Source organism: Sus scrofa, chromosome 1, assembly GCF_054392235.1.
Source record: "Sus scrofa isolate SSC_HxYL_T2T_F1_AM1 chromosome 1, Sscrofa_HxYL_maternal_Yorkshire_Landrace_v2.0, whole genome shotgun sequence".
In the NCBI taxonomy this organism is placed as follows: domain Eukaryota; kingdom Metazoa; phylum Chordata; class Mammalia; order Artiodactyla; family Suidae; genus Sus; species Sus scrofa.
The window spans coordinates 1354907-1913930 of record NC_139383.1 but is presented as its reverse complement, the minus strand read 5'-3'; the positions used below and the strand labels follow the sequence as shown (position 1 = coordinate 1913930).

The 559024-nt window shown below is 56.5% G+C and overlaps 4 protein-coding genes, 12 long non-coding RNA genes and 1 other non-coding gene across 82 annotated transcripts; 5 read left to right on the top strand and 12 right to left on the bottom strand.

The window, feature by feature from the left end:
- Positions 1-9764: 9764 nt before the first annotated feature.
- Positions 9765-15661, bottom strand: LOC106506296 (uncharacterized). The gene is made up of 3 exons (XR_014839335.1): positions 15524-15661; positions 11171-11270; positions 9765-9871 (listed from the first exon to the last, which is right to left on the bottom strand). It is a non-coding gene; the product is annotated as an uncharacterized LOC106506296 (long non-coding RNA).
- A 39857-nt stretch (positions 15662-55518) lies between these two features.
- Positions 55519-74273, bottom strand: LOC106506286 (uncharacterized). 4 transcript variants are annotated; one of them, XR_014839329.1, is made up of 8 exons: positions 74008-74273; positions 62985-65370; positions 62516-62637; positions 60617-62093; positions 57650-57994; positions 56686-56791; positions 56361-56497; positions 55703-56112 (listed from the first exon to the last, which is right to left on the bottom strand). It is a non-coding gene; the product is annotated as an uncharacterized LOC106506286 (long non-coding RNA). The 4 variants fall into 4 exon arrangements; XR_014839328.1 differs by having other exon boundaries at positions 57650-57992; positions 60617-65370; XR_014839331.1 differs by lacking the exons at positions 55703-56112; positions 56361-56497; positions 56686-56791; positions 57650-57994 and having other exon boundaries at positions 60198-62440; positions 62516-62781; positions 62985-63039; positions 65161-65370.
- Positions 74274-74325: 52 nt separating this feature from the next.
- Positions 74326-81696, top strand: LOC106506295 (uncharacterized). 2 transcript variants are annotated; one of them, XR_001301502.3, is made up of 3 exons: positions 74326-74983; positions 75650-76322; positions 78043-81696. It is a non-coding gene; the product is annotated as an uncharacterized LOC106506295 (long non-coding RNA). The 2 variants fall into 2 exon arrangements; XR_014839332.1 differs by having other exon boundaries at positions 75650-77452; positions 78043-78853.
- Positions 81697-106230: 24534 nt separating this feature from the next.
- LOC146405861 (uncharacterized) lies at positions 106231-111606 on the bottom strand. Its single transcript, XR_014839333.1, has 2 exons — positions 111282-111606; positions 106231-111103 (listed from the first exon to the last, which is right to left on the bottom strand). It is a non-coding gene; the product is annotated as an uncharacterized LOC146405861 (long non-coding RNA).
- Positions 111607-123204: 11598 nt separating this feature from the next.
- LOC146405860 (uncharacterized) lies at positions 123205-128416 on the top strand. Its single transcript, XR_014839327.1, has 2 exons — positions 123205-123343; positions 127412-128416. It is a non-coding gene; the product is annotated as an uncharacterized LOC146405860 (long non-coding RNA).
- Positions 128417-155898: 27482 nt separating this feature from the next.
- Positions 155899-160861, bottom strand: LOC146405859 (uncharacterized). The gene is made up of 2 exons (XR_014839326.1): positions 160705-160861; positions 155899-159850 (listed from the first exon to the last, which is right to left on the bottom strand). It is a non-coding gene; the product is annotated as an uncharacterized LOC146405859 (long non-coding RNA).
- Positions 160862-176700: 15839 nt separating this feature from the next.
- LOC146405858 (uncharacterized) lies at positions 176701-178326 on the bottom strand. Its single transcript, XR_014839323.1, has 2 exons — positions 178189-178326; positions 176701-177051 (listed from the first exon to the last, which is right to left on the bottom strand). It is a non-coding gene; the product is annotated as an uncharacterized LOC146405858 (long non-coding RNA).
- A 2888-nt stretch (positions 178327-181214) lies between these two features.
- LOC146405857 (uncharacterized) lies at positions 181215-193094 on the bottom strand. Its single transcript, XR_014839322.1, has 2 exons — positions 192806-193094; positions 181215-183836 (listed from the first exon to the last, which is right to left on the bottom strand). It is a non-coding gene; the product is annotated as an uncharacterized LOC146405857 (long non-coding RNA).
- Positions 192328-321521, top strand: AFDN (afadin, adherens junction formation factor). 35 transcript variants are annotated; one of them, XM_085015233.1, is made up of 35 exons: positions 192328-192676; positions 227286-227481; positions 231435-231547; positions 233017-233180; positions 236209-236369; positions 251767-251924; positions 256271-256382; positions 257705-257872; positions 260752-260796; positions 264802-264896; positions 265739-266001; positions 271081-271150; positions 273660-273778; positions 276768-276829; positions 276943-277148; positions 279277-279297; positions 279998-280143; positions 280732-280826; positions 281172-281437; positions 282761-282904; positions 284744-284942; positions 288411-288514; positions 290997-291083; positions 302224-302289; positions 302448-302521; positions 302902-303020; positions 303996-304190; positions 304772-304863; positions 305160-305339; positions 306041-306997; positions 308989-309024; positions 314210-314344; positions 316902-317346; positions 318889-318973; positions 319755-321521. In XM_085015233.1, exons 1-35 carry the CDS (start codon positions 192572-192574, stop codon positions 319897-319899), a joined length of 5628 nt encoding a protein of 1875 aa, XP_084871359.1. In that variant the 5' UTR covers positions 192328-192571; the 3' UTR covers positions 319900-321521. The 35 variants fall into 35 exon arrangements, with proteins under 35 accessions (XP_084871359.1, XP_013839750.2, XP_020941446.2 ...); XM_013984296.3 differs by having other exon boundaries at positions 231432-231547; positions 316902-317172; XM_021085787.2 differs by having other exon boundaries at positions 231432-231547.
- Positions 225435-225510, top strand: MIR9824 (microRNA mir-9824). The gene has a single exon (NR_128509.1). It is a non-coding gene; the product is annotated as a microRNA mir-9824 (primary transcript).
- Positions 307506-315640, bottom strand: LOC146405856 (uncharacterized). The gene is made up of 3 exons (XR_014839324.1): positions 315567-315640; positions 310228-310341; positions 307506-309962 (listed from the first exon to the last, which is right to left on the bottom strand). It is a non-coding gene; the product is annotated as an uncharacterized LOC146405856 (long non-coding RNA).
- LOC146405855 (uncharacterized) lies at positions 320089-323980 on the bottom strand. Its single transcript, XR_014839325.1, has 2 exons — positions 323904-323980; positions 320089-322936 (listed from the first exon to the last, which is right to left on the bottom strand). It is a non-coding gene; the product is annotated as an uncharacterized LOC146405855 (long non-coding RNA).
- Positions 323981-325019: 1039 nt separating this feature from the next.
- KIF25 (kinesin family member 25) lies at positions 325020-365783 on the top strand. Of its 14 annotated transcripts, XM_085015294.1 has the most exons (18): positions 325045-325139; positions 326318-326545; positions 329313-329378; positions 333420-333545; positions 335237-335378; positions 336001-336101; positions 340168-340256; positions 341759-341795; positions 349762-349829; positions 354421-354495; positions 355931-356068; positions 359744-359917; positions 360988-361139; positions 362632-362823; positions 363150-363305; positions 363567-363702; positions 364474-364553; positions 365404-365783. In XM_085015294.1, exons 2-18 carry the CDS (start codon positions 326471-326473, stop codon positions 365433-365435), a joined length of 1839 nt encoding a protein of 612 aa, XP_084871420.1. In that variant the 5' UTR covers positions 325045-325139; positions 326318-326470; the 3' UTR covers positions 365436-365783. The 14 variants fall into 14 exon arrangements, with proteins under 14 accessions (XP_084871419.1, XP_084871418.1, XP_084871422.1 ...); XM_085015295.1 differs by lacking the exons at positions 364474-364553; positions 365404-365783 and having other exon boundaries at positions 362629-362823; positions 363567-363805; XM_085015291.1 differs by lacking the exons at positions 364474-364553; positions 365404-365783 and having other exon boundaries at positions 329313-329600; positions 362629-362823; positions 363567-363805.
- Positions 365784-369567: 3784 nt separating this feature from the next.
- On the bottom strand, positions 369568-395452 carry FRMD1 (FERM domain containing 1). 13 transcript variants are annotated; one of them, XM_085015316.1, is made up of 18 exons: positions 395131-395452; positions 388394-390603; positions 385447-385562; positions 384291-384517; positions 384062-384196; positions 383513-383665; positions 382767-382902; positions 380733-380823; positions 377507-377586; positions 377140-377216; positions 376071-376257; positions 375816-375971; positions 375214-375279; positions 374945-375013; positions 374241-374415; positions 373369-373656; positions 371716-371795; positions 369568-371130 (listed from the first exon to the last, which is right to left on the bottom strand). In XM_085015316.1, exons 7-18 carry the CDS (start codon positions 382833-382835, stop codon positions 370948-370950), a joined length of 1521 nt encoding a protein of 506 aa, XP_084871442.1. In that variant the 5' UTR covers positions 382836-382902; positions 383513-383665; positions 384062-384196; positions 384291-384517; positions 385447-385562; positions 388394-390603; positions 395131-395452; the 3' UTR covers positions 369568-370947. The 13 variants fall into 13 exon arrangements, with proteins under 13 accessions (XP_084871442.1, XP_084871452.1, XP_084871446.1 ...); XM_085015326.1 differs by having other exon boundaries at positions 384291-384375; XM_085015320.1 differs by having other exon boundaries at positions 390213-390603.
- A 38130-nt stretch (positions 395453-433582) lies between these two features.
- On the bottom strand, positions 433583-439136 carry LOC146405854 (uncharacterized). The gene is made up of 2 exons (XR_014839193.1): positions 434798-439136; positions 433583-434261 (listed from the first exon to the last, which is right to left on the bottom strand). It is a non-coding gene; the product is annotated as an uncharacterized LOC146405854 (long non-coding RNA).
- A 28831-nt stretch (positions 439137-467967) lies between these two features.
- Positions 467968-477941, bottom strand: DACT2 (dishevelled binding antagonist of beta catenin 2). 3 transcript variants are annotated; one of them, XR_014839192.1, is made up of 5 exons: positions 477651-477933; positions 472179-472311; positions 470969-471277; positions 468596-470288; positions 467968-468150 (listed from the first exon to the last, which is right to left on the bottom strand). XR_014839192.1 is itself a non-coding variant. In XM_005659107.4 (4 exons), exons 1-4 carry the CDS (start codon positions 477885-477887, stop codon positions 468718-468720), a joined length of 2250 nt encoding a protein of 749 aa, XP_005659164.3. In that variant the 5' UTR covers positions 477888-477941; the 3' UTR covers positions 467968-468717. The 3 variants fall into 3 exon arrangements, 2 of the variants coding, with proteins under 2 accessions (XP_005659164.3, XP_084871332.1); XM_005659107.4 differs by having other exon boundaries at positions 467968-470288; positions 477651-477941; XM_085015206.1 differs by lacking the exon at positions 477651-477933 and adding an exon at positions 475725-476073 and having other exon boundaries at positions 467968-470288.
- A 30572-nt stretch (positions 477942-508513) lies between these two features.
- Positions 508514-511262, bottom strand: LOC110259819 (uncharacterized). Its single transcript, XR_002342146.2, has 2 exons — positions 509838-511262; positions 508514-509327 (listed from the first exon to the last, which is right to left on the bottom strand). It is a non-coding gene; the product is annotated as an uncharacterized LOC110259819 (long non-coding RNA).
- Positions 511263-559024: the final 47762 nt, after the last annotated feature.

The window sequence follows — 559024 nt, the reverse complement described above, 5'->3', positions numbered from 1 at the left end:
GTCCAGCCCGCAGCTCCGAAGGCACACTGACACCAGCACGTGCGGAAGATCCCTGCAGGCCAGCATCTTCCAGAGGTTGAGGGACCCGCTCTGCGGCCACGGACAGCCTCTGCCCTCGGCGGCCTTTCAGGCCCTTGAGCTTGGGGCTGAGGAGGTGCCCAGGCGGCGGCCTGGTCCGTACAACCTAGGAGAACCCAGAACGTGAGTCTCCTTTGACGACCTGCCCATAATTCTGCTTCCATGGCTCTCTCTTCAAACCGCCCTCTCCATGCAGGGGACAGTCTGAGTCCCAGGCAGGGACCCTCCCCACCCCCACCCCAGGTTCATCCGATCACTGCCTGCGACTCAGAGCAGAAAGAGGGGCAGATGTGGACGTGGGCCGGTGGTGAGGGGCCTGGGGGGCCCCAGCGGTGTGTTTAAAGGGGAGGTTGGGGAGAAAATAAAATCTGCCTACTTTCCAATTTTCCCACAGCCTGCAGAAGGCCCGGCGGAGAAAGTGGCAGGACTTAGACCTGCCCTCCGCGAAAGAATCGGCTGGCTTTCAGGGAAGCCACGCGTGTGGGGGGGTGTCCTGTGTGCATGTGTGTTAGGTGTGTGCACGTGTGAGTGTGTGTGTTGTGTGTGTGGTGTGTATGTGTGTGTGTGTGCTGTATGTGACATGCATGTAACACACTGTCTACATTCCTATATATATATATTTTTTGGCTTTTTGTCTTTTTAGGGCCGCACCCGTGGCATATGAAGGTTCTCAGGCTAGGGATCAAATTGGAGCTATAGCCGCCGGCCTACACCAGAGCCACAGCAATGCCGGATCCGAGCCGCGTCTGCAGCCTACACCACAGCTCACGGCAACATTGGATCCTTAACCCACGGAGAGAAGCCAGGCATCAAACCTGCAACCTCATGGTTCCTAGTCGGATTCATTTCCGCTGCGCCAGGGTGGGAACTCCCCCCCCTTTTTTTTTTTTAATTCTTGTATTGACACACGGTGAAGAGCGCGGCTCTGTGTCATTAACGACATGAGCGGAAGCCCTAGGACAGCAGCACCCCGGCCCCCCGCCCCACAGCCCCTGCAGCCCCAGCCCCTCCAGAGGAGACAGAAGCGGAGGTGCCCTTCCGTCGTGGGTGCTTGCGACCCTGGCATCCTAGGGTGGCTGGGAAGAGGGCCCGAAAGGAAGGATGAAGGTGAGTTGGCAGTTCATGGTCCCCGGGCAGCTGGTGACCGGCTTCAGTGGCAGGTGTCTGACGCACGAGTGTCCCCTGACCGTCCTCAGCACGTGCTGGCACTGAGTCCGCCTGTGTCCGGGAGGGTCACAGCTCCTCCGGCGCGATTCTCTGAACCCCCTGAGCGAGGCCGGGATCTAACTCACGTCCTCATGGACACTAGCTGGGTTGTTACCACTGAGCCACAACAGGAGTTCTGATGATTAACGTTGAAGTTGGTTTACTCCTCATCTTTTTTAACTCTTTACTCCCTCCATGCTCTCCTTGGATCTCAGGGGACCTGCAGTCCTGAGCGAGGGGGTGTCCCCCCAGCTTCCCCAGGCCCGGCTTGGCTTCTGCTGATGGGTAATCAGGCAGGACTGGTATAACCGTGGGGCCACGCCGCAGAGAACCACCGTCCCCTCCAAGAGATCCGAGCCGGCCTGGGGTCGAGCCCAGCTGACCAGCAGCCTGCGGCCGGGCCAGGCAGGGCTCTGGCTGTGAGAGAGGCAGGACCGTTGTCGCCAGCCACTAAGATCTGAGGCAGCTGGTTACAGACAGAAAGCTGACCGGTGTATGTGGGGACGCATTGACTTTGTCCACAGTTCAAAACACAAAAGCGTCTGCAGTGACACGTCTCCTCCAGCGTCTCCCTCATCTTCGCAGTTCACTGTCCCAAGACGGCTAGGAGTATTATTAAAACAGTTCTCAATGGTTCTATAATGGTGTGTAATTAGAGGGAAAGGAATGAAAAACAAGGACACTAGTGAGGACTCTACAAAGTGCTGCAAATAATAGGGTCGGAGATCAGGACTCAATACGCAGGGGCTGCCCCTCCCCCGGCGCTGCTGGGGGCCTCCAGGAGGAAAAGGGAGGAAAGAAGGAAGGACCAGAGCAGTGGGGGGGGAGGGGAGCAGTCACGGGAGCAGGTGACGGGAAGCGCCGGAGCCGGTAAGGGGAGCCCCGACGCCACCGCCTGGAGCACGAGCGTCAGACGCCTCTTTCCTGGGACAATCAGATCCTGCCTCTAACGAAACGCTGGGCAGCTCACTGTCTGTCCGACGAGACTTCGCTCTGCGCTGGGTTGGCCTAGACGATTGATTTTATTATTTTAACTTTTTTGGCTGTTCCCGGGGCACGTGGACATTCCCTGGCCACGGATAGAATCTTCACTGCACCAGTGACCCGTGCCACAGCAGTGACCACACTGGGTCCTTAACCCGCTGTGCCACAAGGGAACTCCTGGGAAAGAACTTTACGTGGTGATTATGAGGTCTGGTTGGTGGGTCCTAATCCAGGGTGGCTGGTCCTTAGAAGAGATTCAGGCCCAGACGTGGGGACAGGAATGACGGAGGGAGAGACGGCTGCCTGAAGCCCTGGCCTCGGGAGAAGCCAGCCCTGCTGCTCCCTGGATCGTGGACTTCTGGCCTCCAGGATGGGGAGGCAGTGTCTGCTGTGTAAGTGACCTGGTCTCTGGTACATGTTGTGACAGCCCCACGCAAACTAACACAACCACATACAGACTCAGCTAGCATTGGCTGAGCCCCACGTGTCTGTGAAGCGTGGCACTAGGTGTTGTCGGGGTGCTGATCTCGCTCAGTCAGAGGTCCTGGCACAGCTGCCAGGTGGGGCGAGGGGTGGGGAGAAGAGCCCTTCCCCGCTTCCCCGTCCCAGAGCTGCTCCAGGTCCTTCTAGATGGACCCGCAGACTCACTTTCAAGTCACTGGGTCTTTAAACGATGCCACAAGCTTCCATCCTGGGTTGAGAGGAGAGAGGGGGAACCAGGAACCTGGCCACCTGGTCCCGAGAGGCCACCTGGTCCCAGGAAGAAGGTGCGTGTCTCCATCGGAAACGGAAGCAAGGGAAGGATAAGCTAGGCTTTGAGAGGAACCCTCCTGAAGGGACCCGTGTGCAGGCGATGAGAGGGTAACGTGATGCTGACTGGCTCAAAGTCCTCCGGAGCCTCAGCAGGAGGGCAGAGCGTGTCCTTGGAGCGGCCTCACGCTTGAGGGAGGCAGGCTCTGGTCTCTCCGGTCTCCGATGTCGCCCGACCATCTGAGGAAACGGTGTTGGCCTGACCTGCTTTAAAAGGCTCAGTGCAGACAGCAGGGGTGACCCTGGAGGCAGAAGCCTGGGGACCGGGCGGCAGGTGCCACCTCGCGGTGGAGGTGGGGAGCTGGGGTGGGGGGTGGTCAGGAGCTCTGGGTGCCTCCGGGGTCCCAACAGACCCCTCTGTAGAATCTGACTTCCCCAGAACCCTGGGCCTGGGAGGAGGCCTCCGGGGCGGGGCAAGTTTCCCAGCCCGGCAGAGCGAAAATCACGGTTCCGACGAATGCGCACGAGGTCGAGCCCAGACGCCGGAAGGTCACAGGCAAAACCACTGGCCCCCCAAAAAGGTGGTCCCCACACTGGTCCCCTGAGGCCCTGGAAGGAAAGCAGCCCCCTGAGCAGCCCTGCTGGGGGAAGACCCCCCCCCCACCCCGGGACGAGAGCCTCTAAATTGAGAGCCTGGAAATTGAGGGCTTTTTACACAATGTCCAAAACCAGGTCAAGATCAGCCGTGGCCTGGCTGCCTTTGCCATGATAAAGCCTCTCTTCTTTCATCTTCCTTCTGGGCCTAGTTTAAAAAATTCCAGGAAGGCGAGCCAGGACTCCTGGGAACTGTCCGTGGGAAGGCAGGGCGGTGCCGGGGACGGGGGAGGGGCAGCTCGCACCGCAGGTCACCGCCGGGCGCATCTGGAAGGCATGTGGCCCCAAGCTGGCGAACAGCTGGGGAGACCGTCTCAGCACTGGGTTCGGCCGAGGCTTTTAGCCTGTCCGGTGGGGAGTGGTACCAGGTGTCCACCTGCCAGAGGAGCAGATGGCGGGGGCGGCTGAGCAGAGCTGGGAGCATCACCCGTGAGCCACGCAAATCCCTTTCGACGCCTTGCGACAACGTCTGACCCGGAATCGGAGGCTCAGAACCTTTTCTCAGAGATGTGCGGGGTTTGGATTTTCTGCTCACGTAGATGATCGCAAACCAAAATACTTTCTGGTCCAGTTCTTTGCAGCCACACAAACCGGGAGACTAAAAACGCCAAAGAGCCCGTCTTCCTCTGGAGCTTACAGCTCGACAGCTGGCAGGACTGAGCAGGTGGCGGTCCCGTTTTAGCAGAGACAAATACACGAATGAGGGAAAAAGTAATTCAAACCTTTTGCCTTAAAGATGCTGTGACTCGTCACAGATGGTACATCTCCGCTGCCTTCCGCCCCTCTCCGTACAGATCCCATATTTTTATTTTTATTTTTATTTTATTTTATTTATTTTTTTTTTGTCTTTTTGCTACTTCTTTGGGCCGCTCCCGCGGCACATGGAGGTTCCCAGGCTAGGGGTCGAAGCGGAGCTGCAGCCACCGGCCTACGCCAGAGCCACAGGAACGCGGGATCCGAGCCGCGTCTGCAACCTACACCACAGCTCACAGCAACGCCGGATCATTAACCCACTGAGCAAGGGCAGGGACCGAACCCGCAACCGCGTGGTTCCTAGTCGGATTCGTTAACCACTGCACCACGACAGGAACTCCAGATCCCATATTTTTAAAATAAATAACGGCAGGGACTGTGGTTCAAGTTTCAGGATTTGGGTAAACCTGTTGTTCAACATAGCCATGATTAAAAGTGAAATTATATCAACTATCAGTTATAGAAACTGTACTTTAAAAAGGTAACAGGGAGTTCCCATTGCGGTGCAGCGGAAACGAATCCGACTAGGAACCCTGAGGTTGCGGGTTCGATCCCTGGCCTCACTCAGTGGGTTAAGGATCCAGCGTTGCCCGACCCCTAGCCTGGGAACCTCCATATGCTGCAGGAGTGGCCCTAAAAAGACAAAAAGACGAAAAAATAAAAATAAAATAAAAATGTAACAAATACTCAAAACTCAGCACTTTCTCCCCGTTTTCTACACGTTATGATTTCTCTGCTTTTGAGGTTACGCGCGCCCTTGTGTCCTGTGGTGGTGAAGCTTTGTCATGCTGAAGCCCTGTGGTGAGCTTCTGTGTATGCCCGGCTTGAAGTAAGCCAGCGTGGGAGGGTTTATACCCCAGGAACTGGCAAACTCTGCAAACTGGGGCTTGACTTATTATTTTCATGACGGTCTAGACTGAAAAAAGTAACAGAGAAAATGTCACCAGTGCAGATTAACCTTTGTCCTGCCTATTGCTGAAGCTGAAAGAGGTTTCGGCTTAATGTATGTACGTATTACAGATTATTAGTTTAGATGCTATATATGGGTGAAGTGTCTGAATAGATTCCAAATTAATGACAGTACATTTATAGGGAAAAGAGTTAACAGACTGGCATGTAATTTGATTTGTCAAATCACAGTCCAACAAAGATCAGTGAGAATCTCCCCTGAGCATCAGTTGGCAGAGTTCCCACTGTGGCACAGCAGGTTAAGAGCGTTGTCTCTGTGGGGGCTTGGTCACTGAGGAGGCGAGGGTTCAAGCCCTGGCCCAGTGCACTGGGTTAAAGGATCTGACATTGCCACAGCTGCCGCATAGGTTGAAGCTGCAGCTCAGATTCATTCCCTAGCCTGGAACTTCCATATGCTGCAGCTGTGGCCATTAAAAAAAAAAAAGAAGAGGAAGAATCAATTGGCTGCATGAAATTCATCATAAAGATTACGGTGCAGGGGTTTCCGTCATGGCTCAGCAGTGAAGCCGACTAGGAACCATGAGGACGTGGGTTCGATCCCTGGCCTCCTCAGTGGGTTAAGAATCCTTCATCGCCATGAGCTGTGATGTAGGTCACGGAGGCACCTTGGATCCCGGGTTGTTATGGCTGTGGTGCAGGCCAGCAGCTACAGCTCCAATTCAACCCCTAGCCTGGGAACTTCCATATGCCGTGGGTGTGACCCTAAAAAAAAAAAAAAAAAGACCGAAAAAAAAAAAAAAAGAGTGCTGCGTAACTTTGTATTGTGTGCTGTGTACCCTGCACATTAGCACAACTCACATAGTAAACTTCTACATGTACTTATACGCACAATTTTTGGAGGTGCAGTGTAATTTTTTTTTTGCAGCTATGACATATGCCACAACGACGGCAACGCCAGATCCATAACACACTGTGCCAGGTTGGGGATCAGACCCACACCTCTGCAGCGACCCGAGCTGCTGCAGAGACAACGCTGCATCCTTAACTCACTGCATCACAGCAGGAACTCTGGGCGGAGGCTATTGTTAAATATTCATTAGTCCATCTCCATATACATAAATTTATAGACTGAAAATGCACATAGAACTAAAACTCCTCGGATCCCAGATACCAACGTGAAGACGTACCAAGAGGCGTTCCCGTTGCGGCACAGTGGAAACGAATCTACCAGGATCCAAGAGGTACCATGAGAGACAGAGGGTGGGGCACCGTTGACCTTGGGCCCACTGTCCCACAGTCTCTCAGGTTGCACCCGGGCTGCACCCAGACTCTGATTCAGGGCACCTGAGGGCCTCGGGGGCCCTGCGTACAGCTCACCAGGTAATGCGACGCTTGTCAAGTCTGGGAAACCCTGTTCCACCAGGTCATTAGCAGGTGCCTTCCTGCCTCGAACGGAGAGGGTTGGTGACGGTGCCATCATCTCCGTGTCAGTGGGAGGGGCCTCATCCGCCATCTGAGGGCGTCCAAGCAGAATTCGCGCCCCCCCCCCGCATCACGTGTCCTTCAGGGCTCTCCCAGCGACGGAGCCAGGAGCAGACCACACACGGAAAGGACATTCATCACAGCAACTGGCCCGCGTGACCGCGGAGGCCCAGGAGCCCAGCCTCTGCCCCGGGGGAGCAGGGCTGCAATTCATCAGGAGACCAGGGGCCTGAGGACCAGGGGCGCCCAGGGCAGGAGACGGGTGAGGCGGCCCAGGGCACCCTGAGTAGCTTCTGTCCTGCTGGGGCCTCTGCAGACTGGACGATGCCCCCCTGAAAAGCTGCCGCTCTGGTTCAAACTGACCTCATCCGGGGACACCCTCCCACACACACCACACACACACCCAGAGTCACGGCGGGTCTGGGCGCCTCTCGGCCAGTCCAGGCGACGTAAACTAACTGTCGTGGAGCGTAAACTCCGGAGAGGAAGATTAAGGCACGAGGCTCGGCCGAGACGGAAAATAAAAGCTTGGAGAAGCAGAAGCTAAGCCTTCGTCCACCACGTTTCCTTTCAATTTTGTCAAGGGAACGCAGATTGGGTTAACCTTCTCATGGCCCCAGGGATGGGTTTTTCTCCTAATCTCCCGTCTTCCAGTCCAGGCCCGAGCAGGGCCGATGCCCCCAGAGGATGTTTATCCACGAGGAAGTGCAGCTCAGAGGACCAGGTGGCTTGTCTGCAGTGACCGGTCATCTAGCTAAGAGCCAGGAGCAGGACCTGCTGGTCCTGGTGGAGAACTTGGCCAGGCGTTCCTGAGCTTAGGCACAGCTACGTTCCCGCCTCCATAGAGCAGATCCAATCCTGACTCACTAAGCTGAGCCGTGAGACCGTATTTTCAGGCCGTGGCCGTGCCTGTTCTTGTCCTTGCTGCCCCCGCCCCCCCTGGCATCACTTAGGCCCCAAATGCGCAGACCTGGGAGGCAGGCCTCTTGCCTGGAGCTTTCTGGCAGAAGTGGCTGGAGTCACCCACGCTGGCTCCGTTGGGGAAGGAGCGAGGTAGAACAGCAGGTGGGGCCAGACCCCTGGCCCTGGCCCAGCCGCCCGGAGTCTGGGGGGCAACCTTTCCACCTGGCCCTCCTGGCCTCCTTTTGTCCCTAGAGTCCTAGATTCCCCATGTCCTGCGGATGGGTGTCCCTTCCCGCCCCCAAGGAAGCCCCCAGGGGTCTGGGAGAAAGTGTTTTTATATCTTTAGTGTGTGGGTGCCCAGGAGCCCCCATCACACCCCGTTCCAGTGCAGCTACCGCACGGGCTTTGTGTTTTCAGGGCGTGGGGACTGGGTTCTGAGCCAGTGGAAAGCTGGCCGGGGCGTGTGATCAGCTTCAGCTTCTGTGCCCTGCCTGCCCCCAGGTCACCCAGGCTGAGCAGGGCTGGTGCTCAGTGGCCTTTCCAAAGCCCCTGGCCAGAGGGACGTTCCCGCCCAAAGCAGGCGATGGGGGACGCGGCTGTGCCGCGGGAAGGGCTCCGGAAGCCGAGCAGAGGCTGTGGTCACGTCGGGCTTGGGCTTGCTTGGCTCCAGGCGGGATTCGTGGTCCCAAAGGACGGCTTACGGTCAGAGACGTGGAGGCTGTGAGGTCCACAAGTTTCCCGAGGGCCCTGTTCCGTCCGCCAGCACCTGGCTTGTGCTGGGACAGTGTGGGGACCTCCCAGGCTGCTGAGAAAGAAAGCGCCAGTCAGAGCCGGGTCCTTCCCACTGGAACTGCCTCCCTCCTGCCCTGGGGCTGGGGCGCTAGGGAGCTGGGCACAGGGGCAGCGCCCACGGTGGGAGGAAGGGAGGAGGGGCTGGGCTGGAATCGCTGCCCTTCGGGAGGTGCTGTGACCAGGATGTTTGCCTTGGGGATGGACCTGGGAAGCACGAGCAGCTCTCTGCTTTAACCTGGAGCCACCTTGGTCTGGCGCCAGGCAGTCCCGCAGGTGTCCAGATGTCATGGGCAGCGGTGTGGCCTCTGGAACTCCCACACGGGGGCAAAGCCAAGCGTTGTTGGGACACCTGTCATGTTTACAAGGGTGGACAAGAAGGGCTGGGCTAGGCTGGGTGCTGGGGCCCCGGGGCGGAGCCCCCCCTCTGAATCTGAGGGGCTTGTCCTCTCAGGAAGGAGGGCACCACTCTGTGCTACTGAAAGCCCTTGGCGGAAACAGGAGTGTTTTTTTAAGCACCCAGCCTCTGTTTTCTGAGCACCAACAATCCCTCTCTGCACTATAGTTTCCTCTAAAATAAAGTAAATGGAAGATAAAAATCAATACATCATTGTTAAAAAAGATGACAAGTTTAAAAGGCCAAGCAGAAAAGCATGGTACAATCATTTTGTTGGTTAAAAACAAACAAGACAAAAACGTGGGGGTAGCCTTTGTCTAAACCTACACGCCGGAAAGCAACTGGAATGTCCTAAGGCGGCCGCGTCCAGGATAACGCAGTGGTCGGTAGAACTGGAACGTCCAGTTCAGTATAACATCCAGTGGGAATTTAATGCAAGCCGCATAGATAACCATGCGCCCCCTAGGAGTCACATTTTTAAAAAATCAAAAGAATTTTGACTTTCTGTGTATTTTACTCTTACGATGTGTCACAATTTGGACGAGCCACTTTCAAGTGCCCTGGGCTGCATGTAGCTGACCGGGGCCGCCTGGCTGGAGGACACAGTCTTTTTAGCACAGAAGGTGGAGCTGGGCCCACGTGCTGCGGGGAAAGCACTTCGGCACCGAGCGGAGCCGTGGACGATGGGGCGGCGACCGTGGGAGCTGCCGGGGAGCGGGTCTGTCCTTCCAAATTCAGCCACAGCCTCCGGCTGGCGAGACAGACAGCGGGTCCCCAAACTCTGGATCCAGTTGACAATCTGACTTTGGGGGTTGTCTTCTGCATTTCTTTGATTATCAGGGAAACTCGACAATTCCTCCTGGCTTATCGGTTATTCTTGCTTTTGGGCTTGAAACCGGATTAATGAATTAGAAGACTTGTATGTCCTTCATTTGGTGTTAGGTTGAGTGGGGAGGGCGAGAAAGGCTGGGAAAGGGAGAGGAATTTTACAAAATTAAGAGTGAGAGACACGGGTGACTGACGTTAACCAGGAAAGTGACAGCTGGGTCCCACGAGGAAGTACCTGACTGTCCCAGGCGCCCCCCCCCCCCCGCCCCGGGCCACAGTGACTTTGGACTGTCCGCCACGAGACAAAGCATGTTTGCCTCCCCACTGGTGCTGATTTTGCCCATGAGACTTGCTCTGCTCTGGACACCATCCGTCGCCATGAGGACGATGTGGCCACAGCAGCTGGTCACAGGAGGGGCACGTGGGCAGAGCCTCCTCTGACACGGCCCTGCAGCTGGAGGCCACGCTGACCGTGAGCAGGGTCATGCATGCTCATGCCACAGCTGCGGCGTTTGGGCTGGCTTGTCACACAGCGTTAACATGGGAACAGCTGACTAACGCAAAGTGCATGGGGAGGGCAGCAGCCGGATGGATAATACAGGACAGTTCCCCAACCACACCCCAGGGGCAGCAGACCCCAGACCCCAGACCTGCAAACCGTCTGTGCTTTCAGTTCCACGTAGAGGAAAATACTACAGTCCCTGTAGGGGGCAGGGTGACTTACAGAGAGAAGAGAATCAGATTGACACTGAAGCCTTTACGTGACACTAAATTTAAAAGGCAGTGAATGTAGGGATTTGGAGAGAAAGAATTTTAGACTTGTTGTAAGCTCAGCCAAACTCAGTTTAACTTTGAGAGCAAAAGAAGTATTTTACCACCCATGCATTCTTTCCAAAAACAAAAAAATTTGCTTAATGAAATATACCACCCACACCAAAAATGGCAGGAAGCCGCCCAAAGATCTAGAGTTCAACTCCAAACTCCATTAGTTTTCCCATTGTTCAGATTTTTCAAAAATACATTCCAGGAAGCATTAGTCTCACACGATGTTCATCAGGGCAGGATTTCTGGGTCTCATGAGCCTGGGAAACACGCAGGCGTGCATCACAGTAACAGCCAGCATTGTGCCCTGCACGCCTGTGGGTGTGGCCCCGTGTCATCACTCAGGCCTCACGGCTGCTCCCTGGCGCAGGTGCCGGCATCGCTGCGGCGCCTCAGGAGACGGCGGAGAGGATGGCGGTCACGGCGATGCGGGTGGGCAGCTGAGGAGCTCTGGAGCGCCTGGCCTGGGCCCTTTGTCTGGCTTCCGACAGCCAGAGTCCTGCAGGCACCTGCAGGGCCTGTATGTCCACCTCTGGTGGTTTTGTCTCAGGGAGGCGCAGGCAGCTGCAAACTGAGCTGAAAGTCACCCATAGTCTCTACCTGCCCAGCACCCACCTGTGTCAGGAACCTACGCTTCCGTTGTGCTGTTGGCCCAGGTCCCTGTCTGTGCGCCCAGGGCTGGGGAGGTGATGTTCTCTTGGCCACAGTACTGGACCTGGGGATGCAGAGACACAGGCCGGGATGATCGTGAGCTTTCCTGAGTGTCATTTTGAAGAAAAGGACTGCAGGATGTGACGACTGTGGACTGGGAGGCCAGAGGCAACCAGTCCTCCCCCGACAGGTGGAGAAATTTGTCTCCCCCCTGTAGCGTACCTGCTGAAATTCTTATTCCTCACAGCCACCTTTTTCTTTTCTTTTCTTTTTCCTTTTTTAGGGCTGCACCTGTGGCATATGGAAGTTCCCAGGCCAGGGGTCGAATCGGAGCTCCAGCTGCCGGCCTGTACACAGCCGCAGCCACTTGGGATTCGAGCTGCATCTGCAACAACCTACACAGCAGCTCACGGCAATGCCAGATGTTTAGCCCACTGAGGGAGGCCAGGGAGCAAACCTGCATCCTCATGGATACTAGTCGGATTCGTAATCCACTGCGCCACAATGGGAACTCCCTACCTTTATCTTTTAAATGACAAAAACTTTCCATTGGATAGTGTTTTTGAGTTGCCCACCTCTGTAGAAAGAAGTATTTTTGCCATGTGGAATGAAGCTGGCAGCATAGACACCATGGAAGGTATTAATTGGGGGGAGGTTTACTTGCTAAAACAAACAGCTCGCAAATCTGTCACTACACTCCACCCACTACACAAAGAAAATTGGGAAGCGTTTAAATCAAATGACAATAGAAATACAAAATCTATGGGATGTAGCTAAAGCAGTATGTAAAGGGAAATTCATAGTTATGAATGCTTATTTCATAAAGGAAGAAAGGTCTAAAATCAATGGATGAGTTCCCCACATTGCAAAGCGAAGAAAACCAGAGTAAACCTAAAAAAGCAAGTGGAGAGAGTTAATAAAGGAAGACATTTGGGAAATGGAAAATGGAAAAATAATAATATAGAAAATTAATAAAACCTAATGCTGATGCTTTGAAAAGATTGAAAAATTGATAGCCCTCGGGACCAACTATGGGAAAGAGAGAAAAAACAAATCGCCAATACTAGGAATCAGAGAGTCTGCATTTCTATAGACACTCTGGATGTGAGGTGATAAGAAATATTGTGAACAATGGTGTGTTCAGTAGATTTGACAATTTAGATTGAGGAGACGATTCTTTGAAAGACACAAACTGTCACAGCTGACACAAGAAGGAGGAAAAGCTACTATCTTACATCTACCAGAGAAGTTGAATTTGAAATTGAAAACAAAGGAAACGCCAGATGCTTCAGCGCTGAATTCCACCCAACATTTTGGGAGGAAAGACATTAATCACACACAAACCCGATCAGAAAATAGAAGACGAGGGGCTTCTTCCCAGCTCATTTGTTACGGTGGGCAGTTGGCTTGTGTTACACTGGGGCAACACATTCTAAGGAAATATAATTACAGACCAGTAGTTCTCCCGAATGCAAAACTTCTCCACAAAATATGAACAGACTGAATCCAGAAATGCATAAAAAGGATAATGGATCATGGCCACTGTAGGGTGAATTTTGTCCCCTCAAAAAATGTGCTGAGATTCCAAGAGCAGGTTCCTGTGAATAGGAGGGGATCTGGACTTAGGGCCTTTGCAGGTGCACTTGGTTAGGTTCAGATCGTGTTAGAGCAGCGTGGGTCCCCAACCCATTGTGGCCAGGGCCCTTGTGTTCTTAGAGCGGAAGAGACAGAGACAGAGAGAGGAGGTCCCCGAAAGACAGTCACACAGGGACACGTGTGGTGATGGTGGCAGAAGCCAGAGGATGAGTTTGCAAACCGAGGAAGCCAAGGATGCCCACAGCTGGGAGCTGGTGGAGGCAGGAGAGGGCAGGGCTCTGCCACGCCCCACCTCCACCCAACGTCCCGCTTCCAGAACGGTCAGCGGGTAAATGTCTGTTGGCTCAGCTCATGGCCCTTTGTCGCGCCAGCCCCTCGGGAGACTCCTACAAAACTCCCAGGGTTTACTGCAGGACGGCACATTTGGTTTCATATATGAAAAGCAAATATGTCATTACCGTATTAACAGGATACAGGAAAAAGCATAGTCACCCCAACTGATCTCAAAAAACACATTTGATGTCTATGATTAAATGGATAAATCCACCGACCGCGGCAAAATGGGAATGAAAAGAACGGTAATTGATGAAAGGCGTCTACAAAACCCCTGCATCTGGTCCCACAGGTGATACGAAAAGACTCGGCACTTTGCTTTTTCTCCTCAGACTGTGAGCAAGGCGAGGACGATGTGGGCTCGCACCTGCTTTCACCACTGTACGAGCCAATGAAATAAGCCACGGCAAGAAATAAAAGACACACATCCCGGAAAGGCAGAAGAAAAACTGTCGTTATTTGCAAATGACATGACTAAGTATGTAGAAAATTCTAGAATTACCAAAAAAATCCACTTCCAGGTTATCAAGAAATTTAGCATGATTGTAGGAGACAAGGTCGCTCAAACAACATCAGCCACAAGGTCCAGTGTGTTCCAGATACCAGCCACACAAAAACTGGAAAATGAATTAAAGGAAAAACCCTCGTATCAAAATGCAAAAAACACACTCAAGGAGAAATGCAATGCATGAACGCAAGACCTCACAAGAGAAAACAACCAAAGCCACGGAGAAGACAAGGCGTTGCTTTGAGCAGCGAGAGCTGATGAGATAAACCATGACCTAGATTCATGGACTGAAGGGTTCCTGCTGTGGGAGCTCATTCTCGCGGGTGATCTGAGGGTCAGCGCAGTCCCCGCCCACACCCCTCAAACGGCACGGGTGTGTCTGCGGGGCTCCCGTGGAGGACGAGAAGCCCCTGGGCAGCTGGGAACCCTGGGGACCCTGAGCGGCATCCAGTGGGACTGAACCATCAGAAACGGGGACCCCTGTTTCTACAGCAAGGTCGCCCCCTCCTGAGTTCTTAAAACGAAAAACACACACAGCCTTGCCTTCCCGTGATTTTACAGTTACTGCAGAACTTCAAAGCAGAGACTTTTATTTCTCATTTCCTTTCTCCCGCTTCCCTTCAGGTATCATGCCTCCTTGCTGGGACTGCAGAGGCTGGAGATGATCAGCAGAAAACCTAGGTTCGAATCCAGCCGAGCGCTGCCCCCTCCAGCCGGGTCGCGGGGGACAGCGGACCCGTGAAATCTGGAAGAGCACGGAAGGGAGCCCGCCCGCCCCCGCCCCGCAGCGCGCTGCACAGCATCCGCAGTGTCCTGCTTGCCAGCAAACGGGGACAGAACTGGCATGTGAATCTCATGAGATACCGTGACACAGGGATAAACTGCTGGTGGCGCAGAGGCAGCCTTTTCCTACGTGGCCATGAACACCTGCGTTCTGATCCCCGCACACCCAAGACGGGTTCAAGAGGTGAAACGCTATGACTACTCTTCTCCGAGATTAAATTCTTACATTCTCCCTTTCCCGACAAGCTGAGAACATGTACGTGCTGCGGTGTGAATATGCACGACGGGTTATCCTAATGAGACCAGCCTCCGTCTCTGGCCCCTCCTCCCCCAGGCCCGCCCTTTCTTTAAGGGCAGCACGAGGGATGCCCTGAAACGCCATCTGAATTATGCATGCACCAGCCCCGGGCTTCAGCCAGCTTCAGCCTGGGCTCTGGGACAAAAGGATACAGCCCAGCTAGCATCCCTTTTGTGTCCGCCAGCCATCTTTTGTGAGGTGGCATGGGAAAAATCTTAACGAGGCTGCCCGGCTGCCTCGGAAATTCTTTTCGGATAAAGAGGTGGCCCCCCCTTGCACCTGGTGAGCTCGCGGAGGACACGCAGGCCCCCCGCCCTCACACGGCCCCTGCTATGGTCCTGTTTCATTTCCTAGGCAACGGGAAGCCGAGGAAAACAAGATGCCACGGGGGGTGGGTCTGATGGAAGAAAAGGCAGATTAGAGAAGATGGAGGGGGGCGTCCTAGGTGACTGCAGCCGCGAGAGGATGGCGGGAAGGGCCCCCTCCTGCCGGGTCCTTGGAGGCGGCTCCTGCAGCCGAGGGCCTTTCAAGGTCACCGCCCTACTCCCCCTCCCTCTTCCCAAACGCTCCTTGAATGATGAGCGTAATTTCCAACCCTTGAGTTGGCAGATTCGCCAGCTGCAGTTGGTTAAAGCAACACAATCATGAAAGCTGATAAGGAGGCAGAATCTTTCAAAAACATGAAATCTGTGCGATAAATGGAGAAAACACCATGTCCAGTGACACAGGGGCCCCGCTAAATAATAATACACACACACGGGCAAACGCAAATTGGAAATACATTTTGAGGGAGGCAGACCTGCTCAGCATTCATTGGGGCCTTGTGGAGGCTATTGGATGTGGAAAGCCAGGTAGAGACCCAGGCGCTGCTGGGTCTGTGGGTGCTGCCCGCCCCTGGGCAGGGCACGGTCCCCTTGCCTGCCCGTTTCCTGTGTCGTCACTTCCGAGGGTGGCTCTGGGTTCCACCTGGAGCATCTGCGCTTCCTCCTGAGACAGTCTCGCTTCCAGACGCACAGGGATTCCTGACAGATGAGAAATAGATGTTGAAAAACAAGTCATGTTTCGGATTAGCGTGGCTTTGGGGTACAAGAATGAGTTATTCCCTGCCTGGCCCGGACCCCTTGGCGTCTAAGCGTGGGCGTGTTTTCAGGCTGGGGAAACAACAGCAGACAAAGCACCAGTGAAGGGGGACCATGTGGTTTGCTCCGCTGATGAGCGGGACAGCAGGCACCCTCCCACACTCGTGTGGCTTAGGGACTACGTGCATAATCTGTGTCCTAAGACACTCGGACATTTGGGTTATGCAGGTCGAAGGATGGCTTTCCCTTGGGGACAAAGGGTTTGAGTCCCCTCAACAGCCCAAGACCTCCTGTCCAAAGAAGGAACAAAGAAATGGCATTGGATGTGGACGTGGCCCAAGCCGGTGGGAGGTTTTCACATCGTCCTCCTGATGACCCATTACCTGTCAGCCCTGGGGACAGGACGGTGCTGGGCGCTGTCGCTAGGTCACAAAGAGCCTTGTGTGCTGTCACTGCGGAGTCCCTAAAGGAATTTCCTAGGACCCCTGCCTCCCGGTGAGTGTCTGTGGGAAGGAAGGTTAACACACCCCCACCCCGAGGCATCAGGACCCCACCTGTTCCCCTTTTAGTGCCACAGAGGCCTGAGTGCTGATTCAGGCAGCCTGGTTCCTGGGGACACGAGGTCTTGGGGACATCTTCTCGGTCTGTGGACACGTTGCTATTTCTTGTCCCAGCGACGCCGCTGTCATGGATGGGTCTGTCACGTGATGAGCAGTGCGAGCTTGGACCTGGCGACAGCCAGTAGACGCAGCATCTGTCTTACGGAAGCTGATTGCAGCTGGTGCCATGAATGCCCAGGTGTTGCTCTTTGCAGCTGCTCTGTCGCTTCTGGAGCCCGAGGGGAAAGGGAACGCCAAGGAGAGGGGACCCCGAGCCGCACCCCTCCCTCCTGCCCCCGCAGCTCCGTGCCCGCAGAGTGAGCGCAGGTTCCTGTGCACCAGGAGGTCTGAATCCGACCCGTGAGGGAGGCGCGGGGCCCATCCCGGGGGGTGCGGCAGACCCAGCGCCGTGGTGAGTGTCCGTTCTCTGAAGCCGAGGGTTCTGCTCTCAGAGGCCCACAGGAAACGTCGAGCTTGGGTCCCCCAGCCTTGATCCGAGGAGCCCGGACACCTGCCAGGCTGCCCCCAGCAGCGGGTATCAATCGCTTCTGGGGATCTATGGCCCGCGAGCTTCCTTCCTCCCTCCTGAATGGCTTAAGGACTCGGCGCCTTCGTTTCACGGGGCATCTCCTGAGAGCCGACACGCTGGACGGCGCAGGCTCCACGCCTCCCAGGACTGATCTCACCCTTTTCAAAGGGAGACCTGTCTGTCTGTCCCGCTGCATTTCCACAGCATCCCTCCCTTTGCGAACACAGCTTCTTGCCTCTCTCTGCATCGAGGCAGTTTCTCCTCAGCTCTTGGTTACCTTTTGCGCACCTCATCGCTCAGTAACCCTGCCTGCAGGCGTCCTGTTCCCCAGATCTCATGGGCACAGTTTCCTCCTCGGCGCGAATTCCCTTCCACTGGGGGTTTTGGTGAAATCGCCTCCCTGGGATCTGAGGTTTGCAGGTGCAGGGACCACAGCCGGCCCTGCGGATGGACGCCACGCTGGCGCCCAGCATGGAGCCTGAAACATGAGCAGCGCTGGTTGACATCAGACAAAAAGGTGCCGTGAGCTTTATTTCCGTGTGACCACGGTATGGGTCTTGTGTTTGCCTTTTCTGTCTGTGGCACATACCTATAAAAATTAGCCGGGCCTCTGCCTGGCATCTCGATATACGGCGTGACTTCCACTGGCTCTTAACGCAGTGTTTCATGTGGTCTCCAGGCTCCAGTTTTAAATCTTTTACCATCATTTTCCCCAACTAATAACCATGCAGTCTCACAAATCTTCCTTGGGCTTCTGCTCCTGTGCTTTCTGAAGATGCCAGCTCAGGGCCCTTATTTACTGATGACTGGCTTTCTCCTCATGCAGATGGCATCATTTTGTGGACAGAACAATTGTCTCATGGATGAGGCGGTGTTTTCCTAAAGACCCAGCAGCAATCCGAAGCAGGCTGGAGCCCTGCCCTCGGCCTGGGCAGGAGATGCGGGCGCTGTGACCAGGACACAGGGAGACCCAGTCTGGCCCTGAGAGAACTTCCAGCAAACAACCCACAGTTACCCTATCAGGTCTCTGCAGAGGGGCCGGGTGCAGGGCTTGCCCATGGCTCCAGCACACCCACCCCAGCCCCGGCGGGGAGGACCAGCGGCTGGCTGCTCGGTGTTCCGCTGAGAAAGGGGGGTGGGGGTGAGGAAAGAGGAAAGAGACCTCCAGGGAAAAGGTGGGGGCTCTGACAGCATGATTGGAGAGCAGAGCTGTGCAGCCCGGGGACAGGGGGCTCGCCCGGTTGTGCGGCCGCTGAACCTTATCATCTCTGGAAACACTGGAGTGTTTGGGGGGGAGGGACTGCGCCCCTAACATTTGATGAGGGGCATCACACCTGAAAGAAATGAGTGGTTCTCATGACCTGGGAATGAGGCACAGGACATTTAAAATATCATATAATGAAAGTACTCGTTACTGATAGGAAATGATTTAGAGTTTCCATAAGAAAAAATTGGAAAGTGATAAAGCTGAGTAAAGAAAATGCATGTGTTCACGTGTGTACATAAATACACATGCACACCCAGGCACGCGTGCACACACATGCACACGCGTGCACCTGCTGACGTGTATTCACGGAAGAAAAGAGCGTCACGGAACACAAGGCCCCGGGAAGTGCTGACTTCGCAGCACAGATGGCGAAGCCCAAACCTCGTGTTCTCACTTTGTCGTGTCAGGAGCGCAGTCGTGGCTCTGCGCTTGATAATCTCACACGGCCGCTTAGCTCACAGCCGCTTCTGTGGGTGCTGGGAAAATGCCCTCCGTCCACATGGCGGGAGCCCCAGTCCCGCTTCGTCTGGGGTGACTCCGTGGTGCCGGTGAGCGGAGCCCTTGGCCTGAGGATGGACGGTGAGGACTCATAATCTGGGAAGGCCCGCTGCCCCAGGAATTGACTGGTTCTTGAGAAATAAACGGGCCCAGCTTCCGGTCCCACCGTGACTATTTCTGTGGAAATTTAAGCCAGTTGCTAACATCTCTTTACGAAAGATGCCACCAGCTCCTGCTGCTCACCCGCTTGCTGAGAATTCTTGGGGAAACCATCGGGGAAGCACCTGGGTAAAAGGGTAGATGTGTCACCACAGGTTTATTCTGGGGTGGGCGCAGTGGCTGCTATCAGAGGACACTGAGGCTGCAAAAGAAGGAGACCCCACTCTGCGGAGACCCCGCGGGCGAGGCTTGGCTAGACTGCGTGGCTCTCCTGTGACCTGAGCCTGCCGGGCGCTGGTCCTCTGGGAACTGGTGTCTCACAGTCTCTGGACCAGAGAAGGGGGTGGAGCGGCAGCGCCCATGAGCTCAGAGCTTTGCCTGGGGCAGCCTGCGCTGTGAGTGGCACAGCTGGCTGCCTCCCGCCCCCAGAGTCTCACCCGAGGCCCTGGAGTCATTGTCAGAGCCCGGAGGACCCTGCCTGGGGACGTAAGAAGGGCCACGGTTCTCCTGAGTCTCTGAGTCCTTGGACGTCTCAGCTGCTCACCTCTTTCCAGCCCCAGGCATTCGCCACAGGTTGGGTTGGTTCCCCCCAGAGGGGCGCCCAGGTCCCAGCCCTCGGGTCTGTGGCCTCATTTGGAATCAGGGCCTTTGCAGGGGGTGATTAAATGAGCGTCTCAGGGTGAAGTGCTCCTGGGATTGGAGGGGGGGGCTCTTAATCCAGCAGCTGGTTCTTACTGGAAAAAGGAGGGGAGCCTTGAGGCCCAGAGTGCGGGGGGTGGGGGGGGGCAGGGGGCATGGAGACAGAGACAGAGACAGAGGTCGGAGCGATGCCATCCCAGGCGGGGGGCCTGTGGTCACTGTCCAGAGCTGGACGAGGCGGAGGGCCCCTCCCCCAGAACCTAGAAGGAGCTCAGCCCTGCTGACACCCTGACTTCAGACTTCTGGCCCCCAGAACCACAAGGGATGCGATTCTGTGGCCAGCCACACATTTGTGGTCATTTCTGTGGCCGCCCAGGACCCACTGTAGCAGCCATGCTGGTCAGGAGCCGAGAAGGCACAGCCACACGGCGACGTCCTGGCCACATGCGCCTTGTCCACGCCCATGTCCCCCACCCATGCCTTACACGCTAAAGTGGGTGTGCCTGCACTTACACGTCCATAGACGACACGTGTGTGCGCACAGACGCTTCCCATTCAGGAGTCTGCACCACAAACCCCCCAGGTCCTGGGAAGCCTGTGGTCCAGCAGAACCACGACCTCCCCGTCATTCCGAGTGGCTGTCCTGCCCGTCGTTTCTCTGTAAGCTTCCGGGTGGGATCAGACACAAGTCCTCTGCGACCATGAAGGTCAAGGCATTCGCAGCCCTCCCCAGGCTGTCCTTGAGCTGAGGAGGAGGGGGCGCGCCCTCCCCTACCCCCGAGGGGGAAGGGCCCCACGCCCCACTCCTGGCCACCCCTCCCGTCCATCCTTCTCGGTGGCCTCTCATCTCACTTCGAGATGTGCCAGCTATTCAGTCTTGGCGACATTCAATATTCCTATTGTGACATATTGCTGCTCATGACATGGGGAAAGCTGGTTCCTAAAATGTTTGCTATTTAAAATAAGAGGGACTGGGGAGTCCCTGCCGTGAATCTGACAAGGAATCATGAGGACTCAGGTTTGATCCCTGGCCTCCCTCAGTGAGTTAAGGATCCAGTGTTGCTGTGGTGTGGTGTAGGCCGGCAGCTGTAGTTCCGATTCGACCCCTAGCCTGGGAACCTCCATATGCCGCAGGTGCAGCCCTGAAAAGCAATAAAGAAGCAAATAAGAGGGACTTCACACCCAGCAGACAATGTGCCAAGATGTGACTTAGGCCAGAGATGAGGCTTTCCCTGCTCTTTGTGTTTGTAACCGGAATTGTAAATGCGTGTCCCCAAAGGTCTGGCACTGCATCTCGCCTGACCGGAAACCCAGGCTCCTGTGGGAGGCCAAAGCCAGGAGGAAGCCTGAAGTTCAAAGGCAAAGGGTGGGGCGAGGGCGGAGGCCCACACGAATGAAGCTCCGCTCCCCTCCCCAACCCCGGGAGCCCTCCCAGCTCAACCGCTTCTGAGTTTGAACCCTTCCTGCTGTGAAGCGTCCTTACAGGTGTCAGGGAAAGTCGGCACAGACAAAGACGCATGTTTTAAAGCCCCCAAAGGAGGGAGAAGCCAGTTTGGGGAGGATGGTGGGGGCCTGGGGCGTTTGGTTCAGAATTCCACGAACGAATACGGCGAAGTGACAAAGCCCACAGAAAGGTGGTTGGAGCTGAGACATGATATTCTGAAACATCACCCAGGACCATCTGAAGTCACGAGCCTTCGAGCAAAAACAGCCAGATTTTACATCAGCATCCTGAGCAGTAAAGTAAACACCAAATTCCGAGTCATCAAAAGGCCCAGCAAAGTCCGCGCCTTGAAGTACCGCTGGCAGGGTATGACGGAAACGCCAGCGTCATTCGGTTTTCTTCAGTGTAGAAATGAAGTATTTTGGGGAAAAGAGAGTTGTGGATTAAAGATGATTCCTGAGGCTCTTAAGACTTGCCTACTGATGGTAATTCATGCAGTAAAACGAAACCCCCTCAGGTTTGAGTCCTTATTAAATTTCATGTCGACAAGAACGGCGGTTAGTATAACATGATCCTAAATGCTACACCAGTCACTAACTGTCACGCAGCAAGGATTCATTAGACAACGCCAGGCTCAAAATTTTTACTCTCATAGAATTTAACGGTTGGAAACTCTAGCGCAATCTCTAAACCCAACTCGATTTGGTCAGTGTTCTCGGAGGACGACCAGTCTCTGCAGACACACAGGAGGTCGCAGCTGGCCCTCCCTGCAGGCTGCACTGGGGGGTCTCCTGCCTCTGGGGCCTCCTGGTGACATCAGTCCCCACTGCACCGCAGTGAAAAACACCCCTGCTCTTTCTTTCGGATGGTTTGGATTCTGCGGTTAGCGGGGATGGGCAATGAGCCTCGATCCGCAGACGACCTTGCTTATGTGCTGTGCCTTGTTGGTTGACCTTGAAGAGAAAGAGAGTCTGTCTGACCTTGGAGAGTTGATGGGGTAAGAAGCTGGGCAGTTTTTCAACGTCTTAAAAACTTTTTGGTGTGGTGGTTCCCCACAAAACTAAAGATAGAACAACCGTGTGACCCTCAATCCCACTCCTGGGCATCTACCCAAACAAAACCATAATTCAAAAAGATGCACGCACCCCTATGTTCCTGGCAGCACTGTGAATGTATGAACAACAGCCAGGACATGGAAACAACATGCGTGTCCATCAACAGAGAAATGGATAAAGAAGATGCGGTACATGTGTGCAATGGAATACTACTCAGCCATAAAGAAGAACAAAATAATGCCGTTTGCAGCAATGTGATGGACCTAGAGATTTTCACACTACGTGAAGTAAGTCAAAGAAAGACAGATACTGTTTGCTATCCCTTATACGTGGAATCTAAAATATGACACAATGAACACATCTGCAGAGTGGAAGCAGACTCACGGACACAGAGGAGAGACTCGTGGTTGCCATGGAGAGGGTGCGGAGGGGGTGGTCAGGGCGGCTGAGGTTAATCAATGCACACGACGACATCTCGAAGGGGTAAGCCACCAGGTCCTGCTGTACAGCACGGGGACCTATAGTCAATCACTTGGGACAGACCACGATGGAGGATAATGGGAGAGAGGGGATGTCTATTTAGGTGTGACTGGGAGGATAATGGGAGAGAGAGAATGTCTATTTAGGTGTGACTGGGTCACTATGCTGTGCAGCAGAAATTGACACGACATTGCAAATCCACTATGCTTCATTTTTTAAAAAAAGAGAGAAGATGGAAAAAAATTTGTGGACCCCATGCTTCTGTCAGATGGACGGTCCACCCTCTGCTGGCTGCAGGCTTGTGAACCGGCAGGAAACACACCCTCCCTTTCCCAGAGGTGATGGACGGAGCAGGATAAGGACTGCAGACGGAGGACAAGGAGCCACGGCGGGAAAGGTGCCGAGAGCGGGGGTTGCAGAAGAGCCTCTGCCCAAACGCCACGCTCTCCTAACATCTATTATTAGGCAGTGAGAACCTAAGGTTCTGTTCCAGAAACCACGGCATATGGGCCTAAATTCGGTGTGGCAGCCAGGCTGACTCCGTCTCAGGGGCGACATCCTTGTGGCATTGGAACAGCGGCCACTTTTCCGTGGTCTCGATGTTTGACCCAAAGGAAACAACCGCTCTCGCTCTGTTTGGGGAGACGCATGTGCCAGCTCTTCTGGATTTTAAATATTGGGTTTGTTTTCAGACGAATCGTCCAACATGAGTCTTGGGCTGGGGTTTGGACCCTGTGCTCTTGGCACATCACACGGAAAAGCGGTGGTTGCCCCGTGGCAGCATCTGATGGTGGAAACAGAGGAGGGCACGTCCAACGTAAGGTGCCTCCTGTGCAGGAGAGCAGGGGAAATGCAGGGCGTTGGGGTGACTGCCGCATCCACGGGAGGGAAAGAGCGTTTGCCTCCAAAAAGCCCTTCACGGGCTCCTGCTGTCAGAGACCTCTTTGCGTCCAAAATAGCCTTCGACAATGAGAGCCTGCTGGACAGCACGGGGACGTCTATCTAGTCACTTGTGATGGAGCAGGATGGAGGATAATGTGAGAAAAAGAATGCATATATATTATGAGGAAAAGAACATATGTATCTTATATATGGCTGGGTTACTTCGCTGTACAGTAGGAATCAACAGAACACTGTATAAATCAACTACAATGGGAAAAATAAAAATTAAAAACAAAGGTGTTTGATCCAAAGTAAAAAGGACAATCGGTGGAGCGTCTACGTACAGAGCCAGACCCTTTTCTAATGAGACCACTGTGCCTACGGGAGAGGTCTCTCCTTTCTGCTGATTTCCTGGGATTCTGGGTTGGTTTTCAGAATGATAAAAACAGCGATTAGAACATATGAAATAAAAGTTGCTGCTAACAGCGAAGGTTGTTTACATGAGAACTTAAAACCTGTGAGAGGAAGTGAAGAAATACAAGTGAGTTTTATAACCAATGGACAGAGCTTCCAAGACAGATGCTTGGGGTGGGGGTGGGGATGAGTCCTTTTAAATGCACTTAATAGAAAGAGACAAGTAATTTTCAAAAGTGTTCTAGGAATGATAGTATTAATTTATAGTGGACTTCTCAATGTCAATTCCAGGAGAAACTGTTCTCACTACGTAGCCTCCGTCAGGGGTCATTTCTTAGGGTATTTACAACTGTGCCATTCAAAGTTCGATGTGGTACCATCTGTTTGAAAAGTTTGATCGCTCTTCTATTATTGGCACATAAACGTCTCAAGAAATGCCCATAAGGGAGACGGTGGGTGAGCCACCGTTTGGGATGAAGAACTGTAAAAGCTGCAGCTGCTTTTTTTCTAAGCTTAGCAGCAATTCCTTCTTTAAAATTGGGCCATGGGCCCCGTGATGAATTATATAGTTATTTTAGGATTTCACTGCTGAGCTCAGCCAGTGAGCACGACTCATCACTTGTTTGGACAAGACCGATCTACCTCTGAAGGAAACCAAATGCGTGCCTCGAGTTTCGAGAACCAGAAACCACCATCGGCTGCCACCTTTGATTAAATCAAGGTGCTGAGACTGAGCAGAACAATGAAAATGAACTTCATACAACCTAGACGAAGGGATCCCTTTTCTTGAGGGAATCCGTCTTATCAAGGAGCCTGGCTGCTTGTCCATCAAAATACTCATTTTTCTTCAATTCTCACCCTGTGTCTAAAAATAAAAACACAGATATACGGCAGTTCCTTGGATACAAGGGACTGAGAAGCGCAGGACATTTCTGAATGCACGGGGATCGGCAAGGTCGAAGCGACCTTATGTGTATTTAGCAGCATCTTTCCCCAGCTTATTCAAGAATTTCCTTAAACCTGTTAAATATGCAGCGTGTGGAGACAGACAAAGCTGGTGTCTGCGGCTGTTCTGGCCCCAGAGGAGGCATAAAATAGAAAAAAAGTCTGCTGTCTGGTCCCCCGGGGTAGGCGTGGGCATAATCGCCCTCTGGGGGCCTGCTGAGCAGCAGGGAGACATGCCAACACGGGCACAGCACACAGCCCTGGGTGCCAGCCTCCTCCTGCAGGAACTGCTGTAGTAAACGCCTTTGCTCATGCAGGGCAATTTCCCGGAGAGCTGTTTTGTTTCTATCCACCCTCGTGGTGGAGTGCGAGCTTATTACAGGCAGGTGTTTTTGTGCCTCCATTTTTCACTTATTAAAAAATCAAAGCTCAGCAAAGTCAGACCCAACCCTCCACAATACAGTGGGTCATCTCAAGTAAATATGCACCCCCCCCGGCCCCCCGGCTATTTTTCTGGTGCCTGAATTTTTCATTCACAGAATAAATGTAAAACCAGAGGTGGGGTCGCCAGCATTAGGAAGTGAAAAATGCAGCAGGCTCAGTGAAATGTAAATTTCAGATAAACAACGAACACATGTTTAGTATAAATATGTCCTCTGCCGTATTGGCACATCCTTGCAAATTGTCCTCCGAAATCCGCATGTACCTAGCGTCCTGTCTTCCATCTAGAACCCTAACTGGAGGAAGGAAAGCTGCATCCAAGAGGAAGGTGGAACATTATTCTGTGTCCTCGTCACGAGAAACCGACTTTTTTGAGCCCCTTCCCCTCATCAGATTCCTTGAACCTAAGCCCAGCCTCCAAGCTCCTCGAACTTTCGTGGGCCTGTGGCTCTTTTCCCTGGGCGTCACTAGGGTGGAGGGACTGCCTCTCTGTGTCCCTCCATTTCATGGGTCCGGGCTGTGTCTGTGCGGCCCTGGCAGCTGCCACTGCCCAACCTCCCCAGGGCCGTGTCGTCTCTGTGCCGAGCCCGGTGCAGGGCAGCCTGATGCCATCAGGACGACACCATCCAAGGTCCCCCCACCAACCGTTCTGAGCCCCTTGGCTCACCAAGGCCTTTCTCTTCTGGTCAGGGAGCTGCTCTTCACTATTTTTAAACTTTGAAATTAAAACATTGTTATTAGCTTTGACATTTTAACCAAAAAACCAAAAAACACAGCATTTGGCGCTTCGGGCCCAGTAAAGGTTGGTGGAATGAATGAATGGGAGAAAGGTCGCAGCTCCCCCGGGTCAGAAAGTGCCACTTCTGCAGTCAGACCCTTTCTGCCCGCACTGCCCCCGGAGTGGGACTGTGGCTCCAGAAGGAGAAAACCAGACCTGGGGCCTCCTTACCTCTCACTTGGTTGCCAGCTGCCCCGCTGCCGCCGTGATGCTGGGAAGGGTTAAAGTTGAGTCAAGTCAGCTGAGCTGAGGGTGACAGAATGAAATGAAAGCACCTGCCTGTCCTTCCTCACGGACGCTGGAGGTTAGCGGAATGAATGGATGGGTGGATGCATCAGAAGGACAGCGGCCATCAGTGGCCCCACCGAGTAAACCTCAGGTCACGCTTTCCAGTTCCACCAACCACCCGAACTCCTCCGAGTGTCTCAAGAAGATCAAATACATCACGGATCTTTTCTTAAGAACAGTTTCAGTCGTGCCACCCAACTAGGGTTCTACGACCAAGCGTTTCTGCTTCCCTTGGCTGCTGTAACAAAGCTCCAGAGTGATGACAAAGCATCTAACAGATGCGGATGCTCTCACTGGGCGGCCAGAGGTCTGAGGTCAAGGTGCCGGCAGGGCGTGGCTCTGGGTGGGACCCTGGCCCCTTTCGGCTTCTGGTGGGGCACCATCCTTGGCTCTGTTCCTGGCTGGCAGCTCCATCACCCCTGCCTCGGCTGTCACCCCACGGCCCTCTTCCTGGTCCATCCTCAGGTGGCACTGTCCTCTTCTTATGGGGACACATGTCACATTGACCAGGACCCCTTGGATGACCGGATGACATCTGCAAGGACCTCATTTCAGGTGCCTCATTGCAGGAACCAGGGACAGGTCTTCAACACAGCTTTCCTGGGGGACGCAATTCAACCCATCACACTAAACCTCTTAACGATATGTCACCTGCAGCAGTCATCCCTCCAGACTGAAGGACTGACTGCTAAGTTTGTCACCTAAGTCATCACAGGAGACAAGGAACTAATGTCCCATCAGAGTCTGTACTGGGTCCTGGGGCGATAAGTTGTCTAATTCCTGAACGTTTTGACCCCAGCACCATCAACAAGGCACAGCAGGTGCTCACTGAATGAGAATTTAGTCTGCTGAATAAAAACGTACACGAAAGAGTGAACTACGAATAAGTCAGCGAGGAGTGGACCCGGCGAAACTCTTGGCAGGTGTGGGTGTGTGCGGATGGACACACGCCTCGCCTCTGAGACGCCGGCGGCGGTCAGCATCCTCACCACGACTTTTGGTGCCACAGGAAAGGAAGAAAAGCTGCAACCGAACTGTGACACAGGGAATTCTCATCACTTGGAACCGTGCTGGGTCCTCTCATTCAGTTAGTCGTAGGTATTTACGACCATATATTTCTCTCATGTGTGAAAATGGAAAGAAACATATAAGCACGCTCAACGGGGAAGACGTCTTTCAAGCGTCTTCAAATTCAGCAGCTAACATTCCTGAGTCACGTGTTGGCTCCCTCCCCCTCCTCCCACCCTCCCGACCCGGTCCAGGCTTTTTCACCACGGGGTGGATTGACCTCTGAGCCCTGATGAGCAAGGGTGGGGAGCTCTCCTCAAAGGGGCTCCCCTGCTGTCCTCGGAAGGTTTGCAAGATGCTGACACCCAGTCTGTAAGTTTTCATGGTGGCCCTTTTTCATCTTAAAAAAGGGTGCCGAGAAAGGATCCAGAAAACAGCTACGTCACGTCCTGCCTCAGGTGATCTGAGCTACTGGTTGGCTGAAAGTCCTGGGTTGTGGGCACCCAACCCTGGGAGCAGGAACGGCAAGTCCACACGCTGTTTGTAGGGTGTCTTTTTAGTGACACAAGTTCCTACACACGCAGCAAAATTGCCTCCCAGTTTCAGGTCACCAGGACTGCCATCAACCAGGAGACGCGTCCTGACACTAGAGAGGTTGCGATGAGAAGGCACAGGAAGACATGCCTGGTGCTCGAAGGACTAGAATGACAGAGACAGTGCAGCCCTCAGCCACGACTGCTCCTGTGAATGTGCTGACAAGGCAGTGCCTCTGATAGGAAATGCAAGTGTCATCCAGCCCTCGAGTCAAGGCAGTAACACCTAAAGTGACCTGGGGTGGTATAAACGGGGAAGTGTCATTTAAATGGCAGCAGCGTAAAGACCTCTGCTGCATGAACATTTAATAGCATTCTTTTTTTTTTTTAATTGTATTGGAATCTGGTTGACTTACAACGTCGTGTTAGCTGCAGATGTACAGCAAAGTGACTCAGTTATACACATACATAGATCTATTCCCTTCCAGATTATTTTCCCATATAGGTTATTACAGAGTATTAAGTAGATTTCCCTGTGCTGTACAGTAGGTCTTTGTTAGTTATGGATTTTGTATATAGTAGTGTGTATATGCCAACCCCAAACTCCCAATTTCTCCCTCCTCCCAAAGTTTCCATTTCGGTAACTGTAATTTTGGTTTCAAAATCTTTGAGTTTGTTTCTCTTTTGTGAATAAGTACTTTTGTGTCATTTTAATTAGATTCCATGTATTAATGATCTTGTATAATGTTTTTCGCTGTCTGAACTGGGAATCTCTAGGTCCATCCCTGTTGATGCGGATGGAATTATTTCATGCTTTTTTATGGTTGCGTAATATTCCATTTGTATACACATACCACATCTCCTTTATCCAATCCTCTGTGGATGGTCTTTTGGGTCACTGACCAATGTGTTGAAGGCATGAGGTGGTGGAAAGAGTCACACAGAACCCTTGGTTCTGACCGAAGCCTGAGTGGCCTGGGGCAGGCTCCTTGACCTCCCTGGCTCCAGTTTTCAATGTACAACATAAGACTTTCAGGTTTATTCCACATTCTTCTTGTTTTCAGAGGAAAACCCTGTGGTTACTTGTGGTTTGACGTGTTTATTTAATCACTTGCTGCTCTTCGTTAAAAGAATACACCAAACCCTCTTATGTAGGACAAGTTACAAACCCACATAGGCACCCAAACCATCTGATGCGTGGGTGGTTGCAAAATTTAGGGGTGCACTCAGTGATGCTGTTATGATGTTGCTAAGACACTTAGACTTCCTCTAGTTCCACCTTCTTTAGAAAACCAGCACTTTTCTCCCGTCTCAACCTTTACACGCCCTACCCCAGTGAGTGTGTCCCTGGGAAGCCTGTGTCTTAGCGAGGCAGCCAGTTCAATCAATGGCTCGCATGGCTAGAAAATTCTTCCTCGCCCAGTTGTCACAAACATTTGGAATAGACTAGAAGTTCCAGAAATAAATCCAATAAGGGAGCAAAGTGGACATATATCTAGACAAAAGGAGATATCCTTCACATATAAAGAATGCTAAAAAATCAATAAGACAACAACTAACTAGCAGTAAAATAGGCAAAGACCCTGAACAGATAGTTTCCCTGAAAAGCAAATAACATTGTTTCTCAACTAGATAAAGTTACACTTGAGCTGATGCAAAACTAAACTTCAGCGAGGGAGCATTTTTCAACTCTGGGGTAAGCAAAGATCAAACAGCTCAATAAGGCTGCTGGTCTGGCAGTGAGGACACTGGCATCCTTATACAAGGTGGGTTGAAACTTACATGAGGGGAATGAGGCGTATCTATCAAAATACAGAAGCACATATCTTTATTGTTGTTGTTTTCTTGGCTGTGGTGTGTAGCAGCTTGATGTGGGATCTCAGGTTCTAGACCAGGGATTAACCCTGGACCCCAGCAGTGAAAGCTTCTTATCTTTATATAACAGCAGTCAATACATCTTTAAATACAATTTTTACACACGTGTGTTCTGTCAAGGACCCATCAGAAATCTTGGGATACCAAAGGCAGAAACAAAATAAGTGCCTCAGTTTTCCATGTGGCTATTTGCCACTAACAAATAATTTTATTTATTTATTTTTTGTCTTTATTTATTTTTTTTTTTTTGCCATTTCTTGGGCTGCTCCCACGGCACATGGAGGTTCCCAGGCTAGGGGTCTAATCGGAGCTGTAGCCACCAGCCTACACCAAAGCCACAGCAACGCGGGATCCGAGCCGGGTCTGCGACCTACACCACAGCTCACGGCAACGCCGGATCCTTAACCCCCTGAGCAAGGCCAGGGATCGAACCCGCAACCTCATGGTTCCTAGTCAGATTCGTTAACCACTGCGCCACGACGGGAACTCCTAACAAATGATTTTAAAAGCCACTCATTCTGTTGGCCAGGTACTACGTGCAGGTGTGCTAGTACACCTGTTCCCTAGCTTGTTTCATTTAATCCTCAATGCCCCCCCATGAAATAGATATTAACTGCATTCCTTCTATCCAAATCTGAGGCAGGGCCCCCCACGGATCAGGCTCGCCTGGTATCACAGACAAAGAAATACAGTCCAGCGCCACACAAGACTGGAAGCGTGCCAGCTTTATCTGCACGTCCTTTAGACCCCCGGGAGGGAACGACTTCATACCCCCAGTAACGCTTCCTAAAATGCTCCTGTATTCGTTTCCTACAGCTGTTGTCATCAAGAGCCACAAACTGGCTAGAACAGCAGAACCGTATTGTCTGTACAGTTCTGGAAGCTAACTCCCCAGATTCCAGGCTTGGTTGGTCCACACTGCCTGCTCTCTCTCCAGGGGACGTGCCCCAGATCCCAGGCTTGGCTGGTCCACACTGCCCGCTGTCTCTCCAGGAGACACGCCCCAGATCCCAGGCTTGGCTGGTCCACACTGCCCGCTCTCTCTCCAGGGGACACGCCCCAGATCCCAGGCTTGGCTGGTCCACACTGCCCGCTGTCTCTCCAGGGGACACGTCCCAGATCCCAGGCTTGGCTGGTCCACACTGCCTGCTCTCTCTGCAGGGGACACGCAGACCCTTCTTCCTGGCTTCTGGTGATGACCAGGCCCACTGGCGTCTCTTGGTGGCTGAATACACCCCTCACGTGTCTCCTTGTGTCTCTTTCCTCTTCTTGTAAGGACACCCGTCACATTGGATTAAAGGCCCACCCCACTCCAGGATGCTCTGCGTTACCTATAATAACTACATCTTCAGTGGCCCAGGTTCCAAATAAAGTCACATTCTGAGGTTCCAAAAGCTTGTGAATTTGGGGGAACATGAGACAGCCTCTCCCTTCCCGTTTGTGTTATCCCATATCCCACAGCAATTCTGGAGGCACTCACTTTTCAAAACCAAACCCTTCCTTGGCCCAACCAGCATATGCTGCCATTCCGCCTCCCCCTTCCTCATCGCCTGGCCCTTTATCACAGAGGCGAGCTCAGCCTCCACTGTCCTCTCCTCTTCTCTCTTGTGCCCATGACTGGAATTTTCATAGAAAAATGAGCCTGGGAGTGATGGAGAGGAGATAAGCTCGTACGCAGAACCCTCCTTAGAAAGTGGGAGGGCAGAGGGGGGGACAGTGGGGCTGCGGTGGGAGCTCAGGATGACAGAGGAAGCGGAGGGATGAGGACGTGCGTGTCCACAGGTCGGTCTTGGACTCAGGACCACCAGTGCCCTCTCACTCCCGCGGGCTGCGCTCATTATGCAACAGTTATTCGAATGACAATTGCTCCTTTTTTTCTACTTTCAAGCTTGAGCGGCGACACCTGTTTTCTGCCCTCTAGGAGACTGTGACTCCACGTGGGAGAGTAGCACCCCCCTCCCCCGGGGCTCTGAACACGGGGACTGGCTCTCCTACACGTCTGGGCTCTGGCAGAATGGCCTTGCCCTCCATGTATCTGTGGATGTTCCTTGCAAAGCGCAGGCTTGGTCGATGCAGTCCTGGCATAGTCGCCTGTGCTGCGCTGGATTCGCCCTACACCCTAGAAGCCGGGGAGTCCTGCCTTCAGTTCTGTGCCAGGAGTGACGGCACCGTCAGGGCAAAATAATGAATGAGGGTGGCAGTATTTTTTTCATGTCACACTTCAAAAACCGTATGACAATGTGATTTTAAAATTAGTGCTCAGAATCCACAAAATCTTAAAAAAAAACAACACTGAAATGTTTCAACTGCAAAATTCGTAAGCCTGAAAAAAACCAGAGGTTTACATTTATGACAGCAGAAATATTAAATGCATGTAATCTTTTGCAATATTTTATTAACAGATAAGCTTTTTATATAGTATTTAAAATATGCTCAGTGCTCCACAACATGAGCAATAAATTACTAATGAAAAATGAAAATGAGACATTGATACATATTCCTTAACAAAGTCATCTTCAAAATATGAGTGCTTTTGCACGGGTATTTTTGCAACACATATATTTGGGCAAATTGCTCACAGCTGTGGAGAAAGCTCTTCTGAAACGCGCCCACGTGCTCAGATAGAGCAAAATTATGACTGGGCTTCATCTTTTATCTTCATTCTTTTTAGTTTTCACAATTGATAGAGATTTCAGTGTGGATTGACCGTGATATGATAGCTGCTTTTTCAGAAATATGAATCTGAGTAAGAATTATTGCTTGCTTTGTCCATTTTCTTTCTCTACTTAAGGATTTTGGAGGTATAGAAACTTGCTTTTTATTTTTATTTTTTTATTATTTATTTATTTATTTATTTATTTATTTTGCTCTTTAGGGCTGCAACCTCAGCATATGGAAGCCCCAGGCTAGGGGTCGGATAGGAGCTGCATCCACTGGCCTACACCATAGCCACAGCAACGCAGGATCTGGGCCACGTCTGTGACCTATACCACAGCTCATGGCAATGCCAGATCCTTAACCCACTGAATGAAGCCAGGGATCGAACCCGCAACCTCATGGTTAGTAGTCGGATTCATTTCTGCTGAGCCAGGATGGGAATGTCCCAGAAACTTGCTTTTTAAAGAAGTGTTTCTTGGTCTGATTTGAAATTTTAAAGCAGCATTTAACATCTTTATGACTCAAAAAAAAAAAAAAAATCAGCATTTCCAGACTCAGGGAGGTATCCTGAGTGGCCAGTCCCAACCAACTCACTTGGCTGAAGTGTCACCCAAGCACCAAACCAGCCAGAAAATCCGTATGGGCTGGTGCCATCCAGGTGCGATATGCCAACACCCTGCACTACTGAAATACTGAAGACTGGGACCAGGGCGTTGACCTCTTCAGACTCAACCACCCTTCACCCTTATGCCAGTCAAATACTCCCGGCGGCATTCTTTCTGGGAACCCACCTGAGGGTCTCTGATTTAGTAGGAAGGCCAAGGACTGTCCTGCTCTACTGTCTGCATAGCACGTCCTTCCCACCTGTCTTCTGCCAATTGTTTTTTTTTTTTTTTCTTTTTAGGGCTGCACCCGTGGCAGGTGGAAGTTGCTAGGCTAGGGGTCGAATCAGAGCTGCAGTTGCCAACCTACACCATAGCTACAGATCCCTCTTGCATCTGCAACCTGCCGGCAGCACCAGATCATTAACTCACTGAGAAAGACCAGGGGTCGAACCCATATCCTCATGGATACTAGCCAGGTTCTTAACCTGCTGAGCCAGGACGGGAACTCCTGCAGCTACATTTTTAACGTCCATTCCTCCACCTCTTTCTCTATTAAGCTGTTATCCTTTTGAAGGCAGAGACAGTGGCAATATTTTCATTTGAATCCAAGTACCTAGCACAATGTCTGGCACATTGAAATATGCTCTAAAAATCTTGGTTCTATACCTCAAAAAGTTTGAGAAGACTCCAAGAAGACGTTTTTGAGAGACCTTAGACAGCCTATTGAATAAAAGGACAGTAAAAAATGGGATTTCCATTATTTATTAAATGAATGTTTCATTGCTGTTTAAATCACTGTGACTAAGAGAAGGTGTATATAATCCATGATGTCTTGCTTCCAAAAATAAAACAAAACCCTCTCTTCCTTTCCTGCCATTGATCATTGGCTTCAGAGTACCCTGGAAAAATTATGTCCATGGAGATGGAGCTTTCTAGATTGTCAGTTAATGACTTCCAAAACTACGATATTAGGCATGTTTACTTGTGAGTCTGTGAATTTTCTTTAACCTCTGACTGTTTTACCTAAAGTGGATGGCACCATGCTTGGCTACAAAATACCAGGTGTCACTTAGGCAACAAATGCTACTATTCCACAAAAATATTGACAACCAAAGGACACAGCACATGCCGCTTGTGGCAGAGACCTGCTGGTGAGGTGCGGTCAGGCTCCTGTCCCGGCGCCCTCTCTAGAGACACCTGGTGCCTCTGGATTTGACCTCGGGGCTTACATCAAAGCAGTGGTGGACACAGCCGCCCTCCTCTCTGCCCCTCCACTGCTTAGGGGGCTGCCTCTTCGCTGGTTGTAACAACCAGGACTGCCAGGTGCTAAGAGCCAGCTTAGCTGACTTGAGCCAAAGAGTGGAAGGCCTTAGCTCTGTAACTGAGAGTCTGCATACATTTGGGTGCATGAGCTCCAACCATGTCTTCAGGACCAGGACCAGTTTTTCTCCTTCTCTTCTCTTGAGTCTGTTCCTTCCTCTTCCTAAGCGAGTTAAACTCCAGGCTCTCCTGCCTCCCCTCTTTCCTCACTGCTCCAGACAAAGTCCCAGGGCAAAAGCTGATTGGATTGTTTGGTCAGGTGACCATCTCTGAGCCGGGGCGAGGTCAGGGGTAGAAGGCATGCACTGGCAGGCCTGGGCTGCGTGTCCACACCCAGGGCTGGGAGGACATCGTCCTCTCACAAACCAGTGACCCCCAGAGGGGATCAGGTGGTTAGAGAGGCTTGGAGTTGCTTCCAGGCAGGCAAACACGCCATCACCCAGCACACTAGCTGGCGTCTCGTGAGCTAAGCGTGCAGAGGTTTCACGTATGCTGGCCTTTCTATGGGTCAGCGTTGCCTTATTCCTCCTAACTTGCCAATTCCTGCTTTGTTATCTTAGAGAAATATTAGCTTAGATTTGTTTCACAAATGTCTGATCTTTCCTCACTGATTTTACTGCTTGGCAACATAATGAAATTTCTAAGAAAACAGGTAAGTTCATTTCTTTCATTTTTCTCTTTACTCACGCTTCCATTTTGTCCCCCATATCATCCTCGTTCTCTACTTCCAGGTATCTAAGCAATTCTAGTAACACTGGTAGCCTGCCTTAAGGAGTTTACTGGAACAAGGGGGAGCATGGATGGACAAGTGGGTGAACAGATAGGTGGACCGATAGAGGGATGGAAGAATGGAGGAAGGGAGGAAGGGAGAGAGAGAGGGAAGGATGGAGGGAAGGAGGAAGGGATGAATGGAGAGCTAGGTGGACGGGTGGACGGGTGGACGGGCGGATGGATGGACAGATGGTCAAACAGCCATGGAGAATGATGAATTGTTTAACATTTCACGAGTTAATCCTGTCGCGTCTGGCTGAAAGGCCTAGCTTGTCTCTACCAGACAAGAGAAACGGCAGAGACTGCTCATTGCTAGCGACGGGTCTGCGATAAGGAAGGGTCCCCACTGAGGCCGTGACCGAACTCCTGAAGCCGGTTTTCTGGAACCATCTTGAGCATGTTCTGTGGCGAGAGAGAATATTTCTTTTAAGAGCAAAACATGACTTCAGAATGATCTGTATTGATGCGCTTTGTCCCTGTGCCAATGTAACATTTGGCAGCTGAGGCAAAGCTTCAGGGCAAAGAATCTTCCGTGATTTCTTTTTAATGAAGGAATGCAAGGTGCACCATAAACAGAACCATAGCAGATTTAGACGCACCCCTTTTCCAACCCAACTTCGTGGGGGCGGCCTTGACCCTTGAAAGGAAACAGCGAGATGCTGAAGCAAGAATTGTGAAATCCAGAACGGAGCCCCCTCCACGCGAAGAGCCCCTGAGAGCCTGCGGTCAGCGTGTCCAGCACCCGGACGGTGTGGACCGGCCCGTGCAACGCCCTCTGTGCTCTGGTCCAAGGGTGCAGACCCGCAGGAGGGGGGCTCGGGGCCTTCTCTGCAGTGCCCCCCATGTGCTGTGCGGGGGCGAGTTCCGGGAGGGGGACTCTGGGAAGCGGGATGCCCTCCACGCATCTCAAGAACTGATTTCTCTCCTGATGCTTTTGGTTACATAACAAAACAAAGCCCATTTTCTGCCAGAGCCTTACCCCCTGCACACATGCGAAGAGGTGGATCTTACAAGCTCCCTAGGCCACTGCGTGACCCTTCTAATCACCCCCGCCTCTGTGCGCCCCTGTCCTGGGAGAGACAACGCCCCGGGGGTGGGGGGTGGGGGCTGCTGTGCGGCAGTGGCCGGGGATGGGGGACGGGCCACCTGGAGGATGTGGCCACAGCTTTGGCCTTCGGATTTCTGTTTCCACTCTTGTGTTTCACGCTCTTTCTCTCTAGCGCTCTGGACCCCGCCTAAGGGGAAAAGCAAGGGTGAGGCTTTTTGAATATTTTCCGCTTGTTCCAGCACCCCCACTCCACTCCCACCTCCCACCTCCACCCCCCAGATGACTTAGAAAATACCAGCTTTCTGAAGGGAGGGGCCTCTGGCCTAGTTTCTGCCAGGCAAGCTTCAGGATTCCCAAAACGTGTCAATGAAATCCTCGTTACAAAGCAAACCACACAGATGAGTGTGTTTCCCCGTTGGGATTGGATGATAATTGGGGTCAGTTCTCCTTTCTGTGCTTTTACCCCCAAAACACACTGCCAGGACTAATAACAGAGCAAATGTAAGAGCTGTAAAATCTTTACAACCACCTAAAATAATAGTGTGTGCTCTAAGCCCTGTAAAATAGTCCTTTATGAACTGTACACACTCTTTATAAATCAGGTACCCGAAATGTAAATTCACCAAACAGACATGTAACCTGAACTAATGAGCTGGCGAGAATCGATTTCAATTATGCATTTTGACTCAGCCGCCATTTTTCATTCTTTGCTAACTTTTGGGTTGATTCTTTTGGAAGCAGATGATTGCAGGAAATTAAAACGAATCTTTCTCCCAATAAATTCTCTTATGGGGCAGATCCACTTGAAATAATTTCATTGCTTTTGAGTTCCAAGTTAGATAATTCTTCTCAAAACATATCGTTGCAGTGTGGAGATATTTGAAACCTTCAGTAAGGCCCTGGTTCTGGTTTATCTTTTCTTGGTTCCACTAAAGAATCTTTGAGATGCACAAGCTCCGTGGGGCATCTTTTATCTCTGCCTTCATCTGCGACCTTGAGCTGAGCTTGGCTGTCCTTGGGGACGCAAAGATCCTCAAAGCCTTAGAAGTCAGTCTCACATCAAGGACTCAGCTTCCTCCAGATTCCATGGAATTTCATCCTCTGAGTGATCCTACGAAGCATGAAATAGAATTACGTCCCTTTTCCAAGTTAGGAGACAGAGGCTCAGAACAGTTTGTGGTCACACAGCTCGAAGCAACGGAGCCAGAACCTGAGCCCAGGTGGCCTGAGGCCAGGACCCCACGCTAAGCTGCAGAGTGCGGGGAGGGAGCGGTCACGGCCGAGCGAGGACGCGGGAGGCGGCCGCCCAGGGCATCTACCTGTCCAGCCTGACCAGAGAGCCGAGGCCGAGAGGGAGGAGGAGGCTTGGGACGGGAACCAGAAGCCCGTTCTCTGTGTCCCTCTCACCCTCTCCCCAGCTGGCTCCCTGCTACTTTTGCCAAAGGAGGTGTTTCCTTTGGGGGTTTGCCGTCGGTGAATGCATCTGTTGAGTTTTAGGAAGTTTTTTAATTGAAGGAAGGAAGAGTGTGTCTTCTGTTGGACACCAGCCGAGGCACAGAGGATGGAGCGCCTGGACAGCCTCCGCTGCCTCTGACCTCTGGGAGTGACGTCTGTCTAGTTCCGCCACACTCCCCGAAGCTGCCTCCCTCCTACGACACTGAGGCTTATAGCAGGGACAGTCTCGAAGGGATGTGGGGCTTTGGGAGTTGAGCTGAGAAGGGGCCAGGTGTGTCACTTTCAGGTGCTTCCCACCTGGTGCTTCCAAAGGGAGAGGCAGGAGGCCGCGGGTCCCACCCCAGTTCTGCTGGCAGCGCGGGGCGGCTTAGCTCCCATCCTGCTTCAGTTTCTCATCCGCCGATGGGATGGCCTGGCTCTTCTCGGGGGTCGCAGACCAGCACCCCCCCCACTCTCGGCATCGAGACCTGTGTTGGAGACACAGAATCAACAGCACAAGATGTCCGGGTGATCCATGAGCCTGAGAGCATCTGAAAGGCGCTGTCCTAGACTCCTCGGTGTTCTGGAGTCAGCAGGCACCAGCTTGGATTGTTTCTAGAAGCAAGAGGAACAGAGTCGTCCTTCCCGAGAACCTCCGTTTGCCCCATGGGGCCCCGCGAGCGGTCCTCAGGCTGGGTCTGCGGTCTCTCTCCAAAGCCCCCTTTCACCTGCCCTTCCCTCCAGCAGGACCCCCGCCTCTTCCCTTCTCACGCCCTAAGGACGGGCTAATTCTGCCCACGGGGAGCCCGCAGCATGCCGTCCCCCAGCTGCCCACCTGGGCCATGGAGGCTTGTGGAAAGAGGAGTGGGGTGTCATCCTAGACCCCGAAACACCCAGGCCTTTGGACTGGAGCTCGTGGATGCGAGCGGATTGTCAATAGATTCCTCTGTTCATTGTCAACAGATGAAAACGTGCAAACAGATCTGGAAGCTGTTACCGCAGCACAGATCGGCTGGGACGGGATGTCGACGGTAACGTTTGCCCCACAACCCTCCTGGGTGTGGGGCAGAGGCCGCATTCCCTCCAGGGCTGGGCTGACCGTCCTGCTCGGAGTCGCGAGGTCCCCGCAAGGCTCCCGACCTCCCTCGGCACCTGGCAGGGGCAGCTTGCTGGCGGCTCAGCAAGTAACTGCTGGCCCACAGCGTGGGTTACACTGCTTGGGTCACCGACTCGACCGCCCTCGGGAAGCTATGAAAGGGCTCTGCTTTCAGCGCAGGTGCAGTGCGAGTGTTCTGAGCAAACAAGACCCCACTCTCTGCTCTGATGCACTTCCCTAGTTTTTTGGGTTTTTTTTTTTTTTGTTGTTTTGTTTTGTTTTTTGTCTTTTTGCCTTTTCTAGGGCTGCTCCTGCGGCATATGGAGGTTCCTAGGCTGGGGGTCGAATCGGAGCTGCAGCTGCCAGCCTGCGCCAGAGCCACAGCAACATGGGATCCGAGCCGCATCTGCAACCTACACCACAGCTCACGGCAACGCCGGATCCTTAACCCACTGAGCAAGGCCAGGGATCGAACCCGCAACCTCATGGTTCCTAGTCGGATTCGTTAACCGCTGAGCCATGATGGGAACTCCTACATCCGTATATTTACGGGGCTCCTAGTACAGCTTCTTTGAAATTAGGCCTTAGGGAAATCCGAAAGGCAGACTTTCCACAGACTTGCCCAGGAAGCAACTCCTCCTGGCTCTCGGCAGCACTGCCCCCAATTCCTGACCCGACAGACGGAGACAGAGAAGGACGGGGATGGTCCCATGTCCCTGTCCCTTTTCAGGGCTGCCTTCATGTGGCACCTGCTTTACTTCGTCAGGAGTTAGCAGTCCCTGGCTGCCTCCTTTTTGAGTCGGAGTTTAGTCCATTTACAGTGTTGTGTTAGTTTCGGGTGTACAGCACAGTGATGAGTTATATATACATATGTACCCATTTTTTAAGATTCTTTTCTTTTATGGGTCATTACAAGACATCAGGCCGAGTTCCCTGTGCTGTACAGTGGGTCCTTGTTGGTCATCTATTTCAGACACAGTAGTGTGCGTTGATCCCAGACTCCAAGTTCATTCTCCTCGCCTTTCCCTCTGGTAATCGTAAGTCTGTTTTCTGTGTCTGAGTCTATACCTGTTTTGTAAATAAGTTCATTTGTATCATTTTTAAAGATCGCACATGTAAATGGTATCATATGATGTGTGTCTTTCTCTTTCTGACTTATCTCACTTAGTGTGAGAATCTCTAGGTCCATCCTGCTGCAAATGGCAGTATTTCATTCTCTTTTTGGCTAATTCTATCATTTTTTTCTTTTTAGAGCTGCACCTGCAGCATATGGAAGTTCCAAGGCCAGAAGTTGAATGGGAGCTGCAGCTGCCAGCCTATGCCACAGTCACTGCAACCCTGAATCTGAGCCGCATCTGTGACCTTAATATGCCGAGTGAGGCCAGAGATTGAACCTGCATCTTCATGGATACCATGTCAGGTTCTTAACCTGTGGAGCCACAACAGGAGCTCCCTCCATCATTTTCTTTATAGAAGAACTTTGTCTCCACCTCTTTCTGCCTCCTCCTCATCCTTCCGAGCAGCTGGTGAACGGGCTCCTCAGGACGTGGTCACCTGCCCACAGAAGGGTGACTTGGCTTCTGGCGGGCACACACCTTCCCTCACCGGGACATGGGATGCTGCCTGGTGGTGGCCGGACAGTGGAAACGGAGACTCACTGGCTTTTCTAGGATCAGTTCAGGTCCTGTTGTGTCGCCGAGGCCATCCTGGTAGAATTGGCTGAGGGCCATCTGAGGTTCTGTATCACAGTGGGTGTGACAGGACTGTGGCACTGTCCCCGGGAGGTCGGAGCGAAGGGTGGAGAAGGGGAAGAAAGGCTGGAAGACTCACCCTCGGGTTGGGAGGCTGCGCCTGGGGCTAGAACTTTCTCGAAGGGAGAAATAAGACAATTGTTTTTTGTTTTGGTTTTTTTTTTTTGGTTCTGACTCACTCATTTTTGTCATGAAAACCAGTGTTTATCATTAGGCGTCCGTGGGCGTTTGGCAGGACAACCCTCACCTGCAGACGCCCCCGCCTGGCAGGATGTTCCCTGCCCCCTGGGCCCCATCGCCCGAGAAAAGCAAAAACAGCCCCAGATGTTTCCCAAGGGCCTTACGGGGAGCTGACTGCCCGCCCTTGGAAGCCTAACCACGGATTATTGGAAACGTCTGTTGGGGATTGTCAGGGAAACGTCATATCTTCTAAAACCAATTTTTCCTAATCAGGGAGGAGGAGGAAGCTATTAACTGGGAGGCTGGTTAAGTGCGGCAGTAACTGTACCCTCTCCACCCCGCCTGGGCGGGGGCGGCGGGCAGTCGGCAGCTCTGGGTTCTTCCTGCCCTGCCAGAGTGGATGGACGCTCTGCTCCAGGCCGTTGTTGTCCCACTTGTTCTTAATAAAAAGTAACACAGACACACAGTCTTTTTTTTCCTTTTTAGGCTGGCACCTTGGGCATATGGAGCTTCCCAGGTTAGGGGTCAAATCAGAGCTGCAGCTGCCGGCCTGCCCCACAGCCCCAGCCACGCGGGATCCGAGCCGGGTCTGTGACCTACACCACAGGTGACAGCACTGCCTCTGGGGGCAGCGCCTCGCGGCCTCAGACCTTGCATGGAGCAGCGATCTGCACCCTAGAAAGATCAGTGCCCTCTCCCCAAGCTCAGGAGGACGTGAAGGAGGCCTCCAGGACGTGGCCGTCTCCCCGAGGCTCAGGCATCACCCAAGGCCGCCTCCCAGACACAGCGTGGCAGGGCTTTTCCTGCCACTCTCCCGCCGTGGCTCAGACCCCGGGCGCCGTGACCCTCCCCTCCCTCACAGCGGAAGGCAGGTGGGGGCACGAGGGTGACAGGAGCCAGGAGGAGGATGGGCCGTGGGACGAGGTGACCATCAAGCAAAGACCCAGATGAGCAGGGGGAGGCCCGGAGGCGGCTCAGTAGTCGGGGCTCTGCTCAGACGGCCACGTGCGTCCACGGACCTCTCACTGGTCAGCGTTCGTCACAGGCTGAGCTCACCGTCGAAAAAGCTGGGGCTCTTCCCTCCCCCGGGACACGCAGGTCACGCCACTGGCCACGGGTGGGGAATGACATGCCTTTTATGGGAGGAAGCAGTGGTTGGAGCAGCGGTCCCATCCCCGAGGGTGCGTTGGGTCTGAGATGCCTATTGGGCGGAGGACAGGAATGCACGGGCCCCAGCAGGGCTCGCAGGGCCTTCACGCACCTGGGCCAGCTCCCCGACCTCAGGGGCTGGGCTCACAGGAGGCACCGGGGATGCTGCTGGTGGGTGGGCCACGCCTGAGCTCACCGGGAGCCCGGCACCTGCTGCCTTCCGCGATTGCAAACCCGGCACAGCCACCTCCAAAAAGTCTGGCTGCGTGTGCTTTTCCAGCTTGCTTCACACCCACCCGTGAGACGGGAAGCCAGACCTCCCGCTACTGGTTCGTTGTTGCTGGAGGAGACGGACGCCGGAGCAGGTGCCTGGGAAGCTGGGATCCCCGTAGCCTGAGCTACTTTTGCCAGGGGGCAAAATGGGGTGAAGCCCCTTGACCTGCAACCTAAGGCGCCCACAGACCCCGATGTCGCCGGGTGCTTACCTAGCATGGAAGGATACTTGTTCTTTTTTTTTTTCTAGTTTTATTTTTAATGATGAATAATATGTTACATGGTATTTTCAGGAGTAAGGAAGACATTATAATTGTTTATCAGATACTAGGTGGCACTTTTTTTGGTGGGAAAATAATTACTCTGACCACATGCATTCCTTAGACTTCAAAAATTTTTTTAATTAATTTTTTCTTCTTTTATAGCCACATCTGTGGCATGCGGAAGTTCCTGAGACAGGGGTTGAATAGGACCTGCCGCCGTGACCTACGCCACAGCCAGAGCAACACTGGATCCTTAGCCCGCTAAGGGAGGCCAGGGAGCGAACCTGCGTCCTCACAGAGACAACGTTGGGTCCTTAACCTGCTGAGCCACAAGGGGAACTCCCTTTGGTCTTTTTTTAAAATAGATTTTTAAAATGACTTTATTAATGCACGTTTTACATCTCACATAACTCGTTTATTTCCAATGTATCGTTCAGTTATTTTTGAGTCATTTCACTAAGTCATGCAACGGTTGCCATGAATTAGTTTTAAGACATTTTTTATCAGCCAAGGAGCCCCCTCTCGTCCATTTATAGTAAATCCCTGTCTGTCTCCCCTCCCTGCTCTGGTCAACCGCTAATTCACTTTCTGTCTTTTGGTGGATTTGACTTTCCCAGACAATTCATACAAGTGGAACCTATAATGCATGTTTTCCTGTGTCTGGCTTCTCTCTGTTTTGAGGGTTTTTTTCATGTTGTAACATGTGTCGGGACCTCATTCCTTTTCACGGCTGAGTAATATTTCATCGTATGACCAGACCACATTGTTCATCCATTTCTCTTGATGGAGCACGGGGATGTTTTCATGTCTCTTGCGTCGATACCGAAGAGTGGAGACACCGGGTCATGGGGTCAGTCGCTTTTTAAGGGACTGCCAGAGCCTTTTCCAAGGCGGCTGCGTCATTTACATCCCCACCTGTTTCTCCACATTTTCTGCAACACTGGTTATTGTCTGGGGTACTTTCCATCTTCCTGCTCAGCCCTTCTGGGGTTTGTGAGAGGCTCTGGCACCAAGGCTTTGATTTGCATTTCTCAGCTGCTAATGATGACAGCTGTCTTTTCATGTGCAAATCGGCCGTTCCTGCATTTCTTTGGCAAAGCATCTGTTCAAATCTTATTCCCACCGAACTGCATTCTTACCATAACACGCATGCGTTATTCGTGTATCCGGATCAAGTCCTTTAGCAGAGGTGTGTTTTGCAAATATTCGTTCCCAGCCTGTTGTATGTCGCTTCAATTTCCTAATGGTGCCTTTTGAGGTACAAAAAGGTTGAATTTGGGGTGAGGGGCCGGGGGAGCGGTGGCTTCATGTGGGATCTCAGTTCCTAGACCAGGGATTGAACCCAGGCTGCAGCAGTGAAAGCTTCATGTGAAAACTTATGTTACTGAGTTCCTTTTCCTCTTCTAATATAGGCATTTAAAGCCATAATGTTGCTGGAAGGGGGACCCCTTCCAGGGCCCGAGTGCGGGCTCTTGTCTGACACCCAGAAATCAGTTGTCCGGGGAGACACATGTGCTGACAAAGCGAGAGGCTGTGCTGGGAAGGGGCGGCCGGGCGGAGAGCAGCAGGTGAGGGAACCGGGAGAACTGCCCTGCCACGGGGCTCGCAGGCTCAGGGTTTATGGGAATGGCTTAGTCTGGCTCAGGGTCCTTCCTGGTGGCACGTGCACCTCTCGGCCGAGGCGGATTCCAGTGCAAGGATGCTAGGAGCTCGGGGGTCTCCTCCCTCCTCCTGGCCCCTCGCGAGTCCTCCAGCTCAGTCTCAGGGCAGCCCTGGGTTCCTTGTCAGGCGTCCTGCTGAGAGTCAGCTCGAGCAACCGCCTCGCTGGCCAAGGTGGGCGGGTTCAGCCCATGGTCCCCTGACAATCGTATATTCTTCCAAGCGTTTTTTTGACTGTATCTCCCAAGTTTGGATGTGCTGTGTTTTCATTTTCAAATGAAATTCTGTTTTGGGGGAAAGGAGCCGGAGGCTTTTCTCGAAAGCGTCGTTGCCCTCAGAGAACATCACACAAGTGCACCGATGCTGGGAGGCTCCGCGGGCTGCAGGGCCTCCGGGGCAGCCCCCGCCCTGGCTCTCACATGCAGTCGGCTCGCCCTTGCAGTTCTGCCGTGCGTCCTGAGGGAGCTGCGCCCGGGGCAGGTGGTCAGCCTGGGTCAGCGGAGCCTGCAGGCCGTCAGCTCTCCCAAGGGCGAGGAGCAGGGCAGAGAAAGAAACCGCGGCTCCTCAGTCCCTTCCTGGCTAACATCACAGCAATCGCTCTCGGGAACAGTGGGTGGAAGATCCGGCCCCACCAGGGCCGCAGCCCCTCCTTCTGAGGCCCCCACCCCCAGCTCACTGCCCCTCGGTCCCTGGCTCTGTTAGAACAAACCTCTCCAGCTGGCCCGCTTGGCACAGAAGCGGATTTCCTCCTCTGCCCCCCAACACACACCATGGCCCTGGCTAAGAGGCCTCTGCCCTTGGCTGGCCCTGGGGCCCCCCGGGCTCCTCCTGCCAGCTCAGGGGCACGGCTGGGCCCCGGCTCGGACCACGCAGCCCGGGTGGGTCTGGTTGGTCGGGACACAGCGGCTCCTCATGTAGAATCTTACCCTCCGCTGCCCAGGCCCCCAGCCCGGGGGGAGAAGGCGGTGGAGGCCAGGAGGGTAGAAAGGGGGCCTTTGGGGGCACAGATGGTGAGAATGGGTAGGTGTTGGGGCCGGGGGCTCTCAGGGCTGTGGGAGGCCGTGCTGCTGTGCAGGAAATGGGGTGCTTTGAAATACTACCTTGAGGTACTGGGGAAGGTGGCCTCTTTTTCTCTTCTTTCTTCCTTTTCTTTTGTTCTCTCTCTCCCGCCATCATTACCGTCTGTGTGTCTGCGGCTTTGTTCCAGGGAGGAGAAGTCACCTTCCTGACGCTGGGGCCATTAAACAGACGGTAGGCGCTCTATGCGCGTGTCGCCGGGGCCGTATCTGGAAGCTGAGGCCCTCCTGATCTGCGGGATCCGGCTCTGATGAGAGAGGAAGCTTCTCCTCGGGATTCGGAGCTGGGCTTTGAACGTCAACAGGGAAGGCAGAGGCAGGAGGCTGCCGTGCAAACCGCGGCCTCGGGAGTCAAGGAAACGTCCTTTTCAGCTGCGCTCCTTCCTGGAAGGAGACAGAGAGCGAGGCTGACAGGGGGAGGACCCCCAGGGGGGCCTGGGGAGCCCCTGCACGTCCCCTGCAGGACCTGAGCCCTGGGGGTGAGGGGGATCCAGGGAACAGGACCCTCACCTGGCTTCCAAGGGAGCCCCCAAGCAGGTGAACACGGGCCCAGGTGGGGGCAGGTGGGCATTCCCAGGGCACGGGGTGGGGGGCTGCTGGGAATGCTGAGCACAGACGGGAGTCCCAGGATCAGGTGGGGTGCAGAGGCTGCTCTGACCCTGGGCAGGAACCCACCCACACCCTCCACCGCCCCAGAGCAGCATGAAGGGCCAGCTGGGAATGGACTTGAACACCAGGTGAACCTGGAGCCAGACGCACCAGGCTGAGCGGGTCTCACCGTCTCACCGACACTGTCCACACAGCCCCTGAGAGCGGGATGCGCCCCCCACACGGGGGAGGGGGAGGGGCCCAGGGCAGCCCCTGACCGGCCCCCAGCGCCCCTCAGGCCCCCTCAGGGGACCAAAGGCCCTCCCCCTCACGGCCCACTCGAACTGGCTCAGACTCCTCGCCGGGCTACACGATCGCAAACCCACCGTCATTCAGACGACCCCGCGGGTCTTGTCAGGAGCCCGAGCCCCTCCTTGGGCCCTGGGTTCCCTGCGTGGTTTTCTTTCCGATGTTTTTCAGTCCCTGAAGCCAAATTTCAGTGAAGACAAAGGAGACGACCCACGTGCTGTCCAACACCTTGCCGTCTTTGAAAAACGACTCTATTCCTCTAATTCACCCCGGGCACAGATCTGCCCACCTGAGGTTTCCCGGGTGTCTGCCTTGCCCTGAACCCCCTCCCCCCATGCCTCAAAAGAAGATTTCAGGACTTCCCGCTGTGGCTCAAAGGGTTAAGAATCCAGCCCTGACATCATCGTCTCCGTGAGGTTCGATCCCTGGCCTTGCTCAGCGGGTTAACGATCCAGTGTGGCTGTGGCTGTGGCTGTGGTGGAGGCCGGCAATCGTAGCTCCAATTAGACCCCTAGCCTGGGAACCTCCATATGCTGCAGGTGCAGCCCTAAAAAAATAAAAATAACATTAAAAAAATCAAAATGATGGGAAATGGCATTTTAAAAAAAGAAACAGAAGAAACAAAATCAAAGTGGCTATTAAATAATCCACTCCATCAGCTGTAAGATGCACCCAATTTGGGAGACAGCAAATCTGGGGGAGAAGGTACCTCCTGAAACTGGTGCGACACGGTGGTACCGTTCTTGTGCGTTGTCGGTCCTCCAGGAAAACAGACACAGGCCCTCGGCTGTGGCGCTGACCAAGTGTGCCCAAAACGCTTTGGAGCAGCGTCTTTGAACACAGAGGACGGAGGCCTGAGATGACCGGCAGCCCCTGGAGAAGGCGGCTGGGTCGGCAGGACCTCCCATCTCCACGCGGTCCCACGTTTGCGGGTTTGGATTGTCCGTGGGGAGAGCAGCGTCGGGAGTCGCGGCCAGACGCGGCGATGCTGATGTGTGTCCCCGATTCTCTGACCTGCTGTGCGGCGCGGCCTGGAGGCCGTGTGTCTGGCCAGGCTGTCTGCAGGACAGCGAGGCGCCACGTCTCCCTTGAGCATTTTTCATTGAGCAAAGGGGCCAACAGCAAAGGCTCGCCTGCCCCTGGAAGGAGTGAGGCCCGCGGCCACGGCGGGTCATGGGGGCGCCTACAGAACCCAGGGAGGGCGGGTGTGTCACTGAAAAGCTGATGTGGCCAGTGGCCCAGCCTCCGGCCCCGTCTTACTTCTCTGTCCTTTGGTAACCTTTCCCCCCAGTTATTTATTTTTACCCTATTAGAGGCCATCTGTTTCTGGAAGCTTCTTTAATTCCTCCCTGGAACGGGGTACGGCGTTCAACAGAAGCAAAACGAAATTGCACCGCATACCACGACGCCTCCTCTTAGGGCTTAAAGGCTGATTATTCCTCTGCCCCCTGCACTTCTCTCTGCGAGAGCAAAGGAGGAAGAAGGAGGTGACATGAGCACGTGGACGCAGGAGGCGGGAAAGGCTACCGTGTCTGCAGTGGGGCATCCTTCCCTGCGGCCGGCAGGTCCCTCTCTGGCCTCGGGGACCCCCCCTGCCCCGCAATGGGCAGGGGTCTGTGGGGGCTGTTCCGCCCCTGCCCCCAGACTTCTTTACAGCACAGCGGCCTCCGTCCCAAGGCACACGTGACAACGTTTTGTCACTTGTGTTGCCACACATACCACCAGGCCAGCTCAGCTCCACTGAGTGGGTCGGGGAGAGACCTCTGGGTGGGGGACAGCAGGCGTGTGGTCACACCTGTCACCCACTAGGAGACAAAAGAAAGGGGAAAATGAGGAGAAGGGAAACGGACTATCTGATAGTGATTCCTCCTCGTCTCAGTCCCTCTGATACATTGACAGACCGTTTTTATTTCAAAAGAAAAGAAAAATGTTTTCACCTAAGATACAGTCAATCAAGGCAGCGCGTTCCAGCAGCCGGGCTGCCTCGGAACAGCAAAGCGCCCGCAGGCTTCTGGCAAAGGACAAGGGACAAGGACTTGGTGAGCAGCAGGCGGAGGTGGGGGCACAGGGACAAGGGCACGGAGGCAGCCGAGAAGGGGGACGGGCTGCCAGGGCTCAGGAAGGAGGTGAGCCTGGCCGCCAGCATAGTCCAAAGCCAGCGCGGCTCTCAGGACGGACAGTGCAAACCTCGCCTAGACACAGATCCCGTTCAGAGAGCCTCGGTCAACCCGCGGCAAGAAGGCTCCACCCAGACCGGGCTCAGACACCGAAGCCTCCAAACTCCTCAGCCATTTGGCAGGAGAGGCTCAGCTTCAGAAAACAGGGTGTCAAACGCAGACCATGGAGACCCCCCCAAAGGGACACTCCTCTTTGTCTCCTACATGGGGTCACTCCACAGGCAGTGGCCCAGGCTCGGGCTTATCTCCAGAGAGTCCAACTCGGGATTGAGAACGATGAGGACGGCAAGGGCCCCAATGAGATGGGATCAGAGTGGGAGGGAGCGAGGGAGTCCTCAACCGATGACACAGCCCGTAGTCACGCCGAGCGCTGTGCACAGTGGGAAGCATGCAAATACACCGTGAAGGGTGCACCATCCCTACCTCGCTTTCAAGAACAAAGCTCAAAGTGCGTATGACAACGGTGGACGTGCAAGTGGCAGCAGATGGCCAAAGTCGAGCTCTTGCACAGACGCTAAATGTGTCACCACCACCAGCACTGTCACCACCATCACTACCAACCACCATCACCACCAGCGCCAGCACCACCACCACCATGGGCACCAGCAGCCCTCCATGGCACGAGCGTCTCCTGGTTCCAGGCATGAGGCGCGGTGCTACACATGCACTTTGTCACCCGGGTGTCACAAAGGCCCTCTCCCATTGCCTGACCTTGTCTAGATAAGGTAACAGACACCGGGGTTCACGACCAGACCACAGCACCATCTGGTCGATGTGCGCTCTGGGATGGGAGCCGGGGCTGGACGGCCCCCAAAGCCTGTCTCCCTGACCACCCTGCCCCCTGCTTCCAGCAGGCAGAGTGCCCGGGAGAGCCCCTCGCCCCGAGCTGGCAGAGAGAAGTGAAGGCAAAAGGAGCTTTTCCTCCAAATGTGTAAACAGTGCAATTCTGCTGTGTAGGTGCTTTTTGGTTTTTTTTTTTTTTTTTTTTTAATACCAATCATTTGATTTTTGGAAAAAATCCATTTGCTTCTAAACAATTTATTTTTAAAAATTCTTCTAATGTCATCAAGGGGCAGGCACAAAAATGAAACTAAAGTCCATGTGCAACGCTTCATAAATCCTTGAGAAAGACGAGTGCAGTCAGCTCCGACGGAGGCTGGAACTCGAGGCGCCTGTGCTGGGTTGTGTTGAAATTCCACTCCGCGTAAATCATCCTTGTTTTCTGCCTGCCCGGGTTTATCAGGGACATTCTTGCCCTGTAATTCATCCTGAACACACCAGCCTAACCTTTGGAAAAGCAATGAAGCACCGCCTGGCTAAAGGAGCTAGAGATTGAGAAGGCACTCCACTCGGGATCAGAATGTAAACACAGAAATCTCTATTCACCCCTAATCAGCAGGTCGGAAGGAGGGGCTCTGACTTCGGTGGCCGCTTCCGAGCAGACCATCCAGCTGATGGCAGAATTCGGGGCACGGTGATGAGCGAGTCAGGAGGAAAGCCGGCGGTGGGGGAGCTCCTGAGGAGACCAGGGCCCGGCCGCACCTGCCCCCAGACTGAATGTGGGATGTGCTCCGAGACGGCCCTGCAGCTGCCGCAAAACCATCTGCCCGTCTCTGAATAATCCCTTTGGAGGAAAGGGGGCCTGGAGGGAGGATGGCTGGACCTCAAACAGCACGGAGTGTCCCCAGCCGGGACCATAGTGTGACTGCAGGGTTCAGACCCACTGTGAGCGCACAGCACCGGCCTCAGGACCGGCCCCGGGATGGGCCGTGGGGCGAGGGCCGTCTCCAGCCCCTGCTGCGTGGCCTGGGCCCTGAGGTCCCAGGAAAGGGACGTCCCCCCTTCCCCCGACTCTGGCCTTGGGGGTACACGAGGCCCCCTTTCCCCACGTATCCTCCCCATCCCCCGACCCTGCCAACCCCGCGTAGAAAGGGAAAGTCATGGTCTAGCCTCCGAATGTTGGGTTAAAGGCACTTTTATGAAATCACAGCCTAGGTCTGTCCCTCCGTCCTGGAGGCGCGTCTCCGGGCAGAGCTATGCAGGAGGCAGCCTGTGTCACCAGTCACTCACGCCCAGGCCTCAGCCCAGTGGGTCTGTGGGGCAGAGGGCTGCTCCTGGCTCTCTGTCCCCTGTCCCCAAGCCCCCCCCCCCACACCCATTTCTCAGCACAGCTTCTCCTCGGCCAGAGCTCTGAGGTGGAACTCAGTGTCTCCATTCCAGCACATTTATGAACTTGGGGGAAGCCACCTACGTGACCCCAGCTGAAGAGTGTCCCCAGATGCATGTGATTCCTGGGACCTCGGCACGTGGCCTTCGCTGGAGTTGGCTCATCCCAGATGTGACTGGTTAAGTTAGAGAGAGGTGGCTCTGGAGGAAGGGGGGGGGGCCCTCGCCCAAGGTGACTGGTGCTCCTGCGAGAAGGGGAAAGACACACATGGGAACGGGCCATGCGAGGACGGGCCACATGGGGACAGGCCACGTGGGGATGGGGCCAAGGCAGGAGCACGAGGGATGGATGGTACCACGGAAGCAGGACGGGGGAGTGTGTGCCGGGGTGGGGACCAGAGGGTGCGCTGCCCGGCTTGTTGTTCCAGACTCCCGGCCTCCCAAACCAAATGAACCTCTGTTGTCGGAAGCCGCTGAGGGCACAGCAAACGAGATCTAACGGGATCTAACGAGATCTAACGGGATCTAACGAGATCTAACGGGATCTAACGAGATCTAACGGGATCTAACGAGATCTAACGGGACATCTGGCAGCAGAGATCCTGAGTTCGTCCCGCAACGAGCCCCACGCAGCCCGCGCTGAGCCCGTGAGCCCGAGGCCCCCTCTCAGCGCCCCCCGAGTTCAGGGACCGTCCTCGCCCTGGGCGAGCTCAGGGCGCCCCCCTCCCAGGCCCCCCCAGAGGCCCTCGCTGCTCCACGGCTCTGCGGCCCCTTCCTGAGCCTCCCTCATCAGCATCTGTCTGTCACCCTACAGCCCCTGTGACCTTCCAACCCGCGGCGCGCCCCACCAGCCCCTGGCCACGCAGCCTCTAGCTGGTTTTAAACATCATTGGAGGAGCCCTCATCTCTTCGTGGCGTCCGGGGGCCTGCGCCTGGGCCGTGCAGCATGTTGTTTGTTGAATGAATGAGTGAGTGAGTAAATAAACAAGCCGACGAGTAAGTAAAAGACTGCCCTTCTCTCTATGGCATATGTTGATGTTTCCACACCCACATGTCATCAGGACAGCCCGCCAGCCCCTCTCGCTCAGCAGAGTGACCCCCCACTCCCCCCGCCCCCTCACTCAGCACGGGGACGGGGCTGGGCCTCCGGCTGCAGGAGCTACAGGCAAAGGGCAGAGTGAGCGCAGGAGGGGACATAGGGGCTGCGGGTCACAGGCTGTCCATGGAAGGGACAGTGACAGACGGGTCAGGGGACACCGGGGGTCCCAAGCAGGGCGACATGCTGCCACGGCTTTTTCAAAAGGACTCGGCACCATCGCTGTAAAGGGACTTTTCAAGAGTCGTCTGCTTGGGGCCCGTGCTCTGAAGGACTGTCTGCCGAGGGGCAACCTCAGAGCCGCCGGTCTCCAGGCCTCCATGGTTCTCGGTGTTTCATTCCCTCAGAGTGTCCTCAGGGGGCAGCTCTCTGCCTCCACTTGGGCAGACTGCGGTACCCAGCGTTTGCTCAGACACCAGTCTATGCCCTGTGTGAAGGTATTTTTAAAGTGCGATTAACTTTTTTTGTCTTGTGTGTTTTTAGGGCCGCACCTGTGGCATATGGAGGCTCCCGGGCCAGGGGTCGAATCGGAGCCATAGTGCCAGCCTGCACCACAGCCACGGCAATGCCAGATCCGAGCCATGTCTGCGACCTATAGCACAGCTCATGGCAACGCTGGTTCCTTAACCCACTGAGCAAGGCCAGGGAGCAAACCTGCATCCTCATGGATGCTAGTCAGATTCATTTCCACTGCACCACGATGGGACCTCCCAGACGTGATTAACTTTTTAATTAATTAATTTATTTATTTATTTATCTATTTTGTCTTTTTGCCATTTCTTGGGCTGCTCGCATGGCATATGGAGGTTCCCAGGCTAGGGGTCGAATCAGAGCTGTAGCTGCTGGCCTACGCCACAGCCACAGCCACGCGGGATCCAAGCCACATCTGCAACCTACAACACAGCTCATGGCAATGCCAGATCTTTAAGCAACTGAGCAAGGCCAGGGATAGAACCTGCAACCTCATGGTTCCTAGGCAGATTCGTTAACCACTGAGCCACCACGGGAACTCTGTGATTAACTTTTTAATCAGTAGACTTTGAGCAAAGCAGATGCTCTCCGGCAGTGTGGTGGGCCTCGTCCAAACAGTCGAAGGGCTTCAGAGAAAAGCCTGGAGTCCTGGAGGGACATGGGATTCTTCTCCAGACGCCTTCGGACGCGACCTGCCTCACCTGCTCTCTGGGGTCTGCAGCCCGGGGGCCTCTGCCCTGCCTGTTTCAGACCCCCCAGCCCCACAGTCGTGTGAGCCAACTCCTGCGAAGAAACCTCTCTCTCCACACACACACTCACACACACACAGAGACACACACAGACACAGACACACCCACTCACACACAGACACACACACACACAGAGACACACACAGACACACACGCACACACGCACACAGGAACCTGACTAATAAGTCTCCCCACAGGCATCTTCCCACAGCACTGGCTCAGCTGGAGGATTTGGGGTCAGGCTACCCACCCTGATTCTCGGTTGCTCATCTGTAAAATGGGGTCCTAACACCTACCTCGCAGGTAACATGAGACGGAAGATAGGAAAGCGCTTTGTGACAAACCGCCTCTGCAAAGTTATTGTTTCCAACTTTCACGTCTCAGGACAAATGAGAGGCGGGGCCGCCTTGTCCCGGTCGGAGCTCCTGGCGCCGTGGCCTCTTCCCACGCCTCGTCCTGCCCTGCGCTCCCTCCCCGCATCCACCCCCCACCCGACCGAACACCCACGCCCTCTGGTCACCGGGTCCTCCCACCCCCATCTGTGCCTGGCACATGAGCCAGCAACTCAGAGGGACGGGACAGGTCGAGGCTGACGGGGGTTGTTCAAAGGCGCCTGCAGCTCCAGCCTCAGAATCGAGTCCTCCCCAAGCCGCTGATGCCTGCCTGCAAGATGCCGTGTCTGGCGGGCACCTCCAGGGCTGGCGGGCGCTGTGCTGGCCAGGCACAGGCAGGGAACCAGAGCAGCCTGAGCCGGGTGGCTGTGTCCCCTGTCCTGGCTCCGGGGTGGCCGTCACAGTCTGAATGCGGCTCCTCCTGTGGGCTCCACTCAGCCGCCGGGAAGAAAAGCCCCCTGCAGGCCTGGAACCTGCACAGGGTCAAGGGTCACTCCACACCTGGTCAGGGGCCCAGGGGACTGGCTCCGGCCTCGGAGCAAACACGTCGGACCCGCCCCCCGAGAACCAGCATCCCCGCAGGCACGCGGCCCCCACCCCAGCTCCGTTTCGGAAGCGGGCCCAGCCCCTGGTGGCGGCAGGAAGACATCCCGCCTGAACTTCATCAGGGTCCCTGCTCGGAGGGAGCGTCCTGGGCAGTGACAGCCGGGGCGCGAGAGCCACCGGGTCCCGGCTCCTCACCCTGTGAAGGCAGCTGGCCCCCACCTCCTCAGCCACACAGCGCATGGATGCTGCCACGCTGGCCAGACTCTGGGGACCCCTCTGGGGCTCTGGGTGCAATCCCCTTTCCTGCCACCCGGCCGCCCTCCGTGTGGACCTGAGCTTTGGAAGATCCCCCACCCGGTCTCTGCTCACTCCCTCTTCTGCTTTATCACTGCCGCCTGGTTAACCAGCTCCTACAACCCACTCCAGGGCCCAGGCAGTGGCTCTGCAACTGAGGGTCCCGGCTTCAAGACCCCACTTCCCTCAGACCCCTCACCCTTGTAACCTTCCAGATGGCGTCTCAGCACCGGCTGGCTAAAAGCAACCACCCACCAGGTATTCAAGAACTTCTAGAATCTGATGTGACCTTATAGACCAAACCGGCCTCCCTGCTTGGCAACACTGGCACTGCCCCCGTGAGGCCAGCCCCCACCCCCAATCATGCCCAAGCCCAAGCCTCCCCCCGCACCCGCCCCAGCAAGGCCCCCTCTGACTTCAGACTGTGTCCCTGAGGCTCCCAGCCTTGGTGCAGAGCAGCGAGGCTGTCCCCAGACGGTCGACACCCTAACGAAAACTCGGTCCCGTCCTCATTAACAGCTCTCGGAGACCGAGAGCCAACCCCGTTCAGCCACAGCCCTTCTGAGAAGCTCCCTGTTCTGTCCGGGCTGGCCCCTTCTCCCTAAACTCCCTCTCTGTTCGAACCCGAGACACCACTCACCACGCAGGCAGGCCTCCTCCCCCGAGTCCCGCATCCTGGGCCTGCCCAGCCTGGAGAGGCTGCAGTCACCTGCCCTGACCTCTGAACCTCTGAGAGAATATCCCCACAGGGGGGGGGGGGGGCATCCTCTACCTGCGGCTCCCTGGTTTTCATTTGGTGATAAACACCAAATGGATAATGTCTAATAAAATTCCCCTCTTCATTATAACTGGGATTTTTTTGTTTTTGTTTTTGTTTTGTTTTGTCGTTTTGTCTTTTCTAGGGCCGCACCCACAGCATATGGAGGTTCCAGGCTAGGGGTCCAATCGGAGCAGTAGCTGCCAGCCTACGCCACAGCCACAGCAACGCGGGATCCCAGCCGCGTCTACGACCCGCAGCACAGCTCACGGCAACGCTGGATCCTTAACCCACTGAGCGAGGCCAGGGCTCGAACCCGCAACCTCATGGTTCCCAGTTGGGTTCATTTCCGCTGCATCACGACGGGAACTCCAGGATGATGTGGTAAAATTCTCTTTTCCTTTTTTAACGTTTGGCTGGAGTACCGTTCCATCTGACCCTGATCTCCCCACTGTCTGAAGGTCACGGAACAGGCTCCTGGTGAGGTCCCACCTTCCCACACAGATGGCAAACGCCTGCAGCGAGGGGGCCTCTTTCTCGGGCTGCCCCGTCGCGGCCTCCCCCCGTGGGTGGCAGGCGCTCCGTAAACTCATCCACGAGACCCAAGGAAAGTATCTGCCCTGCGGCCGGGCCGTGCACGCCCCCGGCTTCCCACCCACGCCTCTGCGAAAGCTCACTTTAAATCACACTGTGGCAAAGGGCAAATTACTTCCAGATCACGGAAGGATTCCAGCACGATTCGACAGAGGCCCCGAGATGCTTTGTGATTCCCTCCACGCTGGGGTTCTCACCCTCTCATTAGACACAGAAGGAGCAGGGCAGCTCCGGGCGGCCCGGGGCGTCTGCCCGGGGTCACGTGCAGGATGGGAGTCACAGGGGCGCAGTGTCAAGGGCACAGAGAGAGCACCCGGTCGGAGCCGGGGTTTGCAAGGGCGCCGAGAACATCTGGTGTCAGAGTGTGGCTTCTCCCTGGATGGCAGGTTTTAAACACCACGCTGTGTTAGGTGCCTTGTGGGAGGCGAGAGTGCTGTAAATGACAAGTTCTCCAAGGTCTTGACTGCATCGCATATCCTAGGCCTCAACAAGTATTTACCAAGTTATGACACAGGAATATTTATAACAGTTAAACGCCTCCAATCGGTCATTTTCCCAGGCTTATCATTTTAAAACTTAATCTTTCCAACATTCTTTTAAAGAGCCGAGCATATTGTGCAATTAAATACAGCGTGACACAGTGTAAGGCTGATGTTTTCTGGGAAAAGCTGTTAAAATGCTATAAAAGGAAAACATTCTGATCTGGAGCGACATACAGGGCCCATCTTTAAACAACGCCCGTCCTGGTCCCAAAGGCAAGGCAACGGGTTCAGTCTGGGTTCCCCGAGGTCAGCAAGCGAGGCTGTCAGGATAATTTTGTGAGAAGTGAATCGGTCCAGGAGGCAGCTGAGTCCCACTGGTTGTACATCAGGAAGAGGTTTGCTGGCCTCGGTCCTTTGCAGAGGTGGCTCGTGGGCTGGGAGTCACGTGGAGATGTGACGGCAAGGAGAGCAGGTGTTCTGAAATCGTGCCCTCGTCCGGGGGTGCGGACAGTGGAGAGGTCTCTGTGCAAGGGCTCACCCTTCGGGGACCTGGTATCAAATGCCCACGCAGCTGGGAGAAGGAATTGACCAGAGGGGCTGAAGAGAAGGAGCAGGAACAGGGAACGGATCCTGTCGTGCTGCCCTGGGCAGGAAGAGGCCCAGGCTCGGACCACAGGCCTGTGGGAGCCGACCGGCCCACCTCTTTGCCTTTGCTGGCCTCAGTTGTTTTTCCAATGTGGTAAAATATTTCTCAACTCTTTCAGGGGTTGATGAACTTGATCAAAATTCTTCCCAAGAGCAGGGACCCGGATCCCCTACCTGGTTCTCTGAGTGAGCGGCATGGGGACCCCCAAGTCGGCTCTTTCTTGAAGGGGTTGCTTGAAACGCTTGAGCTCAGCTTGGCCGCTGTGGCTGGAAACCCCTGTGGCTTCTCCGGCCTGAGGTTTACCTGTTGACTGACAGACAGACTGGTTAGACGGGGCCCAGACTATGCTCATTCCCTCGCTTGAGAGGTAAAGGGTGGCTTCTGCTCAGCTGTCCCTGCGTTAATCCGAGCCTCAAACAGGACTACGGGGAGCATTTCGGGAAAGATTTGTGAGCATTTAAGAAAACATTAAAAAATTGAAGTGTCTGCTGTCCGTACCTGTTGGTGCCTTGACGGCGCTGCTATGCTTCGAAGGGTTTGGAACGTCCAGGCTGCTCTTTCTGGCGCACCCTCACCTGGAGTGCTGAACGGATCCTCCAAGGACCTGGGGAAACGGAAAGGCTTACCTGGCGTTCAAGGTGCTCGTGGGCTCACGTGAACTCTGCGCCCATCACTCACCAGGAGGAGCGTGAAGAAGCCTCTGCTCGGCCTCAGGGGGACCGAGGCGCTGTTGCGGGCGCCCCAGGCTGAGGCGGGACTGCCGGGAGCTCGGTAGCCCTTCGAGGCCCGTGCGCCCCCTGCCCCCCAATTCTAGGCACAGAGACTCAGCTCGGGACATCGCGTTCTCTAGTCTGGGGTCCAGAGAGTTCGCAAGCGGGGAGCTTTCGTACTTTGCCAAGTTCAGATGTCTCGTTGTGCGTGTCCCCTGGCCTTTCCCTGCGTCTGGCACCACCCTCGCCCACAGCGGCGAGCATCTCCGCAGAGACGGTGGCTCTGGGACAAAGTGAAGGGCGCGAGGGCCAACGGCGACGGGCGGACCTCGGCTCGACGGCCTCCCCACCGGCCGCACCAGCAACACGCAAGGAAGACAAAGACTGTGCCCCGCCACGCCCTTACCCTTCCTCATCGGGGCGGATATTTTATTATTTTAGACACGAGGCTGCTCAGTCACAGTGATCCCACCGTCACTGGGATGAGAGAGAATCAGTTTTGAGCAGAATAGATGCAGGGACACAGCATTAAAATTCCCCGGGTCCAGCTCTGAATTCACGCACGTGTGCTGTTGCCTTTTTCCTCCCCCCGCCCCGATGGAAGCGGACCCAGGCGGCTTCCCCCACCTCCTAAGACTTCATACGCAGGAGGAGGCGACCTTGGCTTTTTCCTTTCAATGAGCCAATGCTTGTTCCTTTCTTCCCCGAGCATTTCTCGGGACGCAGTTGACCTCTAGACCAAGACTACCCACCTGTGGACAGTGAGCTTGCGCATCCGTAGTCTCCTCCCCGCCCCAAGAGCTGGCGCGTCTGCCACCTCCTCTGTCCTGGTGTCTGTCTCGTTCTTCAAGATTCCAGAGAGGTTCCCTCCAAGCACTTCACACGCGTTCCCAAGGTCTTTCAGGTTATCTGGGTCGGACCGCCCACACGCCCTTGGAGAGCAGGTGTCGCGTTCTTCTCTGTTGGGATCTCACTCCCCGCAAGCCTGCGTGTCCTTTCTGCAGGAACTCCGTTTTTACATAAAGGAAGCAGAGAAGAGACTGGAGGCTTTTGGTTTCCTCTCCATCTGTTAACAGTATACCATCTGCTCCTTGCCTCTTGCACCAAACAAAATGAAGCAAACAAAACCTCAGATGATTCTGACCAAAGCACGGTGGCCCGGACCTCAGATAAAAGGAATGTGGCTGAGGGTTTGATGGATTCCTAAGGGCAAAACAAGCTGGGGAGCTGGCTTGGCTACAGGGAGGGCCTGTGCCAGCTGCCAGGTGCCCAGAAGAGGGACGGAATTCCCCCCCCCACCCCCCGCCGCCGCCCCGAGGGCTGCAGAGGAGAAACTGGGCAGTCCCTGGACCTCTCTCCCACATGAGGCAGACGCTGCAAACTCCTAGTGGGCAGGAAGCCCTGCAGAGACCCGTGTCTCTGAATTCTTCTGTGTCTGAGCGAGGGGCGAACGTGAGAGTCACGATGCTGCCCCGTCACTGAAAAGCCCCCAAAGGGTCACCGGTCAGCTGACAGGTGCAGTAAAATGGAATTGTAGAAGAGGCCCCAAGAGAAGGCAAAAAAGGGGGAAGTAACAAAGGACAAACAGGACAAAAGCAAAAAGCTTTAGGAAGAGGGTAGGTTTCAACCCTCTCCATCCAGAGTCAGCAAAACTTAAATGGTCTAAATACTCTGACTGGAAGGCAGAGACTATCAGATGAGCGTCAAAAGCCACCGACACGCTGCCCATCAGAAACCCGCCCTGGACAGGAGCTCGGCTGCGCCTCGGACCGTCCGGCATCTCTTTGACCTGCAATGCAGCATCCCACGCCTGGGCGCTTCCCCATGAGAAGAGAGCACATATGTCCACACATGTGCTGTATGATCTGAACAAAGCAGCTCTCCTCAGAGCAGGCAAAACCCAGAAACAACAAATATCCACTGCTGAGCGGAAAAACCAGCTGTACCACCTTCTCAACCTTGTATGGAACGTCTTTGCTAATGCAGTTGGGCAAGAAAAGGAAATAAAAGGTATGCAGGTTGGGAAGGAAGGACTAAGGCTGTGTTTGTGCGCAAATGGCACGTCATCTAAACAGAAAATCCGAAGAATCAGAAAACTCTGGGGACTAATAAGCAATTATAGCAAGACTGCAGGATATAAGCTTAAAATACAAAAGTCACATTCCTAGTTCATATACTAGCAATGAACAACTGGAAATTGACATTTAAAACACAGTATCATGTACATGAGCCCCCGAAAAAGGAAATGCTTACAATAAACCTAACAAAACGGGAACAAAATCTATGTGAGGAAAGCTACAAAACCGATGAAAGAAATCAAAGAAGAACTAATTGAGTGGAGAGAGGTTCCAAGCTCGTGGAGAGGAAGGCAGTGGTTAAGAGGCCAGCTCTTCCGAATTTGATCTGTAGATTTAAGGCATCCCACTCAAAATCCTAGGCAGCTCTTTGTGGATACCACAAATGGATTCTAAAACGTACATGGAGGAGTTCCCCTCATGGCTCAGCGGTTAGTGAACCTGACTAGCATCCATGAGGATGTGGGGTCGATCCCTGGCCTCGCTCAGTGGGTGAAGGACCAGCGTTGCCATGAGCTGGGGTGTCGGTCTCAGATGTGGCTCAGATCCCGTGTTGCTGTGGCTGTGGTGCAGGCCAGCAGCTTCAGCTCCAACTGGACCCCTAGCATGGGAACCTCCATGTGCCACAGGTGTGGCCCTAAAAAGACAAAAAAAATTTTTTTAATAAAATAAAATGTATATGGAGAGTCAAAAAGTCCAGAAAAGCAGCACAATATGGAAGGAGAAAAACAAAGCAGGATGACTGACTCTACTGGGTCTTAAGCCTTCCGACAGAACTGTAGTGATCGGGATGGGGTGATATTCGTAAAAAGACAGGAAAACACGTTCATAGAACAGAATAGAATCCTGAAATAGACACACACAAATAGAGCCAACTGGTAGTGGGAACAAAGACAATACAATGGGCAAAGTTAGTTTTTCAACAAATGGTGCTGGAACGGCTGGACGTCCACACAGGAAAAAAAAAAAAAAAAAAAAGAAGATTCTCCATGCAGACCTTATACATTTGACAAAAATTAATGGAAAATTGGCCTTCTCCTGCAGGGCCACAGGTCAAGGATCTGGCGTTGTCATTGCATCAGTTTGGGCCCCTGCTGTGGTGCAGGTTCTACCCCGGGTCCAGGAATTTCCACAAAAGCTACAGGAGTGGCCAAAAGAACAACAGAATATTTTACCTCAAAATGACTCGTCGGCCTGAATGTCAAACACACACACACACAAACCATAAAACTCCCAGAAGATAACTTGGGAGAAAACTATGTTTTCTCCTAGGACATGGCAATGATTTTTAGATATAACACCAAAGGCACGATCCATAAAATTAATAACTGATAAGCAGCATTTTACCAAGATGTAGGAATTTTAAATGGCTCTGCTCTGTGAAAGAGAATGAGAAGACAAGGCACAAACTGGGGGAAAATATTTGCATAAGACACGTTTGATAAAGGACTGATATTCAAACTAGAGAAAGAACTCTTAAAACTCAAAATAAGAAAAGAACCTGGTGAGAAAATGGGCCAAATAGCTACGCAAACATCTCGCCAGAGAAGAGACACAGATGGTAAATGAGCGTAGGAACAGACTTCCACATCCTGTGTCGTCAGAGACATGACGCTTAACACGACAGGGAGACACCACTCACACCTGTCAGAATGGCCAAAGTCTGGTTCACTGACACCACCAAGCACTGGTCAGGCTGTGGAGCAACAGGAACTCTCCTTCACGGTGCTGAGAATTCAAAGTGGCGCAGCCACTAGGAAAGACAGTTTGGTTGTTTCTTATGAAGTTAACATACGCTTATCATATGATCTTGCAGTCATACTTCTTGGTATTCACTCAAAAAACCGGAAAGCTTATGTCCACACAGGAACTTGTCCATGGATGTTTGTAGGAGTTTTCTTTACCATTGCTGAAACTCGGGGCAATCAAGGTATCCTTTGGTAGGGGAATGGTTAAATACACAGACACAGCCAGCGAATGGAACATCATTCAGCACTAAACAGAAAGCAGCTATCAAGCCATGAAAAGACACAAAGGAACCTTAAATCCATGCAACCAAGTGAAAGAAGCCAGTCTGCAAAGTCTGCATAGAGTCTGATTCCAACTACACGACATTCTGGAAACTGCAGAACGGTGGAGATCAGGGGTTGCCTGGGTCAGACGAGAGAGATGAACGGGCAGAGTATGGAGGATTTTGAGAGCGGTGGAAAAATTCTGTATGATAACGTGATGATGGATAAATATCATCATACACTCGCCCAAACCCGTAGAAGGCGCGACACCAAGAGAGGACCCCAAGGTAAGCTGTGGGCTTCGGGGGACTATGATCCAGTCAACGCAGCTTCAGTGAATGTCACAAATGTACCCTCTGCTGGGAACATAGATGAGGGGGGCGGCTGTGCCTTCTGGGGGGGCGAAGGGTGGGGGCCGTTAAAGGAAATCACTGAACTTGCCTACCAACTTTGCTGTAAGCCTCAAACTGCTCTAAAAACTAGTCTTCAAAATCTTTTAGGGATCTGCCTTTTCCTGTCTTGCTGATGATACTCGGCAAACACTTCGTATTGACTGACGCTGGGACGGCCACGCGAGCGCCCTGACCGCTCAGATTCGTGCACGGTGCGTGCTTCTTACTTTACCTTCCCAAACAAAATCATTTTTCTCAAGAGGATTAACACCTGATCTTGGTCCATGGCTCCTACCAACAAAAGGGAAACGGCCCGAGCACCCGAGGTGCAGCCCCTTAGAATGAACGCCGGGAAGAAGCAGTCTTTAACCACTTGCACCGAGTTGCTAGACGTTCTGTTACAGAATAGATCCACCTGGGGTTTTCAAGGTGAAAGTCCTTTTTCTCCTGCTGGTCAGCCTGGAAATGCAGCTGCAGGAGGAGCCCGGTACTTGCACCTGTCAATCATCTCAGGGATTGCAGACCACACGCCTGGGTCCTTCGCTCTCTCCTGCAAGGCTTCCTTCTGCTTCTCCCATCCTTCCTCCAGATGCCTTGCCTACAGAAAGGCTCCACTGAGTCAAAGAGGTAAACACACAGAGGGACCTTTAAGAGGCAGAAGAAGCATCTCCTTTGTACACACCAGCTCTTCTGAAGCCAAAGCTCCGCATCAGGCTCCTGGGGAGAGAGAGACAAGTTCTAAATGTCTTCGCAGTTTGGGGTCTCCTGGATGAGTCGGCGTTGTATAAATTCCCCGAAGAAAGGTCAAGCCTGCCGCTTTCAGATAAGCAGGAAGGTGCTGCCCCCACAGGCTGGGCTGCGCGGTGTGGGGAGGGAAGTGCCAGGGCGAGGGGTGTCTCGGAGCAGGGATTCGTCCCCCTTTCCCTCTGCACACCGACAAGGTTTTGTGTCATGAACCCCTCCTGACCGGGACAGACCCAACTCGCTTCGCAGACCGGCCAGCAGCTCCACATCTGGTTGACCTCGTTTCCCGGGATTATTTCCTAGGATGAGAGTGAAAAAGTCTCCAGACGGAGAAGAATCCGGTTCAATTTGAATCCTCACTTGGCAGCACTGGGGGGTGACCGCTCCCAGCTCACCTGCACCTGGATTCTGAGTCTCGGGTAGGAAGGTGGTGCCGCAGCACCCAAGTGAGAGCCCAGAGCAGTCTTGCCTGCACGTCCCGTGGGTCCACTTTTCAGTCAAAAGGCGTCTTGGCACACTGGATGGTGGAAGAGCGGTCTGTTAGCTACCTGGCCACGGGTCAGCGAGGGAACCCTCTGAGCTCAGCTTCCTCATCTGCGGAACAGGAGCCGTCCATCCATCCCAGGGGCTTTGTGCGGCTCCCATAGAGAAAGCAGAGAGCCTGTTGTGTAGCAAGTGTTATATGTGTGTTCAGTACAACGTGGCTCAAAGCCCAAGGACAGTCATACTTAGATGTGAGTCTTAGCCCCAGACCCGGCTAGCAGCCCAGCTCCGGCGTTTAGAACATATGAGCAGTCCCGGGAAAGCTCATTAACTCGTCTGCCTCGTGTTCTCCTTTTACCCAATGAGAATAGCAACACCTACCTTATCAGGGCTGGGGGGGCATGGAAGATAACGGATGTAAGTTTCAACGTGGTACCTACCGAAGACGGAAAACTCAGTAAACTCTTGCTGTAGTCAGAGGGCGACCACATAGTCTCTCCTGCACCTCTACATAATGACAATTATAGGATGCCCCCCATGACAATATTGTGTGACAGGCCTTCAGCTTTCCGGGAGGATGAGAGAATGTAGGTCATTCGGCCACAAAGCTATTTACTGGAAAGGCCCTTTACCCGTTAAACTTTAGACAGAAAGGTATCTGAAAAATCTGCGCAGTACCGTTCATTTCCAACCATGTTGTGGGTAAAATATGCTGAACATACTCCTTATTTACACCAAGACATTTTGAATAAAACGTGTCACATCCTTTTAAGCGTGTGCAGAGGTCAGGACAAAGGACACGGAGACCAGCGCGGGCGGCGCGGCTGCGGCAACCCTGAGAGAGGGTTGGTGTCACCAGCCAGCGCCTGGATCCTAAGGTCTCCGGGGCACTGGGAATGCAAACCGAAACCCCAAGATAAAGATGGACGCTTCCAAGGGTCCCCCCACTCCGGTCAAAGGGAACACTAAGCAAATCCCCTTTTTAGGCAGAGGAACCCTCTTTCCATGGGCTCTGATGGGGGAGCTCTCCCCTGATAAATCATGACTAATGGCCCGTTCTTCCTGGCACTGGGCTCCGATTCTTCTATTTGATCCGGTCACAAACAACCACACTTGATGAGGCGCGTGGGCTGATGCTGTGAAAGGGAACACGGGACCAGGAGACGGCTTCTCGAGATGCTGCTGAAATGGTGGGTTCAGGCAAAGATCATCCAGTGTTGATAAAACCAGTACGTTTATCACCTAGGGAAGCAGCAATCTGGCGAGTGCCAAGGTCACAGCACACAAGCTACCCTCTGGCCCAACAGGGGCTGAGGAGGGACGTCAAGGACAAAAACCCGAACTTGGGTGGAAGCCCAGCTCCGCCAGGCCGAGCCTCGCGTCCACGCCCTCCGCGGGCGATCTAATTCCCAGGGGTGTGTGTCCGCGCCAACTCACGATTCGCTATTGATCAGGTGTCTCACGGCTCTGCGGGGCAGATGCTAAGCTGCGGAAAATGGATTCGGTGTAAATGAATCTTACCTGGAAGAGATGCTGACGATGGCTGTCTGGTAGAAAGACCCAATGATGCTGTCGGTTTCATTGTCCCGTAAGCCCCTGACCTGTCTTGTAGCGAATCAGCATCTCCCTGTAACCTATTTCTTCCAGTGACTTTAACGACGTCTCTTTCCTTGAATCCTCTGAGCCAAGGTGAGCGTGTCCTTGTTGCCTCGCCAGCGAGTGGGATAAAACCCCCTGCCACACACTCCCTTTGTGTTGGAGAGAGTCATGCCTTCACTTTTGGAAAATTATACTTCGACAAAGCCCAGTTGCACAAGGGACACATCAGACAGGCCTCACCTTAATCTAGCTCAAGGCATTCTTAGCTCCAGCCATTACGTGCCTCCTGGTCTGATGCCCTAGGAAGCTCCCGTCACCTTCGCTGCACCCCCAATAACCGTGGGCGTTTATCATGTATCCCAAACAGAACTTCAGAAGTGAATTCCAGTTTGAAAAGAAATGAGGACTGCGTCAGACTAATGGGTCTTTAAAGAGAGAAGGGCCAGATGCCGTTCATGGTTCTGGATGGGGCCCGCTCAGGACACACTCATTGTAACGAAAATGTTGGGACAACTGGGAAAGTTTGAGATGGATGGTGCTTGGGATAAGAGAAAAATGTAATTTCATGGAAAGATGGAGACAGTTAACTGAGAAAACATTATGTATATAATAAACATTATTATATTACACATGTCATTATCTTATTATATATTATACCTCATATTATGATAATGTAATTATGTATTACAAGAATTATCAAATATAGTAATTTCATGTAATTACATAATACATATAACATACTATACCAATTACTATGTTAAAATAAGCTTTATTATACTATAACCTCAATTTAGTAAAAGAGAGAAAGAGAGAGAACGCTATTGGGAAATACAGAGAAAGAAAGAAGAAGAAATAGGCCCGGAGTACACACTCGGAGGGGTTAACAGCAGCGTGATGGAAGTATAATGTTTCATTTTTATTTCCTCCTTTCTCTTCTAATTTCTAAATAGATACTTACTGTTTTATAAGAAGACGTTTTAAAAATAAACTAAAACACACTAAAAACTGATACTGAGAAAGCTGCAGACTTTTAAGCTGGAAAAGTCATAAAGCCAATCTAAGGGTCTCTTAGAAGAGTCTGGGTCTCACGGCACAAGCAGTCACAGAGGCTTCTAGGCAGACACATTCCTCAGCTAGTTTGCACAGGTTTTCCATAGATGCATCCTCCCTGAGGACAAAATAATAAACATGCACACGTTTTTAGAAGGACCGAACATCTTTCATCTTGGAGATAAAATAACTTACGTACACGAATGAGTAAGATCAGAATTCATGATGGCAAAATTTAGAAATTTAACTGACAATCAAGGTAAAGGCCGTGACAGAAGCGTGTGCTTCTGATTCAGACTTAAAGAGTAAAATACTAAATCTCAGCTACTCAGAAAGAGTAAAGACGGACAGTTACTTCGTATCAACGCAAAAGAAAACAATATTGATAAGTTGGTCACCCGCCGAAGAGAAAAGTAATACAGTAAGAAAATCGGCAGAGCGAGACGCAGAGCCTTTGGAAAAAGCAGTGCCCTGGCCCTGGTGATCCTGTCGATTGAAACGAGCTCATAGCCTGGGGAGCAGCCGTCCAAACGTGAGTCCCCACGAAGGGTACCCGGGAGATGTCTGAGGGGACAGCGGCCGGAAAGATACCGCACCCTCGTGTTCACTGCAGCCCAGATGCCCAGACAACCTCGGGCCCTCGATGGTTGAGTGGAGAAAGAACATGCAGCCTATCCAACAACGCCAGGCTGCCATTTATGACGACGGGGGGTGGACCTTAGAGACTTTGGAATAAGTCAGGCAGGGAAAGACAAATACTTCCTGATCTGACCTACATGTGAAATCTAAAAAATCAAACTTGCAGAAACAGAGAAGAGAATGTGTGGCTGCCAGAGGCGGAGGGTGGGGCCCTTTGGCGGGGGTGGGGTGGGGGGGAGATGGGCCTAGGCCGTCGGAAGGCAGGGGTTTCCAGCTGTTGAATAAGTAACTTCCGAGGATGTGTGTACAGCGTGGTGGTTTGCCTTTTTAAGGCCATACCCGCGGCACATGGAAGTTCCCAAGCTAGGAGTCGAATCGGACCTGCAGCTGCTGGCCTGCACCACAGACACCGCAATGCGGGATCCTTAACCCACTGAGTGAGGCGAGGGATTGAACCCGCGTCCTCATGGATACTAATCGGGCGCATTGCTGCTGAGCCACAACGGGAACGCCCATATAGTTGGTAATATTGAGTTTCGTGTCTGAAAGTTCCCAAGGGAGTAAATCTTAAGAGTTCTCAAAATCCAGCTGTGTAGTGGTGGATGTTAACTAGACTTACTGCGGTGGTCATTTTGCAATAGATAAAAATAACGAATCATTGTGTTACATGTCTGGGACAATTACAGTGTAATACCTTAATTATATCTCAATAGAACTGGGAAAAAAGGACAACCTTACGACTAGAATAAAAATGAAATCCTGTCAAAGTTTGTGAGCAAGAAGCAGGGGCCAGTGCGTCAGGTGTATCACACGAAGCAGCTGTATTTTAAATAAGAAAGCTCGCAAATCAGTGATTGCTTTTCACTTTAATAAGCATCGAAGAACAAATGAGGGAGTTCCTGCTGTGGCTCAGCGGTAATGAACCCAACTAGTAATCACGAGGACGTGGATTTGATACCTGGTCTCGCTCAGTGGGTTAAGGATCCAGCGTTGCCGTGAACTTGGTGTAGGTCGCAGACGCGACTCGGAGCTGGCATTGCTGTGACTGTGGGGTAGGCTCCTATTCAACCCCTAGCCCGGGAACTTCTACATGCCACAGGTGCAGCCTTAAAAAACCAAAAAAAGAAAAAAGGAACAAAGAGCAAATACAACAAAGGAAACAGAAGATAAGGAAAACTAGCAACCAGAACTGCAGTGGAGGAAAAATTTTCCCCATGCTTCTTATGGTCCCTGGCTGGGTCTAAAAATTCAACCCACAAAGATTAATAGGAGAAAAGTGGGAACATTTTATTGACTGTTTACGTGTGTAAGGAGCCTTCAGAGGAGAAGGAAGCCCCTGGGAAAGAGCTGTGACCCCTTCCAGGCAAAGAAACGATAAACGGGTGAAGAACTGACCAGAGGGGTGGGGGGTGGGCTGGGAGCATGAACGGTGAAGGGGTAACCCAGACAATGAGGGTGAGGTTGGCGAGCGGCTTGTATACAGCCGCCGCGGCCCCAACCTCCCTCCTGTACAGGGGCCCCTCTCACAGGGGAGATTTCGCTCCTGCTTTCAGGGAAGGAGGGTGGGCGGGGAGGGCAGAGGGACTCCTCCCCCGAGGATGCTCTGGGTGCCCGTGCGCCTTTTTGGGGTGGCGTGTGCCGGACACCGTCGGAGAGGAGCTCCGTGAAGTAGACAACAAGAAAACACTCCCCCGAAACTGAAACTGCTTCTTTGAGGCGATCGATAACCTTGAGAAGCTTTGAGCAGGACGGATCAGAGGAAGAGGGAGAGAGGGCACAGCAGCATCGCGGCTGGCCTGGGCAGCGCAACACAGGCAGGCCCCAGGGGACGAAAGGATACAGGACTGTATCAACACGTGTGCCCACAAATTCTGGAATTGAGGCCAGATGGACAAACTCCTTGAAAGACACAGACTGCTAACGCTCACGCAAGAAATAGAGGTATCGTGGGGGGCAGGCAGGAATAAATTAGGAGCTTGGGGTTGATATATACGCACCACTGCATATAAAATAAACAACAAGACCTACTGCACAGCACAGGAAACTACCCTCAATATTCTATAATATCTATATGGGAGAAGAATCCTTTTTTTTTTTTTTTTTCTTTTTACAGCTGCATAGGCCAAATTTGGAAGTTCCAGGGCCAGGGATTGAATTCAAGCCACAGCTTGTGTCAATACCAGATCGTTAAACCACTGAGCGAAGCCAGGGATCAAACCTGCATCCTCAGAGAGACCGTGTTGGGTTCTTAACCCGCTGAGCCACCACAGAACTCCTGGGGAAAGAATCTGAAAATTCCCCATGCTTCCGCCGAATATGTGGTATCTTATCTATCTTTTAAACAATGTGAAGCAAATATGGCCAAATGATAAAAATTGACAACTGTTGGTAAATTTAATTGCTAAAAATCGGTGTGTTTACAGTTGTTCTTTATACATTGTCTCCTGTACGCTTCTGGCAGGCTTGGAGCCCCCGCGGCAAGGTGACGGTGGTTTTGGAAAACTCGTGAGCAGACGCGTTCTGCAGGCCTTCCTGGCCTCACGTGGCGTTTACGTGGCTGTGAACCACCAGCCAGGGGTCTGTTTACTGAGATGCTGGGGGATCCAGGTTGACCTTGATTCCCTGATGGGCACCTGCTCTTGAGAATCCTCCCTTTGGGGAGTTCCCGTCGTGGCTCAGTGGTTAATGAACCTGACTAGCATCCATGAGGATGCAGGTTCGATCCCTGGCCTTGCCCAGTGGGTTAAGGATCCGGCGTTGCCGTGAGCTGTGGTATAGGTCGCAGACGCCGCTCTGATCTGGCGTGGCTGTGGCTGTGGTGGAGGCCAGCAGCTGCAGCTCCAATTTGACCCCTGGCCTGGGAACCTCCATATGCTGCGGGTGTAGCCCTAAAAAGCAAAAAAAATTTAAAAAAAAATGAAAAATTTTAAAAAGACACACGCGCCAAAAGATCCTCCTTCCAAAATTATAGGGTGGCAATTGACATATACAACACCACGGCAGGTGACAAGGGCCTGCCGCGCAGCACTGGGAACTCTACTCGGTGCTGTGTGATAACGTACGTGGGAAAGACTCCGGAGCAGCAAGGATGCGTGGATGCGTGTAACCGCTTTACTGTGCCGGACGCCTGAAACCGACACCACTTTCTAAGTCAACTCTGCTCCAATAAAATTTATCAAAAAAAAAAAAAAAAAGAATCCTCCCTTCATGGTCTTTGCCCAGGCTGGGCTCTCAAAATTCTTCCCAGATCACGCCTTTAACCACGACCTTCCTGAAGAAAAAAGACCCAGAGCCACACAACCAAATTAAACGCATCCGATGCTCGAGAATTTCTATTGTCGACGAGGTCGGACTCCCCAGAGCTGACCAGTGGCCGGATCAGAAGGAAAGCCCCCCCGCCCCGACCCCGTGAGAGGCGGGCGGGGGTCTCCTGGGCAAGAAACACCTGCGGACAAGCGCCCTCCACACCTTCAGCCGCAGCTCTTCTCTGACACCCTCCTTCCTTAAACCGGACGGAAATTAAATGAAGTTCTTTATTAAGACCCATCAGATTTTATTTTATTTCATCAGGTATAAGTTATAATTTTAATGTTAGCCCCCCCAAATTACTTCCTACCATTTCATTAAAATTTTTTTCCTACGGCCAAAGATTCCTATTTTTCTATTACAGTACCGCAAGGCACACACAGCACGCACCTCCTCTAAAGCACACAGAAGAGGAGTTCCCGCTGTGGGCCAGCAGGTTAAGGATCTGGAGTGGTCTCTGCAGCTGCACAGGTTCGATCCCTGGCCCATCACAGAGGGTTAAGGACCCAGCATTGCTGCAGCGGGGGCGTAGGTTGCAGCTGTGGCTCAGAGGGGCCCCCTGGCCCAGGAAATTCCATGTGGACAAAACAAACAAACAAACAAAAACCCAGAAGAAATACTCCCTGAAATAGAATTTTTGACATCTTCAGCCAATTAGAAATACTACAAAGTTAGCAATTTTTAGGTGGAAGTGTTGCTTCTACAGAATCATGCACCTGTAGAATCAATTCAGCCCATAGTCGTAACTAGTCCCTTTTTATTTTTATTTATTTATTTATTTATTTGTCTTTTTTTTTGCTATTTCTTTGGGCCGCTCCCGCGGCATATGGAGGTTCCCAGGCTAGGGGTCGAATTGGAGCTGTAGCCACTGGCCTACACCAGAGCCACAGCAACGCGGGATCCAAGCCGCGTCTGCAACCTACACCACAGCTCACGGCAACGCTGGATCTTTAACCCACTGAGCAAGGGCAGGGACCGAACCCACAACCTCATGGTTCCTAATCGGATTCGTTAACCACTGCGCCACGACGGGAACTCCTGGTCCCTTTTGAAATTGGACGCTGCTGGGTATCTTGCGGCGCTTCTCCGGGCCGAGCAGCACTGGGACACGAGCAGAAGACCTTGCTGGGAAGTCCCCCCACTTGTCTCCATCCACACATAGGAGCGCCCCCCCGCGGGGGCGCAGACAGGGATTGAGATAAACCTCCCGGGAAAAAGCCAGGATGACGAGTTGAGCTCCCTGCTCCCAACAAGACAAAACATAACAGAAATCACACCTTTCCCTTTCTGCCCAGCAGAGCACGTAGATTCCAGATCGGCTTAATTTTCATTGCCCATGAATCCTTAGACCCATCCAATTGCTTCAGCCGTTACTCCCGCAGCCGGGATTTAAAGGAAATAACTCTCAAAGGATTTCTTTCTTACGACCTCATTATTTTTCAACAAACAGTGAGACTGGCGGCGGTAGGCGGAGGCTGGCCAGCCCTCGGGGGAGACGCCACAGCTGCCCTCTAGGTCTCAGCCAACATCTGGCTGGGGGTGGGAGGGGCCTTTGGGGGGCACATGGTTTTCCCCGGGGGGGCTCCTCCAGATGTTGTTTGTTTGTAACAACTATACAGATATTAGGGGTGATTTCCTATAAACTCTTCCTACAACTACTCAGATTTCCTATCTGGAACATTTTGGGGCTCTTTTGAAAAAAATTATAAAATAGTGTTTATTTCAGGGCATTCCCACTGTGGCTCAGAGGGTTAGGAATCTGACTAGTATCGACAAGGATGCAAGTTCGATCCCTGGTCTTGCTCACTGGGTTAAGGATCTGGCGTTTCTGTGGCTGTGGTCTAGGCCGGCAGCTGTAGCTCCAACTTGACCCCTCGCCTGGGAATTTCCGTATGCCATAGGTGTGGCCCTAAGACGCCAAAAAAAAGAGCAAAATAATGTTTATTTTAAAAATATGTAAGGTGTAGAAAATTTAGAATGTGAAATCACTTGCAATCAGAGAAACATGAAGAGAGAGTCCCCAAAGATTACTCATATATTAGTTTTCTTTTTTTGGGGGGGACACACCCACGCACGTGGAAGTTCCCTGGCCAGGGATTGAACCCTTGCCACGGCAGTGGCACCTGCTGCAGCACCAGGGAACTCCCACATGTTATTTTTCCTAAAACCTCCGCAGGCGTGTTTTCCTCCCTGCAGCCAGGTGGGGTGGTCCGCCTGGGCTCTCCACCAACACTGCTCCTTGTCCTTCCAGCCATACGAGGGCAGAGAGCATGTCCTGTCCTTTGTGAGGTGGGACGTGCCTGGGCCCTGCTTTGGTCAATGAATTTCAGCAGAAGTGACGTCTGTCTCCTCCAGACAGAAACCTTGGCAGGCCAAGTGCAATTACCGCTGTCCTTCCTTCTGCCAGGTGACTGTGCAAGACAAAAAGCTCGGTTTTTAAATTGAGGGCAGGAGTTCCCATCGTGGCGCATCAGAAATGAATCCAACTAGGAGCCATGAGGTTGTGGGTTCGATCCCTGGCCTCGCTCAGTGGGTTAAGGATCCAGCATTGCCGTGAGCTGTGGTGTGGGTCGCAGATGTGGCTCAGATCCAGCGTGGATGTGGCTGTGGCTGTGGTGTAGGCTGGCAGCTGTAGCTCGGATTCAACCCCTAGCCTGGGAACCTCCATGTGCCACGGGTGCGGCCCTAAAAAGCAAAAAATAATAATGATAATGATAATAATAAATTATTAAAGGGGCAGAAGGGCAGAATTAATAAAGGGCAGAGGAAAGGCTATGACCTACTTCCCAAGTTCACCTTGAACTCCAGCAGGACATAAAACACTGTCCTGCTGTGTGGAGGCGGAGCCTCCGTGGGGTCCCCATGCCACCAGCAAAGCCCCCCCGACCCTCCCTGGATGCAGAGCGTGGCCAGAGAGAGCTCATAATGCTGTGAACAGAGACTCGGGTATGTTTGTGCCACAGCACAATCCAGCCTGTGCTGACTGATGCAACCGGAAATATGTTCCGTGTCTGGGTCATCGAATATGCATTTAAGGAAAAAACTGTGCTCTCTCCTCCAGCTGAAGTCCCGTGCACTATTCACCTTTCTCCCTCCCTGCCCAGCGTGGCTCAGGGGCCCCTGGAGGCCAGGTAACTGTTTCTCCTGTAAGCAGATGGCAATGCCAACTCTGTCTCTTTAAAGTTAATCGTTGTCCCCACGGGTGCCTGTGGTCCTCCCTGCCCCGCTGCCCCTTTCCTTGTGGGGCTATGTTGGGGGCCGTGTAAAGTTACAGATGAATGGCCCCAGGACCCAGAGTCCACCCAGGCTGGGCAGGTGTCCCAGCCTGAGAGCAGCCCTGGTGTCTACAGTGGGCAGGATTCTACTGGCTCCCTGTAAGTCCTTCAGGCCATGGCCCTGGGGTCAGGGTCATGGTCAGAGCCTGGGTTAGGGCCAAGGTCAGGGTCAGGGTCAGGACCTGGGATAGTGCCAAGATCAAGGTTAGGCCCAGGTTTTAGGTTAGGGTTGGACCTCAGCCTTAGAATAGGAGAGAAGAAAGAGGTAGAGACCCTGGTGGTGGGTTTGTGGGAAACACCTGTCAGGCCAGGCACGCAGCTAGGCACGTTCGACCCCTGAGCCAAGAGAGAGGCCTGGAGGTTCTCGGGTGACTGGCGCCCAGTGCCTCCAGGGCAGCAGCTCCCAGGGTGGAAGAGCAGTGCGGGAGCCTCACCTGGCTAGCGGGAGGGGGCCCAGGGCCATCGGCCACACCTTCCCTGGGTCTGTGCTTTGCTTAGAAGGCAAAGAAAGCGCAGGGCACCTCGGCCAACCCACGAGCCCAGCGCCAGCCTGTCAGGCTGTGTCCCTTCCTTCACTGATGCACCTGCAACAGTCTGGGTGGACCTGCCTTGGGGCAATGGGCCCAGGCATGTGGCAGTTTGGGAACTAGCGCTCTGGGCCTGCCCTCCCCCTCGCGAGCCCCCCGCGTCCCCTCTCCTGCACCCAGGTCCTTCTCTGGACCCAGAGGACCATGGGGCCACCCAGGACACAATGGGACAATGAGGCTGTCCTGTGTCCTGTCCTGGTCCCCTCGCCCTCCAGGAGCCCGTCCACGATGGTGCTGAAGGTGGATTTTCAGACCCGTTTTTGGGAGGGTTCCTACTTTGTTGGGGTTCTGGTGTTCCTCTCAGCTGGTCGGCCGGTGCCCCGATCTGGGCAGTCCCTGCCATGGCCCCTTATCTGTGGTTGGGCCCGGCCGAGGGGGCACCTGCCCCACCCCCCATGAGGGCTCAGCTGCTCACTGCTCCCAGCACCTGAGCCCCAGGGGCCAAGAGCCCCTGCGGATGATAAAACGCAGCAAACCTTTCTCAGCCGAGTTAAAATTTAGCCACAGTCCCACTAAATCAAATAAAAATAACAACTGCCAGTTAGGCATTTATTGCGCGCCTGGCCCCAGATAAGAGATTCCTGTGCTGCATTATCAGCCCTCACACCCCGGAGAACAGGCTAGAAACTGCCTGAGCTTTTAGAGGCACCGGCAGAACGGGAAGCAGGACTGTTGAACTCTGCCCCCTGTGCCCCCATGTCCAGACCTCAGTGAGAAAGAGCCCCAGCTTCCAGGTGTGCTCCGAGATGTCCTTGGCCAGGTGCCACCACAGGGCGCAGGGGCCCGGGGAGCGCCGAGCAGGTGACACCCAGCCTCCTCCACCAGGCTTCCCAAGGAGGGCAGGCTGGCCGTGCCCGCCCCCGTCCCGCCTCCCCTCCCTCCTCCCGTCCCCCCTCCCGTCCCTCCCCCCCCGCCCCTCCCTCCTCCCCCCTCCCGTCCTGAGCTCACAAGCGCTCGCTGTCCCTCTTCTGCTGCTTTGTCTGTGCAGGTTTTGTTCTGCTTTTCACAACAGAGGCATCAACATTCTGAACAAATCTCATCAAAAATTGATTCCCAGCAGAGAGGAAATTCAAAGCGAAATGGAAATGCGTTCAGCCTGCAGGCGGCTTTCCATCTGGGAGCAACGTGTCATTTTTTCCCCCTTTAGATGTGGCCTGGCGTCCTGAGAAAGCCGGTCGCCATGGCGATTCCACAGCGGCTGTTGCGTCCGCGCTGAGACGTCAGCGGCTCCTCTGGGCTGAACAGGGGGCTTCAGTGACGAATCCTTTCTTCTTCCTTTCTTCTTCTGTCGCGGGGTGTGCGAATGCCCAGATGCTTTCTCGTCTTTAATGGTGTTTTCATTTTAATAGGCTTGGTAGAGGTAGACTCATGGCTGTAGAAAATTTCATCAAAGCAAGATTCATGCAAAAGACACCGTCTGAACAAAAGATCAGCGTTCGAGCTCTCCTTGTTCTGAGAGCAGAGACCCTGGATGGAGTCACATCAGGGCCCATTAGAGAAAAGACTTGGCTTTGAACGTGTGTCCAGCCCCCTGCATTGTGCGCAGGAGGGAGGGTCCCAGGCCCCTGCAGACAGCAGCTCGGGGTCCGAGCCCTGCCTGGTGGCCCCCTCCGCCCCCACTTGCAGATGTGACTGGGACAGTCCTGCTGGTGTCACGCCAACGCCCTGCTTTGAAAGCCCATCACCATCTGAGTTGGGGGGGTGTTCGTGGCGTGACCACCACCCAGAGACTGTGAGTGCTGTTGGGAAGACAGCATCATTTGTTCAGGAACATTGACCGGGACTGTGCCGGTCCATCCGGCCTGGGAGCACGGCCTGCACACGACTGAGCCGGAGGGACTCTCGGAGCTGTGGGCTCAGGTCTGGGTGGGGAGCGGCCGGAGAGAAGCAGGAGGCCAGCGCATGGAGCAGCTGGGCTGGCAGAGTGAGTCGGGGGGCCGGGCGGCTCTTCCTCCGCAGTCAGAGCCTGTCCTCTGGTGTCTTAGGGACCAGACCCGCCACCCTCTCCTCCGTCTTCTGAAAAGACGAGCAGGACTGGGGCAGGTGTCAGCAGTGGGGGTCCAAGGGCAGGGCACACTCATGCCTCTTACCTGCATCCACAGCGTAGGAATGGATGCTACGCTTCCTTTTTAGTTTCTATTTCAATACAGCACAGAAATCAGAGCACACAGGGAGTTCACTTCGTGGCTCATCGGTAAACGAATTTGACGCTGATCCATGAGGACGCGGGTTCGATCCCTGGCCTTCCTCAGTGGGTTAAGGATCTGCGTTGCTGTGGCTGTGGCGTAGGCCGGCAGCTGTAGCTCTGGTTTGACCCCTAGCCTGGGAGTTTCCATAGGCCGCAGGTGTGGCCCTGAAAAATAAAAAAAAAAAAAAAAAAGAAAGAAAGAAAGAAAGAAAGAGATCAGAGCACATAACTCTGTTTCTTCTCCCCCCCCCCATTAAGCATTTGTTTTTCTCCGTGAAACCTCATCTTCCTGGTTCTGTCCCTCCACGGGGTGGGGGTGGGGCACCTGTTTCTACCTCGAAGGCTCTGATTCCATTGGATTTTCCATCAGGACTGACCTGGGGTTCTTTCCATTTTTAAAAGGTTGAAAACAATCAACAGAAGAAGACTATTTCACGATACACAGAAATTATCTAAAACCCAAACTTCCGTGTCCAGAAGGAAAGATTTAGTGGAGCCGGCCACACTGACCTGCAGCATCAAGCCGCAGACGCAGACGCCCACTGAGACTGCGGGGACCGCGTGGCCCACGTGGCCGAAAAGGCTTGCCCTCCGGCCCCTGAGAGGAGATCTGCTGACCCCTGACCTGAAACCTGGCAGGTGCTCTTGTGTGCCTGAAATAGCCCCTCGGGGGGTCCTGGGGGGTCTTCCAGACCTGCCACGGTTGTTGCTGATGTTTAATTGTTTGACTTTTTTTCTTTAATCATTTAAAAAATAATATCCATTTCTTGTAACAAGTTAAAATAATAGGAGCTACGCCACTGAAAGTTGTTCTCAATAGCCGCTCCCAGGCCCCCCAGCCCGTTCCCTTGGGGGGACCTCTGTCCACTGTGTTTCTTCGCTCAGACACAGACTGTCACTCTTCTTAGGAAAAGCAGTTGCAGGTGCATGTGGTCTGCCACTTATTCTCTTTCCCTGGACACTGGACACCCTCAGATCAGTCGGGCATCCCTGAGTCAGCATTGAACAAATGCATCCTATTCCGTAGTGGACTTGGAATTAGTTATTCGACCCTGCCCCATCAACGAGCATGCAGGTTGGTTACCCTTTTTCTCCATGACGTTGAGTTCTGAACATAATTTTTTTGTGTTCTGGTGCTTCTTCTTTTTCTTTCTTTCTTTTTTTTTTGTTGTCTTTTCATTGTTACGGCTTCACCCGCGGCACATGGAAGTCTCTAGGCTGGGAGTCAAATCAGCTGCAGCTGCAGGCTACACGCACAGCTTGTGGCAACGCCAGATCCTTGACCCACGGAGCAAGGCCAGGGATGGAACCCCCATCCTCACAGAGACAATATCAGGCCCTTAACCCACTGAGCCGCAATGGCGGGAACTCCCGTCCTGGTGCTTGATTCATGCAAGCGCGTTTATTCTGTAGGGTGGATTCCTAGAGGTGGGCTTGGGTATTTCTCACATTCATACACACTGTGCTGCAAGATTTCTCTCCAAAAATGGTCATAGCAACTCCCACTGGCTGGTGAGGCTACCGGACAATGGGGCTTTCTTTGGGGGCTTGAATAGTTTTTGTCTCCAAAAAAATTCTTTCACGAAGTGCATGTCTTTTTTTATTTTAATTTTTAAAAAATAGGTTCATGTTTTCAGGTTAACTGCCTGAAGGGCAGTGCAGGTTAGGGAGGGCTGCTGGAAAATCAGGCCCCCGCGTCAGGGCCCGTCTGTCCCCACCTGTCATGGGCCCTCACGGGGGAGTGCGCCGGCGTGAATGGACGTGACAGAGCTGCCCCTTGACGGGACCAGGGCTGGAGAAGGAGGACCGGAGCCTGCAGAGCCCTGAACCTGCCACAAGGACGGGAGCCGACGGCGGTGCCCGCGGGCGTCGCTGGCCTGCGGCGTGGCCCTGGCCACACCATCGTTGATTCCACTGGATGTGGAAGGAACACTCACGTTGTTTCTAAAATTCAGCAGCTCTTTAAAAAAAAAAAAAAAAAAAAAAAAGTAATTCTCCATTTTTAGCAGATCCTGCTGCTCAAACAAACTTCAGATGTTTAACTAGCCCGGCCCGCATTCCTGGGCAGGGTGAATACAATAGTCATTGTATTTATTTTCCTTTTCTATAGAAAAAAAAAGGAAGTTACAGAAACTGGGAGTGATCTGGTCCCTCTTCAAAGAGCACATCAGCTTTGCAGGCGGGTTCGGAACCAGTTTGAAGGAGGTGGGCGGAGTGGGCGTTGGTTCCCTGATCCCGCCCTTTGCTCCCGCTCCACACGCCCACCTGCCCACCCACCCTGCATGGTGCCAGCCTGGCTCTGGCACCGTCTACACCACTGGCTGCCCGGCCTCCCAGATGGAACTCAGCCCAAGCCCCGTGTCCCCTCCCCAGACCCCCTCCTCAATGGGAGGAAGTTCTAACCCTGAAATGAAGGGGGGCATCCAAGGGTGCCCGCCTGGCCAGCCGCTAAAACCAGGAACAGCGAGGAACAGCTCCCACCCACAGAGCAGTTCGGAGGGTGGGCCCGGGTCCTGCTTCTCCGTGGCGGGAGGTGGCAGCTCTGACTCTGAAATGGGGCCCCTGCCCCCTAGACCCCAGGCACCCCCCAACTCCATCAGCTCTGCCCACCCCCGAAGTCCTCGTTCAGGGCCACAGGCGTGACCCACTCAGAGGGCCCTGCCCTTGGAAAGGCCCGTTGCCTTCTTGTCTGTGCCCCGTGGGCTCGGCCTGAGAGGCAGCCGTGACAGGGGACCAGGAGGGGACCGAGTGTCGTCCCCATTGTGCCCCAGACCAGCCTCCCTCCCTCCTCACAGGCAACACGCCTTCTCCTGTGACAGCTTTCTCGAGAAATAAGCAAAGTCACGCAGAGCACTTGCAGGTGTCGGAGGAGACCGGCCCGTCTGCCTCGGTGTCTTTGTCTTCCTAACTTACGATGGTCACTGTCGCGGGACAGCGTTGGCCAGCAGAAGATGAATCCGCCTCCTCTCATCTGCTTATTCCACAACTGATGCTTGCATGCCTGCCACGTGGCTCTCCGTTCAGTTCTAAAGCCCCGCGCCATCCTCTGTCCTGGAGCAGATCAGCAGAGCACCCCCGGGGCTGGAGCTTCCCTGACACTGGGAGGTGGAGAACGCCCGGAAGAGGGGCTGGTGCCTGACCCCCCCCAAAGGCACCGCAGGTGTAAATCAGCTCGCGCCTCGTGACACCTCTGTGAGAAGACATAGAGGCGGAGGAGCTTAGCCAGGGTCACGCAGCTGCCAAGAAGCAGAGGCAGGATTTGAATCCAGGCAGTCTGGTGCCAGCTCCAGGCTCGTACATGCTTGGTCGGGTGATTCTGCTACAACAGATGACTAATGAATGGATGGATGGATGGAGAGCCAGGGAGCCTTAGCACAAAACCTGGCAATGGGTGTGTGGGCAGATGGACAGACTTCATCCATGTCTAGAAAGCCCTTCAGCCGGGCACATCCCACTGGCCTGGCTCTGCAAACGCGGGTGGCATTTCTGTCGCGATTGGTGAGTTTGCCTGCTCTAGAACCGTACCGCTGGAATCATCCAGCAAGCATTCTTTGTATTTGGCTTCCTTTGTGCAGCAAAATGTTTCCGAGTTGGGTTCGTCCTGTACGCATCAGTAGTTAGTTTCTTTTTGCTGCGGGATAAATTTTCCTCGTGTGGGTATGCGGTCATATGCTACACAGTCCTCTGTTTTGAACATTTGGGTGGTTTCTGTTTGAAACACTTAGAAATCACGTCACTCTTAACATCTGTGTACACGTTTCGTAGTGGAAGGTTTTCATGTCTCCTCAGGAACCACCTTGGAGTGGAATGAACGTGTGTTTGAGTCCATGAGGGGCTGGCAGACAGTTTGCCGAAGAGGCATTTTCGCATCCTCGGTAGCAGCGCGTGAGGCAGTGTTTCACCTCTTTGCCAACGTGTTGGTCGCCTCGTTCGAGCCCAGGGAGGTGGCACTTCGAAGGCCCTCCACGGCTCCCTGGGCTTTGGGCCGATCGTGTATCTCCGTTTGTGACGTTTCTGTCCACATTCCTGGTCGGTTATTGCACGGTTACCCACCCGAACGTTACTGAGTGGTTAGAATTCTTCGCAGATTCTGATTTAAGTCCTTGGTCAGATAGATGGAGACCTTCCATCTTACTAGTGTCTTCGGACACAGCTGTGTCATACCTTTGTCTTCAAGTTTTCCGCTGTGGGCTTCAGGAGGGCACGTCCAAGACCCGCTACTTCGGGGTGACTGGGAGTGTGGAGTCTGTTTTCCTGATTTGTTCATTTTCCCAACAAAATTATATTAGTTTTAATTAGAAAAGGCACCATATGATGTGTGTACACACACGCCCACACCCGCACTTAAAGAACAGTCTGCTGCTCTCTTTCTGTTAGATTCTTCTGAAATAACGCTTTTGTTTTCTCAGCTTGGACATTACCACAAAGACAAAGGAAATTATTTTTCTTACCTCCACGTCCCAGGCCTTCACATTAGGTCCTTTCTGGCCCTAAGACCCAAGGCCACAGCCCTGCGACAGGGGCCTTCTGCCACAGCACTGCCACGCCCCCCACAGGCGCCCTGCTGTCCAGCTTGGGCGTCTCTGCATCTCCATCCGAGCTTCTGCTTCCAAATCCATGTTTCTCCAGCCCCGGGGTCCCCGGGACCTGTGGCCGCTGTCACAGGGGCTCCCGCTTCCCCAGCCTGCCCCGGGCAGCGCCCTCCTCCTGCCCTCTGTCCTCTGAAGGCTGGCATCGGAGCTCTGAGCCCGGAGGGGGCTGGAGGCCGGAGAGGGTACTGACTGGGGGAGGTGCGGCCCGCCGGGCCCACCCAGCTCATCCATTCAGCATTAGCTCAAAAAGCCTTTGGAAATAGCCTGGTGTCGCCGACGGCGTGTTCGTGTCCCCCTCAAATCCACACATTGAAATCCTGACCCCCAGAAGGGTGCTGTTAGGAGGAGGGGCCTTTGGGAGGTGATTGCGTCAGGAGGGGTCCGTGTCTTCATAAGAAGAGGCAAGAGAGCGCGAATTCTCTGTCTCTCCCTCTCCCCGTCTCTGTCTCTGTCTCTCTCTGTCTCTCTTTGTCTCTGTCTCTCTCTCTCTCCCTCTCTCTGTCTCTGTCTCTCTTTGTCTCTGTCTCTGTCTCTATCTGCCTCTGTCTCTCTGTCTCTCTCTCTGTCTCTCTCTGTCTCTCTCTGTCTCTGTCTCTGTCTCTCTTTGTCTCTGTCTGTCTCTGTCTGTCTGTCTCTCTCTCTGTCTCTGTCTCTGTCTCTCTCTGTCTGTCTCTCCCCAGACCCCCTTCTAGGCCCTGATCTTTTGAACTTGCTGGTCCCAGAGCCGTGAGAAGGAAAGGTTGCTAAGCCCCCGTCTGTGGTGAGTTGTGACACAGACCAAACTGAGTCACAGTAGACGGATGAAACCGCAGGGCTTGTTCAGAGTGGCCACAGAGCTGTGAGTTTTGAGAAGATGGTTTTTCATCAGCCTAGTTTAAAATGATGTTTTCCTGCACAAAATGTACCACGTGACCAGCAATTCAAGGGATTCTGAAAGGCCACAAAAGCCAGCCTGGCATCCACGTCAGCTGCAGGCGGCTCCCAGCGTCCCCCGTGACCCTGCCAGTTTCCCCCACGGAGCCAGCTTCGTCCTTGGACCCAGGGTGGCCCGGCCCAGTGAGCTTCTCTGCAGCCCAAGGGGCTGGAGGTCGTTACCTGCCTCGCGCCCGAGCGCTGACCTCGGACCCACTGCCTTCAGACAGGTGAGTGAGCTGGGAGACCCTGCCGCCGACGGGGCGGCCGCAGCCCAACTCGCCGCCGGGGAACTGATCAGGGACATTTTCACACCAGCACGAATGCACGCGCCGTTTCCAGCCACAAGATCCGGGTCTCGAAAGAGGGAAGATTCTGACAGCAGGCCGGCCGTGCCAGCTGTGCCAGCTCCCTCCGTCCTTCCGCGCCCGGACCTTCATCCCCAGATGCGGCGACAGCACCTCGCTGGGCCGGCCGCGGGGGTCCAGCCAGAGGCACTTGGGTTGCGCGCAGCGCCTGGTTCGCGGTTCGCGTCCAGGGCGTTGCTCTGGTTCCGATCATCAGCTCTCTTTGGGGTCGACGGGGTCTCTTGGCCTCCTATTTCGGGGCCCAAATGTAAGGGTCAGAACGAGACCTGTACTGCGACAACCAAATCCACCGTTGATGGAGGAGGGAATGGGCATCATGCCCCGCCCCCCGGACGCAGGACACAGGACAGGGGGAGGGAGGAGGCACGAAGGTCAGCGCGGCTGGCGGGGCCGTGAGCGCCGCTTCACCCCCAGGTCGACCCAGGATCCGGCGCTTCTGCTCTCACCGTGAAGTTCGTGGCTGGGGGGAGAAGTCGAAATTAGGTCATTTAATTTTAACTTCATCCATACACAGCGTGAATAATGAAGGAAGGCTCTAGATAGGTTAAAAATACAAGCCGACAGCAGCAAAAATGCAGTTCCATCCAGAAAATCATGGGCTGTGACCTGATGGAAAATAGCCCCCAGGGGAAGCGTCCGTGGGGGAGGCGTTTCCGTAACAGCAGCATCAGAGGACGGGGAGGGGGGGCAGGACACACCCAGTGTTTTCTGAGCATCGGACGAGGCCAGGAGTGATCCTGCCTCTGGGGACAGTTTCAGCCGCCCGGCGACTGGACGGACGGATGGACGCATAATCTGTTATTTCTACCCTTGGTCCTGCTCCAGAATCTGCACGCTCCCTCCCCCTCCCCCCGCAGCCCCTAAAGCTTCATCCAGTTCCCACCAGAGGCCAGGGTCACCCCAGGACCACCCCCGTCCGGGGAGCTCCACGTCCCACTCTCATCAAAGCTCCCTGCTCCAAGCCACAATGGCAACGTCTGCTTGAAGGAAATTCAGAAAATGCCACTGTGTGTGAAAAGCAGAATGAAAGCACTGCTGTGCTTGGTGGTGGTGGTGGGGCGGGTGGAAGGGAAGAGAGCAAAGCAGAATTTTCTGCACGAGACGATGAGCTTTAATTTGAGCAAAACTCCCACAGACCCTCAGTTATTCACAAGAAAGTCTCACATTAGAGGCTCTTGGAAAAAAGAGATTGAGGGTCGGGGGAGAGAGGTCTGAGCAATGAAAGGAGACATGCTCAGAGTGTGTGTAATTCGGGGCGGACACAGGGCGTTTCTTGGTGACGGGGCTCTCCCCGAGGAGAGCGGCAGACAGAGGACCCGAACGGATAAAGACATGGTCCCCTCGGAGGGTGGGAAGGGCACGTCTCCTACGGGCAGGGCCAGGGCCCAGCAAGACCAGCGAACGGGGCAGCAGGGACTGGGAAGGGCGGGCGTGTCCAGGGAGCAGGGGCTGGAAGGATGGGCGGCCAGCGCCGCTCAGGCATCTCCAGACTGGCCCCAGGGCTGGCCACCGAGCCAGCGGGACTTGTGGGGAGGGGACAGAACGAGGCTGGGAAGGAGAAGCCTGGAACCTCTGATGGGGGTGACTGCGCAGCTGGGCGCCAGCGAGTCCGGCGAAGCAAGGAACTTTGACCTCGACCTAACCTGAAACCCCAGGTCCCACGCTGCTCACTCTTGGCTGAAAGTAACATTCGAGTACCCGAGTCGAGCTGCCAGAGGACAAAACGCTGTGCAAATATTTGAGTTTTTCTGTCTTTCTCTGCCTCCCACCCTCCTCCTCTTCCTGCCACAACACACACACACACCCCCAGGCGGAAATGCAGGCACAGCTCCAGCAGCAACTCCTAAAATTCTTCTGTGACATCTCTGCCACTCCCTGAATTCCAGACTCATCACAGTTGCTCAAAAGCTTTCTCTCCCTTTCCGCCCTAGACGCTCATGGGGTCGCGGTGGCAATGACCCTGCTGGCAGCTGGGACCCCCCGGCCCCCCTGCACCCCTTGCCCTCCTGGGCTTGCGGTCTCTATGGGGAGAGGCCGGCCCAGGGTTGAAGGGCTGGAAACTCATGCAACCTGGGTGCTCTTCTTAGGAAAAAGAACACAAAATATGGCACATGGGGAAGTGGACATGAGAACAGTTATTTGGAACGGAAGAGAAATCACAACAGATTAATTATTCAAAAGCTGGCAAATGCCAATAAGCATAACAGGAAGAGAGAAAAGTAACCCCTTTGCTAACTAGGTCTGCGACCGTCCTGCAGAGAGAGCGGGAGGGACGGGGTCCAGCCTTTCTTCCAGCAGGTGCTTGGAACCTCTCCTTGCTCTTGGTCCCTAAGCAAATCTTTCTTCCACTCGCGCCATGTCCTGCAAATGGGGGCTGCCGCCGGAGGAGGTGGGCTGCGACTCCAGGCGGCCCACCTGGGGGTCCCTGCGGGGCCCGGGGCTACAGCGCGTCCCGACCTCCAGACAGCCGAGCCCTGTCCCCGCCGGTGAGGGAGGCTCTCTAGGACATGAGTGTCCATGGTTTAAACCACAAACTGGGGCACGGGCCCAGCGTGTCGGTGGCAGTGACGGAGCTGCTCCCTGGAGCCCAGAGGTGGGGTTGCACCGGGTTCCAGGTTGCCCCTGGGGGACAAGGAGCTGCCATCCTCACAGTGGCGCGGTCCGGCTGCCAGCTGTGCGCCAGCCCTGGCCCCTGGCCCTTTCCACCCAGGTGCTCATCGACCTGCAGCAGGTGCATTTACGTTGTGAACAGGTGATAAATATCCACTGAGGTGACAATGGTTCTGGACACAATGTCCCTCACACTTTACAGAGGAGTTCTGTTCCCAAGGCGGCTGTAACAAGTCGTCACGGGCTCACTCAGGAGCAACTTACTCTGTCACCTCCTGGAAGCTGAGCTCCAGGTGTGGCAGAGGCTCACAGCGACCTCGGCAGGCCCCCTGCACGCGGCTCCGGGGAGATGGGAGGAGATGCGGTTTGCGTATTTCCTCTGAGATGGAAAAGTCCAGTCAAACACCCCTCCCCTCTCTGCGGGTCATGAGACGGCCAGGGTGTGACCAGAGGGGCAGGCTGTGCTGGGGCCGGGCCAGAGCTGGTGCCCTGAACTGAGAATGTGCCGATGGTAACCCACGAAAGAGGGCACAGGGCAGCGCCCGGTCGGCAGGTAGCACCCTCCGCACCCGAGCCCCCACCCTGGGGAGCAGAAAACTCCAGGCTCGCTCTGATTGGAGGAGCCGTCTCAGTAGTCACACAAAGGAAGCAGAGTCAGAGGTTTCCTACGGGGTCCCACATCCCGGGGTGGGGAGTGGCAGCGGGTCGGGGGATGTGACCACGTCCGGGCCGTCGGCCAGCAGGGGAGACCGAGGAGCGGCATGGCCCTCTGCCCCCTCCCGTGGCCGGGCAGGAGGTCACCGACTTTCAAGGGCTCGACTCTAAGTAGTTATTGTAAAGGTGTCCCTGGAGTTCCCGCTGTGCTGCCGTGGGTTAAGGGGAGGGTCGCTGCAGAGGGAAAGGTTTGATATTAAAGGATCTGGTGTTGCTGCAGCTGCGGTGTAGGTCCCAGCGGTGGCTCAGATTCAATTCCTGGCCCAGGAACTGCTGTACGCCTCAGATGTGGCCATAAAAATATAAGTAAAAATCAATCAATCAAATCAAAGGTGTCCCACTCAGGAGCTTGGGGTGGAAGTCCTAAGGTCTGGTCCCAACCACCCCAGGGCGAGCGCACCGAGACACCTTGGCAGTGACTCAGAACGTCCACTTTCATCATGCAGCACAGCGGGGAGCGTCCTTGGCGGGAGCCCGACTGTGCTGACTGCCTGAGGCTCCCAGGGTCCCCACATCTAGAGAGGTACCCCAAGAATGGGTTCCAGGACTCTGGGGATTGGGGAAGCAGGGAGTATGGGTTGTGGGTGGCGCAAGTCAGGCTGTGCGTGTGCCTGGCGGGGAGGCCTGCGGCTCCAGCCCTGCAGGTGAAGGGACTCAGGACAAGGGCTGGGCAAGTCCCTGCCTGGGGAGTGTCTGGGGACCCTGAAGGGATCTGCCCTTCCACCCTCAGCATCTTACCCTTCCCCAGGCCACCCTCCCCCGCAGCAGGCCCGCAGGGGTGGGCTCTGCACCTGCCCTGAAGCATCACGTGATGACAGGGAAGAGGTTCCTGAGGAGCAGATCAACCTGTCTTCTCGGGCAGGACAGGCCCCTCTCAGCCTGACCGCGTCCAGCAGCACAGGCTGCACAGCTGGTGCTGGGGAGACCCCGGGGCCCAGAGCACCTGCAGCCACCAGAGAGCTGTGCCAGCGCAAGTAAGGGGACGGCAGTGGGAGGTGGTGGAGGGGAGACGCCAGACCTGGGCTGACCACGCCTCCCCCAGATCCTCCCCCAGCCCTCCCAGGGTCACACCCCCTGGGAGCAGCTCCTGCCCTCCCCTCCCCCCACCCCGCTTCCTCCCCTCCCCTCCCCCTCTCCCCAGTTAGGCCCTCAGCCCACGCTGCCCTTCACCCTTCTGGTTCTGTCTTTCCACCCGTTGAATAATGGGAGTAAAAAGCCATAGAAGTTTTGGAATATAAATTAGAAAATGCGAGGAAAAGGCTCAGTGCAGCAGCGCGGCATGTAAAGTCTGCTGTGCTTTCGAAGGGAGGGGCTCATGCTTTTGGGTCTGGAGGAATTTCCCGGGGTGGGAGAGCTATTTAAGAATAAATATTTCTTTTCTTTTCAAGTTCCAGTGTTGAGACTCTCCCCAGTGCCTTTTAGGAGAAAAACAAGCAGAAAGGCTAACATTTGTGCTTTGGTGTTTGGTTACAGAACAGGGTGAGGGGGCAAAGGCCTCGAGAAGCCCTGTCTCAGCAGGGGGGCCCCTCTGGCCTGGCACCAGCCTCAGCAGCTGAGGCTGGATCTAACAAAGGGATCGGGTTCCCCGCGCTGGAAGCCCAGAGAGTAACAGGGACGCAGAGCCACCACCATCCCGGCCCCTCCCAGCACCGCCCTGCCGACCTCGGTGTCCACCTGGAAACGCGGGGACCCGGCCGGCCGGGCAGGGCGCACACCTGCTGTCCTGATGCTGCCCAGCAGGCTTGGGGCAGGACGGTCGGCACCGGAACATGCAGGTTTCTGTGGATGGGCGGGACGGACTCTGGAGGGTCAGGGCCGAGGCGGTGAGAACCAGGTGACCCTGCGTCTGCCCAGAGTCATCACGCGTGACCACAGGCTGGCAGGATGGCCGCTGGAGGGGCAGCACCCAAGTCCCCTGGCTTCGAGGGGCTGAACTGGGGCCCCAACTGGGGGAGCTCAGTGCATCCTTTGGTGAGGTGGGGGAGGCCACAGCACCTTGGAGGGGACGCTGGGACTCGCCCCCACCCTGTGGCCGGCGTGGCGACGAGACTTTGCTGAGAAGGTGTTGTTCTGTCCACCAGTGGCTTAAACCCTTGGGACCAGCAGGACCCTCCATGTAAAGCGGATGTGAATTCTCCTTAACGTGACACCCACGTCAGGCCCCTTCGTGTCCCCTTTAACCTCTGTCACAGCAGACGTGGGGACGCACTCTCACGTGGGCACGCACTGGCACGGCCGCCCCCGGCGTTCTGGAAGCATCTCCATGCAGGGCTTCCCTGGATGGGTGTCCAGGGCTGTGGGGACGGGCACCACGGCCTGGGCGCCTTAAAGCCACACAAGTTCACTCTCCCAGCGTCGGGAGGGCCTCGGACACCAGGCATCGGCGGGGCCCTGCTCTCTGGGCGGGTCCCCAGGGAGGGCCTGTCCCCAGTCTTCCCTCCCCCTCTGGCCTTGCTTCCCTCGTGGCTGCTTTGCTCCAGGCTCTGTGCTGGCACCTCACAGCGTCCCTGTGGGCTCTGTCCCCACAGGCCCCCCTCCTCATAAATATGCCCATGACAGTGGGTCAGAACCCACCCTACTGGCCTCATCTTAGTTCCATTTTGTCTGCCAAGACCCTGTTTCCAGTAAAGTCACTTCACAGGCACAGGCTTAGGACTTAAACATATCTTTTTCTGGTCAGGGCTTGGGGGGCACACATTCAACCCCCAGCAGCCCCAGAGTTCAAGGGTGAGGTATTTTTAAAAACAGACAGACCCGATGACTTAGGTCAAATGCTTTCTTTCCGTCACACGTGTGTCTGCTTGTGTGTCGTGTCTGTGATCTCACACTCACTAACTCAAGTCCCTTGGGCACCGGGACCCCCCAGGAAATTGCCCGCTGCTCTTTCTCCTGCTGCCCCCAAAGTCACCTGGCCCTGAGGTCATTGAGACCCCCTGCTGGAGGGGCAGCCCTGGTCCCCGAAGTCCCCAGTTGGGAGACTTTCTCTTGTTTCTGAAGGACAATGCTTGAAGCTCCAGTGCTGTCAGAGGGAGGCTCTGGCCTCTGGGGGTCCCCAGGGGCCTGGACGGAGAGGGGGCGGTCAGGATGAGAGGCCGCGTGGGGACAGGCAGGGCCGCGAGGGGACAGGTCCCCAGGGGGGTGGCGGCTGCGATCCAGAGGAGCAGCGTATGAGGAGTGGTGGCCTCGCAGCACTAGGGAGACCCGCCCCAGGCTCGCCCGGCGCAGAAGGAAGGGCCGCTCCCGCCCCCGCTCGGCGGGGGAGGCAAAGGGACAGGTGACGCCTGCTAACTGCTTGGCTCCGATGCCAAGCCCGGGATGAGACGTCAATAAATCTTCATGCTTGCCACTACTGGCGCTTTTCATTTGCATGTTAATCTTTAGAAATGCTGGTAAAAATGTCCACAGTGTGAAAAGGAGATGGCTTTGGTTGACAATAAACGGGTTTGTCTCGGTGGAGATGAAGCAGTGGCATTAATTTTGAGGACTTTCCCAGGAGTGTGTGGCGGTCTCAGCCTGCTTGATGCAGCAAGGTACACATCGCCCTTTCAAATAAACGCCATGTCAAAAGGGACACTGGAATTTTTTTTTTTTTCTTAAAAGCAAGAGAGGAATTCCTGCTGTGGTTCAGTGGGTTAAGAACCCAACATAGCGTCCATGAGGATGCGGGTTTGATCCCTGGCCTCGCTCAGTGCGTGAAGGACCTGGCACTGTCATGAGCTAGAGCGTGTATCTGATGTGGCTGTGGCTGTGGCGTGGGCAGCTCTGATTCAACTCCTGGCCTGGAAACTTCCATACACCATGGGTGCAGCCATAAAAAAAAAAGGAAAAAAAAGAAAAAGATATGGGAGAAAATAATTCATAAAGCCCCTGAGAGCCACTGGTAATAACAACAACAGGGGTAATGACACAAGCGGTCCAGGAAAGGAGAAGAGAATTGCAGACGCACCTGCCCAGGTTCGTGCTAAAACAGCACCGGGATCCGTAGGCTCGAGGCGCTTTAGTCAGCAAGCCCCTCTTCCAGAGCGAGCGTCAGCAAAGAGCGGCCAGGGAGGAGCGGGAGGAAATTCCGCAGCCTCATGGAGGAATCACAGAAGACGCCCCCAAAGGTTGCCGAGTCTACGCTTCCACTCCAAGGAGTGAGAGAGAGAGAGAGAAATCAATAAAGAGCCAGAGAAAGCTGAGCAAAAGCCACTTTTCTAAAGTGGACTTATTCTGAGGGCAGCGCCCCCGGAAGACCCTCCCCTGAGGCTCTGCTCTCTGCGGACGGGCGGCTGGGGGGCGCCCCCCGGGCTGCGGAAGATGATCCCTTGGGCGGTGTAAACACCACCGCATCTCAAGGTCCCTTCCTTTCGGGTTTCTGTCTGGGCGCCTGAGTTCAAACACATCGGATCCGTTGGCACGACGTGCCGCTCTGGGATTCGTAGACAAATTGGGAGTCACCGGCTCCAAGGGTTCCATCCATGGGGCGTGTGCCTGGACGCCCCCCAGAAACTGGTCATCGGCAGGACAATGACAGACGACAAAGAGGGGACAGCGGGAGGGGAGGTCATTTCGGACCCGGAGCAGACGACAGGGACGTCCCACCTGAGGAAAGTGGAGGTACCACTGGCGGACGTCCGGTGGGACCTGAGAAACAGGTTTCACTGCGGAGGAATTTTCATGGTGTAGAAAAGAACCTAAAACAAAAACAAAAACAAAAACAAAACGCTGTAAGATTACATTTTAAATAAAGGGCCTGAGTTTAAATAAAGGCTGGGCTTTTGTTTTGTTTTGTTTTGTCTTTTTTTGTCTTTCATCTTTTTAAGGCCACACCCGCGGCACATGGAGGTTCCCAGGCGAGGGGTCCAGTTGGAGCTGCAGCTGCCGGCCTCCACTGCAGCCGCAGCAACACCGGATCCTTAACCCACTGAGCAAGGCCTGGTTTTGTCTTCTCTGCCCACAGCCTGTTACCGTCTTGGTTCCGTGAGGAAGGCAGGCGCATGGTTCCTAGCCGGCTTCGCTGGGAAGTCCAAGGCTGGTTTTTAACGCGTACAAAATGGACAGGTTATTCATCAGCTGTGATTTTGTCAACTTCTGACACCAGGTTTTGAGCCCGTGGAACACGGTCTCGAGCCGCGAGTTGACGGAACTCAGGGGTGAGGCGTCCGCGCCTCCGAACGTGTATCTGAAAGGGATCTTGGGTGTGTGTGTGTGTGTGTGTGTGTCTCCCGGTCCCGAGTCTGACCCGAAGGGGATCTGGTCTGCGTGGGGCTGGTTTTGTCTTCTCTGCCCACGGCCTGTTTCCGTCTTGGTTCCGTGAGGAAGGCGGTGGGTTTGGCGCGTCTCACCTCACCTTAGGCTTCACTCCTGTTTCCCCAGCCTTGGCTGATGGGTGCAGACGGGCCAGCAGGACCACGGGGGAGTGGCAGTGCCCCCGCCTTGGGGTCAGTCCACAGTGGACCCAGGGGAACCCGCACTCGCACCCTTCCCCCTCCTTCTGGGGGGGGTGGGGGGGGTTGCTCACAGGGGTTTTCAAAGCATCTTCCTATCACTCGGGCTCCTTTTCCCAGACCCGACACCAGGTCGTGATGGCAGAGGGGACAGGAGCCCCCAGAACTCACGTTTCTCCCAGACATTTGATTTCAGACAAAAGATCGGAAGCTCCAGTGCCTCTCATCCCCTTCACCATGTGTCCTGGAACACAAACTACAGACGGTCGAAAAGCCACGGGCAGGGGAGTCCCTGCTGTGGCTCAGTGGGTTAAGAACCTGACATAGTGTCCATGAGGATGCGGGTTCGATCCCTGGCCTCGCCCAGTGGGTTAAGGATCCGGTGTGGCCGTGAGCTGTGGTGTAGATCGAAGATGTGGCTCGGATCCTGCGTTGCTGGGGCTGTGGTGTAGGCTGGCAGCTGCAGCTCCAGTTAGATCCCAGCCTGGGAACCTCCAGATGCCACGGGTGCGGCCCTAGAAAGAAAAAACAAAGAAAAAGAAAAAGAAAAGCCATTGTTGGAAGCATGTACGAGTCCTTGACTGTGCTAAACAGAAGTAAGTGTACGAGCCACCTCCGAACCCCGGCCTGCGCCGGCAGTCGTCCCGGGCCACCCTCCCGCCTCGGGGCAAACACCTTCGGGAAACACCTGGCCCTCATGCCGCGACCCCTGGGGAGGGCCTGGGGTCTGCGAGTGTCTGAATTCATGAGGCGAGTTCAGGCTTGGGGTCCCCTCTGCCAAGCACGAGGCTGGAGCTGCCTGAGGTCTTTTGCACCCATCAACGCTCTCCTGCAACAGCGGAGCCAGGAAGCCACGCCGAGCGGCAGGGGACGAGGCTGAGGGCCTCTCCCGAGGCCCCCGCAGGTCGGCAGTCTCAGGCCTTCACGGTGAACCTGTCCCCGAGGGAGTCTGCCGTCGCCTGGGACCCGGGGTGGACCTCGGGCCAGGGTCTACCCTCCCAGCATGGGAGCCCCGTCAATGGCCACTGAATCCAAACACCTTAATGACAATGGGATGCGCCTTAGGTCAAAAACCTTCCTGAAAACTCGTACTGCTGAAGTTCTTTGCCTTTTCCTTAAGAATCGTGGTCTCCCAAAGCGTTCACGCCTAGTTCCAAAGAACCATCCGCCAAGCCCTGGGTGCCGAGGCCGGCCTGACCGCGGAACGCAGCAGCACCAGCGCGTGGCACTCAGCTCCCTGGCGGGCTTCTAGTGGGTTCTGGAGCCGGAGGCCTGGGCGGGGAGCAAAATTAAAGCGCTGCTTCCCCCGACCACACGGAGGGAGGAGGGCTTGATGGAAATCGCAGGCTCCTCCACTCGTCCTCAGCATTTTCCCCGCCGGGTGCTTTCAGAGGGGGCGATGCAGGCGGTCCTTCCCCCGGTCGTTTCCCAGCGTCCCCCCAGCAGAGCATCCGGCCGCCCGTGAGCTCAGCAGGACGAGAGAGGGCGAGGACGGTGCGCTGCTCTGCGAACCAAACGCCAGCAGAAGACGGGGTGAGAAATCCCCTTTCAGGAGTTCCCGTCGTGGCACAGCACAAACAAATCTGACTAGGAGCCACGAGGACGCACGTTCAATCCCTGGCCTTGCTCAGTGGGGCACGGATCTGGGGTTGCCGTGAACTGTAGTGTAGGTGGCAGACACGGCTTGGATCCCCCGTTGCTGTGGCTGTGCTGTAGGCTGGCAGCTGCAGCTCCAATGTGACCCCTAGCCTGAGAACCTCCATATGCCTCGGGTGCAGCCCTAAAAAGAAAAAAGCAAAAATCCCCTTTCCTGGTCCTAAAGCTGAGCAAGAAAGAGGCTGGGAGTCCAAAACTAGAAGCATTCCTGTGTCGGGGGAGGCGCGCCGCTCGCTGCAGCAAACCACGCTGCCCTCTCTGCCCGATGGCGGCACCCGGGGGGCCCAGGCAGGTGTGCAGGCAAACACACGCACACGCGCACGGCATCACCACCCCCTCCCACACGGAGAAAACACACGTGTGCACACGTGTAAACACACCACGCCGCATCCTCATTTCCCTACACAGAGAAACCGCACACACCCCCCCAGCACCATCGCCTCCACCCTGGCCATGGCCACCCGTCACCGTCGTCACCGCCGTCATCCCCAGTGTCCCTGGCATCACCTTCCCGTAACCGTCACCACCTCTGTCATTGCTGCCATCATCCCTATCCCCACCGTCGCCACCACCGCCGCCGCCAGCACCAGCACCACGACGACCCCGTCGCCGTCGCCGCCATCCTCACTCTCAGCATCTCTGCCTCCGCCGTCGCCACCACCTCCCCCCACCCCGGGCTGCTTTTCCTTTCCTCCGTCAGGCTTCCTTCTGCACCCTGCCTCCCGCTGACTGATTTATTCCGCGCCGAGGAAGTGGTTCCCCTGTGTGTCCATCACTTCGCGGGGCCCGGATTAAACAAAGGTAGGTCATGCACAGCCCCTGTGCTAAGAGTCTCACGGACCACAGGCGCCACAGGCGATGATGCAAAAATAAACCTGCTGTGTACATGTCACCCCCTGCTAAGGAAGGCGGACCCTGGCACGCAGGGCAGGTAACCGAAGTCTGGAAAGAGCTCCCGTTTTGGGACGAGGACGGATACCGCCTGACCGAGGGGAACCAGACCAGCAAACCGGAAACCTCCCCCAGCGCCACCGCCCCGCCCTGTGGGTTTGCCCACCTCCAGGACGCGTGGAGGGAGTGAGCCCAGCACAGGTGGGTGAAGGGTGCCCGTACTGAGATCAGTCCTGCAGCTCATGTGGACGCTGGCCTGCAGAGGACAGCATGACTGGGACGGCGTGTGCTGCCCTCCACGTGTGTCCACGCTAGAAAAGGGGCATTTGCCCAGCTTTCTCTGATCGTTTATTTCCGTCTTTCTCTTTCTCACTATTTCAAATAGAAGAATCTACGGCGGGCTCTGGGAACCGTGGAATTCTGCTTTGATCTGCGGTCAGAAAGGTTGCATTGGGTCACGCTGCCTGTAGGAGAAAGGGCAGGAGCCCCGGTCGCCAATGAGGCTGATTTCTTTATTACAAAAGCTTTTTCTAGATACATGCATATATCCATTTAAAACAGAGAAGGATTGGGAGTTCCCGTCATGGCTCAGCGGTTAACGAATCCGACTGGGAACCATGAGGGTGCGGGTTCGATCCCCGGCCTTGCTCAGTGGGTTGAGGATCTGGCGTTGCCGTGAGCTGTGGTGTAGGTCGCAGATGTGGCTTGGATCCTGTGTTTCTGTGGCTGTGGTGTAGGCTGGCGGCTACAGTTCCGATTAGACCCCCTAGCCTGGGAACCTCCATATGCCGAGGGAGAGGCTCAAGAAAAGGCAAAAAGACAAAAAAACAAAACAAAACAAAACAAACCAGACAAGGATTTCATGTCCTAACATTTACTGAGTGTTTGTTATGTACTAACAGCCATTTAATCCTAAAACAAACTTATGTGGAAGGTTCTGCTGTTACCCCCAGTTTTCAGCTGAGGAGATTAAGGGTCTGAGCAAAGTCAGGACTGCAAACCTTGTCATGTCAGAACCAGGATTTGTGGTCTGGTTGTTGGGACCCCAAATCCTACCCCCCTGATGACCATGGAGCAAATCCTCCCTCCCCAGACTCCACCCCAGCTGCCAAAACTGCTCCCTTCAACGCCGTGTCGAGCTTGCTCTCAGCGTCTCCCTCTGCCACCGCGCAGCTTTTCCTGGTGACCTCGGCCCAGGATGAAAGATGCAGAGGCATCCTTTCCCGCACCTGGGATTCCCGCCTGCTCTCTTCCACCTTCAGTCTCCGGCGTGACGCTGCTCGAGCCTCCAGGCTGGAATAGCCAGGGGGGCAGTGGACATCTGGTGACCGGCCCAGCCTCGGCAGAGAGCGCCTTGTTAAATTCACTTAACAAGGACGATGGGGCTGAAACCGTGCGTGGATTGCACTGGAAGGAATGAAACTGGGATGCGGAATGGTGGCTGGTTTGTGATGTCTGGTGACGAGGGTTTGTCACTGTCCCACGGCCCCGCCTTGAGGCACGCCTGTGTCGGTTCTCCACAGGGGGAGGCTTTGCCCTCCTCCCAAAACTTCCACGTCTCCTAGTGGAGGAGCAGAGGCATCAAAATGAACACAGCCCATCTCGAACCTCCCAGGGGCGTTTCACAGAGCTGTCCCTAGTCATGAAGCCAGTCTTTCATTTCTGCTCACACGTTTACAATAAATGTTGAAAATCTCTGCGCTGATGTGAGGTTCTGCCTGAAATCAAGTCATGGCGTGTCTGCACCATGGCCCAGACGCCAGAGCCCTGAGCCAGCCTGGTCTTTGCCAGGGCACTGCCGCTGTGATGCCTCTCTTAGGAGACCCAGAGAGTGTGGACCGGATTCACTTCCTCATATTAAAAACTGTGTTTAAGGAGTTCCCTGGTGGCTCAGTAAGTTAAGGATCTGGCGTTGTCACTGCTGTGGCTTGGGTTCAATCCCTCGCCCAGGAACTTCCACATGCTGCGGGCATGGCCAAAAACACTGCATTTAAAAATGAGCTCCCAGGAGTTCCCGTAGTGGCTCAGTGGAAATGCATCTGGCTAGCACCCATGAGGACGCAGGTTCAATCCCTGGCCTTGCTCAGTGGGTTAAAGATCCAGTGAGCTGTGGTGTAGGTTGCAGATGCAGCCCAGATCCCTGCGGCTGCGGCAGTGGGGCGGCTGGCGGCTACAGCTCCTAGCCTAGGAACCTCCACGAGCCATGGGTATGGCCCTAAAAAAAAAAACAAAACAAAACAAAACAAAACAAAACAAAAAAAGACCTCCCAGTGCAAGGTTCTTATTACGAATCAGGAAAATGATACCTTTTAAACTTTAACCTGCTTTGATAAGCCTGTGACAGCAACTCTGATAAGGCTGTAACTCCAGCCCCAGAAAATAAGAGGCAGACCTCAGCGAGTGGCCAGTCCCCTCCGGGGCCAGCCTCAGGCTGTGGGTTTATCTTATCCATGTATTGAATGCACAGCATGCGGACCCTGGAACCACTGGGTTCGGGTGCCAGCCCCCGGCTGCTGTGAAGATTGGGATGTGCATTTGCCGTCGGTCCCTCACAGCTAAGGCTCCGTCCCGCGGTGCTTTTCTGGAAACATCTGCGCAGGAGCGGACTTGCTGTGCAAACCCATCTTGTTCAAGAGTCACTGCATGCGTTGACCTTGAGATATCATTTGCAGGTGTTTTAAAATACATAATAGCTGTATCATCAATGCCATATACACGCACATTCGTATCATAGGTACACAGTAGACACATCTGGCCCTGGAGCTACTCGCTGTGCCCGTGGGGGCGGGGGACCTCGCTTCTGGACACTCTGGGGCTGGCTGATGTGTCCCTTTGGGAGAATCTCAGGACTGCTCTGACTTTGTCTCTGGAAGACAGGGCAGGCCGCGGGTCCGGGGGGGCGGGGAAGAGCTGTCTGCCCCAGAACAGAAACCTTATCTCCAGGGGGCTCTGCTCTCAGCCAGGACCCAGGCCGAGACCCAGGACAGCACATGGTTCACCTGAGCCCTGAGCAGTGTCAAGCCCCCAGGGCCTGCCCACCGCCCAGAGGAGACCAGTGGGCAGCTTGGGCCCTCGCCCGCCGTTTCCGCTGCTGCTCAGTTACCCAGAGATGTGTCTCTAGCCTCGAGGCAGGTTGTGAGTGGCCGCCGAGGCGGATCTGTTTCAAGTTCACACTTCCAGTTATTTATAGGTTTCAATCACAGCCTCAAACAACAGAGGAAAAGCATCGCACGTCACAGTTATCTGAAGTCACCAAAATGTTCTCTCAGCCTTTTCTGATTTGCTGCTCTGTCTGCGGACCCTTCAAGGCCAGTGTCCTGTGTGTGTGGCTCTGGGTGGGAGAGGGGGGGCTGCTGTCTGAATCTTCTCTGCTCTCTCCAAGTGGCCAGCAGCCCACTCCCAGTGCTGTCCCCAGGGCCGCCTGCTCACGCTCAGGAGCCCTCTGCCAAGGGAGCCTCACTGGACCCCGAACAAATAAACCATCATGTTACAAAGTCCAAATTACTCTAGCAGTCCTTTCATTTCTAGCAAATTCTCTCCTTGGCCAGGCCCACGGTGGGACTGTTTTTCTGCCTGTAAAGCCCCCACACCGTCAGTGGCTGAAATGGAATTTTCTTCCTGGGCTGACGATTTTTCACCTGCGTTTTTCAGTAGCGTTCGCACAGGGGTCAACCTCGAGACCTGTCAGAGGTCACAGCACAGAGTCTCACCCACCCCAACCCCAGGCACCGGATTCCCATCTCTCGAGGCACTAGTGGAACCAGCTTCTTAGGCATCTTTCAAGGGACACTTGGCATCTGTAATTACACACGCACGCATTTCCAAGGAGGAGGAGCTGCCTTTGTGCTGGTGGGACGGGGATGGGGGGAGGGGATGGGGACGAGCCGGGGGGAAGGGGGTAGCATGGGGGATGGCAGTGGAAGGTGGGGGATGGGGTGGAGACGGGGGTGGGGGGGCATAGGGGTGGGGGATGGAGATAGGGTGGGGGGTGGGGGCGGGGGCTGGGGTGGGGGTTGCCAGTGGGCAGAGTGGCGCCAGCGCCTCGCAGTGCCCACAGACCACCGCTGCTCTAACGCGTCTCTGTCTCCATCAGACTCAGGTACTGAATCACGGGGCCGCCTGTGAGTGGGTCTGCCGTGACTCCATCCAGCCCAGTTTTTCTGTGTTTCCGTTTGCTTTACTCAAATGTGAGAGCTTATTGTTTTTAATTTTTCCATCTGCTTTGAAGTGTCACATTGCATATTATTTCATTCACAATTTGTTCAAACTGTAGAACTGTCCGCCAATTTTTTTTCTCCTTCCACTCACACGTCCTCGGTTGGTTCCAAAGTGCGCAGGTTCATGCGACCCCCTAAACCCAGTATCACTTATTGCCATGGGACTGAAAACAAGGGGATCTGACGTCTACCCAAGAAAACACCAAAGGACACACACTCAGTGGGAAAAATCCGTATCTGTGTCTGCCAACAAACAGGAGCCAGTCACATCCACCAGCAGCAAAATGGCAAAGCTCAGGATCCTAAAACTGAGCCGAAGAAGCTCGAGGACGCCCGCTCCGCAGACGGGGTCACGCTGATCCGCGACGCGCTGCGCGGGCAGGAAGGGAGCGGGACGAGTTACAGAGATGGGTTTATCCAAAGTCCAGCACCGCGGCTCCCTCCTGGGGGACGGGGTGGTAAAGGGGCCCCTGGGGCCAGTGTTGCAGGGAACAGAGCACGGGGTTTCGCCCACATCTGAACAAGGCTGATCAATCATTGATTTTTCTGATCTGGACGGAAATAGGCCAGGGCTGGCTGTTCACACTGCGTCCCTGCCGCCCATGGATCACCCCCCTCCCCACCCCCGCACCCGTGACCGGCTTCAGGAGCCACGGGGAATTTTCAATTTGCAACTGACAGTATGTGAGAGGAACGCCACAGCCAGAGGCCGGTGGTCCTGCCCCAGGCTCTTCTGGGGTCACCTCCACCAAGGCCACTCGTCTTCAGGGACAGGTCACGATGCCTGGGCCGGTCGCTCAGCCCGCCTGTGGGAGCCTGGGGTTCTGAGCAACTCGGCTCCATTCTCCCTCCCCTTCCTCGCTCCCTTTTGCTCTCCCAGCTTTTCCTCGGGGGCAGAGAGGAAGGCAGAGGGGTTAGAGTCCAGCCCACCCTCCAACACACAGACTTTGGCGATGGGTTGTTTGGAAAAGTGAGTGGTTTATGGTGACAAGGAGCTGCGCCTTCCTCTCGGAGATTTCAAAGCCACCTAGCATCCCAGGGCTGGCGAATCCACCTGTGTGGTGGGAGGGGCTCTTCAGGACGCGACGGAAGCCTGACTTTGTCATTAACAGGATAACTGCCCCCCCCCCAGCCCCCCACTGTTCCGGAAGAGATAACACAGCAAAGGTGCCTGGTAATAAGCCCAACGCTGACTGTGCATCCACATCAATTCAATGAAATCTCCTATTTTTGGAAAAACTATTGCCCCAGCTGGGGCAGCAGCCTGAGAGCTAGGTCTGCAAAGCCCAGTGCCCACTGATATGACGTTGTCAGGGCAGCAGACACTGTCCTAAGAGGAAAGGGACAGTAGCAGGGTGATGTGTGCCCCAGAGTCGTCAGGACACGACTTTCACGGGACAATGCATATCTGTGTGCAGAAGGCAACGTGGCTGGCAGGTGCCATGCAGAAAGGAGAGGCCACGGGGATAGTGCCAAGTGCATTTGTAAATCATTCTGGGGACTCATGGTGCACCGGGGACAAAGCCCTGTCACCCTCCTCACTGTCCCCTTCGACTCCAGAGCCATCCTGGTGGCCTGTCCTTGGCTTCCTTCCTGACACGCCGTCTCCTCCCTGGATACTAGGCGCTCAAGCCCGAGGCTTGTTCCTGCCCACCCTTCTCATCTCGCCCTGCACGTGCCTCTCGAGAGCCCGCATCTGTGACCAGGACTCCAGCCAGCCTTTAACTGAAGACGACTTTCAAACCCTTCTTGCCAGCCCAGAGCCCCCGACGAGGTCATGTGGGCATCGGAGCTGGGCCCTGGCTGACTGGCAGGAGCTGCCCCGTTAGACAACGAGCCTCACTCCGTCACGCGGCCCTGCTCCCTCCTCTCTGCATCCTAAACGGAACGCCTCAGTGCCTGCTGGTCCTCCAGGGGACCGGGGCCTGCGCCCTCATACGCCTGCGTCTACACCCTGCGTCTGGACACTCCCGGGTGGACCCAGCTCAGAGGTGCCAGAGGCCAGGCCCCGCCTCTTTCCGCCACCCCTCCCCCTCTTGCACCCCTTCCTCCAGCCTCCCGGCTGTCACAGGGAGGCCACCCAGGCTCGAGTTTCTGCTCAGCAGCCTGACCGCTGGGCCAGCACCTGCGCAGGGGACGCGGAGGCACCCTGCAGCGGCGTTTCGGCAGAAGGAGACTTGGCCGACCTCTGCTGCTTTATTTTGAGGACAAAGCTTATCTCCTCCATCGAGGGGACATCGTACTTTTCCCCTCAGCAGATTTTGTCAAACCAGCGCCCTTCCGCCCTCATGCCCTGAACGGTGGCACCAAGTAGTGTTAGGTGACTCTCCCCCTCACGGGATTTTGGGCCAGGCTGTGTACATGAACGAGACGGCAGCATGACACAGCTTTTGGGGGACAGTGGCTGTCTCTGAACAAGGCTCATTTGTCATTTTCGAACGTACTTGGCTTTCCTGGCTGCTCAGAGATGCAGCTCTCCCCAGAATATTGTATTTCTATCTACTGCTCCTTACGTGGCCTCTTTCCTGCCTCCTCACTCCCTGATCTGAAAAGCTGGCACAGGAGAAAAGCTGGCACGGGAGAAAAGCTGGCACGGGAGAAGAGGCTGCACGTGTGGATTTCGCAGTGTGAAGTCTTACTCATCTGCTCACACTTGCCGCCTGTACAGCACCGGGGCAGGCGGGGGGGACACACAGGTTTGCAGGAGAGCCCCCAGGCGGGGGGAGGGGCCAGCGGGGGAGGCGAGGGTCACGTGAGCTGCTTCAGGTCAAGGGCAGCAGCCAGGAGTGCTCCTTAGGCCCAGGAGAAAAGGCAGACACCCGGCCCTTGGCAGAGAAGCTGGCCACACATCACACGGAAATTCCAAACACAAGGGGACGCTGACAGGCCAGGGCAGACAGTAGTCCCCTGCTGTCCCCTGGGTTGTGGTCCCCCCACCCCCCATGTCCCCCGGCTGCTGGAAGGTCAGACGGGAAGTAGCTGATGTCCAGATCTCCTGAGCTCATTTTTCAGAAGAGGCACGTTTTTCAGAAGCTGTCTTTGGAGGGCATGCGTTGCCATGGCAACCGTGGAGGTTAGGATGACAAGTGGCAGAAGAGCCAGAGTGAACCCCCAGCCTGCTCCCTGCAGCCCATGCAGGCCCCATGGCAGCAACTTGGGGACCCGTGGACGCACAGGGAGCTGAGCAAAGGTCTGCCTTCTCCTCTCCTCCTGGTGCTGGGCCCCGCCGGGTCCCCACGTTCTCAGGACAGGGGGCAGAGACCGTCACAAGCGCTTGTCATGAGCCTGGGGCTCGGCCTCGCCAGGCACAGGCCCAAGGGAGGCCCCCAGCCCGGAAGGAGCCCGGCCGGGCCAGGCTGGTTGTGGATTGCTCGCTAATAACAGCTGTCTGGAGCCGCCCACGGGGTCCAATACCTTCTCCACCCCGGGGTCCAGCGAGTGTCTAGGTCCCCACGACCTGGGACTTGTCACAGCAGGGACTGACCTGAGACAGCTCCTGCATGGGGACCCGAGGCCTCGCTCCCCTCAGCCTCATGCCACACCAGGCTGCCAGCCAACGGGGCATCTCTCGTGGACAGGAACATGGGTGGGGCCTGCAGGCTGACCCCGCCCTTCCCCCCGCCAGTCCCGGGGTCCCTCAGGTCCTGGCTCTGCAGATCGCCGCCCCACCCCCACCCCATACACGCAGGGATTCCCGACACAGCGTAGGTTCTCCAGGGGCTGTGAGCACACCTCACACCCTGCCGCCCAGGCGCAACAGAGCAGGGAGGGCCCCTCCGCCGCACGCATGAGCACGTTTCTCTTCTCTTCTCTTCTTTTCTTTTCAGGGCCACACCCACAGCACATGGACGTTCCCAGGCTAGGGGTCTACACCACAGCCACAGCAACGTGGGATCTGAGCGACATCTGCCACCTACACCACCGCTCATAGCGACACCTGATCCTTAACCCACTGAGTGAGGCCAGGGATCGAACCCGCGTCCTCACGGATAACTGGTCGGGTTCGCTACTGCTGAGCCGTAGTGGGAACTCCTCCCCTGTAATTGCCACGTCTCCGTCTTGCTGGCTCTGCCCTCTGGTTCTCCACAGACTCTATGTGCCGCTTCTTTCATGTGATAACTCGGGCAGTTTTTGGAAACAGTGCTGAGATTTCTCACATACCCGTTCTCTCGCTTCTCCAAGAGAAGCATGGAAAACGCCCTCTCTCTTTCTTCTAAGAAGTGACGGTGGAATGTTCACCAGCTCGGCCGGCCCCTGAGGCTGGACGGGGGTCAGTGAGGTTCCCATAAGAGGAGGTGACGAACTGGGTCCAGGGCCGGCTTGGGGGAGGCACTGAACTGCAGGTCACACATCATAGCATGTTCTTCTGGGCATTTTCCACGGAGCCTCGCTTCAAGGGGTCCATGGCCTCCGAGGCTCACCACTCAGAAAGGCGGCGATGACAAGGACGTCAGGTAATGCTCCAGAGGCTGCCTCGTCACCGTAGGAGGTCTGACCTTAAACGAACCTTAAAACAAAGGTTTGCATTAGTGTGAAGCAGCATTTTCTCGAGACTCTGGGGCAGGCGGTGGAGTGAGTTCCTGAGCTCAAAGCCTGCTCTGTCATCTTCACCAAATGACTCTGTTTCTGCAGCCTGACCTCGTGCCTCCAGGAGAATTCGGGGCACTGTGTGAGTGTGTGGGTGGGTGTGTGTGTGAGAGAGAGATTGTAGTATTTCTGTTACAAACACTCACAGTGACACACAGAGCGCTTGTTAAGTGCTCCGTTGCCCCAACATCAGCTTGCGAATTCCAGCCCCGAATCACTCTGAATCTCAGCAGCTGACACGCCCGGATCTTGCTGTTCACTCTTGTGTTTTGTGCACTTTATCTTCTGCACGTCTCTGCTCACGTCCCTGTTTCGTTTCTCCTGCTGCGTGTCGGCGCTTGGCTCTGTCTTTCAGATGATGTGGGGTCTTGACTTCTTTTTCAAATGTTAACTCCGTCTCAAAGCTATCCCTACGTTTGGAAAGCTTATGTAATTCACGTTTACTCGGAGGTCACTTTCATTAATTCTTACACGTACTTTTTCACACTGTAACCTTCCTGGGAAAAGGACGTCTCTCACAGACAATGTAAGTCAGGTTTTCCCCTGAAAAAATGAACGTGAAGTCAGGGCGTGTTTTATGCCTCACAGCAGCTCGCAGCTGAGAAACACCGGGCGTTAGGCGTGGGTGGGGCTGTTGAGGCTCCAGCCAGTGGTATTTCTCTAGAGCAGTGGCTCCCAAACTACCTGCTGGGACCACCTGGTGATCATTCGTTAAAAACAAATACTGGTGTCTGTAAAAATCAACTCTACTTCAATTTAAAAAATGTGTAAGTGTTTACAAAAAGGAAAAAAAAAATCCTGGTGTCCAGGGCCACTCCCAGGAGACTTTGTTTAAGCAGGAAGGGGGCATTCTCGGAGCTCCCAGGGGTCCTGACACCCCGAAGGCCCACTTCGGGGGCCCTCACGTCACCCCACTCGCATCTTCAGCGCATCTGTGACCACGGGAGGTCCCTGCTGCCGGACTTGCTCTGGCTTGTCCCCAGTCCGATGGGGACATGCATTTCTAGAACCTGCCTTGTCCCTAGAAATCGCTCTGTGGGCGCTGCCCGGAGGGACCAGCTGGGTTCCAATCCGCTAACCAGCAGTCGAGCTGCCATTGGCCCACGTAGTCTGCTCCCTGATGCTCTGGTGATGACGTAAGCCTTGCCCTCATTTCCCACGCTTGATCTCACTAGAAACGAGCAGAAGGAGCAGCCATGGGGCCTGGGAGGGAGCTCGGCGCCTGGGGTCTAATCCTGAAGCTGCTGCAGCCCTAACTCGGGTCCCTGTGTACAAACGGGTGGGGCCACACGCTCGAGACGCTGTCCAAGGACCTCTGTCTTCGTCCCTCCCATTCACTCACTGCCGTGGAGCTGTCGCCCGCTGCAGATTTACCATGAAGTCCACTTCCGATGGCTCCGTGGCAACGTCCACAGAACGGGGTCCCGCCGACGGCACCCCTTCCCACCACCGCTGCTGCTGGGGCCTGGCCTGCACCTGCGTACCTGTGCACAGGGGCACAGCCAGACCTGTTTTGCTCCCATTCCCTGCAGACCCTGGGTGCCCGGCCTGTTTGAGTTCAGCTCTGATTTTTACAAATAAGCAAACATCCTGCAAGCAAGATTCTGTGACAAGGGGTGTGCCAGGGACGGCCACGGGGGCCACAGTGGAGTCCACCTGACCAAACGTGCTAGGAAAACAGTCGCAGCCCTGGTGCATCCTGCTGATGGGAATGGATGCTGTCGCATAGCATTTAGATGTCATTTGTCACCTTGACGGGAACGTGGCTCAATAAGCTAAGAGATGTTTTCTAAGTACGTGAGCTGTGTAAATGCTGCAACAAGCACTTGCAGCAAGGCCTCCATGCCAGGGCCTTTACACACGGGTTCACTCCCGCCTGCTCGAGTGCAGGTTTGTACTCCCATTACACAGAGGAGAGCACTGAGGGTCATGGGGTGGCGGCTCGGGAATCGGGACCACCAGGCCAGCCCGGTGTCCGCCTTTCGGGGGCAAGCTCGCGCGCTCACCTCCCGCAGCTCTCGACCCTGCCCAGGCTGCATGTTCCCTGCCGGATTAATTTTCAGCAGCTCTTCAGGCTGGGCTCCCGGGGCAGCTGCTCCATGCTCTCTCACAGAGAAGCCGACTCGATGCTGCTGAGCGTAGGTACCAAGGCCCGGAACCGCTGCCCGTACCAGCCCTGCTGGGCGGCTATAGCCACCCGGCCACAAGTTCCAGGAGGCCACACCGTGTCAGCTTCCCCCCGGGTCGGGGCCCACAGGGGGCTGCACAGCCCACAGGATCCCAAAGGGGCTCAGAATCCACACCAACAGGGCGACAGACATCTTCAATGCATGTCAAAAAGAACAGAAAATGGCAGGGGTCCCCCCCTCCCCCCGGCTCCTGGGATTCAGGACTAAAGCGGATGCTGCCGACTCGTACGGCCAGGGGACTTGGGGAATTTTCCTCTGGGTAAGGCCCCCGTGGCCTTCCTGTTTCCCCTGAAAAGTCCCGTGGCTGATGACTCTTCACAGAGTGACTTCGGGAGATGAGGAAAAAGGCATCTTCTGAGCGGCCCGTGAGTTCCCGAGCTGTGACGACGAGGAGCAAAATGGCCGAGTGTGTTTGGAATGAAGCCGGCAGGTGCCTCATTCATCAACGCCATCCGGCCTCGGTGAGAAGCCCGGACCCCTCTGAGAGCCCGTCAGTGCAGAGAAAGCCCATCGGCCTGGGCAGCTGGAAAAGCACAGGTGGCGGGGGCATGAGGTTGTTTCCCAAGGACGAAGCCTCTTCCTCAGTCTGGATCACCTGCCCGTTAGGGACCGCAGAGACGACGCCACTCAAAGGGACGGAGGGTTTTGCAGTCAGGGCTCTGGAGACGGGCACATGGGTCTCAGAGGTGAGTTCCTGCCCCCGTAGGATGGTACCTGTGCCGGAGGCCTGAACGGAGCCGTGAAGCCAGCCTCACCCTCTGCTGGAAATCCTGCACTCTCCCGCCGAGCAGCGTCGGGAAGCCCTCGCGAGGGCTTTGAGGTGCGCGGAGCCCAAGTGGGGGCCACGCTGCCTCCTCGAACGCTTCACCTCGAAGCCGGCCACTTGCTGAGCACAGGCAGTAAATCTTTGCTGGAAGCAGCCCCTTGGGGACGCCAGCTGCATCACCAGGAGTCGCTCTTGGTGACTTGACTCCTGCTCTCGGTCCAGGGAGGGTGAGCCCCATTTTAGGGACGTTGCCGCTGCATTGGGCACCATCTGCGGGCAGGGACAAGTCTACCAGGCTTGTTGGTGGGGGTGGGGGGGCTCCCTCTTCTGTCTCTAAGGGTCATGCTCTCCCAGTGGGAGACTCGACCCCAGCCAGGGCCACACGAGCAGTCCAGCAGCCCCCCACCGTCCCCCACACATTTGGACCCCAGACATGTCAGCCGGATGTGATGGCAGGGGGCCGGCCAGGGGTGAGATTGCTCAGAGGCCTCACCATAAGCCCTGCGGGCATGTCTGTCCCAGAGGCAGGGGCTCCCCAGCAGAAGCAGGAGGTCAGAATCCTGAGCTGGGACCCATCTGAGCCTTGTAGGCAGAGCTGTGGAGCAAGGCCCTGGGAGGTGGCCTGCCATCTGCGAGCCCGAGCATCTCAGGACCCTGGAGGAGCCGGGCAACGCTGGCCCTGGGAGCCCCAGAGTCTGGTCCCGGCCCCCGGCAGGTCAGCACCGACGGTAACTCTGCTGTAACCGATGGCTCCCAGGACCCCGCAGTGAGGTCCTCGGGTGGTTAACGGGGGGACTCGACCACTGAGGGACCCTCCTCGTCACTGCCAGTCCTGTCCCCAAGTGAGGAGGGGACCGGCTGTGCCACGAGCTGGCAGAGCGCGTGCAGCCTGGACACTGCCCAGCGGCTTCACACCCCTGCGGCTGAGCTGGTGATGCAGAGACAGCAGGAAAAGGAATCCCACCTCGGGCTTGTTGCAGATCTCGGGGGTGGGGGCAGAGGCGGCCCGTCGCAGGGTCTCAGGCGCCTGTGGAGCAGCTCGGGGAACAGGGGGACTTTACAGGGAAGCAGTTCTGGGTCGCGGGGCCAGTCCGGGAGGGGCGCTGAGAGACACCCACTCCCTGCTCCGGGGAGACAGAGCCACAGCCCAGGACCAGGAGGAGGGCACAGGCCTGGGGTGCTGCGGGAGGAGGGCAGGGCCGCCCTGTGGCAGGAATGGGGGCAGTGAGGCTAAGTCCTCTGGGTGAGGATGCTCCACGCCCGTGCGCGTCCCCACACGCTCAGCGGCTCTGCATCCAGCTCGGCCTGAGGGCGCTCTGGGGGGAGGGCACAGCCACGTCCACGCGGCAGAGGGACGTGGCAGCTCACAGGCTGGACCAGGACAGGCCAGGGCTGCCAAACCAGGAAGCGCCTGGAAGAACACAAACCCCAACTTGCCCCTCCCCAACACAGAAATACCTGGAAGGGGTGGGTTTCCCCGAAACACAAGATGGGGCACAGGTCCTGTTTCTGGATTTCCAAGGAACAGGGTCACCCAGAGGCCAGAAGACACAGGCGACCCTGGTGTGGAACCAGTTCAGCAAGACTCAAGCAGCCGCAGCTCAGACACTGGGCAGAGCCCCGCTGTGGCACCCGGCTGGCCCAGAGTGCAGCCCGCCCCTCACCCGAGGTCTCCGCGGTCCAGGACCAGGCTTCTGCAGGTGCCCATGAACAGCCCGGGTGAGGGGTAGCTAGGGGGCCTCCCTGAGCCCTGGTGTCGGCACCCAGATCAAAGACGGAACAGCGCTGCCGTCCCGGCCTCGGGCCTTCCCGGGCGGTCGAGTGATGCCCAAGCTCGGATGTGTGTTGGTCCTTCCCCTCAGAGCACGCGTGCTCAAAACCTGCCACGTCCCTCGACGGTTGTGCGGGACAAAGAATTCTTGCTGCTTTCATTTCATTAGATGCAGGGGATACGGGTTTGATTAACAGAATACTTAGTGATCACCCACGAAGGACTTTGGCTTGGGACGAAATGTTCTAAAATTAGGTTATGATAATGATTGTACAACTATAAACATAATACAACTTATTGAATTATTGAAGCAAAACAAAACAAAAGGACTTTGACCACAAGGTTGGCCTCCCTGGGAGCATCTTGGGGGGAGTGGCCGCAGGTGGGGATGGATTTGGGGTGCGGCTCGCTGGCTGGCCCTGCACTCCCCCACGACGACGACCGCACCCCAGGGGTCCCACCTCTCTGCTGCAGCGAAACCAGCCAGCGTTTGTCTTGCTCAGCGGGGCGCTCACAGTTGGGCTGTGTTCTCCCAGCCGCCTGTCGGCCTTGAGGACAAGGGAGGCTTGTTTCCTGCTTGGGCAGGAGGTCAAGGTCCCCGCCGTGGGCGTGTGGGGTTTCCCGTCTCAGACAACTTTCCCGCGAAGGTTTCTTTGGTGCTCGGAGCTGCGTCCTCCCTCTGGCCTGTTCTGTTTGTTTTTTCCCGCCAACCCTAGTCCCACCCCCACCCGGCCCAGGCTTTTCTGAGAAAAGATCCATTTTCAGGACACATAAAGTCAGTCCCACCCCGAAGGCATGTCCACTGAAGCAAAGCCCAGGCTCAGATCCAAACCCGGTGGCCGCTCCTTCTAGGCGCCTACACTGTCACAGCCGTGTGACCATCAGCCAGACTCACGCTTGTGTCTGCAGGTGAACGTCTGGTTCCGGCTCCTCAAGAGTGTGTCTAGGGCGTATAGCAGTTCCTGGGAAATTAGCCCCATGCCCAGAAAGAGTGGAGACACCTGAACAGCAGTGATTTGAAACCCTTACCGACGGGTGAGCAGAGGGTTCACAGCCTTTGCTTCCCCTGAGCGGGGTCGCTCTCCTGGCGCGCGCACCGCGGGGAAGGCAGAGTGCGGGCCGTGTCCTTGGTCACCTCAAGGGGACCCCACGGGTCTCCACGATTTTACCCCCCAGGTCCAGACGCCTCTCGTGGCCCTTACACATCTGTCCCTGAAGCTCAGCACCAGAGCCGCCTCCGGGGGGTGGAGGGGCGACCGGTGGGCCCACTGCCCAACCCCGACGGCTATTACCGCCCTCAACAGCCAGTCAGGTGTCAGTCACCCCGGACAGCCTGCTGGACTGCCTGCCCGTGGTGGCTCTGAGATGTGGTGTCCGTCCTCTGGCTTCTCAGTGTTTTATGTCTTGTCCCCTGACCTGGGCCCTTGTCCCCTGACCTGGGCGTCAAGTTCTCCGGGAGGCGGCTTGCCCGACATCAGGCGTTAGTTTACTTTCCTGTCAGTTTTCTGGCTTCTTCAGTCACCACCGGAAGTCCTACAGGGCTCACCCCGACCCAGTTCCTCCTCTCGGGGATCCGGGTGGGAAGAAATGGATGGGCAGGAGCCCCTGAGAACAGGGGTGCCCCGCTTTCCTCTGGGGCTTCAGCATCCGAGGTGGGGTCGACCTCCAGATGGGGCTCGGACTCACTGCTGGCCCCTGAAGCCTTGTCCCCGGAAGGAGTCTCGCCTTCTTGCTGGCGGAGACCTGGTCAGTGGGGGCCGGTGGCGAGTGACCAGCCCCGAAGCCCACCCCTGCCCGTGGCCAGCTTGAAGTGGGGCGGGGCAGGGCCGGCCAGCCTCTGCTCTCTCTGGGCACCAGGAAGGCCCAGGGTGCCTGCCGTCTCCTGCCCCCTCGTGCCACGTGGCAGCTGACAGTTAGAAGTGACTCAGGGGGAGGGCCCGCCGCGTAGCTCCCCTTCCTTCAAGGTCAAGAGCAGGAAGCACTTCACTCACTCATCTGGGAAATCGCTGACGTGATCGTGGGTGAGCGTGTGTATGTGTGTATTTGAGTGTTCGCATGTGTGCGTGTGAGTGCCAGTGTGTGTGTGTCCGAATCTGTGTGTGTGTTCACGTGTGTACCGATGTGGGGGTCTGTGTGTGAACATGCGTGTGTGTGAGCCTCTGTAGACACGAGTCTGTGTGTATTCCAGTATGTACGTATAAATGTGTATAGCTGTGAGTATTGTGTATTATGCATGTGTGTGTGTGAATTGCATGAGGTTCATGTGTATAAGCATGCATTGTGTGAGTGTGCAGGTGTGTGGATGTGTGTGAGCTTGCATGTGTGTGAGCAGGCGTCCCTTCTCCCTAGAACGAGGGCAGAGAAGGGTGGAGAGCCTGCCTGCTAAGCCTTCTGCCTCCTGCCCCGAAGGAAAGAGATGAAAGATGCAGCAGCCGCCTCCTTTTCGGTGGTGAGGAGGTGGTGGTGTGAGCTGTGGGTTCCGTAATTAAGTGGGAGGCAGGTTTGCGGCTGTGTGTGTGGAGAGACCACGCGCACGTTGTGGGGGAGCGGGTGGCGCTAAGTGCTCCTGGACCCACTGGAAGGGGAAAGGCAGGCGCCCTGCACTGCAGACAAGAGCACAATTTCCGTGAAGAGAGAGGAACCAGGAAACAGACAGATGGAGGCAGGATCAGCTCTCGAGGTTCCAGACGACGTTCAGAAAATCAAAGCCACGGCCTGGAAGGGGCTCAGAGTAAAGCTGGGGCAGGTGCATCTCGGGGCCTGGCAGCACCTCCTGGGACACCCCCCTCACAGCCCTCTGGAGCCCCACTCCACCCGGAATCCATCCTGCGGTGTTGTGGCAGGGTCTGTTCAACCCTGAGCGTCCCGCGCACGCACCTTGGGGTCAGGGGTGGCCCGTGGAGAGACTCCAAGGCCCCTCCGTACGGGACAGGGTTCCCGGGAGAAAAGGCCAGAAGCACTGCCCTGCAGGAGTCCCCGGCCACCCCCCATCTGCCACCTGCCCTCCCCACTGGAGCCCGTGTGCCCGCCTCTCCTGGTGTCCATGTGTGTTCACACCTGAGGGTCCCTGGTGCATCTGAGCTGTGACCCCTGAAGTACAGGGGGAGGAGCTGGTCCCCACTCGGTGGTGTCCGCAGATGGAGGCTGCTTCCCGTGAGGGCGGATCCCCCCACCCCCGCTTCCACAGCCCCCTGGCTGGAATGAATGGTCTCCACCCCGGGTGGCTGTCCTGAGACGCTCCTCTCCTGCAGAGAAGGGGGGTCCCTCCCTGGCCCCAGAGCCCCTGTGGGTGACGCGAGGCCACCCTCCAGGCATTCAGTGTAGACACTTTGACATCGGTGCTTGGCTGCTCCGCCCCCACCCCCGTGACAGCCCCACAGACAGGAGGGGGGTCTGGGTCTTGACTGGCTGTAATCAGGATGCGACGGCCCCGGGGAGCAGTGGGTGTCCTGGCAGGTGGCCGGGGAGGGGCTCTGCCCCCCCCGCATCCCCACTCTGACGCTCCTGCAGCCTCTGTGGGAGGTCTTTGTCACCACTGCCCAAGGGGAGTGACACACAGGAGGGGACAGGAAAGGTCAGAGCCCCCACCTCCTGCCACACGAGGCTCTCAGTCTAGGGGCGCCAGGAGGTGAGGACAGGCCTTCCTCTGGTCCGGTTCCCCCAACACTTGGTGGCGCTTCTCTAAAAGCTCCCCCTTTGTCCAGGTTCAGCCTCTGCAACCTCCCCTCAGCTGGAATAAGAATCACGGAGAGGCACGCCCACTGGGAAGGCCCTTTCCTCACTGGCCACAGCCCCTCAGGACTCCTCTGTGCCCCCACCAGGGTGGCCACTGCCCCATAAGCCCCTAATCAGAGATGCTGCGGCTCTCCGGGACCAGGGGTGGTGGCAGTGCTGAGGCAAAGGCCAGGGCGTCTCTGCACACCCGCACCTGCAAAGCTGACGGCTGAGGAGGCTGCCCCATCCCACAGCCCCGCAGCCCCGGGGAGCATCCAGGCCGCAGCCGTGGACATTGCAGCAGGCGGTGGCCGACACTTGAGAGCACCTGCGATGGCAGCAGGAGGTGGCGTTGCCTCGGAGGTGCTCAGCGATGCGTCCAGAAGGGCATCCTAGGTTCTCGTGGCCACACTGCCCATTGGCCCCCAGCACAGCCCAACGAGGCCCGAGGGGGCAGAGCCCTCACCCTGCAGGGACCCCCACCCCCGCCCCATCGAGTGCGCACAGGCCCACATGGGGCAGAAAACAGGAAAAGCAGCCCCGGGCAGCGGGGGTTTTCCTCCCAGAGGACGTCTTTGCAAACCCGGCTTCCAGCCATGGCTTCGCCTCCCACCAGCTTCCCTGGGTCAGCAGTGGACACGAAGCTTTAACTACGAAGTCACTTTCTGTGATTGTGACGGTGACATTTTGTTCAGCGTTTAAATGAACTCTTTCAACATTGTGCTCAGCAGCAAGAAAGCGAGACGAGGGTCACCTCCGCGCCCCTGTGTCACCCCTCACGCTCTGGACCTGCCTGGTTAGCGCTGCATTCGCCTCACAGCCTCTCGGCCGCCTCCTCTCCCTGCCAGCGCGTCTGAGCCTCCCCTGCACAGGGCACACGCACACCCGGGAATACCCCTAAAAACTCAAAGCAGACTTTCCAGCTTACAGCGTCGTGCTGTGCTGCACACACTGCCTGTCCAGGGAGCCAGGCTCCCCTTAAATAAAGCATCACATCAGAGCATCTTTTTTTCTGAGACCCATTTACCGCCAGCATCGCCAGGGCCACAGGTCAGATTTGAAAGGCCACATTGTAGGTTTGGTCTGGAATCATCTGGATAAGATTCACTCATATTCTATCCGTATAAAGACACTGATTCGTCTTCCAAATACAAGCCTTAGACACAGAGCGGATTGCATCCCCATCTGCTTACTGACCCCCCCACACCGCCCCCCAGATGAGTCTCCCCAGCTGGTTGCATCCTCGGAAGGCAGGGCCTTCCAACACGGTGTCCCCACATGGTCTACCTTAAACCAGTAAGGTCTTTCTTGACATGCAGCTGCCCTGACCCTTGAAAGGCAAGGAAGCGATGCTTACCCGTCTGCAGCAGCAACGAAAGCAGGCGAGGAGAGAACGTACCCATTCAAAGCCGGGTGATACCTGGGGGTCCAGCAAGGAACCTATAAAGAAAGGTCCTTGTCAGAAAAACGGGGGCGGGGGGTGGGGGTGCAGAGAACACACTGGGCGTTAGTGACGCAGGTGAGCCGAGAAGAGCAGGAAGCAGGTGGTAGATTACACAGACGTCTGGGCCCAGGGGACGGGTCTACAGGGACGGAAACCAACCGGCCTCCGACTTACCCTCAGTAACGACAGGGGCGTGAAGGCAGAGCAGTGAGACCGGCTGTAGTGACACACCCGCCCCGTGTCCCCTGCTCGTGCAGGACCCAGAGCAGCTTCATCTCGCGCCGGAGCCCGGAGAAGTCTTCCTCGAAGAGCTGCTTACCTCGGAGCCGAGCCAGCAGGTCCCGGGCAAGAATGGAGGCCTCCCACTCTTCTCCCCCTCCCTTCTTTGTCTTCCTATTTTCTTGGAAAAATAAGTTCCTAGTTCTCTCCCTCCCTTTCCTTGGTCTTTGCTGAGCTGGCGGGGCCGGTGGGGCCTGAGTCAGAGCCCAGACGGTGACCCAGGCAGACGAGAGGCTGCAGACTCACCAGAACGTCCCGAGGACGGAGCACCTGCACGGGCTCCACCTCAGGGGAGGGGCAGCGGTCCTGTCGCTACAGCACAGTGTAGAAGGACCCTCGAGGGCACGGGGAAACCAAGAAATCCGTGCGGCTCACTTTTTCACGCCCTCCCTTTATCCCGCGGTCTGGAACCGAACCCACCACACCGCCAAGATGCACCTGCGCATTTTAAAACTTTTGTTCACAGCCTCTCGAGGCAAATCTGAATAACATCAAAGACAAGGAGGAACATTTTAAAGCAGCCGGAGAGAAAAGACCTGTGAGGGGACCGACCCCAGAATTCTCCCGAAACCACGTGGAGCTAAACCACGGTTCTGCAGGGAGAGAGAGGCCGTTTCCAGACAAAGAATGAGGGTCCCACCTGCAGCCCCGCGTGAAACGGCTGGGGAGACCCGCATTCCGTCAGAGGAGCTTTAGAGCCAGACGGGAAGCGAGATCTGGTAGGAAGAGCGAGCGGTGACAAGTCTAAACCGCCCGGTGACCGCGAATAAACACGGACAGCGCATGTCTGCCATCCGAACCCGAACCGTGATGGCTGGGGCTCGGAATCACTTGCACATAGAGCAGAACCAGGGAGCGGTGCAGCGGGCGCAGGAGCCGGGTGTCTCCGCGCCTTGAGTGCCTTGAGCGCCTTGAGCATCTCGGCGCTCTTGCTAATAAGAGGGGCCGGTGAGGCCGTGTAGGGTCAGCCCTGAAAGCATAGCTGGAGACCCTACACCTTCCAGCCTCCGGAGGAAACAGGGGACAGGAGAGCCAGATCGTTTCAATAAAAGGCAAAAACTTAAAACTGAAAAAGGCAAGGAAAATCGTGGCAGGTAGAAATACCAGTACGAGCTGGCCACACTAAGTCCAAACACAAGCAGAATGCAACAAATACACAGAGGACCCCGCCCCCGCCCCGAGCAATGGACAGCAGAGCCCAGATCCGTGTCCTCAGATGGCAGGCGTCTGGATTTGGGTGGCAGAGCCTGCGTCCCAGGGCACTCGGAGGGTCTCAGCGCCAGGCTGGGAGAAATGGCTAAAACCACGAGAGCAGAGCGTCGTCTGGGTCTGGGAGTTTGCAGGCTCCTCCTGCACGGCGATGACCTGGGCTTACACAGAGGGGTTACTTCTCCCTCCCGTCCTGGGGACCGAGCCTCCTCCTTCCTTGTGGGCCTGGAGAACAGAACCCCACAGGCTGCTCCAAAACCAAGCCCTCTGTTCCTCTGAAGCCCACAGAGCTCGGCCCCCACCCCCGCTCCCTGGTGGGGCTTGGAGAGGGCACACCGACCCCTGGGAGGCTGCCCCGAAGTCGTCTCCTGGACTCACAGGTTTATGTACACGGACAGGTCAGCAGAGCTGGGGGAGGCCCGAGGACGGGTCCCCACGGGCTTGGGTCCTAAGTCCTGGTGGAGCCGTGCGACGTGGCTGCCAGAGTAACGATCTGTGGTCACCGGTGGGGAAAGACGTCCCCGACAGGAAGTAAGAAAGGTAACAGAGTCCCCTGTACGACGGGACATCACGTCTCATGGGAATTCATTCACACGCCATCTCGGTTTCAGTTCAGGCGCCAAAAAACCAACGGGGACGGTTCCGCAGGCCCTGACTGTGGCTCTTCGGGTGGGGGTGGGCAGGACGGTGGTTACGGAAATTTTCATCTTCCCGTCTTTCCCACTTCTCTCTTTTTTTTTCTCACTAGATTGTATTTATTGTACAGTCAGCAGGGGGAGCAATAAAGAGGGTTGTTTTCAACGTAAAGTTATCTTTATATGATTTTTTAAATTGCTTTGTGCTTTGTACTAAGAAGGGGACTCCCTGAAACCCCGGGCTCACCTCGTCTGTTATCGACCTGGACCTTGCAGGATTATTTCTCTGATGCGACTAGGCCTTGCCAAGTTCTGCTTTCCTTTTTTCCCCAACAGTTCTTCTTTCCTTTTTTTTTTTTTCTTTTCCCAAAAAGGAAGAGGAGGGATGTGGGCTGTGCAAAACACACTTGGCAAAGGATTCCCTTTGTGCTGGGAAAGCATCCGTTTCGAATACACACTAGAGCGTATTTTTATTCATCCAATGACCCTCAAATTCAAAGCTAATTTCATTTATCATAGAATTTATGTACAAAACGATTTTTGCCTTGACGAAGAAAACTAATGAGATAATTTCTACAGCATCTTCACCCTCTTCCAGCCTCCGCGACGTCCTCTGTGTCCTCTGAAAAGGCCGTGTGTGTAACACAGAATATTTGCTTTGTTACAGCAAATCAGGATCCGAGGCAACGCCAGGGGGCCGTCACCCCCAAATTGCTTCCACTGTCCTTTCAGCAGCACCATCTGGCTGCCAAAGCGCCTCCCTTCGGAGCTGCGACCCCGTGGGAGCGCAGCTCCTGGTCCCGCTGCCAGATGATGCCTGAGGCTTCCTTTCTTCCCACCTCCTCCCTCCCTCCCTCCCGCCCCCGCTTCTCCCTCTCGCTGTCTCTCTCCCTCCCTTGGTTCTTTCTGGGGAAGGGGTGTAACAAGAGCATTAACCTCCAGCAAGTCCCCCAGGATCTGCGACGCCCACAGCCGTTGCTCCAGGCTTCCCGACCTGGGTGCCCGTGACTCTGCCTCCACAGGGCACGGAAGGGGGGATAGTGATGACACAGCACGTGGGTCACTTGGGCTCTCGACGACTTCAGAGTCCCTCTTTAATCTAACGCCTACTGCACAGACGGTAACGACCACCTTCCTTCCCAGGTGGTGAAATCCCGAGGCTATGGCCAGTCCGTCCACCTGGGAGCAGGCCTGACATCTGAGCCCCGGCCGTCTGTCTCCCGAGACTGCGTGCTTAGCCGGACGCTCCTGGGGTGTCCGGAGAGGTGAGCAGGAGGTGAGCAGCCTGGAGGAGGACCGGCTGCGCACGCCTGCCCCGCTGGACAGGGACGCGCATGCGGGACAGCCACCGCCCACCCCGGGAGAGCTGTTCTGGGGTTTGATGTCAGACGTGCCAGGACGTGCCAGGTGGCGGCCGAGAGCAGGGAAAGGGAGTGAGAGGGCCAGGGCCCTGGGTGGGGGAGGGAGGGTGGACCAGGGAGCAGGCTGGGGAAGGGAAGGAGCCTGGGTCTGGGGCCAGACCACGTGGCGAGGCCCAGCAGGGTCCAGCAGGCTGGGTGCTGCTCTGACTCCACCCACAGGGGCGCTCACTAGCCGGGACGCTCTGCACCTGCGTGCTGGCCAGGAGCAGGACGGAGACTGTGTGCTGGGCCCCAGACATCGTGGCCACTGCCCCCAGAGCCCAGGAGCCTGCACGGGGCTCCCAGGCTCCCACTCCTGGGCAGTGTGTGCCCCAGGTTGGGGTCCAGGCCAGGTCCCCAACTCAGCGCCGACCAGACTCCAAATCCAGCATCCCCTGAGCGCCTGTCCTCTGGGGCTCCAAGGCACAGCCCTGTTCCTGGGGCTGATTCTCCAGTCTGTGGGGTTTTTTTTCCCCGGCCACACCAGCGGGAACATGAGAGTGGGTGAGCTGTCTGTGTCCCAGCTCCATCCACGGGGACACACTCCCTGGCCGACAGAACCACAGTTTTGTTCCCATTGCTACCCCCTCCCCCCGTAACCGCGTCCTCCTGCCACAAGGACTGGGGGCTGCAGCCTTGGGCATCAGACATGCCCGGGGCCTTGGGGCCCCACTCCAGGGGTTCAAGACCCCTGACCCACTGACAAGCCACTGGTCACACAGCAGGCGCCCCCAGGGGACAGCTAGGTCCTGCAGGGAGGACAGCCTGTCGGACTGAAGAGAAAGACACCCCGCCACCCCCACGGCCCCGGCTGGGGTGGAGGACGCCGCCCAGCCCCGCTGTCCTCAGCCTCTGACGACAGGGGAAACCGGCCCTCGGACGAGGAGCCTCGCATGGCCGATGGCCAGGCTGATCCACTGATTCACAGACCCGCACTCCCCACCCGCCCAGGGCTTCCTGCTTCCTGATGTGCAAGGCAGGATGTTTCCTTTTTTCTTTCAAAGCCAGTTTGAGTCAGAGTTTCTGTTTCGCGTAGCTGAAGGCACCAGCTATTCCCTTTCATGGCCCAAACACTGGCCCGCAGGCCCCGAACCATCCCAGCGGGAAGGCTGCAGCCTGATGCGACTTCGGGGGGCGGCTGCCAGGCTCCCCCCGCCTTCCCGGCAACGGGGCCCTTCCTCCCGCTCTGCGCCCTCCGCAAAGGGAAAACCGCGGACAGCGGCGTCGGCCCCGGTGCTTTTCACTGAAAATGTCTTTCCTAAGGACGGTCAGCACTTTGACGTGTTGGTCCTCAGGCCTATTAAAAATACGACGTGTGTGAATTTGTCTCCATCGGTACTGAGTTTAGGAGCTGAAATAAGGGTTTGTAAATAGCAATAAAAGTACATCTCTCCTCCCCTTCTCAATCCCGCCAAATGGGGGTAACGGTTAAAATACCATAAGCCCTCGGAAGGAGAAAAAAATTACAGGCAAAGAAATACAAATGCAGATTCTCAGATTTCTACAACACAGGGCTCCGGGCGGCCACGGAACCAAGCTGTTTGTAAAGAGTTCTTGTGGGTGTTGTTTTTCCTTTTTTGGCCGCACCCGCGACACATGGAAATTCCCCGGCCAGGGACTGAATCTGAGCCGCAGCTGTGACCTACCCACAGGTGTGACCTACCTGGCACACTCCTTAACCCGCTGTGCCAGGCTGGGGATCAAACCAGCAACGCCGCAGAGAAAAATGGGATGGTAAAGCCACAGCCCTGCAGCGAGCACGCCCAAGAGTGCTAAGGAGAAGAAAGCAAGTCTCACACCTCGGAGCAAGCAGGCTTGGGCTCCCAGGTGAAGACAGGCTGGCATGCTTACATCGTCGTTTTGTCCTTTGATCAAAAAAAGACGATTTAGTTAAAAGCAGCAGGATTCATGTCAAATCCACAAGACCTTACAAAGAATACGCCTCCTAGAAAAATGAAGATGTCTCAGCCACTGAAATGTTTGCCAATTTCTTGAGCAAAAATTAGCTCAAGAAAGTAAATGTCAAGGTCCCTTCGTGGTGCAGCAGTGAACGATCCCGCCAAGAATCCATGAGGATGCGTGTTCGATCCCTGGCCCCGCTCAGTGGGTTGAGGAGCTGGTGTTGCCATGAGCTGTGGTGTAGGTCGCAGACGCGGCTCGGATCCCGCATTGCTGTGGCTCTGGTGTAGGCCGGTGGCTACGGATCCTATCAGACCCCTAGCCTGGGAAACTCCATATGCCGCTGGTGTGGTCTTAAAAAGACAAAATGACCCAAAAAAGAAAAAAATAACTAAAGTAAATGTCACACATAGAAACGCTGTCAAGGCCACTGAGACCAATTAACAAAAGAAACTTCAAAATCTTGGAGTTCCCGTCGTGGCGCAGTGGTTAACGAATCCGACTAGGAACCATGAGGTTGCGGGTTCGACCCCTGCCCTTGCTCAGTGGGTTAACGATCCGGCGTTGCCGTGAGCTGTGGTGTAGGTTGCAGACTCGGCTCGGATCCCGCGTTGCTTCGGCTACAGCTTCGATGCGACCCCTAGCCTGGTAACCTCCACATGCCGCAGGAGCGGCTCAAAGAAATAGCAAAAAGACAATAAAAAAAAAAAAAAAAAAAAAAAGACAAAAAAAAGAAAGTTCAAAATCTAATGAGATCCCAAAAAATCTACAAAAAATACAAAGAGACAACAAAAGCCATCAGGAAGAGAAACCCAGATGAAATGAACAACAGCCGAAGGCTGAGGGCGGAGGGGGGCGGGCAGGCAGGAGACTAGAGAGTCCTCCGGGGCCTTCCTCCTGCGCTCAGACACGCACACATGCAGTAAGTGCACGCACACACACAAGGCGCTTGCACACACGTGCACAAGACCCACTTGTGTGTGGTTTCAAAAATACAAATTAGGGAGGTCCTTGGTGGCCCAGCAGGTTAAGGAACTGACATTGTCACTGCTCTGGCACGGGTTCGATCCCCGGCCCAGGAACTTCTGCACACCGTGAGCAAGGCCTACATGTGTGTGTGTGTGTGTGTGTGTGTGTGTGTGTGTAAGATATATAGATACACACACACACACACACACACATATGTAAGATAATTACTTAGAAATCTTAAATATACGCACCAGTATAATCTAAAACAAGATAATATGTGATCTTCCAAACACCAAAAAGAGCAAAGTGAACAAGTCCCTTTACGGGGCGTGCGGATGTCACAGGAGGGAGGTGACAGACAGAACCCCTGAAAAGGAAAGGGAAAGAAACGCTGTGTGAGAAAGAAGCCCCCAATCAGGAGCACGTACTATCCCTGCTGGACTATTCTCAAACTCGCTTATTTTTTTCCCGTAATTTTGGCCGTATTTTCTCACCACAGGTACCACCATTGCTTTTCCTTAAACTGACTCACTTTTTTACTTAAAAACATACTATAGCCTTTTTCTTAAGCAGAAATAACTGCCAAGTCATGGGTCTTCAGTATTCTCTTTTCCTGATACACACTAAAGCAGAAAATATTCAGGAGTTCCCGTCGTGGCGCAGCGGAAACGAATCCAACTAGGAACCATGAGGTTGTGGGTTCCGTCCCTGGCCTCTCTCAGTGGGTTAAGGATCCAGCGTTGCCATGAGCTGCGGTGTAGGTTGCAGACACGGCTCAGATCCCGCGCGGCCGTGGCTGTAGTGTAAGCCAGCGGCTACAGCTTCGATTGGATCCCTAGCCTGGGAAACTCCATATGCCGCGTGTGTGACCCTAAAAAAGCAAAAGGACAAAAAAAAAACAAACAAACCAGAGAGCATTCCTACGTGGACCGCATAGGTTATTTCCTGAAGGAGCAGCCATGCTTCTATACTTGGCAAGCACCTGTCTTGGAAAATCTTACTAAATAATAAATCTTACTAAATAATATATATTTTTTAAATTTAGTAAATTAAGTAAACATTAATTTATTTTGTTTTTACTTGCCACAGACCCAGAAGAATAGAGACGGCTGTGGCAACAGGAGGCTTTTGAAATCTGAGGTTTTTTTCTGATCCTTCGGCATCAGACCCTGAAAATGCACCAAAAACTCCCGCGCACACAAACTCACAAACGAGGCTCTCACTGAGATTCTTTCTGCTGGAGCCCAGCGCGTGTCCATGGTCATGGGACCCCCCCAGGGTGCCGCAGTTGGGGCCACCACATGGTGGACGGGCCCTGCTGGGCAGGAGAGGCTGACTCTGTGTGAGGTTGTGTGAGTCTGACCTTGTGTGAGGATGCAAGTCTGTGACCCTGCGTGAGGGCGTAGGTCAGGGCGAAGCGGTGGCAGAGGCTGGGGCAGGGTAGTGTTGCCGAGAGAGCAGCGGCACAGCCTTTGACAGGAGAGCGGCCTCTCTCTGTGTGTTATGGGGCCACCCTCCCTGGCCCCCGACCCCCCCCAGCCGTGTGTCTGTGACACTCCGTTCCCAGGTGACCCTTTGGGGCGCCTGCCTCCCACACGTCCAGGGAGGGGAGAGCGTGGGAGAGGCCCTCCCAGCTCCCCCCACCCCCCGCGGGCCCCTCCCGGGCACCTTGGGCCCATTCAGGCTGTTTGCTAGGGTCCTGCGGGAGGTTCCCCAGGTCCCCAAAGGTGACCCACCCCCCGACCTCTGCACACGGCCCTGAAGGTGACCCGCCCTGACTTCTGCACACCACCGGGCACCAGGGGTGGCCCGAGCTCTCTGATCCCCTGGGGTGTCCCACCTCCCAGGGGACTCACGCCCTCGGCCATCAGAATTCCTGGCGTGGCCCCACGTGGCCAGGCTGACAGCATCAAACACCCCGCAGGCTCTAGAAGAGAGACCTCAGGAAGCTCGGGGACGGGCCTTCTCTCCATCACATCTGCTCCCTCCAGGCCTCCTTGCCGACACCCAGGACCAGCTGCGTTCTCCCCTCCCCTCACGTGTGCATCAGCCAGCGGCCCCAAGTGTCCTGGGTCTGTGATAAATCCCCATGACACAAAGACATAAATGCTAAACGGAAGTGAATTTCAAGGCATTAAACAAAGTCTGGGTGTGGTGTCCTCACCGCTCCCTGTTCACTCAGATTTACGTGAGCAAAGCTTTGTTCTTTTTATTGCCTGACTTACTGAAGACGACTGCCATAAGATAAAATTAAAAGCCAGATGAAGAAATCAGAGTGAAAGGAAAGGAAAAAATATTCCAATCAAATAAGATCAAGGAGAAGAATTGTAAATGAAAGACATCTAAGTATGCTTCTTCCCTGTTTCTGAAGTTGGGCCAAAAATTTAATTAAGAGCTTCCCAGCGGCCAAAGCAAAAGGAACACAAAGTTGGTCAGGAAAATAATTTTTGGTTGTAGGATTTTTGCTCACATTTTCTCTAAGTCCACGTCTAAAAACTCTCCAGAGCGTGGAGGTGGGATCGTGGTTCTCTCTGCGTGGTGGGCTTGAGGGGGACCCTCCAACTCTGTGCATTTTCATCCTTTCTACACGCTCTCTGGTGAGCACACCTGCCATGCCCTGTTTTCCTGTTGCTTATCTGCTGCCACGGTGATGACCACAGAAGCGACCACACAGTCTCGGTGACATACGACATCTTGGTGTCACCTGGGCAGGTCTGGGATCCCGGGGACTCGTGTGTTCCGTGTCAGCCAGCTGTGGCCGGGCAGTTTTGCTCTTTCTGCTGGGTCCTTCCCCATCTGGAACGAGGGGCTGGCATGGCTCCGCTAAGCCTGGTTCTTGGACAATTGTCCCTGAGGACAGGGCACTGACAGCCCAGTGACCACGTGGGCACGGGTCTCTTTTAAGGACCGTGAGGCCAGGCTCGGAAGTGTGGTTGGAGTGTCGCGCTCTGGGAGCTGTGGCCCTTTGCTAACGTCATGTCAGGGTGCCCGCCTCTGCAAGTGCCAGAGCTCTAGGGGACGGCCCCTCCAGGCCAAGCCAGCGTCACCCGGGCGAGCGTGGTGGGGCGCGGCCGGGCCCGGCGGACTTGCCTCCGGAAGGAAGGGGTGAGGCGACTCCTGGGCCGGCCTTTGCCGACGCAGTCAGTTTGCTCAGACGCGGCGGGTGGTGGAGCTGTGTCCTGATGGCTTCCTTCCCCAGCAGTGACCCCAGAGGACGGGCTGGCCTTGGACTGGTGCCACCAGACATCACCGGAGAGCCCCTCAGCAAACCAGCAAGAGCTCGGCAGGGTTCAGCATCAGAACGGCCCACTCAACAGTGACCAAAGCTGAAACCGTCCGGGAAGGCAGCAGGGGTCCCCTGGGACTCCTCCCACATCCCAGGAGACATCACCTGAGTGGCTGCCCCACTGCAGGCTGCCTCCCTCTCCTGGGGGGCAGGGGTGGGGGACACCGCACAGCCAGCAGGCGCCCTGAAGCACCAGGGTTTGATCCCGCTGCACTTTCCTTGGCCAGCACCCTCGCAAGCACGTGCTGGCCATGGCTTTCCTTCCAGGACAAGACTGTCCGTGCCTTTTCTGGCATAGTCTGTGACCCAGCTCCAGGCATAGACAAAGCCAGGGTGTCTGCGAGGCCCAGTGACCTGGGGAGAGCCATTCTTTCCTACTATACTGTGGGGACAGGAAGGGGAGGGGTGCAGGTGCAGGTGACGTGTTTAGAGAGCTCTTCCAGACCATCCTGGGTCTGCCTTGACTTTGGTGTTACAGTTTGGGAAGGGAGGAGTTCCCGCTGCAGCTCAGCAGTAATGAACCCAACTAGTATCTGTGAGGACGCGGGTTCGATGCCTGGCCTCGCTCAGTGGGTTAAGGATCTGGCGTTGCCATGAGCTGGGGTATAGGTTGCAGATGCGGCTCAGATCCTGCATTACCGTGGCTGTGGTGCAGCCCGGCAGCTGTAGCTCCGATTCGACCCCTAGCCTGGGAACTTCCACATGCCGTGGGTGCGGCCCTTAAAAAAAAAAATCTGGAAAGGGAAACAGACAGAGGCAGGAAGTGGGGGGAAGCGGGTTTCAGGAAGCCAAGTCATTGACCTGACGTGGCTCTCGCATGTCAGCGCTGGGATTTAGACCGGGGCCAGCCTTTCACAGCAGGGAGAGAAGAAGAAGCGAGAGAAGGGGGCCGTTAGCATCAGTAATCCTGCTTCCTGAACTCTGATCTAGAGAAAACTGTGCAAATACTCAAGGGTCCCAGAAACCCGCCCCCCCACTCCTTCACTCCTGAATCAGCGCGGGAGGGACAAGCCAGGGCGGCGGGGGCGGGGGGAGCAGGGGTCAGGCAGCCCCTGGTTTGAAAGGCTTAGGAACTAATCGAGAACCTCAGACGGGTGTCTGTAAAATCCAGCCCCTCCAACAGGAGGCAGGACAGCAGGTCCAATCGAGAGGTGCTAACGTGGTGATGGTACAGGCTCCTTAAAAAGCTGGGACCCGGGGCCTCACCAAGAACCTCTCGTTTCTGATGTGAGAGTTTAGTGACATGAAAAGTCTTCCAGTGACATAGCATCTGACTTCCGCCCCCGAGGACCTGCCTCAGGACCAAGCATGAGGGGCAAGGCCCGCTGTCCTGGTGGGGCGGGGGGCGCGGGCGGGACCCCCAGGAGCAGAGCTGAGAGCCTGGGGGTGGCGGTCAGCTCTGGTGAGTTTGGGGACGGAGGGGACCGGAAGTCAGGACCCTGGCCCATCCCTCTCCCCCTGCACGTGGCCAGCATGGCCTCGGGCACCTGTTTAGGTAGATGTGATCCCTGGCTGCCGGGGGCCAGGGAACAAGCCTGGCACAGTCCCGTGAGGACGAGGGGCAGTGCCCTCCCCAGTATGTTGTTGTGTGAACAACAGCACTGTCCCTGGACGCGTTGGTTCCAAACGAGGCATTCTCTCAGGACGAATCCTTGAAGCACCCTGATCAGTTAGTTCAGGACTAGTTAACAACTACTGCCTCTGTACAAGGAGGTTTATTCTTAAACAGGGTGTCCTTTGGCTCAAAGGAGAAAAGATGCTGGACCACCTCCAAGTGACCCGGCAGCTTGGCTGGGAGGCCGTCAAGACGGGAGCTGCGCGGCGCATTTCAGGAAACTCTCCCCAGGGACCAGGTGGGGCGGCGCCCGGGAGGGGCTGGACGCCTGGTGGGGTTTGTGCCAGGGTCCCAGGTGCCGGGCCCGAGGCTAAGTCAGGGCTTTCTTCCACCTGCTCCCGCTCTCAACAGCTCCCGTGCCGTCCTGGCCAGAGGAGAAGGAATTCAATCCTGTTCAGAAGACAAGGAAGGAGGCGGCCAGAAGCCTGGGGACAGTGTTGGGACACGGAGACACTCCCCGGGCTGCCACAAACCAGCTCTGCCTGTCGGCCCGGTGTCATCATGTGACGAGTTAAGGCGTTTAAACGTCCTTTGCCGTCTGCGGGCTCCTGACAGTGTGGCAGGGAAGGAGCGCGCCCGCAGGTGGCTCACGGCAGTTTCGGTCTGGTTTCTGTGCGGCCGTCCAGCTGGCACAACGTGCACGGCCTGACGTCCCTGGCCAGGCGAGGCCTCACGAAGTGAGTTAGACAGAGGGAAGGAACGGACCTGCGCTCACAGGTGACACACAGGACACACCCTCCCTCCCTGGGGGCCCCCGGCCTCGCCTGCGGTCCCAGGCCACATGCGCCCGCTGGGCTCCGTTGGCACCAGAGCTACTTCAGGAAGACGGAAGAGCCTTTTCCCCTGCATTTCAAGGAAAAGCTATTAAAGAAACTCTCACGCAAATAAATCCTCGCCATATGGAATCTGCATAAAACCAAGGAAGAAGAGTGGGATTCTGGAAGGTTGGTTGTGAATTTCTGGGAAGGTCGGGTTTCGGGGAATTGGGGTGTATTGTTCACAGTGGTTGACGTGACGGCTTTATACACAGCAGCAAACCCAGCATGACTTGTACCCAAGATCAGGCAGAAAGGCGGGGTTTCCACGTCCACACTGAGTAACAGACACCAAGGCCAGATCACTGAAACGTCTCAGGGAAAGACGGAATACCAAAACAGGTCAATCTAATCAATAATTTTCAAAATTAAACTTTTTCAGTTTGAGCCAATCACAAGCAGGACGCCCCCTGGGCCTCCAAAAGCAGTCTATTAGGAGAAGCCCAGAAGGACGGGAGCAGGTGAGGGGACAGCGTGAGAACTAGCTGGACGCCGCAGCCTCAGAGATGGGCCGGCCTCTGGGGCGAGGGTCTGGCTCCTTACTGTCCAGGGAGCAGCCCACCCTGAGCCGGCCTGCTCCGGGCTGTCGTGAGGCTGAGCTGCTAAGAGGGGGGTAGGCCGTCCCCCTCCCCGGGGCGGGGGCTCCCCAGTATGCTTTCTCCTTCTTTCTTCTGCGACGCCCTGTTTGTAAACCTTCCAGCTTCTGGGTGTTGTCCCAGGCTCACCACATGCAGAGGCTGCGGAAGCCAGGTTTCCGCTTCCCGACACACGCCCCCAGTGTGAAGGCGGGCCCATCACCCCGATCCTCTGAGGCACTGCTGCCCCCTTTTAGGAGTCAAAGGCCCTAATCACAGAGCTTCCACGTAAATGCAGACTTTTTTCTCTTCCCATGGTTTAGTCTTTGTTTTTTGGCCGCAGTGTGCACGGCCTGACCTGGGAACTCAGGTCCCAGACCAGGGACTGAACCTGGGCCACAGCAGCGAAGGTGCTGAGTCCTGTAGCCACTAGACCGCCAGGGAACTCCCTCCTGGGTTCATTTCCATCATAACTCACTAGCTGAATTTGTACTAATGTATTCATTTGGTGCATATGTATTGCCTATTGTGTGTTGGGTGCAGCCACGGGCAAAACAGAATAAACCTCTTCCCTCGTGGAGCTCCCGCGCTGCCAAGAGACAGATGAAGAGCGTGAAACGGCACCGGGAACAGGATGTGGACACGACAGGGTCCTCGAGGCTGGGAGGGCAGGGGGGTGGGGGCTGGGAGAGTCCCCACCTTGAACGGAGTGGCCAGGGTACGGCTCACCTCCAAGTGCAGCTGGGCGAGGACCAGAAAGTGGGGGGTCCGCACGGGGATGGGGGGCTTCCTGGCAGAGGGAGGGAGCCCGCAGGGCAGCAGGGGTGAGAAGGAGCAGAGAGGAGGAAGCCAGGTCGGAAGGCGAGGCTGGGAGGAAGGACAGGTGTCCGGTGGTTCCTTTTCCTTCTGGGAGAAAGAGGAGCCAGGCCAGGGGTCCCTGTGCATTGCTGAGGATCAGCTTTGGGGTGGGGGCCGGGGGGGCACTGAGCAGAAAGGCTGGTGCAGGAGCCCTTCCAGCCCTTCCAGCCATGGGGCTGGGAAAGTGGCGAGTGTGAGGCCTGAGCTCAGCGTGGACGGCAGGGGCCCTTCCCTGGAGGCTGGGTGTGCGCGTGAGACGGACAGGGACCGGGCAGGTGCCAGGCTCTCACCTGGGCCGTGGAGGAGCCGGGGTGGGGGGTGCTGGGGCCGGGCCGCGGGTGGACCAGGAACCCCTTAGAGATGCCCGTGAGCCATCCTGGGGCGGGACCGTCCATCGGCATGTCGAGGGGATGGGAGAAAGAAAGGGCTGAGGACGGGTAAGAGGCCAGCGGCCGAGAGGGCACAGCCAAGGGGACTGGGCGTCCCGGAGGGCGGCCACACGGGGGAGGGTCCGGGGGAGGGAGGGCCAAGGCACCAAATGCCGTGGGCACGTGCCGTAAGAAGAGGCCCGGGAACTGATCGTTACAGAAATTACCTGGAAATTCTGACTTATTTAAAATACACTCAGGGGGTCTCCTCCAAACAAAGCCAGAGCACGGAACTACCATCCTGCAAAACCTAATCAATAATCAACATGTAAAAACTCGTTTCATAAGCAGAGTAGTAACATCCAAAAAAGGAAAGAGTATTTTCATGCCATTAGCTTTTAAAAGTGGCATCTGGGGAGTTCTCACCTTGGCTCGGTGTTTGACAAATCCGACTAGGAACCATGACGTTGCGGGTTCGATCCCTGGCCTTGCTCAGTGGGTTAAGGATCCGGCATTGCTGTGAGCTGTGGAGTAGGTTGCAGATGCGGCTCGGATCCCGCGTTGCTGTGGCTCTGGCGTAGGATGGCGGCTACAGCTCCGATTCGACCCCTGGCCTGGGAGTCTCCGTATGCCGTGGAAGCGGCCCTAGAAATGGCAAAAAGACAAAAAAAAAAAGTGGCATCTTGACAGAGCAGCACAGTCATTGACAAAGCTCCTATGCCTTAGAAACAAAATCCTGGGGAAGAAGGTAAGTGGACAAAACTCTGAAAATTTCCACTAATAAACATAAATTCGAAAAGAAACGACCCATGGGCAATGTCAGAAAAATGACCTCTAGGGTCAAAAATTCTACCCACCCCCTAACCCTGAGCCACAGAGTCTGAGGAAAGGCAGGGGGCAGGTGGTCTTCCCGGGCCGGGGAAGGGGGGGGCCGTCCCACAGATGTGCTGTAACCGCTGGGAGGGCAGGAATTGGAGCAAGAAGGCCCGCAGGGGCAGGGAGCCTGGCAGAGGAGGAGTCTCAGGTGCAAACGACCCAGGTGGGGCCTGGTCCTGGCAGAGGCTGAGGGCACCCCCAGAAAAAGAGGCCCAGCTGAGAACTTGCTAGAACTAGAAGATGCCAGGACCCCAGGCTCTTCACAAAATGCACAAAACCAAGAGCAGATTTCAGCTCCAACCAAATACAAGGGAAAGTTGCAGGGGATTCAGAAACAGATGGAGGCCAATAATTCATCATTAGAAAATTAAAGCTTATATTCAAAACCACGAGGAAGAAGCTAACACAGCTCACAGCTAATTAGCTCCACGGAGGAAAGGCCCACGGTCTCTCGGAGAGAGGGTCACACCAAGACAGGCCCATCGGCTGAACCAGGAGGAGAAGCCTGGCTTGTTGGTGTACAAATGATCAACAGTGACAATTCCTAATCAGACGTAGAAGTGAGCCAAATGCGGGGGCAACTGGTGTGTCAGAAATAGAAATGAAAACACAGAAAAAGATATATTCTGGGAAGACTTTCCTGAAACAAAGAAAAAGCAAGCGTGCGGATGTAAGGGGACTTTTTCCTGTTCCAGGAGTAACCAGTTCACAACCATTGATTACCGAGACGTATCGGAAGTTCCCGAATTTCCAGGATGAGTCACATTGCCCGAGCATCCAGGCGGAAAGCTAGACATCCGCGAGCTCTAAATCGGTGACGTCCAGGGGGCATCGGAATGGGACCCCTCCCGGTGACACTCAGTCAGAAGATGGGTGCCAGGGGCCGGGAAAAGGCGCTCAGCGGCCAGAACGCCCTGCAGAGGTGCCCTCCCCCACCAGGGAAGAATTCGGTCAACAGAGCCTCCATCGGGCCATCTGGGCAAAATACCTGATGGCAAAAATTCACCCATCAGCACTTCTCAAAAAGAAAACCCAAAGCAAAACAAAAAAAAAACCTTGATGTCAAAAGTTTAGTCATACAGCAGTTGAATCAATTAAAAAAAAAAGTATGAAAAAAGGATGCTGGCTCTATTTGAATACAGAAAGGATGGCAGCTAAACACTACACAACCACGGACACAGGACACAAGCGGAGGGAGCACAGGCCACTCTGAAAGCGAGACAACCTGCGAGGGTGGGCAGGGAAGGAAAACGGGCGGGAGAGAGGCACGCGCAGAGCAGAATCCAATCCTTCAGGTTATAACGTGACAACTTTTTTTAATTTAAAAAAGAAAGTCGACCGTCGACCCGACTTCTGAGCTTCTTTGGATCCTTAGAATTTTTAGGAACTAATTTCACTCATGAAATGTATGCATTGCCTTCCTTTTCCTCTTTTTTCATTGCATACAAGTTCCTTGAAATCTAATAAATGATGTCTTTTTTCAATGATTTTACAAAAATTTCTATCTGCTCTGACAACAGATGCACTGAGAAACTGCTGAAATGATGCTGACAGTTACTTTGGAAAGAAAAGAAAGTCTTCCAATGCCGTGGCCTGGCCTGGCGTCCGCAGGGCCCCCCGGAGTTTCTTCTTCCTCGGGTGTCAGCGTCCTCGTCCCGGTGCGGACCTGGGCGTCCTCCGGGCTCCGCTCTGTTGAAACCATGAACCTCGCCATCTCCAGCCGGTTGAGACGCTACCTCGCCGCCAAAAGGTCCCGGGTGAAGGAGCTGGCCATTATCCCCGGGGCTGGTGACCACCAAGAGGCCGCCTGACCGGATCGCAGTGTTTGGAACAAAGCAAAGCCCACGCAGGCTTTGGCGACATCATTCTGATTCGGCCGCAGCCGCCAGGCCCGGGAGCCCCGCGCTCCCCTCCCCGCCGCCTCTCCCGGGTGCTGGGAACAGGTGACCCTCCCTTTGCACAGGACACGCTCCCTGCAGACCCCTGACTCGCACAGGCTCTGCAGGGGCGCGGGGGGCTCCAGGGGGAGGAGACGGCTCACTGGGCAGATGGCAGGCAGCCCAGGAACAGGCCACCGTGTGGGAGCTGTGACACACCCTGGGCTGCAGCTTCTCAGCTGGGACACCCCAAGGTGAGCCCAGAAGGACAGGGGAAGGGGATGGGTGCAGGGAAAGAGGGCCCGGACGAGGGAGAGGCTTGTATCTCCCACATCAGGAGCTGGCTCCAGGCACCCATGACCATGAACCCAAGAGCCATTCGTTCCCTTCCGGCCACAAAAGTCCTACAAGTTGCAAACAGAAACCCGTCTTCTGTGAAACTGTGCTTCCAGCTCCCGCCTTAAGGATGGCCACGGGCTTCCAGGAAAGCTGTCTGAAGGGGGCCGATTCAGCTAGAGATGGAACAAAAGTGACCCGGACATACACAGAATTTTTTCCCATGTAGATTACCACAGAACAACGTTCAGTTTTTTATCTGAAAATTATTTTCATAAAGATTGTGAATTAAAATTTAGCATTTCCTCCAAACAGACTATTATTTATTTAATAGACAATAGTCCTGCTATTATTTATTAAATAATCTACAGTTTCTCTTACTAATTTGAATTGAATCTAGAATCTCTATTCTCTGTTATTAAAATGCTTTTTGTTCACTCCTGCATCCCATTGGTTCAATGCTATGTTTTGGCATCTGAAATCACACATTTTCCCTCTTGGCTCTTTTTCCTGGCTATTCTTGCAACATAAGTGCACCTGTCACACTCTCTGGTTTTACTGATCTTTTTTTTAATAACGATTTTTATTTTTTCCATTATAGCTGGTTTACAGTGTTCTGTCAGGATTCCACTGTACAGCAAAGTGACCCAGTCACACATGCATATATACATTCTTTTTTCTCCCATTATCATGCTCCATCAAAAGTGACTAGATATGGTTCCCAGTGCTACACAGTAGGATCTCATTGCTAATCTATGCCAAAGGCAATAGTTTGCATCTATGAACCCCAAATTCCCAGTCCATTCCACTCCCTTCCCCTCCCCCTTGGCAACCACAAGTCTCTTCTCCAAGTCCATGATTTTCTTTTCTGTGGAAAGGTTCATTTGTGCCGTATGTTAGATTCCAGATATAAGTGATATCATCTGGTATTTGTCTTTCTCTTTCTGACTGACTTCACCTAGTATGAGTTCCATCCATGTTGCTGCACGTGGCATTATTTTGTTCTTTTTTATGGCTGAGTAGTATTCCATTATGTATATATACCACATCTTCCTAATCCATTCATCTGTCAACAGACATCTGGGTTGTTTCCATGTCTTGGCTGCCGTGAATAGTGCTGCAATGAACATGCGGGTGCATGTGTCTTTTTCAAGGAAAGTTTTGTCCGGATAGATGCCCAAGAGTGGGACGGCTGGGTCATATGGTAGTTCTACGTATAGTTTTCTGAGGTACCTCCATGCTGTTCTCCATAGTGGTTGTACCAGCTTACATTCCCAGTTTTACTGATCTTAAACTTTGATTCAGCAATGATACAATACAACAATCTTTCATCATAGTAATTCACCTGTAATTTGCATGGTCTGCACATAGAGCAATGTCCGTGAAGTGTTCCAAATCCATGATCTTTCTTGACTTTTCACAAGCGGTGCGTTACCCCAGCCTCCTTTCACAGGCGCGGAGACGTACAGAGAGGCTGGCCGAATCACCTGTGTCGAACAGGCCAGACTACTAAGTGGCAGAAGGCAAGAGGACGCAGGCCTCCAGCACCGGTCTGCGGGCCCAGGGCGCCCCCTCCTTCCCTGCCAGCCTCCGTGCTGCTCGGCATCTCGCTGTCCCTGTGTCTCTCTCTCTCTCTGTTTTCAGCTATACCAGCAGCAGCACATGGAAGTTCCCAGGCCAGGGGCTGAATCCAGTCTGGAGATTCCACCTCCTCCACAGCTGCAGCAACGCTGGATCCCTAACCTGCTGCACCACAGCAGGAACCCCCACATTGCCTCGGTTTTGGTAAATTGAACCTGCCCGTGGGCGCAGCTGCTCTCAGGAGTCCCTGGCGCAGAATGAAGGCCCTGAGCCCATGTTCTGTGTCCCCCGCCCTCCTCCCCAGGCACGGGTTTGGGTTCTGTGCAAACCTCCCCCACCCCGCGCGTCCACCCCCCCCCCCAAGGCTCAGGGTACCTCGCAGTCACTAAGTGGATGCTGAAAGCTGCTCAGCCATCCCAAATCTGTCTGTCTCACAGGAAAGGCAGCGAGGAGACCCCGGGCGGTTGGCAGAGCAAATTGGAGCCTCGTGTGCCAACTCTCTTCCCACTTGCACATATATTAGCGAGACTTGCAAAGCGGTCAGGCCAGCGTCACTAATCCAGCCTCACAAAGAGACCCTCATCTTAAACCCAAATGGGAGAGTCCAGACTTCACAGCTGTTGTTTGGCGAGGATGTACCCTGAATTCGAAAGGAGAAAGGGAACTCTGGCTTCGGCGTGAGGATTTTTCAGGACAATTCCTCTCCAACTGCGACAAGACAGGCTGATAAAACCCGAAGCCCGGAGACTGTCTAAGGCAGACACACAGCGTTAGGCCGAGGGCAGCCCTTTGTCCGGGTGGCTGGGAGAGAAATGTTCTCTGTCCTTTATAAGTTTGTGTTTGTGTCCAGAACGTGTGAGTTACATGGCGACTGAGTATAAATCGCCCTTGAAACAGGCTTGTGATGAGACGTCCAGAAGCGCCTGCCTGCGTGGGGGCGGCTCTGACCGGGCAAGGAGGTGGGCGAGGCCGGGAGAGGGCTGGGCACAGAAACCTGCCCTTCGCTCCTCTCCGCCCCCCCCCCCCGCCCCCCGGCTGTCCTCTTTCAGAGATGAAGTGAAACAGAAAACACGCAAAACGTGTCTCCCAGGTGAGGCTGCAGAGGTCATTCACCGGCTAAGGAATCGCCCACCTGCCACGTCCTGGGCGCTGGCCCAGGCTCTGGGGACGCAGCGCCGCTGCTTGGGCCCCGACCCTGCTCTGCGTCCCCCTCACTGGGGCATCACTGCCTCGGGGCCCCTCTCCCATCCTAACTGTAGTAACTGAAGATGCAGCTCTGCCCGGAGGGTCGGTAAGGCGGCCCCCGGGCCGACCCACCGCAGACCCGGATCGGCTCCAAGGCCGCTGGCCGCTGCCCACATCTTCATCGGGCACCGGAGCTCACCCAGCCAGCCGTCCTGGACGGAGCCCCAGGGCGTCCACGGCACAAACACAGGTGCCCCTTAACCCCCGGAGCCACGCCGTCCTCATCCCACTGTGACACTGACGCTGCCGTTTGGAGGGGCCGCCTTTGCTTGGGCTGTGGACCCAGAGCTCCACGCGGCCGTCTCCGTGAGCGCGCGCTCAGCCCCATCGCTCTGGCAGCAGGTGCCCTCGTCAGAGCGGCCCGAGGTCGGGAGGTGAAATCCGGTATCTCATTGACAACTGTGTGCATGCGCGTGCACGTGTTCACGTATCTCACCGACAACTGCGCGTGCACATGCACATGTGTTCACCTGTGACCTGTCCAGCACCACCCTTTCCAGAAGCCCCGCCCCCTCTGCCATCACGTGGCTGTGCCAGCATGTGCTGCACTGGAGATGGGCAGGCGGGACCCAGAAGTCCCATGGGGGTGCATTCCCTTCTCTCCGGCGCCCCTGCCCTGGGCTGGGCGTCTCCTGTGGGCAGTGCGCCTGCCTGAGACAAAGCCAGTGCAGAGGTGGGGCTGGACCAAGTCCCCACTCCCCCACCCTGGGAGCCGGCCGGAGGTGACCTCTGCGACGCACAGCTGAAGCCTCTGGACCAGGGCAGCGCTGGCAAGGAGCAGGACTGGCTCCGAGGTCCAGGCTGTTCTATCAGACCCGCTGCGCAGGGACCTCGTCCTGGACTCCATCACCCAGAAACGCCATCACTCCCTAAATAACTCGCCAGTCCTCCAAGGGTGCAGGGAACACAGGGTAACACACAGAGTGACTCGCTCCAGCTTGAGTGGCTGGTGCTGAGCGTGGGGCTGTGTGCAAACGCCCCGCCCACCTGCTCCGCGCCCCCCTCCCCCCTCCCCCGCCCCGTCTCCCTGGCTCCCTCCCTCTCAGCCTCTCAGCCTGACCCTCAACTGCGGGGCCTCGCGGGGCCGTCCTGGGCTGCCCTCCCTCTGAGCCCCTCCCGTCACCATGCGCTGTCCTGGCCTCCTCCTCTTTCCGGAATCATCATCTAAGTGTCAGGGCTCCAGCCCAGACTCTGCACCAAGCTTCAAACCACCCGCAGTCCCCACCCAGCCCTCCTGTGATGCGTCCAAGTCCAACGTGGCCACCTCCCCTGACCCCAGCCTGCCCACCCTCCTGGCCTCACTGCACGCACTGTCCCGCTGTTGGAGCCAAAAGACAGCTGGTGTCGTCTGTGCCGCCCCTCCAGCCCTGTCAGTGACCTCCCTCTGACAGCGCTAATCCCCCTCCCACACCCACCTGTCTGGAGCACAGCCCCCACTCTCACCTGTGCTGCCTGTGTCACCTGTGCCGACAGCCCCCCCAAGGTGTCACCCGACTGGGGAGGCCTGGGGAGCCATTCTTCCCTGGGCACTGACGCTCGAGGGAGGGCACTCCCGGAGGGCACGGGGATGGGCTGGGAAGGAGGTGCGTCCTCAGAGACCCCGGGCCTTGGACCCAGACCCCAGCAGCGTTTGGTCTGCAGACCGCAGGCGGGCACGTCTTCAAAGCGCTGCGAGTTCAGCCCCTCCCGGCCTTGGCCAATTCCCAGTGGGCCCTGCCCTTGTCTCAGTGTTTGCACAAGTGTGGGCTCTCTGACCAAACATTTCATTTTGAACAGTGGCCTAAATTCACCCCTAAGAGACTGACATGCAGCCCACGGTTTTCAGTCTCTGAACTCCGTGTCTTTGGACCCAGACTGGACCTTGTGCAACTTCCTGCAGGACGTGCCATTACCCTGGAGGGAAGGGCCCTTAACCCCCACGCTCAGCCTGCCCTCAGCCGCAACACCCGACCTCCCAGAGCCCCGGCCCCTGAACTCTCGGTGCCCCTGGGCGATTTGGGTTTAATGGCAGTGTTTGCAAAGGCTCCCCAGGCAGCCTCAGACTGGGGGCCCGAGCCAAGGGCGTGCCGGGCGCCCGGCTGCTGCCTGGGTGGGACCCTGTGCTCAGCATGCAGCCTGGGAAGCTCTGAGCAGCCCTACTGGGGACATGCCTTCTAGATGCCCGGCTCTGAGAAGGGAACAGAGGAGGTAGTGCCCAGACTCCCACCTGAACCCGGATGCTGAGGGTCTGACATGCGCCGGCTCCCAAACCAGCACCCAGCCTGCATCCTGGAGTGGGCAGGAACAGGACGCCCCGGCTGCGGGCACCGAGTCCCCCTGCCCTCCCAGCGCTGCTCTTCGCCATCAGTAACCACAGCGCTTGGTCCAGTGGTTCACTCCTGCTCCTGCTTTAATCAGCTCCTGCCGGGTACCAGTTACCGTGCTGAGTCCCGGGAACCCAGTGAGAGAAAGTTCCCAGCGGGGGTGACGGAGGGGAGCCAAGACGGAGTCCAGGTCCGTTCTGGGTGGCAGACCCTCCCCAGGGCCGGGAGCTTCCCAGGATTCCCAGGGCCACGGAATCCTCAGGCCAGCCCCACGGACTGACCGAAGACCATTTTCGGGGGGATAAACCGAGGCTTAGGAAAGTTAAGGCCTGGGTTCCCGAGCCAGGAAGAGGCAGAACCGGGATTCCCACATCCAAGCCGTGGGATTAGGAGCCAAGCTCCTAGTCGACAGGACCCTGGTGCCCGTGGCTGACGGCCGGGAGCTCCGGGGGCCGTGGCGGGGGGCAGCCCCCGGCAGCAGGTTCCTATGAAGAGGCTCCCCACATTCTCTGCCCGCTGAGCCCTCTCCACCTGCCCGCAGGATGTGTCTGTGCTTGTGACACTGCCAGCAGCCGCCAGGCTCCCAGGCCTGGTCCCCCACTGCTCGGCTCCCTGCCCCCACCTGCAGCCCCCTGACTGGACCCTCCAGCCCTGCCCACCTCACCATGCAGCCCTGCTGCCCGCAGGGCCAGAGCCCTGTGGTGGGGCCTTTGTGTGAGGTGCTGCTTCGTGGGTTCCAGTCAGAGGGCACGGAAGGAGCACACAGCCTGCTTCCCGTGGAGGCAGGGGCTCCGTGGTCCGCACTCAGTGGGGACGGGCTGAGGGCCCCACCCGGCCTCCTGGGGAAGGGTGCTGGGCGGCAGAAACAGAGGCAGCAACAATGAACGCTGACCGGGCCGGGCCTTTCAGCTCTGCCACCTGAGGGCGTCTGCTGGAACCTTCTTTCCTTCCTCAGTGCCTGGAACCGGCCACCTGCTGCTCACCTGTAGGTGCTCAATGCCCGCGTGCAGGGCAGCGCCAGACGGCAAGTGTGGTTTCCGAGCAGGATCACAGAAAGCGAAGCTGAGCCGGGCACTGTTGGCTCTGGGGCAGAGCTCGTCAGGGCACGGGGTCTCCTCCCAACAGCCTCCCCTCAGAGCGGTGACCCCTCTCCCTGGGTGAGCCCCAAGGGATCTGTCCCCAGCCCTGCTCCTTCCCGCGTAGCTGGCCCTCTGGGAGCCCCCTGCTCATTCGCCTGGTCTAGGAGGCCCCTTCAGTCAGCTCCCCTCTAATCCATCCCTGCAGGTGCCCCTGGGATCCAGGCCCCATTCCAGGAGCTAAGAACGCTCCCGGCCCCCGGGCCAGGCTCCAGCCTCTCCTCCTCGCCCACCCACCCCGAGCCCTCGCAGCCCACACACAGCTCCACGCCCCTCATCACATTCTGCTTACTCTCCTAGCTGGTTTCTTTTCCTTCTCCACTGGTCTGTACACCTGCATCTCCTCCAGGACGCTGCCCAAAACGTCCCTCTTCTGAGTTCTAGAATATTCCACGCCCTGACCTGTGGCAGAACTCACCACATCCCTCACCCGCGCAGACCTGTGTGTGTGTCTCCTCTTGAACCAGACATTCCCCATAACAAGGACGAGGACTGTCCACCTGTGTCCGCCCAGAATCCGGACCTACAACCAAAACGTGATATGCCTTCCGTAACTATTTGCAGAGCGAGCAAACGAGAATGCCACCCCAGTGGAGATGTGAACCCCTGAAGGTCCATCTTATTCTCTCACAGAATGAATAATCCCCAGAAAGGCTGCTCTGGGCAGCGGCGTCCTGCGTCAGCCAGGCTCCTTCCTCCCATTGTGAGATCCCTTCTGGTTGGGAGGGGGTGCCAGGGCACCGGGCACGCCCCACGTCTAGTTAAACCACCACATCCACGCTTGCCAGCCCAGACGACTGGCTGGGATCTACACGTACAGTTTGTATTATTAGAGCCAGAGCTGCTCTGGAGTTCCCACTGTGGCTCAACAGTAAGGAAACTGACTAGTATCTTTGAGGATGCGGGTTCAATCCCTGGCCTCGCTCAGTGGGCTAAGGATCCAACATTGCCGTGAACTGTGGTGTGGGTCACAGACGCAGCTCAGATCCTGCGTTGCTGTGGCTGTGGTGTAGGCTGGTGGCTGAAGCTCCGATTAGACCCCTAGCCTGGGAACCTCCATATGCCGACGTGAGGCAAAAACAAAACAAAACAAAAAAAACATAGCTGCTCTTATTTTTCTACAGAAAAGTGTAATACGGGGTAGATTTTTCAGAGTACATTTCCTCCACAGAACAATCCCTGGCCTGGGGTTGGGCTCCCCGTGAGCTGGGTCCTGTCTGCTCCCCAGGCCAGGCTGCAGGGCAGAGCTGGTTCCGGCTCCCCCATCCCGCCCGCGGCCCCAGCCGCCCCAGGGCACCTGCAGGGACCTTCCCGAAGCCCCCTGTCCCAGCCCCCCCGGCCCCCTTGACCAGCACGCCCTGCTCAGCCTAGACTAGCGCTGCGGGGAGGACAGAACAGAGACTCCAGACGAGAGAGCTGTCGGGAGGCAGAGCCCAGGACAGAGGGCTCCGCGTTCCCCTCGCGGCTGAGAAGGGTCTCGGGACACCCAGGAGCACAACGCTCAGCGAGGTTCTCCAACAGCGGGACGTTTGCAGCAGAATTTAGATGTTGTCTTTATCGGAGAGGGTGGGAGCAGCGCCCTGGGGTCCAGTGGGCCTGCCCTGGACCCCCGGGGTCTGAGGACACTCTGCGGATGGCGGTTGTCATGGTTTCAGTGTACTAGCATTTTGCACACCTGTGCCACACGTGGGGCTCCCCAGTCCAGGATCTGGGAACCTCTAGGAGGCCGTGGACAGAGCCCCCCACCCCCAGCCCCTAAATCACCCACAGTGAAACCCATGGTTTCAGGAAAAAGGGTTTGCGGAGCACAAGCCGCGCCCTGAGCCCCAGGCCGCCTGTCGGTGACCACTCTTCCTGAGGAAATTCCAAAGCCACCAACATCCAGGGGCGGGTTTCCTCCAGCCCAGGAAAGCTGTGGGCTGGAATGCAGAACGAGCCGGGCTGGGCACGGCCGCCTTTCCCTGGGAACAGGTTGGGCAGCTTTTAGCAAATCTTCAGGCAGGTCCATCTTCAGACGCGCCCCCGGGGAGCCAAGAGCATCGTGTGTCCTCAATGGCATATGCTCACGGTTCCTGGGACTCCCAGCCCTCTGGGCAGGACAGTGGCCTCCCGACCGGTGCAGGGCCTCGTGGTCACTGGGAAACGCCGCATGCAAGGCAGCAGGGCGGGCGTGTTGCCTCATAGGCTGTTATCCTGCCGTCTGTCTGGATTGGGGGCGAGCCTGGGTTCTTACAGATGCCGTTGGGGCGGGGAGGGGGCGGTGGAGAGCCCGTGTCAGGCACGGCAGGTCTCTCGCGAATCCCAACAGATGACTCTCACAGATAAACGGACACACAGAAACCGGACCTCACCTGCCCAAGGCCACGGGCTTTGAGACCGGGTCTCGGATCCCAGAGATCACAGGCTCTGGGCTGGAGAGACTGCGGCCCGGCCCTCTCCTTTCATCCTAGAGGTGAAATTGCCCGGGGCCAGAAGCGACTTACCCCCTGCAAGTCACCCGTGTGCAGGACGGGGCTGAGAGGGCGCCCCCCAACCCCGGCCGGGCGCCCTCCCCGCCCCTCCCCCCGAGCGGAATTCCAGGCATTCCGCGGGCAGCGCCCACCTCCTTATCCGAGGGTGTGTTGAGGCCACTGCTATCTCTGCCTTGAGTTTCAGCGACACAATCTTCCATCTTCCCGTCTTTCTACCATCTGCAAACTCCCGTGGGCCTGGGGTGACAGCGCAGATAAACGAGGCTGGGGGCTGGAATCTTTGGGGCTTTTCTCTGCTCCCCCCCGTGGCCAGCAGTCACCGCATGTGCTTGTTCTCATTGCCAACAGGAGGTTGTAGTCAGATCTTCCACAATACGTGACTATATGTGTCACGTAACCTCTCTCTTTTACAACTTTTTATATTTAAAGCTTTTTAAATTTGAACGTTACGGAAGTATCGTGGGTTTATATAAGTCTTAGGGACCCTGAGAGGCCAGGACAATGGTCTAGCCCTGCCACTGAACTATCAGGTAGCAGGCCCCTCCTCCTGTGAAGAAATGAGTTTCAAAGGGTAATTATCAGCCAGCACCGCAGAAAGAGTTGCTGCTATTCGGGGAGAAATCGGAATTCTAGTCCCGGCCTCACCTCCTAGGCCTGCAGGAGCCTGGGACAGGTCATCCTACGGTCGCGTGGCCTCAGGTCCCATCTGGTGAGGGGCGGCCGGGCTCAGGGTGAGCTAGGACTTTGACCCGCAGGCCTGTGGGTTGGTTAATATTTTTAAACTATGAAATTTCACCTAAAGACTTAAATCTGGCTTCTCTTTTAAAAGAAGGAGAGCTCGGACACACAGGCCCTTCCCTCCTGCTCCATCAGCCTGTGCACTTGGTCTCTCAATCCCCAAACCCTCGCCAGCGGGCCACACACCCTCCCTGGGGCTCCCGCAGGCAGCGTGCGCCTGGGCCCGCGGCGGCCACAGCACCTGCCATCCTGGCCAGAGCTGCGTTCCTGGCTCTCGGACTCCAAACCAGATGGTCCTTGAGCCACACTGTGCCAGGCCCGCTGGAAAGCGTGCCCCCTTGGCTCTGGGGAAGTAGGATGGCACAGGCCCACCTAAAAGGAGAAACGTCACTGTCAGAGAAATATGTGCCCAGTCTTTGCCACAAGGAATTCAACCATAAAAATGTCTGCATGCGCTAAACGGTCTGTGCTGAACCGTGGAAACGAAACCAGGAGCGTCTCGAATGACAAAAACCAGGACGAGCCAGGCTTTGTGGCTCAGCATTCCTTCAGGCCTTTCCTCTGCCCATCCTGGAATAATACCCCGCCTGGGACAGGATGGAGGCCGGAAGGCAGAGCGGTACCCACAGCTCCCACCCGCCTCCGTCTCCCCCGCCACACCCGCTTTGCCCTCACGGCTCCGGTTCCTTCTGGACGGAGTGGTCTCGGGGAAAGTGAGCCGGCGGAGTGGGCAGCCGAGCATGTCCAGGGCCACGCTGGCTCCTTTCAGAGTCGGCCCGGGCTAGTGGGGCTGGGAAGGCAACTGAGCTCTTCAACCCCGTATTTTACGAAGCGACTCCTAACAGTTCGGAATATTTGAACGGTTGGATTTTACAAGACCTGGGAGCTGGGGCTTTGGAGGAAAGGGCAGGTTTGATTTGAGCCTTACACACGTCTATAAGGAAGAAAAGAGCCATCTGTGTGCATTTCTTTTCCCGGACCGCCCTCCTCCCGTCGGATCCCTGCGGGCACGTGACCGTCTATGCCCATCCCCTTGCGACCGCTTGGCCAGCTTCCGCTCAGCAGAATGAAGCCCTGGCCGTGTTGCGTCTGCCACACTGATCGTGAAACACGGAAACCTGGGGCAGCCAGTGCTCTCGGGGGTGGGGGAGAGACGGTCCCTCCTGGCTTGCTCTGCTCAGATCCTGGAACGTGTCGGTTGCAGAGGGTGGAGGAAGAAAGACGCCCCGATCCGGTTTTTGGTGCTTGGCCTAGAGTGAATTTATGTCCTCCTGTTGGATGCATTATTGAGGCGCAGGTTGTAAATTTTTAAACAAAATGAATAATGCATTTGGAACCGTGTCAGTGTACAGTGCTGTTCCCAAGTAATGAAAAAAACAAAACTCCTTTTGAATTAACACACCGTTTTGGCTAAAAGACAATGACTTCTTCCTTTTAAACACTCCTTTTTGTCTTGTGTGTGAATCTGTGGACGGGCGTCCATGCCGTGGAAGAAAGTGGGGGGAGAAGGGAGGGAGGGAGGGAAATAGAAGATGAGGGAGCGGAAGGAAGGGAGAAAGAAAGAAAAGAGAGAAGGAGGGAAATTTGAACAGAGTCACTCGGTTCCTACACGCGGACTTGGCGGCGGCCTGCATGCACATGCGTGTACACACGTGTGTGTGCGCTGGTGTGTGCATGAGCATTGGGAGGAAAGGGGGACGGACTGAAACAGAGGACGTGACTCTCGGCTCCAGATGACACGCGACGCCGTGCGGCCTCAGTGACCCCAGCCCCAGGAGCAGACCCTCTGCTGCCCTTCCCCCCGCCCCCCTCGCCCCGGGAATCGCGGAGCCCGGCCCAAAGCCGCAGGGCCCGGCCAGCCTCCTCCTCGCTCGCCCGCCGGCGTCGCTGACCTTAATTCCTGTCCCTGTGCCACAGAGGGCAGCCGAACCGGAGCCTTCGCGCCCCGGAGCCCAGCCCTGCTCCTGCGACTTTTCGTGAACTTCTTCCCCAACCTCAGGGTTCTGGGTCCTGGGTCCGAGGGTCGCCAGCCTGGGACAGAGGCTGGGTCTCAAAGGGAAGGGGTGCCCCAGGGCCTTGGGTCCCGATGCCCCACTGGGGGCGTGGGCCCCCTCTGCAGGCCGTGCCTCTAGTCCGGGAGCAAAGGCCGTGTGATTGGCCCATTCCATGTGTTGGCCACTCCCACAGAACGGGGGGAGCAGGGGGGGCGGGATCACCCAGGGTCCCCCGGAGCCCAAACCCTAGTCGCCAGCCCACAGGCCACCTCCCACCTGGACAGGCGACTCGTCTTTAGTGGGAAAGGTCCCCCCTCGGTTTCTCTGATGACTTGAAAATGCTGGGCCGGGCTTGGCTGGTTATGAAGCGTCAGGGCCCAGGGCACCGTGCGGATGGCAGCCTTGGCTGCTCAGAAAGGCACACCTTCACGAAGGCAGTTAGAGGCGAGACACGGGCCACACTGACGAACGGGCGTGGGGTCCCGGACGGTCTCGGCAGCATCTGGAAAGCTCCTGAAATGTTATGCAAAATTCTATGTTTGTACATTCATGTGTGTTTTTCTGGGGAGAGGGTCCATAGCTCTTCAGATAGCCTAAGGCCCTCCCAGAAGGCTAAGAACCACGGTTATGAAGCATTCTTATGTTTTATACAACAGAAGCATTTTGAAGATGCAGAAGATTTTAGATTCTGACACTGCTCAGGGGACGCTTCTAACGACCCTGCCACGGGGAGGGGCCCCACGGACAGCCTCTCAAATCAGTTTCGGCTTCACAATTAAGTTCAAAATTTAATTTTTTAATTAATATTTCATGCATTAATGTAACAACTTTTTAATCTTTCTTTTGCTTTTTTTTCTATAACTTTTTTTTAATTTTAGCGTTTTTTTCTTTTTTGGCTATTCCCCGGCATATGGAAGTTCTCGGGCCAGGATCCGCTGCAGCAATGCTGGATCCTTAACCCACTGAGCTGGGCCAGGGATTGAACCCGTGTGTCCAGGGCGACCCAGGCCACCGCAGTTGGATTCCTAGCCCACTGCACCACAGCAGGAACTCCCGCACTTTGACTCCCAGGTGGCTTTTGTTTATGCTAACCTCGGGATTCCAGGCTTATTGAAAGGTGCTCAGAGCTGTCTTCCACCAAGTTATCAATCACGTGCAGGCCATTTTAAGGACCTGCTAAATCTTAGTACCCTTTTTGTTCGAAATGCAAAATAACCCACAGTGTCCCAGGCCAAGGGCCCTGGGAAAACGCCTTAACCTCAGGGATGCGTCTCCTGCTGGTGGGTATGGTCCTGAGGCTGGACGGCGAGTCCTGAACCAGCGCCAGCGACAGCCACCCCTGCGCCCCCTGGGCGGGGGAGGGGGGTCGTCAGAACACACGGTTTGCTGGGTTCTCCTTCCTAAGCAGATAAGGTTCCAGCTTTTCTCCAGACTCTAGAGGGTCCGAACTGCCAGCACCACCGAGTTTTCCCTCTTGGGTGAGGTCCGACGGCCAGCTTCCTGGGTTTGGGGAGCCTCTCGCGAAGGCCCTGCCCCTGTAGGCATGCCCTGGGTTTCAGCCGAGACTCTGGCCCCAGGACGGAGGGCGGGCCCGCCCGGCCAGCAGGGAGGAGCCGGCGGCTGCTCCCCTACTGGCTTTTCTGGAAGTGCCGCGCGACCCAACGTCCCCGCCCCCAACGGGCTGGCTGGGAATCCCCGTGGAGAAGCCCAAGCTGTGTGTCACCTGCCCTGCAGGGGTGCCAGGAGGCAAGAGGTGTTATTTCAGGAGCAAGAGGTGGAGCTGGTCCTGGCTCTGCTGCTTCTCAACCCGACCCAGCAGGACCCTCTCAGGGGTCCCAGCCAGAGTCAGAGAAAGGCTCTGCCAGCCTCGGGAGAGCGAGGCTCCTGGTCCAGGCAGGACTCTGGACGCCTCGGGAGAAGCAGGGCCAAAGGGCGGGGCGGCCGGTCCTCCACCCTCCCGTCCTGGTCCGGACCCTGCAGTGCCCCCCCCAGGGACCTTCACACAGTTGTGGGTAAACCCAGTGAATGCCGTCGTCAAAAAGCAGGTGGCAAGGCGTCCCTTACTCCTGAAGGAGAAGATTTGAAAAACCAGCGTGACGTTCCTGTCAGGGCTCAGGGGTTAAGAACCCAACACAGTGTCCACGAGGATGCGGGCTCAATCCCTGGCCTCGCTCAGTGGGTTAAGGACCCGGTGTTGCTGCCAACTGCAGCATAGGTCACAGATGTGGCTCAGATCCAGTGTGGCTGTGGCTGTGGTGTAGGCCTCCAGTTTGACCCCCAGCCCTGGAACTTCCATATGTCACAGGTGCAGTCCTGAAAAGAAAAAAAAAAAAAAAAACCAGCACGTATTCACACAGCTGACAGTCCCTTCCCAGGACCCCCCGTCAAAGAATCACACGGGGCACCAAGACGGCCCTGGACCCTCTGCGGCCAGGGCGAGTGTGCTCTGTTTGGGCAGCGCTCTAGTCTCTGCGCCCCTGTAACGAAGGGCCTGGGACGACCCTGAGGACAGGACCTACCTTCCACCGTCCTCTTCCAGAGAGAGGGACAGCGGGGGCCTGAGGGGTCCTCCCCTCTCCCCAAGGAGGCCTCCCTGGCGTCCTCACAGAGACCAGGCCGCAGGTCTTATCTGCTCCGAGCAGATACGGTGGCGCCAGTGCGGCAGCTGGGGGCCCTTTCTCAATGGCTGCAACCCACCCGCAGGCCCCCCGTCCTGCCCCTCCCCCACCTTCTTCTCACCCTTGTCTCAGACTTTTCCAGGTGCCACTGTCCCTCCTGCACAGCTGAGTGGGGAGAGGGGACAGCCTCTCTGCGCTGCCAGATTCCTACAAGGAGTAAGTGCTGTCGCTCAGATGGGAATGCACTGGGTTTTTATTCTTTTCCAGCTGCACCCGTGGCATGCAGAGCTTCCTGGGCCAGGGGTGGAACCCACATCATGGCAGTGACCTGAGCCTCAGCAGTGAAGATGCCGGATCCTTAACCACCAGGCCACCAGGGAGCTCCCTCACTGGGGTTCTTCCTCTGAAAGGCTTGCGCACGGGCCAGACTGGGACCCCGTCCTCTGAGCAATGATGCTGCTGCTGTGAGGTCAGACCCCAAAGGAGGCTGAGACCAGGGACCAAAGGGAAGCCTTGCGGGTTGTCTCTGCTGTTCTCAGAAACCCAGCAAGACCAGTAGGTGAGCTTCCTCTGGGCTGAGACGCCACGGGGCCGGGCAGGTCCAGGGCAGAGGGACAGCCCGGCAGGGGCGGAGGGGAGCAGGAGTGGAAAAGGGCCTCGGGGACCCCTGCCTGGGGGCAGAGCTCGTGCCATCTGCCTCTCTGTCGGTCACAGTGCTCGGCTCTGGGAGTCTTGGGCGCTCTTACCAGGTGAGGTCACGGGGCCAGGAAGCCTGGAGCTGGGGGAGGGGTGCGGGGGGGGGGGGGGCTCGGACCTCACAGTGACACTGGACGCCTCCCTCGATTCTGAAGATGGTCTTGACCCCGTTCCCTTCATTTCGCCACCACTGCTCACGACGTGAGCCTCCGCTGGGCGTCGAGTCCACTCTGTCCTGGGAGCACTCTGAGGAGCAAGGGTCTAACGGTCACAGTCACTAAGTGTGGTCCCCAAAACAGACGGCGTCCTGTCCCAGAGGGGGCAAAGCCAGGAGCCCGTCCCCACCCCGCCCACGAGGTCAGGAACGGGAGCGGTGGAGTCACAGTCCAGCCCGTCGGGGGCCCCCATCCCGCCCAGGAACCAAAGCGAACCACACGGAGAGAAAATGCTGCGTCTGCCCTGAGCCTCTTTGTCGTGACTGTGACCTGCCTTCTGACAGGCTGGCTGTCTACCCCTCCCGACCCCACACCTGGGGAAGAAAGAGAGTTTGGGTGAAGACTGGACTGACTCCCCACACTGCAGATTCTGCTGATTGTCAGCCTGATCGGAGCCTCTGGGGCCTTTCGTGGACGGTCAATTTTAGAGCCGTTAGGGTCTGGCAGACCGTCCACCCGGTGGTCAGAACCAAGCGTTCTTGCTGCGGGCGGCCTGGGAGAGCCACCCGCCAGCCACGTCCAGGAAATCGGCAGCTGCCCGCAGGGGGCCTGAGGCTTTCTCACCAGCCCACCACCTGCCCCTTCGTGGATCTAGAGGGTCCTCGAGGGAAGAGTGTGGGTCACACAAAAGGACCAGTCCTGCCCCTTCCCCCACGACCGTTTCAACGAGTGAGGCTGGAGTCCAGTTGGCCGGGGGCAGGGGCAGCCCCGCTGTGACCCCTCTGCCTGTCCTGACCTCGCCTCCTCCCAAAACGCCGGCTGCCGGACGGCCAGGCCCACCCAGCTTTATGGCCCCCACCCCACAGTCCTGAAGCCAGCTGGACATCCCGGCTCGAGGGGCTTGGCCAGATGCAGAGGCCCAGGCCCCCAGGACTCACACTCTGTAAGGCAGCCTCCCCTCCCCCCTTCCCCGTGACCCAGAGGCTGCACTTGACACTCTCACACCCTAACCTTGGCCCTTCCAGGCACCTGGGGGCAACCCCTGGCTTCAGTTCTGCTGCCCCACAAGTTTTACTGCTGAATAAACAATTGAGCACCCCTTTAAATAGTGATTATGAAAAAAGATCCGAAGCCATCGCAAGCATCCACCCACAAAAGGAGACAGCAGAGAGGCTGTGGCTCCCGCTCTGGGCTGGGCGTGGACAGCAGGCAGTGGGGGGAACCACCCTGCCACCAGTTAGGCCACTGACGGGCCACCCAGCCTTGCGTCACCACCCCCAGAGTCCCAGAAGGAACCTGACCATGAGGCTTAAAAGGCTTGGAAAGACCTCAGGAATTCAGACAGTGCTTCTGCGCGCTGCCTCCCAAGGGGTCCTGTGCCCAGGACACCGAGGCTCTCAGGGGCAGGTTCTGAGTCAGTGGTCGGGCCCCTGAGACTGCCCTCTCGAGATCAGCGCGGGGCTGCAGGGCCCACGCTGTGTGTGCGCTCAGGGCTCCAGCCCAGCCGGGGAAGGTGGGGGAACTCACTGTCTGCATTTCCGGGGAGGACCGGACCGCCTGTGCTCAGCACACTGCTCCCTGCAGCCCTGAGCCGCCGCAGCACCAGCCTGAACACCAGAGCCTTTCCAATTCCCCCTCCGAGACGCTGGCCTTTTAAAACTGACTTCAGGGGCTTTATTAATTATTAGTTTTTCTTACCGCTTTAAAGCAATGCTCAGGGATGTGCTCAGAGGGGTTTCTCCCTTCGCTAAGTGTTAACAGAAGGAATGCTTCAGAAGCATAAAGCGTTTCACGGGGATCAGACTGCAGGCCCATGGCCCCGAGGACAGAGGAGTGTGGTCTGGGGACACTGGTCCCCCGCATTCCATGTTCAACCCAGAGACTGGCAGTTCCGAAGCAGCTCCGCTCACCCTAGAGAGATGCCAGAGCCGACCGCTTCAGAACTGCACAGCGTGCGTGTGCGGCTTCCTGCAGCTCCAGGGGTTACCCGCCAGCAGCAGGTACTCGCGCAGCCAGCCCCGCTGGGCAAAGCGCCGTGATGAGTAACCCACAATCCTTTCCCCCAAGAAATCTATCATTTGGGGGAGTTGGGCAGGCTAATTACTAACTACTATGCCAGGCGGAATGAAATAAATGCTTTAATAAACGCACAGGCAGTGCGTTAGGGAGGCGCTGGGAGGCAGTGATTACGTCTGATTCGAGGCGCCGGGTGAGCTGGCACAGAGGCTGGGCCCCGAAGATGCCACGGGCGGAGGAGGGCGAGAGACGCGTGACCCAGATCCTCGGTGACATCACCCTGACCGGCGTTTACAGGATGGCACAGCGGGTGTTCCCGTGCTGAACATTTCAAGCTGCATCCCCAGCTCCGCGTCTCCCTGTAACTCACCATCCGGCCCATCCTCTCGAGGAGACCAAGGCTGGTGCTCACGCCCCATTTCCCCTCATCCGCAGCCTGCTCTTTGCTCAGCGTCACATCCGAAGGCCTCTCTGGCGTGCGTTGCCCAAGGCCCAGGGGCCCTTCCCATCGTGCCGGGAAGGCTGACTGGCCACCCAGGGCGCGATCCTAGAATGATGGCCAGTTCTTTGCTCAACGTTCTCCTAAATATCCCACGTCCGTTTTAGGACGTCAGCGGTAACACCACCCAGGCGCTCACAGGCCGGTTGTGAGAGTACAGGGACCACCTGCCGGCTGCCCGCCCGGCGTCACCCCAGCCCAGGGAGGCGTGAAGGCCCAGCTGCGGCCGGGCTGTCGGGAAAGAGCGGTGGCCCAGCATCCTGAGGGTGCGCCGACGGCTCTCCCCTCCCAGCCTGCTCCCTCTCCTCCGAGGCTTCCGCAGTCCAGGCCCCAGCAGGGAGCGGCAGCCATGGACGACGCCCTAGGAGGTCATCCGTCCGCGTGGGGATCTGGGACCTTGGGTCTCCGTGGGCATCGCCCATCCTTGTCGCAGCCAGAGGCTCAGCGGAGGCCCTTGGACCAGACGCCCAGCCATGGGGAGGAGGAGCCGGAGACCGAGCCCAGCGGCAGAAGTCGATGCCCAGAGCTGGGAATACACAGGTATTTCAGTGACACTGGAATGACACTAACGCCACATGGAGGGGATGCTGACCTAAGGCGAAGCCGTCCAGAGCGGGCCCCACGACCTGGCTGGCTGGGGTCGGCCCACACTGTCTGCAGTGATCGGACCGGGCCGGGGGAGAGCTGTGATGCTCGGAGGACCCGGGCTTCGGCCCCTGCAGTCCCTGGCCCGGCCCGTTTGGTGTCCATCCCCCGCCCATGGGGACGGAGGCCATTTGACCAAATCCAGGCTGTTAGACGCAGGCAGCACCCAAGAGGGCAGAGCAGCAGCACCACAGGCACCTAAATGCTCCCCCCGGAGAGGGCACAGCCAGGCGGGGCCCCCGGCACCCTCTCCCTTGCCTCCCCTGACCCTCTCGGGGAACAGCCCTGAACGTGAGGCCCAAGATCCTTCCAGAAAAGGAACTTCCACTTGAGTGACTGGGGAGCCAGGGTCCAAACTGCCACCAGCCCTCCCGACCCTTGCTGCCTGTGGAGGGGGAGGTGGAGAGTGACTCTCGTGGAAGTTCCTGAGGCCCCCCCGCCCCGACCCCTGACACTCAGACGACTCCGAGCGCCTGGCCTGGGACACTCGCCTCGCAACATCCTCCTTCCGCTCCTCGCTCCTCGCCTGAGCCGGGATGGGACGCGGGAAAAGGCAGACTCAGTCTCCGCCCAAGCGCGACTCGGCCGCTGCGGACCCCCCCGCCCCGTCTTCCTCCGCAAAATCAAGTCCCTGCCGAGGGCCTGGTGCAGATTAGATGCCACTCTGCCACACCAAGGGCCTGCACGTATTTGTTCTGGCTGCATCTTGAAGTTGGAGCCGACACGGCTGCTGATGGTTGGCCGTGTAGAAAGAGAGACGTCCCCCGGGGGGTGGCCTGCGTGGTGGGAACAGGGCTCGCCCAGCCGGGATGGGGAGGGCACAGTGCCAGGCTTCAGTGTCAAAGGACATGCGTCCTGAGATGCCCACTGGGTATCTAAGCAGAAGGACCGAGGACGTCGCTGCCCAGGGGTGTCTGGAGTTCAGGGGGAGCTGGGCTGGAGCTCAGATTCAGTCTCTGGCACAGAGATGGTGCCTGACGCGGGCAGAGGGACCTGGCTGGAGGGCTGAGCCAGGCACAGAGTAAGAGTGAGAGGTCAGGGAGGGACCAGGGGCCGGGGCGGTGGGGGGCGAGAAGGAGAAGCCTGACGAGGCAGGAGGAGGGAACTGGCCAGATGCTGAAGGGGCTCAGGTTCAAGAAGACGGAGACTGACCCCCTTGGGTCCAGCCAGGAGGAGGGGACCCAGACAGAGCAGGGACGGATCGGGTCTGCAGGGCGACATGGGGGCTTCCGGACACTGGACAGGGACGTTTGCTGACAGCAGACACAGGGAAGTGAGGTCAACAGGAACTGGGGGGGGGGGGTTCCTGAGAGGGGTACACACCAGCACATTCCTGCACTGGCAGGAAAGACCAGGAGCTGGAGAGCAGGACAAGGCAGGTGTGGGGGGGGGATGCCTGTTCCCCAGGGCGGCAGGGAGGTGGTGGGGGTCCACCTTCTGCGCAGCCCGGCCCACCCACCCCATCCTGGGAGCAGGGCCCACAGCGACTCTCACACGGGAGCCGTATCGCAGGGCAGCTGCTGACCCCTCCAAACACAGCCGCCGGCGATGCAGGGTGGCCGTGCCTCTGAAAAGCTCCCCAGAGAGGCTTCGCAGCCACCCCACTCCCCGCCCAGCCTCGCCACAGGGAGCCACAGTGGGCTGTGTGGCAGAGGCCGTTCCGGCACAGGCAGCAGAGGGGCGGAGGCGATGCCGAAGCCGTGTCGCCATGCACGGCATGCGTGGCTCAGCTCTGATTCATTCACTGCAATCTCATCGGCTGTTTCCATTTCGGCGTGGAACCGGTCTTTCCTATTTCCCAGGCTGCGGGAATAGTTCGCTGCTGCCCCCATGGGCCTCTCCGTCCTTAACGTTTGGCTGCCTGGGGAGCAGAAATCACCCCAGGGCTCGGCGCCAGAACCAAGACCTTCACGCTGCAGGCCTTCCACGCTGACCCTGGCAGCCCCCTCTCCAGAGGCGGACACGGTCAGTCTCCCTCATACTGAGAGCTCCGGCCGAGACCCTGAGCGAGCCAAGCAGTGCTGCCGGGTCCCTGCCCCATCCCACAGCCCGGTCCCACACCCCCACACAAAATAGCAGGACCCCAGCCCCTGGCCCTAACCACCCCTCACCCAGAACCCTAGTGAGACGTCCAAGCTCCCCCCCCCCCCGACCCAGTGCCTGGCTTGTCCCGTCTGACTCCCGACAACCCCCTGAGGGAAGGTCCCCCAGAGCTGCAGGTCAGGGCCGCACGTGAGGGGAGGAGATGAGGCTTGGTTGGAGGAAGGGACGCGAGATCACGCACTGGCTCCTCCCAGGAGTTCCGGGGGAGAGTGTCCCAAACCCCGGCCTGAACCCCGGTGAGCAGCCCCCACGGAGCAGAGCAGAGAGGAGGTGCTTTCTTGGAAGACCTGATGCCAGGGCAAGGGTGGAGGTGGCAGAGCCTAGAGCCGCACCTGGCATACAGTAGGCGCTTAGCAAGTATCAGTGGATGGGTGAACGGATGGGCAGAGCGGGAGGTGGTGACAGACCCTGCCTGCCGACCCGAGCCTTAGGACGCACTCCAGAGCTGGTCATCTCCAGTGGGAAAGCAGCTCAGGGGGGTCTGGAAGCTGCACCTTAGACCCCTGGCTTCCCGGGCTTCCTGTCAGCCTGCAAGAGCCAAGGGCAAAGGAGACGGATATTTAGAAACTGGGAGAACTTTGGGCTCCATCCCTGGTTTCCCAACCCTTTGTCCAGAGTCCATGTGATTGAGTTGTACCCTGAGTGGAGCTGGCTCGATTTTTTCCAGCCCAGCCAATGCAGAGAAGCCTGGTAGCTGGAGGGCTCGGCCACCTAGTTAGCGTGATAATCTGGTCATCATAAAGAGACACAGACTGTCCAAGCACTTTCATCTATTAACTCACTTCATCCCCACAACAGCCCTGTCCTTATTCGCATTTTACAGTTGAGGAGACTGAGCAGAGTTACAAAGTGCCCCAAGGACATGGCGAGTATATGGCGCGCTGGCGATTAACATGGGCAGTGCGGGTCCATAGGGCTTGCTCCTAATCACCAGGCTACATTGCCTTTCTGAACCCAGAACATTAGGTTATAGCTATCCATTCTGTGTCCACCCATCCTTCCATCCATCCATCCTTCCATCCATCCATCCAGCCAGCCAGCCAGCCAGCCAGCCATTTGTCCATTCACCTGCCCATCCATCCATCCATCCACCCGTCCATCCATCCACCCATCCACCCACCCATCCATCCACCCACCCATCCATCCACCCACCCATCCATCCACCCACCCATCCATCCATCCATCCATCCATTCATCCACCCATCAATCCATCCACCTGTCCATCCACCCATCCACCCATCCATCCATCCATCCATCCATCACTCCGTACATGTACCTATCTATACATTTCTCTATTATTAAGAAGCATCCTGGGTTACTGGCTCAGCAGCCATCCAAACAATGTGGCAAAAGGAAGGAAAAGGCTGGCGTGCCTTTTTTTGTATGATCACATGTATTATCCGTGTCTACTACATGGAGAGAACATGCAACAGGCTGAAGTCTGGTGAGCATCCTCCGGCTGTCCAGGAGAATGCTTCCCTGGGTCTCCCCTGTTGACCCCCTCCGGGCCCGTCTTAAACCTTGCTCTGCCTATTGTCTCCTCGCTTCACACCAACCTTACGCCTCTCACAAAAGCCTTTCTTCTCATTTCCCAAACTTCACCTCGGTTATGGACAACACTGCATTTCTTCCAAAGCATAAACTTCCTTATGGGAGGAAACTAATTGGATTTTTTGTGTGTGGTAAATTACCAGGACCAGAGTGACCTAAGGGGTTGATTGCGTTGACTGGTGAAATTACAACCAGACCCATCTGGTCTTCCACGACCTTGGCTCTGTCCTCTCTTGACAAGCGAAGCTCGCACTCCTGGGCCAGGTTCTATGGTAAACATAACCCTGAACTCTGAACTGTTTCTCAATCTTGTTACCACCAGCGTAAACGCAAATGTCAGCACAGAGCTTTGCCAGGAGACTGAATGCCAGCACATAATGGAGTCCTTGTGTTTCCATCTGCAGCCAAAGAGAGGAAACAGTTTTGATCGATAGCTAATGCGTGCGGCTGTTGGGGGTTTTTGATACAGCCAATCAACACAACCTGAAAGCTGGTTCTGTAAAGGGCCACCCAGCTTTGAGTTTTGTGCACTGGGCTTGGTCTAACCTAAGTGTCTGTGAGGTTGGACCCAGGGGACAAGGCTGAGGGCTGAGAATGGGAATCAAAGAAAAAAGTTATCCTGATTTTCCTTCTGAGGTGAAAACCAAGGTCACTGCGTGTGGCACCCATGTTCTATGTCGCCTATCCCCAGATCCTCGTTCTCCGGTTAGGTGACCTCTGGGTGGGCACGAATGCTCCCTGAACAGCAACAGCTGATGTGGGTTAAGCGGAGACAGCACCCAGGGCAGCTCATGGACCCCACAAGGTCCTGTTTGCTCCCAGCGCGTGCAGGCCTTCCGACCTTGTGGTGGGTGCGGCCAGGTGACAAGGCGTGGGCCGTGGGCACAATCTCTGTACAGAGTGTGGGACCACCTGTGTGACACCCTCCCACACTCAACCCCCTCCTCTGTCCACTGGCTTTGCCGTCCTGGCTAAGAGCGAGGACCATGCAAACCAGAGCACCCATCACCAATGCCCGTGGACATGTGGACGGGGCAGGGACAGAGAGCTTGGGTGGTCAGATTCTGCAGCGCCTCCCAGCCTCACCTAATAAAGCACCCACTGTGTGCTGGGCTCCGTTCTAAAGCCTTAGCTGCAGCCACTCCTTTGGTGCTCAGAGCAGTCTCTTGAGAGCGACTGCACCTGCTCCTGGTTGAAAAGGAAACCAAAGCCCAGGGCAGAAAGCCGCACAAGGTTCGCGGCAGCCTTACACCCCGATGCTTTAAGAAATTAAGTCACTTTATAAAACTCAGGTCTGGGAGTTCCCGCTGTGGCTCAGTGGTTAACCAGTCTGACTAAGAACCATGAGGTAGCGGGTTCCATCCCTGGCCCTGCTCAGTGGGTTAAGGATCCAGTGTTGCCGTGAGCTGTGGTGTGGGTTACAGACATGGGTCGGATCCGATATTGCTGTGGCTGTGGTGGAGGCCAGCAGCTACAGCTCCAATTCGACCCCTAGCCTGGGGACCTGCAGAGGCCATGGGTTCGGCCCTAGAAAGACGAAAAAACAAAAACAAAACCCTCAGGTCTGCTCCAATGGCCTCAGACACCTACTTTCCCGAGCACAGCTGTGGGCGGCAGCCAGGCGATGTCCCTGCTTCGTGACAGGGAGGGACGTGGAGGCTGAAGAGAGGGTGCAGGCCACCCCCTGACCCACCGCAGGGCCCTGTGCTGGCACAGAGCTGCCGGGGATGGTGCCAGAACCCACGTGCTCACTGGCTGGGCCGCAGCGGCCCAGTCCCCACCGGGAGCTTTGCACACAGAGCTCCCTCCCCTGCCGTCGGCCGGCCGCCAGCTGGGTGCAGGGAAAGGACCCCCGTCTGGGGCGTCCACAAGGAACCGCGACAGAGGGAGGACGCCTTGCTCCAGGGGCCCAGCCCCCCTCCCAGGAGGATAAGCCGCACTCGGGAGGCGCGCAGGGCAGGTCTGAAGGCTGACTTTGAACTTCCGGGCCTGTGGCCTCGTGGAAGTCTCCTTCCCAATTGCTTTAGTGTCTTGGGAATTAAATGAGCTTGTTGGGACAGGAGCGCCCACCTGCAGGTCGTGGAACAGCTCCGACGCTGTGTGGACGGGAGGCCCGTGAGGGAGTTCGGCCCGCCTGGCAGGGCAGCATCTGGGCGGCGTCCGAAGGACGAGGCTGAGCAGCGGAGACCTGCCCTGGGCCGAAGGGCCCTCGGGCTGACTCGGGAAGGAAGTGCTGCCGAGGTCCCTGCCTTTGTCTTGCTCGGCTTCAGCCAGGGCTAGAGAGGCCTGTTTTCCTGGCAAAACAGATTTCTAAAATGACACGCTTTGAAGCCTGGCAGAAACCCTGGTTGGTTTCCGGCCCCATCCCAGTGGCTGTCTTCTTCCAAGAGGTTCCCTGGCCGAAGGTATTTGAACGCATCATAAAATCAGTCTCTGGGAGAAAAATCTCACTTCCCAGGCCCTGCCCGCCAGGTTCCAAACCACACGGCAGCACCCAGGACAGAAAACGAGATTTAAAAATACACCTTGACCTCCACGAAGAGGAAACATTTGTGCATGAAAACGGGGCCGAGCTGAACGGGGCTTTTCCACGGGAGTTTTCCTGGGGTAGGACAGGGCCCTTCCGGGTGGCTGGGAAGCCCCGTTTCCAGACGTCAGCCCACGTTCTGTGCTTGTGGCCCGGGCGGGGTTGTGGGGGGGGTCCCATTGTCCTGGTGTTTCCTCCAGTCAGAGTCATCGTCGCAGCCCCCCTCCCGCCCCCGCCCCGGAGTCTTCGTTCCACTGATTTAACTGGACCTTATTCGGAGACCTGGGCCACCAATCTGATGTCCACAGCCTCAGATTTTAGCTCACGTTGGGCAAGCCTTCCCTAGCGACCCAGCTGTGACCCGCCCTCGCTGGCCCCTGTGACACGTGTGCAGGCTCCTGCCTCCCCAGGGGCCGAGGTTGAAGTGGCCTTGCCAGGCCCCGGTGGGGGTGGGGGGGCAGCTCCTGGTCGCTGGGCTCCAGTTCCTTGAAATCAGGCTGACCAGGACCCTCAGGTCTTGACCTGAAAATTGGGAAGAACAACCCCTCCCCCACAGCGTCATGAGCTTTAAGTGTGACGTGGCTCGGGGTCCCCCGCAGCGTCTTTTTATTTGTATTAGTGGTGTCTGCCAACAAGGGGCCAACGTGTCGCCACCGGCACTTCTGATGACGCGCACAAGTTGGTTCCCACTGCTGTGATGTCCCCAGAGGCCCCTCTGTGCTGGGGGTTCTTGTAAGGGTAGCTGGGAGCTAGAGATGGCTCAGGACCCTCCCACAGGCAGGGTCTCCCTTCCGAGACGGGGGCGGAGAGGTGACACGTCGGGCCAGCCTAGAGGGCAAGGCCCACACCTTCGAGGACTCAGCCTCCCCCCAGACAGGGCCTGACGGGGTTGCTTCGCCACCAGCCACTGACGTCACAGCAAGTGGCCTCTCTCCTGAACAGACCACACTTTGGTTTTTGGGTTTTTTTCTTTTTCAGCAACACCCTCGGCATATGGAAGTTCCCAGGTCAAGGACTGAATCTGAGCCAGAGCCACGCCATAGCTGCCGTAACGCCAGATCCTTCACCCACTGCACCAGACCACGGATCGAACCAACTCGGCCACAGAGACAACGCTGGGTCCTTAACCCATCGCACCACAGTGGAAACTCCATCCACACTTTTGACCTGGGCACGAGTCCCCGGTCTCGACAGGCAGCGGGGGCAGCAGCATCCAAGCGGACAGGACCCGGGGAGCCCGGCCGTGTGCATCTCCGCCACTCAGGACTTTCCAGGTGCCCGGACGGCCGCCTCGAAAGTCCCCTCAAACAGTCCAGAAGCCCGCGGGGCGCGGCAAGGTCAGGTGCAAAACCCAGGCTGGCTTCATCCCGGGGCTTCCATCCCTCGTCCCCCCGTAGGAATCTGCCCTCGGTGGCTGGTCACTTCCTCCCTGGTGTCCAAAAGGGCACATATTTTTCCAGACTCCCTTCTTGTCTTCCTCAGGTTACGACTCTGTGACTCGTGCTGGGATGTACTGAAGCCCCTGAGAGAGAAGCGGCTGCTCTCATTTTCTGTATCATCGTCCCATTTTCCAGGAGGTCACGTCTCTCCGTGTCAACCCCGCTCTCGGAGCCTCAGCATGAAAGGCCGAGGTTCCCTTTGTCTTGTACAGGGACCACGTTTTAGCTGAATAAACACGAGTGACACGTGCAGGCTGGAGAAACGCAGGACGAGGCTCGCTTCCCGCGGGCCGTGACCTAGGAAGCTCGTCTGTGGGGCTTCTGTGCACAGCGCGGTCCCCACACTCGCCCCAGACGGGCTTCCCTCCATTTCAGGGATGTGTTTTACCCGAAAGCCGTCCCACCTAAATGTTTGCGCCTGAAAACCACACGTGGGTTGGTGCCATGGTCACCAGCCTCATGGGAAGGGGCCAAGGGGCGCGGGCAGGGGAGCGGGGGCCGGCAGGGGCGGCCACCAGCCAGGACCCAGGAAGTGGGTCTTCTCATCAAGTCCGCAGCAGGGGCCCCGATGATCCTGTGTGGAGGGAAGGACAGTGCCCCCCGGGCCTCCCCACCCACACTGTGGGTGCTCACGCCCCCCCAGGCCCTCCTCCCACCCCCGAAAGGCCCCAAAGTCCTGCCAGAGCAGCACTTCCCAGCGGGAGGTGGGACTGTCTGAACACAGGCCCTAGAGTGGGACGGGAGCTGGGACGCCACTGTCCCAGAAGAAGGACCGTCCGGAGGGATGCCAGCCCCCACAGAGGGAGAACGGAGCGTCCGTGGTGGGACAGCCAGGGAGGCCATGGCCCCGCATCTCATGCCATGTCCTCACCCGGGCTGGGCCGCAGAGCTTCTGCCCCAGACTGTGCCCTCAAGACTTCTGAGACTTCGTTACGTCCTCTGTGGCCACTAGAGCCCCCCTCGTGCCACCTGCCATCTCAGGGGTGGGAGGGCTGAACCTCCCCGTCTCCAACCCTCTGCATCAGCAGGTGCCTCACGGCAGGGATAGACCACATGGTCCTGCAGCTGCGTGGACGGCCCCACTGTGACCTGCTGTCCCCTCCCCGCTCCTCCACTCAAGCACCCGTCCTACGGCTTCTGACAACCCGTCCTTCTCGGCGGCAGAGGCCCCCATGCCCACCCTCGTGCTGCAAGCCTCTCCACCCCAGACTCCACTTTCCCGGCCCCTCTGTCACACGTCACCCCCGCCCCAACTGCTTATGAGACCCCGTCCAAGCCCCGTGTGGTTTCCAAAGCCATCCAGACGTTCCTTCTTCTCTGCTCCCCCAGCCCTGGGGTACGCGCTGTCCTAGAGTCCCGGCCACTGGTCCCCTGAACCCACCGCTGCTCCATTCTCAGGACCAGCCTGTGCTCTCCCTCCAGCTCCCCAAATCCTGACACCCCCCTCACCTGAGGCCCAAACATCTCAGCCCAAAGGACAGCTGCCTTCACCTGCCGCTAGTCCAGCCCCGCACGGACACACGAGATCATACACGAGATGTGAGTGTGTTCAGGAAAAAGCTGAGGGCCCGGCAGTCAGCTGCTACACACTATCTCTCCAGGTCCCGTCAGTGTAGATGCTCAGTGCCGCAGGGAAGGGGCAAAAGAGTTGACTGCGTCGTAAAACAAATTAGTATATAATCAATATACCCTGTTTTAAACTGAAGTTTCATTGATTTACCATGTATTAGTCTCAGGGGTACAGCAAAGTGATTCAGTTATACATACATTCGTATATATATTTGTTCTTTTTCAGATTCTTCTCCCTTATAGGCTATTACAAAATCCCTGGCTATACAGTAGGTCCTTGCTGGTTACCTGTTTTATGCATAGAAATGTGTGTATGCTCATCCCCAACTCCCAACCTCTCCCCCCTCCAGTGTATACTTCAAAATGATAAGCCATCTTCCCTTGTATTCTCTAAACTACGCAACTGCCACGTAAACACACCTATATAACCCATTTACCAAGATATATGAGTTGTAGTGCAAACTGTTTACCCAATCTAATCATTTTCAAATCACCAACAGACACCGAAAAAGGTTGATGCGACTTTTATTCAACATAGCAGTTCCTCTAAGATGCCCCTGACCGAGCCGTGATTGACGTGGGAACTCCAAAATCCTTCCAATTTCCCTATTAATTACGTGATCATTAGTCGACTTTAGTTCTTTTAACGTCTTTGACGTGGTTCATGGTACAGAGGCTTGGGTGAGCATTTGCAGCACGGAATCCATTACACATGAAGCCCCAGCTCTCCTCCCACCGTCTGACGCTTCCACGAGCTCCTGGAAGTTGGTTACTGGATACTCATTAGCTGCCTGGATTTCCTTTACCCACAGAGCTCCACACCTGTCACTCGACTTGGTTTCAAAACTCCAAAATTGAAAAGCCTTAACCCTTCATTTTATTTGTTTCCCTTTTTCACTAAAGCCGTAAGTGGATCTTCATATAACTTCCTGGGCAAGCCGGTAGCTTTTGATCTTGGAAGAGCTACTGTCGTTTTCATTTCAAATTTCATGTCTTGTCCCTTCTCTTGAATATAATTTACTTTTCCTTCATCATTCCGCTTATTTGTTTTATGTGTTCTTTCACTCAAGAACCGGCACCCACCAGGTGCGAGGTGCATGAGTTACATCAGAGATCAAAATCAACGATATTAATAAAAATCTCTGCCCCAACGGGGCTTATGGTGTGGAGGAAAGAAGATCCATAATAAACACAGCAACAAAAAAAATGATATGTGTTTAAAGGAGATAAGACCTACGGGGGAGAAAAAACTAGAGCAGAATCAGAAGGTCTGGGCACAATGGGGGCTGCTCTGAAATTTGAACAGGAATCGTCAAAGAGGTCCCACCTGCAAGAACGGACGTGCGGAAGCCTTCTTGGGCTTTGCTTTAACAGCTGAAACGGGTCCTTGTTATAAAGGTAAAGAAGGCAGCTCCATCTTCGCTGGCGAGTGGTGCGCGTTGAAGGCGGCGTGTTCATCCTCAGACGTGGAAATGCTCAGCCGCTCTCAGGTCACAGCTTCCACCAAAGCCATCTCCACAGAGCCTGTAACACCTCCAGCGCCCAGGGTACCCATTAGGTCCAAACATTCTTCCCACTTCTTTTCTTCCTATTCCTAGCTCTTCAGACAGAGCAGTTAACTCTCTCCGCTGTTTCCTTGGTATGTGAAACAGATACAGAGTTTTTTGAGAAACGATATAAGGTGACCCGCTTGCACACTTGTTTATGCCACCCAGATACAACTGAATGTGGTCATTTTAGACTAAACATCTGGAAATTTTTATAAAAATTCAGCAGAAGTGCCACACTTTCTCTTTCCCATCAATTACAATTAAACTATGGTTGCAGTGTAACTGAAACACACAGACACTGGTTACAGGTACCCGAGGAGTTCTTTGTAGGAGTCCCCACTGAAATCACCTTATCAAGCACTGATGATGATAAGTGATCTGCCCCTTCCAGAACCACGAAGTCAACCGAACCATGCAAGGCCTGTATTTTGCACTTTAAATAAATCATTACACTTTTCTTAAGAGGCGAAGCGTGACCAACAGTGTCGGGAAGGTGTTGGCTTGGTTTGTACGTTTCTCTAAAAGTTGTTTTCACCTTTCAGTGGATGCAATTTTCAGCGAGCGATGTCCAAAACCCAGATGACAACGATCTTGCCGCAGTGTTATTCTGCTTTGGAAGTTCTAGTAACGAGTCCGTGTCCGAAACGCCTGATCACTTTTAGCCACAGGGTAGGTGGTATGAAATTACGATAGCACTTTTCTAAAGGTTTTCCATTGGCTTTATTCACATCCCTTGATAACATTTTTGTTTTCTAATTTTAATGTTTCTTATATGAGACTGAATCATAATATTCTTTTAAGCTTCTCCTCATTAGTTATCACAAATATTCTTTATATAAACTGTGCCTTTAGCAGAACAAGATTATCCTTTTGCTAAAATATGTGGGTGATTAGCATTTTCAGCTTTTAACACATGTAGGTAATCTTTGCATCAGTATTTAGATCGGCATCAATAGGCCACTCAAGTTTTGTCCAAGTAATCGACGTGCTTTTTGTTCCGGAAATAGGGCTTTTCCAATGCCTTTTCCCCATAATATCAAATCCCGCTCCAAGCTGGCCTGGTGTTTCCACAGCATCGGATGTTCCAGGCAGCAGATGTGTGAACATTAGTTCTTCCTGGCTCCCCTGAGGACTCAGAAGACTCACGGTTATGAGATTGAAAGGGAGCAGTGGCACATCTACCCAGAGTGGTGTTTATAATATTTTACTGTAAATTCTGCAGCTCCCGCTCACATAAGAAACTCAATGCACCATGACAGCAAAACCAAGATTTTCTCAGGAAACAGTAAAACAGGAAGCGCATTTATCTGTAGCCGTGGGAACGGCCGAAACCCAAGGCGTTTACATCAGTTTCTATCACTAGGAACTGTCACCACTATCACAACTGCTCCTACGCTCCTCACTGGGGGATATCTCAGAACTCCCAGCCACCCCTCCTTCTTGAGAACATGTTACTGCCAGGCCGTGCGGGCGGGTCTCAGACAGACAATGGTTAAGTGGCCACTGGTGGCCGTCTTGTCAGCATGCAGGTGGCTTTTTCATCCAAGGAGAGGAGCGAAGAGCCGGCCGTAATCACTAGTCTTCACCGCACCCCTGGCTCTATCGCAGGGCCTTGCCCTCGCCGGGGGTTCTGGTCTCGGCATGTTAATGTGGGGTGACCTGCCTCCGTCCGGCCTCTCCAGCCGTGTGGCCAGACGCATGTCTTGTTCCGCACGGGTCTGCGCGTGCCCCATGGAGGGTGGGCAGCTGAAGTCGCCCCAGAACACGAGATCACATTTTTAGGAAAGGGACCAGCGAAAATTCTCAAGCCCCTTGACCCACTTCCTTCCTCGAACGTTTTGAGGATTAAAAGAGAAAACGTTCCAAGTGCCGGGTTCACGGTCCGCGCTAAGTCCGATCAGCAGCCACCACGGGGCCGAGCTCGCCGCGCTCCGATGCCGATGCCGTGGGACGTCCTCCCAGAGGCCCGTCCTGTCCCCCTTCGTCCCGCGGCGCTTCCAGTCTGCCGCACCAGGCTCGATGGCAAACGCGGCAATTTCATTCCTTCGATTTGTCCTGAAAAGGCCTGACTTCAGTCACTTTCTTCTAACTGGGGGGGTCTGACATTCCGAGCATTTTTAAAATCAACGTTCTGGTCCTTCGGTGGCTTCCACGTGGCCCATCGCCCAGCGCGCAGGCGCAAGAAGGGCCGCGGAGGAGTCGAGAAGGAGGCCGTGCTCAGTGCGGCCGTGCAGTGTGCCGACTGCTCCCGCTGGCGCTGGCTCCTCCCCCGCCGGGGCGCTGATGCGCAGCCCGCATGGCACACGTGGGGGCTTCTTGCCGCCCGCTCCACTGTCTAAATATTTAGACACATGGTTTCTAAGCCACGCACGTCTCTTTTCCCACGTACTTAGCTCCCAGCTCGGCCCCCAAGCAGACAGTGAGATGGTTTGGTTACGGTGAAGCGAGAAAGGCTTTTCTGGGAGCTCCCGAGTGGAGGCCTTTCTAAGCTGTGAGGAACTCGGCAGCAGCGGGGCGGTGCTCAGACTGTTCTGCCCAGGCCAGCGGGGAGCAGGGGGCCCATCGGCCTAGACGAGCTTCCGGCCGTTGAGACCAGGGCTCAGGGGCAGACGCCAGACCCACCCTCACCAGGGCACCATCAGGGCCCAGGACACCATCCGTACACCGCGTCCCCAGACCTGCCCGGGGAAGGGGAGGCGCTTCTGGGGAAACGGAAACCAGTGCAATTCAACTTCAGGTCAAGAATCTGATGAAAGTGTCCACCTTAAATTAGTGCAAGTGAACTGGCTCACCAGCTGGGAAAGCAGCAAAGAGGTGCCGGCTGGTCCGGCCTCGTCCCCTGACTAGCCTTCGTCGTGGATTCACGGCACAAGCAGAGCACCCTGCGTGATGGGTTGGCACCTGCTTCACCTGCGGGAAAGCACATGCACGTCACTTTGGCCATGTGATGTGACTGTCCCCACGCAGCTCCATTCCTGGGCCCGGGGGCCGGATGTGTCTCAACAAGAGGCAGTGCCTGTGACACACAGAACTGTGTTCCCTTCTTTTTTTTTTTTTTTTTTTTTTTTTTGTCTTTTGTCTTTTTGTTGTTGTTGTTGCCATTTCTTGGGCCACTCCCGCGGCACATGGAGGTTCCCAGGCTAGGGGTCCAATCGGAGCTGTAGCCACCGGCCTCCGCCAGAGCCACAGCAACTCGGGATCCGAGCCGCATCTGCAACCTACACCACAGCTCACGGCAACGCCGGATCCTTAACCCACTGAGCAAGGGCAGGGACCGAACCCGCAACCTCATGGTTCCTAGTCGGATTCGTTAACCACTGTGCCACAACGGGAACTCCTGTGTTCCCTTCTTGAGCAAGGAGGGACTGTGGTCTCCGTGTGTCACCCTCGGTGCCAGATAGGCCAGCGCTCGCAGCACGCCGAGCGGGGTGAGGCTGTCTCCCTTGGCCCCCAAAGCTGCACTCAGGTGCACAGGATCCTGCCATCCTCACTAGTGGACACCCCGCCCCCTCTCGGTCACCCTCCCAGCACCACGATGGCAGGTGAGTGACAGCTGGGGGACCCCCTTCTAACTGCTCTCCCTGTGCTCTCTGCCCCCTTGGTCCAGGCCACTTTGCAGCAGGATCCCCTGCCCCCTCCCACCCCACCAGGACCCTCTGCCTCCAAAGCCACGGCCAGACTCGCCTCCCCAGACGCCCCTCCATCTGGCGTCCCGTTCCCCCCCACACTCAGGAATGTACAAGCCTGCTAATTACTGGCCTCACCAGTCACCAACTCGCTTGTCTGGTTCTGGAGCCTTTCCAAGCCCATCTCCACCCAGCACGCGGGTGACGCCCGATTCCTGGCGTCTCCTCCCCGCCTCTGTCCCTGCCAGGCTTCGGCCTGGCCACTTCCCCGGCCTCGGCCACATGACCTCTTCCTGCTTCCTGCCCCGCTCTGCACAGCAGCTCCCCGTGGCTGCAGCTCTGCCCCCACAGCAGGCAAGGCGTGTGCCAGAAACAGCCCCAGGACAGCCGAGTGGCCGCTCGGGACCACACAGCACAGCAGGGCCGGGCCAGGTCGCAGGCTGACCTGTCTGCTCTGAAGCCCACACTCACCCCAATCCCACCGCCTCCCTTTCTTGCCAACTCCTGGACCAGTTATGAGAGGCCCCCGAGGTGCAGCGAACTTTCTAGACTATGTACTTGAGGCTAAAATGCTCTGGAGACAGAGTCTTGGGAAGGTGTGTCTGCGCTGGGCCTAGAGTGACAGGTGACAGGTGTGTCCTTTGGTTTCCCTAAACACATGGGTGGGGAGGGCCTGGTCTAGAAGAGGCCACCTGACCCCTCTAGCTCCTGAGGCTGCCACCTTCTGGGTTCCTGCTTCTCTGTCAGCTTGCAGTTTGTCGCTGAATAATTGTGCCCTACGAGTAGTCGAGTCTCCCCACAAATGCTTGAGGTACCGTCTTGCCAACACAAATCCATCCAAATGTTGAAAATTGCCCTTCTCCTCCTCAGCCAGGTTGCAGTGTCACCGAGAAGGCTCCAGATGCGCTGCTCCTGGCTTGTCCGTGCCATGTCATCCTGCGGGGCTGGCCAGTGGCCCAGCTTTCCACTTGCAGGCTCACTCCCCGAGCCCAGCTTCCTCACGCCTCGAGAGGCAAAGAAGGGCCGCGGGAGCTGTCCTGAGTGGCCACCTGTTGTGGAGGCGAGGACTCTAAAGGCAGAGGCCACGTCTCCAAGTCTGAGCGGCTGCGGTGCCAGCGAGGATGCTGCTTCAAGGGACTCCCTCCCTTTTATGCCCGCGGATGAGCGTCAGAGCCGCCGCTGAAACCCAGGCAGCCACTCGGGAACTCTGCCCTCTCCCAGTTCCTGGTCAGCTCCGGGCGGCGCTGCCCTCGGCTCTGAGGAGCAGGGATCTCAGCGCCACTCTCCGCAGAGCCCGGGAGCACCTGGCGTCAGGAGGTTAAATCCTTTCCTGTGTTTTCCTTCCACACCCGCCACTGGGCTCCTCAGACCAAGGCATCTGACCAGGACATTCGGCCAAACGCATTCAGGAGACTGGTGATCGACATGATCGACAGGCCAATCCAGAAAATTCCTCTGCACCTGCACCCATCAGGCCCGGAGAGGCGTGCTGGGTGGAGGATGGAGCCACTGGGCGAGGCGCCCTCCGCACCAGATCTGGCAAATCCAGGCATGGGAGGGGGTTCTGGGGGCAGGTCCCCGTTTCCCGTCCCTGATGCTAGTGTCACACGAATGGGAGACCCCTGCCCAGGACACAGGGGCAGCTCCAGGCGCACAGGCCGCCTGGTGTCACTGAACCTTCGCAACGAGACCGTCCCTTCTCCCTCCTCCGGGGGCAGGACCAAGCCTCGCTCATGAGGAGCTGTGCGGAGGCTGGACCAGCGCCGAGGCTCCGAGGCTGCTCCTGAGCCCGACGCTGAGTGACGCGCGCCAAGGACGTGCTTCTCCAGCCCTGACGTGCAAATGAGTGGCCTGGCGGCCTGACCGTCTGCACAGTGACCAGCGGGCCTGGAGGCCCTGCTGGGGGCTGGCAGCCCTCCCCTGAGTAGCAGAATCTCACCCACGGCCAGAGCCCTGGGTCCTGCCCTCCAAGGCCCTGCCTTCATCGTGCCTCGTTCTATGAAAGATCCCAAAGTTTGAATTCTGTGATTCCGTTTCGTGTTAGCCACGATTCCCCAGGGAAGCAAACCAGTAGGAAATACATGTGCGTGTGAAGAGCGATTGTAAGAACTGGCGCCCATGACCTGGGGGCTGCGCCCCCGAATCCATGGGGTAGGTCTGCGGGCTGGGGATTCGGGGCAGAGCAGCTGTTACTGCCTTGAGCCTGAAGACAGTCTGCAGGCAGAATTCCTCCTTCTGCAGGAAATTGCAGTCTTTGCTCTTAAAAAAAAAAAAAAATTCATTTTATTTTATTTTATTCTGGCCGCACCCACGACACGCCGAAGTTCCTGGGTCAGGGATGGACCCTGAGCCACTGCAGTGACAGCGCTGGATCCTTAACCCACGAAGACAACAGGGAGCTCCAGTCTTTGCTCTTAAGACTGATTGGACGAGACCCACCACATGCCAAAGATGACCTGCTGCACCCAAAGCCGACTGAGTTAGATGTCCGTCACACCTGCACAGTGGGCAGCATCTGGAGGGTGTCTGAGCAGACACCACCTTGGCACGCGAGAGTAGCCATCACAACGGCAGACGTCCAGAGGCGCCGTCCTCCTCCATTTGTCAGGGCCTCTGCCCTGCGAGTCTCTGCCTTTGAGGTCAGGCCTACCTGCCGTCCTTCTCCACTGCCCTTTCTCCTTTCTGATTTTCTCCCAACGTCTCAAATGTGGTCCCTGCCAAGAAACGCTGCAGTGATTGCCCTGAAGAGACAGGCTCGCTTATTGTGTGTTCTGCACGCATCTGCCAAGTGCTCGCATTCTTCTGTCTTTCAAGTAAAAAACCAGGTGTTCGAGGCAAAGTCGCTAGTTCAGCTGGCAACGCAAGCAGCCCTCAAGGCACCCTCGGTCCATTGACTCCTGGAGGAGGGCCGTGGCCACCTGGCCTGTTTTGTTCCACAGAACATTTAGAAGCAATGCAAGGTCTCAGTGTCTGAGACCCAGCAGAGTTCATTTGTACTGCTTCACATGCTTAAGGGAAAATGGCCATTTTCTCACCAAAAAGCTTAGTGTGGAGAATCCAGTGACAACCTGGGGATGCTGAGGCGCCAGGCATTACGTGTCAGTGCACCTGTCAACATGGCAACAAAGGCAAGCAACCTTTTTCTTCTTACTGTGAAAACGGCTTCGTTCTCAGCTTTGCATTTAGACATCGGGTTTGACTGGCAAACCCGAAAGGCGGTTAGGCTGCCCGGGGATCCACGGAGCATGCCCTGAGAACCGGGGCCCTGCACGGTGGCATTCTACTCCTTATCCTCACTTCCAATGCCCTTGGCAACCTGACCGTCTCTCGACACCCCCACAATTCCGTCTGTCACATCACCCCCAAAACACCAATGCGTTTATGTCGGGCAGGTCTGCATTGTGACACGGGCTCCGTTACTAGGTGCGTAACCTGGAGAAAAGTAGCAAAGCTTTTTCAGCTTTTCTCCTTGGGAAAATAGGCGTAAACATAGCCATCAGGCCGTTGTGAAAATCAGAGGACTTAATGTATGTAAGACACCTGTCATTAATAAGTATTAGTTCCCTTTGTCCCCTGCTGAGGCTAAAAGGCCTGAGAGTCTCTGAAAGCCCTGCCGGGCCGTCATTCAAGCCGTAATCAGATTCACTTGTCTCTGCAGTGAATTCCCAGGACTCCAAATCCGGCTGGAAACCGCCTCCTCCTCCAAAGTTTGGCCGACTTCCATCTCACTTCTTTGAGCATGAAAAGCAAGCATTTTCTAAATTATTCGCTTTTAAGTTAGTCATATACTCGCTCATTATTTCACAAGCATATCTCCTCCCACAACTAACATCTAAGCTTCCGGAAGAAGAACTATTTGAAAAATGTTGTAACTCTCCTGGTGGGGATTTATTGCTACATAACCGCTTATGCCAAAGGGCAGTGGCTTGGAAAGAGCCATGCCCATTATGACTGCGGCTCCTGTTTCTCTGGCTCAGGTCACAGCATGGAGCCCTGCCCCCACTCTGTGACATCTGGGGTGGACTCGCTGGCAGGTCCTTTCTCTCCTGGTCTGTCAGCAGAGGCGGCCGTTGGCCGGGGCCCCTTCATGCGCCTGGGCTTCCTCGCCACGTGGCCCTCAGGTTCCCAGGCCAGGGGTCCTGATGGAGCGCCGGGCAGAGCCCTGCTCCTTCTGATGACCAGGCCTCCGAAGGCACACAGCCTCTCCTCCACCAAAAGCACTGGCTGGGACAGTAACCAGGTCCCATGGGGACTCAAAGGGAGGAGACAGGGGCCCTCACCTCCCAGGGGAGGACTGTCAGCTCCAGGGCAGGTTCCAGGAAGAGGATGCAGCTGGGTGTGACCTTCTACTGAAATTCCCCCACGCCCTCTAGAAATTCCCTCTGAATGAGTGTAAGTGTGCGAGCCTGATGAATAAATGGAGGGAGGTGGCTGTCATTTGGAAGAGGTTTTCTCAACTGAAATGGATCAGGGCGTAAGCTAAACTGTCACATGGACTCAGAGTCTCTGTTTACTCGCCTGATTGTCCTCCACCAAACGGTATATTCCTTGGAGGCGGAAGCTGTGCCTGGGATCCTCAGAGAAGGCCCCAGTGCCTGGGGGGCGACAGGTGCTCGGGAAGCACTGGGAGGAAGGGAGGGAGGAAAGAAAGAATGAAGGGGGGGCGGGGAGGGGAAAGGGATGAAGCTTCTTCCGGCTACGACGAACTCTTAAGATCCAGGGATGGGGACATTCTGGTTCCAAGAAGTGTCAAGTGTCATCCGTGCAGGAACCACAGCACAGCCAGGACGGAAATGAAACATAAATGAATTCACTGCATTATTCTCTCTCCAAGGCCAGGAGTCATCTTTGCCTGAAGGGGGAAAAGACCCAGGTTTTCAAGGGTTCATCTGTGGGTTCATGCTGTCAGTTCAAAAGGGTGCCCCGGAATGTTCGAGCCAAGCAAATCTACCGACTCAGAGCGATTTCGCCTGTTCTTTCCTTCTGCAACCAGGGAATGTGTGTAACTCATTGCCCTTTTCAAAGGAGTAATTCATTTGTACCTCGATTTCCTTTGAAAACGTAATGAAGAGAACCCCAGAAATGGATGGATTCGCTAAGGCTAATGCTGGAACTCTTCTTTTGGAGAGTTCTCTGTTTTTGAAAATTAAATGTAGTTTTTTTAAAAAACAGTTGATGGCAAATAAGAGTTAAATCCAATAGGAAGCCTGGAGGTTTACATGAAATCTGATCACGAAAATCAGCTCTCCCTTCTCCCACATTACGAACGAAAGGGGAGAGTATTTTCAAATCAGTCTTGAGCTGGGAATTCCACTCAATCTCTCTCTTTTTTTTTTTTTTTTTTGGTCTTTTTGCTATTTCTTGGGCCGCTCCCACGGCATATGGAGGTTCCCAGGCTAGGGGTCCAATCGGAGCTGTAGCCACCGGCCTACGCCAGAGCCACAGCAACTCGGGATCCGAGCCGCGTCTGCAACCTACACCACAGCTCACGGCAACGCCGGATCCTTAACCCACTGAGCAAGGGCAGGGACCGAACCCGCAACCTCATGGTTCCTAGTCGGATTCGTTAACCACTGCGCCACGACGGGAACTCCCTCTCTCTCTTGATATTTCTGTATGATATCATAATTTTCTTAAGATGAATTGGCTTTTCTCCCTAGTACTCCTCCCTTGCCCTCCATTTTCAGGCTGAATTCTGTGAAATTGGTGTCCGTGGGATGACTTGGGATCGCCGTCCATCTGCCCCCAGCCCGTAGCCGAGACACCAGCACAAATGTCCATCTCTCGAGCCCGACCTTCCCCCCACCTCTGCCTTGAAGGCTTTCAAAAGGATTCTAAGCAACACTTGTATTGCTTCACTAGTGAATGTTTAAAAATATTCACCTTCATTTAAACTTTGAGTGCATCCTGTTTCCACGTGATCGGGCAGCACCAGCCAGCTTCCGTCTCCCTCCTTTTTTGAATTGTGTGCTTGTAATTTTATTAATAATGCGTAGATGGTTAATGGATCAGGGTTCTCGGTAAACAGAGGTGACTCGCGAGGTGTCCCCAGCAAAGCACACTGATTACTCTGGAGCCCGAAGGGCAAACAAGCCTGCGTAACAAAGGGTGATTTGGCATGAGCGTCTCAGGTAACCGCCTCGCCCTGTCACCTGTGCTGCTGGGCTCAGGGCCACCTCCGGCAGGAGCGCCAGCCTCACGGAGACCGACCGCACCTGTTCCAGCGGCAGGAGTGTCGTCACTGTCCCAGCAGTTTCGGATCTGCAGGCGGCCTTGTAAGTGCCGGCTGATCACCATCCATTTACCTTGGAAAGTTCCTTCCGGTCAACCACGAAAATGATGTCTTTGAAACTATCGACACTGTTTCGAAGCCGATACTCAATATGTACCCCCACCTCAATCTTTTCTCACTCCTCCAACCTCGCTAAGGCCTTGCTCAGAACCGAAACGCTGCAGAAGGTTGTTGGTGCAAAGTATTTGCATGCACTTAATTTTCAGCATGCCTGGGCCAGGCCATGCACGTAAATGAAGCTGGTGCAGGTCCGACTCCATTCCTCCAGACGCCAATTCATTCCCTTTCTCAGAGCACTTCAGTTACTCAAAAAAATGTCACAGAGAACATCATTGTATTAATAACTATGCAGAGATTATCTCAATAGAACAACTATGAATCATATATATTATATATATTCTATCAGAATGACTATATTATATTATAAATAATAACTACATTATACATAGTTATTCTATTATATTAGAATTATATATAATAACTATATTATGATACATAGTTATTCTATTAGAATTATTACATAGAATTATTATGTACTAATTATATGTAACATGTAATAATATATTCATACATAAAAACTGCAAGAAGTCAGATGGAAAAGTCAGATGTAAAAAAGAAAAATCTCATTGGGTATTTATGTGACCTTTGGTGGAGAAAGGCTATTCTTTCAACACACAAAAGCAAAGAAAAGACCTGTTAAAAAAAAACAGTAATGAGTTTTACCTGAAAATGTAGAATTTTTAGCTGTGAAAATCTCAATTAGCAAAATTAAAAGCAAATGAAAACTAGAAGAAAATATGTGTATTATATGTAAATAAAAAGGCATTAATATTTTTTAACTTATCTCTTTATTTTAAAAGTCAAAAAGTAAAAGTTAACCCCCATGACAGAAATGGGGAAAGGGCGTTAATTGGCAATTCATTAAAAATATTTAACAGGAGTTCCCGTGGTGGCTCAGTGGTTAACAAATCCGACTAGGAACCATGAGGTTGTGGGCTCAATTCCCTGCCCTCACTGAGTGGGTTAAGGATCCGGTGTTGCTGTGAGCTGTGCTGTAGGTCACAGAAGCGGCTCGGGTCCCGTGTTGCTGTAGCTCTGGCGTAGGCTGGCAGCTACAGCTCTGGTTGGACCCCTACCTGGGAACCTCCATATGCCGCGGGAGTGGCCCCAGAAAAAAGGCAAAAAAAACCAAACAAGACAAAAAAAATATATATATATATGTGTATATATATATAACAAATATATCAACTAGTATTCAACTTCTCTAGAGTTCAAAGAAGTGAATATCAAAAAAAAAAAAAAAAAAGAGAAATGTGGCGTTCCCATCGTCGTGGTGCGGCAGAAGCAGTCTGACTAGGAACCTTGAAGTTGAGGGTTCGGTCCCTGGCCTTGTTAAGGATCGGTGTTGCCGTGAGCTGTGGTGTAGGTCACAGATGTGGCTCGGATCTCGCGTTGCTGTGGCTGTGCTGGAGGCCGGCAGCTGTAGCTCTGATTCAGCCCCTAACCTAAAAATCTCCATATGCCGCAGGTGCAGCCCTAAAAAGACCCCCCAAGATAAATCAATAAATGTGATTTTGAAAAATATCTCTGGACCCTGAAAAATGTTTACAATACACTTAAGAGAAAGAAGGAGCCTCAAATCCCATAAATAACCATGATTTCCCCAGCAAGGTGTGTCAGGGTTACCTGCGTCTCTGGTTTGTCAAGCTCCAATCATCAATTCTAATGAACGCCCCTCCACTGAGGAAGCTGTGTTATCCCAGGTCTAGTACAGAGAAAAAAGAATGAAACAAAACCCACAAAGTATTGTGTTTTCCGCCAGACAGTGGAACTAACAGGCAGTCTTATTTTGGTTTAAAACATTATTTTTTCCGAATGTTCAATACTGTGTATTCATTGCATTTATACTTTGAAAGGGGAGTCATTTTTTAAATGTAAAATGAAGTCTTTAATCTGGGATGAGATACGCTCTGAAAATGTTGACAGAGCTTCACTCCCAGAGCGGAGAAAAGGCCCGCCCCTTGGTCACAGTACACGAAGCGTATTTACTGAGTGACTCACAGCTTACAATCCATCAAGTTACCATTGTTTAAAACTTATTTCAAAATAATTCGTGGTCTTCCCTTTCTATCAAAATCCAGTGCATCTTTTTTTGGTTTTTTGCCGCAACCGGATAGGGAACTCGCACCAGAGCAGCGGCCCTGAGCCACTGCTGTGACAACCCTGGATCCTTAGCCGCCCGCTCCACAAGCGAACTCCCGGCCCGTCTTTTAAGACATGAGGGTTGAAGCTCCCTGAGCACAGAGCCCGGTAATTTCTTTGTCCTCTGCCTTCTGGCTGCAGAGCCCCTCGTCTGCTTTGATTCCTGCCCCACATGGTCACCCAGCTCCCAGGGAAGCTGGAAATCTCAGGTGCAAAGCTGTGGATCCTTAGAAAGCAGTGGCGTAGCTGGTGCTCAGAAGACTCACGGGGCACATTCCCCATGGTAGCTTGTGCTGTGGTCTAGAATCTTCCAACCCCAAAGTCACCAAGATGCCAGTGTCCTCACCTCTCAGGAGGTGTGTTTAGTGCACAAAGAGACCCACACTAGCGGCTGAGTCAGAACCCGCGAGCACGCAAAGGGCTTCCCTGGGCACCAGCGGGTAGTGCGAACTAGGGAAAAGCCTGTGTTTCTATTGACCACCTGCCAGCTGGCCCTGACCCCATCACCACTCTGTGGGTTTTCTCCCCAGAACCATCTGCACGCTGCCTGGCTTGCCTGTCCCCACATCCCCTCGTGTTCCAATCACAGGGTCCCCTAAGGCCCAGCCTCGCAGGCCGCCTCGGCCACAGCATCTCCTGATCCAAACTCAGTGGCTCACCCTGTTCTCGGCTGGGGTTCTGGTGATAATATAATCTCTTGACATGACAATAAACTCACGTCTTTAAAACAAATCAAAAAACCAGCAGCACCTGTAACATGGCGCACGACTGACTCAGCCCACGGACCCAGAGCGAGTGTGCTGGACACAAATGCCTCTACCCGTGATTCTGGCTGTTGTGCGTCTAACTTGTCCTTCCAGGTCTGACATCCTCAAGGGCACAGCCTGTCTCCGTGGTCCTACATCCCTGCCAGAGCAGCTGGTGAACTGTGGCCCTCGTGGGGACGGGGGGAAGGGCTTGCTCAGTGTTTCATGAAGGGGTCACTCGGGTAGCGCTTAATATTACCTATCAATTATCTTTTTCTTACACAGAATTTCATCTTTTTTTCTCTTTACATGGAACTTTAAAATTTCGCTTTTTACCCCCCAAAACAACGTGCTTTGAAGAAAACCAATATAAACTAAGAATGCACCCGGCTGGACCCTCCGGCACACGCCACGTCAATGAACCATCCTCCTGAGACGGAAACGGGATCAAGGCAGGTCCTGGGCCACCAGGTCTCAGACCCCACACCTTGGCTGCTGCCTCGTCCAGCGACAGAGGGGAAGCCCATTCAATGGATTTTACACGGCGCTTTTGTCTCATCCTTTCTGATGGCTCATCAGTTGTAAACGTGAGAAAGGCATATGCTCTGTGCTGGAGGCCGGAAGGCCAATGTCAGGTTTGATCCTCCTGCAGGAAACCTCCTGCCCAGCAAAGACGAAGGCCTGCAGGAGAAGACGGGGTGCGTTCCGGTCCCGGCTCGGGGGCCCCTGTGTGCCGGCTGCTCCCACGGATGCAAAGCGGATGGTCCTGACAGTTTCTGGGAAATCCTTCCAACGCCAAACGCAAGGGCAAGACCACGTGGCGGTCGGGCAGACACGGTGGTCTCTCTGGAGCTCAGGGAGGACTGGCCCCGGGAGGAGGGAAAAGGAGATGCTTACAGTCCCAAGGCCTCAGCTGGCTTCCCTCTGATCAGCGAGCAGCGCCGTGCCCGGGACAGACGCACGGAAACGCTGAGGCAGGAGTGGGGGGCGCAGCCCACTGCCAAAGCCTCTGACTCTCGGCTCACACAGGGGCAGAGTGAAAGCCTCAGCTGGAGAATCTGCATGACTGGCAAGGGCTCGATTTCGAGAATTCCTACTTTCACACACGAGGAAAGCAAACTGCAAGCAAACCTCATTAATTTACAATTAGAGGAGTCAGGCCCATCTCGTTTATGAAAAAGCTGCGTTATAACATGTTTGAAGAGCAACGCAACTCTACTATTGGTAAATTCAACACATTGTATAAAGATGGAAGCGAATGAAAGCAAAGCGTTACGTAAAAGGACTTGCAGGCTTGTGCTCTAGACTGTAAAACGCAAACTACAAAACACGCTGATGGTTAGAGTCTAGCCCCGAACCCGGACCCAGAGGATATTCGGGGAAGCTCCCTTGTGCTCTGTTGTCACGTTTGTTTTTCATGACGTCTTTCAGCCTCATCTCTCCAACAAAGCGTTCGGTCGCTAAAGCCCGAGTGTGTGGCAACCAGGACTTGGGGGGAGGCTCCGGAAATTTGTCAGAAGAAATTCAGAACGTCCCACTCAGTAGCTCTGTGGACTGAACTGCGCGCCCCCAAATGCATGGCTTAAAGCCCCAAGTCCCAGCGTGCCTGCGTTTGGGACCAGGGCCTCTGAGGAAGTGATTGGGGTGAGGGAGGTCGTGAAGGGGGGACCCGACACGACAGGCTTCGCATCCTCGGAAGTTAAGCTGCCCGGCCTGCTCGCTCTCCCTGCTCATGCGCACAAAGCAGGGGTCACACGGGCACAGGCGGCGAGGGGCCCTGACAGCCCAGGGAGCCTTCAGACCGTGAGAGGTGAACCTGGGGTGTAAGCCCCCCTGCTGCTTTGTCGGACTGACGGGGGTCACTTCGACGAGGCGTGGACTTGCCCAGCATCCTCGTGGGCAAAGCAGCTCCTGAGGCCAAGCCTCCTGCCTCAGCCCCGGGCCCGGCGGGCTGTGGCCTTGCCCTGCACCGCCTGTGCTGCCCCCACAGCCAGAGACGCAGCACCCCGCCTGGCCAGCCTGAGACGCCCCCACCCCGGCCAGGGTCTTCGGGAAGACGCACCTCTCCTCCCCGGCCCGTCACCACCGCAGCGGGGGCGTGTGTGCCCGGAGGTAGGGGAGGTTTTGCCTGATCGCCCCCTTAACAAAAGGTCAAAGAGCAAGAAGGAACAGTGGCCCTGCCGTGACCGCCCTTGGCCCCCCCAGGCACAGGCAGGGTGGAGCGGCTCCTGGTCACTTGGGGCCTCGGAGAAAGCCGAGGGCATTCTGAAATCAACCGAGAGGTAGACTGGGCAGCATCCACTCCTCCGTCCCGGCACGCTGGCATAGACGGGACCTCCTCCATCCCGGCACGCTGGTATAGACGGGGACCACATGACACTGCCTTCACCGCCGAGCATCTGACTTCAGGCTGCTGTGTCCACAGCCCTAACCCTGTAAGAAAGTTACACAAGGAGTGAGCAACTTCCACTCATGCCGCGAGCTGTTGGTCCCCGAGGCCCCCGGGGACCTGCGGGCACCTGGGACACACGTGGGAACAGGGAGGACACACCTTTGTCCTCGGGGAGCTCCTTTGTGGTGTCAGCTTCCCCACGACGCAGCCCCCCACGACGCAGCCTCACCACGACCCTCAGGCAGGTTGGTTCTCATCCGCCGGAGCTGGGAGCCACATGGGGCGCGCGGAAGTTCCTGGACCAGGGGTCAGATCTGAGCTGCAGCTGCAACCTGTGCCGCAGGTGCTGCCACACCAGATCCTTAACCCCCTGTGCCACAGCAGGAACTCCTGAGTCCTGCCTGAGACACCTGTTTTCATAGACGCCGACTGCACTCTGATTAACTTAAAACGGAGCAGCCACCCCAGCTTCTGTGGGCTGTTTCTTGGTTACGAGGGAGACGCTTCCACCTCGTCCTTTCCGTCCATGCCAGGTGCGTGCTTGGGCCGGAGTCCTTACGAGGATTTGCAGTAAACATGAATTCACCTGACACGACATTCTGTCCTTACTTCCACTTCTAAACAAAAATAAAATCTCACCTCTAGTGCATTTCATGGTAAAATTCAAGTACAAAAAAATATATACAATTAAAATGTAATGGAAAGCCATTTACGGAAAGTACAAAAATAGCCAAAAAAGAAGCTTTCAAAAGGCAGCGCAGTGGTTGGGGGTGGGGGGAGGAACGGGACCTGAAATGGCCGAGGGGGCTCTGGGTCCGAGTGTGCAGGGTTCGTCTGCCCTGACGAGAAGATGTGCTGGGTTCGGGAAAAGTCGCCAAGCTGAGGGTGTGAGTACACTTTTCTGCATGTCCTATTTCCCGAATGAGTGAAAACAGAACACAGATCAATGGGAGAGAGGCCTCGGGTCACACAAGTCTGAAGACCCCGCAGGTGTCTGGCGAGTCTGCTGCCCGGAGCTGGGAGGGACCCGGCAGCGGGTCCCAGAAGGGCTGCCTTTCAAGGCGCCGTCAGATGACAGAATTCACATCGCTAAAGGGCAAAACCCAGTCGGAATAAAATACGGCTCCACCTGTCCCCTTCCTGCGGCCCAGGCCGTCGGGGCCACTGACCCCATCCCAGCCGGGCCTGGCCCCTTGTGCTGCGGGCAGTGGGGGGCGTTGGGCGTGTTTCCCTTTATCTCGTTGACAACAGGCGGGACATTCCTGCCAGGCTGCCTCACCCGGGCCGGGCCACAGCTTTCTTGCCTTTTACGGCCCGGCGTGACGTGGTTTCTGATAAGACAACAACCAAAGTCCTCCCCTCATGCTCGCTCTTTGTCTCAGGTTTCAAAAGAGCCCGCCTGCTGAGGTTGCGGTTCAAATTCCAGGAGGTCCTCGAAGCCCAGGCTGCTCCTGGCCGCAGGGGTTTTGCTCCTGCACCAGGCAGGGCGAGTTCTGAGCCCTCTCCCCGCAGGCAGCTCGTCCTCCTCGGTCCCTTAAGATCCGTCGGTCTGATGACCCCCAGAGCAACACTGACCGAGTCCTTGACTGGCGGGGCAAACCCTCCCTGCCTCCCGTCCTGGAATCCTTCATTTCCTCCATCGCACGCACTCCCACCTCTCCTTCTGCTTTTAGGCGTGATGCTGGAGGTGCCTGGAGGCAACCGTTGTTTTGCGACCCTTAAGGGCCCTGCCTGACCGAGTACCTGCTCAGCAAATATCAGCTGGCGAATACCCTGTAGCGACGCAGAAGCCCAGGGGAGGCGTGATCTTAGGGCGGCTCTGCAGCCCGTTTCTTCCCGCTGAGCCTGCGGTCCCCGCGGCCTCTTCAGCGGCCACACTCCCGGCTCCCTGGGAGACCTGCCCCACCCGCGGTCTCCCAGGAAACACGCAGCGTGTGAGGGACTGGCCTTGTTCCCCGCATCCTGCGCCGGCAGCCCTGTGACCGGGAGGGGCAGGGGCCCGGAGCTCCCACGAGTGAGGCCCCTCTGGGGTCCTCCTACAGCTCTTGGTTCCCCACCATATTCAGAGCGTTCCTTCCGATGTCCCTCCAAACATCACCGCCCCGCACAGACTCACCGTCATCGGAGGCTAAACGGGAAGACAAGGAGTTCCCACTGTGGCTCAGCTGGCTAAGGACCTGACATTGTCCCTGTGAGGATGCGGGTTCCATCCTTGACCCCACTCAGACAGTTAAGGATCCGGTGTTGCTGTGAGCTGCAGCGAAGTTTGCAGATGCAGCTCAGATCAGGCATTGCTGTGGCTGTGGTGCAGGCCAGCAGCTGCAGCTCTGCTTCAGCTCCTGGCCTGGGAACTTCCATATGCCACAGGCACAGCCATGAAAAGAAAAAAGAAAAGCAGGAGGTCCCATCGTGGCTCAGTGGAAACGAATCTGACTAGGATCCATGAGGATGCAGATTTGATCGCTGGCCTCGCTCAGTGGGTTAAGGATCCAGCGTTGCCGTGAACTGTGGTGTAGGTCACAGACTCAGCTCAGATCTGGCATTGCTGTGGCTATGGCATAGGCTAGCAGCCACAGCTCCAATTCGACCCCTAGCCTAGGAACCTCCATATGTTGCAGGTGCGGCCCTAAAAAAGAGACAAAAGACCAAAAAAAAAAAAAGAAAGAAAAGAAACAGACGAGTGTCCGTTACTGGATACAAGCTGAAAGATTCCCAGAGCTTAAGTCAGAAGCTTGATGGATGGATGGATGGATGGATAGATAAATGCATAGATGGATAGATAGACAGACAGACAGGCAGGTGATACCTGGTTGAAGAAAATTTTATCGTTACTGTATAGACGAGTCAGAGACTGCGTTGCACGGAAGCTTTGGTGGTGATGTGAGTATGTTACCTGTGCGTGTAGCTGGGAGCTGCAGAAGCCTGGCCAGGGACTCCAGCTGTGCCCCCGAGTTCCCCTTTCTGAAATGGAAATAGGGACAGTGCCTCTCGGGTGGCCCCAAGGGTCCTGATGCGACAGAGGGAGGGTCCAGCAGCAAGGCAAGTTTCCCTCCCAAGAGAAGGTTGTAGAAGAATGTGGGATCATCACGTTAGCTGATAACAGGCTGTGCTGACAATCACACACCCTGTGAATGTACCAGAAACCCCTGAATGGCTGGATGGTGTATTTTAAACAAGTGGATTGTGTGGTATGTGAATTATATCTTAGCTATACCTCAGAGCCCGTGCTCATATCTAGGTGGAGGCAAAGCATCCGGACATCATGGAACCAAGCAGCAGGGGAACCATGACCACCTGTTGCCCCTGGCGTGAGGGCAGGGACCAGCCGGGCTGGACCCCAAGGGGGGCTATCCTGAGGGCCGCCTGGCGTGGCCACGACCGGAGAGGAATGGAGCCACTGCCAGGCGGCAGAAAGGGCGCAGGAGGAGGACGAGACCCTCTCTCTTTGCCCCACAGTCTCCAGCCTGTGTTTCCCACTGCTCACTGCCACTCAGAGGAGAGGTCAGCCTCCCGGGGCACAGGGCAGGCCAGGCATGAGGACAATGGCCAGGAATTAGGATTTGCAGAAACTATGAGCGGCTCCACCCCTTCCTCCTCTGCTGATATGCTTACAAGGATCCCTAGTAGGTCACGCCTTGAGCTTCATAAAATCCTGCCTCTGTCTCTCCACGAGCCAGTCTAGAGGACACCAGGCTGAGCATCAGGATGAGAAACATACATTAGGATGGAGCACAGGTGAGGACGGAGCACAGGTCAGGACGGAGCACAGGTGAGGATGGAGCACAGGTCAGGACGGAGCACAGGTGAGGATGGAGCACAGGTGAGGACGGAGCACAGGTCAGGACGGAGCACAGGTGAGGATGGAGCACAGGTCAGGACGGAGCACAGGTCAGGACGGAGCACAGGTCAGGATGGAGCACAGGTGAGGATGGAGCACAGGTGAGGATGGAGCACGGTCAGGATGGGAGCACAGGTGAGGTCGGAGCACAGGTCAGGATGGGAGCAGTGAGACCACAAGGGAGTGGCCAGGGCAAGGCCACCTGTGCTGAGGAGCATAGACCCCAGAAACCCACAAGTGAAAAGAACGCGCGGACGTTTTCCACGGGATCTGGACTCAAGGCAGCAGGTCTGGCCCGTTTTGACCCAGACACAGCATAGTAAACTTCTGTTCCCAGGTAGCGGAGGAGGGATTCTTCCCATTCTGTGTTAGTATTGCTTATTTCCCAACGACGTCCATGGCAGCATGGCAACATAAGGTCAACAGGTACGAGGATGGGGGTCTCAAGGCGGAAATGTGTCGCAGACTAAAACGGCAACTCAAACCTTCTCTGATGAACGGAAAATCACATTCAAGGCCCTGTGTTCTGAGAGTGGGGCACGAAAGAAAAATCTCCAGAAACACGCATGAAGCCGTTGTCTCATGAAACTACACACAAGCAGAATTTGATGGCTTGGATGTTTCCCTTAAACGGAAGTTACAGTGAAGTGTTTTGACAAAGAGGTACTATTTCAGGTGGTTTAATATTTCATGATTTCCCCATGAAATTTATACAAGAAGCTCAGTAAGAACTTTTAAACACTGTAAACTCTTAGAGGGTCGTTATGTCCCATGTGATCAATACCCAATATTGGCAGAGGCCCCGTCGGCAAGGATCAAGTCGTAGACGCCAGAAGCAGGCCGACCCGTCTAGAAACAGAGGCCACCGCCGCAGCATCTGCGCCGCTCTCGGCAGAAGGGACCACTGAGCACGAGCCAGGCTTGGTCCTGGGTTCCAAAGCCAGAGGACCCCGCTTGCGCCTCTCAGGGAGAGTCTGCTGGCAATCTCTTCTCATAACTATTCCTGGTCTCTTTCCTGTAAATGACAAGAGGAAAACAAAGTAAGACGGAATTGATGAGCCATGGACACTCCTGGGTTGCATCTTTTTTCTTCAAGCGCCCTGCCCTGAGCAAGGTGTGCTTTTGATCCACAGCACTTAAAACAGGCCCTGATGCCGGAGACTCGGGTTCTTCCCCAAACAAAGGTTTTGGTCTGTCGTTGGACGTATCTGGGAGGCTGACGGGAGCTGAGAGAAGAGCGCTAGCAAATGTGCTTGCTCTTCGTGGCTGTGGTTATGAGCAGGGCGTGGACTCGAATCTAATTACAAGAAAGCTGAAACGTGGCAAAAAGGGCTGAGCTGACAAATACTTACAGTCAAAAAACCTTCCCGAGGAGTTCCCGTGGTGGCGCAGTGGTTAACGAATCCCACTAGGAACCATGAGGTTGTGGGTTTGATCCTTGGCCTTGCTCAGGGGGTTAAGGATCTGGTTGCCGTGAGCTGTGGTGTAGGTCTCAGACGCGGCTCAGATCCCGGGGCTGTGGCCGTAGGCTGGCAGCTACAGCTCCGATTCGACCCCTAGCCTGGGAACCTCCATATGCCGCAGGAGCGGCCCAAGAAATGGCAAAAAGACAAAAACAAACAAACAAACAAAAAAACAAACAAAAAGAACCCTTCCCTATGTCAGAGAGGAGGGGAGCGGATTTTTGAGAGACGAGTGTTTGCCCACGTGGCCTGGGGCCTCCTCCCCCCGCAGGTGGGTGCCCTGCAGGTGGGTGACGCGCGGGGCAGCCAGCGGCGGGTTGCGCCCTCTGTGCAAGCGCACAGGTCAGCCAGGCCCAGCCGGAGGCTCCTGCGCGGAGACGGAGCTCCCCGCACATCAGGCAGCTTGAGTTTCAGGTCTACCCCGTCCCCTTGCTCCCCAAGTCCCATGGGGGTGATGCAGAACATGGGGGGGAGGAGGGGCAGTGCCCACACCGTGGGTTTCTGTCGCCCTTGCAGATGAGACGGAGGAAGCCGCCCTCCCCCAAGGCTGTGCTCTCTGCCCACCCCTCCCCGCCTCCTGGGGGCACAGCAACAGCATTAGCGTGAAGCCCACAGGACACCCGGGGGCCCTGCCTCCCTCCAGGCGCCACAGCCTGGGCTTAGCGTGAGCACTGGCGAAGGCGTCGCACCTGCTCAAAGCCGAAGGGCTTCACCAGGATCCAGCACGAGTGGGCCTGGCCCGGAGCTCCTGCCTGGCAGACAGCTGGACAGCATCCTTCTGCGGGAGAGGGTGGCGTCAGCCCACAAACGGCCCCGCCACCGCAAACGCCCCGCCTTGACCGCGCTAGCGCCTAGAAAGTACGCGTTTTTCCATGACAGGGCCATTAGTATCCATCCTTTAAACAGGCCTCACGGCCCAGCACCACCCATTCCGCCTTCTGCACAAGGAGAACGCGGGATACAGAAGGCAGAGCAGCGGGGAGATGGGAGTCGAGGCAGGGACAGGGCCCCTCCCCACTGTGTTTGGTCCCGCTGTGGATCGCCAGGCAGAGCAGGGACCCTTCCTCCCCTGATTCCTTCAGACCAGGCCACTCTGAACGCTGCGGGGCGTGGCGCCTGAATCTGGAAACATCGCCCAAAGTTTTCCTGTAAAGCCACTACTATTAATATTTCTACATCAATTGGTATCCAAGTTAAAAAATGAATCTGATTTCTAAGTCATTATGTTACATTTCTGCAGTGATTTCTTACCAGGATGCACTTTTAAAAAAATTACATTTAAACTTAAAGATTATAATTCATTCACAGACACAAAAAGATTTTGCAGGGTTGAAATGTATGGTTTATTTACAATGTGGATTACAATTTACTTCTAAAATGTCTGTGGTATAGGTGCCCATTAAGATAAAAAGGGAGCCAAACTGCCAAAATTAAATGGTCTTTAAAAAGGATCAGGAAGAAAAAAAATAGCCAGATTTTTGCCAAAGTCTAACCACTTAAAGAAGTGAAACCCACACAGGAAACCACTCTGACCCGAGGCCTGACGTCTAATAGATAGCCGCGGCGATGTGGGCTTCCCAGCCGGTAGACTATTTTTTGCAGCGTCGCTGAGGCACAGTGAATACACCGTAAGGTGCACACATTTCAAGAGCACACGCTTTTGAGCTCTACATACGTGCGCACGCGGGAAACCACCACCACGGTGAAGACGCTGCCTGGTGGGCCATTGTCACTCGACCCTTCTCCCCGCCCAGACGGCTGTGCCGTGAGCATTTTCCTCCAGCCTTGAGTCGAATCCTGACGCCCCAGGACAACGCGGAGGCCAGTGTTTCCCAGTGGAAGCGCCTCAGACCAGCTGTGACGCTTTGCAGTTTTAACTGGTCTCGAAAAGCAAGATATGCCACGCTCTGCTTCTAACTGAATCTGTCGATTTAGTAATGATATCATACAAAAATACCTGATCTGATTTTCAAGCCGTATTTAGCAATTTAGGAAGAGCTTTGGCATTGACTAAGAGTGCATTTTAGAAATACTGTTTCTACAACAACACGATCTTGCAACGTGATTTTTTTTCTTTCAGCAAAATGAACAAAGGCGAGAATGCTTGAATCCATAAAATTCATTATAAATACTAGCACCTCTTGAAGCATATTAGTTGGGGGCAGCTAAGTCCGAGTCGGTCTGATGTTGTGCAATAGAAATGGTGACGGTTCGATCATTCTACAGAAGCTGCGTGGTTTTAATTGTTTTTCTTGCTAAAACAAAGTTGTTCTATGACACGGATGAACCTTGAAAACATCCCAAGTGAAAGAAGCCAGTCACAAAAGAGCACACATGGTGTGATGCCTTTTGTTTGTTAGTTTGTTTTGTTTTTTATTCTATTGCTTGGATTTCCTTTTTTTTTTTTTTTTTTTTTTTTTTTTTTTTTTTGGCTTTTGCCTTTTGCCTTTTGCCTTTTTAGGGCTGCACCTGCAGCACATGGAGGTTCCCAGGCCAGGGGTTGAATCAGAGTTACAGCTGCCAGCCTACACCACAGCCACAGTAACTCGGGATCCAAGCCGCGTCCACGACCTACACCACATCTCATGGCAACGCCAGATCCTCAACCCGCTGAGTGAGGCCAGGGATCAAACCCGAAACCTCATGGTTCCTAGTCGGATTCATTTCCGCTGCACCACGATGGGAACTCCATGTGACGCCTTTTAAATGAAATGTCAAATATAGGCAGAAAAGCAGAATCAGAAAGATCAGTGGTTTCCTGGCATCGTGGGGGTTGGGCCACATGAAGCGGGACGGGTAGTAGGTTTGAGGGGGAGAAGTTCTGATACCGGTGGTGATGCTTGTACAACCCTGTGTGTGCTAAACCCACCCAACCGTCCATTTTTAAGGGTGAATCTCTTCCTTTCTTCATTCTTCGTTCATTCTTTTTAAGGCCACACCCATGGCATATGAAAGTTCCCAGGCTAGGGGTTGAGATGGAGCTGCAGCTGCTGGTCTACACCACAGCCACAGCAACACAGGATCTGAGCCGTGTCTGTGACCTACACCACAGCTCATGGCAACGCCGGATCCTAAACCCACTGAGTGAGGCCAGGGATTGAACTTGCGTCCTCACGGACATGATGTCAGGTTCCTAACCCACTGAGCTACAAAAGGACCTCCTAAAGGTAAGTTTTATGAGACGGGCATTATATCACAATAAAGCTTTTTTTTTTTTTTTTTCCTTTTCTAGGGCTGCTTCCCATGGCATATGGAGGTTCCCAGGACAGGGGTCGAATTGGAGCCATAGCTGCTGGCCTACACCAGAACCACAGCAACTCGGGATCCGAGCTGCGTCTGCAACCTACACGACAGCTCACGGCAACGCCAGATCCTTAACCCACTGAGCAAGGCCAGGGATCGAACCTGAAACCTCATGGTTCCTAGTCGGATTCGTTAACCACTGTGCCACGACGGGAACTCCAAGCCATTATTTTAACTAACTTTTGAACTTCCTCAAAAACATTGCCAAAGCCCATCTTCCTCTGTAATAACTTGGGTGATCTCATTAATGGAGGGTAACCCATGTGCATGGGTTCGAAGTGTCTCTGCTATCCATACACCCGTTTTTCTCCAGTTAACCTGTAAATTTAATGCTGCCTGAGTGAAACCATAGCTGGGTTTTTTTGTGGTCCCCGACAGCCGATTCTAAGAATTTACCTGGAAACACGAAGGATCAGGAAAAACGAAGATGTCTTTTAATACAAAGAACACCGTGGAAGGTACAGCAGATACAGAACTGATTATAAAGTTTCCGTAATGAAGTCAGGCGCTTTGTGTAACGGTGGATGCAAAGACCAAAGAAACCAAATTTGTTCAGAGACAGACTCGCACAGGAACACTTGATTTAGGACAAGGGTGGCAGCGTGCAGACCGGTGGAAGGATTTTTTTTTCCCCAATAAATGGTATAATCAGCGGTTGCTGGATGCTTCGGAATGCATCGCAATCATAAATACCCCCAAACGTCAATACCCGGACCGGCAGCAGAACAGCCTGAGAATCTAGAGTGCTTTCTCTGGGTAATTATCCCCGCCCTCCAAGAAAAGCTGCCGCTCGGCCGTTTTCTTGGTTTCATCAAAGAAGGCAAGTAGGGGTCAATCAAAGCTTACCTGGTGAGAACTGGACACCTTCTTCCTCTTCTGGTTCTGTAGCTTAACACCTGTGTATTGGCTGATACCACAAAGCTGGGTTTTTAAATTAATATTGGGTCACATGTCAACTCTCTTTTTTTTTTTCAGCGATTTAAAAATGTGTAACCATTCATAGCTCATGGGCCATGCAAAACCAGAAGGCAAAGGCTGCATCCTGCCCACAGGTGTTAGTTTGCCAAGCCCTGGGTTAAAATACGAACATTTGTTCACACCGATCCATAGCCTAAGTGCCCTCAGAATGGGGGCTGTTGTGAGGGTGGAGACTCGTGCAGAAAATCGCACAAGACAGAACACCCTTAGAATGTACCCTTTTTAAAGCAGGACTTCACCCTGCTTTGTCACTCCTTATACCTGCCTTGCAACAAATAAACTAAATTATTAAACCAAAGGGGAAAATATTTTGTCTTGGAATGGATATTTCTTCGTGAATTTGCTATAGTTTAACAAACAGTTTTTAGCTAGAATGTAATTATTGTACTCGTGATGGGGTGTGTATCTCCTGGGTATTTTGTTATATATACTCTTGGCTATTGCCCCTCCTAAATTACTATATTTATAAATTAAAATTCGAACTGTAGGTCCGTCTTTATTTAATAGCTGTGTGGGAAAGTAACAGTTAAATAATTGCTTCTTGAAAAAAAAAAAAATCTTGTTACTGAACCGAAAAAGTCTGTGGCCGGAAGGCCAATATAAATGGAATCCAAGAAGATTCTCTCAACGAGCTGCCGAGATTGATGTTTTAAAAGACGACAATACCTTCAGCCTCTCATGGGAATTACAACCAGGAATCCCTGACACTACAGGGTACCTAATACTGTTTTGTTAGGACTGTAATCCTGCCTAGTGAAAACGTGGCTTTCTGCCTAGTGAAAGCGTCATGGGCTCAGGACATGCTGATACATAACTATTTTCAAGAATCTAGTATCTGAACAACAAATTGTTTCTGTCTAGTCTAAAAAGTTAGTTACTCTTATTTATTCTTTCTGTCCTTTATTTTTAAGAAAGCCTGCATTAAGCAAAACTTCCCCTCCCCTCTGTCCCACCTTGATACCAAAAATCATCATTCAGTTCAAAATACTTACTCGGTTCAAAGTATCTGAAACCATCAGTTAATTGGAGACGTTACACAAAGAGCCAACATTTTTTTCATTCCATCATTTCAACTTTTCTAGTAATTGCTTTTTTAAATTGATTTTTCTTGTGAAAATGTAATACAAAATTTTAAAAAGATAGGCCTGTGACTATGGGAGGTCCCTGGTGGCCTAGCAGTTAAGGATCCAGCACTGTGGCTGCTGTGGTGCGGGTTCAATCCCTGGCCCAGGTATTTCCGCATGCTATAGGCTTGGTCAAAAAAAAATAAACAAAAAAAACAGTATATTACTATCTAATAAACTCATCAAATTATTAGTTATGTTTTGGCTTGTTAACTACCTTAAAAAATAAATACATATCTGTGTCTTATTGAAAAGAAATGAAACTGGTGAAAATAGGCAGGGAAATTCATCTGTGTGCAGTCTTGGGATTATTCTACAAATCACAGAGAAATAAAAATAAAGTCTGCTTCTCTGAGTTACTTTAGGTTTCATGCGTTTTCTGTGCCAAGAAGAGAAAGCCATGTCACCAGGAAGCTTCCGCAGTTGGGGACACTGCACCTGCGTTGCTGTGGCACTCTGGTTCATTACCTTTCACTTGCAGAGGCATCACGGCGATCATTTAGACGAGAAAACCGATTTCAGAAAGGTAGTTGGCCTTCATGGCCAACGGCAATTTCACATTCAAAGTGGGGTCTGTGTGGCCCTGAGTTCATGGTCACCGCCACGCAGGGGATGACTGCGGACAGACGCACAGTCAGACTGCAGGGGGCCCGGTGCAAGGACTGCAGGGACCATCAGTGGGGACCTGGGCCTGGAAGTCGATGGACCTGAAGACTGGCCAGTTTCGGCCTGGAGATTAGCAGCTCCAAGTTTCAGGGACCAGTGACCCCGCAGGATCGGCCGAGGCTGAGACTGGGCTGCTTGACTTGGTGGCGCCTTCATACCTGCCTGGACTTCCAGTCACCACAGAGGGACAATGGGCTGGACGGTCACTCACTGCTGCGGTAGCTCAGATTTGACTCTGGGAACTTCTGTATGCTGCTGGTATGGCCCTAAAAAGAAAGAGAAAAAAAAAATGAACCGTGCTCAGAAGGCTAGGGTTGTATTAGGGTGAAATAGGTATGATCGGGGAGTGTGCTGGGAAGGTGGGGAGAGCTGAACTGGGGAGAGGACGCAGCCAAGAACCCAGTAGGAGGCTGCCCTAGTAGGGAGAGCTGCTGGGACTGGGGGGCCAGAACGACATGGGAAACGCAAAAGCAGCAGGAGTCAGGGACGATCTAAGACCAGAGCGACACCCCCCTTGGTCAGGCCTTCCGAGGAGGCGCCTGATGGGGCGGGGAGGGCGGGGCAGGGGGACTGGCAGGGAAACAGCGGGAAGGGTGGCTTAGCACGTGGGAGGGGAAGATGAGCACCTGCTCCCCCGCGTCTAGGACACAGAGTTTAAACATTTACAGCGTATAATGCACCAAACTCATGACAGACTCTGGCAATGAAAGCAATTATAACAACACGTTGCCAAACCAAGAACCAGCACATGGATATTTCTATGGCCTGAAGCCCTCCCAGGCTTAGAGGCTATGGCAGGGTTCTGAGCAATGGGGGTTCCAATGTCATCTTTTACTAATTCGAAGTATGCAGAAGAAGTTAAAGTTGAATGATTGTTCTTTTCCCCACATACATAGCAGGTATGAATGTTTGCGTATTGAAACAGCTTTTCTGGAGTTTCCTTTTTCTCCTGTACCTATGTAACCCCTGCAGTGCTGGTGTTCGGGTGCAAAGGACGAAGACCTGTGTACCCCCAGGACACTCGCAGAGTGCATTTCCCCCCCCCCAACTTTAAACTGGACCTTGTCGAGAGCTCCGTAAGGTAGGGAGTCGAGGTAATTGCCACCAAGAAGTTTATTTGTCACTGGAGGGAACTGGGTCTCAGAGAACTACGAGGGCCCCGTTCACCGTCCTGCAATGCGGTAAGGGCTGGATCTCACACTTGGGAATTGGCCTCTTTCCCTGAGCTGCTTTCCTGTCCTGCCACCTCTGCGCCCAGACCCAAGACTGATTTCCCCACGCGTTCAGTGAGACAAGGGAACCAGTTTCACTTCGGAGAAGGAAGAGGCGTGACTTCAGACGTGTGACGCTGGAAGTCAGTCTCAAGGTCGGAAAGGACTTACGCCAGTGATGGTCAGACCTGACCCCCAGAATCACTGGGGGAGACTCCTGGGCTCACCCTGGTTCTGTTCCGGTGTCTGGGGTTGGGTTGAGGAAACTCGTACGTTCAAAAAGTCCCCTGAAACAGGAGCCCTGAGCTGCAGAGCATGACTTGAAGGACTTTTTGTTCAAGGGGATCACAGTGTTGGGAAAACCCGTGTTTCCAAGAGTCCTTATCTTCTGAAGAAATGCCGACGAAACAGTATCACGTCTGACTTTTGTTTTAAAATAATCCAGGGCTGAGGGCTGAGGCTAGAGGCTACGTGAAGCAGGCTCCTGGGAACTTGGAGTGGGTGGTGCGAGGAGGGGGCTTCTTCTGCCTGTGCCTACCATCGAAATGGTTCTAAAAGAAGGAAGTTGCACAAAGAAAAAGCTCCCCAGGAAATTCCGATGACCGCAGACTTTGGGAATCATGGATCTATTCCACCCCGAAGCGCTCATCACCCGGGTTCCCTGTGAGGTGTTTCTTCCCTGCATCGCAGCGGCGTTGCGGAAGGGTACTCTCATGGGTGCGCCGAAACGAGGAAAGTTTGATAGAAATAGGGCACTTAGGCGCTCCTGCTGTGGCACAGCGGGTTAAGGATCCACTGTTGTTGAAGCTGTGGCTTGGGTCGTAGCTGCAGCTTGGATTCGGTCCCTGGGCCGGGGAATTTCCATGTGGCTTGGGTGTGGCCCCCCCTCCAAAAAATATATGGCATTTAGAGTATAAAGACAGGCGGGAAAGGGATGGACTGGAAGTGTGGGATTAGCACTTGCAAACGATTCTATACAGGAGGGTAAACAAGGTCCTGCTGCCGAGCCCAGGGAACTACAGCCCGTGCCCTGGGCTTAGTGGGGATGGAGCAGACCGGGAAGGAGGGTCTGTGTGTGCAACCGCGTCACTGCGCAGCGGAAATTGACCGCTGTACTTCAGCGACATAAATTAAAACAAAAGAAGAGAAAGGAGTGCGCGATGGCTACAAGTGAGCGTCTGCTCTTCCCAAACCAGGGGCCCACCTTCCGGTCCTTTCTTGGATTCTGCTCCTTTCTCTCCATGTCCGTCCAGTCCCAGGGAGCAGGTTGCTCTTCTGCTTTGACCTGCCCCTACGGTCCACACACCCATCCTCAGTGAGGTTCATGTCGAGGGTCAAGTGTCCTCTAAACTCACACTTTCTCCTTTTCTCTTTCGTCCTCACTCGTGTACACTCAGAGCAGGCGTGTGTGTGAGGCAGGAGCTTGAGAGTACAGCCTTATCGCACCATGGCAACAGAAGCCTCACCCACGTTGGTCACTTTGCATGGAATTATTGCAAACGTCAACAGCACTTTTGAAAGTTTAAGTTGCACCGCGTTTCCCAAAGCAAACGCCTGCAACTGGGCATTTCTGATTTTGGAGATGCTGGTGGACAGAGACAAGATTCAGTCAGGGGGACGTCCTGGACACCCCAGTTCTGGGCTTCCCGCGGATAAGACGCCTCTTCGCAGTTGCTTCTCTGGTTTCTCTTATGTTTAGTGCTGGTAAAGCATTCAATAGTACCTGTTCCCTTCAGTTGGTGTGCTTGCATTTGCTTAAATACCATTTAATGGGAGTTTGCCTTCAAAAATGTAATGCACTTTCCCAGCAAAATCATATCTATTCTAATCTCAGCATATATTATGTACTATACTTGTATAAAACTTTTTACAGTTATATAAAATACAACGTATTATACGTATTATGTGTGTGTGTGTGTACCCATTTTCTAGCAGAAAAGGGCATAGAACACAGAGAACAATAGCTCATAGGGAGTTCCCGTTGTGGCTTGGTAACGAGCCCAGTTAGTATCCATGAGGATTCAGGTTCAATCTCCGGCTTCGCACAGTGGGTTAAGGATCTGGTGTTGCTGTGACCGTCGTGTAGCTCTGATGTGAGCCCTAGCCTGAGAACTTCCATGTGCTGCAGGAAAAAAACAAAAAAAGAAAAAGAAGAAAAAGCTGATACATCTGTACTGCTTGTCCTCTTAGGCCTATTACGTCCCTGAGAGGTTTTCCCCTGATACCTGCTATTTTCTGAGACCTGTAAAAATTGGAGCGGGAGCCAGGCTTGCAACATTTAGTTCACCTCAGAACCTGGTGTCTATAATGTCTCCTGCATTTGTTTTGCTTTTGTTGAACCCCTGGCAGCCAGTGGATCCAGTCCTCCGGGGGCTGCCCAGGAGTTCCACTTCTGTTCTAGGAACAAGGCCCTTCCCTGGCCCCAGCACTGGTGCTGGGTTTGGGATTCTCATCAAGAGAGAAGGGAAAGCCCCCTCCCGGCCGGGACCTGCCCTTACGAGGACTTAGCCCGGGGATCAGGCCATCAGCCATGGTGCTGTGACCCAGAGGGGTGGTTCGTCAGACACCACCGTGTCCCACGCTCTGTGCTCAGTGCTGGGAGACGGACAGAATCTGAAACCAACGCGTCCCGGCCACCAGGGGCCTTCCACCAAAACAAGGGAACATCAAGAGGTTTTTCCACACATTAAAAGGGAAGTGACCTGTGTCCGTGGGTATAATTCTCCCCCTAGACTTCACACACACACATGCACAACAGAGACCCCATCTGACACATGCGTCCTTTAACACACGACACACACACACGAACTCATACAAGCACAGATCCACAGAGACACACACGCAGACACAAACACAGAACTCAGACACCGTCTGATACACACACACAGGCTCTTTTCTTTTCTTTTTTTCCCTTCAGGGCCGTACCTACGGCATATGGAAGTTCCCAGGCAGGGGTCAAATCAGAGCTGCAGCTGCCGGCCTACACCACAGCCCCAGCCATGTGGGATGCGAGCCACATATGTGACCTACACTGAAGCTTGTGGCAACACTGGATCCTTAACTCACTGACGGAGGCCAGGGACCTAACCGCATCGCATCTTCGTGGATACTAGTTGGGTTTGCAACCCCCGAGCCACAATGGGAATTTCCATGGGCTAGTTTCTTTGTATTCAGTGTAAATATCTTATCTGTTTAAGATCTGGCTTTTTTCCCTCCCAGCATTATTTTAGGTTATAAACAGCTAGAGAACACGTTTTACCATAGAAGTATTTCTGAGTTAGTAATATATCTTTTTTAAACAAGTAAGATTAAATTCCTGTTTTTAAGGGCTTTTTCTATCTCTACTTTCTCTGAAATCTTGTTTCCAGAGAATTCTATTTAGGTAACCCCAAACTGAACTAAACATCAGGAATTCTGGAATAGAATAAAGAGGAATTTAAAGACACAGTTCTCCATTTATGCAGTAAAGTAGCACAGACTCTCCTTATTCTTGAAACTTAATCCTCTTTCTTTTAAAAACACAATTAATCACCCTGACCTTTCTAGCTATGGGTTGGGCAAAGGAAGAGTTTGGTTATTCAACTGTCTAGATTAACTAACTAAATTCATTTACACTTGCTTAGGCTACTCAGGAAGATAGTCTCTTCTAGAAATTCTCCTTTTTGAACCATTATTATACCTCTTTACTTTAATTTTTGCTTAAACACCATCCTCTAAATTGATATATCTAGTAGAAGGGTTTATACGATGCTTTTCACAGTTACAAGATGGAGTATTTAAAAATTGGGTTAATACACTGAAACATGAAATCTATCAGTGGCTAGAAAATGGCCTACAGGTCACTAAATGTAGTTGGCACAGTTACACACAGTTGATACATTTGTTTCACTTTTTCCTTCTCAGATGGTTGAGCTTCTGATAACTTCCCTGACATTTTCTGGTCCCAGAGCCTGTGATGGGGCAAGGACAAGGTTTATTTCATTTGCTTGCTCTCAGAACCTGGTTTTCATAGTATTGCAGAATATATTTTAAAATTATCATTATTTGTTAGTTCTTATATATTTATTCCCATTACATGATACTGAAAGGTTTTAAGTAGACTGAAGTTTTAGAGACTTTTTTTTTTTTTTTTTTTTTTTTTAAGGGCAGCATCTGTGACACACGGAAGGCCCCAGGCTAAGAGTGGGGGCCGAATCACAGCTGTAGCTGCCAGCCTACGCCACAGCCACAACCATGCAGGATCCACGCTGCATCTGCAAACTGCACCACAGCTCACACCAACACTGGATCCTTAACCTACTGAGCGAGGCCAGGGATTGAACTGAGTCCTCATGGATATCAGTCAGGTTTGTTAGAGCTGAGCCACAATGGGAACCCCAAGGTTTAGAGATATTTAGAACTATATGTAGATCAATGCTGATTGTTTTTTTGTTTTTGTTTTTTTGTCTTTTTAGGGCTGCACCAGTGGCATATGGAGGTTCCCAGGCTAGGGGTCTAATTGGAGCTGTTGCCGCTGGACTACACCACAGCCACAGCATCAGATCCGAGCCGTGTCTGCGACCTACACCACAACTCGAGGCAACATGGGATCCTTAACCCACCGAAGGAGGCCAGGGATCGAACCTGCAACCTCATGGTTCCTAGTCCGATTTGTTTCCGCTGTGCCACGACGGGAACTCCAATGCTGGTTTAAACAGGAGCTCTTAATTTTCTTAACAGTATAACTCAAAATAATACTTTTTAAAAAGAAAACCAGAAGTTAAATATATAAATTGGAAAATCAATTTTAAAAATCGCTTCAACCTCAGCCACTGCAGCTTCGTTCACCTTCAGTTTCGCCTCAGCCCACATCTCAGTTTCTCTGTCTATATGGCAGGGTCGACAATAAATCCCACCCGACTTGATCTTTACACAGCATTTCTGGAAGAGCACTTACATACGATTCCCGAAATGTAGCAGCACTCACGGTGCACTGAGGATAGAAGATGGATGGCATGCCTACTTATTATTCTTCTCATGTGGTGTCAAAACTAACACACATCTCAGCACATTTTCCTGGGGGCTTGAACAACAACAATTAGCAGAAGAATTTGTTGGCTTGAAAATGTTCATGGCCTAAATATATACCGGTTCCAAGGCTCTTCATGATTGAAGAATCATCGGGAGCCTATGGCTTTTAAACCTTTGTCAATAAACGAACGTTGGCTGAGAGCTGTTACAAACTGTATACTCCCTACACCACTCACGTGTAACACAAACAGGGGTTTTTATTTATTTATTTATTTTTTGTCTTTTTGTCTTTGTTGTTGTTGTTGTTGCTATTTCTTGGGCCGCTCCCGCGGCATATGGAGGTTCCCAGGCTAGGGGTTGAATCGGAGCTGTAGCCACCGGCCTACGCCAGAGCCACAGCAACTCGGGATCCGAGCCGAGGCTGCAACCTACACCACAGCTCACGGCAACGCCGGATCCTTAACCCACTGAGCAAGGGCAGGGACCGAACCTGCAACCTCATGGTTCCTAGTCGGATTCGTTAACCACTGCGCCACGACGGGAACTCCACAAACAGGGGTTTTTAATGAGTCAGAAAAACAGTAATAATTAACACCGACTTAGAGCCTTCTCTGTGTCCTGCATCATAGGGTAGGCATTTCAGGTAGGCTACATATTTTTATTACAAAAATAACACTGCAGGGAGCTCATGTTTATCATCCAGCAATATTAAATTTTCCACAGGTACTTGCTCTGGCTATCAGCCATCTAGTTGCCATCTTCGCAAAACTAAATTCTTTGCTCTAAGAGACAAGTCATTCTTGGTAATAGCATCATCAGGAATAAAGCTCTTACTGTTACAATTCAGCTGACACTATGGCTGACAACCCACGTGGCATGTGTGCGACCTAGCTAGACAGTTCTGAGCTGTATGGACAGGGCGACGTTCCCCACAACAAACAAACCAACAAACCAAAAAAAAAACAAAAACCAACTTCAGTCTCTATAGAAGCACAGGAACTAAAAGCCCTAAAGGAACAGAATGTCAGAACATGGACGTGTCGTTTATACACATATGCTTTTCTGCAAGTCACCACTTTAATTTTGAGAAAGAAGACGAGCTCTATTGAAGAATCTCCCCCCCTCCCCCGCCCCCCGTGGCACTGGTTCAACACCGCAGGCTTCTCTGCTGAAAAGCCGCCTTATGAAGCTGTACTGCTCTCCGCCGCAGAAACGAGGGCTGAAGACAAAACCCAGCAGGGTCGGCACAATTCTCTGGTCTTTCCCAGAAAAGAAGAGATCCAATTGGTGGAGAGAAAAATCATCTCCATGCTGGAAAAGACAGAGTCATGACAAAAATAAAGCGGCTTTGTCAAGGAAGGGCTCACTATTTTCATTGCTTAGCTGTGGTATTTCAAAGATGAAGGCTTTTGGTGACTACGCATCACAAATAACGTAGGAGACTCGGCCCTACCGAGCGCGCAACGCATGGAGAAACAGTCTGCTGCTGGCAGGTGTTCTGCAGCCAGTATTTTTGGGGGGTGAGGCAATTAAAGAAAAAACACCTCATGAAATAAATACTCCTAAACGGACCAAACTTGCTACGGAAATGAACCTTAGGTCTGCACAGGCACCAGGACACTCGGAGGCTGTCAGGCGGCGGAGGCAGCATCTCCCTGCGCCCAGAGGCGCCTCAAGGGACCCATGGCTGCAACTTTGTGCTGCCTCGAGTCCGTGGGGCGCTCGCGGACCCTCTGCAAGGAGACACACGGCGAGGCGGCCTTGCCGACCCGACACTGCGGGAGAAGCACGCGCGGCGCGGGGCCCGGCACCCGGCCGGGGGCGCTGCACGATCCCCAGTCCACACCCGCAGCGATGACGCGCGCTCCTCGGAAGGGACGGACCGGAGCCCGCGCCGGACCGCGGGGTGCGGGGCGGTCGGCACCCCAAGGGGCTCGCCGCGTCCCCTCCCTCCCGCACTGCCGGCCCGCCCAGCAAGCTCGCCCGAACCCGGTCTGCCGGTCGGACCCAGTAGCGCCCGCCCGAGCCCCGCCCACTGGCCAGACCCAGTTCTGCCCGTCGGAACCCCGCCCACTGGTCGGACCCGTACCGCCCGCCCGAACCTGGTTCCATCTGAACCCCGCCCACCGGTCGGACCCGTACCGCCCGCCCGACCCCGCCCACTGGCCAGACCCAGTTCTGTCGTCGGAACCCCGCCCACCGGTCGGACCCGGTACCGCCCAGCCGAACCTGGTTCCGTGCGAACCCGGCCCACCGGTGGGACCCGCACCGCCCGCCCGCACCTGGCTCCATCCGAACCCGGCCCACCGGTCGGACCCGGAACGGCCCGTCGCGACCCAGCCCCACCCGCGCGCGCCGGCCCGGGCGCCGGCGGCCGGGCGCCCGGCGCGCGGGCGGGCGCAGCAGCACCTAGCGGAGGCCGGAGGTGCGGGCGCGGGCGCGCGGGCGCGGGGGCGCGCACGGCGGGCGGGGCGGCGGCGCGTGCGGGCGGGCGCTCGGGGCGCACACCGGCCGGCGGGCTGACGCGGGGCGGGCCGGCGGCGGCGGCGGCGGCTGAGGCGCGGGGCCGCGGCGGCCGGAGCGGGGCCGGAGGCGGCGGCTGAGGAGCCCGCGGAGCCGAGAGCTGAGGCGGCCGGGCCGGGGCCGCGGAGCCGGCGCGCCGAGCGGGGCGCGGGCAGCCGGGCCGAGGCGGCCGAGCGGCGAGCCGGGCCCACGGAGCCCGGGCGCGCGGCCCCCCGCCCGACCCGGGCCCCCGACCCCGGGCCCCGCGCGGCCGGAGGATGTCGGCGGGCGCCCGCGACGAGGAGCGGCGGAAGCTGGCCGACATCATCCAGCACTGGAACGCCAACCGGCTGGACCTGTTCGAGATCAGCCAGCCCACCGAGGTAGCGCGGCCTCCGCGACGCCCCCCGCGCGGGCCCGGGCGGACGCGGTCACCTGCGCCCCGGCGGCGGGGGGGGGGGGGCGCGGGGCGGGGCCCGGTGGTCTCCCGCCCGCCGGCCCGGCCCGCGGACCTTTGTCGCTGGGCGAGCGAGCATGTGCCCGCGGCGCTCGGCCGCAGTGGGGGGTCCGGGGGGCGGCGGGCCGCGAGCGCCAAGTAAACGTCGGCAAAGTTGTTCCAATTGTGCGGGTTTGCCGATAACGCAGCCCGGAATTGAACTCCGGGGGAAAGAAGGTTGCCTCCCATTCGCTGCCTGCGCTCAGGTGGACGGGCGAGCGCCCCTCCCCGCGCCGGCCGTGCGCGCGCCCGCGGCGGCCCGGGCCCCGGGAGGGGAGGGGGCTGGGGGAGGGGGCCGCGGGCGGGGGTGGGGGGCTGGGCGCGGGTGGTGCTGGCCTGAGCCTGGGGCCGGGCCGGGGGCAGGGCCGGGGGCCCGGGGGGCTGGGCAGGGCCGGGGGCTGGGTCGGGGGCTGGGTCGGGGACTGGCGCGGTGGCCTCGGGCCCCCGCCGGCGGCGCTGCCCCCGGGGGTGGCCGGTCCTGGGCGTGCTCCTGAGAAAAGGAGGAAATCGCACTTGCTCCAGGCCTGGGACAATGGTAGTTGTTTATAGCAAAGCTGCCGAGAGAGTCCCGAACAGTTGGGAAAAAAAAGGAAAAAACAGGTTTCCTCCCCGTCGGCTGGGACGGGAGGGCAGTGGGAGCAGCGTGGAGGTGAGACTCCTGGGGAGACCCGGCAGGCCGGTCCTAGTGAACGTGCGGGGCTTGCTTCGCTCTCAGGTGGAGGTGGTGCCTGCACGACATACACCTTACACAGGATTTATGTTCTCTTGGGGAATCATTTTGATAGCGCCTATTTCTGACTTGTTCTCATGGGTAACTCAGTATATTTACTAAAATGTCAGCTTTTGGACACCAGTCCTGTTTGCACATTTGAGCTGTCTCATGAAATTTAGTCCCTTTTCTGATTAAACCCCAGTTTGTGTTTTGAATAAGGTTGACTTTTACTTTCTGGATGTAAAGTAAAATTTTGCCTGTAGTGGCAAAGATTCCATTTCTCCTGCCTTCCTGGGCAAAGCCATTCATCTTAATCCTCGGTGGAATGCTAATGCAAAGTGCTAGGTTCAGGTTGCCAGTTTGAACACTGATCATAAGTTACTCCTGATTCACCACTCATCATCTCTGATGATTTTATGAGTTAGATGCTGGTAAGCACATTAATAATAAGTCGTTAAGTGTTCATTCATAGGCTTATTAGCGTGTCTTTTGAAAGGTGACATGCAGTAATTTAGCCTTCAGGATTATGTTGTCTTTTCAGAATAATGAGTTCATTTTTCGTATCTCTGGTTTAAAAAATTCAGATGTAAAATGTTATTTTGGTACTTAGTTGTTTTGTGTTTTTTTTTTTTGTTTGAATGGAACTATTTGTAATTGTTTTTTCAGAGATTCCCCAAGTCTGGTTGATAAAAGAAATTTATTTTTCAGTTTAGTAATAGCTAATTCAGTTTACATTTTGGGATTTTAAGTTCAGTTGGCATTTAAAAATCCTGAATCAGAAATGGCTTAGAGTTCATGGATTTCATTAAATTCTATTTTTAAACACTCGATTGAAACCTCTATTTTCTTAGATACATGAGTAATTATTGAAATAAAACTGGACTGTTATTCACCTAGTTATTCCATGGGTGAAAAGTTGCTGTCCATACGTGTTGAAGCAAAGCAGGGGTTGAAGGACATTTTTTGAAAATGACTATTTCATTTAGTATAATATGAAATAATTTCTCCCTCCCACTCGTAAAATACATATATAATATTTTTAGAAATGATTCTCCAGGGTTGTGTCAGAAAGCCTTTCGTAATGAAACAAGTTGTTTTTCTCAAACGTCCGTGTTATTTGTCTTAGCCGTTACGTTGTCCAGTACCTAGTTCACACTTTGCTTTTTGTTTTCTGGAGAACCTTTGCGTGCTGTTAAGTTTGTTGTGCTCTGGGAAATTTAAGCTTTACTTTTAGCACGTATCTTTAATTGTGATGTGGGTTTAAACTCAAGTTAATTCTCTAAACCAATATATCAAGGCCAGCGGTTTCAATTTCTAGCTACACTTTTTTGTCTGAAATTTTTTAATGTTTGAAAAAATGAGTTTTTACTCTATTTGTCACAAATCATTTTCCTTAGTTTTTTAAAGGGATTTAAGTGTTATACTGGCCTTTATTATATTTGATAAATGTTGAACACATTTACTGCAGAATTCAGTTTGTAAGAATACAATTTAAGCATTATATATTTGGATAATCTTTTTTATGTATGTACATAAGTATAGCTGTGGGTGGTTTTCTTTTGATTGCTTTTTTGGGGGGTACAGTGATCAGTATCTATTATCAACTCATATCAGTCATTTGTGGTTGGTGGTTTCAGGCAGCCTTGATAACCACTGATCTGTGGTTTCTGTGCTTAGGGAGATAATAAACTTGGCTTTTTGGGTTACATCCACTTTTAGTGAAAATTAGAATATGGTTTAAAATCCCCTTGGTCACGTTTGCTTCGTATTCACCTTTGTGTGTAGAAAAGACAGGGCTTCCAAAGTAAGAGGAAGTTCTATTTTATCCTTGTGTGTTTGTCAGCCCAGGAAGTTCTGTTTTATCATTGTATGTTTTTCAGCCCCTTCCTCATTTTGGATCCTAGATCCCTTGGAATTGAAAACGAGAGTTGATATTCTTAAAGTTGATATTTTGTCACCAGGAGATTGATGTTAAGCTGAATTAATATCTTGACAACTGTGGAAAACTATAGCCTATAATATACGACATGCATCCAAGAGCATTTTAGTCCTGCCTGTCCTTTTTTTTTTTTTTTTTTTTTAACTCTTTATTTCTTTTAGGGATTTCTAATTCTTTATTATGGCAGAATGCTTGTCGTTAATCTCGTTGCCTCCTCTGAAAAGAGCGTGTCTGGTCACCCCCAGGTCTCTTGTTGTTTTCTGGTCTTCTGTTGTTTAACTTCCTCCACTTGTGGTCATTGGTTTGTCTCTCCCACCCTGATCACGTGAAGGCGAGAGCCTCGAGTTTTATCGTTTTATGTCTATCATGGGGTGCATGCTCAATAAATATTTTGTGCAAAGGATAACTGAGCGTGGCTTTCTTGGGGTACAGTTTTATTCCTGGCAAAACGGGCTCCATGCTTTTTAAAAACTCAGTGGAATTATCTACTAGGCTATTAAAGACTTATGTTTTCATGTCTTATTCTTTTGCATCAAGTTTACACCTGAATGCAAAAACCTTGCTAGGTAGTTGACTAAGTCACTTTATGAGACATTTCTTAAAGTCATTTGTTTTGTTTATTTCTTGTTGAATTCATTGCCTTCTTCTTTTGCATTGATGGGAAAAAATCTGTGTGGACACCCATATATTCTTTATTAGCGGTAAAATGCTGTATTTTACTACCGCGCTTAATCTTGAGGAATGAAGCGGTGACTCATGTTACCCAGAGGTGTGCGTGAAAAATAACTGGTGGCTTGTCGGCAGAGGTGGAGTAGGACGTCCTGGGTGAGGCGGGCGTCATTGCACGGCTTAGAGCCAAGTCTGTGTGTGGCTGCTGCTTAGGTTGTAACTGGGCCTTAGCCGGCAGCCTAACTGTCTGAAACTCTTTTGAAAGCAGCAGCTGTATGATCGCGCTTTAGAAGATCTTTTTGCTGGTGACTTGTGTGATGAGATAGGCGATTGCCAGTGACGTGTTTTTAGTATTTATAGGTGTTTCTGTTTCTTATAGCCTTGAAAAAAAATGGGTTTTCTTTTCCTGGGCGCCGTGGCGAAGGTTTCTCTCTGTGTGGGTGTGTGCTTGGGAGTGTGAAGCAAAGGCCCTGTCCTGCGCTGCTACCTTCAGATGGAACCGCCTCTGCGCGAGCTTCAGCTGGCTCTCCTGTCTGCTCTGCTCCGCGTGGGCTTACTGGGCGCCAGTGGCGCAGCGCCAGGCCTTTCCAGGGCTCTCTTACTTTGACCAGTAAGTGGAAGGAGTGGTTCTTTCATGTTCTTGAGAAAAATCTGATTCACAAAGGATCATGATTAGGTACCACACTGGTGGGGTGCCTAAGAGAAAAGGGTTTAGGGATGTGTCTTTAAGGACTTAATTGAACAGGTAAATTGTGTAAAGCGGCTGGTTATTATTCTGGTGGCGCAGGTGAATTTGTTTATAAACAGTTCTGTGAGACGTGAACTTGGCTGTGATGTCCAAGTGCTACTACATCATACGGCAGTTGTTTTGATACGAGCCTGCTGTCTTTTAGTCTGCATAACATGGATGTGTGAGTAATATTTATGGCGCATAAAACGAAACTGACCTCTCTTAATCGAAAACTATTTTCAGGGGCGGTAGCGTCTGTTGATTTTTGTCCAGAGTTCTGCCGTTCGTTTCCTGGCTGTTTGTATTTAGGACATAGCTGCCTTGAAGACGCCTAGGGCAGTGATCAAACACATTTGCATTTGTAAGTAGCTACTGGGCAGTGTGGCAAATCCCGCAGACCCCTTTCCCAGGTCTGGACCTGTCCTGGTGTGTTGGTGGATACCGACAGGCTGGCAGGCCTGCCCATTCACTGGTGGCTTCCAGTCGGTGGGGTTGACAGTAGGTGCGGGCCTGTCAGCGGTGGGCATCTTCGTGCGACAGCAGAAGGGTTTCCTCCACAGCTGCAGTCACAGATGGGGTCTGGATAGAGCAGGCTGAGCTGGGGGGCGCGTGGGAATTGGCTTGTCCGTCCCGGGTCATCTGGGCGAGGTTTTGTCCTGGCAGTCGGAAGAATAGGAAACCCCGCTCACCGTCTTGGCGCGCGATGGGCCGCAGCCGTGCCGCCGTGTAATTGAGACAGCGAGGGGCTTCACGAGGGTGAAGTGAGCACACGTGGCAGTGGTTCCCGTGTGAAAGCCAGCCGAGTGTTGCCCCGGTAAGCTGGTTCCAAAAGGTAAGGATAGTACGAGTTTCATGCTTGCAGTTGTATATCGTGAGTCATGAATGACGTTGCGTGGAGGACCTGAGATTGAGTGGTTGACCAGAGCTGGGATACAGCCACGTTTCTCAGTTTTTACTCAAAAGATTTAATGTTAAGGAAAATTAAGTTGTGTGGCTTACAGAAAATAAGACATGGGAGTTCCCATCGTGGCTCAGCAGAAAACCAATCTGACTTGTATCCGTGAGGATGCAGGTTCGATCCCTGGCCTTGCTCAGTGGGTTAAGGATCCTGGGTTGCCATGAGCTGTGGTGCAGGTGACAGACGCAGCTCGGATCTGGCATTGCTGTGGCTGTGGTGAAGGCCGGCAGCTGTAGCTCTGATTCGACTCCTCGTCTGGGAGCTTCCATATGCTGTGGGTGTGGCCCTAAAAAAAAAAAAAAAAAAAGACATGACCTTCAGTGGCTCTCGTTTGCATTGTCCTGTTTTTAGGCTGAATGCACACAGCAGGCTCTGCCTTCTGAGTGTCCTCGCTGCCTCCTGGTTGGCGTCACCACGTGGGGTCCGTCGTCAGGCCTGAACGGGACTCGGGTGTGCGCCGGGGGGCCTCTGGGTGTGTGCGCAGGCCACCGTGCTCACGTTGCTTTTTCCATTTCTGAAGCCCCGAACTTCCCCAACCTGACGGGCTGGACAGGGCCGTTGTCACAAGGTGTCAGCCATTTTCTTGATGCTTTTAAAGGCATCTTCCTCCTGGGTTGGACGGAAGCCACCTGGACGGAAGAGGACGTGTCGCTGTTGTCTGGCTCTGCCGCCGTCTGTGGTGGGACAGCCGCACGGGGACAGGTCTTTCCGAATGAGAGGTCTTGCCTTGCTTCCTAAAACTCCACCGGAGAGTGTCCTTGTTTTTTGTGGCGGAGCAGAGTCTGACCCTGAAAATCAAAGATCCGTGAAAAAAATGCTCATTCATTACTGTTGTTTGACTAGTTTGCTAGTTAACAGCAGTCTAGTTGGTTTTTTTTTTTTTTTTACCCAGAATCACAGCTTATAGGTCCTTGTTGCTTAATTTCACATATGTTCTGTTAAAGGAAAATAAGACGTTTGTTCTTTGCAAATTTAAACCATTTGTTCCTTTAAAGAATGTATTTTCTCTTGACGCCTTTTCGCTAATAGTGGTACTTTGAGCAATGACCTTCCTGTTACTCTTTTTATCTTCTGATTTTACAGGAGAACCAGCACAGTTTCTACCTTGTCCTTTCCCTTTGTGCTGCTGTTGTCAGCTTTCGGTACTGAGACTTGGGGTGGCCGTTTTGACCCCCTCTTGGCCTTGCATGGGATCTAGTTCCATGTGTTCAGTCGAGAAGATGCAGTGGGCGCAGCGGTCACGTTGGACACGGTCAAATGTTTAAAACCACTGTATTCTTAAAACGCGTCACTTCCTCTACATTGGGAAGGTGTCTCTCAGATACATTATTTTAGGTGGCTATTGATACTCATCTGAATAAATTTCTGACTGCTCCAGACTTCTAGAAAAGTGCTTCTAAAATCTACCATGATTTGGGAGTTCCCGTCGTAGCTCAGCCGTAACGAACCCGACTAGTATCCTTGAGGACAAGGGTTCGATCCCTGGCCCCGCTCCGTGGGTTAAGTATCCGGCATTGCCATGAGCTGTGACATAGGTCACAGATGCGGCTCGGATCCCACGTTGCTGTGGCTGTGGCGTAGGCCGGCGCAACTGCAGTGAGTCGACCCCTAGCCTGGAAACTTCCATATGCCGTGGGTGCAGCCCTAAAAAAAGATAAAAATAAATAAATAAAATCTACCATGATTTTACGCACATTTACGATACACCGTGATTTTGCCTGAGCTCCTCAGTGTGTTCTCAGGTCGTGTTATATCGCCTATTTTTCACTTCAGTGAGTTTTTGTGTTGGCAGATACCTGGGGTGATTATTTTTAAGAGGCATTGGTGATAAAAGTAAGAACCAGTTCTGTGAAGGTTTCCAGTTTGAGCTGGAGTCCCTTAGGTTCATTTCTGGCCCCAGCTCTCCCTTGGAAGATGCTGTTGAGTGGTTTTCACACCCCGGGGCTGAGACCCGTTTGGCTGCCCTGCGCTTGGAGTGGGTCGTGTACCCAGGGCGGCACGGACCGTCTGGAGAGCAGGGCTTCACTGAGTTGCGCGGAAGTTCCGAGTGTCGATCATGTCTTTAAACAACGCAGAAGCACCACCCTTGTTCATGTCCCCGACGAGAAACGTCGTCGTCGTGGCGGGAAGCTGTCACACTCAGTCAGCAGTGACGTCGCGTTTTCCGGGATGGTGCTGCCGTCAGGGCTCAGCTTTGCTTCCTGGCAGCCCTGCCGTAGGCGGCGCTTGGAGGTCCCGGCTCTCCTCGTCGTTTCTCAGGGACGGCCTGCCAGGGGTCCAGACCTGAGTGGCCAGCGTGTCAGCCGCCCTCCAGGTAGACGTGGCGGCCTCTTGAGCTCACGGTGACACAGCTGCACCAGCGCCTCTCCTGAGAGCCGTCCAGCTTTGACAGGTGGCCCAAGTAGGAGCTCTTTTTAAAAATTTTTCTTATTTAAATTAAATTTTATTATTTGGCCACACCTGAGGCATGGACGTTCCCAGACCAGGGATCAAATCTGAGCTGCAGCGGAAACCTACGCCACAGCTGTGGCAATGCTGGGTCCTTAACCCACTGCGCTGGGCTAGGGATCCAACCATGTGTCAGCAGCCACCCAAGCTGCTGCAGTCAGGTTCTTAACCCACTGCACCACAGTGGGAACTCCCTAAGTAGAATTAGACTTTGGCAAGTAGAATATTGAACAGACATTGTTAAGAGTCCAAGTTTAATACAATCTTTGTTTTTTTCTCTACCCCCCCCCCCCCCCTTTTGGCCTTGGCATGCAGCAGCTTGAGGTGGGATCTCAGTTCCTAGACCAGGGATCGAACCTGGGCGGAAGCAGTGAAAGCACCAAATCCTAACCCCTGGACCACCAAGGAGCTCCCCATCAAAGACATCCAGTGAGACCGCCTCCCCCCTTTTTGACTGTGACTGCAGAGCAGTGAAAAGCGCACTGACTGTTTGTACAGTTGAGTGCCGCTGCTGTGGTTTGGGGCCACGTGCCATCGGGTTTCTCCATCGTTCCTTCTCACCTGCCAGGGTAACTGGTGACACTAGGAAGAGGCTGGTATGCCTGAGTATTAGTGTGAAAAGGGTTCTACCTAGCAGTTGCCCTGAAAGGGTCTGAGGGGACTCCAGGGATTCCTGAATTGCAGTTTGTGAGCTGCTGCCCTAGAGTGTTTAGTGATTGGTTTTAAGAGTTTTGGTTTGAGCTGATTGAGGATATAGTCTAAGGTCGGTATTAAAGTCTGCATTCATGGTGTTTTCCAACTAGGGCTGTAAAATGAACAGCTATGCAACATTTAAGATGTTATAGAAAGGTAGATTTCAGCATATACTGTACATAGTATGTATTTGCTCATTTTTATTTGTAAATACCTATATTTTAATTTTTAGTCACCAGTAGTAAGATGTCAGCATCTTACCTCTTTGTTGTTAGAGGGTGCTGACCACAGCCTAGCCGAAGACGCAGCTGAGTCACTCGGGCTGTGACCTAGGCCGCTTCCTCCTGGGCCAGTTTCTGGCTCACAGCAGTGGCGTCTGGTATTGCAGGCAGCCGGGGAGGCCGGTGTGTTGTCTGATACGGGCTCACGTCTTCTGGCGCTTGTCTGTCCTCCGGCGTGGCTCTAGATTGTGCCAGCCCCTGACTGTGTGAGGGTGTTGTCTGCTGCTCTTTGGGGTTTGCTTGCCCTCAGCACTAACACATCTCCCGAGAGCGAGACCTGGAGCGCAGACGTTTGTATTCTGAAAGTGGCCACGTACCGGGTGGGGCCTTAAGAGTCCTCGACAGTGCATGGGTGTATTACTCCTAAAAGTGCATGTGGTTAAAGAAAATATTAGAATATCGAACTGATGTTTAAGGTCAGCAGTGTTTAAGGCTGATTTGTCTGCTCAGTGGGAGCTTCTTTTGCACCAGGCGTGTTGTGTTCGTTTGCGGGTATAGACGTAGGTTCACTTTGAAGTCTTGGGGACGAGTCCCTTTTTCTGGATAATGTTACTAAATTATTCTGGAGATACACTGTTTATAACCTCTTAGTGAGACATGTGTGTTAACAGACATCTCGTTTTAATTTACCAGAGTAATTTAAAAAATGCAGGTAAGAAAGCTAAACTGCTGAAGACAGTGAAGTTGTCAAGAATTCCTGTGTGCGGGAGTTCCCGTCGTGGCACAGTGGAAACAAATCTGACTAGGAACCATGAGGTTGCAGGTTCAATCCCTGGCCTCGCTCAGTGGGTTAAGGATCCAGCGTTGCTGTGAGCTGTGGTGTAGGTTGCAGACACGGCTCGGATCCCGCGTTGCTGTGGCTCTGGCGTAGGCCAGCGGCTATAGCTCCGATTCGACCCCTAGCCTGGGAACCTCCATATGCCGCGGGAGCGGCCCAAAGAAATAGCAAAAAGACAAAAAAAAAAAAAAAAAAAAAAAAAGAATTCCTGTGTGCATCAGCTGAGCCTCTGCCTTTTCAGAGGTGGAGCCTGCCCGGAGCGCCATGGACAGTGTTTTTAATTCGAGTTTAGCAAAAGTGGCCTTGTTGCGTTCTTAGTACAGTTAATGTGTTTTATGCCCAAACTTGCAGGGTTTTTTAAATGATTTTCTACTGCCTTCGTGACATCGTTCCTTTGGGAATGTCGAGGACAGTGCAGTGAAGACCGGTACATCTCAACAGCATTAAACACACACATGATGTTACTTTACGGCCTTATTTTCGAGGTATGTTCTTGAAGTCTTAGGCCTGCAGGAGTTAGTGGATCTGACCTCACTGCGGTGAGGTTCTGCATGATGTCTTTGTTTTTTTCAGTTAAGAGAACAACACGCTGGAGTTCCTGCTGGCCGACTGCAGTGGCTTGGGCGGCTGCAGAAGCACGGGTTGGATGCCCAGCCCAGCACAGGGGGTTAAGGACCTGGTATTGCCGTAGCTGAGGCTCATGTTCAGTCCCTGGTGCCGGAACTTTCATATGCTGTGAGTGTGGTCATTAGAAAAGAAGAAAAAATAATATGCTTATTTTAGAATATTTGGAAATGCTTGAGGCGTACGTATATATTTAGTTGTGTTTGGTTATTAGTTATTTGCATTTTAACCAGTGGATCATATTATGTTAGTAATCGCGTTATTAAGATTATTGTCTCACTCAGCCATCTGTCTGTCTGGAATCCAGTTTTTAAAAGCTACGTGGGTTTATCTGACAGTAATTGTAATTCTCAACGCTTCGTGACGGCGTGGTGTCTTAGGCCTGATGTTCGTGCCAGCGCTTTGCACGCGTCCCCTCCCCTGGTCCTTCCTGCAGTCCTGTGAGGTGGATGCTTGTGCTCGTCTCATTGTGGGTGAGGAAACCAAACACCGCAAGGTTGAGTGACTTGCTCAAGGGTTTACAGCTAGTAAGCTGGGGAGCAGAGGTCTGAACCCAGGTAGTATGGCTCTAGAACCTTCTCTTAACCACCGTGAGGGTTTGAAGATTAAGATCACTGCAATGAAAGCTGTGTTTGGAAGTTTTGTAGGAAAGTAACTTATAAATAGAACAATTTGGAGCTTTTTAAGGAAGACCCGCAGGCATGATATAATGAAACCTTATGTGCATATGTACGTATGTTTTTGTATATGTGAGTGTGTATATATATTTGACTTTTTAGAACCCTGTCTGTCTCTTATCTTTGAGACAGGTGATTCTGTGGTTGGTAGGCCTGTGTCTGTGTTTGGTAGTTTTTGTGGTTGGTAGGCCTGTGGTTGGTAGGTCTGTGGTTGGCAGTTTTTGTGGTTGGTAGGTCCATGGTTGGTAGGCATGTGGTTGGTAGTTTTTGTGGTTGGTAGGCATGTGGTTGAGTAGGTCCGTGGTTGGTAGTTTTTGTGGTTGGTAGGTCTGTGGTTGGTAGGTCTGTGGTTGGCAGTTTTTGTGGTTGGTAGGTCCATGGTTGGTAGGCATGTGGTTGGTAGTTTTTGTGGTTGGTAGGCATGTGGTTGAGTAGGTCCGTGGTTGGTAGTTTTTGTGGTTGGTAGGTCTGTGGTTGGCAGTTTTTGTGGTTGGTAGGTCCGTGGTTGGTAGGCATGTGGTTGAGTAGGTCCGTGGTTGGTAGGTCCGTGGTTGGTAGGCATGTGGTTGGTAGGTCCGTGGTTGAGTAGGTCCGTGATTGGTAGTTTTTGTGGTTGGTAGGCATGTGGTTGGTAGTTTTTTGTGGTTGGTAGTTTTTTGTGGTTGGTAGGCATGTGGTTGAGTAGGTCCGTGGTTGGTAGGTCCATGGTTGGTAGTTTTTGTGGTTGATAGGCCCGTGGTTGGTAGGCCCGTGGTTGGTAGGCGTGTGGTTGGTAGGCATGTGGTTGGTAGGCCCGTGGTGGTAGGCCCGTGGTTGGTAGGCCCGTGGTTGGTAGGCGTGTGGTTGGTAGGCGTGTGGTTGGTAGGCATGTGGTTGGTAGGCATATGCGTGTCGATTTTGTTTTCTAACTCTATACAGCTGTCAGGTACCGTGTGTCTTGTAGAGTAAATGGAAATTTGAGTGTGAAGGGCGATGGTGGGGATTTGGGTAGCTTCCCTGGAGCTTTCCTGCACCTGAAGGAAGGAAGGGTGGGCAAGACCTCAGGGTCGTGGCACTGCTGTGTTCAGACCCTCTTCTGCCAGCAGGGCTGTGGCTTTGAGTCTGGTGGTGGCATGTGGGATCGATCTGGCCACACCCTTTCACCTGGCCCCTTTTTCTCCTGATGCGCTGGGATGGAGCTGGGGCTGGGGGCCGGGCCCGTTCCTGGTCTCTGCTTAAATTTGGTCTCCTCACTGCCAGTGCTCAGTTGATTTAATTTTGCAAAGTGGCTATTTACAAATTAACTAGCAATTTTTCCCCCCAGCTGACATTGGAGTTTCACCAGTTTTCTAGAACCAATTCCTTGGTTGTTACTAGTAATTCTAACATCTATTGAGTAAATATTTGCCATTCCCAAACTGGAAGGGAGAATTTCAGACGAAACTGCCGTTTTGAAAAGGGAGCAGTGTAGTGGGCCTTCTGAGATCATACAGGCTTGTCTGCTCCCAAGCCTGTGTTTTCTCTCTGGAAAGAAACAGTAAAGCCTGGAGGACGTTGCTCAGTGGAAGGCTAAGCGTGCTTTCCTTTGTGCATCACGGACTGAGTATGCGGTCATGGGAACCACATGTCAGCGTACCTGACTTTGTGATGACAGCAGACGAAGTGTACTCGGTGTAGCACTAAACTAGTGTCACAGGATGATGAGAGGCCTGTCCCGTTGTCACCCATCGCATTGTCCTTATTTGTAGCATTTGATGTCGCATTTGCCTGTAGGTTCTTGTGGCTCGTATTCTAGCACGAAATATAATTTAACTTTAAATAAAGTTATTTTTTTTGGCCAAGCGGCACTTACGCCACCAACTACTGCCTGCTTGTGGTTTGCACAGCTTCTAAACGAGTTTCCAGTGCTTTAGGAGTGTTTCCATTTTACTCGTGCAGTGGCGTCTTTAGACCTTTTGTCTTTAGTGTGTGATTACAAATGCATGATTGATGTCCGCAGCTCGATTCTTGAGAAACGTTACCGATTTTACATTCGGTACCGCGACAGTGATTCTTTGCGTCTGTCATCTTCTGAGCAAAACCTGTGGAAGTGGTTATCACTTCTGGGCCTGAGTGTTGAGAGAAATTGCTTCTGTTGCTTATTTGTTTTGTTTCTCTGTTAGTGGCTTAGCCTGTTAAACTGTGGCATTTAAACATTTCTCTTGGGTTGGTCATAGGCTAATGCAGTAGTCATTCATTCAGACTAATATTTATTGAGTGCCTGCTATGTTTTGGGCTTTGTTCATAGGGACTGGGCCTGCACAAGCGAGAGGCTCAAACGGGCTGCTGTCTCCTGGAGGGAAGGCGAGCAAGACGTGCATAAGACCCTTTGTGCCCGCGGAGAGGATGGAAGTGGCAGCCGCGCAGAGGCTGCCCTGGGGTCCGAGGTTGGACCCTGGCCCTCCCGCTCAGTACATGTGTCCCCTCTGTCTCCGTGTCTGAGGTGACTCATTGGTCACCTGCTCCGTGCCGGCCACTGTCCACGTGCTGAGCACGCAAAGCTTCGTGGACACGGGGGTCTTTCTCCAGGAGCTCCGGCCTCGAGGGGGGACAGGGTGGGACAGAGGCAGCCTGTTCCTGCCCCGCGGGTGGCGAGGGCGGGACGTCTTTGTAGACGGTTGAGGTGGCGAGGAGTTTCACGGGGAGGAAGGGAGGCCGTGCCTGGTAAAAAGCAGTTTGGTTTGGCAAACACGTGTTTGTCTGACCGCTGTCGTGCAGCGGCGAGCAGGAGGCCCAGCCGTCGGCAGCGGCCGTCTGGTCAGAGACCAGGCGCGCAGACCAGCAGGTGTGGCGTGTTCAGGGCCGCCGGGCGGGCGGCGGTGCCCCTCTCCTGGGGCCGCTCGGCCCAGTCGGGCTGGGCTCCTTGGAGGAAGGGGGGAGTGTGCGGAGGAGAGGGCAAGCCTAGCTCCACGCGCTCGGTTGGTGGGCTCTGCGCCGCGTCTGCCCGCTCTCTGCTGTCCCTTGAGCGTGGCCGGGCCTGGCCTCGGGGCAGCAGGCTGGACGGCGTGGCTGGCTTTGGGTGGTGACGTGGGCGCGCGGGTCCGCGGCTCTGGGTCCCAGACCTGCGCCTTTGGGCCTGCTCTCGCCCCTCCCGGGCTTAGGCGGTGCCACTGGGGTGGTTCTTCCCTCTTGGGGCCCGAGTCCCCCAGCCCCAGCGCTGGAGAGACGTTGTTGGCACCAGGTGTGTGCGGGCATTTGTTCCCGCAGCTTCGAGGGCGCCTCGTGCTGGAGACTCCGTGTGTCTGTGTGTCTGTGCGTGCAGCGGGTCTCCAGGGCCAAGCAGCCGGTTGCGGGCTGTGGAACCGGAGGGCTAACCTGGCCGGTGTCTTAAGGGCCTCGTCGGGCCCTCGTCGTAAGACTGTCGCAAGACTGTCGCAGTGTCGCAGTGACAGCACCCGGGAGCTCTGCGGCTGCACGTGTCCTCCCTGGCGGCGGGCAGAGCCGGCGGGGAGGCAGGAGACTTGCAGGTTTTGTGGCTGTTGTCACCGTGAGGCCCAGACCAGCTAAGGTGGTTCATGTGGAGGAGGGGAGGCGACCCGAGGTCTTGTCTGGACTTGGAGAGGGCGGAGGAGATGGTCGGAGGGTAACCCCGGTTTGTACTGGCTGCTGGGTAGGCGGTGGGAGCGGCCACTAGAATTTTTAAAAAATGCCAGTGGTAGATTAGCTTTGAGCTGGGAAATAAAAAGCTGTCTTTGAGGTGTCTTGAATTTAGGTGCTTGCGAAGTTCCGGGTAGAAGTTTCCTGCACAGACAGTGGAGAGGAGGGGAGGTCAGGGGAGGTTGACTGCAGCAGGAAGGGGGAGGCGGCCAGGGCGGACCAGGACCAGGGTGGAGAGCTCGAGGCCACCGGCCAGTCCTGCCCGGGGCTGGGGACGGGGAGCAGGCCAGGCCCGCGGGAGGAGAGGGGCGTCCAGGCCGGGGAGGCTTTCCTGTCCCTGGCCTGCTGACCTTCCAGTCCCTGGCCTGCCACCTTCTGCTCACCTCAGCCCACGGCCTGCTCCCCGTCCTGCCCCGCTGGCGTGCTCTTCTCCAGGCGGCGGGGACTGCCGGGGCCGTGGCGTCCCTGCGGGAGACTTGCTCGCCTCCCACGTTTTCTCCGCAGTGTCCGAGTGCGTCTCTGTCCTTTCCTCTCTCCCTTGCTTGACGCCTGGCATTGCAAGTATTTTAATGGTGGACTCTCTCCTCTCCTGTTTTTTGTTTCACTTGGAGAGACCTGCCGTCCCGAGGTCGGGGAGGCAGATGGCTGTTGACTGCAGCCGACCTGGTGTGTTTGTTTAGGCGTCGCTGACGGCAAGCTGCACGTGCTCTTTTAGACCCTGGCGGTCTTCCTGGAGCTGCTGAGTCGCGGGGTGCTCTCGCTCTGTAGGAGGGGCTCATGGAGAACCTGGGATCTGCTATGCTGTCTTCTTTCCTCTTCTCCTTCAGCACGAGCAGTTCACATGGGGTTTGGTTTCATAGGTTGTGCTACCGCTGTCATCATTGAGTCTGGACTGTGTGTTTTCTTGACCAGGTCACCTGGGGGCTGGTTGGCCTGTGCCCTCTTAGGCTGCCAGTCATTTGGTGAGCCTTCCCCGGGAAGTGCTGGTTCTTGCGGGTTTTTAGTCCTCACCTTGCTTCTCGTCAGCTGTTCCTGTTACTGTTTTCACACACGCGGCCGTTTAGTCCTCTCCTGTGGTCTATAAACACACGCCTGGAAAATAAAGCAAAAAAGACGTTTGGCCTTGGTGGCCAGTTTTGGAGGGGAGGGATTTAGGGCTGGAATAGCGAATGTGCAGGAGAGAAAAGGAAAATGAACCGAATTCTGGGATCCAGTAGGACGAGGCCACCAGCAGCCGCCTTGGCCTTACGCCTTGTCTCCGGCTGCCGCTTTGCTTCCAGTCCCTTCTGTGCTCAGATGTCGGGTAATTGCTCCCAAACCCTGCCCCTGAGGGGCTCCAGACCGCCAGTGTGCTGCGCGAGCGGTTCCTGGGCTCTGCTCCCTGCCGCTGGGAGGACGGGGCTGGCTGGGAAGCAGAGGCAGGAGCCGGCGTGCTCTGGCCGAGGGACCGGGGATGGGTAAACGCCTAGCTCGGTGCAGGTGTTCACGACCTGCACGCGTCCCAGGAAGCCCAGGCTCGCCGCAGGAGAATGCCGCTCCTCGCCTGGAGCTGTGAGGTCGCATGGGAGCCCTTTGTGGTGACCTTGGTCTTAGCATTTCAGTATCTGACTAACTGAACCTGCACGGAACAGCGGCTGCTGAAGACTTAAGTGAGCTTTTCTAGGTGAGTAGTAACTGACTTATTTTTACTCACAGGGAAGCTAAAGACACCTGAGAAACCTGTGTTTTACTACGATTTGTGTGGATTAAAACTTAGTTTATGTTTTACTTATAAATTTGAAGCTCCCCTTCCCCGATCCAGCTGTCCAGAGCTAGCCTCTCTCTTAAGAACTTTCAGAAAATAGTCTTTCCCAATTTTATTCCGTATCCTCAGAAATCAGTGTGTCTGTCTGAGTTTTAGCCTCAAAAAGGGAGGTTGTTGCCGCGAGTCGTCTTAGTGCGTCATCCCCGCACGGCGTCTCAGTCGTGTTCCCGCGGGCATCAGGCAGACGTGGCTTTCTGGAGAGCGTGTGGATTTTTCTGCAAAACAGAGTTCTAAAGGCAGAATTTGCATCGGAGGGCTGTCTGCACAGAGGGTTTTGATAGACACTGCTAAGTTCTTTTCTTAAAAGGCTGTTCCAGTTTATACCCCACTGTCATGTAACCCTTTACCTAACCCTGGATGTGGGGTGTTGGACTTTTTTCTTTCTGACAGTTGAGAAGTCATTGGTTTCAGAGTTGCCGTTTCCTTGTTCATTGTCGAGGTGGAGCACTGTTCATAAATTTCCTGGCCATTATTTTTCCTTTTTATGTGAAGTATCCTTTTTTCTGTTGGGATATTTGCTTTAAGCCTTTCAGTTTGTGAAAATGCTCTTTACAAAACGTTGTTTTATCCTTTGTTAAAATTTTTTCTACTTAATCATTTTGTTCTTCTAATTTTATAGCCATAAGTGGACATATTTTGTTGGCTCATTTGCGTCTTCATTTTTAAGTACTTTAAGAGTAACTATAAGGTGTGCGGGGCTCAGCAGGTTAAGTATCCAGCGTTGTCCTGGCCCTGGTGGCTCCATCCCTTGCCTGGGAACTTCCTCAAATCTGTGCCCCCCCCACCCCAAAAGTAAAAGATCAAGGGAGCACCTATTTTTTTTTTTTTTTATTTCATTTTGTTTCATTTCATTTTTTCCTATTTTTAGGGCCATACCCATTGCATATGGATGTTCTCAGGCTAGGGGTCGGATCAGAGCTGCAACTGCCGGCCTACACCACAGCCGCAACAGTGTGGGATCTGAGTTGGATCCGAATCATGTCTGCGACCTACACCACAGCTCATGGCAATGCCTGATCCTTAACCCCACTGAGTGAGGCTGGGGATGGAACCTGCGTCCTCATGGATATTAGATGAGTTTGTTACTGCTGAGCCACGACAGGAACTCCAGCCCTATTTTTAAAATTAGAACTATCTTAGCTTGTGTTATTGCTGATAACTTATAGCCCTTTCCTTAACCTGCTGTTACACTTAGTAGTTACCGCGTTTTGTAAGAGTTTGGACAGTCTCTGTTCTTAAATCAGGCTCAAATCTGTTCACGTCCCCACCGCCAGACTTGAGAGTGTTGGAAGGAGGCTTAGGTTGGGTTCTGATCTTTAAATGTTGAACTAGTTTGGATATTTTGCTTTAAGTCCCTCATTTTCAGTATAACTGTAAAAGCGCTAAATTGATTTGACTCTCATGATTTTATTTATTTCTGCATTGAGAAGATTCTCAAAGTGAACTAAAGGGATTCTTTTTCTTTTCTTCTTCTTCTTTTTTTTTTTTTTTTTTCTTTTGTCTTTTTGCCATTTTCTTGGGCCACTCTTCGCGGCATATGGAGGTTCCCAGGCTAGGGGTCGAATCGGAGCTGTAGTCGCCGGCTTACACCAGAGCCGAAGCAACGCAGGATCCGAGTCGCGTCTGCAACCTGCACCACAGCTCACGGGAACGCTGGTTTGTTAACCCACTGAGTGAGGCCAGGGATCGAACCCGCAACCTCATGGTTCCTTGTTGGATTTGTTAACCACTGTGCCACGACGGGAACTCCTATTTTTCGTTTTTTTGAAATAAATGAACTTAAACAGAACCTTTTCCAAAAACCAGAACATGAACTTGAGAAATTCAGAACTAAGCCATGCGTTTCGGAGAAATTCGTCTTATTGATAGTTATAAATGGTTAAGGTTGTTTCACTTCTTCTGACTTCTAATTCATTTGATTTATTTTAGTGATATGATGTGTTTCTCCTTCAATTTATGTTATTTCTACAAACATCGAAGTAAAGGAAGTAAATTAATAGGTTAAAAAAGGATGGTTATCGGAGTTGCTATCATGGCTCAGTGGAAACGAATCTGATTAGCATCCATGAAGATGCAGGTTCGATCCCTGGCCTTGCTCAGTGGGTTAAGGATCCCGTGTTGCTGTGAGCTGTGGTGTAGTGCGCAGGCGTGGCTTGGATCCCACGTTACTGTCTGTGGTGTAGGCCAGGAGCTACATCTCCAATTGGACCCCTAGCCTGGGAACCTCCATATATGCCTTGGATGCAGCCCTAAAAAGACAAAATACAAAAAAAAAAAAAAAGACAGAGAGATGATTAGCATCAAAATTAACAAGCAGTTTTATTTTCTGATGTTATCTTAGCGAATCTTCTGTGCGATTTGGGAGAGAGGTAGAGAGAGTACTGGGTGCCCAGTAAATGGCATTTTCAGGGGAAGTACTCATTATAGGAGTCAGCAGTAGAGCTCCAGGGTAGTGTAGCTACACCGGATGCTGTTTAACGTACCTACTTGGACAGCTGGTTCTGCATTGTTAAGACAGCCGGCAGCTACGTGGTACTTGCGCTGATTTGGTTATTGGGTTGGTGTGTCCAGTCCCCGTGAAAGAGGAAAACAGCCAAGTACAGCTTTTCTCTGCTCTCACTTTAAATTGTCTCATTTTAAAGGCGAAGGTGAACTTTTAGAACTTTGCTTACCCTAAGGGCCCAGCCCTTGACTTCACCAAAACCACTCTTGTCTCAGGCGCCCGTGGCCTTCAAGCTGCCAGTGACCTTCCAGCTGCCAGATCCAGACCTCATTTCTTGACCCTCTGATCCTGACACAGCGGTTGGTGACATCCTCCTAGAAACACTTTGCCCTGGGCCTGTGGGACTGGCCGCTCTCCTTTGCTGAGTGGGGGGCGCCTCGGGCTTGCCCGAAGACTTCCTCCTCCACGCTGACCCCGCAGCAAGTCTGTCCCCCCCCCAGCCCTCCCCTCTCGGGGGGCGGGGGGGACTTGAGTGCTGACAGGGCCGGGTTTCCGTGGCTAGGCTTGGTCCTTGCTCTGAACTCGGCATGCCCAAGACTGAGTTCTGATCTCCCCGGTGCCCCATGTCTGTGTCTCCTGCAGCCCGCCCGTCTGCGTGGCATCTGCTGGTCAGGTTCTCCTTGCTTCTGCCCCCCCGACACTTTCATGCTTTCTTTGGCCCAAACCTCATATCTAATCAGCCCATCAGCAGATTCTGGCAGCTCTGCCTTCAGAGTATTTTCCTGTTCTCTCCACTTCTCAGCATCTCTCCTGGCTACTGGCCCAGTCCAGGCCACCCCCATCTCTCATCTGGCTTGTTCTAGCAACCTCTTTTTTCCTCTCCCATTGTCTCCCTTTGCCCGTTTGCCGTCTGGCTCCCATGGAGAGATCCACGCATAAACCTTTGGTTGAATAGTAGCCTGTTCTGCTCAGGCCTCGGGTGGCTTTGGCGTCACCCAGAGCACTCTGGCCTGCACAGCCCGCACGCCTTCCTGTCGCGTTCCGCTCTAGCTCACCGCTCCCGCTCCTTCTCTGACGTGCCAGCCAGGCCTCACCTTGGGGTCTTGTACTTGTTCCTTCTGCTTTACTCAGTCCTTCTTGTGTCGCGTCTGTCATCGTTGTGTAGCTCCTCCGGTAGATGACAAGTTCTGTGACAACAGAGCTGCTCTTATCCCGGTGCCTGGAGTCAGAGAAGCATCGGAGGAGGGGAGGACAATGGTGATGACGTAGCTGCCAAGAAAGACGGTCATCCTGGAGGCTTAATGTCGGTTCTGAGGCGTCTTTGGCTCCTAAATTACAGTTTTCATTTCTTTTTAAAACATTTATTATAGGAGTTCCCACTGTGGCACATCAGGTTAAGGACCCAGCGTTGTTTCTGTGTGGGTTCAATCCCTGACCCTGCACAGTGGGTTAAAGGATCTCCTGTTGCCACAGCTGTGGTGTAGGTTGCAGCTGTGGCTTGGATTTGATTCCTGGCCCAGGAACTCCCATGTGCCTCGGATGTGGCCACTAAAAAAAGACGCAACAAAAAAACTATTTATTACATCTTGCTGTGGCTGTGGTCTAGGCCGGAACATCCATATGCCACAGGTGCGGCCCTAAAAAGACAAAAAAACCCCAAAACAAAAACCCTCCGTATTATAGATGGTGCTTCATATGACAGAGTGTTCATGTTTTAGTGCAGATCTAAAACTTGAGCGGCCAGTGCGCCCTGCTCTGGCTGGGAACTGCGCTGTGTCCCAGCCTGGCGGTTCTGACCTGCGGCGTGGTTTGTGGGCTCTTCCGTGTGGACGGTTCTCTCCCGGCGCAGCCTTTCCTTGTCTGGAGAACGGCTCCTGGGAGCCGTGAGCACCTTTGGCCTGAGGACAGGCTCCCCGCGGACCCAGGGCTCCACGGCTGCGGCCCGGGCCCTCGCTGTGGGGTGGCTCCCCCGGGCGGCCCGGCTTCCCCCCCACCCCCGCCTTGACGAGCGCCGCCGCCGTGGTCACCCCCACACACTGCGGCCTGTTGCTCCCCTGAGTCCCCAGAGCGCAGGCACGACCCTCTTCTGGGTCTCTTTCCGCCGAGGGAGGCCCACGCGCGTGCGGAACCCACAGAGCCAGAGCGGACCCGGTGGCTCAGAGTCCGTTCTGTGTTGCACTGCTCTGCCCCTGTCGGGCCGGTGGGGTGTCGTGGGTTCCCTTGGAGGCGAGGGCTCAGAGAGAAGGTACGCGGCGTGGACGGCCGGCTCAGAACCGCCCCGGGTCTCGAGGAGCACGTGGTGCCCAGCTCAGGTCCCAGATGGCATTGCCAGCTTCCGAATCTCCTACCTCCTCCGTGTCTCGGAATGTTTGTAAGCCGAAAGGTAGGACACAGCCGCTGTTCATAGCAAGCTGATTTCCGTGAGTGACCAGGCTTTCTTATGTTTACGGCCATTCCGATTTTTTCTTTGAATTACCTGTTTATGTATTTTGTCCACTTCTTTCCCATTGGCCTATTTGGCTTTTTCTCCTTGGTTTGTAGGAAATAAATTCAGAGTACTAATCTTGCATACATTATGTTTTGCAAATATGTTTTTTGTTTATAGTTTTTTCCTTTTTATAATGTCTTGTCACATAGATTTTAAAACTTTTGAAATGTAATTGGGTTCATAAGTTTTCCTTAAACTTTCTTATTTTTAGGGCTGTACCTGCAGCACGTGGAAGTTCCCAGGCTAGGGCTTGAATTGGTGCTACAGCTGCCGGCCAGCACCACAGCTATAGAAACGCCAGATCTGAGCCACATCTGCGACCTACACCACAGCTCAGGCAACGCCGGATCCTTAACCTGCTGAGCGAGGCCGCAGATTGAACCCGCATCCTCATGGATACTGGTCGGGTTCATTACTTCTAAGCCACAATGGGAACTCCCCTTAAACTTTTTAAATATCTTTTTCCTCTTGTTTGATGAATATGCCCCATGTTTTATTCTTAAAGTTTTATGGTTTATTACATTTGGGTATTTACTCCAACTGGGGTTTCTTTGCCGTGGGGTATACCCCACCCCACCCTACCACTCCCCCAGTTAGAGCCCAGTGCCCCAGGGCTGGTTATTGAGGATTCCATTCCATAACCATGTTTTTCTGGCTTTCCTGTTTGGATTTCTCTTTCTTTTTTATTAACTCAGTGTATTTAAGAGAATGTTTATTTTGCGTTATCTGTCCTGTGGTCAGAATGCCTACTGATGGTTTAGTCTGCATTTTGCTGGAGCTGGAAGGGTTACAGGCTTCTTTTCTACAACAGGGTACGAGGCACTTTTGCTTAGTGGTTAAAAGCCGGCCTGTTGTTCACATCTGCCTGTGTAAGAATTCTGACCCGTGGTTGCTGGCTGGTCATGTGACTTTCTTTGACCGGCTCAGAGAGGAAAGTGGCAGGACCCTCCCAGGGTTGTTGTCGGAGCTGAAGTAGGTGGCATAAAGCCCAGGATGGGTGTGTTCCTTCCGAACCCGAGAAGCCCTCTGGGATGGACACCTGGGGGCTTTTGCCGTTGGGGTTTCTTATCGTCACCGTCACTTGTGTTCCCTCCCTTTCCCGGCCGTGGTGCTTTGCTCCTGCAGGAACCCTCCCTGCTGGTGTCCGGACAGAGGTTGAGGCCTGTTTGTGTAGCCCGGTACCAGTCGATGCTGCTGCTCCTTGGGTCCCGTTGCGGGGAGTAGTGTATGTCTCAGGGTCTCTGCATTCTGTATCTTAAATTGAAACAAATTCTCATTTGTTACTGTTTCTGATTTTTGTCTAGAAATAGTAATATCTTCTCCAAAAGATATAGTGTAACTTTATATATAAAAAGAGTCAGTGATTTTTGAGATTTTCATTTCATAGAACCTAACACTTTTAATTATATTTCTGTGTCTGCCTTTGAGATCATGCCTATGATATATTTCAATAATCATCTAAAGAATTTATTCCAGAATGTACTTTTTTTAGTCTATACATGTTTGTGTTATAGTTAAACGTCCCGCATGTCTGGAATGTTTATTTTCAGTGTGGAAGAGTCTGGAATGGAGCTGAAAGTGTTCTTTTGGTGAGCAGGATGAGACTCTGCCTCAGTGGTTGCTGCTTTTCATGATCGTTCTCTAGCACAGTTGTGTTAGGAGCACGTCTCCGCTGAGCAGGGAGCGCTTCTCCTCAGTGTCGCTTTGCCCTTCGGTGCGCCTTTTCTAGACGAGTGCTGTTGAAAGCCCCCCCCCCCGCCTCTGAACAGCCAGAATCCCTGTGCTGGGTTTATGCAACTTAGCGTTCTGTTTTTCTCCTGCCTGGTACCAAGTGACATTCCAGTCTGCTGTGGTCATCTGATAGTGAAGCAGGAAGTGCAGTCAGGAGGTGCTGGTTGGCACCAGGTATGCATTTTAAGATCGCTCAGCACACCAAGGGAGAGAAGGCTGGATATTGTACCGAAACAGAGTATTTTGCCTTCTTCGTAAACCCCAGCTGTGAGGCTTTAATGCTCATGTCACTGCTCTCGCAGCCTGTACCCCCAAACTCCTCTCTCTCTCGTTTCTTCTCTCCACCTCTGTCCCAACGCCATTCAGCTGTCTTAGACAACATAGGAAGGCCTTAAGATGTGGAGGGATATGCCTGTGTTTGTTTTGCTTGCTTGCTTTTTTTTTTTTTTTTTTTTTAACTTTTTAAGGCCGCAGGTGCAGCGTATGGAAGTTCCCAGACTAGAGGTCGAAGCGGAGCTACAGCTGCTGGCCTGCGCCACAGCCACAGCAACCGGGGATCTGAGCCCCACCTGTAACCTACACCGAAGCTCCTGGCAGCGCCGGATCTTAACCCACAGAGTGAGGCCAAGGGATCGAACCCGCGTAGGCATGGATACTAGTTGGTTACCACTGAGCCACGATGGGAACGCCCTGCCTGTGTTTCAGAATGTACTTGTATTTGTTCACTACTGCAGTACTGCAGTAGAGATCTGAAGATACTGTTTAATTTAGTAAGTTACTTGAGGTTTTTTTTTAATCAAAATAAGTTGAATACTGTGAATTCAGATTTTTTATATTAAAAAGATACAGAGGGAAGCATTTTGACTGTGAGAAGCTTAGTATCAGCTGCCATGGTTTGAGTATTTGCTTCCATATGAAAGTTACGGTACATACAATAAACGACAGTCTACTGATTTGTGTATATACTTTGTGTGGTGCGTGACCCTTGTTCAAATTTAGAAACTATTAAAATTTTTCGCATACTTAAGACTCAGGGCAGATATAAGGAGCAGGTTTTAAAAGGGTATTCCCTGGTTTCGTCTTTCTGGATTTTCTTTTAGACGTCATGAGACTGAGGCAGGGTCAGGGACGCGGTTATTTTCTTTAAACAAGAAGACATTTCAAAATTTTATCTGTGTTGATTTGGTTACAGTCAGAGTTTTGGAAATGATTTGGACTTTTGGACATGAATTTCTGAAATAGAATTATGACTTATGAATGATGAGCAGTCCTGCTTTTCTACAAAGCTTAACATCTTGCATTTTTCATGTACCTACAGACTTGTAATTTATGCTCCGTTGTTGTTTGCCTTTTTTTCTTTGTCTTGCTGGGATAGGATTATGAACCTTTCACACTAGTTCTGCTTTGTATGTGCGCACTTGAGAATTTGTGGGTGGGAAGTGGCGTTCATCATCTGGTGCCTGTTTGTGGCAGGTGCTTTTACATACCGCACATGGTGTGGTGCCCACAAGACCCCGTGAAATCAGTAGCAACCTTTTCATTTTGTGGATGGGACGTGCGAGATTCCCGTGTCTTACCCAAGCTGTGTGCTTATTATAAGTGAAAGTACTGGGATTGTAACCCAGGTCAGACCCTTTCTCACTGTCGGCCACACCCTTGCTGTTTGCTCAGTGTGAGCCGGGTGTTGGCCCCTGATGTTAATTCATTGTCTGTCTACTGAATCAAATTCCTTTTATTTTTCCAGAGTCTCTGTATTTTTATGAAGATAGGTGTATTTTATATTTAATAATTAGTTTGTAGTTATAACTTTTCATTTTTTTAACTGGGAAAATTTCAAATATAGATCCAGCTGGTTTGTATCTGTTCCCTGGCCAGTCTACACCACAGCCCCAGCAACGCGGGGTCCGAGCCGTGTCTGCAGCCTACACCACAGCTTGTGGCAATGCAGGATCCTTAACCCGAGAGGCCAGGGATCAGACCTGTGTCCTCATGGATGCTACTCAGGTTCATTACCACTGCGCCATGAGGGAAACTCCTATTTTTGGTTTTCTCATTTCTCTTTATTGTCGTTATGAACTTGAGGATTTTCATGGATTCTGTGCTTCAGTCAGTTGCCGTCATTAGTTTTGCTGGTATTTAAATTGTGCGGATTTGGCCAGGTGCACCTTTTGGTTGGCTAGAGGATTTTATTTGAGAAGTTTTTGGGGAAACTTGTGGTTTTCTGGCATAACAAGGCATCCCAAACTCATTGTGTCCATCTTCTGGCCAAGACCCGGTCAAACCATTTCTCCAACGAGCGCTGGTTCCTTTGAGTGGAGAAGAGTATTCCGAGGCTGCAGTCTGTGCTAGAGAGGCTTGTTACCACAGCTTGTCTTTCGCTTCAAAGCCTTTTCAGTGGAAAGAGTTACTTACTTTGGGGGCCAGGGCGGGGGGAGTCCATGACTTTCAGTGATGTTTCCAATTCAGATTTGGCCCTACTGGGTTTATGCATACTTCCTTAGATTTTTAAAAAAATACCCTTTATATCGAAAATTGTGTTTTTGTAACTGTATTACACGGTGTTTGCTCATCCTATCATGTAGTTAGTATATCATACATAAGACTGACAATAGGGCTTTGGAGTAAATATTAGTATTTTTTGCAAGATAAGGGATCCTTAGAATAGAGTCTCTACTGGGAACATAAAGAGTTCTGAGATCACTTAAAAACAAGCTTTTTTCGTACGGCAGTGTGACTAACTTGCCGTATTAAATTAGGCATTAATTTGTTTTCGAAGTTTAGTGTTTGCTTTCAGTTAAAATTTAATTTTTATTACTTAGAATAATCACACAGTTGCAAAGTTGAAGCTGTGTAATGAAGCACATTTTGAAAGGCTTTGCTTCTGACTTTTATTACATTCTGGTTTATTCGCTTCAAGGAAGGTTTCCTTCTGCAGGTGTGATAGAGGGCGTGTGTGTGTCTCCTGCTCTTTGAGTAAAAGGTGCTCGCCTTGGGTGCTGTCGGGTTCTTGCTTCTTCACTCGGCCGGGCCGTGTCCCGCGCGTGTCGCAGCGTGAGGAGCGCCTTCATTTCTGCTAAAGGCAGCAGTTTATTCCCTTACATGGAGGGACCAGAGTTCACCCAGCCAGCATCCCTTGCTGCATCAGTTCCAAGCTTTTGCTGTTCTGGACAGTGGTGCCGCCGCGAGTGACTGCCGTGTGTCTTTGGGGCAGATCCTCAGAAGTGGACTGGCTGAGTCAAAATGTACGAGGATATTTCATTTTGCCAAATACTGTCACAGTTCTGCTCCGTGGGCAAGTGCCTGCTTTTTTGTTTTTTGCCAGCTCCGCAAATAGAGGATGTGGTCAAACTTAGAGATTTTTACCAATGTGACTGAGAAATGGCATCTTATTACCTTGTTCCTTGTTCGGAAGTGTTTTTTTTATCTTTAGTGAGGTGGCTCACCCTTTTTTATTATTTGAGCATAGTCACCTCTTTGTGAACTGCATGTTGAGATTTTTTTGGCCATCTTTAGATGGGTTCTTTTTCTTCTCACACTATAGAGACCCTCTATATTAGAGTGATTATATTTCTTTCTGTCACGTAAGTTGGAAATATTTTTCCCTCAGTTTGTCTCTTGTCCTTGTGACTTCTTGTGTGCTTTTTTCCTTTTTGCCAAACAGAAGTTTATTTGTATGTAGTCATGTGTATTACCGTTTCTTAAATTGCTTTATGATGACACGTACTTTTTGAAGTGTGGGCTTCCTTAAAGGTGTTTATGTGGCAGGCAGTACAAGCTTGAAAAGCAGCCTGTGGACCGTGCTGCCACCGTGAAGGGACGCTGTTCGTGGACGTGCTCTCCGCGATCCTGGTGAGACCGAAGGGCAGCCCCGCCCTGGGGTTGGAGGCTCAGCGAGTGCATCCCAGGAACCAGCCTGGCTCCGTCGACGCGTGGTCCGCCTCAGTGGCTGTGTGCTGATGAGAGGCGAGGCTGCCAGTCCGCGGGTCTGGAGGAGCCTCCGTCCGAATGCTCATGGCCTTTGTCGGGGGTTCAGCCGTGTCTTCCGTCAGGTTCTTCTGTTTAAGGACTGGATCTGAGTACCGTCGAGATGAACGCGCAGCCAGGTGACTAGTTGTCGTCCAAGGCTGTAAACGGCAGAGGAGTGCCAAGGTGGGGAGACGGCATGTGGTGACCTACCATGGAAATGACTCAAGAATTGTCATTTTACTGTCATGCGAAGCAACAACACGAGGTTGTCACCAGCGAGCTAATGTGATCTTAAATTGCATTAATTACAGGGAAAGTATTCGAATCAGTGGGTTAGGCACCGCTGAAGTTCTGTGATCAAGTCTGGCACCTTTCAGGCCAGGAGGGTAGAGCACAAGTGTGCTGAAGAAAGGAGTGAAGGCCCCGGAGCCACGTCCCAGGACGAGGGCATCGGGGGAGCGGGAACTGGAGCGGCGCTCTGGAGGGGCACTAGCCTTGGTCTGGCTGTGGTGCCCCCCCTGGGCGCTTTCGCCCCCTGGGGCACATGCACAGATCTGGAGACCTTTTGGTCGTCCCAGCTGTGTCTGGCGGAGAGATTGATGTTCCAGGCCTCCCACAGTGCATCACGCTCCTCCCAGCACAGCTGAAGCTCCAGCCCAGGTGCCACAGGAAGCCCCTTTGTCACTCCAAACCGGTTTACTGTGACCGTGGTCAGAAAAGCCCAGGGCACATACGCGGTGTACCTGGAGCTGACTCATGGGCCCGGCCTGCCGGTGCCCCAGCCCAGAGGGCCCTGTGCCTCGTAGACGTCTACGCTGCTCTGTTCCGTTTCATTAATGGGTAGAAAAGGACGACTGTTCACAAACCACGGTTTGAACCTGAGTGATAGCAGTTGATAAGACCAAGCCTGTTGGTGAAGCACTGTGAGATGGATCTGGTTTTGTGTGAGACCGTGCTTCCTGCTCTCCAGCTCTACCCAGAAAGGTGCTGGTGGTGACTTTATCATCACGGGAGCTATAGGGGTTCTGTTTTTATTTCTTTATTTCTTTATTTCTTTCTTTTTGCTCTTCAGGGCCGCACCTGCGGCACATGGAGGTTCCCGGGCCAGGGGTCGAATCAGAGCTATACCTGCTGGCCTACACCACAGCCACAGCAATGCAGGATCTGAGCTGCATCTGCAACCTACACCACAGCTCATGGCAACCCTGGATCCTTAACCCACTGAGTGAGGACAGGGATCGAACCTGCAACCTCATGGTTCCTGGTCGGATTTGTTAACCATTGCGCCACCACGGGAACGCCTGTTACAGGGTTCTTAATTTGAGGCCTATAAATAGATTCTCTGGGTTTTTGAAGTTGGATGAGAAGAGTGTTACATCTTAATTTTCAGTAAGTAAATTTTTATTATCTCTAACTGAAATTTAGCATCTGCTTCATTTGTGAGTTTATATTCATATCTACTTCAGAATTAGAACTGTCGAACTTTAAATGCATAAAATCAGACCTAGATCTTATTTTAACATGTTGGTAAAGATCCCTCAGGGCGTTTCCCTGGTGGCTCTGCGAACCCAATCTGACTAGTATCCCTGAGGACACAGGTTCCATCCCCTGGCCTTGCGCAGTGGGTGAAGGATCCGGTGTTGCCCTTAGCTGTGGTGTAGGTCGCAGATGTGGCTTGGATCTGGTGATGTGGCTGTGGCAGCCACGGCTCTGATTCAGCCCCTAGCCTGGGAATCTCCGTATGCCATGGGTGCGGCCCTGAAAAGACCAAAACAAACCCCTTCTATTAATTACCGTATCAGATTTTAAAAGTATTTTAATAACTGTATTTTGCTAATGTGATTGTTCACCTTGTAATCCTTTGCCTTTTACTTACGCATTTAAATTCTTATTCTGAAAACAGTTGGAGAGACTTCACCAGACCAGCAAAAGCTGGGTATAACCCCTGGGCTAGACAGGTGTCTTTTAGGGTTGTTTTCATTTACATTTGTGTATTTATACTGTACATTCGTACAATTGTAGTAGTTAACGATTAGAGGAGTTGCCTTGTGGCACAGTGGGTTAAGGATTGTCACTGCAACGGCTTGGGTCTCAATTGTGGCATGGGTTCCATCCTTCGCCCAGAAACTTCCGTATGCCACAGGCGGGGCCAAAAAAAAAAGATGACAATAGAAATAAAACATAATCTTTAGTCTCAAATGTGATTATTGCTTTTGTCATGTGGGTTTAATTTATTCTTAAGCTTTTTTTTTTTTTTTTTTTTTGTCTTTTTGCTATTTCTTTGGGCCGCTCCCGCGGCATATGGAGGTTCCCAGGCTAGGGGTCGAATCGGAGCTGTAGCCACCGGCCTACGCCAGAGCCACAGCAACTCGGGATCCGAGCCGCGTCTGCAACCTACACCACAGCTCACGGCAACGCAGGATCGTTAACCCACTGAGCAAGGGCAGGGACCGAACCCGCAACCTCATGGCTCCTCGTCAGATTCGTTAACCACTGCGCCACGACGGGAACTCCCTATTCTTAAGCATTTTTCACATCCCCAGCGTATGTGTATGTGGTAGCTATTCAGAGAGATTGAAAAACGTGAAGAGAACCGAGGGGGAGGTTCGACCTGTCCATCTCCTCGTAAGGCGCCTGAGCGTTGGGTGGCCTGAGTCCGTGGCGTCTCAGGGCAAGCGGACTTCCTCTGCCTTGGAGGGCCGGTGGCCCGCCCGCAGGGCTGCCCGCAGGGCCCAGGGGGTGGTGACGCGGATCAAGCCGGCAGTTAGCGCTGAGGCTCTGGCGACACAGGCTGGCTCATTGCTTTTCTCAGAGGCTGCTTTCTGGCAGAGAATTGTTTTCTTTATAACGTCTGGGCAGTCGGATGCTGGATGGGTGTTCGTTAGAGTCGTCGAAGGGAGGCCTGCGTGTGTCCCCTCCGTGGGCGCCTGTGGCAGCTCAGCGCTTTAGTCCAAACGGCGCGCCCGTCCCGGAAAGGAGCCGGGCCCCGCTGTCGGCGCCCTTGCTCTTCTCGGCGGGGCAGCTGGCCGGGCGGCGGCCGGGGACGCGGCGGCCTCACGTCCGACAGGTGTGCCTTGTGATGTGTTAGCCATTGTGGCTTTGTTTTCAGACCAAAAATTCAGTGGAATCGGTGTGTTATAAAGACCAAACACACCCGCGCAGGTGTGGAGCAGACTCTTCCTCGCCGAGAGTGTTTGCGCTCGAATTATTCTGCGGGCTCGTTTATAAAAGTTTTAGGTAATGAAATGCCTGTAATTTAAAAAAGTGGTTTAAAATAGTTAATAGAAGTTGAAAAAATGTTACAAGATTCCAAAAGCCCACATTCAAGTATCGCTTCCATTCTCTACCTCAGCTGTTCACATCAGTGGTGCTCCTGTTTTTAACGCCAGCCCGTGGTTGTGGGCACTGCTGACGTGTCTGTTTTGAAGGCCCAGCTGCATTTTTTCTTAATGTTTTGCACGCTTTTGGAGGCATCAGCATTGGGAATAAATTGTCTCCGTGACTGAGTGTCTCCTCCTCCGACCTATTTGAAAGTAGCCTTGTTTTGCTACAGGCTTGGAAAGGGATTTCAAATAAATACTGAGCGCGGTGAGAGGAATGGTGACTGGAGCGTGGTTGACCTGGTTTATTCAGGCTTTAGAGCAAATGGTTCGGATTCGCTTGAGCAGAAGGAGGTTTGGCGTTGCCCTGGTGACTCTCGGCCGGTTTGGATAAGAAGACCGATTGATGGTCCGTTTCCCTAACCGAGGAGATAGTCCGTAGGAGATAGTCCGTCGTTAGCCTGGGCGCCCCGCCGTGGCTCCGTGGTGTGTAGCTTCCCGGGGGGGCTTCCCTCTTTCTGTGCCTCGCGTTCCTTCTGAGGAACGTTAAGATAGTTTCCTGTAGAGTCGCGATGCGACGCGACCCCAGGCAGTGTTCCGTTTCCGTTGCAGTCCTCGTTGGTGACCGTGTTTCTGGGGGAGAGGTTTATGCGAAGGTGCACATAGGCTTTCGGGAGAGAAGGGCGGTGTTTCCTGTCCGGAAAGGCAGCCCGAAAGGAGAGCAGCCAGCGACGGTCGCGCGTCTCCTCCTTCCCTCGGCGGTAAAGGCAAAGGGCCCCGAGCCCCGGCTGATTGAAGTGGCTCCGCGTGGTCACTGCCCCTGCTGCCAAGGCCTTTCCTCCCGAAACGCGCCCCAGCACCTCGGCCCTTAGATCTGGGAGGCCCTGCCGCCGTGTTTTACTGTAGATGTTTTCTCTTGAAAATGCGTCGCCAGCATGAAGGAGGGCATCTTTTTAAGAACACAGTTGTCTTTAGAAAATTACCACCCCGCCGGCTGCTGGTCGTCAGAACACCAGCTCTGTCGCCGAGCCCTCGGGGCGGTGTGTGGCAAATGCAGAGTTCTCTTCTCCAGAGTTCCTGGCAGGTGAGCCTGGACAGCCACCGCTGGGGGCATCAGATAGAGTCCTTGGAAGTTCTGACTCCCGGTGGTTTGTGTGTGTGTGCTGGAGACCAGGGAGGACCCAGAGGCCTGCGTGAAAGGCCCTCGTCCCCGCCGGCCGTAGCCAGGGTGGAGGCTGGGCCCTGGCTGCCGTGCTCCCGCCTCTTAGGCTGGGGAGACTTGTGCTCACGTGGCTGTTAACTGACCCTCACAGGTGCAGCTCTCCTGTTGAGGTGCCCGCTCTCGTGTCCTGCTCCGCGACCCCAGGTGTCCTCCTGCGTGGGGCAGTGCCAGGCACGTACATCCTGCCTGCCTGGTGCCCATGGGCTCCTCTGCCTGTGGTGAGGAAAACCCTTTGGGTGGTGAGCGACGGTTGAAGAGAAGGCTCCGAGCACGGGCTTCAGGCTGGGGCAGGTGCCGGCTACCTGTGCTGTGCGATTGCCACGAAGTGCCTAACCTCGCTGGGCCTGCCTTTCATCTTCCCCTGGGCAGTGGGGAGGGACTAGGACCTGCCTCTCCGTTTGGGGAATTCAGGGCTGATCCCTCAGCACCTGCACGTGGCAGCCTTAATACGTACATGTTCCTTAGGGCCGCTGCTGTGTGTTCGTCTGGTCGCTGCATGCCCGTGTCTAGGTTCAGGGACTTTATTTTCTCAGTCTTCCTGGGTTGAGTACAGTTCTGTGGATTTATTCATACTGGCCCAAATTAGCTGAATATTCTAATAATGCATTAGAATGCTGATATACTAAGGGACTCTTCTGGTGACAGCTGTCCTCAGGTGTCCTGTGGGTGTCGAGGTCACCCGGCAAACCAAATCTGTAGGTATCGATGAACACTCAGTGCAAATGAGATCAAATCAAAGAGCGTTTTTATAGGCTACTTTATTTAGGTTTGGCAGAACTTGGAGAATTGTCTCCCAAAACATCGGTGGAGGAGTTCCTGTTGTGGCTCAGTGAGTTAAGAACCAGGCATAGTGTCGTGAGGACGCAGGTTCAGTCCCTGGCCTCGCTCAGTGGGTTAAGGATCCGGCGTCGCTCTGAGCTGTGGCGTTGGTCGCACAGGCAGCTGGGATCCAGGATTGCCGTGGCTGTGGCGCAGGCTGGCTGCTGCAGCTCCAATGTGACCATAGCTGGGGAACTTCCATGTGCCCTGGGTGCGGCTCTAAAAAGACAAAAAACAAGAAGACCCCAAATGTTAGCACGTCTCTGAGACAGGCCTGCTGTGGCCTGCTCGGAACGCTCGATCTGACCCGAGGTTTCCTTTTTTCCCCACTGATCTCGACGTGTTCTGCAGGGTCCGAAGCTGAAATGGCTCGGTGCAGAGCTGCACTGCTTGTGGTTCCCTCTTACTGCGCAGGGTAGCGGCGTGCGCCTGAGGGGTGCCCGGGAGGCTGGGCAGGGCTCAAGGACAGTACCCTCCTTTGCGGACCTGCCTTTATTGGTTCCCTTGGGCTCTGTCTTCTTGCTGAGCAGGGCCCCCTCCCAGCCACAGAGGCGCCCCTGTTTCTTCACGGCCTGCTGGTGCGGAACTGCCTGTTGATGATTCTCAGAGCAGCTGGTGCTCTCGTGTCTTTGGGGGCCTGTAGGTGTGTCTGGTCACAAGTGATGTGGAAACTCCGCTTCCTGAGCGAGGTGATGGGGTCCTGCGGAGGTTACTGTGCAGAGGATAAGGTGAGCCTCTGGCGGAGGCGATCGGGGTGGCCGTGGGGGAAGGGCAGACCCTGGGGTGCTCAGCGCTGAGGTGAAGGGACGAAGCTGCAGGCCGATGTTGGTCCTCGCAGGTGCTGTCTGCCAGCCTGGCGGGGGTGGCGGGTTGGGAGCGCACCCTGCGTGACTGCAGGGCGGGACCAGGAGGAAGTGCCCAGCGGGCTGCAGCTTTCGTGCTCAGGAGCAGCTCACCCGCATGGTCACCCCATGGCTTTTTAGGGGGGCCGGTCCAACAGGGAGCCGGAGCTACGCGCACAGACTAGGAAGAGCCAAGGGACATCGCTGTCACGGTGCAGCGCCGTAGGCTTTGCCAGACCTCACCCGTGGCCACGGCTACGGCCACCCAGAGTCTGCGGACCGGCGGGTCCTTCTGCCGTACGTGCTCACTTTGCCCGCGTTGTCCCCTGGGCAGTGGGCAGAGCCTGGGCGAGCTCGGTGAAGCCTTCAGGGCCAGAAAGTGCCTTAGGGTCTCATTTTCCCGTTTAACTTCCAGACAGTTACACAGTTCACCCCATTCTAATCCCCACTTTCCTGCCTTTCTTCAAATGATTCCTTGTCCCTGATTTTCAGCAAAGGCTGGGCTAGTGGATCGAAGTGGATACAAGTTGAATGGAGGGTCTGAGGGCCGCAGGAGGGGAGGGCCTTGACCTCAGAATGAGTGGCCAGGAAGAGAGCCAGGAGTGACTAGCTGGCTTGGTTGACAAGACTAGGGTGGGTTCTGGGTGTGTTTTGAAGATGGAGCCGCTGTGAAAAGTGAGAGAAGGCAGCGGGAGGAGGGCTCTGGCCGAGGCTTCTGTGTTGGAACCCCGGGGCCGGACGTGCCCCCAGAACGGTGTGGGAGCTATGCTTGGCTCTGTGGTCCAGGAAAGGACAGGGGCCGCAGGGGCTGGACCCCCCACCACCACCACCACCCCGCCTCCTCTCCGCTGCAGTAGCGCCAGCCTGCAGGCTGGGACTCCTGAGGCTTCCGAGAGTCACTACGTAAGCTGTTGTCACCGATTATGCAGGAAAATAGCCCCTGGGCTTCATCTTTGGGTACCATGCCACTGGATTCTTCTCTAGACGTAAGCTTTTAAGAAAAACCTACATTGTGTCTGTTGATTTGGGCAAATGTACCTATTGAAAATTAGTTACAATTATATTCTGCAAACATTAAGAGTTTCCATTTATTCACGTGCATAGTAGGCCCGGGGCTAGCATTTCCCCTCTGCTTTTAGTACAGTCTCTTCATGTGGGCTTTGGAATCTCAGGACGCGACCGGGCCTCAGGGCCAGCTGGGCAGGGACTTTGATGGTCAGTGGGTCTGGGTTTTAATTCTGGATTTGCTACGTAACTGTGAGCAAGATCCTCAAACTTTGTGAATTTTAGTGACCTGATCTTGGGAGTAGGGTTTAATGGTAGCATCTACGTAACTGGGTCGTCGTAAGGACCTGTAAAAGGATGCCCATCTGGCTGTGCTGGCCTGGGCCGCTCCACAGCCATCCCTCGAGGAAGTAACATGTCCCGAGTCACATAATTAAACTGGAAGACTTCTTTTTAGGACGTTGTATTCCCCTAAAACATTTCGTGTTTTCTGGGGAGTTCCCGTTGTGGCGCAGTGGTTAAGGAATCCGACTAGGAACCATGAGGTTGCGGGTTCGGTCCCTGGCCTTGCTCAGTGGGTTAAGGATCCCGCGTTGCTGCGGCTGTGGCATTGGCAGGCAGTTGTAGCTCCGATTTGACCCCTAGCCTGGAACCTCCATGTGCCGTGGGAGCAGCCCTAGAAAAAGGCAGAAAGACAAACAAACAAACAAAAATCTCGTGTTTTCTTTTTAGGATTTGGAATTCCATGGAGTGATGAGATTTTATTTTCAAGATAAAGCTGCTGGAAACTTTGCAACAAAATGCATTCGGGTCTCTAGTACTGCCACCACTCAGGATGTGATCGAGACGCTGGCCGAGAAGTTCCGGCCGGATATGCGGATGCTCTCGTCCCCCAAGTACTCGCTCTACGAGGTGCACGTCAGCGGAGGTCAGTGTGCAGACGGGGCTTGTGGGCGTGGGGTGCGGGAGCTCCGTCACAGTCCCTTGTCCAGGGGCCCTGCTTTCCTACCGACCTCCTCTTTCTTTTTGGGGGGCGTGCTGGGGGAGCAATCAGCAGGTGGTGAAACTTTTACGTGTCTTTGAAATGTTCTTCTAAGATCTTAGCACATACGTCTGTTGGAAGTCAGAACAAATACATTTTACATACGCTTATTTCTCCAAAGACGAGTAGCATGGTATTTCATAATCAGAAATATCCAGCAGACTTGGCTGTCTTACACATTGGTGACACAGCATGCTACTTAATTTTGGAAAAATATGGGTAACTCCTATGTGTAGATTCTAGTACAGTGAGTTGTAACCCAGTATTTTATGGGTATGGATCACTGATCCTGCTGTGACGTTTTGTAATGTGGAACAATAACGTGATTCTTTGGGAATAATTAGGGAAACTCTCTTCTGTAATTAGTAATTTCTCTTTGTTTTTAAGATTTGAAATATCCTATGTATCAAATGGCAATTTAATTTGGGCTGATTAGAAATGTAGAAATTTAGGGAGTTTCTGTCCCGGCTCAGGGGTTAACGAATCCAAGTAGGAACCATGAGGTTATGGGTTCAATCCCTGGCCTCACTTAGTGGGTTCAGGATCCAGCGTTACCATGAGCTGTGGTGTAGGTCACAGACGCAGCTCGAATCTGGAATTGCTGTGCCTGTGGTGTAGGCCGGCAGCTACAGCTCAGATTAGACCCCTAGCCTGGGAGCCTCCATATGCCGTGGGTGCGGCCCTAGAAAGAAAAAAGACAAAAGCAGAAATTTATAAAATTGTTTATGAGTGCCTTAGAAATACTGAGTCCCCTGTAGAAAACAAAAACAAATTCCAGTGAAAGCAGTAAATGAAGGATTATTTATAGCAGAAACCCAATCTGAACACCTGTTTAAGTTCCAGTGGCAAAACCTGTCTGAAAATATTTCATTTTTCTTAACTTCAAAAATGCGCCTTTTTTGGCATGCCTGTTGTGGCTCAGCAGGTTAAGAACCGGACATACTGTCTGTGAGGATGTGGGTTCGATCCCTGGCCTCACTCAGTGGGTTAAGGATCCAGTGTTGCTGTGGCTGTGATGTAGGCCAGCCGCTGCAGCTCCAATTCGACCCCTAGCCGGGAAGCTTCCATATGCCGCAGGTGTAGCCATTTACAAAAAGAAAGAAAGAATTAAAGAAAAAACTACAACTTTCTTCGTACATTTGAAATGGGTTAACTTTTCGTAGTGTGTGAGTCGGGTTGTCACCAAGCGCGTTCCCCCCAGCAGTGCGTAAGGCAGGCCGTCTTTGTCCATCACTCTTGGGAGGGCGAGGCTTATCACCGGTAGAACTGTTCCCAAATCAAGCTTGGCAGGAGCACGTCGTCTCCGTCTTGGATGTTTTTCTCTCCCTTACCTCAGAGTCTTTGCAAATAGCTTGCAGAGAGGAAGAAAGTTCCTGTCACGTGTGGCCCGTCCTCTCTGCCCTGTGCGTCACTGGCGCACCACCCAGTCGGGTCCTGAGACGCTGTCTCAGGTCGACACGTGCGTCTGATTTTTTACATCTTCTGCTCTAGACTTGTGCCCAGTTAAGAAGGAAACCACGTTGCTTGTGGGGGGTGAAAACACGTGGCAGGCGTGTGGAGAGGGAAGCGTCTCCCCGCCTGCGGTGACCGCTAGGCCCGCCCGGCCTCGCCCTCGGCCCCTCGCGCTCTGAGCAGGGCCCTGCAGGTGCCTCCGGAGCCGCCTGGGTGCAGGTTCTCAGCCTTGTTGGGTCCTGGAGCCCTTAGTGTGGCAGCAGATCGTAGCGGCTTCCCTCCAGGCCGTAGGGACTACACGCAACAGCTGCTTCTACTCTGGTTGGACGCAGTCGAGTTCAGTGTTTATGCCCTAACAGCCCGGCGGATGCTTAACAACAGTCTGCAGCAAGTGACAGGGAAACGGAAACGGTCATTCCATTCTTAGCCGCAGTTACTCGCTCCCCGAGGGGGGGCTGCCCCTGAGGCCCTGCCCAGCTCACCTCCTGTCCACGGCTGGCAGGCGCCGTGCAAGGCCCAGTTTGACACTAGTGTGACGCCAGCCAGAGGGCTGGTGCCCAGTCCAGCACGGCCAGCAGTACCAGTGGCCGGTGCCCCATGCATCCCCTGAACAGGTAGGTAGCATGTAAGCTGGGCACCTCGGCTGGTGTGCCAACCAGAGCGCTAGCCCAGCACCATGCCAATGCCACTCTTAGCCTTTTTCTGCATTGATTCCACATGTGAAGCCAGTTGGAAAACTAAAAGAATTCTGCTGTTTTAACAAAAGGTATGTGAGCCAGTAAGGCGGAAGTTAGCTCACAGTCTAAAGATGCAGAAGCACCCTGAGCCTATTTGCACCCGTCAGGTAGGCCTGCGGGCTTTAGAAGATCTCACCCTGGTTGGGTTTTACTTTTATGATTTACACTTAATTGTTCTTAGTGTTGATTCTCTAAAAAACATACCATGAGGGATTTTGATGTGCTACTTTTTTTTTTTTTGGTCTTTTTAGGGCCGTACCCGCGGCACATGGAGCTTCCCAGGCTAGGGGTCTAATCAGAGCTACAGCTGCCGGCCTCAGCCACAGCCACGGGGGATCCAGGCCATGTCTGCGACCTGCGCCAGAGCTCACAGCACCGCCAATCCTTAACCCACTGAGTGGGGCCTGGGATGGGACCCGCAACCTCGTGGTTCCTAGTCGGCTGCGTTTCCGCTGCGCCACGGCGGGAACTCCTGTACTGCAGTGTTTATAACCTGAACAACTTGGTAATTTTGGTTTGCAGCAGGAATTCCAAACTTCTTGATCCAGTTTCTAACTGATCGTTCTTTTCTCATCTTTCCAGTTGATAAACTAGTTGTTTGGGTTTGTTTTTCCTGTATTCTGATGACTAACGTTGCCCTCGACCTGCAGTGTTGCCTAAGGGCCTCCAGGCAGCCTCCTCCACCACAGAGAGCCTCCCGGCCTCCCCGCCTCCCCGGCCCCCCTTGAGCTGTGTGTGCGCCTTCCCCAGGGTCGTTGGGGCTGGCAGGCTGGGCCGGGGGCTCGGGGGCTTCCTCCTTAGCCTTAAGGAGGAAGGCAGTCGATGCCCTTGCCTCGAGGAGGGGGGAATCGTGGGTCGAGGATGCCGCATTAAGGAGAAAGGGCCAGACGTCCGGGGGCAGGAGCCGGCGCTGGGCTCGGTTCCAGGACTGATGGTGGCAACCTGCTGCCCTTTCTCGACGCCGTGAGGATGGTTGTGAGAAGAGTCTGATGAATCGTCGGGCCTTCCGTGTGATGCTAACATGATCTCCCTATTTTCCGGTTGCGTGTCAGAGACCTGACCTGCAGAAGCGGATGTAGAGCAAAGCCCTGCGTGTATGGCCTTCACTTTTTTTCCTGGGTAGATTTTTTTTTTTGGTGGTCTTTTTTTGCCATTTCTTGGGCCGCTCCCGCGGCGTATGGAGGTTCCCAGGCTAGAGGTTGAATCGGAGCTGTAGCTGCCGGCCTCCACCACAGGCACAGCAACGCAGGATCCGAGCCGTGTCTGCGGCCTGCACCATGGCTCATGGCAACACCGGATCCTTAACCCACTGAGCAAGGCCAGGGATCCAACCCGCAACCTCGTGGTTCCTAGTCAGATTCGTTAACCGCTGAGCCGCAACGGGAACTCCCTTCCTGGGTAGATTCTAAACGCTGTCAGGAAGTGGTCCTTGCTTGGGGTCTGGTCGGTTCATACAGCAGCCCCCAAACACTGAAATAACTGCTGACCTCTCCCTTGGCAGTTTGAATCAGATTTCAGTCTGTTGGTGAGGCATCGGGGTCATGGGTGGGTTCTGTCTCTCAAATTAAACGCGCATCAGAGTGCTGTACTGGCTGCTGCCCTTAGGTAACCATGGCTTAATTGGTTTTTTCTTTTCATGTTCTAAAGAAGAAAGAAGATTGGATATAGACGAGAAGCCCCTAGTTGTGCAGCTGAATTGGAATAAAGATGACCGCGAGGGCAGGTTTGTCCTTAAGAACGAGAACGACGCCGCTCCTCCCAAGGTGGGGCCCTCGGGGTCTCAGGCTGATGCCCGCTGCGCCCCAGAGTTCCTTCTCAGCTGGCTTCTTCCGCCGCTGCCCTTTCTCCCCTCCCTGAAGGCCGCTGCAGAGGAGCCCGCGGCGGCCTGCCGCGTCCCCTGTTCGCCACGTGGCCCCGCCGCCGCCCCTTCCCTCTCAGAGCAGAGCTCTCCCTGTGGCTTTTGTTCCGAGGGGGCTTCAACTTTAAGAACTGTTCACGTGTGGACTTGCAGGTGCACCTTAATAAAGCCTGTTTAAACCTGCTTCCCGGTAGATCCGTCAGGGTAGAAGTTAGCAAACTCGTGTTTCTTTGGATGACGTGAGAACGTGGCTCTAGAGCCGTCTCGGGAGGCGGGCGTCTGCAGTTCCCGCACCAGTGCTCTTGTCTGCGGGATGCTGCGTGCCTTTAAAATCCTGGCAGCCGTGGAGGCCGGCGGCCTCTTAGCGGATACTCAGTATTGGCAAATGATGGCGAATGCAGAGGTGAAGAATAGCTAGAGAAAAATATTCTATTTAATTTTTTCCCTCAACAGACTGGGGGAAGTGCCATTATTGGCTTTTGGCAGCAGCTTCCATGTCGTCTGTGTGGCGTCAGTGTCCCGAGTTGAGGGGTCTTGGAAGACAGCTATGTCCTTGTCACTTCGCTCCCGAGGCCTGCTGCCCTTGTAGTGAATGTGTGTGACGTAACAGCGGGGCCTCCCTTCCTGTTTCCCCGCTGCCACTTCAGCGGGCGCGCCTTCCATGGGCCCACAGAGCCTCGGTGGCGGCGCCAGAGCTCTCCGTGGGTCGGGCTCGCTGGCTGCCGCGGGGTGGCCGCGGTGGATGTGGAGGTGCTGACTTAGGACGCAGGAGGCCGTGTCCTTTCCCACTGAGCTAGCTTCTCCTTTTCCTCGACTCCTCGCCCGTCAGCTGTGGAGTCATCTGAGAGGCCTCTGGTCTCCGTGCTGCCTGCTAGCAGGCCGTGCTGTGCCCTAAGTACAAGCAAACAGACAAGCGCGATCTGGCAAAGAAACTGGAGCTCTTTTTGCCAAATTCCGTACTCACAGCCTTGCTTCACGAAAGCCAGTTTACTAGGGCTGCTCGTGATGTTTCTTTTGAAGGTAAGGAAAACGTCTGTAAAGTAGGTACTCATGATTCAAACAGTTATTTCCATATTTCCACGAGGTTCAGATTCGTGGTTCCCACTCCAGTTTTCTTACTGGGTCTGAGTTTTGTTTGTTTGCCTTCCTGCTTATGGATTTTGAATTGAAGGGAAAGTTGCCCACGCTGAAATGAGACCTTGACCGTATGAGGTTTGGGAGGTACACTCGCCTACCCGTGAGACCAGGCAGGACCAAGAACCTCGACCCTTCCCTGGCGCGGTGGCCTTGGTTTTGGCGGAGGCTGAGTGAGGTTGGTGACGGCTCTCTGTGGTCTGTGTAGTAGCAGCAGAGTGATAACGTTCCTTTCATCAGAAGGCTCAAAGTAACGGACCTGAAAAGCAGGAAAAAGAAGGCGTTATCCAGAACTTCAAGAGAACTCTCTCCAAGAAAGAAAAGAAGGAAAAAAAGAAGAGAGAGAAAGAGGCGATGAGACAAGCATCTGATAAAGATGATAGACCCTTCCACGGGGAGGACACGTAAGTTCCTTTTGGAAATACTCCTCTTTCTTTTTGTTTTAAGCCAAATGCTTTTTTTCTTTGCTTATCAGGGCTGCACCAGCTTCCCAGGCTGGGGGTCCAATCAGAGCTGTAGCCGCCAGTCTATACCACAGCCATAGCAACGCCAGATCAGAGCTGTGTCTGCAGCCTACACCACAGCTCATGGCAACGCCAGATCCTTAATCCACTGAGCGAAGCCAGGGATCAAACCCCAAACCTCATGGTTCCTAGTCGACTCGTTTCCGCTGAGTCGGGACGGGAACGCCGAGGCCAAATGCTTTTAATGCAGCAGACCTCATGGAATAACCAGGGCAGGCCGGAGAAGGCTCCGTGTGAGCTCACCGGGTCGCGGGCCCCCGTGCCGGGCCCCTCGGGGGCGGCGCGAGAGGTCTGCCCACCGCCTCCCTCGCTCACTGCGCCCACAAAGGCGGAGAGAGGCGGTGCTGCTGCTGCTGGAGGAGGCTGAGGCCTGGGTTCTCCGCCTCCTCGCTGGGCCTCCCTCTCGTATCCGTGTTTCGGTCCTCAGGGCAGCGCTGGTTTCCCGTACACTCCGATGCCCTTGACACCCCCGATCGGGGGTCGGCACGACCAGTGAGGATGGCAGCCCTTCCCAGTCCCGGCTCGCCCACACCCGCCAGCTGCCTTTGCCACACCTGTCACAGGTGTCGTAGGTGTCCTCACCTGTCCGAAGGCGTTTGCGTCCTGACCTTGGAGCGGAGGGTTAAGGGAGCCGTGGGAGAAGCTGGCTCTCCTCCTTTCTCGGCTCCGGGCTCAGTCCGTCTTGCCGGCTGGGCTGGCGGGGAGTCGGCCCACGGGCCCCTCCCAGGCCTCGGACCTGCCCTGGGCTTGACCGCTGTGTGGCTTTGCTCTTGCCAAGGTAGAGGCGTCCGTTTAGAAAGTCAGGTTTGTCAGGCAGGTCATGAGCCCACAGGGAGCCGTCGTGTGTGTGTGTGCTGCACAGATGTGCACCCTTCCTGTGTTTGTGCAGGGGCTTTAACAAGTGTGAAGCCACACCTTTTCACATGGCATTTTTCCACTCACATTACATAGATTTCACATATATACGCTTTCACCAAAATATCCGTGTGAAATAATTTGAACAACTGCGTTATTAAATGGTTTTTCCACTGTTTATGTAACCAGCTCTTTATGTTCTTGTGGGTCGTTTACAGGGTTTATTTTCCGTGTTATGAATATACTCCGGTGAAAATTCATGTCACAGTGTTGAGCACTCGTCTGAGAATTTTCTTAGGGAATGTTCTGGAAGGGTGGCTTAGGGACAGCTCGGGCTGCTGTGGTGGCCGGACCCCTAGGAGCCCTGCCGCAGCCTCCCACTCCCATCGTGGACGGCGGGGCGATGCAGAGCAGAGCGCTGTCACCACGGCGTCTTTGCAGTGGGTCCAGCTTGGTTCCTCATTTACAGGGTAGCGGTCCTTCTGCGTGTTTATTGAGCGTTTATGTTCTTCTGTCGTGGTGGCCTCTTCAAGTGGCTTTTCCATTTTTTCGTTGATTCTGAGTGTTCGTGTGTGTCGTGGATGTTGGCCGTTTGTCAGTGGCCGATGTTTCCTTTAGACTGGCAGCGAGCCTCCTGTGGACGCCTCAGCGGGTGTTCAGATCTTGACCCGGTGGTGGTGGTGCCTGTGCGGTGCACCTGACCTCTGCCTCGTGTGTTTGTGCAGAGGAAGGGCTTGGGTGAATGGACCGCTCACGTCTGAAGACACCAAGGAAGAGGAGAGGTTAAAACTTAGGCTGCGGTTTGTTGCATGACTTTGGTTTATAGGTGATAAATTATTTGTGTTAAGAAAATGGGGAGTTCCCGTCGTGGCGCGGTGGTTAACGAATCCGACTAGGAACCATGAGGTTGCGGGTTCGGTCCCTGGCCTTGCTCAGTGGGTTAACGATCCGGCGTTGCCGTGAGCTGTGGTGTAGGTTGCAGACGCGGCTCGGATCCCGCATTGCTGTGGCTCTGGCGTAGGCCGGTGGCTACAGCTCCAATTCAACCCCTAGCCTGGGAACCTCCATATGCCGCGGCGGGAGCGGCCCAAGAAATAGCAACAACAACAACAATAACAACAACAACAAAAAAAAGAAGAAAATGAACTACTTAAAAGGAGTTAAGTTCAACTTGATTGGTTCAAAGCTTGATTAAATTATTTTATGATTAAAAAGGACATCTTTAAAGTATATTTATCAAAATTTAGTCAAGTATATCAATCTTACCTAAATATTTAGTTTTCAGCTTATCACTCTATACAGTGATTTGTTACAGGAACGTTGGAGTAATTTCCTTTTAAAAATACAGCTTCAAGAAAGTGAATAGCGGTGACTCTTTCAGTTTAAAAAAAATCATGCGTGCTATTTGAGTTCTCAATATTTGAAGACGGAATTTTTCTAAAGGTCTGTTCAATACTTCTTTTTCTCTTCTTCTTCTTTTTTTTTTTCTTTGTCTTTTTTAAGGCTGCACCCTCAGCATATGAAAGTTCCCAGGCTAGGGGTTGAATCAGAGCTGCACTGCCAGCCTACGCCACAGCCACAGCAACACCAGATCCTTAACCCACTGAGCGAGGCCAGGGATTGAACCCGCGTCCTCATGGATACTAGTCAGGTTCATTAACCACTGCGCCATGATGGGAACCCCAGTCCTTTATTTCTTGTAGTTGGAATGTTTATCACTCATTTAGTCTATCTTAGGGTAACCCTGGTAGAAATTACTAAAATGTATAAAATACATTTTTCTTTTAGCTTTATTTATGAAAATACAATAGTTAAGTTTTATATGCTCCACAAACTTTTAATGATAAATTTCAGCTCAGCCCAGTACATTAGTTTGTATTGAGAGAAACTTTATTCTTCATCCGTAATAATTAGCAGGTGGTTGAATAGCACGCGGCAGAATGGTGCCGAGCAAGATGCCAGAGAACGCCTGCCGTCGGAATCTGTACGACAGCTCACCCTTTTCTGATGGCACATGTTAAAAGATCTTGTTGCTGCCTTTTTTCCCTCACAGTGAGAATTCTCGACTGGCTGCCGAGGTTTACAAAGACATGCCCGAAACTAGCTTTACCCGAACAATCTCCAACCCCGAGGTGGTCATGAAGCGAAGGCGGCAGCAAAAACTGGAAAAGAGGATGCAGGAGTTTCGGAGCTCAGACGGGCGCCCTGATTCCGGTACAAACGCGGGGTTGTTTCTCTGTTACGTGGGCTGGAAAGGTTTTTACTTGATGATGTTTTTTATGTGGGTGCGAGGCCGTGCTCAAGGCGAGTCAGTGGGTGGCCCAGCCTCTTAGCAGCAAGTGTATATACCCTCTGTGTCTGGTACAGAATCAGTTATGCCTTGAGTGTGTTGAGGTGTGTATTTTTTCCTGGTATGGCTCTCTTTCAAAAAGTTCTAGAATATTTCAGATATGTACAAAAGAAGAAAAAAAGCCGCAGTGAATTTCCAGTGTGTTTGTTACCGAGCTTCCATAATTAAAAATAGTGTTAGACTCCTACATCTATCGCTCTCGTTCCCAGACGGTATTTTTGAATCAGATTTCAACTTGCTCATTATTTCATCCATAAATATTTTGATATATTTTCCTGAAAGGTAACAAGTCTTAAAAAGCAAAACTAGAAATCAAACTAACCATAGTACTGTTACCACGTAGAAAAGAATTGACAGTAATTCCTTAAAAATCATCAAAATACCTAGTCGTTGTTCTGATTTTCCTAATTGCCTCAGGTAATTCCTTTATGTGACTTAGGATCCATATAAAACCCAAATATTGCAGTTGGCTTGATGTGTCTTTTTATGTCTATCTGTCTGTCTGCTTTTTTTTTAGAGCTACGCCCATGCCATATGGAGGTTCCCAAGCCAGGGGTCGAATGAGCTACAGCCGCTGGCCTACACCACAGCCACAGCAACTCGGGATCTGAGGCCGGTCTGTGACCCACCCTACAGCTCACTGCAACACTGGATCCTGAACCCATTGATCGGGGCCAGGGATCGACCCTGCGTCCTCATGGATGCCAGTCGGGTTCGTTACTTACTGCTGCGCCACGGTGGGAACCCCATGTCTTCCCTTCTGAGACCCCCTTTCCGCTCCTTTAGTTTCCGCTCGGTTTGCTTATTTGTTGCTTTCTTGTAAAACCCTAGGTTGAATGTCACATAGGTTTCGCTGGCTGCATCCTGTTGTGCTGTTTATCCCTTGGTTTCTCTATCTTGATTTCTCTATCTCCTTGGTTAAATACAGGTTTAGGGGTTTGGGTGGGGGCAGGGGCAGTGGGACAGAAATGCTTACCTTAGTATCATCCACAGGCGAGCAGTGGTTTGTAAGATTTTAAATAAACTCATGCGTGTGAGACCTCTCAGTGTTTTCCCACCTGTAGCAGTTATTGTCCTTACGGGTTCTTGAATTGTCACTTTGAGCCAGCCGGGGGTCGTTCCAGCTGCCGCCTGCGTCTGCTGTGGCCCCAGTGAGCTGGGAGCACTTCGCCGTAGGACAGGCTGTCCAGGCTCACCTGCCACCCCCCACCCCCACTCAGCTCCTTCCCTCAGGAGCCCTGTTCCTTTCGCTGGGATGAGGCTGGGAGGCTCCTTGTCCCCGGTTGGTCTTGGGGTCCAAGCCTGCTTGGTGGACGGAGCTTAGGATGTACTTGGTTTTCTTTACTGCTGGGATTTTAGAACATCTGGCTGTCTTTTCTCTTATAAAATTCTTCCCTCCTAAGAACAGTACCATGTTTCTCTTGTTTTTTCCCCCGCGGGGCGTTTTCTCTTCACCAAAGTGTAGCTGATGTACAGGGTGGCCCCAGTTTCCGCCGTGTGGCAGGAGACTCAGGCTCACGGTCACGCCGTCTTTTCTCATACTGTCTTTCCTCATGGTTTGCTTGTTTGCTTTTCTTGATAATACATAGTTATAACATCAAAATAAAAGTAATGCTGTTTGTTTTGTTTTGTTTTTTGTCTTTTTAGGGCTGCACCCACGGCATATGGAGGTTCCCAGGCTAGGGGTCCAATCCGAGCTATAGCTGCCGGCCTGCACCACAGCCCCAGCCACGCAGATCTGAGCTGCATCTGCGACCTATACCACAGCTGACGGCAACGCCGGATCCTTAACCCACGGAGCGAGGCCAGGGATCAAACCCGCAACCTCATGGTTCCTAGTTGGATTCGTTTCCGTTGCGCCACGACGGGGACTCCAGCAATGCTGTTATTAATAACAGGATGATATTGAAAGCATTTTAGCTCTTTTGTGAAATCTCTGCGGTGTCTTGAAATCACACCGTCGATTCCTGTGCTGGTGATACGAACCCGCAATGGATTACGCTTCGGTTACTGGTTTTAGTTTACTTTTGATGTTGGAGATGTGTTTCTTTAAAATTTAGTGTTGTTTAATGGTTTCATATTAAAATCTACAAAGCAAGGCATATTTAGAGAAGTCCAGCCCTTGTCCCTGTAAATCCCTTTACGTAAGTGAAAACATCCTGTGCCCTCCTGCTGTGATTTTTCTAGTTAGCGCATATCCTGGGGATTAATACAGGTTGTAAAGGATGTTAAAACATACGACTTTACTATTTGGTCTATAAGTTGGTTTCGTATGGTTTTAGATACTTGATATAAAACTATTGTTTGTACTTAACCTATAATTGTATTCAGCAAGTAAACTATTTCTTATAAAGTTACAAGTTAGACATGGTTGTACGTGCTAGAAAATAACAGCATCGTCATGTGAGTCTCGAGAGATGGGCGCATTGGACGGCTGGGCCAGACCGGGTGCGTCGTCAGCTCCGCGGCTCCGCTGCCGTGTTCCCTTCGGGGCTTCAGCCCCCTGGGCGTCACCCTCCACACCGGGTACCTACCCAGAGTCTTGGGGCTTGAATGTCGGGACCGGCAGCTTTTCTCGGAAGCCGAGCTTCGAGCGCTTTTGGCTGGCAAGGATTTGCTTAATCGTGGGCCCATTCTCTTGATCCAAGCCTGAGTCAAAGGGTGTTCGTGCCCGGATTCTTTGTGTAGCTGTCCCCTGGAACGTTTCTGTGGCGGCAGCTTAGATCCCTCCCTGGGGGAGCAGTGCTCACACCCGAGTCTGACTCGCGGGACGGTGTCCTTCGCTGTCGCATGAGTGGCCTTCTTACGTCGTCGCCATCCCTGAGGTCGTCCGGGCACCGTGGTTCTTCCCCGCACGGTCCCTCGGTTCTGCCTTCGTGACCGCGTCGCGCTGGCCCTCTCGTGTGAGCTTGCCCAGAGCATTAGCTTTCCCCGCAGGGGCGCCGTGGGGGGCCGCCCGGAGAGCATCGCCTGGTTACCTTGGGCGTCGGCGCCTTCGCACCCGAGGCTCGATCACTCGCTTCGAGGGCGTTGTAGTTATCGGTGGTGCGAAACTGGGGCCCTGAGAGGCTCGTTGGGTCCGTAAATAGTTTACTAGGCGAGCTTCGAGACCCACATGGTGTCTGTCTGTGTGTGTCCTGTCTCGTTCAGTCGGGGTGTGAAGCGACCCGGGAGAGATGCCCTGAAAGAGAAAAGTAGGAGGAAGGAGAGGGCACGTGCGGAGACGAGGAGGAAGCAGTGTAGTAAAGGCTCTAGAAGCGACGGGGCTGCTCAGGCACCTGCCGTGTGCTGGCCACGTTCCAGGCCACGGGCAGGAGTTGGAGGTGACTCCTCAGGGACTCTGAGGAGGGTTCAAGCATGAGCTCGGGGGTGCGTGCGTCGGGTAAAGGTGGCTGGCTTAGAGTGTCTGTCTTCACGAGTAACTTCATAAAATATTCCATAGAAATAGCATCTTAACGTGGATGCGGATGCAGCATTTATATGTGTTGTTGAGACGAGACAGGAAACCTTTCGTGTGTCACTTCAGGCTCTGCTCCCCGAGAGCCGTGTCTATTTCCTCCTGCCATTGGGGGTACCCGCTGGGAGCATTTGATGTGACGTGTTAATAAACTGCTGGGGGAGTTGTAAGCTAGGGATCTAGACAGCTGAGCATCTGGCCCAAGCCTCAAACCTGCAGCAGCTTCTCTGAGAGCAGAACAGCGGGTAGCTTTGAGGGGTTGCGACTGGAAGCCGCGGGCCCTGGTGAGAGGCCTGTGTAGCCGTGGAAGGACCCAGTCCCGGAGCTCGCTCGTGGGCAGTGGGCCCTGCGGAGAGAAAGGAGCGAGGAGCTGCCCGGCGAGAGAAAGACGGCGTTTCCCGAGGGCGAGGCCTTGAGGAGGAGCCGCGTGGATGCCCGTCTGTGGAGGGAAGGGGCACCTGGAGACGAAGGTGGGCCTCCCCCTGTGTCTTGGCAGGGGCGCCCGTGGCCCAGGACGTCCTCAGGCCGCCGGCTCCGGGACTGGGGTGCCGGCGAGGGTGTCAAGTGGAGAGACCGTCTCGGACAGGGAGTCGCCTGTTCTTGGAGCGGCGGCGCTGCGCTCTGCTGCGCGGGAAGCGGTTGCCTGGGGCGGGAAGCGTGCGGGTGGTGGGACAGAGACGGACAGGCGGCGAAGACCCGGCGGCCTCGGGAGAAGGCGGCGCTTGCGGGTGGGGGGGTGCTCGTCTCTGCCGAGGGCCGTCGGCAGGAGCGCTGTTTGTGGCCAGTGCTGCGGCAGTCGGATGCAGGAGGTTCCAGTGGTTTGGGGTCTTCTTTCATCAATGACGTAGGAAAACACGTCCTGCAAGTGACGGCAGCTCTCCGCGTAGCTCGCGGGTTGGTAAGCTGCGGTCCTGTGTGGATGGGATCCCTGAGAGGAGCAGCCGAGTCTAATTTTGCTGCCCTGTGAGCCCGAGGATTGGTCCCCACGTTCTGGGGACAGACTTAGAGCAGCCTGACTCTCTTCACAGCTCATCAGACGTCACAGGCTCTGGTCCTGGGCTTCGGAACGTGTTTTTGCTACCACTCAGGGCTGTTTGCTTGGCGATGCCTTCCAGGTGTACCTGACCCCACGGTGCCCTCAGGGTTAGCCTGGCACCCCCATCGTTTGGTGGAAGGTCTGGCAGCGGCGGGTCCTGGGCCGCGGGCTCTGGAGCTGCGTTACGGTTGGGGTCCTTGTGTACCGTGAACCACACTGTCTTCAGCTTCCAAATGGACGGGTAATCCCCCCCTAATTTTAGAATGAAGCATATGTTTATACGGACAGGTTTTAGTCTGTGGCAGGGGCTTCAACATTAGCTTCTCTTTTCTCTCTCCTTCCTTGGGAAATGGAGAGGGATGCGGTTCTGCCACGGTGACACTAGGGCGTCACGCTTTCAGGCTAAAACCCTCTAAAATGAGCCTGTCCGTGTGTTGTTTGGTTTGGTTTGGGCTTTGGGCAAGTGCCTCAGCCCTCAGTCAAGTTTGAGACAGCAGATGTTCTGCAACACGCAGCTGAGGAGGGACCCCCGTCCAGCTGCGAGGTGCACTTGGCCGCGCGCGAGAGGAGGCGCTTTCCAGCTGCCTCGCCAGGACGCGCGTCTTTTGGAAGCAGCGCCGCCCCGGTCTCCTCACCCCTGCAGACCGTACGGGCGCTGGCTTTTTAAGCCACGCGTGGCTGACTTCCAGTATTGTCTCAGCCTCGGGTAGATGGCAGCGTGAGTGGATGCTTCTCGAGATTGTATTCCCTCTGCAAGTGTGGCCCGGCAGTGGCTGTACTGCCCGCTTGCCTCTGCCTGGTGCGTCGGCGTTTGGGTCGTTCCGCCTTTGCCTCCGCTCGCCCTCGCCTCCCTCCTCCCACCACCAACCCCTCGCTTGTTTGCTGGGTCTGTGAGTCTCTTCCCTTGTTGGTGTGTACGCTTGTGTGTTTTAGTTTTCCGATTCCACATGGTAAGTGATAGCACACAGTGTTGGGCTTCTTCTCTCTGCTTTGCGTCACCAAGTGTGCTCATCTCTGGGTCCATCCGAGTCGTTGCAGATGGCAGAAGTTTGTGCTTCCTAGGGCTGAGCGCTGTCCCAGGGCCCGCGTGAGTACGCGCTCCTGCCTCTGTGTCTGCTCATCCGTGGAGGGCGCCTCGGTTGCTTCCACTTGTTGGGTTCTGCAAATAATGTTACTATGGACATTGGGGTGCAAGTATGTTTTCAAACTCATGTTTTAGGTGGTTTTCAGATGTAGACCCAAAAATGGAATGGCTGGATCATGTGATAGTTTTATTTCTAGTTTTTTGAGAAACCTGCATACTTTTCATAGTGACTGCACCAGTGCATACTCCCTCAAGCAGTGTGCAAGTGTCGCCTTTTTTTCCGTGTCCTCATCAGCATTTGTTGTTTGTAGTTTTTGACGATACCATTCTGACTGGTGTGAAGTAGCAGCTCCTTGTGGTTCTGATTTGCATTTCTCCGATGAGTGGCAGTGTTGGACATCTTTTCCTGTGCCTGTTAGCCGTCTGTGTGTCGTCTTTGGAAAAATGTCTATTCAATTCTTCTGCCTATTTTCTTAGTTTTTTTTTTTTTAATTGCAGCGTTTTTATTTTTTTCCATTGTAACTGGTTTACAGTGTTCTGTTGTTTCTGCTGTACAGCAAGATGACCCAGTCACACATACATATATATGTTCTTTTTTCTCACGTTATCATGCTCCATCATAAGTGACCATATATATAATTCCCAGTGCTACACCGCAGGATCTCATTGTTTATCCATTCCAGAGGCAATAGTTTGCATCTATTAACCCCAAATTTCCAATCCGTCCCACTCCCACCCCCTCCTTCTTGGCAACCACAGTTCCTTTCTCCAAGTCCATGATTTTCTTTTCTGTGGAAAGGTTCATTCGCGCTGCATATTAGGTTACAGTTGTAAGTGTCATCGTATGGTATTTGTCTTTCTCTTTCTGACTTACTTCACTTGGTGTGAGAGTCTCTAGTTCCCTCCATGTGGCTGCAAATGGCATTATGCCATTCTTTTTTATGACTGAGTAGTATTCCATCGTGTGTGTGTATAGCACATGTTCTTAATCCGTGTTCCTCTGCCGATGAACGTTCAGGTTGTTTCCACGTCTCGGCTAATGTGACTAGTGCTGCAGCGAACATGCAGCTGCATGTGTCTTTTTCAAGGAAAGTTTTGCCCAGGTGTATGATACATGACCTAGAGTGGGATGGCTGGGTCATGTGGTAGATCCGTATGTAGTTTTCTGAGGCGCCTCCATCCTGTTCTCCACAGTGCTTGTACTAATTTAATTTACATTCCCACCAGCAGTGCAGGAGGGTTCCTTTTTCTCCACACCCCCTCTAGCATTTGCTATTCGTGGATTTGTTAAGGATGGCCATTCTGACTGGTGAGAGGTGGTATGTCAAGGTAGTTTTGATTTGCATTTCTCTCATAATCAGGGATGTTGAGCATTTTTTCATGTGCCTGTTGGCCCTCTGTACATCTTTGGAGAAATGTCTATTCAGGTCTTTTGCCCATATTTCAATTGGGTTGTGGGCTTTTTTGCTGTTGAGTTGTATAAGTCGTTTGTGTACTTTAGAGATTAACCCCTGGTCAGTTGTCATTTGAAACTGCTTACTCCCTTTCTGTAAGTTGTCTTTTTGTTTTGTTTTGTTTTTTTATGGTTTCCTTTGCTGTGCGAAAGCTTGTCCGTTTGTTTAGGTCCCATTGCTTTGTTTTTGCTTTTATTTCTGCTGCCCTGGGAGGCTGACCTGAGAAAACGCTTGGAAGGCTGATGCCAGAGATAAGCCCCCGCTTTGTCCTCCATCTTGTCTGGAAAAGGTGGTTGGATGTTTTCTGCTGCTTGGGCTGGAATGGCCTGCAAATGTCGGTCAAGTCCATCTGGCCTCACGCTTCATTCAGGGCCTGTGTTTCCTTATGGATTTTCTCTCCGGATGGTCTGTCCAAGACTGTAAGTGGGGTGTTAAAGTCCCCACTATTGTGTTATTGTCGAGTTGTCCTTTTAAGGTTGTTCGCAGTTGCCTGATGTCTTGTGGGGATCCTGTGTTGGGTGTGTAGATATTGAAAATTGTTGTATCTTCTTGTTGGATTGATCCTTTGATTATTAGGTAGTGTCCTTCCTTGTCTCTTAAAATATTCTTCATTTTTAAGATCTATTTTGTCTGATAAGAGTACTGCTACTCCGGCTTTCTTTTGATCCCCGTTTTCGTGGAATATTTTCTTCCATCCTCTCACTTTCGATTTGCATGTGTCCCTAGAAGTGAAGTGCGTCTCTTGAAGACGGCATGTATATGGGTCTTATTTTTCTATCCATTCAGCCAGTCTCTGTCTTTTGGTTGGGGCATTTAGTCCGTTAACATTTAAGGTAATTATTGATATGTATGTTCTTACTGCCATTTTATTAATTGCTTTGGATTTGTTTTGTTGCTCTTTTTTCTTCTCTGTTCTCTCGTCTTGTGGTTTGCTGACTATCTTTAGTGTTGCAGTTGAGTTGATTTTTCTTACTTGTTTGTGTATCGACTGTAGATTTTTGGTTTGCAGCTACTCTGAAGTGTTGATGTAAGAGTCTATGTATATGAGATTGTTTTAAGTTGTTGGTCTCTTAATTGCAAGTGCATCTCCAGTGTCCTGCATTTGTATCTTCTTCTCACGATTTCTGATTTTGGTGGCGTAATTGTGCGTGGATGATTTTCTATCCTTACTGTATATATACCTTTACTGGTGAGCCTTGTCTTTTGTGGTATTTTTGTTTCTGGTTGCGGCCTTTTCTTTTCTGCCTAGAGAAGTTCCTTTAGTATTTGTCGTAAAGGTGGTTTAGTGTTGCTGAATTCTCTTAGCTTTTGCTTATGTGTAAAGCTTTTGATTTCTCCTTCAAATCTGAATGAGAGCCTTGCTGGGTAGAGTCATCTTGGTTGGAGGTTTTTTTCCTTTGATCACAGGAAGTATATCATGCCACTCCCTTCTCGCCTGCAGAGGTTCTGCTAAAAAATCTGCCAATAACCTTGTCGGGGTTCCCTTGTATGTTACTTGTTTCTTTTCCCCAGCTGCTTTCAAGATTTTCTCTTTGTCTTTAATTTTGGTCAGTTTGATTAATATGTGTCTCAGGGTGTTCCTCCTTGGGTTTATTGTATATGGTACTCGTTGTGCTTCCTGGATTTGAGTGAGTGGTTCCTTTCCCATGTTAGGGAAGTTTTCAGCTATTATCTCTTCAAGTGTTTTTTTCTGTCCCCTTCTCTCTCCCTTCTCCTTCTGGCGCCCCTATAATACGGATGTTGGTGCGTTTAACATTGTCCCAGAATTCTCCGGGACTCTCTTCATTTGTTTTCAATCTTTTTTCTCTTTTCTGTTCTGCATCCGTGATTTCCACTAGTCTGTCCTCCACCTCACTTATTCGTTCTTCTGCCTCCTGAATTCTGCTGTTGGCTGCTTTTAATGAATTTTTTATTTCAGTTATTGTATTTTACATCTCTTCTTGCTTAAGTTTTATATCTTGTATCTCTTTGCTCAGTAAATTATCCATCTTTGCCTCCAGTTTATTTCCAATGTCTTGCATCATCTTTAGCATCAGCAGTTTAAAGTCTTTTTCCTGGATGCTGAGAGTCTCCTGATCACTTAGCTGTTTTTCTGGGGTTTTTCTTTCTCCTTTATCTGAGTTATAGTTCTCTGCCTCTTCATTTTTATAGGTTTGTGGTGTGGTGACTTTTTTTATAGGTAATAGAGTTGTAGCCTCTCTTACTTCTGGTGTTTGCCTCCCTTTGTGGCTAAAGTTGGTACAGGAGCTTGCCAGGCTTCCTGATGGGAGGGGCTGCCTGCCTACTGGTAGGTGGAGCTGATTCCTATCCCTCTGCTAGGTGGGGCTTTGTCTCTGGGTGAGATTAGAGGTGGCTGTATGCCTGGGGTGGGGGGTGTCTTTAGGCAGCTGTTTACTGATGGGCGGGGCTGTGATCCCACCTGGATTGTTGCTTGGTCTGGGGCTTCTCAGCGCTGATGGGCTGATGGGTGTCAACCAGATTTTCCCAGAACGGCCACCTCCAGAGAAAGGCATGCTGCCAAATACTCCTAAGAGCTCTGCTTCCAGTGCCCTTCCCCCACAATAAGCCACATTCATCCCCTGTTTTCCCAGGAGGTCCTCCAAGAACTGTAGTTAGGTCTGACCCAGATTCCTGTGCAGCCTTTGCTTTGCCCTGGGACCCAGGGCATGTGAAAGTCTGCGCATGCCTTTTAAGAATGGGGTCTCCGTTTCCCCCAGTCCTGGGGAGCTCTTGTGCACAAGCCCCACGGGGGCCTTCAATGCCAGATGCTCCAGGGGCTCTTTCTCCCGGTGCCAGATCCCCAGGTGTGGGGCCTCGATGTGGGGCTCAGACCTCTCGCTCCTGTAGGTGAGTCTCTGTGATGCAGTTACTTCCCAGTCTGTGGGCTGCCCGCCCGGGAGGAATGGGGTTGCTTGTACTGAGTACTCGCCCTCCTACCTCTTGATGTGGCCTCCTCTCTGTCTTCTGGAGTGGGATATCTTTTGAAGGTTTCTGGTCCATTTGGTTGAAGATGCTCAGCATTTGGTTGTAATTTTGTTGTTTTTAGGAGAGAAGTTGAGCTCCAGTCCTTCTGTTCCACCCTCGTAATCCGATCTCGGATTTGAATCCTCTTCTTTCATCTTAATCGGGTTGTTCTTTTGACATCGAGTTGTATGAACATTGTGTATTTTGGATGTTAACCACTTACCAGTTCCGTCATTAGCAACTGCGTTCTCCCATTCAGCAGGTTGTCTTTTTTCTTGTTTGTTTCCTTTACTGTGTAAAATCCCTTAAGTTTAATTAGGTCCTGTTTGTTTATTTTTACTTTTGTTTCATTTGCAAAAAAAATTATTAATATGATAGTAACATAATATGATAATATTAGTAATATCCTTAACCCACCGAGTGAGGCCAGCGGTCGAACCCACAACCTCAAGGTTCCCGGTCGAATTGGCTCCGCTGCGCCGCGACGGGAACTCCTAATTCCATTCTTCCGCGTGTCGTTGTGCTGTTTTCCAGGCACCGCTTGTTGAAGAGATGGTCTTTTCTGCAGTTTGTGCTCACGCCTTCTCTGTCGTGGATTAACTGGCCGTGAGAGAGAAGTGTGTGGGTTTGTTTCGGGCTCTCCGCTCCGTTCCGTTGATTGTGCGTCTGTGGGGCGTGTGTGTACCAGTACCATGATGTTTCGATTACTGTGGCTCTGTAGTACAGTCTGGGATTAGGGAGCATGGTACCTCCCGCTTTGTACTTTTTCTCAAGATGGCTTTGGCAGTTTGGGGTCTTTTATGTTCCTCATTAGATTTAGGGCTATTTCCTCTAGTTTTGTGAAAAGTGTTACGGGTCTTTTTTGGATAGAGATTGCGTTAAATCTGTTGATTGCTTTGGGTGGTGTCAGCATTTTAATAACATTAATTCTGCCAGTCCAAGAACACAGGACATCTTTCTGTTTCTTTGTATCATCTTCAATTTCCCTACACAGTTTTATAGTTTTCAGAGTTCAGGTCTTTCACCTCCTTGGTTTAGTATTTCACAGTATCTTATTCTTTTTGATGTGATTATAAATGGAATTTTTTTTTTTTTTTTTTTTGGCTTGCTTTCTCTGATAGTCCATTACTACTGTATAGCAAAGCAGCAGATTTCTGCATATGAATATCATATCCTGCGGCTTTGCTGAATTTGGCCGTGACAGTTTTACCTCTTTCCTTTCAATTTAGTTCCTTTTTCTGGTCTGATTGCTGTGGCTGGGCCCTCGAATGCGGTGTTAAATGGAAGTGGGAATGGGCATCCCTGTCTGATTCCTCGTTTTGGAGGCAGTGCTTTCAGTGTTTCACCATGGAGCGTAACGTTAGCTGTGGGTTTTTGCCGTTAAAGGCCTTTATGATGTTGTGATGTGTTCCCTCTGTTCTGACTTGGATGTGAGTTTGTGTTGTGAATGATGAATTTTGTCCAATGACAAAATTCTGACATATTGACATGATGTGGAGTTTATCTTGCCTTTTGTTGATGTGGGGTATTGCATTGATTGATTCGTGACGAGTGAAACCTCCTTGCGTCCCTGAAATAAATTTCACACGATCGTGGTATGTGATCCTTTTGGCAAGTTGTTAGATTTGGTTTGCTGATGCTTTGTTGAGGATGTTCACAGCTACTTGTCAGAGGTAATTTGTAATAGTGTCTTTGCCTGGTTTTGTTTTCCGTGTCCTGGCGGCTTCATAGGCTGCACTTGGGAGGGTCCATCCCCTTCAGGGTTTGGAGGAGTTCGAGAAGGATGGGTATCCGTGCTTCTTCATGTGTTTGGTAAAATTCTCCTGTGATGCTGCCTGGTCCTGGGCTTGTGTTTGATGGGAGTTTTCTACATGATAGAGTTAATTTCACTACTAGCGATAGGTCTATTCACATGGCCTGTTTCTTCCTGATTCAGTCTTGGCAGTTTTATGTTCCTAGAAGTTTGTCCGTTTCTTCAAGGTTGTCCAGTTTGTTAACGTGTGACTCTTCGTAGAATTCTCTTATTGTTGTTTTGCTTCTCCGGGGTGTTAGCTGTTATTTCTCTTATTTTTTATTTTATTTGTGTTGTCTCTCCTGTTGTTGAGCCTTGCTAAAGGTTTAACAATTTGTTTGTCTTTTAAAAAAAACAGCTCTTGGTTTCATTAATTTTCCTTTTGTTTTAGGTATCTAATTTATTCGTTTCCTCTCTGATCTATTATTTCCTTCCTTCTGCTGACTTGGAACTTTGTTCTTTTCCTGCCTCCTTTAGATGGTGTCTTAGGTTGTTTATTTCTGATCTTTGCTGTTTCTTGGGGTAGCCCTGTACTATAAACTTCCCTCTTAAAACTGCCTTGGTTGCACCCCATTGATTTTTGGAAAGCTGTGTTTCCATTTCCATTTGTTTTGAGATATTTTCTGATTTCCTCTGATTCCTTTTCATTGATCCATTGATGTTTGTAGTAGCATGTTGTTTAGAGTCCATGTGTTTGTGCTTTTCCTGTTGTTCTTGCTGTAACTGATTTCTGCTTTCGCACATAAATAAGTGTTTGATGTGATGTCTGTCCTCTCAGATGTGCTGCGTCTTGTTTCGTGGCCCAGCTGTGCTCTGTCCTGGAGAATGTTCCGTGTGCACTTGAAAAGCATGTGTACTCTGCTGCTTTTAGGGGGACTGTCCTGTAGATAGAGCTGTTAAGTCCGGCTAATCTATTTTGTCATTTAAGGCCAGTGTTACCTTATAGATTTTCTTGCTGGACAATTTCTGATGTTAGTGGGTGTAAAATTCTACTATCGTTGTATTATTGTCAACTCCTCCCATTATTAAAGTCTTTAAATATTTGGTTTATATATCTAGGTGTTCGCGTATGGGGTGCCTGTATGTTCATAAGTGTACTACCCGCGATCATTATATAACGCCTTTCCTTGTCTTTTGTTACAGAGTTCGTTTTAAAGTCTGTTTTTGTCTGTTAGTATTGCTATCCCTACGTTCTTGTCGTTTGTTTGCATGAAATACCTTTTTTTTAGGGCCACACTTGAGGCATATAGAAGTTCCTGGGCTGGGCCCAGTGAGTGGCTGAGGGGCTCGCTCCCCAGTGGGTCCCTCCCGGGGGACGGGTCCCCACCTGTCATTCTCCTGCCTTCCCGCCCCTTTCCCGTGGAGCTTTCTCAGTGGTCCCCGTTGGTTCTCAGTGAGAAGCTGCATATGTCACGTGCAGGTGGAGTTTGACGTGTGCTGGCGGGCGGGGGGGGGAGTTCTTCTTCCTCCTTTTCCCCCGTCCAGATTTCCCCCAGTACTGCTTCCTTTTTTTTAATGACTTTCTGATAAACGCTGTTCTTAAATTTGTTCAGGCAAAATAGTCTTTCATTGTCTGTGGTCTGTAACTTTAGGACTGTAACGAACTCGTCCAAGCTTTTAGCAGAGGTCACGTTTTCTAGAAACGTTAAAGCTCTAGGTTGGCATTTTTCTGTCCCCACCTGAGTGAGGGTTGAAGTCCGTCTCCTCAGCTTTCAAGGCGGACGGTCCAGTTTGCTCATTGTGTGAGGCTTGCAGACGTGTAAAGCGTGCAGACCTGTGAGGCTTACATTTGTATGTGCGAGGCATACAGATGCGTGAGGTGGACAGACATTTAGGGCGTATAGATGGCGTGTAGGGAGTGCAGACGTGTGAAGTGCACAGACGTGTGAGACCTGCAGATGCACGTGGCATTTTGCCCCCCCCCCACTGTCTCACATGCACACACGCTGAGAGCCTAATGCCTCCCAGGGGGCCCCACTTCACCTGGGATGTCACCCGAGCTCGCAGTCATGGGCTGTGAGGTCCCGTGGGATCTGGTCTCAGCCAGTCTCTGACTCCCTCCTCCTCTTCACCCCAGTCTGGCCACACTGGCCACTGACTGTGGCCAGACTTGCCCCACACGGAGAGGCCTCAGCCTGTGCTGGACGGACTCTGCCAGGAATCGCTTTTGGTGGCCGCGTGGCTCTCCCTTCGCCAGACAACACCAGACAGGGGCTTAGGAAACCCTTCATCACTCAGTTACGTCTGTGCTTTGTGTTTTCACAACTTACACCACTGTCTTAAACTGTTTATTTTCTTACGCATTTCCTCCTCCCTGTAAAATTGGAGGTAGGACACTGACTGGTTCACGCTGCGCCTTCATATTGGGAGTGGGGTGGGGGCGGAGGTGGGGGTTCCTCAGTCCATGTAATTTTGTAGACAGCCTGACTCCTGGCCTTGTCAGCAGGTTCTCATTCTAATACCAGTCAGGACTTGCTGATTATGCTTTTAAAAAAACCAATCCAGCATTGTGTTATTTTGGTCAAGCTGTCATAATGCATCATGTGCTAGACTTGTTGAAAAGGAATATTCAGTAGCCAGAAGAAGTGCGTTGGAATTCAGCAGAGGCAGAGGCATAGAAATTTAGAATTTGCCTCAGGGATCCACATAGATTGGATCCAGTTCTTTGCACTTACAGGTGAGAGAGGGAGGCTGGGAGTTTCCCTGCGGCCACACAGAGCCGAGGGTGGTGGAGCCTGGCCTGAGCGCCTCGCCCACCGGCCAGTTCTCTAGGCAGAAGGTGTCAGGGCTTAAAAATCCCAAGTAAATCCCAAGTAGAAGGCAAGTTGTGACACCAAAAATAGCAATAATACGTATGTGGAATTCCGTTAAAAAGGAAACATAAGCAGAACGCCTCAGGAATCCAGACGGCTCTGCTCGAATTGGCAGACGAGTTCCTGGCTGGAAGTGAACTTGGGCTGCTGGAAAGAGAAATAAATAGAGCCAAGTGTTTTTTGGTGGCAGATACCTCGTGCGGTGTCTGTGGACTCCAGCACCGGAAGCGTCTGGGTTCGAAGTTCACTTTCCTAAAACTGAGTTATTTCGTGGGGTTATGCTTGTCTGGGTTTTTAAGTTTCAGATTGATGGCGAGGAAGTGGCACCACCGGGGGAAGCAGGTAGATGACGGCGGGCAGGTGAGGGCACGGGGGCGGGCGGCCGAGCAGCGAGCCGCGCACTGGCAGGGCGCTGCAGGTCCCCCTTCTCCGTCCTGTAGCCGTGGTGGAGTCGCTTCGTTCTAAAAACTGCCTGGGCTTGAAGAGAGGACAGAAGCGGCCTCGGCGGGTGGAGTTACCCCCTTGGCCAAGCGTGACTGGGTGACCGCGTCGCCGCTGATGTGTGTCACCGGACAGGAGGTGGAGTGGAATTCCTGTGCGGATCTCTGCTGTTGGGATAATACGCAGCTGTGCTCAGAGGTGTCGCACTCCTTTTTTCCAGGTGGAACGTTGAGAATTTATGCGGATAGTTTAAAGCCAAATATTCCCTACAAGACAATCCTGCTGTCCACCACGGACCCCGCCGACTTTGCCGTGGCGGAGGCTTTGGAGAAGTACGGTCTGGAGAAGGAGAACCCGAAGGATTACTGCATCGCCCGGGTAGGTGCTGCCCAGTCAGTGCCCAGCAGTGCTGCGCGTGGTAGAACCGCGCGTGGCAGTGGCCAGAGACTCTGTCTCTTTACTTGTAAACTGAATATGGTTGATTTACAGTGGTGTGTTGGTGAGAAAGCTAGTCTTCCAGTGCCAGTTAAACCTGGGCTGGTTTTCCCCGCAGGCCGTCCCTAGAATCTGGGAGAAACCATGCGTTAGATTTATGTGAGCAGCAGCATCCGTCCTTCCACTGGGAAGAGATGTGTTCCCGTTACAAACGGAGAAAAGTACAAAAAGGCGAATCGAAGAAAATACAGACTCTCTGTAGTTCCAGCACCAAAGGAGAAGCACCATTAACGATTAGATACATGCCTTCCAGCTTTTATTTTGCATTTGTAGTGACTGTTTTAGTGAAGTTTGCTTGAGTGATGTTCTCGTTTTACTGAGGCATATTGTCAAAGACTCCACTTTCAATCCATTTTGGTTTGCCGTTCATCATTCACCAGCATTTGCTTGATAGGCTTAGTAGCCATCCGTGATTGCTCAGGCCTAAGGAACACGTCTTTGACCTAGAACTCAGTGAGTACAGTAAAACGTATGCCTCAGAATTGGTTTGGTAACAGGAAGGAAAATCGAGCAGATTTTCTCTTCCAAGCCACGCTTTTTGGAAGATTCTTAACCTTTAAGTCAGTCGCAAGTATGTACTGACTTCTTTATAATGAGTTTTTCCCTGTCATAATCTCATCGGAAGTAGATTTTTTCAAAAGGTATCTTCCTTGCACTTAGCAATGGATTATTAAGTAGTGAAAGTGTGACTACCCATTTTAATTCCCTACCAGGATGACTGAGGACTCGTCAGAGTACAGTGTATGACGGTGCCCTGGCTTAGACCTGGCAGCGCCAGTAGCCGCTGCTTCGCCTCGGAAGCGTCCCCCCCCCGGGTGACCCATCGCTTCCTTCAGCTCCTTTCCCCGGGCAGCTGCAAGTCTGCCCTCTGATACCGTCGATGAGCTGCATTTTCTAGGATTTTTGCCTACGTGGCCTTGTAGAGTGTGAACTCTTTTTTGGCCTGCTTTCTTTTTTGTTGTTTTTTGGTCTTTTCAGGGCCTCACCCAGGGCACATGGAGGTTCCCAGGCTAGGGGGTCACACTGGAGCTGCAGCTGCAGGCCTACCCCACAGCCACAGCAACGCCAGATCCAAGCCGCATCTGCGACCTACACCACAGCTCACGGCAGCGCCGGATCCTGAACCCACTGAGCGAGGCCCGAGATCGAACCCACGTGCTCTGGTTCCTGGTCGGGTTAACTGCCTGCCCGGTTTCTTTCACTCGGCATGGTGACTGCAGGAGCCCCCTCTGTGGTCGCGTGTGTCAGCAGTTGCCTCCTTTTCTTGCCGAGTCGTGCCTCGTTTCATGGATCACTTGCAGTGTGTCCACCCGTTACCCTGTTGCTGGAGTTTGCGTTGCTTCCGGTTTTCAGTTTCTGGCCCCAAAGAGTACACCTGCTGTGAACAGAGGCCTGCGGGTCTTCTCAGAGAAGCACTTTTCCGTCCGTCGAGTCAGTACTCGGAAGTGCCTCACTCTCACAGCGGGCGGAGTGTAACTGAAACTGTTGCCACGCCGCTGGGATGTACGAGAGCTCGGGCCTCGCCGCCCGCCACCCGCCGCGGGACGCCAGGCCCTTTGCCTTTCGGCGGAGCCGCCAGGTCCGGGGAGCCTCGCTGAGGACGAGCCTGGCCTCCCTGCTCACCGACACGCGTCACGTCAAGTCCTCTGTGGGATCCGTGTGTTGGGAAGATGTTGTTCCCAGGCTGTGGCTTTTGGCTTGCCTTTTCATCTTTAAATGGTATTTTTCAAAGGGTAAAAATGTATCAATTTTGTTGAAGTCCGTTTGTCTTTTTTTTTTTTTTTAGCATTCTATGCTTTTTGTGTTCTCGATAGGAATTTGCTTTTGCCACGGGTGCGAACACGTCACCCTGTCCTTCATTACAGACGTTTTCAGTTTTCAGTTGGTCTTGCGTTCTGGTCTCTGGTTCCATTTCAAGGCCGTGTGTGTGGATGGTGCGAGTTGAGGTCGATGCTCCTTTTTTCCATACGGATACCCAGTTGGTCAGTGCCGTTTGTGGTCAAAACACTTTCCTGTCTCCCACTGGGTGCGCTGGCACCTTTGTCAAAGGTCCGTTGACCGTATGTGTGTTTGGTTCTATTTGTGGAGCCTGCTGTTTGATCATTTGCATGTCTTGTACCCTCTGCCAGTGCCAGACTGTGATAACTGCGGATTTATAGTGAGCCTGCAGATCACGCAAAGGCCAAATTTTGTTTTTTGCTTTCACTTTTAAACATTGCTTTGGTTACTCTAGGTCTTTTGCGTTTACAAATACGTTTTAGAATCAGCTATCAATGTCAACGTAAAACCTGCCGGAAATGTGATTGGCTTTGCATGAAAAGTCTGTAGATGAGTCAGATGCTGCAGTCTGCAGTCTGCAGTCTGGGAAAAGAGTATGAGGGCCTCTCTAAGCCCTCAGCTCTTGGTAGTGTTTCTACAGCTGGAATTAAGTAAAAGACCTTGTCTGAGTTTCACGGCTTTTTTCTTTTTGCTGAAAAGCTAAGAATTCACATTCACTTGGAAAAAATATTTGATAGGTCAGTATTTTTATGAATAAAGCCCAATTTTCAGCTGAAAATAGATGAGGAAACAGACGTCCTCATCCCGTCGAGATGGCAGTAGAGGAATAGAAAGCCGTGCGTCGCTGCACGGGAGCAGAGAGGGTGAGAGGAGGCTGGCGCGAGGGCGCGGTGAGCGCTGCGGGCGAGTGCGCGCCGTCTGACCTGGCAGCGGAGGAGCGGCCGGCGGGGGGCCCGCGGGGCGCCTGGGCCCCAGCCCTCCCGGGCAGCCTGGAGAATTCTCGGGCTGAAAGCAGAGGGGCTGAAAGTCGCCCTGAGAATTCCCGCCCCGTCCCGGCCGCCGTGGTGTCGTCTGTCCTCTGAGGCTGGAGCAGCTGACCCTGGAGGGTGACGGGCGTCGGAAGCTCTTTGCTGTGGGCAGGATGGAGTGGAAGGCCGCTCGCAGGGGGCCGACGGCCAGAACATTTAAGGATTCCTCCCAGAAGGCACTCGCTGGCCAGAGAAGGACAGTCTATCTGGAATCTGACCTTTGGACGTTCTAGTCCGCCGGCCTCTCGCGCCTTCCAGCGGCGGTCCTTGTCCGTTCGTGCAGCCGTCACTGTTCGCTGTCTTTGCCGTGCTGTCGGGTGTGAGTGGCCGGCCCAGACCCAACAGACGTTTGCACGTGCCTTTAAATGAAAGACCAACACAGATCAGATCAGAGACCCTGGAGATGAAGGAGCCAGGACGGGGGGAGAGGTCGAAGACTGAGACTCGGAGAGAGGAGGGGCCGTGCGTCCCTGAGCCGAGACCGGGACCCTGGGACCCTGGGACCCTGGGACCCTGGGCCGCTGGGCCGCTGGGAGGAGGCCGTGTGGACGGAGGGCTGTGGAGGCCCAAGGATGTGGGGAACGGCGATGGGCTGGAGGGAAAAGCTGGGGAAATCTGCCAGGAAGAGGCGCTCCGACTCTAGAGTCTCAGTGTGGAGTATCTTAAAATGAGATCAGAGGGGCTCCGACAGAAGCAGCAAGAGGAAGTGGAGGGAGGAGTTCCCGAAGAAGTACGACTAGACTGTCTCCCAGACCTGAGGCTTGGCGCTCAGGCCGGGCCGCTGAGGAGTGGGGCCGTCGCTTTGAGAGAGGTCCACACCAGCCGTGTCGCTTCGAAATTGCAGAACACTAGAGAAAAGGAGGGACAGTGGTCTCAGAGAAAAAGGTTCAAGTCTCACGTAGAGCCCTGGGGGTCAGGATTGGCACCGGTCCCTGCAGCGGGAGCCGCGGAGCCTGGGTACCTAAGCAGCGCTTTCCGGAGCAGAGGGCCTGAGCTCTGACCCCCAGGCCAGACACGCTCGGCCGAAACGCACCGCTAAGGTGAAGCTGGTGGTGACGGGTGGGTGATGGATGCAGAGGTCGGCGTCTGCAGCGCTGAAGTCGCTTCCTTGGGCACCTGCTCGCAGGCTCGCCGCTGCCCACTCTCATGCCAGGGAGGGTTTGTCAGAAGCTCGCGGACCAGGGTTCTGGGCGGGGGCGGCGCAGGGCGCAGGTGAGCGAGAAGGCCCCGTCAGCTCTCTCGGCTTTTTGTGGGAAACGCTCTTCCTGCCCTTTTGTCGACGGTTTGAGGATTATTCATAGTGTGTGACCATTTCAGTTCTACAGCGACTTTTTTTTTAGTCAAACCCAGGAAATTCTTTGTTTTAAATACCTGCAGATTTGCTTTTTCGGTATAGTCAGCATTACTTGTTTTTCCTCTTAGGTTATGCTTCCTCCTGGAGCCCAGCATTCGGATGAGAAAGGTGCTAAAGAAATTATCCTGGACGATGACGAGTGTCCTTTACAGATCTTCAGGGAATGGCCTGGTGACAAAGGTGAGGGGTGACCTGACTGGCTAAGGAATCACCTCTGTGATGCCTGAACGTGCCCACGGTGGGCTGGTCGTTAACTTGCTGGGGGACCGAGGAGTGCGTGACAGCACGTTGCGCCGGCTGGGCGCCTCTGCCCTGCGTGGACTTGCTGGGCGGCTCCCAGGCGGCCCCTCACCCTGAGGGCCTCGCTCTGCTGGGTGAGTCCCGTGCGGGACCTGGGAGAGGCTGCCGCCTCCCGGGAGGAGCACCGTGTCTCCAAGAAGCGGGTTTTGAGCACTTGGCCGGAAGTGGGGGCGGTGGTCATCGCTGGAGAGTAACCGGAGTCCCTAAACATTGTCCAGTGATTTAGTCATTTCAGGTCGCACATCCAGGCCTTTCACTATTCAGGTGACTTCCCCTAATTATTCCAAAGCGGTGAGGGATTAAAGGAATGCATTTGATGAAATAGTCTTCTTGCTTTCAGATACGCATCTTCAGCTAACTGTTGCTCAGTAGACGGCCTTTGCAGTAATAAAGACATAAAAACTTACTGCCAGTTGATACTGTCAGTTTTTGAATGTAGATTGGTAGGGTTTTTTGGGTTTGGGTTTGGTTTTGGTTTGCTTTTCAGGGCTGCTCACGCGGCGTATGGAGATTCCCAGGCTAGGGGTTGGGTCAGAGCGTACAGCTGCCACAGCAACGCCAGATCCGAGCTGCGTCTGTGACGTACACCACAGCTCCTGGCAACGCCGGATCCTTAACGCTCTGAGGGCGGCCAGGGATGGAACCCATGTCTTCGTGGATCCTAGTCGGATTCGTTGCCGCTGTGCCACAACGGGAACTCCTAGGTTGGTAGTTTTAAACACACACTTGCTTGGTACTGTTTCTCAGCAGCATAAATTTAAACTTTATTGAAGTCAGGTTGCTTTGAATTCTGAGTTTAATTCCATTGAGTTAAGTAAGAATCACAGTACGACTGTGTGTGTGCATCGCGTGTGCGTGTGTGATGTGTGTGAATGTGTTTGTTGATCAGAGGGCTCTTTACCCACAGCAGTGGTTTATTCCCAAGCCGGTGTGCTGTTTCTCCAGCATGTAATGTGCTTGAGTGGTTGTTCATTTAAAATATTCTTTGGAAATTGCTTGCCAGGGTTTCTAGAGCACATCAAGGGAGTCATATTTCCTTGACCGAGGGAACGTGCAAGTTGGGTACCCTTGCGTTTAAATACGCCTCGGGAGAGGTCGCGCAGTTAGGCTTTCTTGATGGATCTCAGTGTGGCTGTGGCCAGGCCTCTGGCCGTCTCCCCGGCCGGGAGTCTGGCTGAGCGTTGACGGTGCTGCTCTTCTAGGGATGCTGGTCTTCCAGCTGAAGAGGAGGCCCCCAGAGCACATCCCCAAGAAGAGCAAGAAGCACGCGGAGGGGAAGCCGCCCAAGGGGAAGGAGCGGCCCGACGGCTCTGGCTATGGCTCTGCGCTCCCCCCGGAGAAGCTGCCCTACCTAGTGGAGCTGAGCCCAGGTGAGACGGGTCAGGTGTGCGCCCTCAGCTGGACGGGCTGTGCTTTCTAGTGAGTTTTATGTTCGTGGCTTTTCTTTTGGCTGGCAGCCTTTAGAGTGACCATTTATGTCTTTAAAAAGTAACCATCATAAGAAGGTACTTATTCAAAAAACAAAAACGCTTAAGGTCACAGGATATATATATTCGTGCATAAAAATAAATTTCACACGAACAAAAATGAATATGGGAAAACAAAATTTTAAATCATGAATACAGGCGGTTTAAGGAGATGTTTAAATGATGCATTCCCTTTTAAACGTCTTCTTCCTGCATAAACCCTGTAAAATATCGAACTACTGAGAACGACCGAGTGATGTGTGCACCTCTTAGGGCAGGTTTACTCGAGCCGGGTGTGCGTGTGTGTGTCGCACTGGTTCTCGGTGTGTGGACAGTGTCCGACGAGGGTCTTCCCCGCGGGCTAGGACGTCCGTCTGGAGGAGGACAGTCTGTTCAGTTTCAATCCCAGTGGGCGCAGCGCGCGTTCAGGCGAGGGCTCCAAACATCTGGTTTGTTGAGCTCTCTGAAGCTAAAGCTGTTGTAAGGTGGCCGTAGGTAGAGAAAAACGTTGCCATTCTTAGAGAAATGTTTTATACACACGTGTTTGTAGAGCACACATTTGCACATGTGTAAAGCACAGATGCACGTTTGTTTATCATTGAGCCGAAGCACGTCTTGCTGTTTGGTTCAAATGCTGTTACCACGTGGCCTGTTCTAGGACGTGCCGTGAAGGACTGCGTCACGCTCCCACTCAGAACGGCCTTAAGAAAGGCTCCATCACTGATGATGGAAAAGCCGGGACCAAGCTGGTTATGTCCGTAGCCCATGGTTCCCTGGGCAGGAATGATGGTCTCCTCTTTGAGTCTTGAGTTTATTTTTATTTACGAGTCTGTAACTAGTGTTAAACTTTATTGAAGTCAGGTTGCTTTGAATTCTGGCTAGATGTGGTGCTTGTGCTCAGTACTCTGGAGGCACAGCTGGGTCCTGTTTCGTTGTTACAGGAAAACGGTCTTGATTTGACCAATGCTCTGTGATTTACAGTCCATGTGCTGCAGGTAGCAGGGGGTTTTTTCGACGTTTTTAAAACAGTTTTTTTGTTGTTTTTGGTTGTACTCGTGGTATGCCAAAGTTCCTGGGCCAGGGATCCGCCCCGTGCCTCAGCCGTGACCTGAGCTGCCACAGTGACAATGCCAGATCCTTAACCTACTGAGCCACAAGGAAACGCCAAAGATTTTTTTCTTCTTTTTATGGCTGCACCAGCGGCATATGGAAGTTCCCAGGCTACGAGTTGGAGCTGCACCTGCAGCTGCCAGTCTACACTACAGCTACAGCAACACCGCATCTGAGCCGCATCTGTGACCTCCACTGCAGCTGCACCCACCGAGCGAGGCAAGAGGTTAAACCCGCATCCTCATGGGTGCTGGTTGGGTTCGTTATGGCTGAGCCACACGGGGAACTCTCCCTCCCCCGCCATGAATCTTATTTTTTAATCAAGGAGCTGCTTGGGAGGAGAATGTTCGAGTGGCTTTGCCTCAGCTTCCGGCCGCCAGGCCCATTTGAGCCTCTCTCACTGGTTTGGGAACACCACCCACCGTGTGTCGTGTGTTCGAGGGGCGGCGCTGGGGCGCAGCTGTGAGACAGCCATTTGGTTAGAGCTTAGACTCGGGGCCATTGGGTCTGTCCTTTACTATTTGCTCGACATGCTGGAAGCCAAGGTGTCTTTCCTCCCAGCGGACATCCCTGAAGACAGGTGTGCGGGCACAGGGACGACCACTGAGTCGCAGCTGCAGAGTGCCTTTCAGAGGCGTGATGGGAGGGTGCTCCGGGTGGGTAGCAGATTCAGGCTGAGGAGCCGTTCATTTGGTCCATTGAACGAATGCTTGGTGTGTGTCAGACACTGCCCTGGGCCCTGAAGATGGGTCGCCAACAAAGCAGACCAGTCCCTGACCTTGGGGACTTGGGTGCTAGGGACAGTTGCCTGGTTCCTGCTTCTCGTCTCCCAGGTCCCAGTCTGTGGCGCTGTCTTGCGCGTGGGAGGGGAGTGGGCGGTGGGCGGACGGCGGCTGTGGCTCCTTGTCACGGCGCACTGGCCGCTGCCTGTACCGCCTGCCTGCCAGCCCAGTCCCTCCCCTGGGCGGTTCCCAGCCACCTTCGGGCAGCGCGGGGGGCGCAGAGGTGCTCCGGTGCCCTGTCCGCTGGCCTGCACGTGCCGCCACCCCCAGGGAGCAAGCCAACTGGAGGCCCAGGCTCGCGGGGCCCGGCTGGTCCTGGCTCGTGCTCTGCCGGCTTTTCCGTTGTCCTTGTTCGTAGCCGAGCACAGTCAGCACCTGCTGCCTGAAACGGACGTGTTTTCCATTTACAGGAAGACAGTCCTCGTAAACGCTGCCTTGGTACCAGGGAGTCCTCTGCTCCCACTGGACACGTGTCGGCCACACATCTGCCACCGAGGCTGGGCTGGGGTCCTGAGGTTGGGGGAGGAATGGGGTAAAAAGGCATTTTAGCCTCCGCTTGGGATCTGGTGGTGCTCTTTCCACGGAAGGACTTGGCCGTTCCCAGCGGGGGGCTTCTGGCCTGACTTGCCTCCTGCCTGGTGACCCCGCGTGTCTCGGTGTCCTCCCCGGCCTGCGTGGGTCTGCCCAGCACACACCGCCGGCACGGTCCTGTCCCCACAGCCTGAAGGCGGGCGGGCGGGCGGGTGGAAATGTGCTTTTCCTCCTTGGAAAGCGGTCACTGCAGCTCACCCTCTCCTGTCTCCTGTCTCTCTCTGCCTCCCCTTCCGCCCGTTCTGCACGGCCTCTCCTGCTGCCGCCCTCACCTGGGCCCTGCGCGCGCGCTCACCCCAGGGAGAAGGGGTCACTTTGCCTACTACAGCTATCACCCTCACGAAGGTAACGCCGCCTTCCTACCGCTTTAACTTGGGGACTGGCAGGGCAGTGCCAGCTGCCCGGGTCCTCGATGCCCTCGTTCACGGACTCGTGTAAAGACCTTCTCTTGGCAGGTGTAGTGGGCTGTCGTTTTCTCCTCGTCTAGTAGCTGTTCCACGTCCGGGGTTCACCTGCTAGAAGCCTATTTTGCAGGAATGTCCAGTTGCTTTATTCATGCTAAGTTTTAAGTGAGAGTAAAAGAAGGGAGAGGGTTATTTTCCTGTCCTTCAACCCCCCACAAATTAGGAAGAGGGGAGAAGCCGGGGAGGAGGAGGCAGGAGCAGGGGAGAGAGCAGGCGAGCCAGTGTGGGAGAGGCAGGCGGCCTGGTCTGTTCCCTGCTCCTGGGGAGGAGCCGGGGGCGGGGGGAGGCCCTGGTCCCTGGTCCCTGGTCCCTGGGGCTGAGGAGGGAGAGGTGGTCCTAGTGGGAGGCCGGCACCCGTCACCACCAGGTGGCGCTGTTCCCCAGACGCGCCTTGGGTGAGAGTCGTCGTGTCTCGGTAGCAAAGCTGTGCTTTAACTTGAATTTGTGCCTCCCGGTTTGTGCAACAGGGTCTGTTGTCTTCAGTCCCACGTGGAAGCATTGTGTTTGTCTTTTACGTGTTACATGCCACTTTCGCATGTCGAATGCAGCATTCAGACACTTTCTCTTATGTAAAGTTCATCAGCTTTTAGCATCTCTCTGTCAGTTTATCGAATTTTCTCCAAACTGATCATGCAGGTTTTCATTGGATATTACCCACACTTGAAGTTTTGGGTTTTCTTACTCAAAAGGATTCTGTGATGTTTTCAGGTGTTTGTTAATTGCACACTGACGTAATGGAACGGTAGGAAACAGGTTTCCTTTGTCCCCTGGTGTGCACCAGAAATGCAAGACGGCCGTAAACTTGCCTAAAGTGCTCCTGGTTGTTATGCCAGGTCTACTTGAGGAGAATTAGTTTTGTTTCTTCTTCTCCCAGTAGAGCTGATGAAACTATGCCCTACGGTTTAGGTTGCACTCAGGTCCAGACATGGTGGGTGGTCGCACCAGACTGTGGGACTGGCTCCCTAGGAAGTCCGCTCCGTGGGCGCATGAGCTGCCCTCTGGCATCTAGCGCAGCGCCTGGCCGGCTTGGCGTTCTCTAGGTGGTGGTCCCCCCTGGCCTCTTCTGCGTGTGCTTCGGCAGGAAGGCCACCCTGGCCCTCAGGCCAGCTGACTTCCCCAAGTTCATTCCCCTGGAAGCAGCCGGAGGCAGAAGCAGACCTGGAGCTGTAGACTTGGTGTGGAGTGGAAACCAAAATGCCCTTTGAGACGTGATCCAGCTTCGTTCAGAGTGGTCTTCTCCCGCCTCAAACGGAGACTGTTAGAGAAAGGTTTCTTTACATCTCAGTTTAAAACACAGAATTAGATGAGACGCGGAACAGGGCCCATGGTCCTGTGGGCGACGTCAGCATTAGCAGATCACATTTGGATGGCTTTGAATTTCGGGTAAAACAGCAGTTTTTTAGGGCATGTCCCAAACAGCGGGTGCCGCCTGGGTGTCATGTTGGTGACCCTCCACAGCCTTCTGACGCTGGTACAACAACAGCAGAAGGAAGAACACGAGGACCTGTTGTTTAAACTCTGCGTGCAAGGGACGGCGCGTGAGGATTTGCTTCTGGTGGCGGCTGGTGGCTGGTGGCCGGGTGGGGGGCAGGAGAGGGAGGCTGTGCTGCACTGCTTGCTTTTCGTGCCTTTTGAATTTGGACATAGGAATGGCTGCCCTATTTTTAAGACAAAATTATAGAAGTTTTAAAATGGTGAGGCTTGTGGAAGAAGCCCTGTCGTGTGCTGGGGTTGCTTGGGAGGCGTGTCTGCTCTCAGGGGGCCCATTTGCTGCCGCGCAGAGCGGGGAGCAGGCGCAGGTGGCTCGGGCGCCTTGGGCAGATCCAGGGAGTGCAGCGGTCCTGGCGCGGGAGGCGGGGGGGTTACATTTTTGTTTTAGGAGCCATTGTACGCGTTGGTTTCCACGCGTGAGGTGGTACCTGTGAGATCCCGGCGCCTTTTCCGAGGAGAGGGACCCGGGCTCCTCCAGGGGGACCCGCCTCGGCTCCATGCAGCCTTCTCCCTGCCCCCCCTCCCCAGCCCCACGTGTCTGCTGCACCTGCGGCCGCCGTGGGGCTCCGTCCCAGCGTCCTCACAGGCCCCTGCCCCGTGGCTTGGCCCCCGCAGAGCAGGGAGGGCACAGGGGCTGGGAAGGTGATTCTGGCCCATGTGGTGACAGCTCCCACTGCAGGGGGTGCGGAAGGAGACCTGAGCAAGCTCCCCCACCCCCCACCCCCCACCCCGGTCTCTTTCTCAACTCGTGCATGTCAGTGTGGCCCTTTATCAGCTCCCAAGATAACCCTTCAGAATTCAGGACAGCCCGTTCACAGTTGAGAAGAAAGCGAGTGGTGTTTCAGGTTCTGTCGTGTTGTAAGCTCTGTAGGTGGCTCAGTCATCCCTGCTTGTTCGTTTGCTTCTGTGCTCCCCCTGTTCTTCGTGTGTCATCTGTGGGACGTCTGTGTCCTCGCTGTCAGGAATCGTTCCCTGTTGTTGAGTGCCTTGTTGAGGCTGTCGAGCGCACCCTGGAGCAGGCCCTGTACCGAGTGCCAGGTCTAGAGACAGCTTTGCCCGCCTGGCACCTGGGTGCCGGGGGCGGGGAAAGGCGGAAACCGCGCGCTCGGCGGTGTGAGGGTCGAGCAGGGCTGGGCCCGCACGGCTTCCCGACCAGGACGGACGCCTGGGGCCGCCTGGGTGGTGGAAAGGACCCGCACTCCTCAGGGACGCGGGCTCGGCGGGTCTGGAGGGCCGGCCTCCTCCGGGGAGAGGCCCCCACGCCTGATGCCTCGTGCGGGGCAGCGCTTCAGCTGCTGCCCGGTGCACCAAGCGTGTCCGTGGCTGGCGCGGCGCCCAGCGTCCCTCGCCCGGATGCCCGGGTTCCCGAAGGGGTTCGGATCAGAAAGCTTCGCAGTTAGCCTGCTGTGTGTGCTCGGCCGTTAGCGACGGTTCTAAGGGAACCCGCGAGCTCAGACCCCACCACGCCCGCTGCAGTTTGAGGGGCCCCAACCCGTGGCCGTGGCGTCTGAGCTGCGCGGCTTGCCCTCCGGTCCCGGGGCTGGATCCTCCCTGCCGCTCAGGAAGCAGCTCTGAAGGCGCCTGGGCGCCGGCCCTGAGGCCCGAGTCCTCGGAGGGACCGATGGCTCTGAAGTCAGGCCAGGCCCCTGGGTTGGGCGGGCCGTGCGGGCGAGGAGCGCGCGGGCACGTCTGGCCGTGAGCTCCTCCTCCTCCTCCTCCTTGGCCCCCGTCGAGACGTTCCCGTCCCGGCACAGGAGCCATCTCGGCGGTTCCTGGCAGCACGAATGACGCAGAGACCCGGCCTCTCTTCCTGCCCTTCACCCACTTCCAACCCCTGTGTGAGCCAGCGCTTTTCAGAGTGGCTCTCGCTGGATCTTGATGCCAGGGTGGCCGCAGGCGTCCTGCAGGCCTGCGCCCGCGCCGGGCTGTGGTCCAGGGGCTCTGGGGCAGAAGCTCGAGGGCGTCCGCTTGAAAACCGCCCAGTGACCCCGCTCCGCCCTGGGTACCCCGCGCCCAGAGACGGCAGGTTCACGGCGGGAGGGTCTGGTCCCTCACCTCCGACACCTTCTGATGGCCGACTTGCCCGTTAGAGTCACAACGCAAGTCCGGGCGGGGCCGGCGTGCATCTGCGGGGGGGGGGGGTGGGTGCTGGCGAGCAGGACACCCTGGCGGCGCCGTCAACTCCCGGTCCCCGCAGCCGGGGGCCGGCGCGCTTTAGGTCTTCATGGCCCTTGTGTGGGTCCCAGGGGTGAAGCCGCGTGAGGTCAGTTGGGGGAGTTCTTTGCAAAGAAGTCCTGACGGTGGGGAACGGTCGTGTCATTTCCGAGAGACCTTTCGTTTGCTTGCTGTTTCGGATCCCTTGGCCACTGAAGCTCTGTTCCTTCTCTTTCTGCAGACGGCTCCGACTCCAGAGATAAGCCAAAGCTTTACCGCCTCCAGTTAAGCGTCACCGAGGTCGGGACGGAGAAGTTCGATGACAGCTCGATCCAGGTGCGCTGTGCCGCGGCGTCCCTGGCTTCCTTCTGTGGTTCTTGGGTTCCGTGGGCGCCGCTGGGAGCGCAGGGCCTGCCTCGTGCCTGAGGAGATAAACGTCGCGGCCTCGGAGGCCCCTGTCGGCAGTTGGTTGGCGCTGGGGCCCCTCTCTTTGCTTCGTTGTGGGTTGTGTGCAAGCTCCGCCTCCAGAGTCCTCTGAGCCTTGGCTTTTCTCCGGCGGCCTGGCGGGCTTCTAGTCTGTTTCCAGGTCGGGGAGTCAGCCTGTGTGGACGCGCCCGTCGCGGGCCGGCGCGCAGGGTAGGAGGCCTTCAGCGACTGGGGCTAAATGCTGGCCGAGCACGGTGCTGGGGCTTGCCCGCAGCAGAGCTTCGCAGGGGCCTGGAATGAGGGGATGGGGTCCGGTTGTCCCCCCCGCCCCCGGGGAGGAGACGCTCCCTTCTCGGGGGCGAAGCCGTGGGTTGCATTGGCCACGTCACTGCTAGTTCTCGGCGCCCTCGCTTGGCCCAGCAGGGAGCCGGGCAGACCGGAAGGTGAGTCCTGAGGATCCTCGTAGACTCCCCCTTTCATTCCCGGTCGGTGTCCAGCACGACCGCGTGCTCTTGATGGCGGGGGTACGGTGTACCTGAAAGCAGGCTACTGGACGCTAGAAACAAAACGGTCTCTTGCTTCGACAGCGATTACTTATTTTTACACTATTGGGAGGACATCCGTTTAGACACCAAAAACCTAGAGTTCATTAGATTACATTTGTCCTGAGAGGGCACGCCCAGGTTTAAAATTCGGTTTTAGACGCTGAGGACTTGATGACGACAGGTTCGCTTGGTTTCCTTTATTTCCAGTTGTTTGGTTCCGGAATCCAGCCCCACCACTGCGACCTCACCAACATGGACGGGGTGGTCACTGTCACGCCGAGAAGCGTGGATGCTGAGACCTACGTGGAAGGACAGCGCATCTCGGAGACGACCATGCTGCAGAGCGGGGTGAAGGTGCAGTTCGGGGCGTCCCACGTGTTCAAGTTTGTGGACCCCAGCCAGGACCACGCGCTCGCCAAGAGGCCGGGGGACGGAGGCCTGGCCGTCAAGGGTCCCAGACACAAACCGGGGTAAGTGGCAGCGTCCCCGGAGACTTGAGGAGCCTTTCTGTCGCCCTGAAGCGCTACGGAGGAGGCGTAGATCATGTGGGTTTTCTGGTGAGAATTTTTAAAAATTCGAAGTTTGTGTCTGTGGTTCAGGTTCTTAATGATTTGAGTTGGTTTCAGAGAGAAGAAAGAGGTCTTTGTCTTGAAACTAGACATTGTGGCTGGTTTTTAAATTTTGTTTTTCAGCTGATACGTAAAACCAGTATTTTACCTGTTCTTCTGTGAAGAACTGTGGTGTTCCATGGGACGAACCTTTCGCGGCCAAGACTTTTTGTGGAGCTCTGGTTTTTCTGTTACTAGTAAGGGAACCTGCTAAGCTCTTTTTACGGAGGAGGGTGCTTGGGCTCCACCTAGTGCCTGTCTGAGGACGTGCGCCAAGGCCCGTCCTGGGAGAGGAGACGCTGCCGTCTGGGAAGCTTCTGGGAGGGCTCGCAGTGAGACTTCCTTCGTGATGAGGTGTCTCTCTGAGGCCCCACGGCGCAGTGCTCCCTGGTCCGCGCTGCAGGGAACAGGCGTGGACGGCGCGTCCCGCCCGGGGTCTGTCCCGTGACCCGCCCTGGGGTAGCCCCTCCGAGCCCCTCCTCCGGGCCAGGAGGAAAGCTTTGTGGTTGGTCCAGGTTGGTCTTTGGTGGGTTCGGCGGCATTCTGCCTTCTGCTCCTGCCTCTCTGTCCGTCCTTTGTGCCAGCGGACTCCGGGCGGTGGAGGGGTCGGGGCGCCTGCGGTCGGCGCCCTCTCCGAGGCGGAAAGTGGGGGCGGGCCGAATGCCGTGGCCCCGGAGCCCAGCACAGGCTTCTGCAAGTGGCCGCAGTCCCTTGGTTCCCGAGGAGACCCGCCCGTGCCTTTGCTCCTGACCCTGTCCTCCGGCTTTGAGCGGGAGGGGTCCCTCCCGGGTGCCCGCTGTGTCTGGGGGCCCGGGAGGCCCTGTTCACCTCTCGGCCCGGCCCCCTTCCTGTCTCGTCCTGACCTTTCCGCTGGCGCTCTTCTTCGGAGGGCGGCTGTCCGTGTTGACCATCAGCCTTCCTTCAGCTGGTTTCTCCCCTTCAGCATCAGACGGCCGGACAGGATCGTTCGCCTGCTCGACGGCCCCCTTTGCAGCTACCCCAGGGCTGCTTCGCCAACACGGGGATGTGACCTTTCTCCCCAGGTGCTGTGTGCTGCCTCGCGGCAGGGCCCGCAGCTCCTGCCTCTTCCTTGCATCTCTGCGTTGTTGCCAGGCTTCGCACCACGTTTACTTGGCCGTGTCAACCAGCAGTGCTCCTGTTGGCATCTGCTGCTGTGTCCGAACGCGCTTCCGCACCTTCCTGTGTCCCGCTGTTCGGGCCGGCCCGCCAGGCTTGTTGGGTGGTGGTTTTTTTCCCTGTGAGGACATTGCCTCCGGCTGCTTTACGGCCACGACGGCCCTGCCCTGGGGGCCCGCAGGTGTCCGCTCTCAGAGATGGTGTCAGACTGGGGCGCGGACGTCTCAGTGCGGGTGGGGCCGTGGAAGTTTGCGTTGATTTTTGTTGCGTCCTTCTTCCTGGGAGACGGGTGAGAACGGCTTCCTGGCTGAACACACCAAGACTTAGGCGTGCATCCGTGAATGAGGACTTGCGTGGCCACCCCCCGTAACGGGGTTCTGACGTCAGGCTGTCGCATGAACCTCTAGGTGGGTGACGCGTGTATTGCCCCCCCCGTCCCGTGTGTGTGTGTGTGTGTGTGTGTGTGTGTGTGTGTGTGTGTTTAATGGCATCACATTAAGGCAGATGTACGCTACGATTCCGTGTTCCCGTGTGCTGTGACGTGAGCACAGTCTAGCTCGTGTCCACCACCGCACGTGGGCACAACACAGTTTTTCTTGTGATAGGAACGTGAAGGTTTACTCTCTGGGCCGCTCTCACAGGCGCGGCACCGCCGTGCTGCCCATCGTCGCCGGGCTGTGCAGGGCATCCTTAGGGCCTAATGGTGTTGAAACTGGACGTCTGTACCTTTTGCCCCGTTTTGGCACCACCCCCCACCCCTGCCCCGTTCTGAACAATGCACCTTTGAGCCTGTCTTTTACCGGCTAGTGTGGCTGCCCCTCCCCACCCCCCACTGATAACCGCTAGTTTATTCTCTGTACCTGTGAGTCTGCTGCTTGTTTTGTTATATTTGCTAGTTCGTTGTATTTTTTGGATTCCACGTGTAAGTGATATCTCAGTATTTGTCTTTCTCTGTCTGGCTTATTTCGCTTAGCCTTGTGCCCTCCAAGTCCATCCATGTTGCTGCCAATGGCAAAATTTCGTTGTTTTTTTAATGACTGAGTTGTTCTTTTAAATTCCAGGTGTAAGTGAGATCATAATGACTGCTCTCACTGAGCACAGTGCCTTCAAGGCCCATCCATGTTGTCCCAAATAGCAAGATTCCTTCCTTTTCATGGCTGAGTAATATTTCTCTATGTGTATGTACACCGCCTGTGTATACATGCACACTCACGTGCATACTCGTGCACACACACACTTGCACACATGTGTGCACAGACTACGCTTTCTTTATCCATTCTTCCATCAGTGGACACTTGGTTGTTTCTGTATCTTGGCTTGTGAGTGACGCCGCAGCGACCTGGAGGAGCTGATATCTTTCAAGAGTTTGGAAGTATTTCTCCCTCCTCCCTCTTTTGGGAAGAGTGTGAGAATTGGTGTTCATCTTTTAAATGTTTGGCAGAAGTCACCAGTGAAGCCAGCTAGGCCTGGGCTTACGTTTGTTGCAAGGTTTTTGATGACTGATTCAGTTTCCTTACTAGTGATTGACGTGTTTGGATTATTTCTTCATGACTCAGTCTCGGGAGATTGACTCTCTCGAGGAATTCTTTCATTCCGACGAGGGCGGCCGTCCAGTTTGTCGGTGTGAGACTGCTCACAGTGTTGTGGTGCTGACCGTGGGACCCTCTCTTTGATTTCCAGTTTTGTTTGTTTGCGTTTCCTCTTGGTCAGTCTGGCTAAAGATTTGCTTTGCTTCTCTTTGGAAGGAACCAGCGCTTAGTCTCACTGATCTCTTCTCCTGGTCTGTGTTGACAGATTTAGGCTCATCTTTGTCCCTGCCTTCCCTGTAGGAACTTGGGGCTTCCTTGAGGGATGTGTGACGTGTGTTCCTAACTGCAGATTTCAGGGTCTTTGTCTCCAAGGCCTCGGTGGTGGCAGACCAGCGGTGCGGGCGGGGGCTGGTGAGGACGCGTGGCAGACGTGTGCCCGCCCGCCGCCACCTCTGCTCGCAGGCTGCACTCGTGACGCTCCCAGTCTCGCACTGACCGTGTCGTGGTCACCAGTAAAGTCACTGTGTAATTGTCCACGTATCCAGGATGCAAGTCAGATGGGTCCTTTCCAGAGCTGTCGGGAAAAATACAGAGGTTTGCGGCAGGGGGGTGGGGGGCATGGGGGGTGAGTCAGGTGGTTAAAGCTGCGGGGGACGGAGACAGCTCTGCAGCTTTGAGGGCGGGGCTGCCGTTTCAGAGCGAAATACCTGAACTGAATCGGTGGCAACCAGCAGTGTTTTCTGTGGTTTTTGACTCGGGTGGTGACAGAGACGATAAGTATTTCCCAGAACCTTGGAGTGTATTTGCACGAAGTCATGTCCAGAAACCTGACCACGTGAAGCTCTGGTACGCGCTTTTACCTTCTTGGAAGGTACTCTTTCACAGCTCGCCGTTGTCTGGTGTTACACGCATCGTTTTCAGAGTAATGGGGCAGAGGAGGAAGTTGGTACCTGCTTTTCTAATTTGAAAACTTACTTTGAATTTCTATATCAATTTTGGTGGTGTTTTTTTTTTGGTCATTTTAGGGCCACACTCGAGGCGAATGGAAGTTCCCAGACTAGGGGTCGAATAAGGGCTGCAGTTGCCGGCCACAGCCACAGCCACATCAGATCAAGCCATGTCTGCAACCTCCGCCACAGCTTGGGCAACACTGGATCCTTAACCCACTGAGCGATGCCAGGGATCGAACCTGAGACTTCATGGATACTAGTCAGATTCTTAACCTGAGCCACAATGGGAACTTCTTCTTCTTCTTTTTTTTTTTTTTTTTTAAATACAGAAGTATTTATTTATTTTTTCGTCTTTTTGCTTTTTCTAGGGCCGCTCCTGCGGCATATGGAGGTTCCCAGGCTAGGGGTCGAATTGGAGCTGTAGCCGCCAGCCTACGCCAGAGCCACAGCATCGCGGGATCCGAGCCCTGTCGGCGACCTACACCACAGCTCGCGGCAACGCCGGATCTTAATCCACTGAGCAAGGCCAGGGATTGAACCTGCAACCTCGTGGTTCCTAGTCGGATTTGCTAACCACTGCGCCACGACGGGAACTCCAGAAGTATTTATTTTTTAAGGTTTATATTTAAAATAGAACTTTAATCTGTCTACTCACAAAACCTAGTTTGAAACGTGATGCGTTTCTCTCTAGACGATTTGATCTTACTCGTTCACAAACAACACTGCGTTTGTAACTGTTTCATGTTAAGAACCTGTACAAGATGAAGTCTGTTATTTTATCAGAAAACATTTCCCTTTAACTTTATTTTATTCATTTATCTATCTATCTGTTTATTGTTTTGTCTTCAGGTCCGCACATGGAAGTTCCCAGGCTAGGGGTTGAAACATCAGATCCTTAACTCCCTGAGCAAGGCCAGGGATTGAACCTGTGTCCCCATGGATACTAGTCAGGTTCATTTCCTCTGAGCCACAGTGGGAACTCTGATTTCCCTTTAATTTTAAAGAGTGCTTTTTTAAGTGAAGGCACCAGTAAGAACTACTTTCCGATGGTACGAAATTCCTGATTTCTTGGCGGCTCTGTGGTTGACCAGTTTTTCCTTAGTTACCTGCAGCGAGACACTGTCCATGGCGAGAGAGAAAGAGGCTCAGGTTAGGTTTGAGTCTACAGATGGGACTCAAATCAGAGTTTCAGGTTACCATAATGCTTTGACATCAGACCATGTATTTTTCAAATATTAAAAGGGATTTTTGTTCTTTCTGATCATCTTGAGCAGAAGCCCATTTGAGAGCCACTCATTCTCTGTATTTCTTTTTTATCTCGACAGAATCGTTCAGGAGACAGCTTTCGATTTAGGAGGAGACGTTCACGGGGGGACGGCCGTAGCGAGCAGTAAGGTAGGAGCCTGGCACCTGAGACGACTGTGTGTTTGGCACGACAGGACGTGGCAGAGGAGTGACACTCTGTGCAGAAGCCTTCCTGGCGCTCCTGCCTGTAGGCTGTCCCGCGTTCCCTCTGTGCTCTGTGACGACCACAGGCGCTCTTCTCCCCGAAGGCCAGGCAGGCCGTACTTTCTCTTGCAGGCAGTGTGTCCCAGGCTTGTCCTCCGTGTGAGCAGCCCGCCTCGGTCGGGTGACCCCAAAGGCAGTGGACTCTTGGTACCTCCGCCGCCGAGGTATCAGCTCGCCTCCCCGGGCGCCGGGCCCGCAGTTAACCTTTCTGTCTCTGTCCTCCTGCTGGTCGTCTCTTGCTGGGTGCAGAGCGCCCCCAAGCTGAGCAGGCTGAAACTGCGGTGGTTTTGTGTCTCTCTGGTTATGTCATGTGCTTCGTGGTCCCCTGGGCTGTGTGTTTGCTGACCTGGCTGGCAGGTTAGTTGGGGACCGGCTGGGCCGCCTGGTGTCCCTAGACCTCAGGTCCTCTTTGTGGGGCAGATGCTCATCTCTCCCGTGTCAGCGCCGTCTCAGTGCCTCACAGGGAGTGTATGCTCTCAGGCCTCCTTACGGCGCGAGCCTGGGGCTGATGGCAGTGATGCCCCCCTGGTGCCAGCAGAGCACAGGCTCACTCCAGCTTCGGGGGCGGGGCTGCTCAAGGGGGCTCATCGAGGCCGCGGCACAGCAAGCTCCCACGTCCTGGGACAAGCCATTAACGCGGCCGTGCGGCTCTGCCTACGGTATGGTTGTCAGTGTAGTTATTAGCCCTAGTAGTGCCTGCTGTCTCCCAGCTGCTGCCCCCTGTCGTGCTCCTGTCCACAGCGTGGTTTCTGGCGAGAATAACCTGCAGCGTAGCTCCGTCTTCTTTCCCAGTGCCCCAGGGGACCTGTCGGTGGGAACCACGTCTGGCACTGGCACCAGTGCCCCGGGTGGCCAGGCCCCATGGTCTGCCCAGGGGTCACCACCGGCCCCCAGCGTCTCCTGCTGCCCCCACCTCAGGGCTCGTCTGGTTCGTGGGTGCCTCCCTGTCCTCTGCCTGGCTTCTGACGTTTGGGGGGGGGGGCGTCAAGGCTTCAGACCTCAGGCCCCCTGTTCTTGGTGGCGCGTGTCCTGGTCCCTCGTGCTCAGCTGCTGTGGTTAAAATGGCCTTGCACGTGGTCTTAGGCGTGTCGGCCCGACCTCGCCAGCCGCCAGGGCCTGCCGCTCGCCCCTCTAACCCCTGCCGAGCCTCGGTGTCACCTAGCAGAGGTCGGTCCCAGGCCTTCCATGCTGCCTCACTCTCCACCCTCTGGCCTTGGCCACAGAGGCCGCCTTGTCCGCCGTTGCGGCAGGGGTCCCGCCTGGGTGCCGTGTGACATGGCAGGGGGCTGCAGAGCGTCTGAGGAGCACCCCTCTCCGTCCTCCCGGCAGCCGGGCCAGGACTCTAGAAACTTCACCTGGATTTTGTTCAAGTGCCCTGCTTCCGTTCTGAAACCCCTGCGGCTTCTCATCCCACGTGCCACAGGCTGCCCGCCTGGCACAGCTGTTCTCAACCGCACGCGGCCACGCTGCTCTGCTCTGCTTTGCCACCCAGGGCCTGAGTGGCTCGCCCTTCCCGCTGGCTTTGACCCCCCGGCTCCTGCTCTCTTCCCCCTTTGGCTCCCGTCGCCTCCTTGGGGGTCTTCCTTGAGCACCAGGCTCTCGCAGCGCCTGGTTCTCATCCCTCGGGCGGCCGAATGCCGCGCGCCTCTGCTCCTGTGCACCGACCGCCGAAGGTGGGCCTTCTTGTCCGCTCACTGCTCTACCCCGGTGCTTCGCAAGGGCCCAGACAAGAGCCCGGAACAATTCAGCTCATAAATGCTCTTGAAACCGAACATAGTCATTTTGCTGAAAATGTTTCCTGCTTTGCAAATGCGTAGACAATGTGGGAAACCAGGCTCAGTTGCTGCCCGAAGGGACGTGATGAATCTTCTGTTAAGGTCTCTGCTGCAGTGGATTTTGACATGAGGGTGCCGATGCCGGCTCTTTTCTGCACACGTGTCACATGTGCCTCTGCCCGTCGCAGGCTGCTTAGGAGCTGGCGCTGTGGGAGGGGCGCCGCGTCCGGGTGGGGTTGCGACCGGGTGTCTCTTCCGTGCTGAGGGCCCCAGACAGGCCGCTTCCCGTACTGAGCTCTTCCCTAGGTTGGGAGCTGACGGTCAGGTCGGGAGCGGATCTCGAGGGCCTTTCTTAAAACTGCCGAAGGAAGCAAAGGCCTGGCTCGCCCTGTAGCACCTCCTCTCGGCTGGTTCGGACCCGAGACCTGGGTGGAGAAGGTCGCGCCCCGCTGTCCCTGCCGCAGGGCCGTGTGTGGGCCCCTGCCGCGCCTCTGTCCCGGGCCCGGGTGTCTTGCCCTTGGAGGAGGCAGGTGGCTGCGTGTCGGGTTACCCTCGCGGCAACGGTGCCGCTGGGCTGTCTGCGCGGTGTTTCAACGCCCCTTGTTTGCCCCGTGGCTTAGGGCTCCGCCCGACCGGACGGCGACAGGGCCCCGTCTGCCTCCAGCAGCGCCGAGCGCGGGATGGTGAAGCCGATGGTGCGAATGGAGCCGCCGCAGGAGCCCCGCAGGCAGGACACCAGGTGGGAGAGGCCGAGCCACCGCCGGGGACGGGGACGGGGACGGGGGCTGAGGCTGACAGCGGCAGGACCTTCTGTACTGCCGAGCGGGGTTCTTAAGGGTTATTTCATTTCCTTTCCACGTTTCCGAATTGAAAAAAATTCTTCTTCCACAGAATATCCCGTACTTAGGTGCTGCCGTGTTGGCCAGTGTTTCTGTTTTAAACGGGCCGCTCTATAAAAACATAGGGAGAGAGGGAGTCTTTATAGGGTTTTGTATGTGAAGGTGTTCGCACTTAGACGAGCTGGTCACTTCCCCGTTTCTAGAAGAAACCCTCACGTGTCATAAAGGCACAGTCACAGGTGACGCTGGAGCAGCTCGTGTGTTGATGAGTCCTGAGAGCCACCTGACTGGCTTCTGCCCTCGTGTCCCCCGTCCTGAGCTGGGCTGAGTCCTTTTCCTCTGCTGGCCTTCTTCTCACTTAGCTTCTTCCAACAGAGAACTTAGGCCTTTTGTTACCGCCTTTTCTTAAGATGTTTCAATATATGTCACCTTAATAAATCAGGATTTTTTTGCTGTGACGTCTAAAGTTCCCGCCTTGGCAGGTAATGTCCATCCCTCAGGCATGGTGGTCAGCTGACGCTGCAGTGCCACGCACTTCTGTTCTCAGCTCTGGGCTCTGAGCGTCACCTCTGGGTGCTGTTCAGATTTTTTTTTGCTTTTTAGGGCCGCACCCACGGCATATGGAGGTTCCCTGGCCAGGGGTCAAATTGGAGCTACAGCTGCCGGCCTCCAGCCGCAGCCGCACCAGATCCCAGCTGTGTCTGTGACCTGCCCCACGGCTCACGGCAACACCAGAGCGTTAGCCAGTGAGCAAGGCCGGGGTGGAGCCCGGTGAGTCCTGCTCAGATTTTCGCTGAGGCCGTGCTGACGGTTCCCTTTCACAGATCCGCTAACAGAGGCATTTGCTGAGGCTGGTCGCTTAGAGGTTTGGCGACAAGCAAATGATACTGTTGTCACGTTTTCCGTCTTGCAGCAGAGGGCACTCGTGAGGTGTTCATGTCGTTCACCGCCGTATGAGGTCCGTAGATTCATGAGGGAATCTCAGGCTCTTAACTTGCTTTTGTTGTGGGCCTTTGGTTATTATTCCGTGTTTTGTTGGCTGCGTGAAGGCTTTTGGATGCACTAAGAGGTAGTCCGCGCTGTGCGTCCATACTTGGCTCTGGCGGTGTGTTCCCCAGGGCAGCCATCCGGTGGGGAGCTGGTGCGTGGGCAGCGCCTGCGGCACGTGCTCAGGAGGCTGCCTCTTAGCCCGAAAAGATGTAAATGATAAATGAGCACATGTCCCGATGGGGAGGGGAAGACCGATGAGAACCTGCTTTTAGGATTTGCCGAGTTGATAGGCTCATACAACAGGTAAATACGGGATGTTTATGTCGCGTCAGGAGAGCCTCGGGAAGGTTCTTCACAGGTGGGAAGTTGTATCCTCTGAGCACACATTTTAATTGATTTTGTTACACGGTCGTATTCTTTTGTTTTGCCAAGACTTTTTAAGGTTTTGCTTGAACTGTGAGTATGTTTCTTTCTTGGTATGAAGCCATCAATGGAGACATGATTCACACACGCAGTGTCAGCATAAGCAGCTCTTGATTGGGGAGTCATAAAATCAGCGTTAAATGCTAACTTTAGTCAAGAAAAAAATCTTTTTGAATGATGGGAATCATATCCCATCACATTTAAAAAATGTTTTTCAGGGAGTTCCCACTGTGGCACAGTGGAAATGAACCTGACTAGTATCCATGAGGATGCAGGTTTGATCCCTGGCCTCGCTCAGTGGGTTCAGGATCCAGCATTGCCATGAGCTGTGGTGTGGGTCACAGACGCAGCTCAGATCCTGCGTTGCTGTGGCTGTGGTGTAGGCTGGTGGCTGAAGCTCCGATTAGACCCCTAGCCTGGGAACCTCCATATGCCTTGGGTGCAGCCCTAAAAAGCAAAAAAAAAAAAAAAAAAAAAATTCATTGAGAACTTAAATTCCGTGTTTTTATTAGATTTGTTAAAAATTGGTAAAATTAATCCAGGCTCCTGTTATGGATATTAAATTGAAAATAACTGCCTATGTCCAAATTTAGATGTTTATAAATATGGCTTAAGAGAGAAAAGTTAAAATAATTGAGCTTTTGAATTATATTCTGTTTCTGCGAGCATTTTTATACCCAAAAATGCTTATTAACTTGATTTAACTTGTTGAGTTAAATCAAGTTAATAAGCATAGATTGGATCATACGTTTCAAAGCGTATAATTTGGTGAGACGACTTTGTTTTTACTTTTGATGATTTTGGTGGTTTGCATCACCTTGTCACATTGCATTTTCTCCTCAGCCACCTTTTGGCCCGTGGGGCCGGTGAGGGCGGGGGAGAGGACATTTGTCGTGGGAGGGGGATTGTTCGGTGAGCCCGTCTGTGACGGCAGAGCTGTGGTGGGCTGTCTTCGGCACCACCAGACGTGCCTCCCCGTGTGCATCAGAAGTGCTGGCCCTCCCTGGGTCACCTTGTCCAGCCTTTATCAGGAGAGAAAGATAGCATCGGGTCTTAGAACACGTTTCTTCTTCATGTGTAAGAGCGCAGTGTCAGGCTCCATGTGGGCTGGATTCTCTCTGTGTCTCTAGGAGTCTTGGCGCTGGTAGCTGAGCCAGCGCTGTGGCAGGTGCCGGCCAGCCCGTCTCTGCGCTACTGCGAGTCTTCATCAGTAACGGCGAGGCGGTCGGATCGTTCTCGGGACAGAGGCAGAGGCCTCAAGGCGGCGACCTCTGTGAGGAGCCGCGCTGTGACCACCCCCCGTACACTCCTCTGAATGTTTGAATAGGTTACACTCGAAAACGAGTCACCGGGCTGTTTGTTATTTGAAAAAACTCAGGAGACGTTTAGAAACTAGTAGCAGAGACGTGCCACGGCTGTCGGGCATGTCATCAGCTGTGGGACCTGGTTTTAAGAGACGCCCCTTGCCTCTTTCAGACCGCAGGACGCCGCTGGGCCTGAGCTGACGCTGCCCGCGAGCATCGAATTCAGGGAAAGTGGTGAGTCATTCCAGATCCCGTTGGAAGGGAGCAATTGCTTGTCCCCTGTGCTCTGATTTTCATGGGCTTTGTGTTCTTTCTCCCGTTTCTTCTGTTTCGAAATCTTCCCACAGCTGAAGACTCGTTCTTATCCGCCATCATCAATTACACGAATAGCTCGACGGTGCATTTTAAGTTGTCGCCTACGTACGTGCTGTACATGGCGTGTCGGCACGTGCTGTCCAGCCAGTACCGCCCGGACGTCAGCCCCGCCGAGCGCACGCACAAGGTCATCGCCATCGTCAACAAGATGGTGAGCATGATGGACGGCGTCATCCAGGTGAGCGCCCCCTGCTGGCGGCTGGGGCTTCGGGGAGGCCCCTCCCGAGGGCCGCGTTTGGGTGCACGCGTGACTCTGCTGAAACCGAAGCTGGGTGAGGCTGTTGAAGGTTGCAGGACTTTCAAAGTTGAAAGGAGGAAAACGTCTCTGTTTCTTTCCTTCGGAATTTTAAGGGCAGACAGACTGGGTCCACGGTCACTTGGTGGTCATGAGGAAGACCTTTCAAATTACAGCAGTTTTTAGACGACATTGAGAATTTAAAAGTAAGAATTTATTGAGGTGAAACTCCCGTAACGTAAAAGTAACCATTTTGAAGTGGCCGGTCGGCTGGTGTGTGCTGCGTTCGCATTGTTGTACAGCCACCACCTGCGCCGGGTTCTAAGCCCGTCCCATCCTTCAGACAAAGCCCCTCACCCGTTAGCCGTCGCTCACCGTTTCCTGCCCACCAGCTCCCGACAGCCACCTTCTTAAAAACTTTCCACTGGCTCCGAGAAGGGACTTGTTCTTCTATAATGAGCCTACGAGGGTGTTGGTGGCTGTTATGTGGATTTGCGATGGTACTCGATGGACACGTAACGGACACACTGGCATTTCTCACCTAACGATGAAAATCAGGTGCCAGTTCTTCCATAAATGGATTTTGACAATATCAGGAAGTAAGGACATTCCCTTAGTAGGACGGTGTACTTCCTTTTGTGCTGCTTATTTGTAGTTGATAAGATTTGCCCAACAGTTTCCCAAACTTATAGATAACTTGGAGATTTAATCTTTCAGGTCCTTGAAAGTAAGTTCAAAGAATTTTTTAAAAAGTTTTCCTGGAGTTTCTGCTGTAGTGCACTGGGTTAAGAACCTGACTGCAGCAGGTTGGGTCACTTCAGAGGTATGGGTTTGATCCCTGGCCTGGTGCAGTGGGTTAAAGGATCCAGCGCAGGTTGCAGCTGTGGCTCGGATTCCATCCCTTCCTGGCCCGGCAGCTTCGCCGCGGGTGTGGCCCCATTTAAAAATCAAAAAGCTTTCCTGAATCAGCCGTCAGCGCGGTTTATTAGTCCTCCATGGAATTCTGGTCGAAGTGTTAAAAGCCCACGAGTCCTGTCTGCAGAGTTTGAAGCAAACCAGTCTTAATTCCTTCAGAACTGTTTAAAAAGACCACAAATTTTCAAGAAATGTCTCTTTTGTGTTTGAGTGGTTAGCGTATGAATTTAAGGGCATCAGGGTTCTTTTACCCAAGTTAGGAAGTAGACCAAAAGGAAAGTCGTTTTATTTAAAACCGTTTTGTTCCCCTTACTGTTTTATGGACCAGTGTGGATTTTCCTTTCACTCGTCATACAGAGCCATTGTCTGTATTTCATCACACTTGGGTTTCACGTTGGGAAACGCCGCCATCGAACTCCTGGGTATTTTTCCTAAACTTCAATCACATTTTTTGTTTTTTTATTTTTATTTTTTTATCACACCTGTATCAAACTACTGTTTTGACCCACCCACTTTTACTGAATTAGAACCAGACAGTGAAATCGCCATTATTAGGACAAGGCTTCCAGCCTTCAGATTTAAAGTTTAGTATGTGATTGGAAGAATCGAATTTTGGGGGAAAAATATGAAATGATTAAAATTCTGTAATTTGTAAAAACCTACTTTCAAAAAACGATGTACTCCTTCCTAGTACGGGTGTACGCAGTATTTAGTACGTGTTGAAGTCCTCAGCTCTCACTGTTTCTGTTGGTCTTTGCCGTCTTCCTTACTCACGGGTCCGGGGCAGTAGCGGCTCCTGGACCTTTAAGTCATCGAACACACCGTGTGGTTAAGAGACGTTGCGTCCTTTTGGTAAATCTGTTAGAGACGGTGTGTGCACGTGTCCCGCGTCACGGCTCCTCCACGGGGCGGCTCCCCACGCGTGCGGGCGCGTCGCGTCCTTAGCGGCCAGCCTTCGGCACGCGGAGCCTCCATGGCCCGGACGCCACCGCGGCGGGGCCGTGGCGCGTCTGTGCCGCGGGGACGGTGTAACTAAGTGTCGTGCCTCCGTGTCGTGCCTTCATGTTAGTGTGTGGATTTTTTTTAAACGATCGTGATTGTTGACGAGTTTCTTTCTCTCGTTCTGCTTGGTCTCCCCGCGTGTGTTTTTCTCCAGGAAGTAGACCAGGTGGCTGAGGTAGGACACCCTGCTGGGCGCGCGTCCTGGCTCTGTTGGCTTAGCTGAGTTTCTCATGCTGCTTCCATGTCAAAACACAGCACTTCAACACCTGGACTGAGCGGCTCGTAACACTCATTCAGCAGCTGAAACACGCACTACTAAACCCTTTATGGCCTGTGCGGCCTCTGTCGGCATTTCATAACTCTTGCTTCATGCACTTCATGTGGATATGAGATGACAAAAGTTCTGTTTCTCCTCTTGATTGTTTATCCGTGGTTCCTCCCCTTTGGATCTCATCTGAGGCTGCCTGGCCTGCCTTGTGGTCGGGAGACGGTGCGATAGATCAGGGCTTGATGCCGAGTTCCTTGGCGCCCCCGCCAGTGACTGCGGCTATCAGGGCGGCGGTGGTAACCATGGATACGCGTGTGTCTGCTTCACAGACTACCAGATAATGCGCCCTCCAATTCGCTGATTCCGCAAATTGTGGCTGATTTGATCCATGTGTTTCCACACAATCCCGAAGAAGGGGCGGTGGTCATTCAGTCCCACTGCTTCCTCTGGACCCAAATTCCTTTGCAAATATCTGGTATCTGTGCTGACTTCCTGGTGGAGATGGGGAGGTACTGGCCTGTCCTCAGCCGCCCTTCAAGGGCGTTCCTGCTCCCTGGCTGCCCTTGGGTGTCCCGAGGCGGCTCATGCCCGTGTGTTCTGTCTACAGAAACAGAAGAACATCGCGGGGGCGCTTGCGTTCTGGATGGCCAACGCGTCGGAACTCCTCAACTTCATCAAGCAGGACCGAGACCTCAGTCGAATCACACTGGACGCCCAGGATGTTTTGGCTCACCTGGTTCAGATGGCCTTTAAGTAAGAGCGTGTTTTCAGAGATGACGGTGTTCTATAAAGATCGAAAGCCTGTGTTTTCTGGTTAAAGTTTCGGAACTGACGTTAAAGGTTTTTATTGACCCTGATGGAAGATGGGTGTTGAGAAGCGCAAATAACTATGTGCAAAAGGTGCTGATTTAACAAATTGAATTCGCTTAGCTTTGTTTCAAGAATCCTAGAAGTAAAACTACTGTGTACATTTTTTACATGGAAATATTTCTAGGCGTTCTCGTCATGGCTCAGCAGTAACGAATCTAACTAGTATCCATGAGGACATGGGTTCGATCCCTGGCCTTGCTCAGTGGGTTAGGGATCTGGCATTGCCGTGAGCTGAGGTATAAGTCACAGACTCGGCTGAGATCTGGCGTTGCTGCGGCTGTGGCGGAGGCCGGCAGCTCCAGCTCCGATTCCACCCCTAGCCTGGGAACCTCCATATGCCGCGGGTGCGGCCCTGAAGAGACAGAAAAGAAAGAAAGAAAAGATTTCTCAGCAGTGCACACTGTCGCCCGTGTGATACGTGGTCTGGCAGCAGGTGTCCGGCCGAGACTAGAACTGATGGTGTGATTTCAGATACCTGGTTCACTGTCTTCAGTCAGAGCTGAACAACTACATGCCGGCCTTTCTGGACGACCCCGAGGAGAACAGTCTGCAAAGACCAAAAATAGGTGAGGGCTTTCTCTTCCTCCTTCACCGCCTCCTCCCCTTTCCCTCCCTGTCTCGCTTCCCCGTGGTGTTGGCTGCGCGTGGGAGGGAGGTATCTTAGAAGCAAACGGGATAAGCTCTTGGACTTGGCCCCTCCCTGTTCTGCTTAAGAGTAGTTTAGTTCGCAGCTTGGCCGTCGCGCTGGGCTGCTTCCCCCAGGGGTCTGTGAGGGGCCTGCGCCGGCGCGGCTCTTCTCGCCTGCGTGGACCGGAGCACACAGCCTGCCCCCGTCGGGTCGGGATCGTGGCCCCAGGGCTTGCCGGGGTGTCAGCGCGGCTGGCCTGACGCCGCGCCGTCTCTCCGCACAGAGGACGTCCTCCACACGCTCACGGGCGCCATGTCGCTGCTGCGGCGCTGCCGGGTCAACGCCGCCCTCACCATCCAGCTCTTCTCCCAGCTCTTCCACTTCATCAACATGTGGCTGTTCAACAGGCTGCTGACCGACCCCGAGTCGGGCCTGTGCTCCCACTACTGGGGCGCCATCGTCCGCCAGCAGCTGGGCCACGTGGAGGCCTGGGCGGAGAAGCAGGGCCTGGAGCTGGCTGCCGACTGCCACCTCAGCAGGGTCGTGCAGGTGGGTGGCCGTGGCCCGTGGGTGCGGGTGGGCATGCCTCCGATCCTGCCCGGGTGAGAACTCGGGCTCCGCGGGACTTGGGCCTGGGGCTTTTCCTCTGTGGTTTGTGGTTTGCCCGCCTGGGTGGCTGTAACCACGCCTGGCAGCGCAGACCTGTTGTCTCAGGTCTGAGGCCGGAAGTCTGACCCAGGGCAGGGCAGCTGGGCTCCCGGGGGCTGTCCTGGGCCCTGGCGGTGGCTGCCAGCCTTTGGGGTCCCTGGGCCCGTGGGCCCGCCTGCTGGCTCTGCACACTCTGTGTCCAGCAAGGTGGCCAGGCCCGCTGACCTCCCTGGACTTCATTCCTTCCATCCAGATCCCTCCCCCAAATAAGGTGCCCTTCTGGGTCACTCAGGGTCAGGACCTGAGCACGCGCATCCAGGAGGACGAGGTGCAGCGTGTGTGGTCCTCAGGAGAGGGGACCCTTCAAGGGTTTTAAATTGAGATCGTAGGGTGTGTTTCCTAAAGCTCCGCACTGACAGGCAAGTTCCCATTCGAAAATGGGCTCCGTGGGCTACGGGTCTGGCACGGTCACGGCAGCAGCTCCAGTGGCTGCTGTGGTGAGGGTTCCGTCCCTGAGCCGGGAGCTCCCACATGGGGCAGGCCCAGCCAAAGAAGAAGAACGATTGGCTCCTTACGAGCCCAAAGCCAGGTAACCACCGAGCCAGACCCTGCAGCAGATGGAGCGGTGAGGAGAAGGGGTCTGAGCTCGCCGCTCCGGGAAGCCGTGGTGACACAGAGCAGGAGGCAGCGACAGGGCAGCAGAGCAGCCGCCGCCCGCAGGCTTCCCGCCCTGCCAGCGTCTTAGGTTTTCAGAGGCTGGCAGCTGGCACCTGCAGCCTCCCAGCCGGGAGGGTTTATTATTGTTACAGTGTATAATTTTGTGCTTTTTCCTCAGTCTCTTAGAGGGAGTTGGTATGAAAGAGGTTTCTGCCCTCTGATGGAATCAGCTACTTATGACAGAAGTCATTTCGGTGACTTTATTCAGACCCCTGTAACGAGTCATCTGCGTGGTTAGGAAAATGTTTAACATTTCCATGAGGTTTAAGTGCTTTATGAAGGTACATGTGTATTTCAGTTAAATCAAGAGATGGTCTGAAAGCCTTTCTTTACGAGGCCGATGGGGCTTCGGGTTCAGTTTGACGCGTAGTTGATGTTAGCCGACCTGTGTTTCCTCGAAAACGTCCTGCCTTTCACCCTCCAATCAGCGGGTAGTTCCAGTGTCACAGGCCTCCGCTACAGCGGCGTATTTATGTGCGTCCTGCTGTCGCTTCCTCCCTGGCCCAGGCGACCACCCTGCTCACGATGGACAAGTACGCCCCGGAGGACGCGGCCGGCATCAACAGCACCTGCTTCAAGCTGAACTCGCTGCAGCTGCAGGCCTTGCTGCACAACTACCACTGTGCGCCCGACGAGCCCCTGGTCCCGCCGGTGCGTGGGCGGGGGGGGGAAGGGGGGGGAGGAGGGGGGGAGGGGGGAGGAGGGGGAGGAGGAGGGGAGGGGGAAGAGGCGGGAGGAGGGGGAGGAGAGAGAGGTCAGAGGGTCGACGTAACCCTCTCCCAGGGCGCTCCTGCTGGTGGTGGGTGTGTGAGTTCGCCTCGGGTGCAGGGAGGGACTAATAAGCGTTAGGCAGGGGTTTAATTCCGGGAGCCGGGTTCCCAGGGAACACTGGGGAGGGTGGCCTTAGGAAGCTGCGCTGACACTGAGCTCGTGGGTCCAGCGCTGTGACGAGGAGCCTAAGGCATGCAGGCTGCTGCCACAGCCGAGGGCGGCTCCCTGCATCGCCGGGGCCACGCGTCCCGGGCCGCCACCAGGCCTGCGCAGGGGATCTGAAAAGCCCGATTCCCCCCCGCCAGAGCTAAGTCTGGCGTGTGGGGGCTCCTCCGGAAGAGCAGGGCGAGAGGCGCGGCCAGAACCCCTGCTGCTGCTCTCCGGCTCTCAGAGTGCCCAGCTCCCCGCTCCCGCAGTGCCATGCCGGGGTCCTGGGAACCCCACGGGGTGCAGCCGGATTGGGTTGATCTCCCGGTTGCGTTTATGCCGACGAAAGGTGTGTGCCAGGTGGCCAAAGCCCAGCAGGCACTTGGCCCCCAGCAGGACAGCCTGTGACCTGAGCACGATGTGAAAGGAGCACGACCCGGCCGGGGAAGGCGGGCGCTGTGGCCGCACGGCGGCTCAGGACCCAGGGCTTTGGCGCCCGGGCAGCCGAGGCTGGGGAGGGCCAGATGGAGGACGGGGCCACGCGGCAGCTGGGATCGGGGGCTGTCCTGCACGGCTGCCGTCTGCTAGTAGAACGTTCTTAAACAAACAGTGCCCTCCCTGCAGAAGTAACCCCTGCAGAAGCTGGGGGTGGATGTGTTTATCCCGATTGTTTAACGTGGTGGGGGCTTTTCCTGCGTCACGTAGCCCGAAAATGAGGTTATTAACACCTGGACGTGAGGGAATTGTGCCAGGAAAACTGGATTCCTTTTGAAAAGGAATTGAACAGTTTCTTTCTTTTTAAAAAGTACCTATTTTTTAAAATTAATATTTTAGCTCGTGTATTAGGTGTATGTACCTGGCTAACGTTTTGCTTTATTTTGTATAATTTTTTTTTAAATTTTTTATTGTTATTTCCCCAGTACAATTTTTTTTTCTGCTGTACGGCATGGGGACCCAGTTACACGTACATGTACACATTCTGTTTTCACACATTGTCATGCTCCATCACAAGTGACCAGACAGTTCCCAGTGCTGCACAGCAGGATCTCATTGCTCATCCATCCCAAAGGCAAGAGTCTGCATCCGTTAACCCCAAGCTCCCATCCATCCCACGCCCTCCCCCTCCCGCTTGGCAACCATGAGTCTCTTCTCCAAGTCCGTGATTTTCTTTTCTGTGGAAAGGTTCATTTGGGCCGTATGTTAGACTCCAGATGGAAGTGAGATCAGATGGTATTTGCCCTTCTGACTTCACTTAACATGAGAGCCTCTAGTTCCATCCATGCTGCTGCAAATGGCATTGTTGTGTTCTTTTTATGGCTGAGCAGGATTCCATTCTGCCTGTGTACCACATCTTCTGAATCCATGCTTCTGTCATGGACTTTTGGCTTGTTTCCACGTTTTGCTTTACAAACAGGTTTTGAATTAGTGATGCCCTTGCTCCCCCTCCTTAGCCTTGCGTGGGGGCACAGCCACGACCCGGCCGGGGAAGACCTGGTGAGACGTTCTTCCTCACTAGTGGCCAGCTGCACTGGCCGCTCGGCACCGCTGTAACCTGCCCTTGTCTCCGGCCAGGATCTGATAGAAAGCGTGGTGGCCGTGGCTGAAAACACGGCGGACGAGCTGGCGCGCAGCGACGGCAGGGAGGTGCGGCTGGAGGAGGACCCTGACCTGCAGCTGCCCTTCCTGCTGCCGGAGGACGGCTACTCGTGTGACGTCGTCAGAAACATCCCCAACGGCTTGCAGGAGTTTTTGGATCCTTTGTGCCAGAGAGGTGAGCGTCCTCTGCCGCCACCGAGGTCTGGACCGTGGCGTGCGTCGGCGTGAGCAGCTTGTTGCTGGTGTGTCTGGGTGCAGCCCACACGGGAGCTTCTGGGAGAGAGGTGTCTGGTCACAGTCGTCCGGGCCCCGGGGTCATGGCGTGCTGGGCCTCCCGAGATTGCCTGCTCTGCTCCCTGGCTCATGGCCCCGGGTCCGCCTGGGCGGGGGGGGGGTCAGGGCTTGAGGCCCCCGCCTCCGTGTTCTGCCACCTGGTACCTGCACCTTGAACTCTAAGTTTGTGAGACCTCACCTTTCTGCACCGTCTGGCAAAAAGACCGTCACCGCCAGCGCAGAGCTGCTCAGAGCAGCCGGGAACCAGGCCCCCACCTCTCACCTGTAAGGTGAGCGTGAGGAAGGAACCGGCTCCCGTGCAGCTTTCAGCCCTGCAGCCTGGGCAGAGTCAGCCAGGGTGAGGGTGTCAGGCTTGCACACGCGTGTGCTGACATTCTTGACACCAGTGCACCTCTTCTGCCCCGTTTTCACTGTCCTCTTTGTCCTTCTGGTTGATGCACCTTGATGAAGACACGGCCACTACGCCAAGGTGACTGTCGCAGGGCATCCGCTCACGTGCATTTTCCGGTGCAGACACCGTAGCACACGGTGTTGGACTGTGGTCTGTTGGGTGTGTGGTAGCACCCTGCCTGCACAGACCAGTGTAAACACCTTCGTTAGAAATACTTTATTACTGGAATCTGCTCACCATCACCTGTGCCTTCGAAGTCTCAGTCAGCGGGGATCACAGGGCACCGTAGCCCTGCTGCAGTCACGAAGGAGCTTGGCACAGATGGCAGGGAGCTGAGGCAGGCGCGGTCTGACACAGAGACACCAAGCGGGAGGCGCTTTGAGAAGAATGGCAGCTGTCGACTTGCTTCGTGCAGAGCTGCCGCAAAGCCTCCGTTTCTAAAGCTCGGTCTTTTTGCCAGACGGTGCAGAAAGGTGAGGTCTCCCGTAGCCGGTTACACCCAAAGCCTGGGCTTTAGAGCTAGACCAGATTTCAGTTCCAGGGGGCTGCTTTTTTGTAATGTGGAACTCGGTTGAGTAGAAAAATTGACCAGAAGTTTAAGAGCTAAGTTAAGCAAACAAAATAATAGTAAAAACTTAAGACCCACAGATAGATAAATACGTATAAATTTATGCAAACGTGCTGGTTCCCTTCGGAGACTGTCTCCCTCACCGTGGTGGGCGTTTACGTCTTCAAAGGGTTGATTTTGCTTAAAAGAATTCATTTCGACAAGGCCGCGAACGGCTGGTAAGGAAACGCGCTGCCCACCAGCCAGCACGCGGTCTGAGGCCGTCCCGGGCACGCCGCCCCGTGCTCTCCACTCGCCCTGTCCCCCGTCCCCCAGGAAGCGCCCGTGGGGCCCTGGGAGTCCCGCACCAGGAGGGCGTGTTGGGGGCCCTCACACGCCGTGCCCTCCTGCCCTGCACGTCGCCTACCGGCTAGTGTCCACCAACCCGTGGAGCGCAGCCTCTCCTGCCAGTCTTGGTGCCCCCTCTGGACCCGCAGGCCACATGTGTCCTCAGTGCTGGCCTCTCCCGTGCACCCTGCTGTCACCCTGTCCACCTCCGGTCCCTCCCGGCAGCTGTCACCACTGCTTGGTTCCTGCCATCCCGGTTGGGCACCTCCCCCCGTGACTTCGCTTGGGTGGTATTTTGTGACAGCGCCTGAACCACGCTTGCGCCCCCGGCCCCTGTCAGAGTCTGAGTCCTAGGGACAGGCCACGCGGTGCTCCTTCTCCCTGAGTCTCCTCGGTGCTGGCCCCGTGCCGGGCCGGGTTTGCGGTAGGGCCGTGGGGCTGTTTGCCAGGCCGGGAGCAGCGAGGGCTGGCCCTGAGGAGGAGGCGTCTCCCTGACCCCGCTCGGGCTCCTGAGCGATTCACTGAGGACGGACGTGGTGGGCCATCGCCGTCTTGGCATCACCTCTTGTTTCGTACGCCTCAGGTGGTAAACGTGCCGGGTACAAAGGTGCCTTTACGGGACTTACAAAGAATCGGAAGCTTTCTTCGATGACAGCAGCGTTTTTATTCTTCACGCTCAATTCCTCGTAAGCCGAATAAAGAGCTAGGGTGTGCTGTCAACTTGCACTCCCTGCGTTTCCTCGCACAGCACCGTCCTGGGAGAGAGGCCCCGGGACCAGCACGGGCTGGCACTGATCCGGGGCGCGTTCCTTAAGCCCAGGAACCAAGGCATCACTTGACCATGGTCCAGACGGTGCGGCAACGGCCATCCGCACAGATGAGAGGATAGGTTACAACTGTTGATGTTTCAGAACCAGGACAACTGTGAATCCCTACAGCAGGGAAAGAGAAGTAAATTGTAGACAGTGTTCCAGCGAATAGATGGAAACAGTGAGGTTTTTTTTAAAGGACTAAAACTAAAATTAATTTGTACCTTTATTTTAACTGAGTGTGTGTGTGCGTATATATATAGTATATAGTAATATATATATATATTTTTGGCTGTTCTGTGGCATATGGAGTTCCTGGGCCAGGGATCAGATTCGAGCCAGTTGCGACCTACGCTGCAGCTGTGGCAATGCCAGTCCTTCACCCCACTGTGCCGGGCCAGGGATGGAACCTGCATCCTGGAGCTACGGAGACACCGCCAGTCCCTCTGCGCCATGTGGGAACTCCCTGCGTATACCTGTAACATCTTCGTTTCCCCTCTGCCACAGCCAACCGCATAAATGTCCAAAAGTCACAGCCACAGTTACCCTTGCTGGTGGAGACTGGCACGGATGGGAGTAGCAGCCGGTGCCCGCTAGGACCCACCCCCAGTCCCCGGGTCGTGGGGACGAGGGGTGTCTGGCACGCAGCACGCTCCTCCTCCCTGTCCCTGCTGCTGGTAAGACCACTCTGGAGAAATCAGGAGTTGAGCAGGGCCACTGTGATAGGACTTTGTCACAGAATTTTTGAGAAAACGAAGACCTCTTCGGTGGAGGAGTGACACAGGCTGAGTTTTGTGAAGATGTCACTTGTCCCTGATGAAAATATCACAGGTAGTTAAAGCGTTATAAAATGATTCTGAGTCTGTTTGGAGGAATCCTGAGCGCGTGCGACTCGTAAGGAGACGTGGGCAGAGTGACGGGCTCCTCGCCAGCCTCGCTGCCCAGCCCGCGCGCCTCCCCCGGCTCTGCAGGCCCGGCTTTCCTTCCCTCTGGGTGGAGCCTCGCCGCCGCTGGGGCGCTTGCTCAGCAGACGGGGCGGCTCTGCCGTTCCTCCCGACGTGCGGGAGAAGCCCTTTGGCGCGAAGAGGAGGGAACCAGGTTCACGTTGCTTGGAGCGGAGATCCCGCGGGGCCAGAGCAGATGTGGGCCTTCGGAGTCTGGGACTCCGTTTTCAGAGGGAGAGAAAGAGCCCACGCGCTCCCCCGCCTCCCGAGCCGAAGCCCGCCGTCTGACGCGGGCTTGTCTCCTCCCCAGGGTTTTGCAGGCTGACGCCCCAGCCGCGCTCTCCGGGTTCCTGGACGATACATTTTGAAGGTGCGGAGTACGAGAGCCGCCTCGCACGGGAGAGCACGGAGCTGGTGAGTGCGGGGACAGGCGCCTCGAATCCTGGCCATTCGCAGAGATTTTTCTATGTTCAGGCCTTGTCTGGACAGTTTCGCTTATACGCGTTTGAAAATACGTTCATACGGTAACCTTGGGGAGTTTTCCCAAGAAAATTTTTCTTCGGTAAAAGACATCTTCTTTGTTCTAGTCAGTTCTACCGTATCTTAAACATGTATCAGATCATCGACTCATACTCTGCATCCTGTTGAACGGGTATTCAGTAGCCTCGTAGGTTCTAAGGAGAATTTGCCTTGCTTCCCCCAGACAGCTGTAAACAAGAAAGGGCCTGATCAGGGGGCCTGCAGCGTGGACGCCAGCATGTCCGTCCAGAAAGACTCAAGGCAAATCTTTGGTTTCATTTACCTTAAATAAAATTGCAGTTTTTGTCTCTTAAGCCATTAAGGGTTCAGTGGAGCCAGGTGAATGAGACGACACGTTTGGAAAGGTTCCTGCTGAGGGCCAGGGTCTTCCCTGTGGGTGAACATGGCTCTTCAGTCACCTGTCCCCTCTCCCCTGGCCCCAGAAGGCCTGTCCTAGAGCGGTGTGCCTGGACCGAGACTGGGAGAGTCTCATCTGTGAAAACCAGCCCCAAGTCTTCTAAGGCTTGGGAGCTCCCATGGTACATTCTAGTTAGCAATCAGTAGTCAGCATCAGTCCAGACCAGATGCCTATTCCTGCTTTTCTGAGAAAACGTGGATCACGGGCGGTGGCAGGAGCTCCTGGAGCAGATGGCACGATGCATGTTTTGTACGTTGACTTCCCAGGAATTGTGTTTGCTTGGTAGGAGCTTTAGATGTGAGCAGGTGTCCTGTCCGCCCCCAGAACGGAAGTAGCGATGGTCGCCGTCACCCAGATAGATGGCCCCGCTGGACACTGATGCAGCAAGTGTGCCGCTCCTACCCGCCATCGACCTTGCCAGCTGCTGTTTGTCAGACCCCGAGCAACAGCAGCCATTTCTAATTCCCAGATTTTATAGAAAGAGAAGGCCCTGGATGGAATCAGGTTTTTTTCACCTTTCTCATTTATTCTTGGATCACCTAGGAGAATTCAGGTCTCGATGTTTTAAAAAATTTTGTCACCTAATCTTTTTTTTGTCTTTTTTTTTTTGTCTTTTTGCCTTTTCTAGGGCTGCACCTGTGGCATATGGAGGCTCCCAGGCTAGGAGTCGAATCGGAGCTATAGCGGCCGGCCTACGCCAGAGCCACAACGATGCGGGATCTGAGCCGCATCTGCAACCTACACCACAGCTCATGGCAACACCAGCTCCTCAACCCACTGAGCGAGGCCAGGGATCGAACCCGCAACCTCATGGTTCCTAGTCGGATTCGTTAACCACCGAGCCACGACGGGAACTCTTGTCACCTCATCTTACTGATTTCCCTTAAAATATTCTCATACAGGCTTTGGTTCTAAATTCACAAGCCATGTGTATAGTTACCGCTTCTTGGCAATGTGCCTTCATACCTGTGTATTGAGTTAATTAAATCCTCCCTCGTGTGTTTGCTCAGGCAGTTTCTTCTTTCATTTTGTGAACTCTTTCACACGAGGTGCGACCCGTGTCTAACATGTGGCTTCAGTGGATAACAGCTCTTTGTCATCTGTTGGTGGGTCTGTTCGAGAACTGGCCTGTCTCCTTGGGCAGCAGCTCAGTCCGTCACTTCAGTATTACCCGGCCGCGGGCTTGACGGGGCAGCAGTGCACTGCTTTGAGTGCCTCTGCTGCATTTTCACTGCCGAATCTTCCCAACAGTCCAAGATGTTAGATCACCTTTGTTGTAACTGTTTTTTGCTCTCCTCTCCATAGACAGTGTAAAATAAGGTTAAAGTTCCTCTTTAAAAAAACCCCTATTGGGGAGCTTCCCTTTGTGGGTGGAGCAGCAGAAACAAACCCAACTAGGATCCATGAGGATGCCGATTCGATCCCTGGCCTGGCTTAGTGGGTTGGGGATCCGGCACTGCCTGAGCTGTGGTGTAGGACATGGCTTGGATCCTGCGTTGCTCTGGCTGTGGTGTAGGCCGGCAGCTATAGCTCCAATCTGACCCCTAGCTGGGGAACCTCCTTATGCTGGGAGTGTGGCCCTAAAAAGCAAAAGAAAAAAACAAAACAAAAACCCAAATGCACCTATTAATTTGTTTTGAAAGGTAACAACAGTAGCATTTTAATTTTGTTTTATGATCAGATTTTTCTAACACTGCAGTGATGCATGTTGAGTTTTATAAGTCAAGTTCTGTAAATAATGCTCATTAAGTCGCATTTATGCTGCTTTGTCTCGAAGGCCCTGGAGGCGAGCGCCTTGGTAGCTCTCTCGCAGGTGCTGCGTGAAGAGTGCCCAGTGGTGCTCGGGCTGCCCCCCAGCCTTGCCCGGCGCTCCCCCCCCACCACCTGCAGGGGCGCGAGTGGCCGTGGGGAAGCCCTTGCCCTTCAGCCACTCAGTGAATCTTTGTTTTCGTCCTTTAGGCTCAGCCTCTGAGGAAAGAACCCGAAGTCATCACTGTGACCCTGAAGAAGCAGAACGGGATGGGCCTCAGCATCGTCGCAGCGAAGGTAGGAGAGCAGGCGCCGAGAGCTGCCGGGCCTCTCTCCGTGCCCGAGGCAGCCGCCCGCGTCAGGCCCCTGCTCTGCGCTGGAGGGGGCGGGGTGCACATCGATGGGGGGCTCTGACCTCATCCCCAGGGGGCGCCCATCCCATCCCAGGGCTCCTTCCAGGAGGGGCAGACAGCAGGCGGGCACTGTGCACGCAGGGGCTGGGGAACTGAGGGAAGAGGGGCTTCGGTAATTTTAAAGCCTGGATTGACAGTTTGAGGAGTTTCCACCCCAGAGAAATGAGAGGGTTGGGAGCAAAGAAGGGGCAGGATGAAGCGAGGACTTTGGGAAGCTGTGGCGGGGAGTGGGCAAGCAGGGACTGAAGGCCTGGACAGCCGGTGGCCTTGGGGCGGGACCAGCGGGAGGGAGGGGCCAGGCTTTCAGCCTGGGGATGGCAGGTGGGGTCTGAAGTGCCAGGTCACGTGGGCTCAGCCGAGCTGGGGCAGGGTCTGTCCAGCCCAGCGCAGAGTCCAGAGTTCACGCTGACTCCTCCTGACCCGGGTCTTGCTCGGGGGCCTTTCCAGCTATTGTGAGCCGACTAGCAGCTCTAGACGGTTCCCTCTTGGCTCACCAAGTGAACCAGACGCCCGTTTTCTGGAAAGAATTCTCAGGGTAAAAATTACTCTGTCACACTGCAGCCCGCCAGAGCATCTAACCGCTGTGTCTTCCATGGCTGTGGGTAAAAGGCGCTTGTCTCACTGGAGATTTGAAGTCATCGGCTGCGGGGGTGGGGGGCGGCCCCCTGTCTCGTTCAGCACAGAGCTCCCTGTTTTCTGGAGACGTCAGTCTCGTCTGCCCCAGAGTCCCCGGCCCTTCCCCCTGGCACCCTGTCCCGCTGTGCCCGGACCCTCCCTCACGAGCCCCTCCCACTGGCCTCCGGCCCACCGGCTGCCAGGCATCAGTGGGGGTCGGGACAAGGAGCCACTGTCCAGCCTCGGCTCCCTCGCCCGTCAGCGCAGGCAGGAGGCATCCGAAAAGGGCAAAGGGCACTGCCTCCAGGTAGCCCTGTCCCGAGTACCTGGTGGGGGTCAGGGAGGAGCAGCCGAGACCTCCTGACTGCAGGAGGTGCCTTGTAGACGGGGCGGGGGAAGCACCCGGTCCCGAGTCCCCAGGCAGATGTGCGTGCTTGGCTGGTGAGGGAGCTTCCCCCAGGAAGCCCGCCAGGTGCAGCCTTGGCATTGCCCATGGTCTGTGGTTGGCCCGACTCCTCCGTCCTCACCAGCCATTGCTGGCTGAGCTGCTTCTGTGCCTTTGCCCACTGCCACTGCGGGCTGCCAGCCACGCCCCCTCCTGAGCTCCCTGCTTACCCTCCCCGCCGCCCCGTTGCTCAGCTCCTGGGGGCGGCCAGGCCGCTCTGGGCCCTGCGTCCGCTCTGCGTCTGCCTTTGTACCAGGAGCCGTCAGCAGGGACTGTGCCCTCTGGAGGGCAGTGGAGTGGTTTCGTCATAAAAATAGAAGACTCGAGTGCTTGTGGTCATAAAAGAATTAGTCATTTGTGGTAAGAACAGAGGTGAGCGCAGCTGCTGGCTCCCGTGGCCTCGCGTGGCCTGGGGGTGCGGCCGTCTGAAGACGGCTCCTTGTTGCTTTGACTGATGCTAGCACGTACCTTATGCGGAAGAAGTAGTTCACGGTCGAAATAACATCTAATGCAGAAGAGAATGGCGAGCGCGTTCGTGGAAGTGGGGGATGAGTCTTACTTTTTAATCTTTACATCTCTAGGGTGGTTTGGTCCCGTTCCCTTTACCAAGACACTCAACCAAACAGCTGTAGAAAAACCGGAGACGACCAGCACCGATAGTATTTTTCGTGGGGAGATAGGTTCTAGCACTGGGCTTACTGCAGGTGTAGACAGAAGGCAGGGGGAGCTTTTCCCATCCCAGCGGACTTGGGAAGCCTGGCTGATGCACGCGTGCACTGCTCACACGTGGTTTCTGAGGGACACGTGCTCTTCCCCCACCCCCCCAGCACTCACACAGCGCCCCTGCCCCCGGCTCCCCCCACCGCTCCCAGCACTCACACAGCGCCCTTGCCCCCGGCTCCCCCCACCGCCCCCAGCACTCACACAGCACCCCTGCCCCCGGCTCCCCCCACCCCCCAGCACTCACACAGCGCCCCTGCCCCCGGCCCCCCCCACCCCAGCACTCACACAGCACCCCTGCCCCCGGCTCCCCCCACCGCCCCAGCACTCACACAGCGCCCTTGCCCCCGGCTCCCCCCACCCCCCCAGCACTCACACAGCACCCCTGCCCCCGGCTCCCCCCACCCCCCAGCACTCACACAGCGCCCCTGCCCCCGGCCCCCCCCACCCCCAGCACTCACACAGCACCCCTGCCCCCGGCTCCCCCCACCCCCCCAGCACTCACACAGCACCCCTGCCCCCGGCTCCCCCCACCCCCCAGCACTCACACAGCACCCCTGCCCCCGGCTCCCCCCACCGCCCCAGCACTCACACAGCGCCCTTGCCCCCGGCTCCCCCCACCCCCCCAGCACTTACACAGCACCCCTGCAGGCAGACCCCCTGCCCCCGGCTCCCCCCACCCCCCCAGCACTCACACAGCACCCCTGCCCCCGGCTCCCCCCACCCCCCAGCACTCACACAGCGCCCCTGCAGGCAGCCCCCCTCCCACAGGGCCTCCATCTCAGCACCACAGGCAAGACTGGGACCCAGGTTGGGGGGGGGGAACATCCCCTCCAGCACATCAGGGGTTCCTCCCCATTCAAATAACTGCACAGGGAACAGAGCGCCTTGTCCGTTTAGACCCAGAAGACAAACTGTCGTGAGAGAGCCCGTTGAGGAGAAGTGCCAGGCTCAGCCCCGCCTGGGCGGGCAGCGCAGCCGCTTGTGAAACGGGGCTGATGAGACTCCGTGCACCTTTGGCTCGCGTGAAAGTCACTTTTTAACCTAGGGACGTTTTCTTGTGCCAGGGACATCTGTACCACCTGGCAGCTGCTGCACTGGCATAGGTGCCCTGAGAGTCGGGGCAGGAACTGGAAGAGCGAGTGGCCTTTGGGCAAAATGTCCAGTGTCTGAGCTTCAGTGCGGAGTGGAGACCAGTGGGGACCTCCCTGAAGAAATGCCTTTGAGCGGTGCCAACCAGGCGGACGGTGGCAGGCAGTGCCCCGAGACGGGCCTGTGCGGGGAGCCCTTTGAGTGGGGCTGACAGGAGGTGAAGGCGAGGCCAGACCCCTTGGAGCGGGGCCTGACGGTGCAGACACATCTGCTGCAGTGTGTGTCCGGGTCACAGCGTGAAAGACGGGGCAGTGGTCAGTGAGCGGGTGGCTGGGTCCCAGGGCCGCTGACCTGCAGGGGCCCGAAGGCTGCTGGACTGTGGGCTCCGCTCTAGGCCAGAGAAGCAGCCATCGAGGGGGTCGGGTGTAGGCGTGATCTGGCTGGCGCCGTCTTGCACGTTTCCCCTCTGGACCTGAGGGACTGGGGGTCCGAGGGGCTCAGAAGTGCCCCCGGGGGACTAGAACGTTAGCTGGTACTGCTTTCCAGTGGGAGGTGCTCGCAGCTCAGCGTACGGAAAGGGGTGACGTGGAGCTGGAGGGGCCGGCCCGCTGCAGGTGCAGCTCGCGGAGAAGGCCTCGTGCCCCTGCCTCTGTCCTGGCCGCTGCCGCAGGGGTCCCAGTTGCTGGCGCGTCCGGGACACTGCCACAAATTTGTTGAGTGGCAGCTTCCAGACAGGCTGCCGTGTGGGGGGTCTGGTGAGTGCGGGAGAGCTACCCCAGGACGTGCCCATGCTGCCCTCCGCGGCGGGGAGCCCGAAAAGGGGCTGGAGCTTGGTTTTGAAGGAGCCCGTGGGGCGGCCCAGGTGCCCACGTGTGCGTGCTCCACCCCTGGGTTTCCGGGCTGGAGGCCCTCTCTTCTAGGAGCAGCCCTGCTGAGCGGTCCCGTGTGGACCCGACTGCTCCCGGAACCCAGCTTCTCCGGCTTCCTCGCGGGGCCTTGAAGCTGGGAGGGAACGGGAGTCCCGGGGTTTCTGGCCGAGGCTGAACTGAGGCTGCGTGGTCGAGGCCTGGCACGGGCGTGCCTGGGTCCGGAGACAGCAGGAGGACGTGGGACTTTCGGGGGCGCGTGGTGGGTGTCGCTCTGCCGCTGGGTCCCCGGGGACCTGGGGCCAGCTGTGCCCCGGCGCGCAGCCGCGAGCGGGGCCTGGGCCTTGGTGAGGACACACGGCAGGTCGTCTGTCCTTGCGGTTCGCGTTCGTCTCAGAAGAGCCTGTGGCGTCTGTGGTTCCGTTGTACCCCGTGACCCGTGCTTGTGCCTGTGGGTTGCATTTTTTCTGTAAGCCGTCGTGGCCTTCGTGTTGGGCTCAGTCCCTGTGGCTTGGCTGCTGCGAGCCTGGGCAGCGGCGACGTGGAGCGCTGGCGGGACCCGCTGCCTGGCACAGGCTGGGCTCGGCGCCTCGGCTGCGCTGCGTGTTCCGTGTGCGGCCGCCCAGTCATCTGCGGACAGCACCGGCCCTCCTGTTTCGTGTGGTTTTTTTAAGGCACAGCAGCCCCCTGTTTTTTATCTTTTCTGGCTCTTTTTAAAGTTTAATGAAGTACAGAGTAAACGAGCATCCAGCTGACTGGTTGCGTAAGAGGCGGCGGGTTGCGTCGGCTCTAGTTGCAGTCGGCAGATGCCGCCCAGAGGCTGGGCGTCCAGCTCGGGTTGGCGGTGGCCAGAGTCTCAAAGCAGGGCCAGCCGGGTCACTTGCTGGGCACGGCCAGGAGGAGACGGCTGCGTTTTCGGGGGGGAGGCGTCGATGTGTCCCGGAGCCCAGGATGTGGTTCTCTGTCGTCGGCAGAGCCGAGGCCGGGGTGAGTCTCTTCAGGCTGGGGTGGCCGGGGTGGCCGGGCGGACTCTCACGGCCGTCCCGGAAGCCTGCTGCTTCGTCCACCTTTGTGTTGAAGCCTGTCGGTCATTGGCTTGCTCACCAAGCAGCCGGTGAGTGGCGCCTGGACGTGCACAGCCAGGCAGTCATTGCTCGTGTCTCAGGGCTACAGACTTGCGGTTCCTGAAAGCGGAAGGCTCCCGTGGACTTTGGATACAGGAAGTAAATATTAATTTAATCCTGCTACTCATAACATGGTGGAAGTTGCTTGAAATCATGGTAAAACTGCTGCCGGTCATTTGCCGAGGCACGTACAGGAAGCGCCGCAGTGCAGCTTGCTTCTGGCTGTGAGGTGGTGGTGCCTGTAGGCTTGCTCTAAATAAAACCCGTTTTTCCTAAAAGCGAACACAGAGGTAACCATCTGGGAAGCACTGAGGACGCTTTACTCTGTCTTTTAAAAGTGAGTGGTTGCGTCTCTGTGCTTTGACTGTCTGATGTCTTTTAAGTCTCACATTTACTTGGCTTAAAACAAAATAAAAGCCCTGTGTCTCCAAACGGAGATGAAGACAGTGTTTCCTGACACAGCACCTTCTTTCTCACCGTTGGAAGAGCAAGTTCCTTTCGTGAACTGGCATTTCGTCCTTTTACAGATTTGAGCCCTTTGCTCTCAGGCTCTTTACTGATCCTCCTGGGACCAGGTAGGAAAGGCCTAGGCAAAGAAGTGAAGTCGGGAAATTCTTAGCTCCTCATTAAGCCCAACTCCTAGTAGCCAGCGTGACTGCAGAGTTTCTTGCGTGGAAATGCCAGGGCTTTGTGTGAAATGACTAAAGACCTACACGGCTTCTGCTTATGAATTTGGAAGCAGTGTGCTATGTTTGTTCTAAGGGTAAATTATATCAAAGACCAGTATTTTGCTTAAAGCAGTGGCCCAGGTCCAGGTTTCCTGCACTGACTGCAGTGCTGGTTGCAGCTGCCGTGTACAGCACAGAACAGGGACCATGACCTTCGTGCTGGAAGGAGGCAGAGCCCGCGTTTCTCGTGGCAGGGACACAGCCTGGGGGAGGCTCCCTCCACCTTCGGCCTGCGGTCAGGCTTAGCCCTGCAGGGCCCCCCCCCGTGCCTATGCCACGGGGAGCTCACCTTCACCGGCCTGACGCGTGTGAGCAGCAGGCGCCCTGAGACTCTCAGGAAGCTGCCCCGGAGAAGTCGCTTCCCACCACGCGGTGCCCACGTCTCAGACTCAGGAACCCCCAGCCAGACGGGGCCCGACCTGGGAGGGACTCGGGCGCCACCTTTATTGTCTGGGGAGCCACAGGGTCCATGCCGCCGTGTTGTCTGTGTCCTACTGTACATGCAGCCGCTGAGCCGGTGAACAGAGCCTACCCGGGGCCTCGCTGGCAGGCCGGCGCCCAGGCCTGTCCGGGCGCTCACCGCGTGTGCCGCCAGGTCGCCCGGGCCGGAAGGCCTGTCTGGAACGGGTTTGAAAACTGGTCTTTCAGAAGGAAGCTTGTTCCTACCAAAAAAGAGGGCTTTCCGCTGTTTTCGAAACTCTGGTCTGAGCTGCCGTGCTCAAGGCAGGGCGGGGGCTCTGCGTGCTGCTCCGGGCCTGCCCGCTTCCTCCTGCCCGGCCTTGTTTTTCTTGGCTCGCGTTTAGCGGTGTTTGTATGCTGGTGATCACATCGCGCTCCTGCACACATCGCAGCTGGGACGCTGGGAGCGTGGGTGTCCTCTGCGTCCCTGAGCTGGGAGCCCCGTGCCTCGGCCTCTCCCAGGAGCCTCCGGAGGCTGGGAGGAAGCAGGTACCCGGAGCAGACTTGCCTAACCCGGGCCCGTCCTCAGCGGCGGCCTGAGGCATCCCTGAGAGGTGCGCGGTTCCTTCGGCCTGAGGCCCTCAGCGCGGCTCCTGCCACCTGTCCTTCTGTCCAGGGTCTCTGTGAGCTCGGCCCGTTCCAGCTGTGGCCTTGCTGCTCCTCACCGCCCCCCCGCCTCTCTGCCCTCTCCCACCTGCACCCCCCACGCCCGCTCTCCCCCTCCGCCCTCCCCCACTCCTCAGCTGTCCCATCTCCCGCGCAGAACCTGCAAGCCTCCTCCTCTCCCTTTAAAGGAGAGGAGAGCAGCTTCAAGACCCCACATGAGTGGCCTTTGTCCTTTCATCTGCTGCTTCTAAGGGCTGGGGATCTAGCCCTCTGCCTCTTGTGTGCTGTGTGTGTGTGTGCGTGTGTGTGGTGTGTGCGTGTGTGCGCGCGTGTGTGTGCGTGTGCGTGTGTGCGCGCGTGTGTGTCCGTCCTCCTCTCCCCGTCTGACAGTCCCTTGAACACCGTACTGCTGTGTGACTCTCGTCAGTGCCTCCAGAAGGGAACATGTGGCTTTGACATTAGAGCTTTTAAGTTCGTTTTAATCATTACTCCTGATGCCTCTGGAGCATGAGGCTGCTCTCCAGGAGGCAGCCTGTCAGCAGCCGCTTGATTTGCCAGAGGAGGATTGGGCGATTCGGAATGGTGTGCTTGCTTAGGCTTTTCATTGTACTTTCACAAGTAGCAGGCCAGAGATACAGTGATAGCTTTTCAGATACCAGCTTAGGTCTCTTTAGGCGAGTCATTCTTAAAATTACTTATTCATTTGATATGTACGTATGATACTGTGGTTCCTCTGCTCACGGTTGGAAATTGGGGTGTGTGGTGCTAGCATGTGTGTTAGGGTGCGATCTTGTTTTTACTCAGTTATCTGCCTTTGCGCTTACGGATTTATTGTTAGCATCTGAGGTTACTGATAACAGATAGACTATGAAAAGCTTATAGCTTTTGAGCAGTGCTGTCCAATAGCAATAGAATGTGTGGGCCACATTAAAATTTGTTATTAGCTATAGTAAGAAATTAGAGTCTTAAAAAATCATGTTTCATGATGCTTTGTCGATGGCTTAAGTCAGTGTTTATGACGAACCTTAAACAGACCTTTTAGATGCTGGTGGTCTTGAGCCGAGGTCTCCGGAGACCACGGCCTCTTACTTCGCCCCGTGAAGACCTCTTGTGACGAGGACACGGACTTGTAAGTGAGCCCTACTGGGAATTAGAAGCGACTGTAACCTGGGACTCAGACGAGCTCCTGTCGTCATTGCTCAGGCGCCTTCCCTCATCTTCCGATACCTGACAGCAGAGGGTTGGACGGTCAGAAACCCTCCTTCCTCGCTCCTTAAGCCAGTCGTTCTGCAGGGTGGCCAGCTCACTCGTAATGGTCACTGCTTCTGCACCTGCTAATGTACCTTTTCAGTGGGATTCTGGAGGTGTTGACCACGCTGTAGCCTGCGGGGATTTGGGAGGGGTGCGGAGGAGGGAACAGAGAAACCCCCCCCCGCCCCCCCGCCCCGGGAATGTAAGTCAGAGAGATGGCAGCCTGCCTGGCAGTGGGCCGGTGAGCTCCGGACTCACGTGATGAAAGGATTTGGCAGACCCGTCCTATGGAGGGGTGGGCAGGACCGGCTGTGGGGGGTGGTCCGGGCTCTGGGGTGGGGGCAGCTTGGGCGGGAGGACTTTGTTGGAGCCAACCTCAGGGAGGGGAGTTTGCTGGGGCAGGCTGGTTAGAGGCCGGCAGATCGTCCTGCGGAGTCTTGCTCCCTTCGCCAGAGGTTTTCTGGGGTTTATAATGTAAACGAGTGCCCAGCGAAAGATGTGATTTCAGCGATGCCGTATTAGATAGCTGTATTAGGAGATCGTTACTTGAGTATTTAACCATAGATTTGTTAAATTCCGTGCTGCATATTATGTGTGATAAAGCATTTAAAATGTTACAGGATGTCAGGTAATTTCAGTGTCATTCGCAATTCACACCAAGTCTCCTAAACTGACGCTCGTGAATTAGTTGTCTGAAATCCAGAGCGGTTCTGGAACAGCCGTGCCTAGGAGTTGCCCCCAAGTATGTGGCCACCGGTCTGGATGGAGAGGCTGTGAACAGGAAGTAACAGTGTCACGAAGCCACAGTTGGTTGTGGCTGTGGGGCAGAGACCTTGCTCGAGAGAACACCGGGACCAGCAGAAGGCCTGACGGATAGGCCGTTGCTCCTGCGTAAGCTGTGGGGACAGGTCCTGCTGCGCAGCCCGGGGAACTCTCTCTGGTCACTTCCGATGGAGGGTGGTGTGAGACAAAGAAGGTGTGTGTAGATACTGGTATGGGACGGGGTCAGCACGCGGTGCGGGAGAAGATGACCGACCCCTGTGAGCCAGCTGTCACGGGGAAATAAAAGTCATTAAATCAAGTAGACTGCGAAGACAGCCTCGCGGGTCCCAAAAGTACTCTTGGGAACATGTCGTAAATGTCCGTTGGCACTAAACCGAGCTTTTAGGTCAAGTAGAAGAAGAAAGTAACTATGTTTACAACTTTTAAACAAAAATCTGCCCTGGTCTAAGGAAATCCTCCTACAGCCTTTGCAAAAAAAGTAAAAGGGGGTTTTCAGTGCCCCAATCCGAGGTTCTACTTGACAACCACAAAGCAAACCGCTGTAGAAGTGAGCTTCCGGGTGGCGGGGGCAGTGGGGCTACCCTGTTCATTCACGTGGCCAAAGAGCTCGGGCCAGTGTAGGCTTTCGGCCCTTGGTGAATGAACCAAGTTGCCATTCAAACAGCTGAGTTAAACTGTCATCGATTACGTAAATGTATAGAACATTATCGAAAGAAGTCATTTAATTAGGTTACGTGGGAGGAAATACCCAGTTTAACAGATGAGGCAGGGGTCGGGGCCACAGTGCTGTCCTAGAAGTAATTGTAATTTCCCAGGTTCAAAGAAGTCCAGTACTGGCCTAAGTGAGGTCAGATGAGTGGTTTGTGTATTGCTTTTTTGCTGAGTGATGTGCTAGAATTCAGAGAGTTGTCGTTTATTGATTTATGTGTGTGTGTGTGTGAGAGAGAGAGAGAAGTTTCAGATTTACCCCAAAAACGTACCAGCTTTACCACCTATTGTCCAGGGCTTTTGTGGCAGAAGGACCCTGGCGGGGGGGTGGGGGGTGCCGCGTCGTGTGGGCAGCACGGCGGTTCCCAGGCGTCTGGCTGGGCAGGAGGCCTGCAGGGAGGCTTTGCACTCGTGGTCACCTGCAGAAAGGAAGGGGGTGCTGCGGGGACAGTCGGAACACCTAGGCGGGGGTCAGGAGCTGCTAACGGGAGCACAGATTTTCTTCACCCCTTGCAGAACTTAGACAAAATCAGCTCTCAGGTAGTGCAGCCACGCAGAATTCGAAGTGGACAGTGACTGGTGTTTTCAGAGGTGAGTGCTAGGTGGTTTTAGGCTCGCAGAGCCGTGCCGTGAGCTGGATGTTCCCTGAGAGTGAGCCGGTGAGGGCTCAGCAACGCCAGCTGGTCAGACTGTCAACCCCAGGGGAGAGGACAGAGTCTGGAATGGAGATTGCATCACTCCAGGGGGTCCCAGGAAAGGTGTTTCCATCAGGTTCTTGGTTGACCTGTCATTTTAACTTTGCGTGATAACTTCATAGTGTCACTTTTGTGACACAGTAGTTCCTAAGTATGAGCTAAGAAACACGTTCTCAGTTGTAGGCTCTTCGCAGTAGCGTCCAAGTGAGGTTCCGCGCACGCGTATCCGTGCTTCCTCTGGTTGTAAGGAGGCATCCACCGTTCTGATTTTATATTGTTGTCCTGCCGAATGGCATTGTGGCGACCCCGCAGCAGACGCACGTGTCCCTTAAGTCAGTCTCAGAGCCGTTCCCGCGACGTGACGGGCAGTGCAGCTGACCTGCGTCCCGGGTGGATCTGGGCTTGTCGCTCCGGTGGTTGTGGAGGCGACAGCCCGTGAGCCTTAAACTGAACCCGTGCCGAGCGTCTTCTGCCTCTTCTTCTCACCGAGTCCCTCTTCTTGTTCGCCACGAGGAGACGTGGCGTGTTTTAAAGTTTAGACTCTGAGTGTGGCGAGGAGGAGGGTGGGAGGGGGCCGGGACACGTCGCAAAGCAAACCCGCGGTGGGCTGGCTGCCTGCGGCGTCGCCCGCGGCCGTCGCACCTCGTCTTCGCCTCCAGGATTCCAGGTCTGTGTCCGTCTTTTCGGCCGCCGGTCACTAAGTGGCCGCTTCGGAGTCATTTTTCTTAACTTGGAAACACAAGAGAGGTGCCTGTCCTGTTAGTTTCTTGATGTTTACCGGAGTGTTAACTCTTGTGGTTCGGTTTTGGTGCTACTGACGTTCGTGTCAACACAAGAACTAAGACTTGTGTCATGTTTTCTTTTTGTTTTACTTGCTGAGTGTTGCATGTCTCACTGTGTGTTTTCAGTGCCCTGGTTTTCGTTTTGTGTAGGGCGCAGGTCAAGACAAACTCGGGATCTACGTCAAGTCGGTGGTGAGAGGAGGAGCTGCAGACGTGGTTGGTACCGTTTCTCAAGCTGTCCCCTTTCTGTGTGTCGCGCGTTGAACAAGCGACGCGCGATGTCCCTCGGAGCGTGAGCACGGAGCTGAGCTGCTCTCCCTGGTTCTCTCTCCTCCCCCCCCCCCCCCCGTCGGCTGGCTCTCGGGTGCGCGCAGGACGGGCGGCTGGCTGCGGGGGACCAGCTCCTCAGTGTGGACGGACGAAGCCTGGTGGGCCTCTCTCAGGAAAGGTATCATTGCTTTATCTGTTTAAAGCTGAACACGCGCCCTGTCGGGGGCTTAGGAGACGAAAACCCCTGCTGGGCAGCTGTGCCCTTCCTCTTTTTTAAGTGTCAAACTCTTAGTGTGCATTTTCTTTTCTTAGCAAATTGCGTATTTTAGTCCGAATACGTTTCTTGGCTGAAATGTCCGCACACCCCCTCCGGTTTGGAGCCCGACAGCAGGAGGCGGGTGCCTTGTTCTTTCTAGAGGGCGGGAGCCTGGCTGGGGTCAGAGCGCCCCGCAGACGGTGACAGCCGCTGCTGGGCCCTTCTGTCCTGCTCTGGTCCCCGGCTGCGGCTGCTGGGGGAGACGCCCGTCCCCACCTCTCAGCTGGGACCCTCTCTTCCAGGGCAGCAGAGCTGATGACAAGGACGAGTTCCGTGGTGACCCTGGAGGTAGCGAAGCAGGGAGCCATTTACCACGGCCTCGCCACCCTGCTCAACCAGCCCTCGCCCATGATGCAGAGAAGTAAGGGCTGGCGCCGCAGCACGAACCCGTCTCTGCCTGAGCCTGGCCGCTGCCGAGCGGCAGAGCCCCCGCGCACCTGCCACAGGCCAGGCTGTGAGGAGGAGTAACTCGGTGGTGAAAGCCATGGTTTGGCAGCTACATCAAAGACCAATATAGGTGTAGGACTTTTAAAAGAATTAGTGCAGAAGCCTTGGAGAAAAACCATTATGACTCCTATTTCTTTGAAATCAGTATGAGTTTTGAGTTCTTGGCCTCCGAGCTGACCCTCAGTGCCCCCCCCGCCCCCCGTAAGCTGGCACCCCCGGAGAAGCCAGAGTCTTAGCGCAGAGTGACGGCAGCAGAACACGAGAGGGGCTGGGCCTGCCTTCGTGGGGACAGAGCCATGCCTTGTTTTATAGGCCGGGACAAGGCGTTACTGATTTTAACTTTTTCAAACATGATACTTAACATCGATCTTTGATAGTTTATGCTCATTAAAGGAAGCAAACTCGAGGATGAGTGGGGACGCGATGAGGGAAATGATTAGAAGGAAGTAACGCTTCAGGGTCTTCCTCTGAGAAGATGAGAAAAGTGAGAAATAAAAGATGAGCAGCCACGTCACCTGGTAGCAGCTGATGATGCTGACAGCCTGGGCTGACGCCAGGAACTAAGAGACATTTTTAAAAGTAGGGACGTGTGCTTTTGTGCCCGGTAAACAAGTTGCTTTACACGTGTTCTTGTCACTCCGACAGGTGAGCTCAGGAGAGGATAGGCTTTGAGCGAGGACTTCTGCTCCTCGCTGCCACTCAGCGCGTTGCCGTGCTGGAAAACTTCTTAGAGAGTCCTTAGATCTTACTCTTACATAAGAAATCACCTCATTTCTTCTGATACAAACAAATTCCGACTTGTGGAATTGTAAATATTTGTCGATTCGTCTTTCTTTTAAAGCTATACTGCGTATCTAAGGTGAAATCTTGAACTCTGCTTTGACTCCAGTTTCAGACCGGCGTGGATCAGGTAAACCCCGACCAAAGAGCGAAGGTTTTGAGCTCTATAATAACTCAGCTCAGAACGGGTCCCCCGAGAGCCCCCCGCTGCCCTGGGCCGAGTACAGCGAGCCAAAGAAGCTGCCTGGCGACGAGAGGCTGACGAAGAACCGCGCCGACCACCGCTCCAGCCCCAACGTTGCAAGTAAGCAGGGGGCGGGGAGGGGGGGTCCTTGGCCTTCCTCACCCTCCGACCGGTGGTCCCCCAGGAACCGGTGTGGCCGGAGCCGGGAGGGAGGAGGGCGCTCTGGGCTCTGTTGATGAAGAGAAAAGTAGGGCCTGCCTGCATTGGCTACCAGGGTCTGTTTTTCACGAGGGCTGGTAAAACAGCTGCTCTAACAGGACAGCAACGAGTTTGGGAAGCTTCGATTCCTCGATGCTCTGGGAGGGGCGTGGACAGTGAACTTGGACGGTCGGCAGACGGTTAAGGCGCGGGGTCCGCAGGAAGCAGAGGGAGAAGGGCGAGCACCTGGCGTGAGGTTCGCTGGGCCCGCCGTGTTGGCCGTCCAGCCCTTGGTTGGGGAGTGAAGAGGGTGTAGCGGTTCCTGTGCTAAGGGCTCCGGTGGCCCGGGAGCCTGGGGTGGTCGTGAGGCACCCTCGCTGCTCCTGAGCCTTGTTCCTTTGTCTGCGCGACACCTCGGTGGCCCAGCCCCGTGCTGCCAGCGCTCTTGGAACGTGACGCCTGGTGCGTTTGTGCTCAGCCTGCTTTTTTGCCTCCCCCGACAGATCAGCCTCCTAGTCCTGGTGGGAAAGGTGCACATGCCGCTGGAACAGCAGCCAAGATCACATCCGTCTCCACTGGCAACCTCTGCACCGAGGTCTGAGCGATGAGCACGCGAGTTACGACCCCACGTGTTAGGTCCCCTCGAGCCAGGTCACCCCGTCAGGTGGCCTCTCTGTAGACCCGCCTTGTCTGTGACTCCCCAGGCTTTTGTTTTTAATTGTTAATGTCATAGGTACATTAGCTTTAAATTAGTACATCTGGGCAATTTCAATGTTTTAATACGGTGTTTTAAATAGACGGATTATACTTTAAAACCGATCACTGGGAATTAAATTCGCCTAGTGCCCAAACCGTGGAAGCTCACGCCCCTTTCTGGTTCCCGCTGCGCAGGAGCAGACGCCCCCGCCGGGGACGGAGGCCTACCCCATCCCCACGCAGGCCTACCCCCGAGAGTACTTCACCTTCCCGGCCTCCAGGTCCCAGGACCGCGTGGTCCCCCCCCAGAGCCAGTGGCCAAGCTACGAGGAGAAGCCGCACGCGGACAGCAGCCACTCCAGCCTCGCGGTTCAGGTAGAGGGACCCCGGGGACGCCACCCTCAAAGACACCTGTGGGGCGGGAAACGCAGTGGCTCCTGAGACACAGCGGGTTTCCTCGGAGGACGGCGCTGCTCCTGTCTCTTTGCTGGTTGTTGTGGTCACCCGAGGAGAGGTGGGGATAAGAGGGAACAAGGACCACGACGGGGCTCTGAGCGCTCGCCGTGCTGCCCAGTGACTCGTCAGCCCTGGTACGGCCTAATTACGATCAGCACGGCGGGCCGCGGCTCCGGGGGTGGGCGAGGAGGAGCAGGCCGCGTCCAGCAGAAGGCGGCCCCGCCCTGGGAATGCCGGGCATGGAGCGCCCACCCGGGAAGCTCACGGTGGGGGCGCCCACCCGCGTGAGGCAGGCGCACTCAGCGCCGTGTGGGAAGTGCTGTGGGACAAGTGCGCTCATCCTCTGGGGCTCTGTGGCCTGGGAGGGGCCGTGGGGGGCCCGGTGCGGTGGGGGGGCCTGCGGTGTCCGCTCTCGTTTGTGCCAGTGCCGCAGAGAGGAATTACCAGGATCCGCAGGGAGCGCGCCGGGCTCCGCCTGGCCGCAGCCGGGCTGTCTCAGCTTCTCTCCTGTGCTCACAGTTGCCCCAGTATGTCTCCCCTCCCGAGAGGACATGCTTCCGGCTCTCGGTAACTTCCGGTAGAAGGCTGGAACACACCCGTTTTCCCTTTTCTTTCTGCAGCGGGTGACCCGCTCCCAGGAGGAGCTGCGGGAGGACGCGGGGGCCTACCCACTACACAGGATGGAGGCGGTGATGGACCGCAAGTCTGACAGCGACATGTGGGTCGCCCAGAGCTCCTCGATGGGCTCCAGCGCGTCCAGCCAGGAGCACCTGGACCCCTCTTCCAAGGCGGGCACCCCCGCGTCCACCCTCACCAAGAGCGGCCCGGGGCGCTGGAAGACCCCTGCAGTTCTGCAGCCCGCGCCCGGCCCCCAGCCGCTCCGGACCGACCTGCCCCCGCCGCCCACGCACTACGCCGGCGACGTGGACGGCGTCCCCGTGGACCTGCCCCTCCCGCCGCCTCCGGCTGCCGCGGGCCAGGGACTCGCGGGGGGCCAGGGGGCCGCCGAGCGGAAGAAGCGGGAGGAGCAGCAGCGCTGGTACGAGAAGGAGAAGGCGCGCCTGGAGGAGGAGCGTGAGCGCAAGCGGCGCGAGCAGGAGCGCAAGCTGGGCCAGATGCGCTCGCAGGCGCTGCTCCCCGCCCCGCTCTCCCCCGGCGCCACCAAGCCCGCCGCCCCGGGGCCCCAGGACACCGTCATCCGGGAGCTGCAGCCTCAGCAGCAGCCGCGCACCATCGAGCGCAGGGACCTGCAGTACATCACCGTCAGCCGGGAGGAGCTCTCGGCCGGCGACAGCCTGTCCCCCGACCCCTGGAAGCGCGACGCGCGGGAGAAGCTGGAGAAGCAGCAGCAGATGCACGTGGTGGACCTGCTGAGCCGGGAGATTCACGAGCTGCAGAGCAAGGCCGAGCGCTCGGCGGAGGAGAGCGGCCGCCTGCGCAAGCTCATGCTGGAGTGGCAGTTCCAGAAGCGGCTGCAGGAGTCCAAGCAGAAGGACGAGGACGACGACGAGGAGGAGGACGACGACGTGGACACCATGCTGATCATGCAGCGCCTGGAGGCCGAGCGCAGAGCGCGGGTAAAGGGGCGGCGCGGCGGGCGGGGTGGCGGGGTGGAGGCGGCCGGCCTTCCCAGCGCTGAGCCCTGTCCCGTCGAGCGGAGCGTGCCGAAGCCGCAGGCTCGTTCTGACTCGCCCTCGGCGCTTCAGTTGAGAGAACACGCCACGAAGCGGCAGCAGTCGTGGTGAGGGTTGGCAGGCCTCTTTCCTTAAGCCTTCAGGTGTAAATGCCCCTCCGGCCGAAGTGCCCAGCTCTGCCCTCCAAGGGCGGCAGCCACCGTCAAGAGCGCGTGAGCGGCTGGGCGGTGCCTGTGAACCATGGTGGACAGACAGGCCCCCCCTGGCCCTGATGATCGGCCCCAGAGGGTGGGTCACAGAGGAGACTGCTCCCAGCCGCAGGGTCCCAGGGTGACCTCCCTCGTTCTTAGAGACAGCCCTCATGGTAGCTCAGCGGTTGACGAAGCAGGTAGTGATTCAAGTTCATCACCGGTTGCATTGCAGTGGTAGGTAGGTAGCATCAAGACACAGAGAACTTTAAGATTTTATTCACATTTCTCTATATTATAAAGTAACTTTTTCACATCAGTAAAAGAAAAATAAATTTCACCGATCTACTGCAGTCAACTAATATAAAATCTAAGATTCTTTTGTCATGTAAAATTTGCTAATATGAAATTTAAGATTCTTTGTCACCCTGTCGCTGGTTGACAGAGAACCATTGCCCGTTATTAATTTGCAGCCAGTGCTGTAGAGCATTTTACGGTATTGAATTTTAGTTTTGTGTCTTTTCTCCAACGTGAAGCAGTCTTCTGAGAAAAGACAGCAAAGAGCATATGCCCTTTTTGTCCTTTGGATTTTGTTTCTAGTTCAACCCTTGATGCCATCCGTATTAGAGAGCTAAAGCCAGAGCTGTCCTGTTGGTATTTTGCCATCTTTCTAGCTCACGAGGAGGTCTCAGACGCCGGCCCGGTGGGTGAGCGCATGGGGCCCCTGTGCGGGCCCTTTTCCCGCCACTCGGAGACGTTTCCCTGAAAGGCCCCTGCTTCCTGGACACGTGTTCTCAGCCAGACGCATGGAGAACTTGGTCCAGAATTCAGCTGGAATCCCTCTTAAGAAAGAAGCTTCTTAAATGAAGGCCTAAATGTTAACTCTCGCACCGTTTTGTTCGTATTTTCTAAGTTACCGAGATAAACTTCTCAGGCACACTCCTCCTCGCCATCAGTGCTGTTTTGTTTGAAAGAGCAACCGTCTGATGAATAACCGGTTACTTTCAGCCCAAGAACTCCTCAAACTGTTCCCACCTTGCAGTCAGCACCCTGGCCCCGTTCTGGGGACGGTGAGCTGAGTGTCTCCTGGCTGCTCTGCCGGGGTCCTGGCGGGCGCATGGCAGGTGGATTCAGAAAGGAGCGGGGGGTGTCTCCCGCCCACGACACACACAGAGGAAGCTTTTATCCACCGCAGGTTTCCCTCTGACTCTAAAGCTGGTGCTCGTGGCAAATTAGTAGAGTGTTGATTTTTATAACCGTGGCCCAGCAGCGGCTTAGACACCATATTGTCATGTTTCGATAATTATTCTTTTCTTTGAAGACTTAAATTTTTAATGAAGGTCTGTTAGTCTTTCCAGATGGTTAAAGCACTATTTCAAAGCTTCTTAATATGAATTACAATACTGGGAACGTTTTTAATGATGACCCGATTTAAATTAGCTGTGTGTTTATCATGATTCACCTTAAGCGCACTATCTAAGTCTGCTAATAAGAGTGCGGAGGGAAGTGTTACTTTTAGTGTCTGTGTGTGTGTCTTAACAGTGAAACCCAAGCACCTGGCACCACGTGGGCGTGTCCCTGTCTCTGTCTCTGAGCCCGGACACCCGTCTGCCTTTTGCTTTCCTCACTGGGTCCCCTCAGAGACAGACAGCAGGAGAGCGACAGACGTGCTGTGGCGGAACGCAGGTCTGAACTGAACCTTGTTCACCCTTCATTTCTCTTTTTCTCCTTCTCTGTCGCCCGCAGCAGACTGCTGTGCCAGCAATCTCTGTTCTAGATTTGGTAGGTTCTCGTTCCTTCCCCTGGGTACTGTTTTCCTGTCTCGATTTTCCTTTTCCTGTTAGTGGTTTTATGTTCACAGTAGATCTGGTCCTTCGGGGGGTCCCGGCTCAGGATCCGTGGTCCCCACGTCTAGAAGCATGCCTGGAATGTGTTTAGATGTAGTCATTCCTTGCTTTTCTCTGTTATTTTAAGTTACTTCCTGTTTGCTGCTGGTTTCGACCTTTCCTCAGTTTTAGTCGTAAATTCCATACGGTATGTTCTTATTTGCTCAAACACATGAGCAAATGAGAAGTTTTGCAGTAAGTAATCTATTTCCTTCTGTCCCATGCATTAGAAGTAGATTTCAAGTATTCATTGTTAGGGATTCAGTTCAGCTGGTATTCTCATCATTTGCCCGATGAGACGTGACTGTTACATGATGTAACGTTTCTCTGTCCGTTGGTTGGCAGAGGAGGAGGAATTGGCAGGAACGTGTGTTTTGTTTGCTTTAACAGTACCGCGTGACTTCCGTTTAGTTTACTACTTACCAGCCCCAGCAGTTCGTTGCCGCAAGACGCGTGCTGCGTGTTCTCCGGGAGGTGGCACGGGTTGCGTGTACGGCCTGTGCTGGGGAGGTCGGGTTGGTCACCCGGCACCAAGTGAGGCCTGACTCCGCGTCCTCACGGTCTGCCAGACACCTGCCTTCGGACTGGGGTACTTAGGTCGCCTTGACGTCAGCACGTGCTGTCGGTCTGCGGAGGCCGGGAGCCAGCACTGCTTTCCGAGGTCCCTGAGCCCAGGTTTGACTTTAATGGCTTTTTCACCAGACGACAGCCTTCCGTGTTTTGTTCTTTTAATTGAAAGAGCGCGTCGGCGGGCTCCCTCCGAAGGCAAGCCTCTCTGGCAAACCTCGCCCTCCTCGGGGACTGCAAAGCATGTTTTCTGAGCTTTCCGTTTTCCTGTGTGAGACAGAGACCGGAGGTGTGCAACTCCCCCGTCCTTCGTGTCCGAAGGCATCTGTGCCGCGGGGGGTTGGGAAAGAGCCACCTGTCCCACGCCTTTCCTCCCTGGACCGGCCTTGTGCCAGGTGCCCCCGGCCCGCCGCCGCCCCAGGGACTCTTGCATCTGGGGGCAGAGTGTGACAGACCAGGAGTAGCAAAGGTTTCAGTAGGATTTTATTTCAAAGGAATAGTTCAGGATTTTTCCTTCTTTAAAGATACTTACTTTGAGGAGTTCCCGTCGTGGTGCAGTGGTTAACGAATCCGACTAGGAACCATGAGGTTGCGGGTTCGGTCCCTGCCCTCGCTCAGTGGGTTAACGATCTGGTGTTGCCGTGACCTGTGGTGTAGGTTGCAGACGCGGCTCGGATCCCGTGTTGCTGTGGCTCTGGCGTAGGCTGGTGGCTACAGCTCCGATTCGACCCCTAGCCTGGGAACCTCCATATGCCGCGGGAGCGGCCCAAGAAATAGCAACAACAACAACAAAAGACAAAAAAAAAAAAAAAAAAAAAAAAATGATACTTACTTTGAGGAGTTTCCGTCGTGGCTCAGTGAAAATGAATCTAACTAGTATCCATGAGGACACAGGATCGATCCCTGGACTCACTCAGTGGGTTAAGGATCCGGTGTTGCCTTGAGCCGTGGTGTAGGTCGCAGACATGACTCCAGTCCCACGTTGCTGTGGCTGTGGGGTAGGCTGGCAGCTGCAGCTTTGATTCAGCCCCTAGCCTGGGAACCTCCATATGTCACAGGTGTGGCCCTAAAAAGACCAAAAAAAAAAGAAGACACTTGGAATGTTCATACGGACTCTAACTGCTCCATTTCTGAGCATTTCTGAGCCTCATTCCCCAGGGAGCATTAATGTCACTGTCCCCAAATTTTCCTTGGGTCCCAGCTGGCAGCTCAGGCGCCAGAGCCTCCTCTCTTGGGCCCTGGCCTCTCCCTGAGGCGATGGGCGGCGGCAGAGTGCGGCCACAGGGTGTCCGTGCTGCCCAGCGGGCTGGAGACTGAGGCAGGGCTCCTCCTGCCTGGGAGCCGCCTGGGCCGACCAGCCCACCGCCCCCGACCCACGGCTCTGCCGCCGCAGACGCAGCCTCCTGCGTGCGTCCTGCCCTCTCCAGCCGCACTGCGCAGGGTCAGGCAAGACCGTCTGGCCCAGTGAGGCCTAGGCTGCGTCCCTCCCCTGTCCCGCCAGGTTGCCATCCTCGCCCTCCCCGGCCCTCCCATCTCGCCTGTTCAAAAACTTAGTCACCAAACCCCCTTCCCTCCCTCGTGGGGAGGGCCCCGCCTTTCTCAGGATCTCGGGATCTCTGCACCCGCCCTGCCCCGAGCCCCGAGCCGCATGAGCTTCTGGCTGAGTCGCTTGCTTCAGCCTCTGCCCCCTTTGCAGGCTCTTCTCCACAGGCAGTTGCAGGGACCCTTTAGCACCACCAGAGCCCCCAGGAGCTCCCCTGTGGCCCAGAGGAGCCCTGAGTCTCCCCCTAGCCCAGGCGCGGCCTTCCGTCCTCATCGCTGTCGCTGCACCTGACTGACACCTAAGGGGCAGCCAGCCCGTCACCCCAGTGACAGGCCTCAAGCTCATGTCCTCGCTGCTCTCGCTTCTTCCTAACAACTTGCGATGGGGCAGACGAGAAGGGGCGAGCTCGGTGCTGAAGAGATCCGCCCAGTGGCTGCAGAGTGAGAGTCAGGTTGCCGACCAGAATCTCCTGGGTCACGTTTTGTACTCTTCCTGCTTCACACAGTGTCTGCTGCTCAGGACACTGTGGCTGCGAACTGTCTTCGAAGAAGCTCATGTGACCCAAGAGTCTCGGTTGGCTTTGTTACCGTTTTCAAGGGTTCATCTTCCAGCTCAGGTGACCTGACAACTGACAGGAAATCCGGAGCCCTCGATATGGCCATGCCCTGGTTCAAGCTCACCTGCTGCTTCGGAAAGCCCAGCACGTCTCTTGGCTTGACTAACTCCAGCCTGGCGGTCTTGAAACACTGCTAAGGATTCCTGTTATCTGCTCAGATCCATTTCCCCAAAAGAACTCCTGTAGGCCTCCTTTGATAGCCTGGCGCTTTCCTTCCTTTCATGTAGGCCAGCGAGCTCGTCTGCTTTTCATTTAACTCGGAGTGCTCCTAAAACAGTTGGCCAGGGGGGTCACAGAGTCACTCCGTTTCTAACTTAAGTCGAGTGCCTTTAGCTGTTGTGAAACCTAAGAAAACCATACAGCTCAGTAGCCCATCTGAAGCGATGCTTTGGAGGAAATTTCTCTTTTCTCTCATTAATTTTGTTTGTTTGAGTAAAGCAGCATATGTTTGAAGTACAAAACAGCCTGTGTCTTGAAAATGAAAGTACCTGAAACAGCTTACCAAGGGGTGGGGAGAGAGGGCCTGACTTTGGCTGGCGCTGGGCCGTGTGCCCTCCTGTTAGGGTAGGAACGAGCCCACTGACACGAGGAGAAGGCGCCTGGCTTACGCCGCCCAGGTTTGGAAGAGTGGAGGTTTTGAGAGAAAACCGCTGTGTATAGATTCATAACAGAGAATTCCATACCTATAATTATGAGAAATTGTGATTGTTCTGATTTCTTAAAATTACTCTATTTTAACTTAGAAGAACAAATCGGCTATTGTTGTGTACACGGCTGTTCTTGCTCAGAGCGTGTTTTTCATTAGGTCTGGAAAGTGTAACGCAGTGCAGTGAGTCTGTGCTTCACTGGGGGACAGAAAGCCCTCTGTGCATCGTAGGCCGTCAGAGGCTTTGCTGAAGATGCCCAGTGTTAGCAGTTGCCGTTTGGTTTTGTTCTTTTCGTTTGGGTGCTTTTCCCGGAGTCGGCGCTGGAGAGGACGCCCTCCGATGGAGGCTCCGCGGGGCGGGCACTCCTGACGCCCTTCCCTCTTTGCTGCTTGGCCCTGAGCATCTGCTGCTCCTACGGAACCTCCAAGGCCAAGTGCCTCACACCCTCCGGGGGTAGCCCTGGAGGAAGTGGATTTGTCGGGATTTTCATTCTGTCTGGGATGTTTGAGGAGTGTGTTCGCATGGAAGGCCTGATGGCCCCAGTGAGTTGGTTGCCCCCCCGGCACAGATTTTGTTCCACAGGAGCCAAGCAAGAGTGAAGCTGTTAGGTGTTTGTTCAGGATATACACTCACGCCACACGAAGTCAGAAGTCGACGTGTTCTGATTTTGCTGTGGCCAGTTTATAGAGTAACTGGTAATTATATGGAAACTGAAGCACCTTGAGTGACTGTGTCCGGAGTCCCGCGGGGGGAGGTGGGACCGACGTCTTGGTCCATTTTACATTTATGCCCTGGACGCGTCTCCTGTTGGTGTGGGAGCCCCGCTGGCATCAGAAATCCGCGGGAATGCTGAGGTCCCGCCTTTGTCCTCAGCGTGGGCGGTGGCTGCAGAAGTAGCTGTATTGTGTGGACATGACCAGAGGAGTGTCTTTGTCTTCTTTTGGTCTAATGTGCTTTTAATTCAGTGAAGCGAAGCTGAAATCCAAGGGGAGCACGTCCTAGGTGTTTGCCGATAGCCTTCGGTATTTGAATGGTAAGAAAGATGAGTTTTACGATAGCTGCCGGCAAGCTTTTTGACTAGTAGTTGCTTGAAAAAGGAGTCTTGTCTTGGGAGGCAGGCGATGGGTCCCCAGCCGCTGCCGGCCTTCAGCCAGAATGGATGGTGCCTGGCAGAGGTGCACAGGAGCCAGTGAGAGTAGGGTTCCTTCCACGTGGCAGGCCGAGATGCTGAGTCAGAGGCCCGGGCTCCCCTGCGCTGGGAGGGCATGCTTGGCTTGCAGGATGGGACCCAGAGGAAACAGGGCCAAAGGCGCGGGGGCCTGGTCCCAGGACCAGGCCGGCCACTCGTCCGTCCACTTGAATCGGTGCTGCCCATGAGCTCCCCACCCCCTCTGAGCGGCGATCGGGACAAAAGCAGGGGACGGAGGAGGGTTGTGGGGTGTGTCTGCCACTTCCCCGGGCTGAGCTCCTGCTCATAGGAGGGTGGTGCTTGTATATGTGACCCTGCCGCAGACACACTCCTTCTCTGAGCCCCGCGGAGGGAGGGCAGCTGGACTTGGGGGCCGAGTGGGGTGGCCGCGGGACCTGTGTCGCCCGCAGCAGGGCCTTCCTGCCGTCCTGTCCGCCGTGTGTGTCTGCTCGCCCGCTCGTCCGCGTTCTGTGTCTGCTGGGGGCCTGCCGGGCGGGGACTGAAGCCGCGTGTGGTCAGTTGCAGGACGAGGAGCGGCGGCGGCAGCAGCAGCTGGAGGAGATGCGGCAGCGGGAGGCGGAGGAGCGTGCCCGCCACGAGGAGGAGCGGCGGCGCCAGGAGGAGGAGCGGCTGAAGCGCGAGGCCGAGGAAAAGGTCATGGTCCTCTGAGGGCGGCCCGCCCCGCCCGCCCGCGTGGATTGGCTGAGCGGAGGGCTGGGGGCGGGACGGGGCGGTGCAGCCCCGCCCCCAGCTCCCATGCCACCGCCACCGCCTTCTGCCTTTGCCTGTCTCAGATTCCTCCTTCCCGCTGCGCTCAGACTTCTGAACTCTTAGCCCCATTTAGCCGGGGGCCTCTTTGCTCTGAGCTCCCATCTCCTCTGGACGGGGTCCAGCTTGTGATCGCGGAGGTGCCCTGTGTAGAGAGGGTCGCTGAGTTGGGGCTGTGAGGCGCGACAGGAACGTAGGAAGACAATCTGTTCCCATGAAGGGTTCATTCGAATAGGTCATTTATAGAACTGCCTGAATCCTGGTCGGTGGTAGAGAGAGCAGATGGCTTATGGAAAACATGACTGGAGGACATTTTAGCCGAGGTTATCATCTGAGACATATTCTGAGCTGTAACTTTGTTTCTGTCTGTGGGCTTGCAAAACTCAGTCATCCTTTTTATTAGTTTTAGAATGACAACAAATTTGACCTAATCTGAGAAATGGGAGCGTGGCGCTGCTGCCCTCCAGACCCTCCCGTGCACGCACCGCCTGGCCCTGGCTCCCTGTCTGGTCCCTCTGGAGGTGGCCTGTCCCTTCCCTTCTGTGAAAGCGGGAGCTCTGAGCGCCACAGGTTCTGGGGGCCGTGGTCCGGCGGGCACCCCCACCCCATCCCGCAGGAGGAACTTGGGAAGAAGCTTTAGGTAGTGGTATGAGGGTGGGGGTGGGGGAGGTACCAGTCAGTGAGGCTGCCGGGAGGCCTGTGCTGATGCTGAAATGGAAGGAGGAGAAGCAGCGCAGGGGCACGTCCTGGGTTGAAAGGAGTGGTTCCGTGGCTTCTAGACCTTATGTCATTGTGCTGTTGGTTGTATCTGAACAGCTCCCGAGCTGCTCTCAGAGAGGCGGGGCTTTCAGACTCCCCGGGACTCTCAAGAGTCAGTGATCCTCCCTGGGGGAGTCGGGTCTCCACACTTTGAGCCCCCACTCACTTTTACAGTGTCTGTGGTGCTGCTGTTCCAGGGCCGAGCCCCCTCAGCTTGTCCCACCTTCTACCTGGAGCCTTGCGGGGGGGGCCCACCCCGACCCCAGGTGAGCACAGCCCTGCCCTGGGGACAGAGTGCAGGGCAAGGAGGCCAGAACTCGTTCTCCAGGCTGGGAGATTCTTGACTCACCTGATTTTTTTCCCAGAGTGCATCCTCACAGCTCATGATTAAGGCAGATCCCACATGAGTTTTGATAACTGCGTCTGTAATGGAATGCTCGATGTAAAAAGAAGCTGAATAACCTATTTTTTTATACAGAATGTCCAGAATTGATGGGTTTGCTTTGTCATAGGAAAATGTGCCCTTCATTTGTGGGTAGGATAAAGTCTTCTTGGATCTTGTTAACGGGTCTGCGCTCAGTGCGACTGCAAGCGGGTGCTGGATGCCCAGCAGCGCTCTTCCCGCGGTTTCCCCTTAAAAGCCATGGGAGCCATTCCAGTTTAATACCCGACGCGCAGAGAATGCTTACTTTGTGTAGCAAATAGGATAAAGATGGCCTTCCTCCAGGACGCCCCCGCTACAGTAAGAAGATAAAGTGAGAAACGGGCCCAGGGCCATGGCGGAGGCTGTGGGATTGATTCGCAGCGCTTCCTCCTTCTGAGGCTGAAGCCTTGACTGTTGTGTACTCCGTGTGTGTGTGTGTGTGTGTGTGTGTGTGTGTGTGTGGAAAACGCAGCATGCAAATTGAAATGTGGACTAAGAGCTTTCATCCTGATGCCAACAAAATCTCTAAAATTAGTTCTCTTTGGCTGAATGAATTAAAATCCATTGTACTCCATTCTGTAGCGTTAAACATGCCTCAGCTTAAGGCACTTGATTCTGTTTGCTTTTTCTCCTTCTTTCTTTTTTCTTGTGTTCTGAAACTTGTCAATCTCCAACAAAACTGTGCTGTTTACCTTTTTAAATGTTAAATTAACCTGTCAATTGTAGTTTGTGCAGATGTATGTCAGAAAAAATGTACAGTATGTGTCAAAGAAAATATATTTGAGTGTCTTATTACTCTTGCTATTCATGCCCGGCTCTAACTTCGGCCTGGCGGGGAGCTTCTTAAGGGTCGCGGTGGAAATTCACTGTGGAAAGCGCCTTTGCAGACTTCTGCGTTCCTGTTCGTTGCCCTCCGAATAGCTAGGGATACCCAAGGGACCTAGCGGCGTCCCTCCCGTCAAGCAGGGACTGCTCTTCCCAGCGCAGCGCCCTGGGGTGGGGGCGGGGTGGGGCTTGGGAAGCCTGTTCTTGGCCTGGCTTGGGTTTGCTTTGGTCTTTAAACTCAGGAGCCACAGGTAAGTTAACATCCTGCCCAGAACAGAAGGCAAGAGGGGAGCAGAGGAGAACTGAAATCCCGTGGGCTGGGACGGGATGGCCCTGGCATCCTCGGGCGGGGGTGGGGGGACCCGCTGTGACTCCCACCGGGCAGGGCCCGGCGGGTGGGCCCGCCCCTGACCTCGGCTCTCTCTCGGCCTGCAGAGGCGCCAGGAGGAGGGGTACTACAGCCGCCTGGAGGCCGAGCGGCGCAGACAGCACGAGGAGGCCGAGCGCCGGCTGCTGGAGCCCGAGGAGCCGGGCCTGGGCCGCCCCCCGCTCCCGCGGGGCTACGAGCCCCCCGGCCCCGCGCCGCCGCCCCCGCCCCAGCGCGCCGCCTCCTACCTGCAGGCCCAGGTCCTGTCCCCCGACTCCCTGTACACCGCCAAGTTCGTGGCTTACGACGACGACGACGAGGAGGAGGACGGCCCTGCAGGTCAGGATAAGTACGCCCGCGCCAGGGGGGCCCGCGGGGGCCCGCGCCCGGCCTCCGATGGCATCTTTCTCGGCAGCTCCGCCCAGGCGCCCTGGGCCAGGGCCAACAGTCCTGCGCACAGGGCAGGCGCGCCCCCGGCCCCGCCGCCCAAGCCCGGCCCCGCCCGAGGCCGAGGTAAAGGCCCTCCCCCACCCCAGCACTGGCTCTGGGATGGGGTTTCCCTCCTCTGCTGGGCTTGATCACGTCATGGGTCGATCAGGGGTCGGGCCTGGTGATCTCCTCCAGCTGTCGTGATTGCTGACACCCTGGGCCGTAATCTCCCGGCTCCAGGTGATGCTTCTCGATGGGCCCGCAGCCACCACCCCTCCCCGGCCCCGGAAGTACTGTTGGTCTGGCCTCTGCCTCCACCATCTGTGTAGTTGCACCCCTCTGTCCTGTCCTGTCCAGCCCCCGGTCCCAGGAGGACGTGGCTTCTGCAGAGGGACTTGCCTCTTCCCCTGGAGTAGGCTGGGCTACAGGTTGAGGAATGGTGTCAGGTGGCAGCATCGCTGTGTGTTAAAAGTATTCTTGGCTAAAGCTCTTTGAAAATCATTTGGAAAACGTGTAGTGTTACTTCATGAACAGCCAGATGAAGGTATTTGATATTCAGATAAACTATTTTGATAATTTTTAAGAGTAATTTTTACCAGCGGGAAGAAGCAAGTATTCCTAAGCAAATCTCAAAAGATACAGCACCATGGTTTTAAAACAAAATGAAGAAGATTCTTCAAATTGAACTGGGAAATTTTGCACTCCTTGAATGATCTCTGTCTAAAGGCGCCCAGAAGGACTGGGCTTCTGTTGAATCTTTGAGTCTCTGCCGAGCACGGCTTCCCGAACAGCAGTGTGGGAAGCGGGGCTCGGGGATGGTGCGGGGGGTGCAGTGCCCAGGGGAGCCTCAGAGGGCGGCGGCGGCGGCTGTCTTCCGATCTGTTTAATCCAGCGCACCACTTGCCCAGACCCGTGTTATACGCAGAAGGTGTTTCTAAGTGTGGGATGTCCTTGCTGACATCACAGAGGGCAGAACGGCCTGGGTGCTGCCTGGGTGCCTGGAGCGCCAACCCTTGATCGTCACATTGGGACGTGCTTACCCTCCGCCCTCTGCAGCCCTCTGTGTGGTGGGCAGCCGCAGCTGTCACCTGCCCAGGCCGCTTCCGCTCGCCTTTTAATTCTGTTGGGGATTTTGTACCTGTAGAGTTAGTGTTGACCCCCGCCCCTCCCGCCCCCGGGGGGTGGGGCGGGAGGGCCGGTAGCTCCTTTTTTCCTGGCAGTTTTGTGTTCATAATTGCAGCTGTCTATTTGGGGGGAGGCAGTTCAGGGCTGGCTGAGAAGCGGCACAGCACTTCCTAATCTTTGGGTTACGGCTGCTCCCAGTGATTTTGTAAGAAAATTCTTAGTGTCAGGAGCCTGAAAACTTTTGCTCTCTCCCCGTCCAAGTCAGTCTTGTGTGGATTTTTATTCTGCCTTCATGAGAATCCCCATTTGACCTGACGTGAGCTTCCCGGCCGCCCCTCCGTAAAGCCCGGTAGCGGCCTCTGACCTGATGCAGCGCCTTGGCTGCGCCCCTCCTCCGCGCTCGCCGCCGTCCTCCCTCCCGCGAGCACTGCACCCTCCCCCTGCCTGGGGTTTGGGCATCGTGCGCACGCGCTGACTTTGACTTCTTCTCTTACGGCAAAGGGCCCGCCTCGTACATGGGATCTACGGGGACGCTGATGGGCGCCCACGATGGCTCTCGGGACCCAAGAGAGACGCTGTCCAAAAGGTGAGCGCTGAGTCTGCGCCGCGGGAGTCACTGCTTCGCAGTGTAGTCCTTTTCTTCTTGTTGCCCCACCTGGTGCGAGGCTGGGTCGACAATTCAGACTTCATTCTCAGCCCAGGTGTTTCTCATTGTACGCAACTGTTGGCGGTCGAGGCTTTTCTAGGTCTCGTGCTGCTAACAGCGTCCTAGTTTGGCGAGTGCACAGGCCTTCTGGTCAGAAGGTCAGAGGCAGTTGGACGTTCTGCTCTGTGCTCCTCCAGAGGGGGGGGAACGGTCAGGGCCACGTCCCAACGTCCAGCTGGAGTACGTGGGGCCGCCCGGACGCTGCTCAGAAGCAGTCAGGCGGTGCCCTCACCAGGGCGCTCAACCAGGTCTTAGAACCGCTGCTGCCCACGTGGTTGTTAAGTTACGGACGTTGAACTAATCCAGAGAGTCTTCACTAGCTGGCTCTCGCTCGTTGCCAAGTTAGCATGTTGAGCAGTGCCTCTCGGATACACGCAGGATTCTTTAAAATGCTGTGTTTAACTCCTCCCTCTCAGGTCAAACCCAACCACGACGGCTCTGGTTTTCGGAGGGTGGGGTGTGCTAGGGGGCAGCATTCTAGCCAGGACAGCCCTTCCCCTTTGCCTCCGGGAGTGCGAACACGGCTGCGGTTCAACGTCTTTAACCGTCGGCAGGTTGGGGCCAAACATAGCAAGGGTCGAGTCTCCCCTTCGGTGCCCCTCATGAAAGCTCACCTCGCCCACTCGGTGACAGGTAACCCTTCGCTTTCCCTCCGATGCAGCCAGGACGCGGACGTGCCGGGCGGGCCTGAGAGCCTGACCTTCCGGGAGCGCCAGCGCCTCTTCTCCCAGGGCCACGAGGTCTCCAGTAAGGTGAAAGCCTCCCGCCGGCTGACGGAGCTGGAGAACGAGCTGAACACCAAGTGAGCGGCCCGAGCGCCTCCGAGGAGGGCAGCCGCCTCCCAGGGCGGCGTTGGGAGTGTGCCCGCGCTCAGAAGTGCTTGACTTTCACAGGAGACTCTGGTTGATACAGTTCTCTGACTCCCATGCAGACGGCTTTTTTGTGAGTTTCCTTCTTAGATCCTGGGCTGGGGGAGCGGACTGGAGGGCCGTGGGGGTGGGGAGTCCGCCCCTCCCCGCCACGCAGCACAAAGTCGCCCTCTCTGTTCTTCAAAAACCCGGTTCGGCTCTCGAACAGCAAAGCCTCCCAGATGTGCGTGCGTGCGTGCGTCGGGAGCGTCAGGTCTTCTCCGCCAGGAGGGCGCTTGTCTGTAGGAGACCCGCCCCGAGCTCAGCACCAAGCTCCCAAAGGGACGCTGCTCCCTCCTGTCCCAACAGGGCAGCCCCCGGGGTAGCTCTGAGCGTCCGATTGGAAAAGCTTCTCCCAGAAAATGTTAGGGTTCCAGCCTGGGAGATTTTAGGTTTATAAATACCAGATGGCTGTTACACCAGCAAAGCCTTGGGGGCTTGGAAGACGACAGTCCAGTTAGTGCACGAGCTGTTCCAAGTGTTCCGAGGGAGTCTGTCCTGAGCTGAACAGTGGCGTGGACGTGATTAGGAACAGAAACACCTGAGAAGACTGGGCGCTTCGGAGGCGACATGGAGCACAGCCCTGCTCAGAGATGCAAAACGCGAACCCTCGGTTTCCAGGCTCTGCTGTCAGGGCGCCAGGGAGAGGAAGGGTGTGGTGGCACAGGGCGCCTGTCACTTAAATGCTGTAAGAGTAACTCGTGTGGCGGTTCCGGCTATTTTTCTACATTCTGATAGAGTTATTTAATTTTCATGTACTGATCATTAGTTACCACTGTCACTTCTTCCGCTGTGAACACGGGGCTGCTGTCAGGGAGCCGCGCCTCGCTCTGTTCTCTGACACGCGATGTTCCGACACTAAATGACCTTGTGCCCACGGGCCAATTGTCCATCTGATGTGCGCGCTGTGGCCCTGGATGGTTGTCTGTGCCATGTCATTCTCTCCCACGCGGGCACACTTTCCAGCAGAGACGCAGAGGCTCTCCAGCCCCGGAAGTCACTTGCCTGAGCGCTGTGTGAGAACTCGTGAGGGCACGAGTGTAAGTAACGGCCGTGTCTGTCGGGGCTCTGCTTTGGAAGTGTGCTGTGCCCACGCCACGCAGGGGAGTGAGACGGCGCCACGTGCTCATGAAGGATTGCATGCTTGCTCCCGAAGTGCCGGGCAGAGCGGGCCCTCCCGAGTTCTCGGCAACCCCGCAGCCTTGGAGGACTACATCCACACTTTCTTTGAAGAAGAAGCCGCAGGCGAACGATGTTTCTGTTAATACATAGAAAAACAACAAACACACCTGAGTACATGCAAATACATGTAAATACCTACGTGCAGGGATATTTGTATGTGTGGTGGTAAACCTGTAACACGTGGATTCGGCCGTCCTCGGACGAGGGGCCAGATGTGAAAATGTGTGAGAGTGCTTTTCTTGACTGCGTTCCTGGGGAGAGGACATCAAACTGCTGTAGTTTCCATTTCTACTGTATTTCATTCGCAGCCTATTTTTAATAAACTTTGTATGTATTTACGTGCGTGTGTTGTGGGTTCAGAAGCGCTGACAAGGACCGCATTTGTCGTCCCAGCACCCACTCCCTGTGCGCTCACGTGTCCTGGGCGTCACGTCTGTGTCCCGCAGTGTCCCCGGGCCCCACCCCGCTCAGGCTGCTGGATGGAGCGGCTGGTCTCCTGGGCTGTGGCTCTGACGGATGCTCAGCCTCCCGGGCGTCGCAGACTCCCTTTGCGCTTGGGCGGCCCCGGCACCCCCAGGCTGGCTCTTGGTGACGCTGGCCGGCCGCTGCCTCCGCATACAGACGGGACGCCTGGGAGGTGTGTGTGCCAGCGCAGCCACTGCCCGCTCAGGGTGCTCCCATGAGGGTGTTTGGTCACCTTGGTGCCAGGTGCACGGTGAGGGACAGGAGCCGGGGAGAGGCCTCTGGACTGGGCCGGAGGTGGACTCAGGAGCCTCGGCGGCAGGCGAGGGCTCCGTGCAGACGGGCCTCAACCGCAGATGCAGCACGAGGAACGGGAGCCCCCCTGCAAGGCCCAGGCTGGCCTGACCAGGGCCCGGGAGAAACGGGCGTCTCCGTGCCCCAGGCTGCTCACCGCCACTGCGGCCACCAAGCCCCGCCCCCGCCATCACTGCCTCCGTGGTGCCTTCTCTGCCAGGTGAGCTCCGACCACAAAGACTGAGTCCCCCGGCCCTGGCCCGGCCCCCAGCACATGGTTCGGACTCCGCTCCTGAGCATGGACAAGTGGGGGAGGGGGTGACAAGGACAGAGCAGAATGGAAACACTGGGTGGGGACAGGACCCAGGTCTGCCTAGCTGGCGGCCACTTCCCTCCAATGAAAGAGAGCCCAGAATGGCACCGTCCAGTAAGATGCAATGCCAACCACTCAGGAAATTCTAAATTTTCTCGTAATGACTTCGAAAAATAAAAGAAAGTGAAATGGGTTTATTTTGCCCAAATGTGTCCACAGGCGTGATGAAGTGTCTTCCTGATGCTTGGCTCAGCTGGACTAGCTGGGCTGGGCGTGGGGCTGCCGCCGTGGCCGATCCTTCTGGAAGCCCATGGGGGCTGAACAGTTAGTGACCAGGTTGCCCATCAGAATGTGGACGGGCCTTCTTAAGTGTGGGCCCCTGGTGCAGTAACTTCGTCTGTCTGACCCCAGCGCTGGCCTGACATGAGGGACGAGTGGGAACATGAAGGCAAGCTGAGCTAAGTCGGCCTCGGTTGATGGCTGGCTGGGCACCAGGTGCAATCGCACGGGGCCCACCCTGCAGGGTGGCAGGAGGTGGGACCACAGCCCCGGGCTGGTCCTGGCTGCCCAGTGACACCCCAGAACCTTCTGCAGTTGCAGCTGGCACCTGTTCATCACCTTTATGTCACAGCCTAATTAGCCGAGAATTTGATGTCTTTTTTTTTTCTTTCTAAGGAGCTGCAGCTGCCGGCCTACACCACAGCTCACGGCAACACGGGATCCTTGACCTACTGAGCAAGGCCAGGGATCGAACCTGCATCCTCATGGATGCTAGTCAGGTTCTTAACCTGCTGAGCCACAATGGGAACTCCTGAAGTTCTTAAATATGAAAAACAATTACAGTTTATCTGCCAGAAGTTTTTATATATATACACTTTTATGGTTTATTACTCCCTGAAGGTGAGAATTTAAAGTTTGTACATAACTTTGTATCATTTTCTCTAGAGAGGAATACAATGACTCTTCGCATATTCCTGTATCAGAATCCCACCTACCATTTGAAACTCTGCTCGGAGACGGGAGGGCTTTTCCCTGCCTCTCACCTCTCGCCTCTGACCGCCCACACCTCACCTGAATGCTCTCTCCTGCCCCAAACCGAGGACCCACGACAAGGGAGAGGAACCCTTCGGCTGCAGGCCCAGTGAGTGGTGTGACCCCTGGCTTCATTATGTAGTTGCTCATTATGTAAACTCTGCACAGAACACTCAGTCCAGGGCAGAGGCGACTACAAGAACAGACCTCCTCGCGGAGTCCTGGGCGCGTGGGACGAGCCTTCGGGGCCCAAGACCCCAGCGTTGGTGGGCTGTCTGCATATCTGCACTGGTCGAGTGCGGTCTTGAAAAACCTAATTCTTGTCGATTGTAAACTTTTAGAGATAGATACTAAAGAGGTGAAATTTCATTTCTCATCTTGGACATCAGGATTTTTTTCTCTCTAGAAAAATAAGTTTGCAGTGACATATCTCTTAAAAATGTTCTTGGAGTTCCCATCGTGGCGCAGCGGAAACGAATCCGACTAGGAACCATGAGGTTGCAGGTTCAATCTCTGGCCTTGCTCAGTGGGTTAAGGATCTGGTGTTGCCGTGAGCTGCGGTGTAGATGCGACTGGGATCTGATGTTGCCGTGGCTGTGGTGTAGGCTGGCAGCTGTACCTCGGATTCAACCCCTAGCCTGGGAACCTCCATGTGCCATGGGTGCAGCACTATAAAAAAAGGCAAAAAAAAAAAAATGTTCTTACTATATTCTAAATGACACATTTCTGCGGGGTTTTTTTTAGTGTTGTTTAAGAAATGCAGGCACATCGTTTATAAAAATGTGCAGAAAGACTTAAAAACCCCATCACAGCGCCTCTGCTGTTCTTCCCGGACCCCAGTTCCTCTACCTAAAGGGAAAAGCAAGCAGGTTTTTTTCTTTTTGGTTTTGGATCTAAAATGCACAAGACACCCTCCGTTTGTAGCATGTGGCCATCACCTGCCCCGTGCACCTGCAGCAAGACCGAATCCAGCGACACCCCCTGCCCCGCCCCAGAGAGGGCCGCCCTGGCGTCTTTGCCCATGGTGTCCCGTTCCCGTGTGAGCCCATAACGTCTGTCCACAGACAGGAGTCGGGGAGGGACACGGGACGCGTGGATCCAGGCTTAGGGGCTGAGTGCGCAGGGGCCTGGAGCTGCAGAGGGGCCGGGCGTGGGGCGTCCGTGTGGACGTCGGTCCATCCGCTGGGGTGCCGCGCGGCAGCGGGGCCTCCTGGAGGGCAGGCCGCACACCGACAGGGACGGCCTCGGGATGCAGATGGCCCTGAGGCTGAAGCAGACAGAGAAGGAGCGCGGTGAGACAGGCGGAAACCCGGGTTGCGGGGAGGGAACCTGGCCCCTCACCGGCTTAGCAGAGGAGCGGCAGGGACCCGGCAGCGGGTGCTGGGGGCGGGGCTCGGGGCGGGGCCTCCAGGCTGGCCCCGCCCCCAGCGCTCTGCTTCCGGTGTCGGGTGTCTTTTCCTTCTCCTGCTTTGTCCCCTGGTCCTCGTGTTCCCCAGGGGTTTGGGGAACAGATGCTCTGTCCGCGGAAACACATTACTAGGGAGAGGAAGGCGGGGTCCCTTAAAAATTAAGAGCAAAAGGGGGTAGATTCGCACCCCAAGAGGCTGGTAATTTAGGTGGAATTTAAATGCCTGTAGGGCTTAAAAATGGTCTTCAAATTTACCTCCACGCCCCGCCCGCGCGCCCCCACCCGCTATTGGCGCCCACGCCCTTCACCCCGGTCCCCACCTACCCCCACCCCCACCCCGCGTGACCTTGGCACCCACGCAGCCCGCCGGCGAGGGCAATGCCAACCGCCAGGCGGTGGGGAAGTTTCTGGGAGCAGCGGGCGAGGCAGCTGCAGCGTCAACTGCAGGTGAGGGAGGGGTGGGGGACCCCCAGGCCATCTGTAGCCCTCCCCCATCCTACCCCCTCCACCCCTCACCCTCTGATGGCCCTATCCCTGCCTTGGACCCCTTGAGGGTCTGGGCATCTCACTGAGTTGAAAACGGTACCTGAGGTCCCCAAGTCCCCATCCGGGCGGAGGCCCCCACATTCTCCCCACCCACCCGAGCTCCCACCTCACCCCCACCCCACCCGGGCCTCCTCTGTCCCCCTCCCTGCTACTTTGTTGAAGGTCTTCTGAATACCCGGCTAGATGTGGGGAGTCTGGTTAGACAACAGCAGGTGTAACCTTTCTAACCCCACCCTCTGGGATAACGCAGTTGAATAAGAGAAACACATAATCCCAAAGTACAAATCAACTCGCAAAGGAATTGAATTGATAATCACTGCCCGCTGGGAGGCCCGGGCCTTGCCCTTCCTAGCCCGGCCTCGTGACCTCCGCTGAGAGGTGGGGATTGCTGGACTGAGGATGGACCTGCTGGAAGAGGGAGCCGCCCGAAAGAGGCCCGGGGTGGGCAGGGCGGCCTAGGGCTGGGCTTGGGGCTGAGAGGTCAGGAAGAGGCCTCCGGAGTTCCTGCCTCCCGAAGGCACAGCAGGGAGAAGCGCGGGGAAGAGAGTTTAGGAGGCCAGGGACCCAACTTGATTAGATACGTATTTTGAATGTCACTTTGTAGCAAGTAGTGACAGCAGGGTCTGAGAAGGCTGTCCTGGGGCAGAACTTCCAGGACGGCAGGGCAGGGACCTCTGTGGACCCACACCTGAGCACAGCGACGATAAACATACATGCACACATACATACTACATACACACGTGTGTGCATACATACACAATGCATGCGTACAAACATCCATTCACATGTATGTCCATCCATCCATGCATGTATGCATACATACACAATACATAGTACATATGTAGTCCATACATACATACATCCACACATACAAATACATAATACATACCTCCATACATGTGTCGTCCATACATGGTGCGTGTGTGTGTAACATACATGCACAATACACACGTCCATCCATACATACATGCATACGTAACACATACATACATACATCCGTCCATCCATCCATCTATAGGTACGTCCACACATGCGTAGTCATACCTGTGTACATATGTGCGGTGTCTGTATCGGAACAGGTGTTTAAAGTGTCAGGAGACTGCCCTAAGGGTGTATATGTCAGTGAAGAAAGACTGATTCGAGGAAATCTGCTAAAGCTGTCCCAACGGTGACAGTCTGTGGCCCTCCTTCCCTTCCAACTGCGCTCAGCTTGATGCTGGAGTACCCAGAGGATGGGCTCCCAGTGCCCTCAGCCCACCCAAGGGTCACTGTGCCCCCAGGAGGCCACCAGCACCAGGTTGCAGAGGGTGAGTTCCTGGTAGGGTCCCAGAGGCCAAGGTCCCTCCCCCTCCAGCCTCCACTGATGGAGCAGCGGCTTTACCCCAAAACGGGCTGGGAAGACCAGGGCCCTCATTGTTCTCCCCAGCTCATCAGTGCAGAGGCTCCCCAGCAAGTGCGCTGGCCTGGGGCCTCTGCCCGGGGGAGGGGCAGCCCCCCAAGAGAGCCTCAGAGGCTCTGCCCTCCCCACAGGACCTGACTTTCTTTGGAGCACAGTCTGGGGAAATTCAGAAGCAGCGAGCGGCCCTTCTTAATTCAGAGCAGTCCTTGGTCTGCTCAGGCCGCCAGAGCACAGCGGCGCAGGCGACTTCAAACAAATGTCTTGCTGCGGTTCTGCAGGGAGGAGGCCTGAGGAGCCGGTGTGCGCGGGCGTGCTTCCTCCCGCAGCTTCTCCGTGGCTCTGGCCCTCGCCGTGTCCTCGCGTGGTTTTTCCTCTGTACACGTGTCCTGGCATCTCTCTGTGTCCTAATCTCTTGTCACAGCACCAGTCAGACTGGACTAGAGCCCATCCCGATGGCCTCATTGTCTCTTAGTTGAGGGACCGGTCACCTTCCAAGGTTCCCGAAGGTTAGTGCTTCAACGTGTGGATTTGAGGGGATACAGCACAGCCCATTACAAGCAACAGGCTCCGCCATCAGCACCCGGGTCATTGGAGGGAAGCCTGGGGGCAGCGGAGAGTAGCCCTCCCAGGGCTGAAAGCTTCCAAAAGTGCCCCGTCTCAGTCACTGGACCAGACCCTGGAGAAAGGTATTCCCCGGGCCATGGCTGAAGGAAGGGAGCCGTCAGTCAGTCATGAGTGGGAGTTGACGGGTGGATGCGACAGCAAAGGCGGCAGACAGCTTAACAGAAATCGGGGACCCGGCAACGAGAGCCCTGCTGGAAGCCACTGTCCAGGGGCCTGTGCACACACCGAGGAGGGCGCTTCAAGAGACCTATACCCACAGCTTCGCGCTGGGGGAGATAGACCCCTCTGAGGGTCCAGCTGAGTCACTGGACAAAGCAGGCAGACAGCAGCAAAAACAAACTGCAAAGAAAGCTAACAAAATACTTTGGAAGACATTGAACCAGAGGGCAGGACCTGTGCCCTGACGTGAAGCTCAGAATTACAGCCACAGGGAAATGCAGCTCAAACCCGGGTGAGGTACCACCTCCGCCTCACGGAAAGGGGGGTGGGGGTGCCGGCAGGCAGGGCCCGAGGCGGACTCCACACGCTGCTGGTGGGAGTGGAGCAGGAAAACAGCCTGGCACGTCCTCAAGCTGCCCAGCAGTTACCACGTGCACTTCCAATCCTAGGCTTACACTCAAGGGGAAGGAAAACCAGTCCGTACAAAGGCGTGTGCGGGCCGCCAGCGCGGCACTCCCGCCAGCCCCGAGCGGAGCAGCCCACGTGTCGTCCGCTGAGCGCGGGGCAGCGGGCCGCCCGCGCAGTGCAGCATCGGCAGCAATGAGAAGAAGCGCAATACTGACTAGTGCTGCTGCCACACGCGTCTGCCTTACAGACGCGGTGCCGAGCGAGAGGCTGGCACGGAGGCCCACGTAGCGTGTGGTTCCGCGCGTAGAATGTCCAGACGGGCAGGTCTGTAGAGACGGAGAGCAGATGTGAGGTTTCCCAGGGCCGGGTGTCGGGGAGTTGGGTGGTGAGGCTGTGGCTTGCTTTCTGAGCCGATGCAGCTGTTCTGCAGTTGGTCTGGTTGCACAGCTGGGAACACATGGGTGGCTCGGGGTGGGGGAGACTGCACCTGCCACCTGCCCAGGTACCAGGCAGTAGGCCTCTCAGGGGTGTATTGGAGGGGTTATTTCTAAAGACCTAAAATAGACAGACCACGATGACACAATCCAGACGGCTCAGGTTTCTAGTTTTCTAACCAGCCGCACAGAGCTTGTCCTAAAGTGATCAGGATTCTCTGTGAGCTGCCAGTCTGCGTGCGGGGTGGGGAGGAGGGTTCCCCAGCAGAAGCCCCCCGCCCCCCGCCCCCCGCCGAGCCCGCCTTCCTGGAAACTGGTGCATTTCCTCTCCAGGTGGCCTCTGTCCAGGCGCTGCTGGCCCTCTCGGCATTCGCTCCGCAGCTGATAGTTCGTCTCCTCTGCCCACAAGCCTGCAGTGCCCTCCCGGCCATTCGCACCCTCCTCCCTGGCGTAGGACCCCCTCGGCCGCTGCGCCCCAGGCCGGCCGGCCTTCCCGCTCCCTCGCTTACCTGGCTCATTCCTGCCCCAGGGCCTTTGCACGGCCCTTCCTCTGTCCGTCTCCCCTCGCCCTCGTCCCAAGTTCACACCATCCCGTGGTGACTCTGGCGCAGCCGCCACTGTCCCTGCGCCTCTGTTTCCCCACGAGGGTGGTCTGCTCCCTGCTCTGTGCGCAGCAGCTCGACCGGCGCTGGCACATGATACCGTCGTAACAGATGTATTTTGACCACGTGAATAAAAGGAAGGAAATGGTGAGGTTTTGGTGAGCGGGCTCCTCGGAGCTTTGCCCTTCAAACTGGTGGACTTGCTGAAAGGCAGAGGCAGGTCGGTGTGGGGAAGAGGGTCGGAGATTCTGTGTTTCTGGCAAGTCCCAGAGGTTGCTGGCCTGGGGCCCACACCTGGGGTGGGGGTGGGGGTCTCAGACCTAGGCCTGGGGCCCGTCCGGCCGCGTCCTCCCTCGTGCCCTGCTGTCCATGTGCTGGCAGCATGCAGGTGAGTGCTGGGGAGTCGCACGGAAGCCGATGGCTTTCTGTTCTGGACCCTTGCTTGCAGGCCCGGGAAGAGAGAGTGGTGGAGCTGGAGACTGAAACGGCTCTTCTTCACCTGAAGTTGGCGGAGGTAATTTGTCTGCACCCTGGGATTGAGTTGAATTGTGTGCCGAGCACAGGGAGTCCGCGTCCGCGGCCGGTCTTTGCAGAAGGAAGCAGGTGCGGCCCCTTTTGGACGGCTGGCTGCTTTTTTCCATCTGGTGAGGATGCTTTCGTCAAAATCGACGGATCGTCTCACCCTGAACCAGTTTTAGTTCTCAGTTCCCGTGTACCTCTGTGCTCGCAGCTTTCAGTGAGTAATAAATCAGTGAGCTATCTGTGCTTTTAAAAACAGCCTTGTTGAGGAAAACGTAGGGCCGTAAATGCCCTGACTGAGCGCCCGGCTCAGTGGTCGCTTGAGGGCTGCGCGTGCCCCGCTGCCGTCCGCCGGGGCCCCGTTTCCCCTAGAGACAAACCTCTGTGTGATCCTGCCGCGTCATCTGCCTGTGTCACCCAGACCCAGGCGGGGGTTGGGGCGCAAAGACACCCCTGCCCAGCCTCTCCTGCAGGTGCTTTCTTCACGTTGAAAAGGAAGGGAACCCAAAGGGAGAAGGTCAGGGGGAAATGGCTTCATTTTAACCCTACGTGATTCCTCTGGCTGCCTGTGGGTCCCCCAAAGTATCGGGTCCCAGTTCTGGCCCCCGTAGATGTGACCTCACGCGCCAAGGGTCTTTGCGGACGTGACTGGGTTTAAGGGGGGCCAATTTGGGTTTTCCCGTGGCCTCGGGGCCTCCCAAGGAGAGCGCCGATGCGGGAGGCGAGGCTGGGAGATGCTCGAGGTGTGACGGAGATGGCGGTGATGAGACGGCTGCCACCCGGGACAGGTAGCAGTCGTGACCACCAGGAGCCCGGAGGCAGGAAGGGCCCCCTGGAGCCTCAGGGGCTGGGCTCCGCCACGGCCGGGTTCTGGGCGGCGGCCTGCCCGGATGGGAGAAACACTTTTGGTTTCAGCCTCCCAGTTGTGGAGTTTATTAGAGCATCAATTGAAAACGGACGAAGCACCATTAAATAACCCACCTTCGCCTTTTCTCCTCTTTAACCTCCGCCCCTTGAGGGTCCTCCTAAGACCGTCAGTCATCAGACGCCTGACTCCCCCTGAATAACCCTATCAGGGTGCATTGAAAAAGAGTAGATGCACTAAATTTGCCTATTTAGAGCTATTCATACTACCTCTTAAAAAATTCTTTTTAAATTTTTCATTTTTTATTCTTTTCTTTTTTTCATACTACCTCGTAAAGTAAGTGAATATTCATTTACTAACTATTTTTTTGGCTACCTCCATGGCCTGTGGGAGTTCCTCTGCCAAAGATCGAACCTGAGCTGTAGCTGCAGCCTGCACCACAGCTGTGGCAACACTGGATCCTTAGCTTGCTGTGCCACAAGAGAACTCCCTCTTAGCGCATTTTTAAGCCCCTGATTTTCTGGCACTTTTGTGATATGATCTGCCTCTGATACCAGCCCGGCGGAGCCTGAGTTTCTGGAAGGTAGCACCCTGACATCACCGCCCCACTGCCTTTCTCCAGCCTGTGAGGCCGGCGTCCCGGACCCAGGCCTCCCCTGGGTGCTGGTCACTCTACTCCAGGGACCCCTGGTGGCTGCGGCTGCTGCAAGCTCAGAGTAAACCTCGGGCCCAAGCTTGGGGGTTTTTCACGCCTGTCTGCAGGGTCAGCACAGACAGCGAGGACCTGCTGAGCTCTGTCCATGAGGTTCTTCCAGCGCAGGGAGGAGCCAGTGCCCGTCGTGTTTTCAAGCATCACTCAGATAATTATTATTATTTCCTGCATTTAAAATCACTAGGCATAGAATGTCAGATAAAACCATAAACTTTGGGGCATTTATGTTCTAGGTCCCTGTGGTCTTTCTCCATCACTGAAAACCAGACAGGCATTCCCACTGTGGCTCAGTGGTAATGAACCCGACTAGTATCCATGAGGACACAGGTTCAGATCCTGGCCTCGCTCAGTAGGTTAAGGATCTGGCATTGCCATGAGCTGTGGTGTAGACCGCAGACGCAGCCCGGGTCCCCAGTAGCTGTGGCTGTGGTGTAGGCCAGCAGCTGCAGCTCCGATTTGACCCCCAGCCTGGGAACTTCCATGTGGTGTGGGTGTGGCCCTAAAAAGGAAAAAAAGCAAACTTAACTTTGTGGCTCACACCCGCTGCGTCCACACAGCATCCAACACCATTGGCTTAGCCCCTCGGAACCGCGTCAGACGGACAGTGTGTGTTTGGATGCGTGTCAGCACTTAGGGACGCTGCTCGGCAAGGCGCTCTGGTTCTGACCCTGGACTGTGCAGACCAGAGGCAGCTGTGGTCCTGGCAGTGTGGCCGAGGGCACTGAGCCCTCCTGCCCGCTGTCCCTCTCCAGGGGCCCTTCCTGCCCGGGGCTCAGGCTCCTGAACGAAGCCCGGCGCCCTTTAGCCGAGTGACCACGCGGTTGTGTTTCTCCGGCTTGAGTCCCATCCCACGTCACCCGCCACCCGCCATGGGTTCCTGTGCCGTCCCCTGGGGACACCTCCCTGCCCCCGGCGCCCTCAGCTTGCTCTCTGCTCGTCCCAAACCCGCCCCAGCCCAGCTTTCAGGAGAAGTGACTTGATGGCTCGACTTTATTTTCCTCCGAATCGCTGCCTTTGCCAGCGACATCGGAGACTTCAGAATAGAGCTTTTCACCATGTGTGTGCGTGTTGTTTGTATCCAGTGTGTGGCCTGGATTTGGCTGCCGTTTCTTCTGTCCTCAGAGGAAGAGCTGGAGGGGTCCGTCTCTTCCTGTCCCTCAGGCTCTGATTTGTCTCCAAAGCTCCGCTTGTGGGAGTTCGCGCGGTGGCTCAGTGGTTAATGGACCCGCCCAGCATCCGTGAGCGACGGATTGTTCCTGGGCTTCCCTTTCAAGGCACTTTCTCTACTTAACCTCGTCACACGTCTGAAGATGTTAAAACCAAAGGAGCCCCCTCCTCAGGGCCGCGTTTGCTTTCAGAGGGGCTGCCAGTTACCTTCCCAGCAAAGCCTCTCCCTCTTTAAGCCTTAGCTCCACCATCCCAGCACCGGCTCAGGGCCAGGTTGGCGGGCCGTGGCCTTCCCACCTTTACAGGACCCAGGTTTCAGCAGGAGCGTCACTGCCCGCGCTCAAACGGGGCTGCGAGGGCAGGAGTGGGGTGGCGTGCACCCGGCCAGCCCCCGACGTCCAGTGAGGGCAGAGCTTCAGGTCACCCCCGCCCCTCCCCTCCGTCCTGCTGTGTCCTGGGGGCAGATGCCCCTTTCTCCCGAGCTCTCTCTCCACCCGCTTCGCGCCCTTCCGCCTGCACGTGTCTGGCCCACGCCTGCACCCTCAGGTCTGCTGGCCACGGCCAAGGGCACCTCGAGGGACCCACCCCCACCCCCGTGACCCCAGCGCCTGTTCTTGGATTCCTTCGGGATCTGGCGGCTCTTGGTCAGCTTGCCTTCCTCGCAGCAGCCCTTCTGGGAGTCCCGTCGCTCAGCACTTAGACTTCTCGTTCCACAACCCGGGGAAGGTCAGGGCTCTGGCTCAGTGGCCTCTGGCCTCGCAAGTTCCAAGCACCCCGCCATGGGGCCTCCCCACGCCGCGCCCGAGCTGCTGGCCCACCTGCCGTGTGGGAAGACGAGCGGCGCCGGCACCCGTCCCTCCCGGGCCCCAAACCCCGCTTCCGAAAGGAGCTCCCCTTCACCCTCCCTGAGGGGCGGCTGACATCGTCTCCTTTCCTCGCCCCCACCTGCTCTCTAATGTCCCCCACATCCTGCAGGTGCGCCTCCTGCCTCTCCAGGGCCAGGACCCCTGTGTCAGTGGCATCCCCGAAGCCCTGGGACGGGGCTCCCCTGCCAGCTGAGGCCAGCTCCTCCTCAACCCCCTGTATCCCCACTGCTCCGCGGGCTCCGGGGCCCCCACGTGGGGGGAACCTTGGTGGCGGGCCCCCGCAGGCCCTGGAGTTGCCTGTGGCCTGGGCAGCAGCTCCCTGTGTGCAGACTGGGGCCGATGGGCAGTCGGGAGGCACCCTCCCCTCAGAAGAAAGGCACCTGCTTGGTGGCCGAGACCCTCACACCTGCTTGTTTCTCTGTGCAGCAGAGCCTGCAGCCAGCAGGGCAGAGTGGCAGGGAGGCCAAGCAGATGCACCTTTGGGGCGCAGCGCCGGGGCGCCGATGGACAAGCTCGCGCGCCGCCTCCACCCGGCTCTGCCGCGCGGCGCAGGTAAGAGAGCATCACTGGGGCTGGACTTGGCTGACAGTGGGCATCCTTGTTGAGTTTCCCGGTGAGTTGAGAGAGGTACACGGGGCGAGTGGATCTCCTCTCGGGGGACTGACGGAAGCCTGAGTCTCGGAAGCAAAGCCCCGTGAATTAGACGCCGACTGTCCATTACCGCTGACCCGCCTGGTCGTGGTCCTTACCTTACACAATCACCACCGTGTCTATAACCAGTCGTAGGTGGTGCTGACTTTGGGGTGTCCACTCTCTAAATCTACATAGACGGCCAAACCTCAAAAAATGACTGGGATCCGGGGCAAAACCGAGGAGGAACATGCATTTTGGCCGCGAGCTGAGTTGCTGCCTGTGCCCAGGGGTTGAATTTCAGACGTCCCGGTAGCTCTCATTTTCACTCTGGCGTCAGCCGGCAGAGGACCCATTCCCGAGTCGATTCCGTGGCGGTAAATACCGCCCTGCCTTCTGGAAGGCGTTGGAAGGCTCCGCCCCACACGGTGCAGGGCCTGGGGAGCGCCTGCGAGGAGCTCTGCTGCTGTGCGTTTTGCTGCAATGTGACCAGGGTGGAAATTAGAGGGAAAAGCGTTCATTATCACAGCAACGCGAACACCATCTGTAAACAGGATTCATTCGCCCTTAGGGGGGCTTGGGTTTGGCTGTTTTCTCACCCGGGCATTGAGAATGTGGGTTTGTAGAGGATCCATTCTCCGTTCTCTTCCGACTGAGTGAAACGGTCTGTCGTTGAATGAAGTGTGCAACGTCCCCCTTCCACGTGGTCAGCTGACTTTCACTCAGCTTGGCTCCATGTTTCTCAGGACTCGTGGGTCATTGCTCTCCGAGTTTCTGATATTAACATTCGTTCCCTTGTGTACTTGAAAATCAGTTTTTCTGGATACAAAATTCTCAGCTCACAGGTTTTTTCCCTCAAGCGTTGTGGCGGTTGCTTTGTTAGCTTAGCTGGACCAGGGCGCCCGTGCCTTCGGAAGTGAGCTCTGTTTCGGAGCAAAGAAAGCACCTCCACTGAAGTTCAGTTAAGTTTTCATGAGTTAAGTGTTTGATAACTAACATTAAACAGTAGACTCTCCCTTCTTTCATTCTGTGGACCGGGCTTCAAGCCAAAAGACCCTCCCGTGGTTTCAGGAGGACATAGCGCCTGGCGGGGATGCTCCGTGTCGCTTGCATTGTCCCCACGTGCTCCGGAAACGCTGGGTTTGTGTACCTGGACCTGCCCTGTTCCCACGGGCCTCCTGACACTTGGCTCCCGGTGGGGGGTCTGGATACTAGATTAGAGTTTGTTCCCAGGAAAGAAGGGCGGTGCCGGTCACGGTCACGGGAAGTAAACAGCGGCCGGAAAGCGTCCTGGGCTGCATGTCCCGCCCCGCCCTGAGCCGAGCTGTGGAAAAACCGCTGAGAGACGGGATTTTCTTACTTCAGCTGCGTGAGAGATCCCACGTGGCGCTTTGTGCAATGCACGCCCAGGCCTGCTGGCTCGGGGTCTGGCTCGAGCGGGAGCATCGCTGAGACCCGTGCGCGCGGTCGCGGTGGGAGCCTGGGGCTGGGCCGTGGCTTTGAACAGATGCAGCGCGACATGAATGCACTTGTTTAGCGTGAACGGGGGGGGGGGGGGGGAACCTCGCTTTGTAGACGCCAGTGCAGAGACGCCAGCGTGTTCTTGTTTGCAGACGCTGAGAGGAGACCTAGAGCGGCTGCGGTCCTCTGCCCTGGGGCTGCTCGGGACCTTCCGGGCCGAGCTTCAGCACTGTGTCGCTCAGGTGGTGGCGGTGGCCGCCCGGACGGCGCAGCTCCACCGCGAGGCCGTGCAGTGTAAGACGGTGACCTGACCACACGGGAGCGGGTCCCCACAGGCCTGTCCCCGGGCTGCCTGGAGTTGAGTGTCCTTTCCCTTCAGCACTGAGCGGGGGCCCAGCTGCAGGCTGGGGTGGGCCCGGGGCCGCCAGCTCTGCCCGTGCCTCCTGCCCTCCCGGCCCGGCCCGGGAGGCAGCCCTTTGCTCTGGGCGACCTCAGGAGGACCTTCTTGAGCTTGACCCTGTGGCTGGGCTGCGCCTTCGGGCTGAGGGCCCCTGACTCTGGGTCACAGTTCTCGTCCGACGACGGGGTCAGCTTTCAGTCTGGGAACCACCCCGTCCAGTCAGGACGGGCCAGGACCTTAAACGCTGGGACCTTCACCTCCAGAGCTCAGCGCCCGCAGGCGTAACCCCCACGGCAGCCAGGAACCCCCGTCTCCCTCGTCCACACCAGCAAGCGGGTTGTGAGGGCGAGGGTGGGGGCCTGTTCCTCCGGCCGCTGTTCTGGGACCCGTGTCCTGCCCTGGAGCTGACCAGTGTTGTATTTCGAGGGACCTGAGTGCTGGGGGCAGAAGGTGGGGGACGCGGCCTGGGGACGCACGTGGGCCTCTCTCTAACCTGGGGTGACCTTGCTCCTGCAGCAGCGCAGCCGGCGGAGCGTCTGGAACAGACCCTGCAGGAGGTGGCGGAGCGGTGGCAGCGGGAGCGGCGGGAGCGCAGGCGGCTGCATGACGCTCTGGTGGTGGGTGTCGCGGGCCTGCGGACTGTCCTCGCGGTGGGTCAGAGGGGCGGGAGGGCAGCTCAGGACGGAAGGGATGTGGTCCAGCCACTTTGTCAGGGGCAGAGCTGGGTCCCCTGATAAGGGGACGGTGCCTGGGCTAGGTTTGTGCCCTGTAGGGGCAGGAGGTGACCAGCCCAGCACCCGGGGGCCTCCTGACAGGACGTGCTGGGCGGGGGGGGGGGAGGTTTGCCGAGATGCAGCGCCGAGTGGGGAGCCAGGAGTCACGTTAAATTGGGAGAGGCCCTTGAGATGCCCGAGGGCTGTGGAAGGGCTGGGCTGCCTTCCTTGCAGCCTCTGTCACCTGCCTCCCTCCCTGTTGGTCCCCAAGATCTGAGGGTCTCTCACTGACTTTCCTAAAAGGGGCGGAACCCAGACCCCGTGACGATTAAAGATGGGACGCAGGTCTCCACTTGGGTGATGGCTTATTGATGAATTTGTTTCTGTGAGATTCGGTGTTTTTTGTTTGTTTGGTTTTTTTGTCTTTTTCTAGGGCCACATCCACAGCACATGGAGGTTCCCAGGCTAGGGGTCTAATCGGAGCTATAGCCACCGGCCTACACCACAGCAACAGCCACAGCCACAGCCACAGCAACACAGGATCCGAGCCGCGTCTGCGACCTACAGCACAGCTCACGGTAACGCTGGATCCTTAACCCACTGAGCAAGGCCAGGGATCAAACCCGCAACCTCATGGTTCCCAGTCGGACTCGTTAACCACTGCACCACAACAGGAACTCCAAGATTCGGTGTTTATGGCTGAACGCTGGGCTGTGTCTTCACAGCCTGGTTCCTGAGGCCCAGGAACCTGCTTTCCTGAGCATCTGTCCCGTCCCTGTGCTGGACGCCACCTTGGTCCTCAGACACGTCTGAGGGCCGTTCTCGTTTTCAGCTCTGGTGGCCCAGGGCTCTGAACAGCAACGTCAGAGCCTGTGGGCTGAGTGCCCACTGCGTATTGGCCTCCTGGGCGTTTTCTCAGCATCCTCAAGGCAGCACTGCCTCGAACCGCCGTCCAGACACAGCGAGATGAGCAAGGCCGCACCCCAGCGGCTCTCAGCCAGCACAGCTTTCATTACCCAGGGGCTCCCCCAGGTGGAACCAAGTCCACAGGGACCAGCGGCCCTTGGGGTCCTAAGGGTTGCAAATGAAGCTGGGTCTCCCGGTCTGAGCCCCGAGGCCCCCGGAAAACCCACTGACGAGGCTGCGGGTCTTGCTCCTGCTGGACCCCAGAGACGGGCGGAGCCTCGGGCCTGCAGATAAGAGCGAAGTAACGTCATTGGCAGCAACACAGCTGGGCCTGGAGAGTCTCATGCTGAGCGAAGTTAGTCCGACAGAAAGACAGACCCCATGTGACATCGCGTCCAGCGGAATCTCAAACAGGGCGCGCGGATGAACCTGCCTACGGAGCAGCAGCAGACGCGGGCCGTGGGGACCAGACGTGTGGCTGCCCAGGGGCAGGGAGCGGGATGGATGGGGAGTTTGGGGTTGGTAGATGCAGGCTGTTGTTTGTAGTGTGGATAAGCCCTGGGGTCCTGCTGTAGCGCCCAGGGAACTCTGTCCAAAGTCCCGTAACAGCCGCGACGGCAGAGAGCATGAAGAAGCACGTCTGTGAGCGGGAGGGAGCGGCTTGGCCGTGCAGCCGAGGCGGGCAGCGTGTAAAGCAGGTCCATTTCAATAAAGTCTCGCAAGAGAGCCCGTGCACAAGCGGATGCTCCGGCATTTACCCAGTTTTCAAAAAGTAGGAGGGACTGTGTTTCACGGCAGCTGGGGAAACATGCCCCACATTCAAGGGCAGGGCTTTGGAAGGTTTGCTGAGAGGGTGGCTCTGAACACGAAAGGGGAAAGTGCCCGCTGGAACCATCAGGGGTTTTGAGCATAAAACTCTTCTCATGTCCCTTTCTGGTCTTGAATAAAAGAGGTGCCGACGTCCAGTGTCCAGTGTCCCCGCAAGTCCTGGGAAATGTCTTAGGGGGCATGTTTATGCCAGATGACAGGGTACAGACCCAGTGTGTCTCTCACGGGCGAAGCTCACTTCTTGGCAGGCGACACGTGGGGAACACAGGCCCTTCCTGCAAGGAGACCCGCCCACCGGGCCGGGCAAGACAGGTGACAGCAGGCCCAGGGATGTCCTCTGGGCTCTGCCCCGCCTCTGAGTGCTGACCTCATGTGACCCGATGGAAATGGCTTGAGGACCCAGGTTGGAAAGGACCTTATGGCAGGTGTATTGAACGGCACAGGGTATCCCAAAATATTTCAACAGGGCTGGAGTGACACATTCAACCTGGCTTGTCCCCCAAATGCCAAGCACATAGAGGTGCACAAGAATGCAGGTGCCACCAGCAGCCATGTCACCAGGGGGACTGAGGTCAGGTGTTTTTTGGGGTTTTTTTTGTCTTTTTTGTCTTTATGGTGCCGCATCCGTGGCATATGGAGGTTCCCAGGCTAGGAGTCCAATCCGAGCTATAGCTGCCGGCCTACACCACAGCTCACAGCAATGCCGGATCCTTAACCCACTGAGTGAGGCCAGGGATCGAACCCGCAACCTCATGGTTCCCAGTCAGAGTCGTTTCCACTGCGCCACGAAGGGAATCCCAAGGTCAGTCTTTAAGTACAAACGAATGTGTTTGGATGACATTGTCATCGTCTGTGCTGCTGCCACGGTCACCACCAGCGGAACCTCCTGGCCAGCTGGGGCACGAGCTGGAGTAACGAGCTCGGTCCGGGGTCCTTGTCCCTCGTCCTCAAGGCCTCTCCGACTGCCTCTGGCTGCCTGGTGCAGACGGCGAGAAGGGAGCTGTCCCGTCCTGTGAGGTTCCACCTGTCACTCTCAGGTCACCGGGCATCTCCTGTCTTCACTCCCCCCCATGTCTCTCAGCTGGTCTCTCTCCTGTCCTGTGATCACACCGCCCTTCTCAGGCCAGGTCGCCTGGGTGCTGGCGCGGAGCGTTTGTGGGCTCCTGGCAGATCTGCACCCCCGCCGATTCTTCTCGGGCCATTTCCACGGCTGAGGGGATGGGGGGCCAGACCCTCCCACGAGTGGGCCCTGAATCCCCTGGGTGCCAGGGCGTTGGCTTTACATGGCGTCCAGTGGGCCCAGTCGCGTGTGTCCGTGGCTGCCGAGTGAGCCAGTGGCTCGCCCACGGCGGGGACGGGAGACTTTCCCTCGTCAGAGAGAGAGGGGCCCCGTCTGCTCGGCGCCGCCACCCGCACCTGGAATCCTGCTTCTCGTTCCAGACACAGCGCTTCGGGGGCCTGAACACAGGCTCGGTTGGTTTTAGCCGCTTCTGGACGACGGTGGACGCGCCCCTGCCAGTGGGCTGGTGGGTGCGGGACAGGGCGGGTTTGGGAGGACGCAGGAGCAGCGTGTCCAACTTGCCGGCACCCGGAAGAGGAAAGACGCCTTCATTGTGGCCCCAAAGTCGTGAAAGGGCCAACGGGGAAGAAGTCAGCACAGAACCGGGGGTGGGGGGACTGTGTGGTGCCGAATCCCCCTCGCCCGGAGGTGGTAACTCCCTCGTTGCCGCAGGGGCCCGGGCATAGCTGTTACTTCTGCGGCTAAACTAACAGGATTTTGACCCGAGTTCCCGAGATGACGAAGCCCTAGCCTTGTCCGTCCGCTTCCGCTCGGGAAGGTGTGGCTGCACCTGTGCCGGGTACAGGTGTAGCCGGTTCTTCTTCTCCGTTTCCGCTTCTGCAGCATCTCCTCCCATCTCCCCCTTGGGGGTCTGGATAATGAGCCAAGGCTCCAGACGCCAGAAAGGCCTGAGAGATTCAGCCCAGGAAGCCGTTGAAAGGTTCTGTCTTAAACGAACAACCAAGGGGCAATCCTTTGGCACCTGAACGACCTAAAGGATGAGTGTTTGAAAAGTTAAAAACGACTCCGGCACGCCCTGCACCGTCGGGTTTTCAACGTCCAGCTGCGGCAGGGACTCGGGTCCTGGGGAAACGGGACCCGGTCCGTGCTCTTTGGGGAAACGGCCCATCAGGTCAGCCTGGCGCCTGTGCTCACGGACGCTTGTCCTCCTTGCAGGAGCTGAGGGGCAACATCCGCGTTCACTGTCGGATCCGTCCTTTGCTGCCTTCGGATAATGAGTGTGATGATCCAGCTGCAGAGAAGAGGTGATTTGCTTTTGCACCGTGTGTGTGTGTGTGTGTGTGTGTGTGTGTGTGTGTGTGTGTGTGTGTGTGTGAAGGGAAAAAGCTGTACAAGTGGCAGCAATTCCCACGCCTCCTAGTCTCTCGTGCTCTGGGTGAGGGTTCTTTTGTGAACGGAGCTGCCTTTTGCTAATAAAGATGAGTCACAGACCTTCTGGAATGTGGCCGAAGTCCCTGCGCGAGAAGGACGGGAGTCCCGGGATTCTGCTGCCTGAGGGCAGGCCTCTTTTAGGATTTGCTTCCCCTGTACGGTGGGGCGGGAGGGGGCAGCGTCGTCCCTCCTGATGTCCTGCAGGGACCCCTGAGGGCTGCAGGGCACGTTTACTGCTGACTTGGAAGGATCTGAGATGGTCACAAGTGGTCTGAAATTCCTCTACGTGAAAACCGTGCTGCTGACTTTGGCTTCTTCCCCGGTGAAAGGCGAGGCCGTGGATGCCTCGGCTCCCAGGTCCCCAGGCGTCCTGCTTGCACCAGCTGTGGCCCATGGGTGGGCTCATTCCTGCCCCCCCGCCGACCCCGTCTTGCTCCTATTGCTCTTCTCGCCTCGCCCCCCCCTTACCCATCCAAATCTCTCTTCAAGGGCCCAGCCCGGCTCCCCTCTCTTTGCATGATACCAGCTGACACCTGGCTTTAGGGGTCACTTCCAAGGCGTGACGGGCAGCGTCCTTGTGGAGGTGATGGATCGCTTCTTCCTTCTCAGCTGTTAGTTTGCTCCCTCAGGCCTGAGTGTGCTTTGCTGGCTGGTCCTGACTGCAGGGTGTGACCCAGCGGTTGGTCCTGAAATGCGGTGTTTTCCTGAACATGCTTTTTGAGTGGTGTGTATAGGTTTTTACCATGTCACCTTATCTGCTTCTGTGCTGCCTGATAGGGTGGCTTCGTGCCACATGTGGTGATGCCACGTGGAGTGAATCAAAGTGACAAGAAATGGGAGCTGTGGTCCCCGTTGAGCCGGCCTCATTTCGGCTACATGGGGGGCTGGGCGGTGGGCAGTCCACAGGGTGTGTTCCCATCGTCACAGGGGCTATTCGGCTGCTCAGCGCTGTTCAACGGCGGGAAAGTTTACAAGGGGCTTTGTAAATTGCTCTTTATGCTGCCATCTCATGAACATGGATGGAGTTTCAGTTAGGAGACGTGCTGCCTCTTTCTGGACGCCTGTTTGCCTTCAGACACCCGCAGCCCTGGAGGCGCAGGCCTTGCTATAGCTTCTCCCTTCTGCCCATGGGGGACGTGTTTGCCGGCAGGGATAGGAAACCAGGGAAAGTGAAGATCGGAAACGGCAGAGGTGGGAGAGGAAACGCTCGGAGAGAGGCCAGGGGAGGGCGGGGTGAGGAGGAAAAGCGCAGAGAAACAGAGGCTCGGAGACGCCGGGGGGCGGAAGAGAGGAGCGGGGAGTAAACGCCGGGGCGGCAGGGGCCGCAGAGCGGTTTCCGGGGAAACGTGTTCTAAAGCTTGTTTTCCCCCCGCAGCCCCGTGTCTGGAGAAGTGGTCCACGCAGTCGACGATGTGAGTGGCAGTTCCTATCGGACCGTACCTGCAGCTTTCTCTTGGCTGGAGGTCCCGCTGTGGTATAGTGTCTGTGAGGACGCAGGTTCGATCCCTGGCCTCCCTCAGTGGGCTAAGGATCAGGTGTTGCTGCCAGCTGCAGCATAGGTCACAGATGTGGCTCGGATCTGGTGTTGCCGCGGCCGCAGCTCCGATTCGACCTGGGAACGTCCTTGTGCCACGGGTGCCGCCCTAAAAAGGAAAGGAAAATTCCCACCACTGATTCAGAGAGCGAACGTGAATAACTTCCTCCTTTATTCAGGCTTTCCTAGTGAGTGAAGATGGCTTCTGTTCCCCGCTTTCTGCCGGGCGTGAGCTCGGTGAGGCCGCAGGTGCGCTGTGCCCTGGGAACCGTAGACGGTGAAGAAGCCACTGCCCTGTCCCTACTTCTCCAGCCCCCAGATCAGTCAGCCCACGCAGGAGTGAGTCCCAAAACTTGGAGCAGATGAACCAAAAAATTCAACGTGAACCTGACAGTTTTAGATCAGAAACAGACCTACTTATCTGCAGTGGAGTCATGATTTTGCCTCCCCCCAAAAAGCCACGTCTTTCTTGTCTTTCCTGCAGAAAAGACCTAGAGGTGGCTGTGAAAACCCCGACTGTGGCCTCTAGACTCGGGGGCCGAGGATCCTCGAGTGGTCACAGGTCTCCTCGTCCCAGAGGCGCCCGAGACAGCGGTGCCGGACAGTTAGGGGACGGCCGGGACTGAGGGGTGGCATCAGGGAGCACAGAGTCCACTTAATGGATGCCCGCGGATGTTGGGTAGAATGATGGGGCCTGGGAAGTGACCGAAGCAGAGTGAAACCCACATGCAGGTAAAACCTTCTGTTCATGGCTGGTGTGGTTTTAAATCTCCCGTCACCTTTGGAGAGAGGTGGAGCATCTGTCCATTATTCTAGAAAGTGATAAAGAGAGAATTAAATGTTATGGTGCGTTTCAGGGTAAGCGGATCCTTGACGAGGGAAGGTTTCTCTTTGTAGGAGATTCCGGTGAGTTCAGAGTCGATGACACAGTTAGGAAATCGCCCTCCGAGCCCCCAGGGGCTGCCGGCAACCACCATCCACAGGTCGGACCACCAGGGCCTGCGATCTCTGCCGCAGGGGGCTCCCTGGGGACCCCGAGGGCTCCAGTTTCTCTGAAAGCGAGCCTCACGGTCAATAGGGACGGGACGCAGATGCCACAGGCGCCCAGGCACTGCATGAGCACCTGCTTCTAACGGCGTCTCGGCGCCCACCAGCTCCAAGGAGAGGCCACGTCCGCCAAGTCGGAATGTGGCGCCTCCGCAGGACGGGGGACCTGGCTGCGTTCACGGGTGAACGACGCCGGGAGACGGGAGTGAGGGGGAGGGCACCGCGGGAGGAGCATGCGCAGCCTGGGACCGCCCGGCGGGGCGCCTTTGAGCCTCGGAGGAGTCGCTGGGAAGACTTTGGAGACACAGCCAGGGCACGGTCACACGCACTGGGGGGTTGTCACTTTACTTTTTTTTTTTGTAATAATCCTTGTCGGTTAGATACACAGACTGAACTCTCTATATTTGTTTGTCTGATATTTAGTTTAAAATATGCCAGAGAATAGGGAGGTGGGCTGGGCGGGAAGAGCTATAAAACACGACGGGCTGAAAGTTAACCTGCTCGGGGAGCGGTCGTCGTGCCGCTTCCTCCCCTTCTGCGCGTGTCTGAAAGTCTCTGTAAATAGCGGTTTAGAGAGCTGCTGGGCTTGTGCCTCATCCGAGTTTTATGCGGATGAGCACAAAGCGAGTGGAGAGAGCACGTGAAATGCTAAACTTTTAGTTAATGCGGTTCATTTTCACTTCACTGAAATCCCAGGCCCGGAGGGTCCAGTGACCGCCGGGACGTGTTTTTACGTCGCTTCAGTTTCTCGCGGTCCCGTGGGCGTTCCACTAGGCCTGCGGTCTGAATCAGTCTTGTTATGGGGACGCGGCACAGACTTCAGCGGATCTCTTTTTTTTTTATTATTGAAATATGGTTCGTGCGCAGGGCCGTGTTAGTTTCAGGTGCACAGCAAATTGGTTCAGTTCTACGTACACACACCTGCATTTTTCCAGGTTCTTTCCCTCATAGCTTATTGCACACTATTGGCTGCGGCGTTGCGTCACACACACACGTATAGCCGCTCTTTTTTCCCATGCAGGTTACTCCAGGGTATAGGGTATGAGGTCACTTAGCCATTTCATTTACCGCAGCGTGTCTCCGTCAATCCCGCCCCCCAGCCCGCCCTTCCCTCCCTCTCTCCCCTCCCCTCTCCCCTTTAGTAACCATCCCAGCAACCCTTTGCAAAGCTGTTTCAATTAATGGGTTGACGGCTGTACTTGTTATAAGGAAGCCACGGAAACTGTTACAGCTGAGTGTAAAATTCCTTGGACAGTCTCTTTACGTGAGCACGCGAAAGGACCCCTTGTTTTGGCGCGGCTTCCTGTGGCCCGGTGCCACGCGGCCTTCAGCGGGCGCTGCTGAGCGGAGCAGAGGAGACGGTGAGGCCCTCTTCGCTGGAGTCCGAGCTCCAACGAGTCCCCGAACCCTCTGCCCCCCGCCCTCCCGCCCCCGTGGGTGAGGCTGCTGCGTGTCTGTGGCTAAGTTCCTGCCGTTTCTCCCTGCCCAGCTCTGAGGCATCCTGGTGGACGTGACAGGGAGAGAAACGCGCCCGTGGTGGGGCCACCTCGTTCTCTGTCACCTGCCGTCCTTGTCCTCCTGACGTTGTCGAGAGCGGGGCCGGCTGCTGCCCCTCTGAAGCCAGCACAGGCGAGGTGGGAGGGAAGGGAGCTTGGCTTTACTTCAGAGGCCAGCAGCGGGGTGGGGTGGCTCCTGTCCAAGGGCCAACTCCTCCCCCAGCAGCCCCCCAGAGTCAGCACCGGCGCAGGCTGCTGGGACGGTCCTCTTGAAACGGGTCATGGGTGGTCTGGCCAGCGTCCCCTCCACGGTTTTAAGGACAGAATCGGCTCCCGGGTTGCTGGTTCCCAGCTCCTTGAGGCCTGTTCTTGGACTCGTGGCAGCCGATGTCCTGGCTACGGTCTGGTCACCATGTAGTTAACGTCGGCGTCACAGGACCGCTCGCAGGCCCTGGCCCGGCGTGTGCTCCGCAGGCCTTGGGAGGAGCCAAAGCGCCTGACTTCGCTTAGTGGTGAAACTCTGACTGTTTAACCCTGACTGTTTTCCTTTGCTCCTATCTTCCTACTTTTCTGATTGAACGTGTTCTTTGTTGAAGTTTCTCTGCCAAAGGCCGGCGGAGCACAAGGCGGGAAAGACCACAGGGTCCTGCTCGGTTTCAGGCCCTCCCCGTCCCTCTGCCAAATTCCCGCCGAGTCTCCAAACTCAGGAGTCTGAGGGTTTTTGGAAATATTTTACCCATCAAGATAAGATAAAATTTCTTTTGACGGGGGCGTTTGGTTTATGTTTAGAAAATCAGCAGAATCCGAGCTGTTTGTAACATCACAGACCTGTTGGCTAAAGGGCTTCATATCCTGAAATCTGCTGAAAACGCAAGCGGTCTGTTTTGTGACACTGTGACTCTTGGCTTTCACGTTATGTTTTTGTTTCCGAAAGTCTGAAGAGAGCGCCGGTTGGTGTTGCGTGTGTCAGCAGCACTTCGTTTCAACTGGCAACCGAATTCCACGTTTAATCGCTTTGGATCAACCTGTAAGCAGACTCCGTCTCAGCGGGAGTGTCCGGCTCCCGCCCTCATCCTTGGGGAATGTCAGCAGGGGGCTCCGTTTGGGGGGTTTGTTTAATTTACATCGGCTTGTTTGATAATCACACAGACTCCTGGCTTAGCTGAGCCATCTTTGGACTCATTTGGTTTCAAACATCAACTTCCAGAAGGCATTCTCCGTGTCCCTCCACGTGGGCTGCCTCTGGGCCTTCGCACATGCCCTTCCCTGGTCCAGATGCTCTTCCGCCCCCACCCCAGGCTCACCCACCCCCCTCCATGCTCAGCAGACCATCCGGCCTCGGGAGGGCCCTGCCTGGGCCCAGTCCGAGGACCACTCTCAGGCCGTCTCGCTGCATCTAAACTTTTCCTCCTGGTTCTTAGGGCATCTCGTGTAATTCTCTGCCACTCATGTGTTAAACCTGTCTGCATGGCCAGGTGTGAGGCTGGTCCGGGTGGGTTCTCGTCCCTCTGTTCCCCTGGCCTGGCACTGACCCTGTGAGCCAGTGACGAGGTGACACGCACACTTCAGTTGTCTCGTTCCCGGGCAGAGGACGCTCAGGGACAGAGACTCTTGTGGCCAATCACGCACTTGAGCCGGGTTCCCTGGGAGTGAAAACACCTCACAGCCAGCAGCGTGCAGCGCAATGTCTCGCGAAAAGCCGGTGAAGAAGTGACCCACCGCAAACCGGTGACAGACCCATGCCGTGCTGTTCCCGGCCGGGGACATGGGGAAAGGGCGCTGGTTCTCAGGAGGTGCAGGCGACCCACCGTGGGCCGGGCCGGCCCCCGTGACCTTGGGGTCCCTGGCTGGGTGGCACGCCTTCGCCTGGGCGGGAGCTGGGCCCCAGCTCTCCGAGAGCTGGATCAGTGAAAGGTCACCTGCCCAGACTCTTCACCCTCCCCTTGTCCCAGGTGTCCCCTCCCTACAGTGCGGGCTCTTCTTCTCAGGGCGGAGTCCCCGCCGGGCCCCTGGGCGGAGGGTCAGGGACGAGCTGGGTGGACGGCAGCCTGACTCAGCCCCCGACTCAGCTCGCTTCATTCTTATTCATTCTTGTGGCTGTGGCTGTGGTGTAGGCCGGCAGCCGCAGCTCCGATTCGACCCTTAGCCTGGGAACCTCCATAGGCCGCGGGAGCGGCCAGTTAAAGTTGTAAAAACCCTGCGGCGCAGAGAGGGTTAAGGATCCTTTCTTTTCTTCCTGGAGGCTGTTAGAGAGACGCTTTCCCCACGCGCTGGTCCCCAGCAAGGGCAGGACCAGGGCTCCCTCCTTTCCCGACTGGCACCGGCCTCCAGACAGAGAGGTGGCTCCCGGCTCCCCGCAGAGCCGACCCGGGGTCTCGTCAAGCAGCACTGTGGCCTGATGCTCTCTGACGGCCTTGACCGCAGCAACGTCCCGGCCGACGTTGGCCTTGGCCGTCTCCGGCCCACGGTGGCCACCTCGGGTCCGGTCTGGCCGAGCTACTCGAGGTCCGGGGAGGCCCCTCTCTCTGGTGCGTCCTCCTGATGTCAGGTCCATGGGACTCCTCCCCGCTCCCTCGGGGTCTGCAGGTCGCAGGGAAACTGCTCACCGCTTTTAGAGCAAATAGCATGCGTCTTGGTTTTACTGTCTGGTGGCTTCGCTTTTTTAATGTGGGAATTAAGGTGATGCAAAATCTCTGCCTGCCTATTTGTTTTACTAGTGTCTTCTCTGGGTCCAGCGGTGACCCAGCTATAGTCACTCCCCAGAGGCCACTGCTGAGTTTTAGTTGCATCTTGGGGGACGGAGTGTTTAGACTCACCCTGACTTTGCTAAGGCTTGTCCGTCGCTGCAGGGCCTACTCAGGGCTCCCGGCAGAGGGGCTGGGGGCTGACTCTCCCACTGCAGGTGGGTCAGCAGGTGGCCGAGGACCACTGGTCTCGGTGAGGGAGGTTTCGGAGGCTCAGGAAATGCTCAGCCCGGAGGAGGCTCGGCGGGGGAGGCCCTGTGGAGACCAGAGGCCCAGCCTTCCTTCTGAATGTGGTTCATTTACTTCCTGTTGGCCTCAAGTTCTTCCTGTAAAGTGTGGGATTTGGATTAAAATTTACTTTTAGCTGGAAACCTTGATGACCGAGTTGACGGCCAAGACCGCGGGCCCCACGTGCCCTGCGAGCCTCCTGGGGAGTGGGCTCCCAATAAGGAACCAGGTGGCAAAGCAGCCCAGTGTCAGGGCAGTGACCTTGGGTGACTCCTGGCTCTGAGCCAGGCCCGCTGCCCCTGCCGTTCCTCCTGAGCCTCCTACTTCCATGAGCAGGGGCTGGAAGCAAGGGCTAGGGCCAACCCGGTGTCTGGACCCAGCGCCGGGCACAGCCCGGGTGCCTCCTTTAGGGAAGTGTGGCCGCGGCAAGAGCTTGAAGGTTTGGATGAGGGGGCTTTTGCTTTAAAAGGCTCTTGTTTGTGAGGAGACGGGCTGTGTGGGGTGGCGGTGGGGGAGGGGACACAAGCTGCGTTTGGGAAATGTTGGCACCTTCTCAGGTGCTCAGAGCCCCGCGGTCCCCCCGGGCGGGCACTCTCAGCGGCCGTGGGGTCTTTGGGACCCAGCCTGGTTTTTGTGGCTTTTTATGCTGTTCACACAATAACCCTGGAGCATGTGGGTGAGACACGTAAAGGCCAGCATTTTTCGCTTGTTTTTCTTCGTGGTTAAAACTCGGGCACTTGAAGGCATTGAGTAAATCCCTTGGGGGAGGTGTCCGGGGCTATCCATCCGGGGCACGAGATGACATTTTGGCCTCGTGTTGAAGGGACAGCCCCTGGAGGCAACAGAAAAGTGAAAGTGCCCCCTCGGGGGTGGGGGGTGCGGGCCGGGCTGGGGGTGGGATTCCGGGGCTGGGAGCCGGGCTGGGGCTCTGCCCTCCCCCGTGTCTGAGCCCGAGTCCTGCTGCACACATCAGAATGTTCATCGTTTACTGGGCTGGCGGGCAAGAGTTTCTTGTCCGCAAAACCTAAATAGGCCTCTTTTTGGACATGTGTTTATTTTGCAGATGTGTATATAATTCAGTGAGCAGGCACCACCCTAGACTCTGTAACTGCTACTGTAGAAAAGTCAGGAGTTCCCACTGTGGTTCTGTGGTAATGAACCCCACTAGTATCCATGAGGACACGGGTTCGATCCCTGGCCTCACTAAGTGGGTTAAGGAGCTGGCGTAGGTCTCAGACAGGGCCCTGATCCCACGTTGCTGTGGCTGTGGTGTAGACCAGCAGCCCCAATTTGACCCTTAGCCTGGGAATCTCCATATACCTTGGGTGCGACCCTAAAAAAGACCCTCCCAAACAAAACTTATTCTGAATCTAAACTGTCAGGAATTTAAAAGGAGAAAGTTCCTGTTGTGGCTCGTGGGTTAAAAATCCGACTAGTATCCATGAGGATTCAGGTTCAATCCCTGGCCTTGATCAGTGGGTTAAGGATCCGGTGTTGCTGTGAGCTGTTGTGTAGGTCAAAGACACAGCTTGGATCCCGCATTGCTGTGGCTGTGGTATAGACTAGCAGCAGCAGGTCTGAGTCAGCCCCTGCCTGGGAACTTCCATATACTGTAGGCATGGCCCTAAAAAGGAAAAAAAAAAAAGAAAGAAAGAAAGAAAGAAAAGTCAGGTGTTTATAAGTTCTGTATCACAGCGGTTGTGGGTTTTTTAAATTCTGTCTATACCCGTGGTTTTTCTTTTTTCCTTTCATGGTTTGCATTTGAGAATTGGAACCGGTTCAGAAGATTTGCTTTTCCTCTGCTTGAATGAAAGCGAGGGTGCCTTTCTTGTTGAAAGTTGCCTTTGCTTTTCTCCTGAAGAAAGCAGTTTAGCAAGATCAAAAGCTGACATGTTGGAAACAGACCTTCACTTCTGCCGGGGGGGGCGGGTATTATAACTGAGTTATGCTCAGGTCCGGCGTGATTTCTGCACATCCTAACCGACGTGTGACGCCTCGCTTGAAATGCCGCCGCCCAGGCCGCCCTGGTCTCCGTGTGTTTCTCGATGGCGCTGCCCTGCTGCTCTCGGGGGGTGGGGGGTGGGGGGGCGAACTTTCCCTCAAAGGGCCAGGGGGGTGAATATGACGGTCCTGGGGGCCGTATGGTATCTGTCTCCGTTACTCATGCTGCGGAGTGAAAAGCCGCCACAGACAATCTGGGGCCAGGGTGGGGCTGTGTCTCAGCAGAACTTGTTTACAAAACCCAGAGGCGGAGCTGTGCCAACCTCTGCTCGATGGTTGTCATGAAGCCCTGGCCAGGAATGACCACTCTCTCCCTCTTTGCTGCTAGGAGACCGTCCTGGTGGACTGCAGCCGGTCTGGTCACCCTCGGATTAATAAGACGTACACCTTTGAAAGGTAAGCTTCTTCGGGATGACGGGGCAGCCACGTCACGCAGAGGTCAGCTCTGCCTCGCGGTTCGATGGCGAAAAGGTACAGCTTGCCCCGTTGGTCTAAGTGCGAAGGAAAGGCCCTTAGTTCCGTGGATGGAGCACTGTCTTTCCGCAAGTGTTGCTGGACGGCTGGCCGTCCACAGGCCACAGAGAAACGCGTCTTCACCCACGCAGCACACGCCTGTGGAAAGGTTGCCTGAGATGGAAACTAGGCCCAGGTAGGACGCCTAAAACTGAAGCCTTTGGAAGACAACGTAGGAGGGAGGCTTTGTGGCCTTGGGTTAAGGGAGGAATTCTTAGAAACGCCACCTAAAGCACGATCCTTCAAAGAACTGAAATTCAAACCTTCTGTCTGTGACGCTGTTGGAAGGATGAGAGACAAGCCGAGCACGGGAGACAGTATCCGGAAATCGCTGCGTCCGTGAGGCCCACCTCCAGGATGTACGGAGGAGCCTCGAAAACAAGGAACAGACAACCGGGAGCGAGCGGAAAGACGTCGGAGGACGTGACCTCAAGGAACGAGCCCGGCCGTGGTCGCTGGGGAAATGCCGCCGGAGCGGCCCCCGCGGCCCGTGCACCATGCTGACCTGTGACCCGGGGCCCCCAGGCCTTTCCCCAAGACGGTTCCCCAGAGGACTGCAGGAGGTGTTTACAGCCGCTTCCCTCATAGCTGACAAAAACGGGGGACGACCTGACTGTCCTGCTGCTGCTGGGAGGTGAAGCCTGGGGGTCCTGCGGGGAGCTCAGCCCGCAGCCGTGCAGACGGCCGCCCCAGCCAAGGAAGCCGGGGCCAGAGGCTCGTTGCCTTCCTTCCTCCGAGGACATTCCCGAAGAGACCAGACTCTGGCGGCTTCGAGGGGTGAGGTGGGGGGTTAGAGAGCTCCTCTCCCTGCGGGCGGCATCGGCATCGCTGTGCGTCTGTCACCCGTGCGGAGCTGGGCACCTGGGAGCAGACGGCCCCGTAAACACGCAGGTCTCAAAACACCCCCAATTTCCCCAAAGAGGCTTAAAGAGGCCTCTCATCAGCTCTGATGTGTGTGTCCTGATTCCGCCAGATAAACCGGCAAACCATTTTGAAAAAGAATGCTGGGGAGTTCCCTGGCGGCGCAGTGCTTTAAGGGTCTGGCATTGTCACTGTGGTGGCTCGAGCTGCTGCCGTGGCGCGGGTTTGATCTGTGGCCCAGGATCTTTCAGGTGTCGCCTGTGCAGCCAACAAAAAGAAAGAAGAGAGAGAGTAGCTTTTTACATTGTAAATCCACTGTCCTTTAATTTAACAAAGGAACGCTGGGGGGACCGTATTGTCAGTCAGGGCAGATTTCAGAGGGTCGTTTCCTAGTAAGACGGCGTCAGGACTAAGAGAATCGCGGCCCTGAAGGCAACCGCTTCAGAATAAAGGAGCAAAGGCTGAGAGAACCGGGGAGAAGGAGCCAGCGCGTCCTTGCAGCTGCTGGGAAGGCCTCTCTCAGGGAGGGACAGATGGCGTGGAGATGCGAGGAGAGGGCTCTCAGCCTGGGTCTGACCTGGCAAAGCACGAGGCAGGCATCTGCGCGGCTCCCCCCGCGTGGCGACGGCCCTGGCTGACGCCGGCCTCTCCACGTCTGCTCTGTGTCTCGACCCCGAAATGCGGGCCTGACCCCAGCTGCTGCTCCCGAGCTGTTTATTTTGTGCAATAAACAAAGCAGAGCCAAGTGGGGAGAGACCTTACTAAACAGAAGGGGGGGCCCCCCAAGGGGGCAGGGCTGTCCCTCGAGTGGCCACAGCCGCCGCCAGCCCTGCAGGCCCTGGGGGGGCCGGGTTTCCTCATGGGGGGCGGAGTCGGAGCTTGCAGGGGCCGTGGTGAGTTCTCAGCCACTGTGCCTACGGCTTCTCAGTTTGGGGTTCCTCCACCTCACCTGGGACCCCAAGTCCCGTGTCATGTGGGACCCCTATCCCACAGCCCAGGCCCACAGCAGACTTCATGCGGTCCCCAGCCCACCAGGATCTGTGCGACCTCTGCCCAGCCATCCAGGGTCCGTCTCCTTGTGCAGACGGCGCTGTCCCAGCCTGCGGGCCCTGTGACAGGTCACTGCCTGGCACCCTGGTGTCTGCAGTGTTCGTGCGAGCTGGCTGTCCCTCTGGGGTCCCTCTTCACTCCCCACCCAGAGTCCCTTCCTTCCTGTCCTTCGAGCCTGTGACTTGAGGGCACTTAGGTGGCGGGGGGCGGGGGGGGGGTCACATCGTCTCGACTCACCTGGAGCAAGGCAGGTAAGTCCACTTGGAGTCCCAGGCACTCTAGGTTGGCCGAGCAGGTTTATGCAAATGAAGTTGCTTGACCTTCAGGGGGCTCCTAGGGAGGCGGCAGGTGTAGAGCAGAGGCTCGGGCAGCGGGGAAGCTGGGTCTTTGCAAGTTTCGTCCGTCACCACCCGGCTTGCGGCCCTCGGCTCAAACAGGAGCACCCCCAACGCACAGCGTCCCACATCCAGGGGTTTAGACTGCGCCGTCGGGGTCGGGCTGAGCCCAGAGAGAAAGGGAGTCACTGTCCAAGTGGGTAAGAAGGCAGAGTTCACCACTTTTTTAGGGCCACACCTGCAGCACATGCAGGTTCCCAGGCGAGGGGTCTAATCAGAGCTGTAGCCGCCGGCCTACACACAGCTACAGCCACGCCAGATCCTTAGCCCACTGAGCGAGGCCAGGGATCGAACCTGCGTCCTCATGGATGCTAGTCAGATTTTTTTCCACTGAACCACGATGGGAACTCCGAAAAGGCAGAGTTTAAACTTGACCCTCTGCTGGGGGATCCCTGGAGTCCCAGCATCAGGATCCGCTCACTTTATAGGCAGTGAGGTGTGTGGGTCTTAGGAAATCATGACATGGCTTATTTTTTAACAGCTTTTTACGGAGGCAGAAAATGTCAAAACCTTTTATTTCACTTCTGCAGGGGAAGCTCTGAAGCTTCAGCACTTCACTCCTCCCCCCTTTTATTTTTAGATTTTTTTGTCTTTTTAGGGCCACACCCTCGGCACATGGAGGTTCCCAGGTAGGGGTTGACTCAGAGCTGCAGCTGCCAGCCTACGACACAGTCACGGCAATGCTGGATTTGAGCCATATCTGCGACCTACACCCCAGCTCACGGCAACACTGGATCCTTAACCCACTGAGCAAGGCCAGGGATCGAACCTGCGTGCTCATGGATCCTCGTCGGATTCGTCCCCACTGAGCGACAACGGACGCTCCCTCCTTTGAAAGAAGGTGTGTGAACGGCAGGTCACACCTCACCCAGGAACCAGGAGGGCACCCAGGGTCAGAAAGACGTTGTCTCCTAAGCGAAATGAAGTGTGGTTTTTCAAAAAGGCAAACGAAAAGTAGCAGGAATTGACCCAAAGCACAGTGGGAAAGCGAATAAGGCACTTTTGTTGTTGCCGGTATAATTTCATGCGTCAGGAGCCCAAGGCCTCTGGCCGGCTCTGCTGCGTGTGTTTCCGCCGTGACGCGTCTGCTGACCTCTCCGCAGTGATCGCTACGTGGGCAAACTCAAGTTCAAGCGGTAACCAAGCCGCCTGTTATGCGCAAGGCGCCCTGTTAGGAGGTGTGGTCGAGGCTGGACAGTCCCCATGGTCAAGCCGGTGCCAGAGGCCCACACGGGGCGGGGGGCAGGACCGAGACCGGGGCGGGGGGCAGAGACGGGACACTGGCCTCTGGGCCGCCACAGTCAGTGGACCAGGGGCGCACCGGCGAGAGGAGAGGGGGTGCTTCTGGAAGGGGCGCCGATGGTCAAAGGAGGACGAGGACTCCCACCCACGCCCTTCCGTGTGGCTGGCGCCTGACCGTCGAGGGTCTGGCCTCTGCCTGCGTCCTGGGCCTGCTTCTCCTCCACTTGCGTAGCTCACCGGCTGGCCTCCGCCTCCCCGCCGTTCCCGGTGGGCCGTTATCAGCTCGGGTGGCCGCCAGCCCACGGGGAAACGTGTCGTCTCGACGCGGCTTCCCTGCCGAGTGAACCACAGTCTCTGGGCCTTGCTTCCTACTTCGGGTTATTTGCACACGTTTGTAACCCCCCAGCCGCACCGGCTCCCGCTTTCACAGCCGGCGTCCCAGGCCTGTTGTGTGTGTTGACGTTTGGCTCCACCAGCCTGGGGCCGAGGAAAGCGATATTTATAAGATCTTCCCCATAAAAACTAAGTATTAGGTATCACATATCGCCTGAGTGTGATTTTCTCGTCATTGCTGTGGCACCAGCCCCTTCGGTGGGGCTACGTTAGCCACAGGATGCTTAGGCCGTATCTCTGCCTTCTTTTCGTCTGGCTTGCTTGCTTTTTCTTTCTGCTTGGCAAGCATTTATAACTTTGCTTCTGCTCATTCCATTTTTAAAACAGAGGAAACAATTTTTCACTCTTCATTAACCTCCGTTAGCTTGAAAGTCACACAGTTAATCTCTAATTGTTTTAAAACTACGCATCTTGACTGTGCTGGGTTCAGGTGAGACGCGCCTACGAGTATTATTTCTCAGGTCTCCGTATTTGGGTACGTGTGTGGCTCTCTTTCCCTTTTCCTAATGCATCATTTTCGCTTTGCCTCTCAGAGTTTACGGTCCAGCAGAGGCTCAGACTGTGGTGTTTCAAGATGTCTGTCCGCTTCTTACATCCTTCTTAGACGGGTGAGCTGAAACATTTTTGAGGCTGACTCTCCCGGGCACCTGTAAACGTATGTAGATTTCTTTGGTCTACAGAACGAGAGTCTCGCGTCGGGGTCTGAGCATCTTGCGTGCGGGCAGAGCAGGCCCAGGCCCAGCACCGGCCGAATGCCGTTAATGCAGCAGGTCTCCAGCTGCCAGGAGAGGTGCAGATGCGCCTGGGGAATGACTGCCACAGGGGCGCAGAGGCAGAGGCCTCGGGGCCAGATGCTATTTTCGTTATATGACGTGCGGGCTTAAGACAGAGACGGCAGCGCCTTCTCTCTGGCCATCTGTGTACACACGTCAGGCTTTTCTAAAGTCTGTTGAGAACCGTGATGCTGGTGCAGAGGTTTGGCCCTGCTGGAAACTGCTGGTTTCCGAGGCGGGGCTCACAGCCCAGACAAAGGGCCTTGTTCAGCCACGAAGTGCGCGGCTCTGTTGACTCAGCTGAGACCCGGTGTGCTGAGACTTTCCACTTTGAAGTATTTGGAAGCATCTTGGTTTGGAGGCGAGGTTGACATCGAGCCTCCGGAAGAGGCCACGCTTGTGTTTGCCCAGTAGAGGCTCCTGCGAGCCAGCCGGGCGTGGGCTCCGTAATCACAGGGCTGGTTCTAACCACGGCGCCCGGCTGGCCTCTAACACCACGGACGCGGCAAAGGCGCTGCCCCCAGGTCAGGGCAGTGGGGGCCCGTGCCAAGGGCACAGCCACCCGCCTCCCTCCGGCCACCAGGACGTTTCTGCTTCAGCTCTTCCTCTGGGATGCTGGGATGTTTACATCCACCCGAGAAAATGTCTTCCACGGAAAGCGATAGGAGAGTCTCTCTGTTCTTACGCAGTAGGCATCTTTTAAGTAAGCAGATTCCAGAAATACAAGTGGCATTGCGGTTAACATCCGCTCTGCCAGAGTTGCCTTTTCCATGACAAATAGGAAACAGATGGTGTGTGTTTAGTCCGGGGCTGCTGCTCTTCTCCCTTCATGCCTTTAAGAGCCCACTTTTCTCTGCAGGAAAGACACCCCCCTCCAGAAACGCAGGTGCATCTCTCAGGGTCAGAGGTCACAGATGTGGCGTGCTTGCGGCCTGTTATAACCACCTCGGGGCATTTCAATTCTGGAAGAAAAAATTCAGGACGGCGGCTGAGAGGCCTCGATTGCCTCTTGCCCTCGCCTGTGGTCCCTCGACTTTCTGGGCCGAAGGAGCCGTTCAGGTGCCCTGGACAGTGGGGCTCTGGGATCTCGAGGGCTCTTGGTTTTGTTTGCTTTTTGGCCGAGCCCAAGGGAGGCGGAAGTTCCTGGACCAGGGATCGAACCCAAGCCACAGCTGTGATGAAGCCAGATATGCTTCTCAGACTCCGTCGTGGGGCTGGGCCCACTGTGCGTCTGTCTGTCTGTCTGTCTGAAGTCTGGCTTGGGTTTTAGGTACCACGTCTGCATCATGGCCTACGGACAGACAGGCAGCGGGAAGAGCTTCACCATGCTGGGGCCACACACCCAGGACGCTCCTGCCTCCCGCGATGAGCTGGGCATCCTTCCCAGGGCCGCCCATGAGCTCTTCAGGTACCTGGGGCGGCGAGGGGAGCAGAGATGCAGGCGGAGGGCGGGCCGTGCCGGGAGGTACCCTTACCAAGATGTGCCCGAACCACAAATGCCAGAAACCCGTGTGACACATTTCTGTCGAGGTCCCATCACTAAGACACGCCTTCTCCACCGGCTTCCTGTCAAGGGAGGCTGAGGAGGGGTTTCTGCTCCCCTGAAGCGAGGGGCCAGCGCGACAAGATCTGGGCTCATCCATCTCCCGCTGGAAAGAGTGACGCACCCGGCCTCTTCCTGGGGTGACAGTGAACTGACACGTCACAGGCTCTCCTGTCCCATTAACTCGGCCCCTGAAGTCACAGAGGCGTGTCCTCTGCTGTTGCCACGATTTTGCCAATGCAGCGACTCCTACAGAAAACAGCGAGCCTCGCCCCCAGCCGCCCGGGCCGCGGGGAGCCTGCACGAGGCGACCGCCTGTCCTCCCGCTGGTCACGGTCCCCCCGCCCCTGGACCGCGGTCTGTGAGTCCCACCTTCACGTCCGCCCACCCATCCTGGGGCTGCAGGCTCAGCCCACGGGTGCTCCTTGGATGTCCCGGGACCCGGCCGCCCGGGTGGGAAGGTCCCCCCTCGGCAGGTGCTCCCGGGGCCCGGAATTCGCGTTTGTCTCGGGACCGCCTTGCATTGTCCTCGTGTCTTAAGATCAGGGCCAGTGACACAGGACCTCCCACAAAAGCCTGATATTTTGGCGCCTCGTCACGGCGATATTTAATGAGTAGTGCACATAAAACGTGGATGTGTCCATTTCCGTCTCCGACCCCTGAAAACCCTGCAGAACCGTCTCCCAGCTCGGGCAGGTCTGGTTCCCCAGCTGCCCCCCGGGAGGCTTGGAGTCAGACCATTTCCTGGGAGAGCAAACCGCCGGCGTCCCGAGCTCAGGCTGCAGTAATGACCGGCTCTGAGCCTCCGTCTCCGCGTCCTGCGCAGGGACGGGGCAGGCACAGGCCTCACCGACGGCCGTGCCCCAGCCTTCATCAGCTGCTTCCCTGAGCGCCCAGGGTGAGCTGGGCACCTGCTGAGACGCCCCATCCGGACGGAGGCCGGATCCACAGGCACTGGGTGACAGTCGGGTCAGAGCAGGCGGGTGATGCTCACCGCAGGGGTGCGTCTCTGGTTCTGGCGCTTCCCCGCGGGGACAGCGAGTGGAGGCCAGGGCCCAGGGCAGCACCGCGGCTGCCGAAGCTGAGAGGCAGCGGATCCGCTGGGGCGACCCTCGGACGTCAGACTCTGGAAATGAACACACGGCTTCACCAGAGGGGGAGTCGCACAGACATGCGCTTATGTCACCTTGTTTCGAAAATGCGTTTTGCATGTTTTGAGCCTTGGGCGTGAACTTCCAACTTAAGACGCCACGAGGGTTCCGTAGAGGCCGGCGTCTCCGGGTGCTCACATCCCCTTTGACTCTGCTTTTCCTGTTAAGGGGCCACGCGCGGCCCACCTCCCCAGCCTCAGCGTCCTCATTGGGAAAGTGCGGATTAATCGTCCCACCACCGAACGTTCTGCTTCTCTGCTTTCTAGTCACAAGCGGACAGGATCCAGAAAGGCACCCGTGCAGCCCCGGCCACGGTTACCGCCTGAATCTGCCACACAAACCGTCGTAACCTCAGCATCGGACGCAGGGGGGGTGTACACGAAAATTCCGCCCTAAAAAAGGTTGCTCTCGGATTGCTGAGGGGCCAGAGAAAGTTATTCCCCCGCCGCCTCCAATAAGGTCCCCCCGCCCCAGGCTGGTCTCAGCCCGCTTCCTTCTGACCCTGGCGGTTGCGCTGCCTCCCTCTGGGCTGCTCTGGGCCTCGTGCTTATTGGCAGCGTTTACAAGGCTTCTCTTTCTTTATTTTTAGGATCGCACCTGCAGCATATGGAAGTTCCGGGGCGGGGGTTGAATTGCAGCTGCAGCTGCCGGCCTACGCCACAGCCACAGCAACACCAGTTCCGAGCCGCATCTGTGACCTACACCGCAGCTCACGGCAACGCTGGATCCTTAAGCCACTGAGTGAGGCCAGGGATGGGACCTGCATGCTCATGGATCCCAGTCGGCTGAGCCACAGCGGGAACTCCTATAAGACGCTTCTACCCGCGAGGCGCTGCTGCCGGCTGGGGGAACACAAAAAGCGCGTGTGATGTGTGCCGGCTCTCGAGCTGTCTAGAAACCCACAGGGGATGGGATCCCGGAGGCCACGTGCAGGAGGAGATGAACAGGGGGCACTGGGCGGGGAGGGACCCCGCGTGCGCCGCCTCCCGGAGCCTGTGCGTGTTTTACGGAGAAGGTCTCCCACCGGGCTGGGATCCTGGGCCCACGACCCGCTTTGTTTCTCCCACGCGAAGCTGAGGACGGACGGGTTTTCCACGCCCATGGCAGGATCTAGCCCAGCGCAGACGCGCGCGTGTGGCCCAAGGGAACCGGCGCCCTCAACGAATCGAGGGCTTGACGTCGTGGGAGACCAACCCTCAGTCCCTCGAACGAGCTCCCTGGGGTGTACGGACCACAGACCGAGTTGGGGTTTGGTCTGTTCAGGGGCGGAGCCGGAGCCGGGGGCCGTGTGCTTCTCTCCGTCACTGCGGCGGCGCTGACGCGGCCCAGCTCGGCAGCCTCGGCTCTCCCCTCCCAGCCGCGCTTCTCAGCGCGTTCTCCGCACACCCCAGGGCTCAGGCTGATCCGCCTCTGAGCTCTGTGCCGGCAACTGTCTTCACCAGTGGCTTTAGCTCGTGTTTGTTTCAGGCGGATCTTTAAACGTGCTCCGCAGTTGATCCCCGGAGGGCAGGAATCGCTCCTCGCCCACAGCTCTTCGGTGGGTCCCTCGAAACACCCAGCCCGGCCACAGCCGAGAAGCACCAGCCCTGTCCCCTGCGGCAAGAACGTGCACCCGGGCGCCTGGAGTGTCTTTGTGGACGAGGCCAGCACGGGGGTCAGAGTCGGGCTGCTCTCCTGCGCAGGCTCAGAGACACAGGGGTCTCGGGAGGGGACGGGCCCTGTGGGAGGCGTTCTGTCAAAGGGAGGAGGGCAGGGATGGGGGCCTGAGGTCAGAGGTCACGGCTCCCCGGGGAGGGGCTCTGGGCCTCTGCTCTCAGGGTTCAGCGTCTGTATTTTCAATTGGATCTGGATGCTGCGCACACTCTTGGAAGAAAACAGGGCGCTGTTGTTTTCCTAAGAGCCTGGTGGGCTCGGAAGGGGCTGCGGCCAGGGCTTGGTCGGCAGGCGCAGTGTGCATGGAGCCGACTCCACGCCATAGACTCCATCTGCCTGGAACAGAACAGATCTGAAGACAAACAAGCCGGCGGCTGGAACAGCCCCGCGGGTGCGCCGCCTGGGGCCTCCGTGCGGGCCTTACACTCGGGCGCAGGGACCGCGGCGTCAAGGCCGTGAGCCCTTCAGGCTTCCTTGCCCAGCGTGTTTAGACTCCGAGGGCAGACCTCGGTGGTTGAGACGGAGCTCAGGTGACACCGCTGTGTGCCCGGGACAGCTACGGCCGCAGCGATTTAAGGACGATGGGCCTTCCTCCCACGGGCGCTGCCGCCTGAGGCTCAGCTCGCGAGGGGCCCGCCCTTCCCGGGAAGCCGTTCTCCCCCCACCTCCTCCGCGGGGTTGTCGCGGCTCCTCTGACGGATGGTCTGCTGCGTGTCTCTCCCGGACCCTCCTTCAGGCTTATTTCAGAAGATCCGTCTAGGAGCCCCGGGGTCCAGGTCTCCGTAGTGGAAGTTTACAACAACGGCATCTTCGACCTGCTGGCCAGCGACGGCTGCGGCGTGACCTCCGGGGTGAAGCGTCGGGTGCTGACGACCCACGAGGGCCAGGAGGTCTCGGGGCTGACCCACGAGTGAGTAACCCCACTGCCGGCCTCTGGGGACGGTGGCACCTTCGGGGCAGGGGGAGGGGCGTCCGGTGGCCCCAGCCATGTGGCCTAAACCTGCCCTGTCCTCGAGAGATGGCCCATGTGCCTCGCTGCTTCGTGTGTGTGTGTGTGTGTGTGTGTGTGTGTGCGACACATTTCAGTTTGCGTTGGAAAGGATCTTGCAGCAATCAGAGTGGAAACAATTAGCGAGTCCTTTGAAGTACCTTCACTAAGTTGACGGGGCGGGGTCATCGCCATAGCTCAGCTGGGAGACCGGTGGAGAGAAGTCCCAGAGGCCGCCCGGGTCCCTTGGCCACGCACAGGCGCCCTGAGTTGCACTTTGCCGAATGCGCCGAGGATCTGTCCCGCGAAAGTCGCCGCCCCTCGGACCTGCTCCCCGGAGCTCTGGGCTCCTGAACCCACGCTCGGGAATGAGGTTTGCGCCCGGCGGGGACCGCCGAGCTGAGCACACAGCATCAGGGTCACCCACTTGTCCCGGGGTCTCAAGGGCCCGCCAGCTAGTTCCAGCGTCTGAATCCGTCCAAAGGAAGTCACGCATTTCACCCTGATAAATTGACGCACGACAACGCCAATTGTCAGCTTTTGACTAAGAGACGATGTGATCAAAATAGTATCTCCTGCAGATCAAAAGTTCTGACGAGCTGTCATAACTCATTGATTAAACTAGGAAAGTAAAGGAAGTTTTTATTTCATAAATCTGATGAAATTTGATTTACTAGACAAAGTATTTTAAAATCGTGGGATTCTTGAGGGAACCAGGATTGAAGGAAAGCTTGGTGTTGAAAAGGCTGGAATCTCCATGTGGTCTCCAAACAGCCGGTCATTTCAGGGCAAAGCAATTAGAGACACATAAGTCAATCAGGCCTCATAAAAGCAGGTTTGGCTTACTCTGCGTAACATTGTGTGAGATGTGCTGCTTTCTCGAGCCGGGGGGGCTTAGTTGACGTGAGAGCTTTCTGGGAGGAGGGAGTTAGGGCTCGACTTGAAGGTGGGGGTCCCTCGGGGACCTCTCTGTGACCCGTGTCCCCTGCCAGGTCCGTCCACAGTGCCGAGGAGTTCATGACCCTGGTGGGTGCCGGCCTGCAGCTCAGGGCGAGGCAGGCCACCGCCGTGCACAGCGACTCGTCCAGGTCTCACCTGGTGGTGACCTTGACCCTGACCAGAGCCGCCTCCCCCCACAGCACCGGTGAGTGGCACCTGCGCCCTGCCCGGGGCCCATGATAGAAAGAAATCCACGTGAGACCAGCGCCCACACGCCACAGGCCCTGAGGCGCCAGGCAGAACCAAGGGAGGAATTGCAAGCATGTGGAGGGGTCCGGGTCCCAAACCCGAGGGGGAGAAAGGGAGCCAGGGGGTGGGGGGAGGCGGGCGCGTCCTTAAGTAGGATGCAGGGGGGAGGAAGACCGTCTACTTATTCCTACCTCCGACTCACGGACGACCCCGTGATTGTGACCTGGCTTGGGAAAGTTGGTGACACAGTGTGTGACATGATGCCCGCCCATTATGGAAGAAAATGGTGCCTGGGTGGCCAGGGTCTGCAGGGCTTCGTGGGTCAGAAAGGCTGGGGGCTTGGGGAGGCAGACAGCACCCCTGCGATGGGAGCCCCGGCTGGGGCCGGGCCAGGAGGTGCATTTCCGCACACGAGTGGGCGCAGCTGGGGAAGCGCGCGTCCAGGGCCACAGCCTCCAGCTCAGTAACGAGGAGGAAGGAGCCCGGACTCCAAAGGGACACCTCACTCGGCCTCAGGCCGCCTCCGCACAAGGCCCCTTGAAACCCGTGGCCTCCAAGCTGGCCCAGGGGAGGGCGCCGGGGGGGCAGTGCCCTGACCGTCCACAACCAGCCTCGCCCCTGGAGGCAGGCAGCGGCCGGCAGGGCTGCTCGGGGCCCTGGCCCTTCGCGCCCGGAGGCAGATCCACAGACAAGAAGGCCGGACGCTCCTGGGCTGTGGGCTCCACAGTCGTGTTTACCTTCTTTAAAATTTACATACGTGTGTTTTCTCCGTCTTCTATGGTGGGTGTGCACGCTTTGGGGTTTTAAATCATTTAACAAAAGTCCGTTGAGGACTAAGCGGTGGACCTGATACAAACATCGACATGGAGATTTTTGTGGAATATCATCAAACAAAACTGTAGAATTTATTTCTGGAAGGGCTAATAGACGGGGTTTCCGTTAATGTCGTTACCAAATCCTAAAAAATCTCATGCAGTTTTCTTGGGACTAATTAGGCGTCCGTTCTACTTTCTTCCTTTTTTTGTCTTTTTGCCTTTTCTAGGGACACTCCCGCGGCATATGGAGCTTCCCAGGCTAGAGGTCTAATCGGATCTGTAGCCACCGGCCTACACCAGAGCCACAGCAACTCGGGATCCAAGCTGCGTCTGCGACCTACCCTACAGCTCACAGCAACGCTGGATCCTTAACCCACTGAGCAAGGCCAGGAACCGAACCTGTAACGTCATGGTTCCTAGTCGGATTCGTTAACCACTGAGCCAAGATGGGAACTCCCCGTTCCACTTTCAACAGTGAAAAATGTCCCCTCCTGCGTGTTCCTTTGTATTTTACCTGGAGCAGCCCCCGTTCAGTCAGTGTGGGGAGTGGTGAGCCAGCGGGGGGCAGAGGGTGGGTGAGAGGCCAGGGTGCTGGGGGACCATCTCTTGTCACTTGTCATTCCGCTGCAGCAGACACCAGGTCAAATCAGCCACTGCCCCAGGGACTCCAGCGCCCGGCCCCCCAGCAGCCCGCCCTGGGGAGAAGCCCGAGTGTGCCCCGCCGAGCCTCGTTCGTGTCTCCGAGGCCCCAAGCTCTCAGGCGGGTGTCGGAGCAGGTGCACGCCAAGCTGCAGCTCGTGGACCTGGCGGGCAGCGAGTGTGCTGGTGAGAGTGGCGTGTCTTCCCCTGGGGTGACCTGGGGACGGGGCCAGATGGGGTCCTAGCCCCTCGTAGTTGATCTCTAGCTCCCGTCCCGTCATCCTGGTCCGCTGTCTCAGCACCGCCCCCCTCCCCCGCCAATCCCCATCTGCTGCAAGGAGGGGAGCCCGGTTCCCCAAAGCGTCCCACCGGGGCCTCCTAGGTGCTCAGAAGGGGACGTGGAGGTGACGCAGGGTCTCCTCCATGGAGCCCTCCAGGCTCGCCCCCGCCGAGAGCCTCCCGCTTGCTTTTCTGGTTCATCTCATGGCCAAGAATGTATCACGCCTCCCCAGGTGTGTCTGGAGCGACGGGTCTGGCCCTAAGGGAGACTTCGTCCATCAACCGGAGCCTGGCGGCCCTGGCGGACGTGCTGGGCGCCCTGTCGGAGGGCAGAGGCCACGTGCCCTACCGGAACAGCAGGCTCACCCACCTGCTCCAGGACGCGCTGGGTATGCGGCCCTTGGCTTTGCTCCCGGAACCCGCAGCTCCCGGTCACCTCCCTGGCGGGCAGCCCCTGGGAACCTGTGGGCCAAGGAAGAGGCGGGCCCCACGGTGGGGAGTGGACCTGGGGGAGGCTGAGGCAGAGCCACCCCCATGCGGGGAGTGGAGGGGGGAGATGGCGGGTGTGGCCGACCTGGGCCCCTGGGCTTTCGGGGATGCCATTTCTCACTGGGATTCTCTCCACCTGCGCGTGTGGCTTCTTTGTCAAGGAGGTGACGCGAAGTTACAGGTGATTGTGTGCGTGTCCCCCGGCCAGAAGCACGTGGCTGAGACGCTGCAGAGCCTGGGGTTTGGGGCCCGAGCGAGACAAGTGGAGCGAGGCCGTCCGGCCCCCAGGAAACACAGGTGAAGGCCAGGTGGACGTGGCAGGGGCCTTTTCTCCCTAAAGTGCGCTTCCTGGTAGGGCTGTGCCATGCGTGTGCCCGCAAATAAACACCTTTAGTTTGGACCTTGTGAGTCTGGAGAGACTGTCAAGGAGCCGGAGGCTGGGGGGGTGGGGAGGGGGGTGGGGGAGGCTGGGGGGTGGGGAGGCTGGGGGGGCGGGGAGGCCTGTCCGAGCAGCCTGGAGGGGGACTGGGGGCCCATGGTGGAGGAGGGTTCTTGGGGCAGCACAGGAGCTGCTGTCTGCAGACAGGAGCCCGCTCTGCATGCCTCGCATTCAGCCCAAGGTCTGAGCAGAGGTTCTGGAACCAGGTGGACTTGGGGTCTCGGGGCGGCTCCCTTAGCCCCTAAAGCCCATCCCCTCAGCTGTAAATGGGGGCTGTCATGGTTCCGGGGCACACACCCCACAAGGAGCAGTGACTGTGTGTCCTTACTCTCCGCACGAGGACTCTGGGGGACCCTGGGGACCCCGGACCCTCAGCCCTGGGGGTCTGTGGACAGGATTCGGGGACTGGGGGACCTGGAGGGGAGCCAGGCAGCTTTGCTTCCCCTGGCGTCTGGCCTCTGCGGAGGGGGCGACACCCCGTGCGGTTGTTACTCTGAGGAGGGGGAGGAAGGGCCAGCTCACAGTGTCAGGGTAGTGACACCTCCGGTGGCCTCTGAGAGGTGCCCCAGGGCCACCAGGCTGCAGAGGTCTGTCCACAGGGTGCACTGTCCATGCCGCTCGCCCCACAGCGTCCCGTTGCTCCGGGGATGGTCCCGTGCCCACCAGAGAGCACAGTCCTGGGGAGAGCTGTGGGCAGAGCCCCGCGGTGGTGAGTGTGTGTCCTGGGGCCGGCGTGGCCCCCTCTGCCCCCGTGGGGATGGAGCAGGTCCCCTGAGAGAGGCCTGATCATCTGTCTCGCAGCAGGTGGAACCCGGTCACTGAGGCCCCAGGACCGGGGCCGAGGGAGGGCACACGGGTGGGAGGCAGCGCCCCGCCCCCCCCCCCCCCCCGGGCCAGAGGCGCCTCAGGGTCTGCTGGGAGATTAACATGCTGGTTCAGCCCCGAGTGGACTCTTTCAACACTGAGAAATGAGGGGTCAATACCCAAAATAAAGCAAAAAGCTGAGGCTTCTGGCAGAGACTTTCTGTGCTGCTCGGAGCATGGGGTCACAGTGGCCCTTCGTGCCCCAGACACAGCCACGCCTCCAGGTGGGGTGGCTCCAGGGGGGAGGGGTGCCCCCAGGGACAAAGGTACAGTGGGAGACAGGATGTCCAAGCCCAAAGGAGGGGTGGTGGCTGTGGATGGGGGGGGCGTGGGCTCAGTGTCCCCACCTCCCAGCTGCCAGGACGCCGCTCTGGGGACCCCGGGGACCAGCCCTGTGGTGGGAGGCGCTGTGAGGGGGGGGGGTCTCAGACTCACAGCACTGGGTTTGCGTCTGCAATTGCTCTGGCTGGACCTGGGCCCCAGAGCGGGTTTCAGAGCTGCTGTGGCCCATGGCCCTGGAGCACAGAGGGCTTCAGTGCTTCCTGACGCCTGAGTGGGGAGGCTGGGTGTGCCTGGCGGGGCCCCGAGGGCAGCTGCCCCCGTGAGGCGGGCGGGGTGGGGCTGTGGGGACAGGGAGGTGGCCAGGTCCAGGGCCCCGTGACTAACTCCCCTCCTGCTTCTCCCTCCTTCTCTAGGCTCCACGTTCCACCCAGCTTGTGGCCGGTGAGGCCCTAAGGCTGGACACACTTGAGGCAATGAGCAAACACTGGGACAATGGGGGCTGGGGTCCCTGGGCGGGAGAAGGGGCTTCCGCAAACGGTGGGCTGAGGCCGAGCAGCAGGGACAAGCGTGCACGCGTGGTTTTTAATATAGACAAAGAGGGGACGGAAAATTCAAACATAAGGGCTGAATGAGTGTGTGTGTTGCGGGGGACGTGGCAGCTAGAAGCCGAAGAGCCCAGGAGTGTTTTGTATCCACACTTCAAACGTCGTGAGCAGCGTAGCTGGGGATACAATTGTCTAAAATGGGGAAAGCGCAGCAATGTGACCAATAAATGGGTTTTGGCATCTCTGGATTCCCAGGACCTTTGCGTTCCTGCGGGGGAGGGGGGGCGTTAAAACAGCAGGAGTGAGGCTGTGGGACTTTGCAGGAAGCACGTGGGGCTCTGGGCTCCGCACACACAGTCCCCCTGGGAGGGTCGGACAGGTGCCAGCAGGGCTGCAGCTGTGAGATGTTTGTGGAAATGGACTGTCGCGTCCACTGCAGGATCCGAGGCCCCTCGCCCCTCCCTGAGACGACCTGAGACCCCACAGGCTCTGAGAGCAACTCCGCCTCCCCGCTCCTGCCGCCCTGGGCGCAGAAGCAGGTGGATCAAGCCCAGGGAGCTCACGTCTCACAATGGTGCCTTACCTGCTTGCAAGGTGCAGAGTTCCCTCAGGGGGACAAAGCCTTTAGGGCAGGATTGCAGGCTGAGGACAAAGCCTTAACAGGGCGGACGGCAGTGAGCCAGCCTGTCCTCAGGAGATGCGCTGACAGCAGCGGGGGCAGGTGAGGATGACGCCACAGGTCCTGCATTTACTTTGGAAGAAGAGGCGGCTGGGGGACACGGGTGCCTGGAGAGGCGAGAACAGGTCACACCCCCGAGGGCTGGAGGCCAGAGGGGCCTGCTCCCTGCCCAGGGTGCCCACGCTGCACCAGGCGGACTGAGCCCCCGGGGACAGCGTGTGCGGCCACCAGTGCTCTAGGAGGAAGAGGAGGCACTGACCTCAGCACCGCCCCGATGCTGTGACCCCCTTCTTCCTCCCCCACTTCCTCCGCCCTCCCCTCGGCCCCGTGACCTCCCGTGGGTGAGAATGAGGCCCAGAGGACACTGCCTGCCGCCCTGGGAGCCCCCTTAGGACTGTCCCTTGAGATGGTTGCTCTGAGGAGGGGGCCACCCACAGGCCCAGGACGGAGGCATGTGGCTGCGCTGTCAGCATGTTGCTGGGGCCCCGGGGCCCAGCCCTCAGGGAGGCCGAGGCTCAGCCTCAGGTCTGGGGTTCTGTGGCCTCCGACTCTGCGCTGCTGTCTGGCCTCACGGTGGGGCGCGGTGGGGGCGTGGTGGTGGGGGGCAGATGCCACGCGCCGTGGGACTCTAGAGGCCTGTGGGTCCCGGGACCTTGCCCTGCTCGCTGGCAGGGCTGGGGGCCGGGCAGGAGGAAGAGGGAGTCGGGACCCGGCTCTCAGCACCCAGAGCACCTGCAGGGCCGTGGCCTCCACGCACGCACTCGGCCACCGTGGAAGCCATCGTGCACAGGGGCAGGGGGCTGTTACCAGAAATGCAGCCAAGATCCGCCTTGAAAACTCCAAACCCGGATGGGTTGCATGTGTGCCCAGAGTCTGCCCCCACCTGTGCTCCCACGTCAGTGTGGTGACAGCAGGGGCCGTGGACACACCGGGACGGGCGCTCGGACTGGAGCCGCTCAGTGGACCAGGTGCCCAAGCCCTGCCCTGGGGGAGGGGTGCGGGGGTCTGGTCCACAGACGGCTGGGGAGGAGCGGCCGTCGGCAGGGCCAGGCAGGTCACTGCTTCAGGTACTTGTCCCCCCTGGACCTCCCGGGCCTGCCCCCCCCACCCCAGGCCAAGCCCTGCACTGCTAGAACCCTTGCGCTACAGCCCTGCAGGCCCACGAGGCTCCCGGGTGGCCGTGGCCTTTCCAGTGGCTGAAGTCTACTCATGATTAATGTGTCTACACCGGCTCGTGGAGGAAAGCTGGGTTTGCTGTCATGGGAGCCCCACACCCCGGGGATGAAGCGGAGAGCAGAGGGGCCCTGGGACACGTTCTGGTCTGTGACCAGGGGCCTAGAGCAGAGTCCCTCGGGGCCTGGGGCCTGAATCTTCCATAAATAGGCAGTGGTGGGGACCCTCCTGCAGGAAAAATAAGGTCACGCCTTTCATTCTAAAGCAGGTGTGCCGAGGAACACCAAGAACCATCACGTCGCAGCTTAAAAAGCTTTAAAAGGCTGGCAAACAGTCCAAAGAGCCAGGGAGTCCACGAGGCACTCGGATCCACTCCTCTGACCGCCCTTCCCAGCTGCGGCCTCGGCTGCGGTGCCGGCTGGGAAGCACTTGGCTCTCCCCCGGCTCCGGGACCGGGTTAAGGCCCCGCTCCCCCGGCTCAGCAGGGCCACGGCAGCGCCTGGGAGCCTCGTGAGCTGCGGGCCTTCCTTCCCCACGGCCTGTGCCAGCTTGGTTTCCCCGCCAGGACCCACATGCTTGGGGCACCGGGGGCAAGGTCCTCATGAGACGTGGCCTCTGGCCGCAGGGCTCCTCCTGGAGGTCACTGCTGCCCCGTCCAGCTGGATGTGACTGTGAAGCTCGTGGGTGGGGCCCGAAGCCACCCTGCATGGGCCCTGGTCAGTGTCCCCACTGGTGCGGTAACGGGGAAAGTCTCTCCAGGGCCTCGGGGACCCCAGCTGCCGGGCGCACGCCGGTCCTCCCCAAACCCACCCAGCTCCTTGGAGTCTCAGACCCCACGTGGCTGATCCTGGGCTGCCAGGCCCTCCTGGAGGAAGGACGCCCCAGGCCTGAACCATTTCCTGAGAGGTGTCCTGGGCTGGGTGTCCCCGGGCCACAGGGCATGGGAGACCTCAGAGCAGAGCTGGCCGGCCGACAGCACCTGTGACTGAGAGCGCCAGGGCCCCCAAACAAAGCTGCCCCCAGGGCCAGCGGTGACGTCGAGCAGCCAGCAGGCAACAGCCTTGAGTGGCAGAGGGCCTCCTGCCCGAGTCCCCCGGGCAGACGCAGGCTCTCGGTCCCAGGAAGACCTGGTGGCTGGCCCGGGCGTTCTCATGGATTGGCTTGACCCCAGACTGCTGTCGCCTTCCCAGCCGGCCTGGGGCGCTGGTGCTCACGTCCCTCTGGCCTGCAGCTTCTGGAGCCATCTGCCCACCTTTGGGGTCCAGGGGAATGTGGGTGGGCTTCCCTCTCAGCTCCGACAGGTGGAGGGAGATGTGGGGGCACCCCCCAGCGCTGGGGCCCACACCCCGCGCAAAGGTGCATCTGTCCACTGAGCAGCCCGACTGCCCTCCTCACAGGCCCCCGTCCCTGCTGCTCAGGCCTGCCCGCTGCCTCCCCATCCTGCTCGGACCGGAGCCCCAGGCCAATCTGCGCAAAAGGAAAGGTGGTTTTTCTGATGCCCCAGAGAAGCCTCCTCTGCTTCCCTGGGCGGGAGGGCTGGAGGGGCGGCCGCTGGGCGGGGGGCCTGGAGACCACAGGCAGGTCCCTCTTGGCCTCTGACCGTCCCCCATGTGCCCTGCCAGGGGTGTCTCCACACGGCAGAGGAAGGGCAGAAATAGAAACCCCCAACAGAGCTCCGGTGGTTTCTCCAGGTCAGCCAGGGGCCCCACCGCCTCGCATCTGCCGGGACACAGGGTGCGGGGCCCAGCCTCCCCCCCCCTTGGTGCTGGACGCCCGCGAGTTCAAGATGCATTGCATGGGGGGTGACAGAGGGAAGGGCAGCCTGAGTGTGAGGCTCTGACCCGCAGGAGAGGGGCCAGACAGAGACTACAGGCCCCGAGCACATCCGGGCCCCGCCCAACCCCAAGGTCGGGCCCTGCCCTTCCAGGCCTGTGCCACACGCCCTAACCGACCTGCCAGCGGGGCAGCGGCCGGCCCAGCACCACAGCGTGCCACCAGCGCCCTCTCGTGGCAGCGGCGAGACCCTGCGCGCTGAGTCCCCCAGCGGCTCCAAGAGGGCGTGGGATGAAAAGTCCCATCCCTCCAGGAGCCGTCACTAGGTGGGGGTGGGTCAGCACCAGCGTGGACTTGCCTCCCGGACTCCCGGCTGCCCAGCGAGGCTGCCCGGCTGCACACGGACATGTGTCGAGCTCTTTATTACACGCGCCCAGTATGTGCACACATAAGATCTCCTTTTCTACAAAGATCCGAGAAGCCTAGCCCAGCAGTGTCACTTAGCTCCCCCTGCCCCCGGCCACCCCCTCCCCAGCTCAGCCTCCGCCCCGTCCCCAAAATGAGCAAGAGATAGCTGGGCCCTGGGGGTTCTCGCGGCAGGAGCAGAACAGGGAGGGGACGAGGGCGCCTCGGGGCCACGGTGCGAGGACGATCCGACACTGACACACAGGTGAGCAGGTGTGCGCTGGGATCTGGCCAAGGGGACAGGGCTGGAGGGACCCACAGGTGCATTAAGCCACACCACGCCCGTCCCAGTCACCAGCCGTGGGGTCCCTCCTGTCCCAGAGCAGCCTCCGTCCTCCCCGCCAGGTCAGGGGGCAGGTGAGACGCAGCAGCAGCCCTGTCCTTCCATCTGGGACACAGAACATAGATCTGAGGCCAGCTCGCTCCACCAGCTGGGCTTCGAGAAGGCCCCCTGCCCCGGCTCAGCCCTGAGGAAGCCGCCCCGACTTTGAAGGGAAGGCTAGTACTGCCTGCGGACAGGCCACCCTCCCCACCTGCAGACATGTCACCGCACTCCTGCCCAGGAGGCTCTAGCCCCAGGTAGGATGGCCGGCCTGCTCACTAGCCCCTTAATCGCCGCAGCGCAGCCTCCGGTGAAAGTCAGGGTCTCTCCACACACTTTTCCAGAAATGGTTGTACAGCTCCGCTCAGCTACCGGCTGCCACCTGGGGCGGGGGCGAAAGCCCAGGAGGGTCTCCTGCCCCAGAAGGGGGTCGGGCAGCCCCACCTGCACCCCCACGTCCCATCCAGTCTTCTGACTTGGGGAGGGGGTGGTGGCAACGAATGGCCTGGAAGGGTGAGCAGTGCTGATGACAGGCCACGGCTCCCTCGTGCTCTGACGGCCTTCGGGTTGGGTGATCACGGGTGCAACCCCGTGGGCTGGAGGATCTGAGAGCTGCTACGACCGCTTCCTCCAGGTTAGAGCCAGCATGGCCCCGCCCACTGCCCAGACGCTGGACCCCAGACCTCAGCTTCTGCCTCCCGGAGACCCGGATGCACGGAGGTTGGACTGGCCCCAGTCCGCCTGGCAGGGAAAGTGGGGCCTGCTGGGCGCTTCCGGGTCTGACCCCGACAGGTGCAGGTGCAGGTGCAGGTGCAGGAGGAAGCCGCTGAGTAAAGGGCCGGCAGCAGGGGCCTCGCCAGGCAGTGGGCGGCAGAGAGAGGCGAGGCCGGAGATGTGCGGATAGAGCCTCACCACTGGATGGACAGAGCGACGGAGCCGGGAGGGTGTCACAGTGAAGCCAGGCTGGAGCCTGCGTGGGCAGAGCGGCACCAGGAGGTGTCTACACCACAAACTCCTCTGGGAGCAAGTCCAGGGTGAGGCTGTTCATGGATCTCCTTGACCCAGGGTCCAGCGCACGGCCGAGGGGGCAGCTGCGTGGCTTGGGGCGCGGGGCGGGGGTGGGGTGCCCGTCGTCCAGGCTGCGGCTGTGCTGATCTTCGTGTCCGGCCACCGCCTCAGGGCCCTGCAGTGAGACCCCCAGGCCGCCCTGTAGCGCCTCCCTCTCCCTGTCCTCTGCTCCCCTCCACCCCGCCGAGTCCCAGGCTGTGCCTCACTTTGAGTCAGATCACCCCCCCCAACCCCTCATGAAGTCGCTCCCTTTCCAGGGCCACCACCCTTCCACTGGGCCCCCAGGTCAGCTCTGGGCAAGGCCAAGAGCCTCCAGCCCACTCTTCCTCTGCGCCCCCACCCCCGAAACACTGGCTTTGGCCCCTCCGCCTGCTCCTGGGGGCCAGGGTCCCACCCCAGAGGCTGGCACTCCTGTGACCTGCTGGGCGATGCCCACACTGCCTCCCATCAGGAGTGGGGTGGGGTGGGGGGTGGACGCAGTGAAGGTGCAGCCAGGAAAGACCCCTCCCCCCACCCGCCCACCCACCGCAAGGGCAAGCTGAGCTCTCAGCTACCAAAGCCCCAAACTGCCTTGGTCTCCTGCTGTGGGGCGGGGTGGGGGACCCTCCCACAGACCTGGGCCCCTGACGGAGGGGAGGGGGCTGGAGCACAGGGGCAGGTGCCAGGCCCCGGGCTGCCCGGCCCACGGCTGGGGAGCTACCTGGTGCGCGGCCTCGGGGCTCCGGTCCCTCGTGCTGAGCAGCGTGGTCCGCACCACGGCCGCGGGCTGCTGGGGAGCGGCTGCAGGCAGGGGAGGGGGCGTGAGCAGGGCCTGGGGACACTGCCTGCCCCTGCAGAGGGCCGCCCACGCGGATCCAAACTCTGAGCTGCCCCTGGGAGCCACAGTGGCTCCCCCACCTCTCCCCCAGGCCTCAGGGTCACAGAGAGGTGGGGCTGTGACCCCCTGCAGGTCACCTGTGACACCAGACCTATCTGTGTTCCTCCGTGGGGTGTCTGAGTGCCCTTTAAGGAGCCCTGCCTGTCCCAGGACCCCACCCCACCTGCTCCCACCACCCTGTCCTTACACGGGGTGGGAGGTGGGGGCTGCTTTGTCCTCCAAACACTCTGCTATCGGAGCAAAGCAGGCGCTTCCTGGGCAAACACCGTATCACTGCTCATACTGGTGGCAGACCATGAACTTGGACAAAACCTCAGCGATGGAGGCCAGCCGCCCCTTCCCCGTGGACCAGATGCCCCGAAGGTAAAGGTGGACATGGCCGCCCGATACTGGGGGACTCTAGGTGACTCTGGGAGAATCTGGGTGATGCTGGGTGACCATGGGAGACTCGAGGTGACTCTGGGTGACCATGGGTGACTCGAGGTGACTCTGGGTGATGCTGGGTGACTATGGGAGACTCGAGGTGACTCTGGGTGACCATGGGAGACTCGAGGTGACTCTGGGTGACCATGGGTGACTCGAGGTGACTCTGGGTGATGCTGGGTGACCATGGGAGACTCGAGGTGACTCTGGGTGACCATGGGTGACTCGAGGTGACTCTGGGTGATGCTGGGTGACCATGGGAGGCTCTGGGAGAATCTGGGTGATGCTGGGTGACCATGGGAGACTCGAGGTGACTCTGGGTGACCATGGGTGACTCGAGGTGACTCTGGGTAATGCTGGGTGACCATGGGAGACTCGAGGTGACTCTGGGTGATGCTGGATGACCATGGGTGACTCTAGGTGACTCTGAGTGACCATGGGAGACTCGAGGTGACTCTGGGTAATGCTGGGTGACTATGGGAGACTCGAGGTGACTCTGAGTGACCATGGGTGACTCTAGGTGACTCTGAGTGATTCTGGGTGATCGTGGGTGATTCTGGGTGACCCTGTGGGGCCGTGGGTGGCTAGGCCCTGAGGGGTCACACCCTCGGAGGTGCCCTTGTGAGCTTCCTGGTGTGACAAGGCCCCTGCCCCAGCCCTGCCATGAAGGAGCCCTGAGGACAGAGAGCTCACGCTGGGCCAGTGGGGCACGCCTGTCACGTGACTGCTACTGACCCTGCCCGTAACCAGGAGCAGCTGGCTGAGGGCTGTCTGACGGCGGGATCACACACGGGGTGCCGGTCAGGCCAGGCTCCCTCCAGGTGACCAGCTGCGCGGGGGCTGCAGGACCGCCACCCACTGCGTCCTGCTGGGAGGGTCCTGTCCTCCCATCTCTGCCCCCAGGCCTTTGGTGGCCCCCGTGGGACAAGGTCCCCGGGAGTCAGGGTCACGTGCACCTGGGCATCTTTCACACCCCAGAGCGATGGCCTGGCGAGGCTGGCCAGGCAGCACGCTCACCAGGCCCCTGGTCCCAGGTGTCCCCCTCAGGCCCACCTCTGCCGCCACCAATGGAGCTACGGCTGCTCTGGCTGCTGCTGGAGCTGCAGGGCGGCTCATCCACCGACGTCTCCCCTGGCTGGGAGTCCACTGCGATGCCCGACGAGAGGGAGCTGCAGTGGCTGCCAGCTGAGAGGCGCCAGAGGCGCTGGGGACACGGCCTACCACCCCCACTGTCCCCACCGCTGCCGCCGGGGGAGCCGAGGGAAGTCCTGCTGGCCAGGTCCGGGTCCCGGTCCAGCTCTGGCTCGTCACTGACGTAGGACTCCCGGTAGCACTTCTTCTCTGTGGGGGGGGGGGGGGGTGGCCAGTGCGTCAGAACAGGTGTGGACAAGGGGAGGGGGCGCCGAGTTCCTGGAGCTGTAAGTGGAGGCCCCGGGGTCTGGCCGACCCTCTGCCCTGAGCCCAGAGGTCCTGGGAGATGTGGGGAGGGGAGGGGACAGGAGTGTGGCCCAGCGGTTGGGGCCAGTGTGTCCCCAGCCCAGGCCACCCAGGTGGGATCTGTCAGCTGCAGCCAGTGGGGGCCCTTGTACCTGCTGCTCCAGGGCTCTCCCACCGTGTCAGGCTGAGAGACCCCTCGGAAGCCCTTCACAAGCAGGCGCGCATGGCCAGGGTGAGCGGACCGCCCTGGGTCACTGCAGCCCTCGCCTCGCCCAACCTCAGCCCTCCTCTTGGCGGCTGAATCCTCCCCCAGAACCCCAGATGCCCGGCCCCCCATCTTTAGAATCAGACCCCAAGAGAGCTGGAGAAGTGGGGTCACAGGACCCCTTGCCAGCCCCACGGTGGAAACCCACGGTGTGACCCTGGGTGCTGCACCCAGCACGCCCGGCCCAGACCATGGCTGGAGCATGGACGTGGCAGCCGCCCACCTTCGGCCTCCTCCAGCTGCCGCAGCTGCTGCAGCGCGGGCTGCAGGCTGAGGTGCAGTTGGTGGCTGGCCCTCAGCAGGTGCAGCAGCGGCCCGGGCCGCCAGGCGCCGCCCGCGTAGTACACCAGCTTCCGGGCCGAGGGCAGCCCGTCTGGCCAGATCTCGAACTTCTTCCCCTGAACAAAGAGACCGGACGAGACTTAATATGAACTCATCTGGCAGGAGGCGAGGCTGGGAACTCAGGACCGCGGCGACACGGCGCCCGCGGCTCGGGGCTGGGAGAGGCCAGCCTCCCCCGCCGACGGCTGCCCGGGGCCTGGGAAGGGACGCCAAGCCTCACCCCTGCCGTCCAGAGAAGGGCCCTGTGGGGAGGGCACTGTCCCCGCCCTCCGCCCGAGTGCCGGGCCTGGCCAGGGCGTCTGGAAGATGCGCGGCTGTGGCCTCCTCCCACGCCCCTTTCTTTTCTGCACCCAGGAGCCAGGAGTTCTGGTGACGAGAACCAGGACACTGGGCCCCCCAGGGGGGCAACTCCACTGTCAGGCAGGCTCCACGCCTAGACGCCCCAGGCGCAGGCCTCAGGCCGCAGCTCGTGGACAATGACTGCCTGGCCAGTGGCCTGAGGACAAGTGTCTGTACACTCTCCTGGGCTCCTGGGGGCTGAGACCCCAGCCCTCCCCCGCAACCTGGAGCCCGTGAGACACGCACCAGAAATGCCAGCTTCCCCACGTGGGACCAGGCGAAGTCATGGAGCAGCTGTAAAGTGTGGTTCACCTCCTGCGGGACAGCAGGACCGCCGTGGGCACAAGACAAGGGACAGCAGAGGAAGGCAGTCAGGCCAGCGCCTCAGGGGAGGGAGGGGGACGAGTGGGAGGGGGAGGGGACAAGAGGACGGGAGGGGGGAAGGATGGAAGCGAGAGGGGAGGGAGCGGGGAGGGAAGGCCCCTGCGGTCGAGGTCTCGTTCCTTCGCAGTCACCTGAAAGACCTGCACGCCTCGGAGGGTCAGTCCCAGGACAATGGTAGGCTGCTCTTCCTTCTTATCCTGCAAGGACGTGGACTTTGGGGGTGGGGGCCTCCTTGTGGACCCTTGCAGGTGCAGCAGGAGTGTCTGTGGTCTGGGGCACCTGGGCTGGGGCGGGGTTCCCCGGGCAGCGATGCCCACCCCGCAAGCCTGGAGGTGCCGTGCCTGCCCCCCTGCCCCTGATCGTGCCCAGCATCCACTTGGCTGGACGGTTGAGTGCCTTAAACCCACCGACGAGCCATCCGTCCACCTCCCAACACAAGCCCTTGTCCAGGGGACCCTGTCAGGAAAGCACCAGAGGCCACCAGGCCGCAGACAGTCTGTCCAGCATTAGGCAGGAGCGTTAAGCAGGGGAGCCTGACCGGGGCGGGGGGGGGTCCTGCACCCACCCTGCAAGTTCACCTGAGCCCAGGAGCTGCCGCTATAGCCTAAGGACGCCCTGGCCCTCCCGTCCTGGGCTGGGGTCCTGGCCACCCCTGCTCTGCTTCCCTGGGCCCTTGGGGAGGAGGGTCCTGGGCCTGAGCCACCACCCCCGCCCGGGCTCCGCGTGGCCGGACCTTGCGGAGCCTGAAGAAGTGGGTGGGCACGTCCTCTAGCCGGCAGGCCTCCCGGATGAAGCGAAGCGCGGCCTCCTTGGGGCTCAGGCCCCGCTGCTCGCGGTGCAGGGCGGGCACGTGCCTGAGGATGTAGGCGCTGCCCCTCCTGGCGATCACCTGGCGGGGGTCGCAGGCTGCGGTCCAGCGCTGCCCCCCCGCCCCACTCAGCCCACAGACCCCGGGCGGCGGCGGGCGGGGAAGGGGGCGCAGCCTCACCCACGGCGGGAAGTAGGCCTGCGGCTCGAAGTACCGCCCCGCGTGGGCCTGCTCGCGGTGGTTGCCCAGGTCGGCCTGCAGGGCGTAGGCGGCCAGCAGGAAGTAGGCCTCCTCCCGGTGGGCGCACTGGGACCTCAGCACCCGCTCCTTCAGGTGGCAGTAATACAGGTGCCTGGCCGTCCTGTCGCTGGGAGGGGAGGGGAGGGGAGGCCGGCTGGGAAGGCTCCCCACCCCGCCAGGCCCACCCCGCGTCCCTGACTGGCCGCCGCCACAGCCCTCGGAGCCCTGCAGCGGGGCGGGCGGCACAGGTGAGCGAGCTGTTGAGAGGCCAGGTGAGCCTGAGCTCGGGGGCTCCTCGCACCCGGACAGACGTGGCAGGCCTGGTTTACAGAAGCTCATCCCCAAGAGAGGGCCTTTCCTCTGCTAGTGTTCCAGCGCGCAGGGAGACTGGCCCGCGGCACGGGGCCGCGACGTCCAGAACCCTTCACCCCGCCAACAGCCCTTCCTCCCCGTCTCCCTCCCAGAAGGCCTGCTGGGGCCCCGCCTGCCCCCACCCCCGGGCTGGAGGTAATTCAGCTGCCAGGTGGTCCCGGGTCCGTGTTATCCTACATGCCCGCGGGGGGGTCTCAGGAAAGGAGCCCCGGGGGCTCAGGAGGAGGCCTGGCAGGTGTGCAGCCGAGAGCCGGGAGCCCTGGAACCCTGAGCAGGAGGAACTCCTCACACCCGCCCCACAGGCCGGAGAAAACCAGCCCTAGGGGACAGAAGAGCTGTGCGAGAAACTCTTTAACGTAATCTTAACTTTTTTTCCTTCCTTTTCCCGCTCTCCCTGCGGAGTGTGGAAATTCTCGGGTCAGGGATCCAATCCGAGCCACGTCTGTGTGTGGACACACACACACACCTGCGACCTACAGCAACCCCTGAACTGGGCAGGGGGTCAGACGGGCAGTGCCACCGACACAGCTAGATCCTTAACCCGCCACGCCCCAGCGGGAATTAACCAGAATGCGCGAGCACAGGGGCCCGGGTTTTCCCACAGGTCCCCCGGGACCCGCCCGAGGCCCCCGCTCACCTGATGACCCTGCCGTTCTCCACGTAGAACTGCACCCCGAGAAAGGCCACGAACGGGGCACCGGGTCTGCCCCTTCCCTGGGGACAGAAGGCCGTCCTGAGGCCGGGGCAGTGCTGCCACCTCAGCACGTCCCACCAGCCCCAGGCTTCAGCTCGGGTCTCTCCTGCTGGGCAGGTCCTGGCCGGACGTCGCTTCGTCAAAGGGAAAAGCCGAGCGAGGGTCCAGAAGGCTCGTGGGCCTTTGCCCGCACCCACGTGGCCAGTTCCAGCGCCTGGCCAATGCTGCACGGGGCCTCTGGGCAGCAGGGGCCACCCGGCGGGGCAGCAGCCGGCCCTTCCCGGCCCCTCCGCCCAGCAGTTTAACCTACTTTATGCTTTTCCCTCTTCCAGTCCTTGGAGAAGTATTTGCTGAGCTTCTGCTCCAAGTCCATGAAGACATACTCATTGTCTAAAGAGAGAAACGCGCCTTCAGCAGAGCCTGCTGGGAAGGGCTGATGGGACAGTCCCACGTGGTGGCCTCCCTGGAGTGGAGGGCACAAGAGTGCATCACCCGGCGTCTGGGCGTCAGTGCTACTGGCTTTTCCAGATGGTTCCCAGAGCGCCCGGACAGTAGATACTGAAACTTAGGTGTTGGATATGAGGCGATGCTGAAGCTGGGACACGCTATGGGGCGCCACCTTCCAGAAGGTGGTTTGGGGACAGGCGTCCAGGGGGCCGTCCCCACACCAGCTGTGGGGTGAGTCCTTCAAAACCAGAAATGCCGGTAAACCTGGAACCAAATTCACCAACCTGAAGCCAACGGCCAGGTTAAGGCGGCTGCGCGGGGGCGGGGTCACGGCAGATGCGTCTTTCGAAATCCTACGCTCTGCGTTTTTAGACTATAATGACCATGCGTTTCCTTTATCAGCTGGAAAACACTGAGACGACCCTAGAGAGGAGGCGGGGCCGGGAGCTGCCCTGTCACTGTCAGGTGGCTCTCAGGGCCTCGACTGCACCTCCTGCAGGCCCTCTGGGGCAGGACGGTCACCAAGCCCGCTGGGCAGAGCCTGATGTAGGAGGACCACCCACTGGTTGGCTGGCCCCAGACAGCGGGTGCTGGCACTGGCGACAGCTGAGGGTCACTGGTGCTCTCACTGGATGCAGCTCCCGTCCAGGGGCCCCGAGCTAAGGCAGTGACCCCATCACAGCAGCCAGACGGTGTGTAAAGCTGCCTCAGGCATGGCGGGGAAGGGGCTTCAGGCCGTGGAAACTGAGCACGCTCAGCCGCTGGCTTCGCTTTGTGGTCCTTGCCCATGTCCGTGCCTCACTGCTGTGCCAGGCTGGGGTGGGACAGGGGCCCCGCGCCTGTCCTTGCGTCTCTGACCCCTGGCGCTGAAACCTACCCCACGTTGCAGCTGACAAAGCCAAGGCTTTGGAGACTCGGAAACACGCCAGTCATACAAGCTAATGAGGTCTCGTGGGGGCCTGCGCAGCCCCTGCCAACCCCAGGCCTAGGACCCTCGAGGCCAGGGGTCGGCAAACGAGGGCCCTGGGGCAGGCCCTACCCGCCACCTGTTCTTGGGAAATAAAGTTTTTCCTCTGACTCCGTAGCATCTATGCATCGTCTGTAGCCACTTTCATGCTGCAAAGCCAGAGGCCCTCGCTGCCCAGCGCTGCACACCCAGCTTGCCGACCTCTGCTCCAAGCAAACCCTGCTTCTCACTGAGACCGTCCTGCTGTGACTGAGAGGCTCCCCTAGGAGTGATTATAGTGCGACTTCAGTTCCATGAAGCCGGAATGTTCTAGAACCGGATGGCAGACACGAAGCATAAGCACTGGTGGCCCCCCATCCCCAAATAAATCCAATTCTTAGAAACACTCGCGTCCTGAATGGTTGTCCACGAGGACCAGACACAGCAGCAGCGTCCAGCGGCTAAGACACTGGTCCTGGATGAAAATTTAAACGAGGGCAAAGCTACCCATTAACTTAGCTTTCCTTGCAAACGGGGAAAGTCCACTAATATTAAAATTTAACAGCAACATTGAAATCTGCTGCCCTAGGATGTGAACCCCGGGCTGGGTGGGCACCGTGCCCCCTCTCGGCAGCGGCATCTTACTAAAGTCCCTAAATTCTGCCCCAGCCCCAACTGGGGAGCTGCTTCCTGACAAACAGCAGAAAAGGAGGTTGTCCCGGCGCTACCGCCTCCCCGGGGTCAGCCTGGGGCCCGACCCAGGACGTCCCAAATCCACACGGGATGCAGGGCCGAGTCCAGGACAGGGTTCCCATCGGGCCACGAGCCCCCCCAGCCCTGCCACGTCCTTCCTCCCCTTGATTGGTCCCCCCCTCCCGCCCCCAGGCTCTCAGCTGCCCCGAGTTGAAATTCCTGGCCCCAAGGGGAGCCTGGTGAAGGCGGAAGACGCGCCAGTGACAAGCCCGGCGCCCTCACCTGAGCTCGGGGCTGGAGGGCGGGGCCCGGGCACAGAGCGTCCCTGCGGCCTGGGTGGGGGAGCCTCCGTGGGAGTGGACCAGGACATCACACAGGGGCCCCTGCGGGTCTGCTTCCTCAGAGACAGACTTACGACCCTGCGGCCCGCTGCCCGCAAGGCCGTGGGCGTCCCCACAGGGTCCCTCTTCTCAGATGAGGTCCCCGCCTGACGCCCACGCTGGGGGCAGAGCATTCAGTCTCCTCGTCCGGGCTGGGAAGGGGGTGCTCTGTGCCTGCGACCCCCAAGCTCCCACCCACGGACAAGAGCCACCTGGGCATTTAAAGAAGCACAGGTGCAGGTGGCGTGTCCAGCTCCGGGGCACAGGAGGCCCCCGTCCCGCCATCAGAGCCCAGTGCCCTGCGGAGCCCCCCACGTGGCTCTTGGGCTCCCCTGCCCCACCCCGTGCTCACCACTGAATGGGGGGGGGTTGTCCCTAGAGGCCTGGGGGTGGAGGGTAGGACAGGGGACAGGGCGGGCTGCCCCACCTCCTCTGCCAGCAATGCCACTTGTGGGCGTCCTCAGCCCAGATTCCCAGGGCTCTAACCAGCCCGTGCAGACCCCACCTGGGCTTCCGGCTCCCCGCCTTCTCCAGAAAGGACGGTGTCCCGCCCCCTCACTGCAGAGGGGAGTGTGTGGGTGTGAGGGTAAGTGTGCAAGTGTCGGAGTGTCTGACGCTTAAATATGTGAGTGTGTGTGTCAGTGTGAGTGTGCGTAAGTGGTCATATATTGTGCGTGTGAATCCTTGAGGGTGTGCAGGGATGAGTGTGAGCATGCGTGTGTATGAATGTGTGGGAATGAGTGCGTGTCCATGTGAATGTGAGCAAGCAGGCGTGTGTGTGTGTGTGTGAACAAATGTGAGCATGTGCATGTGTATTATGTGGGCATGTGCGTATTCATGTGTATGTGAGTGTGCGTGTGTGTGAAGGAGTGTGAGAATGTGTGAGCACGTGTGTGAGGGTGTGCATGCACGTGCATGAGTGAGACTGCATGTGTGCAAGTGACCACGTGTGCACGTGTGTGTATGAGCGTGCGTGTGAACCCGGATGCAGTGAGAAGGCGTCGCCTGGTCAGCCTAGTGCCCGGGACCCGTGGGAAGAGGCGCCCGCGTTGTCCGGGCGGCTTGCTTACTTCTGACCACGCTGAGGCCAAAGAGCTGGGCTTCTCTGATGCTGGCCAGGTCGCACACCTGCTGGAAGAGCTCGCGCCCGGTGGCCTGCACCTGTGGAGAGGGGGGTGCTCAGGGAGCCGACCAGGGCTGCCCCCAGCGAGGAGGGGGTCCGGGGGGATCACCCCCCCAACTCTGCGGGCCATCTGAGAGAGGATGTAGGGAGCCCGGGGGATGTGCTCTCCTGCCCCCAGAACGGGAGCCCCCTCCCTCCGTCCCTGGCCGGTGCACTGGGGGTGTCCAGGCACGGGGGGACGGGTGGCTCCGTGCCCCCTGGGAATCTCACTGGGCTTCCTGCTCACCCCAAGCCACCATCGCCAGGCAGCTCTTGAGAGCAGGGCTGGGTTCTGCACAGCCCTGGGAGGGGCGTGCTGTGGAGGCATGAGTCCCTGCACAGCAGTCTGCCTGCCCCACAGGCACCTCCTGCCCAGCTTCAGCCTCTCACCTTCCCACACAGCTGCCCCCTCGCAGCCGCCCCCGCACAGCCCTGCCCGCTGCTGGGAGGCGGGTGGGCTCTGGAACCAGGGGGCCTGGGCTCAGCCCCAACCGTCAGGCAGCCCGAGCCTGTTTCCCCACCTGTGAGGTCAGACCACGTGCAGGGCTCCGTGGCTGCGCGCGGAGCAGGCTAAGGAGGGCAGCAGTGCCCAGTGCAAGGGCATCCGTTGGGGCCGCGAAGCGGAGGAGAGGCCGGACTAGAGGCGCCTGGGAGAGCGGCGCCGTGAAGCTCGGAGGAGGACCGTCGGCCACTCCACTTCCCCTCGAGCAGCTGGTGCGAGACGGAAAGTCCGCCGCCCCCCAGACGCGCAACAGAACCGCGGCTGGACCCACGCAGGCTTTCACGGGCTCAGCGGGACGCCCGGCGAGGGCCAGAGCTGGGCCGCGGGAGGCCCTGCCACACAGGCCCCGAGCGGCGGGCATGCACAGCAGTGGGCCACCGCCACTGCCCAGTCCCCGAAGTGTCTGTGCCCAGTGAGTTAGCCTAGCAGCAGCCTCTTAGGAGCTCTGAGTGTCAAACAGGGGGGGTCGGTGCGAGAGCCACGCATTCCCTGGGGACCCTCCCGCCTGTACCTGTGCCCAGGGGTCACCTGTGTGTGCCGAGAGGTAACTAACCTCTCTCGTCAAAGGACCACCTGGTTCTGTGAATCAGGGCGGCCACGGGGTCCCGTCAGGTGAACCCGGAGCCTCCGCAGTCCTGGGAAGGCGGGAGCCCCAGTGTCCAACCCAGTGTCTGCGGAGGCTCCACGGCCGAGGGCGGGGACGCACAGGAGGACCTGCAGGCTGGGGGCGGCTTCGTGGAGTGTCCCCTCCCGAAACTCAGGGACAGTGGGGCACCGAGGCCTCGAGGGAAAATCCAGCCACTCGATGCCGAAAGTAGGGGGTGGAGAAAAAAGGGGAAGAAGGACCCGGGCTGCGGCTCGGAATGTCACCCGGCCGGGGTGTAAATGCAACTTCTCACTTCCTAACCGCGTCCCTTGGGAGATCGGACCCGCGGTCTCGTCCCTCCAGACAGGACCTCCTGGCACCCGCAGACAAGGTGGGGACGGCCCGCCTCCCACCTCCCGCTCTGCATCTGGGTCCCCAACCTCCTTAGTTTATTCCAAACCAAGGATGCGGCCACCCTCAGACCCACCCCGCCCAGGCCACCGGACGAGGGTCCAGAAGGGACAGGTCCTTCTGAACACAATCAACCCATGTGGATGCCGGACACTAGAAACTGGGCAGTGCTCAGCCTAGGACCCTGGACCCCGCAGGCCCCAGGATGTGTTCAGCTTGAGCCGGGCCACAGCCCTGGGCCGCAGAGCGAAGGGACACACGCTGCAGAAAGGTGGCCGAGTCGGAGTCGGTTTCTCTAACCTGTGGGGCGGCCGGCACGATGCTGTCACGGGGGATGGGGAGGGAGGTGAGCACTCGGCCCCGTGGGTCCCCACAGCCGCCATGTCCCACGGTCACCCCGGCACGGCCTGGCTCAGCCCCAAGCCCCTGCCCCCCCAACTCACCCCCACGACCAGCCGCAGCCGCTCCCGCGTGGGCAGCAGCACCAGGACGTCCCTGTGCTCCGAGGCCATCTCGCTGTCCCAGTGCCGCTCCTGCAGCTGCAGCGTGATCTCAGGACCCAGAGCCCAGCATCGCTTCCTGCGGGAGAGAAGGCGTCAGGGCCACGGCCGGGAGCAGGGACAGCCAAGGGCCACCCAGAGGGACCAGGGCCACATGTCTTCATGCCCCGGGCCCTCTTCTGCCATCTGGCCCCAGAGGGCACGGCACCCCCAGGCTCAACCAGCTGCAGGCTTCCCGGGGCGGGCCCCCTGCTGAGCTCCTGGCTGGAAACGCCCGGTGATGGGGCCCGGCCAAGGTCCAGCGTCACAAGCAGCTGGCTGGCCATGGGCAGGGCGATTGGAATGCAAACAAACAAGGCCAGGCAAACAAGGCCAGGCTGGCACCGCCCTGCCCCCGCTGACCTCCCTCCCCCACGGCCCACCTCAGGGGCTCCGGGCCTCAGCCTCCCGCCCCTCTCCTCCTTTCCCAGTCACTCAAAGCCCGTGACACTGACCCCCGAACCAGGGCCACCGCTGAGGACCCTGGGGGAGCCGGAGGGGAGCCAGCACCCGGTCCCCACTCACATCTGGAGGGAGAGGAGCCCAGCGGCAGTGACACCTGGCCCCAGACAAGGTCTCCCTGAAGGCCCGCGCCCACCCCTGGGGCTGCGGTCTCCGCCCCCGCCCCCCCGCCAGGACCCCGTCCCCACCTTCCTGCCCAGGTGGGGAGCGGCCAGTCTGCTAACGGAGTTCGTGGTTTCGGGCCTCCTCACGGGCTGTGCCCATCTCGCCTTTCTCTGGACACTCGGTCTTTGTCCTCTGTCACGGGTCGGTCCTGCCAGGAATGTCTAGAAATGGAGCTTCTGAAACAAAAAGCCCACAAAGTGAGGGTGTCACAGAACAAGGCAGGACGGCTGCTGAGCCAGAAAAAGAACCTCGTGCTGCACGTGCACAAGCGTCAGAGTCACGCCGACCCCAAGGACACGTGACAGGTCCGGGAGAGGCCACCCCCGCAGAGACAGAGAGCCGGCCTGCGCCTCCGGGGCTGGAGGTGCCTGTGCCTGGCACGGGGACGTCCCTGTCAGAGGGCAGCAGCGGGCACCGTGGAGAGTTTACCCAACCCTCTCAACCGTTCACTTCAAAGGAATGTATTTTATAGCATGTAAATCACTCCACAACAACGCTATTAAAAGGCATCACACAGCTGCACAAAACCACACAGAGTCATTCAACAGACGGCACAGAGCACAGCCACTCACTCCAGCAGGTGGGTACACGGGCGTGCCTGTGTGCGCCCTGACGACAAGGACGCTGGGCTCGGCCTCTTGTGTGGCCTTTATGCAGGGGGCGCCCCTGCCCCTCACGGGGCTGGTTCTGAAGGTCACGTGGACTCACTGCAGGGAGAGAGGGAATCTGAGTTCAGAGGTTGAGCTGCGGAGTTAGTAGCTGTGACGGGTCCCGTCTGCCTGCCCCATGCCCAGTGCACACCTGCCTGACCAGCGCGTGTCCGGTGAAGAGCACAGGCCCGCTGGCCCGTGGCCGTTCCCAGAGCGCGTCTTGCATTCAGCTTTTCCTGCGAAGGAGGTCGGCTCAGCCATCCTGCTCATTTCCTCCCTGGGGGGACCTGAGGCTGTGGGGTGTCCTGGACCGCCGCCTGGCGGCCCCTAGGCTCACATGACAAGTGCTCAGTCCCATGGGCACGTCCAGGGTGACTCCTGTATGAGAGTCACCGGAGGATGGCCTTGGCACTTGGGAAGCAAGGGGGTCTGACTGCTGCCAGGCTGGGGGTGGGGGGGGGCACTGTGCGTCCCAGATGCGAGGGGCCAAGGACACCTGGCAGGCCCGCCTGGTGATGACGGACCCTAGAGGGGTCTCCCTGCGGGTATCCAGGGCCTGTTTGCCTTTGGCGCTGAGAAGAGCCAGCCCAGAGGAGGGGGATGCAGCTGGGAGCTCTCCGCTGCTCACGGGGGTGGCCCTCCTCCGTCTGCCGCCCGCTCCCACCTCCTGACCTCAATTAAAACCCAAAGCCGTGGAGTGGGGGCGGGGGGGGGCCAGCGCCCGAGCCCAGCACCCACCCCTCCACTCACAGGCTGCTGTTCCTCCAAAGGACCTTTGGCTGAGGTTCCCAGGGGACACCTGGGAGTAGCTGCTGTCAGACTCATTTGCCAGCAGCGAGGGCTACGCCTAGACCTATGGGTGGAAGCGGGGCTCCTGGGCTCGGACCCCACCACCCTCGGCCTCGCGCTGCTCATCACGGTCCCCCCGGGCACAGCTGTCCGTTGAAGACCCAGGGACATGACAGAGGAGGAAAGACCGAGGGATACTGGGGAGCCAGAGGCACCGCATTCGTGCCCACAATAGGCCAGGGGCTCACAGCCACAGGAGCACCAGGACCCTGTCCCCGGAGGGGACCTCACAGGTCACGACAGGCCCCTGCTCCCAGGTCATGCTCCACTGTCCTTCTCATGAAATATCCTAAACCCAAAGCCACCCCAGTAACCCCTGACCCCACAGCTCCCCTCCAGTCCCACCGGTCCAGCGGGGGCGTCGCTGTGAGTAAGGCGAGCTGGTCCTTGTGTGGACCTACGTGCGGGCTCAGTCTTGGGGACTGGACGCCATTGTGACAAAGCTCTGGGAGACTTGCCTTTCAGGGTGCACGCAGCTCACGGGGAAAGCGGGCACCCAGACGAGAACCTGGGGCAGAGAAGCAACGTGTTTCAGCGACAGATGCCTTTTGTGTGTATTTGAACAGGACGGGTTCTGTTTCAGAGAAATGAAGCATTGTCAACAAAATGCCATGAAGTCAGAGAATTAGCCCATCTGGTTGACCAGGAAATTAAAGAAATGAATTAACCCGAGCGGTAAAGGCATGTTGGAAGCTGCTGGAAGGACAGGGAATGGGTAAGAACGCGGAAGCCGGGCCTTGCGTCCGGAAGAATCTGCTGGGACGTGGGAGCTCGGGACACCTGTCGTGTGGGATGCGGAAGGGCTGGGCTCAGCGGGGTCCTGCGTGGACGCACGCAGCAGGGCGGAGCCGGCGTCCAGACCCCGGACAGTGGGCTGGGGGATCGGCAGAGCGAAACATCTCTTCTCTGTGAGACCCTGGCCCTTTCCAGCCTTTAACGTGAATCAATTCATCTGTCACACCTGACACTTTATTTCTGAGCCTCCCTAAGCCGGGGTCTCCCACCCTGGGGGCCATGAGGGCAGTGGGTGCCCAGGGACCCCCAGCACTGGAGGTGGGTGGGGTGGGGGGCAGGCGGCAGCCCCAGAAAGGACCAGGGTGGCTGCTGGTCAGCTTGCTCCTGCCTTCACTTTTTCTCAGCAAGACTGGAAGGGCCAGCTCTCAGGCCTCTGCTTCTTCCTCGGGGAAGTGGCCTGTCCTGCGGCCACCAGCTCCTAGGGATGGCGACCCAAACAGGCCATCGCTGCAGCGCCAGCGCCACCAGGGCGGGAATGGAGCTGAGCAGGAACACGGAGTGACGGGCGTGCAGGAGTGGGTCATTCTGCACGAGGGGTGGGTGTGCAGTGTGTTTGTGCTGCACGGAACCAGCAAACTGTCACAAGATGCCCCGAACGCTGTCCCTCCCCCGTTAGGTGAGGGAGAGGAGGCCCACGGGGGTGCGGGGGGTCCAGCGCTCACTGTCCCCGGGCCGCCCTGGCGCCCATTACCCCCGCCTTCCACCTCTCACAGCTGATTCCTGCCACTGATTTCTCCCATCTCATCTCTCGCTGCGAGAGCTTCTTCTAGGAGCACTGGGGGCACAAGGCTGGCGATCCAGCAGGGTGGAGGCGCTGGCCCAACCCCCTGCAGCACAGGCAGGGGGGCTGGGGGTGGGGGCTCCATGACTCCCCTGATGTCGGCTCTGCTTGGATCACATCACTTTAAAGGGGCGCAGCAAGATGCTGCTCTTGAGCTGCCACCCCTGTTTTATTTAGGGTCCCCTGTGGATGGCAGCCGGCACCCTCCTGGGCCCCCCCAGCCTCCCCTCCCCTCCCCCGGGGCTTTAAGCTGTGCCCAGAGCACAGCCTGGGGCAATAGAGCTGGATACAAGCACAGACAGAGGGTGTTGGTGGTGTGCAGAATTAGGTGTTTGCTGAAACTGTCCCTGTAGGACAGCAGGGCTGGGGGATCCCGGGGGGAGCTGGCTCCGAGTCACGCTGCCTGGCCCCCCCATCCTACAACAGGAGGCAGGACAGCCTTGCTCCCCTTGCAGAGATAAGAACACTGAGGCTTGTCTCAAGCCTTCAGCTGTTACTTGATGGGCAAACCTGCATCTGCTCGGCTGCAACCTGCTCCACTGGGGGACACAGCTGCTGCTTGGCCACCACCCTCCTGTCACCGTCACCAGCTCTGTAAGGATACAGAGGGCCCCCTGGATAGCCCTGTGTCAACACTTAATTTTTCTCCGGTGACACAGGTCAGGAGGGGGGAGTGTTGAAGGACAGGAAGGGAGTGAGCAAGTTAATTACGGGGAGGGGTGCGTGGATCCCCCCCAACCCTTGTCCCTTCAGCTGCTCTCAGCTGCAATTTCCCCTTTCAGCCTGGAGAGCAGATTCCTAGCATTCTGTCCTGGCACCTCCTCTGTGCACCGAGGGGCCAGGACCATCCACTTGGGAGTCAGAGCGCTTCCGCCCTGTAGGAAGAAGCCAGCTGTGGACCGCGGGAACCGCAGGGCAAGAGCTTGGGACGGTGGCTCAGCACCCGGGCCTGCAGCAGGGCCAGGGGGATGGCCGCGCACACGGCCGGGAGCCTCCCACCCCAGGTGGGCTGCCTTCCACCCCGCCTTTCACCCCACTGAGCAAGTGATGCTGCCAAGCAGGTGGACCGTCCCTACAGAGGGGCCGGGGTCCGTCGCCTGCTGCGCAGCCCATTTCTGCCCTCGGAGGCCACCTGCCCGCCCTCTTCTGAGGGATCTGCCCGGCTGGGAGCCCACGCTGCCTGCTGCTAGGACTCCCGGGACACAGGCTGCAGCTCAGCAGAAAGACGTGCTTTGGGAAGTACAATGGATTTTGGCAAAAGGCTGCCCAGGTGCCAGGGCCACCCCTGGGGGGCCCCGTTTCATCTTCGAGGCTCTGCTGGGTGGGAAGATGTGGACGCTGGCACAGGGCTGCAGGTTCAAGCCCAGACCATCTGTCCACTGGCATCAGAGGGACGTGGGGAGGGGTCCCTGGGTCTCCGAGCCTCTGCTTCCTCAGCTGCATGGCATATCCCGGGCTCAGCGACCTGGCGTGTGTGGCAGAGGAATGAGGTGGGGGTCCTCCCCAGAGCCAGGGTGCTGTGCCTTCCCTCTGCTCAGGACAGCAAGCTTGGGATTCGCCCCGTCTCTCTTTTGTTCCCACCCCGAGACCAGAGATAGCAAATCCTCAAATCCTCATGCCTTTACCTTCAAACCACCCCCACCTGCCGGTCCACAGCCCAGACCACGGCGGCGGGGGGGGGGGGGGGGGGGACATCCTCTTCCGGCCCCGGCCCCGCCCCTGCTGCTCTCAACGCCTCCATCCCTGAATTCTCGCCTAAACGTGGCTGGATCATCACGCTCCAGCGCAAGGCCCTCCCGCCAAGGGGAAGGCGCAGCCCTGAAAGTCACCTCGGCCAGCGAGGCCCAAAGAGACGCCCCGTCAGCGCAGGGGACGCGTGCGCCCAGTCGTCCACTTGGCCGGGACCGAAACAGAGTGGAAGTGTCCTGCGGAGCTGGGCAGGGGCCTGCTTGATGTTCATAAGGTGGTTCTGGCCTCCTGGGCCACCCCAAGGTGCCCCCTGCTTGGGTCGCCGCACAACCCTAGGAACGTGGGCCCAGGGGGGCTCTGTGTCTGTTCGCAGAACCTTCGGCACGGTTCCCAGGTCTCTGCAGCGAGCAAACCTGGCACTTAGGGGCCACCGGGTCTTTGGAAGCCTTTGGAGACCCGCGCACGGCCTGTGCGGGGCGTGGGAGGCACGCGGCCAGCCCCTCCCTCCAGGCGAGAGCCTCCAAGCGGCCCCCTGCATCGCTGCTCTCCTCAGGAAGCCAGGTCTGGGGCGAAACGAGGCTGTGGTCTCGGTCTGCGTGTCGGGACGTCCGCAGGCCCTTGGGCTCCCCCTCCATGGGCAGGCATCACAGGTGCCTGTGCCCCACAGACGCGTGTCCCCACCAGCCACCTGCTAGTGGGGGACCCTGGCCAGCCAGTGAACTGCTCCACGTCGGCAGTCCTTGAACCCCTCGCGGCTCAGCAAAGCCAGACTTGGCCGGCTGCGTCCTGCCCCTTCTCAGCAAGGCTCCGCTTCCGGGGAACCTGGCTGAGACTAACTTGTACGTTTGTATCTTCTTTACATACCGTGCACTTGACCTTTCGCGTTTGTGTTTTACGTGCTTTGAACGCTTCCATCGCCTTTACACGCGCGGCCCCGCAAGACGAGGCTCGTGTTGCTTCCGTTTTACAGCTGGAGGAAACCGAGGCCCAAGAGAGGCAGGAGAAGGCCCCGAACAGATGCGATTACTGAGGCCAGAACCAGGCGCGGGCCCGCCCTGCTTCTTCCTGTCCCCATGGTGTCTGGATCTTCCAGCCCAGACGCCCGAGGCAGGTCCTCCCGGCATCCTGAGGGGCCTCAGCACGCTCCGGTCCACAGAGGGGCTGGTGCCGACCCCCCCAACCCCCACCCCAGGCACGCAGAGGGGCAGGGCCCATCCAGGCCCCGCAACGGGACACAAGGTAGCCGGCAACTCCAGGGGAGTTAACATGGACCGGTCTAAGGGAGAGAAGCTGGCTTTTCTGGACTGCACGTTATGAATTAACACAGTAGGGGTCAGAACTTCTGGAAGGGGTACTGAGCAGCCAGAAAATGCGGCCCAAGCTCCAGCACACGCTCAGAGGGCCAGGCACGCGGTGGCAGAAGTGACGGCCACGTGGCCCTTCCCGGCTTGCGGATCCCCAGAAGGGGCCTCTCCCAGGAGAGTGGGGCGTCCTCCTGCTAAGAGCAGAGAGCCCAGGCTTTCTAGAAGGTGCCACAGCTTGGACAGCAAGGTGCTGAGGGAGGGCTGCGCCTCACGTCAGACTGGCCCAGGCTCCAACGCTAGGGGGTCAGGACGGCGGGCACAGGCTGGCGGGCAATGGGTGGGGCCCCCAGGGCTCTTCTGCTCTGAGCCTGAGCTACACTCAGAGCCTGAACACCTTCGCCCAGGGCCTGAGCACGCCCAGCACCCGGGGCCTGGAGGCGGCCCAGGCCCAGTGGAGAAGCAGTGCTCAGGGCCTGGCTTCAGGGAGGTGGGAACCCAGCCGCCGTGGGAGCCTCTGCTCCTTAGGCACCTTCAAAGGCGCTATTGATCCAAGTTGCTGTCAACGGCAAAGAATCAAGAACAAGTTCAAATACATGTGAACTTCAAACCAATAGTATCAGGTGACAGTTCTCAGCACACACTGTTCATGAAACACCTGTTTAAGGGACGAAGCCATGGGGGGGCCAGAAATGGCAGGTGTGATGATGGGCTGGAAGCCGCAGGGGATCCTATTTCCGGGGCTGCAGGTCTGGTTTCTCCCAACCCTGGATAGTTCCTGAGGCGCCTCCCCGTCCTGCTGGGCACAGGGCCCGGTCTCGGGGTCCAGCACCGATGAACGTCCTCTTGCCAGGGTGCAAGAATCATGACAGCGCGCTCTCTTGCTCAGGGGCTTCTGGATGAGGGATGCTTGCCCGGGGGCAGCGGGCGGGGGGCAGGCAGTACAAGCTGGGGGAGGCACAGGGAGCACCCCTTATCAGGGACCGGTTATCCGGCTAACGAGCGAGTCCCCTCCAGTTCCAGCCTCTGGGAAGAGCGCCATGCAGACCCTGGGAAGAAGGACAGACACGGGGGGTGGGCACTAAGGTGAGTGGTCCTCCACCCGCAGCTGGGGCCCGTGTGCCCAGGAGGTGCCAGGCTGTCTGAAGCCAGGGGCGGGGGCATGCCCTGCAGATGTGGGGGGTCCCCAGGATGGGGAGGGGGGTGTCACCTTCCAGGTTCCCAGACTTTATTAAGTGAGGCCTGCCAGACCTTCTGAAGCCCTGGAACACATCCTTTTAAAGTGCACTTCCTTCCTCGGTGACAGGTAGCCGTGGAGAGGGAGGGGCCCTGCTCTCCCTGTGACCCTGACTCTGCTGAGGGCGAGGACAGCCCACCGCACCCGCTGCCCGGAGGGGGACTTCTGCTCCAGAGCTGCTCGTTCAAAAGCGAAGGCGAGCGGCAGCGGGGACAGGAAGTCCCCAGGCCGAGGCGGGTTCGCGCCCAGGTTCACAGAGCAGCAGTCTCATGCCCAGGGCTGGGGCCTCCCGAAGAGCAGAGGCTTCCTATACAGGGGACGCCAAAGAGCCTCTGTCACTATCCGCTTTGCAGCTACCACGTGGGCCACACTGTCTCTGACTCCCACGCAAACCCCAAGTCCCGCTGGGTTCTGGGAAGGGGCTTCAGCAAGCAGCCCAGTGTCCCCACCCCTCGTCCCAGCCCCGCCGCTGACCTCCTGCTGCTCCCACTCGGCACTCAGGCCCTGGAGGACCACTCACCCCTCACTGAGAGGAGGTGACTGCCGCCCCCAGAGCTGGACCTGGCTCCTCACCTGCCGCCTCTGCCGTCCCGGCATGCAGTGCCCCACCCTCACCTGGTCCTGCAGGAGAAGCCTGGCGGGTGGCGAGGCGGCTTCAGGAGGTGCTGAGGGGTCTGGAGGTGAGCTCGATGCACCCACCCAACCCTAAGGCCTCTCTGTGAAGGCGGGCCTCTCCTGCTGCTGCCCAAGACCAGCCCCGCATCCAAGTCCCCTACCTCCTGCACCGGCCACCTGCCACCCGGAGCCTGCCTCTTGGTCTGTCCAGGTTCAAGTTTCACCCAGGAGATGCTGGGCTATGAACCAGCCCAGGGCAAAGCATGGGTTGCATCATGGTGGGCACGGCTCCTCAAACCGCTGCTTCCACTTTGAGAACGGGCACTGAGAAGCAGGGTAAACCTTGACTCAGCCGGGGCCCCAGTCTCCGATGCTGGCTGCCACCTCTGGGGCCCCAGGGTCCCCAGCACCCAAAAGGCCAACAGGGCTGTGCCCAGCCTGAGAACCAAGCACGGCCTTTTCGCTGCCCAGCCCTCGGGCTGTCCCCTTGTGCATCCGTTTGGCTCGGCCGTGTGCCCAGGCTGGTGCTCTGTGACTTTCAGATGAGATAAATACTGAAATAGCTGACCCAAGCAGGGCTCCCTCCTGCGCTGTGCTGCTGTGGGGTCACGCCCTCCAGGTCCCTACAGCAGTTTGGGGCCTGGGTGCCCTGGGCCCAGTAGCCTCTGCTCCTCCGCTCCGTTTTCATCCAGTGAGGCCACGTGAACACGCCCCCCCTTGGCGATGGTGGTGTGGCAGTTTAGGGTCAGCATCCGGGAGCCAGCGCCCACCCTGACCTGTCCAGGGGGCAGCTAGGCATTGTCACCGAGTGGCCCTCCAAGGGCTCCTGGAGGAGGGGGCCTGGTCTGGGTCCCTTGTGGTCCACGGACAGGACAGTGAACTCAGAGACTAAAGCTCACGGGGATGAAAGGGCTGAGGTCCCTGGGGTGCTGACAACCGGTGCCCGGCATGTAGTCCAGTCCCGCACCACCGTCCACATGTCTGTGTCACGACAGCCACAGTCACTCTCACACTCGCTCAGGAGATCCCTCTCAGAACAGTGCAAGCCCTGGCCCGGCAGCTCCAGAAGCCGCCTGCCCAGGGCTTCCTGGCAGGGGCACCCTGCGGCATGGACCTCGGGGTGCTCAGTCCAGGGGTGCGGGACTGGGGAGGAGGAGCCGGGTCCACGTGCAGGGAGAGGCTGATCTTCTGAGCCAGAGCACCCCACCTGACTCCCCCCCTCCGCTGGGTGCCGGAGCGCCCCAACTGGCTGCCCCCCCTCCTCCAAGTGCCCGGGTCACACTGTTGGGCAGGACAGGAGAAGAGCTAGGATCAGGTGACCGTGACAATTTCCTGAGTGCCAGCTGCCCCGGGACAGCAGGTGTCATCTGAGAACGTCTCAGACCCGCAGCCCTGCCTGTGAGGGCAGGGACCAGACCGGCTCCTCAAACCCAGGCATCCTGGAAACGAGGCAGAGCTCCTGTCAAGCTCCCAGACTACGTGTCAAGGACACATCACCCTTGAAGGAAGCAGCAACTCTGGGGGGACAAGGCCCTGTAGCTTCCAAACCAAACACCTTCGTAAAAAGACTGAGGCCTCAAAACAAACGGGGCACGGGGTGAAGGAGCGGCTCTGCCCGGCCTGAGCCCAGGGGCCTGTGCGGCTCAGGTCACCTCCGCGGTGAGGGCGCCTCCCCCAGCCCGAGCCCCAGCCACGCGTCAAAGACGCGCAGACGGCCCTCTTGGCGGGATCAGGTGGCCCAGGGGACCCGCAGGCCTGGACTTGGCTCCTATAACCTTGTCCGCATGGCACTTAGCACCCCTTCTTGAGAGCAAAGTGGTGCAGCCAGGTGGGCCGACGGAAGCTTCTCAGAAGATCCTGCACCTGTGTGGCCCACTGCTTCTAGACGAAAGCAGATGGGGCCCTGCAGGCCCTGGGGGGAGGGGTGTGGCGGAGGAGACGGTTCTGAACAGGCCAGTCCTGGCTAAATGCGCTCTGGGGGGGAGGTGACGGCTGACTAGACCCTGTCCTGTGACATGGCTGCAGGACACCCAGTCCTGTTACATCCTGCTGAAAACCATACTGAGGCCTTGGGAGCCTGTCTTCCAGGTCTTGGGGGCCCATGACTTCCTGAGGTTCAAGTTCCCACCTCTCGTTCGCTGAAGGGGTTGGGTAGAGACCCGGAGACACCTGGTGACAGCTGCTCTCTGGAAATGCAACCTGTCACTTGTGCTGCCTGCGCCTCCCACCCATAGCCCCCCCCGAGGGTCTCTGGCATGAACCCTGACCCTTCGGCCCATGGCCAGAGGCTGGGAAGGAGATGCTGCAAAAAAGCCCACCTGTTTAACCACACCCAGATTAGCAGGTGGCTGCGGCCTCGTGCCCCCAAGTCACCACAATCCAGGTCACCAAAAAATCCTCAAAAGTCTAAGAGGAATGAACCGGCCACGACTAGGTTCTATGTTTGTGCGGGTGACCTATGGAGCCGCCTCTTGTCAACAAGTGGTGGCCCAGTACCCCCCCCCCCCCAGGGGCCTGCAGGTTCCCATTTGCCTGCTGGGCCTTTCTTCCTTCTGTCCTTCTCTTCCAGGTGGGCGGTGGGATCTGCCCCCCCCCCGCCCCCCCATCTGTGGGCACACACGTCACTTTTTGTCTCCAGTCACATTTTGTCCATACTTAATGGAGGTGAGGGAGGGAGGGGGCTGAGGTCCCACAGGAGGGGGGACGAGGGTATCTCAGGGCCAAGGAGCCAGCAGCACCCATCCTGCTGGAAAGGCCAGGCTCCCTGTCAACAGGGTCCTAGGAAAATCCATTCACTCTCAAGGCAACTTGAAAGGTGGGAGCACACGCAGCCACTGACCCCAAAGCTCCCCGCCCGGCAGACCCTCCCGCCGTGAGCTGCCTCGGCTCCAGCTTCCTTTCAGGGAAGGAAAAAAGGAGGGCTTTTCAGGGCAGCCTTGCTGAGCAAAGGGACGCCCTCCACCTGGTGATTTGAAATTGGAAACAGCAAATTTCATCACCTAACATCCACGCCACTCCAACACCCCCACACGAATCGCCCCAAACAACCCGAGCTTGCCACCTGGGCAGCTCCAGCCCCCTGGGGACCCCAGACCCTGCGGAGGGCAGGTGCCCTCGCCTGGACGACTTCCTCAGTGCTTTGGTGGCAACAACCAGCCACAGGCGCTGGAAACAGGAAATCCTAAAACGCTAGAGGCCCCCCTCCTGCTCCTCCTGGTCCCCCTCAGGCAGCCTTTAGAGTCTAGCCCACCCAAAGAGGCTCAGAAAACCTGCGGCCACACAGGGGTCGGGTGGGATCTGGATCCGGTGGGGGCGAGGGTCAGGGTGGGGGAGCGAGGGCAGGGGAGGGGAGGGAACAGCGGAGGACCTGCAGCAGGGCCAGGAGAGGGGGCGGAGGGGGGCGTCGGGACGAGGGGCTTGGGGCAGTGAGCGGAGAGGGAGGGAGCGGAGGGCTGGGGGGGGGCGGGGCTGGGTGCTCCTTCTAGGAGGGCTGGCTGGAGCCTGACCCACCCCGCACGGGGTCTCTAGGTAAGAAGCCACCGAGGGGACGGGGTTACCACAGCCCCAGGGGAGGGTCCTGAACCCTTGGGACCGACGTGGGTGGGGGAAAGAAGGTGAAGGCGGTGGAGGTCTCAGCCTTACTGCCCTGTGCCCGCGACCCCAGGGATCCCCCGCCGGCTCGCAGGAAAGGGGCGCCCCTTGCCGCGGAGATGGACACGCTCACCTGCGAGGGTCGAAGTCGCGGTCCAGACATGACTCACGGTTACGGGTCAGGGTCGGGGTGAGGGTCAGGGTCGGGGTCCGGGTCTGGGTCCGGGTCCGGGTCCGGGTCCGGGTCTGGGTGGGGGTCTGGGTCGGGGTCCGGATTCGGATCCGGATCCGGGTCGGGGTCGGGGTCGGGGTCTGGGTCCGGGTCCGGATCCGGATCCGGATCCGGATCGGGGTCAGGGTCGGGGTCGGGATCCGGATCCGGGTCGGGGCGAGGGTCCAGGTCGGGGGCGGGGGCGGCGGCGTGAACTTGCTGCCGCTCTGCGGGAGTCGGGGGCGGAACTCGCCGGGCGGCGGTTGGGGGACGACCCCGAAGGGGAGGTGCGGGGCTTGGGATTGGCCGGCGTCCCCGATCGCCCCGCCCCCGTACCCGCCCCCGCCCGCGGCCGGCCCGCCCCCCGCAGCTGCAGGAGCGCGCGGCCTGCGGACTGAGCATCCCCGTCCCGGGATCGCTCAGCTGGGGAACCCATGCCAGCTGTCTCTGCCCAGCCTCACGGTCTGGACTCCCTGGCCAGCGCCTAAGCCTAGGCTGTGCAGCCCACACCCATTTCCGGGAGGCCACTGTCCAGCTGTGTCCTTTATGCTGTCCTCCGTGGAGAGGGGGCTGGAAGGGCATCAGCCCTGCCAGTGGTCCCTCGGGGCTGGGGTTGGCGGTGACCGCCTCTCTGAGGGTTCCTCGTGGCCGCGTCCGTCTCAGCATTTGCCGATTTGTCACAAGACGCCCCGCATGCACCTCCACGTCTGAGTGGTTTTGTGGAAGCTGCTGTCTAAGGCCAAGTACTGATGCGAACACACACAGTTATTTCACGTGATGGCTTTACATCATGAAGGGCGGAAATGGAATCTAATTTGTGGCCCTTTCGACGCGCCCATGCCTGGGCCAGTGTTGGGGGGGCTTGCTCTAAGCTAAAAGATGCACGGTTTTCTTTTCTAGAAGCTGCTCCCGGTGCACTTGCTTTATGGACCACCCCCTGGGAAATGCAACTCCTTGACACGAGGCAATTTCCTTTATTCATTCATTTTTCGGGCTGCCCTTGTGGCATTCAGAATCTCCCAGGCCAGGAATCGAACCCACACCACAGCGTTGGCAAGACCAGATCCTTAACCTGCTGAGTCACCAGGGAACTCGACGAGGCAATTTCCTGTGTGACATTTACATGATAAACAGCAGTGGCTCTTAACTCTTAGTTGGGAGTTGATGCTTCTCTCTTCCTAGAAAAAGAAAATATTTGCGCCTGGGGAGGAAGAGGACAGGGAAATATTTTTAAAAAACTGTATGTTTACGGAGAAAAGTGTCTGAGAGGAAATACATTAAAATACATCCAAAGTAATACGGTCTTACATTTTTTTGACTTGTCTTTTTTTGGTAATGAATAGTTATTTTTTGTGCAATAAGAATTAGCGAAGAGAAAGAAGCCCAACATCCTGTTGGAGGGTGAAGGCTTTTGTTCCAGGAAACGAGGTAAATGGCGGGTCAGTTCCCATCCTGGGCTCTCTGGCTGCAAAAATGGAGCATAATTTCGGCTCTCTTGTTGCAGCCTCCGCCGAGGATGTGGACAAAGGGAGGCGGTTGTCCTCGCCGCGGGGCACGGAGCGCCAGCTCCTCCTCACTTTGGATCAGCTGGTTTCCAGAGATTCCTGAGGACGTGGCCCGCAGACGGCAGAGCCCTTGCTGATTTTGCAGCAGGGAGGGCTTCTTCTGGAAGTTTGGAAGATTCGCACCAGGCTTGTTTTGTTTTGTTTTTTTCAGGAAACCCCATTGCCTCTTTGGATGGAGACGTTTCTCTTCGGACCCTTGGTGGCCCCACTGCTTTGCCAAGTCGTTTTCCCTCAAAGAGGTCAAGAAAATGCTTTTGTTTTATTAAGTTTCTTTCTTTTTTTGGTCTTTTTAGGGCCGCCCCCATGGCATATGGAGGTTCCCAGGCGAGGAGTCCCATCGGAGCTGCCGCTGCCGGCCTCCACCACAGCCCCAGCATCGCCAGATCCGAGCCACGTCTGCATCCTACACTGCAGCTCAAGGCAACGCCAGATCCTCAACCCACTGAGCCAGGGGAGGAATCGAACCCTAGTCCTCATGGATACTAGTTGGGTTCGTTAACCACTGAGCCATGATGGGAACTCCTGCTTTTGTTTTAAACAGGACCCTTCGCACCTGCAGAATTGAAGGACGGTCTGGTGGCTCTTCCAAAACTGAACATACTGTTTACCAGGCGATCCAGCCACATCACTCTGCTTGGTACTTATGCACATGCATCGAAACTGTATGTCTACCCAGGAAACCTGCGTGTGATGCTGATAGCAGCTTTATTCATAATTGCCAAAACTCGGAAGCCACCAAGCTGTCCTCAGTAGGAGAATGGAATGAACTATGGTTTTATGTATGTCCATCCAGGTCAGCTGCTGAAAGCAATGAGCTTTCAAGCCGTGGAAAGACACGGCTCAGGTTTCTAAAGCGACAGAGCCCGTCCAAAAGGGCTACTGCTTCCTGTGCGACCCCAGCTCCAGGACACTCTGGGAAAGGCAGAACAGTGGAGACAGCACACGGCTTGGGGGTGGTCTGGGTTGAGGCGAGAGCATGAGCAGGCAGAGCCCAGAGGATTTTCAGGGCAAGGAGAGTAGTTCGTATGTCCCCTAATGGCATTATTATGCTGTGTCCAAACCCAGGGAAAGTGCACCACCAAGATGGCCTGAGGTAGGAGTTCCCTGGTGGCCCAGTGGGTTAAGAATCCCAGGTTGTCACTGTTGTGGCTCAGGTCGCTGCTGTGGCGTGGGTTCCGCCCCTGGCCTGGGAGCTTCCATATGCTGCAGGTGTGGCCCCAAGAGGGAGTGGCCCCAGGCCCACAGTGCACGGACCTCCGTTAATCACGGTGTCTGGATAGTGGCTCCTCGGCTGGACAGATGCCCTGCCTGCCCAGAACCCCCAATTCCAGACGGGCACGCCCTGTATCTTCTCTCACTTTTTTCTGAAAACCGAAAATTGCTCAAAACTGTTTTTGAAAAGGCGGTTGTGCTGCGAGCTGATGAGGATATTTCTGCCCGTGTAAGGTCGCGTTAGAAGGAGGCGTAGAAAGAACACTTTGAAGACTTAAAAGACGGGTTAAAGCAGTGGTGGGGCCTTTGGTAGCAGGGGCGGTGGGGGGGGGGGGGTTGTCCAGAGGTTTTGCCCGGAGGCTGCTCCCCAGGGGGTGGGGGGTGGGGAGGGTGAACAGCAGCCGGGAGGACCTGCCCACACCTTGGCCTTGGGCTGGGGCCATCTTGGCAGGAGGGGCGAGGAAGGAGGAGGGGGCTGCGGGCTGGCCCCAGACGCCGCAGGGCCCCACCTCTCCCTTCTGGAAGAAGGTTCCCTCTTTCACTTTCGAAAGGCCGCGTCAAAATGCCTTGAAGGCTGTCTGGCCAGAGTTCCCAGGTCCCCTGCTGAAGGCTGTTTCCCCAGAGCCCCGCTGCCCTTCACACGGATCCCTAACGCAGGGACCACAGGGGCCGGGGATGGGGGACCGATACAGGGAAGCGGGGAGACATCGGTACCCAGGTCGTTCCTGGACAGCGGGGCTTCCGTGGACGTGGTGAGAAGGCTGGAGCCCTTCCCAGGGCGTGCCGGCCCGGGGGAGACGGGGGCGGGGGCGCGGGGTCCCCCAGGTCCCCTGCACTGGGAGCCCCGCCGCCGTCCTTTCTGTATTTGGATGGTTGGGAGACAGGGAAGAGGGCCGGTTATCGCCTCAGCGGCTCCAGCGTGGCTGAAGCATTATTTCCCCCTCGCCTGCCACAGCATCGCTTTCCTTCTCTCTCATTTGTAGGGTAGTTTCCCCGGGGTGGGGGTCGGGGGGGTGACAGAGAAGGAGGCGGCTCTTTGTCACAACTTAAAGAACAAGGCAGTCGGGAAGGGGGCTGGGGGGGGGTCACCTGAAGGCACATTTCCAGGGTGGGGCTCCCACTGGGCTCGTAGCCCTCCGGGGACCTCAGCATCCTCACAGCAGGACAGCTGACCTCCCCCCTGGCGGGGGGGAAGGGGGGGCTGTGACAAGGAGGCTGTGCTAGTGCCTCTTAGGATCCAGCCTCTGAAGGCGCCCACTGTCACGTCTGGTTACTCTTGCTGCCAGAGCAGGCAGTGAGTGTGGCCCAGACTGGATGGAGGGAGAGCAGCCGTTTGGCGATCCCGGCCCACTCAGCAGGCTGCTCTGGATGACATGACCGCTGCCAGCCACACGCGGCCTTTGACCACCTGACATGCGGCTGGTCCAACGTCAGATGAACTCTACGTATAAAGCATACGCCGCACGTTGAAGACTTGGCGTGAAAATACAGCACCGCAAAACAGGAGTTCCCGTTGTGGCGCAGTGGAAACGAATCCGACTAGGAACCATGAGGTTGTGGGTTCCATCCCTGGCCTTACTCAGTGGGTTAAGGATCCGGCGTTGCTGTGAGCTGTGGTGTAGGTCTCAGACGCGGCTCGGATCTGGCGTTGCTGTGGCTGTGGCCTAGGCCAGCGCTGTAGCTCCCATTTGACCCCTAGCCTGGAAACCTCCATATGCCGCAGGTGCAGCCCAAAAAAAACAAAACACCTCATTAGTTTTAAATTCCTGGAGTTTCTGCCATGACAGGTGGGTTAAGAATCTGACTGCAGCGGCTCCGGTCACCGTGGGGGTTCAGGTTTGATCCCTGGCCCAGCGCAGCAGGTTAAAGGATCCGATGTTGCCACAGCTGCGGCTCGGATTCAGTCCCTCATCCTGGGAACTTCATGTGCCACAGGGGCGGTCATTAAAAAAAAAGTCCTAGGAGTTCCCGCTGTGGCACAGTGGATTAAGGTCTGGTGTTGCCTCTGCAGCATGGGTTTGATTCCTGGTCTGAGAATTTCCATATGCCATGGGTGCGACCGTAAAAATGAAATGAAATGAAATAAAATGAAATAAAATCCTAGTTATATGTTGGAATGACAGCATGAGGTGTTCCCGTTGGCAGCGCCCTCTGGGCTGAGCTCCTGATCTCCAGGCCCCATGAGTCCCCTTCGCGCGAGCATTTGGCCCCGCTCGCCCCCTCCGGCCGCCTCTCCCCAGCAGCTCAGCCAGTCTTCTGCGTCGTGGTGAGCACCCACTGTGGGCGCTGGGAGGTGGTGACTTTCCAAGGTCGTGCGCACGTGTGAGGCTGGACAGGCCCTGGAGGATTCCCTGAGCTGCAGACACGCTAACAAAACCTGGGTGCCCACGAAACTGCAGGATGGGCAGGGGCGGCCCGGGCAGGCCTCCTGCTGCTAAGACTGTTGGGGGGGGGGCCTTGGCCCAGCCTGGGAGGCACCTGGAGCCTTGGGTGGGGGTCACCCAGGACGCTGGGGGGTGACTTGGGTCCAAAAAGACACGCTGGGGTCCTACCCCTCGGTGCCAGGGCCTGTGGCCTGACGTAGACCAGTGTCTTTGCAGGTGTGCGCAGTTAAGAGGAGGTCCTGCTGGGGAGGCGGGGCCGTGGCCCTGAGGGACCTGGTGTCCTTGTGCGAAGAGGAGAGAGGCACAGCGAGGAAAGGTCGGGTGACCGTGGAGGCCGAGACTGGGCTCCGTCTCCGTCCCCAGAGGGACACCAGTCACACTGGCTTCAGCCTTTCCTCCTCCAGCGTGACCTCCTCTGATCGCGTGGTGTCTGCCACCTCCCCATGTCCAAATCGGGCCATCGGGCACAGCCTTGTTCTGCGGGGGACACACTCAATCCCCTGCACACACCCAAAGCCACCCCAGTCCCTTCCTTAACTCCGCGCTTCTCTGGACCAGTGGGATTGTCGCCAGGACAAGGGGCAAAGTGAGGCAGGGCAGAGTCGGGGAGCGAAAGCAAAGCTGCTTCCCGGGTGACCGGACTTGTCCCGTTTTTGGCCTTAGAGGAGGGGTGGGCCCCGCCAACGCCCTGGCTTCTCCCAGACCAAATGGGCAGTACTTCCCAGGACGCAGCCAAGCTGGGGGGACAAGCTGTGAGAAGGGTTCCTGCGCCCCCTGGCCCCCGCCCCCGAGGCTGGGCTGGCTGCTCTGCACTCCAGGGACCTTGGGGGGGTGGCTGCCTTGTCACCTGGCGCCACCAGGAGCCCGGGCGAGCTTCCAGCTCAGTGACGGTGACGTTATCAATGCCATCAGACACCAGGGCGTGCTGGCTTTCCCTTGGAACGACTTCAAAGTGAAATTTAAGTACAGCATTCAGCAGATGCAGCCAAGCTTTCGGCATCTCCGTGTGGGGCCGACGAAGGCCGGAGAGACGTGTCCACTGTCTCTCCCTTAAACAAAGAGCCTCCTCACACTGGGACAGAGTCTGGGCTTCACGGACCTCAGACCGCAGGCCAGCTGGATCCCAGCCACCGCCCCCCTGCAAGCTGCTGCTGCGGGGGAGCGATGCTGAGACACAGACACCTGGTCGCTACAGTTCAGAACCCTAGGTGTGTTCTCCACTTCAGACGGAGTCCAGGTGGACATCTGTGTGACAGCCCCACACACCCTCTGCCGGTGGGACTCACCGCCTCCGGGGGCAGAGGGCACGAAACTCGCCCACGTGGGTCCCAGGCCGTTGGCCAGTGAGGAGAAAAACGGCCGCGTTGGGGCTGCAAGGTCATGGGGGGACCTGCTGGGGTTTGTTGTAGAAAACAGAATTTCCCCCCGTCTATCAATCCATCCACTGCTGAGTTAATCAGTACAAACATCTGGTAGACTCCGAGGTTCGAGAACCTCGGCGCTGCCAGGGGACAGGAAGACAGCCCAGGACCCAGAGCACGAGGGTGGCGCCCGCCGCAGGGAAGCGAGTGCCCAGGGCGTGGAGATGGGAGTTAACTTCAGGAGGGGCTGTTTTCGAGATGCTTGTGAAATATGCAAGAAATCTATCAGAGGGCGACAGTGTTCCTTTGGAAATTATTGATAGTAGTGAAAACACGGATTCTACAACACAAATCAAAATTATACCGTTTCATTCATTTTAATTGATTTGTGCCACACTGACCTAGTGAAATATTTTAAATAAAATGCATATTATAGCAAAATTCTGCAGGAACCAAACTTTACTGCACACAGTGTCCTGAAAATCATTGAAAGATGGAGAAACTATTTCAATAAAAAGAAAGCAATCATCTTTCCAAAATGACATGTTATTAATGCTGAAATAAAGATGACAAAATCTCTTGACAGCTGATGTCAAGTTTGCCCACAAAGAAAATAATAGCAACAGAAAAAAGAATTCTCATTCTTACCCATGCAACCTATATTCAGCTCATCTTTGAAACATAAGAACATTTGAAAATCAGTTTTTTTTTGATGTTAGCGATAAGGGTTTTTTTTTGGCTGTACCCATGGCATGGGAGTTCCCAGGCTAGGGGTCAAATTGGAGCTACGGCTGCCAGTCTACACCACAGCCACAGTAATGTTCTATCCAAGCAGTGTCTGCGACCTACACCACAGCTCTCGGAAACGCTGGATCTTTAACCCACTGAGTGAGGTCAGGGATCGAACCCATGTCCTCATGGATGCTAGTTGGGTTTGTTACCACAGAGTCACAAAGGGAACACCAACACTAATTTTATTTTCGAATGTCCGCCCCGGTGGCATATGAAGTTCCTGTGCCAGGGATGGAATCTGAGCTGCAGTTGTAGCAATGCCTGATCCTTTGATCCACTGAGGTGGTCTGGGGATTCAACCCGCACCTCAGCAACCCCGAGCCTCTGCAGTCTGATTCTTAAGCCACTGCGTTGGGCTGCAGGCTTCTGCATTTCGACCTCGCGCTGGCCTCCGGTCCTGCTGTACCCTCACATCCAGTTTCCAACGGGTGTGTTGGAGGCCCAAGGGGAAGAGGGTTTTGAACCACGCATGGAAGCCAGGCTTTTCTCCAGAAGGCTTAGCAGAGGTCGCCTGGGAGAAGTGTTGTGGGCGACACTGTTGCCATCATCCCCAACTCAACCGAGCTTATCTGATTTTTTTGGGGGGGTCGCTGAGCTCGTGGGATCTGGAAGTTCCTGGCCAGGGATGGAACCAGCGCCTCGGCAGCCACCTTCCCTATTGCAGTGACAGTGTTGGATCCTCAACTGCTGAACCACAAGGGAACTCCATAAAACTCCCGCTGCATGTGAGTGCTTCCAATGGTAGGAGCTGGAACTAAAACATTTTGTTGTTGAGGTTGGATTGGATCAACCATAAATTGAAGACAGACAGAGAGTCTGAGAAGGTGACTGAAGATGACCAGCCGACCTGGACCGACTCAGCAGGGAAGGTCTGATTTGGGGTTACAAACGTATGTTTTTAAAACCAGCACCACCTTCTGGAATTGTGAGATTTCAATACAGGTTGCTTATATCGAGTTGAGAACTCCGCTGTTGCAAATGCTTGGCTACACAGCATTACAATTTTGCAAAATTACTCAGAGCAACGGAGCAGGGTGCGTTCTGGCGCCCTCTGGTGGCAGCGTACAAGCTTCGGGAATTTTTTTTGCAATTTTCCTCTTGGGTGGATGTGTGTGAGCTAAGAGGCCTCTTCTCTCTGCACCTGGTACTTGAGTCACTGCCTGTGGGGCAGCAGCATTCTCCTGGCTGTGCACACCCGCGTTCCCTCGTGCAGAAAACCTGAACCAGGAGAAAGGAAGACAGCTCTGACAAAAAAGAGCTACCCAAGAACCGGGATTCTGAGCCTCCGAAGCCTTGAAAAGCCCCCGTGTCTTCCAGGTGGTCCCTCTCTTAGGCCCTGTCTCTGCAGCCTGCTTCCTTTCCTACCTCCAAAAATAGGCAACCGTTTTACTATTTCTTTTTTTTTTTTCTTTTCTTTTTTTTGTCTTCTTAGGGCCGCACCGGCGGCATATGGAGGTTCCCAGGCTAGGGGTACAATCAGAGCTGTAGCCGCCGGCCTGCACCACTGTCAGTCGGCCAAAAGGACGAGACCCGCGTTCAGGCATAAAAGACTTTGTTAGCGGGGTGCACAGCCGGGCTGGCTCACACAGGGAGGTCAGTCGTTCGGGGAGGGAGGTTACATGTGGGTGCCAAGAAAGGGGGTTTCCGTGCAGAAGCTGGTGAGCCATTTCTTACGTAAATAGGGTGGAAAGGAACAGACCAATCCATTCGGGGGAATTGTTAGCAGGAGGGGAACAGAAGCTTAGACCTTCTCCTGGGGAGCAGGGAAGACGGTCCGACTGGGTCACGTGGTCTCGGGAAGGTTTAGTCCTGTCTCAGCCATGTCTCTCCAGAGCTGGGCGAGAGCCTAGAGCGAGGTCTTGTTTTTCCCGGGACAAACCTAACAACCACAGCCACAGCAATACCAGATCCGAGCTGCGTCTGCAACCCACACCACAGCTCAAGGCCACGCCGGATCCTCCACCCACCAAGCGAGGCCAGGAATTGAACCCGCGTCCCCATGGATCCCGGTCAGATTCGTTTCCGCGTCGCCACGACGGGAACAGTGTTCTCATTTCAACCCCAGCATTCCTGTGACTTCAGTTTCTACTTCCAGTTGCATCGCGTATGAGAGAGACTACACCGCGTCTCCACACGGGAACACGCTTTCAACGGCGCCTCGACTTTTCTCAGGCCGGGTGACCTGGGAGCCGCTCCGCAGCCTCTAAAGGCAGTTTCCCAGGCCAGGCTCCAGGTCTGCTCTGTCCGCCTCTGTCTCCAGTAATGCCTCCTCCTCCTCCACCAGGGGCCTGGCTCAGGGGATCCGGAGTCTGCTGTCTCGACCTGCATTATTCAAAGTCAAGGAAGCCGTCCCCTCAGGGCGGCCCCTTCCAGACGCCCAGCCCTCCCGCTCCAACTTGCGATGGCAGGGTAAGCACCTGTTGTTGCCGTGGGAACCACCTGTCTGTCCTCTGGGCTGTTTCTCACGCACAAAACCAGGTGCTCGGAGATGTCGCGGGGCCCCCGGATGAAGCTCTTTGTTTGGCTTGTCCTGCTTATCGTTGAGCAGGTAACCTTACGTTCCAGCTGCTGGAGAGGACTCTGCTTCATGACCCGACCTCTTTCTCTCCTAATCTTTCCCCCTTTGGAAGGGCGCCCAGGGATGTGCTTGCGGCTGTGGGCAGTCAGTTTACACAGGAGCCCGGAGTGTCTTCCTGCAGCCACCGGCTTCCGCTTCAAAACCACCAGCTTCCGCTTCAAAACCGTGACATCACCGTCACAACCAGCCCTTCCATCGTCCCGTCCCTCTTACCATCATCACCCACCATCACCACCACCACCAAAATCACCGTTACCACCATCACATCATGGGGTGGGGAGGAGTGGGTGGTCAATGGGCAGCTGTGTTCTGGAATGTTCCAGCCTGGGAGGGTCTGGAGGATAAGAGGGGGGACACCCGCGTGGTCCAGCCCTACCCCTTCTGAAGGGCAGGGAGCCGAGGAGGTCACTCTGGAGCAGCTCAAGGCACAGCATGACGGGAGACATGTGGACGCGAGGGCAGGGCGTTGGGACTCAACCGTGAGCACTAAGAAGTCACCGGACACAGGGCACCTCCCGCCCTGAGCTCTCGGAGCCCCTGCAGCGAGCGTGGTGGTCACGGTGGAGGGGAGGAGCCGGCAGGGCCCCTTCTGCCCAGAGAAGGGGTCATACCTTTGTCACTTCCACCCAAGATGCTGGTGGTTGTCACCCCACATGCCTTCCTGGGGCCCCCAGCCGGCTCTGTTCTGGGGGGCCTCCACCGGGAACACCCGTCACCTCCTGCTGGCCGACGGAGCCGCTCGGCCCCCGAGGTCCCCACAAAGCCTCCTAAACCTGCAATTAATGGGATTGCTTGGATTAAATGGAGCAGCCAAGCGGTGGTCTTGAAGCTGCGCTGCTTTGGAGATGAAGTGAGAATCCCGGGGGAGGCTCAGCTGCTTCTTCCCACCTGAAGCGTAAACACACGGAATTGGATGCGATGACTGCTTGGCAGCCTTTGGGCATCTCCGCCCCGGGCACTCTGGCCGGCCTGAGCGAGGGCTCTGGAGCCCAAGGACACTGGCCTCCCTCGGGAACACGGGGACAGCAGGACAGCCTGCCCCCCCAGAAGGCCGCACGACATGGTCATGGGCCAGCTGCCCGCAGCCCCACGTAGGTCGGAGGGAGCCTTGGGCCTCGTGGGCAGGCAGCCCGTGCCTGCGGCGTCCGCCACGGTTCCTCCCAGTGCTTCACGCAGAGCGAGGGGCTCAGAGCTCACCAGCATCCCACGGAAGGCGTGGAGCCCGTCCCGCCCAGTGGTGGTGCTGGCTGTTGGTGAACACGCGTTTCTGGGCACCGTGTGGCGTGGGCCCGAAGGGCAGCACAGGACAGGTGGCCGTCACCCCGAGGCCTTAAAGGCGGGTAGGAGGCGCGAGAAGGGGAAGGAGGGAATGACAGACACAGAGACGCCAGCGCGCGGAGGCCCATGGAGCTGCTTTCTTCCCTCCGCGTCAAGCGCGTCGCGTTTCTCTCCGGATGGCAGGATGCCTGGATCTGAAGACGGGAAGTGAGACGGGATGGAGGCGACTGCAGGACCGCACGCCCGGCAGAGGTTACGGGTTCCAGGGAGGTGTCGGCACACGCAGCCGTCATCACCACCGCTGTCACTGTCCCTGCCCCAGGGGCTGGAGGGCAAGGGGGGAGGCTGGCAGGGACTTTTATAAATGATGGGGTTTGGAATCCTTTCCTAAGGATATTAGAAATACTCCAGTCTTACTAGTAGATTGGAAAAGGCCCTCTTTTAATGAGAAGTTACTGAGTTCCCGTCACGGCGCAGCGGAAACGAATCCGACTGGGAACCATGAGGTTGTGGGTTCGATCCCTGGCCTCCCTTAGTGGGTTAGGGATCTGGCGTTGCCGTGAGCTATGGTGTAGGTCGTAGACGCAGTTCACATCCTGCATTGCTGTGGCTGTGGTGTAGGCCGGCAGCTGTAGCTCCAATTCAACCCCCTAACCTGGGAACTTCCATATGCTGAGGGTGCGGCCCTAAAAAAAAAATATGTGTGTGAGTCTGTACTTAGATTCTGTGTGGGACACGTGCTTATGTGACCCTCGCCCTGTGACGAGGCTATTCAAGCATCTGTCTCCATGGCTGTGTTCATGGTCACTGGGGACTCCTGTGTCCCCTGACCTGTGGGGCAAAAGCTGAGCTCCGAGCCCCTCCCCCGCCGCGGCCGTTGTGACGTGTGGCCTTGTCACCTTGGCGCTAGGTCTCTGAGAACACCAAGCGATGCTCCTGCCTGCCTGGAGCCACAGGTTCTCTGGGCCAAACCCGCTTCCCTTTGACTTTTTGTCTTGTTTCTGCCTGTTTCCAGCAGGTGGCAGGCCGACCCTGCAAATAACACCACGCGTGGGTCCGGACACACCAGGCAGGGCCCTGCCAAGTCCTGAAACCTCCGCAATCGTCTCCCAGGAAGGGGCCTTACCTTCAGCCACAGGAGGCCATTGTTCATTGGGGTTTCGTGGTTAGTTATGAGAAAAATCTGTAACGACAGAAAATCTGTAGCTTCTCTGGGTTTTCAAAAACTTGTATCTCTCTTGACCAGCTTAACGCGGCAGAGAGAAAGAGAGAGCACAGGTTCTAGAATATCTCTGCTCTCCACGCTGCTCGCACTGAAGCTACGTGCAGCTGGCTCACAGGTGAACCTGTTTTTTCTTTTCTAGGGCCACACCCGCGGCATATGCAGGTTCTCAGGCTAGGGGTCGAATTGGAGCTACAGCCGCCAGCCTACACCACAGCCACAGCAATGCCGGATCCTTAACCCACTGAGCGAGGCCAGGGATCAAATCCGCGTCCTCACGGACACTACGTCAGGTTCTCAACCCTCTGAGCCACAGTGGGAACTCCAACGGGTGACCTTTTAACAAGAAACCCACAAAATACTAGGAAGAGAAGGAAAAGCGTGTTCACGGTGTGGGATGGACTTTCCCACCTGTTTGAATGGACAGCTGGTTGGTGAAGGAGAAAGCAAAGTCCTGCTGGAAGCAGGGTCCCTGCAGCTGGACAGAAGTGAGCTGCGTCTCCAGATTGGTCATTTTATTTTATTTATTTATTATTTATTTTTTGTCTTTTTAGGACCGCACCTGTGGCATATGTAGGTTCCCAGCCCAGGGTCCAATCGGAGCTGTAGCCACAGGCCTACACCACAGCCATGGCAACACCAGATCCGAGCCACGTCTGCGACCTACACCACAGCTCAGGGCAACGCCAGATCCTTAACCCACTGAGCGAGGCCAGGGATCAAACCTGCATCCTCATGGATGCTAGTCGGGTTTGTTAACCACAGAGTCACCACGGGAATTCCAAGATTTGTCATTATAACTTTAGTTTGATAGCTGAGACTTCAGAAGGAACCCCACAGCACCCCCGCCCCACCCAGCTGCACAAAGGCTGGGAAACCTCCAAAGGGGTGGGGCGGGTTGGGGGTGCGGGTGAGGGTGGAGGTGGGTCTGGAAAGGGGGTGGAAGCTTCTCAGAGAGTGAGGGTCACTCCAGGGGGCGAGGCCATGGCCACCTGTGCACAGGTGGGCACAGGGACGGGGCACTGAGGGTGAGGTGGCAGGCAGCTGCAGCCACGTGGTGACCCCGCAGGTGATTGACGCATTTCACGTCCAGATGTCCTCGTCCGGGGCCTGGCGAGGCCTTGGGGTCGACGATGTGTGTAGCCCCGTTACCCCTTAAGTGGGTCTTAGACGATTCGTCACCTTGGCCGGGGGTCCTGTCACCGGTCTGTCTGGATTAGATGAATTCAGGGAGCACGCTCGCCACCAAGAGTCCCGAGTTGTAGCTTCAAGCGTTTCAGGTGTAAATTCTGTGACATCACTTTGGCCTCAGGTGCCGGCTCTCAGCGGTCCCACGGTGGTTCTTGGGGAAGAACTGTGCTGTTGGAGGCCGGCTCGAGCTCCTGAGAACATCCAGAGGAGGTTCCGGGTTTCAGTGTGGCCACTGGGGGCGAGGGCTCCAAGAACTTGCTTTCCAAATCGCGTCCCCAGACCTGCAGGACTTCTGGCCTTGGCACCTACCCCACCGGAGCTATCGCCTCCACAAGGCCACGTTCACAGGACGCAGTTTGCTCCGTGCTCACGGGAGCACGCCCTGGGCCTCACCGAAACGTTGCTCACCCCGGCTTCTCCCAGCTCCTGGGAAAACGGGCCTCCCCCTCCGTCAGGACTGCTCTGCGCGCTTACAGCATCACGGAGAATGCCCACCCTGGTGCCCTTTCGGAGCTGAGCCGGTTCGGGAGAAAGCGCCGAGCCTGGGCTGCTCATCCCTTTGGTTTCGGGTGTAAACCGCAGTCCTTCCAGGCCCGTCCTGACCCAGAGGAGCAGACGCCTGGCGTCTCTCTCTGTTCTCACACGTCCTCTCCAGCCCCGAGACAGTCGGCAGCGCTCCTCTGCCAGACGGCTAGGCGCTCCAAGCGCATCGCTGGTCAGCAAGTCACGCTCCCGCCCTCTGGTCCCTTGGCCTCCGGGGCCTGCCCGAGGGGTTGAGGTCAGGGTGCCTGGCTCCAGGGATTTGCCCCATTCCAGGCCGGGCGCTGCTTCCTCTCAGGCTTTGACAGGTGAGGCAGGGAGGCCTGGCCCAGAGCTTGCGGGCTGTCATTGTCTAGAGGAAAAGCCGGTCAGAAGGCTCGGGAGAAGAGGTCTCTCTCAGAGGCAGGTGACGGCGAGCATCTCAGAAAATGTGTTTGCAGCTTCAGGACGGGGCTGAACCGAGATGAGTGTTGGATTTTAAGTCAGTCGGGTCCTCCAGGAACTTAGTTGAATTTTCACAAAGCTCAGCGCTGTGACGGCACTTCCGCAGGTTGTCCCCCCCGCCCCCCGCCGCCCCGCCAATCACCTGTAAGAAATAAAATCAGCAAAGCTCCTGAAACCTCACCGGCCAAAGCATCCCTGTGTTACAGGTGGAAGTTAGCCGTCTGACCTAAGGAGCAGCCGCGTGGCCCAGAGGGGACTGAGCAGAGACTCTTGTCCCCCCACAAACCCACTCCCAGGGGCTCCACTGCCAGGAGACCCCTTCTGATCAGAGCACCCCCTTCCACAGCCAAATCCAACACCCTCACAGTGAGGGCAGGACTGGCTCCAGAGTTGCAGGCTGGGCAGCCACAGCAAACCCGAATCCCAGCCCTTTGGAAAGGGACGCCTTTGCCCTCAGGCCAAGAAGACTTGGCAGCTCTGCGTGACGGATTCAGCTGCCCAGCAAGCTGCGAAGCGTTTAGGAACTGAGCTGTCTTTTGCGTCTGATTAAGCAAATAGTTTTCTGCAAAGCGGCTAATCCTCCCGTCCCGGCTGCAGCCTCGCAGGGAAGGACGTGGGTGTGAAAGTGCCCAGGGTCCCCCACTCCGCAGACCGGGCCTGGCCTCCGCCCCGACATGCGGCTCGTGGGGGGGCCAGTGCCTGTCTCCGGCCTGAGCCCTGCAGGCCGCCCGGCCCCCCCGGGGCGGTGCTGGGTGAAAAGCCGAAGCTTTGTGCTAGGAAGGGGTCTTTCAACAGCAAACCTTCTCCTCCCGAGGGAAGCTGCGCTCAGGAAGCAGTCACTTACAAAATCACCCTTGTGATGAAAACGTGCTCACACTCACACCTTCTCACACTTACCCACCCCCACTCCGAGCACTCGCTTGTGACCGGCCGAGGACACTCATGGGCAGAGAGCAGGGGCTCCTCTCTCACGGGGCTCTCGCAGGCTCAGGGGATGTGTCCACAGAGCATTGGGCACCAGCAGGTGGATGGTCCTGTCGCAAGGAAGTGGGGATCGAGGGTCCGAGGAGCTGCGGTCCGGGACCGACCTGGAGACGGGGCAGCGGGTCAGGCCCTGGAGAGGCCCCACCTCCGTGGGCTGAGTCCTGAGCAGGTGACACCTTGCTGGTTGTTCAGGGCCGAGTCTTCTGGGGAGTCAGGCTTTGGGTGCGGCTTCCAGGGGGTCTGCAGGCCTGGGGGTGGGGTTGGGGACCCTAGAGGCAAGTGGCTTCTCAGGGGTCACCCTCTGTGCCCGAGGGCTCCCTTGCTTCAGCCCGCAACCAGGGGCCACCTCTGGGTCCAGACACCCAGCCCTGGCACTGAGGTGGGTGTTTCTCTGCCAGACCACACGGTGTGGGCCGAGCGGTGGGACCTCCAGCTGTACACAGTGGGCTCTGGGCTCCTGGACCGAAGCCCGAGGACGGCCGCGGGCAGCCCCACAGGGCGGGGGGTCCCCGAGGGCTGGACTCGCTGCCTCTCCCCTGCCCTGGGCGGGGGCTTTGCTGGAGGCCCCGAGGGCCGAGCCCCCCACCACTGGGAAGACCGCTCACCCCCTGGTTCACTGCTGAGGCGGTGACGACCCCCAGGGTGCGGCCGCCCCTCTGAGGACAGGAGCACCCCAAGTTCAGTCAGACGATGTGTAGAAAAGACGGGGTGCTCGGGGCTCTGTGAAGGAGGGAGGCCTCCGAGGCGGAGGGGAGGACGAGCCCCTGCCCCCCGGTCCTGGTCCTCGTGTCCTTGTCCCTGTCCCTGACCTCACGTCCCAGCTCAGACGTCCCCACAGCGCCCCCCCCCTCCACTGCGCGGGGCCTCCCTGCCCTGGTGACCGCCTCTCGGGGACCCTTCTCCAGGCCTCAGCTCTGCTTTTGCGTCTGGCTCTTCCCAGGGGCTGAGGCGACCGTGCTCACAGCCTAATTCATGCTTCTATCCAGACGACTTTATTATTATTATCAGTCTTTTTAGGGCTGCATCCACGACATGCAGACGTTCCAGGCTCAATCAGAGCTGCAGCCGCCGGCCGGCACCACAGCCCCAGCAACGCAGGATCTGAGCCACGTCTGGGACCCACACCACTGAGGCAGCATCCTTACCCTCTGAGCGAGGCCAGGGATGGAACCTGCCTCCTCATGGATGCTAGGCAGGTTCCTTACTGCTGAGCCGTGATGGGGACTCCCAGACCGCCTCCTGCGTTTGTCACTCTCTGTTTTGAACCCTGACTCCTGAGGCGAAGGCTCTTCAGCCAACTGCCTGATTGTAAGGAGTCACCTTGTGTTCGAGCGTCTCCGAAGCTCTGAGTCCCGTCACTCAACTCCCATCAGGGGCACTAAAACACGAGAGGGAGGCGCTTTGACACGTGCACGTGTGCGCACGCGCACACACACACACACACACACACACACTCTCAAGCACGCACGGTGCTCTTATTTACTTATTTATTTATTTTGTAGGGCCGCACCCATGGCATATGGAGGTTCCCAGGCTAGGGGTCCAATTGAAGCTGCAGCTGCCGGCTTCCACCCCAGCCCCAGCAACGTGGGATCCCTGCGACCTACACCACAGCCACAGCAACGCCGGGTCCTTAACCCACCGAGCGAAGCCAGGGGTCAAACCTGCAACCTCATGGTTCCTAGTCGGGTTCGTTTCCACTGCACCGCGACGGGACCTCCACATGTTGCTCCTAACCACAGCTCTGCTCTCGGTTCTTAGCTTGTGGTGAAGACAGAAGGTTACAAATGAAAAGCAGTAACCGTCCGGGTGCAAACTGTTAATTTACTCGTGTCGTGATGGCTGTGCATTTTCCACCCATTAGAGAATTTTGTTTAAAAAACACCTTAAGCCCCTCAATCAAGACATACGCTTGAAAAGCCTGTGGGAAAGAGACACTTTCTCTACCGCAGCTCCCTGCGCGTGAGAAGGGGAGCCTGGCTAAGTTACTGAACCCGCCAGGCAGTGCTTCCCTCTCCGGAACGCTCCACGCAGAAGATGCTGGCCGCGCCCGCGCTCCTCCTGGCGCCGCCCCGCATTCTCCCGAGTACCGCGTGACTGAATCAGGACACTGCTCCTGCCGCTCCAGCCCAAATCTCAGCTCCCAGGTTGAAAGGGCTCGGGCATTCCTGGGGCCCGGTTCTCTGGCCGCATCACACCATCGGCAGCTGTCCCCCTGTCCCAGCCGAGATGCCGAGTCTCAGCTCGAGCCCAGACCCAGCGAGGGCGGCCCAGACTCCACCTGCCGTCTTGAGCCTTTTCAAAGAAAAGCAGGACATGCTCAATGTCTCCGGGTGTGATCCTGGAGGCCCCTCTGTGCAATTTTTACGGAGGCACCGTCACCTTACCCCACAGGCCAGGCGCTGACCGCGGGAGGGAGGGCACTGGCCCTGAGCCCTTCAAGTGTCAGGTGGGCTTCAAGTGCAGGTGCCCACTTTAGCGTCAGTGTCCTCCACATGTGGCAGGGCCATCCTCTGTCTGCCCGGAGCCCAGCATCCCCCTCTGGGGGCCGGGGGGGCCGGGGAGGGGCAGGGCGCTGCCCTTGCCTCTGCTGCTTTCCAGGACCAGCAGACTGTCCCAGAGCTAGAGGCAGTGAGGTCGGACCCCATGCTGGGTGCCGATGGGTGCTGGCAAGGGTGCCGAGAGCGGTGGGAACAGGTTGCAGTGAGAAGACCTTCTGGATGAGTCACTTAAAGTCCCTCAGAAGAAAGAGCTTGGGATCTTGGCATTTGCAGTAATTTGCATAATTACTGTCTTCATTTAAAAAAATAAAATGACTCAGAACTATGCTTTTCCTGTTGGATTCCCCCAGGCCATGTCCCTCGGTCTCTGGGCCACACAGGAGAGGCCAGCGGAGGAGAAGGGCTTGGTCTCGGGTCATGGTGGCTTCGGAGCAGCAGGAATGTCTTCTCGCTTCCAACTTTGAGCGACTTGTTCCCTGAAATGCAGTCGTTTCTGTGATGGGGCCTTGGAAACCTGCGCCTGGGGGTTACTTTCTGGTCACCTGCTAATCCTGGGCAAACGTGAGAAAGTGACACAAACAGCCAGTCGTGGAGCACTAGGGAGCAGGGATAATGGGAGCCCTTTGAGAGACCAGGGGACTCCTAGTGGGACCCAGGACTGTGCCCTTGGGCAGGAGGCGGGGTCCTAAAAACCGGCCTCGGGCCGGGGCGCCCCCCGCCCAGGGTCTGTGGTTGCAGTTGCCTGATTCTGGCTGATGGCCTCTTGTCACTAACTCCGCTTTGCTCAGGGAGCACCTTCACCAACTTTACGCAGGAGCAGCAGGAGCGTTTCCTCCGTTTGTGACTCGCGAGTCAGTCGGGGTCGAGACCATCCTTTCTTTAGACGATGAAAACCGAACATTCATTTCTTCCTATTTTCAGGCTTACCTCCTGGATTATTTGGTGACGTTTAGATTTTTAACTGAATATGTCTCTCTTTTTTTTGTTTGTCTTTCTAAGGCCACACCTGTGGCCTATGGAAGTTTCAGGCTAGGGGTCGAATGGGAGCCACAGCGGCCGGCCTACCCCACAGCCACAGCAACTCAACTTCTGGCTTCTGGGGCTTTGTGACTCCACGTAGACTTAGAAGCACTTTGTCAATTTCTGCGCAATCACCTGCTGGGCTTTCGGTGGGTCCGCAGGGACTCCGCCCACGAAGACGGAGTCTTACCCTCCAGGAACTTTTATTTAGATATGGTTTGATTTCTCTCATCAGAGCTTCACTTCCCTCGCTTAGATCTTGTACGTGTTTTGTTTACACGCTACCTACATCTTCTCTTATTTGGATGTGAGGTGAGTGGAACTGCTTTTCCTTCTCAAAGTCCGCTGCTCATTGCTGCAAGCACAGACTTTCTAGTCATTCGCTTTCCACTTGTAACCTGCTGTCATGCTTGCTAACAAGGCTGTCAGCACAGCGAGGCTTCATTAAAAGGCGGATCACGAAGTTCCCGTCGTGGCGAAGTGGTTAACGAATCCGACGAGGAACCATGAGGTTGCGGGTTCGATCCCTGCCCTTGCCCCGTGGGTTAACGATCCGGCGTTGCCGTGAGCTGTGGTGTAGGTCGCAGACGCGGCTCGGATCCCACATTGCTGTGGCTCTGGCGTAGGCCGGTGGCTACAGCTCCAATTAGAAACCCTAGCCTGGGAACCTCCATATGCCTTGGGAGCGGCCCAAGAAATGGCAAAAAACAAAAACAAAAACAAAAAAAAGGCGGATCACGAAAGAGTCCAGGGTTTGGCCGATGAGCTTGGAAGAGCGTTTGGACAGAGTTGAATTCCCTAAACGCCAGGACCACATCACTGCGTGACTTCACTTCTGTTTCACACAGGGTGTCTTATCTCCATCATAGCGTAACGCCTCTGGCCACCCTGGCCTGAAGGCCTGGCCTCGACCTCGTCTTGGCTCCGGAACGGCCCCACCCCAAGGCTGCCTCCTCCTCCCTGGGCGGAGGGCACACTTCTCCCCGCACGTCATTTTTGGAAGGAAAGGTGATTCTGAACACTTGGGGGGCTTAGGACACATTAGGTGATGGATGCAGGAGTCACGCTCTCCGGGGTTTTGCTTGGTTAGAGATCCGTCATCCTTACGTCTCCAAGATGTTGGAAAGTTCTGGATGAGCTGTGCGGCCTTCCGGAAAGAGGAAACCCAGGCATTAAGACGTTTTATGTAAGTGAATAGAAGGGATTTGAGCTCAGATGGCGCTGTTTCACCCCGTGAGGCTGGCACGAGGGGCCCAAGGTGATCTTTCTGTCCTCACAACTTGCCAGCAGCCCACACCTTCCCCCGACGTGCACAAGGATGAGCTGGGCACTGGCGTGTCCCCTGCCTTTCCCGAGCTGGGAGCTCTGCGTCTGCTCTCCCTGGCCTCTCCCCTCCCCTGTGCTGTGAGGGGGAGGGGAGGGCGAGGTGGCACAATGCAGGCTCCTCCTGTCCCTCCTCCAGTCCTGGTGGGACTGCAAAGGGCAGGAGGGGGCAGCTTTGTTCCTCTGGACACGGAAGCTGCTTCTAGTGGGTCCAGGACGTCAGGCCTCCTCGTGGTCCCTTAGCTGGCAGCATCCTTCTAGACCGTCCATGCAATTGTTCACACGTCTCACCCTGGAAAGGCTTCTGGCACAGGCCCCGTAAAGGTCCCCACATCCGGCTCCCTGCGTCACAGGAGACACTTAAGTCACGGAGAAGAAGGAGTTTGGTTTTCTTCCTTCCTTTCTCTCTTTTTCTTTCTTTCCTTCCTTCCTTCCATCTTTCTTTCTTCCTTTCTTCCTTCCTTCCTTTGCTTTTTTGTCTTTTTCTTTTTAAGACCACACCCATGGCATATGGAGGTTCCCAGACTAGGGGATGAATCGGAGCTGTAGCCACCAGCCTACACCACAGCTCACGGCAACGCTGGATCCTTAACCTGCTGAGCGAGGCCAGGGATGGAACCCAAAACCTCATGGTTCCTAGTCGGATTTTTTTCCGCTGCGCCATGATGGGAACTCCAGGATTTGGTTATTTTTCTACGTGCTTATCTGGAAGGTCTAGGGCACTGCTCTAAACCAATGGAAGCTACTCGAGTAAACAACTAGTTCTTTTGGGCTGATTCCTCTCTGCGGAGGGACGGGGCAGTGGCGGGAGCAAGGCCAGGGCTGGTGACCCCTCGACTGTTGCCTGAAAGCGGGGACGGCTTTCCTGGCTCGCGCTTAAATTCCCGTCACTGGCTCCCCGTGCGTTTGTTGTTCTACAGTCTGGACGTGGGATCTGTGATGAGCTGAGGGGCTGAGTCCCTGGACGAGCTCTGGAAGGTTCGAAAAGTTAAGGGTGTGGCTGCAGGGTGGGGCGTGGCCTCCTCTCTGCGGCGGCGGGGGCGGGGGGGGGGGCTGAGCTCCCCCTTCATCTTCAAAGACGGCAGGTCTGTCTCTGGGCACCCGAAGTGTGAATATTGCTTATCACGGGGCACCTCTGGGGTGAAGAGACGGATTCTTTGGGGCGGTCCTGAGGCTGGTGGTGCTGGCCTTTCCTCCCAGGGGGTGGGGGTGGGAGAACCCGTCCAGGGCCTGCTTCGTTCCCCCCCCCCCCCCCGCGTGCAGCTGGCCTGTGTCCAGGGACCACGTGGCCGCCTTCATGCCTACCTTCTCATTCCAGGTAGATGTTGGTGGAAATTTGGGTCCACTCTTGGTCAGAGACGTGGTTGACATTGGGTGGCATTCATCTGCTTTGTGTATTTATTTCACCGACCCCCCCCAGGGTGGGGCATTTCTGTCATAGAATAAATACGTGTCGAATATACAGTTTTAGGTATTTGCACAGAGCAAAGGTGAGGTGTGGGATGGGACCCCTCCAACACTGTGTGCAGAGCCCTGGGCTCCAGGAAGCCTCCAGGGACAGGAGGGCCACCTTCTCCAAGCCGTGAAATCAGAGTGGGCAGTGACCCCTAGGCAGCCACAGGGGGGTGCCTCGCCTGGAGTCTCAACCCCTCAGGAGAAAGTGACACCTGGGGGATGTGCCAGGTGGCGTCAGCGACCGTGCGGGGGAGGGTCTCTGTCCCCAGGTCCACCATTGTCCCATATTTATGACAGACCGGTCGGGGGCAGCTGTGCCCAGAGCGGTGACCCAGAGAAAAGCCTGGGCTCTCAGTGGCTGCGGCTCTGATGAGGATGGCTGGAGAGAGGCTTTCTGACGGACATGAGAGGGCATTTCCTTGCTGACCCCAAGTCACATCTCAAGGGGCGTGTGATGGTCTGAGTGGGACCCACAAGGTTCATTGCGTGGCCCTGAGACCTCTAACTGGACACTTACCTCCCACCCATCACAGAGGATGGGGGACTCATTGGAGTTTGGGGGGGGCTTCCTTGGCTGGGGCCTTGGCCTTCTAAGGAGAGCTGGAACGCTCCTTCTGTCCTTGTTTGGGGAAGGGCGGGGGGGTCGGCCTCTTGTCCCGTCCCTCTGAGGACCGTGGGCCGTCTGCTTGTCCATGCTGAGCATGGATGTTGGGGAAACCCCTAGCATCCCCAGAGGCAGCCCTGGGGGTGAGGGACTGCGGGGAGAGCCCAGGATGCCCGCTGGGAGCCCTACTCAGAGCGGACGAGACTATTCAGTGCCTGAGACGAGGCCACACCACAGCCACGGCAACCGGGGATCCTTAACCCACTGAGCGAGGCCAGGCATCAAACCTGCGTCCTCATGGATACTAGCCAGGTTCTTAACCCACTGAGCCACAATGGGAGCTCCGTCCTGGGGCTTCTGTGCTTGTGGAAGAAGACGATTAATTGTGTCATGGGCCGGGCTGAGTGAAGGAGGAAAACCCAGCAGCTGAGGGTGAGAGGGACACGTCGGGGACATCCTGCTGGGTGGCAGGTCTGTGGGCAGAGACTGGAGGAGGTGGGGTGAGCCATGCAGAAGGTGGGCACAGGCGCTGCGGGCAGGGACCAGCAGGAGGCAGCCCGGGAGGCAGGGGGGGGGCTCAGCAGGGAGGAGGCAGCCGGTGAGGCAGCCACGGGAGCCGCTGGTTCTTCCTCTGAAGGAGCGTGAGCCACGGCAGGGTGAGGAGGCAGACCGTGACGCGGGCTAAGGGGCCACCTGGGCGACGCGGTGGTGCCAGGAGAGGGCAGAGGGCAGAGGCCAGTGTGAGGTGGAGGCGTCCAGGGGCCAGGAGGCGGTGGGACCAGGGGTGTCCTGCAGGGTGGCTCAAGCTCAGAGCCAGTGAGGGTGGCCTGGAGATGGGGTGGAGGGGGCCAGCCGGGGGAGGGAGCAGCGCTTCTGTGACTGTGGGTGAGTTCAGAGCCGGTGCCCATCGCACCCCGCGTGGAGCTGGCAGAGGCCGGAGCCTGGGCCTCAGGAGAGACGTGTCTGGAGTGGAAAGTTCTCTGCACAGAGACGGGGTTAACACAGTCCCCGGAGGAGGTGGCCCGGGGTGAGTGTGTGTGTGGGGGGAGCCTGGACTGGACTGGCCAGCACCTGACTGCCTGAGGCCACGGCCACGTGCTTCTCTCTTGTCCTGGGTCCCCAGGCTGGGGCCATGGCCTGGGAGAGGCCAGAGCAGCGCTGTGCTCCCAGGCCACGTGTGTGTGCTCTGCACCCTCCCCCTTGGGACTGGCGTGGATGGGGGGCTGGCGTGGGTGGGGAGCTGGGATAGGTGGGGGGCTGGGGCGGACGGCGGGCGGCAGGGATGGCGGGGCAGGTCACAGTGCGTGCTCATCCCCAGACCCGGCAGGTCATCTCCCCAAAGGTGCACAGCCCGTCTCCTGTACCCCAGTAAAGTGCTGTGAAAGTGTGACGAAATGAAGCCTTTTCACGGTCGCCTGGCACAATCCCTCCTCTATTTTCACCAAAACAGGGAACATTTTCCCAAATTGCGTTTTAGTTTAGAAACGAGGCTGCCTTCTCTGAAAAATGGGCCCATGGATCAAAACGGGATAAATATGGAAGCACTCCCCAAAGAGAATCCAGAAAACCCTCCGGTCACTGCCCGTCGGCTGCCTCCGCCGAGGAAGCGTCAAATGAAGAGGGAGGTGCGGCCAGAGCAGCAGAGCCGGGCGCTGGGACGGGGCTCGAGGGTCCCATTCCTGGGCTCTGGGACTCGAGCAGACTCCCGAATGCCTGCGTCGCCTGGGCTCGTTGGGAGGTTTGGGTGAGCACCTGCGGGCAGGTTGCTGGGCTGTGGGTGGGGGGCTGGCACCCAGGGCAGCCTCAGTCCGGGCCGAGCGGTCCAGGGCGGCGGCTGTGGGTGTACACGCCTCCCTTGGGAAACAGCGTCTTTGGGCTGTAAGCATCCAGCACACGGCCCAGCCACACAAAGGGCACACTTCTGTGGGTTTGGCCCGGTCGCAGCGTTGGGCTATCGCCACCAGGATCAATTTTAGGACAGTTTCTCCACCCCGAAAGGACCCTTCCCGGGGGCTGCCCTCAGCCCTTTCCCCAGCCTGGGGCAGCCACAAACCTTCGCTGCATCTCTGCGGACTTGCCTGTTCCGGAGATGTCATGTAACTGGGATCCTGCCGTGGCGGATTTGCGACCAACATGCTCTGAGCCCATTTGGTTCCAGCGAAGCTCAAGTGAGAGAAAGCCTGTGTGCATCAAGTCCGCTCTGTCATTAAACGTGGATCGTTTTTCCTGGTTTCCTCTTGCCCCGAGTGTTGGCTGCTTCTGATACTTAAGTCCTTTGATCTGCGCCCATAACAATAATCAGCTGAAAATGAATCGACAGCTAGAGGTCTCCTCGACACGGCTGGATGGACCGGTCCCTCAAACACGCAATCAACTGCCTTTCACTTTGATTCAATTCCAGGTGAAGCATCGGAAGTGAAGAAGCAGAGCAGAGCCAGTTTGCGCTGGGTGCTCACTCTGGTAGGTGACCATGGGCACCTGGGTGGCCGCTGAGCCCAGACCAGGGTGTCCTGGGAGCTGGCATCTCTTCTGAGGAGCTTTGCCACACTAAGAGGGAGCAGAAGGCCACTGAGGAAAGGCAGCTTGGCTGGGACGCGGCAGTTAAGCCAGGCGTTGAGAGCTGACTGCCGACCATCTCCCGAGGGGAGAGCACGAGGGGCCGAGCGGGGACAGGGCAGAGGGAACTCAGATCCCTGGATTCTAACCAGACGCGAGGGAAGGAGAGGAGGTCTGAGCTGGTTTCCACGTTGAGACTTTGGGCAGATGAGGGAATTGAGCCTGTTTCGAGGTGTTAAACCATAGAAGAGAAAAGCGATGTTTTCTTGGGGGGGGGTAAGTGGGGCGGGGACGTGTGTTCATCTCCGGATGGGCACGTGGGGTGGACCTGCGCCCAACACCCGGCTAAAGGCACGTGGCCCTGGGGCATGGGATGGGGCGGGGCTGGAGCTGCGGTGACTGTCCTGACGACACTCCCCGTGTGCCTGTGCTGCGCTGGACACACAGAGGTGGACGGCGGGAGTGGCTCCCGGGGCCCTGGGAAGCCATAACAAGGACAGCGACAGCGACGGCGATGGCAGTTCACCTGCAGGCACCCTGCTGCGCGTCTCCCGCGCCAAAGCCACCCACGCTCAGACCCATCCTACAGACTGGGACGCAGACCCCGGCGCAGACCACACAGCTCGTGCGGGTGGAAAGGAAAGGAGACGGGACGCCTGACTCGGGACTGGCCAGGCACTTGTCCGGCCCTGCCAGACCCTAAGGAGGCCTCCTGAACTTGCCAGGGGGGCTGTGGCTCGAGGCCCCGGGGAGCAGGGCTGGGAGGAGGCCGGCTGTCCGCCCCAGGGCAGCAAGGGGGCTGCGGCCCCAGCAGGGCTGAGTCAGTATCTGGGTCACCGTTTTCTCTCCCGTCACTTCTGTGGCCTTGACCTTTGAGGCCACGGGGCAGCGAGTGGCAGATGGGGCAAGAAGGTTGGCCAGGATGCAATCAGACGTAACACGGAGAATGTCCACCGCACGGCCACCCCAGGATCCCGCTGCTCCATCTGGGAACTGCTTTTGATGCTCGGGGGACCTCAGAGAGTCACAGGTGTGCTCCGAGCCACCATGGACTGGCCGTCCGGAGGTCAGGGATGGAGTCAGAGCGGGAAAGAATCCCCCCCACCCCGTCAGAGAGGGCTCTCATTCCTGTCTCCAAGCAGAGACCCCAAGGCCTCCTTCCTCGGCCCCTCCCTCCCCAGTGCCGCGCACCCCCCGAGGCCCATGGCCACACGCAGCACCGACTCTCAGAGATGCGGCCGCCTGGCGCCGGCGGGGGTGATGGACGCTGGGCTCCTCCGGAGCCTCAGCCAGAAGTGCCAGACCTCACCCTGCTGAGAGCGCTATCTTGGTGCTCCCCTGAGGCATCCATTTACCCCCCCGCCGGGTTTCCGCTTGGTCTAGGCAGCCGTCCTGGTAGTTGGGTGACTCCTTTGACTACAGAGCAGGCTCTGCTGCTGCTCCACGGGGCTCAGGTCCTGACGGGCCACAGACCAGGCGGTGACAAAGGACATCCAGGTAGGAGGGAGCTCTGTCCATCAGAGGACACTGAAGAGGCCTTCCGGCTGCCTGGTCCAGGCCCTGCTCCCGCCAGGAGGGCGGCTCCGCCCCCAGGAGGCGGGGTTCCCTGGGCTGGGCTTGGTATTTCCATCAGCGGTAAAGCTAATGATCTTTCCCAGCACACATTTTTTATTATTTTATTTTATTTTATTTTAATTTAATTTAATTTTTATTTTATTTTATTATTTTATTTTATTATTTTATTTTTATTTTATTTTATTTTTTATTATTTTATTTTATTTTATTTTATTTTATTTCTTGTCTTTCTAGGGCTGCACCTGGAGCATATGGAAGTTCCCAGGCTAGGGACTGAGTCAGAGCTGTAGCCTCCAGCCTACACCACAACCACAGCAACGAAGAATCCGAGCCACTTCTGCAACCTACACCATAGCTCACGGCAACGTCAGATCCTTAACCCACTGATCGAGGCCAGGGATGGAACCTGCATCCTCATGGTTGCTAGTCAGATTCATTTCTGCCAAGCCGCGACAGAAGCGGAAATATTTTATTTTAAAATGAAATGTCGTTATTGGCCCAAATATCCCAAAGGCCTTTTAAGTGGGAGGAAGCCGTACTTTGCTGGGCCGAGGTCCTCTGGGCGTCTGGTTCTGTTGCTGAGCAGGGCGTCAGGAGGGAGTTCGTGCGAGGTCAGGTCTGAGCTGGAAGCTGTGTCCTTGTTCATGAAGCTTTTCTGTGGCTCCAGGGCAAAGGCCCAGCACCTTGCACCCCTGGCTCCACCTGCTCCTGTCTAATTCCGAGAGCTTGTCACCGTCGTCGGAGCCCAGTGCAAGCTTCGTCATAGGCTTCAGACGACATCCTGGAGTATCTCGGCTGCTGGAATGGCTGCTTCCTGGGCTGTATTTGATTCTGTTCCAAACACTATTCTGATCACTCTTTTTGCTCCAAGATACTGATTCTTTTTCAACATCTGTGACCCATGGGTAAAGTCCTAGTGTCACAGGGACAGCCATCTGGCTGGGGCTGGATCTTCACGGTGGCTGTCCCCTGTTTCTCCACCACAGACAAGCGCCCAGGAAGGCACGCCCTTGGGCTCTGGGCTCTGCCCTGGTCCAAGCCTCGGGGCCACCCCGAGGCCAGGTCATCACCCGAGGGCCCCTCCCCCATCCTGGGCAGGTCCAGCGCGGTCCCTCTCAAAGGCCACCCGCCCCTTGCACGTCCATGTTTAGCACGGGTCCCAAATCACGCCAGTAGGGGTCCCCCGCCGAGGTGCCCCCCGACCCCCACTTCCAGCGCTCCTCAGAGACGCACAGTCAAGGAGCTGTGCTGTGGACACTGCAGACTGTCCTGCACCTGGTCCACCCCCCCATAAGTCACCCTCGCCCCACCCAGTGCCGCAATCGGGGGCGTCTGGTGAGGGCTCTGGCAGCGGGTGGCGACTGGGGCCGGGAGAGGCCAGAAGGGCCATTGCTGTGGGAAGCTGTTCAGAAGGCGTGGGCTCCTCTTCTCACAGGTGTCTGTGCCCGGGCACCTTCGGGCCGCCACACCTCAGTGGGTTTACGCTGCAGGAGCCTGGTCTCAGGGCTCCCGTGAAAAGGAGACGTGCAAACAGGCATCAGGTGTTTGCTCCAGTGGCGCTGCGTCCAGGAATCAAGGCACATCCCCCCTGCCGCCCCCCAGTGCCCAGCACAGCCCTCCAGACACCGGCGAGTCCGGGTGAGCGGCGTGGACGACGATGCTCTGGGAATAGGACTGAGCAGAGGGTGAGATGAAGGCCAGGCTCTGTGGTGTCCAGGGCAGCCCCAACCACCGGTCCCCACGGCCCCTGGCCCTGGGCACCCTGCCTGCACTTCCTCAGCCAGGAAGCCACGGGTCCTGAGCCACAGAAGCCTTGACCAGGACACACGCCTCTCTCGGACACGTCTCCACCTGGTCAGCGGCGAGCAATAGGATCGGGCGGCAGGAGCAGCAGCAGCAAATCTAGTTCTCTTTCGGGGGCAGCTTCTGTCCTAAAGTGACAGCTGAGCAAGGACACACTTCCTACCGGCTCCGGCAGTCCCATCGCCCCCAAGTGCCCTCCATCCCCCAGGGGGCCCTGGTGGCAGCGGAGGTCCTTGGAGAGTTAAGCTTGGGGAAGGTCACAGGGGACCTGGTCAAAGTTCCCCCCAAGTGGAATCCAAAGAAGGACTGTCACCCGGCGAGTGGGAGAGGGGCTCAGAGCACCGGCCTGGCCCTGCCGGGCTCGTCTAGAGCCGCTCCTCAGGGGACCACGGCAGCGCGGGCCAACGCTCCATTTCAGGTTGCTGATGAAGATTCTGTTTCATCATGAGAGATTTGGTGGCGTGTGGGGCTGGACTGCGCTGTGGAGTCTCCATCACAAGGGAGCTTCGGGTCCCTGGGGTGGCCTGGTGACACGGGGGTGTCCTCTCGGGCCATCGGAAGCTGCTCCGAGGTCCTTGTGGGAAGCTGCCTGCCTCCCAGCTCCGTCGTCACCTTTGGTGCTCCGGCCGGGGCCATTCTTTCCTTATTCCGAAGTATTTAAATCACACACAGCTCGGAGGTGGCACCTGCAGTCCCCAGTTCACCATCAAGGATGGCTCTTCCGTTTCTTCCCAAGTGAAGGGCGGCTTTGGGGTGGCTGTTGCCCTCCCCGCATCTGCCTTTGGAGGAAACCTGCCCAAACGCATCCACCAGGCTCTGGGGCTACAGGAGGGAGCAGGCCGGTGGGGGAGGGGCACCCCAGGGAGGAAACCTCACTTTTCTGCCCTGAAAGTGTGATGGCATTTTCTGCTCTCAGCCCTCTTAACGGACAGGATGGATGGTCACCACGCCTCTGTGCGCAGACTCGTGGATAAAGACGTGAATCTGAAGGATGCCGTGTGGAGCTGCCACCAAGCTCAGGGCCTTCCACGCCCCTCCCCCAGCAAGGAGACCCCAGCTCCCTGGGGCTTGTGGGTCTGATTTTACTACCAACGCTCAGTTAATGGAGCAGCTGCCCCGTTAACTGCGCTGCAGGTCTGTGGTTCAAGGAAGCTGGTTCATGCAGAGCCGTGAGTGGGGGTCCTGTCTGGGCCTCCCTGTGGAGCCCCAAGGCCCCCCCCCTGCGTGGCCGCCCTCCGCTCCTGGCGGGATGTGGGACCTCACCCCGTGACGGGTTCCCCTCTAGACGTCAGTGACACGTTTCCTATTTGGGGCCAGACTTCGTCAGTTGCCTGGAAAAAGCCCTTCTTCAGGGCCACGCTCACGCCATCCACAAACACGTGGCGAACTAGGTGACAGGTTAGTTAAGTCACAGAACAGCACTTTTTTGGGCCAACGAAACTGGCTCCTTCACTTTCTGTAAGTTCCTTACTAGTTGATGCTTTATTGGTTTTCTTTGATTGAAAAGTCTTTGGAAGAAATCTCTTGTTTTTTGTCCAGATTTCTGTAAAGATCTGTGTATCATTACCTTTTCTGTCTGAAGAGATAAGAACTGCATAAAATATATTTATACGTTATATGTATTTGTAAGAATTAAGGTTCTATAGTAGCCTGCAATATGTTCTATAGTAACCACAGCTATTGCTGTGGACATTGCTGTTTGTTCTGAAGTACCTGTTTTCAAGGTTATGGAGTTTTGTATTTGACTTACAAATTTTGAAATCACTTCTCTCCACACTCTTGTTTCGTGCCTGCTGCGTGACAGATGTTGTGTCCGGACTGGGCAGCAGAAGAGTCTCTGAGAAGCACCTGTCGCATCATACCTGCAAAGCGGCCAGGTGATGCACAGGTAGATTTGGGAGCTCAGAGGAGCCCAGCTGGGCAGGGGCTGGGTCAGGAGGGCACCTGAACAGCCAGGCAGTTGCCTGGAACTTGGTGGGTTAGGTTGGGTTAGGTTGGGTTAGGTTGGGTTAGGGTTAGGATTAGTTGTAGGGTTTTGGGTTTAGGGTTAGGTTGGGTTAGGGTTAGGTTGGGTTAGGGTTAGAGTTGGGTTAGGGTTAGGTTGGATTAGGTTGGGTTAGAGTTAGTAGCAGGTGGGCTTGGTGGCAGGAGCAGAGGCTAGGAGGTGGTGAGGCCTTTTTGGGTGGAGGGAAGATGGAGGAAGTGCTATCAAATATGGGAAATGTCCCCGAGATTCCCACGGAGGTCAGATTTGGCAGGAGACAGAATCTTTAGGAATGTAGGCGCCTTTCCTGCCCTTTGCCTCCAGTCCCCACTGTCACGTTGCCAGCAGAATTGTGCAGGGGGGCCACTGGCTGTTAGAAAGTGACAACGACTGGCTCAGAGTCAAGTGGAAAGAAGCACAAAATAGTGTCCCAAGTTGCCCTATTTTAGTCAAAGACGTGATAAGTCAGTAGACATGGTTTTCAGAAATAACATGAACTTCAACAGGGAAAGAGTCAGAAGTTCTCCTTGTTAAGATGCCCCAACGAAGTGAAGGCTCCATCAGTGATACCATTCGGGGAACATTAAAAAGCTCTGGTTACCCCCCTGAGCTGGTCACACCTAATTAGAGATGTCTTTGGTTTCAACCTGGTGGCGTTGCCGTGGTGAGGACGGATGCTGCGGAGAGGAGTTTCCGGGAGGGGCTCCCGTCAGGAGGTGGGGCTTTGCTGTCTAGACTGGAGCGCGTCCAGGCAGCTGCTGGGAACACGGGGGTAGAGTCCAGAACCTGGGCAAGTAAGTCCTCATTCTTAGGGGCCCAGGATGGAGCTGGAACCCGTCCACAAACCTAGGCAGCCCTCATGGACCTGTGGCTGTGGATGGGGCTTAGGGGTTCTGTGGCTGGCGGGGCTGGCAGCACAGGTTCAGGGCAGCAAGGCTCTCTGCAGGCTTCTCCCAGGGGTTCCCTGGCTACAGCCCCCTGCTCCTTTGGGTGGCCTCACTCTGCCCTGCCTCTCCTCTGTCCCCCTCTCGACTTGGCCCTCTGCCCGCCACCTCTGCAGTGTCTGCGGTCACTCTTTCCTGCGACTCTGCCATCGGTTTGCTTGATGTTCACCCCACTTCCTGCTGCAGGGCTGGGACTGGCCTTCATGAGTCCTGGATGCTCAGAGTCCAGAGTGTGTCTGCGTGTGTGTGTGTGGGGGGGCATGAGGTAAGCCTGAGCTCAGTGGCACAGGAACTGGGATGGGGACACAGAGGTTCAGAGTGGAGGCCCCCCTGCAGGCTGGCGATGACACTGGCCGTCAAGAAGAGGGGCAGCGGAGGTGGGGGATGGGGAGACGGCCCGGCTGGGAGGCTTCCCTGAGAAGGTGACGTTTGAGCTGGGCCCGGAGGCGCTCAGACTTGTCCCAGCAGTAGGTACTGGATAAATGCTAAGAATAACGCCACTGACCTGTACCGAGAGCTTGGTGTTTGCCTGGCACCATCTAAACCATTTGCTCCTGTTGGCTCCTGAGGACGTGTTGTTATTACCACAGCCTCACTGGAGGGAGAGGCGGGGCTCAGGCCCCGGGGCCCCAGCTTGCGGGTGGTGGGGTCAGACCTGAGCCAAACCTGCCTGAGCCCAGACCCCCCGAGGTGAAACCCTGGGCTGTTTGAGCTGAGGAGCTGTCAGGATGAGGCCAAGCACGGGGCATGGGGCACTGGTTTGTCTAGGGCACTGGGGTGGTTCTGCAAATGTCATCCTGCATAGACGTTCATGCCCAAACCCGCCTTGGGGCCCCCAGGTGGACCCCGCAGCTCCGGGCACAGGCTCAGCTCTGGAGCCGAGGGACCGAGACGAGGCAGTGCTTCAGGTGCCCTGGAGACACTCTGGCCTCCACCCCGAGAGCTGTGGCTCCCGCCCGCCCTGTCTGGGGCGTTCCGAGATGCCAGGTCCTGGGCGCTCTTCCGCGCAGAAGCCAGAGCTGGGGTGGGCAGGCGGGGTTCCCGGATGCGAGGATAAAGGGAATCGGGCCTTGTCCAGTGGCTGCCTTTGACCACGGGAGCGCTTAGAGCTCAGAGCCGCCGCGGGAGAGGCTGTGAAACCCCCACCCGACCATCTTGGAGGGAAGGGCAGATGGGCAGGTGCGCCCCTGAGCTGTGGGCCCTGCGGGGTTCCCGGGGACACATCATCATCGCCGCCCCAAAGGCATTGTTTCCGTGGTGGGAACCTGCCCGTCGAAGCCTCCCAGGTGAGGCGGAGAGTTACCTGTGGAGGAAGGTGCCTCCCGCTGTTTGTTCTTTCCGGAGAACACGCACCGGCTTTTCCCTTCTCGCCTGAGGTCCCCACTCCGAGTCTAGATCCAGATTTGGAGCAAGACCCCAGGTGGGGCTGTGTGCACCGGACGCTGGGTGAGCCTTGGGCCCCGGGACCCCAGCAGAACCACGCCTGGCCCCAAGGAGAGCTGTCATCCTGGGGGACCTCCAGGCGCTCCGGCAATGACAGCTCTTTATTCCAATTCTCTCTCTTTGGGCCCAGAAATGTATATTGAGCTTTCCTGAGTTTCTCTGTCTGTCACACGTGCCCCTGGGACATGCCACTGGCGGGCTGCAGCCCCTGCCATCATGTGGTGTAATTACAGCCTCCTCGTCCCCACTGGGCACCCCTCAGAACGAGGGGCGCTCAGATGATCGTCTGACGGGAAATTTGTTTTAAGCACTTAAGCCTGTAAACACCACTTCCCTGGGACTCTGCCTGATGCCAGGGTGTCTTTAATTAAATTATAGGTGCATGAAGAAACACCAGCTCCCCTGCACCATTGTTTTCTCTTAACAAGACCAAACACGGTGTTTTCAAGCTAAGCCCCCAAGCAGATTCGTACTTAACGGGTGGGCGTGGAAAGGCGTTGGGGCGCCTTGTCACGGGGCTGCTGCGACTGGGTGCGCAGCCCAGCCTGTCCCGTCCCGGAGCGGACGAGTCATGGCCTGGGCAGCAGGCGGCACTGGCTCCCTCGGGACGCAGGTGTTGATGGGAGTACTTAGGTGTCCTGCGCGTTCACCTGCTTAAGGCTCAAGTTGCTGTCACGGAGCTAATGTTATTAAGTAGCAAACTCAGAAGACGGGAGCAGCTAGACAGCGGGCAGCCTCTAGCGGCCGATGGCGTGAGGCTAGGAAGCGGCTGTGGGAGGAAGGGGCTGAGTCACGGGCGTCGAGGCACAGAGAGGACGTGGACGCTTCTGCGGAAGCAGAGCTGGTGGGGTACCTCTGGGAGGGGGGTCTCTGCCCCGGGTCTGAACCTGCGCAGAGTGCCAGGAGGGGAGGGGCTGCCGGGGCCTGGAGGGTGTCTGGCTCCGGCGGGACGTGGTTCCTAAGGACCTTCGGGTGGGCGGCTGTGGGCAGGGGCTGAAGACCCTTCAGGTTCCAGGTGTCCCAAGAGCCCTGGCCAGGGCCGCAGGTGTCCTTCCTTCATCACCCACAGAGCTGGGCTTGGGGCCGCGACGTGGTGGACTCGGCGGGAAGGAGTCTGGGGGGAGGCCATGAGGACACCACGGCAGCCCCGGGAAGGTAGGGGCCTCCATGGACCTTGAGGGGCTCAGCCATAAAACAGGGTCTGGAGCCCCTTGCCGTGGGGCGGAAGTGAGGGCGACCCCACCTCAGCAGAGCTGATTCAAGGTCATGGGTCAAGGCCACGGCCTCCGGATGAGGGGTGGCTTGGCTACCCGACTGGAGCTCAGAGGGGGAGGCCTGGCTGGTGGGGCTGGGGGGTGCACAGAGGGCAGGGTTGGGGCAGAGATAGGGGAGGGGAGTCCTAGGGCACAGGCTGGAGCTGGGGGCGGCGACGGAGGGCCAGGGGTGGGGGGCAGACGGCATTCCTGTGCCTCCACTATGGCCGTGGCCTTGGGGCTTCCAGTGATCTCTTCTGTCATCCTGAGGGAGGACGTTGCCACCTGGCAGGAGGAGAGGAAGCCCTGAGGGACAGGGGAGCTGCCCCGGGCGTGCCACTGCCCTGCGACCCAGCGTGACGTCATGCTGGGGGCAGCGTCCCCACCGTGGCCGTTTCTCTGGAGTATGGGTGGAGGTGAATCCTGAGAGCGGGAGGCTGGAAGCCCGAGGACCGACTGGCTGGGAGGAGAGGTCCACTTTCCACAGCCTGATCAGAGTCGTGCAACTTTCTCCAGCGGACGGTGGCCGAGCTCAGGCAGGGCCGTGTGGGCACAGGCTGGGTGTCACAGCGCGCCGGTGGGAGCCTCCCTCCCTCCCTCCTGGGGCCCAGACCATGGGCCCTGAGGCCCTCTGCCCCTCGCCGCCTGAGTCCCCACCATGCCCCACCCCCACCCCGCACACTGCTCTGCCAACGAGGCACCTGCCCGAGCCCTCTGCTAATTGTCCCTGTGTCTGTCTGTGGCAGTCACAGGACTGTGACCCTTACAGGTTCCTCCTGCCCCTCCTGAGGAGCAGCCTTCCCAGCCCCAGGGCCCCCCAGGACCTGGGAACCATGGGGGCTGGTTCAGTCGCCTCCCCTCCCCCAGGCAGCTCCCCTGTTAGACGCCCAGGTTCTGAGTCCTTCTCTCTGCCGTCCGTCACTCGTTGCCAGAGCGAACGTCTGTTTAATAAACAGCCACAGGGGGCAGCCTTCACATCTGCCTCGGGCCCGGGTCCGCAAGCCCGCGGGGTGGAACCGCCCCCGGCCGGGTCGGCACGGAGGAGACCCCAGATGTGAGACACGAGAACCTTTCAGATGCTGAGCCGCCTGCATCCCAGCACGCGCCCCCAGCTCTGCCAGGGCGTGGGTGCCATTGCCGCCTTGTGGAGTCGGGAGTCCAGGCTGGACACGGAGCGAGGGCAAGGCTGAGACCCGAGTCCCTGTGTCCTGATGCTTCACCCTGCGTTCCTTGCTGTGTCACAAACGTGAAACCGCTGACGCATTAAAGGCGCAGAGATGTGACAAGAACACTCCCGCTGAAACTTACGACTAATGCCTTAGTCTCGAAGGGTGACTTAGTTTTTAAAACGCCTCCCCCTGAGTTTCACAGGGCTGGTTTTCTCCATGTTACTCCAGGGCCCCAGCCTTGCCGTGACTCACGGCGGCCCATCCCCTTCGTCAAGTTCTCCAGCGTGTGCCTGTGGGTTCGGCTTTCCAAAGGCTTGCTTTCTGCCAGGCAGGACGCCTCATCCTGCAGAATTTCGGCGCAAAGCCTCCTTCTGCCCAGAAGACCCAGCGGGCTCTGCTTGCTCGGGAGCTGGGACAGGTGAGGTTGCCAGGTGCCAGTGAAAACACTGTGAGTTTACTCAGCACAAAGAATCAAAGCTTGGCAGTTTCTCCCTCAGATGTCATCGCAAATCAAAGCCGGATGGGAGCCAACAGATCAATTTACGATTTTACAATGCACGTTTTTAGGTTGTTGGAAAAAACCATCTATTGTGTCATAATACAAAGAACAATGGGCCACAAACTTTTCCCCCAGAAAACTCCCCGGGCGGAGGAGAGGCCTGTCTGCCTCCTCGGATCAGGGCCGTCCATGACAGAGTGGTGGAACCAGCCCGTCTCATCTGCGGACACGTTGGAACTTTCGGCCCCAGGACCTAGGATCGCTGAGTTAGTAAATTCCCAGTACTTAAAACAACGTGAGGGTAGTACCACGCTGGGAACGAGGCCACCTGGGCCAGCCCTGGCGTTTCCCCCTGAGGTTTACTGCCGCTGGGAACAGCATGGAGAGCAGATGGAATGGAGTGGGAGCAGGCCTGGGCTCTGAGGATGCCGGCCTGGGCAGGGGAAGCGGTCTGCCAGTCTGGGGGCTTCGCTGAGGAGCCCAGAGGCATCAGAAGGGTACAGGGCTTGTGTGGCTCCACGGTGGCTCCTCCTCCCTCCCAAAGCCCCTTCCCCACGTGTCCAGGGCCGCTGCGGGGAGAAGCAGGGAAGCACTGGAATTCAGCAAGACTGTGTGTTTACCTGAAGGCCCTTGTCACCTGAGCAGGTGAACAGGATCCCCCTGGATCCCTGCTTCTCACCATGACCCCGGGGGAGGCTCCTGAGGAGGACACTGCTTGTGGCAGAAAAGGAGAGGGGCCTTCTCCCGCGCACTGACTATGGTGGGTGACCCAGGCCCCACTGGACACGTATCCCCCAAGGTCTCGTCAGAGGAGGCCGGGCCCCGAGGCCTGAGGGGAGCGGGGAGGGTGTCCAGGGCCTCAGCAGGGGTTCCCCGGCCCCGCAGCTCCTCCATCTCCTCTCGGGGGGGCCGCGCCTTCCACGTGTTGCCCACGGCACCTGCAGCCCCTCGAGGGCCTTTCAGAGGGTCAGTGCCGTCTAACCGCCGCGCGTCTATGGAACGGGCCTGGCTTCCATGGTCCTCTCCTCAAACGCCTCCGTGACGGACTCGACCCCCTTCACCTGTCAGCCGGGTCCGGGAGGGCTGCCCCTGAGCGAGAGGACAGGTGTTGAGGGACGTGGCTCCCCTGAAGCGGGGCCGACCGGGGGCGCCCCTGCTGCGTCTGCGTTGCACCCTCCCCCTCTGCCTGCCTCGTGTAGGAACAGCGACCCCACCGGAGCCACGTGGACAGGACACCCACTGCGGCTGTCAGGGCACCTCTGGGGCCCATGGGGAGGCACCCTGGCGGTCTGGCCCGTGTTTCAGACGAGGAGCTGAGCCCTCGAGGCGGAGCTGGGACAGGATGGGTGCCAGCCACCTCCGTCTGCGTCCCTGAGACCCTGGCTGGGCGGCGAGTTCTAGGCTCCCATGTGCTCCATCCTGCCCGCGCTCCTGGCTCACCTGCCTCCCTCCCTTCTGCTCCCCGCTCCTCCTGAACCCCCCAAACACAGCTCCAGAAACACCTGCACCTGCCCCCGCCCCCAGCCTCAGGTGTTGCTGGCCTGCAGGACAGAGTCTGGCCAGGGCCTGGAAAGCTCTCCATGCAGTAACCCCCCACCCCCAAAAGTCTCTGTGCGCCTGACGTGGGCCCTGGGGCCTGGAGCCCCAACTCAAACCTTGGCCTCTTCAGATACTGTTCTCTCCCGTGGGCGGGCCTTGAACCCTGCACTCCTTCTGCCTGGAAAGTCATCACTGACCCCAGCCCCCCACCAAGACCAGCCTTCCTTACGCAGATCAAGTGTCCATTTTGCTAGATAAAATTCACGCAATGTAAGTTCACCGCTAATCAATTAAGTAATTAATTGTCTTTTTAGGGCCGCACCCACGGGACATGGAAGTTCCCAGGCAAGGGGTTGAATCGGAGCTGCAGCTGCTCGCCTACGCACAGCCACAGCAACCCGGGATCCTTCACCCCCTGAGTGAGGCCAGGGATGGAACCTGCAGCCTCATGGTTGCTAGTCAGATTTGTTTCTGCTGCACCCAATGGGAACTTCAATAAACACTTTTTTAAAAAAAAGCAGGAACAGGTCTGTTCGCTCAGGCTGTGGTCGGAGGATCTCGGGTCCCGACAGCCTGCGACGACCGCACGTCCTGCAAGATCCTTGGTGTCTGAGCTTTGTCGACTTCTTGCTGCAAGAAACGGACCTTCTCGTCTTGCTCCAGCCCAGCCCGGGGAGAGAACACAGGGTCGTCTTTGAAAGATGTCCTGTAGCACAGGTGAAGGATCTAGAATTGCTCACCTAAGTATGACTGTGATATTTTGATGCACAGATTTTGATTTATTTATTTTAATTTTTGGGGGCTTTTGTCTTTTTAAGGGTTGCTCCTGCGGCATATGGAGGTTCCCAGGCTAGGGGTTTAACTGGAGCTACAGCTGCCAGCCTATACCACAGCCCCAGCAGGGCAGTATCTGAGCCGCTTCTGCGACCTACACCACAGCTCATGGCAATGCCGGATCCTTAACCCATGGAGCGAGGCCAGGAATCAAACCTGCAACCTCATGGTTCCTGGTCGGATTCATTTCTGCTGCACCACAAGGGAACTCCCACTGATTTTTAGCACAGAGCCAAGACAGGAAGTGATGGAGAAACACGGTGTCTGTGAACCAGCCTCTGGACCAGAGCTGCATAAGATGCCCAGCTGTGAGCCACTCTCAGTTGTCCCAACGCCTCTTTTATTTTAGTGAAGCTGAAAACCATTAAGATGAAACAAGTTTCCTGTTTAAAATCATTACTGGGGTGTAATTGACCAGCCTTTCAGGTGCACAGAATAATGATTCAGCATCTGTGTTTACCGTGAGACTTGTAAGTCTAGGGAGCATCCGCCACCTCACACAGTCACAAATACCCCTTCCTGTGCTGGGGACGCGGACCCCTCCTCGCTCGGCAGCCTTTAGGTTTTGGTACAGTCCTGTGAAGGCTGGTCTCCACGCCAGGTTACCCCCGGGACTCTTTTTAGGGTGGCATTTGCACTTTTGGGATCATTTTTCCCGCTCCTGCCCCCGCCCCCGGCCTTGGGCAGCTGCCAACCTGTCCTCTGCGCCTGTGGACTTGCTTTTTGTTCTGAAATCCCACACGTCGACACCATCGTAGGGTATGTGTCTTTCCCTGGCTTATTTCACTTAGGGTAATGCCTTCGGGGTCCATCCATGTTGTCACAAATGGTCGTGTTTCCTCCTTCTTTAACGGCTGAATGACATTCCGTTGTGTGTGTGCATGTTTGATATATGTACCACATCGTCTTTATCCATTCATTTATTTATTTTTTGCTTTTTGAGGCTGCACCTTCCGCATATGGAAGTTCCCAGGTGAGGGGGGTCGAATCGGAGCTACGGCTGCCAGCTTACACCACAGGCACAGCAGTGCAGGATCCAAGCCGTGTCTGCGACCTACGTCATAGTTCATAGCAAAGCTGGATCCTTCACCCACTGAGCAAGGCCGGGGATCGAACCCATGTCCTCATGGATCCTAGTCAGATTCGCTGCCACTGTGCCGCGATGGGAACGCCCCTTCATTTCCTGATGGACACATAAGCTGCTTGCATAGCTTGTCTACTGTAAGTAATTCTCCTACAGACACGGGGGTGCAGATATTTTTTTGAGTTAGTGTTTTTGTTTCCTTCGAATAAATACTTGGGGTAGAGTCGCTATTGTTTCAGAGCTATTGTTTTGCCAATTCCTCAAATATACTTACTTCTCTCTTAAAAGCAAGGGAGTTCCCACTGTGTTGCAGTGGAGATGAATTCGACTAGGATCCATGAGGATGCGGGTTCGATCCCCGGCCTTGCTCATTGGGTCAGGGATCCTGTATTGCCCTGAGCTGTGGTGTGGACTGACAGCGGTAGCTCTGATTCGACCCCTAGCCTGAGAACGTGTATGTGCTGTGGGTGCAGCCCTAAAAAGCAAAAATAAATAAAGAGGTAAAAACAAAAGCTTTTTTTTTAAAAAAAGTGTTAAAGCAGGATCATCTTTCCTTTCATCTTAGTACATCATTTCACAAGCTTGGCCCCATCCCTCGCCTGCTGTGTGACCTTGGGTGGCTGGATAACCTTTCTGAGCCTTTGCTGTCTTCTCCGTAATATGGGGTAGAAAAACTATTCTGAGTGCCTTTAGGTGACTGTTCAGGGACTAAAAGGCTTGATCCTGCCTAGGAACTCTCTTCCCTGGTGTGGAGATCAGAGCCTGCCAACGGCCTGCAGGGCTGGCTGGCTTGGAGCTGCAGGGGTTGACGCCCCCCAGAGCTGGAAGGTGGGAAAGGGCTTTGCTGAGAACGTATCAGTTTCACTCTCTTGAGGCCTGTCCGGCTCTGTCCTAAGCTGAAGAAGCGCACAGCAGTAGGGGCTCCCCTTCCAGGACTCGGATGAAGGAGAAACAGCGTTCACGACACGACACCTGCTACACCGTTAAGCCCAGGCCTGGAGCCTGAGGCCGCCGGTCTGTGAGCCTGAGACCATGGGCTGGGCTGGGCTGGGGCTGGGGGGCCCTGCCCACGTTCCCACCCCTTGGGGGGAAGAGCAAGGCTGTGGGCCCAGATGCAGGAAGGAAGCTGTTGGTGCTCAGAGCCTGGGGAAAGGCCTTGGGGGGCTCCGGATGGACGGGCCTGTGGGCGAGCCTCAGGGGCGCCTTGGCAGGGGTCCGGGCCCCAAGGGGTTAATGTTCTGTTTCTGCTCAGAGGTCAAGGGGGACAGTTACCAGGCTGTGAAACGTGCCCCCTTTTGGAGGAAGAGCAAAGAAGACATCAATTCCCAGGGTATGTAATCAATCTGGCACCTCTGGGCCTGAGCCACAAGCGAAGCTGCTTCCGGGGCCGGGATGGGCGCTGCCCTCTGCCTGGGGATGTTTGATCCTCAGCCAGTCACCGTCGCCGGGTGAGTGACGCACTGGACCCGCTCATGACCCTGTGACCAGGAAGGGCTGGGTGCCTCCTGGGAGGTGCGGGTGGGCCCGCGGGAGGGGCCCGGTCAGAGGATCTATCTGCAGAGGGCGCCGAGACTGGACAGGGCTTCATTTGCTTCCGGGAGGAGAAGAGGAGACGCTGCACTTATTTAGGGAGACTTGCAGATGCCGGGGCCCTGGCAGCTGTGCTGTCACACTGACGGCCATGGGGTCGTGGGCTGAGGCTCGGAGCGGTGATGGAGCTCAGCCCTCAGCTGTCCTCGGAGCGCCAGCCCTGCCCTGGCACGAGCCTGCCGCCTCTCCCTGCAGGATTCAGAGCCGCCCGCTCCTCGCAGTAAATCTCTCCGGGTCCCACAGACGCCTCGCGTTTCCCCTCTGCCTTGGCGCTGAGAACTGGCTTTTGAGGATGGCGACCTGGTGCCTGGACCACAACTTGGCGTTGGCTGCCCTCACCATCGCTCAGGGGCTTCCACCTGGTTTTGCAAAGATGGCATTTGCTGTCCTGTGTTGTCACCAAAGTCTGTGTTCAGCTCATGTTTTTACAGAGATTTCTGTGCATACCAGGAGCTAAAAATGAAAAGAAAAATAAAAACCACCCCTCCCCACCTTTGCAGGCCGGCTCATGCGGCAGCACCCGCCAAAGACGCTGCCACAGTGTCCTTGGCTCCAGACGGCGAAGGAGGAGGGTCAGCTGGTGAGGCTGGGGGGCCTCAGCTCCAATGGAGAGACCCTGGGGCAGTGATTAGGGAACAGTGGCTGCTGACCAACTGCTGAGTTCCCTGCGTCCCGGCTGACCAGCTGCTGCACCCACCCCGCCCCACCGCCATCCAGCTGGTCAAGTTCCTGGTGCCTTGAGGGGACCTCGGAAGAGGCTGCGCCCTGTCCCCCACCTGTGGCTCCCCCAGACTAGCCCCCGAGACAACCCCAGAGGAAACTAAAGAATCACTGAGAAAACAGAACTCGTTAGAAACAACATACACAATAAAAGCACAGAGGAAAGAACACGTTTGGGCGAGAGCGGCGAAGAAAAGGGAGAGGCCTTTCTCTCCGCGTTGAAGCCCCAGCTCCCGGGGACGTGGCCGCGCCCCAAGGGCCTGCCCACCGCCCCCATCCGAGAAAAGACACTAAGAAAAAGGGTAAAACTGTAGGCTGCCAGCCCCCCTGCAGGTGTCCTGGAAGAGGGGTGCTTGGGCAGCTGTTTAACCTAAACTGCAGGCCTTGGCCGCCCGGGGGGCTGAAGCTGAAGTGTAACCCTTTCGTCTCCGAAAGTCCTCTCCCCATCACAGAAAGCGGGAGCCCCTTCTCCTTTCACACAGGAACCCGCCCACCACGACGCCCGTGGTGACAGGTCACCGTCCCCACCCCGACCTCAAAGCCCACATTCCCCGCAGCGTGGCTGCGTCTCTGTCTCAGTCGAGGCGGATCCTGGGCAGGGGCTCCTGTCCGTAGCAGTGCGAGGTCGGGAGCAGCCACAGTTCGCTCCAGATTTGCAGGTGTTTGTGGAGAAGACGTGGGCCGAGTGGGCTCGAGAGACCCCACGGCTCCCTGCACGGAGACGGAGACGTCTGCGGCCGTGGTTCTGACTTTGGAGGATGTATTCGTTCTTCTGAGAAGAGGCTGTGTCTTTGACATTGGAGACGCTGAAAAGCTGCAGCTTTCTTTACGCTCATGGCCCTGGAGCCAATACGAACGCCGAGTGACTCACCGAAGCCACGGCCCCTCGGCCGACCCGGCAGAATGCCGGCGCCACGACCAACGCAGAGGCCCAAAGTCCCTGCTCTCCCGGGTTGTGGGGCTCAGGTACCGGGGCGCCTTCGTTCATCACAAGCGGATGTCAAGTGGGTCGGTTCCTACGGCCAGTGTGATGCGGAGAACGCCAGCCCCGGCGTCACGGTCGCTGTTCTGATGCCGCGTGTGAGAAGATGCACAGAAGCAGCCGTGTCCAGCGGGGCTGACCCTGTCCTGTGACCAGCACAGCGGTGTCACTGACAGAGGGGGGGCGGGGGTGGGCAGAGGCCGTGCACGCAAGCCTTGCTTCGCTGAGGACACGAAGGTTCCGCGACACCACAGCGACAGAGGCCCGAGTCCACCGCTGGCCTTCGCCAAAGCCTGGGTTATTTCCCAACAAAAGGTTTCTTCCGGGGAGCTGGCCATTCCCCGGAAAACACGCCGGTCTCCCGGCCCATCCGCTGTGGTTGCGGAGACGGCGGATGCTGTGGGCAGGACCCACGCGTCTCCGTGTCCATGGGGACTTCCTGCGATGTGTCAGGAGCCCTGAACAGAGCGAGCGTGTGGTTGTGTCCGGCCCCGTGAGCTGCTGCACGAGTGTGTCTAGAACGAGGATCCCAGCTTTAGGTTCATGGACACTAAGATGCTAAAGTCCTTCACGGGGAAGCGACGTCCCTAAGGGCCGAATCGTCTGTGGAGCTGCCAGCTTTCCTGGGAACGGCGTCTATTGGTGCGCGCGGCTCTGCGAGGCGAGCTCCGGGGGTCTCTGCCCCAGGGTCCACTTGCCAGTCCTGCGTCTGTTGAAGTGGCACGGACGGCAAGCAGGACCAGCTTGTACTGGATCGGCCCGAGCTGTGACTGGCTCGCGGGTAAGGCCACGGGCCGGAGCATCCGGTCTCTGTGTCTTCACGGCGCGGCCCGGAAGCGCTGTTCTGCTCGGCCGGGGCGTTTCCTGCGCTGTTTCCGCAACGAGCTCGTTCCTGCGGCTCTGCCGTCGTTTCCATCCCCCGGGGGCTCTGGGAGGAGAGACCCCGGTCCCCGGGGCTGAGGGGAGGGTCCGGGGACAGGAGGTGGAGGGGGCTCCCTCCGGCCAGGTCAGGGGGTGCATCCCGGGCTCTAGTCACAGACCCACATCAGCGCCGGGTTGCGGCGCGGCCCTGGCGCCACCTCAGAGAGAGGTCACAGCGTCTAGAAGCCCCCAGGGGGACCTGGAGGGGGGTCATTCTTACAACCGTTCATAAGGGGGTCACGGCTCACGGCCGCCAGAGCCCGCCTGACCCCTGAAAACGCAGGTCAGGTTCCCTGCGCCCTGGGCCGGCCTCCAAGAGCCGCTGGGAGGCACGGCCGCGCCTGGATCCCGAGAGGAAGTGGCCGACCGCCCCCTGCCCCCCGCCCCCGGGTGTCGACATGGACCCGGCTCGTCCGTTGTCACATACGTCAGCATCACAAGTAAAGGTCCTGGAGTGCCTTTCGTGGAGGACGTCGGGTTGGCGAGGCAGTTCGCTGTCGGGAAATCACGGACAAGGCAGATAGAAACAGAAATCCAAGCGCAGCTTGTAGGTCGTCAATCTCCCAGGGACAGTTTACAGGCTGGAAACGCCAGGTAGAGTTTTATAAGCAAACCGCACGTGGGCCAGGGTTTGGGGTAGGAACAAGCCTTACCTTTTTTTTCTTTCTTTCTTTCTTTCTTTTTTTTAAAGAACTGCAAACAAAACCATTTAGAGGTTGGCAGCCCAGAGCTAAGAGGTCCCTGGAGGTGGGTGGTGACCTGCCGGCTGGGCTGGGCGGCTCTTGAGGCCCCAGGGCCGGGGACGTGCTCTCAGCAGCTCGTCTGCCTGTGGCCAACTCCAGACATGTTGACACTGTCTTCTGAGCCGAGGCCAAGGAACCACCTTTACTTCAAAGGGTATTGATTTAGGAACAGGGTCTTTGAAGCAGCCGCTGTGCCTGAGGGTCCGTGTGACTCTTGGAGAGATGCTTATTGACGCCTTGGAGGAGGATTTTAAAGTGATTGCCCTCCTGCGCTGGGGTGTGGGATGGAAATCTATAAAATTGGATTGTGATGATCATTGCACAACTACAAATGTAATAAATTCATAGAGTAAAAAAATAAATACAAATAAAATAAAATAAAATAGAATTATTGCCCTCCTGAGGCTTAGCTTGTATACAAAAAAGAACGCACAGCTATGCTTTGCAGAGTGAAGCTGGCTCACCTCCTATCAGGCTGATTCTTGCATAACGGCACATATTTGTATGTAAATCATTTTTCTATGAATGTGTTTGCTCGGTAAACACCACCTGAGCATCTGCACAGCCAGGGGGTGCAGCTCAGGGCAGGTTTGCGACTGAGCACGGCTCCACCCCGAGAGGTTTGCACCCTCAGGAAACGGAAGCGGATGAGGGGGGCAAGGTCCCTACCATCGAGGTCCCCAGGAGGGGTCTTCCGTGGGGGGCACCCCTTCACACTCTCCCTTTACCTCCATGCAGATGCAGGCGCCTGTGCCCTGCTGGCCTGGCTCCCACTGGGGTTCAGCCCCACTTGTGTGCTGGCTGGCACGGTGCCTCGTGCTCGGCAGCTAGTGATGACTTTTTTGACGAAATGCCCGAATGACATGCATACGGTGCAAAGATGTACCTGCGTCTAAGGTATGTTTCCTGTGGACAAAAGAGGAATCTGAAAAGAGCAAGTCTTCCACTGTCCAGCTCGGGGGTGAGCACGTGGGCTCCATTATAATCCGGGGTTTGGGTGTAGACAGGGTGAAGCTGATGACCAGCATTTCTGAAGTGAGTTCACCCGGACTCCGGGAGAAGAGGCCACCACCTGTCTGTCCGTCACAGACACGGTCCCGGAGGGCAAGGACCCCGGGCAGCCAGGCGGGCGTCTGCTGTGTGAGGCCTGGACCGAAGCCCCGTCCCCCGGCCCAGTGGATCGGTAATTTCCCCCAGGCTGCCCTGCCCACCCAGGGCTCCGAGCCGCGCTCTGCACAGCTGGGGGTAGGGACCCTCCGGGTCGGGGACGAGGAGGACTCGGGGGCTCACTGTCCCGGAGGCTGAGTCGAGAAGGGAGCTGGCTGTTTGCAACCTCACAAATGGGTTTTAGCTTCATTCAGCAAATACGCCTGAGCCCCCTCGGGCTGCCAGCTGGTGAGGAGGACGCAAAGAGGGGGTGTGGGTGACGAGCCCTCGGCCTAGAGGGGACCGTGAGCCTTCCCTGGGCCTCGGACCCCATGTTAGGGCAAGAGGCGTTTGCAGGGTGTATGGCCAGAACATGACACGGAGCTCCGTGGGGGTCCCCAGATTTAGAAAGGAGGGGAACTCCAACAGCCCCTCTGCCCTCCCGGGGCAGGGAGACGCCCAGGGTCCAGGGCGCAGGTGGCCTGACATAGCACGAGAGCCCGGACGCAGCGGACACGGGGTCTCCTGGACCCCGTGGCACAGACGCAAGGCTCCCTGGCCGAAGCGGGCCGCCCTCCCCCCGCCTGGGTCCGTCTTCAGGGGGTCAGCCTCCCGCTGACCTCTGACCGCCAGCTCCCACCAGGACCCAGTGTTCCATTCAGGAGTCCCCACGCCGAGCAGCTGGCGGAGTCGTCCAGGAACGAGAGCTTTGCAGGAGCAGAGCCCGCGCTGGGAGAGCAGCGTTGCCTCTTCAGTTTCCAGGATGCGGGCGCTCTCAACCCTCCTAAGGATTTTAATTGGGGCTCAGCCAAGCGGGTGGTGGGAGGAGCGAGCCCAGGAAATCCTTACCCTTTCTGACAGCAAGTGATTCCTCCCCTCACCCACTCAAGAGCGGGTGTAGATTCACTCCTTGCACATCAGTCGCTCCCTTCAGCATTTTTAGATCAGAAGTCAAACGCCCTCCGGGAAGACGTCCTTGATGTATTGACGAAGCGAAAAGCTTCCTTGAAAACAGTTTGATCAGCCAGCGTCTCAGCTGTGAATACAGTCACGCACGGCTCTTGGAGCATCAGTTACACAGAAACGCCAGCCGTGTGTCGTTGCCTCTGGACTGTGCGGCTACAGCCCCCGGCCCCCCCCCCCCCCCCCCCCCGCCTTCCCTTTCCTCTCCTCTTCTTGGCTCAGCTGCACTTCCCAAACTTTCTGCAATGCTCATGATGGTTTTGCAACAATGAAGAAATTAAAGCAAAAAGCATGTAGTCTGAATTGAAAGAAAAGAAGGGAAAATCAAAATACATAACAAAGTCTGCCTTTAAAAAACATCAGCTCTTTGACCGTCTCAACATTGTATAGTTAGTTATACCTACTTAATCGTTCAGCCTCAAACCAGGCTTACAAAACTGCATCAAACGGAAAGTCACCCTCATCCTTGCTGGCGCAAAGCGCGACGGGAGTTCCTGGAACCCTTTGCATCCATCGCAGGAGGGCAGGGTGGAGAGGGAGCGTCACGCTAGACGGCGGGGTTCGGTTTCGGTGCCTTTTATGAGCCGCTTTGTCACAGATGAGCCTCGAAGCGGTTGGGACTGCTGCCTTTTGTGACCTCAGGAGGCACCTGGCATGTGGCCGCTGGTTAAAAGGCAGGCCTGGGGCGGCTCGCAGCCATGCGGACACTGGCCGTGGACGGCGCTGCGCCCCACGAGAGCCTGGAGACTGGCAGCTGGCATCTTAACCTGAGACGTCCTTCTTTTAGTGGAAAGCCTGAAACTATTACAAAGAAGCGAAGGGCATTTAGCCCAGCGTTTCCTGACCCGGACCTTCGAGGCTGGGTTTGGTCTTGTCTACTCCAATCTTGAGGCTGGAACTGCGAAAGAACTGCAGTTGCAGCAGCCCGGCCCCCCAGCAGGAGACCCTGCACGCCAGCCCTTGAGGGCGCTGGCTCTCCGTCTGATCCGGCACTCCCGCGGGCACCCGACGTGCCCTGCAGAGTGTGGTGCCACGGTCCTCGTTTCCGTCTGCCGGCTGCGGGACGTCCTCTTTGGAGCAGTGGTGTGGCCCTTCCCAGGCTCTCACACCGTCTGAGTGACACCGAGTCCCTGCGCGGTGGCAGGTGCCTGGGTTGTGTCCCCTGCGGGAGCACGTGATGTCAAGGCAGGGGAACTCCGTGGCTTTTCTGCCAGAAGAAAACCGGGCTTTGCCGCAGACCCAGAGAGGAACCCAGAGCAGGAGCAGCGGGGTTTTCAACATTTTCCGAAGGGTTATGTCACCATTTCATCGTGATACCTCTGCTCCCGCCTGCTCTGAAAGGCGCCGGCACACACTATTTACGAGCGTGTATTTGGAGAGTGACACGGAGGTCTTTGTACATCCCTGCACAAATCAAGGTTTTCGGAAGAAATCTGGGGGTTCGGATAGACACTGATTTATTACAGCCAGCGGCTCATTCCGCTCTGGAGGCAGAGAAGCCCCACGTTCTGCCACCTGCCACCTGGAGGCCCGGGACAGGCCGGGAGTGGTTCGGGCCGGTCTGAAGGCCTGAGAATGGAGGCAGTGGTGCCGTGTGAGTTGGTCTGCGGGTGAAAGCTTGGGCTCAGGGCCGCCGACATCTGCGTTTGGGGAGGACCTGGCTCAACGGAGGGATGGCGTGCCCTCTCTCGGCCTTTCTGTGCCATTCAGGCCTTGGCGGACCCGGCGACGTCCGTGGACACTGGGGAGAGAGGCCATCTTCACGCAGTTCCCTGACCTGAGGGCTAATCTCCCCTGAAAACACCCCAGACACCCCCAGACGTGTTCCCAGCCACCTGAGCGTCCTCATCAAAGTGACACATAAATTTGCCCGTTACAGTTCGATGGTGGCACTTTTTAACTGCCAACCTTGGTGATGTTTACAAAGCCCTAAAATAGGATTGTCATCTACGAAGTCCTAAAAAGTACAACCAACAGGGGTGTCAGAAGCATTTTCATTCCGCAGGCCGGCTTCAGGGAGCAGAGCGCGGCCGCTGGGCTGACCTGGCTCTTTAGACAAGGGCCCCCTTCGGCCTCCGGCCTGTGACTGGTGAGGTCGTTAAGCTCCTGCCCAGCTCGACCAGGTGAGAGGAGGCCTCTGTCACACGGTGGCCAGCCCGACGCATTGGCAATTCCTCCTCCATCGGGCGAGATGAGTGAGCAGTAACGTCTCTTCAGAGCCTCGCCTTCTGTCTGATGCTTTAATGTGTATTCGTCTCACACTTTCCCGCAGGGTCTCTTTTGCCCAAACAGCCGTGTTCCGTAGCACCTGATGCTGCTCCCACCCCCAGCTCTGATGAGGTTGGGTGAGGTCCCCCAAGCCCATGTGCCCACCTGTAAGCCCCGTCGCCCATCTCAGGACCCGTGTGATTCTTTCAAGAGCTTCTGTGCCCAGAAACGCAGGCGGGCTGTCCGTCGGTGTGGGTGCAACGGTAGGCCATGGGTCGGGGGAGTGGGGGCCAGAGCAGGACGTCGGTAGGACACCCTGGGGGCGGGAGCCCCTGCAGCCGCTGGGAGAGCTGCCCTGGTTCTCGGCCCCCAGGCCGGGGGCTGCTGGTGTTTCCGCCCCCGGGTTTGCATCGCCGGGGCGGGTCCATCGCGGCTTCATGGAGCCCCTGCCGACCCTTCTCTTGTCCTACATGATGGGGCCTCACTCCTAGCAAGGTACTGAGCCCTCCACCAAGCAGATGTCACAACCTGGCTCTCGGGCCAGCAGGGAGCCGCCAGCCCCAGCCCGCGGTCCTCTGTCTCTGGCTGGACGGCCACGCGGCTCTGGGCTCCCACCCGAGCCTCCCAGCCTGGAAAGCCCGCCAGGGAGCTGGGCCAGTGCCTGTAGGCCTGAGCTGTGCTGGTGGCAGGGGCTGGGACATGTGGGGGAGGGGCAAGGGTGGGGCCTGGGGGCCTGGAAGGGCCACACGCTCTGTGCCGTGTCACTGCTCTCACCACGCGAGCCTCCTGGAGAGCGGCCAGATTCCCGCTTACGAGTGATGGTGAGCATGACGGTGGCTCCCGCGTCCGCGTACCCGTACGATCCGCTTGTCACCGCTTCCATCTGTTTTACACGCTGCTTCACTCTCCCAGTCTGGTATTAGCTCCTGCATAAATACGGTCCGTTCACCTTCGCCAGCTGCTCAATTGCTGAGTAAAACTGAGGCTTTGTCCTTCCTTAGAAATTTATTTTCATTATTTCTACTTGTTAGAGAAAATATCCACATCCTTTCATGGTCTTAGGGACATTTCTAGAAAATGCATCTTGATCCGCTTTGGAAAGGGCCCTGGTTCCAGTTTACCGGCAGTAAACTCCAAGAAGAGTGAGCGGGAAAGCATTTGGATCAAGTGCCTGTTTCCCGGGGGCGGGGGGGCGGCAGGTGAACCCCGAGGCCACGTGGGCTGGGTACCCCCTTTGCCTCTGCGGGCAGCTGCCCAGCCCGTCTCCAGGCTTCCACGGAGAAAGGCCGCCTTTTTGCGGTAACAGGTAAGGAGCTGCCCCCCAACCCCTGCCCCACGGTGCCGTGTTGAGTCTCCCCAAAGCCACCTGCAGAGCAGGTGGCGGGTAAAGCCCTGGCAGAGCTTAACCGCGAGCCTGCGGGAGAAACCTGGGCCCGGGATGATGAGAAACTGGGGCTCCAGACACGGAGCTGCCCCAGACATGAAGCTAATTGATCACAGCATGAGGCGGCTGAATTCAAAGAAACTATTCTACAATAAATCGAGAGTCTGGGGCTCCAAAACAACTCAACTAAAAAAAAAAAAAAAAAAGAAAAAAAATCAGACTTCCTTTTAAAAATAAAAATTCCCCTTGTCCCTCCTCCTGGGCCCCGCTTCCTGGGACGGAGGCGGATCGAAGCCGTCAAGGCGGGGCTCAGCTTCCGCCTCCGGGGCTGCGGGTCTGGAGAACACGGTCCCGCTGCACAACCTGCAGATGAAAAAGACTAACTGGCCCCCAAATGGGGGCCTGCAGATCTCGACTTTTAAAATATTTATTTAGCACACACGTGCGCAGGCCCGTGAAAAGGCGTCTCCCTGATTCCTCTTGGCCCTGGTGACCTCCCCGCAGGGGCTCGCGGCTTTCTCCTTGGGGATGATTACAACTGGAGAGGCTTTTATTTATTCTTCAGGCGTCTCGAAGCGTTCACAGACGTTTTAAACATTAACCAGGACCCAGAGGCGTTCGCCCCGCCGAGGCCCCGCGGCCCCCGATCAGTCACAGCCTCAGGAATCACCAGGTGGGGGCAAACGCAGCTTCCAAGCCGCCCTCTGAGACTTACCAACATCTCGCAGCCCTGCTGGCGTTCGCCTCCATCTGAAAACGCAACCCTGTGATGTTCCACCTTCTCATGACGACTCAGGAGGCAGCCCAGAGCGCTGTCAATACTCCACGAGGCCCGAGCCTCAGGCACGGACGTGAATGGGGCGTTTCAGCATCGGGGGAGCCGGCGCTGACAGTGCCCGTGTTTCAGGTCTGTCTGAGGCCTTCCACTCACCTGAGGGACTCCTGTAGCTGAAAAGCGAACAAAGCCACAGCGTCACCAGAGGAAAGCCTAATACACAAACTCTTGGTTTGGCCTCTCTTGTCCCAAACCTGATGTTTGTTCCGATTCAGGGCAGTAACGTCCGCCTGCCTCCCACCCCCCTGCCTCCCACCCCCCTGCCTCCCACCCCCCTTTAGGAGCCCAGCGCGCTCCTTTATGGCCGGAATCTGCAGGATCGGAACACACTTACCTAATCCTGGACGGCGAGTCACACTCTGTGAACAGTAGCATACTTTAAACACAACTTTATGACTCTCAAAATACCTGTTCCCTCTAAGCTCATCACTTGAGCACCGATTTGCACCCTCTCTGTTCCTGTCCGATGGGCCTCCTTAGACACAGGGTCACGATTAAAGGCACGTTCGTGGCCTGCTCTCTCTTACTGTCCAGGTAGGGGTGTGTGTGTGTGTGTGTGAGTGTGTGCCGGTGTGTGTGCAGGTCTTCACGTTCCTCAGATCGGGAGTTATGAGCTTGTGAACTGTGCCGGAAGTGGCCGGGCATGTGCGTCCCTGACCGTGCGGCTGCAGAGAAGCCGGCCTCCCTTTGTGAGGAAGAGGTGTCTGGCTCTGTCGAGGCGAGAAAGCGAGCATTTTGGAAGCTCCCTCGTGGTGCGGTGGGTTAAGGCCCGGGGTGGTCCCCGCGGCCGCGGCACAGGTCGCACCTGCAGGTGCAGATTTGACTCCTGGCCCAGGAACTTCTACATATGAATGCAGCCAAAACACAAAGAAGAAAAGAAAATGAGAACTTTGAATAAAAAATATGTCCTCCCCCTTTCTTTTCACTTGCATCCCACCGCCCAGATGCTGGGTCAGGGCTCCTGGGTTTTCCTAAAGCTCCCACGGGGATGGGGGCCTCTGGTGTCTGCAGACCCCCCGCCCCCAGCTCTTGTTTTCTCCTGCTTCTTAGAGGGTGCGATTTCCTGCTGGGAGTTTACTGTAGGCCGGCAGTCACAACCCAGAGTGCACGGAGCCCGGGCGTCTGCGGGTTATGTTCAAGCAAGAAGCACCCTGAGGCTTGACGCCCTTTGTCTTCAGGTGGGGACAGGTGCCCGGACTGACGCCTGTAGTCTCGGGGACCAGGGCCGGCCCCAGAAGGCACAGCAGGTGCTCCGACGTCACTGTGTTGGGGACAGAATCATATGCTGGGCCCCACGACACGGACGGGCTTGGTTTTCAGCCACCTTGACGTTCCCATTTCCGCTGCGAAGAGGAAACACTCTTCCCCCCCCACCCCCCGGAAGGGCGCTCGGTTAGCCTGCACCTTCCTCCCGCCGTTCCCACCGCCCTCTGTGCTGGGTCTCCCCGAGCATCCCCGAGAGACGAAATGCCTCTTTACTACAGCGAAACGCTCCAAGCCCCAGGAAAACCCTGGGGGCAGCAGGGAGAGGCTCCTGATCCCTGGGGGCCAATGGGGACAGAGGGGGGCTCTCGGTGGAGCTGAGGTTTTAGTCCCTTCCTCACAACGGCACAAAAAGCCCCGCAACTGTCATCCTCTCCCTTTCAGAGGCTGGAAACCTCTCCCTGGAAGGTCAGCCTCTGACCTTCCCGCTTTGCCTCCGGAGAGCTTCTCAGAGTCATCGGGGCTGAAAAGCCACGGAACCGGGCCGGTTCAGCCCCGCCCCGGGTACTGGAAACTGCCAAGGGCCCGCACTGCAAAGAGCCCGTGGCTTTGGGCTGAGAGGGTCCCTCGCTCAGGAGGCTCCCCCGGCTGCCGGGACAGGGCGCCAAGGTGCTGGGTGCTCTCATTCCTTCCAGCAGCCAAAGCTCAGGTCTTATCAGGCGTGTGTTTTAAAAAGAAAAGAGCTGTGACAAACCCTCCCTACGCACAAAGCTGAACTTAATTTTTCTCTAAGTATCACGTGAGATCTATGTGGCTTTACACGCCAAAGGCACCATAGTGAGGAGAGGCTTGGTGCCCAATTTCCATGAAAGCTGGGACCCTTCAGAGCCTCAGATAAGTCTCCATTCTAGACTTTTCTAACAATTAGCAGGTCTGAGCAGTGGCCAAAGAGGAAGAAGGTATTTCTGGTAAATCCCTTGTTTACATAATAACAGCTTAAGCATTGCTGCAATTTCATGCTTTTTCTTCAGAGCTTTCAGTGTAACTAATGACGAACGGGCCGCATGTAATTGGCGTGAATTTTCTCCTGTTATTCTCATTTTCCACCCAAACTCTGTAGCCAGCGTCCCCACGGGGTGTGTGAACGGGATGGACTTTCCAGGCTGCGTGAGAGGGGCCCCCGCTGGTGCACCTGCGGGAGGCGCTGCCCCAAGGCAGACGCCGGCGGGGGCTGTACCCGTGGGGGCTTTGGGGACCCCTCCCTTGGTTTCTGGAACAAGGAAGCCCCTCCGCTCTTCTTCCCGGTTCTTCGGTCCATGTTCATTTTTATAAACTAGGTAGTTTTTTTTTCTCCCACCCGGAAAAACTCCAATGCGCATTCTCTCTTGGGCACGCTGAGTTAGGGTCCCCCGAGGCTCTCCTTGGCGCTGGCCGTGTCCCCAGGTGGGATGGTGGACAGGATGCTGTGGGAGTCGAGCCCCCAGGAAGCACCTCGCTCTGTCTCCATGGCTGCGTTTCCCTTCTCTAGGCCTCAGCCCGCTCCCCGCTCTCTCATTTTCAATCCAGTGGTTCCTGAGTCCAAAGGGAGAAGAAAGCATGGGACCACGGACCAGCTCTCTGCATCGTTGGCTGGCGTGGCCCGGCACCTGACCCTGGGGCCGGGAGAGGCCCCCACGGGCGCAGCCAGCACGGTGGGGGTGGGCTGGGGCGGGTCGCCTCCCAGCACAGGGACAAGCCTTCTCCTGCTGTTTCCTGGTGCCCCCAGGCGCCCCTTGTCCGGGAGCAGGTGGCTGTCAGTGACCCCCTGCCCTCCCTGCCCTGGTCACGGGTGCCACGCAGGGGTGGAGCCGTTCTCACGTCCAAGGCTTGGCCGAAGATAGGTCTCCTGAGAAAGCACCGCGGCTGCCCCCACCATCCTGGGAGGGGACAGGACAGCCACCCCCGGCCCAGGCACCATTGTGGATTGTGGTTAATCTTTAGCATGTACAATGCTCCAAACCACATCCTGATTAATCGACTGTTTAACTTGAGAACTCAATCTCCGCAGGCGTCTACACTGGCAGGCCTGCCAGCAGGTGGCTGAATGCCAGGTCCCTGGGTCCTGAGACCAGGCTGCCCCAATGTACACAAACTCCCGTCACCTCGTCCTGCTGTGGCTCTGCACGACCCAGGAAAGGCTGAGATACGGAGCAGGCCCATCTCGGTGACCCCCCACGTCCACGACGGCCTGTGACCGAGGAGCAGCGCGCCTGGACACAAAGCTGAGATTCTGAAGGGCAGGCCGTGGTCTGGGCGGGGCCATGGCGGCACAGTCCTATAGCGTGGCGGCGGCTTTCATTAATAAATAAACCTTTTCTTTCATTTTTTCTTTTGATTTTGGCCGCACCTGTGGCATGTAGAAGTTCAGGGCCAGGGTTCAAACCTGCATCACAGCAGCAACTCAAGCCACTTCAGTGACAGCTCTGGATCCTTACCCACTGGGCCACCAGGGAGCTCCCCCAGGCACCGCCCACCGTCTCCCCCTTCGGACTCCCTGCCCAGCAGGCACTGGGAGCAGTGGAGACCTAGGCGAGTCAGGACCTCTCTGGCTGTTGCTGCAGGAAGCCTGGGTACCGGGCTGGGAGGTAGCCTCTCTGCATCGCTGGCAGCTCCTCCTGGTGGCTTTGGAAGCGTCCCCAGTCCTTCCCAAGGAGGAGAGCCTCTCCCCAGGGGCTTCCTCCCCTCTTACCTCACCTTCTGAAGATGGCACAGTGCCTGCTGCCAGAACCGGCAGCTTTCTGAGGGGCCTTTCCTTCCTGACTGCAGGGGGACAACAGTGTGGCCCTTACGCCTGGGCACGGGCCCAGGCCTGGCCCAGACACCTGTGGGAAGTTTTGGGTATGCCGTGTGGGAACTCCAAGGACCGATCCCGCCCTGGGCTCCCCCCAGTCCTGGGGTCCCCCGCTACCCCAGGGTCCCTCACGGGACAGTCCCGGGTCCCCGAAGTCCCAGGCCCCTCCTTTTCTTTGTGGCTGTAACCAGCCCTGAGCCATGACGACCCGAAGGAGGAGCTGCTTTCCTGCAGCACAAAGAGCCTCCGGGGACGGGCGGGGGCGCGAGGGCAGGGTGACGGGGGGCAGGGCTGGCTCTGGCGTGCCCGGGTCCACACGACAGGAATTTCAACACGTCCCAAAGGCCTTTTCGGCCACGATACCCTGAAATCCTAATTTCGAAAGGTTAGGCTGCTGGGGTTGTTCTCCATCTGATGGGCTGTGAGAAAGGAACCCCGGTGGTGACTGAATTTCTGAAGAAATTGAATTTTTTACTCCAATTTTCTCCACTTTTGAATATCAGAAGCATTCCTAAAATCCTGCCTCATGTTATGTCCTGTAAAAGCTTTAAGAGTAACCATTAACTTGGCTTTTCACACATGGGCAGGCCCCACGGTGGACTGGCTCCCGAGGCCGGCAGGAGAGAAAGGCCACAGCCTGACAGCGGCTCTTTACCTACGGCCGCGGGTTGGGGGACGGAGCCCCTTCCTATGGCTCTGCTTTATTCCTTGTGTTTGCTTGGTCTCCGCTGCATCCTGGCTGCATTAGTGGGGACTTCTACGTCGCCTGAGCGCCGGGCTGCGCGCGGCCACACACGGCCACGCCGGCCCCTCACAGCGCCTTTCCCTGGCTCCCACCTTCTTGACTTCGGGCTTTGGCTGAAATGTTTGCCATTTTCATTTTGTTAAGGTTCTTTCTCTTTTTTGGGCCCCAATTCTCCAAGGTGAGCCTGCAGACTGTCCTGGCGTGTCTGGTGTTGGGGTCACCTGCTCAGGGCCACGGTCTCGGCTGCGCCCAGGCCGCGCGCGCTTCAGTCCCTTTGTCCTCGTTTGTACACAGCCCGGCGCCAGCTGCCCAGACCACCCCCTGCGGCCGGGTGCCCAGCCCACTGGCTGCCCAGACCGGCAAGAGGGGAGTGGAGATCTTGCCAACTGACCCATGAAGAAGGTCCCAGAGGCCCCAGGCCTCATGGGTCTCAGGTCGAGATGCTGGGCTTGGGACTCGGTCCCTAGGGCAGGAGGACCCCTGAGAGGTGGGCTCGCATTAGTTGGATGTGCGTTTGTGTGAGGGTACGAGACGACGGTCCCCTGAGGGCAGATGAGACACAGACCACGCTAGCAATGAGCTTCCCCTTCCAGAACATTCTCCAGGGGGAAGAGTGGCTGCCTCTGGTTGCTGAGAGCCTCTGACGTCCACCTGAGACTGGTCAGAAGGCCAGGAGCACTCACCGCCTCTGGAGAGCATGCCCAGTGCCCGGGGCTGCCCGGCCCTGAGCCGGGAGAGCCTGGGGACCAGTGAGGATGCGCGTCCGTGGTGGAGGGACGTCGGCTCCCCCAGCAGAGGGGCTGCCGGGCCGATGGGGGTTGTGATGGGGGTACTGCGGCACCCCCGGTCTCGGGAGCGTCTTCCGTTCCCACCCCCTCAGTCCACGTTCAGCCCCTTCTTCTTCTTTGGGCGGAGAGAAGGCTGGGAACAGCCTGCTGTTGTCCTAGGATGGAGAGAGCAAAGCACGGGGGAGGAGGGGCCCGCTGGTTCCTAAGGCGGGGGGCAGGGACCACCGAGGGGGTCTGGAGCCCCCCCGACGGCTCCAGGGTGCATCCCGTCTGATCCCCATCAGAGCCCAGGTCCCCCAGGCAGCCCCTGCCGTCCCTCCAGGCCGAGCTTGGGCCCCAGCCGGTGCCCCTGGGGTGGGGGGAGGGGAGGCATTTGCAGCAGGTCGGGGCCGATGAGAAAAGCCTAACGTCCTCACTGCTCAGTGATTTCCCGGAGCAGAACTCTGCTCAGGACTGTCTGGAGTTAATTAGACATCGGGACCCAGGCACACACACCGATGTCTAGGCACCGTGTCTGGACAGACGGCTTTTCCAGCCGCTCTGAAAGTCACCAGATGGGTTACAACCGGGCTTCAGATAAACCCTCAGAGGCATCTCTGCTGCTTCAAACACCTTCCGGCGCTGACTGTAAAAGCAGGACAGACACCTGCTGGCCGCCGGACCTCCAGGCGACAATCAACGCCCAGCCCAGGGAGAGGCGCACAGAGCAGAGCGTTTCACCTAAAAGCAAGCACCGTAAGGTTATCTGATGCAGACAGACACCCAGCGTGGGGTTTTGAAACCTTGTCAGTATCTTTGGATGTTGGGAACCTGACTTCTTTTGGAGGGTCAGCCTACTTGTATGCATGTCACTATTTCAGTGTACGAGGGACAAATACCAGGCACACATGTATACTCAGAACTTGCAGGGGTTCCGTGAGGAGCACGGCTGTGGCGGGACAGCACGTGTGTAAAACCGCTTCGGAAAGTTACAGCAAAGCTGGCGGCCTCCTCCTTTCATGCAGCCCTCCAGGCTGAGCGACTTTCTCGGAGCCGCGCACCCCGGGGCAGCGCCCACCCGCACGTCCAGCCTCTCTCTGGCCTCGACCTCACCCCCTTTCAGCTTCTGCGTCATCGAAATTGCGCTTTCCAGCCACGCTCCCAGGTCCACGGTGACTCAAAGCCCTTTCAGCAGCTAGAACCCCGCCCTCCCAGGCGGGTGGGGCCACCCATGGGTCCTGTCTTCTGGCCCCTGCCTCCCGGAGTTTCTGGAATTTCCCAATCATGCCCCCTTCTTCACAGGCCCTGCCTTTCAATACCGTCACTCCACCGTTACGTGTTCAAGTCCCCTGGCTGCGGGAGAGGCCAGTGCCGAAGGAAGTTTGAGAGGGAAAAGCGCGTTAATGTCCCCGATAAAGAACCGGGAAAGCAAGCGCCTGGGGGACTTGCCCCACAGGGACCGGGCCAACAGGACTCGCTGAGGACCAGCCGGAGGAGGGGGCAGCGAGCTGAGCGCAAGCGTGGGCCGGGGAGCCCGCCCCACCTGCCTCCCACCCGGGGTCACCCTCCCAGCCGCCGGGACATCCTGCTTGAGGGTGGGGACTTCCGCCCCTTTACCTCTGGCCCCACGTCGTCCCCTCTCCCATAACCCGAGGCCCAGAGAGGCCCTTCCCCCACCCCAGCACTGCTGCGTCCTGAATTCCCCGCCCACCGGGTGCCACCGAGGGCTCCTGGGACAAATGTGCCAAGAGATGACTTGATGCAGGTGGGAAGGGACCGGGAAAGGCCGTCAAGGGAGGGACCCTAAGAACGTCTTTCACAGCTGTGACCTCCGCCCAGCAGTGTGAGAAGGAATCTGCGGGCGTGTCCTCACAAGTGTCACCCGGCCGCCTGCCCGCTGGCACTGTCCCCAGCTCGGCCTTAAACTCAGCCTCCCTGGGAAGAGCCTGGCGCTCGGGTCGGGCGGCGCCTGGTGCTGACCTTTGAACCGAGGGCCTGGGCTGCCTGACCTCAAGGAGGCTGTCGGTGAAGTGTCCCCATCCTGCCCTTTCTAATCAAAGTGGAGAAACACACGGATACATAGGAAGACATATGGCTGGTGACACAGGAGGGGACACAGGAGGGGACACAGGAGGGGACACAGGAGGGACACAGGTGGGGACACAGGAGGGACACAGGAGAGGACACAGGAGGGACACAGGACGGACACAGGAGGGACACAGGTGGGGACACAGGAGGGACACAGGAGGGGACACAGGACGGACACAGGAGGGACACAGGAGGGACACAGGAGAGGACACAGGAGGGGACACAGGACGGACACAGGACGGACACAGGAGGGACACAGGTGGGGACACAGGAGGGACACAGGAGGGGACACAGGACGGACACAGGAGGGACACAGGAGGGGACACAGGAGGGGACACAGGACGGACACAGGAGGGACACAGGTGGGGACACAGGAGGGACACAGGAGGGGACACAGGACGGACACAGGAGGGACACAGGAGGGACACAGGAGAGGACACAGGAGGGGACACAGGACGGACACAGGACGGACACAGGAGGGACACAGGTGGGGACACAGGAGGGACACAGGAGGGGACACAGGACGGACACAGGAGGGACACAGGAGGGGACACAGGAGGGGACACAGGAGGGACACAGGAGGGACACAGGAGGGACACAGGAGGGGACACAGGAGAGACACAGGAGGGACACAGGAGGGGACACAGGAGGGACACAGGAGGGGACACAGGAGGGACACAGGAGGGACACAGGTAGATATTAGGAAGATGCATAGATATATACAGGTAGAGATAGCAATTTGCTCCAAAGTTTTTCTTTTTCCCATCACTCCAGTGTATTTCCTTCCTGACTTTAGTTATAACATGTTTATTCTTGATTTACCGCCTCTGGTTCATCAGCAAATACACCTCGTCCTGCTCTTTTCTTGTTTGCAGATTTCTAATGCCAGCCTGCAAAGTGGTGACGCGCGCTTGCGACAAGCAGTCCATCCCACGCTAGCTGGGGTCGTGCCAGCCTGGGGCAGGGCCTGGCAGGCGGCCCTGCTCCCCTCTGTGGCTGAGGGCACGTCCCCTCACCCCTCGGGCCCTGGCGTTGGGCCGAGGCTCCCTGAGGTCCTCCGTGCAGCGTGTGACGCGGTCAGCTCATCCGTGGATGGAGCAGGACGAAACCTAAGAGCACGACCTGCCCCTCAGGCAAGTTCTCGAAAGCGAAGAGTTCGTTTACAGGATTTTGTTGGGAGAAGCCACTGGAAAATACTCTTTGCTTTTATTTTCCACTCCCCGTTTTCAGTGACACGAAACCTCTGGTCAAGCAGAGGGAGCGGGTCACAGGCTGAGGCAAAATCTTTCCGGAAGTTCTCTTCCCAAGAAAGGACCCTTGCACGTAGGTGTCAGCTCCTGCACCACTAACTGGACACGTGTACCCGCAGTGTGCTAAGCATGAGGGACAGTGGGCTCCATGTGGGCACGAGGCCACACACCTCCTTTGTCCGTGCAGAAGCCGCAGCCCCTGCTGGCTGTGGTCCTCGGGCGGGGCTTCTCCCTGGGGCTGATTTTGTGTCCCCGGGAGGCGTCTGGAGACGTGTGTGGGTCACAGCTACGCTGAGCATCCTGCGGGCACAGGGTGGCCCTGCAGCAGAGGGTCGCTCAGCCCCAAACTTCAGCAGGGATGGGGTTGAAGACTGGCCAGTGGACGCTACCAACACGAGCAATGGACCATCCGACGGAGGGGATTTAGGCGAGATGGAGCTGAAAGGCGCTGGATAACCGCATGGGGCCGGACGAGACGGCTGGATTAAAGCAGTCTGCGGCATTCGCACCGTGCGGGAGGAAACCCGAGCTAGTCGTGAGCTTTACACTTCCTTAGGCAAGTGTGCATGTGTCAAAATGTAAAGGGTAACCACTGAAATAAGAGAGATTTTTGATGTATGTTTTACATACACTTACATTTCTATTTAAAAAAATTTTTTTCTGGCTGCACCCATGGCATATGGAAGTTCCTGGACAAGGAGGGGAATCTGAGCTGCAGCTGTGACCTGTGCCGCAGCAACGACAACGCCAGATCCCTTAACCCGCTGCTGGGACAGAGGCTCAAACTTGCATCTCTACAGCAACCCGAGCCACTGCAGTCAGATCCACAACCCCCTGAGCCACAGCGGGAACTCTGAGCTTATATTTTAACGTGTACACCTTTTGCAACTTGTAGACAGTAGGAAAAAAAACCAAAGTATAATCAAACCACTATAAAGCAATGTTTTTGTAATTGTGTTGTAATTAGAAAACAAAATATATGAGACAAATTCAAAGATGTTCCGTCATTGCAACTGGACCTAACTAGCCATTAAAGTGCAAGGGTCAGCCTGTCAAACCTGGGGCCCAGAAGGACTGAAAGGAAACAGGTGTGAACAGACCTGTCGGGAGACACAAAGCCCAGAAAAGGGGGCTGTGACCATGGGACAGGCTGAACAGATTTTAAAGAAAGAGGCATTATTAGGGACGTGAGCCGGCGGCGTGGTGATGAAAAGGACCATTCACCGGGAAAAGAAAGCACTCCCTGGTGGGGGCCTGACGGCCCAGGGGAAACAGCCCATCCTCAGTGGGGGCCACGTCACGGTCCTCCTCCGGGAACTACAGCTCAAGCAGACAGAGAAAGGTACCACCCCGGCCACCGAGGACTCACTTGTTCCTCCCAACAACTGCGCAGGGAGGATCTCCAAAAACCGACCTGAGGGCCCCCCAGAGAAGTCTCGACAAACAGGAGCCGAAAGCACAGGAGAATCCTGCACATGAGGTCTGCCCCCCCCCCCCGACCTCGCAGGACGTTAGAAACAATACCCCCTCCGCCTGGCAGGTTTTTAAGTCCTCCTGAGCAATCCCCAGGCCAGAGACAGAGGGGGGCTTGATGGAAGCCAGCGTTTGCGCATTTGCCCCAGGAGCGCCCTGCATCGCAAAGTTGCAGGTGTAGCTGAGCAGGTGAGACTGAGGCTTAGCCGAGCACAGGACGTGGGGCTGCGGCACGACCCTGAAGGAAACGAAAAGGAGGGAGAGATAAAGGAGAGTGAAAGTAACGAGATGGGACGGGAAGGGGAGGTCCAGGGCACAGCACAAATTAAACAGGTTGCTTGGAAGCTGGGTTATGTGTGGCTCCACCTCTGGCCACAACCATCAGACAAAAAATTTAAAAAGACAAGAACAATTGTTTTTGGTAAAATGAGTACTATTGCTGCTTGTCTAGCCAGACTGAACAGGGACAAAAGGCGGGGTACGTAGGAATAAATAGTGATACGGATGAAAATGACACAGCTGTGTATGGAGTAGTAATGTTTAAAGCTTAGGGGACAGCGGTGAACACATCGACGTCAGCAGATTGAAAAGCGTGGGTGAGGCGCACCATTTCCCAGTGAAGGGGGACCCGCGAGCTGATGGAAAGGCAGCAGAAAACATGACGAGATTTACGGGCACAAAGAAAGGGAATCACCGCCGAGAAATCCACACCCGCCCCGCCCAGGGGATGGAGCAGGTCGTGTCTCCCAGACCCTCAGAGACAGGAGAGTCCTGCCTTTTGCATCCGGTGTATTGATGCCCACGGGACAGGACCCTTCGCACCACATCCCAGGGGCTGGTACCGCTTCGGTGCCACAGCCAGGCCCGCGGAGCCCAAGAAAGGATGTTTAGAGTCCAGTCTCACTTGTGAACATGAGACCCGATCCCAAACAGAAGTTAGCAAGCTGATTCTGCCAATGCGTAAAATGAAATGAAATGACATAGCTCGTAATAATTCGATGTCGGGACCGGGCAAAAATCTGCGTGTTGGTGGGAATGCCAGTGGGTATGATGACAAGACACATGTTGAAACTGGACGAGGTCTTGTCTCTGCGTTTGCCTGTGTTTAAGCCTTTCCACAGTAAAATTACTTGTAAGTGTGGACAAAGCTGTCACAGCCAGCGTCCTTCGTCCCAGGCACGCGACTGGACTAACATTTTATTAATGCAGTTTGTTTCATTTTAGGACTAAAGGAGAAAAATATACAACAGTTATCTGAAAAGATGAAAATTTTACACCATTTTCCAATCATGTTTGTGTACGCAAATCAGAATACAAAAATTTTGTCAGCCTCAAAGTAATGTATTTATCAAACACCACACAAAAGCCATGAGATGTGAGAAGCACTTTCTTTCAAATGGAACGAGAAAAGCCTCACTAACCCTCTGCTGCCTTCTGGTTGCTCTTTGCGTGACCCCAGAGGGCCCAGCAGGCACGGGGATTTCAGGAAAACAAGTCCACAGGGAAAGTCCAGATTCCCCCCCAAGTCATGCATTAAAATTGAGGCTTTACAAACCCGGGCCGTGTTTGTTTTGCAGCTGCAGGTGCGTCTCTGGTCGAAACACAGCGGCCTCTGTCCAAAGGCTACTCCCGAATTCCTGTTGGGAAGGGTTTTGGAGTCAAGAGACCTGGTTTCCTGTTCTAGCTCAGCCACTTATGATGTGAATGTAAATAACTTCTTATCTTAAAAAAAAGAAAAGAAAAAAAGAAAGACAAATAGAAAACCCGAGGCTCCGAGGTGTTAGGGAAGGGCCTCTCTCTCTGCCGCCCCTTCTCTCCCCAGCTCACTCCCCAGAGCCCGCCTCCCTGCACGGGGGGTTCCATCTGCCAGCGCCCCTTTTTAATCCTCTTGTCCACCCCGTGTCCAGCTGGGGGACGCAGAGCTGGCACTTGGGGACGCTTGATGGCAGGAGCTGAAGGTAACACCCTGCATCCGGGGGTGCCGGCAGCCCCCGCCTCCCTCTCCTGCGACAGGCCCCGTGTCCCGAGAAACACATCTTTTTCCCCCCAGGTGTATGACATTGTGACCTATTCATTTACGTCAACGTAGTTTTCTTGGAGGACGGCTGATTGACAACGTCGCGTCAGTTTCCGGTGGACCCTGAGGGACCGGACACACACACACACGTGCGTCTGTGCTTGTCTCCCACGCAGGTGACTACAGACTATTGAGCAGGCGTCCCCAGCGCTACAGCGGGTTCTCGTTAATCATCCATTTTACGCAGTGGGTGTGTGTGTGTGTGTGTGTGTGCGCGTTATTCCCACCCTCCCCCTTCTCCCCCCCATTTCCGCTAAGGGGGCCCTAAGATTGGTTTTGAAATCTCTGAATTTGTTTCTGTGCCCTGATACTTCTCTGCCTTTGCTGAAAACAATGTGGGAAGGGGGGGAGGGGGGCGGGGAGGAGGGCGCCCGGCTCCATTTCCCTGGGGTCTCCCCTCACTCGCCAGGGCTCCCGGGAGGGGCCAGGGGCACGCACACCGGGGCGCACTAGAGAATAAACTGTCATTTCAGTTAAGTGCCGGCCCCATTGCTAGTCTTAGATCACCTCTGAGGCTGGAGTTTGCAGGGTGAACATGAATGGTCACGTGCACGCTAGTGAGTTGGCTCTGTGTGTGTGTGTGTGTGTGTGTGTGTGTGTGTGTGTGTGTCTTTTCAGGGTCACACCTGTGGCACCTGCAAGTTCCCAGGCTAGGGGTCTAATCAGAGCTGTAGCCGACAGTCTACACCACAGCAACACCAGGTCCAAGCCACGTCTGCGACCTACACCACAGCTCCCTGGATCCTCAACCCACGGAGCAAGGCCAGGGATGGAACCTGCATCCTCACGGCTGCTAGTCAGATTCGTTTCTGCTGAGCCGTGACGGGAACTCCGAGCTGGCATTTTAATTTTTCTGAACATGGAATGACATTAAATGCCGCTGCACATGCTGACAAGCTGGAGGGGCCGTGGCACTGAGCAGGGCCTGCATTTTTCTTTCCCACGAGGCCCTCGAGCTGAGCGGCAGCCTGGCTGTGGCCTCCTGGCGCCCCCCACTCCTTGCTCTGAGAGGCCAGGCCCAGGGACCTGAGCCCCGGGCTTCCAACGTGATGAGGCCCTCGTGCCAGGGAGCGACCGTGCTCTGAGCACGGGGGGAGTCCCTGACTGGGGTCCCGACTGTCGGTACCAGGAGTCTCTAAGAGCCTTTTCTCAAGGAGAGCTGATAGTACCACCGCTGGCTGCTTGGATTTTGACTCATTTTTGCTTCAGAACCTGGGTAGGAAAGCAGGGTGGTATGTTTCGGGGGCAAACCAACATGTCGATGGGTTTGGCTGGCTTGTGTCCAACCCAGAGGGCACTCCTGAGGAGCCCCAGGGAAGCACTGAAAACTGATGACAGGCATTCCCGTCGTGGCACAGTGGTTAATGAATCCGACGAGGACCCATGAGGTTGCAGGTTCAATTCCTGGCCTTGCTCAGTGGGTTGAGGATCGGGTGTTGCCATGAGCTCTGGTGTAGGTAGCAGACACGGCTTGGATCTGGTGTTGCTGTGACTGTGGTGTAGCCCGGCAGCTACAGCTCTGATTAAACCCCTAGCCTGGGAACCTCCATATGCCGCAGGAGCGGCCCTAAAAAGACAAAAAGATTAAAAACAACCCCCCCGCCAAAAAAAAAAACCTAACGACAGAGCTCAGGAAGTTTGCTACACTTGATCCTAGCCAAAAGGCCGAGAAGCGATTAGGAAGTTTGCTGAATAAAAGACAAACACGTGTGCACACGCAGCATTCAGTAATGATAGGATGTAACATAAAACTCCGATTTCATCCGTAGCACAAAAAAAAGGCACCAGGGGATAAATGCAACAGAAAGGGCAGAACCCGAAGGAGGACATTGAAAAACTTACTGAGAGACGTACCATAGACTAAGCGGTAGCCCCTCTTAGGGACGGCAGTGCCCTCCTGATTAATCCGTGTGCTTCAATGCAATTCCATTGAAATCCAGCAGGGAAGCCTCGCGGAGCCGACGAGGTAACGCTGATTCCCACTCAAGGGCAGAGGCCCAAGACCCATGTCCGCGCTGTGGAGGGACCGCGGGGTAACGACCGGCAGCAGGTGTCGGGACTGACTGACAGCTGGAGGCTTCGTTTCTGGTCCTGGGGGGCCGAGGCATGAGCAGGGGCAGCACGGAGACCGGGGGAGACTCCCCGCACGCGCCGAGCAGGTCCTCAGGGTCAGAGCTTAAGACAGGTCGCGTGAAGACGGGGCTTGTCCATGACGGGGTGACGCCACCCCGGGAAGACAGATGCGGAACTAGAACCACACACACGGCAATGGACCAGAGACGTACGTGCTAAGGCAGAGATTTTAAACTTTTAGTAAATATAACACCACAAGAAAGAAGAATTCTCTGAACAAGATTTTAAAAAACCCACAAACCATAAATGAAACGATCCATGTGTTTGTCTACGCTGACATAAAAGCTTGGGATCTGCAAAAACACTCCAAGCCAGGGTTAAAGAGCCTCCGCTCAGCCGGGGGGATATTTGCCACACCCGTGTCTTGTCAGTGACCGAGAACCAGGCCACAAACCATAAGGCTCCCTACCCGTCAATGACAAAAACTGGGGAAATGGGACAAAAGGGACGTGCAGGGCAGCCCACGAAAGAAACACGAAGTCCAAGAAAAATACCAAAAGAGGTCCAAGCTCATCTGTGAACAGAAGTGAGAATTAAAACCAGTCATAGCCGTCAGACCTGGAGAATTAGTCCGATGGGTCCAAACCCTGGCAGGAAGTGGGAAGATCGGGGGTCGTGGGCTGTGCTGGTGGCAGAAAGTGTCACCTCGTGGCTGGCAGGATGATGACCTCCAAAGGGGACCGTGTCCCAGTGCCCAGAACCTGTGGGTCTGTCAGCTCACACGGCAACGGGGATGCAGTTTGCTGGTCGGACCTGAGATGGGGAAGATTCTGGCCATCGAGGTGCGTCCAGGTAAGGGCTCCTTATAAGCAGACGAGGGGCCGCGAGAGGACCCGGGAGATGCAGGGCGGGAAGGGCTTAGCGGGAAGGGGGCTGTGGACAGAGAAGGGGCCGCGAGCCGAGGGACACGGGCGGCTCTGGACGCGGGAGAAGGATGGGGAGCGGACCCTGCCTGGGAGCCTCCCTGGGGGAAGCAGCCCTGCCCACCCTGGATTAGCCCGTGAGACCCAGGGAGGACCCCCCAACCTCTAGGTCTGTAGGACATCAGGTGAGCTGCTTAAAGCCCCAGAGTCCGAGGGAGCAGTTCCAGTGGCTGCAGCCAGTTTGCAGAGATGTGGTTATGTCCACAGGGAGACCTGCTCCCACAGACAAGGCAGAACGATGCCCCAGGCCCTGCTGTGGCGCAGCCTAATCCCGTCATCAGAGAGGGGACAGGTCAGTCTGGGCCTGGTCAGCTGGGCAGCGTGAAGGCCTCGGCTGCTTGAGGGGAGCCAGACCTTCTGTTCAAAACGCCAGTGGCAGAAATTGCTGCAGGGCGGTGGCAGCTACAGACGGGCCAGGCGGGCGTCGAGGCGGCTGTGAGCCTGACCTCAGTGAGACAGCAGCTTTGAAACCTCACGGCCAGGGCGTCACATCTGCAGTCCCTCCGCTTCCAGACGCCGCGTTGGTGGGAAGATGCCCATCTCACAGCGCTGTCCGGAGGGTCAGCGGGAGACTCGGGGGAAGCAATTTGCAGACAGGGCTAAGCAAACGTTACCGGTGAGTCCCGATGCTTGTTAAACATCAACAGCGGATAATAAACCTCAGCCCTGGCCAACTACGCTGTAAAGCCGAGTTAGTTAACAGCTCTCTCAACAAAGGGCGTGGCCATCCTCTCGGCTCCAGGCTCCTAAGGGTCCTCTGATTAAATGGCTTTCCCGAAGATACATGTAAAGGAACAATGTTTCTGTTAAATGCACGTCTAATCCCGTCTCCCACGTCCCTGCCAATCCGGTGGCTGGTTTGGGTGTCTGCAGCCTCCATGTGATTCGTGACGGAGGTGCACGTGCAGAGACGTTCACTTTCTTCTCTGGGTCTTCTAGGGTCTTTCTAAGCATCTGCAGGCTTCTTCAGGGGGGCATTGGAGAGCCCCTAACTAAGAGTTTTAAATACAAACACAATCCGCGGATCTGCTCGACTCCGGATCCTACATATTCCAGTTTCGTACAGTTTGAAGTTTGACAAACAAACAAAAACAATTGAGAGCAAATCAATACGTAGAAATAAGATTTAAATGAAATTCCGCTCTGGGAATGTTATTCTCATCCTGAATTTGCCACGGGGAATACCTCTCCTGAAGCACAGGCTCCCCGCCAGGTCGGACAAAACCCGTGCTGGTTTGTGAGCTGAGCGCAGCACGAGGACGCTGCACCCCAAACACCGCCTCCCGAATGTGTCACCCACCAGCGCGTGTGGCAGCTTCAAGGAGGGTCCCCCGTCCGTGTGCTCTGAAGCCGCCGTCGTCAGCGTCCTGAAGGAAGACGAAGCTGGTGGTTTTGAGGAGCCAGTTTCTGTATCAAGCGCAAACCTTCCCTGGGGAAGGTTCCTGTGCTGCGTGATCTGAGAGAGCAGGAAGGCGGGCGCTGTGACGGGGAAGCCGTGGTCTCTCCCGGGTCCGGGCAGATGCGATTACACAGCAGGAGAAGGTGCGCCTTCCAGCTGGGGACCAGGCGCCTTCTAGACGCAGCTCAGAGAGGGTTTTGCAAAGTTATCGCAGGAGGAGAGCGGGGGTTTGGCTGCAGACCAGGGTACGGACCTGTTCAGGCAAGGGCTGACCCCGCTCCCCCGGCCTCTGGGGGGCCGCCTGAGTACTCAGCCTTTTCGCAAGACCATTCACTGCCCAGTGCCCAGGTCACTGGGGAATGGAGTGACCGTATTCACTGCAGATGGCCTCTCGGCTCCCTCGAGTGAGGGACAGGAGAAGGAAGGCCCCCCGCCCCACGCACAGGCCTGCGGATGCCCCACGGTCCGCGCACCCCCCCCACCCCCCTCCCCCAGCCTCCAGCCTCCTCCCTCTCCCCTCCTCCTCCTCCTCCCCCCGGCACGCGTCCCTGTCTGCACAGATGCAAACTCGGGGTGTGCATCCAGAACAGACCTGGGCTCGGGGAGGCGGCCGTGTCAGCAGGGACTGACCACCCTCCTGTCACCAGCCGGGGTCCAGCCACGGTTACCTGTCACCCAGGAGGGCAGGGTGGTGCACCCGGATCTGAAAGTCCAGGCCATCCCGCCGTGTTTCAGAAAGCCGTCGAGCGGGCCGTACCGTCTGTCCCATTGGAAAAAGGCAGCGATCCAGCGTAGGAGCCCACGCGGGGTGGGCGGGCGGCGAGACGGAGACGTGACAGAGGAGGTGATGCTGAAACGTGGGGCTGAAGGACTTGTTGCTTCGTTTGCTGTGGATTTTATCCTTGGTCAGGAGACTGTGGCTGAAAGAAACATAAAAATGAAAATAAAATGGAATAAAGTACCCAAAATGGAATAAAAAAATTAAGAATAGAAAAATTCTGATTAGAAATTCTTGGGTCTCGCAAGGAGGGATGTTCTCTTTAACAACAGGAATACATTCTTGTTTCAGGGAGAATTCTCGTTTCTCCCCAGGGTAAATGAAGGACGTTGGGAAGTCGCGAGTTTTCTTTGCATTCGATGTCGCTGCTGCTTCGGGTGCCTTCTGCAAGAGGCCGAGGGCCCCCGCGCCACAGAAAGGCCGCGAGCCCCGCGTCTTGCTGCGTGCCCACGGCTCCAGCACCTGCTACCCGGCCAGGACCACCTGCGTCTTCCTAGACCCATCTCGGCTCAGCTGGGGAACGGCCTTCCCACATCCACGTCTAGCAGATTCTCCCTGCTCCTGAGAGACTGGCCGTCCACTGGGCAGTGGCCAGACCACCTGTGACCAGGGAGCTCTGGGCTGAGCCTGCAGTCACCTGCCCAGGAAGCCACCCCTGCCCCTCGTCTGATAAACTTCCCAGGGACCTGCCCCGAGTCGGCCTGCAGGAGCCCAGGTTCCGTCCGCAGTGACAGGTTGCCACAAAGCCCAGCCCAGCCGGACCTGGCCAGTGACTGATGCGTGCCTACTTTCTGTTCTTGCTTCCCACCCAGGGCCACCGGAGGAACCCCAGGTGCACCCTCAGATCTCACAGGACCCCCTTCTAGTAACCCCATCCTCTCCCCCGCCTGTCCCCATCACACCTGCACCCCCTTCCCCATGGGAAACTCTCCCATCCCCCGCCTACCCAGCTCTGCCAGGAGCTGGTGACAGTAGTTGGGGGTGGTGGCTGACCCCCTGGGGCAGCAGCGCTGTATGATCAGCCCTGCTGGTGGGGGGTCTTCCCTCATGCCCACACCTCAAGGACCTCACGTACTGGCTGGGATCTGGACTCCCTCGGACCACCCCACTGGACCACTCAGCCTCTCGCCTGCCCCGGCTCCAGACACCTGCTCTGCCCTACGCCCACTCCCCTCTCCTCCCTGCCCCCCCGCCCCCTCTCAGCACCCAGCCCCTCTTGGCCTCTGCTCGTCCCGGGTGGACTAGAACTGGCTGCCCGCTCAGCACAGACACCACTGTACGGGCCTGGCCTCCCCAGGGGCTGCTGGCTGGTCTGTGTTGGTTGCATGCTTTCTCCAACTAGAGAGGCTTTCCAACATGGGGGCCCTGCCGTTTCCCGTTCCCCCCGAGACAGTGGGTGCTCCGGGGAGGCGGGCGACTGGGAGGAAGATCTGGTCGTAAGGACACTACAGGTTTTCTCTCCTCCAGGCCTGTCACTGCTTTTTCCTTCTCGCTCTCCCACCTGCTGCTCTGTGGACAGGGGCCTCGGGGCACGGCACAGCAGCCCCGCAACCCGGTGGTTGAAACCAGAGCAATTCCGCCGTCGGGCTGCCAGCCGGGGTTCTCCTTGGCCTGTAGGTGAGGCCACCTGTGCCCATGTGCCTCTTCCCAGTCCCGGCAAGGGCACCCACCCCCAGGACCTCAACTTCTCTGATCAACCCTCCCCAGCACCGTCCCCTGGGGGCAGAGCTTCAACGTGTGACTCTGGGGGACAAGCAATTCAGTTCATAATAAAAAAGAAACGTTCCATTTCCTTAAGTTAGACCATGTAACTCGATAAGGTAACCGGGGTATCTTCTCTGAATTAATTACACTTTTTTTCGAATTTTTACGTATTACCAGTTCATATACATTTAATTTCACCTTAACTTGACTTTGATCTTTAGAAAGAACTATTTTATCCATATATACATATATATGGATATACATTTATAATTACATTATAAATATACATATATATAGCTGAAATATTTGTATTTCAATCATGCTGGAAGCTATACATGCTTTCTGGGAATCTCAAAAGTCAAACAGTAAACTGACTTTTTTGAAGGGCTTTAGGGATGGGAAATAGCTTATCCGTCTGCAAATGCCCTTGAAGGCCCCCCCCCGTCATTTAACGGACCCCCCCCCCTTCCGGGTTGCAGGCCACCTTCTGTGAAGGGGCGCGTCCTGCTCCGTTTCCCCTTCACTCCAAGCCGCTGCAGCCGTATCTGTTCTGAGGGTCAAGAGCTCCGACTACAAACCCGGGCGCGGGTGACTGGGGGTCGCGCTCCCTCCGGGTTTCCACGCGTTCTCCCCGGACCCTCTGCTTCCCCGAACGGCCCTCTTTGCCTCCGCGGCCCCTCGGACTCTCTCTCGCTCCAGGATCCTGCTGCGGACAGACTGGACCTGCTTCTGGCTGCTGTTGTCCACTTGTCTGCTGCACTGTGTGAATTTCCCGAAGGGCCCTGGCGGCGCCGGGGTGACCCCCGCGAGGCAGGTGGGAGACCCTCTCTGGCCCCCCACCCAACCGGGAGGCCCCGTCTGGTCTCCCCCTGCCCGTGGCCTCCTTGGGGGCCCTCCTGCCTGGCCGTCCCCTCCCTCGGCCCTTCCTCCTGCTCCTCGGACTGGAGCCTGGGGTCAGCGGCCGGTGGCCAAAGCCCGAGGCGCAGCGCCCGGTTTACAGGAGGAAACAGGGAGGCCGCACCTGCTACCCGCCCAGCAGGCCCTGAACCCAGGGCTGCGTCCTTCGGTGGAGCTGGGGGGAGAATTGGCACCCCCGCCCCACGTGAGTGGAAGGACGTGGCCCTAGAGCTGTATTTATTTCCAGCAAAACCTGCCGAGAGGAAAGGCAAGAGCAGCGGTGAGAAGCAGCATGGGCCCCGGGCAGCCACAGTGTGCGTGTGTGTGTGTGTGTGTGTGTGTGTGTGTATGAGCCTCTGTGTGTGGGGGGGGGGCCCTCTGTGTGTGTGTGCACATGCATGGCTGTGAGTGTGTGTATGTGTCTGTGTGTATGCCTCTGTGTGTATGTCTGTGGGCCTGTGTGTGTGTGTCTGTGGGGTGTGTGTGTGTGTGTGTGTGTGTGTGTGTGTGTGTATGTGTAGGCCTCCAAGGCTGGGGAGAGACCGAGACAGACAGAGAAGGAGGGAGCTGAAGGCGCAGGGGGAGGAGTGGGGTGGGGGGGAGAGGGGGACACAGATGGACTGACTTGGCAGCTTGTCACGGAGGCCACGGTTGGGCTTTGTTTGGAGCCAGGGCAGTGTGTGCGGGCAGGTTGGCGTGGTCAGTTGGCACGACTAGTTTGCACAGTTAGTTTGCTGGGTTGGTTCGCGGCCGCACAGACAGGCCCGGGTCCCCTGGGCAGGACACGTCTTCCTCTGGCCGCCTTTGGCGCCTGACTCATGGGGCGATGGAGCCTGGGTTCTGAGAGGAGAAACTGTCAGAAAGAAGAGCCGGGGCCACACCCACGGCACCCGTCCCTCAGAGACCCCACGTGACCAGGCCAGACACAGCCTGACACGGGACAGGCTCCCCGACCACGGAGGAGGCAGGACAGCATTCAAAGCCCTGGACCGAGGGAAGGTCCACAGACACGAGGGGACGTCAAGCAGAGCAGAGGGCGCCGTTCCTCCAGGGTGGCAGGTGTGGACGTGGACGGGAGCCCGCAGGCCCGAGGGCGGCGGGAACCGCTGACTCGGACACCCTTTCACAAGAGCCTCGCCTGCTGGAGGCCCTGGCAGAACCGGTGCCCGGCCCCTCTGCCCCATGGTTGGGCATTAGACCGTTAAAGAAAACACCTCGTCTTTTACCAAAACCCCACGGCGGTGGCCTTTGACGTTTCCCCAGATACCAAGGCCGTTTTTGAAAAAGCCTCGGAAAACCCTCTCACCGCTGCTGGTGAGCAGACGCTGTAGAGCCCAGGTGGGAATTCTGCGTAGACAGACTCAGGGGAAGGCCCAAACTCAGTAGCTCCGGGCCCTTCGATACGGTTGCGTGTTTGAGGTTTCAGGGCGTCTGTCCTGCCTGCACTCTCAGGACCCTTAGCCCCGGGTCCAAAAGCTGAAGCTCTCTGTTCTGGAAGGTGAATCGCTTTTTAAAATGTTAACCGCTCTTAAACTGCATCCTGAAACTAGTTGTCTGGTGTGTGACTAACATTTAGTATAAAATCTGCTACCGTTTTAGCTCGTTTTCTTACAGTTTTCATTGAAAAGTTCCTGCCAACCGTGCACTTAGCCCCAGGGTGGGATGGAGGGCCCCCCGGGGGGGGGGCTCCGGGGGAAGCCCCCCCTTCTTTCCGCCTCCGGGCCCATAGAAGAGCTTCGAACAGTTCAGGATAAAGCCACGTCAGGATCTAAAGGGCAGATATTCTCAGCAGGCAGCTTCCCTGACAATCCCACCTCTCTGAACAGTTGAGGGAAGTTTCCTTTGAAAAATAAACACCAAAACAGGGTTTCTTCAAAAACACTTTTATGCTCAATTTACACGTGTCAGAAAGAGCTCAGAGTCTCCTCGGGTGACGTGGGCCTCGCCGCCTGGGGGGAGAGGGCGTCCGCAAGGCGAGGGAGACTTCGGGCTTCCTGACGGGCCGCCACAGCCCGGAGGGCGGGGAGGCTGCGGGCAAAGACTGATCTGCAAAGAGACGGCGTGACGGGCGCTTATTCACGTCGAGGGTATGTGAAGGCCCTCAGATCCCGTTAGCACAGTCCTGCAGCCACCTCTTCGGGAGAACGCCTTTGGGGAGGAATAGTCAACAGGCTGGGGACACGCTGACCGCCCAGCCGAGGGGGACAGACACAGGACAGAGGAAAGTGACCACCGGCTCCAGGCGCAGGCCTGGGGAGCTGGGCTGCAGGGCGTGTGACCTGGGAAGAGGCTGGAGGAGGAGGAAGAGGTGCCGGGGAGGCTGGTCCCATCGGGTCTCAGCTCTGCAGACAGACCGTCTCCACCGGGGCGGGGGTGGGGCCGCGTGGCGGTCACAGCCTGACCCTGGGCGGTGCCCAGGAACCTGCCCACCAACCCCTTCCAGCCAGAGGGTGGCTTCGGAGGTAAAGCCAAGTGGCCAGATGACACGGACCTGCACACCAAATCCCGTGAGGCTGGGCCCTCCCCAGGCATGAAAGGCCCCTCTGTGCCCGCCGTGCGCCACTGTCCGTCGCTCCTTCTCCCGGGCCTGGACGGCTCAGGGGCTGCCGCACCTCACACCATGGTCATGACCTTGAGCGTGGCCGGCTGGAACCTGCGGATCTTCTTCTTCAGGGCCCTGGAGGCCTTGACGCGGCACAGCCTGGGCACCGGGGGCAGCGGGGGTCTGGAGCTGGCCGGGGCCCGCAGGGGTGCTGCCCGGCTGCTCTGCGCGCCACCCTCCACGTCGCTGCCGCTGGACTCCGCGTCCCCGAAGCGGTTGGCCGTGTGGTCGCTGGCCTCATCCTCGCTGCTCTCCGCGACGGTGGAGGGGAAGAGGGACGCGCACTCGGCCGAGCACTCGGAGCCGTCTGACTCGCTCCTGGTGCGGGCGTCCTGGCGGGGCAGCTTGGGCCGGGCCCTGGCGCACACAGGCCGCGGGCCGCCCCCTCTCCTGGCCGCTGGCCTGCGGGGCCCCGGGCTGGGGTCTGGGTGGGCCCGGGCAGAGATCTCCACGGAGGACGGCCACTTGCGCGGCTTCCTCCCGGCCGCCCCGCTGGCCGCCAGGGGAGCCGTGTCCAGGGGGAACAAGGCCTGGGCTGACGCCTGGTGACCGTCCCGTCGGGCCACCAGCAGGGGCACAAAGAAGGACACGGGGTAGAGGCTGGACTCGGAGCAGGACCGGCCGGGCACCTCCCTGGCCCGGGGGGGACTCCAGACAGAGCCCCCAGACTCTGAGGGCGGCCGGGGGGCTGCGAAGGCGCCCCACTGCAGTTGCGGCCTCCCAGACCTCAGCGCCTTGTCGCTGGGCTCCCTCCTGACCCTCACAGGCTTTGTCTGGAGGGGGCCCCCTGTCTGCCCTGTGGGAGCTGCTCTGTGGGCAACGATGTGGGGGGGGACACAACGTCCAGGGGCCGGAGGGGGGCTCTGCCCGTCCACCCGCTCACACGATAGGCTGCCTTTGCCCATCCGGCCATCCAGAGCCGGCTGCTGAGCCCAGGAGCGGGCAGAGGGGGCTCGGCCACACCCCAGCCGGGGGCAGCCTGGACCAGCCTCCCCGTGGAGGCAGCTGCTCCAGGGCTTAGGTCCCTCCTCCACAAGGCCACTGGGGCGCAGAGGACCCACGGGGGGCACAGGGCCCGGCTGCTCGAGGCTGTCCCTGCCAGCGACCCCGCCCTGGGCCGCCCCCCTCCCCTCTGCCCTCCCCTGGGGGCAGACCAGCTTCTCCAGGCCAGCTTCCCTGTCTGCTCTCTGGCCACTGAGCTCCTGTGGGGATGGGGGTGCCTCCTGGGGGGGCGGCCTTCGGGCCCGCAGTCGCAGCAGACGGTCTATATAGGCTCCGGCAGGGCCAGCCTCAAGGACCAGTCCAGTCCGGATGGAGCTCGGACCTGCGGGGCCGGGAAGGGGCTGCCTGGGGGGTGAGAGGCCGTCGCTCTGTGATGTCTCCTTGTTGACAGCAAAGAGAGGGCTCTGCAGAGCCACGGCGTGCAGGGGGCTGGGGAACGGGTACACCTCCCTGCCTCCCTTGGACACCAGGTCGCACTGGAACTTGGGGTCCATGCCACGGCAGAGGAGGGGAGCGGCCTTGGGGTGGGCGCTGGCTTTCTGGAGCCCCACCTCCGCCATGAGAACTCTTTCAAGGTCACCTGGGAAGGAGAAGAAAAACAAAACGTCTAGAAAGGAAGGACTGAGTGTGGCTTCTCTGTCCCGGCTGCGGCCGGAGGTGGGCAGGACGGACCCCGCCTCTCACTCCCTGGACTGCAGGTGTCCTCTGCACACACCCCACCATCACGCCCTTCCAGCCACAGCCTTGAAGGTGAGTCCTGGACCTGATGGGGCGGAGGGCGCCCAGGAGATGGGGCTTCGCTGACCACACGGTCCAGTCAAGACAAGGTCCCGGAACAGGTGTGGCGAGAACGAAAACCCTGGGACCCCGCGAGACCAGGATTAAAACACGTTCTGAGATGACGTCTTTCCTTTTGGGGGTCTGAAGAGAGAGGGGCTCTTCCCCGGCCCATGGGAGACCACGTGTGAACGGAGCTCACACCCACTGGCCCAGGGCAGAGCCCGGGAGGGTGGTGGAAGCTGTGGAGTGACGTTCATTTTACATAAGAGATGCTTTTTATTGCAACAGCCCTGCCACAGTGAACAGAAGTGGGCGTTTGGCTCCTACCTCCATCCAAACCCCAAAAAAGCCTGCAGAAAATTTGGAGCAGCACCTGTGGGGGTGGTACAGCACCACAGGCGCCCCCACCCCCCACCCTGTGCTCAGCAGGGCGGCCACCGCCACCGGGATGGGGCCACCCCACCACCCAGCCCTCCGTACCTGTGGAGACCGGCCTGGGCCGGGACTCGTGCTGCAGCTGGCCTGTGTCCTCCTCGCTGGCCTGGGGCCCCCATGCAGGCAGGGGGACCCCACACACAGTGGTCTCGTCGGCCGACCGGGGCCGGCAGTCCCCTGCACCGGGCCTGGCCTTGGGGGTGGCGGGCAGCAAGGTGCCCAGGGAGCAGGAAGTGAGGTCACTGCACACAGACGTGCAGGAGGTGCCCAGGGAGCAGGATGCAAGGTCACTGCACACGGACGCACAGGAGGTGCCCAGCGAGCAGGAGCCGCCGTCGCTCAGCTCGTAGAAGCCTGGACGGGGGACAGGGGCGTCAGCACAGTCCAGGCCCAGGCTTCTCCCGGCCTGGGAAGCCCTGCACTAAGGGGGCTGCGGGGACCGTGCTGTCCGTTGCTGCCCATGGAGGGGTGAGGGGACCCCCTTCACGGACGCCCAATGCCTGCTCATCCCTCTCCTGGGCAGGGGGCCCATCTGGCTTCCAGGCCCACGAGAGTCTGGCATCCTCCTCCCTCTCCCACGAGGCTGCCCAGCGCCTTGGAGTCAGCAGGCAGGGAGGGGACAGCGTGTCGGGAGGTCCCCCCCCGTCCCCAGGGCCTGCTGCACAGACGACAGCGCGGACCAGGACAGGATCGTGCAAACTGATAAGAGAACGGTGGGGAGAGAGCGCTGTCTGGGGGAGAACGCTGGCCCCGGGGTGGCCCCCTGCCCTCTGAACCTGGATCTGGGCCAGAAGCCCGCACACCCCGGGCCACAAGGGCCAGCACGACCGATCATCTCCAGGTGACCTTTAGCAGAGGGTACACAGGGCAGCAGGGAGGAAATTTTACTGAGTTTAGGCAGAATTGACCTACAGGCTTAAAAAAAATTCTGTTGTCACATGCAAGTTATTCTTACAACCTCCATGTTGATTCACCCAAAACATAAACCAGAACCTGCCTCGGCCCAGAGAGAAGCGAGAAAAACTCATGGGATTTTTTTTTTTCCATGAAAAGCAGTGTTTTTCCAACTCAAACAATGCGTACACCCTCTCTCTCTCTTTTTCCCAAGTGCTTTTAAATAAAAGGATGCCGTCTTTCGTATCCATCAGTAACATGCTTTTCTAGGCTTGTGAGCAGCCCCTGACTCTCTGGTGGGCTGAAAGCAGAGGCAGGTTCTCCACGCCTCTGTGAACGGGGGTCTCGGCAGGTGCCATACCGGAGCTGGGCCGGCTGTCGGTGTCCGGGACCTCGCTGGAGGTTCTGCGCACGTCCAGCTGCAGCTCGCTGATCTGCTGGTCCAGCTGGTCCAGGTGGGTTTTCAGGCCGACGTCCTGGTGTCTCAGATGGTTCTAAGAAGGGAAGAGGGAGGCAAGACCACTGAGCGCAGAGGTTGAAAACCCAGACTCTGCGTGAAGCTGTGTCGCCCGGACGGCCCAGCTCCCCGGCGCGCAGGCAGCTCGCCCTGACGGCTCTCCTGCCTCTCCGTCCTCCACCGACTCTCCTGCCTCCAGCGGGTCCCCCAGCTGCAGATCTTATCAGCAGTTTCCCCTTAGACTTTTCTCTGCAAGGACGCGGAGGAATAGAGAGCTGGGAGAGGGGCGTCAGGACCAAAACGGCGCAAGAGACGAGGACCTGCTGTACAGCACGGGGAGCTATGTACACTCGACGGTCTGTGACAGCCGTAAGGGAATCTGGGAAAGAATCTATACATTATTATAGATCATAGGCACATAATTATGGACCTTCTGCACGTCTGTGATACATATATACACAGAATCGAATCACTGTGCTGCACAGTGAAACGAACGCAGCGTTATAAATCAACCGTACTTCACTTAAGACCCCCCCAAACAGCACGGGGACACCTCCTCTGGCAGGAGTCACGGGGTCTTTGCCGTCTGTGGAGGAAGCTGGTTTCCAGGTGTCTGTGTCGCCCTGTTCGTTCACGGCAGCCCCATCTGTGACGTGGGGAGGGCAGACCCTTCAGCTTTTCAGCGGGGTGGGAAAGTCCCAGGAGAGAAGAGAGGTCCCCGCCTTCCGCAGAGTCTTAGCCCCCACAACCCAGGTGGTATTCTGAACCCTTCTGGCTGTCGGGGGGCTTTGGGGGAGGTGGAGGCGCTGAGATGAAAGTGCTGGGCGCCCGTGTAGCCGGAACACCTGCCCCAGGATGCTTCTGGCTTCGGGAGTCCACATCACAGCTCTGCCCTCCAAGGCGCTGGCTTCTCCAGGCCTCGGCTTCCCCAGCTGTGAAATGGGCTACTAGGAGCGTTACCCACACGTATATGTGTGTGTACGTCCTGTCATGTGCATACGACACACGTGTGTGGTTAACGCTCACACGCATTCACACATGTAGGTCGTACGTGTGTAAAACAGCCCTGAGTGCTTAATAAATGCCGATTTCCTTCCTCTGGAGATAAAACTGCAGCCTATTTCAAGGTCCACTGCCTGAGTTTCTCGAGCAGCCATTAAATTGGAGGCAAATAATTGGTGGACGTCATTATAAGGCTCGTCCTGTTTAAGGAAATGATTACTGGACCTTCAAATTTTTCTACGGGAAACGAGGAACCACCTCAGTGATTTCAGCAACATGAGAGGTGGGTCCACGGCGGCTGTGACCGCCGATTCTCAGGTGACGCAAACCGGGGGGGCCCGTGGGCCCGACGCCCTGGGAGCAGCAGCCCCTCGCAGCCAAAGCCACTTGCCTCAGGACCCAATTCAGGGGCTCAGGAGAGCTTTGCCACAGGGGAATCTGCCAGCCTCCTGTGACAGTACACAGAACACCCCAAACCATGCTGGGTTTAATCGAAACGTACCCCCGGAGCCACCCAGCCTGGCCGACGCCGCCTGGCTTCCCACCTGACCGCTCACCCGGGGAAAGGGCCCGCGGGGTGGGGCGCGGGCAGCAAAGACGCGCTCCTGCCAATTGCCATCCGGGTGAAAAGCACTGAGAGTCAAACAAAGGGGATTTTGACTCAAACCACTTGTCTTCTGTTGGAAAACTAAGACCACGGAACCGACAGAGAATCCGCTTCCCCTGACCACGCTTCCGCAGAGAATCCACTTCCCCTGACCACACTTCCGTGTTTAAACCATTGATCTGACCGCTTCCCAACCGCGACCTCCTCTTCCTTCTGAAGGAGACGTCTCTGGATTCGTGCTTGGCTGCTTTTCTCCGGCTCCGAGCCCCTCCCCACGAAAAAGTCGCCCCAGTGAGCTTGCGCGGGAATAGCAGCTTTGTCATTACTGTTTGCGCAGCCCGCCTGCAGACCTGCAGGCCCTGGGGGAGCTCGGATGGTTTACGCAGCTGCCCCACCACGGGGGCCGCCGGCAGCAGGACGCACACGGTCCTCTGTGACCCTCCTGCCCTCCCTGGGGGTTCCCGTGTCTCTGCTTTTCATTGACGCTTCCTCGGCCTCCAGCTTTGTGCCAAGTCAAAGTTGCTTATGTGGTCAGGAAAGAGCCTAAGCCACCGCAGGCCCGGGCCCAGAGCACGTACAGCCACATGTGTCTGCAGAGAAAACGCGTCTCAGAAACGTCAGTGGCGCCCAGCGAGCAGGACCGGGGCCACTGCCCAAGTCCCACCAGAGCCGCGAGCAAGCTGGTGCGGCCACCTGGCCGGCACTCACTGCAGGCGTTCAGGCTCATGGTCAGGGCGCCGTGTCCTGCCGGAGTGCCCCCAGCCCGGGCGAGAGTGCAGCCCGGTGCCCAGGGGCCAGGAGCACCTGGAGTCCACACAGACTCTGGGCTCCTCGCCACCAGCTTACAGAGACTCCAGGGCACGCCCAGGAGACTGGGTTTGGACAAGCTTCCCAGGGACCAGTGTCTTTACGACAAAAGTCTGAGAACGTCCACCAGGGCCACGCCGTTAGAAGCAGAGGTTTCCTCTGTGTGCCAGAGGCGTGATCGGGGGCCCCCCCGCTTTGCCTTCTGCTTCGTCTCCAACTCAGCTTCCCGGCTTTCCCCAGGCTTTAGGGCAGATACCGAGGATGAAAAGGAAAAGCGCCCGAGGTCAGACGCAGGGACGCCTCCAAGTCACCCCTCTGCTCCGGACAGCGGAGGACAGGCGCAGGAAGCATCTTCCCCATGAATTCCGAGGCATCGCCCGCGCCCTGCAGGGGGGAACGTTACCACCTCGCTTGAAGAGTCCGTCGAGGGGCCGGGTCACCGACTGGCCTCAGGGATAACAAGCACTTGCACCTGCGGCTCCCTTCCCACCCGTGACCTTGAGCGTTCCCAGAGCAAGCGCCATCGGTCCAAGGAAAAGGCCAGATGCTGTGACGACAGCTGGAGAGTCAGGCCCGCAGCTCCCGCAGGGCTCAGGGCCGGCCCCTGCCAGCGAGGAGCTGCTGCCCCTCAGGGCCAAGGCACGTCATGACCGGCAAAGCCACCACGGGAGAGTCCCCAGGATCCCTTTCCCAGCAGGTCCCCAGAGAGAGCCTTCCCCCACTTCCCAGTGGGGGGCCCTCCTGGCGGGAGACGGGGCTTCCAGGCTCTGGGGCAGCCTGGTCTTTCCACGTCGTCGTTCTGGGATGTAGCCCGAGTAAAAATGGGAATGGCAGCCACTTCTCCCAGGAAGACGCAGAGAGGTGAGCCCAGGAACGGCCTCACTGGTGAGGGCTGCAGGGGTCAGAGGTCGCTGTGGGGCTTTAATTAGCTTAGAAATCTAGACTGCCGAGACAGTAAATACAGAAACCATTTCCCCTTTGTTAGAGCCATCCAAGCTGCTCGCTTATTTATCCGACAGAGACTCACAAAGTACCTGCGACAGGCTTCTTTTTGTAACTTCAGACGCAGCGGTTGAAAAGGCGCTGCCGTTCTGATAAGTGTTAGTGTGATGGACACTGCTGTTCTCCAGACTGCACTTTCAATCCCCAAAGGTTCAAACTCATTCTCACTTGGGGACGTCTGTGGGATAAGGCTGCCGAGGGTCAGATAAAATTCTTCCTGTCCTCACACCTGAATGGTGACCCTCCCACCCAGGCGGACCCGGGGTGGGCGTGGGAGGGGCCCCGGGTTAGCGGGGAGTCAGTGAAACGAGCCCCCGAGCTGGAGAGGAAGGTTAGACTGCACTCTTCCTCTTGGAACCAGGACCACTCCTAATTTTTTCCCTGCAAGAAAAATGTGAACGTGTTAATTGCCGGGCTGATGTCACACATATTCCATTGTTCTTCTCTTTTGATCACATCATCTGTTGCAAGAACAAAGTTTCAAGACAAAGTGTGCGTGTTTCTTCTGGTCCCCACATTAAAAAAAAAATAAAAACAAAAAAAAAAACCTGTTTGATCTTCTCTCCTAAAAGGCTACGTGTAATTAGAGGCTGAGTCGTCACCAAGTCTGATTTGTATATTACTGAAGCCAAGTTAATCGTCACCTGCACTCCAGCTCCCTGGACAGAGCCACTCAGAGCAGCACTGCAGAGCCCGCCCCACCCCGCCCTGCCCCGCCCGGCCTGCATCTGTGCGGGCTTTTGTGAGCTTCCCCAGGCTCCTGCGAAAGGTAGGATGTGCCTGGGTGCACCCAGCACACGCTAGCCAGCTAAGCCTCGGCTATGACTTGATAAGAAGCTGTGAAGGTTCCACTCAGTAACTAGCTCCTTCCCTCAGGGTGGCAGGTGGTGAATCACAGGAGAGGGGGTGGCTGCCCAGGTAGCCCCCCCCCCCCCCCCCCGCAATGTGGGAAGATAGCAGGGTCCTGGGAGGCATCTCAAGCCTCCGCTTCCTGATCCACTAATCCAGAGGCAGTTAACAAATCATTCACAGGCCTGCCCTAAGCAGATAGCAATGCTACAGCTCCCTCCAGGCTGCTTTGCAACTTCTCAACAGGGCAGAGTTAAGGTCTCATTTCAAAGAAATGCCACTTGGAGTAAGAGAGTCGATTCTATCAAATAGACATCTCGCTACATAGCCTTTTCATTTTCCCTGTAAAACATACTGCAGAACTGCAAACCTCTCTTGAATCGCCCCCAGTACATGAAATGAAGCCCCACGGGGATTAACAATCGCAATCATCATCTGGGGAGTGTCTTTAATGACAAAAAGGACCCGCATTCAGAGCAGCGCCGGCAGGCTCAGAAGGCGCAGTGGGGAGCAATCCTAGGGGCCCCGGTTCCACCGCCGCGCACAGGACACACCTCTTCTCATAGGTCAGGTTACAATTTGAAGTTGGAGAGCCCCTCATCACACACACGCTCTCCCCCAAACCTTGATACCCCGACAAGACCCCAGCGTCACTGGGGACAACCTGGGGTGAGCTTTGCAGGCTGGCCCTGCTGTCGGTGAACCCACGCAGCGGCGCGGAAGCTGCCCCCCGGAATACGGTACCAGGACCCCAAGTAGCCCCCACCGGGGAAAACCGAACGAAAGCGTTCTTATCAGCACACCCTGGAACCCCCAACAATCAGGGGTTACGTCCTCGAAGTCTGCGCGGGGAAGTAGGCAGAGCCCGGAGCCTGGAAGCGCGGCCAGGCGCGGGAGTGCAGGGCCGGGCGGCTTTCAGGACGCGGATCCTCAGCCCTGCGCCTCGGGCCTCTGCGTCCTTCTCCTTTGGGACCAAATCGCGCCCTTTGAAATCTCCGAAGGGACCCTCAATCGATCAGGCAACTCCTCCGTCTCCCGCCCGCCCCCGCGGCCGGAGAACCTGTCCCCGCGACCCCGCAGCCGCCGCCCGCCCCCCGCGCACCCCTTACCAGCTGCTCCTGCAGCGCCGCCAGCGCCGCCTCCAGCCGCAGCTCCTGGGCGCGGGGGCCGCGGGGCGCGGCGGGCCCGGGCGGGGGCTGCATGGCCAGGGCGCCCCGCACGCGCGCCTGCTGCCGGGCGCGCAGCCCCTGCAGCTCGTGCAGCCCCGCCAGCGCCGCGCGCAGCCTGGCGCCCACCCGGCGGCGGTCCCAGCCCGTGGGCCCCGGCGGGCCGCCCGGCGCCCACATCCCGCGCTCGGGCCCCCGGAGCGGCCCGAGCCTCCCCGGCCTCCCTCCCGAGCGGCGCCCGCGGTGCGCGCGGCCTCTGCGCCGCCTCTCCCCGCCCCCGGCCCGCAGGTCGCCGAGGGGGGGTGGGACCTATCGGCGGCCGCGGAGGCGGTGTCGGCACCCGCCCCGGGGTCACTGCGGCCGCCCCCCGGCCCGCCCAGTCGGCGGAGCCCCGCGCCCTTGGGGACCCGGGCCGCGCACTCCTATGCGCCCAGGACGCGCGCTGTGACCCCCGGAGCGGACGCAAGGGGAGGGAGGAGCCCGGCGGGCGGGGGCGAAAGTGGAACAAACACAGTGCGAGGCTGTGTTCAGGTTTAAACAATGTTTTAAGGAGAAATTATTGGTTCGAAGCACATTGTAAAGACCGTGCTAGCATTATAAACGCATTAGAACTTCGAAAAAAAACTCCACTTTTCTTGGAAACCTCAGCTTATCCTTTTTTTTTGGGGGGGGGATAGCTTTACTGAGATCTAATTCACATACCAGATGCTTCCCTATTTATTTATTTTGCTTTTTAGGTTCCCAGGCTAGGGGTCTAATTGAAGCCACCGCTGCCGGCCTACACCACAGCCACAGCAATGCAGGATCCAAGCCCTGTCTGCGACGTACACCACAGCTCACAGCCACGCCGGATCCCTAACCCACTGAGCAAGTTCGGGGATTCAACCCACAACCTCATGGTTCCTAGTCAGGTTTGTTGCCGCTGCACCAAGACGGGACCTCCTTGGCGCTTCTCCTATTTAAAGTGTACAGTTCAGCAGGGCCTCCTAGGTTCATAAAGTCAGGCAACTATCACCACAGTGGATTGTAGGGCATTTTACCCCCTCCCCTCAATGAAAGCCCTGGGTCCATCAGGGTCCTCCTTCCTTCTCCCACTGCGCCCCAAAGGTCAGGCGGCGGGTATGGGTCATGTCATTCAATAGAATCACACAGTCAGGTGGCTTTTACCCCTGGCTTCTTTTACTGGGCATATTTTCAAGGCTCGCCCACGTTGTAGCAGGGCTCTCAGTACATCATTCCTTTTATTTGGTAAGTAATGCTCCATTGCCTGGTAGTCTTCCCAACCTGGGTTCTTGGCCTCCTTCACAAACAGAAATTGCTAAGAGGACAGGCCAGCCATTCAGGCAGGAAGGCTTTACTGCGCCCCCGCTGTCGCTGTCGCTGTTGGGGGCAGGGGAGAGCAGCACAAACAACAGGTTCCCTTGCTTGCTTGCTTCTTGAGGGTGGGGACAAGCTGGTTCCTTCTATGGGGGGGGGGGTAGGGGTGGGTCCAGGGGTCCGGCCAGAGGGGTGACTTAGGTGGTCTCCCCCTGCCCTTGTTGCTGTTGTGTGCAGGGGGCATGCACGGTCCCCGGATTTTGCTCTGGGATCTTCAGAAACGGCAGTTGGGTTTTTAGTTTTTTGTTTCTCATTGTCCATAATTTGCCCCAACTGTTCATTTTTAGTCACTTACAGCTTCTTTGTATTTTGTTGCTGGAGGAGATGTTTGTCCAGATGCAAGCACTGCAGCCACGCAGCCAAGGGTCCCAGGTCCCACGTCCCAGCCTGTCTCAAGTCGGATGCTTTTTATTTACCCACTTATTCCTTGATGCGAAGTCCCCACTTCTGGGCGAAGTCCCCACTTCTGGCTGTCACGGATAGTGCTCTATGGATAGTCACCGCCAAGGTTTTATGTCGACATATGCTTTCATTTCTCTTGGGTGTTTACTTGGGAGGGCAATTGCTGGGTCATAGGTAATGACTATGATGTGTCATGTTTGGAGGAACTGCCAGCCCACTTTCCAAAGAGGCATTCCCAGCAGTACTGCCAGAATGTTCTGCATGCTTCATGTCCTCACCAACATTGGTCTGTTTGGTTGAGCCGCTCTGGTGCGTATGCAGTGGTGTCTCATTGTGATTTTGATTTCCGTTCCCCACGGCTGGTGATGCTGAGTATCTTTTCATGTGCTACTGGCTGCTTGTGCGTCTCAATGTCTCTTCAGATCCTTTGCCTATGTTAAAAAATGTCTTAAAAAAGTTAAAAAAAAACTTTTTATAATTGAGATATAGATGCTCCTTATGTATTCTGGATACAATTCCATCATCGCATATATGTTAGCAAATATTTTGCTCATCCTGAGGGGTATCCTTTCACTTTCTTTCTTTTTGGTTTTTTTAGGCAAGACATAGATTTATTAGAATAGGAAACTTGTGAGAGATGCAAGCAGACAGGCACGGAGGCTCTGCCTCCTTTCACGTTCTTGACAATGCACTTGGCAGTAAAATGTTTTAAATTTTGACCAATTCCAATGTATCTATTTTTTTTCTTTCATTGCCTTACTTTTGGTGTAATATTTGAGAAACCATTGCCTAACCCAAAGATTACATCAGTGCTTTTTTCCTAAGATATTTCAAATAGTTTTAGTATGTGCGTTTAAGTCTTTGATCAGTCTTCCGTTAATTTTTGTATATGACGTGAGGTAGGGGTCCAAATTCATTTTTTTTTAGCACATGGATATTCAGCTGTCCCAGCACCATGTATTTGTTGGGAAGACAGTTCTTTCTCCTTTAAATTGTCTTGGGACATTTGCTGAAAATCAGGTGATTCAGAAAAATCACTCACTGAATTCTCAATTCCTACCTCTATCCTCATGCCAGCCCCACGTTGTTTGATTACCGTAGCTTTGTGGTAAGTTTCCAAGTCAGGAAGTGTGAGTCTTCTAATTGTTCTTTTTCAAGACTGTTTTGACTGTTCAGGGTCCCTTGCGTTTCCACATGAAGCTTAAGATCCAACTTATCTATTTCTGCAAAGAAGCCAGCTGAGATTTTGATGGAGAGTGCCTGGAATCTTAGATCGACTGGAGAAGTATTGTAACCTTAAGGCTGAGTCTTCTGAACCATAAACATGGAATATTTTTCCATTTATTTAGAGCTTCTTTACTTGCCGGTGTTTTGTAGTTTTCAGTGTACAAGTCTTGCACTTAAAAGTATTTCTAAGTACTTTATTCCTTCAAATTATTAAAATTGGAAATGTTTTAAAAAGTCATTTTCATAATGTTCACTGCTGGTGTATAGGAACAAGCAATTTATTTTTGTATACTAATCCAAGCAAACTTGCTGAAGTTTTATTAGTTCTAATGGCTTTTTGGTGGATTCTCTTGCACTTGTTAAAATTTACGAAATCCTGTCATCTGGAAATAGATATTTTCCCTTCTTACTTTCATTTTGGATGCTTTTAATTTATTTTTCTTGCCGTATTGCTCTGTCTAGAACTTCCAGCACATGTTGAAGAGACGTGACGGGGACAGGCACCTTGTCTTGTTTCTGTTCTTGGGGTGACGGGAGGGCTGGGGGTGGGCAGTCGTTGGTCTCTAGCCACTGAGTATGATGTTAGCTGCAGGTTTTTCTTAGATGCTTTTTATCAGAAGGAGGATATTCCTTTTGCTTCCTAGTTTCTTGAATGTATCATTGAGTTTTTCAGATTATTTTATGTTTATTTTTTTTTCTCCCTTTGGTTCTCTTTATTTACCATGTCTGATGTTGGGAAAAGCATTAGGCTGAGACTCAAGAGATCTCAGTACCAAGCTCTCTTGCCTTCAGTTTTCTCAGCTGTATAATGAGTGTATTGAAGAAGATTCCTGATGCTACCTTTTTTTGGTAAAAAGACAAATGATGATTCTTCCTTTACATTTGATTTCAAGATGTCAGGGTGGAGGAGAGACTGGCTACAAGCCTTCTCCCATCTATGAACCTCTTAATGGAGGCTTTTGGAGAACAGACGTTTTTAATTTTTACGTAGGCTTATCTATCGTTGGTTCTGTTTGCACCGTTTACAATAAAGTTTTGCTTTCAGAAATTCAGTATCTGGAAAACATTATTCAAAGTTGCATCTAGAAACTTTATTTTACTTTCCAATTTGGAACTACAATCCATGTAGAATGGCTTTTTCTTATTGTGTGAGACAAATTACTTTTTCCCAAACACACATACCAGTGCAGATATATTGCCCCACGTAACTTGGCTTGTGTTTCCTACACAAAGATATTATCTTAAAACCAAATTTAATCATTAAAATCGGGAAACTGATGTTGATTCATAATTACCATCTAATTTTCAGATCTGGAGTTCCCATCGTGGCTCAGTGGTTAACAAACCCGACTAGGAACCATGAGGTTGCGGGTTCAATCCCTGGCCTTACTCAGTGGGTTAAGGATCTGGCATTGCCGTGAGCTGTGGTGTAGGTCACAGATGCGGCTCGGATCCTGGATCCCGCGTTGCTGTGGCTATGGCGTAGGCCGGGGTCTACAGCTCTGATTCGACCCCTAGCCTGGGAACCTCCATATGCCACAGGTGCGGCCCTAGAAAAAGACAAAAAAAAAAAAAGATAATTTTCAGATCCGACGCGGGTTTTATCAGTTACGCACCTAATGTCCTTTGGATCAGAACAACCCCGTCCAAACTGACACGTTGCCCTCTCTTGTCCTGTGGGTCTCTGTCAGCAGGGCCCCGGTCTAGCCTTGGCTTATGACGTACAACTTTTGAAGACCCTTATTTTCAGAAACAATTATTTTGTAGGATGCTCCTTGATTTCTTGTTGCTGAGGTTTCCCCCTGGGTCAGGTTATGCATCTGAGGCGCAACTGTCAGGAGTGAGGCTGTGACCCTGTCATGCATCTCCCAGGGGCACATGGCTTCGGCTGACCACTCCTGATGCTGCCCCTTGACCACCTCATCTGCATCGTAGCTCTACCCATCTCTGTCCACCGTGCCTCTGTCTGTCTCCTGTCTGTCTGTCCATCCATCTATCCAGCCACCTAATCCATCCATTTTTCTGTGTATGTATGTACCTATCCATTTTCCTATGTATCTATGTATTTAGGTAGGTATGTATTTATTTACTCATTTGTGTATGTATGTATCTATCTAATCTATCCATTTATGCGGGTATCTATCCATATACGTACGTATGTGTCCATTTGCGTGTGTATGTGTCTGTCTATCTGTCATCTATCTACCTACCGTTTAATCACTACTCCTATTCCGTTAGCCTACAGTTTCATCACCATCTAACTCTTTGGGTAGATACTGTTCCAACAGATCCATATACAGCAATCATTCTTTTCTGGATGAGCGTTTCATTGATTCCTTAACTTTTCCCTGCGACAGCAGTGCCGCAAGAGCACTTTTCTGCACATGACCTCTGTGTTGCTGCTTGTTCTTCTCAAACGTGGGGTTTCTGACGTCAGAGCATCTGTGTTTTTATCTCCACCCCCCAAGGTCCCTCAGAAAGGTTGTACCCCAAACCCGCAGTGAGTTGGAGTGCAACCCCCCATCATCGCTTTAAAATGTGTTTTCTCTGAAGTGGTGGGAAGACGGGGTCTTGGGATTCGCTCCATGTCCAGCGCTGTGACTTGCAACCAGTGGGAGCATCTTCTCCGGTCTCCGTCTGCAGTGTTCGTTTCTCCCGGGAACGCCCCTCCTGCTGCTGCTGATCTTGGCAGGAGCTTCCCCGGGGAGTCTGGATGTTACCTGTCGTGTGCCGTGGACGTACCTCTTTCTGAAAGCTACTGTTTTTCTCCAGCTTTGTGTGTGATAGCGACTTCCAGCACTGAGTTTTTTCCATTTTTTCTTTTCTGCCTTTTCTGATTCCTGTCTTAACTAAAATGTTCTCCTCCACTTTAACTTGAAGTCCGCATTTTTATAAGTTTTATTCTGCTGTTACCTGTGTATCTTTCTCCTACCCAGAATTAACTTGGCATCTGCTGTGAGGAAGGGGGTCTAACATTTTCCCTGTGACTGTTTACATATTCCGGCACCATCCCCTTTTCTTAAAGCATGTCCCTTTCCCACGGAACAGAAACGCTGTCCCTGTCGCACGTCCCTGCACACCTGGAGCCGTTCCTGGCTGTCGATTTCGTCTTCGGAGCTCTCTGCCCTGATGCTAGTATTTACACTCAGCTCCCAGGGTGAAGTTCACTAAAGGAGACGTACAGTTGTTAACATGGAAAACATGTTTTAAGTGATATATCAAGACAGAAATGCAGATTGCAGATCACTGCAGCTCATTAACAGTTGTGTGTGTGTATTTGTGCACAGAGTATGAAAAGCTATACACTTAAAATGTGCGTAGCAGTTACGTCTGGGAAAAGGGCATTAGAGGTGAACTGGCCTCTTTTCCTCCTGTATTTTTATTTTTCTATGAGCCCTACCTATGTGATTAGGTTAAAAAGTTAAAAAGTGAATGACTCTCCCTGACCTACAAAAGCTGTCAACTTGGTTATGTCTTCAAACCTGCCTGTGTTCTGGCCACAGGAGCACAGTCGTCCAGAGAAATAATAAAAATGAGGACAGGTACAGGCGTTCCTCACCTCAGGCTTGATGAAGACTGTAGCGGCTGGTGTGTTCTGATCACGGGGAACGGCCTTCACGGAGCTGCTGAGAAACACGCTGGCACCTTAAACCAGCCCCATGAAATTCGCCATCCCACTCCTGCCCAAGGCAGACGGGATTATGCAATGAGTGCTGCCTCAGCGCACCCATCCATCAGCAGCCGGATTTCCCTTTATCTGTGAACTCATCTCAGAAAGACGAGTGGGACCTCGTGCGAGCCTTCCTGTTTGTCTTGAGCTCAAAGGTGGAGGTTCTTCGTTGGCTCCATGTCGGTGGTTCTCGGGCTGGAGTTCCCACACTGGGAGGTGCCCACCTGCAGGGTCAGGAGAAGATGCCTGATTCGAGCAGTGGCAACTGCCTGCCTAGAAAGGGGAGAGCCGTACACCCGCGAGGCAGTGAGGAGTCACGGGTTAAAGGGAAGCCCATGCTCAGGATGGAGCCGGCAGGCGGCCCCGGGCGGGCAGGGGACAGGGGAGCTCTGCTCTTCACTCGGACTTGCAGCTGGAGGTGCAGGTCCTCGGACGAAACCCACGTTTTTCCTCATGGAGCCTTGTGACACAATGATGCTTCGTTTGGTCTCAAAGCACTAAAAGGATCATTGCCTGCCTCTGAATTCTCATCTGTACCAGTTTTCAGTGTTTCTCGATGAACGTTCAAGACTTACTTTAGGAAAGGTCTCTGTTTGGGGTTTCCCCTGTGAAAGGTGGATTTCCTTCTTTAGAAGGAGTCCTTGCTGTCCTCGCGTCTCCATGGAGCTGCGGGGAGCCCCTGCATGCGCCCCTCTGCTGAGGCTCCCCGGGAAGGGCTCGCAGGGTGTGAGCGCCGAGCCCGGGCCTCTGTGCTGACACGCACGGCTCAGAGTCCTTGGAATCAGCAACCCTGAGATGCCCGGACCGGAATTCCACCCGGCGTTTTGCCCGAAGCCACTATAAACTCCAACAATGACCTCACTCATTCGGCTCAGGGGTTTCGACTTGATTTGGCCTGACTTGATTTGCAAAGTCATAATGAATTTCTACAGCGTGAGAGTCGCCTGGCAAAGGAGCCAAATCAACGCACTGTTGCTGCCACGGTTGGACTTTTTATTTATTCCGAAAACGAAGTCCTGCCTTAATCCCCCCTCCGGCCCTTAAAGCCATGATTTATGGGTGTTAGCTCGGCAGTGTTCTCCCCTTAGCTCCTTCCCAGATGAGCGCAACGGGTCACGTCCGGCCCTGAACTGTGAGATGGCAGATGGCCCCTGAGAAAGGCTCCAAGTGCCTTGGGTTTGACCTGGTGTTGGCATAGAGCAGTGAGGGCATGTGCGGTGAAATAGGACGTGCCAGAGTGCGTCCGTGCGTGTTCTCTTAAAAACGTAGGCGCACACTGTGTCCTATGCTTCATCAGTCGTGCGTGGTCATTTTTGTTCCAAGATTGAAATTGTAAATCCGTAGCCTTTGGGGCGGATGGAACTGAAACTGGAGAAGATAAAGCTGCCTTGTAACTTCAGTTTTATTGTTTTTATTATTGCACCTTAACGTATGCGCGGCTGCCTGTAAACAGCAACGCAGAGCGTGACTTTGTTACCCGGGGCCGTCTGTCCTGTGGCGAGGGTCGTTCTCTTACCGCGTGTGTACTTCCAAGTGCTTGCTGTGGGACAGGCAGGTCTTGGTTGTCCAGAGCTTATGAGTGCCTACAACGCGCCACCCGAATTAGCCTTCCCTGCCCCAATTCGCCTGCAGGTCCTCCAGAGGGCATTCTGGTGCGTGAGGCCACCTTCCTGACTCTGGTGTCCAGGTTGTGGCCTGCGTCCTTCCACCCAGCGTGGGTCTGAGAGGGTCAAAAACATGTTAATTACGCCGTCATCTGGGGCTAATTTCATGAGGCACTACCGTATTCCTCCTGCTTTGAGGAGCCACTCTCAGAGATGTTTTCTCTTCACGTGCGGAAATAACTTTATTGTTTATGCCGATGATGAAAAATGGGTGACGACAGTGAAATCATCAGCGGGAGAAAACCCACCCCGCTGTGCCCAATTTTGAGTAGATCATGTTTTCCAGAAATTTCTGTGTGAATAGTATTTTACCCCAAATCCAATCTCTTAGTATTTTTTGGCTATTTGTAACATTCATGCCCAATGCCCACTCTGCGAGTATAAAACAATGTATTTTGCTAACCCCCCACTGAGGGACGTGATGTAATCAGTCATTCCTCACGATTCTAAATCATCCCGAATAAGTGTTTCTTTCCTCCCCACCCTGAAAAAAGGGTCTTGCCAACACGAGATGTTATTAAAACCTTCCCCCGATTTTATACGCTGGTTCGTTCCCTATTGCGAGACGGAACACTCTTTTTTGATGTAGGCTCTGTATTTGCAGGCCTTCTTTGGTAGTTTCCTGTTTGAATATTTTGTCAAAATTTGCATTAGAATATTTATTACGAGTGTGTAAGAAGTTTACGTTAGAGATGCAGGGAATGGTGTGGAAATAATGTAAAAAAGAAAAAAAATCTGAGGCCCTTAATGTAGGGGTTGGAGCTCAGTAAATTTGGAAAAGAAAATGTTTTTTCAGAGTGAAACCCTAAGCGACAAAGGGGATGATTCATTACAGCAAGTGCATTTTCCTTAAGTGGGACTATTCCATGTTTTGAAAGAGGCGTGTGGAAGTTAATGGGGAGAAAGGGGGCTATTGACCTGAGCTCCGTGTGGCCGACGTCCCCCCGTGGACCCTCCACCCGCGGAGTCCTCCTTTCTTTCCTCCCCCTTTTTTTTTGTCTTTTTAGGGCCGTACCCGCGGCACATGGAGATTCCCAGGCGAGGGGTCGAATCAGATCTGTAGCCGCCGGCCTCCACCACAGCCACAGCAACGCCAGATCCAAGCCACGTCTGCGACCTACGCCGCAGCTCCTGGCAACCCACTGAGCGAGGCCAGGCATGGAACCTGCATCCTCATGGATGCCGGTGGGGTCCTTAACCGGCTGAGCCGCATCGGGAACTCCAAGGCCTCCTTTCTTAAGCACAGGCGGGAAGCAAATCCTTTGCTCTCCCACACACAGCTCGTGAGGCCCCAAAGAACCACCCAAATGTTCCCGCAATTTTTATTTCACAGAAACCACAGTCGCTCACAGCCAGACTCTCCTTCATGGCTGGAAAGTAAGGAAACACTTTACCTTGGGGACGTGGCAGACTTTGGGGCATATGTGTGAGTAATTGAACATGTGTGATTGTTGAACAGTTTTGTGTCGGATCAAATGAAGTGACTGTTTAATTGCTGGCGACACCACAGCTTGCTGACTGTTCTCAGGCGCTTCGGATGGTGTAATCCCAGGACACAGAGGCCCCTGGCCCGGGAACGGAGCTGGGGAAAGTCAGGGTTTCCAGTCACTCCCCTCGGAATCCTGACCCCCGCCGCCTCTGGGACGGCCGGTCACGCCCCGGTCCCTGCCGGGAGGGGGGGGGGGAGCGGGTGCTGCCCAGGGCTGCGTCTTCTGCACCTGCCCTGGGTGGAATGTGGCTCAAGGGACAGTCTGCTGACCGCGGAACCAGACAGCAAGCGTGCGGAGAGCTGTCCTCAGCCACGACACGGATGCTGCTGCCGAGGGTCCACGCCAAGGCCGCTCCCCTCGGGCCCATGACAGACAACCTGCCCCTTCTGCGGACGCAAAACCCAAATGCACGGCACCCCCTGGGCACATCTGGGCACACCTGGGCACACCTGTACGTGGGTTCCCCAGAGCACGTGTCAGAAAGCATCCAATTACTCTGAACGGTGAGTCTGCTCTGTGCTGACCCGGGAGACAATCAGGGAAGGATGAAAAGGAAGACTCTTCTGGGGGGACTTGTGGGTCTTTTTGGAAACACAGATTTTTTTTTTTTTTTTTCTTTTCAGGGCCGCACCCGTGACTTATGGAAGTTCCCAGGCTAGGGGTTGAATTGGAGTTGCAGCTGCTGGCCTACACCACAGCCACAGCCACAAGGGATCCGAGACACAGCTGTGACCTACACCACATCTCACAGCAACACCGGATCCTTCACCCACTGAGCGAGGCCAGGGATCGAACCCACAACCTCATGGATACTAGTCGGATTCATTTCCACTGCGCCACAACGGGAACTCTTTTTTTTTTTTTAAAGAAGTTTTGTTGGAAATCTTAGTTATTGTTGGAGACATATGAATATTTCATGCCCTTATTATATTGTGTATATGTAAGGTGATATTTTTATAACGGAGATTTAAGATATTAAAAAACATTTTTCTATCTTTTGTAATAACTCCAGGATAGTTTTGGAGTATAAATAGAGCATATAGGTAAAGAGACAGGTATACACTGTTGTCTGCTGAGAAGAAGACACGTCAGCGTCAACCACGGTGGTTTTGGGGGGATGGGGAGGAAGAAGAGCAATGACTTAGAAGAAAGGGGTGCCTTTTGCAGGCAGCCGTGGCCTAACAGCTTTCCGTGTGGACATTAAACCAAGTCAGTGTTAGAGAGGCGAGAATCTCCCCCATGTATTATAATATTCCACGTAGGAAAAAGCTGAATAGAAATAAAATCCAAACCCAGTTTCAGATGCTGTCTCAGAGTCAAACGAGAGTTTTCTGCTGGGTTGAACCATATGAAGCTGCTGTATTTTTTTCAGTTTAAAAGGATTGAACATTGACCACATATAATTTGATCATGTGTAGGTGTACAAAGTGGGATTTATTTTTATTTTTGTTTTTTGGCCACACCTGCCACATAGGGAAGTTTCCGGGCCAGGGATCGCACCTGTGCCACAGCAGCCACCTGAGCCACTGCAGAGACAAAGCCAGACCTTTAACCTGCTGAGCAACAGGAGGAACTCCCAAAGTGGGGTTTTAAGAGTCGAGTAAAACATATACATAGTACTTGGGGAAAATGACAGATTTTTGATTTTTAAGGAAACAAAGAGAAAGGAGGCGTTCAAACACATTTCATTAAGATGACCAAGAAAACAGAGGCAGGAACTAAAGCTGACCCGGAGGTTGGAAGTGGGACGCGTTCACGCAGCTGCTGATGGTACGTGGCCTGAGAGCTCCGTGCCCTGGAACCCGCAGTCGGCGTGGCTTGCGAGGCGCACGGGCCTGGCGTGAAGTTAAGCTGGAAAGGGGCCGGTTACCTTCCTGGCACTGAGGAGGCAGCCCTCGCAGAGGTCGAGCCAAACAGAGTCCGATGTGCTTGTTTTCCATGCATTTCCCACCTGGTTTAATTGAAAAAGTAAAGCCCTCTTACCGTGTTCTTGCTATGGCTAAAGTAATACATGCCTCTTATAGAACATTTGGAAAATCCTGACAAGCCAAAGAAGGAGACAGGGAAGAATTTCCCAAATCCCAGCTTCCGGCGTGTAATCGCGGCTGCCGACCGGCTCTCCCGCCTGGAGGTGGGTGTGCTCTCCTGTGCTTTTGCCACCACTTCAGGTTTTAGTTTTGCTTCCTCTTGCCCCCCCAACCCCGGCTCCTCCCCAGGGGCCCCCTCCTCTGCAGCCCCCCCCACCAGGACGCCCTCCCCAGTCTGGTCTTTCTGCCAGAAGAAGGGCATTCTCCCTCCAGCTCCATCACTAGACCTGGGCCTGGGCGGGGGTGGGGGGGGTTCCCTCGCACGTGGCCCGCCCGGGACCAGCCCTGCCCAGCCTGCTCCTCCCAGCCGGGCCGTGCCAGGGTCTGGGGGTGGCTTGGTGGCTTCTCCTGGGCTCACAGTGATTGGCGTCACTACCTCTGTGAAGTCACGGGCGCGCCTTCATCACACACCTGCTGTTACCCGTCCGGTGGCGGCCACACGTGCTCATCTTGTGTCCACAGGGCAAAGACATAAAAGGAGCATTAACGGTGAAAAGGTGCCCTCGCGAAGCCCGGGCTGATTCCCGTTTTGACCAGCCTGGCAGAGCCACGGCTGCAATGATCACAGAGCTTGCGAAAGGGAACGTCGTTATTTTCAAAAATTTCATTAATTAAAAAATCATCATGGTATGAAATCGACTGAATATAAATGTTAACGAATTAGTTAGATAATCCTGAAGAGCGAGGAATGAAAGGAAACTTAACTCTGAGCCTGGCGTCCTCGTTTCTCTCTTAACTTCTCGCGCGTCTCCTCGACACCAGCGCTGTGATTCGTCACTGTCTGCTTGTGGCTGCAAGTCACCAGGAACAGACTGTGGTCCTCCCTGGACACCCCAACCACACGGCCTTCCAGGGGCCAACTCTGGGCCTGTGTTAGTCCCGGGCGGAGCCTGAGCAAGGCTGACCTGGACGTCGGCGTGGGGGTGGGCTCAGCACACAGAGGGAGGCAGGTGCTGGGGCTCAGAAACCTGTTGACCAAACCCAGTAATTCCACTTTCCCAGGAAACAGGGGCCTGGGGCCTGGGGGGAGCCCGCTGGACCCCCGAGCTTCCCTGCGGGGCAACCTGACTGCACAGGAACACGACCCCCTCTGTCTTCAGTGACCAGACACGGCACCCTCAGGTCTTAGGGTGAAGCCCCGCCTCCTGCTCGGAGGCGCCTCCTGGCCTGGTCCCCCATCTCAACCTCACAGCTGGCTGGCAGTTCAGCCTCGGGGACCCCCGCTACTTGTCCTGCCCGGTCTCCCGCCCCCGCCCGTGGCCTCCAGTGGATTCTTCCAGCCCTGTGGTCCTCTCAGGAACAGGGCTGTGGCGTCAGGAACAAACACTGCTTGTCTTTCCCTCATCAACCCCCTGCCTCCCCCTCTCATCCTGCACAAGCCGCTGCCCGGGTCGATCCTCTGCCTTCATTCCTGATTCTGTCTTTTCCTTTCTGTGTTTGTGTGGTGGGAGCTCCCCACTGGCAGATGCTCGAATCAGGGGCTCAGGACAGGTGCACGGGAGCCGAGGGTAGGTAGCATCTGTCTTCCAGACGACAGACAGGTCCTCAGCCCACGTAAATCCACTGAGAAACTGACGTTTGCCTGAGTCTGAATGGAGGGAATGTTTCGTCCACACTCAGAGCTGCCGGAAAACTGGGAGAAGGGTCGTTTAACCTCGAGCTCAGTTTGCCACTGTCCCTGGTTTCTTTGACCTCATGGCATCCCCGACAAAAAGTCGTGTCACCAAGGACCTGAAGCAAATGGCTCCACAGCCAGTTTCCGGATAGAAAATTCTTAATGAGAGGAATAATATTCTTCCTGTTTTCCTCTTTAGCGGACGAATGAATTCACCACTCTCGTTTCATTTATTTAAAAAAAGAGTAATTTTCTTGTTCTCCTCTGTTTCCAGCACATATAGAATTATGTAATTTCCTATATGTGCGTATTCTTTTTGTTGCGGTTCAATGCACATAACGTGAAGTTTTCTGTCTTAACTGTTTTTAAGCGCACGGCTCTTGCTCTCTGGCGTCACGAGCCTCGACACGGCCCTGCACCCTCCATTAGGGTCTCCAGAACCTTCTCATCATCCCCAAACGAAACTCTGTCCCCTTAAACACCCACTAAACACCACCCCACCTCGCCCCTCTCCCAGCCCCGTGCACCCACTATTTTACTCCGATGAATATTTTGCCTCCAGCATCTTTGGCTGTGGTTGCTCTTTTCGTTGTTATTTTTGCTTCTGAAAGAATAACCGGGGTTGTGGGAGGACGTGGGAGGGGAGCTGGACGTTTGCTGGAACTCGGGAGCGGCAGGCGTGGGAGGGGAGCTGGACGTTTGCCGGAACTCGGGAGCGGCAGGCTCTTGCTCTGCGGTGGCTATTCTAGGACGGCGAGGCAGGCGCTGTGCTCATGCCTGGCTTGGTGTGAGTCCCAGAAGGCAGCCATTGCACACCTGGGGTGTGCGTGTGTCAGGCCCCAGCCCCCTGAGTGGCCACCGCAGAGCCCACCCGCGCACTGCGGCCGGACGCCTGGGCACCATCAGGAAGGCCTCAGGAGGTGGCTGGGTCCCTCGCCTCCTCGGTGTGGAACTGAGCTGCTTTGGCTCCTGGTGGAAAGTCCTCTGTGGTGGTGGGGGGGGGGGTCTCAGTGAGGTGGTGACTCCCTGACTGGTGCCCAGGGCCCCCACGTTGGCTCTCATGTCTGTTCAGCTCACACACGGCCTGGCACCCGAGGGCCCCTCAGCCCCCACACTCAGCTCCAGAAGAGGCTTCTCTTGGGTGGGGGTTGGGCTGAGATCCTCAAACAGAGGTGCCCTGCTGGCAGCGGGTGGTGAGATGGTACAGGGTGACGGGCCAGCTGTCCCCCAGCCCCTCAGCACGAGACAGGCCGGCTGTGCCTCTCTGCAGGCTGTTCTTGCTTCTGTCCTTTACCTGCCGCGTGGGGACACAACCACTCTTTGAAGGGACGTGAGCTTGATTCAGCAGGCTGGTGACATTTTAGGAAAGCACTGGGGACCTGGACTCAGGGATCCGGGCTGTTCTGGAAGAAGAACTTTGTTTGAGGTGACATCGGCTTGAGTTAGACTCTCAGATGCTGAGCAGCTGGGCAGGCTGGGAGAAAGTGCGTCTCAGCCGCCCAGTGAGGGAGCATCAGTGAGGGGACTTTATACAAAACCTCCAGTCTGTGGCTGATCGGGCGCGAAAACGCAGGGCGACCGCCGATGGAAGGCAGCTCGCACGCCGGTGGACCCCGGCCCGCTGCGCTCAGGAGGGGAGCCCCTGGGCCACATGCCATGGACACCCCCCAGACCCCCACGCCAAGGGCACAGAACCAGAGGCCACATGTGGATGAAAGCAGCACCTAGGGTCATGCTCAAGCTGGATCCCGACGTGCGGAGTCTGCTTCTCACGGCTCTCCAACAGTTGGGTTAAAAACAGCGCTCGCGGGAACCGGCTCCGAGGATGGAGAGCAAGGAGGGCGCCGGCCCTGGAGGCGGGAGAGCTGCCGCCACCATGGCATTTTCTGTGCGTCACAAGCACGGCTGGCAACACTCGGGGCCCTTCGCCCGCCGTCAGCAGAGCATCCCAGCCCCTCAGCCTCCCCGGGGCCTCCCCCGACCGTGGTTCCATCAGGTAGTGCCTCTGGCTGCTTCGTGACCGGATTAGAGGGTGGCCGGGGAACCTTCTAAAAGTGCCTGGTGCTGCCAGACCCCGTCCTCGAGCGGCTCAACCAGACTGAGCACCCGCAGGAGGCAATGAACTGGCCTTGAGACTCTCCAGGCGAGGCTGACGTGTGGGGGGTGGGGCACGGTGGGGCTGCAGTCACTGCCCGGCGTTAGAGGTGGGCTCACGGGTCCCAGGCCTCAGCTCCCGCCTGCTGGGGGGCTCCCATGGACCACGAGCTGGGAATGGGTCTGTGTTCACCCACCGAAGGTGCCAGTTGGAGCTTTCTGGGCTGGCGGCGGCTCTAGATGCCACCGACGGATTCTGACAACTCTCACGCTGGGAGAGGTGACAGCTCCCCAGCTGGCTTACTGAGTGGGTAATGAAACTGCCGATATATTTATTGCTTTTGGTCTTAAAATGTTGAGCAAGCACCCTGAGGCTTTCTAGCGAAGGGTGTGTTATTTTGCTCCTCAACTCAAATATGAGCACATTTCGGAGGGCGTTGCCGTCCCCAGGGCGGATGGCGTATTTCATGGTGAGGTTGCTGACCGCGCAGCCGGCTCCCCTGCAGGCGAGGGGACGGAGCAGAGGCAGGTGCCTTCGGACGGTCGGCCATTCTGGGTCCCACAGCTTAGCACCGCCCTTGCCAGTTACAGGAAAATTTGAGCCCTGGGCCACCAGATAAAACTGCACGAAGGGCTGGTAGCTCAGGATGCCAATCTGCTTCCTCCATCGCCGAGAACATGAAGACATTGTTTTACGATCCAGAAAGAAAGGAGTCAGCGTTTGTCACCAAGCAGCCAGAGGCACTCCCTGAGCCAGGCTCGGCGGCTGAAGTCTGAGCTCTGAGCCCCTGCTCTGGTGGAGGGCCCTGGGGGCCGCGTGGAGGGGCCGGAAAGAAGACGCGGCCACCCCCGCGGAGCCCTTAGAACGGGGCCTGTGCTTTGCAAGCGCTCAACAACCATGAGCTCCCACTAGCGGTACCAGAGTCCTGAGGGGTTTAAAGTCCAGCTGGTCAGCGGCAACACCTGCTGTCATCTGGGGTCCCCAGGCCGGCCTCACACACCCGGGGGGACAGAGGAAGACGCGACAGAAAGTGCGTCGTCAGCGAAGCACCGGGACCTGGGTGTTCAGAGCACGAGATACAGACTCACGCCAAGCGGGATCTGTCCACGGGGGCGGATTTGAGCAGAAAAGTCTCCAAAAGGGGAGCTCTGGGCAAGCTGGGGTGACATGAGCTGAGGAAGGGGCCGTCTGAGGAGGAGCTGGACAGGAGCCCGGTGGGACCGAAGGGGATCGTGGGAAAGCGCCTCGGAACAGGCCCCTCGGCACCGTGGGGACCCTTCTTAGAGGGAAGCAGCCTCCCGCCACCTCCAGGGAAGACGTGGGCATGAGGGGGTGTCTGTACGAGAGACTGGGATGGAACAAAGGATTGGTCATTTTAGGGCTGCACCTACGGCATCTGGAGGTTCCCAGGCCAGGGGTGGAATCAGAGCTACAGCTGCCGGCCTGCACCACAGCCACAGCCACGTGGGATCCGAGCCGCGTCTGCAACCTACACCACAGTTCACGGCAACGCCGGATCCTCAACCCACTGAGCGAGGCCAGGGATCGAACCCGTTTCCTCATGGATGCTAGTTGGGTTCATTATGACCGAGCCACGATGGGAACTCTTGAAGAAAGGATTTAAAAGTATGCTTTATTACGGCGTCATTTCTAAGAGTAGGAGTAACAAGGACCAGTTAGAGCACTGACTTCAGGGGCATTTTGTGTCGATAAAAAACCCCGAGGAGGCAATGGCCGCAGGGGCAGGGCTTTTCCGAATAGGCGGCCCCGTCGGGCCCCGCCGCCCTGAGTCTGGGACACGAGGATGGGCAGGCGGGCGGGCCAGTGCTGAGTAAGAACTCACTTACAGTCTTAATCGCCTGCCTCGTGGAGGAGGTCGGGAGAGCGGAGCTGAGGGGCAGCCCACTGGGGAGGGGAGAGGACGACCCTGGGGGCGTCCACACAGCCCGACAGCCGCTCCTACCACCAGACAGCCGTGCCAGTCGTGGAGTTCCCCTCGAGACTCAGCAGAAACGAGTCTGACTAGGATCCAGGTTCGATCCCCGGCCCCGCTCGGTGGGTTAAGGATCTGGCGTGGCCTCGAGCCGTGGTGTAGGTCGCAGACGAGGCTCAGATCGCGCATTGCTGAGGCTGTGGTGTAGGCCAGCAACTGTAACTCCGATTCGACCCCTAACCTGGGAACCTCCATATGCCACAGGTGGGGCCCTAAAAAGCCAAAAAACAAACAAACACCAAAACCAAAAACCATCAGATCCACCTGGGCTTCAGGGACCTGGGAAGCTGGACCTGCATCCTTCTGAGCAGGGCAGACAAAGGACTTTTACCCAAGAGTTTAAACTTTGGTGCTAGGGCCATCCTGCTGGGTGGGGGGGCTCCACCCTGGGGTGGGGTCCCGGATGGGGGCAGCTCGCTCTGGCTGCCTGGACTCTGGGCTGTGCAGCCAGGCGCCGAGCCATCCTGGGGGCCAGGGAGCTGTCTGCTGGGTCTCGCCTCCTCCTGCCCCTCTCATCCAGCCTCAGCGTCCCCACAGTGTGGTCACCGCGGGGTCAGGGCCGTCACCTCTCCTCATCTGTGCTCAAGCAGAGCCAGGCCTGCGGCAGGTGAGCAGCAACGAGGCCGGGAGGGGACGACCCTTGTCTATGGCACTTTGTCTAGGTTGGCAGTTCCTGAATTCCAGTTGTGGGGACGCTTGGAACTGGTTGCAGGCGACCAGGCCAGGAGACTTGTTCAAAATGCAGATTTCCGGAGTTCTTGCCGAGGCTCAGCAGGTTAGGAACCCGATTAGCATCCGTGACGACGCAGGTTCGATCCCTGGCCTCACTCTGCGGGTTAAGGATCCTGCGCTGCCGTGGCTGTGGTGTAGGCCAGCGGCTCTGATTGGACCCCTGGCCTGGGAACCTCCCCATGCCATGGGTGCTGCCCTAAAAAAAAAGACGAAGGGCAGATTTCCAGGCCGCAGCCTCAGGAGTTGCTGCTTCCACCGCATCCGTGTGTCCTGGGTTTACTGCACCTTAGAGCCGCCTTTCCATCATCCAGGCCCCTCCCGGCCACGCAGGAAGCCGAAGGAAGATCAAGGCCCGACTAGGGGTCAGATGAGAGGGTGACGAGAGGGGTGGGAGGTGGGTGACAGGTGGGGCTGGCTCGTGGGGGGAGGGGCCCGTTGGGATGTGAGGTGTGTGTGGAGGTCAGGGAACAAAGCACCCAGCCCCTCGCAGCCCCAGGCCATGGCTCTCCTTCTCACCTGTGAATTTAGCATCCCCTAATTTTTTTGATCTTTTTGTCCTTTCAGGGCCACACCTACGGCCTATGGAGGTTCCCAGGCTCGGGGTCCAATCAGAGCTGCCACCGCCGGCCTACGCCACAGCCACAGCCACACCAGATCTTTCACCCACTGAGCGAGGCCAGAGATCAAACCCGCAACCTCATGGTTCCTAGTCAGATTTGTTTCCACATTCCCCTAATTTTAAAAAGATTTTCACCACACTCGTTGTCAGGCTTTGTCCGCTTTTGAAACATATCCAAGGGAACTCTGTGCTCACAGGGTCACCCGGGCCCCGGCCTCCGCCCCGTGAGTGGACACCTGCCGTCTGTGCTCTCGGGCAGCTGCAAGCATTGGATCAGAGCATAAACAAAGCTCTATTGTTGTCCCACGGATGGTTCTTTGTCACTCCCTGTCGTGCTTCGGGGCTGGCCCTGCTGAAGCCTGAGGCGAGTTCACTCCTGCTCCTACCAGTCGGTGATTCATTCTACTGTCAAGCACGACGCTCTGTCCATCCGCTCTCGCCAGCAGCCCTTGCGACACGGTGCTTTGGGACTCGGGCCCAGGTGCTTGGGGGACGCCTCTGCAAGAGCTTTCCTGGGCTGCTCGCTGGGGACGGGGTGTCGTGGGCCCGGGTCCCCCCTGAGCTATTCCCACGTGGAGGGACTGCCTTGCTCTCCCACCTGCAGATGGAGGGCCGTCTGCGGTCACCCGTCCTCGCAGCGGTCGCTTTCTGCAGCGTCCCCGAGTGTGAAAGGGGACTTTATCGTGGCTTTTCCTTGTGTCTCCTTGGTTGATAATGAAGTGAAGCTTCTCAGGAATCATCACACTCGCGGCCCACAGAGCGCCTCCTGCCTTCTGCCCACTTCCTGTGGGAACCTCGGCCTTGCTGGCTCCCCGGCCATCTCTCTGGGCTGCGCCAAGCCTGTGTCGGCACCAGGGCTGTGAAGGACTCCTGGCTCGTAGCTGCTGTTGCTTTTTCTTTCCGAGCCCATCCTGTCTTTGGAGAAGCACGTGCTCTCAGTTGAATGCGGCCGAGGTGACTCATTTTTTGTGACGTCGGACCTCGTCCTAAGTGGCCCCAATTTTCCGGCAGCTCCTCGTCACTCTCCACACACCCACGTGCTGCTCGAGCTGTACGCTGGCTTCGTGTCAGACGTGTCACGGGTTCTTGTATCGCTCCGCCCCGTCGGTCAGGACGGCCGTCCTGACTCTCAGTCCTGACTCTCATCGCCTTCCCGGGCGCGGCTTTCTCCCGGGAGGAAGTGCCTTAGAGACGGCCTCCTCTGAAACCTGGCCTCTGTCCTGTGCGCGGGCCTGGCTCTGTCCTGGGAAGCGCAGGGGCGCCGTTTCCTTACGACGTGCTGCGCGACTTGGCCGAGCACCGGGGCGCCCTTGAACTCGGCCGGAGCGAAGGGCTGAGCCGGGAGGCCCGTCGGGCCAGGGAGCCCTGCCGCAGCTCCAGTCGGGCCGGGACCTCGTTCGCCCCTGTGACCTCTGCCAAGGCCCCTAGGCGTGGTTCTGAACCGGGAGCCACTGCATCTCCTCCCCCAGGGTCTCCCGGGGCCGGGCGGGGCCCCCACTTTCGGGGGGGGGGGCTCAGGAAGGCCACAGCTCAAACAAAGAATTACAGAAAACATTACGGGAGGAGAATTCAGGCTTAGAAAATGACTTTTTCTCCTGACAACAGGAAAAACACGACAAAACAAAACATAGCGTCATATCAGATTTTATCACCGCCTCATTCCGCGGAAAGACCGTGGCCTGAGGGCAGCGCTTAATCACCGCCAGCCTCTGTCCAGCGCCGGAGCTGGAAGGCAGGACCCCGAGCACCAGCTCAGCCTGTGTCCGCCTGGCTTCTCGGCAGGCCTCCCAGGCTCAGGCCGCTCAACCCTCATCGCTCATGAGCCCGCCCCCACGACAGCTCCTTCCGTGCTGGGGACAGAACCAGAACCGGCCCAGAGGGAGGGCCCAGCCTGGGGGACCCTGGCGCCCGCTGTCATGAGACCAGGCGCGACCCTCGGCCCATTGCGACGGGATGTCCTGTGGGCAACTTCCCTCGGGTGACTCCTGCGGGTGGGCCCATCTCGGGGCTGGGGCGGCAGCCTAGCAGCCTAGCTGGGTGGGGACCCGGCCTCCTCTCTAGGGCGGGGTGGGGCACAGCCCGCCAAGGGCCAGAGAGAGAGAGCTCGTCTTCCTGGAGCAAGACACAGACGGAGACTCTCCGGTGGGTAGTCAGACAACTAGACAAAGAGCAGATTTCCACCAATTTTTACTGATGATATAGAAACGTTGTGGACACCGACACTTGAATTTCATCTGATTGTCACACGCCACGAAATCCTCTCTTTTGACTGTAACCCCCTTAAGATGCGGACCCGGCTCCCGGGCTCGCGGGCTGGGCGGAGGCAGCTGCCGGCCGCTTTGCCCACCCTGGGGACGTGGAAATTCCCGGGCCAGGGACTGAACCCGAGGAACGCTGGGCCCTTGACTGTTAGGCCTCCAGGGAGCGCGGATACGCAGCTCCTTTAAAGTTGGTCCTGACCCTCCGACCACGTAGACGAAGGAACACCCTCCAGGGAAAAGCGCCTGGCGTTGCTCGTGGGTGGTGGGTCCCGCGGCTTTTCCAGCTGGAGTTTGGAGAATCGGGCAGAGGGGGCATCCCGCCCCTTCCATGCCCAGCTCCCTGACGGGCATGCGGCTCGGCGTGTTCGCTGAGGGAAATGCTTGTGATCGGCGAGTGTGTGTCCCCAGAGGGGACAACCGACCTGGACCCATTGCTGCGATCCCCCGTAGTTGTCACTATGCTCTCTAGCGTGGGTGGTTTCATTCGAATCTTCACTAAAGCCCCGCGAAGGCTGGGTATTTCCTTCCTTCCTTCCTTTCATTTCATGCTCACACCAGCAGCATATAGGGGTTCCCAGGCGAGGGGTCCCATCAGAGCTGTAGCTGCCAGCCTCCACCACAGCCACAGCAACACAGGACGTGAGCCCTGTCTGCAACCTACACCACAGCTCGCAGCAACACGGGATCCTTAACCTGCTGAGCAAGGCCAGGGATTGAACCCATGTCCTCAGGAGACAATGTGGGGTCCTTAACTGGCTGAGCCACAGCAGGCAACCCAGCCTGGGGTAGTTTTCACCCTCGTTTTACACCTGGAGAAACCAATGCCAAAAACGTCACACGATTTACCCAAGATGCCTCAGCCGATAACGGGCAGTGCCGAGCTCACCCCCAGGCTGAGGTCCAGACCTTCTGCCCTTCCCTGTCCAGGCCTTTACTGTCCCGCCGCACGTTGTCGCCTCTTGCTAGAACTTTTCTCAAGCCACGTTACAGGTGCAGAAGTCGTCTTGGTAGATTTTGGCTCTCTGTTGGAAAATGTTCAACACTCTCATGATAATATAATCTAAAATGCACTCACATTTTTAAAAGAAGTGAATTGTCTTAATTTTTCAGCCATAAAGGCACCTGCCACATAAAATTTAGAATGCTCAGGAAAAAAGCTAGAATCTCATTATTGGAAGAGGACCTCACTAGCATTTCTTCGGGCATTGCTTTCCTGGGTTGGTGTGCACCATACGTGCAGATGCAGCATGGACCATTCTGCACGTTCTGTACAGCAGGGAACGCACAGCCTCGACGTCTGCTCGCTACCGCATCGCATGGAGGACAAGTGTTTACCCCGATTTTAAGGCTTCTAAAGAGCTGCTGGGCCACTTCTATTAAGAAGGGCACTTTGATGAGCATCTTTGTGTGTAATTTTCCAACCCAGCGCTCTTTCCCTTGGGCCAGGTTCCCTGAGTGGACTGAACAGCTAAAGGACGCAGACGCTTCTGTCGGCGTCACCAGCTTTCAGGCATCTTTCCAGGGCCGGCAGTTAGAGCCGGCAAGTCAGAACCAAGAGTGACGGGGAGCGAGAGCTGCTCTTCTCCAGCCCAGAGGTCATCCTGCGGTTTCTCAAGTTCCCCGGTCCCACAGGCCGAGAGGTGAGGTCCTGGATTTAGACTGTGTGCTGATGCTCGGTCTGGATGCTGGACTTCAGTGAAAGGCCTGAGCTGGCACAGGGACAGCCAGCCCGAGGGACTCTCACCTGAGGGTCCCGGTCGCCGGGAGCTTTCTCACCCCTGGAAGGACGCTCTGAACGCTCACCCGAGGGAGCCTACGTGGGTCCTGCCCTGGGTGCTGATCTAAGCAGACTTAGGGGCGAGCTCCCCAAACAGACACGCTCCTCAGAGTCTGTAGAAACGAAAGCGCTTTGACTCAGTCTGAAACGCGAGGTTGGCGTTCCAGCGGCACTTGTGTGTGGATTGTGGCTCTGGGCAGCTTCAGGAGGACCCCCTGCCATCCTGGTCCCGCTGGGCGACCGCGCCCCTCGGTGTGGGCAGGGCGCCCCCTGGTGTGCGCATGGGAGGCTGCAGGTCCCACGGCAGGAGCCCGTTTCCTGGAGCAAACCAGACTCAAAGCCGGGGCTGCCAGCCAACTCCAAACCGCCGGAAAGTTCGAAAGGCTCCAGTTGAAGTCCACCCTCTGGTCCTCCGATGAGGAGTCCGGAGCCGGCCGCCGGCGCCTGTGGGACCGGCGCGCTTCCCTCCCGGCCCCCAGCCCCTCCTCCCATCCTTCCCTGGACTGTCCTTCCTTCCAGCGGGACTCAGGGGCGGGTTCAATTTCAGGCTTTGACAATGACTCCCCCACGCCCCCCAACCCCTGGGCAATTTCCCTCGACTCCGGGAGCACAGTGTTCCAGGCGTCGGCTCTGGAGAGATGCTGCACTGGGTAAACGTGTTACTGCAATAAGCCCGGTGCGGTGCCCGGAGAGCCAGCCCCTGCGCGCGCGGGCCACGCGTCCTCCCTCGTCCGGCTCTTCTGGGGAACAAGCCCCAGCTGGTCACAGCGCCCACAGCCCCACTCCACCCCCAGTCTAGCTATTCGTCTGCACCTACAGGTATTGGAGGGAAAGGTCACGGAACCTGATAATTAGCAGATTCCTCCAGCCGTTGGGGGAAAAACTGCTGAGCATCTGCTTTAGGTCATACGGTGTATCTGGATAAAAAACCCACCAGACATGCCTGCCAAAGTAACGGCCATCACGGTGCCAGGAGCACAGCCTGACAGGCACGCCCGTCCCATGCCTGGGCCCCCCGGAGGTGCCCGGGTCATGCCCCTTTGAGGCCAGGCTGACCAGCTCAGTCCTAGGGCCTTGTCTTTGGAAAAATGTCATTCGAATATAATTTAAAAGAATTTGATTTATAACTAAGTTCTTTTGTGTAATTTTGTATTAGATTCCGCATATAAGTGATAGCATATGGCACTCGTCTGTCTTGTCGGGGAGGGAGCTGCAGGAGGAAGGGTTGACACGCACCCATTCCCGTGTACAAACTGGGTAACGACAAGGACCTGCTGTGCAGCACAGGGAGCTCTGCTCATGGTCTGTCATAACCTGTGTGGGAATGAAGAACGGATGTGTGTGGACGGATGACGGACTCGCTTTGGGGCACTCCTGAAACTAGCACGACGCTCTAAGTCTACCACACTCCAATGCCAATTTTTTTTGTCTTTTTAGGGCTGCACCTGCGGCATACGGAGTCTCCAAGTCTAGGGGTTAAATCGGAGCTGTAGCTGCCAGCCTACACCACAGCCACGGCAACGCCAGATCCAAGCCGTGTCCGTGACCTACACCACAGCTCGTGGCAACACCGGATCCTTAACCCACATAACCCACTAACTCAGGGATCGAACCTGTGTCCTCCTGGATCCTAGTCAGATTCATTTCCTCTGCGCCACTGCAGGAACTCCCCAATACATTTTTTTTTTTAAAGCATTTGATTCTGTTCTCATCCCCGTCCAGTGACACTGAGGGCACATCAGAGCACACATTTACCTGCCTCCTGGTGCCTCATTGACACCATGTTCTGGAAGCTTCCACGGGGCTGTCCTCTGTCCCCTGCCCCCACCTCGAGCTCATGGCTCCTCCTTTGGGGTCTGTCACCTCTGCTCCCTCCTTCCCGTGGCCCTGCCTCCCCTTGGCCTCCCCAGGCCACCTGCCCAGACCCCTGGCTCCAACCTCAGCATAGCTGCCTTCCACTGGTGCCCCCGTCAGGTGCCCCCAGAATAAGATGGCGGGCAGAGCCTGGCATTTGTGACCTGCCCTGGTTTCGTCCCGGGCGCTTCTCTGGTCTCATGGCCTAGAGAGTCCTCTCTGTTCTCCGAACGCCCCTCCCGCTCTGGGCCCCAGAGCAAAGGCACCCCTAACAAAGTGGTACTCAGAAAATCTCAGCTTCACCTTTGCCACATCCGACCCAAATCTAGTTCTTCCCCAGGGCAGTGGTTTCCTGCCGCATCTTCTCTTCCTGGGTCACCTCCCTCTCCAGTGCCCGCCTCCTCGGGGTGTCAGCGTGGGCACCCCTTCCGTCGTGTCATCGTTAGAGACACCAGCGCAGGGTTTACAGGGAGCTTCCTGAACTCCACCTGCTCTCCAGGCCAAAATGACACGGGGCGCGAGAAAGATGGCGTCACCCCTGACCTCTCTGCCAACCTCAAAGGCATGTCCAACGCTCGCCGGGAGTGGTTATTCTCTACGCAGCTGGTACCTGTTCCAGTAAGAACAGCAAGAACCTGTCCAGCAACCCAGTCCGTATCCAGCCGTGTACACGAATCAGTCACAGTGTTCACACGAAACTGTTTACTCAGTGCTGATCCGAATCAGCCACTCCACTCGGTTTTGCTTCTACAATCCAGTGATCGTGGAGAAATGCCCCGCACACACCATTTTTTTTTTTCGTCTTTTTAGAGCCGCACCCGTGGCATATGGAGTTTCCCAGGCTGGGGGTCTAATCAGAGCTATATCTGCTGGCCTCCACCACAGCCACAGCAACGCCAGATCCGAGCCGCATCTGTGACCTACACCACAGCTCACGGCACCGCCGGATCCCTAACCCACGGAGCGAGGCCAGGGATCAAACCTAAAACCTTGTGGTTCCTAGTCGGATTCGTTTCCGCTGTGCCACAACGGGAATGCCTATTTTTTTTTTTTAAACAGTCTGGTTATTAAGTTGGTATTCTTGCTTCTGAGTTGCTCTTGTATTCCAGCTAACAGTTACCACGTTAGTAGTGAGAACGGATTTCTTCCTTGTGACGCTAGATGTCTACTGGACCGAGTTATTTCTCATGCATGGTTTGCAGAGACGTCTTTAACTGAGAAGCTGATGGAGCTCACTTTGGGGGCATCTGGGAATTTTTGATGCCATACAGGACAGCTCACATCCCTGGGCATTTTTAGCCTGGACGGCTGGTACTTTGGGTGTGTTCTCCAGTGTGTGCTGGTGGGGGCGGAGGGGTTCTCGGTTAAGCCACTGGCCCCAAGTCCCCGCGTTTCCATGAGGTTGAGAAGGTGTCTCCCAGTGGACACCTGCGTTTTAAAAATAGCTGTCCTGGAGTTCCTGTCGTGGCTCAGTGGTTAACGAATCTGACTAGGAACCATGAGGTTGTGGGTTTGATCCCTGGCCTTGCTCAGTGGGTTAAGGATCCGGCATTGCCGTGAGCTGTGGTGTAGGTTGTAGACGCGGCTCGGATCCCGCATTGCTGTAGACCAGCCGCTACAGCTCCGATTGGACCCCTAGCCTGGGAACCTCCATATGCCACAGGAGCGGCCCAAGAAATGACAAAAAGACAAAAAAAAAAAAAAAAAGCTGTCCTTTTAAGTTCACAAGGAGATCTTTCGGTTTGCACATGTGAGTTCCTGGCTGCCCAGAGTGGGGCAGTAGTCTGAGGGCTGCTTGTCCCTGGAGGTCTCGCTGCTCCCCCACCCACCACCCGCCTGTCCCATGTCAAAGGGTCGCCCGCAGTGCATCCTCACAGCTGGAAGGAGACAGACATTTTTGGAAGAAGGAATTATGTTTTATTTAATTTTTTTTCTTTTTGTCTTAGCCATGCCCGTGGCACGTGGAAGTTCCTGGGCCAGGGATCGTACCCTTGCCACAGCAGCGACAATGCTAGATCCTTAACCACTATGCCACCAGGGAGCTCCTGGAAAAAAGAATTACGGGAGTGTACCCTGGTAAAAAATCTCAGGGACATCCGTGCCTTAGGAAAATGAGAAAACAGAAAGACGTGGGAGTTTAAAAAAGGTGTGTCTCGCGACTGAACCCATGGGGCTGAGGGGCAGAGGCAGGCCCGGAAGGCGAGGGATGGCAAAGGAAGGGCCTTTGCCTTTCCGCTTCTGCACAGGAGAGTCGCGGCTATTCTCTGCACTCAGGAGTCTCAGGTTTTGGAGAAAGAGGATGAAATTGCTTCTTTAAAACTACATAAAACTGCGTTTAAATAACGACCGGCTCACACAGAAATGGAGACTACAGCAAAAATAATTTTTCTCTCCTGAAAACAGAGCAAGTGCATTGCCAGTCTGACCTCGCCAACTCTGCAAACTTCAGCGTGCGTTTCCATCAGCCGGACGTGGTCCCTAACGCTTAACAACCGCCAAGGTCAGGAGACCTGCAGGCATCCGTCACCGCCGCTGAAACGCGGGCTCCATAGGAGCATCCCCAACAGCCAACAGTTTTCTTTCTGGCAAAAGAATTTGGGTCAGAATCAGCCTTGGGCTTATCGGTCACTTTCCTTGGTCTCTTCTTGGTCTGGAACAGTTGTTCGCTTGGGCTGCCTTTGCCGTCTGACTTGGGCGCAGACCACAGTGGTTTCTTTGAAGGATGCTTCTCGGTGCAGGTTGGGCTAAGGCTTCCGGTTACCCGGTTACGCACTGACGCGCTTCGCTGCAGCATCCCGTCGGCGCACGCGGTCCCCACTCTCATCACTGCTCGTGCTCATCTTCCTCGCTTGGTTAAGGTGGGGTCAGTCAGGGACGCCTGAAAGTCACCTCCTTCGTCCTTGTAACTAATTAGTAAATTGCATCTTAAAGAAGTAAAGAAACCTAATACTTAGAACTTTTATTTATCCCCATTGCCTCTAATATTGGTAGGTTTTTTTTTCTTTCTTTTTTTTTTTTAGGGCTGCCCACGCGGCATATGGAGGTTCCCAGGATAGGGGTCCAATCGGAGCCACAGTCGCTGGCTTAGGCCACAGCGATGCAGGATCCAAGCTGCGTATGTGACCTACACCACAGCTCACGACAACGCTGGATCCCCAACCCACTGAGCGAGGCTGGGGGGTCGGACCTGCAGCCTCCTGGTTCCTAGTCGCATTGGTTCCCACTAAACCACGACGGGATGCCCATATGGGTAGATCTTTTCTCTTGGTAGCCCACCTTAGTTTCTAACATTAACGGAATTATATTTTGTTTCGCTTTAAGATATATCGGTATTCGTTTCATAATTACAATCCCCCAAATTTTCTTAAAATTTGGCCACTGAATTCGTTAAAAATTTACTTCTTTTTTTCTATAGAATATATCCCATCATAAATAAAACTGCAAAGCAACATACCTCATGAATTAGATAAAAAATTCCAAACAAAACCCTTGCAAATCAAATGCAACAATATACAGAGAGAATAATGCGCTATAATCAGGTGGAGTTTATTCCAGAAAAGCAAAGGTTGTCAAACAGTCAAAAAAACCCACACCCATAGACACACATATGCGCACATGGCTATGCAAACATGCACACATATACACACACGGATTACACACACACATGCACACATGGATACACACATATACACATACACATGCACACATGGTTATACACACATGCACACACATATACACACATGTATACACTCACACATATACACACATATGCACACATGGATATACACATAATACATACACACACTCATGGATATACACATATATACACACACATGCACACATGATATACACACACATGCGCACATGGGTATATACACACATGGACACATGGATATACACACATATATACATACACACATATACACACATGCACACTGGATATACACATGCACACATACCCAAACACTGGCACACATGGATACACACATATATACATAAACACATATACACACATATGCACACATGGATATACACATATATACATACATACACACACATGGACATACATACACACATGCACACATGGATATACACACACATATACACACACATGCACACATGGATACACACATCTATGCATGCTATGCACACATGGATGTTATTCTTTCTCTTCTTCTCTGTCACAGGTTATTACAAGATATTGAGTATAGTTCCCTGTGCTCCACGGCAGGTCCTTGTTTATTTCTTATGTATAAGGGTTTCTATCTGTTCACCCCAAACTCCTAATTGATCCCTCCCAAACCTCCCCTTTGGTCACCATAAGTTTGTTTTCTATGCCTGTGAGTTGATTTGTTTTGTTAATGAGTTCATTTGTGTCAGATTTCCGATGACACCTATAAATATCACATGGTATTTGCGTTTCTCTGTCTCCCTTCACTCAGTATCATAATCTCCATGTCCATCCACAGAGCTGCCCATCGGGTCATCCTTCTTCATGGCTGAGTAGTGTTCCACTGTGTATGTACCACATCAAGAAGGACATTTTTGAGAGTGACACATCTTCAGTATCTTAACGAACCAACCGTAATGATGGTTTCCGGATTCACCCATATGTCAAAACCCAGATGTACACTTCAAATAGGCAGCTTATTATATGTCAATTACCCCTCAATAAATTGTTAAAAAAACAAAAGTAATTTTTCCCATGTTTATGACACCAACTTGAAGTATAGTCAGTTTCATTTGTTTTCAGTGTCGGAGTCTGCTGTTTTCTTTTTGATTTTATTCTATATGTAACAAATGTGCATGCTTCCCATGAGAAGACGATAAAACAGGGAACATTCACAGAAATCTCACTTGTAGCCCCCACGTAAAGATAACTTCTTTTCTTTAAATGAAGTTTTGGTTTATTTTTCCATTGATTTCTTTTGAAAATAAATGGAACATGTGGGGGGAAAGGCACGCACACACACGCGTGCACATGTGCAGACACGTGCAGACGCACGTGCATTTGCATAACGCCCACACCCTCACATATGGACACACTCACAGCCCCAGGCTCCCACCCGCACACTCACGCACCCCTCCTCCCGTCCCAGGCAAGGCAGTGGTCTGGCAGGGCTATCTTCCTGGAGCCTGGACATCTGGTCCTGGCGCTTTATCAAGATCGTGGGGAGAGGAGCCGGCTGGTGATTTATAAGGTGCTGGGGCCCCAGGCCCGGCTGTCATGTGGTTTAGGAATGGGGGAAGCGGAAGATTGATGCTCTGCCCCTGGCTGATGGCTCACACAGCCAGGCGTGGGCTCAGGCCCGGTGTGTGTGTGTGGGGGGCGGTTATGAAAATCCTGCTGGGACCTGGGCTTGGCTCCACCTGGTCCAAACTGCCAGCACTTATCTTAGTGATTCCTGATCAGAGACCGTGTGTGTCCTGCGTGGACCCTTCTGGAGGGCTCTCAGGGTCTAATGGCTGTCCTGCAGTGCTACCTCCTTCAGCTGGATCCAACCCAACCTGCATGTGCCCTGAGGTTCCTATCTAACACAGGCTTGTATCTCCTAGTTCAGAGCTTAGCTTCTGAGACCCAAAGCCTGGGGAGTTTCTAACCTTGGTGCCCAGAAAGATGTGAAGGGTGGAGATTTTCTAAAGGAAAAACCTCTGTCCCAGCATTTTCTGGACAGCACGCTCCCATCCAGGACCCCGTAGGGAGCCGGGTCTACCCCACGAGACCCTTGTGGGTCTGGGGTCATTTAAGAAAATTGCAGGCATTGCCGATTAGAAAACCAAGGCAATCAGCTCAGATCCCTCATCTAAGGCAGAGCCATTATGATCTTATAGACACATTTTAGGTATGAAATATGCACAACTCGTCACTATACAGCGCATAAGAATATAACGAATAATACATACAGACATATGTATACAGAGAGAGGTCACTGGATCCTTATATGCTTTCAAAAAGTACTTTATTGATTTATTATAATTATATAGAGAGAGCAAGCGAGCGAGTTCAATGGATCCTTGTATGTTTGCAAAAGCACTTCATTGCTTAAGATCCAGGATTTATAAACGTGTCTCTAAGTGTGCATAATATTAAAAGACATTCTTTGAGGACGGTCAAGAACCACCCCCACTCCCCAGAGTGAAAAAAAAAAAAATAAAGCTTTTTTCATTCTCCAAGTTGATGGTTCACATTTTAGCCAGTATTGGAAATGGGATCCAGGTGTTGGCGATGACAAGCCTGACACGTCCTGGAACACGCTCTCTAGTTATATCATAAAAACATGTTTTGTTTGTCGAACATAATTCTGGCATATGTGAAACTGGGCTTTGTTTAAGGAAGTTGGTGGTGTTGAAAATAGTCTGGCTTCCATGAAGACGGCCCAGTCGTGGAGGACAGAGCAGCCCTGGTCCCAGACGGAGAGCCAGAGGGTCGGGGTGGGCCAGCCCCGGGCCCCCTTGGAGTCTGCAGTCTGTGCAGCTCAGATGCCGCAGAGCCCAGGGCCGAGCAGAGCTGATCCCTCAAAACAGTGTCCAGGGCCGTGTTTGCAACGCAGGGCCGGGGACAGAGGGCCCAGGGGTCACTTCCAAGCCTTCGCCGGGGACTAGAGTGGCCCGGGGGCCAAGCCCCTCCCCGCGCTGTGCCCCTGGGGGCAGAGTAGGCAGGTTTTCAGGGGTTTTCAGGGAGGGGTGTCTGCTGCAGTGCTGCTTAGAATCACAATGGGAAGCGCCCAGGAACTTCCAGGAGGAGGACAGCTGAGGACTTAATTAGAAAGAGCTGATTAAAGAAACAGAGACAAATAACCGACCCCTCAAAGTATGGTCACACCTGAGGAATGACTCCCAGAGGCGGTCCTGGGAGGGGTCCTGGGGGGTTCCTGGGGGGTCCTGGGAGGGCTCCTGGCGGGGGGGTGTCCTGGGAAGCGGCCCTGGGCGTCCTCCCTCCCAAGCCCCTGGGGGGGCAGAGCGGGCGGGTTTCCAGGGGCTCTGGGACAGCGGAGTCAGGAGAGCGAGGACTGAGCTCATGGACAGTGAGGGCAGATCCTGGACGAGTTTGCACACATTCGGTCAAAAAGGAGCAGAACCTTTTGGGGTCACATCATAATCCTGCACTTAGGAAGCAGCCCGGCCAGCGTGTGACATGGCCTCGATTTTTCTACGGCACCCGCTCCCGGGTGGGGGCCCCTCCACGGGCCGCCTCCCGCAGCCACAACCCAGGCCTCCAGAAGCAGCGTCGTCCTGCAGCGGCAGCATCAGAACCAAACGCACCCACCTGAAGTGTGTGAAGCAAATCCAGCACCGGGCGGGAGGAGCTGCACTCGTGAGCGGGCACGTGGCGGGAGCAGCGTGGGGAGGAGGAGTCCTCACAGCTGACACCCCCGGCTGTGTGACAAGGCAAGGGGGACGTGTCCCTCGCCCGCCCCACTGGGTCCCTGCACCCTGGGTGCCGGTGTCCTCCTCATTCTGATGGCCGGGGCTCTGTGTCGAGGCGCTGGAGGGGGGGCTGCTGCCGGCGAGGACACGGGGCAGGGCCAGGGCGATGCGGGCAGTCCCAGCCACGGCCGAGCGTGTCCACGGGGGGACCTCCTCTTTCCCGAAGGGTCTTTCCGTGGGGCCCCTTTCACATCCCCAGTACGCGAGCGCCCACTTCTTTGGGGAGCCTGGAGCCCCCGGCTGCTCCCGACTGTCCGTGCTTCAGCTGGGGACAGGGACCTTACGTCAGATAACAGCAGGACAGATGTGTCCCTGGAGGGGTCCTGTGAGGGAACCGCTGTTGCTTCCTCTGCTTGGGCCTCTGAGTCGCGGGGAGGCGCTAGAGGCGCTTGGGGCTCAGCAAGGAGCCCACAGAGGAGAGAGTTCTTCTCGGAGGAAAGGACCGGGTCCCGGACGGGGTGGCGGGCCCGAGGAGGGGGGATGGTGGCCCGTGGGTGACCAGAGGCCGCAGCAGAGCCGCTGTCGGCCAGATGTCAGGTCTTCCTTGTGGGTGGCCTTTCCTTTGTCCTCGAGGTTGTGGTGGCATTTGTTTCCCCAAAATTGGGCTTGGCTGTACCAGGAAGGCACAAATCAAGAGTCCCAGTCATGTGCTTGGCAAAGGACAGCTTGGCCCCAGGACGTAGGCGTGGCCCCTGGATGGAGGTGTGGCCCCGAGACAGAGGTGTGGCTCCTGGACGGGTGTGGCCCCGGGATGGAGGCTTGGCCCACTAGGGGCCGTGGCAGTTGGAGAAGTCGCGGCAGGGTCTGGCTGGAGTGAGAATTCCCAAGGCTTCTCAGGCATGAGGATGTGCAGGCCGGGACAGGCAGCAGTGGCTTGGGGTGCAGAATGGATGGGCCTCGACAGCTCCCAGACTCCACCGTGGTTGGTGGCGCTCTGTCCTGGCTGCACTGAACCCTCTGGAAACCTCAGAAATGCCGATGTAGGGGCCTGACCGAGGTGCTGAGGCGTTTGGCCTGGGGTGTGGCTTGGTCGTCAGGACCGCACCAAGCTTCCCAGGCTGGGACCACCGTTCTCCGTGCCTCCCTGTACCCTGGCGTCTTGTGTGTATTCGGCTCCTGGCACAACCCCGGGTGAGCTGTGCTCCTGGGGGGGGCCACGGGGTACTGGGGGGACAGCAGGATTTCCCCTTAGTTTTGCCCTTCCCGCTCCTTGCCTGACGATTGGTGTTTAGTTCCAGCACCTCCGCGATGGGTCTTTTCGCCCGGCGTCTCCACCCGGGGCTGGGAGCAGTCACGATGCCTCCGCAGGCCTGAGCAATCAATCGGAACACGCTCCGTAAGGGCTCCTTAAGGGCACTAACGCCCTTTACGAGTTTAGGCTACTAGGGATTCAGGACTCACCCCAACCAGGCAAATCACACTTCTGCTCTTGGAGCCTCGAGGGGAAAACCTGGGCTCGCTGAACTTGTGCTTAAGTCAAATCTCACCCCTACTCCAAGTCGTGTGATTATTTTCATTTTTCATCTTGAAAATTATTTGCAGACTTGCTGGCTCACTGTGAATCTCCAAGTGTGTTGCAACTCGGCTTCACATTTGTTTGCGAGGTTCTGGCAGCGGCCATGCAGGATGGGAGAAGGACTGTTGATTGGGAAGGAGAAACGTTTTGCAGGGAAGCGCGGCGAGACCCGGATGTGGAGAGCTGCTCAGTGACCTGCTGGTGGTCGCCAGCCCTCCTGTCCTCATGCTTCCCGCGGCAGAAAGGATTTGTTATCCGCTGGTCCTTTCCGGCTCCTCTTTGAATTTAAAGGAGACCTGAAGGACAGGAAGCGTCCAAAGTTTTTATTCTCGGTGCCTGAAGCGCCTCTTCCAATGGGGAGCCGGGAAGCTCTTGGGAGGGGCTGCCCTCCGAACTGCGGTTCCCAAACCCGGCCGGCCTCATGTTGGAATCAGAGGAAGAGGGTGCCTTCTGCCTGGCTTTCCCGGGACCCCAGGGGCCGCAGAGATTCTGGACTGGAGGAAAGTGAGGGCCGGGGGGGCCTCTGTTCACAGGGCTGTGGGCGTGGCCTCCGGAGAAGGAGAAGCCTATTCCAGGTCCCGACGCCCCAGTGCTGTCCCCGCACCCCTGTGCTACCCCCCATCCCCGCACCCCCTGCATTGGCCTTGTACCCCCACCCCCCTGCGCAGCCCCCACCCCCCTGCACTGGCATGGGCAGAGGGCCCCTGGACCCCCCAGGACAAGGACTGCCAGCATCTCTCTGTTGGGCAGGCGGCCCTGTCCATTTCTCGCTCCACTTGGGCCAGAACCAGAACTCAAGGAGAAGGTGACAGAAGCCACAGGCAACGGGAATGAGGCCCCCGGCAGTGTGCAATTCTGTTAGGACCGCTTTAGGGCTTTTTGATCCCCATTGAGAGAAACGGGTGCGACCCGTCAGATGCACCTGGGCCCCTGGTCTGGTGCCCACTTCCTCAGCATCGGTCCGCGCCTCCGTGATGCATCCCCACCCCACCTGCCTCTGGAGGTCTCCGGTGAGACCCCCAAGCCCACCACCATCATTCACGGCTGCCCCCACCTCTCCCTCCAGGAACGTCAGGGACGGTGGGCAGGGGCTTCTCTGCAGGAGGGAGCCCTGCTGGGCACTGGTTTCAGGGTCTGGGCAGAGCAAGGGGCTCGGCGTCCTGCAGGCTCCTTTACTGGGTGAGGTGGGAGATGGAGCTGTAGGAAGACGGAGGAAGAGGAACGTATCCTCGCGGCTCTATTTCCCTTAATGTAAACCCGCGAGGAAGCCCTGGGAGAGCTGCAGGGGGACAGGACTGGACGGAGTCTGGACACTTCCCACTCATTCAGGGAGGGCTCCGAGCTCCCCTCGAGGGCAGCGTGGGCAGCGTGGAGGGAACTGTGGAGGTGTCTCCTGCAGCGTGGGGAGCAGGGGAGGGGGGCATGGATGGACAGCTCGCAGATGCAGAAACATTGGCAGCAGACTGTGCGGGGGGGGTTGGAGCCCCCCGGGGGGCTGGCAGGAGGAGGCACCTCCGCCGCAGAGGAGAGACCTGTGAGCCAGGAGGCCACAGGCCTGGAAAATGAGGTGAGTGTCCAGGTGGGGAGGGGGGGCGTGGCCCTGGGGGGGGGGCCGGGTGCGGTCTTCAAGTGGACTGAAGATGCCCCGAGGGAGCCCGCTCTGGTGCCAGGGCCCCACCCTCCTCGGCCCCCAGCCCCCAGCCCCCCAGCACCCCTCATCCACGAGCACATCATGGACGTGGGGCGTCCCACAAAGACACCTGCTGGTCTACCTTTTGTGTTGTGGCCAATTTTGTTTTCCTACAACATACAATAAAAGTCAGTATTAATTTATATGCATATATAACTGAACCATCAGGATAATGTCATATCTGACTATGCAGTGTGTGCATGTCTATGGAAAATCTATTTTCCGTGCAGTGAGATGGGCACGAGTAGAAGCCGTATCTTTCCATAAAGCGTCTGTTTTATACTTGCTGTTGTTTTAAGTTGATAACCTGGAGTACTGCTTTTTTTCTGTTATTTCAATAAAGTAGACTCAAAACCTTTGTGTGGCGCCATCTGTGCATGAGGAGCTGGGCTTCCTCAGGGTGTGAGCTGGCGGCAGCTGGAGGACCAGAGGGCAGGACCTCTGTGCAGTGTCCCTGCCTGCCGCCAGGGGGCAGACTCGGCTCACGCAGGCCGTGGTCCTGGGCGGGGTCCCGGACGTGAAGCCAGGCCAGGTGGGAAGGGGCCCGGGTGCAAACAGGGAGCTCCAGGGCTGTTAGGAGCCCGCCCTGCCAGCTTCTTTCCATCCCCCTGCCAGGCTGGAGCCAAGGCCCCGGGAAGGTGGGATGCAGGGCTGTGCCGGGCAGGCCCCCGAGGGCGCGTGGGGCTGGACTCTCTGCGGACGTCCAGGCAGCGGTGTGCGTGTGTGTTCAGGGCCGGGTTGGGAGCTTTTCACCGCTTTGCGCTCACAGACGGTGGTTCCTGGGAGGTGAGGACTTCATGGTGTGGGAAACACCGTGCCTGCAAATGAGCTGTCACTCTGCAAAGCGCGCTTGGAATGGAGACTTCGGTCGGAAAGCCCAGGCTGCCCGACTCCTTCCTCTTCTTTGCCAAGAGAAGAGGCAGAGCGCCCCGGGGCTCGCATGCCCAGCAGGATGGTCCAGGGTCTGGCGGGAGGCGGCAGGCAGGTGTGAACCTCAGCCTGTCCAGGCGGGTGGGCCAGCCGGCCTCGCCCACGTCCCCGTGTCCACCCCACCCTCCAGCCGCCTGCATTTCGGTATTTTACTGCACAGCCCCAGCAACCAGGTGGCAGCAAGTATCTGCGAGATGCCCGCGCACTGGCTCAGCTTTGTGCTCCGCTGGCCCTTTACTGTCTCCCCGAGTCTACACTGACCTAACTCCTCTGAAGTGGGTTAGAGGGTCACAGGAGCAGGGACTTCTCTGACACCCAGGGGGGGCTGCACTCCCGGGCCCAGGGGCGCCCCAAGGATCCTGAGATGGGACCCTCGTGGGCGGCCCCTCCCCAGGGCTCGGCTCTGATGCTGGGGTAACGGGTAACAGGTAACTTACAGCCAGGGCTGGGTGGGGGCCGGTTACTGACTCTCAGACCCTAAGGAGCCAGGCTGCCAGGTTGATGTGGGTCGTGCTTTCTTACTGGCAAAGGAAAGTGGCATTCTTCTACCCCTAAATTCACAGGGCTGGTGCCAGGCAAACAAATCAGTACTCCTGTCCTGTCTCTGCTTAATCTTTTAATACTGTGCTCACCATGGATTTTTGCATTCGTGCAATTGTTTTCAAGTTCGGTTTTAGACCTCATTTGTCCTGACGGAGTTTTCTCTGCCTCCCTTCCTCACGCCTTGTCCCAGCCCTGCTGGGGCCCAGAACCTCAATGGCACCCCCCCATGGCTGCAAGAGGACCCGCCACCAGATGGCACTGCTGTCCAGGGTCTTCCCCAGGCTGTTCCCACCCTGTTCTACAGCAGGGACGCTGGGCGACGCTGGGTGACGCTGACCCCAGTGAAGAGGCCTGGAGCCACTTGCCTGTCTCGCTGGACGGTGTGTTTTCCTCCGTCCTGCAAGGAGCGCAGTGGGTCTGACCCCTCGGCCTCTGTCCTGGTCCCCGAGTGCTGACTCAGACAGCTCGGGGTGTGGGGACGAGTGACTAGCGGTCATGGTCAAGCAGGTAGGGAGCCAGTCGGGTGTGAAAGAGGGGACCCCGGGGAGCCTGGGGCAGAGGTGGGATCTGGGGAAGGGCACGGGGCCAAGGGGCCAATCACAGGCATGCCCTGAGGGCACCTGAACACGCTTGTGTGCACGTGGGTATACGTGTACACACCCACACAACCCCCCCACACACACATGTACACAGGTCTGCATGCATCAAGAGCAGACTTCAGCCTGGGGCTCGCTGCTGCGTGGACTGGCCAGGCTTAGGCTCACTGCCATATGGACCATCCAGGCTTAGGCTCACCGCCGTGTGGACTGTCCGGGCTCAGGCTCACTGTGGTGTGGCCTGCACCTCAGGCAATGGGCCGTGGGAGAGGGACCAGCAGATGGCCTGAGCCTGGGTCTGCCTGGGGTCTGATCTGTGCCCTGAGCCTTGAGCATGGCGGGGGGCTCGGGATTCTCTCCCACCCGGGCCCACGGGCCGGCTCCTGTGGCTCCCTCAGGGCGGACACACGCCACCTGACCAGGCAACAAAGCCCCATTCACCCCTGCGCTCCCTTTTATGGCCAATGTTTGGTTCCTGGAGGATCCAGCCTCTTTGATGTGAATGTTTGCTCCTGAGGAGCAGGCACTGTTGATCCGAGCAACGGCCCTGCCCCGGCTGAGCCCCCCGGACCCCACATGGCAGCAGTTCCAACAGCCTTTTATGGCTTCCCAGGTGCCTGCAGCCAGATAAACGGGGCACAGAGGCGGTTATTGATAAGGACATTTAATACCTAACAAGCCCCGGAGCTTCCGCAGGGACGCGGCCAGGGCGCGGTGGATGGGACGAGGCGCATGAAAAGGGTGATTGTGAGGGAAAGGACACGGCCACCTGCTCACCAATTGAGCGCACCTGTGTTGACTCATTTCTCAGCCAGCGGGATGCTCGTTTACCTGGAAAGACCCACATTCGCCCTTTTCCCTCGGAAGCTGACGGCATCAAACCAAGATGACGCCTGGCCCCCTTTCGAGCGAGGAACAAACGCGGATGAAGGGGCACGACCTTGGCTGTGGTTCAGGTCAGACAGCGGTGCCGGGACCGAGATGGGGCCGCGCTCACGGCCGGGCTCCGGGCTGCGCTCTGGCGGGCAGGCCTCGGGGCGGGGAAGGGAGCAGAGTCGCCCCGGCAGAAGCCGCCACCTCTGGACGCCGTGGCTACTGCTCTTTCTTTGCGTTGTGACCCGAGACCTGCCTGATCCTCACGCAGCCCCTGAGATTTCCCACCTGCGAGGACGCCGAACCCGCTGGCAGGCCAAGCACGTGCTCAGCTTTATCTGGCGCCCCCCAGTTGAAGGTGGCAGGTTCCAAGAGTGGCCACATCTCAGAGAGACCTGCTAGGCCACCTCTGGCCGTGCAGAGAGCGTTCCCTGGTGAGGTGGCTCAAGCCGTGCTTCCTCCCAGTTATTAGAGCTGCGAATGGGGCGTGCGCGGCTCCTCCAGATGCTGGTTCCAGGTGGCCTCAGGTGACAAGGAGCAGGGCCAGCAATGCTATGTTCGGGGCACCTGCTGCCAGCTGCAGGGGAAGCCCTGGGGCTGGCCCAGCAGTCCTGGAGGGGGGCCAGCATGGAGCAGGCAGGAAGGGGATGCTGAGGACCCCCTGAGGACCCCCCCCGCCCCGCCTGCCCAACCCAGGACACGCTCCCAGCGTGAGGACCAGTCACTTCTCCCCTAGAAGCTGCTTGGCCTGAACAGGATGAGATGCCCAGAAGGGGTGAGGTAACCTCTGAACTCATACCCAAGTGGAAACTCACCCAGATGCCAACTGCTGAGCGGGAGGACGTCTGTTCCAAGAGGGTGTGGACTCCCCCCGACGGGTGCACGGCGACCCCACACCCGTTCCTGCACCCGAGCCCCCAGGGCCAGTGCAGCCAGGTGACACATGACCAGGGCACGGTCACTCTGAGGCCAAGGACAGAGCTGCCCTGGGGCCCAGGACCTCCCTTTCTGGCAGGATGACGTGGGAGGGATGCCGATGAGAGGCACCCCGTGACCTGGGCTGTCGCTGAGGCAGCTGGAGGGTCTCCTCAGCTGGTTCCTCCTGGTCACATCACTCTCGTTCAAGGGACCCAGGACACTGCTCTGGCCAGCCCGGCGTGAGAACTATAACCCAGGCCCGTCACTGCTGGGTCCCCTCTGGCGGTGGCTGGAATGCCAGGTGCCACTGTTTGGGGTCCAGGCAGAGGTTTCAAGCTGTGTGCCTCTGAATCCGGGCTGCCTCCCGAGGAGAGACTGCTCACGCCTCCAGCCCCACTCCCACCCCATCGCTCTGCTCCACCTGCTCTGTCTGGGGTTTAGAAGAGTCATGCTTGCACCACAGGCTCTGGTGCTGGGACCGAGAGCCCCTGGCTGAAGGGAAGCCTTGGCTGTTCATCACAGGCTTGGGGCTGGAAGGAAGCCCCACACCGGCCCTCAGGCTGGCTGCGTGGCTCAGACTCCCCTGCAGCCCAAGGCTGGGTCAGAGCCCTGCCCCGCACAGCTTGTGGGTTAGGTGACCATTCTTTGACGGGGTGGAAGCAGGTGGACCCGAACCTTGGTGCCGTCTCGCCGTAGCTACGGACACTTGGACCCTCCCCGACTGTGGAGGGCTCAGTTTTCTTATCTGCAAAATGAGCATAATGTGCCTTCCTCTCAGAATTGTTCCGACTGAAGAAAAACATGTCCTCGGAAGGCTTTGCAGGTGCCGAGGACATGATGGATTTCTACCTGCCGGCTGGGAGGCACCCCGAGCTCTGAGCTTCGGAAGCCTGGAGCCGGCCGCCTTCCGTGTCTCCTGAAGCAGGACCCCTGGAAGGGTCACTTCTGGGGAGGGGCTCCCCTGTGCCACCACAGGCTCCCGCCTCTGCTCAGGGGCACCCAGTCTGCTCTCCCCAGGCTGGTGAGGGCAGCGACCTGGGAGACCAAGTTCACGGCCTCACTCCCTCTGTGACAGCAGGGTCAGCCGACACCTGTGCCAAAGGGAAGTCGAGATGGAGCATGCAAAAAGCATGTTCTGGGAGGGCAGCCGCGGACGTGGCTTCTCGCCTGTGTGCGACAATGCACGTGGCAGGGCCCGGCGTGCATCCAGGTCCACGCGCCGGGGCGCTTGCTTGAGAGTGGCCCGAGTGTGCTCAGCGCTGCGAGCCGGGGGGAGTCTGGTGTGGAACCTTCAGAGCCAGGCCAGCGGCGCTGCACTGGGGCACCCGATGCAGCCCAGGTGCAGGCGTGGGCCCCTCCCCTGGCCGGTTCTCCCCGCCTGGACACGTGATGCGTCCCTGAGCACGTGACGCCGCTCCCCTGGAAGTGGTTCACGGTGACAGTGACGTGCCTGCACTAAGAGCGGCGTGGAAGGAAGGTGACACCATCCAGACGCCAGGCCCATCTGTTTCTGGCAGCCGGTCAGTGTGATTGGACAGCTGAAAAAATGTTCCCTTCTTTTAAAATCTTCCTCCCCACGTGCCTGTCTGTAAACCTCTCGTCAAGAAGACGGCGTCCGTACACTGGTCGTTAGGATATCTGAGCCAGGCCGTCTTTGCTTCCAGGGCCTCATAAAGCCGGACATTTATAATCTCCCCGTATCACCCTTCATACTGAAAGGAGCTGCCGCCGAGTGGGCTGCACGGGGACCGATGGGTAAATGCATTTTTGAAATAAAGGCGCCGCTCAGGGGTTTGTTGTTGGTTCTGGTGGTGTGTTTTCATACCACATGGTGCTAAGTAATCTGTTGATTTAGTAAAGTATGTATTTAATCCCCCAAAAAACTCTAGAGGGACTGACAGAAAAAGCAGCGAGCTCATGGGCCTCAGTTCAGAGCCAAGGCCTTGGGGCGCATGCCCTCCAAGAAGGCCCCGAGCGGGGGGGGTGTGGGGAGAGCCTGGGGCCCCTCCCAGAGGCCCGGGCCCTGCACTGGCGCAGGGGGCCTTTCCTCAAGGTTCCCTGGACCTGGGTGAGCGGGAGACATGTATCGGTAGGGATGGGGGGACAGGCCAGGCCCTCCGCACGTGTGGTCTCGCGGCCGATCCGGCGGGGACTCTCTCTTCCTTCCAGCAACCGCACCTGCAAGCGTAGAGGAGATGCGGCGAGTCCTTAGCGCAGTGTCTGCGCGGCTGCTTGATGATGACTGCGCGGTGGGGGCGGGAGGGGAGCCCCCTCGGCCGCCCTCCCTGGGCGCTGCCTCCACCTGCCCCTTATTGGGCAGGGCCTCGGCCTCTGTATGGTCTTCACCCCGGAGGACGTCCCACCTCTGGCCTGTGCTCGCAGACCGTGCAGAGAGAAGGTGCCCCGGGGGGGGAGGGTCTGGGGACCCTCCTTCCGGCCGATGAGCGCTTCTTTCTGATTTTCTCTGGTCCACGTCCCGCTGACCAGCGTCGCCCAATCCTTCCAGGACTGGGTTAGTGAGCCCCGCCTGCCACGCTGTCTGGACACACCTGTGACCCTGACCGACATGTGGTTTGGGGCCGCAAGGGGGCCTGGCTGCCCTATTTCCCATGCACCAAGCAGAGATGCCACATCCTTGCTGGCCCCAAGGTGCCGCCGCGAGGATGCAGTGAGGCTGCAACCCAGGCTGCTGCCAGATACCTCCTTTGGCCGGAACCAGAAGCAGTCCTGAGACACAGGGCCTTGTTCTGGCAAAAGCCGTAGCCATACCTCTGTGCCCGTCCTCCCCCAACCCCGAGCCAAGCGGGATTGGCTCAGATGCCTGTGAGATACGCCTGCCGCAGGGGCTGCTCTCTGCTCTTCTTGGTGCTGAGGGTCAGCCCGCCTGGTTCCAGGCAGGTTTCTCAAAGTCCAAGATGTGAACTCGGGGGCCGGGGGGCCCCGTCTGCGGGCGCGGGTCACTCGTGAGGCAGTCCTGGCATTCCCGCCCTCTGGATGGCAGGACCCCCCCTCCCACCCCGTCTCCAGACCCTGCTGTTCCTTTGGGGACAGAACTGACCCGGGTTGAGAGCCCTGGTCCAAGCCACGCGTGCCAATCCCAGGCTCCTCTCCTGAGGCCGCTTCTGAAGGTGCCCTTGACCTGTTCCCCACAATGAGCCGTGAGGGAGCTTCTAGAGACTTCCTGGGAAAGGTTTCCGCTCTAAAAAGGCATAGAACGAGTTCTCATTGAGGCTCAGCAGGTCGAGAGCCAGACGTAGTACCGTAGGGACCTGGGTCCCTGGCCTTGCTCAGCGGGTTAAGGATCCCGTGTTGCTGAGGCTCTGGTCTAGGCCGGCAGCTAGAGTTCCGATTCGACCCCTAGCCTGGGAACCTCCATATGCCACAGGTATGGCTCTGAAAAGACCAAAAACTTGATTGAAAAATAATAAAAAGGCATAGAAGATAGTTCCCTGCTTCTGCTGAATTTGTATTTGTCTGACTCGTGTGCTGTCACCTTCCACAGGCTCCACGTGCCGCTGTCCTGATGACACGCGAGTGGTGCAAAGCCAAGCGAAGCGGGGGGAGCAGAGCCCTGAGCGCCGGCGCCTCTGCCTGGGGACGCCTTATGGTGGAGGATGTGCTCGTTCACAGCTGCTGCTGTGACACACTGGCACAAGCTCAGTGGCTTCAACAACAGGAATTTGTTCCCGCACAGTCCGGAGCCACAGTCCCGAGGGGGACTCCCACTCTCTAACGCGGGCCTGAGCAGGGCTGGCCCTGCTGGAAGCTCCAGGCTAGAGGCCGGCCCTTTTCCATCTTCTGAGGTACCTGCAGCCCTTGGCCCGTGGAGCCTCCTCCATCCACAAAAGCACCGCCCCCCACCGCCTCGTCCTCGTCCCCACACCCTCTCCCTTTCCCGGGGATTAGTGGCCGGGCCACTGGAAGATCCAGGCCACCCGCCCGTCTCCAGACCCTGAACGCGATCCCAGCCGCAGCATCCCTGTGGCATCCAAGGCCACCCTCAGAGCTTGCAGAGGTCACGGCGGGACACTCTGGGGGCATTATCCGCCCACCGCAGGGGACCGTTCCTTGGGTGTTTAGCTGGGCAGGTGCAGCCAGACGTGCCCTGTTGCCTCTTGGCGCCCCGCCCTCCGCTGTCCCGGCGGAGGGCGTCCTGGCCGCTGCCTGGAGCCCGGCCTCAAGGTCTTATTTAGCAAGTCACCTGCTCCAGGGGCCGTGGGCGCCTAGCACAACAGTGGGCGCCATTCATCCGAGGGAGACGCGCTCAAATAAAGGAGCCGTGAGTCACTTGCTGTGTCACGTCCGCCCTAGACGCCCTCCTGTAAACAGGGGCAGGACGCGAGGTCATAAATAACAAGGCCAGGCGGTGGCCTGGGCTGTTTTCTCTGGCATCATCACAGCCGTGCTGACCACCGACAGTGGTCACTTGCCAGCCCGTGAGTGAAGAGGAATCTGGGCCAAAAGTGACGTCTGGGCAGGGCTGGCTCGAGAAGTAGGTCAAGCGGAACCCGCCTGACCCTCTGCCGCTCTGGGTCCAAACCCAGTGCACGCACTTGCTCTGGGAGGCGGCTAAATCCTGACCCCACGGCGGGGCATCTCCCAGGGCTGCTGTGAAGTCCCAAGGGCTGCAGGCCCCTGGCAGGACCTGGTGGCAAGAGCTCCCTCCCCATGAGGCCAGAGGTCGATGGGCACCCTGGGTCCTGGGGGGGGTCCCCTCGTGGCCCCTCATCTCCACCTCTGCTGGCTGCCTTCCTGCCAGGTCTCGGCTCAGACAACCAGCTGGGTCCACGGCGTCCCCAACCCCCAGCCCCTCTCTCCATCCTTCCGCCTGTGCGGTCACTGACACTCCAGAGCCGGCGACAGAGTCTCTCCAGCCCGCAGCCCAGTGGGGGCCTGGCTCCCGGGAGGAGACTGGGGACAGTGGGGGGGGGGACTGGTCAGGAAATGAGAGCGGGCAAGTTCATCCCCTTCCCCGCGGGGTTTTCTGAACCTCCTCCGTCAGCACCGCCCCCACTGTGAGCGCCGCCGCCCTCCTCTGCGATGGCAAACCGCGCACGGCAGAGAGACGGCCTGCGCGGGGAGCCTCCTCGCACAGCTCTGCTCTGCGTCGCACTCCCCGAAGGAACAAACATGTCTTAGGGGCCCTTCAGCCTGGACCAGAGCACCTCCGACCCCAGCAAACGTCCGGCAGGTGTTTCTTGACCAGAGAGGGAAGGACGAGCACAGGGAAGGGGTTTGATTAGAGGTTAAGTAGGTTTATTTGACACTTAGGCCGCACCCTCTCTGTGCGTGCATACAAGGTGCAGTGTGTGTGCACGTGTGTGCATGTCCATGTATGGACCTGTGCATGTGCGTCCATGCATGTTCATGTGTGTGCATGCCTATGTATGCACTTGTGCACGTGTGTGTATATCTAGGCATGCACCTGCCCATGCATGTGTGTGCATATTTGTTCATGTGTGTGCGTGTCTATGTATGCATCCGTGCATGTGTGTATGTGGGCGTGCAGTCTATGTATGCATCTGTGTGTGTGCATGTGTGTGTATATCTAGCTATGCACCTGCCCGTGTATGTGTGCATGTGCGTGCAGGTCTATGTATGCATCTGTGCATGTGTGCATGGGTGCATGGGTGTGCAGTCTATATATGCATCTCTGCATGCGTATGCATGTGTGCATGTCTAGGTATGCATCTGTCCATCTGTGTGTGTTCATGTGTGCATGTCTATGCATGTGTGTACATGGGCGTGCAGTCTATGTATGCATCTGTGTGCATGTGTGTGTATATCTAGCTATGCACCTGCCCGTGTATGTGTGCATGTGCGTGCAGGTCTATGTATGCATCTGTGCATGTGTGCATGGGTGCATGGGTGTGCAGTCTATATATGCATCTCTGCATGCGTATGCATGTGTGCATGTCTAGGTATGCATCTGTCCATCTGTGTGTGTTCATGTGTGCATGTCTATGCATGTGTGTACATGGGCGTGCAGTCTATGTATGCATCTGTGTGCATGTGTGTGTATATCTAGCTATGCACCTGCCCGTGTATGTGTGCATGTGCGTGCAGGTCTATGTATGCATCTGTGCATGTGTGCATGTGTACATGGGTGTGCAGTCTATGTGTGCATCTCTGCATGTGTGTGCATGCTCGTGCATGTCTAGGCATGCATCTGTCCGTGTGTGCGCGTGCATGTGCACATATGTGCACATCTATGTACTCATCTGTGCACATGTGTACATGGATGTGCAGTCTATGCATGCATCTCTGCATGTGTGTGCATGTATGCATGTGTGTATACACACAGGCACATTGCTCACTCCTGGAGCAAAATTCATATTAACACACTAAGTTTGACAGCAGAAGTGAGCTGGTGTCATGACAAATAAGATGGCCTTTCTGTCCACAGGTCCCCAGGCACAGGAGGCCAAAGCCTCTGCACTGCCCTCCCAGCCCCACAGCCTCAGAGGACAGGTCAGCAAACTGGCCTCAGGGCTCTTTCTGCTCCGAAGCCGTGTGCAAAGGTTGAGGCACTGAGCCTGTGGGCAGCTGAGGTGCCTTTCACCCTGAAAGGCTGGACCCAACTCTGAGGGGTTGTCCCGGGCGGCACATGAGCTCGCCTCCTGGGAAGCCGGCCTTGTCTGTGGGCCCAGCTGGCTCGGGCACCCGCTTGGGGTGGCAGCGGCACACAGGGTGGGCCAGGCAGCCCAGCAGGCCCGGGCTCCTTGGATTTGCCCGGGGCAGGGCTCTGCAGGGCAGGTCACACAGAAACAGGGCAGCACCAAGGCCGGTGAGAGGAGGTTTGCGGGGAAGGGGCCGGAATTCACAGAAATGGGCCCCATGGGCTTCCAGGAACCCGCCTGCGTCACACCCTCGCCTCGCCGTTGGGCTGCATCTAACCTCAGAGGCTGTGAGCTTCCCACAAGGAGAGGGCCCTTCGCAGCCCCCACGTCCCTGGCTGATCACGGTGGGTCCGCAGTGAGACGGCAGGCCAGGTGGCCTGGCCCAGCCCCTTCCCTTTCCAGGGCCCAGGCCACACGCTGGAGCTGCGAGCCCTGTTCAGTGGGCCTGGCACCCCTGAACACGCTGTAGAAACGCCACATTACAGCCCTACCCCACCTGCTGCCATGGGATGAGGGCCACGGTCTGGGGGGCAGGGGGTCCGTGCGTTAGAGACGGGGGTCCCGGCACTCGGCCCCCCGCAGGGTCTCCAGTGAGAGCAGGGCCAGTTTCTCAGCAATGGAACCAAATGTTTGCGTCTAAGCACAAGAGGTAACCGGGCGGGGAGGGTGGGGGGGCGTCCGGACCCTGAATACGGCCCCGATAGGCGCCTGAGGGGTTTCGCGTGGGCCTGACAGCACAGAGGGCTTCAAGGATCAGATCCACGCCCAAACCACCCAAAAAAGGGAGCGTCACTTTTGGCAAAATGCACAGATTCAAATCAGTATGGAAATGCAGGCAACTGGTGATTTTCCCCAGGACTTGGTAGGCGGCGCAGCCAGCGAGTGAAGGAAGAGAGATTAAAACGCAGGGTCACGGGGGGGTGGGGGGGGGGGCGAGACCAGTGCTCTCAGCCCGAGGGGACGAGACCCGCCTGGGGCCTCCGGGCCGCGGCGTGGCCCTCTGGGAGCTCCGGGCGTCCTGGGGGAGTCCCTTGCCCTGAACTTCACCCAGATGAGGGCGACCCAGGGGACAAGCTGGGGAAGGCCTGGGGAGAGCCGCGCCCCCCACGTGCATCCACAGGCCGGCCAGCGCCCGGCCTCGGAGGAGCCTCTCTCCCTTCCTGCGGCGACGCCGTCCCCCAGAGCACAGAGCCGGGCCTCGGCGGCGTGGGTGTCCTCGGCGGACCCCCAGTTAGCTGAGCTCTGCCAACGCGAGTGCGTGAATAACTCTGCTCTCTGTTCCTCATCAGCGGACTTCACCACAAGCTTGGAAGACAGGGCCAGGTGGAGACGGTGGGTCTGGGGGTGTTGGGGCACAGCCCCCCGCTCCAAGCCTGTCTCAGCCCAGCTTTGCAAGTCGTGGCTTCCAAGTCACAACAGCCAAGACTCGGTCCCATGTTCCCTGAGTACGCACACGGGGACCGGGCAGGACGGCTCCCCGGGTCCCAGGGGCCCGGGCTTGGGGACCGCATCTACGGCCCTTGGAGGGTGCGCGGCCGGCCCCAGGCGCCCGCAGAGACCCAGCAACCAGCAGCAGCCAGCGTGGACGGCAGGGAGTGAGTCAGAGGCACACGGCTTATATTTCCCTTAAAATAAATATATGCTAAAAAATTAGAGGGAAGTGTGGTTGGCCAAATGCATGTGGGGTTTTAATCAAACCGGAGTTATGTGAAAAACAGCCCGAAATACTCAAGTAACAGAGGCCAGGAGCCCTGGACGGGCTGCATCAGCAGGGAGGCCTGAGGTGGGTGGGGGGCTGGGCCCGAGAGCTCCTCCCGCCCCAGGGGCCCCTCCAGACCCCAAAGCTGGGTCACCCGTGATATTTAGGAGCCACGAGGCTGACGTCTATCTGGAGCATCTGAGGTCAGATTCCGCATCCGTATCTGAGGTAGACACACCAGGATAGAAGCTGTGGTTTCTTCCCAACGCTCCCGTCCAGGGAGGCCCAGCATAACCCCCTTGTGACAACGTGGCCTCACGGGAGGACGACAGATGCCTGTGTTTAGTGGTTGGTCCAGCCCTGCAATCCGGGCCTAACGGTGTGTCTAGTGAAAGTGGGTGAACGGCTATGAAACAGCCACGGGCAGACGGCCCGCTGAGACTGCGCATCTTGGAGAAGAGCTGAGCACACTCCGGGCTCGAGCCGGGACTCCACGCCCAGGTGAGAAAAACTGGAGGTGGTTCTGCCTCCAGCGCAGGCCGCAGAGGGGAGGGAGAGCCCGAGGGGCTGGCGTCTGCGGCCCGCACTGCCTGCAAGGCGAGCAGACAAGTCTCCTGACTCACCTGCAGCGATAAGAGCCTTTGTGTAGGAAACTCTTTTAAACCCACCCTTCCAGCCAACAGGAAACTCCGCCTGCTCGGCCTCGGACCGAGAAGCGGAGTAGCTGCCAACCAGACACACGGGGGCCTCTGGCCAAGGCGGTGAGGAGGGTGTGCCAGGCCAGGCGTGCCAGGCCAGGTGTGCCAGGCCAGGTGTGCCAGGCCAGGTGTGTGGTGCTCTCCCACAGCCCTCCCCACCTCTCCCGCCCCGCTGCAAACCCGCAGTGGCTCCAGGCTCTGAAACTGGGAACTGTCACCCCTTCAGGTCAGAACTGGCGGGCAGCTGCCAAGGCGCCCGTGTGCACACAGTGTGAGCCTGCAGGCCAGGGCACACGTGTGCCCGCAGACGGCTGGGGCACGAACAGCAGCCCTCTCAGAAACCAGCAGAAGTCTTGGTTTCAGGTTATGAAAGACCCCAAACTTGGCCGGAGCCCATGGGTTCTCTGCCAAGGTTTGGCTGGGTTTGCTGGAAGATTCCTAAGCTCCATCAGAGGCTCTCACAGGCTTGTTGGGCAGATTCTAGGACCCTCTGCCCCAGGCTGGCAATGCTTCCAGAAAGCTGGCCTCGGGCTGCACACCTGGGCTGCCCTGAGCTCGGAGGGAGCCCGTGTGCAAGGCGTCCTGTCCCTTAGGCGGGGTGAGGCCGGGAGTAAAGACAAGCGGGGAACCGCCCAGGGGAGCTTCCTGCCGGCCCTGTTCTGCTCCGGCGACCTCTGATTCCCAGAATCCCACCGCGGTTCAGGGGAGCCCAGAGGAAACAGGGGTGGGGGGCACAGAGACGGCCCCCTCCCTCTGCCCTGTGGGGGCAGCCCGAATACCCGTGTCTCAAGGAGCCCTCTGCACCCTGTGTTCTCGGCTTTACGCAGCAGTGAGGCCTGAAGCATTTTTCTGTCTGGTTGTAACTTGTGAAGCGGATATTTTTAAAAGAGCACAAGTGCAGGCATATTTTAGCCTGAGCTGCAGGAGGCCTGGTCGTTTCTCCTCTTCTCAGTCCAGGCTCGGGTCCTCCCGCCCTGGCGTCTGGTCTCCACAACCAGCACGGTCGTGGGGATCCCCCACAGAGCAGCTGGAATTCTGTTTAATAAATGGAGTTTTATTATTTAGGCATTTATTTTTTAGGGCCACACCCACAGTATATGGAAGCTCCCAGGCTAGGGGCCGAATCGGAGCTGCAGCTGTCGGCCTGCCCCACAGCCACAGCAACGCCAGGTCCTTAACCCGCTGAACAAGGCTCCAGGGATGGAACCCACGTTCTCATGGGTGCCAGTTGGGTTCATTACCGCGGAGCCACAACAGGAACTCCAATAAATGGAGGTTTCAACGTTCCCCTTACGAGTTGAGATTCGGATCTTGTGTCAGGGCAACGTGGTGCTGGGGTCGGCCGGGTCTCCGGGGGCTTCCTCTTTTACGGACAGAGGCTCGGGGAGGCCCACGTGATGGGCCCGCAGCGGCTGCTGCAGATCCCAGGGCCGAGGGACCCGAAGACGCTGAGCAGCGCCAGCTGCCTCCCCGTCTGAGTCTGTGGCTTGTGGGCCTGGGCAGTGAGAGGGGCCTGGGGACACAGGCGGCAGAGACCCGGAGGTGCAGGGGGCACCTTTCCTACAGCTGGCTGCGCCCGTGGTCTGCACGGGCCCAGGGTCTCCCCCGTGCGGAGGGGTCCCTGGGGGGAGCGTGTGGGTGATCCCAGCCCCCCGGGCCTCCGCGGAGCGCAGTCCTGCTTTTTCTGCGCCATTTGTTTACATTTCTGGGCCGGATTCTTTTGAAGAAAAGAATCTGAGGCTAAAAAATGTGCAGAAGCCCCAGGGTAGGTTTTGGGTGATTGCTGTGTCCTCGCCTCGCTGGAACAAGGCTGTTACCTGCGCTTCGGCTGCACGTGTACCAGAGCTGCGGGTCCCCCCGTCACCCATGGGCCTCAAGGGCCTTGCGGGGGGCGGGGGGCGTCCAGGCCAGCGGCCGTGAGACCCCGGGCGGCAGGCTGAGCCCAGGTGGGGCTGTCAGAGAACTGATGTGGCCTCAGGGCACTTGGCCCAGAGAGTGAGCTGTAGGTTGAGAACCCCCAAACTTGAGAGCACACACACCTCAGATAAAGTCACAGACAGACGCTGGCGGATCCGTCCAATCCCGGCACATTCTTTCAAACCCCCCTCTTTAAAGTCTCCCTCATGCGTGCACGTCGGGGACACACAGATGGAGACAGTTTTGTTCTCTGCCTTTGCAATAACGTGGGGAGATACCCTATTTTTGCACGAGTCTGAATCTATGACGGCGCGTCCCCGGTGCACCTGAAAAGGACGTTGCTGCCGACAATCATTTCACAGCATTTCCTTCACAAAGGTTTTGTGCTGGGTGTGGGAGACCCCAGCCTTCCCACAGCAGGGTCCGGGCTGGGCCCCCCTCGGGCCAAGGCTGCCCGTCCAGGTGGGCCGTGCTGGGACCCGGGTCAGTGCCTGGTCTGGAAGCCTGGCCGCTCCCCCGGGGGCCCTTGGGCATTTTATGCCCCCAGGGGCACGGACCCCTCGCTGGCCTCTCCCTCCCTGTCTCCCCTCCCAGGGAAGCCCCTTTGAGGAAGACACGGGGTAGAGGAGCTGGTGGGCCCTGCACTCTGCGCTGTTTGCACAAATGCACAGCAGGGAGCAGTGGGGGCAGGGAGGTTTTGAAGCACAGCCTGTGCCCAGACCCGCTGGATACCCGTCCCCGCGGGGTCGCTCGCCCACTTGCCGAGGGTGAAGGCCAAGTTCCGCCTCAAAGTGCGGCCTGAGTGACTTTGGAGGCCAGGGCCTGGGGCTGGACCTGCAGGGCATCCCTCACGTCTGGGCTCTCAGTGTCCGGGGGTATCTCAGCCCACAAGCCGCTGGACGCTGTCCCCAGTGTAGCGACTTCAGCATGAGAAGAGGCCTCGGTGTGCCTGCCACTTGCCCCCGGCCTGCTAGGAGCCGGGCCTGCTAGGGGACAATTGACCAGGGCAGGTGTCCTCTCCTGACCCGACGGGCCTCCCCCTCCCCCTCCCCTCGGAGACGTCGGAACCACAGACTGCAAGTCAGGGGATCCCGGGGGGCTCGTGGGCAGACAGCGGCCTCGGATCTCCCCGGTCACTTCAGCAGAGCCCCCCCGAGACCAAGGACTGGGCTGACCCTCTGGGGGAGGGTGGAGCCCACCAAGGGGTGCCCCGCCCCCCAGGCTCCCCTGTCTCAGCCTGGAATTAAAGACCCTGCTGTCCGGCCTCTGTCTCTGGTCACAAACGCAGCACGACTGCGCAAGGAAATGAGACCATGAAAAGTAGGGAGGAAGGAGCTCCTGTAACCTCGACGCCCGGATGCCTCAACGTGCCAGCCCGCTTCCCACCACACGCTTTGCACGCATGTGCACATGGGCCCGCACGCACACGCAAGCACGCCCATGTTCTGTGAGCGACGAGGCTGAGATCAGGTCTTGGAGGAACGTGCGTGGTCTCGGCTCAGCTCTGCCTTTTGAAGATGGGGTAATGCTAAGGCTCGGGACCCCACAGCATCGGAAAATCCAAGGAAAAGCCGTGAAGGAAAGCAGCCCTCGGCCTCGGGTGACCTGAGCCAGGTCAGCAACCTGGGGGGTGGAGCCCCTGCAGGGACAGTGCAGGCGTCTCCAGCTGCCCCTGAGGACGGGTGGACGGTGGCCCCTGACCTTGTCATCCAGCAGGTGGATTTCAGGCCCCTGTGCCTTCTGTCGGAGGGGACACACGTGGCCCTGTCCTCCATCCGAGGAGGAAGAGGATGCGCAGGCCTTGTGGGGTCTCCGCCCCTTCAGCCCGCTCCCTCACTCCCTGGCCAGAACCACAGCCTGGTCCCCATGCCCCAGCAGTTAACACCTGGCAGTGCCAGCCATGAGGATGAGACTGAGCGTGGTGCCCCCGTGCGGCAGGCGTGAGGTCTTTCTCCAGCCGCCAGGCTGAGAGAGGGACCCCCGGGCCCCTTGGGCTTGTGGTCCGGGCGGTGCACCCTTGACAAACCCAAGTTCTCCACGTGTGACCTTCTCCTGCTCGGCCACTGGCCCTGGAAACGGCATCAACAAGTAACAAATCACAGCTGTGACGAGGGGGGAACACGAGCCTCCCCGTCAGCCTGCCCCTCTCTCCAGCTGCTCATCCCCCACCCCCCAGACCGTGAACCCACCGGAGCAGAGACCTTGGGTGATGGGCTTGGGACCCCCCACAGGCCCTGGAAGGAGCTGAGATGCTGAGGCCGGGGCTGTGCCGGGCTCTTCCTGACAAAGTTGTCGGAGCAAAGAGACAAAGCAGCTGCCCCAGGTCTGCCTTAGAACTGAATCCAGAGGGTTCCACCTGGTGTGCGTGCGAGGGTGTGTGCATGTGAGGCCATGGGCAGGTGCCTGTGCGTGTGTGTGTGTGCATGTGCGCATGTGTGCTTGTGTGTTCATGTGAAGCTGTAGAGGTGCGTGTGTGTGCATATGAGGCAATGTGTGTGTGCGCGTGCATGTGAGGCCGTGTGTGGGGACCCCTCCACCGGGGACTTCTGGGTGACTCTCAAAGTTGCTCCAACAGACCCCTCCCTGTCCTGTGTCCCATGGGCTCTGTTGGGAGATTGGAACCAGGGACACACATGCCACATCTGTAATCCCCCTTAATCACTACAGACTTGGTTTGGGGCCAAACTTGACTTTTTTAATGGTGTGTGTTTGTTCATTCTCATTCTAGGCAAATCACAAGGTCCTGCTTTGAAGAGAAAAGGATTAAAAGCCCATGAGGAGACCTCTTTGACATTAAATGGCTTTAATATTTCACGGAGGTAAATGCAAATAAATTGGAATCAGACGTGAGGCTTCTGTGGGATCCACCGCGTGAAACGTTTAAGGGCTAAGCTTGTGGTCGGAAATGTGCTGGGGTCCGACCCCCGAGGAAGTGTCCCCCTTCGGAGGCTTTGTCCGCAGGTGCAATGCGTGTTCTCTGCAGGTCCACTCCGTTTCCCACGTGACTCTGGGGCAGCAGAGCCCCCACCCCTTCCCCGAGCCCCTCCCGCGTGGGCACGGCGGTTGCCACGTGAAAGACGGACCCTATTCCGGCCGAGTCCCCCCAGGGGATGAGGTCCCTGTCCCCCTTCCTCGTGGAAAATGGATTTTCACTTCGGCGCAGACTGAACCTTTTCCCTGAGGGAAACTAGTTTGTAGAAATAATGTCCTTTTCCGAACTTTAAAACCTCCTGTGGGAGGGAGAGCCTCTCGACAACGGAGCTCGCATCCCACGGGGCATCGAACCTTCGTAACCCACTCAGCGTAACCCACGGTGGTCCACTCGGAACCCCGAGTCTTTTCGGACTGGGGTCTCAGCGGCCTGCCCGCTCCCTGCCTGCTGGCCGAGTCTCGGGGGGTTGGGGTCCAGAAACGGCATTTTGAACAGGTCTCCGAGGTGAGGAATCCAACGACGTTTAAGGGCCACTGCCCCAAAGGGGGCTTCTTTAGGGTTAACTCTGTGCCCGAGGGAGCAAGAAAGGCTGAGACCCTCAGAGCGCCTTTGGGTCCTTGAGAACCGTCCCCGATTCTTCATCTACTCAAAGCATCTCTCCTCCTGCGCCAGACCCGACGGGCGGATTCTGAGAAGACCCTGGTGAGCCTCCCTCTGGGACGAGCCCTCCGCTGGGGTGAGGGCAGAGCTCGCAGACGTGATGGGTGCCGCTCACCCCGTGACAGGTCCTTCATCGGGAGGCCCAGTCCCGGGCGGTTTCCCAGGGCGCTGTCTACATCTGCGGGGGGCAGAGTCTTTTTCTTCTCCCCACCTCCTTGCCCTCCTCTGTGCCACATCGTCCCATGCACACTGGCGTCCAGGCGCGGGCAGGCGTGTGGGCGCTGCGCGGGTTTCAGCTTGGATGCAGGCCGGGGGCAGCAGCACGAAGCAGCCGCCCAGCTCTGCCCCTTGTGTGGGGACCGGCCGCAGGAAGGCCCTGGAGGGAGAGCCGTCCCCGGGGACCAGGGCGTCCCCTCCCAGCGTGGCTTCGCCCTTGCGGGGCTTTGGCTCTAGACCCACACGCCGTCTAAGCCCCGTGAGATCGCAGCTGGATCGGCTTCTGGGTGAGTTTGCTCTGCTACCTCACACCCACCAACGAGAGGGAGCAAGGAAGGAAACAACAGAACCCTAACTTCTCACGGGTCTGGAGGCTGCACGTCTGAGAGGCAGGGGTGGGCGGCGCCAGGGAGGGGGACCCCGGTCCTGGCCTTGGTCCTTCTAGCGGGGGGCCCCACCCCTCCAGTCTCCACCGGCTGCTCCCTGTGTCTGTCTGAGGACCCCAGTCAGGTGGGCCCAGGGCCCCTGACGGCCCTATTCTGACTTGATCCCCTGCGACAGGCCCTGTCTCCAGGCAGGGCACACTGCCGACGCTCAGGACGCCATGCCTCTTATCCCGGGGGCACCAGTCATCCCACCACACCCTCCAGGCTTCCGTTTCCTCCTCGGAAAAGATACATGCTCACAACTCCCAGGACGGTTCTGAGCATGTCGTGGGTAGTGGCTGTGAAGGGCCACCTTCCACTCTGGACCCCGGGGGGGCTGGTTCCCCCAGAGAGGCCCCGGTTCAGGAGGGTGGCCGCTGGTGCCGAGCACCCATGGCCGCGCCGTGCAACTGTGTCCCCACCAGGACGATCCAAAGCTTCGGGCCCCTCAGCCTATCAAGCGCAGAGCAGAAGGAACTCGGAGGGACTTTTAATCTAATGACCGGCCCAGGGACTGGACCGTCGGCCTCCTCCTCGGGGGGTTTCTGCTTAAGAACCTGACAGCGTGATGGTTCCCAGACAGCAGAGTCATGGAAATAGAGATGGAATCGCGGGCTAGGACTTGTGTATGAAGATAAACAGATTGGAGGAGCACATGTGTCAGCACGCGGAAATGAATCTATTGAGAAACAGGAGGCCTGCAACAAGCCAGGGAAGGTCGATAGACCCGTTAAAGGCCCTTCAAAGAGAGCCCGCGGCCCGTCTGCCTGGGAAAACCTGCTGGGGATCCCGGCCCCGGCGTTTCCTACTCGGTAAGAGCCCTGGGATGAGCAGCGATTGAGTCTTTGCAAGCGGAAGACGCCGCTGAAGCTGATAGTTGATTCCCGAAGGGCTGAGCCTCCGGGTGGGTGGAATTTTGGCCGGAGGAGGAGCAGGCACAGCCAGGAGGCGCTGCCAGAGGAGGAGCACAAACCCGCCGTGGACGCTCTGCTTCTCTGTCTCCGCGCTCACTTCCCAGCAAAGCCTGGCGCCCGGCGGCCTCGTCTGGTGGCAGCAACCTGGGCAGCTGAGGGCGTATGTCCGCATACAGATTTTGGTGGATGGACGCGGTGGCCTTGCGAGGCGCGCGCAGATGTGTCCTAGTTGCAGACTGACGCAGATCCATCGTCCAGCAGGCTCGCGCTCGCTGGGTTCTTTCCAAGAGCAGAAATGGACACGTTAATCCATCTTCATTTTCTTGTCTTGTGTCTCCTGTGGTCAGTAAACGCGTTTTCCAGGTGACTGACTGGGGTCAGAAGTGTCAGCTGGGGAGCAGAGGGGATCCGGTGTCCGGCAATGCCTTCAAGATGTTACAGGAAATGAGGAGACGCCAATTCGCCCACTCACAGCAGCCAGCTCTCCCTTCTCGGCTTTGACCTGGAACCGACTCCCAGACCCGAAGCCCAGGGCTGCCCTCTACATCTCCAGAGAGCGGCCCCCCCAGCTCTGCATCTCCAGAGAGAGTGACACCCCACCCCCACCTTTGCATCCTTTTCTCTAGTGAGGCCGGGGCAGGTGCGTCTTTCCAAGTCGCATGCCGGGGCCCCTTTAGCCAGTGTTTTAGCCACAGCTAAGCCATCACAGTCTCAGAGTCCTTCCTAACCCTCTGAGCCCCAGCGTGAAAGGCAGAATCCCCGTTCAGTGGGCCCATATCCATGAATTCAGCCTGATCCAGCTTTGTGTTCTTTCTGCCATATCCGTTCCCTGGCTCTCTGTCTGTAGGGTTAGGACAGCCAGGGGTGGGGAGGGAGGAAGAGACAGAAGAAGGGCCAGCGGTAGGAGACGCGGTGACCGCCGGCTGCAGAGTAGGCTGCTCAGGCCCCCGTAGGCCACGCTGAGGGTGGGGGGCTTTCTTCTAACGGTGCTGGGGTCTCTGAAGCATTTGGCCAGGGGACGATTGCATGACTTGTATTTTAAATAAGCTCACTCTGCCTGCTGTGTAGACAACCTGGGGGCAGGGATGTGGGCCACGAGCACGGATGGAAGCAGCAGGCTGTGACAGGGTTCCAGACAATCCTGGTGGCTCAGGCAGTGCCATGTGAGCACCGGTCGAAGCCTGGGTATGGGTGGAAGGCAGGGCCAAGGGCGCATCCTGACTGATGGGATGTGGGCTAGGAGACAAAGCAGGACTCTTGGCTAAAGCTGAGATTCTCGATGCAAGCAATGGGAAGAGTGAAGCTGCCCACGGATGAGGGAGGCGTCCACGGATGAGGGAGATGTCCACGGATGATGGAGCTGTTCACAGATGATGGAGCTTTTCACAGATGATGGAGGTGTCCATGGATGGTAGAGGCTGTTCTCAGATGACAGGCTATCCACGGATGCTGGAGTTATCCACAGATTTTGGGGGCTATCCATGGATGATGAGGTGGTCCAGGGGAGATGGGCTCTCCATGGAAGCTGGAGCAGTCCAGGGGAGATGGGGCTGTCTGCGGGTGGCGGGGGTTAACCCATGAAGGAGCAGCATGTGGCGTGCGGGGGATCAGGTGCTGGGGCTGGAGTGTTGATTAGACCCCCGGGTGGAAGTGGTGAATCGTCTGTTGGATGCACGGATTTTAATTCAGAGCTGCGGGAGGCGTGAGCTAGAAATATAAATTTGGGAGTTTCGATGTCTAGTGGTATTTGCAGCCAAGAAGCGGGGCTGAGGTCCCGTGTTGGCTAACTCTGTACGAAGGCGGGACGGGGCCGGGGAGCCGGTGTTGTTCCGGGTGCCTGTGGTGGGAGGAAGACCTGAACCGACCCGCTGAGCACAGCTGACTGTCCTGAAGGGATGGGCTCCTCCAGTCAGCCGATGGCCTGAATCGGACCCAAAGGCTGCCACGTCCCCAGGGACCCCACCTGCCAGCCCTGGAGCAGGGGCGCCAGGCTTTTCCCACCCACGGCCGCAGACAGAAATGCCAGCCATCCGGGCATCCAGCTTCCAACTTCTCAGCCTCTGAATGCCGAGCCGATGCCTTCCAGTCTCCATCATGCCCGCCCCAGCCCGGGTGCTCTGTTGTCAGGCAGACAGCCTCCGCCTGAGCCTGGGTCCCTCTGTCCCCGAGATCCGAGGGGCTGTCCTGCCTCGGCCTGTTCACTGCGTGGGGCTCTAGCCTCTGGCTGCGTCTTACCTCCTCTTCTGCTCTTCCCCCCCCCCCCGCCCAACCCCGCTGTATATCTGGTTGGGCCGTGAGCCCCTGGGGCATAGAATACCCAGTCCTGGCTCATCCTCAGGGTCACATAGCCTTTGCCAAGGGCTCAGCGAGTCCGCAGGGCAAGAGCTAAAGCTCAGCATGATTCTGAGCTGCAGTCGGCCTGTAAGGAAGAAGGGCCCTTGGATCTGGTGCAGAAGCCATCACCTGCCAGCAGGCACATCGCCTGCTTCAAGCACTTGATTCTGCAACGAATAACTTGTCTATGACGATGACATGCAAATGACGTCTCTTTCGGCGTTTAGAATCACTGCTCAGAATAGCCTGTGATGGTTCCAATGTGGCAACACGGAAGGAAGGGTGTCTGTGACAAGAGCTGGGAGGTGGAAGTGGGGGCAGGGAAGCAGGGACCAGCTCATCCCCTCAGATGCAAAAGTGGGGAATCAACAGATGGAGTCCACCCTGAGGCATCGAATGGAGCTGGGGAGTGACCGTACGGGGCGACGGAGGCCGTGTGCCGTGTTACGACTGTGCAAAGTCACTGGTTCCTGTCGAGGGGGCGTGGGGAACACCGCCCCAGGGATGGACATATGCCTGTGCCCTTTGACCCAACACCTCTACCTGCAGGGTTTACCCTGTGTCCTGGCCAACAATGTGCAGAAGCATCCAGAACATTCAGGTGCCCACCAAGGGGCTTCCAGGATAAGCCGCCATGGTACCAGGCGGCGGGATGCTGGGGGACGGCTCATGGAGATGAAGGAGGGAGGTTTTTAGGCACCAATACTGGAGGATTTTTAAGGCCGATCCTTACATAAAAGAGCAAGATCCCAAAAGGTGTTTGCCTTATGCAATCTGTGTTATTATGAAGGCTAAAATAGGAACCCGCATTTGTATTTGCCTCTGGGTACATGAAGCAGCTCTGGCGAGACACACAGAACCACGAGGAGAGGGGGGGGAGTGGGCTGGGGGGGGTCACGGAAGAGGGAGATGGTACCTCTGTTTCCTCCGGTGCTAGAGCCGTGTAGACACCCCAGCCATGAAAACGGCAGATGGGAGCGAGCGTCTGCACGTCCTCTGAGAGTGGCGGATGGTGCTAGGAAGAGTGAGAGCCAGAAGCAGAAGGGGTCCGACCCCGCTGGCGGACGTGGCCGGAGAGGGGACAGGCAGGCTTCTTCCTGCCTGGCGCCCTTTCGCTGCCTGTGAGATGCTCCAGGTCACTTTCGTGACTGTAACACCCATGACGGCAGGAAAACGGGGCCTCTAGTCTGCTCTTCATTTTCTGGGTCCCGCAGACGTTGCTGCGAGACTTACTGGGCGTGGAAGCTCAGCTCGGCTGGATTTCAGAGGCACCGAAAGGGTGAGAGGTGACTGGAGGACAAGAGGGGCCAAGGAGGCCGAAGGAGCCAGGCGTCGGCCTCAGATAGAGACTCATCAGAGGGGCCCAGGGAGCCTCTGCACCGCGGGGCCACCCCAGGATGACGGCGAGGGTGCTTAAGGCGTCCTGGGGCCCTTCCATCCTTCCGGGAGGGGGGCCGGCCCGCTGCACCCTGCAGGAGGCCGCACGGGGAGGAAAATTCGCTCACCCTGGATCAGACCCGGGTCAAGTGCCGCGGTTTTGGTTTTTCTTTAACAGAAAGCTTGTTCCTTTTTCCTGCACAAAAACACACTTGCGGCTGGCTCCTTAGCCAGACCTGCCCACGTGTCCCCTGAGCGAGGCGGTGTTTACGCTGGGCCAGGAGGGAGCCCGGCCTTTCTCTCTGAGCCAGGTGGTCAAGTTCCCCAGAGCCGGAGGGGGGACCGGGAATATTTACGGAGCCTGACAGGAGTGGCCCCACTTCCTCAGCCCCGCAGCAGGCAGCCAGCCGGGCGTCCAGCCTCTGGGAGAAGCTCCTGGCTCTGGCCGGTCACTCTCCAGCCCCTCTGTGTTCCCACCACACTCACACCCTGACTCACACACATGTGTGTACACACTCACACGCGCACACAACGACCCCCGCCCCACGCGCACCTTCTAGGCAGCAGGAAACCCCGTGCTCCCGCCTGAGGCCGGGCCTCCTCCATCCTCTTGGTGGAGCAGGTGAAACGGCACAGGTGCACCCTCCACCTCCCAGGTAACCGGTGGCCGAGCCTGGACGCCTGGAGCCCGAGAGCTTGGGTCTGACTCTGGGTGAACCGGGCAGGGCTTTGCTCTTCTGTAAAAGGACAGCTCTGCCCTTCAGCTCTTTTTTGAAGACAAAATAAATTTTGATGCAAATAAAATGCTCAAACCGCTGTTAGCACCCACACTTCAGCCGTGACAGCAGTAAAAAGCCAGCAGGGACGGACTGTGCCTGGCGTGGGGTTGGCTGTGTGTGTCTGTCTCCCCTCGCTCCTCCGTCCCCCTTGGGTCACAGATGGGCTTGGTGGCCGGCAGGCCTCAGCCGAGCCTGTGCGGAGCCCCAGGGGCAGGGTGGGGACGGGGACACAGGGCACGCCCAGCCTGCGTCCGCTTCGGGACAGCGGCCTTCCTTACCTTGGGAGGCCGAGTGTCCGGCCCCTTGTGGGCATCCGTCCTGCCCATGGGCCTGGCTGGGCCAGGGTTCAAGCAGGGCCTGCGCTGCCCCATGGGCTCTCCGGGGCTCAGATGTGGGAAATGGGCAGACACGGGATGCCCCCGGCTTTTCTTTTCCGTTATTGTAAACACGCTGCTGCCTTCCCCAGACTCTTCAGAAAATCACTCCCCCCTTCCCCACACTGGAGGCTGCGAGTCATGATCTTTGTGTGAGAAGAAGGGGGTCAGGTGTGGGGCTCTGGGCAGAGCGCGGTGCTCGCGGGCATGCTGGCGGTGCGCCCCGAGCCTGAGGACGCGGATTTCACGGGGGCTCGGGTCTCTCTATTTTAGGCACCGCACCTGCTTATACCTGAAAGTTCTCTTCTTCCCTCCCGAAGCCATTAAACACTAAACGATTCACCGAGAAGTACTGAACCATAATTATGGAATGAATCATATGCAATTTAATAAAGATTTAACTCAAATATTTATGAGAAAAGCTAAAAATACTCCGCTGGCTGCCGTGTGGTTCCGATTCTCAGCCAGGAGGGCGAACGGAGACATCTTCCCACCACCTCCTCTGCTCCCGGGGGACCCTCACCCTGCGGCTCCTGGGGGAGGGGCCAGGAAGCCCGGCTTGCGCATCTGGAACGAGGGTCGGAGGACCCTCCAGCTCTCCGGCCGCAGCCCAAGGACTTTCAGATCTGGAGGGGCCTGTGCTCCCCACTCTGCGCTCCGTCCAGCCTGCTCTGCGCCTGCATGGAGCGGGGTCTAGTCGCTCTGTGGAAAGTCTGCTTCAAAATGCCTCCTTACGTGGGAGCGGCCAGATGAGACATCCTGGTTTTCCTGGATTTTGACAGAAAGCTGACGATACTTGAAACGGCCCCTCTTCTTCTCTGCAATCAGATAGTTTATTATTTTACCAATAGCTCTTTGGAAAAACACGACGTGAAAGGCGATTCAGGTAAAAACTGAGATGCAAGCGCAGAGTCCTCCTCCCTGGGTTCGCAGGCTGGGAGTCCTGCTCCGGCTCCAGCCCAGGCCGGGGGCCCGGGCCTTGCTGGGAAGTGCGTGGTCAGGACAGGAACGGCCTCTGGAAAATGCAGAGAACAGCGCTAGGAGCATCTTCGGGGCGAATCCCGAGCCACGTCCTGGACAACTTGGCAACAGTGTGGTTGGAGCGGCGAGCCCTCCGCGATTCCTGGCTCTCTGCCCTCCTGCAGGGCTCACGGCTGCCTCTGCTTGGGCTCCAAACCAGAGAATTCCACAGACGGGTGGCTCCCACGGCCGACGGTCTCCTCCCAGGTCCAGGACTAAGCTGTCCGTCCGCAGGGCGGCTCTGCGGAGGCCTCTCTGCCCGGCTCGCAGGCGGCCGCCTTCTGCTCTGTCCTCACACGGCCTCTCCGTGTGCGGAGAGCCTGGGGGCGGGGGGGAGGGGGGCTCCGTGTCCCCCTCCCCTCTTCCAGGGTCCCCAGTCCTACTGGACTCCCCTCTCAGACCCTCACTTCATCTCCCTACGTCCTAAAGATCCAGCTGCACATACAGCCCCATGGGGGTCGGCTTCCGTGTGTGAACTTGGGGGGACACAGTTTAGCCCAAACAAAGGGGTCAGGCCTGGGCAGAAGTCACGCAGCAGGGGCAGCCCTGCCCCCAGGTGGGCTTTTCCTTGGGATTCCCTCCCCCCTCGCCTGAGTTTCCCCTCCCCTCCCTCACCCAGTCTGCCCCCATCCCCCGCGCCCTTCGCCCAAGCCTCTCCCCCCCTCCTTTCTGACTGGCTTCTCATGGTGCAGAATTAGCTTCCGTAACTCCCCGAGAAATCATACCTGAAAAGTAGCTCTGGGGGGGTCTCGAAAGCCCCTTAGCTGGGTTCTACCTTATGGGTTAGGGACGCTTTGTCTGGGCGTCGGTGTCTAGGCTGGAACTACTCTCGGTCAAGGTCTGAAGGCCGCATGTGCCCGTGGACCGTCCACCGTCCGGTCCTGGGCGGGCAGCTCCTTGCCTCCCTCCTTCTAACTTTGCTCTACGTTCCTCTGCGGAGGCCTCTGTGGGCATGACTGGGGCTGCACCCTGGAGGGTGCCGTCCTTGGCAGACCCCGATTCTGGGCGATGCCCTCACAGATGGTGAGCTTCCGAGCGAAAGGCTGCATCTCTGCTGGTTACTGGGGCCCTGGGGCAGGGGCCGTCCCTCCGGCTGCTCAGCGTCCAGGGAAATGCCCACGGCCAGCCTCTGGGCGCCGAGCTGGGAGAGAGGCAGGGGTCTCTGCGAGCATCTGCCAGCGTCACCTGTCTCCAGCCCACCACACAGCCCCCTCCCTGTGGCTGGTGTCCTGGCCAGTGGGGCTGGTTTGCCATCTCTTCCGAATTCCCCTCCTGACGCCCCCACGGGGACATCCCCTCGGTGAGGCGTGGCCCTAGGTCTGGACAACTGGTGTCCTGCAGCCTCCAAGGGGCCTGCTGTCCCCCTTCTTTGACCTTTCAAGAATCCCAAGATGTACATCCGACGGATGCCCCCCCCCCCCACGCTCCCTACACCCCCGCCTCGGGGAAACGGGCAGCTGTCCTTTCCTCTTTTGGATCAACCCTCCTCCTTAGAGACAAATACCTTTAAAAAGCCCCTCTGCCCTCTTGGGGTTTTAAAGAGCGGAAATTCAGACTTAGGCTAAATCCACAATCTTGGCCATCCGGTTTCTTGGGATATTTTTGTGCTTCAATCCAGGGTTAGCACCATCTGTGATGCGGTGGTTACCGTGGTGTGGAAGCACACCGAGCATCTTAGGGAGAGACACACGTGTTGTCGGGGACAGCTGTGGGTTTCTGTAAAGTTACGGATCCTCCTCTGATGGCAGAGCGGCTGCAAAGCCCCGTTTCCTGACCGTGGCCCGGCTCTGCCTCGCCCCCGGGGCCCGCTGTGCCCACAGGTGTGGTGGGTGCTCCGGACCAAGCAGAGGCGAGTCTGTGCCTGAGAGAAATTCCACATTGTTAGGAAAGCGGGCTGGACATGCCAGAGACATGACCGCACTGTCGCAGCAGAATGGCCTGGGGGAGGGGGGCGCGGGTTCCCAAGACCTTTAGGCTGAGCCGGGGGGGGGCGGGGGTGGACACAGCCGGATAAACAGGCTCGCATCCCCACCTTTGATGGCCAATTGTGGTTAAAAAACACAGAACTTAAAAAGTGCCGCCTCAACCACCTGCAAGAGCACCGGTCAGCGTGTGGAGTCTTTAGTGTCCTGCAAGAGTCGCCTTTTCTAAACACCCGTGGCCAGAGCAGCTGTTGTTAAGGTCTCGCTTACGGATCTGGATGGAGAAACCCAGGCCTGGGCCAGGCCCCAGGCAGCCAGCCTGCAGGGCAACCTCTCCCCCGACCCTCCTCTCAGAGTCCCCCCCATGCTTTCTTCCTTACAGACGCCGACACGCGGTCCCTGGCGGCCAGCGCCGGCCGAGGCCTCCCGCGGGGAGACCGCCGTTCCTGTCCGTGGTTACACCTGCCGGGCCGCCCAGCCTGCACCCCTCGCCCGCGGGCATGTGCTCAGCGGGAGGTGAGGGAAGGTCCCCAGACGGGCTCTGGGCCCCCTTCAGGGTCAGGGTCCCCGCCCCCCACCGGCCCCAGGGGAGGGCCTGTCTCACCTGAGCTCTCAGCACCCAGGCTTTCAGAGAGGCACGGCCGCAGCGGGTCGTGTTAAGGTCTGCCCGGGGCTAGTGCAGCTCTTGCCCCTGCTGGCACTTCCACCCTTGGAAGATCGGAGGGGCTGGGCTGTTTGAGGAAGAGCGTCAGTATTTTGGGGAGAGGAATGACGAATCTGGCAGGTAGAAATTAAAGCCGCGTCCGCAAATAAACCGGCCGGGTTGTAGGAAGAACCTAGACATGCTTCAGAAGCAAATGAAATCGCAATAATTTGGCTCGAGCGCTTGGAAATTTTGTGGGAGGGCAAAGACTATTTTTTAAAATACTCCCTCTCATGACTCAAACATAAAACACGATTTTGTTCAGTCTTAAACTTTCACACAAAATCACCTCTTTGGGGGGAAAAAAAAACAAGACTAGATGGTTTCGGCCAAAAAGTTTTCAGAAAGTTATGAGTCACTGAGTATCGGATCACAAGGAGAGTCTGTGAGTAAAAGGCAGACAGAAGCACAGGCCTCTGTTTGGTGTGGGGGTCACCACGCCCCAGGACTGGAGACGCGGCGACCCCGGGGCAGGGGTTGTGTGGACCTTGGCGGGAGGCCTTGCCCATTCGTGTCTGTTGCTTGAAGGCCCAGCTCGAGTTCAGCTCCTTCAAAAAGCGCTCCGGGATCCATCGGCCTCACCGGGTCACCCCCACGCACCCTGAGTATTGAGTTGCTCCCCCCCCCTCCCCCGTATCATTTCAGCTGCTGACACATTGTCATGCAAATATTTCCTCCCGCCCCCAGCCCCCACGGGGGCCCTCAGCCTTCATCCTCCTCAGACTCCCTCAGGGTCTCTGTCTCCCGCAGTACGGATGACACCGCTCAGAGCGCGAGGGCTCCCAATGTCAAGCCCGCTGCCAGCTGACCGGGACCTGGCGTCCGGCTCTGGCTCCGCGTCCGGGAGCGATTGTCCACCCATGACCCCGGCCTCGGCTCCTGCCTGCGCCACCTGCGTGCGCGGCCGCTCCCGCCTTGGGAATAAGCAAGAGCTGCAGCAACGTTTGTGGTCCAAGAGGGAACTGGGGCTCTTCCAGGACCCCCCCAGCCAGCCCCCTGGGGCCCCCTGGGGCCCCCCTGGGCCATGCAATGGAAGCCAGGTGGCTTCTCCAGGTGGGGCCCGCGTTGGGGGTCTCGGTGGGTGACGCTGAAGCTGCCCAGAGGGGGGCCCTGTGGGTGTTAGCGCCCAGGAAAAGCCAAGGACGTGTGGCCTTTGAAGGGCGGCATCGTAAAAGCTTGCTGGAGATCGGCCCCCAGAAACAGGCCTCTGCCCCCCGCACCCCGCCCTGGCCACCTACCTCCCCTTTCCACTGGAGGCTGTGGTGACCCCGAGCCAGACCCGACCTCTGTTCCATGCCCTGACTTTGGGGACACGTGTCCCTCATGAGGCCCTTCAAGGGGGCTGCCCTCCTAGCTTTACAGGGGGGCCTGAGTCTCAGGGCCACTTGCAGCGTCCAGCCCGGAGGGCGTTTTGCGTGGCTTCAAGCTGCTGCCCAACGCCGCCTGGGAGGGAGCAGCACCACCCCTCGTGAAGACGTCCCCGGCCACCGCCTGGCCCGCGGCTGCGTGTCCTCCCGTGGTCTCAGCACAGAGGAGGGAGGCGTGGGTGGAGGGGTGAGCTCGGGGCAGGCCAGGTTTGGATGCAGGCGCACTGGCCCCCAGCCAGAGGCCTCCCTGCCCGCCTCTTCTCCCCGGAGGCCCTCTCTCTCATCTGGCGCCGTTTCCGGCCCCCCGGCTGTTTCCGGCAGCCCCCCAGATGCACAGCACCCCAGGTTTGGCGCTGCATCGCAGGACCCAGCGGAGCAGAAGCGCATTTGCCTGATAAAAGCACGTGAACTGAATGCTTCATTAGATGTTTATCAGGTACTTTAAGAGTTGGCTTGAAGCAACATGTGATTCCCCTACGGCCGAGGAAGAACGGGGAGGGAAGGCTTCACCCACAGCCCGTGCAGGGGGAGGGCGCGCACCTCCCCCAGGGGCCCACACGGGGCTGCGCCGGCTTTACGGGGTGGGGGCACGCAGGGCCCACGGCCTCACAACCCCGCCCCCCAGCAACTGTTCAGCTTCGGAAGACACCGGGGCCTGGTCCCTGACATCCGTGGGGACCACAGGACCCTGGCCTGTCCCTAGTGGCTGGAGGGATGGAGGGCACGTCGGCCAGGAGGACACCCAGCATCGTTATGGCAAATAATCCAACAAGAATTAAGAGCTAATGAGAGTTGAATGTGATCAAAGGTGGTTGTTATTTGGGCAGATTTTTCTATTTCCTTTCCTGTTCTTTCTCTCTCTCTCTCTCTCTCTCTCTCTCACACACACACACACACACACACACACACACACGATCTTTAAAGCAAGGGTTGCTGGGCCACGGCTGAGGACTAAGTCTAGCTCGGCCTTTGAAAGGTCCCGTGAAAATGAGGAGCCTGGGTGTTGCCAAAACACACAGAGCATTTTCCTCGGGACCATGTTAGCATCTCGGGCAGCTGGGAGCCCTGCGTCTTCACCCAGAACAGAGAGCGAGGTGTCAGGGCATTCCAGAACCCTGGCACACGCATGGCAGCCGCTGCAGTGTAGACGGGAGACCTGGCCGGCGGAGGCCCAGTGCGTTCAGCCGTATGAAGCCCCTGGCACTCGGCGAGCTCTCTGAATCCTGCCTTTCTCCTCCTAAATTCCCCTCAACTTCACAAAGCAAACTTTCTTTAGGATGTGTCAAAGCCGGACGTGTCCCAGGTGGGCCAGAGAAGAGGCGAAGCGGGTGTAAAATGAGCCAAGAATTTTCATTTGTTGATGAGCGGCAAGATTACGCACCTGGCACTCGCCGTGCGCTGAGCCCTGAGCCCGGGCAGAGCTGCTTTGCTCGGCCTTTTTCTAAGCGCATTGGCTGAGCTCGGCTCGAACAGAAATGCCATTCACACCTGGCCGGGGCCTCATTTCCACTCTCTATGGATGCGCTCCGAGCCCGGGCTGCCGGCGCTCCAGTCCCGGGAGCCCAGGCCGAGTCCCCAATTGCCAGTATTCCAGGAGAGTCAACATCTCCTGATGCCTTTTGTCGGCACCGGCCGGGACCTGCCCGGAGCCTCTGAGAGCCAGAAAGGAAGGGGGATGCGGGAGGAAGGAGAGGCCGCTCCTGGGGAAGGAAGGGCGGGGGAAGAGGGAGCGGCCACAGGCCGTGTCCAGGGCTCCCCACCCCAGGCTCCAGTCCTGGGGGGAGGCCGCTCCCCCTTCCACACTCAGTCCACCGCAGTCCACGCTCCCCGACTTGGCTGCAGCCCCAGTTAGATGCTGCGGGTTCAACAGGTGGCAGCTCCCTGCCTCTGTGTCCAAGGACCGGCCTCGGGATTCCTGAAGCAGAGCCCTGGCTCTGCAAGGTAGCGGATGCCCGGGCCTCAGGGTCCTGAAGGTGCCTCCTTGCGGGAGGAGGGGCGCGGCCCGGGAGTAAGTCCAGGACGCGGTGTCCAGTGTGCATGTGAGGTGGGTGCTTCAAAGAGAGAAGAGTGGGGAAACGGGTCTGACTGGCGAGAAGCCTACGGCACAGCAGAGAGAAGGGGATTTTGCCTGCGTTTCCCCCTTTACAACTAACGCCCAGTGTCCGGCGACAACACCGGGGCTCGGATGCGCAGAGAAGACGAGGCAGGGCGGAGCCAGGCCAGAACCGTGATTTTGCAAGAAGCGGGGCTGGCTCAGTCACCCTGGTCCCGGAAACAAAGCAGCCGTGGGCGGGGGCCTCCAACAAGAGACATTCACTCGCTGGGGTTCCGGAGGCTGGACAGCGGGGAGGAGGCGCCGGCAGATTCCAAGTCTGGTGCGGCCGCCGTCCTGGTCCCGGACCTCCCGGCTCTCCGGGTCCCCCTCGCAAGGGCACTGACCTCGTTCGGGGCTCCACCCTCATGAGCTCATGACCCCCAGAAGTCCCGCCTCCTGACACCGTCCCTGGGCGTCAGGGCTCAGCAGGAGGGGCCGGAACACAGTCCACAGCAGGGGCTGGTGGGATGGGGCACTTTTCTCAGGTGGCCTTCGGGGGAATGTGCTCTTGGGGTGACAGGGGGTGCTAGACGTCGTAATTTCAGTTGAACAGCGACAGCCTGGAACGGAAGTCCCCCCCCCCGACCCCCGCAGCTCCCAGCCCACATCAGGGTCTGGGGCCCCTCCGCCCCATGGCACTGACACAAAAGCCTGTGAACCCCCAAAGCAATGGGGTTTCCAACCTGGAAAAGGACGGGCAGGGCCCGGCATCTTTACAGTCTTGCAGGCGCAGGCTGGGGAGGGGAGGGGGGTAACAGGCAAGTCCGAGGGTCCGTGAGGGCGTGTGCAGCTCAGACCCTAGGCCCGCCTCCCATGCGACACATGTGAGTTCAGCACAGGGGCCCTGGCACCCAGGCCATCTCCCCTCCTCACGTCCCGGCCCTCGAGACTCCCTGGCACCGTGGGAGCGGGTCTGAGGGGGCTGGCCCTCTGGCGGGGTGGGGGGGGTACAGAGAGGGTGGTGTGGCCTCACCATGGGCAGCTCATGGGCGTCGGGCAGCCCGAAGGCGGGTTTCCAGAGCCCCGGTTTCCGTGTATTAGTGTACAAGAGCCACATCGGGCATGTGTGACTTTGTCACAGCAACGGTCGCCTCTGCCCGTGGACCACTGGCCCCTGCCCAGGTCCCCCTCGGCCTGCAGTGTCCTTCCTTCCTTTGCCACCTGCTCGCCCCGTGTCACCGCACATCACCTCGCCCTGACACCACGCGGTCTGGTGTCCTCGTCACACACACGGGAACGTACAGGGCGTCTCCACATGTACGAGCCAGGGAGCTTCTGGCCTGGAACCCCCTGAACTTGGAGGCTGAGGTTTTGTCTCCGCTAGTGACCTGTTTCTACGTTGCTAACCCATCCTTAACCCATTCTACCGACACATTGTCCACGTCCACGGCTTGTGGTCCCTGGGGTGGGGGCCGTGGGGTGACCTGGAAGCTGGGGCCGTGGGGTGACCTGGAAGCTGGGGCTGTGGGGGCTGGGGCTGTGGGGCGACCTGGGGGCTGGGGCCCTGGGGCGACCCACATGGCAGAGACCCCCTCCCCACCTGCCCAAAGCTGATGTCCAGGTGTGGCCACCGCCTGCCCCCAGGACCAGAGCCAGAGCAGGGTGTGTTTGAGACCGTCCGTACCCGGTCCCTCTGGGGCTAGTTCCGGATGAGACGCCTCGCTCAGCCTGGACCCCCTGGATCGGTGCCATCTCGGCGGAGGCTTCCCCGGAGCCCGAGTTCTGGCCCGCCGTCCAGATGGGCGGCCACGGGCTGAGAGCCGGGAGCTGCTGGCCAGGCTCGGAGGAAGGGAGGGTGCTGAAGGAAGTGCGCGTTTGCACAAACACCGTCTCTCGGAGGTGAGGTGAGAGCCGCTGGGAGCGGCAGATGGCAAGTGCGGGGCTCATCAGCAGGGCAGGGGGCCCCAGGCCAAGTCCCCGTGTCCTCCTTGGGCAGAGCAATCACGGATTCCTACCACAGAATCTGAATCGGATGTAAAATTCACTTAAAATCAGTTTCTCATTCTCGAACGGGTGACACACACGCGTAGTACGAATGTTACAGAGGCGCCTTGGGAATGGCTTTCTGTTCTTTCAGCCCGTGAGCTCGGGGGTCTCTGTCACTCAGGGGCCCGCCCCACCCGCGGCTAAACCACCTGCTTTGGCTCGCAGTCCCCTTTCCCCGAGAGCAGCCCCGCGTCCGCGGGGTGAGCCGGGCCCTTCATGGGTCCGGGGGTCCAGATGCCCGCCGTCTGCTCGACCCTGTTAGGATTTGGGGGAAACCGAGTGACCCCGGTGGGGGCAGAGGGAGCAGCATCACCAGCCGCGGGGCTGGCGTTCTGGCGATGACGGGGAGCTTGAGGTTTGTGTCACGTGACTACGCAGCACATAGAAAACGTGGAGCTGAAAGTGAAAATGAGGAGATTGGAAGAGACAGAGCGCGTGACAGCAGACTGGACTCGGGCCCCTGCTTACGGGTCAGCCCCTAACCAAGGCAGTGGGGCGCCTGCTGCCGCCAGGTCCCCCCATCCCGGCCCGCCTGCCCCCGGAAGGCCTTCAGTTTGGGCCTCGGGGAGGGGGAAGCACCCAGAGGAAGAAGTGGCAGGGAGGGGGGTGGGGGGGTCACAGCCTGAGCAGTGGCACAGACGGGGAGGCCCAGGACAGGACGGCCATTCCCACGGCAGCAGCCCTTGGGTGCCGGTGGGTGACCCTAAAGGGAAAAGTCAGGGGAACGCAGGAGCCGTGAGCCTGTGGGGCCAGCTCAGCGTCGGGGAGGAGGGTCTGGGGTCGAGCTGACTTTGGGCTTCGGAGCATCAGACGTCAGCCGCCCAGATAAGGAAGGAGGTATCCCGGCGTCCAGATTTGATCCCTGCACCCCACAGAGTCGCGAGGGGGAAGCGGGCAGCCGGGCTGGTCACGTCCCCCCTTGGGAACAGCCTTCCAGCCGGTCTGCCGTCCAGCCGCCTGGGCCTCCTCTTCATGTCCTCACCAGGGGCTCTTGTCACTGCCACCGAGGTCATTTCTATGGTGACTGTCGTCTCCCGGGGGATCGAGCTGGCGTTTCCCCACCGGTTGATGGGGTCGGACGGCTTTCCACGAGCGTATGTGCACTGACCTCTCTCTCACACCCTCTTTGCAGAAATAGCTGCTCATGTCTTTTGCTTATTTTTAATTGGATTTTTTTAGGCTGCTCTCTTGACAGTTCTTTGCATCTTCTGGTCACGCGTCCTTTCCTCTGTGGGGTATGTGATTTGTAAATATTTGGGGGGGGGGTCATATGAACTTTTTCATGCACCACCATGAATTCCTACCAGTGCAACATCCCATTCATGAGACTTCAACAAAAAGTTCACAGACTAAACAAAACTTCAGTTGATCAATGGAAACGGGTGCGTGAGAGTCTGTCTGAAGCTCCCACACAGAAGGTGGCTCCTGAAGTGGTCTAGGATGTGCGTTTAGATGCACAACCTCATGCCAGTTGTGGCGGGCGCTCTCCCAGGATCTTGGAGTAACACAAGGCTTTCAGACAAGACACAGAGATGGCTCTGGGCCAGCAACCCAAAGCCTGCAGGGAAATAGGAATATGAAAAGGCAGAGGTCAATTACGAGCATGTAATAGCGTTGTAAGCGGTCAAAGGGACACGTACAAAACCGGACTCTGGATGCAGCCGGCCTCCCGCCCCTGAGAGCCCGGGGCGGCCCCTCCCTCTCCCTGGGGCTCTGGTCAGCACCGCCCTGGTTCTTGGAACATGACCTTACACCACGCAGCTCAGTGTCACGGCCCTGACTCTCATACACTCACAGCAGTGTCTGCGGGTCAGTACGTAGCGTCCCTGGGCTCGGCCAGCACAGCCGGGTGGACCTCGGGTGGTGCGACAATGCAGGGGCGGCCGGCAGGGCTAGAGTCCGTCAGGGACCACCCGAGGCTGTCGCCACCCTTGGGGCTCCCTCCTGGGGGAATCCCTTTCTTCCCTGGCCTCCTCCTCGACCCCGCTGCGGCGCAGGAAACATCGAAAGAGGAGGAAACAGAGGACGCAGATCATCCGCCAAGTGACCTGCCCGCTCTGACTTGTAGCGACCAGATTTCCGCATCTGCTCCGTCTTCTCTTTGGTGGCAGGCTCTCCCTCGGGCCAGGACCCGGTGCAGCGGCCGAAGCGCAGTGGTGGTTTCGTCGTGCTTGGTTGCGGTGCTGCTGCGAAACCTCTGCCCTCCCCGAAGACCCGCCCCACCACACCGAGCTCCGGGCCTGCAGCGTTTCTGCTGGCGTCACTTCAAGGTCACATAGACTTTCAATAAAGCAGACGGCCTTTCATAAGCGGGGTGGGCCGCATCCAAGCAGTTGAAGGCCCTCAGAGAAAAGACGGAGGTTCCCAAGGACTTCTTTTTTTTTTTTTTTTTTTTTTTTTTTTTTTTTTTTTTTGGTCTTTTTGCTATTTCTTGGGCCGATCCCGTGGCATATGGAGGTTCGCAGGCTAGGGGTCCAATCGGAGCTGTAGCCACCGGCCTACGCCAGAGCCACAGCAACTCGGGATCCGAGCCACATCTGCAACCTACACCACAGCTCACGGCAACGCCGGATCGTCAACCCACTGAGCAAGGGCAGGGACTGAACCCGCAACCTCGTTGTTCCTAGTCGGATTCGTTAACCACTGTGCCACGACAGGAACTCCCGCAATTTCTTAAAATAAAACAATAGCGAAGTTTGCTGCATCGACCTAGTCTTCTTTTCATGTGAACACGTAGAGGCCACATAGGTTGGTAAGTGGCCTGACTTCAACATTGTTGTGTCTTGGGGAGCAGGGCGACCCAGGAGAGGGCGAGATGAGGCACGGCGGGTTGGTAGGGCGGTCAGAACACACACATTTATCAGTTAAGTTCTCCCTCCTATATGGCTGTGGTTTGTGGCACCCCAAAACCAGCGCGGTAGGCACATCAAAGATCGCTGATCACAGAACCCATAACAAATATAACAATAATGCAACTGTTAAAACTATTGTGAGACGCACCGACAAGTAACCCAGAGGCACAAAGTTAGCAAATGTTGCTGGAGAAACGAGGCCCATAGACTTGCCTGCTGCAGGGCTGCCCTTTGTAAAAATGCAGTTTCTGTGAAGCATGATGAAACGAAGTCTGCCTGCACCGTGACGCTCTCCTGTTTGCCACAAAACCCAGACTTCTTCCCCTGAAATACAAGGATCTTCACGTGGGTCTCACCTTGCACGGGCAGCGTGGCCACTCACGAGCCTTGCACAAACAGCTCTCCTCTCGTCATACACATCTCGGTATGGAACCGTGAACAAGTCCCGCTTCCAGGAGCTGTTTTCCTGCGGATGGAAGGCCTCTACCGTCTTATCTAAAAACTAGACACAGAGTTATCATGTGCTCTAGCGGTCCCACTCCTGGGTGTGTATCTGGAAAAGAGAGAAACTCTGATTTAAAAAGATACATGCACCCCGTGCTCATAGCAGCAGTCTGTTTACAACAGCCAAGACATGGAAACTACCTAAAGGTCCATCGACAGAGGACTGAAAAAAAAAGATGTGGTCCATAGACACAAAGGAATATTACTCAGCCATAAAAAGTGAAATAATGCCATTTGCAGCAGCATGGGTGGCTCCGGAGATTATCACACTAAGTGAAGCAAGTCAAAGACAAATACATGCTATTACCTATGTGTGGAATTACAAATATGACACAAGTGAACTTTTATGTAAGAAACAGAAACAGACACAGACATAGTAAATGAACTTACGGTTACCAAGGCGAAAGAGTTGGGGGAGGGATGACTTAGGAGTTTGGGGTGAACATGGCACAGTTATAAACAACAACGACTTGCCGCACAGCACAGGGACCTATACTCAGTATTCTGCAATAACCTATAAGGGAAAAGAATCTGAAAAAGAGTGAATATATGTATATGTGGGTAACTCAATCACTGCACTGTGCTCCTGAAACTAACATAGCATTGGAAATCAACTAGACTCCACTAAAACATAAAGAAAATAAGGAAGTTCCACGTCCTCCGTGACCGTATCGAACTCAATCCACAGCGGCGTCTACCTTCCAGCAACCACCTGGGTGAGCCCTGTGTGTGGCGGGGCCTATACCTGGTGGGGATGGCAAGACACAGCCTGCCGCGGCCCCCCAGGCAGGAGGCAGCTGCAGGGAGTGTGACAGGTGGCAGGTGCAGGGAACTGCTCCGGGGAGGGGCTGGCACTCTGCCCACAGAAGCACGGGTCCGCTGGCCGGGAACCAGAATGGGGACATGTGTGTTGGGGAGACCCAGTGGGGTCCCAAGGGCTATGAGTGTCTGGAAAACTCAGAGACAAGGACCAGGGGACAAGGTCCTCCCTGGTCAGCAAAAGTCCCTTCCTTCAGGGACCTGGACCCCTGAGGAGCTGCGTCCAGGCGGCCAGTGGGAAGGTGCCAGCCTCTGAGCAGGGATGGAGACACAGTCGAGGACCAGAAACGCCAGCCCCGGGAGAAACGTAACTTCTCACTGTGTGCCCAATGCCAAGGCCGTGTCATTTGTGCCTTACCGCAGCTGTAACTCACCGGCCCGGCCAGCTCGGAGCTGACTGAATCCTGTGCCTCCCAGACACCTGTGCGCTGAGCCCGCAGGCAGGGGCTGGGGTGCTGTGGGTACACTGCCGTCCCGGTCATGGCCAGCATCCCGCCGAGTGACAATGGGCCCTGTAAGATGGAAACGTGCTGGGGGCAGCCGCAGGGAGCGAGGACGTGCTGCCATCAGTCGGGGAAAAGGCCGGCCACTGAAAGGGACGAGCGGTGTAGCGGTTGTGGGAGGAGAGAAGAGTTCTGGGCAAGAAGAGCTGGTACTTGTGCCAGGCCTCCCGCAGGGGAAGGGCATGAGTGACAAAAGGCCAGGTCTCACCTGGGGACACACAGGCCACTGAGTGCCCAGGATGTGTGAGAGCCTGGATACGGCCGGACACCAGGGTCGCCGTCTGCTCGGTCACGGTCCGCCTTGCTGCGCCCTCACGAGCCTGGAATCCCTGCTTCCTGTCCCTCCCTCTCCCCGCAGAGACCAGCTGACCGGTCATGTACGCCCCACGATGCCTCTGTCAGTCCCCTTCTAACCAGGTTGGTTTCATCCGCGCCCGATTCGACAGAAAGCGTTCAGCCCCCCTTTTCCTGACACGCGCGGCTGCAAGGCTGCCCCTTCCTCTTCCCTTTTCTGAATCCTGTGTGGCCCGACTTAGGCCGGGGAGTCCGTGCGGTGGGGACGGCCCCGGTCAGGGACAAAGGGACAGCCACTATGGGCTGGTCTTCCCAGGCCCTTCTGAGGGCACCCCGCACAGGCTCGCCGGCCGGGCCCTCCCGAGGCCATGGCCAGGGCTCGGGGACGGGGGACGGAGGCCGCAGCTCGGAAACCAGGGTGTCTTCTCTGGGTTCAAGGCCTTTCCTGGCCCCTTGGCCTGGCCCTCTGTGTCTCCAGCTTCCCCGCCTGAGAATCTACATCTCTTCACCTTCATCTTTCAAACTTCTAGAACAGGTGCCCTTTCTGCTAGGCGGAGAGACACGCACTTATCTAGTTTTGTTCCTGCTCGAAGCTGCTTTGGAGAAAGGTCTTGTTCCTGGGGTGAGTGGGCCCATGACTGGGGACGGAGGTGACGCCCTGGCCCTGCTCGCCCTGCCTTCCCTGCTCTGGGCGGTTTGGGGCTGCGTTTCTCCAGGGGGGTCCCCTCCGCTCCCGGGGCTGCCGTGCCTCAGGCTGAGGCGGAGTCTGGGCGGTGTGTGGGAAATTTGAGGGTGTGGACCCCCTTCCAGGCGGGGAGCCCATGGCCAGTGTCTTCCTGGACGAGAGGCCTGAGGCCCCCTGTCCTGATGACCAGCGGTCTCTGGGCGCCGAGCAGAGCTGGGGCAGAGGTTGTCCGGCTTTGGCCGGGGGGACCTGCCTGACGCAGTGACATGATGATGAAAATCGGCTTTATTGTTCAAAAAAGTGTCAATCCACTTTGTAAATTCTTGTGCGTGGAGAAAGATGGGGTCCAGTGTCATTGTCTTGCATGTTTTCCCAACGCCTTTTATTGAAGGGACCGTCCTTACCCCATTGTATATTCTTAGCTTTTTTGTTGTAAATTAACTGACCGTATACGCACAGGCCTGTCTATTCTGTCCTGTTGATCTGTGAGTCCATGTGTTTTTATGCCAATACCATACTGTTTGAATCAAATAGGTTGGTAACATGATTCGAAATCAAGGACTGTGATCTCTCTAGCTTTGTTTTTCTTTCTCAGTATTGCTTTGGCTTTTGGGGTCTTTTCTGGTTCCCTACAAATTTTAGAATTGTTCCAGTTCTTTGAAAAATACCACCGGGATATTGATAGGGGTGGCATTACATCTGCAGACTGCTTTAGGCAATACGTACATTTTAATAATACTAATCCTCCCATCAGTCAGCAGGAGATATTTTTCCATTTATTTGTGTCGTCTTCAACTGCTTTCAGTAATGTCTTGTTTTCAGCATACAGATCTTTCACCACCTTGGTTAAATTTATTTCTAGGTATTTTGTTCTTTTTTTTTTTTGGTCTTTTTGCCTTTTCTAGGGCCACTCCTGCTCCCGCGGCCTATGGAGTTTCCCAGGCTAGGGGTTGAATCGGAGCTGTAGCCGCCATTCTACACCAGGGCCACAGCAACGCAGCATCCAAGTCATGTCTGTGACACCACAGCTCACGGCAACGCCGGATCCTTAACCCACTGAGCAAGGCCAGGGATCAAACCCGCAACCTCATGGTTTTTAGTTGGATTCGTTAACCACTGAGCCACAACAGGAACACTTATTTTATTCTTTTTGATGCAGTTGTAAGTGGGAAAGTTTTCTTAATTTCTCTTTCTGAGAGTTTATTAGTGTAAAGAAATGCAACAGATTTTTGTGTATCGATTCTGTATTCTACAACTTTACTAAATTCGTTTATTAGCTCCAACAGGTTTTTGATGGAGTCCTTAGGGTTTTCAGTATATAATAGCATGCCATCTGCAAATAGTGACTATTTCATTTCTTCCTTTCCAAGTTGAATGATGTTAATTTATTTTCCTTGCCTGACTGCTGTGGCTAGGACTTCCAGCTCCACGTTGAATGAAAGTAGTGAGAGTGGGCAACCTTGTCTTGTCCCTGATCTTAGAGGAAAAGCTTTCAGCTTTTCACCCATGAGTGTGACGTTAGCTATGGGCTGGTCACATATGGCTATTATTATGCTGCGATATATTCCCTCTATAGCAAATTTATTGAGAATTTTTAACATAAATGGAAGTTGAATTTTGTCAAAGCATTTTCTGCATCTATTGAGATGATCACATTCTTTTTTTTCTTTCATTCTGTTAAAATGGTGTATCACGTTGATTGACTTATGGGTGTCGAACCATCCTTGCCTCCTTGGAATAAGTCCCACTGGAACCTGGTGTAGTCCTTTCAAGGCACGGTTGAACTGGGTCTGCTGCCATTTCACTGCAGATTTTTTCATCTATGTTCATCAGGGATATTGGCCTATAATTTTCTTTCCCTGTGGCTCCCTTGTCTGGCTTTGGTATCAGGAAGAGGCTGGCCTGGTAAACTGAGTTGGGACGTGTTCCCCATTATTCTATTTTTTGGAAGCGTTTGAGCAGAATCAGTATTAATTCTTCCTTGGACATTTGGTGGGATTCACACATGAAGCCAGCTGGTCCTGGACTTCTTTTCTCGGGAAGTTTTTGAAGACGGGTTGAATTTCCTTGCTGGTAAGCAGTCTGGTCAGATGTTCTACTTCTTTATGAGGTGGTTTTTGTAGGTTGTATGCTTCCAGGAATTCATCCGTTTTTCTAGGTTGTCCAATTTGATGGGTGATCCGCCGTGGTCCTCTCTTGTGACTGTTTCTATTTCTATGGTATCCGTTGAAAGTTCTCTTTTGATTTTGAGTCCTCTCTCTTTTCTTCTTGGTGGGTCGAGCTAATGGTTTATCAATTTACTGCATCCTTTCAAAGGGAGGGGCTCTTGGTTTCATCGATTTTTCTGTTGTCTTCTTAGTCTCTATTTTGTTGATTTCTACTCGGATCTTTGTTATCTCCTTCCTCTACTAACCTTGGGTGGCTGCCTTTCAATATTCAGCTCAGAGTGGAGGAGAGAAGGGTCTTAATGGAATGCCGTCCTGGCTGGTGCGCTGGGCTGGGGAAGGGGGAGGAGCCGCTCAAGGTAATTCAAAGTTTCTTTATGGGAGTATCTTCTTACACTGCTTTTTGTCCGAATAACTCACATCTGTGTGGTCCACTGGCCACGGAGTGTTCCTGGCAAGTCGTATTTCTGTTGCCATTTAAAAACCTTTTTCTCCCCCCTAAAGGCAGGCAGGTCTCACATAAAGAAAGGAGGAAACGACGCCGAAGTTGTGGTTCACAATGGAGGAGGGTCCAAGGGCAGTTTGGGTCCGCTGCTAGGGACAGTCTGTCTGCTAGGGACAGTCTGTCTGCTGTGCACTCAGGATCTCTGCTCCACTCTCACACTTGCTGCCATCACTAGTTTTAGTACTGACGGACGTTTAAAATGGTTATTACTGCTACCTCTGTAACTATTATATTCTATAAGTTCCATATCCCAATACACGTGGTTTCATGAACGGAAAGGCAAAAATAGATTCTGGATGCTCTGGATACAAACAGATTTCCATACACCCGTGCTGCCTCCTGGAGCTGGGGCGTGGGACCTGCTGTAAGGTGGGCTGCTCAGACTGGGTACGTTTCTGGCAGCAGAAATGCATCCTTTCAGGACCAGGCAGTGGTCCCCTGTCATCTTTAGAGGGAACATTCTCACCGTAAAAGGAGCAATTGCTTATTTGGCTTCACGAAACAGAACCTTCTTTGAAAACGTTAAACCTTACCTTGGAAAGCACTGCAGTGGGGTTGAAGCACCACCAGTGAATCGAAAACAGCTGCACAGCGTGTTCGTCTTTGGTTGGTGGACCCTGAGCAGCACGCAGAGGCGCACTGGGCGGTGGCGCGTGGTGGTGTGTCTGCTCAAAGGTGCGGATGGTGTGCGGGAGAGACGCTGGGCTGTGGGGCCACAGCCGGGTGATCGTCCTGCTCCCTCACTCGCTCGTCTGGGCCGCTGCTGTGATCTCCTCGGCCTTCTTTTGATCATCTGTAACACACACGCCTTGCACAGTTTCCCTTCCGGGTGATCCGAGAGTGCGCACCAAGCACCCCGCACGTTCCGAGTTAGCAAACGTTTTTCCGTGACGGGCCTGAAAACCACGGTCACGATGCGTATCATGAGCATCTTGCGAGACGGTCGCTCCAACAGGATGCGCCCCGCCCACCTGGTGTCACGGTCACAGCCGAGGCCGGCGGGGCCAGCGCTGTCTAACTGGGTCAGACCACAGGCAGCTCGGCCCGTCCTTGAGCTTCCTTGGTGCTCTGGTTGCTGGAGCTGGGGGCTTGGGCTCCAAGCCCAGGACCAACGTGAGGGTCACGGGCTGAAGGGCAGACGCAGGTTCCAGGTGAGTAGGTAAAGTAGAGGCTGGAGATTCCAGAAGCTACTAGAAACGGACAATTCCCTCGTCCAGAGGTACAGTGGTCTGAACGTTGAGGGGACTCAAGAGGGGACAATTATCCAGAGTTTTCTCTGGGAACCTGAATGAACTCCCAGGACTCCTCTCGTGACAGGCAGGCAGAAATTGAGAGACGACTGATGGCATTGACGGCGGTTGGCGAGGTGGGGGCGGCGTCCGGGGTCGGACACTGGGGCCAGGGCTCCCTGTCTCCAACTCAGCTGACCGTCGGGACGTCGAGACAAGTTCTGGAAGCCACTGAAGCAGCAGAGACCTTTGGTTAGAGCTGACGCTTTGCATATTAAGGTGGGAAAATGAGCCGACAAAAAGTTTCTGGCCAAACATGAATTAGCCAGAAATAACAATTAAATTATATCATGCCTACAACAAGAAAAGCGAATCCTTCTATGGTTTGGGCATAGTAAAATCCAACTGAAAAGTCAGCCAGGACGCCTCGCACGACATTTTGCTAATGGCCTGAGAGGGAAAGTTTAGAAAGGTGAGGACGGCTAGAGGCAGTGGGTCACGCGTTTCTCTCGGCTGCAACTCTCAGCAGTGACGAAAGCTTAAATTCTGGGTCTACAGGCCACGGAGTGGAAGGGGCCCACTTTCACTTATTAATGAAAAAAACCCCACATTTCCAAGAGACGGGAACCTCTTCAGGGGCTTGTCCATCCTAGAGGGGCGTTTGGGGAATAGCGAGCTGATGTTTCCTGTCTTCATTCTGAACTGAGCGAGTGGATTCTCTCCGATACGGCGCCCATCTGCCTGCAGGCCACGAATAGCCTTCTCGGAGCCTTCTCGACAGACAGACAGACAGAACTGTTCCCAGTGTTCTCGATAAAGCTATTGCTATCCTCTATAAAAATGGGGATTGGTTTTGTCTCCCAACTCTCCTTCCAGCCTCTCTTAGGAGCTGGGACTTGGCCTTCCGGGCCCCGCGAGCTCCTCCAGGAATGCAAGGGCCCTTGAAGACTCCAGCCCGGCTGCGTCCCGCAGGGTCCGGGACGCGACCTCCCGTTTCTCCTTCTGGACGCCCCGAGGATGCTGTGCTTGATACGTGACAGATGTGCTGAGATTCTCGAATGAAAGGCTGGAGAGCCAAGAGGGTTTCTCTCCCCCCCCCCCCCCCCCGCTTCTCCCCACCTCAAAGGAGGTGCAGTGGAAAAGCCGGAATCGCAAGTTCTGGCCTCTGGGGCTGGACCTGACTTTGCGGCTCTGCAGATCTGGCCAAGACGTGTGCCCTCTTTCGCTTTTCTCCTCACCCTGCAGCCGTGAGGGTGAATATGCATGAACACGTTTGCAGTGTTTGTGCTCCACAGAAAAGGCCACACCATCGAATAAAGGTCTCAGCTATGGGCTTGCCGTCCTGCCAATAAAGGAGAAAGCTGCAGCAAAATTCTCGCAGCGCAGGCTTTTCAAGGAGCCAGGGCAGCTTTGAATGCGCCGTGTCCTCTTTGGATGGCCTTAGAACCAGGGGTCCGCCGTAGTGACGTGTGTATTTTTACTGTGATTTTTTCGTGAACGTCTCCTAATAGCATTCCTTCCTTCCTTAACCATCTGCAGCTGCTCTGCTCACCTGTTTCTCAGACCCGAGAGCAGCCCCCCGCTTTATTATAATTTCCTTCTGAGCCCTCGAGCCAGGAGGAATGTGTTTAAGGACTTAACAGATTTTCTGGGCTCTGGAATTTGAAGGAGAACTCACAGGGCCGCCCTCCTCCAAGATGAGATACCACCCCCCGCCCGGCTTTCCCTGGCCCTGTGTGTGCCCCTTGCCTCCTGAAAATATGAAGGCCTCTCCCTCCTCTGCGGGACCCAGGGTGGACTGGCACAGCCTTTGTCTTCACAGCCGGTTCTAGGCTTTGCTGAGACGACCCTGCCCACCCCCTAACGCGTGGCCATAGCTTTCGATGAAATTTGGGATTAAAAATCAGATTTAGATGGTCTGTTTGGTTCTTTTTCTCTGGGCCCCTGACACGTCAATTGAAGCATTGTTCTCGAAAAATCTTCACTCCTTTGGTTTGCTATGTGAGCTAGAATTAGGACTTTTTCCTGTCAAGTTGTAAAGCCAAGGAGAAACTATTCCAGCAATGCTGTCTGCAGCGGATACTGTCCAGAGTCTGGACTGCAGAATTCTCTTGGTTTCCCACCAACCTCCACTGAGGCGTCTGCAACCTCTGCACCCTCTGGGCTAGCTTCGTAAACACCTGAAACGCTTTAAAAGCAGCCACATTCCCGTCAGCCACAGCTGCCCCGGGTCACTGCTCCATGCAAGGTAGACCTGAGGTGAGATCCCTAGGTCCCCAAGATGCCCCTAAGTGGATTCACCTGCTCAGAGAAGCCCTAGGCACTGCCCTCAGTGAAACCTCCCTGTGATGTTGGGTGTCCTGCTG

What these genes read in the sequence shown, in the direction of transcription:
- AFDN (XM_021085787.2), top strand. Translation starts at nt 192,572, where the DNA reads ATGTCGGCGGGCGCCCGCGACGAGGAGCGGCGGAAGCTGGCCGACATC. An exon ending in CGAGGTGCACGTCAGCGGAG is followed by an intron (nt 227,482 to 231,431) that starts GTCAGTGTGCAG and finishes CATGTTCTAAAG; the next exon opens with AAGAAAGAAGATTGGATATA. An exon ending in TCAGCATCGTCGCAGCGAAG is followed by an intron (nt 291,084 to 302,223) that starts GTAGGAGAGCAG and finishes CGTTTTGTGTAG; the next exon opens with GGCGCAGGTCAAGACAAACT.
- KIF25 (XM_085015291.1), top strand. Translation starts at nt 326,471, where the DNA reads ATGGGCTCCCAGTGCCCTCAGCCCACCCAAGGGTCACTGTGCCCCCAG. An exon ending in CCACCGCGAGGCCGTGCAGT is followed by an intron (nt 335,379 to 336,000) that starts GTAAGACGGTGA and finishes TTGCTCCTGCAG; the next exon opens with CAGCGCAGCCGGCGGAGCGT. An exon ending in CCTGCTCCAGGACGCGCTGG is followed by an intron (nt 363,306 to 363,566) that starts GTATGCGGCCCT and finishes TTCTTTGTCAAG; the next exon opens with GAGGTGACGCGAAGTTACAG.
- FRMD1 (XM_085015315.1), bottom strand. Translation starts at nt 383,149, where the DNA reads ATGGCCAGCCAGCTGCTTGTGACGCTGGACCTTGGCCGGGCCCCATCA. An exon ending in GGAAGAGGGAAAAGCATAAA is followed by an intron (nt 377,217 to 377,506) that starts GTAGGTTAAACT and finishes TTCTGTCCCCAG; the next exon opens with GGAAGGGGCAGACCCGGTGC. An exon ending in CTCCATTGGTGGCGGCAGAG is followed by an intron (nt 371,796 to 373,368) that starts GTGGGCCTGAGG and finishes CCCTGCCTGCAG; the next exon opens with CCGCTCCCCAGCAGCCCGCG.
- DACT2 (XM_005659107.4), bottom strand. Translation starts at nt 477,887, where the DNA reads ATGTGGGCGCCGGGCGGCCCGCCGGGGCCCACGGGCTGGGACCGCCGC. An exon ending in CGGCGCTGCAGGAGCAGCTG is followed by an intron (nt 472,312 to 477,650) that starts GTAAGGGGTGCG and finishes TTCCCTTCTTAG; the next exon opens with AACCATCTGAGACACCAGGA. An exon ending in GCCCAGGCCGGTCTCCACAG is followed by an intron (nt 470,289 to 470,968) that starts GTACGGAGGGCT and finishes TCTCCTTCCCAG; the next exon opens with GTGACCTTGAAAGAGTTCTC.